We start from the raw sequence: 576,716 nt of genomic DNA, 5'->3' as shown, positions 1-576,716 counted from the left end.
TAGGTTTTTTTCTAGTTATGGCCATCTCTTTTCCTCTTAAAGAAGTCCCTCTAATGTTTCTTGTAAGGCTGGCTTAGTGGTGATGTACTCTTTTAACTTCTCTTTATCTGAGGAGATCTTTATCTTTCCTTAAATTCTGAATGATAACCTTGCCAGGTAGAGTATTCTTGTTTGTAGGATTTTTTCCTTTCAGCACTTTGAATATATTATGCTGCTTCTTTCTGGCCTGTAGAGTGTATGCTGAAAAATCTGTGGATAGCCTTATGGGGTTTCCCTTGTATGCAACTCATTACTTTTCTTTTGCTGCTTTTAAGATTCTCTCCTTGTCTTAGATTTTTGACATTTTAATTGTGATGTGTCTTGGTGTGAAACTCCTCTGGTTCATCTTGTTTGGGACATTCTCTGCTTCCTAGATCTGTATGTCTGCCTTCTTCCTCGGGTTTGGAATATTTTCCGCTATTACTTCAAATAAGTTTTCCACCCCTTTCTCTCTTTCTCTTCTCCTTCTAGGACTTCTATAATGCAAATGTTAGGATGTTTGATGTTGTCCTAGAGGTTCCTTAACTTATTCTCATTTATTTTTATTCTCTTTTCTTTCTGCTCTTCAGCTTGAGTAACTTCCATTATTCTGTCTTCCAAATTTCTGATCCATTCTTCTGCATCCTCTAATCCGCTATTGATTCCCCCTGGTGTATTTTTCATTTTATTTATTGTATTTTTCAGCTCTGGTTGGTTCTTTTTAATATTTATATCTCTTTGTTGAAGTCCTCCCTGAGTTCCTCCATTTTTCTCTCAAGTTCAGTGATCATCTTTATAACCATTACTTTGAACTCTTTATCAGGCAGATGGCTCAACTGTTTCTTTTAGTTCTTTTTCTCAAGATTTATCTTGTTCTTTCAAATATTCTTCTGTTCTTCTGTCTCCTTATTATTATTATTTTTTTTTTTTTGCGTTTCTTGTGTTTATTTCCATGGATTAGGCAAAGGGCTGCCTCTCCTAGTCTTGAAGGCATAGCCTTGTGTGGGAATGTCCCCTAAGTAGAGTGCAGGAACCTGAAGGTTTTGGCTGGTTGGCTGGAGACTGAGTGAGCATGATCCAGGCTATCCCAGTGCCAGGGATCCCAAAGCATGGTCTGGGTGGTCTCCTGGATGGGCACTGGCTAGGGCTGCACTAGTAGAATGGCCTGGAGCAGTGGGGCATATTTGAGGAGTCTCCTGCATGGGCACTGGGCCAGGGCCACACAGGTGGGGTAATCAGAGGTAAGGGCCTCTTTGGGCATCAGTCAGATGTGCTAATGGGACAGGTGGGGATGGAAAGTGTGCAGGTAGGATGAATCAGCATGAGTGCTGCAATACTGCCACCTTGTTGGGACTGCTCGATCTTTGGGGGTGGTGTTTGGGGTATGGACAGGGGCCAGGAGGCTGCCTCAGTTATATCAGGAGCTGGTATATGTGCCCTAACACTGTTCCCATTCACACTGTTGGTGTGAGGAGGGTGAATGCAAAGAATGGTGTTCACCTTTTTCTTGTCCACACTATCAATGTGCAGGGGGAACATAAACTAGGGTGCTTAACAGCACCTCTGGTCCTGGAGAGGGTTCCAGTTGTTCTCCTGCCATTCAGCGTGTGCTTTAGTTCTGAAAATCAGTTTTCTTCACTTATAGTGTGGTTGTTCTTTAAATCACAGTTATTTTCTGCATCCCTAGGCAGGCAAGTCTGCATTCTGGTCCTGTAGTGATATATATCCCTACTGGAGGGCTGTATAAGAGGTCAAACTCCCTTCATTACCATGTCTCTGTCTCTCCTGCTGCTTTTTTATGTGATCTTTAATCCCTGCAAAGAAGGTGTTTATTCTAGCCTCCATTCTTCCTCAGAATTAATTGCCCTGTATATAGGTATAGATCCAATGTGTATATGGGAGGAGATGGGTTCAGGCTTTTTCTACATTGCCATCTTGGACCTATCTCCTCAGTGTATATTTTTTGCCTTAATTTTTTTAACCCAACATAAATATTGCAGAATACATAGATCTTAAATGTGTAGTTTAAAATACATACATTACATGAAGTCCAGACTTCTCTTGCCCATCCCTAGGCACATTTTCCATCAGAGAGTAGTTTCTTATCTTTTATCTTTTGAGCTTTATATAAATAGAATCAGGTAGTTGTACTCATTTTTATTTGTATTAATTCACTCGAAAATATGTCTGCATGATTTATCCATAATGTTGGGGGGAGAAATAATACTCTACTTTTTGTTGCTTTATAATACTCCATTTTAAGAATATAACAGTTTGCCCCTTCTCTTGTCAATGAGGTTATTTCTAGTTCAGAGCCCTTATGAATAATATGATGAACATAACTGTACATGTATTTTTGTACATATATACACAGTTATATTGTGTTTAATACTAGAATTGAACTTATTGTAGAGTAGATCTATTAGCTTGGGTTGATCTTGCAAATCACTTTTCCAAAGTGTCAATTTATATTCTTACAAGCAAACTAGTAAGAGTTTCAATTTTCCCATGTTTTTTCCTAAATCTGGTAGTTTAGGTTTTCATTTTAGTTATTGTTCTGTGTGTGCAGTGGTTATCTCATTGCGGTTCTAATTTGTAGCTTTCTGGTGATTAGGATGTTGACCATTTTTTCATGTGGTTTTAGCTATTTGAATATCCTTATTTGTGAGGTGTCTGTTCCTGTCTTTTGTTTTATTAAGTTCACTTTTTATATTTATTTATTTGTAGAAATTCTTTATATATTCTGAATTAAAGTCTGTCTTATATGTGTATCTCAAGTAACTTCTCCCAAATGTGGCTTCCCTCTTTGCTTTATTAATAAGTTATGTAAAACAACAAGTTTTAATTTACATACCACCAAATTCATCCATTGTAAGTTTATGGTTTGGAGATATTTAGTAAATTTAATCAGTTATACAATCACCACTACAATTTAGTTTTATATTTGTTTAATTTCCAAAGCCCAAAATTTTGGGGAGCCAATTTAGCATATTCTATATTTTACTTTTATTGAAAAGATTCACTCTACAAGGAAGATGCATGTCATTGTAGCCCAAAGTCCCACAGGTCAACTGTTTTATTGTAAACATGAAATATTAATTGTAATGAAATCCAGTTTATTAATCTGTTCTTTTATAGTTGTACCTTTTTGAGTCTTAGTAAAGAAACACAAAGGGATTTTTCTCTTATCTTCACCCTGAGAATCTTGTGGAGTTCCTGGAGGTAAAACAAAATTCATAAGGGAGGCTTTCCCTTATACTGGAATTGCAGTAGGATTCCTTTTTCAAGCTAGTCCACAGACAGTCTCCAATAGTTAGCCAATTCTTCTTTAAGTGTTTTTACTCTTTGCTGGTTCCATCAGAGTCTTCTGCTCCCGGCAGGCTGTAATTCTCTGTATTCTCGTTTTCCACTTACAGCAAAACTTGCTCTATGACTTTAATTCTCTGATGGGTCTAAGAAGAATTCTTGGTTTTCAGTTTGTTCAGCACTTTTCTCATTGTCAGGCTGAGAGTGATGCCTGTAAGCCCTATTCATTCATATTGGACCAGAAACTGGAAGTCCTTATGTTCACTTTTGATATTGACTTCTAGCTCAAGTCTCCTGTGATCAGAGAATATCCTTTGTATTATTCCAGCTCTTTGAACATTGTTGATAAGTGCTTTATGGCACAGTATATGGAATGCTTTGGTCAGCTTTCCAAGTGTAGCTGAAGAAAAGATGTATGCTGCAGGTATTGATATAGGTTAATAAGGTCTGCTTATTCTATTATTGAGATATGTATATGAAATATCCCACTATGTTTATGGATTCATCTATTGCTCCTTTTACTTTATGTCAGTTTTATAAAGGCTTGTTATTATATATGCCCAAATTGAGGATTGTGAAATTTTACCAGTATCTCTCTCTCACTCTAGTAAAAATCCTTACTTGAAAGATTATTTCATCTGATATTAATATAAATATGGCAAGCTAATAAGTTTAACATTTGCATATTACTTTTTACATACTTTTAATTTCAATATAGGTGTTCTTATATTTAAGATGTTTCCCTTCAAAACAAAAAGTAGTTATTGTTGTTTTTGTTTCTTTTATCTTTATTGTCTGAGCTGGCAATCCTTATCTTTCAGTTAGAAAATTTAGGTCACTGTTACTTAATGTAACTTACCAATATATTTGCCCTTAAAACTACCATTTCTATGGATGTTAGATCTTTTTCCTTCATTCTTTTTTTCTTTCTTGCCATCTTGTGGCTTAATCAAGTATTATTATCCCATTTTTATTTTTATTGGCTTGATAATATGTTCTCTTTATAATTTATCCTTGAGATGATATGCATCCTAATTAGAGTTAGTATTTAGTTAAAACTAAATTTGATCACTTCCTGAATAACATAAGAATCTTAACTCACAATCTTTACATTTTTTGTCATAAGTTTTCATTCAATGTTTATTTTAAACTTTATGTGTTATTGCTTTATAATATTTTATATTAATACAGGCTTATTTGATTGTTTACCCCTTTGGGTTCTGTTTATTCTTTCCTGCATTAAAGTGCTTCCATTTAGGAACATTTTTCTTCTGCCTAAAGAACTCTTTTTAGTAAATGAGGGACTACAGGCAATAAATTCAATTTCTGTTTGCCTGAGAGACATTGATTGATCCTGTTTAAAGGATATATTAACTAGAAATAGGATTCTGAATTGGCCATTATTATTTTTCAGCATTTAGCCACATCGGTGCATTATCTTCTTGCTTCCATTGTTTCTTGTATAAAATCAGCTATCAGTTTTATTACAGTTTCTTTAGATCCTGTAATATTTTAAGATGTCTTATTTTCCCAGCCAGCACTTTTTCTCTGTGTATGTGAGTCTGGTAGCAGCAGGTTCTTCTCATCTGTTCCTCCCCCTACCTGGCTCCCCCTTCCCTGTCCCCAACCTTCTCCTCTTCTTCTAAATGTTGCTTGGGGTTTGAATAGCTTCCTCAATCTGTGGTTTGATTTCTTTTGTCAGTTTTGGAAATTTCTTAATTATTATCTCTTCAAATAAGACTCTGACCAATTCTCTCTTTTCTTTCTGGGAATACAATTACATATATGTTAGGTTATTTTACTTTTACACTTTTCTGAATTTTCAATTTTCTACCACTGTATCTTCCTATTTATCAGTCTTCTTCCTCTTCTCTGCTGTCTATTGTACCATTCAACACATCTATTAATGCTAAATTATACTTAATATTTTGTTTTGAAATGTATATTCTTTTTTTTTTAGATAATTATTTTTTATTGAAGGGTAGTTGATGCACAGTATTACATTACATTAGTTTCAAGTGTACAACACAGTGATAAAACATTTATATACATAATTCTAGGTTCCAGCTATCACCCTACCAAGCTGTTACAATATCTTGACTATATTCCTTATGCTATACATTACATCCCGGTTACTTATTTATTTTACCATTGGAAGTCTGTCCTTTTTTTGAAATGTTTATTCTTAATAAAATTCTAATATATTATCTTCTGTCTTCTTGAATATATGTTATATTTATTTTAGAGTTTTGTCTCATAACTCCAACATTTAGAATACCTGTGGGTCTATTTCTGTTGTCTGTAGTATCTCTTGGTTTACAGTCACTTAGTCCTATTTCTTAGCAGGCTTGATAATTTTCTTTGTGGAATTCCAGTTTTCATGTATAAAATAACTGAGAAGACTCCAGATTATAGTTATCTCCCTTAGAGATATTTTATCTTCCAACAGTAGAGCATGAGCAGATTACTTTGATCCAATCAAGTCTATTCCTGGTTTGTCCTTACCCCTAAGATTCTTAGGGGTCTCAGCGGAATGACTATCATCTCTGAGCCCTGATGTCCAATTCTGAGACACTGCACTTGATCATAAGAAATATATATTTGGTCTTCACCCTCATTCTTCACACAGAGCCCTGAAAACCATTGGAGGTTCCTAAGTGATGAGTGATAAAGGTATCTTTTTTATTCATAACAAGCCCCTTTCAACCACACCTGGTTTAATGTAAATAAGGTAATTTTTGGAAAGCCTGTAAGGAAGGATGGGGGCTGACTGTCAGGAAAACCAGCCATGTGTAAAGGGCTGGAGTTTTCAGCCATATTCCCTGACCTATGAGGAGGGGAGACGGGCTAGAAGCTGAGTCAATCACTAATGGCCAGAGATTCAATCAATCATGCTATGTTGAGTCTCTGAACTACAAGGTTCTGAGAGACATGGGCTGGTGAACACATGGAAGGGTTGGAAGGGCAGCATCCCTGGCAAGGGCATGGGAGCTCTGCCCCCACTTCCTGCTACCTTGCTCTATCTCTTCCTTCAGGCTGTTCCTCAGTTGTATTCTTTTTAATGAACTAGTAAATAACTGTTTTCTTGAGTTTTGTAAATCATTCTAGTTAATTATTATACCCCAAAAGGAGCTAAGGGGAACCTCTAACTTACGGTTAGAAGCCCAGGTGACAACCTGGACCCGTGACTGGCATCTGAATTGGGGTGGGGGACATTCTTGTGGAACTGAATTTTTTAAAATTAATTAATTAATTTTGTTGTCATTAATCTACAATTAAATGAAGAATATTATGTTTACTAGGGTCCCCCTTCACCAAATCCCCCCTCACAAACCCCATTACAGTACTGTCCATCAGCGTAGTAAGATGCTGTAGAATCACTACTTGTCTTCTCTGTGTTGCACAGCCTTCCCCATCCCCCCCCACATTATACATGCTAATTGTAATGCCCCCTTTCTTTCTCCCCACACTTATCCTTCCCTTCCCTTCCCTCCCTTTCTCCCCAGTCCCTTTCCCTTTGGTAACTGTTAGTCCATTCTTAGGTTCTATGATTCTGCTGCTGTTTTGTTCCTTCAGTCTTTCTTTGTTCCTATAGTCTTTGGGTTTGAGGTGAGTCTCTTGTAAGCAGCATAGAGATGGGTCTTGCTTTTTTATCCATTCTATTATTCTGTGTCTTTTGATTGGTGCATTCAGTCCATTTACATTTAGGGTGATTATTGAAAGATATGTACTTATTGCCATTGCAGGCTTTAGATTCGTGGTTACCAAAGGTTCAAGGTTAGCTTCTTTAGTATCTTACTGTCTAACTTAACTCACTCATTGAGCTATTTTAAACACTGTCTGGTCATTCTTTATTTTTCTCCCTTCTTATTCCTCCTCCTCTGTTCTTTATATGTTGGTTGTTTTATTCTGTGCTCTTTTGTGCTTCCTTTAACTGCTTTTGTGGGTAGTTGATTTTATTTTTTGCCTTTAGTTAGTATTTGGTTGGTCTACTTTCTTTGCTGTGATTTTATTTTCTCTGGTGACATCTATTTAGTCTTAGAAGTGCTCCCATCTAGAGCAGTCCCTCTAAAATACCCTGTAGAGGTGGTTTGTGGGAGGAAAATTCCCTCAACCTTTGCTTGTCTGGGAATTGTTTAATCCCTCCTTCATATTTAAATGATAGTCATGCTGGATACAGTATTCTTGGTTCAAGGCCCTTCTATTTCATTGCATTAAGTATATCATGCCATTCTCTTCTGGCCTGTAGGGTTTCTGTTGAGAAGTCTGATGATAGCCTGATGGGTTTTCCTTTGTAGGTGATCTTTTGCCTCTCTCTAGCTGCCTTTAAAACTCTGTCCTTGTCCTTGATCTTTGCCATTTTAATTATTATGTGTCCTGGTGTTGTCCTCCTTGGGTCCTTTCTGTTGGGAGTTCTGTACACTTCCATGGCTGATCGATTATTTCCTCCCCCTGTTTGGGGAAGTTTTCAGCAATTATTTCTTCAAATACTTTCTATACCTTTTTCTCTCTCTTCTTCTTCTGGTACCCCTATAATGTGGATATTGTTCCTTTTGGATTGGTCACACAGTTCTCTTAATATTGTTTCATTCCTGGAGATCCTTTTATCTCTCTCTGCGTCAGCTTCTCTGTGTTCCTGTTCTCTGGTTTCTATTCCATCAATGGCCTCTTGCATCTTATCCATCCTGTTTATAAATCCTTCCAGAGATTGTTTCATTTCTGTAATCTCCCTCCGGACTTCATCCCTTAGCTCTTGCATATTTCTCTGCAGCTCCATCAGCATGGTTATGAGCTTTATTTTTAATTCTTTTTCAGGAAGACTGGTTAGGTCTATCTCCTTCTCAGGGTTTGCCTCTGTGATCTCGGTCTGTATCAATTTCTTCTGCCTTTTCATGGCAATAGATATATTTGTGGGGAGCTGGCGCATGTGTTGGGTAAGAGAAAGTCCCTTCTTGCCCGTTTGTGGCCTTCCTCTCCTGCGAGAACAGCGGCCTCTATCAGCTTGTGCTGGGCAGCTGCATGCAGATGGGGCTTCTGATCTTGCCCAGCTGCTATGGAGTTTATTTAGCTCTGCAGTTGTTATGGGCATGGCCTGCCTCAGGCTGCTCCAATATGGTGGAGCCCATCAGAGGGGGAACAGGCGGGAGGCTGTTTATCGTGGTGAGGGGCCTCCGAGCTGCGCTGCGGGGATTCGGGCGCCCAGAGTTCCCCAGGATTCACAGCTGCTGGGATAAGTGTCCCAGGACACTTCCATCCAGCTGTTTTTTTCCACATAAGTTTTGCTCTAGAATCAGAATGCCTAAATCTCAGCTTAGCTTTATAGCCTTTTAGCAATAACTTTCTTCTTAACTTCTGGATTCTTGTCTGACACTTGTACAGTTTAGAAATTAGCAATTACTTCCATGGGAAAAATGCATAATGTCAGTCTCACTTCTCTACAGTTCTTTCATCTCTGGGACATTGGTATCTTAGATTCTAGTTGTTAGTAGCCCTGAACTCCATTTTATTTTTGTCTCCTTAATCCAATACTTTCTTGAGCAATATGTAGTTACTTCTCAGCATCCATGCCCTGAGCCTTCAATATGCCTTGAGTTGAAATGGCAGACTTGCTTTCTCTCTGGAACCATAATTCTAAACTGGCTTTTTAAATTATTCTCCAATGTTTGTTATTTTAATTATCTAGTTTATATATATATTTTTCTCAACTAAAGTGTTACAGATACCAGCTTCCCCATCAAAAACAGAAGATTTTAAATACTTTTATTTCCTGATGAACTTTCTAATAATCTGATACACCCTAAACTTTAAATGTGTAGTAAATGATGGTCCTTCTTCTCCATGGATCTATTGTCCAGTACATTGCTATCTTAAGTTCTGGTTGTTTCATTATTCTGAAACTCCATTCTGACCTTATATGTGAAATTATGTAACATTTTAAATGACTCTTTCTATGAAAAATACTTTTATATTTTGATATACCAAAATATGGGTTTATGGGAATGCCTTAGAATTGAAGCAATAGTTTTAAGTCAAACTTTGCTTTTTCTGAAATAAGTAGTAGTAACAAAGAAAACTTTGCAAGACTATGTAAACAAAACTAAGTAAATAAAAAGAAAAATCCAAACCTTCTTATACAATATTTTAATTCATTTTAAATAAATTCCAGAAGGAAAAAGCCTTGCTTATGTCCAAAAGATCTTAACATAAGAAACTGTGTAAGACAAAGACTAAACCCCATTATTCTATAAGCCACCAGATTGAATATATTTAGAACTGGAAAATCATCAAATTGTTGCCAGTATGACTTATCTTAAGAAAAAAGCTGGATAAATATGTTTCCCTGAACCAGAGACTAAAGTTGTTAATAGGATTGGAGCTACAAGGTTGACTCTACCAGAGCATGGAAGTTATAATTCTGGATGTATAGGTTTCATCCTTGTGTTTATGCAGTAGAAGATGGATTTCTTTTTTTTTACTATGAATGACAAATGACAAAAACAACATTAAACTGTACTGATGCTACAATTATACCTCAGCCATTTGCATGTGGATCAGGACTAGAAAAAAATTAAAGTTCAGTAGCATTAGGTTTATTAGAACAAAGAATTGAGAGTGATTTTTGAATTTTTTGTTATATTTACACAATGAAACTTGGCATTAAATATAAATTTAAACAAGATTATATATACATACATGTTGAAATAGAAGATATTCTAGGGGCTGGAACTATGGATGATACATTATTTTTTTCTCGTATGTTTCTAGTCTGAAATTTATAATCGGCATGCATTAATTTTTAATGAAAAACATATATTACTAAAATAAATAAATGGTTTTAAAGTAGTCTTTAGTAAAATTCTATCAAAGGTCTAATATGTTGGTGTATAGCCCCACTCTGTGATGGCTGGCCCTATCATAAATCATGCCTTTTGATGAGCTTTAACCATTCAAAACATGAATGTGAGAAAATCCTGTTTGCTTCCTATCTTGAAGAAATGCCGACTCATGCTAAAAAACCCAAATAGACCAGGCCAGACACTATCTTGTGGCATAGACTGGGCAGCACTGATGCTGACAGTGAAGAGCACTCAGGTTTGTCATTTCTTCAGTGGCTTTTTTACAGTTTTGTGGGATTTTGTCTACTCAGGCCTTTTGGGAGAAGAAATTGGTAGTATTTGGGAAGAAATCTGAGTAATACAGTTTTGCCAAAAAGTTTCATCAACCTTAATAAATTATACTTTGGTTTCATTTTCATCCTTTGTCATAATTTTTAGTCTTTCTTTTTTGTTCATGGAAATCCTGAAAAAATAAACCAATTATTTTGAAAGTCTCATCAATATTTCTATCACATGCTTTGTAAAATTGTGTATCTCATGACCCAACCAAGTCTCTTCAATAAGCTTTGCTCAGGGATAATTAGCAGACCCAGCAAAAAGTTTCACTGGCTACAAATCAACTAGGGATTATTATAATGGCAAGCCCAATCCTTTGCACTGTTCATCAGTATTTTACCAGTTTCTCCTATATTACTGAAATTCCCATGAAGAGTAGAAAGTCATATATGGACCATGATTCAGAAGAACTTTCTAAGTAGCACTTGCTTTTCAAGCCCTTGTCCTTGCCTAGAATGGCTACTGTCCTCTTATGTAAGTTCCACTTGGCTGACAAGGCTTATTTACTCAACAAATGTTTACTGAGTACCTAGTTTGTGGCAGGTAATGTTTTAGGCAATGGCTAGACAATGTTGAACAAGAGATTTGTTCAAGACAGGAGATTTCTGCTGTCATGAATCTTGTGCTAAATACAGTAATTGAATTTCAGATAACAAGGGAAAAATAGTATTTGTGGTAGGGAAGAGGTCTATTTTTATCATAGTAGTCAAGGAAAGCTATTGATGTCACATTTAAGCAGAGAACGGAAAGAGAGTGAAACATGCAGTCTAAGAAAAGAATATTCCAGGTGGATGGAACCAAGGTAGGATCCTGATAGAGTGAAAATCAACAAGAGCCAGTCCTGTTCCTCCATTTTCAAAGAGAAGCTGATTCCCCCAGCTTGGCAATGAGCAAACTCTTATAGCAAGTCTGTGTAATTCATCTGACACTGAATGTATGTTGCATTTTAATACTAGTCATCTTTTGAGAGATTGAGATGCTTGCTTGTAAGACTTAGCTCCTTTAGGCCAGGGATCTTGCCTATGCTTCTTGATGTACACCAATCTAAAAATAGTCCTTTCATTTGACCAGCATTAACAAGAACTCAATAAACACAATAATTATGATCTTATGCAATGATCTATGCTATTGTCATGCCTTCAAGGAGCATCTATCAACCAACTCTTGACTAAAGATGGAGTTGGGCAGAGGGTAGTGAGAGGTGCTGGCTATTTAAAAATATATACCCAATAAATATGTTGGCTTTCAATTTCTTTTTAGGTTTATTTTATAACAGTTTGGTAATGTGTCCATAATTTATTAAAACAATTCACTCTTCATTAAAATTACAATTAAAAGGTTTCATTTTTAGTTGCTGAGGAATAGCTTTTGTCACAGACCTTTCTCTGATGGTACTATTGAACTGTTTTGGGGTGCCATGAACTGTGCTCATTTAAGTGGGCAAACAACTGATAATTGTGTGTTCTGCTCCACTGAATAGCGTTACCCCATCTTTCTCCCTCTCCTGGGCCTCCCTGTTCTGAGACACAACAATATTCAAGTCAAACCAATTAATAAACCTACAATGGCCTCTATGTGGTCAAGTGAAAAAGGGAGTCACTTCATGTTTCTTACCTCAACACAAAAGCCAGAAGTGACAAAGGCATGTCAAAAGCTAGGCCTTTTGTGTCAAATAGTTAGCCAAGAGGTGAATGCAAAGGAAAACTTCTTGAAAGAAATTATAAGTGCTACTCCCTTCATTTAAAATTATTTTTATTGAGGTACAATAGACATATAACATATTAGTTTCAGGAATAACAACATATGATTTGCTATTTGTATATATTGCAAAATGATCATCTGAAGTCTACTTAAAATCCTTCACCATAGAGTTACAATTTTTTTTTCTTGTGATGAGATCCACTACTTTTAAGATCCCCTTTTGCAACTTTCAAACATATAATATGGTAATTGTTAATTGTAGTCATCATGCTGTAGATTACATCCCCAGGACTTTTATAAACAGAAATCTGTAACTTTTGACCCCCCTTCGCTCATTTTCACCTGCCCATGGCAACCACCAATCTGTTCTCTGTATCTTTGATCTTGGGTTTTCTGTTTCTACATAAAAGTAAGATCATACAGTATTTGTTTTTGTCTGACTTATTTCACTTAGCATAGTGCCCTCAAGGTCCATCCATATTGTTGCAAATGGCAAGATTTAATTCGTTTTATGGCTGGACAATATTCCATTATATATGTATACATTTTTTTAAATTCATTAATTTATCAGTAGACACTTAGGTTGTTTTCACGTCTTGGCTCTTATAAATGTTACAACATAGGGGTTCAATTTCTTTTTGAATTAGTTTTTTCTTCCAATAAATACCCAGAATTGCTGGATCATCTTGTAGTTTAATTTTTTGATGAATCTCTATACTGTTTCCCATACTGGTTGTACTAACTCACATACCTAACAACACTGTACAAGGGTTCTCTTTTCTCCATATTTATGCCAACATGTTATCTTGCCGTTTTAGTAACCTAAGAAGTGTGAAGTGATTATCTCATTATGGTTTTGATTTGCATTTCCCTGATGATTAGTGATACTGAGAATCTTTTCATATAACCTGTTGGCCATCTCTATGTCTTTAGGAAAATGTCTATTCTTCTGCCTTTTTCTTAACTGGATTATTTTGTTGTTGAGTTAAAGGAGTTCTTTATAGGTATTGGATATTAACCTCTTTTCAATTATGATTTGCAAACATGTTCTCCCATTCAGTAGGTTGCCTTTTCATTTTTTTGATGGTTTCTTTGGCCATGCAGCTTTTTAGTTTGATGTAGTCCTACTTGATTTTACTTTTGTTGCCTTTTTTGGTGTCAGATCCAAAAAAAATCATCACCAAGATGATGTCAAGGAGCTTACTGCTTATGTTTTCTTCTAGTTTTATGATTTCAGATATTATATTCAAGTCTTTATCACCTAACTCAAAACTCCATATTGAGTTAATTTTTGTGTATTGTGTAAGACAGTTTGTATGTATGTGTAAGGAAAAACAATTTTTAAAAAGTGGGCTCTGGAAAAAGAGGGTTAGTTTATTTGTCACCTTCAGTGTCTTGGTGGTGACTCTGTCCTTCTCAATGACATGGACTATGACTCCTACACCTGACACTGTATTCTGGTCTAGAACATTCAGCGGGACTTGTGAGATGGTTTCAAATAGATGTTCGGGCTCCATGTTGGGTTCCCAGAAGGTCTCACACATCCTGTACATTTGTTCAGCACAGGTGCCATTGACCACAGGTCATCAGTCACTGTGGGGCAGCCAATGAAGTCTAGAGAGCAAAGGATAGACATAAAGTCTATGCATCCAACCCAGCAATGACTGGCTCAGTGTATTAGGGAACAAAGTATTCCCTATACAAGAGGTTGGCCACAATGCTCATTAGGGCTTCATCTGCCAACTTTCCTTCAGCCATACATGTTCAGCTATAACTTGAGGTGCTAGCAATGTTCTGAACATCAATGGTGAGCCCAGCTTGGCTGATGATCAGTCAATAGCCCATGGGGAAGATCTGGAAGTCTGTGGTCACCATCTAGGCCCAGAAGTAGGACTGATAATTATATTCTTTTCTCTTTTCATTTTAATAATGGTAGTTAAAGATCAAAAATAAAATCTAAGAATTTTATCAAGAAGTGCATTCAAACAGGTTGAATAACTAATGGAAGGTTTGCTGATTTGGGAATGATGACTAATAAATGGTCATTTATCAGCTGTCAGGCAAAGAGTTTTTTCCCCCATTTTACAGAAGAGGATTTGGTTGAGAAAATAATTTATTCATGATCACACAACATGCTAAAGATGGAATTCAAAAATTCAAACCTATATCTGCCTGAGAATGCTACATTCTACACCACCAAGGATTTTCAAACTTTAGCATGCTTCAGAATACCTCGGGTGCTTGTTCCAAACATAGATTCCCAGATGGCCTCTTGGAATATGCTTTGTAAACAAACTGTGTAAGTGTGATGTGCCCCAGTATTCAGACTTAAGAGCAAGAGCCTGTTATCTCTGAAAATTGCTGACTGAAGAAAATCAGAAACTGTATCTTTACAATAAATAATATTAATTCATTATTTTTACCTGGCTATAAACCAGTTATTCCTCAGCTACTATAATCCTAGCATTTACACATGAAAGGCAATGTAATAAGGTATCCAAGAGCATTTTTAATATGGATTCTATGACTTTCGGAGGATTCTTGCTAAATTTGAATCTGGCTTTAAAAAAAAGCCTACCTTCCCAGGATTATCTACAAGATATAACTGATCATCCAGACTGGGACACTGTTGAAAGTGAAAGGGGGCACTTATTATGTCAAACACCATGAATTAACAGGAACATCCCAAGCAAACCAAGACATAGGAGGGAAAGTCAATCAAACTTTTCTCACCATGTCCTACCCCTATTATGTATTTTTAAACACTAATTACTATGTTCCTAGTCCAATTCAATCATTGGTTTACCATTTGCTTCATTTTCTTATTTTGCAAAATATTATTTAAGAGCAAGAAAAACTCCTTTTTTTTGTTTGCACAAAGTCAATCCAAAATACGGATGCAGCTGTGAATTACTGGGAGAGAACAGCTGGAGGACAGATCTGCATTCAAATCCCAGGAGGCCACAATGAGGCTATGACCTTCAACAATCATCTGTAAAATAAGGAGAGAATATCCATTCCAGCATTAATAGAGGATCAGATGAGGTTAAAAAACACATTTTCATAAAAGCTGAAAAATGTTATACATGTGGGTATAAATGTGAAGGAAACATTACAAGACATCTTCTGACAGCAGATGCTGTGGTACTACTGGATACTGACAGACTGTTTTTGATGGAAATATTGCCACTTGCCTCATTGGATTTCTGGGCAGGATGGTTTCTGGATCCTTCAGCAGCCATGGCATAACAGTCCCAATACCTTCAGCATCTGTAGAACTGGACATGACTTTCAAGACCACGGTCCTACTACATTTACACTATATGTCAGCTATTACGTTAAGTAGTTTGGTCTCATCCTTGAAGACAAGAATGGCAGGTCAGCACCATTACAATCTTGCAGTATGAGTTTGGGGAGGAAGCATGTGACTGAGTGTCAGGATCTTCAAATATTAGGACTGTCTCAGCTGCTAATTAACCACATGATCTTGGACAAGGTGTACCTATAAAATGAGGGGATATACTAGAGGATTATTAAAGACCCTATAAGCTCTGCCATTCTATGATTCCAAAATACACCCTTGGCATTTTATAAGTTTAGATGACTGCATTCTTGGATATTTTCCTAATCTTTCTCATAACAGAAAAATAACTTAAGCACTACTAAACAAATAGATGTTTGAAATAAGAGGTTTAAAGTTGTTTCAGGATACATTTAAACTGATAGTACACAAATAGCTCAATTAAGAAACATTCCTGTATGAAACTGCAGGTGTAAACATAAAATAAGAAACATTTGTTTTACAAAGTAATTTGCTATATGACCGTGAACTTGAGCTGTTAAAATAATTATCAAAGGCTCTATCATTTCTGAATTTTTCAATTCTGAGACAGTCTTAGCATTTTATGTGTCTAGATGACTTCCTTCATTTTTGGATATTTTTCCTTTACATTTTCCAGTTTATTGTCATTACAGAAAAAAAATATTTAGTATACAATTACAGAAAAAGCAGTTTTAAATAGAGATTTAAAGTAACTTCAAGATACATCTGCACTGAAATATACAGATAAAATAGTTGCTGAGTCAGCAAACACTTAATTCACAGTCTCAATTCCATTAATTCATGGAAAAGAACATGACCAAGTAACATTTGTCTTACAAAGTAACTGAATTTTAAAAATTTTGTAACTAGAGACATGTACAACACTTACAGCATTTACACAATACTTATTTTCAGAATAGGCTTTTAACCTCCAAGAAAGAAAATTCTCAGTAACAAGCTTTAGATATGCAATTTAACCCACTGGGTATTAGCTTTGTTCTAAGAAGCAGTTACACATAAAAAGTTCCCCATACCCTCCAGTGTGAGAAAATGAAACAGGAAATTTTAAGAAAAAAAAAATTCCTCCAAAGTGTAAATGATAAAGTCCAATGAGAATGTTTATAAATGAACTTAAGATGTCAATTATTCAACAGAGCAAGTGACTTAAATTTGCACATTAACTCCTTTTCTGTTTTCTACTTCTGAGATATTATGCTGGCACCTACTGTGTAGCATTGGGAACACATATGAGGACCAGACAGTCCCAGTGGTGTGCTAGTAAACGTTTAACAACCAGTTCTTGAGGGGAAGGGGTCCTTATAGCATTTACCAACTTCAAGGGTAAAAATACTGTATGGCAGATTTCAAGCTACCAAGAACCTGGTAACTGGCTTACAAGATTCCTGAAACTTAAACAATCACCATCTCCCACAAGTCATTGTAAGCCAGCTCCAACACACCACTGTATGGTCCCTACTCTCAGGCAGCTCATAATCTCTTTGTGGGTACATATTTAAGAGGACAGAAAAGAATAGAGATAAAATTTAATGATTGAATTATGTTTTTTGTAAACAGTTTTACAAGTTAAAAGGTACACTAAAATCTGGAGTTTTCCAATTTGTTTACTATTCTACTTTTTCTCTTAAATCTATTTCAGGTAATTCAAATGTAGAATACTTGGAAGAAAGTAAATAATAAATGGAATAAGGAGGAAAACAGACAAGAAAAGACATCCTAAGATATGTTAACAGCTTTCATGTTTATGTTGGAAAAAAGTGCCTATGAAGATAAGGGCAAATATAATGTGATGTTTAAAATTCCATTTTCTTTAAGCCCTTTCAGTTCAGTTCACAAGTCCTGAAGTTTTGTCCTCTCCTCTTTGGCTGCAGCTTTGATGAGATCAGCTAGCTTTTTTTGCACAATTTTGAAGAGCATACTACTACACATCATTCACACTATCAGCTCATAATAAAAGACAGAACTAAATTCTTGAGTCTGAAAACTGAATTTCCTTTGCACAGTCAACCTCTTGGGTCAGATCTTGGGCAAGTGCCAGCTGGAGTGACCAGGAAATTCTTCTGGTAGCAAAACGTGGAGTCTGCAGGTTGGGCATGTCCCCTGTTGCATCAACCAAGGTCTAATGCACTAAGGAGCAAAAATATTCATGTCAGTCTCTCAGTTTGACCTAGCAGAGGCAGCTGTTACTCTCTGTGTAAGAGTTACAAATCTGACATGTGGGTTACCAAGCCAGCTGCTGCAATAATGGCACCTTCTCTGTGGTCTGCTAAACAATACAGCTAGGAACTGCACAACACCTTTCAACCAATTTATTCCATTAGGATCCTCTCCCCAGCTCCAGTTTTCCAGATGAGGAGCAGTTCTCCCTAACAAAGAAGTTGAGGAAACCTATATATTTTCTCTTTTTTCATATATTGCTCTCATTTATAATTCAGAAGAAGCCATAACTAAACATACAAAAGTCACCAATACTATGTATCAAGTGCTTATGCTGTTTTGAAGTTAAAATCCCTAGATGATGGATATACACCTCAGATTGCTCTTGCTTTGATAACAGTGGTAGTACTCTGGCTATGAACTATCTTTTAAGTCATTTGCTTGAAAATTGCCTCTCCAAAAACAAACCATTTCTACCTGTATGAATAATGGAGAGCCAGGTCAGATGAGAGAACATTAATAACAGGCACAAGCTATGAGGCACACTACATCTAGCCCTAAAAAATAGCCTGAATAAATTAAGTGCTTTCTATTCAATGGGCAATGGCAAAGAAAAAATAAGTTTTGTGAAACATTTATTTTCTAAATGATTAGGACTTTAAAAACTTCAAATGGGAAAGTCAGGAAGCTAAGTATCTTTCCTGATCTTTTGGGATTAGCCATTTCGTGCATATCTCTCTTCATATCAGAGCAGATGCAAAATGTAATTCTATACCAGATATTACATATCTTTGCAATGATGCTTTACAGCTACAACTCGAATGAGCTGGCTATTGTTCATTTCCCTGAGAAGCAATCCTTGTGTAAAATTACCTTTTCCTGAGTCAAATTACATTTCTGCCACAGAAAACTCAGATCACAAGTTGTCTGTCAATAACATCTGCACAGCAGCAACAGCAGGAATTAATCTACACAAGCTGCCAAGAATCAACAAGATATGCCAGTCTTATGTATTTCTAACATCACAATTTAAGGCTGAACATCTTAAAAGGAAATACAGGAGTCTGGGCAGACTGTTAAGGTAAGTCTTATGTTTATAATGGTAGCGGGGGGCCATCATTAGGTGTGGACAAAGGACACTATGTGTTATTTTTACCATGTCAAGACGAAGTGGCACTGCTGCTCAACTGCCACTGAACTGCCGTGTCAATCAACATTCTCCCCAGGTCTACTCAAGGAAGCTGCCTGCTCTGTGCCATTGCAGTTTCATTGTTGTCCCTTCTTCTGGAAGGTATATGGAGATTGGAGAAAGTACAGTGCAATCCACGCCTAAGTAAGGGGTAACAGGTGCTTCTGTGTGGTACCCAAGTGCCCAGAGTTCTATCCAGTGGGATTCATGGCACAGCAATGGATGATGATGCATGCTTCATGACGATGTATGATGTATGATTTCAAGTGAGGCAGTATGAATCATGCTTAGTTGATTTATGGTAAAATATTAAAAAGTAAGTTTAAAGGGTTACCTGAGAGTGGAATTTGTGAGCACAAGGCAAAACTGAGAGGTTTTCTGGAGAGAGGTTCTCATGACAGATCACACAGGGCTCCTCTTCTTCTTCTTCATTATCCTAGGGGAAAATACACATAAAGTTAAATTCAACTCATTTCTTTCTCCCAAACTTAAATGTATTTAAAATCAACAGTCTCAGTCTCACCAAATTACTGGCTCCTTCCCATGCGGCAGGACCTTGTGAACCAAGGGGCCTCCAGGCTGGTTTGGGGGGCTGGGCAGCATTAGATTGTGGTGGAGTGTGGCTGGGTGAAACACAGTTACCATTGGGCACTGATTGTCCTTGACACTGAAAATAAATTATTTTTTTAAAGAGGTGTTCTAAAACAGGAAGAACTGAGGGTATAGTAAAAATTAGCAAAAGGGTAAAGGTCAATCAGATTCATGAGAAATCTTGAAACAAAATGTTAGTGGTATTGATTAATACTCAGAGACAGGTAAAGACAAAGATAACTCTGTATGCCCTTTTAATTAAAACAAGTCTGCAGAAAATCAGAAAAAAATCTCTCCCTTCAGAATCATTCGAAGTAACGTACAGTAAATTTGAAAGCCAATTGTAGTCTAGAATGATGGGGTGGTGTTTCAAAAAGACTTCCTGTACCATTTTACAAGTTGAATTGTTCATTGTTAAAAGGTGATTTAATACGATTACATGTTAATGATTTTTCTGAACATGTTATAGAGATAATTAAGACGTTAAACTATTAGACATTAGGGCAGAGAGATATGTTTTGTTTCTTTTTACCTGTGATCTCTTGGGGTCAATAAATTGGGAAATCTTGTTAACAATTTCATCAAATGTCAGTCCAGATAAGGACTTCCCATGAGCATCCTTCAATTTCTTTAAGAAATCTGTAAGCTCCTTTCTAAAAGAGATCAAGGAAAGAGCAGTGATAATTTTCCTTACTCCCTTGAGGATATGCCCCCCCAATACCATATAAAATCCTGTCATATCATTGATATGCAGCAAACAGATATGAACCTTTAGATCTGATTTTTTAAAGTGATCACAAGTCTATCTGCATTTTTCTCCAACCAGAATGAAAACTCCTGTATTCATTAATGATACTTATTCTGCTCATGAGTGATGAAATTTAATATTTGTTTCTTTCCCCAAATCAGACTATTTCTGGAAGTGCACTGTGTGAAAATTTAGTTTATCTGCTTACTTACATACTGAGCTTTTTTATCATATCCCTCAGTGATCTCTTACTGATGACTGTAATTCTCCTTCTAAATTATGTAATGTACTAGTGGTCCCTCTCTCCTCTATCAGTGTTAACAGTTTCACTTTTGTAAAACTCAAACAAAAACGTTATACAAAACAGGAAAGTGAAGATTAAAAGACACATTAATTATGTGGTAAACCTAGGAATATTTTAATCAATATGTTCCTTTTCAACTTCATGGTCCACTGACCCAAAGCCTCCATATACAATTTTGGCAGAATAGGGTGGGATGAAATATTTTTCTTTCCCAAATTAAGTGTCATGTCATCAGCCTTGTAAAACTGCCTTTGATTTACTATTTTCATTTTATACATACATATTTATAACAATTGTATTACAGTTCTATTTGCATAATCTATTCACTAGTATATTTGTAACACCATAATCTAATCTCAAAGCAAAACACTATGTACATTAAATAAGTGTTAGTCTTCAAATGAAAATATTGGTGAAATCTAGAATTATTTCCTCAGGTATGAGTAAAGATAAAAGAAACTTCATTTCTAGAGAAGAATTAAATATCTTTCTGCTAAAGTCAGAACTGTGATAAGCACAGTAAAATCACGATTTCTTGCAGTTTAACTGTGTTCTCTTTTAACAAAGAAACTGTAAGGAGTCTCAATAAAATTAAAGAAATGGGGACTAAAACCTGATGATGTGCTTATATAGCATACATCAACTTAAAATTCACTTTGGAAATAGGTTATTAAGATAATTATTGCGGCTGGTGGCATTAAATTAGAGAGGTTTACAACTAGTTTTAGTAAATGAGCAAACCTAAATTAAAAAATTTGTTCTATTATCATTTAAGACTAATAACTTTAGTGAAGGGGTTCAGCAGTTATACTGAACACTATCCCTTCTGATAAATCCATTTTCCTTACCAAGGCCCTGTTAAGGAAATATCTATACTTTTTTGTGCATGTTATGTTTCTCTGAAACGTTTCATTGCTCTAACTATGGCTATCAAAGTTATAGAGTATGATCTGTACTCCCCACTAAATAAAAACTAAAGTACCTGGTCTGTTGAGGAAAGGCAGTTTTCAGCCTGTCTGTAATCCTCTCCCAGTTCATCATGGGGGAATCACTTCCCACACTTGCACTGGGAGGCCCACTTTCTCCCACAGGCGCTGGCATGGTCCAGGCTATGCCAGTCACCTATAAGGAACACACAGTTACAATCCACCAGCTTCAGATTTTAGGAAGTAACATTCCATGCCAAATATATTTCATTACATCAGAAAATGGGTAGAATGAAGAAGAGGGATATTAACATACATGTTCTCTTTTATGAGGTTCTTTTTTCCTTAACTAGCATACCAATCTTTATTATTTACAATTACCCTTATTTTAAAAATGGGACATGCTAGTCTCAGTAAATGCAAACATATACTGAAATATGTACAGGGCATTTACTGCTATATTTTATAATAGTGAAAAACTGAAAACAGCCTGAAGTCTGTTAGTAGGGTAATGAGTAAATCAAATCCTTAAGAATAGATCTTTATGTCTGAGCATGACAGATGTTCATCCATGTTTCATTAAAAAAAGTCTGTGGCATAGTATTCTATGGATTCTATGGCATGACTTATTTTATAGTAAAAATTTCTAAATGCGTATGCATAGAAAAAGGTTTGTAGGTTATAAAACAATCTGTAAAGAGTGATTATTTTCTAGGATTCCATTATAGGATAATTTTGCTTTCTACTCTGCATATTTATCATGTATTTATATATTTTTTGTTTTTTTTATTACTTTATGATTAGCATAAACTTTTGTAATTAAAAAAAGTAAAGCTGAACTTTCACACAATTAAATAAAGATGAGAATACTACTAGAATGTCTGCCCAATGTCTCATGAATGCTACACACAAAGGCAGTATGGAAGTTGTAATGACACCTCTGAGCCATGAAGTCACCAGTTTGTCCCATATTTTATAATAGTTCCTTCTCAGAAATTTAAGATTCTAATATCAAAAAGTGAATATTTTGAAGTGTTAATCTGATTACTAGAATAATTATAAACATGTCATCTTTTACCCAAGACTCTATAGGTTATTTTCAAATACAAGGTTAGTACTTGTGAAAAATTAGCAACTACTAGTAATAGTTGTATTAACTTGGCAGAATACTGGCCAGAAAAATGGGTTTGCCTTAGTATCAATTTTTTTACCAGGAATAATAATGTTTTACATAGTATGTTCCAAGGTAATGCTGTTTATATGGTTTATAAAGATGAAACACTCTTCTCTTGTACAAACATATATATGGGTGTGTGTGTGTAAATAAAATTTTTCCTTGGCTTCATGGCATAATTTAGTTTGTTGTAAATTGGCTTCTGTGCTTTTGAACCTACACAACAGCCATGCTAAACATAAATTACCTATTACAAATATCAATCTACCCTGCATGGTTGCCTGTTGTACAGGTAAGACTAATTGTAAGAATTACCTATTATAAAAATATATTTATCTTTGCATCCAAAAACTAAGCTAAGATCAGTTAATGAAATAATTAAACACAGTGCCTCATATGAGTCTACTCATTCATTCATCATTCATTTATTATCACCACCACCATCACCATTACTTGTCAAATAAAGAGAAGACATTCATTCAGGAAGTCCACCATAGTGATAAAGAACTAGTTAATGTTTATTCCACCAAGAAGGGAACTTTACCAGAGGGGCTCTAGATTGGCCAGGTGCAGAGATGACTCCAGGGCAAATGGCAGACATTTGAGGAACAGCGAGTATTGGTCTAAAGAAAGACTCTTTCACAAGGGGTCTTCCTAAGAACTGCTGCATCTAAAATAGATAAGATAAAAAATAAAAAATGTAGGCAATGATCCAAACTCACAGGATGTTTGGGGAAAAACCGTGATTTGAAATCTAGATACAAAGCACATTAGAAATAATGTTGTCATAACGTTAGTTGAATATATGAATATTTGGAAAAGCAAAGGGAAGTGAATTATATACTAAAGAGCCCTGAGAGAGAGAAGAGAGTTGAGTTCTAGTCCCACTTTGTCTACCTAGCTGGGTAACGTTGGATACCAAGTTACTAATTTGTAAGATTAGAAGGTTGGGTTAGGTGATTTTTAAGGTTCCCTCCCAACTGTAATATAGGACCATGTAAAGGAGCTCCTCAATGAATATTGTCCATGTTGGTAAACAATACTGGCACTCAAATTCCACTAATGAACCAAAGTTGTCTGTAGAAGATATTACTTCTGCCTGTATGTATTAGAGAGACCATGTACCACCTGGTAGAATTCTAACTTTATGTTTAGCTCCAAGAAGAGTGGTGTGGGGCTGGGGGATAAACTATCCTACAGTGGCTTGTAGATATGTTTATGGGTGTTACAACACTTCCCAAGGGGTTATAGAAAGCTTGCCCTTCTTTAATCTACCCATGGGATGGATACTTTATCAGCTGGATTACAGAAGAGAAGAAATGTATTGAGCAGCTACCTTGGTCAGGTCTAGTACTAGCATAAAGCAGAAATTCAACTACTCGTTGAATTTTTAGAAATGGACATCAACATAACTCTTATATAATGATCCTAAAACCATCAGGTGAAAGGTTAATGGGGAACTTTATGATAGATCAGGCTGATATTCAATTCTTAGAAGAGATACTGTATGTCTTCTGTGTGTGTATATATATATAAAATCACTTATAAAGTACTCTTGCCAAAAATATTGAACTATATTTTACTAACCCTCTAGATCTAATGATTAGTTTATAGAAAATAGGACATGTACAATGACACCAGAAAGAAATAATCAGTTAAATCAATAATGTGGGATATTGATCAGGATAAATAACTTAGTTTTTTAACAAATAAATGCCATGAATGAAGGGGGAGGGGTTGGATAGCTGTTACAGATTTAAAGAACAATCAGCCAAATGCAAAGTATAAATCTTGCTTGGATTGTTTTTAAAAATAAGGGTTTTTTAAATAAGCATAGGTATAACAAATTCGAAATATTGTCAAGCTAAGTAAGAAAAATACATTTTGAGACAACTGGGAAATATAAATCTTAACTGGATGTTATATATTGAAAATCATTACTTTAAGTAGGAAATGGTGGTGTTACTATATCCAATGATAAGTCCTTATCTTTCAGGAATATACAAAAGTATAATGGATGAGATTATATGATATGTAGGGTTTACTTAAATATTCCAATGGAGAGGAAAAAAGAGATTACATGAAACGAGACTGACAAAACGTTGATAATGTTGAAGCTGGCTCTTGGGTTCACAGAGGTTCATTAGATTATTCCATTTTTGTGCATGTCCCAAATTTTCATAATGAGAAGTTTTTAAAGAGTGAATGGATGGTGGGTACTGAGTCAACAGTCTTGTTCTCTTTGAGAACAACTGTTATCTAACATTTCTTTGCTGGATTATCCAGAGCACAAAAATCAAGATATAATGAAACACATAAAAATACTGGGCTCAACTAGGAACAGTACCATTATTCCAGACTTCTCAGGTTAAACTACTATACATTTAAAGCCTGGTGACCATTGCTTAGAATACTAGAATCTCAGAGATAGATGGACTTCAGTAATCAGATAATCTAGTACAATTTCTTAATTTATAGATGGGAAAAAGAAAGTCCAGAATGGTTGTTTTTCCCAAGACCAACATAGTTTTTCACAGAATAAGGACCTGAACCGAGAATGTCCAGTGTATTTCTACTGTACGATACAAACTCAATTCATAGCAAATAGCATTACCACATTTTTAGCATTGGTGCTCTTAATCTGTTCCACTAATGCTCAGTGGTCACTGATGCTTGCACATTACTTGTCAAATAAAGAGAAGACATTCATTCAGGAAGTCCACCACAGTGATAAAGAACTAGTTAATGTTTATTCCACCAAGAAGGGAACTTTACTAGAGGGGCTCTAGATTGTCTAGAGGGGCTCTAGTGGTCACTGATGCTTGCACTTTAACACAACTATTACCTTTGATCAAGCACAGTACTGACTGTGGTTAGGAGCACAAAAGATATACATATACCTCCCAGATGTTAGCAGAAGGATGTTATGAATCCCACAGAGCCTAACTGCCGGTGGGTTTTTGCCCTTGACTAAACCCAGATAAGCCACATCAGACATAAAGTTTCTGAAGGGGCGAGGGTCTAGAGGTCAAGGTTTGACTATGTTTGTCAGCTACAGAGTATCCCTAGTGTCAGACATTGTATGCTAGTATGGTTCTGGGATACTCCAAAGAACAACTCTATTATCTAGCGTCTGAGTCTCCAGAGCCATTTTATACTTAGAGTCATGGGAGAGTTTAACTACAACCTACAGACTGTAGTTTGAATAAGGGGAGAAGGAACAGGGTTTCTAGAAATCCTCCCAATAATATATTACTTCCTGTAGAACTACAGGGAATTTTGGGGATATATATCTGTCATTTATGAAACATATTCCTTTATCAGGATAGTTGGGTATGATGGTGTTCCAAGCCGAGAATAATAATGTCCATAATAAAGTGCTCCTGTAAAAACTGAATTGACCAAAATTATAAGAGGCAGCACTGTCCTTTTTAAAGCCCAAGGTGTATACCATATAAGGCTTTTAGCTCTGGATTCTTCTTTAAAATCCCAGTGTGACTTCATACAATTTTTAATTTCTTTGATATAGTCAATTATTTGTGGAAATAACATTTTCAAAGTTTTACTACGAGCAGAAGTGATTTGATCCTAAATATCTCATACCTTTTATCTTTTCCTACCCCCAGATCTGTTACAATAAAAATTATCACCTAATGGTTCTGTCCTAAAAGGTCTTTTGGAATGCTGTGTGAGTTCACAGGATGAAGGCACTATGCTTCCCCAAAGGGCAACAAAAATAGTATAGCACAGAGATTAGTTTGTCTGATTAAGACTCACTGATCCCTAACAACAAGCAGGCAAAGGTAATAAATGGAAGCTCTCTTTGCTGTTAAAGACAAAATAGAAGAAAAAAGCCAAGGACAGAAAGTCTAACGTAGAAGTGGAGGAGTACAATGCAGCCTGCTAGGTTATTATGCTGAGATATTTCAGTCATCCAGAGATAACCTGAGGGCACTGAGAATTCTGAGCATTCATTAATTTCCTCCCATGATGTAGGTGACATTGACAGAATGAAAGAGAATATATTACCTCTTTATATATCAAATGTATCACTAAAATCCAGTGGAAAACCTATGTATGGGCTTCAGCTGAGCTAGCCAGCCAGTTATATCACCTGCAGGTGATATAGGGAAATGGCCATAATTACAAATGATATGTACAACATACACCTATTCTACTTTGAACACATTTTAAACATACTGCATATTCAGTGCTTTACAGCCCTGTCGTTATTTCTTACCAGTATCTCAGGACTTGGTGGTGGTGGAGGAAGCTGGATTGGAGGCAAGGTATTCAAGGCAAACCCTTGCTTCACCTTATTAATCTGTTCATTGTACTGTGTCTAGTAGAAGAGAAATAATATTTTAGAGCAAAATCAACTTCAAAGAAATAGCATATGGGAACACTTGATGTAGTTTTGAATAATACAACAAAGAACAGTGGTCCCCAACCTACTATGTCAGAAATAATATAGAAACAATTTTTGACATAAAAACAATTCTTTCTATAGAGAGTTATCCCCAAGTGTAAATAGCTGTATTTTTAGAAATCTGTTGATTGACAACATACAGACACATAAATCATAGATTCTTGTGATAATTCCTTGAAGTTAACCATAATTTTTAGCCCCCAAAATTGGAAACACTGATACAAAATGAAGAGATTCTAAAGATTCAAGCAGCTATCTATCCTGATTGATAAATATGAGGAAAAAAGTATTTGTAACAAAGAGCTGAATTACTTGCAAATGTTCATTTTAAAAATGAAATTTTAAGGAATCCTTATTAAATATTCATATCTTATTTATTTCAAAAGTTCCATATATACCTTTGTTTTAGTCTCTTGCATTTTGCTAAAAGTAAGACTCCAATCCCTGAAGCCTAACAACCTGCTTTCAACATTTTTTGGGTTTGTTCTCACTTTGCTTTACCATATTATTTTGTAAACAACCCACAAGAGCTGGAAAAAAAGTCTTAAGAATCAAAACATTTAGAAATTTCTACACAGAGGACCTGTGCTCAAAAGAAAGTCAATATAGAGAACTATGGGCAGCTCTTTTGAGGCCAGAACTTTGAATAAACCAACAGAAACTCAGTAAAGAATGAGAAACAAATAGGCCAGGAGAGAAACAGTCAAGACCACTAAAGAAAAATCTAGGCAAGTAGATTGCTCTCTGAGGTAGCTCTTCACATCTGGGTATCATTGTTTTCCTAGCAGTGTTGTAAAAATCACAAAACATTATATATCAACTTTAAAATATAAATACAAAATTATCCTAAAACCAAATGACTAAATTAATTAGTTGGTGTGTTACCTCTTTACCATGGTCCTAATTCTATCACAAAAATGATTAAGAATTTATTATTTTTGCATAATAATTAGATAAAAAGTTAAGATTGAAAACTTATACAGGTCTGTTTGATCTTTTTAATTTTGTAAACACATTATTCAGACCAAGTTAAGACATTTATTTCTGACTGGAGCAGAGTAAGCTTTGGAATTCTAGGAAAATTAGATGTGAGGCACAATTTTTGAGTTTAGCACTTACTATAAAGGGCCTAAAAGACCACATGTATGAGACTAGGATGCTATCTCTAACCAACTACATGGAAGTAACCAAAGTCAAGCCTCAAGAGGCATAAACTTTAATAACAGAAGTGAAAAGCTATGTTCTTCCTTAAATTCTCTAGTAATTATTTTTAATGTTAGATGTTTTAAGTTTATATTACCTACAACACTCAGGCAATCTACTGTAAGTATACTTCATGACTTACCCTAAGGAATGCAATCTTGTTTCTGACATCTGTCACAATGGCATTCCAACTGTCTACTGCAGCCTTTAATTGAAGTGATTCTAGGTTGCTGATGTAGAAAGGGAGACAGAGAAAGTTTTCTTTTTACATACCACTTCAGTTTCCAAAAATTCCCATTATGTTCTTCAGCATATATGTAAGCAATGTAAAACAACAACAAAATTACCTCCAACGATTACCTCAAATGGGCACAAAGTTGTACAGAATGGTTTCTCTTATTAAAAACATAAACAAAGACTTGGATTATATTATTTACTTTTTCAAGAGCAAATACAACTTCTGCTTCCAGAACAATAAGTTTTTGCTCTAACTTGGCAATAATTTTCAGGACACATTATAAAATCTTTGCATAGGAATCCTACCATTGAAGTATGGAGGCTTTCCTGTTTGGCTTTGAAGAGAAGGCCAAACAGGAAAACTGCCCTTATCACCCAATAAAGAAGCACTCTCAAGGATGCTGACTCATATTGGAAGCAGGTTTTGGACTATTTTCACATTAACCTGGACATCACAGGGCCATGACTGACCTATCAAGCTCTTTTGCAAATCAGAAAAAGATATTTTTCCCAATGTGAGGACATATCAGAAAGAAGTACCTCTTCTACAAGGATGAATTAGATTGTTCCTCTCTGTAGTGCATAAATTGTACAAACAAAGCAGCTCTGCCAAATGTGCTCACCGAATAACTTAAATTGGAACAGCTTTGAGGTGTTTAGATTCTACCTTCTCTACAAGAAAGATTTCATGTGGCCTTTCAAAGGGTCTGTTATAACATCCCTACACTAGTATCACCCAACACAACAACTTTAAGAGAGCAGAGCAAGTTATCATTGAGATCATCTTGATAATATTCTAATTCATAGAGCACCCTTTCTCCCTCTAGCAAGCAAAGATAGACTGGTTAATCACTTACAAGAGTGCTTCCTGGACCTGAAAGTACATCAGTATATCCTGGGAATCTTGCTAAACATAAGAGATCCTGATTCTTTGGGATGGAAGAATAATGATCATTAAAAAATATCATCATTAAAAAAATAATGACGCCATGGTCCTAGAGATTCTAATTTAATTAATTCTTTAAGTTTGAAGAAATATTCTGTACAATTACAAATTTAAGGGGAATCTCATCCAACCTGTCCAATATTTGAATACTCCAAAGGTATTTAAAATCAAGCATTACGAAACAGAATAAAGTTTTCCAATTAGAATACAACCGTTTTGTAAATATCTCGTCTTCATGCATATCTCTGACAGAGATTTTTTATCAATTTCACTGCAGAGGAAGAGAAAAATCTGTCAGCAGCTATTCTGCACTCAGGAGACTTTTCAGTGCTTCAGCAGAAGCAACAAAGTAAAAGCATCAAAGTGACAAAATGACTTTAGAGGTTTATAAAACAAGGGCTTCTTCACTCCAAAGACTCTGATGTTATGTATATAAAACAAATCAGATTATGTTCAACCTTGCAGCCACTTGCAAGTACATTTGAGATTAAGATGCATTAAGAAAGGGGGCAAGGTTACCTTGCCGCCATGTGAGTCACCCTGGCAAGCTGACTGAGGCATTCCTTTTCAGTCTGCTCTAGATGAAGCAAGCCAAAATCTCGACGACACTGCAAGAAGTACACCTACAGATATTTGAGAGAAAGAGAAGTTGAAGGTGTCCTTGTAAATGAACATATTTCAAGTAAATTTTAAGCTATTTTTCAGTTTCTTCCAATGATATCTGAGCTTCTTGCACAATACATTGTAAAAAAGCTTTTTAACCAATTCTGCAATGCTAATTTTTTTAATTCAATGATTACTGGGTTGGTAAACACTCTAGGATCATTAGTTTTCAAACTTGCACATACACTGGATTTATCTCAGAAACTTTAAAAAATCATGTCTTGGTACCAGAGATTCTAATTTAATTGACACCAGATTTTTAAAAGCTCTCAGGTAACTCTAATATGCAACAAAGTTTAAAACCACTCAAAGAAGTACTGCTATTTTTTTTTTTAACCAATGAAAGAGTAATAAAATAATCAGACCATGCAGTGCAAGTGGCCCTTGGAGGTCCCCTAGTCCCACATCTCTCACACAGCAGGAATCCCTTCCACACCATTATTGTTGCATGGTCATTTGGCAGTTCAGCAGAAATGCTAATGTTCAATATTCATAGAAAATAGCTTATTATACTCTTGGAAAGCATTGTTTCTAAAAGGAATAATGAAAGTGGAAAGTTTCTGACTAAAAGTGGTAAAAAACAAAGTATACATACAAATTTGAGATCTTAAAGCAATGTGAGCTTTTTTTCCTTTTTTGATTAAAGCTAGCATTCCAAATACCACTCTTCAGGGACTTTTGGTTCAGATATCACTCCTTGATTATTGACTTCTGGATTTCCAAGTACTCTGCTAAAGAACAGAGCTTACCCATGACAGGGGCGAAGGTTTGTAATGTTTTTAATGTCAGTGAGCTCTCCACAAATTTTAATCTTATTGTATATCAAGTTTGTTATCTATAAATAAAAATTACGTACACACATAAATCACATTTCTTTTGAAAGACCCTTGCCATGGTGTTGTGGGCTAACTGGGGGGTTTTGGAGTATATGATGTGTTATGTGTCTTTGGAAGGTCTATGTAGGAAGCAGCAAAGAAAGGAGATATGGCAGCAGTGAAATGTCATTCTCAGAAGTTTGGCTCAGTGACCTGGCTTCATGAGAATTTTCCCAAGATGTCTGTATTTGTTATACGTACTGAAGCAAACCAATTTCTTGAAGTCATTTGGGGAAAAAAAACCACCAACATTAAAGCAATCAAGTACAAAATGCCAATGAGTCAAAAAAGCACAAAGCTGGAGTTGTGTTTTTATGGCTAGTCTTAAAATGTCTTTTGTTTGTTCAAAATACAGTCTTTTTTCAATTCTTTTATATATTAGTACACAAGTAAAACTTCCTTCCCTGACCCATCTCTCTTTCTTTTTTTTTTTTTTTACCTCAGCTGTTAAAGCTCTACTGGTTTCTGCATTCAGTTTGTTTAAGTATGTTTTAATTGTGCTTTCCAGATTATGCTTCTCCATTTCCCACTGAGATCTGAAATACATGACAATTAAAGAGTTAATAACATTGCAGCAAGAACAGACTTTTCCATCATATTCATGAGGAAAAAAGATACAAGCTATTCAATGAGTAGAAAATAATTTCTTGGAAAAGTATACAGCACATGAAAGCAAGAAAAGACATTATTAAACCCTTATTACTACTGTTATTCTTTATTATCAAAGGTGTAGAAGGTATAAAGTTGTCAATATATGGACTATGATTTAAAACTTGACTCTGAAATAAAGTTGTCTGAGAATCAATCTGAGCTCTAAAACTTAGTGAATGTGAAACTTTGGACAAATTACCTAACTTCTCTATACCTGTTTCCTTATATGTAAGAATGGAAAAAACTGTATTACTTATCTCAAAGAGCTGTGACAATTCATTCAGGTAATGTAAATAAAGCTTTGTGTTTGGTACATATTAAGTACTAAATAAATATTAGTTATTATCATTTTTAAATAAATGTTGTATAAAATAAAGTTCCTACAAGCCTATTTGTATTCAAACAACAGCAGCCACAAAGGTTATTATCCCTGTCATGCAAAAGCTAAGTCAGTACATTAAAATATTTTACTGGTTATATCAGTCCTCACAATCAACACCTTTGGATGAAAACAAATCCTGTAGCTTGAGAAGGAGGGAGTGACATGATAAGGACATTGTTTATGAAGGATATTTACAGGAAATGGCAACCTATAAGGTTTCTCTTTTTCCTATCCCATTTCACTTTCCTACAGTTGAGCCCCAAAACTGTAGAGCACATACACCAAATGTCTTTAATGAAAACAATGAATTGGAAATATAACATTGTAATAGGGACTTTCAAAAAAGCTACCCTCAATGTTTTATTATGATATATCTGTATGCTTGAGTACTTGATAAACATGGATGAGAAGCTTAATAAAACAATATACTGTTAATACCACAAAGACCAGTGTTTCAAGGAGAAAAAACACTATAAAATATTCAGGGACATATATATGCTCGACCAAGAGGAATCAGTATGCCATTAAATATTATGCAAAATTTGCCTACAAAAACAAGAGAAAAAAATAAACTGGATTTCACCAAAATTAAAAACTTTTGTACTTCACTTTCATCAAGAAAGTGAAAAGACAACCAACAGAATGAGAAAAAATATTTGCAAATCACAATCTGATAAGGGACTTGAATCAAGACCGCACAAAAACTCAACAATAAAAGGCAACCCAGTTAAAAAACGGCCGAAGGATCTGAGCTGACATTTCTCCAACTAGATGAACAAATGGCCAATAAACACATGAAAGGATTCTCAACATAATCAATCATTAGGAAAATGAAAATCAAAACCAAGGTTATATAATGCTTTCTATCTACTACAATGGGTAAAATTAAGTCAAATAATCTAACAAGTATTGGTGAGGACGTGGAGAAATCAGAACCCTCATGCATTGTTGTGGCATTGTAAAACGGTGCATCCAACTCCCTTTTGGGAGTTCCTCAAAACGATAACCATAGAATACACTGCATTTCTCAGCAATTCCACTCTTAGGTAAACAGCCAAGAGAACTGAAAACATATGTTCACACAAAAATTTGTATACAAATGGTTCATAACAGCATTATTATTATTAATACTAATCAAAAAATGGAAACAAATTAACATCCATCAATTGATGTAAAGATAAATAAAATGTGGTATATATCCATACAATGGAATATTATTTATCCATAAAAAGGAATGAGTACTGATACATGCTACAACATGAATGAATCTTGAAATTATGTTAAGTGAAAGAAATTAATCACAAGAGGATATCTGATTTCATATATATGAAATGCTCAAAAGAAGCAAATACACAAAGACAAAAAATAGATTAGTAGATGCCAGGAGCTGGGGGAGGAGAGGATAAGGAGTGACTTCTAATGGATCCAAGGTTTCTATATGGTGATAAAAATGTTCTGGAATTAAGATAGTGGTGATGGTTGTATACCTCTGGGAATGTACTAAGAACTAACAAATTGTATACTTTAACAGGGTGGACTTTATACTCTATGAATTAGAGTATAAAAAAAAACTTTTATAACAAAAAAGTTGTTATAAAAAATTACCTACAGGGAAAAACATGTGATTCAGAATAAAACTCAGCCAATTTCAGAAAGCAGTCACACCTAGTACTATTGATTAGGGTACAGAGATAAGAACTCCTTAACCCTAGTTCCTGACAGTACTTTGTTGTTGGGCCATAATTTTGTTGATCTAATCTCTCTCACCAGTTTTCTAGGACCAGAGCCAAGGCGAATAATCCTCTCAATTTGCCTATGACACTTCCCATTTATACTGGTTGTCCCAGTATTAATACTGCTCAATTTCATGCTCGAAAGTGCCCCAGTTTGGATGATAAATTATGTATGTGGCTACTACAGCCAGAACATGCTCAGTGGAATATCTAGAGTTTCAGAGAGGGTGTACTCAACCAAACCAACAGCCAAGTTTGTACCTTTTCATGGAAAGTTGCTCTTTAAGGTTTTTGATTTCATTATCTTTAGCATGGCTCTGACGCTGCAATCTAAGAAAAGAAGAAAGTCAAAAAATTATAGAAATTATTTGTTGTTAATAATAGTCAAAACAGTTTTACTTATAGTGAGGAGGAACTCAGTTATGTCCATTTTGAACCACAAATCTTGAACCTGAAAATAACTAGACTCCTATATTCAGTCTTTCTAAAATTTATCTTTCTTATTTCCAATGCTGATTTACTAACTTCCCAAAGAAAGAACTAATTTCTAATCCTGTTAATTAGAAAGCCAAAGAGAAGAATTCTCTTATATCCCTAGCTCAATGACTCGGAAAAATGTCTATAGCTCTTTGTACTTTAGTTTACCCACTAGAAAACAGAGATGGCATCTTCTCACTTTCTAGGCCTGTGATGGGATTGAGAACTTTTAAGTTTCTTAAGAGATACTACTAAGTCATGCAAACTATTTACATTAATCTGTTAATTTGCTTCAATATGAAGAGACATATAGAAAAAGTACTTTTCTCTTTAAGTCTCTGATAGGTTCAGACACTTGGAATACATAGGAGTTTTTGTTAATATAATTTATTGGAATGATAAAGCCTTAAAACATTGACTTTAAATGCTAGCTAGATTGTTCACTGCTAGATATTACAGACTTCCCATTCACCTTTACTCTAAGCTTCTTAGAAGCTCTAAAGACCTACAATCTGTTCTATTAGACTGAAAATACAATGAAACCAGGTCTCTTTCTATATAAGAGATCATGTTCTAAAGTACATAATAAGAAATACAAGCTTTAGCTATAGTATACAGAAGTATGTAGAGAAAGTTGAAAAGTAGTAAGAATTCCAAGACTGACATTTTCCTTCCCTTTTAATATTTCCATTACTTCAGTATTCTACCAGCTCTAGTTTAGAGTACACCTACTTCCCTCCCACTTTCATCTCCTCCTTATAATCTTGGGACCATTAATGTTTTCCATTTTTTAAATTTTGTCATTTTAAAATACAAATTTTTTCATTTCAAGAATGTTATAGAAATGGAATCATACAATATTCATACAGTATACAGGCTTTGGGGATTGGCTTTTTTCACTCAGCATGATTCTCTGATGTCTGCATGGTATGTAGTGGTATCATGGTTTCATTACTGACGGTGGTAATTTGTGTGTGTTTGTTTTTTTCTTTTGGTCAGTTTTTTTTTGAGGTCTGTTTTATTGATCTTTTCAAAGAAACAGCTCTTTGTTTCATGGATTTTCCCCATTGCTCTCCTGTTTGCAATTTCATTATTCCTAATCTTTATTATTCCTTCTTTGTGCTGCTTTTGGGCTAGTTTTTCTTCTTCTGTGTTCTTGAGGTGGGATTAGCCATTCTTTAATGGTAGGTTTGTTAGCAACAAAACTCTTATACTTTTCCTTTGTTTGACACTTATCTTTATCTCCCTTCATTCCGAAAGGACATTTTGCTGGAATAGGAATCAAGATTCTGTTTTTTAATTTCAGTTTTTTCTTCCAGTACTTGAATAATGTGCCATCTCCTTCTGGCCTCCATGGTTTCAGATGAGAAATCCAATGTCATTTGAATTAGTGTTCACACATAGGTAATAAGTTCTTTCTCTCTGCTTGCTTTCGAGATGTATCTTTGTCTTTAGTTTTCAGAAGTTTAATTATGATGCATCTTGGCATGGATTTCTTTGGGTTTATAGCATTTGAGGCTCATTCAGTCTCTTGAATTTGTAAATATATGTATTTCAACAAATTTGGAAGTTTGTAGTCATCATTTTTTTGAATACTTTTTCAGTCCTGTACCATCTCTGATACATGGGACACAATAAGGAAAATCACTGCCATATCATTCCTCAAGTCCCAAGGTCCTGACAGTCCGCTTTCTTCTTCTACCTTTCACAGTCTTCCTATGCTTGTTTGTTGTATTGTATCCAGGGTGTCTTAGTTGTAAGGACTTGTAAGGAATGGAGCTACTATATCTTGATGGAACTGGAAGTCCCTCTGTTATGTGTAATTTTAATTCCCTCATGTTAATTTATACTCTCCATTAGTTCAGTCAATGGCTGGCATGCCTTGGTGTCTTTCACACTGCCTTACATAGTTCTTACATATAGTAGGCATTTGATACATATTTGGTGGATGTTCAATACTGAGTGCTCATATGCTTAACATATGCACCCCTAAAATGGTCTGTTTGCAGTCTCAAGCATAAAAGGATTCCTATAAGAGTTGAGGAAGGATATCTGAATGGATAGCATTACTTTTCTGATCTCTAATGTTATACAACATATTTCTGGATTGGTCATTACTGTCCAGGCTAAAAGACCTTTGAGTCCCAAAGTGTGGGCTCTTAAGTGATTTCAGCTAGCTTAGTTTTTGTCCAAGTTTCCCTAGGGCCTCACTTCCTTCTGAACTTGAAGAATCTCCCTAACTCTAGCAGGGACAGGCCTGAAAGTGTCTGCAGCTGATACGATATTGTCAGAGCTATGGCCCCCAGTTCTTCCTAAAAACTCCTTTAGGTTGAATGGTATGTGAAAAAAAATTCCACACCTAAATCTCTCAAATATTTCTTCAATTCTGTAATTAGTATGAGGGACTCCTTACTCTAGGATATCCCCTAGAACTTGTCTATTCTCCCTATTAGCAGTCTAGGAACTGCAGTGGACTTTAGTCTTCATGGATGACTGGCATCTTGTGGAATTACTGTTTATTAAAATAACATGTCACAAATTATAATATTATTTCAACTGATACTTGTTGGAGGTACTGAAGTTTTAGTTTAGGCATTTAATACTTAAGATTGTAAGAGAAATGAGATTGGCAGGGGTGAGAAGAGTCTCCAGAAATTTGATTTCTTTTCAATCTCTTGAACTTAGAATACAAAAACTCTGAGAGACCATCATAAAGAGGTAATCAAGTGATTTCATGGTGTCTTCGAGGGACACAGTCACGCTGTGAAGAAACAAGCCAACCACTGGTCACATTTTTATAAATTAGAGTTATGACCTGAAAGTTAATTATCTTTCTCATGTAATTCTATTATCTTCACACTTGTTCAGCCAATACATGTAAAGCTTGAAATACCATGTGGGCAGTTACTTATTTCTAAATAGCTGGCAAGGCAAAAAGTTTTTAAGCAAGCGTGTCCTGTGGTCGGCAGTTCCTAATGTGCAGTCACAATGCCCCCTAGTGGCTACATATGGTTATCTTTTAAAGGTAGTGTTCATTATGGAGCAAACCCCGAATTTCCTGTTATCAACAGATTTGCGCTTACTTGGAAAGCTTATTGATTCCAAAAGCCACTTGTTGGTTCAGAGATGCGATGATTTTGTCTTTCTTCTTAATTTGCATTTGGTTTTCTTGCCACCGAAAAGTCACTGTTTTCAATTGCCTTTTGAAATCCTGATCAATGAAAAACATTTCATAGTTAATTCTGTTCAAGTCACCAGAAATTCAAAGAAAATGGGTTCTTTAAAAAAAGAATACCACTAAATTTAACATTTGAACTACTTCTGACTTGCCTCAGATATTATGGCAAAGGTACTTACTTCACACTGATAGTGCAATTTATAAAGCTGCCGTTGTTGAGCAAGATTTTCCTTCTCACTTTCTCCATATTCTGCAGTTGCCTTGCTGGTTGAACCCTAATAAGCACATGGAATATGTATGTCTTATTTTTCTCTAAAAAAAACACTAATATTTTAGTAATTGAAAGGGGATTTGAATTCATGCTACATCACTCCTCTGATTAGTTTAGATAAACCCAACTTTCCCCATTTAAACATTTACTAAACAGTACCAGTTACTTGTCTACTGCTGATACTATTGGATAACATTACGTGCATGCTTACTACTTTTTAAAACATTTTTGGGTAATGTTCTTATTGTTGTAAGAACCATATGAAGTAGGCACTCTTTATTACTATTTTGAGATATGATAAAACTAAGTAACTTGCCTAAGGTCACACAGAATCTGAAGGTCACACTGACTCAGGCAGTCCTAACTGTCCAAGCACTTAATCATTACACAGTATCACCTGAATGTTCAACTTTTCTACTGGATTATAAACACTGGGATCACAAGAACCATGTCTTAGTGTAGCTCTTAACACAAAGCAGGTGCTATATGTTTTTTGAATAAGTGAATGAACAAACATTTTCTGAAATGTGTGTGATATTTTTATTCTATTTTCGAGTTCTCATGGGTACTGAATGAAAATCAAAGGCCCCACATTTAGTGTGCCATACAAAGCTATGTCACAGCAGTTAAAATATCTACATTCTAATACTGTAATTAGAAAAAGAAAAAAAAGTATGATAATTATATGAATCTTGTACTGTCATCTGTACCAACTATACCCTTAGACAATATTCCTATCATTATATTTAAAACATAGAACATTTTATAAAATTATCTCAGTATAGAATTCTCATGGGTAGCTAAATCAAGTGGCTTTTCAAAAAAAAAAAACTTTGATATGCTTTGTTTGATTAATGCTCTGCTGAGCTCTTAAATCATGTTCATATGCACCTTCACATATAGGGACATTGTTTGCAGCAGTGACTGTCAGGAAAGGAACCAAAGGAAAAACAACAAAACTTTTATACATTAATATGCATAGACATTTCATGGTAACCAGGTCTTATTTCTAAGAAATGAAAGTAGCTTTGTTTTACAAAACTTTTTCTCATGAAATTTAATCCAATAGGGTTATATCAATTTTTTTCCCTGTGGTATTTGAAAAACATTTGCAAGGAATGCATTTGTAATCAACTTTGCTTAATAGTAAAAGCCAGAAAATGATTTAGGGCTAAAGTGAAAAGCTTCCAGCTCCTATGGTTCTTTTTTCCTTCACCTCTTCTTGTTTTTCCTTTCTCCTCACAAACACAGTATAAGCCACTAGACTAACACGCTTCTCAAAGAGGCATGGAGAAAACAAGGGTTAGCAACTGTTTCTGGAGAAAGGAAGCCAGAGGAAGGAAGAGGCTGCACCTTCTCCAATCAAGCTTACCTGCTCTATCATGTCCAGAATATGCAATTCATCCAGGCTATAGAACTTGTCTTCAGTTGTAGAATCTTCCTGAGCATCACTCGCATCATCTTTCATAAATCTACTGACTGTTGCTTGTTCTTGCTTCAACTGCTCTTCCTTTCCTACCATATTTGGGCTATAGTGGTGACACAATCAATGTGATCTTTTATAATTGTACAGCACTTTTCATCTAAGCCATTGTTTCCCAAATTGATATTGTATTGGTCTCATGAGATGCTTAGCAACAGAAGGGTTCTTACCCAAAGAAAGTTTGGACAATGCTCAAACTGTGTTTTTCTCTTCGAGATTCTTAATGAATTTTAGCATATTTGAGGATGAGTCTGTTCATCCTAGAGTTTTCAAGAATTATGAGACCATGGAGTTCATTTTTCAAATTATAACTATTAACACCAGTTACTTTGGGAAACAATACTTTGGGAAATACTGACATGCATTTCCACATCTGCTATATTACTTATCATCACAATGTTCTTGACAGGTAGGTTGGTTTAATCAACTTCACTGCTTAGGTCCAGGGTACACTTAAATAGAGGGCTGCAAATAGCAACACAAAGTAGACTTAAAATGGAGATTTCAAGACTGAAAAAATGTAGTGAGAACACAGATTTCAGGAACTGGGCACCACTGAAAAAAGAATGAAAGTACTACAAGTACAATGGCAATTATCTAATTTTTATACCTATGTCTGAAATTTAAATGCATGCTATTATCCTTTCAGTTGGTCTGTTTACTAGCTATAAAATTCCTTATCTCACTGAATGGTAACAAGAAACAGTACTTTTACTTACAGCATGATATAAATGACTTGATTAGTTAATAGAAAGGAAACAGATAACTAAGATTAAGTATTTCTTTTAGGCCACTGAGACCTAGAAAAAAAATGGTATCTAATGCCCGTAAAGGAACTTGTAAAACACTACAAAACAGTCATTGTGTATCACTGAGGTGTTCTAGGATGACTAGAATATTTTATAAAATTAATGAAATCAACTGCTTGCATAGACTACTGGTTCCCAAACCTAATTTTCCAAGTCAACTGAAGAGTTTTTAAAAAATTACATTTTTCCAGGTACCACAACAACTGCAATACTATAGATGAATCTGTATTTTTGAAAAGCTCTAGAAGAGCATTCCTAAATTTTAAATGTATGCTAACAGTACTATGATAACATAGGTAAAATGATGGGAAGAATGAAGAAAATGTGGATAAACAGTGATAATTGTTCAAACAGGATGTTAAGTAGGTTACTAATATAGATTGTTATTCTCTTTACTTTTGTGTATATTTGAAAATTCTAATTTAAAAACATCCAGGTTTGGGCCTACACTGTAGGCAAAATGTGCAAAATTATTGATAAGACTGTTTCATTCTTTAGTAAGTTATTTTTATGGCATCCACACAGAGCCTAAAACAACCAACCAATCATTGCTCTAGTGGCTCAACTTACTGACAGAGAACATGAAAATCTTTCTTAGATGGTGAACTATTTACTTACCAAGTGGATCATACCCATTATCAATGAGAAAAAGTACAAGTGATGACTTTAAAATTAATAAAATATGTTCTTGTTACCAGGTGAGTGTCTAAAGTTGCTAATTTTCAATTAACAAACTTCTGGTGGGCATAATGAATCTCTTCATTGGACTGTCTACCTCATATCCTTCCTCTCCTCTGCTGTAATCAACCATATGGTTGTACAATATAGCTCACAGTGATCTTTGGGCATTAAAAAGTTTCCAGTAAAGGTACAAAATTCACTGTTAACAACTAGAATTAAAAAGTAAAACAAAACACCTCAGGTTAATTAACCAAACAAACCAAACCAAAGCAAACCAAGTTCCTTAGTACAGGGGGTCATTGGTACAATGATCGGTCCTTAAAGTTAAGTCTTATTTAACTTAACTACAACCTATACTATATTTTAAGAGATTTTATGCTAAACTCAAATTAATCTTTGTATAAAGCAGTTGAGTTGGGTGATTCCTATGTAGCCTTAAAGAAAAATAGCAAGAAACTCTATTCTCCCAAAGCAAATGATAATTTAACTTTTTTGTCACTTTCTATAAAAAGGTGACAATTTATTAAGAATTGTCCTTTCCTCTCTCAGAATAGTTTCCAAGACAAGGCTGTATCAGACTGGCAAAGCACAATATGTGCTTTGAAAGTAATAATAAAAATTTTAAATTTATATAAACAAATACTGAGAGGGGCGCAGGATGGCGGCGTGGGTGGAGCGGCGGAAATCTCCTCCCAAAACAACGTGTATCTATGAAAATATAACAAAGACAGCCCTTCCTGGAATGGGGACCAGAGGACACAGGACAATATCCGGACCACATCCGCACCTGAGAGAACCCAGCGCCTCACGAAGGGGGTAAGATACAAGCCCCGGCCCGGCGGGAGCCAAGCGCCCATCCCCCCAACTCCCGGCGGGAGAAGAATAGGCAGAGCGGGAGGGAGACGGAGCACAGGACTGCCGAACACCCAGCCCCAGCCATCCGGGCCAGAGTGCAGGGCCCTCGATACTAGGAAAACAGGGCAGCAAGAACAGTGAGTGGGCACTGGAGGCTGGGCGACAGAGGACATAAGAAAAGTGCGCGACCATTTTTTTTTTTTTTGCTTTTTTTCTGTTTTGTTTTCGCGAGCGCTTTTTGGAAGTCTTAAAGGGATAGGGACCCCAATACTAGGGAAACACGGCAGCAGGACCGGTGAGCAGAGGCCTGAGGCTGGCGCCGGAGAATAAGGAAAAACGAGCGACCACCTTTTTTTTTTTAATTAAATTTTTTTTTTTTTTTTTAATTTAAAAATTTTTTTCTTTTTTTTTTTGGTGGTCGTTGTTTTGTTTTGGTGGGTGCTTTTTGGAAGTCTTAAAGGGGCAGGGCGGGTCACTTAATCCAGAGGTAGGGAATCCGGGATCTCTGGGCACCCTAACCCCTGGGCTGCGGGGAGCAGGGAGGCCCCTTGCAGAGATGGATAGCGTCCCAGCCGCTCCTGCTCCAACGTGACTCCACCATTTTGGGGTGGATGCCCGAGCCAGGCCACGCCCACAGCGACAGCGGAGATTGACTCCATGGCAGCCGGGCAGGAAGCAGAAACCCTGTCTGTGCACAGCTGCCCAGCACAAGCCACTAGAGGTCGCTGTTCTCCCAGGAGAGGAGGGCCACAAACCAACAAGAAAGGAAGTCCTTCCAGCCGTCACTCGTCCCAGCTCTGCAAACTATTCCTATCACCATGAAAAGGCAAAGCTACAGGCAGACAAAGATCACAGAGACAACACCAGAGAAGGAGACAGACCTAACCAGTCTTCCTGAGAAAGAATTCAAAATAAGAATCATAAACATGCTGACAGAGATGCAGAGAAATACGCAAGAGAAATGGGATGAAGTCCGGAGGGAGATCACAGATGCCAGAAAGGAGATCACAGAAATGAAACAAACTCTGGAAGGGTTTATAAGCAGAATGGATAGGATGCAAGAGGCCATTGATGGAATTGAAATCAGAGAACAGGAACGCATAGAAGCTGACATAGAGAGAGACAAAAGGATCTCCAAGAATGAAACAATATTAAGAGAACTGTGTGACCAATCCAAAAGGAACAATATCCGTATTATAGGGGTCCCAGAAGAAGAAGAGAGAGGAAAAGAGATGGAAAGTATCTTGGAAGAAATAATTGCTGAAAACTTCCCCAAACTGGGGGAGGAAATAATCGAACAGACCACGGAAATACACAGAACCCCCAACAGAAAGGATCCAAGAAGGACAACACCAAGACACATAATAATTAAAATGGCAAAGATCAAGGACAAGGAAAGAGTGTTAAAGGCAGCTAGAGAGAAAAAGGTCACCTATAAAGGGAAACCCATCAGGCTAACATCAGATTTCTCAACAGAAACCCTACAGGCCAAAAGAGAATGGCATGATATATTTAATACAATGAAACAGAAGGGCCTTGAACCAAGGATACTGTATCCAGCACGACTATCATTCAAATATGACGGTGGGATTAAACAATTCCCAGACAAACAAAAGCTGAGGGAATTTGCTTTCCACAAACCACCTCTACAGAACATCTTACAGGGACTGCTCTAGATGGGAGCACTCCTAGAAAGAGCACAGCACAAAACACCCAACATATGAAGAATCGAGGAGGAGGAACAAGAAGGGAGAGAAGAAAAGAATCTCCAGACAGTGTATATAACAGCTCAATAAGCGAGCTAAGTTAGGCAGTAAGATACAGTAAGATACTAAAGAGGCTAACCTTGAACCTATGGTAACCACGAATTTAAAGCCTGCAATGGCAATAAGTACATATCTTTCAATAGTCACCCTAAATGTTAATGGGTTGAATGCACCAATCAAAAGACACAGAGTAACAGAATGGATAAAAAAGCAAGACCCATCTATATGCTGCTTACAAGAAACTCACCTCAAACCCAAAGACATGTACAGACTAAAAGTCAAGGGATGGAAAAACATATTTCAAGCAAACAACAGTGAGAAGAAAGCAGGGGTTGCAGTCCTAATATCAGACAAAATAGACTTCAAAACAAAGAAAGTAACAAGAGATAAAGAAGGACACTACATAATGATAAAGGGCTCAGTCAAACAAGAGGATATAATCATTCTAAATATATATGCACCCAACACAGGAGCACCAGCATATGTGAAACAAATACTAACAGAACTAAAGGGGGAAATAGACTGCAATGCATTCATTCTAGGAGACTTCAACACACCACTCACCCCAAAGGATAGATCCACTGGGCAGAAAATCAGTAAGGACACGGAAGCACTGAACAACACAGTAGAGCAGATGGACCTAATAGACATCTATAGCACTCTACATCCAAAAGCAGCGGGATATACATTCTTCTCAAGTGCACATGGAACATTCTACAGAATAGACCACATACTAGGCCACAAAAAGAGCCTCAGAAAATTCCAAAACATTGAAATCCTACCAACCAACTTTTCAGACCACAAAGGCATAAAACTAGAAATAAACTGTACAAAGAAAGCAAAGAGGCTCACAAACACATGGAGGTTTAACAACACGCTCCTAAATAATCAATGGATCAATGACCAAATCAAAATGGAGATCCAGCAATATATGGAAACAAATGACAACAACAACAACACTAAGCCCCAACTTCTGTGGGACACAGCAAAAGCAGTCTTAAGAGGAAAGTATATAGCAATCCAAGCATATTTAAAAAAGGAAGAGCAATCCCAAATGAATGGTCTAATGTCACAATTATCGAAATTGGAAAAAGAAGAACAGATGAGGCCTAAGGGCAGCAGAAGGAGGGACATAATAAGGATCAGAGAAGAAATAAATAAAATTGAGAAGAATAGGACAATGGCAAAAATCAATGAAACCAAGAGCTGGTTCTTCGAGAAAATAAACAAAATAGATAAGCCTCTAGCCAGACTTATTAAGAAGAAAAGAGAGTCAACACAAATCAACAGTATCAGAAACGAGAAAGGAAAAATCATGACGGACCCCACGGAAATGCAAAGAATTGTTGGAGAATACTATGAAAACCTATATGCTAACAAGCTGGGAAACCTAGGAGAAATGGACAACTTCCTAGAAAAATACAACCTTCCAAGACTGACCCAGGAAGAAACAGAAAATCTGAACAGACCAATTACCAGCAACAAAATTGAAGCGGTAATCAAAAAACTACCAAAGAACAAAACCCCCAGGCCAGATGGATTTGCCTCAGAATTTTATCAGACATACAGGGAAGACATAATACCCATTCTCCTTAAAGTTTTCCAAAAAATAGAGGAGGAGGGGATACTCCCAAACTCATTCTATGAAGCTAACATCACCCTAATACCAAAACCAGGCAAAGACCCCACCAAAAAAGAAAACTACAGACCAATATCCCTGATGAACGTAGATGCAAAAATACTCAACAAAATATTAGCAAACCGAATTCAAAAATACATCAAAAGGATCATACACCATGACCAAGTGGGATTCATTCCAGGGATGCAAGGATGGTACAACATTCGAAAGTCCATCAACATCATCCACCACATCAACAAAAAGAAAGACAAAAACCACATGATCATCTCCATAGATGCTGAAAAAGCATTTGACAAAGTTCAACATCCATTCATGTTAAAAACTCTCAGCAAAATGGGAATAGAGGGCAAGTACCTCAACATAATAAAGGCCATCTATGATAAACCGACAGCCAACATTATATTGAACAGCGAGAAGCTGAAAGCATTTCCTCTGAGATCGGGAACTAGACAGGGATGCCCACTCTCTCCACTGTTATTTAACATATTACTGGAGGTCCTAGCCACGGCAATCAGACAAAATAAAGAAATACAAGGAATCCAGATTGGTAAAGAAGAAGTTAAACTGTCACTATTTGCAGATGACATGATACTGTACATAAAAAACTCTAAAGACTCCACCCCAAAACTACTAGAACTGATATCGGAATACAGCAAAGTTGCAGGATACAAAATCAACACACAGAAATCTGTGGCTTTCCTATATACTAACAATGAACCAACAGAAAGAGAAATCAGGAAAACAACTCCATTCACAATTGCATCAAAAAAAATAAAATACCTAGGAATAAACCTAACCAAAGAAGTGAAAGACTTATACTCTGAAAACTACAAGTCACTCTTAAGAGAAATTAAAGGGGACACTAACAGATGGAAACTCATCCCATGCTCGTGGTTAGGAAGAATTAATATCGTCAAAATGGCCATCCTGCCCAAAGCAATATACAGATTTGATGCAATCCCTATGAAACTACCAGCAACATTCTTCAATGAACTAGAACAAATAATTCAAAAATTCACATGGAAACACCAAAGACCCCGAATAGCCAAAGCAATCCTGAGAAAGAAGAATAAAGTAGGGGGGATCTCACTCCCCAACTTCAAGTTCTACTATAAAGCCAAAGTAATCAAGACAATTTGGTACTGGCACAAGAGCAGAGCCACAGACCAATGGAACAGACTAGACAATCCAGACATTAACCCAGACATATATGGTCAATTAATATTTGATAAAGGAGCCATGGACATACAATGGTGAAATGACAGTCTCTTCAACAGGTGGTGCTGGCAAAACTGGACAGCTACATGTAGGAGAATGAAACTGGACCATTGTCTAACCCCATATACAAAGGTAAACTCAAAATGGATCAAAGACCTGAATGTAAGCCATGAAACCATTAAACTCTTGGAAGAAAACATAGGCAAAAACCTCTTAGACATAAACATGAGTGACCTCTTCTTGAACATATCTCCCCGGGCAAGGAAAACAACAGCAAAAATGAGTAAGTGGGACTATATTAAGCTGAAAAGCTTCTGTACAGCAAAAGACACCATCAATAGAACAAAAAGGATCCCTACAGTATGGGAGAATATATTTGAAAATGACACATCCGATAAAAGCTTGATGTCCAGAATATATAAAGAGCTCACATGCCTCAACAAACAAAAAACAAATAACCCAATTAAAAAATGGGCAGAGGAACTGAACAGACAGTTCTCCAAAACAGAAATACAGATGGCCAACAGACACATGAAAAGATGCTCCACATCGCTAATTATCAGAGAAATGCAAATTAAAACTACAATGAGGTATCACCTCACACCAGTAAGGATGGCTGCCATCCAAAAGACAAACAACAACAAATGTTGGCGAGGCTGTGGAGAAAGGGGAACCCTCCTACACTGCTGGTGGGAATGTAAGTTAGTTCAACCATTGTGGAAAGCAGTATGGAGGTACATCAAAATGCTCAAAACAGACTTCCCATTTGACCCAGGAATTGCACTCCTAGGAATTTACCCTAAGAATGCAGCAATCAAGTATGAGAAAGATCAGTGCACCCCTATGTTTATCGCAGCACTATTTACAATAGCCAAGAATTGGAAGCAACCTAAATGTCCATCGATAGATGAATGGATAAAGAAGATGTGGTACATATACACAATGGAATACTACTCAGCCATAAGAAAAGGGCAAATCCTACCATTTGCAGCAACATGGATGGAGCTGGAGGGTATTATGCTCAGTGAAAGAAGCCAAGTGGAGAAAGAGAAATAACAAATGATTTCACTTATCTGTGGAATATAAGAACAAAGGAAAAACTGAAGGAACAAAACAGCACCAGAATCACAGAACTCAAGAATGGACTAACAGGTACCAAAGGGAAAGGGAGTGGGGAGGATGGGTGGGTAGGGAGGGATAGGGGCGGGGATAAGTAGGGTGGTATTAAGATTAGCATGCATGGGGGGGTAGGAGAAAAGGGAGGGCTGTACAACACAGAGAAGGCAAGTAGTGATTCTACAACATTTTGCTCTGCTGATGGACAGTGACTGTAAAGGGGTTTATAGGGGAGACCTGGTATAGGGGAGAGCCTAGTAAACATAATATTCGTCATGTAAGTGTAGATTAGTGATACCAAAAACAAAACAAAAAAAACAAAACAAAACAAAACAGCAGTTCCTGTGTGGTAACCTCCAATGAGTTCTACACAAGGGTATAAAGGGCATATAAAAGTGTAGGCAAAGGGTCTGTTTGCGTTTATACAGAAGATCAAAGCCTAATTGGGCTACCCAGAAAATGAACTAAGATACGATATGAAAGAGAACTTCCAACATCAGCACTCTCTGGAAGACTCATGCCAGAAGATGATCATCAAAAAACCCCAACAAAGATCCACGCACTGCTACAGCTGTAGATGCACTCATCCCACCAGCTCCTGGACTTGCCATGGGAATGAAGGAGATATCTAAGCTGGCCTGTGCATACAGTAAAACAACAAATTTGACTGGATCTATACTGTTGGAACTCAACCAAGAATTAGGAGAAGTGCAAATTGTAGTGCTCCAAAATCTTACAACTACAGACTATTTACTGTTAAAAGAACATAAGGGATGTGAACATTCCCCAGGAATGGGTTGTTTTAATTTGTCTGATTTCTCTCAGACTGTTCAAGTTCAGTTGGACAATATCCACCACATCATAGATAAGTTTTCACAAATGCCTAAGGTGCCTAACTGGTTTTCTTGGTTTTACTGGAGATGGCTGGTAATTACAGATATGCTTTGGTTATGTAACTATACTCCTATTATGTTAATGTGGGTGCGCAATTTAAGTAGTAGCTTAAAACCTACACATGCTGAAGTTACTCTACAAGAAGATATGTCAAAGAAATAATCAATCTTCCCATGTTTTCTTCCGCCTGCTACTTCTATAGCTTTTCTTCTTCCTTCCTAATTACAACCCTTAAATAGAATTCATGCCTCATATCAAATTTACCGAGTATCATAATTCTTCCAAGTGGTAAAGATACCTCAAGACAAATGCTGGGCATAGAAGCTACAGGGCATAAATATGCAAAGAAATAAAAAGCTAACCATTTCAAACAATAAGGCTTCTCTCTCACTTACCAACTTTACATTTCCCTGTATGGCCCCGGAAGATGACTGGTTAGCCAGAGACGGGTAAGATTCCTCAAGGGAGGAACAACCTAAGACAGGCACAGTCGCAGGGGGGTCATCAGGTGAGAAATTGGGGATCAACAGAGGTGAGGCTTAGAACCTCACCCCCCCGTTCTGAGAGAAATCTTCTGCATACGTGGATGTTTTATTGCCCTTGTCTAGCTTGGATTAACACATAGCCTACAGGCACACACCTGATCATCTACACTTGCTCTCTTACAACACTAAACTATGTTTTCTACCTTTATCTTGTATCTACCTACCACTTCAGCATTTTATTAAAAATAATAATAATAAAGAGAGAAATGTGGTATCCACATATAAATCAAGTATAAAAACCAAATGAGTATTCATATTTGAACTGACTGTTTATAGTTCATAATGCATGAGCAAAACCGAAAGTTTCTGTGATGACTGCCCTTGTACTGTTCACTATGTAACTTATTCATTATGTAAGAATTTGTTCTCCATGTAAGAACTTGTTTGTTATGCCTCAGAAGACTGGAGACTGACGAAAATTAGGCTTGGGGTGGATTAATGATTGTGCATTGAGCATTGACTCCCCTATACAGAATTTTATTGTTGTTAACAACCATTTGATCAATAAATATGAGAGATGCCCTCACAAAAAAAAAAAAAAAATTACACACTTCCAATGGTAAAATAAATAAGTAACCAGGATGTAATGTATAGCATAAGGAATATAGTCAAGATATTGTAACAGCTTGGTAGGGTGATAGCTGGAACCTAGAATTATGTATATAAATGTTTTATCACTGTGTTGTACACTTGAAACTAATGTAATGTAATACTGTGCATCAACTACCCTTCAATAAAAAATAATTATCTAAAATAAAAAAAAAAAAATCAAAAAAAACCAAATACTTACGTTGGCTCTTCTTTTGATTCTTTATTCTGAAAAACAGCATCAAGAATTAGTAATCTGTATCAACTATGTCAATAGCACAGTGATCTGACTGCATTTAGATCAGCATTTCTCATTTCTGACAACCAAAATGAATACATTTTACATCATGATGTAAATGCACTTACATATATATCTTTATACATAATTATAAAACTGAAATGTAAGTTCCACAAGATAAACTTTGTACCCATATTAGGTGTGTTATGGACTGCATGTTTGTGTATACCTCAAAATTCATTATGTTGAAACCCTAACCCCCAATGCGGAAGTAACTAGCAATAAGACCACTGGGAGGTAATTAGTCTTAGATGATGTTGTCTTCTCATGATGGGATTAGTCCCCTTACAAAAAGAGACCAAAGAGCTAGCTCTCTCTCCCAACCATGTGATGATACAGCAAGAAAACAGCTGTCTGCACACTGTGAAGAGGGCCTCACCAGATACTGAATCTGCTGGCACCTTGATCTTGGATTTGCCAGCCTCCAGAACTGTGAGAAATAAATGTTTCTTGTTTAAGCCCACCAGTCTATGGTAGTTTGTTATAGTAGCCTGAAATGACTAAGGCAATGTGTGATTAGCTCTGGAATTTTCTTTATTCCTACTAAATCTAATTCCTTTTTAAAAATTGTGGTTGTTCTCCAGTAAACTGATTTTGTAATCTACTACTGTGTCATGAAGCTCCACTTGAAAATCACAAATTTAGATATTGGGAGTATTGGGGCTGAGTTTGCCCATATGGTAGTAATCTTGGGACAGGGTATATGTGATTCTAATTTTGGAATCCTATATTAACTATAAGAGTTCTTGAAACTCTCTATATAAGAAGGCAGACTGAAATATCAAGAATTTTATAGAAAAACAAGTGTTAGGGAGATCACATATGGGAGGAAATGTTAAAAAGCCCTAAATTTTATGTTCTTTTAAGCAAAACTATAAAGGCAACATACTAAATGTAGTATCAATGACACTTAACAAATACTAAGAGAATTAATTACTCATATTACTCTTCTATTAAAAGTATTAATTATTTTATGTATAGCACTAATTTCTATTACCACTCTTGTTTACAAGAAACTTCAGGTCTCCTTCCCCACAGATTTCAGGATATATTTACAAATTAGCTTTGCTTTATTGTCTGTATACTAAGAGGATTTTAGTGTTGCTGTGTCTGATCAATGTCCAGTGCCAATGTGATTCTACAATTATTTGGAATTACACTTGGTTCCACTGTACTCAAATAACAGTTGAAAATACATTTGGTCATTTATAATGAGCATATCTAGTATGTTCATAACTGAGTATTTTTAGCTCTTCCCATGACAACTTTATGCCAAAGCATTTATCAGTCTGTTGTACATGAATCTCAGCAACTTCCCTTCTTGAGACAGGACATCCAATTTGAAGGGCTCAATTTATTTCCTGCCATGATTTTTTTCCCCAAAGATTCATCACAAGGCTGATTATTCCACCACCTGCTTTACCTCTCTTTTCTACTTTTAAAGCCTTCAAATTCCCATGGGTGGGGTGTAACAGTGGAAAGGAGTATCTAATTAACCCCACCAGTATCTGAATATACTAGAAGCTAAATATTAAATTTCTAACTGAAGAACTGGAGCATATAGAGTAGTTACAAAGTTTCTATATATACTAGTTAGGAGTTATCTGTATTGTCCCCTCTATTTGCTACACAAATTTTACTTTTTCATCATTTTCTTCCAAAGAGTTCCTGATAGGTGTTTTTAGGACTTCAACTATTGTTAGGTAGAGATACTGCAAAACAAGTCATTAACAGAGGACACAATTTCATATATACGGACTTTGTTGTTACTCTGTGTAACATAAGCACATTTCTACATGCTAGAATTTCTCATGATTAAAAACATCCTCAAGAGGCGGAGCCAACATGGCGGAGTGAGTAGGACAGTGGGAATCTCCTCCCAAAAACATATATACTTTTGAAAATACAACAAACACAACTAGCCCTAAAAGAGAGACCAGAAGACGCAGGACAGTGGCCAGACTGCAGCTACACCAGCGAGAACCCAGCGACTGGTGAAAGGGGTAAGATACAAGCCCCGGCCCGGCGGGACCCGAGCGCCCCTCCCCCCAGCTCCCGGCGGGAGAACAATAGGCAGAGCGGGAGGGAGACGGAGCCCAGGACTGCCGAGCACCCAGCCCCAGCCATCCGGGCCAGAGCTCAGACACAGTATATGCCCAGGGGGCCCTGGATACTGGGAGAACAGGGGGTAGACCTCAGAGCGGGTGCTGAAGCTGATGCCCCTGTGACAAAGAAAAGCGGGGGCTTTTTTGAAAGTCTTAAAGGGACAGGGACTTAACAGCTTGACGGAAACAACCCAGGTCACAGTACAGCAGCTGGAAATTACAGGGAAAACCGGGTGCACTAAGCCCCTGGGCAACAGCTCTGAGACCCCTCACGGAGGCAAACAGTCAAGCAGCCCCCCCATCCATCACCCCACCGGGCGCTGCGAAAGCAGAGAAGCAGCCTGAGACAAATTCCGCCCACAGAAAGGGAAATTTCTCCCTTCCGGCCAGGCAAGACACAAAGACCCACTCTACACGCAATTACCCAACACAAGCCACTAGGGGTCGCAGTTGCCCCAGTAAAGAAAGGCCAGTAGTAAGTGAAAATTTTGGCCCTCCCAGCTGACAGTCAATAGCACCTGTCAACATGAAAAGGCAAAAAAATATGATTCAGACAAGACTAACCCAGACAGCTTCGGCATCTGCTACATCTTCCCCTGAGAAGGAATCTGGGGAGATAGATTTAGCCAGTCTACCTGAAAAAGAATTCAAAACAAAAGTCATAACCATGCTGATGGACTTGCAGAGAAATATGCAAGAACTAAGGAAGGAGAATTCAGAAATAAAACAAGCTCTGGAAGGACTTCAAAACAGAATGGACGAGATGCAAGAGACCATTAATGGACTAGAAAACAGAGAACAGGAACGCAGAGAAGCTGATGCAGAGAGAGATAAAAGGATCTCCAGGAATGAAAGAATTTTAAGAGAGCTGAGTGATCAATATAAAAGAAATAATTTAAGAATCATAGGCATTCCAGAAGAAGTAGAGAGAGAAAAGGGGATAGAAAATGTCTTTGAAGAAATAATTGCTGAAAATTTCCCCAAACTAGGGGAAGAAATGGCCTCTCAGACCACAGAGGTACACAGAACTCCCATGACAAGGGATCCAAGGAGGGCAACACCAAGACACATAATAATTAAAATGGCAAAGATCAAAGACAAGGACAAAGTATTACAAGCAGCCAGAGAGAAAAAAAAGGTTACCTACAAAGGAAAACCCATCAGGCTATCATCAGACTTCTCAACAGAAACCCTACAGGCCAGAAGAGAATGGCATGATATACTTAATGCAATGAAACAGAAGGGCCTCGAACCAAGACTACTGTATCCAGCACGAATATCATTTAAATATGAAGGAGGGATTAAACAATTCCCAGACAAGCAAAAGTTGAGGGAATTTGCCTCCCACAAACCACCTCTACAGGGCATCCTACAGGGACTGCTCTAGATGGGAGCACTCCTAAAAAGAGCACACAACAAAACACCCAACATATGAAGAAGGGAGGAGGAGGAATAAGAAGGGAGAGAAATAAAGAATCATCAGATTGTGTTTATAATAGCTCAACAAGCGAGTTAAGTTAGACAGTAAGATAGTAAAGAAGCTAACCCTAAACCTTTGGTAACCACAAACTTAAAGCCTGCAATGGCAATAAATTCATACCTTTCAATAATCACCCTAAATGTAAATGGACTGAATGCACCAATCAAAAGACACAGAGTAATAGAATGGATAAAAAAGCAAGATCCATCCATATGCTGCTTACAAGAGACTCACCTCAAACCCAAAGACGCGCACAGACTTAAAGTCAAGGGATGGAAAAAGATATTTCAAGCAAACAACAGAGAGAAGAAAGCAGGTGTTGCAATTCTGGTATCAGACAAAACAGACTTCAAAATAAAGAAAGTAAAAAAAGACAAAGAAGGACATTACATAATGATAAAGGGCTCAGTCCATCAAGAGGATATAACCATTATAAATATATATGCACCCAATACAGGAGCACCAACATACCTGAAACAAATATTAACAGAACTAAAGGAGGAAATAGAATGCAATGCATTCATTCTAGGAGACTTCAACACACCACTCACTCCAAAGGACAGATCCACCAGACAGAAAATAAGTAAGGACACAGAGGCACTGAACAACACACTAGAACAGATGGACCTAATAGACATCTACAGAACTCTACATCCAAAAGCAACAGGATACACGTTCTTCTCAAGTGCACATGGAACATTCTCCAGAATAGACCACATACTAGGACACAAAAAGAGCCTCAGTAAATTCCAAAAGATTGAAATCCTACCAACCAACTTTTCAGACCACAAAGGCATTAAACTAGAAATAAACTGTTCAAAGAAAGCAAAAAGGCTCACAAACACATGGAGGCTAAACAACACGCTCCTAAATAATCAATGGATCAATGACCAAATCAAAATGGAGATCCAGCAATATATGGAAACAAATGACAACAACAACACTAAGCCCCAACTTCTGTGGGACGCAGCAAAAGCAGTCTTAAGAGGAAAGTATATAGCACTCCAAGCATATTTAAAAAAGGAAGAGCAATCCCAAATGAACGGTCTAATGTCACAACTATCAAAATTGGAAAAAGAAGAAATAATGAGGCCTAAGGTCAGCAGAAGGAGGGACATAATAAAGATCAGAGAAGAAATAAATAAAATTGAGAAGAATAAAACAATAGCAAAAATCAATGAAACCAAGAGCTGGTTCTTCGAGAAAATAAACAAAATAGATAAGCCTCTAGCCAGACTTATTAAGAGGAAAAGAGAGTCAACACAAATCAACAGTATCAGAAATGAGAAAGGAAAAATCACAACAGATCCCGCAGAAATACAAAGAATTATTAGAGACTACTATGAAAACCTATATGCTAACAAGCTGGGAAACCTAGGAGAAATGGACAACTTCCTAGAAAAATACAACCTTCCAAGACTGACCCAAAAAGAAACAGAAAATCTAAACAGACCAATTACCAGCAACGAAATTGAAGCGGTAATCAAAAAACTACCAAAGAACAAAACCCCCGGGCCAGATGGATTTACCTCGGAATTTTATCAGACATACAGGGAAGACATAATACCCATTCTCCTTAAAGTTTTCCAAGAAATAGAAGAGGAGGGGATACTCCCAAACTCATTCTATGAAGCTAACATCACCCTAATACCAAAACCAGGCAAAGACACCACCAAAAAAGAAAACTATAGACCAATATCCCTGATGAACGTAGACGCAAAAATACTCAACAAAATTTTAGCAAACCGAATTCAAAAATACATCAAAACCATCGTACACCATGACCAAGTGGGATTCATCCCAGGGATGCAAGGATGGCACAACATTCGAAAGTCCATCAATATCATCCACCACATCAACAAAAAGAAAGACAAAAACCACATGATCATCTCCATAGATGCTGAAAAAGCATTTGACAAAGTTCAACATCCATTCATGATAAAAACTCTCAGCAAAATGGGAATAGAGGGCAAGTACCTCAACATAATAAAGGCCATCTATGAAAAACCCACAGCCAACATTATATTGAATAGCGAGAAGCTGAAAGCATTTCCGCTGAGATCGGGAACTAGACAGGGATGCCCACTCTCCCCACTGTTATTTAACATTGTACTAGAGGTCCTAGCCACGGCAATCAGACAAAACAAAAAAATACAAGGAATCCAGATTGGCAAAGAAGAAGTCAAACTGTCACTATTTGCAGATGACATGATACTGTACATAAAAAACCCTAAAGACTCCACCCCAGAACTACTAGAACTGATATCGGAATACAGCAAAGTTGCAGGATACAAAATCAACACACAGAAATCTGTGGCTTTCCTATATACCAACAATGAACCAACAGAAAGAGAAATCAGGAAAACAACTCCATTCACAATTGCATCAAAAAAAATAAAATACCTAGGAATAAACCTAACCAAAGAAGTGAAAGACTTATATTCTGAAAACTACAAGTCACTCTTAAAAGAAATTAAAGGGGACACTAACAGATGGAAACGCATCCCATGCTCATGGCTAGGAAGAATTAATATCGTCAAAATGGCCATCCTGCCCAAAGCAATATACAGATTTGATGCAATCCCTATGAAACTACCAGCAACATTCTTCAATGAACTGGATCAAATAATTCAAAAATTCATATGGAACCACCAAAGACCCCGAATAGCCAAAGCAATCCTGAGAAAGAAGAATAAAGTAGGGGGGATCTCACTCCCCAACTTCAAGCTCTATTATAAAGCCATAGTAATCAAGACAATTTGGTACTGGCACAAGAACAGAGCCACAGACCAATGGAACAGACTAGAGAATCCAGACATTAACTCAGACATATATGGTCAATTAATATTTGATAAAGGAGCCATGGACATACAATGGCGAAATGACAGTCTCTTCAACAGATGGTGCTGGCAAAACTGGACAGCTACATGTAGGAGAATGAAACTGGACCATCGTCTAACCCCATATACAAAAGTAAACTCAAAATGGATCAAAGACCTGAATGTAAGTCATGAAACCATTAAACTCTTGGAAGAAAACATAGGCACAAACCTCTTAGACATAAACATGAGTGACCTCTTCTTGAACATATCTCCCCGGGCAAGGAAAACAACAGCAAAAATGAACAAGTGGGACTATATTAAGCTGAAAAGCTTCTGTACAGCAAAAGACACCATCAATAGAACAAAAAGAAACCCTACAGTATGGGAGAATATATTTGAAAATGACACATCCGATAAAGGCTTGACGTCCAGAATATATAAAGAGCTCACACGCCTCAACAAACAAAAAACAAATAACCCAATTAAAAAATGGGCAAAGGAACTGAACAGACGGTTCTCCAAAAAAGAAATACAGATGGCCAACAGACACATGAAAAGATGCTCCACATCGCTAATTATCAGAGAAATGCAAATTAAAACTACAATGAGGTATCACCTCACACCAGTAAGGATGGCTGCCATCCAAAAGACAAACAACAACAAATGTTGGCGAGGCTGTGGAGAAAGGGGAACCCTCCTACACTGCTGGTGGGAATGTAAACTTGTTCAACCATTGTGGAAAGCAGTATGGAGGTACATCAAAATGCTCAAAACAGACTTCCCATTTGACCCAGGAATTGCACTCCTAGGAATTTACCCTAAGAATGCAGCAATCAAGTATGAGAAAGATCAGTGCACCCCTATGTTTATCGCAGCACTATTTACAATAGCCAAGAATTGGAAGCAACCTAAATGTCCATCGATAGATGAATGGATAAAGAAGATGTGGTACATATACACAATGGAATACTACTCAGCCATAAGAAAAGGGCAAATCCAACCATTTGCAGCAACATGGATGGAGCTGGAGGGTATTTTGCTCAGTGAAACAAGCCAAGCAGAGAAAGAGAAATACCAAATGATTTCACTCATCTGTGGAATATAAGAACAAAGGAAAAACTGAAGGAACAAAACAGCAGCAGAATCACAGAACTCAAGAATGGACTAACAGGTACCAAAGGGAAAGGGACTGGGGAGGATGGGTGGGTAGGGAGGGATAAGGGGGGGAGAAGTAGGGGGGTATTAAGATTAGCATCCATAGCGGGGTGGGAGAAAGGGGAGGGCTGTACAACACAGAGAAGACAAGTAGTGATTCTACAACAGGTTGCTACGCTGATGGACAGTGACTGTAAAGGAGTATATAGGGGGGACCTGGTATAGGGGAGAGCCTAGTAAACAAAGTATTCGTAAGTATTCGTCATGTAAGTGTAGATTAATGATTAAAAAAAAAAAAATGCAGTTCCTATGTGGTGACCTCTAATGAGTTCTACACAATAATATAAAGGACATATAAAAGTGTAGGCAAAGGGTCTGTTTGTGTTTATACAGAGGATCAAAGCCTAATTTGGCTACCCCGAAAATGAACTAAGAAACGATATGAAAGAGAACTTCCAACATCAGCACTCTCGGGAAGACTCATGCCAGAAGATGATCATCAAAAAACCCCAACAAAGATCCACGCACTGCTACAGCTGTAGATGCACTCATCCCACCAGCTCCTGGACTTGCCATGGGAATGAAGGAGATATCTAAGCTGGCCTGTGCATACAGTAAAACAACAAATTTGACTGGATCTATACTGTTGGAACTCAACCAAGAATTAGGAGAAGTGCAAATTGTAGCGCTCCAAAATCTTACAACTACAGACTATTTACTGTTAAAAGAACATATGGGATGTGAACAGTGCCCAGGAATGGGTTGTTTTAATTTGTCTGATTTTTCTCAAACTATTCAAATTCAGTTAGATAATAACCATCATATCATTGATAAGTTTTCACAAATGCCTAGGGTGCCTAACTGGTTTTCTTGGTTTCACTGGAGATGGCTGGTAATTACAGGTATGCTTTGGTTATGTAACTATACTCCTATTATGTTAATGTGTGTGCGCAATTTAAGTAGTAGCTTAAAATATATACATGCTGAAGTTACTCTACAAGAAGATATGTCAAAGAAATAATCAATCTTCCCATGTTTTCTCCCGCCTGCTACTTCTATAGCTTTTCTTCTTCCTTCCTAATTACAACCCTTAAATAGAATTCGTGCCTCATATCAAATTTACCGAGTATCATAACTCCTCCAAGTGGTAAAGATACCTCAAGACAAATGCTGGGCATAGAAGCCACAGGGCATAAATATGCAAAGAAATAAAAAGCTAACCATTTCAAACAATAAGGCTTCTCTCTCACTTACCAACTTAACATTTCCCTGTGTGGCCCCGGAAGATGACTGGTTAGCCAGAGACGGGTAAGATTCCTCAAGGGAGGAACAACCTAAGACAGGCACAGTCGCTGGGGGGTCATCAGGTGAGAAATTGGGGATCAACAGAGGTGAGGCTTAGAACCTCACCCCCCCTGTTCTGAGAGAAATCTTCTGCATATGTGGATGTTTTATTGCCCTTGTCTAGCTTGGATTAACACATAGTCTACAGGCACACACCTGATCATATACATTTGCTCTCTTACAACACTAAACTATGTTTTCTACCTTTATGTTGTATCTACCTACCACTTCAGCATCTTATTAAAAATAATAAAGAGAGAAATGTGGTATCCACATATAAATCAAGTATAAAAATCAAATGTGTATTCATATTTGAACTGACTGTTTATAGTTCATAATGCATGAGCAAAACCAAAAGTTTCTGTGATGACTGCCCTTGTACTGTTCACCATGTAACTTATTCACTATGTAAGAATTTGTTCTCCATGTAAGAACTTGTTCGTTATGCTTCAGAAGATTGGAGACTGACGAAAATTAGGCTTGGGGTGGATTAATGATTGTGCATTGAGCATTGACTCCCCTATACAGAATTTTATTGTTGTTAACAACCATTTGATCAATAAAAATGAGAGATGCCCTAACAACAACAACCAAGAAAAAGTACACACTTCCAATTGTAAAATAAATAAGCAACCGGGATGTAATGTATAGCATAAGGAATATAGTCAAAATATTGTAACAACTTGGTATGGTGATAGCTGGTACTTAGAATTATCATGTATATAAATGTTGAATCACTGTGTTGTACACCTGAAACTAATGTAATGTAATACTGTGTGTCAACTACCCTTCAATAAAAAATAATTATCTAAAAAAAAAAAAAAAACATCTTATTAGAGAATTTGATTGACTGTCTTTTTTATAACTGGTTGCTTACACTACAACTAGACAGTTCTTTGTACCTACACTAGCAGTAATTGAGTATATTAACAGGACTGTTCTGTGTGAAATAGTCATTTGCTACAATTTCAGCATTTTTTAGGTTCCATGCATCCAAATTTTAGATGTAAGATACAAGATACAAGATCTCATTTCTAATGTCCAAATTTTACCTTGATACCAAATACCAAAGTATTTCAACTTCTTTTAATAAAATAAGTCAGAAAAAAATTCAGGATGTTAAAAAAATTCCTAGGTAGTTGCTGACATTTAATAAGAAATTTCAGTATTACTAATATATGAATTTTTGAATGGCATTTACATTTATTTCCAGTTGTATTCACTCCTTTTAAATATGACATAGAAGTGGGGCTTTCCACTTAATTAAAATTGAGAATATGAGTGATACCATATTTTAATATTTTGAAGGTATAGAAGAGACAAACTATACACATTTGGAACTTAGACTTATGGCCTGACAGCTGTGGATTTACTTGGCTAGCTTTACGTAGTATTAGACCTAAGACTTACTGTTTCAGCAAAAATAAAAAGTATCAGCTAAACTAACAAGCCAAGCTGTATTTTATCAGATAAGAACTATTTAAAAGTAAGAAAAAAAGTTGTTATACTATGTTTTTTAAAAACATAATTTTCAAGATAAGTTTTAAAAGTGAAATGGTAAATTACAATGATAGTGATGATAAGTATGACAATGATATTGATACTTTATTGATCAGAGTATAAATAATCTCTATTTTGTTCTTGACTTTAGTATTTTGTAAATTTACCTTGTGATAATTTATGATTAAATTTTGTGTATACTTTCAAATGACTAATAATAACATGGCCCTACCAGATTATAGTTGAGCAAATAGTTTCATTTAGTTTATAATATGATCTCAGAGTATATCTAGATTATAAATATGTGTTTCAGGCCAGAAAATAACATTTTCTCCACAATACAGTTTACATGGCACAGTGGTTAGCTATATGCTTGATAAAAAGACTTGAGTACAAATACATAGGAATACATAACATCAAGAGTGAACCAAATGCCAAGGATGAACTTCAGGTGATGATGATATGTTAATGACTGCTGGGAGACATTGATAATGGGGAAGGTTATGCATGGGAAATCTCTGTACCTTCTCAGTTTTGCTCTGAACAAGAAAAACTGCTCCAAAAAAATAAAATTTTAATTTTAAATTAAGCCAAAAAAACCCACAAAAACTTAGCATTCCTTTGAAATTTTCCAAGCAATTAAGAGACTTCCTGCTAAAACTGTGTTATAAACAATAACTTGTTCATTTTGCAATTGGCAAAAAACAAGGAAGAAGCATAAAAGAAGTTTCTTCCATTTATACCATTTTTGTACATTAATGCATTGCTGGCAGTCTCAGACAAAAAGAAGAAAATCAAGATTTCTTAAGGTTTTGAAAAATGCTTTTGAACACATCAGTAGAAATATGACAAGAAGCTGTTTTTAAAATATTGTGTATGCATTTTTTAAATCAGAAGTGTGCATAAATTAATGAAATATCCAAGTGACTAATTCAGTTACTTTATTTATATTTTAAATGTATAAATTATGACTTAGGAAAGTAGGATACAATGTAAGTTTAAAACACTCAGGATCTAATGTACACAGACTTCTCTATAATTTATTCAATACACTATTGACATTCATAAGTGATATGTGCTATATGTCTACCTGACCTAATTTTAAGTTCTAAAGTAAATCCATACATTAAACCTAAGTGTTCATATTCAGACATCTCTCTATTATAATGTCAATACTGTCTCTTACCTTTTTATTCTTAGTCTTTTTCTTTTTCTTTGGTTTACTCTTAACCTGACAGGTAAGAAATAAATCATTTATTTAGTATATAATTCAAGCTGCACAATGGGTTATTTTGAAAAATACATTTCCTCTAACCACCAAAACCTTTTATCTTCTTATATTACAGATATTTTCTTTATAGATTCTATGGAAAATTATTTTCATTGTAATTTTTATTTTAATCTTAGTCTTCTGCTCTTGAGAAATCAATGACGTATAAAGGAATAATATATAACATCAATGAGCAGGCTACTGAACAAAGCTCATGGATCCTCACCTGCACACATGTACGCATGAGTAACAAAGAAGGAAGGCACTTTTAAGAAAATTAACACATTCAGGTCCATAAGATGAAAAATTTAGTGCTTATAAGCCTAAAAAGCATTAAGTGACTATATAAGAGTTACAACTTATCTGTAAAGAAATACAGAGGTTCCATCCAGGATGACTTTAATTCTACCTTTATGCAAATGGTGCTAAAATATTTCTGTTTTCTCCTTTCTCTCTCCCTCTGTTCCCCATAATGCTTTCTTCTACTTTTTAATAACATCCTATGTCCACTCCCATCACTCAGGATGAAGAACCATGTTCACAAATCTAGAACAGTGCCTGGCACATTGTAAGTGTTCAATAAATGTTGGCAAAATACATGGTTAAGGCAGGAAGGATTATTGAACTACTGGGGAAAGAACTATTTCAATTCAAGCTCTGTGAAAACTAGGATAAGTATAAACTAAGACTGGCTGGGATGCTTTAAATACAGCACATGCAACACAAACTAAAGGCCCTGGTTAAGTCTTCTAATTCAAATATTAATGAGAACTATACTTCCTGGAGATCTTTAATAGATTCTGTTGAAGATTCACTGGGTATCGATGTTCCATCTTTATTCATTTCTGCTAACTGTATTTCAGGGTTTGACTTCACATTTATATTATACTCCATGAGAGGTGGACTTAGTTCTTCTTCTTCATTCTGTAACTCTTCTATTTCAATACCTAAATATTAAAGACAAAACACTCAAAATCTGGATACATGAAATGTTGGCTTCTTATCACTGTTATAAATATATTTACCCTCAAAACACCATCCCAGAAATAGAAGGCATCTTACTCTGTTCAATTACTAGATGAAATGTTCATTTATCAATGACCAAATAGGAACATATACTAACCTTGAACCAATCAGTATGAACCGAAATGCTAAAATACTTTACTTGAGTAGATTCTAGATATTAGATATTCTAGAACTTACATCTACTCAAAATACTAGTTTTTGAGTATCCTGACACTGATCCTATTAATACTTTTAATATTATTTTAGGATGTAAATCTGAAACATGAAGAAGACAAGTAAAAGCTATAAGATCTACTTTTTATTTTTTCTTCTTTTTCATAACCGAAGATTGTGAAAGGGTTATCAGCCCACTATTATGTGACCTCTTCTCTGACACCATGCTCCTTGATGTTGCCCACAATCTAAAAATTGTGGACTTCATCTGACTGGCCACAGATGATCCCAAACCAAACTCATGGTGTTACTTTCTTAAGAATAATTTTAATTGCAGAATATGAATTACATTTAAAAAACAGCACAAAAATGGAAATTAAAAAATTGGCAACTCACCACCTAGCAAAAAAAAGTATAGAGCCTAGACAAAAGCTACATAAGCTCAACAGTAGCATATATGAGGAGGTAGAGCATGCATGCAGAAATTTTTTCCTATGTATCAAAAAGTTAAAACACTATGCTTGGGTAAACTCTGGGACACATGCACTAAGCAGAGCAAAAAGGCTTGTACTGGATTTGGTTGATGAATATTAATTTCACACATGATTTTCCAAGCTTTTAACAAGCAACTGCAGTTATTACACAGTTTATCTGACCAAGTAAAATTCCTACAGGTATCCCTTAGCTATCCCAAGTTGAAAGGTCATTTAAAGCACTTTGCTTTTGTTTTTCTTTTTGAAGCAGAGTAAAAGTTTTATTTAAAGTTACTTACTTAAAGAGAGACAATGTGCAGGCGACCTCGAGAAGGAGAGGCACCTTGAAAGGTTTAAGTTTTATTTAAAGAGAGAAAGTGCACACTCAGAGAAAGGGGAGTGTAGGCTACTTCAGAGAGAAGCGCACTGAAAGATTGGGGAAAAGTTAAAGTTATGCACTTAGAAAGTATGGGCAACCTCAGAGAGAGGAGCGCCGTTTTTAAATATACTTACGTTGACTGCCTGTTATTGACTGTAGAGCAATTCCTATGACACATAAAGAAAAAATTTAGGTGTACAATTGTAATGCAGCCAACAAACATCTGATTGGGGCTAAGAAAAGTCAACAGATTTTTATATAGTAGTAATTAATTTTATAATGAACTCTAAAAATAACCAGCTTCAGTAATGAATTCAGTTTAAACGTGACATAATCTTTAGATTTTAAGAAGAAAGTTACAAACCCATAAAGAAAAGTAAACAAAAATTTGATCATGATAGGTAATGCCTAGAATATAATAACTGTAAACCAAGCAGCAAATTCTTATGATTTACAAAGTCTAAGGTCATGAAATAGTCAATATTAAGGTCAATAGTCAATTATGAAGCAAACCTCCAGCTGAAAGTTTGAGCCTTTTTTTCAGCAATATGAATTAACCTGATCCTTCCTCTCCTTAATATTTATTAAGCACTTACGATGTATCAGCCTTGTGTAGGCTCTAGAGATAGTATGGTGAAGAAAAAAAACTTTCACAGAGATTTAGTGGGACAGTGGATATTAATTAAATAATCAGATACATGCATGAAAACTGAAACTGTAATAACTACTAAGAGATATATGCTAGAAATGCCTCTGTTAAAGGTTCTTTAAGCTCTTCAGAGTACCTGAGTGAGGAATGCTTGAAATGTCTTGAATTTACTTAGTCTTCAAAGCATTTTCCTAAATATTACCTTTATTCTCATGAGTTTTTGTTAAAATCATAAATGTTAAAAAAACAAAAACCTCTAATTTATAAGTAAATTTATAGTTATGGGTTCTTGACTGATTTTCTTAAATCATCAAATCAACATTCTTTTTTATTCTCAAAGAAAACTCTTAAAGGTTAAGCAGGAAGACATAATGGTATATCACAGTCTTAGTAAGAGCACTGGGTTGGGGCTTAGCCATTTAATGCTGAAAAAAATCTGGACCAGTTCAACAATTACTAGAAATTTGGCAAGTTGTATGTTTACATAGCATCAATGTGGGCATTAGTTGCTCACTAGGTACTACAACTAACAACTTAGAATCAAGAAAAGTCACCCAGAATAATACAGCAAGGGTTTCAGTGGTGTTAACTGTGCCTTGAACTCAGTTCCCACAATGACAGCTGAGAAGCTATCCTGGAATGGGGGAGAGGAGGCCTGAAATCTTTCCATATCAACAGACAGTGTCTGGGAATGGTCACTGCTCACCTTAGACACTTGCATAAATGTTATCTGATTTTTTTAAATTACTACAGCCACTGGATAACTGCCAAGCTTTTAAACTAAACATCACAGTCCTGCTAGAAAGGAGGAGAAACATACACCCACAGTGTCTGAAAGTCCATCCTTGAAACACACAGTACCTGTATTTCCTGGTTTTAGATATCTAATTTTTCAGAAGTAATAAAACTCTTCTTCTTAAAAATCTTCAACAACTCCTTTCTGAAAACACAAACTCCTCAAAAAGGGAAGTGAAATTCTCTTGAATGTATTCTATGAACTCTCCCCTACTTTAATCTCAATAAAGACAAACTTTTTAATTCCCTGCATTGTAATATATTTTTATGTTTCTATGTATTTGTTCTTGTTTCCTTCTGAAACATCCTTCTCCATCTTCTTCACTTGGCTACCTTTTTTTGTGTGTTGTTTTAAGAATTCCTTCTATTTTCCAGAAAGCTCTTTTGGACTCTTAGACTAGGATTTCCCATGGTATTCTGGAATATCTCTAGCACTGTAATTTCTATTAGCTTCTTGATGAGTCTGATTCCCAAGAATGTGAGGTCACTGAATCTCCTACCCTTAGCACTGTGTATGGCACATAGGAGGCACTCCGTGAAGGTTTACCAGCTGAAGTAAATAATTATTTTTGTACCTTGTTGATAGCAGGATAACATCCTCTGGATGATTTCTGGTACTGGTATGCCTAGGTAGATGGACAGCTGATGGTAATCAAGGGAGATATTCTCAATGGGATTTTCCTTCACTTTGTCAATATCCTCTTGCTTCATCCCAAGGCGCAGAAGAATATCTGAAACTTTTTTCCAAATTGAATTGAATTGTGACTCAGTGAGACCATTCATCAAAATCTCACTAAGGAGGATATCCCTGTATTTGCACAGCCTCAGGATGTCTGCAGACTTAGAGAGATCAGAAGATGGTGGTTCCATATTCCAGCCTTTTTTGGGTGCAGGGAATACATTCAAATGTTTTATGAGAGCTAATAGGAGGTATAAGTCAAACTGTTTGGACTGTGGTAGCTCCTTGTTTGGGGGATAAAGCAGATGCCAAGCTCCACCCAAAGGGTGATTGGTCCAAAGATGGTTGTAGTAGGGTTCCAGCACATTCTTGTGTATAAGAAGCTCTTTTTTCAAAAGAGGGGGTGGCATAGCCTCATCAAATATTTGCCGGACAATGTCAGTACCAGAAATTATAATTACATGAAGCAGATGATAGAAATAATTATAATCAAGTTTGAAGATAGGCATTTCATCTGAAAATGAATTTTGAGAAGTCAAAACATTCCACATTAATGCTCTTTTTCTATGTGGCTCTGGCATTACATCCTACGTCCCTGAATGATAGGGACTATTTCAAAGAATGAAGTACAGTGCAGTGCTTTGCCACAGCCAGTGCTCAATAAGCATCTGCTATCAGTCTAGCTGTCAAAAAATCCAAACAAAAACAGTATGTTCCCAAGCAAAAGTAATCACAAAGACTAATTACCACAGAAGCCTTTCAACCATCCAAGGTTTTCTTCAAGTAAATAAGCTTTGGTATAAAAACCAAATGGCATAAAAGTATTAGGCCAGAATTGAAAATTCTGAAGATTGTCAAAAATGGTAACTGCCAATGTTTAATTGTACTTAGGCAATTATATTGTATCTTAATCAGCACTGTCCAGTAGAACTTTCTGAGATGAAAATGTTTTAGATTTGCACTGTCTACTAGCCACTAAATACTGGAAATGCTGCTTGTCTGACAAAGGAATTGAGTTTGAAATTGCATCTAATTTTAATTAATTTAAATTTAAAACCCGGACATGGCTAGTAGTTACCATATTGGACAATACAGAACTATTTCAAGACATAAATGCCTTGACTGCCCAAGAAATCCAATGCTTTGTACCAGCAGCACCCACATGGTGAATGTTAGAAATGCAGGACCTCAGGCTCCACCCAAATTGGAACCTACATTTTTTTTAAAAACCACCAGATGATTTAAATATATATTAAAGCTTGAGACACAATGATCTAATAATGAACCTCATGTTCTTACCCTCTCAAAAAATAAATTAATAATTAAGTAGGTATTTCATCAGTGAAATGGAATATGGCATGAGACTGAACCCTTCAGTATTTTTAAGGTTAGAAGCATTTCCAAATGAGGAAAATAGATTGAGGTAAATTAGAAGTAGTAAGAATTTGGTATATAATGGTATGTTTTTGGTATGATTATCAAAATATGTGCTTATCATAAAATACAACTTGGTTATTTCCTTCATGATTCTGTGTTTCAAAAAATTTTTAAATTACTATTATTGCTTGATATACTTGAATGCACAATGGAGGCAAGCAAGGTTACACAGCAAACGGCTCAGGGAACTTTCTCTGGGTTGTGAAACAAGGAGCTGGCTGGGAACAGGGACATCAATTCCCTCTAGCAAGAAGAACTGCCACCAAACTATTCTCCTTGGGCCCAGGAGCCCTTAAGGTCTCCAAGTGCCGAGCAGTTGGTACCTAAGTTTAGACTACTTGGCTTTGGGCCCAAAATATTCATTCCTTCCATTTCATTCTATTAACAGGGAATGCAACAAGGGAGGAAGGTTTGGTAGGGAATATCTGTTGAAGCCTAATCTCAATGTGTAGTCACAGCTTACACCAGACCTAGCAAACCTCTTATAGATGACAAATTAATGTGAGACCCATACACCTGCTGATTTTTCTGTGAATTCAATCCACACCAAGAGATGCTTGCTTGTGTAAACTCAAGCCCAGTGAATGACAAACACAAACACATGGCTATTAATGGCATGATGCTTAACAGAGCAAGTCAAAATTTTTAACACAGTTCTCAAGAGAAGACATATAGAAATAAAATAATACCTTTGGTACTAAATTTTAAACTGATCTTCGGTCTTACATCAGTATCAGTGATTTTCAGAGACATCAAGTTTTTATAACTGCAAGTGGAAAAAAATTAAGTTACAGTCAATACCAAAGTTAGTCAAGAGTTGTGGCATCAGAATGGCTTAAGTAAGTGAACATTTTCTTCTCCTCCTCCTCCTGGAAATAATTTAAAAGCAAAGGAGAAAAATGAACAAACAAAATCCACCACTGATTTTATAACCCCAAAATGTCACCATCACTGGAATTAAGAAGCAAGTCAAATTGCTAGATTTCATACAAAAAGAATCACATGACTAGCTTGCTTATTTGTAAGAAGGTTGTATGATAGCAGAAAAAAATAAATCTGCATTGTAAAATCCAGCAAACCTGGAACTCCTCTCTCAAGTCCTCCTACATCACAGAATTTTCTTACCATTCCAAGAAAACTCAATTCAATGCATTTAATAACTACTAATTTTAAAAAAGAGAAAAAGGAATTGGCATAGTAGCAACACAAATAATTTGAAAAAAACTGAGGGAAAAAGTAGCAATGTTTATTAAATAGAATAAGCACTAAATAAATGTTACCATAGCATAGATGGAAAAACCTGTGACCTTGCTTTGACATGAACTCTCCCACAGAAAACAAAACAGAACAAGAATACTGGACAACACTAGGACGTAAATTTAAAGAAAACCGAGATTTTGCTGGTGGCTGTTATTAACTGATTTTACCTTCAGCACCACCATAACACTACCAACCATCCACTATGATGCACGCTTTTTAAACTAATTATATAAGGTACTGGCAAAGATACTGAGTAAAAGGAATGCTCCTATACTGCTGGTGGAAGTGTGAACTGGTATAACCACTGTGAGAAAGTTTTGTTTTGCTGAAGATATGCATAGATGGCCTACTAATTCTACTTCTAGCTATATTTTCTGGAAGATCTTCTGCACATATACACCTGGAGATATATACAAGCATGTTCATCAAAGCACTGTTGTTATGGCCTAAATCTGGAAATAACTTATATATCTATCAGTGTAACTAAAATATAGTCATACAAAAAAATTATAGTCATGAAATGAAATACTGTAATTGTAGGAATGAATCACACAATGTATTATTTAAAAAATAAAAAAAGTGTTTAAATGTATATAAAGTTCAAAACAAAAAAATAAGAATACTTGTAAGTAATAATATGATGGAATTTTTTAAATATGTAGAAGTAAAATACATGGAAACAAATGTTTTAAAAGATGGGAAGAAATGGAAATATATTATTGTAAGGATCCTACACTATACTCTATACTTGACATAGTGTATTATTTGAAAACAGACTTTGATAAGTTAAAAATGTGTATCATTAAGTCCTACTAAAAAAAAAACCAAAAAACAGGAATATGATATTGTATACCATCTATACATCAATTAAAAAAACAGGAAAAACAAGGAACACATGGGGGAAATTGAAAACAACCAGGAAGATGGCAGATTTAAATCCAACCATATCAATAATTACAGCAAACTTACATGAAATAAACATCCCAATTTAAAAAAAGACATTGTCAAGTTGGATATAAAAAATGACCTATGCTGTAAGAAACTCTCTTTAAATACAAAACATATATAGGTTGAGCTAAATGAATGCAAGAGGATATATATCATGCAAATACTAATCCAAAGAAAATATAAACTAGCCAACAGATTTATGAAAAGTTTCTCAACATTACAAATCATCAGGAAAATGCAAATCAAAAATATATGCGATATCCATAACACTATTAGAATGGCTAGTATCACAAAGACAAGAGATAACAAGTGCTAGTGAGGATGTGGAGAAAACAGAACCCTTGTACACTATTGGTAGAAATACAAATGGATAGAGCCACTGTGGAAAACAGAATGGAGATTCCTCAAAATATTACAAATAGAATTGACCCAGCAATCCCACTTCTGGGTATATATTATATATCCTAAGGAAATGAAATCTTTGTCTTCAAGAGACAGCTACATCCCTGTGTTCACTGAAGCATTATTTACAATAGCTAAGACATGGAAACAACTGAAGTGTCTATCAATGATAATAAAGAAATGGATAAAGAAAATGTGGTAGAGTGTGTACACACACACACATGGAATATTATTCGGCCATTAAAAAGGCAGGAAATTCTGCCATTTGTGACAACATGATGAATCTGGAAGGTGGTATGCTAAGTGAAGCAAGCAAGACAGAGAAAGATAAACACAATATGATCTCACATGGAGGAGCTAAAACACTCTGAACTTACACAAACAGATATTGTTGGTTGCCAAGGGTGGGAGTATAGAGAAAATGCATAATGGGGTTAAAAGGTACAAACTGGGAAACCCATGTATGTCATGGTGACTATAGTTAACAATACTATATTGTATACTTGAAAGTTGCTAAGAAAGAAGATCTTAAAAATTATCACCACACAAAGTAAGTGTTAACTATATGATGTGTCAACTAACCTTACTGTGGTAATTATTTCACAATACATATATATATCAAATCATTACCCTGTACACCTTAAACTTAAACAATGTTATGTCAGTTTTATCTCAATAAAGCCAGGAAAAAAATCCCAGCAGCAATATGGAAAAAATAAATAGACCAACTGTTATTTATTCCAAGAAGGCAAGTTGATTCAACATTTGAAAATAATAATGTAATTCAGCATATTAACAGATTAAAGAAGAAAACTGTATGATCAACTCAGTGCATCCAGAAAAGCATTAGTTCAATATCCACTCATGATAAAAATTTTCAGAGAAGTAGAAAAAAAATTTCTTTAACCTAAAAAAGGGAATCTATAAAAAATCCACAGCAATTCATCACAGCTAAATGGTGAAAAATTGAAGCCTTCTCCCAAAGATCTGGAAAAGGCAAAGATGTCTGTGCTTACCACTTGAATTTGACATTGTAAAATGTTAATCTGTACAATCTTAGTAAATAAAATAATAAATAAAAATAGTAATAACCACTGCAATAATAAAAATAAAAAGCATACAGATTGGAAAAAATATAAATTCTTTATCCACAGATGACATGATTATCTGTAGAAAACCTCTAAGAATCTATATATAAGATATTAGAACTATTAAATACCAAGTCACAGGATACATGTTCAATATACACAAATCAATTATATATAATACAAATAGCTAGAAATAGAAATTTTCAAAGTATCATTTGCATAAGTATTAAAAAAATCAAATAAATATGGATAAATTTAACAAACATTTACAAGATTGTATACAGGAAACTACAAAACATTCCTGATAGCAAAGAATATCTAATTAAATGAAATGATACACCATGGCCATGGATGGAAAGTCTCAATACTGTTAAGATGTGAAGCATGCCCAAACTGATCTATAGATTTAAACAATCCCAATCAAAATCTCAACCAAAAGTCTGGAGACATTTATAAGGTGTTTCTAAAATTTATAATTTATTATGGAATAGCAAAGTATCTATAACAGGGAAAAAAGTTTTTAAAAATAATAAACTCATACCACCTAATTTCAAAAGGTAATACAAAGCTATAGTAATCAAGAGTGTGGTACTAGTGAATAGACAGGTAAATGAGTGGAACAGAAAAATGAGTTCAGAAATAGACTACATATGATTGTGTATGGGTGTATAGTGTGTGTGTGTGTGTGAGTGTATATCTCATCAATTCAAGAGGTAAAGTATTGTTTGTCATCAAACAGTGCTAGAACATCTGGATATCCATATGGGACAGATTGAATCCTTACCCTTATGTTATACCATATATAAAAAATAACCCAAAAAATGGATTATAAATCTAAATGTAAACCATAATCTATAAAAAGTTAGGGAAAATATAGGCTAAGTTTTTCAAACTATAGTTTATATACAATTAAACTCACTCTTTAAAAATATAGTACATTTAAACTGACATAAAATATCTTTGTGATTTTGAATTGCACAAAATTTTCTTAAATGGAACACAAAAAGCATGAAGCATAAAAGAAATAATGGATAAATGAGACTTCATTAAAACTAACAATTTCTGCTTTTTGAAAGATATGTTTTAGAAAACACAGACAAGCCACAGACTGGGATAAAATACTTTAAAAATACATATTAGATAGAGAACTTATGTCCAGAATATACAAAGAAACCTTACAATTCAAAAATAAGATTAAACAATCCAATGAAAAATGGGTAAAAGATTTGAACAGATAGCTCACCAAAGATAAACAGGTGGCAAATAAATACATGAAAAGACAGTCAAATTCATTAGTCATTAGGCAAATGCATATTAAAACCACAGAATACCATACCCACCTATTAATATGGCTGAAATTTTTTAAATTGATAATACCAGTGCAGGAGATGATGCAGAGAAACTATAACTCTCCTATAATATTGACAAGTTTGGTAAAATGTATAGTTTGGCAGTTTCTTACAACATTAAACACATACCATATTGCCCAGCAATCCTGATCTTAGTAATTTACCCGAGAAATGAAAGCATATGTGTACACAAACAACAATACATGAATACTTATAGCAGCTTTATTGTAATAGCCAAAACCCAGAAACAACTCAAATGACATCAACTGTTGAACAGATAAATAAGTTGTAGTACATCTATACAATGGAAGACTACTCAGCAACAGACAAAAAAATAAACTACTGATGCATGCAATAATGGAAAAATCTCAAAAGCCATTATGCTAAGTAAAAAAATCCAGATGCAAAAAGTTTTCCTACTATAGGACAGTAATGAAAAAAGCAGTATAATCAGGACAGAAATCCTGTCAGTGGTTACCAGGGATTTGAGGTTGAGGGGAAGGAAAAGACTGAAAAAGAGATTTTGGAGGAACTTTTTGGGAAAGAAATGTTCTCTGTCTTGATCATGGTAGTGGTTACCTGACTATATAAAGAAACTCATTTAAATGTACTATATTTTTAAAGAGTGAGTTTAATTATATATAAACTATAGTTTGAAAAACTCAGCCTATAAAAAAACTTCAGTGTTTAGAAATGCATTTATAATCAGTACATTTATAAACAAGACCAAAGAAATGATTACTGTGAAGGTCAGGATAAGTTACCTAGGAGAATAAGAGCTAGGGAGGGGCACACTGGGTGTTTCTGGAGTGCTGGCAAAATTCTGTTTATTGACTTGGGTGGGCCACACAAGTGTCTGCTTTATCATTATTTGTTAAACTGCATTTATATCTTGTGAGCTTTCTTTATGTATAGCTTAATAATAAAGCATTTTAAAGTAAAAAATATAGCCATTTTGTCACTGATTCATAAAGCCACATGAAGTAGCTCTTCCACTTTTGGTAATTAAAATCCAGTTACCAGATGATTCCACCATAGAAAACAAACTATAAAGCCTGGGAAACTACAAAAAGCAACTCCCTGAAGGCACTGGAGAGAGAAAGGAACAGATCAACCCTGTGAAGTAGCAGGATGCGGTGCACATGCTCAGAAGAAAGATGGAGAGGAATGCAGGAAATCAGTAAATTCACGAATTTAGAGCTTTTAGCCTGAGGCTAAGTATAGTCTAATAGAAAACAAAAACATCCTTGGCTGAAGGAAACAGAAAATTAAAGCCGAAGAACCATGGCTACTGAAGAGAGTGGGGGAATCCCAGAAAGGAAAGAAAAAAGAGATCCTTTCTAGCCACATCTCTGACTGACTGCAGAACCACACATGTGGAACAGCTCAAAGCAGTCTGGCTAAAGGCAAAAAAAATCTGAATTGAAACTGAAACTGCCATTCAAGAAAAAAAGAGTTCACAATTCATATCCAACCAAGTTAACTGCCCACCAAAACTAAAGTAATATACCCACTGCAGAATAATGGCATTCAGAATCTCTACATCTGTCATGTATTTATTGGGTGCCAGCTATATTATATGCCCAGTATCTATATGGCATTATGCTATGTACTGTGAATATACTAGCAAGCAGGATAAAATTCTTGCCTCTATAGAGGTTATAGTAAAAATGGAGAGGAGAGCCAAGAAAATATAATAGAACTTGGTAGATGTTTTGATAGAAGAAGTAGAAGGCATACATGAGAGAAACACTTTTTTCTTATCTAAGTAAGGCTTTTCAGAAGTTTTAACCAGGCAAAGCCAAAGGAATAGAGTATTCCAGGTAAGCCCTGGAGGCAAATAAATGTCACACTCAAACTAAAAGAAGCTCAGTATAGTTGGTGCATATATAGTAGGAAAAGAGATGATAACAGTGAGTTCAGCAGTGACCAAGGTGACAGAAGAGCCAAGAGAATGAGTCTAAACTTAATTACGAGAAATGAGAAGCCTTAAAGATTTTCAAGCACAGAAATGATACATTTCAATTTTCATTTTAGAAAAATACTGTTGGTGGTATGTAAACAAGAGACTGAAGAAAGGTAAAACTAGAGACAGAAAGACCAGGTAAGCTGTTTCAGAACTCCAAATGAGAAATAATAACTTCATTTAGTTTACTAGAGGTGCAAGGGCAGAAATAAGGAGGCATTTACAATACAATTATGAAGTTGAATTGGTTGGACTTAAAACGAAGTTACAGAGCAGTGTTGAGAAGAAAGATTAGGAGTTCAGTTGTGAGCAAATACAGTTTTCTTTCTGAGAAAAAGGACAATTCTAATGGTCAGACAAGCTTAGAGGTCTGGATGAGTTTTGAAAGCTAGGAGGAAGTTTTCATATCATAACAACCTACTTTAAATAACTAAGAAAAATAAGTTTTGTTTTAAGCAAAGGATATTCTCATATTTCAGGGGAAAGCATCCACATAATTTCTCCTTTCCTGATTTAGAATTTAAATGTCTACGAAGTTAGGAGAAAGGGTGAGACAAATGTTAGCTAAATGCAATTTTTTTCACACAATTAATACTACCGGTAAGTTTAAAGGAGCTCCAACAAGTGACAGAAACACAGAAGACAGAAGCAACTGAAAAATATACACATGCTCAGAAAAAATTATTTCAAGCTTACCTTGCTCCTAAATTTTCAATGGTTATATATTCATCCTTTCTCACAACTTCAAACTGCAAGTGATGGAAAAAAAATAGCCCTAGAGTAGTTCAATTTTCAAAATTCTTTAATGTTACTTCTTAGCCTTAACATTAAAAAAAAGGCAGTGAGAATGAAGCTATGGAGAATATAAAACAAATAAAACAGAAGTAATAACAAGATGAGCCATAACAATCCTAATCAAACAACAAACTAGAGTTGATCTTAAAAAGCAATTCTACTTTACATCACTACAGGATTTAAATGACAAATCAAAAAGAGCATAATCAAGATGAAGAAATACATAATGTATATTTCTATTTGTAATTTTGATATTTATAAACTAAAAATTCAACAAGACATTTCATTAATTAAAGAAATAAAATGAATACCATTTGAGTTAATTTTATATAATAGATAATATATGTGATATTCTATAAGTATTTTCATAGGAAGATGCTTAGAGACTAAAAGAGGTTCAGAAAAAAGTCTAAAATTATTTTTGACCTTCAATGGATTAGATTACTGTCCAAGCTCATGATAGATTTTCCTCATTGATATAGCTATGGCCTACTTTGTCTGTTTCTCTGGTTGTGTGTGTGTGTATCTCTTTTAAAATTTTCTTATTCTTAAGGACCTCTTAAATAAAAGCAATGAAATAAAAGCAATAAAACCAATCAAAGCAATGAAAAGGTCGGAAAGCTTAGTCATCATCAAATAGAAAGACTATGACTAGAATACTATTATGATTCCCAAATCTATTTGAAGTAAAAAAAAGATCATTACAGCAAAAAAAGCAAGAAAAACAAGAAATAGATACTCACCAGAATTTTGACAATTCCAGGTACATCACATTGTAGCATCCTTACCATGTCACCTGTACATCCTTCCTTCAAACATTTTTTCCCACTAAAACTCTAAAGATATTAAGAGAAAAAATAATAAATTATCAACAGAAAAAATACAGACAATAAAAATAGGAAAAAATCACTGATGCGCAAATCTGACTACATTTAAAGTTAGAAGTAGATGTTGCTAATATGGGTAAATGTAGTAACCACAATGTTGCTCATGTGAAACCTTCATAAGATTGTATATCAATGATACCTTAATAAAAAAGAAAAAGAAGTAGATGTTGCTAGATGGTAAAATAAAAGACATGAATAAACATTTGAGAGTTAGCTGTTCAAAAATAGTCCATTTCATTTATCAATGGATTTCCTATTTAAAATGCCTGATTGCACTTTTCTCTGTCATTATTTTTACTTCAAAATCTTCAAGTAGCTATATTACAGCCTAAAATCTATTTGCTGCCCCAAGGGAAAGCAACTTCAAGTAAAATGTTCCAATTAAGTAACTGTAAAAAGGAATACTGAATTTCTATCAGATACTTGAGGATTCCAGGGAAAAAAGATTAAAAATGATAAGTCTTTTCTCTGGTTCTGATTTGCTATATCCTCTTGTTATTTAGTTTTCTTTTACTTCTCTTTCTAAAGTTGAGCACTGCTGTTTGCCCTAGAAATCAGAGAAAGTGAGAAGTGCTTACAAGCTACTTAAAAAAATGAAATATAACACTTTATACAATGTACAATACAAGTTCATCTGTTGCATCTGTTAATCCTCACAACAATCTTATGAAGTTGTATTAGTATCCTCCCTCACTCTATGGTTTACAAAAATGAGTCTCAGAGCAGTTGAAGTACCAGCCTAATTAAAAAAAACTAGTAAGTAGATCAATCTGGACTGGAACTCAGATCTCCCAACTCCATGAACAATGTTCTTTCTACTACACCACAATTGCTTTGTAAGCATTTTCTGTTGTTTACACAATGTAAACACTCTAGAGCCAAACAGTACAGACCCAGTGTATGGTCATTAGCTCACTAAAGAGTAATTAAAATAGAATCAGGCTTTGGATTTCTACTTTAATTTTAGTGTCAAATAATTCAATTTAATTATGATGTTAGATAAATATAATTACAAACAGATTTTTGAAGATTTTAAAATTTATCATTGCTTTTTACCCTTAAAATATAAACTATGTAAAATAGTTTAAATGATATAATTATATAATCTCTGAAATTGTTTAATTGCCCTTCTTGTTTCTTAAGAAATTATATTCTTTGATTCTATGTCTTTATGTGAATATATGCAACAATATTTCTATTCTTAAGAGTTTATATAAGCTTCTAACAGGAAAGGAACAAATTAACAAAATCACTAAGCAGAGTAACTAGCAGAGTATCCCCTACATAGGTCTGTTTCATAAATGATGATGAGTAAGTAATAGTAAGGAGAAAAGCATCAGAGAGAATAGGGAAAGAAAAAAGAGAGGGAGAAAAGAAAGAGGAGGAAGAAACTGAGCAGAAGAAATGAAGGGGAAAGAGAAAAAGAGAAGAAATAAGGAAGAAATGCTGTAGCAAAACTTTGAAGGAAAAATATAATACCTGATCATTTTCACCTGGATATTTTAAATTCTTGAACTTTTTCCAACAAACTTTATGGAAATAAACACAACAGCTTTTACTGCACATCAACTGAAAAAAACCCTGGAAAAAATAAAAGTAAGTCAATGATATGGAAAAAGCAATTCATTTAATATAGAAAATATTACCTTAAGTCACTTTAAAAATTATTTTGTAACTAGATGAGTTTTCCACAACTCTCAAAATTTATTAACACACCACTGGTAATAGAGAACATTACAAGTCAGTTTTACATCATTAAGCCAAGAAAAATTTGTTCAGAAATAAAAGGCAGTAATTTGAACAAGTCAATATATTTTTCGTATGTTGTATACAACAAAATATCAGAAACCTAGTAACTGACCTTTCTAGAAGAATGTGCTATCTCCTCTTTATTTCCATTTTTATATTTCTCTTTTCCTCCAAACCCAGTTCCATACCATTTTTCCCTGAATCTCCTGTTACGAATCACCAGACCTCAGATTTGTTCTCTTAGTGACAGACAGTAAGCCAATACATCATCCTAAGGTATAGATTTATTGTCATTCCCAGTATGCCATCTATAGCCCTGCTTCCTTTATGTACCTGGACTGCTTGGATGACAAATACCTAAGTTTTGTGTCCAGGACTTCCTGCTGCTACACGCTACCTACCCATCTGATGGAACCCTGAAGCCTCCCTGGGAAGCCTTAGGACCACAGCACCAAGTCACCTAAATCAAGACTGAACTTGCCGACCTGGAGCCCTGCACTTCACCAGGTCCACTTTCCAGTACCTGTCTTACCCTAATGAATAGATCTTCTTTCTTCACCCCAACTACTGCCCAATTTGCTCTATACATCATGCCTTGCAGCCAATAATTCCATTATTTTTTGGAAGAGGTGTCATATTTTCACTGATGGTCACATCTCATCTTATCTTGTGATTTCCCACAATCTTATTTGGATACATCTTGAGAACTAGACTTGAAGTACTTTGCTGAATTTCTTCAAAAAAGGCTGGTTACCTTTTTTTCTCCAAGGCCCATAGAAAAATAATGATCACTGATGTAGTAACATAATTCTTGAGGAGTAACAACTTTTCTCTTTAGTAAAATGCAAATATTCTCAACCTATAAACATTTCTAACTATGAGGAATATTTTAGATAATTTTCACTCTATGATTATAGGGATATTAACTATGACCTGAGATACAAATATTACAAAATACTTGATAAAACTAATTCATTCTTTTATTAACTCACAGGGTATAAATAATTTCTGCTCACTAAGAATCTAAGTTTTAAGAGATTCAAACAATTTTTCAACTACATTATCACAGTAATTAAAGTAAGTTTTCTTTTTAAATACTGATGCAAATAATAATTTTATCAAGTTTAACATTATGATTACATTTTAAAAAATACTCAGTTGTTAATTATAGTACCTTATAATTGGTGTTCTTTAAAATGTCAGCTTCACAAGATCGCTCACAATCTAGATAACTGCAAATGGTCTGCTTCATTATATTATTTTCAGTTGTCTTGGTAAAATTATTAAGAAGATCCTACATTTAAAAAATAAAAATAAATCTCATGAATTAGTAATAAGGCAATTATTCCAATATTTTACCTTAAATAATATGTTCATTTCATATCCCTTTTTGAAGTTCTATGTTTTTTAAAAAATAGTAATAGAATGTATTTCCCTCATTTAAAGTAAAGAATATATAAGAAGGCCCTAAATTAGAAATACTGGGTTCCTTACTGAACATAAACATGGAGAAAGGAAAAAAGTTTATGTTTGAAGCTATACATCTCTTCATCATCCTAACCATAGCGTAACAGCTGGCAAGTTCTTATCAAGAATTTCTTGCGGTGATAATATAGAAACAATAAGTCACTGGGATCCCAAGAGAGTCTCTGCTTAAACTGGTCCCCAGAACACCACGTTGGCAGTGGGACTACTGCAGTGGTGCAGTATGCCACTCACTGTCTTTACAGGCAGAAGTATGGTACAGAAATATGCTTCCAATGTTCAGTTACAACGTGGAATGCAATTTCGTATTTCAAAATGCTGATTAAACATATGTGAAACATATTATCAAGTTTAACTTAAAAAAGTCCTTAGACTAGACCCTTAATACTATCCCTTACAGGATTAGTATTGCAAGGTTTCAAATAGTAGTATTTCTAATATACTGAGGTACTAACATGATAAATAAGCCTCTGCAGACTATTTCATGAATCTAGTCACCACTCAAAACATTCTTCCAATGGTATTCAGAATTTGATGGCTGATATTGAAGAATAAAGATGTTTTGACCAAATTGACTAGAACATTTTAAATATCAAGATAAAAGAAAGGAGAGGCATTTAAGGACTTGTCAGTATGAAGGCAGCATACCCTGCCAAGCTAGCCAATAGCCAAATGGAATGCCAAAAACAAAAGAATGGAACTCAGAGCATATGTGTAACTACTACAGTTTCACAGATCTCAAAACTAATAGTTTAATACTGATCTACTGATTCTCCTACTACAACTATTTCTTGTTCCTTATTCCTCATCTCCTGCCCCCAGTCTTTGGCATTCATTCATTCAACAAATATTCACTGAGTGCCTGTTATGGGCCAGTTGTTAAGGATACAGCAGTGAACTTAGCAAGCTAAGACAGCCTCCACAGGCCTTAACATTATTGTCATCTACCATTATTTATTTAGCTGCAAGCCAGAAATCCTGAAGTGATCCACTGCATAATGGATCCCATCATCCCTTACATTCAATGTATCAGCAAGTACTATTGATTCTTCTTCCTAAATACATTGCAAATTCTTTCATTTCTACCTCCACTGCTAACATTCTACATTTTACCTAGGTTACTGACTGTAAAGCTGCCTAACTGATCCCCCTCTTGCCCACCTATTATGCTCCAAAACACTTTCTACATAAAAGAAAAAGATACTGTCTGTTCCTTGCTTATCTTTTCAATGGCTTCCCCCTGTACCAGTCATCTCTGGTCCATCTCTTCAAATTCATCTCTATCTGCACTCACTCTAAAATTTACATGGTTTTATTTTTTCAGTTCCTCAGACTTGCTCTTCTAGGTTTAAGACCCTTTCCACATTCTATTTCACTGACCTAAAATGCTCTTTCCCTCACTCTTTACTGAACTAGCACTATTCTCAGTCTTCTGGTTCTAACTTAAATATCACCTCCCAGAGAGGCCATATATGCATATACACAATACACATATAAATACAGATATATTCAGGTACATGTCTGTGTCTGTGTGTTCTCCATTTTCTCTACCAGACCCTTTGTTTTCTTTAGAATACTAACTCCCATTTGTAACTATTTTATTAGTTTTTTTTCACTTTCTTAATCCTTCTTTACCTTAAATACAGAAACTATCAAAAGTCCTAAATTCTATAAATCATATAGTATTTATGGGTTTCACATAAAAAGTTAAGATAGAGTCTGAACTCCTTACTTGGCTTACAAGGCCTTCCATAATCTGGCTGACATATACCTTTAATATTTACCTCTAATAAGTTATTCATTGATGAAACAAGAACAGGATGTCATTTTTTTAAATGCTGTTAAGGAGGAGGAAAAAACATGGCGAAGTAGGAAGGCAAGGAGGAAACCTCCTCCCACACACACCAAGGGAGCAACTACACCAAATAAAACTGAACCTGATGACTGCAGAACAGACCACATAAACCTGGCAAAGAAGAGAAGAGAACACAGAAAAGGGTAAAACGGCAGAGCTTCCATCAAGCAGACCCCAGCTCTTCCCCCATTCTAGCCCACAGGCAGGAGGAAGAACAACACAGTGGGGAGGGGACAGTTGCTCAGGAACTCTGCATACTTGGCCTGGAAATCTGCTCTGGGAACACAACTCCATATTTCACTGGGTTCTGATGATTAGTGGGGCTGGACACCAAACACAGTTGGAACACTCTGGGAGGCTGAGAGTCCAGTCACTTATGGAGGACAGGCATGCCCTGCAGGTCCCACTAACACCCAAAACATAGGTGGCTGTTTGAAAGATTTGCCAGCAATGTGAGGGCTGTCAGAGGGGCAAGGGTTGGACAGAGCTCTATCTTACCCTTACCGTTATTTATTGGAAAGGGCAGGTGGAGGATACATTCCCAGTCCTCCCTTGGCCCAACAGGTCAGATACTCTCATGAGCCCCAGACACTACATCCCCCTTGCTGGAGGCTCAGCCCTAAGGTGCTTCCCTGTGAACCACAGGAGTATCAGACTTTACTGCCTGGTAGGAAGAAGGAGGCTTTCCCACCTTTCTTGGCCCTGTCTTGGTCCAATTTTAGAGAGGTGACTGCAGGAGCCAGCTCCTGGCGCTCCTTCCTCCCAGCAGGCAACCTAGCATGATGCCATGCACCTCACCACTGCCAGGGTGCACCCAAGCAACTAGCCTCTACCGCTGCATGCTCACACTCCTGCTGCCTTGCAACTCACCACTGCTGTGATGTGCATGTTGCCAAACAGTCACTCAACTGCCCTGCCCACACCATCCCAGCAGAAGCCATTCCTTTGATTACAAAGAACTGGGTGAGGCAAACTGCCAGCAACAGTAGACTGAGACTGAGACCACTGCTGACACACAGACTTTGCCCACCAATGCAACTGGGGCTGCACTGCAATGGAGAACCAGGCACTGGACAGTCAATAGTCTTGAGCTTCTGGGCACCAAAAGAAGACTTCTTCATAAAGCCATTACTCTCTAGACCAGGAAGCACAGCAGATCCATCTAATACACAGAAATAAACAGAACTCTGACAAAATGAGGAGGCAAAGGATTATGTTCCAAACACAACTACAGGATAAGACACCAGAAAGAGGGCTAACTGAAACAGAGACCACCAACCTCCTTGATAAAGATCTCAAAGTAATAGTCATCAGTATGGTCACCAATCTGCAGAAAAGTATTGAAAATCTTTGCAAAGACTTCAACAAAGAGACAGGAGAGCTGAAAAACAGCCACTCAGAGCTGAAATGAAATATACAAGGGAGACACTAAATAACAGATTGCTGCAAGTAGAGGAAACAATCAGTGAGATGGAAATTAGAGAACAAGAACACAATGAAACAAGAAGAGAGAGAAAAAATAATCTCTGGGAATGAAAGAATGCTAAGAGAGCTGTATAACTCTAAACAAAACAATATTTGCATAATAGGGGTACCAGAAGGAGAAAAGAGAGAAAAAGAGATAGAAAGTCTCTTTGAGAAAATAATTGTTGAAATCTTCCCCAATTTGGGGAAGGAAATAGGTCATGGAAGCACAGAGAGCCCCTAACAAAAGGAACCCTAGAAAGACAACACCAAGACATATAATAATTAAAATGACAAAGATTAAGGATAAGGAGAGAGTACTGAAAGCAAAAAGAGAGAGAAAAAAAGATTACTTATAAGGAAAACCCCATCAAGCTATGAACAGATTTCTCAACAGAAACTATACAGGACAAAGGGAGTGGCATGAAACATAAACTGTATTAAAACAGAAGGTGCTTCAATCAAGAATCCTTTACCCAGCAAGACTATCATTCAAATTTGAAGGAGAGATTAAATATTTCCCAGATAAATGAAGGCTTAAGGAGTTTATAACTACTAAACCAGCATTAGAGGACATGTTAAAGGTAATGCTGTAGATGGAAATATTCCTGAGACTAAATAGTTTTCACCAGTGAACTAAATCCACAGGAAATGTAGGTCAATTACTTACCAAGCAAGCACAAAATTAAAACAAAACTAGTAAAACCAACGATACATAAAATCAATCAAGCCAAACACAAAACGTGCAAATTATGACATCTAACATAAAGTGTGGAGGAGGAAGAAGAAAAAGGTACTCTTAGATTCTGTTTGAAATACAGCAATTAACAACTTAACATAGACTGTTATATAGTCAAGAAGGTATCCTGGAACTTTATGGTAAACACAAATCTAAAGCCTATGCTAACAGATAAACAAAAAACTAAAAAAGAGAAATTCAATCACAACACTAAAGAAAAACATCAAATAAAAAGAGACGAGTACAAGAGAGGAAGAAAGAAACAGAGGGGAGCTATAAAACAACCAGAAAACATTAATAAAATGGCAATAAGTATATACATATCAATAATTACCTTAAATGTAAATGGACTGAACGCACCAATCAAAAGACATAGAGTGGCAGAATGAATAAAGAAACAAGAACCAGCTATACAAGAGACTCATTTCAGACCCAGACATACACAGACTAAAAATGAAGGGATGGCAGAAGATATTTCATGCAAATATTTGGGAAAAAAAAGCAGGAGTAGCAGTACTTTTTTCCAGACAAAATAGATTTCACAACAAAGAAAGTAATAAGAGACAAAGAAGGACATTACATAATGATAAAGGGATTAGTCCAAGAATAGGATATAACCATTATAAAGATCTACACATCCATCACAGAAGTACCTAAATTTGTAAAACAAATACTAACAAAATTAAAGGGGGAAATAGATTATAACTCATTCATTTTAGTAGACTTTAACACATCACTCATATTAATAGATCAACCAGACAGAAAATAAATAAGGTAACAGAGGCACTGAACGATACATTAGATCAGATGGACTTAACAGGCACCTACAGGACACTCCACCCAAAACCAGCAGGATACACATTTTTCTGAAGTGTACATGGAACATTCTCCAGAATAGATCACATACTAGGCCACAAGAAGAGCCTCAATAAATTCAAAATGATTGAAATCGTATCAAGCAACTTCTCAGACCACAATGGTATGAAACTAGAAATAAATTACACAAGGAAAACAAGCCTACAAACACATGGAAGCTAAATAACATGCTTCTAAATAATTAATGAAAACAAAAATGAAACAGTCCAAAAATTGTGGGACACCACAAAAGTGGTTCTAAGAGGGAAGTATGTAACAATACAGGCCTACCTCAAGAAACAAGAACAATCCCAAATAACCAGTCTAAACTCACAGTTAAGGAAACTAGAAAAAGAAAAACAAATGAAACCCTAAGTTAGTAAAGGAGGGACATAATAAAGATCACAGCAGAAATAAAATAGAGAAGAATAAAATGATAGAAAAGTCAACAAAACCAAGAGCTGGTTCTTTGAGAACATAAACAAAGTAGACAAATCCCTTGCCACACTTACCAAGAAGAGTACACAAATAAACAAAATCAAAAACAAAAAAGGAATAGTCACAACAGATACCACAGAAATGCAACATATGTACCTCAACATAATAAAGGCCATTTATAACAAACCCACAGCAAACAACATACTCAATGGTGAGAAGCCAAAAGCTTTTCTTCTAAGATCAGGAACAAGAAAAGGATGTCAACTCTTACCACTTTTATTCAACATCATACTGGAGGTCTCAGCCACAGCAATCAGACAAGACAAAGAGATAAAAGGCATCCAAATTGGTAAGGAAGAAGTTAAACTATCACTATTTGCAGATGACATATTATACACAGTAAAACCCTAAAGATGCCACAAAAAACTGTTAGAATAACTGGATTCAGCAAAGTTGCAGGATACAAAATCAATACATAGAAATCTGTTGCATTCTTAATATACTAACAACAAATTAGCAGAAAGAAAAATCAGGAAAAGAATTCCATTCACAATTGCATCAAAAAGAATACCTAGGAATAAATATAACCAAGGTGAAAAACCTGTACTCTGAAAACTGTAAGACACTCATGAGATAAATGAAAGAAGGCAGAAATAAATGGAAATACATCCCATATTCATGGATAGGAAGAACTAATGTCAAAATGGCCATCCTACCCAAAACAATCCACCGATTCAATGCAATCCCTATCAAAATACCAACAGCATTTTTAAATGAACTAGAACAAACAATTCTAAAATTCATATGGAACCCCAAGACCCTGAATAGCCAAAGCAATCCTGAGAAAGAAGAACAAAGCTGGAGGTATTATGCTCCCTGACATATCATGTCACATCAGATAAGGTGGTCACTATCCAAAAGACAAGAAATAACAAGTGTTGGTGAGGATGTGGAGTAATGGGAACCCTTCTACACTGTTGGTAGGAATGTAAATTAGTGCAGCCACTGTGGAAAGTAGTAGGGAGGTTTCTCAAAAAACTAAAAATTGAAATACCATTCAACCCAGTAATTTCACTTCTAGATATTCACCAAAAGAAAACAAAATTCCTGATTCAAAAAGATATACATATGCACCCCTATGTTTATTGCAGCATTATTTACAATAGCCAAGATATGGAAGCAACCTAAATGTCTATAAATATGTGAATGGATAAAGAAGATGTGGTACACATACACAATGGAATATTATTCAGCCATAAGAGATCCTGCCATTTGCAGCAACTTGGATGGATTTAGAGGTATTATGCTCAGTGAAATAAGCCAGATGGAGAAAGACAAATACCATATGATTTCACTTATTTGTGGAATATAAAAACAAAGCAAAACAATGAACAAAACAGCAGTAGACTCACAGACACTGAAAAGTGACTGGTGGTTTCCAGAGGGGAGGGGTTGGGGTGAGTGGGTGGTTGTAGGGCATAAAGGGGCACAAGAATTCTCAATCACAATGTAAGTTGGTCACAGGGATAGCAGTACAGCATGGAGAATATAGCCAGTGATTCTGTAACAGCTTCCTATGTTGACAAATAACTGCACTATTGGGGTTGGGGGTTTAATAATATGGATAACTGTTGAACCATTGTGTTGTATATTTGAAACCATAATAAGATTGTGTATCAATGATACTTCAATTTAAAAAAAGGGCTGTTAACATTCGTAACAACAATTAAAAAACAAGCCTGCTGGTAGCTAACTTATTTATAACAGATTAAGAATATGTTTGCCAAGACCCTGAGCAGGATCATGGAAGCATTTAGCCATTCCAGACATAAATCATTAGTTATTTGATTTTAGTCAAGTATATGGAGAGAGGGCTGGCAGAGAATCCAGGGGAGCAAGAAAAGTGTTTAGGAGCCCAAGAAACTCATGGCAACAACTATTTTTGAAGCTGTAGAGACACATTTTTAACATTTTAACTAATATGACAGCACTAGTGTTATGTTAGTATAACATAATAGTATATTTTAGCATAGTGGCTAAATATCAACCCTTTGCAGAAAGATAAAGTTGAGAAAAATCTCCAAGATAAAAAATGAACAATTGTAAACAAATAATAAAATCAGAGATTCAGTCCAGGATATCAAGCATCTGAATAATAAACATTTCAGAAAAAAAGAGAAAATGAAGAAATCATCAAACAACATCCCAGAGAATTTTCAATACTAGGGATACACAGAATAGCTTAAAAACTCCTGGATGAAAAAAATAAAACAGGTTATAAGTAAAAGATTGACAATCAGAACATCAGATTTCTCAAAAGTAGTACTGGAAGCTAGAAGATAATAGAAACACACTTTTAAAATATGAAGGAAAATGATTTTCAACCTACAATTCTATGCCCATGCAAGATATAAATAATGTGTACAAAAATTAATTATTTTGAGACTTGCAATTTCTCAAAAAATTAACCTCCCAAGCAAGCACCCTTTTCTAGGAAGCTGCTGGATGAGTTCACCACCAAAACAAGGGAGTAAACATAGAAAGAGGAAAACTTGAGATCCAAGACACACAGGATTCGACACAGGAGACAGGTGAAGGATATTCCAAGGAATAAAGGGAAACCCTAATGTCAATTTAATAAAAACTTGTGAATATTGGTAAGATGGGGGAAGGGAAGTGTGTATGTGAAGGAGATATACAGCAGAGCTAATAAATCCTCATCTTCCATAGTGAGAAATCAAAAGATAATACCTAAATTGGAGATTTTTTTTTAAAGAGTAGTACATCTTTTCAAAAAATATCAGAGAAGTGCCTGGAGTTGGGAGAAGTTGTCTCTAGTTAAGAACTACAATTAGAGATGATGGACCACAACATGTTAATTTTTAAGTCTTTTAATATTATTTGATAAACTGAATAGATATATTACTTTGCATAAAATAAAAATTCACTAAAAAAGTTTTGATTAAGAAAAATGTTTTAAAAGAAGGCAAGAAAAGAGAAACCAAGACCAAGTAGGGACTGCTTTAAGTTGAACTTAACAGAAATTCAGTATTTTAAAGAAAAGTATATAATTATTACACTGTTAAACTAAACTTAAAAGTCACATGATTATCCTGACAAATGTCAAAAATTATTCTATTGATTACTGAGAGGTATATTAAAATAATCCACTGTGATTGCAGAGATTTTTCTTTCTCCTTCCAGTTCAGTTTTTATTCCATAATTTTTGAAGTTTTGTCATTAGGTGTACACAAATTTGAGTTGTAGTAGTTTCCTAGAAAATTGAATTTTGAACTTTTATGAAACATCTCTTTATTTTAAGGAATGCATTTTGCTTTAAAATCAACTAAAATATAAAGATTCAGAAAGGTTTAAAAGTAAAATTTTAGAAAGAGATGTGTCATTCAAACACTACAAAGAGAAAGCTAGTGAAGCTCTTCTCATATTAAACAAATTAAAAAATGACCAATATGGCTTATCAGATGGGCAAAAATTACCCAAAAAAATGAACAGCACTAAGAAGGTGTGGGGAAACAGAAACTCTAGTATTTTGTCTTAATATAAACTGGTAAAAACTTTCCGGAGGAAATACAGAGATATGTGTCTACAACTTCATAAGTCTATGAAAACTTGCTTCACAATTCCACTTTTAGAAATTTATCCTAAGCAAGTGTGAGAAATATACACTCACACAAAATGTGTGACATACCTCTCACAAAATGTGATAAATATACAAAGATCACTTTGCATAATAGTGAAAAACTGGAATGTTTATGATAAACTAATGTTCTATACCTCTCACAAAATGTGAGAAATATACAAAGATCACTTTTCATACTATTGAAAAACTGGAATGTTTATGATAAACTAATGTTCAATAGCAGGGAACTGGTTAAGCAAATTAAAGCAGGATTATATGATGGACCATGAAAAAAAATCATACTGTATAATAATCTAATTACTGGGAAAGTCACAATAATAAATTTATTTCCAGACTATAAATCAATGTATATAATATCATACCAGCTTAATAAAAATAAAATGAGTGTTTATACATGTGTGTCTGTAAAGACATCAATAAAAACTACCAACAATTTCTCCATTTGAAGAAATATGGATTAATTTTATAAAAATTTGGACATTTTTACATTTTTCATGTTTTTTAAAGTAAGCTTTTAGTACTTTTAAAATTTAAACCAACAACAGAATAATGGCAAATAACATTAGGGAAAAAAATATTAACTAGTATATTTATTTAGCTCCTATCATGTGAAGTAACGGACTAGCACAGCTTTTAAATTATCTGTTACTTGGAAATAAATCTTATTATTTGCTAACACAGCCAGCTCACTTCTCTGTACTTGTTGAATCATACATTCTGCATAGGTAATGGAATAAACGTTGTTTCTTATACAAAAGTGAATTTCCAATCAAAGAACGTGCTTACTATATAGAATCTGATATAGTGTAAATCATATTTGATAAAAGATGATTCTGACTAGTTTATAGTTGGAATGTTATTCTTAATTTCTTACTTTAAAAGTTGTAGGTAAATCTTCATCTTCTGTAGGATCTATGTCAAACCAATGATCATTTGTATCTCCTATTTCTTGTAAGCTTTTATGAAATTCTAGCAGTCCTCCATTATACCTGGAAGGCATTTTAAAATCAGGTTAGTTTGAATGAGACTCTGTAACTAGCTAGTTTACTAATAAAATAAGTAACCCTTTTTTTTTGTGGTAAGTAGGGTGGTGATAACCTCTGGCATGCTATAGAAATACAAATACTAGGACTCTCACCTGTGGTAGATTGGGATGAAATACAGGTGGAAGGGGAGGCAATAGATTATGTAGTAGCTCAAGCTTGAACAGTATGGGGGCCATGGTAATTAAAGGGATTGTAGAGTTGGTTGGCTTTTGTTTACTGTCTTGGAAGCCTTGAGGAAAGAGAATGACAGGCACAAGTCAGCCAACTATTGACTCAGGATACATTGTGGAAGACAGAGGCCTCTATGGCAGCATTTAAAGAGACCCTCATCTTCTGTAGGCATAAAGATGATCTGTGATGAAAATCAGGCCCAGATTTAATCACAAGGTGGAACAAACCGCAAAAGAGACCAAATGCAAAAATTTAGCTACTATTAACTCATGACCAAGAAAACTAAAAGGCCTGTATAGGCAGACTGTGCTGAAAATGAGATCTAGTATTTAATTTTAAGGATATAACAATAGCAAAGACCAAAAGCACAGCCTCAACAGGACTATTACACTAAAATCAGGACTGTGATAGGGAACAAGTAGACCCTGAGATCTGGAATGGGGACATTTTAGGTGAATATGCTTAGAAACAATGACTCCCTAAATTCCCCTGAGCCCTCTGGCTGACAAGGACCTCTTTCTTGCTAGAGTACAGTAGAATCCCTTTACTTCAGGACCATGCAAAAAAAAGTCTGAGGTACATGTCTCAAAGACGATGCCCTTCCTTTTCAAGATACTCATTTTCTCTGATCATTGCCTACAGATCACTAACTCCAGGATCAGTTATAAGCAGAGCCCAAGTGGGTAGAGTTCCTGCCCAGAAAGAAAAGGCTTATTCACCATAAAAACTGCAGAACTTTACTAGTTTTATTGGCAGAAACATGAGTGGGAGTGGATCTTAAGATCACTGAACCAATGGAGAGGGAAGCACATATTGATAATAGGACTCTTCCAGAATTCAAGATTTACTTTCCTAGCAAGGAGATCCAAAGCCAGTCCTAACATGCTGCTGAGAAGGCTACTTGAAGCCTGGACACACTCTAGGTCTGTAGTAACTGAGGTGGGAATGCTGTCAATTTCTTGGCAGAGTACTAAAGAAAGATCAGGGAGTACTACAGAACCCACAACCAGACAATGTTCCCTGGAAAAACCCAGAGGACACTCCATCCATTAAGAAAGACAGAGTGAAAAAGGAACTATTGTCTTTGAGCAGCTCAGTGGTGGTTGTTCTCTACAGGCCAGGGATGAAAGTAAATGAAGCTGCCGTATGACTGGGCTTTCTGGCGTAAATGGTCTGGAAAGTAGATTCTCTCCAATATTCATCAGTAGAAAGAATAAACAGTAGTTCGTATGTCTGAGGGAAGGACAGCAGTACAAATTCTTTGTCTTGTATCAAAGCTATGTTAATTCTCTCCATAATGTAGACTAAAGGGACTCTGACCATGCTGACATTCTGCAAACACCACACTGGCCCACTATATTGATGACATCATGCTAGTGAGCAGGAAGTAAGAAATCTTCCAGATACTCTAGCAAAAAACAAGCATGCCAGAGGATAAATGATAAGCCTTGCAAAGAATCGGGTAACTACCACAGAGGTGACACTTTTAGAAATCTGTTGTCTGCGTCCAGCAGTAATCCTTCATAAGGACTTGCTCAAGTAAACTGCCTAATCATCTTTTAGATCTCAGCCAAACATTATTTCCTCAGGGAGACTTCTGGTGCCCAGAACCAGACTGGGGTTCCTGTATAGCTTCAAATGCTCATTGTATTTTCCTTCATAGCTCTTTATCATATTTTATAATTGGTTATTTGTGTAACTGATTTAAGGCCTATAACCTTCCCTATATTGTCAGTTATAGGAGGACAGGAACCATACCTTGTAAACCACTGTATTCCCAACACCTAGCATATTCTTTAGAATACGTTAAATGCTTAGCAAATAAAATGAATGAATTATGCTACAAATGGCTAAGGGCCTCCACGTAGGAAGTGAAAAGATAGCCTATAAGGTTGCCCTGCACAATTTCATTAAATATGTAATACCCAATATTACCAAAACTCAGAATCTGGACCCTTTTAATACTTTATCAGCTCATTTATATCTTAAACACCTATGCTAAGTGGTGTTAGTAACTACAACTATCATTTATTAAGAATAGCACTTTTGTGTCCTGAGCACTGTGTTAAATGATCTGCAACACGTTTATGAGATAGGTACTGTTATTAATCCCATTTTATAAATAAGAAAAACAATAAGGCTTAACAACATTAAGTTCCCTGGGGTCATCGATTGGGGCAGAAAATGTATTTGTACACAGGTCTGTCAGACTTTGAGCCTATGGTCATAATGTCTTTGCTATACTGCCCCTTATTGCCATGGTCTGTTAAGTTTGATATTTAATATTCTCAAATACATTAAAAAAAATGTAATCTATACGAATAGGTGAAGAAAAGGATCATTAGAGGACAAATGTCATGACCTCTGGTATATTGTGATTAAAACTTTATTCCCATTTCACAATGCTTGAAAGGCAAGATCTACCCATTAATTAAAATCCCTTACCTCTTCTGAGCACATCGAAGCAAACCACGTCCAAAATAAACTAAAGACATAAAGTTTTCACAAATTTCATTTTCTTGGATCACCATCTTCATCACTAGAAATTTATTCTCAGCTTCTGTGTAATCCTGTAGTAATATAAAACTAGGTTTGGCTGATGTAAAAGGCATTTTTTTTTCTTTTGTAATAAACAATTCTTTCTCAAACTGGGTAAGTTAGGGCTGCTTTAATATTGATCCAGTTATGTGATCATTTACATCTATAATCCTAGCATCTCTGTAAGTGATCATACAGATAATGTACTCAGTGATTAAAATATTTATTTATAAAAAAAATCCGAGACCTTCTTTAACCAATATTTCAAAATAAAGATTAATTAAAACAACTTTTATATTTAAAACTGACAAATGTTATTAGCCCAAAGAAGGGCTTGTCTAATGCCTGTGGGAACAAAATTCTCTCTTCTTCTTAATTTTCTTTCTAATTGGAGAACAAATCTCCCTAATTTTTCAAATAGGAAGTGACTTCTTGAGCAGTCTCTTTTGGGGAAGAACTATCTTGATCATAAAAGCAATACAACTTCAGAAGCAAAGATTGGGATCATTTCTGATGAATGCTTGCTACAATTATTTAAACAAGCATAATGGCTTTGGTCTCCCTGGAAAAAAAAAGCCACATAGCCTTGTGTAAAAATATTCTCTAGCACATACACTAAACAATAATTAATATTACATGAAATTATTTACAATGGGAATGTTTTTGAGTTTGGCACTTATAAATTCTACTTCATCTAATTAGAAGTCATATTTATATATCTAACTTAGAAAACCAAGTAGAGAGTATAAATTTGGGAAGACAAAGAGTAAAAGAATTATCAAGGTTGCAAGGAAAATATGGAAATTAAAATCAGGAAAAGAGAGTATTAAATTTAAAAGACCCTTAGAAATCACCTAGTTAACTCTCAGATTTTTATTTCTTGTACTCTATTCAACAAAGTATTTGAGGTAAAATTCATATTTCACAAAAGGCGTAAGATTAAGACCAGTGAGATTAAGCTACACTACAAAATGGATTAAAATGTATTAAGTGAAAGATGCTAAACAGTTTGTCTTACATAAATGGTAAGCATCTAAAAGATAAATAAAATAACTGAAGTTATAAGCTAAAATTAAGTTTCCTCTATCAATGTGAAACTTTTAGTTTCACAATACAGTCTCTGGCATAATTACTCTATATTGTAAATATACAACAGAAAAGTCACTGAAAGGTTTCAATTTTTTAGAGAATCTAAAAATTCAATATTTTAATTTGTTAAAATGAAGTCAGCATATGTGAAAAAATTTATGAGCAAATAACATGCTACATACCTCTTTCTTCCCTCTTTCAGTGAGTGCTACTCCATACAGAAACAGTAATGTCAAGTAATAGCCAATATTAATCTGATGTGCCTAAAAAGATAAAACATATTTTACTTGGTTATTTAGACTAAGCCACATTTCAGTATAACAAGCTTAATTAAATACCCTAAGCCTATTTAGTAATTATTAAAAATAGTAAAAAGTATCATTATATTATCAACCACCTAATAATAACTATAGAGAATTTTAAATGTTTTTGATAATTTGACCCAGAAGAAGATAGTAAATAATCGTAGAATAATCCATTAGTCTGATTAAAGAAAATGAAAGCAAATGACATCAAGATCTGTTATATTAAACCTTTCAAAAAAAATTCTTTCTCCTTTTTCTCCCTCCCTCACTCCCTCTTCCTCCTTTCCCCTTATATTTTAGGTCTCAAGAACACTTTAGGTAATAATATAATGAATACCCAAGTATCTACCATACATCTTAAAAAAATATGATAATTTCTTTAAAGTATTTTATTGTCCATGTGTGGGTTTTACCTTAATAGTACAAACATAAAGCTTGTCACTTCTTCAATGAAAAATTAAAACACACAGATATTTCCTTCATTTGAAGATGGTCTATGCCAAATTATAGAGACAGAGAACAGATTAGAGAGGGTGAGGGGTACATGTAACTATAAAGGAGTAGCATAAGAGAGATTTTTGTGGTAATGGAATAGTTCTTTTGATTGCAGGAGCAGTTACACAAATATACACTTAAGACACAATAGCACAGGATACACATCTGTGCATAATAAAGTCAGCCTGAGACTGTCATCCTTAGAAAAGGTCTGATTGCAAAGCTGACCCATGGCTGGTGTCTGGAACCTTGGATTTCAGGAGTGTTCCCAATGTTCTCTAACTGACAAGCTTGGGTCACTGTGCCTAAATTGTTTATGCAAACAATGTGATATATGCTAAACACCTGGGAATTTCTTCTGGGTGTCTGGAATTTTGACATAAGCTAGGCAAAGGCTGCCTAACTGACCAACCCCCAGTACAAACCTTGGGCACTGAGTCTCTAATGGGCTTCCCTGGGCAGAAACATCATACACATATGTTGCTGCATTTTTGTTGTGGAAAGAGGGGGAGGGAGAAAATATAAAGAAGTATGCAGTTGGGACTACTCCAGACTCTGCCTATGTTTTTCCCCTTATAATCTGTCTGGGTGTTTATTTTTACTACATCACTGTAATAAATCTTAGTGTGAGTACAACTACATACTGAGTTCCATGGGTCCTTCTGACTACAGGGTGCTTGGAGACTCCTGACCCAACACCCACTGTCAACTTTTTGGTTTTGATAATATATTGGGGAAACTGAGTGAAAGGTACACCAGGACCTCTCTGTACTTTTGAGTTGTATAGTTATATTTTTGCTACTGTGTATCTAAATTATTTCAAAATATGAAGTTAAAAAACTGTCTATGGAGAAAAATATTATCCATTCTGTTCTTAAGCTCTCTACTGACTTAAGATCATAATCATATCTTTTGTCACATTAATTTTTTTCACTGAGATTGTGCCATACCATAAACAAGATTTCTTCAGATACATTAAGGGTAAGCTTTCTTATAGGGTATGAGCTTTCTTTTTAAACTGATCTAACCTTATTCTCTCACCAGCACACTTCTTAGGCCAACAATGTACATTTATGAGATAATTGGCTGGGGTAAAAGTTTGCCTTCAAAGTAGTCTCAGTGAAGCAGAAGTGTTTGCTCTCACTGGACTGAATGAGTTTGTGAGTGCAAACTCCCCTGTAATATCTTACTGGTTTCCAGCTTAAAATTCCCATCTTTCAGAGATATATAATATGGTTCAAAGCATAGTTATTTAACCTCTATGCCTAAGTTTCTAATCTAGAAAATGGGAATAATGAGATGGAATGCCCATGAAGAGTATGTGAGCTAATCCTTGTCGTATAGCAAACACTAAATAAGTGTGTGTTATTATTTTGTAACTTAAAAAAAAAACTAGCTTCATAAATAATACAACAGAGCCCTTGGCTCATACAATTCTAAACAAAAAGAACATTTTGAGAACAAGATAAGATGCAGAACTGTGGTAATCCTATAACTAGAAGTAGAAGGCAAAGAACTCAGGAATTTAAAGAAGGAAGTTGTACATTTCTAACCTACATCCTGCCCTTTCCTCTCTACTTTTCCCCCAATAGCAGAGATTATTCCAAGTACTAGAAATGGATTTAGAGATGTTACTGGCAACTAGCCCCCTGCTTTATCCTACTGCCACCTTCTACAAGGCTGCCCTGCTTCTTCCAGGGTGGCCCTGAGGAACAGGGAGAGATATCCACACACAGCAGTAAGCAGTAGACTGCTCTGATCATGACAATTCCAATTCTACTAAAAAATTCTAGAAAGAGAGGGAACATTTCTGTTTCCTAGTTTAAGACTCATCTTTGAAATCATGCCTTAGTAGAGAAGGCTAGGCAATCAGCAACTGTTAATGCTGATTTTATACTGATTTATTTCATTGTTTAGCAATTTGGTCAGTGAGAGAAAAAGCAGATCTACAGCACCCCAAAAGTTCTTGGAATTACACATTGATGGAAAAATCCCTTTTCGATGACTCCACCTAGAATTTCACTAGGGTAGTGTGTATAACCTCCTAGAACCCTGGTTCCGAGGGTCCTAAGTAAGGATGACTTTTCCACCTCCTTGTATGTCATTATAATATGGGATTTAGTGTCTTAGGCTACCTTGTTTGATACCTGGGTAGTCCTTTCTTGAAGATAACTAATCCATCTTCTATATATGTACAAAACTTAGTTTACTTTACAGATCCAAATTATTGAAAAAATTGATTTTTCTTTTTACTGTCCTATACTATTGGTTGTGATTTTTGATGCAAGGTCTATTTTTCTTCTGGTTTTTCCATTTATTTTTCAAGTATCATTTGACCTTAAACATATATCTTGTCAAGTTTATCTCACATGAGTACTCAGTAACAGATGGCAGAAGTTATAATTTTTATAAATATAGAAATATCATAAGAAAGAGGATCTGATTAATAATTAGGGGAAAGGAAATAGTTTTTGACATTTATGACTCTTCATTTCTAATTGGGAAAGCCCATTTTTACTAGTTTAAGTTTCTCTTTAAGATGAACAATTGTATGGTAGGGGAAGGGAATAGGCTCATTAAAGAGATGCAGTCATAAACAAGTACAAGACACAAGAATGAAATTAATTTATGTGTACCTTTCTCTAGAAGTTAGAGGAAAATACAAATTGGTCTACACTTTAAAATAGGCATGCATTGGCTGCTCTCACATTGAAAAATGTTGTCCAAATCTGTTATTTCAAACTTACAAAAGCAAACACTTACAGTATAATTAGTAGCTTGAATATTCCTAAGTGCTGCTTCCAATTGTGTTATCAGGAAACGTAAAGTCAAAGTAGGAACGATTTCCTCCCCATTCTGACTGTTAGCTGCAACTTCCCTCTGTGGAAAACAATTTGGTTGCAAATTTACTTAAAATAGACCAAATATCTACATACATTTTTATTATATGAATAATACATACTCATTGTAGAAAATGTGGAGAATAGAAATAAAGATGGTTTTAAAAAACAATCCACAGCACCCAGATACAACCGCTCTTACGTTTGTCAGTTTTTAAGCAGCCTGACAAATCTTTGTAACTATTTCCTCAAAAAACTAAAAAGCATTCCTACACCTGCCAAACAGTTGGCAACATCCACTTCTTCAGAGAAAAGTGGCAATCCTACTTTTTTCTCACACCTTCTATTCTCTAACACAGCTAAAATCTTCCTTCGAGCCCTGAATATGTGGTACACAGGAAAGCTGGCATTAATACCAACCACAGAGCAAGCCATCTTATGCTGCAATCTGACTGGAACCAAGATATGATTACGTACTATCACTTTACATAGACGAAATGAAAGGAAGGACTATTGTCTAATCTTTGTGTCCATTCCCCAATGCTTTGTACCCACAAATGCTTGGCTTACATTACAGTATGTGTTTAATGATGTATTTATTATCTGTGTGGAAAATTTAATGTATACTTTTTTAACTTGGTCTTTCCAGTGAACAATACTTCCCTGTTTTTCTCCTAGCCAACCAGATACTTTATTTCAGTCTCCCCAGCACTCAATTTAATGAACCTCATCTCTATCAACACACATTGTTGATAGGTAAAGTAATCCACTGTCAGATTTTTAAATAATGTCTATACACTGACAGTTTCCAAATTTATATTTCTAGCTCGGTACTACCACCTAAATTCCAGACTCATATATCCAACCATTTGCTCAACAATATCCCTTGAATTTGAATAGGTATACAAAACATAACTTGACCAAATAGCCCTAGATAGTTTCAAATCAATTATCTCAGTGAGGACAACTGAAAAGCTGGACAAAAATATAAAAATATTAAAAACACAAAAATTTCATTTCTCTGGAAGCAGCGGAAGAATAACTGAAAATATCTGGGGTCACTATGTAATGGATTGGAAGGTTCAGAGACACAAACTGACTTTTGGAGCTACTTTTCTTTGCAAGGCAATTGCCATATTTACTTGTAGCTGAGAGGCTGAGAAGCTAGGCAGAGCTCTTAGCAAACTTGCAGAGCTAGGGGAAAAATTGGAGTGCATGACCTATCATGGAAGAGGGGCCCTGGCAAACACCTCATTATTTGGGTTGTGACCCTGAAGAGATACATCCTTGAGTAGGTGTGTCTACTTTGGTTCCAACTGGAAACAAAGGCTAACAGAAGGATCTGAATGTAAGCAGTTTATTTGGAAGGTACAAAGAAAAATGATAAGGAAGTGGAGAAGTGAAACAAGGAAGGGAAAGCAGAGTTTAAATTAGTGGGTGTGTTATTAAGGTAGTTACCCCACAGTGAGAGACTGGGATTAATACAAGGAAACTCTGGAACACTGAAAAATACCAGCCTCCACATTATCCAACTCAAGGATAAAGAAAACTGGGATATTTATACAATTTATTTATTGACTGCTTCCTGTGTTGTATGGGAATAATTAATTCCTTGGGACTTCTGAACTGCCACAAGAAGTACAGCCTTCTGCGTTCTGCAGTTCCAGAGGGGAAAAAAAAGGCCTGAGACAAAGAGATACAGATATTAAAAACTGGAAACTGTCCAGAACATACTGAAATGATAACAGTTCAAGAGGCTAAAGAGTATGGGCAGATCACTGATAGTAACTGCTACAAAGGGTACACCATAAATGGACCCTTCTTTGCAGAGATATGGGTTGATCTGCCCATTTCGCCATTATTATTAGTGATTTTTGTCACATGTAAAAGTTCTGCATGTATTTGGGTTTATTTCCCAAATTTTTCTTCTGTTTTCTAGACTTGTCTATAGAGTCAAGAGCAAGTGACATAATCTTTCAGTTATTAGAGCTTCATAGTAAGTTTTAATATCTAAGTGGGCAAATTCCCAGTCCTTTTCCCCTACACTATTTTTTCATAATTCTTTTGGTAGTTCTTCCTTTTATTTCCATTTGAACTTTAAATTAGCTTTTAAGTAACCATAACAAAAAAAGATCCTTTTGTCAATTTTATTGCAATTATGTGATATTTGTAAATTTTAATTTTGGGAAAATTGACAGCTTTATCACATTGTATCTTTCTACATGTATTGCTTTTTATTCATTAATAGAGTTTTAGAGTTTTTTTATTTATAGCTTTAAAATTGAATAGTGATTTCTAAACTTAATGTGAAGAAAATCAGTGTGTATTAACTAAAATGCAGATTTTGATTCTTTAGGACTAGTGTGAGGTTGAAGAAATCTCACACAGGTGGCTTAGGAAAAATTTTAAGAAACACTAGTTTACAGCTTACATTTCTTAAGTGTTTTCCTAGGTTTTTTATCTTTTTTCTTTTTATAAATACCTATCTTTCATTTTTACTTAATTGGCTACTGTTTGCATAAAGTCCACTGATTTTGTTGTTGTTTCTGGGTGATTTCCAAAAAGTAAAAGGGAAACAATGGCATTTCCAATCAATTTCAAACCAGAATTCATACTGTGACAAATTATCTCAGTGAACGTTATAATTGTATACAGCCTTCAGATATTTTCAGTTTGTTTGTGTTTTTAATCATAATAGTATTAATTTTTTTCATGGAAATAACTAATGATGTACTCTTTCACAGGAAAGGCAAAGGTGACCTTTTCAAGACACCTATGGTGTTTTGCTCCCTTCCTCCCAATTAACTGCAACAAAGAAAAGAGTGGAACATTTTAACTTCAATAAACTCCATTATTTAAGAACTGACATCCATCTTCTGCTGAAAGTTGCACAAATGATCTAGAAAAACTATTTGCAAGCTGGAAATCTACAATATATTCTCTAGACTATTTATTTTACTCATAAATATAAACATTTTTGACATTACTTTTCCTTATCTTACATTTTTGAAAAATGTGTCAACATTTTACAAACTAGGAAAACTAAAAGTAGTCCCCTGTCCCAGAGTGACATGTAATAGGGTTTTGAATGGAATCAGAATGAACACCAGACTTTACAGTCAACAGCTTATAAGCTACTAACCCATATTCTTACCATTATTCTTTAAAGGGTAACACTAACTAATTACATGTTTAATTAATAAAAGTCTATGGTCATGGCTGACACCAAAATCCTTCACAAAAAGTAAGATGGGGATTCTAAGACCTTAGCTGTGCTGTTGGGGTTTTTTAAAAAAAATGAAAGGGTAATTATGAAATAATAAGAAATATATATATTGATCTCCACTCCTATTTCCTACTAATATTTGATCTTTGACACTGGTTCTTGACACAGAGTTCCTAGAACCCTTGGAATTTCCTGGATGATGGGATTCTTTTGTTATAATGAGGTGGGCTCCTGGATGAGGGCTAGTCACCAGAAACACCAAGTCATGATTAGAAGCTTAGAGCTTTCAGCCCTATCCCTATTCACATAGGGAGAGGGGCTGAACATTGAATTAATAACTGATCATGCTTATATGATGAAGTCTCCATAAAAATTCTAAAAGTATGGGGCTTGGAAAGCTTCCAGTTTGGTGAACACATCCTTATGCCAGTAGGTTGGCACAACCCAGTTCCATAGGGACAGAAGCTCCACACTTAGGACCCTCCCAGACCTCATCCTATGTATCTCCTTATATGGCTGTTTACATGCATCCTTTATCACATCCTTGTTAAGTAATCAACTGATAAACATAGGTGAGTGTTTCCTAGAGTTTTGTGAGTTGTTCTGGCTAATTACTGAACCTAAGAGGGTGGGTCATGGGAACCCTAATTTATAGCTAGTCAATCAGAAGAACAGGGGACAACCTAGGACTGCTGACTGGTATCTGAAGTGGGGAAAGTCACGTGGGACTGAGCCCTTAACTTGTGAAGTCTCATGCCAACTCCAGTGTACAGTGTCAGAGTGGATTTGTAGAACACTTAGATAGTACAGAACTGGTTGGTGTGGGAATAAACCCACACTGTGTCACATGTGTTCTGAGTGTGGTAGTAGTGTAAGAGTGAAGAATCATAGTGTGTTTTCTGTGGTGTCAAAAGTCACCACAGAATCACAGAACTGTACTTCTGCCCCAAAGAACAATTATGATCTTACCTGCATAGTTTGGAAGGAAAAATCTTCTTGTAAGAACTTCTTAATGTGAGGGACCACACCTTTTGGTAGAGTGTTAATTGCACTCAGTAACTTCTTCACTTCTACTAGTAGGTTAATAGAAACAAGACCAGTAGGTTTGTCCTTTTCCTGTTTGTCCTAGAATATATAATTTATTAAAAGTTCACTCAATTATACATGTTCTTATTTACTTTAATGTTAAAACTTCAATGCCAAAGCATTAAAAAAAGAACAAAGTACCTTTACATACTGTATGTACATCACTGACAGAACTATAGAAAATCCAAATAAAAATAAAACATTCTCTCTACTCTTCAGGAACTTATAACATAGCAGAAAGTTTAAGACCAAAACTCAAGAAGTTAAATCTAGGGAAGGCCATCAGAAATTCATTTGAAAGATGTAAAAAAAAATAGAGATTCAAAGATGGGAATGATTATACCTTTTTTTTGTAGGGTGGTGGGATAGGAAAAAGGGCTTTAGGCTTAAATGTGAGTGAGACCTTAAAAAATGGTTACCATTAAGAATTCCACATGTACTGAATTGGTCCATTTAAAGCATAAAAAATGCTAAGTTTAAAATATTACATAGTTTATTCTTCATAATAATGTGAAAACTTTATCTAAGAGTGCTTTTTACATTATGTGACTGATGCTTCAGCTACTAAACACACAGCAATTAGAAAATAAATAGAATGAATCTGTAAACGTTTAAATTATAAACAAAGTAGTAAAATAGAATTACTCTTACTCATCATCTCAATTTGGTTAGAGCTGAATAAGTAGTAATAATCCTGGAACTTCAGGGACTCATTCTTACAGACCTAACAAAGCCATCATTAATGGTTAATTGACAGCTATATGGTCAAGTCCTACATGTAATGTCTAATAACATAGTTGTCAGGAATGGGTGGCCAACAGAAATGGATAAGCAGCTGGAACAGATGAATGATGGCCTTCCTTCAAACCTTAACAAGATAACCACAGTTCCTATACTCTGTTGCAAGAGGAATATGAGTATTCATGAATAGACAAGCTTCTTACTGAAAAGGCCATGCAGAGGTTGAGTCACTGAAAATGCCCTGAAATGGGGTGACTCCTTGACTATCAGGTCTCTAACAGATCTGAACTACCCAGGAAAGTGACTAGGAACCAAAAAAGTCCATTATAGGACCATCTGTCTACTCTCAGCCTCTAGGACTAAGACTTAACATTTAGATTCTTCCAACCCCATCAATACCTAGCAAATAGACCATACATTTCATAGTGTTTCATTATATGAAAATTACATTCAAAAACAGGAAAATGTTAATTTGCTAAATCTTGGTGAAGGGTATATAAGTGTTCACTGTATTATTCTTGCAGTTTTTCTGTAGGTTTAAAATTTTTCTAAAAGTTAGAAAAAATCAACTTCCACTAACTAACTAGAGAAATCCTTATAAAGAACAACAACCGTCAGTAGTGCCTATATTTCAAACTAAAGGTCAATTCTGTAGTCAAAAGTCACCACAGAATCATCTAATGCTAATTACCAAACTGATGCACAAGCAAGATTATAGCAGGCATAAAATAATAGGAAATAATTTAAGTTTCATGCTTATTTAATAACTGTAACTTATCATCAATATAATTTTAAGTTTTTAAGTCAGTTGTCAAAATATTTGATGCTCAATCCATTTTTGGAAAATTGAGTGAGCATCTACACCAAATTCAGGTCAAAGTTTCCACCTCTCTTGCCCTTCTGTGTTCCCAAATCTCTATTTATTAATATCTTCTCTGGATTTAATCCCCCTGGTTCAAATGTACATCCCTATTTACATTTATACATATTCTATTTTCTCTGCAACACGTTCACAGTGATAATCTCGTGCAGATGAATACTATGGTCACTTTATGTCTATATATTTCCTCCGAAATTACTGGATAACCTTTACAAACTTTATTAGCAATATAATACTTTCATAAAACTATGTGGAAGGTAAAAACTACACTATCATGAGCATAACAAAGAGCTCTTCATCCACTCTTTAATAAATGAAAGCACATGTGATAGTCAAATATGTGTGTGTGTGTGTGTGTGTGTGTGTGTGTGTGTGTGTCTGTATTTTAATCTACTTTAAATACATTTATCACTGGCAATAAAAATCCTAGATTAATGTGTATTTCAGTTATTTTTCCATTTAAAACTTGAAGTGCTAACAGTAAAGGTGATAAAAACAGGTAAGAGAATGAACTTAAGGAACTCGGTGAAATTTCTTACTAAATAAAATTAGTTGTGTGTTTGCACGTATACAGTTTTCATTTGTTTGGATTTCACTTTTAAAAGATAAAAATGGGATTTCATAAAACTGTTGGGATGTTTCTGGGCAAATCAACTCAATCATCTACTAATTTTAACTTACAATGTGGACTGGTTCTTGGAATGATAACTTTGAGACACAAGTATCAATTATTAAATAAAGATTTAATTACTTACTAAGGTGGGAAAGTGGACTCACCCCAAAACTTTTAACAGATAGACTGACTAGATTTACCACTACATTCTCAAACAAATTAGTCATTATTAACTTAGTTACAGTTAATGAAAATTAAATCTTCTCTTACCAGTTGATTAGCTGATTTTTCTACCTTATTCTTGATTTCCTCCTTAGACTGTTCCTCAAGAGGATCTCTACTTTAAATAAAAAAGAAAGGTCTAGTTAGTGCATCTCCTTACCAAGAACACAATTAAATGGTTGTAGTAAAGAACAAGTGAATTTCTGTCTGAAAGTTTCAGAATTGTAAACACTGTGTAGCAAAGACCTACAACGGTGGCAGTGTCATGCCTCTTTAGGGACTTCAGTCAAAGAAAAGCTATTTATGCTATGGTTTACAGGATGCTGGATGGCGGGAAACAAAATAGAAAGATGATATAAAAAAATTTTTCATCTTTAACAAATATGCAACAGACCAAAATAATGGGAAAAAGTTAACTTTATAGCACTGTTTCCATGTAAAGAAAAAAGGTTCTTGAAAAGGCTGATGTTTTATTTTGTGTGTTGTCTATGTGAATGTTCATGAAGATAATAAAGGTTTGGAAAGAATCCATCTTATACAGATGTAGATCACTCTATTTTTTGTTTCAGGTTCCTGATCTTACAATTGTCTAATTTTCCAAAATGATATTTTAAAATTAAGGCAGATTATTTAGAAACTATTAACTGTTTTTGTAAAGTGGAATAACTTGACAAGTTTTGCTTTTGGCGTTGGCTCAAAATGTGGACATACACAGTGTTATATGATGAACTGAAAAATCATTTATAAAATTGCTTTTGCCTACATACAGAACCATGACACAGAATCTATAAGAACCATAACATAGGATCATATATAAATTCTCTTATTTCTATGCACTAACAGAGATAAAACTGAGGTGAGAAACATATCAATTGATTTACTCAGAACTGTACCTTATAAATAGTATCCTATTTTACTTTACACTTATGTCTCATTTGACAATTATTTATCATCTACTATGTGCTGATTTGTCAGAAGATATTGGGGCAGATAAACAGTATAGTATTATCCACACAGAGAAAGTTTCAACAAGATGATTTATACATGCAAACAGTATTTGACAAGATGACTCTCAGTGCTCTTTAAGATGTCACAGTAAAGAAAAACCTGTAAACTGTCTTTTCCTCCACTTCTAAGCCCCACTCCAAAAAGAAACACAAAGAACTTCCTTATATTACCAAGGAATGAAAAATACTGCAGCAGTATTCTGAAGCCTCTCAACTTTGAGAAAGAGTACAAAATGTTCTCAAATGTATATCCTCCTTGCTAGCTCCGGTTCACGATAATTTATTTACCCCTTAACCAAGTAGTTTCGGTCTCAGATGCATATAAAAATCACTTGTGAAGCTTCTGAAATATCCAGATATCCAAACCCTACTTCAGAGCTGATTATTCAAACGTGTTGGATGTGAGCTGCTATGTTTTCCATAGGTTTTATAACAAATTTTGATGTGTAAACTTAACTAATCTCCATTCCTCCCCAACATTAAAATAGCTCTATTAAAGATTACTAACAAAATCCTATTTGCTATTTCAATAGCTTTGTTTTAGCTCTTCATTCTACATGGCCTTTCTTCATCATTTAATATTGTCCATTATACCCTCCAACCCTCCTTGAAAACCTGCATTCTTTGCTGCTGCTGGTTCTCCTCTTAGCCCTCCTAGCCATCCACTTCTCAGTTTGTACCACTAGTTATCCCTCTTCCTCTCATTCATCTTTTTCATTTATCTTAATAACTTTTAATATATAACTGTATACATTAACTCTATCAAACCATGCTTCTGGCATATTAGCATAGGAAGCAACATCAGCAATCATACATAGCAGCCACTTTACTCTATAGATGGGTAAACTGATGTCCAGAGAGATTATGTAACTTGTTATAAGTTATATACCTAGAAAGTAGCAAAGCTAAAACTAGATACAAGACTATATTTTTCTTTTGGTAGTCTGCTTTTACCACCTGTATATTTTGTTTTGCTGCTGGGAGAACCTGAAGTTTTACTATAACAATATATCCTGAAATATACATAGTATATATAATAATGTTCCATTGTTATACTTTTTCTTACTACTTTTCTACTTAAATCTATCCCATTTATGCCCCTGTATAAACACTCTAAGAAGACAGGCATCAGGCCCTTCTTATTTACTACTTCACCTCCAAGTATCTATCCCAGCATCTGACTTAAAGTAGGCATTCAAATATTTATTGAATGAATGAATATAAAAACAAATAAGTGAGCAAACTCTCATGAATTCAATTAGTACCCCATTCTAATGATTTCCAAATCTATATCTCTAGCTTTAGTTGTTCCTTGACGCCATATTTTCAACAATCTACTAGACAACCTTCACAAGGAACTCTTAGCAGCACCGCAATCTCATGTCCAAAACTCAACTCATTATCTGACCTCTCTTTTTCCCACATACATTAAACTTGTCTCCTTTTTTGATCCCCATTTTAGCTAACAATACTACTTCCTTCTGGTCATTAGAAACCTTTCAGCCATCCCTATTTCTCTTTTGCCCCTTTACTCATATTTAAATAATCACAGAATTCTGTGTATTCTAGTTCTATAAATCACTCTGTTCTTACTGTGTTCTATTCCTACCAGTACAAGCCTTCAGCAGCTTCTTCCTGATTACAAGGGCCGTATCTTGTCATCCTATCTTTTCAACTCTCAGCAGAGGTAGTCTTTCCAAAATAGTGTAAATTTTCCTTTCTCTTATTAAAATGTCAATGGCGCTGCACAAAATAAAGACAAACTCCTTGCAAACTGTTGCAATCCTCCCCAATAATTTATCTTAAGTACTTTTTCTTGCTATTTCCTCAGCCAAATGACCACTCACCCTCCCATTTCTACAGCCATCAAAATGCTTATCCTTTATAGTTCAGTTCAAATGTCACCTTGTGAAAATCCATTCAACCCATCAATAATTCTTGTTCCACTCTATATACAGCCACAGCATCTCTAATGTAACACTTATGCATGCATTTTGCCTAGAGGTATAACTTTTTACGTATCTTCCTACTATGCTATAGTTCTAAGAACACAATTATGTTTTAGTCTTCCCTAAGCATCGAGGAAGTCAATAAGTGCTAGTAAAATTAATTAATAGATCACACTGTTTATTATATGAGACAGTTCAAGGCAGGAGGGAGATCTCTATTACTAACCTGTTGTTTAGTGTTATATGGTAGAGGCGTAGGCAAGCTGAACTTGCCCTAGTTGGGGGGCATAGATTGACATTTGGTCTGGGCCCAGTTGAATCATTCAATAGTCTTCATGTTGTGCTTAGGTTACCTTCTATAAAATGGGAATAACAGGATCCGCCTCATAGAACTGATAGGAGGTTTACCTAAGGTAGCATTTGTAAAAACATTTAAAACAATGCTTGGCAAAGAGTAAATCTATTTAAGTACTTGTTAAATGATAAATAAAACATTAGTTTGATGAGAATACCCCTGGTGTGGCAAGCTGTGGTACACTTTTCAATTTTTAGCTCTTTAACCAGGATGTGGTCCTCAGAAAAATTTTCTAAAATTAGATTCACCCAGTCTGCATTTCCCACTAGTTGAAGTTGCAAAGTTGTCTTAAAGCATAAGGGTATCTCATTCACACTAACTTCCCAACATTGTATGGAAAAGACAAATGGTGTATATTTGCAATGCAACATATGAGACTCATTTTTGTCAACCCATCCCTTACCTCACAAAAAATTCTTCTGGTAGAGAATCCATGCTGCACAATGTTCTTTTGCAAGTCTTATTCTAATGCTTCAGAGTAAGTTTTACCTCTGATGTTTAAAGCTGTAAGGCAAGTAATATTTTTAGTGGGAATGTAGGATTGTATTCTTTCTCCTCACTATAAAAATAGTACATGACCATTAAAGAAAATTTTAAGACTGCTATAAAAGAAAATGAAAATCACAGTTTGACCATTCAAATGTAAGTCACTGCTCTACAGAATCAACAATGCTCTACACTACTGAATACTATATCAAAAGCATCATTCATGTTATTTTATACTCCTAGTATATATTAGCAATGGCTACGCAACAGTTGGTTGTGGTTCCTTGACCATTTCTTTACAGTTGAACATTTAGACTGTATCCCATTTTTTCATTATAGTTTTGTGATAAACTCCACTGTCCATTAGCCTTTTCTACGTTTATGATTATTTCCTTATACTAAGTTCTCATTATAATTCCCAGGTCAAAAGATATAAATATGCTAAGCCTCTTGGTGCATATTGCTAAATTGCTTCCCAATAGGTTTGTAGTGATTTATTCTCCATAGAGGTATATGAGTTTCTGTTTAACACAATCTTGAGAGCACTGTTTTGTTTTCTTTTAGTCTACAGGTAACAATTAGCCACTTTTCCCCAAAATTGTATTATCCTATAACTCCATAAAATAGCAGAGAGGGGATGTGAAAAACTTTTGCATACTCTCTGGTTCAAATATCAATGCGAACATTTCCTGAAAGAAAAAAAAATTGTGAGACAACACAAATGAAAACAAAAGGGGGAATAGAGTATCATTAGTATGTCTGTCTATACATATCTCTCCATTTACTCCAAGGACAACTCTTCTAAAGTTAGTCCTATTCAATCTCTTTTACTGAGAGTTCAAGCCTCTAGGCTCCACTGACCTCTGCTGAGCTGACTTCCCATTCTGATTCACTGTATATAAGCCCAGGAAGTATGAGAGCAAACATGTATGAAACTGTGGCTCAGTGCTTTAGGGCAAAGAAAGAAATGGTGAGGAAAAACAGAACAAAGTGGCAGCAACGATACAAATAAAACAGATCTGGAATGTCTCGCTGCCAAGCACAAGACTGGATAAAGTTTCTCATTGTTGCCTCTGGACCACTTACTCATCCTAGTAACTGGGTGGCCAGTTTCCCTAGTGGCGTATTTAATATGTACCCATAAATTAAATCAGTAATGCTTTTGGAGGCCCATTACTAAAATGCAATTCAGCATAGGTATCCCCAAACTGAGAAAACATGTTCCACAACATCATTTATAAGTCACTTTTTAAGAGTTCAGATTTATTTACTCAAAGAAACATTGTTTTACATAATGTTGGAAAAGAAGTCCACCACACATAGAAGTAACTAAAGGACCTGGGCCCTCCTTAACCTTAAGGTTTGAATATTCTGTCTTCAGTAAGCTTAATGGAAGAGGAGCCAACTAAACTCCTGGCTAAAAGGAGTCCTGAGGAATCATCTGAAAACTAGTATTCCTAATTATGATGCTATCTTATTTAACTTACACAAGCTCTAAGTTACACAGATAAGTTTTGAGGGACAAAGGTAATTCTCCAACAATTCAGTACTAACCACTACTTCCTAATCAAAACACAAAGGCAAAGACACACGCATACTTCTCCACCTAAAAAAAAGAGCTTTCTAACACCTCTTAGTTTTTTGCTCCTTCCTAACAAAATACTTACTGCAGTTGGTATAACTCAGCTATGCAGAACCCAGTCCTCCTGGGAAATTATACTTTTCTCTTATTTTTAAAAACTCAGCAAGTCATTTGCCTATTTAAATTCGCATTCTTTGTTCAAATACCGATGACAGACGTAACCTAAAGCTTATCATGAAGTAGAAGTTGGTTAAACCTTGTTATCCACACTATATCAGATCTGCTTTGTCTTTTTAATAAAGCTGTATAGAAAAGGCCACAGCCTTTTGAATTTTAGGATTTTGATCAAACTGTTTTTCTTCTATGGTTTCTATAACCTCCCCGGGTATCTTAATAAAAAGTAACAGGCATTATTTCAGTCAGAGCATATAAACATATACCCTTTCTAGACAAAACAATCCTGTCACTTCCAGAATAGCTCAGACATAGCTACCTCCCTCTAATAAGCTCTCCTTCGGTCAGATCACAGCGAGGCTGAAAAGGGAGGAAAATCCTCTGGCAGCAAGGTAGAGATGGAAGGCCTGTTAAACGCAAGTGTTTCAGCTTGAAAAAGAAAAGGGTATGATGTTAATTAATCTTAATAAATCAGAGGATATTTGGATCCTGAATTAAGGCTTAAGAAAGGCTAATGGGCTTCCTTTTCAGCTCGCTTACAAATACAACCTGAGATGTGTCCGTGACGGAAGGCTTCCAGCGGTAATATCCTCGGCCCCACCATTTCCCGGGCGCGGGGCGGAGACGCGCGTGAGGCGGACCCACCGCGGCCGCGCACGGGCCACTTTACAGCCGCGGCCGGGAAAGGGGCGCAGGCGCCTAGCAACCAACAGGAAGTAGCCCGCCGGGGCGCCGCCGCTGCGCCTCGGGCGTAAACCAGAGGCTCTCACCGTTCTGAGGCCGAGGGAAACCTTTCAAATCAGGGTTAGCCTGAGAGAAAGTGGATCTCGTATCTCCGGGTGTATTCATTTCAATAGTTACCTTGTCAGCAGGAAACTTAAGAATTTACTCTGCCTTCCCGGAACTGAGACACTGCTCTTTTGTAGGAAAGACGTCTCTAGCTAAAGTTGTGTCAATTTACAGCACACCTTATCTGCCAAACAAAATGACTTTTTCTGCATGTTGCTTTACTGGTTGATAAATAAGGTATTGCCACTCATATCTTGACAATAAACTGCCTTTCTTACTGCTCCTATCTGAGCCCCCAGCGCCCACTTTCCCTCTTATCTACTGAAATTTTAAACTTTCTTTTAATTGTAAAGGCTTTTCCCCCGTTTTTAAAGCTGTGCTTATTCAGATAAAGCAGATGCAGCTTTTGTATACAATATTTAAATCATTCATTTAAACATTTATCTTGTAGCACTCCATTCACTTCCCTAAATAACACATGCGTTTTAAAATCCACTCAAATGCTCATCTTAAATCCCCTGACCAAGTTAAAGGCTCTAATTGGCCAACAAGTTCACATTTCAATGTGTGGGCAGATACCCTATGAATCTGCTATCCTTGTCCGCTCTGGCACTTCCAGATTACAGATGGTGAAGGGAAAAAAAATGATTATCGGTATTAAAAAACAGTGAAAACAAAGCTCGTTTTTCTTAATGCTATTAGCTTGAAAACAAAATATTATGCTTGATATTATTAGTCAGGAGAGGAGTTCAGTAAATTGAGAATTTTTCTTATGCCCACTAAATCAGGACTTCAATCTTGACACTACTTACATTTGAGACTGGATAAATCTTTGTTACCGGAAGTTGGCCTATGCATTTTTAGGATGCTTAGAAGCATCCCTGGCCTCTGCCCAACAGATGCCAATGGCAACTGTCTCTCACCCCAGTTCCACTGTGACAAACAAAAATGTCTCCAAACATTGCCAAATGTCACTCTGTGGACAAGACTGCCCCAGTTAATAACCACCTAACAAAATTAATTAGTTAAAATGCAAAGTTAATTAAGCAAACATGTAACAGATTGTTCTAAAGAAAAGACCATCCTGATATTATGTGGCATGTACAAACATAAACAAGTTGTTTACAAGAAAGAGAAATGATATAAAGTATTTCACTTAGATTTCCATCAACATCAAAAATAGAGGTTACATGTCAGTAATAGTATGGAACACAGAATAGTCTGCAAAGGTATACAGGCCTGCTCTGACACACAATAACTGTGCAACCTTGCATGTAATTAATTAACATCTCTGTGCCTCGGTTTCCTCATCTGTAAAATGGGGATTAAGATAGTAGCTGCTTCACATGGTTGTTGAAATAAATGTTTATAAAGCATGTAATAGAACAGTACCTAGCATACTGTGGGTACTATATACATGTTCCTATCATCACCACCACCACCATCTAATTTTGTTTAAACTTGCAGCAAAATTAGTTCTTTTCTTCCAATTCTCTACCTTGATGGAGAAATGCTACTGTACAGAAAGGAGTGGTAATAATGAGCTTAAGAACTGAGACAAAAACACATTATTTTTCAAATATATAGCTCAGATGGCACAAATGGCAGAAATATACATTTTGACACCTTGTATTTTTCACATCGGCATATATACATCTGCCATATTCTTTAAACTTCATGATATGCCATTATATAAATGTAGCATTTTGCGAGAGGACCATTAAATACTTCAATTGTCTCCAATTTCCCTTCCTTCCTATCTCCCTCCCTCCCTCCCTTCCTTCCTTTCTTTTTACTATTATTAATAATTCTGCAATAAACAACCTTGAACATGAACTTGGCAAAATTTTGATAACTATTTTAAAAATCTGGATTTATTAAACATTGAATTGTGTGTACTACAAAAATCCATGAGTCTATGGCAAGGCAAACTCTGACAGTGTTTATTATCACTTCTGTAAGACTACCAAAAGAATTCCAAAACACTCCTTAAAGCTGAGATATGAGATGTTCTGGCTACATATTAAGTATTACCACTTCAAGGCTTAAAAAAATATGAAGAGGACACTTTCTAGAAATAAGTTAAGACACTGTGATGGGGGTTACTTGGAACCAAAATTTTAACTATTATTGATCCGATAATGTCTGTGAGACAAGCAGCAAGAGCCATTCTTGGTGGCTTTTAAAATAGTAAAGCAGGTAGGTGTTCTGTGGTTCTAGCACTCTGTAAGTCCTTATTTCTCATATGTTAGATAGCTCCAGGCAGACAAAAAATGGTTAGAGTCATCAGGTTAGATTCAAATAACAAGCTGTACCATTATTTTGTTATTAGCTATGTTACAAATGAAATAATACACTGATTATTTGGTTTTCTAATTCTCCAGTAAGTTTTTTCATTTTTGTATACATCTTTAACTTCTTGGCAAAGCCACAAAGTGAATATACCTAGACACAGGTGGCCAAAAAAATTTTCTCCCAAAGAAAAAAATATACAGTTTTCTTAGGCAAACTCCAGGACTGATTGATGGTGGTTGGAAAATCTTTGCAAAAGTTGTCAGAAACTGAAGATACTTTCTTCCTTAAAATATCTGGATATTCACTGTCCATATCAGCTCTTGCCATTTTACAAATATCACTGTAAGCACTGTCTAGAAGCTTACACCAGGAAGCAGGAACCCTCAGCCTATACCCAGTGCTACCCCTTATAAATCTGCCCACATAAGAAAACATCCTTGCCAAAATTAACATCTTGTCAGAAGCAGGTTTTTAAATCTCTTCAGATCTACCCAGTTATTTCTGGACTTACACAGCAAACTTACAGATTACATACTATTTGTTATTTGTTTTGAATATTTGAAATATAGCCACAATGAAAAGGCACAGGTTAAGATTTGTCTGAAAAAAACTCAACCAGATATTAAAATACCCATAAGTTTTAGGTTATTTACAGGTAGCACTGCCAAAACAATGCTGCCCAGAAATGTAGTCAGTAACCATTAGAAGAAGTTTATGTTACCCATAAGCAAATTCTCCAGAAGTGGAACATTTTCATTTAAAAATATTATGTTATCATTCCAGTTGTTAGATAGTAATGAAAAAGAAACAAGACAATGTTAAGACATGACACTTGTAGCAATGATAATCAAGCAGGGAATGGAGTGTACTTGACTCCCTCACCACCAATGACAAAACCTGTAATACCCAAATCCAACTTAATCTACCCATATAAGAAAACTGGCTGCCGCCCTTTATTTCAGAAAGGCATACATTTGCAAGAAGGGTTTAGTTGAGAAGGCAGATCAACCTTTTGGTTGTGAAGTTTCCTTTCATATAAAATTAATGGGATCTATTAATTTTGGTTTCATTGAAATAAGATTAATTTTCATCAGCTCCTATGTGCTGAGTGCCGGGGTATCTACCTATGTATGTGAACTACATATCTGATCTCTACACAACTCAGAAAGACAAACATTACTGTAATCAATTTTAAAAAGTAAGAAACTAAGACTCACACAGAGTTTACATAGCTAATAAGTCAATAAGATTCCTTGGGCAGAAAATCACACCCAAGTTTCACCAATTGCAAATTACATATTCTTTCTACTATGTTTCATTGTCTGATATTTGACTTTATATAAGCTTAGTGTACAATTATGAGCTGAACTAAATAATATGCACAAAGACAAACACTCAAAAACAACTATTTACATGATCTTATTGGTTAGTAAATGATATTATAAAGATAATAATGTCATCTTAATATTTTATAGTATACTATTCACATTCTTTTTCTTTTTTTTTTGCTAAAAGAATCCATTTGTTCAATAAAACAGTTCAGAACAATGCCAGATACTATATGTGGTAGTGAGATGAATAATAATTAATGCCTGTCTAAATGCTCTGATAAGGCTAGAGATTTTGAAGAAGTCTCCAGATTTTCTGATCACATCTCTCTGAAGCAATAAATCTGAGAATACACTGAAAATATTTGAATAGCAATTCACTTATGAATTAATGCAGGTATTACTACAATATAAAATTTTAAAATGAGATTAAAATGAATTAAATGTTCTAATATCTGTTCCCATATCCCAGTAGACAGTTTCATATATCCCAAGGCATGCATACTCCATTTTGGAACCGCTGTCTTATAAAACAGCTTCACATTTTAATTCAGGAAACAGATGTCTACTCATTTCATGTACTTGATAATACCTATTTTCTCGAAGACCAGAAATTTTAAAAACAGATATGCAAAGGACTTCGCCCAAAGTAGGCCTTCAATAACTAGCTATAATTAAAAATAATTTACTGTACCTTAAAATCGTCACTTTCAGCTTCACAAAATTTGACTCAGAAACAAAAAAAAACCTTTCTGATTCGATGATATGAAATTATTTGTGAAAATGGGGGAAAAATACTTATCCAAATTATCCAAACTGTGAACTCTTAGTCTAGAGTTAAATTCTGTGAAATGTATAGGAAAAAAATATCAGGAATTGTTTGAAAAGTAAGACAGTTAATTTTATGGTTTGGCAAATCATTTAGAAATTGGCTGAATTTTAATACTTGTTAGTTGGAAAAGTAAACAGGAAGAAGGATCATTGTAAACAGAGAATAATTTTTGTTATTTAGGTATAATTTTTGTTATCTAATAGGTAGATAGCCCGGCACTCAGCACATAGGAGCTGATGAAAATTAATCTTATTTCAATGAAACCAAAATTTATAGACCCCATTAATTTTATATTAAAAGAAACTTCACAACCAAAAGGTTGATCTGCCTTCTCAACTAAACCCTTCTTGCAAATGTACGCCTTTCTGAAAAAGGTAATATCTCTGAAAAATTAGAGTTGGTATTAATTGTACAGACTTCATTTTTTGACTCTGTATAAAGGATAAAAACAATTTAATATTTAGTTTTTGAATTGCTTAGCCATAGTGGGGACATGTTATCCAAATAACCCCAAGCTATACCTCTACCAATTTTCTACCACTGGATTTCTTTGCCTTACATCTTTGGAACCTGAGTCAGTGGAACTTTGTTCCACCTGCTGTTTATGCCTACTGAATAATCTCCAAATTTAGCTTTGGCTTCATGTCCCTACTAGAATGGAAGATTCACAAAGTCAGGAAATTTTCTTTTTTTTAAATCCCTCTGCTAAGTCCCCAGTGCCTGAACAGCATCTGGCACACTTTAAGCACTCAATATTGATTTAAAGAATGAAGCCATGCATCCTTCCCCACACCTCAAAGTCTCTAAAGCCAGAATTAAAGAGGGAACCTATGTGTAGCTTAAGATTGCCTTTCCTGCCAACCTAGAGTCCTTTAGAAGTCAAGAGTAGCCCATATGCTACAAGTAAAACTGATCACTGCAGACAATGATAGAATCCAGAGCCTCTGACCTCTGACATCTACTTATTGGTGTTCTTTCTTGGTTCCTCCACATCTTTCAAACTTCTAAGTACTTAAATACCTAGGATTCTGTCTTTTCTAACCATACTCACCCTGTATTATGTAGTCTCAAGGCCTTATATCTTTATGTCCTGCCTTGACCTTTCCCCTTAATGACAAATAATATATTCAACAGTTCACTCAACATCTCCTGGATGTCTAATAGACATGTAATGAAACTGAAAATGAACTCTAGGTATCTTCTCCTCCCCGCAAAATGGCCAAAGCAGAGCCAGCCAGCCAAGTCAAGCCTGGATCAGGTTAACTACAGTCAACCCACAGACCTATTAGCAAGAACTAAATGCTCACAGATTTGAAGTAGTAAAGTAGATGTTCTGTGGCTCTAGCACTCTGCAAGTCCTTATTTCTCATATGTTAGATAGTTCCAGGTAAACAAAAATGGCTAGGGTCATCAGGTTGGATTCAAATAACAAGTTGTACCATTATTTTGGTATTAGCTATGTTACAAATGAACAAAATACACTGATTATTTGGTTTTCTAATTCTCCAGTAATCTTTTAGGTGAGTTTTGAGGTGATGTGTTATGTATCAAATACAGATCAAATATTCCACCCTATCTAAAATTGTAACACCCCATCCTGACTCTGATACTTCTCTTTCTTTTCCTCTGTAACACCTACTGCTAACATTTGTATCTTTCACTTACATGTCTTTATTGTCTATATCCGCTATTTAAAAAAAGCTCTAGTTAGGTACAAATTTTTTGCCTATTTGATTCACTACTGAAATCCCAGAACCTAGTTGAAGGTACCTACAATTCAAGCACTCATTAAAAATATGGTGGGTGAATGAATGAGCATTTTCTATTTTCTATTTCTCTTAAATAGCACTTATTCTGGTTTGTCAATTTGCCCAACAAACTCTAAGCAATTTGAGAATGAACAGGTATTAGCATTTAAAAATATTTTACCTGATTAAAATTATTAAACAATTATTGTTGTTAAGTGAAATGCCAATGTTCACTTGACTGTCTTTTTACATTTTTGGCATAAGATAAATGTTCTTTATTAAAAAAAAAATAGTCTGGAAATACAGCAAGTCTTCAACTTGAAAAAAAAAAACTCTTGAAAGAACAAAAACTGTATGTATATGGATGGAATAAAAATATAAAATCAGTGATTCTGAAAAAATAAGAAAAACAAGAATAAGAGGAAAGTTATTCTTAAAAAGTCGGATAAAATAGACAAACCCCTGGAATGCTCAACTAAGAGAAAAAATAGGTAACATTAGAATGAAAAAAGAATTTAAAACTACAAACAAATTTAAAGAAGCACTGAAATACTGATGCAACTTTACATCAATAAATTTTAAAAGAGTTGATATTCTAAAATTTTCTATTTCAAAAATTAACTCAAGAAGGGTAGAAAAAATTATCAGTTCTATAACCTATTGCAAATTTAAATAATGTCTAAATATCTACCACTAAAGAAGCTATCAAGCTTTATTTTTATAGGCCAATTGTATACAACCTACACGGATCAGATGATTCCTATTATTCTATAGCACAGAAAAAAATAGGGAAGCTTCCAATTCATTTTTCAAAAGTAACATATACCCAAATTCCAAGCGTAAAGAAAAAATTATTGAAAATTCTCATGAATAGAGATATAAAATCCTGAATAAAATATTGCACCATAGCAAATATAAGATTTGTTACTACTACAGAGGTGACCTTGGGCAAACTGTTTCACCTCTCTCTTAGTATTTTTGTCTGTAAAATGGAGATCATAATAGTATAAAGAATGCAGTTGTTAAAACGATAAAATAGTTAAGTATAAAGTTTTTAGAACAGTGCTTGGCACATGGCAAGTGTTATTATTCCAAAACAGAAAAGCAACAAAATCCACTGCATTATCATTTTAAAGTGGAAAATAAGATAGATAAATGTAAACATTCAATACTTTTTTAGCAGACATTTTGGTAAATCCTTAAATAAGACAGGTATAAAGGGGAATCTCCTAAACATTTTAAAGACTATCACAAGCCAATAGCACAAATTATACTAAGGGCTAAATTACTGGTCATTCCCATTAAGTAATAAGACAAAGATTGTTGAATATGACCATGACTATTCCATATTTTAGAGATTACACTAATGAAATAAAGTAAGACAACAAATATTGGAAGTGAGGAAATTATTATTTGCAGATATGTTACCTATAAAGTCTAAGAGAATAAGCAAAACTCTATTAGAATAAGAGATTTTAGTCAGTAGGCTGGATAAGAGATGTACCAAAAATGAGTATCTTTTTTTACAATAGCAATAACAAGTTACAAAGTTATGGGAAAAAGAGTACCTACTCACAGTAACAAAAATTACATAACATGCAGGTATAAACTAAATGAGAATGGTAGAAAACTGAATGATAAATTACATAGTTTCATTGCACATAAAAATACAACTGGAATACTCTCTTGAACTGCCTCAGCAGTATCTGTACCTTCTCTATCATTCAAACTAGAAACTTGGAATTCCTTCTAGTTTCATCCCTCTCCTCACTCCTGATATCTGAAATCAGTCACTAAGTCTGCCTATTTCAACTCATACATGTTTTTCAAACTTGTCATCTCTCTGCTTTCTCCACTTCAATTACTCTGGTTATCCTTTGGAAAGACTCCTGCAAATTAAACATTCTCTCCTTCTGGCCTTAACCTCCTCAGAATCATAGCCCATCCAGCTGCCAAGATAATCCATCTAATTAGATCAGGCCCAGTTTAAAACCAAAGATCACCACTGAATTCAAGCTCAACCCAGCTTCATCTCCTCCTCTCCTATTCCTCCTTTTTGGGGCTTAAAATACAGCTCTGTGTTTCTCATATTAGAATATGCAAGTATTCTAACTAAAGACAAGACTTCTTACAGCTACCATCATGGTACATTCTACTAAATTTACAATATTAATTTTTGGTGAAAATTCTTTGAGACATTATTTTATGTTACAGAAAAGAGTGTAAAATCTGTAATATAAGATTTCAAAGAAAGATGCCACTTACAGCAAGCTGCTTTGACCCTGTTCCCTTGGCTCAGAATAGGGATGGTGATGACACGCTTGTCATTATTAGTGAGAAATCTAACACTACCAAACTGTTATCACTGCATTTGCCAATGAACGAAGAGGTAACTAACACCTGCTGAAAACTACTATGCCAGGCAACTGTTCTAAATTCTTTAGGTTGATTAACTCATTTTTAACACCACCTGATGACCTCATCTCACCCTCACTCACACTGCTACAGCCATAATGGCCCTCTTGCTGACACATACTGATATGCTCCTAATTCAAACCTGTTCCCCTAGAGGACACAGCTCTCTTTTCCAACTCCTTCAAGTATTTTCTCAAATACTACTTTCTCTATCTGGCCCTCCTATTTCCCTTCTTTCTCAACTATCATTAGTCGGGAGGAATAATTCTGCTTTTTTCCCTCCATCTCACTTTCCTTATAAACTTGTATTTGATTTTCTTTCCCTACCAGAATATAATTTCCATGACAGTAGGATTTTTGTTTTATTCACTGAATCCCTAGTGCCTAGACAAGTACCCAGCACACTGTAGGCTCTCAATGAATTTACTTAATCAATTTGTTTTATGAAACAGATACTACTGCCAGCCAGGTTCTACCTTATGAAGACCCTGAAACAGTAAGAATGTTCCTTATGGTCACATAGTAAAGGGCAGAGCTAGGATTTGTAAGCAGACAGCCTGGCTCGACTCCTTACCATAGTGCCTCTAATTTAAGCGAAGTCTGTATGTACTGTGTATTTAGTACATTTCCCTCATCAGACAATTCCTTCGCAGTAGAGGGCACTGAGCTCATTATCTTTATCACTAACTGGCGACTTCTAGCCCAAATTATACACTCGGTAATGGTTTACAAATGAATGAATGAATGCATAAATACGTTGATTACCCAATGACTTTTACAGGTACATTTCAGTTGGCTGGATTATTTTAAGCTTTGACTTAATTTTAGATTGACTTTTAGTATAAAAATAAGGCCTGCCTTTATAGTGAAGTAAAAAATACTTTCTTTAAATTGACAAAACAGGATTTCTGTCGAACGGCTTGATTAAAAAGGCAAGTGTCCTAGTCTTACAACTTTCCCCAAACTGTTTTTTAGTTTTATTCAACATTAGTATACATTAAGCAAAAGCTCCGAACCAGCTAATTGACTCATTTCATTATATACGCATACATAACATCTCTGAACTAAAACCCGCAAACGACAGTGCCATTTTCATAGACGCCGAGATTTATAAGATAATCGATCATGCCAGATAAAAACAGGCCCTTTCACTTACAAAAAGTGACGCTAATGAGAACAATCTCCGGAGCAATACCCGACCCCGGAGTCACCCCGAGGTAGCTTTCTCGCTTAACTTTGACAACGACTATCGTTCAGGTCAGGACTAACTTGCCACAGAATCCCAAAGGCCAAAGGTTTACTCTGTGAAACAAACATTCCTGGGTACAAGGGGTGGAATGAGACTGCTTATTAATGTAAAGAAAATTGAAATAGTATTGTTCAAGTGTATCATAAGTTAAAATAAAGGCAGCAGGCAACAGAATCAGACTGTAAACTGCCTAAGGGACAATAGATCAAACAAATTTTAAATCATCACTCCCCATGATCGCTTATAAAGTTGAGAGGCCTCAAAACCTAAAGCCCAAGATTCTCCTCGGAGCTCCTCACCGTGTCTAGACTATGGGGAAGCGACCATTTCTCAGGAGGAGGATGAGCAAAGGAAAAACTGGCCATCCAGAGCGAAGGCCGCAGAAATAACGGAAAACGGAGCGCTCTGACCAAAAAGATCCCTTCACACCTAGGCACCCCTTCACAGGTTGAGCCGCAACCTCTTTTCTCGCGAGATTTCTCGACTTCACGGGATCTCGAAGCTGAAACGTCGCGGTTCTTCAGATAAGGGGGCTCTGGAAGGACTGCTCTCAACCCCTTTCACGGAGCACCTCGACCTCCCTCACTCCAACTCTCCGCTCCCCTTCTCCCCTCTCCTCTCCCTTAAGAGAAACTCCCCAGGGGGCCTAGGGACTTCCGGAATTCGACCGGAACCGGAAGTTTCTGGGAGCGAGCGGGTGGGGCAAAAAAATTAGAAAAAAAGCGCGGCGGTAGCTGCCTGCAGGAGGAGCTGGCAGGGTGCTGGCGGTTCCCAGGCGGGGTTGTAGCGGGTCTCGATGGACTCCACCGCCTGCTTGAAGTCCTTGCTTCTGACCATCAGTCAGTATAAAGCCGTTAAGTCGGAGGCAAATGCAGCCCAGCTTTTGCGACACTTGGAGGTAAGGGGCTCCGGAGTGGGGGGGCGCGTTGGGAGTCCCTGTAGTAGTGCTTGGTTCACAGTGCGCCCGGGGTGTAGCGGCCCCAGCCTGAGAAAGAAAAGATAGCTCCTCGTCCGCTCGGTTGTACTTGGTAAAGAAAGCGAGCGAGTGTCTGCCGGAATCCCCACCCTATTCTACCCCGCCCCAAGCCCTTCGGCGTTCAGCGGGGGTGAGTGACCACCGAAAACCCTAGGCGGAGGGAGGGTCGGGCCGAAGGTCGGGGGTCTAGGATTGGCATAAGGGGTAGCTCGGAGCCGCATCTTTTCCTTGTCATTTGTTTTCACCATTGCTTCAGCGCCCTCTCAGAAGGCGCAGCAGTTCTAGCGGATGGCTGTCATGGGAGTGATGATTTAAAATTTGTTTGATCCATTGTCCCTTAGACAGTTTACATTCTGATCCTGTTGCTTGATGCTTTTATTTGAATTTGTGATACACTTGAACAATATTGTTTCAATTTTCTTTACGTTAGTAAGCAGTCTCATTTACTAGTAATCATAATCTTATTTTCTTTACCAAAATACATTGCTTACAGTTTTCCAGTCCTAAAATACTGAATTGCTTTCACTTTTCTATTAGTTCCCACTTATTTGTATATAAAGTACTTACTCTGTATTACATTTTTTATTTTGAGAAGTTGCTGTCACAGCTTTCTGTGACCCTATCTGTTTTTTGGCTCTTAGTCTGCTGTCATTTATTACACATTCATGGAATTTCAACTAACATTTACCTTGGTTTAATAAGAAAAAATTAAATTCAAATCTTATTTTAAAGCTCTCTGTTGCAGCTTCTCGTTAACATAGAATTAAACATAAATTTTTAATTGTTTGTTGTATTAGCCCTATAATGAAAAGCTAAATTACCAAAGACTAGCAAAATATATGGAGAGAATGGTACATCAGCAGCAGCCTTTGGTGAAACTGGAGTGCCTTAAATGTGTCTTGTTCTTGGAGCTTCCCTGGTGTTGCTCCTTATTACTTCAGCTCCCCATCTCTTGAGTACATTTTCTTTTTTCATTCATTATCTCAACAAATCCCTGCTAACCTAATAAATAAGGTATTAGCTGTTAAGTGCTAGGCTTTCCTTCTCAGTTAGGACAGAACAGTGAGCTAGTGAACTCCAGAAGCCACAAATAAGTGGGGATGTCAGTTTTAAGAATTAGGAGTTAAGCATTATAAATACTAACCTGAAACACTACTTGTCTTTGACATTAAACAGGTGCATTGTTAATCTGAGTGCAGTGTTATGGTAAACTGAAGGTTTCAAGAACGTTGAGCCTTGAGACTGGCTCCTTGATACCTAGATCTTCAAGGGATTTCCTGAAAACTCTTCTACCACTTAGCATAGATACAGAGCATAACATGTATTACTCTTAAGAGTTTGATAGTTGATTTTTTTAACATGTACACTCAAGCAGCTACCACCTATATCATATAGAATATTTCCAGCCCCTATAAGGTTTTTTCAGTTGTTTCTTCTCATAAGGTTCAGGTAAGTACATACTCATAACAGTATGTACTTTTGTGTCTGGCTTCTTCCACTCAGTATAATCTGTGAAATTCGTTCATGTTACACATACACGGGTACTTCATTTTTCTTTCTTGCTTTGTAGAATTCCATTGTGTAAATGTACTACAGCTTATATCATTCTGTTGATGGGCATTTGGGTTTCCAGTTTGGGGTGAAATTTTGAATGTGTCTGTTATGAACATTTTCATATATTTTTCTGTGAACATATGTACTCATTTCTCTTATACACCTGGGAGTGAAATTGTTAGTCTTATGGTAAGTTTCTGTACAGTTATAGTTGAAACTGCCAGACAGTTTTCCACAAGTTACAACATTTTACCCTCCCATTAAGCAATATATGAAATTTGCTGTCACCCATCCACATTGATCCTTGGTGCTTTCAGATTTTTAAGCTTTAACCATTTTGGTGGGCTGTATTAATGGTGAATATCTTTGTGCAGACTTCATGAAAGCAATAACTGAAGATAAATAGTTATAATGTGAAAGGAGATTATTCATTCTGCTCTTCTGCTGCACTTCTGTATTTTTTCTTTATAGCCCATGCAGAACCTGAACTTTGGATTTTTTTTTATGATTGGCAGAGTTGAGTTCTCATTCTTGATGGTTTTTTTCACAGCACTAATCTTATGTAGTAATTATGAACATGGATCCAGGAACAGTGAATCCCAGTTATGCTGCTGTCTCAGTGTGTTGTTCATTTATCTGCAGAACAGCACCTACCTTACAGGGTTTTTAGGAACCGTATACCTAGAAAAATGCTTAGGCCAGAGTAAATGCAAATTATTATAAAAATAAATTCTTTTTGCATTAAAACATTCCATGTTTATAAGTAAAAAAGAAAATTTGTAAAACAATTTAAAAATTTTACCTTGTAATAAATATTACATTTTAAAGTACTTAGGTTGTTAAAATATGGGTCCAGTCCTGAGGAAAACTGTATTTAAAGAAGAAAATATCTTATTCTTCTGGAGGGCTAGCTCTGTAAGTAGGCAAAAGGGCCATACTTGAAGGTTCCTTACCCTAAAATAATCTATTATCTCTATCTAATTTTACCTTTCATCCTAATTTTACCTTTCATCCTAATTTTTTCCTTCTTCATATTTTTACTTTAAGATTAAAATATTCCTTGGGTACAGATAATCTGAAGCTCTCTTACCAGCAATGCCTTAGAAGGAGAACTGATACCTGGTTGAGGGACTAAACGGGGTACAGAAAGGAAAGTTTAGAATGATGCTAAACAGCCCGCTTAGACTTGACTTTTGTAAAATAAAAATGTTTAGAAAAGATTTGACTAATTCTAATGTAACTGTTTTTCCATCTTTATAAAAACAAACTGCTTAATAATGAATAACATTAAGAAAGTGTTTTGAAAATACATGACATGACTGTGTAACCACTGTGTTTGGCTTTTGATCTCAGCTTTATCTTTTTAAGGGGGTGGATGCTTTTATAGGGCTAAAAGAGAGGAGTAAAAAGTGGAATAAGCAAAAATAAAATTTGTTTATGCCTGACCTGGCTACTTAGAATTTCTTTTTAACTTCTGTCTTTGTAATCTGTAACTCCTGGGCTCAGCCACTGTCTCTGGGAGGGAGCAGAAGAAGTAACCACATAGTTAATCCCATAGCTAAACCTTCAGATTTAGCTACTTTACACTTTCCAGTGCCGCCTTCAAAATAGGTGAAATGATTGTGCAGGAATTAATTTATTCAATAAATATGTTGGTTGTAGAGCATTGCTTTGTTGTCTATACCTTTATGGAGTGTTCACTCACATAAAGTAATAAGGAAGGTAAAATACTGCTACAACATCTAAAGTTTGTCAGCTTATGAAATAAAAACATAATGTACTATAGGATAGCATATTGGCAAACCTAACCTAGTTGATGGAAGAGGGTTAGAGAAAGCTTCCTGGAGGAACCTAATTAAAACTGAGACTAGAATGATTATATTAGCTAGGAAGAGAAGGGATAGGTAAACCATCTCCCAGGCAGAGGGAACACATGTATGACTTTTCTAAATTGGGAGAGAGTGACAGTGATACTTTAGAAGAACTGAATTTTTACTTGAAATGGAAAAATAAAAATTGCTAATTCTTAATTAACATACCTTAATTGCTGTTTTGTAGGTAATTTCTGGACAGAAGCTCACACGATTGTTTACATCAAATCAGATATTACCAAGTGAATGCTTGAGTTGCCTTGTGGAGCTACTTGAAGATCCAAACATAAGTGCGCCGCTGATCTTAAGTATCATCAATTTGCTATCTCAGCTAGGTAATGTGATTAGTTCCTCATTTTCATTTTTTAGAAGTATGAATTTAATGTTTTTTTAAAGGACAGATTTAATCAATCTTTTGGAAAATGATTCACATTGAGGAAACTTATTCCTTGTAGGACCTTTCAAAACTATTTGCATTGTGGATCTTTTGTAAAAGGAAAGGAATATTGTATGCATCCTTTCTTAAAAGTTATTGAAACAAAAAATCTGAAGCATATCAAAGGTTCAGTGGACTACACAATACAATGCACCTTCGGAAATGCTGGCCTACTGCTAAATTAAAAAGAAAAATACATGCTCATAATGGCAGTATTAAACACAACTCAGAAAAATCATAGCTAGTGATAACAGAAAAGTCATCCTTTTTTGAGAGATTACCCTGAATTTAGAACAAAGGATACAAGAGCAGGTGTTTCTTTTCTATTTTTTCCTACCTCATCTTTATTTTTTAATTTTTTAGTGCTTACCTTTTTTTCTTGATGCATGTTTGGGGGGTAGAGGAAAGATATTTCTCTGTGACTATAAAATTAATATGTATTTATTATTTTAAAAAAAAACCTTTGTGTTCCAGAGGTATTAATATAGAGCAGTGTGTCCAATAGGTCTTCCTATGACAATTATCTGTTTTGTTCAATATAGTAGCCATTAGCCAAATAGGGCTATCAATCATTTGTAGTATGAGTAGTAGACAGGAACTGAATCTTTAATTGATCTAAATTTAAGTCGTCACTTATGGCCTTGTGGTTACCAAATTAGCACAGAATGAGCCTTTTTTACTCATCACTACCAACCCTCCTCATCATTTCTACTTTTGGGGATAATATTTCTTAATGGCTTGATAAATTCTTTCCAGATTTTCTATGCTATAGCAATTTTAGATCAAATAAATTAAAAATTTTGGTGCTTTTTAACAAAAATGGTGTTGCAGAGACCAGATGTTTATATTTTTACTTTATTTATTGTTATCTTTCCATGTTGGTATCTTTTTAATAGCTGTCTTGTAACATATTATAGAGTTCTATAATTGATTCAACTACTCTACTAATGGTAGGTATTCACATGTGTTCTTTTACAAGTTTTTGCTATTAAAATCAGTAGTACAATGAACGTTTTTATGTATTTTTACTCACATATTAGTGTATTTCTGTTGAATAAATTCCCAGTAGAATATGCAGGTCATTTTTCTATTTTATAATCATTACTAAATTGCTTTCCAAAACAGCTGTGCTAATTCTGATATCTACCAACCTTTTGTATGAAAATACAAAATAGTGTTGTAGTCTGTTTATTTTTTTAACTTTATCCACCTTTTAATGCACTTTTATTTTGTAGAGCAGTTTTAAATTACAGAAAAATGGAAGTGATAATCATAGCAAAATTTCTATGACTATATAAAGCAAGTTTTTTCCTTGAGATTAATTTAGTCTACATAGAGAAATCATTGATTTATGACAAAAGGAAAAGCTCATATTCCCTTCGCTGTTCTAGCTGATACGATTTCTGTGATTAAACTTCTGATTTGGAAGGTATAAATAAATTAACTATATTGTATTTGATGTTTTTATATATGTTAAGTTCAATATGAAATAAATTCAAAATTTTAATTCATGAAAACCATATTCAAAAATGATATACTTTGTGCCATTTTATTTTAACTTACAGCTGTGGACATTGAAACCAGAGACTGTCTTCTAGGTACATACAGCCTGAATAGTGTGCTGGCAGGAGTGGTTTGTCAGAAGAGCACTTGCCACAATGATTCAGTGTTTTTGCAGGTATACACACCTATGCAGTACTTTTCTCTTAACCCTTCTTTTCTCTTATTTTCAGATCAAAATTGATGGTATCTGTTCTAAACTACTAAACTATACTATATATGCTGGTACAATACTGCATGAATAGGCACAGTTCTGCAGTTCTTGCCATTAATAAATTTAAGAGCTGATTGATCACACATGTGCTGTTTAAAAGTTTCTGGAGAAGGGAAGCTGATCCAATCCTCATCTGGCACTATTGTGGTAGAAAAACATCTGCATTATAACTGCATTGATAGATTTATCAACACAGATGTCAGCATTTTGAGATATAAGCTATTTGTATTAAAATTGTAAATTGAGTTGGCATCTAGTCTCAATCTGTTGAGGAAATATAGAAAGTGAATCTATAGATTTGGACTTATTTAGCATAGACTCAAAACTCTTATACCCATAATATTTTATTGAACCTGAAATGCCATCTATTTGTAAGAAGGAAAAACATCACCTATTAAACTGGCATACAGTTTTAAAGATGGTAAATGTAAAAAAAAAATCTTAGAATGAATGGGATATGTATATTTCAACCTGCATATGTTTAAGATGATTAAGTGAACCAGGTTAATGACAAAGTGCTCTATTTGAGACAGCATTTATAGAACTATGTGAACCAGGAGGTGAACTCTAAGGTTCTTAGTAACTTCATTACTTTGTGTTTAAAAAAAAAGTTCTTTTTAAGAAATGGAAAAATGGAAAAGTTGGCCTAAATTCTGCTATCTAAAATGATGCAATGCCCACAATATGCTCGGGAGTCCATTCTTGTGTCTATTATGTTTTTATGTGTTTATATTCATTCTGTTCTTATTCTCAGTGCATTCAACTTCTGCAGAGGTTAACATACAATGTCAAAATTTTTCATTCTGGTGCCAATATAGATGAATTAATTACATTCCTCATAGATCATATGTGAGTATGCAACCAAACTTGTAACCAAATAATCTACTGGTTTATTTTTAAACTCAAACCGTGTAATTATTCAGTTTTTCTTAGATAATTTTTTCCAGCTTTTTAAACTCAATTTACTGTTTACTTGATTCTTGTTTACTCCTCTTAGATGATTTCAATGATCAAATGGTATAAAGCAGCTTTAATATTCTTAATAAAAATTTTTCATAACAAAAATTTATGAAGTGATTTAAACAGAAAAAATTATTGAAAGTGAAAATTGTATGTTTATTTCACCTTGAATAGACTGTTTTAATGAGATAGTACATGGTTACTCTGACAATTATTTCCGTATTTTTATGCTGCATTTGAATAGGATCATTTTGTTTCAGAACATGAAATAAATGGTCAAAGTACTCAGTTTGTCTTCACAAGCTAATCAGAATATTTTTTGCATGTAAAAAGGAATTTAAATGTGTAAATTACTATATAATTTTGAATAATTTAGGATCAACAGTGCTTTTATCTTTATTTCCCTTAAAGCAGTCAATCTCCTGAAGATGAGTTAACGATGCCTTGTCTAGGATTATTGGCAAATCTTTGCCGACACAATCTTTCTGTTCAAACACATATAAAGACTTTGGTAAGAAATTTCTTTGTAAAAGCGTTCTTGTTTTGTGGTGGGTTCTATGCTTACAGAAAATTTTATCCATATTTTTCTTTAAAAAAAAGTCAGAAAGAATTCTCCTGTCTTGTCCGACTGACGCATCAGAGTTAACAATCAGGTTGACATATATATAACATGAATTATTCCAGCCTTCATATATATTGGTTTTCTTAAGGTGGGGTTAATAAAAATGTTGAGTACTACAAGTTTTCCTTCTCCATAGCATCCCACTATTTGTTGTATTGAGAAGTATAAGAAATGCAAAATTATTTTGTGCTGAGAGTAAGGAGCAGATCATTAGCAATCCCAATTACCTCAGTCTTGTATTTATACAAGATCAATAGTAATTACACCAGAAAGGTCCATGAATAAGTGTCTAATATCAACTGCCAGTGCTTGTCGTAAGTGAAGGCAAACTAATGAGATTAACAGAACTACCATTAGAAATAATATTAAATCAAGGAAGTTTGTTAGTTCTTTAAGGTGCTTTGTGAATAGTTCACTTGCTGTTCAATATTCAGTATTACCTATTTAATGTTAAATTGAACAATATCTCATTTGTTCATGTGTTGGATTTTTCTGACCTCGTCTTATGTTGGGTGAAGGTTATTTTGAGCCATGGAAGTGTTTGAGAAAGATAAACATTCACTCATAATCCCATGTGCATGCACTGCTTTTCACTATGGTTATACCTATTCATACTACTATAGCATATGAAAGTGACATCTCCTTGAATGCTCTTTTAATTTGATAATGATGTTTAATAGAAGTTTAACTGTTCTGTGCAAGATAAACTTTTTCAACCAAAATATAAAACTTAAATTTTTCATTCTAATTTTTTTTTTAATCTTTTCTTCTTCAGAATAATGTGAAATCTTTCTATCGAACTCTTATTAGCTTCTTGGCCCATAGTAGTTTAACTGTGGTTGTGTTTGCACTTTCAATATTATGCAGTTTGACGTTAAATGAAGAGGTTGGGGAAAAGGTAAGTATGATTTTTGTTATTTATGAAGATAATTCTGAAGTTTGTATTCTCTGATACTGTAAAAGTCTTGTTAAATTTTTGGATGTTGTCAACTTAAACTTTTTTGTATAATATGCTTTTTCTAATTTATTTTTAAGCTGTTTCATGCTCGAAATATTCATCAGACATTTCAGCTAATATTTAATATTCTTATAAACGGTGATGGCACACTAACTAGAAAGTATTCGGTTGATCTATTAATGGATCTCCTTAAGAATCCTAAAATTGCTGATTATCTTACCAGGTATGGCTCTCTGACAAATTTTAGGACTGTATTTTTAACTTAGATCTTTTTATGATACATAAAACTGCCTTTCTAGGTTGAGTAAACTTGGATTCAAAGTAGACAAAATCGAAATGTTTTGATGTGCTCTGTTCCCATTTGTTTTTCTTTTCTGGCTTGAAATGTATAAGTATAAGAAGTGTGCATGTGTGTGTTTCAGTCTTTGTCTTAGATGAATGAGGTTATCTCATTCTCCAAAATGTATACATCTTGGTTAATCTGTTTGAAAGCCAGTTTTAAGTCTTGAACATTATGATTTCTTGAAAATATTTTTTATTATAAGAATATTCAGTGTATCTTTTTTTGTATGAAAAATTGATAATGTTTTCTTCACTATGTTCCTCTGTTGTGTCATAAGGTAAAATGAGAACATTTGTATGTCCATTCTATCTATGCCATTTCATGTGATCACTTTTGTTTTGAGATGTTAGCAACTGTTTTCCTAAGAGTTCGTGGCCTTTTTTTGCATCTTAAGTTAAATTTTTCCACGCCAAGCTGCTTTGTGGTCCTAAGTTAGGAAATTGTTGAAACTGTCTCATATTTAAATGAACTAATCATTCACAAATGAGAAAACATGTATTGAGCCCCTACTATGAACAAATATTATGGGAGAAGAGAGTGTTAGCAGAAGCAGGGATACAAAGAACTTGGTTCCTAATCTTTAAAGACTATAGAATCTAAAAGTTACATGAAAACATAGTCCCTAATCTTTAGGGAGCTAGAATCTAGAAATTAAGAAAACAAAAGCTAAGCCTTCAGTCAAAGTTGACAATTATTCATATGATTAACTGATATTTAGCAAAACCAAGAAATATCCACATTAGCATTTCATTTTTCTTAAGCATGTGTAGATAAGAGAATTTTCTTCCAGCGTGTCCTCTCTTTATCTAAGAATCTTCCCAATATATTCTGATGTAGTACCCATTCTGAATATCAAATAGTGCTTTTTTAAAAACTTCAAGTAAATAAAAATTCTTTTGGATATACCTCTCCAGGAGGACAGAAAAATAATCTGATTTAGCATTAGTAAGTGGTTGGTTAATTATTTCTATGAATCTCTGTTTCATTATCTGCTTCTTTCTCTAGCCTAGAACCCCAGAATCACCTCTGAAAAGAAAATCATGTTTAATTGTGTTGTCTTATGTTTATCTGCTCCTGAACAAAGTTACCTGTATATATACCAGTTCTTGTTAGTGTCACCCTGTTTCACTCATAAACATATCCCTTAATTCTGTGCATTAAGTCTCATTCTGTGCTGTCTTCTTCAAATTTGCCCTGTCTTTTCAGGGACTCCTATTTAACTGACCCTCTTGACTTATACGTGCCTGCCTTTCAGCTTTTTCTTCAACTCTGTGTCCCTTTTAAAATCTGTTATCTCCCATTGGATTTAAAGTGAATATTCAAATTCTCAGTGTAGCCCTCCAAAATCTAGTCCCTGATAATCTCTCAGCCTTTTATCTTTACGTTTTCTTTCTTAAGTACTTTTGTCTCATCTTTTCAGATAGTAAATAGTACCTCTAACTTGCTAGAAATATTCTTTCATCTACCCATGTGCAATTTCCTCTGAAAGGCTAGAATATAGTTTCTCCTCTATGTGTCTAACTTCTGTTCATTCTTTAACACCTAAGTCTAGGAAGCAACACCTGATGAGTCTTGTCTCATTAAGTCTGGGTTTTGATCATATTCTGTTTGATAGTGTCCTGTACATTTCTGCATTATAGTGTTGTATTTTATGGTATATTACATTATTATTTTCTGTCTTTCTGCCTCCATCCTTACACTGTAAACTCTGACAGGGCACCATTCTCCCAAATTCAGGATGTACCAGTTCCATAGGCTATATGTGAGTGGTATGTCTAGTACCTCAAGTACCATGCCCTTTACCTCTATATCTGCAGAGCCTAATTTAATGTCTGACAGTTATAAGTGCTTTACAAAAAAGTAGCTAATTTTTAGAATATTCTGTGTTCTTTGAATTTATAAACTGCATACACCTTTAAAAAAAAGGCAATTAAAGTTTCAATGATTTATTATTGATGTGTGAATCATTTTTTTTAACTGTTCAATAAATGACAAAGCCAATTTATGTATGTCATAGTGGCAGACTATGTTTCAAGTTTTAAGTAAAAACTTTGTGAAGACTGTTCTATATTAGAAGCTCAAGATAAATGGAAGAAGATACACTTAAATTGTATACTTGTACATAAATCCTTTTTGATACATAATTTCATAATTATCATTTGATATATATTTTTATTTTAAACCTAGGTATGAGCACTTTTCTTCATGTCTTAATCAAGTATTAGGTCTTCTTAATGGAAAGGATCCTGATTCTTCTTCAAAGGTATGTAAAAACATGATTTTTGTATTTTAAACTTTTTAAAAAGTGTAATGTGCAGAAACATCTAAGTTAACAGCTCTCTGAGTTTTTATAAACTGAACACATCCATATAACCAGTGTGTAAATCAGGAAACAATATTAGCAATAGTCAAGAACCCTCCTCAGATCTCCATGGACAGGTACAATCTCTGTGGATAACTGTTTCATGGTGCCTACTAAACATATGTATATCCTATGACACAGTGATTCTTCTCCTGGCTACATAGCCAAGAGAGACATATTCATAAGCTCATGAAAATGTTAAATAAATAGAAAATGAAATTTTAAAATGATACCATTTACTAATTTTTTAAAAATATCAAATGCTTTGAGGTTAATCCAACAAAACATTTGCAAGGCCTTTATTCTGAAGTTACAACACTGGGAAGTGTAAAAAGACCTAAACAAATATAGATATACCAAGTTCATAGAATAAAAGAGTTTCAAAAATCAGCAGATTTTAGTGTTTTCTGTTTTTATGTTCATTTTCTTTCTGATGTATGTGGAAATTGGAAAGCAATTATAAAATTCACATGGATATACAAATGTTCAAAAATAACCATGGCTATCCTGAAAAAAATGAACAAAGTCAGAGAACTTCTAATGTTACCAGATACTGAGACTTAATATTAAGCTGCAATAATTAAGACAGTGCTGTATTGTCATGAGGATAAACAGCTAGCCCAGTGGAACAGAAACAGTACAATCCAAAAACCAAACCCACAGTGTATGGTCTCCGGATTGATAATAATGCAGTCTTTAAAGTATGGTCATTTTAATAAATGTCACTGGGTCAGTTGAATATCCATATAGGAAAGAACTGAATTTTGACACCTTACTCAAAACACATGCAAAAATCAGTCCCAAAAAGACTGTCAACCTAAATGTGAAAGGTAAAACAATGAACTTTTAGAAGAAACCCCTAGCAGAATATCTTTATAACCTTCGGATAAACAAAGAATTTCTTAAACAGGAAACAAAAACACCAATTATGCCGGAAAAAAGTTGCTAAGTCGGACTACATGAAAGTTAAAAGCTTCTGCTCACCAGTGAGTGAGTGAGAAGGCAACTCACAGAGTGCGAATGGTATTTACATTAGATATATACAACAGAGGACTCCTATGTAAAATATTTTATTTTAAAAATTGTATATATAAACCAGGAGAAAACACAACCCAATAGATAACCTGAGCAAAAATCTTGAAATGTTCAATAAATATGAAATGTTGCTCAACTTTATTATCTTAAGGGAAATGCAAAATAAACAGTATTGTGATACCATGACACACCTACCATGTGGTTAAAATTAAAAGTATGGTTAATATCAAGCATAGAGGAGAATGTTAGTAGATAATACCAAGTTTTCATAAGTGCTTATACCAATTTTCAGCCCGTGAGTACTGTGACACATGGGTGACATTGCTTGCCTCCAGGGAGTATAGGTACAAGTCAGGCTGGGATGTTTGGCTTTGGAACCAAGTATTTGTACTAATTCAAAAACAAGTACTACAATTTATATTTAAAACAGTAAATCAAAGATAGTTTATCATTTATTACATAGTAAATGCTAATGGCCTGAATTCTATTAAAATCAGATTCTGTCAAGTTGATTAAAACACAAATACCAATTATATGTCATTTACAAGAAACAGATGAAGATAGAAATAAGTGGATAGGCAAAGAGATACCAATAAAAGATTTTTAAACGTTAAGTTGGTAATACCTGAAATAATACAGAATTTAACTTAACAGCTGATAAACAGGTTGCTGTGGGAGTAATATTACAGTATAATGCCCAATTTATGAAGTAAAGAAGAAATGAGGTAGAAAAAGGGAGCTAAGGAACATAATGCCAACAGTTTCCATCCTGTGGAAATAGCTACCCTTAAGGCTTTAACACTCTGGGATGCCACTTTTAAGTATTCTGCAGTATGCTTTATAGCAGTTCTTGAATCTTAACATGATAACAACTATCTATAGTTACTAATTTTTTTTTTCATTTTAAAAACTTTTTTTTTGCTTAAAAAAAAATTACTATAGAAGGTATATGACATTAGTTGATTTTGCCTCTTCTTTCTTTGACTCTCATAGTCCTGCTTATCAGAAGTAACCACCATTAACACATTTCTTTGTAATCTTGTGGAACATAATCATACGTTTTGAAAAATAATACTGGAAGAAAAGTTGGAAGCTGCTTTTAATTTTTTTTAGAGTATTTAAAAAATACTTCATTTGCAGCTTCATTTGGTTACTTTGTGCATTAAAGTCCAATGAAATTGACATTTAATGAAGGCTTTATATTGCACAGGTTTTAGAATTACTTCTTGCCTTCTGTTCAGTGACTCAGCTGCGCCACGTGCTCACTCAGATGATATTTGAACAGTCACCATCTGGCAACACCATTCTGGGAAGCCGTTCTAAATGTTTGGAACCTACTGTGGCTCTACTTCGTTGGTCAAACCAACCTTTCGATGGATTAGAAAACTATTCTATTTTAGCATTGGAGTTGTTCAAGGAAATATTTGAGGTAATAGAATGACTGACAAATTGATTTTTCCACTTTTATATTCCCAGTGAACAGTTTGTTTTCAAAATGTTTATAATAAACTTGGAATTGTTCATAGACTTTAGGAAAACTTTTCAATTACTAGTTTTCACAAATTATTATTCCTATTTTCTGTTGGTCTTGACTATTAATCAGTTTTAACATATAAAAAAATCTTTGAGATTCTTGACAGGAATTATTTATGGCTAGCTGTGAGGTATTAAGACCAGTGCCTGTTACATAGTTATTATAATTACATTTAGCAAATTCAGGATATTTGTTTTCAGTACACACTTTTGGCTTAGAATAATTTTAAAATTACACCTGTAGTCCACTTAAGAAAGTCTTGTTTGCAATTGATTAACCCAAAACCTTATTCCATTCGAAAAAAAAAGTCATCCTAGACTCAAAACTGGATAAATGGGTAGATTTTAAATAGGAGACGTGAGTCAATGAACTACTGAAGTAATTATAAGAAATTTGAAGAGAGTATTGGAGCTCATCAATGACTACTTCTGCTTTCTGTATTCCTTTTTTTTTTTTAATTTTTATTTTTAATCGTTGGTGGTGGTTAATTTTGCAGGATGTCATAGATACTGCTAACTCTTCTGTGGCTGACCGTTCTGTGGCCCTTCTGCTGCCTACAATCATTGATCAGCTTCAGTTCACAGAACAAAACCTAGATGAAGCCTTAATAAGAAACAAATGTGAAAGGATGGTCAAGGCCATTGAAGTTTTGTTAAATATCCTTTATTATGAATATGAAAACCAAGAACCACTAACTTTTTTCTAGCATTGTATTTATTGTATGTTTATCTTTACTTCTCATACTTGTATCCAGAGTTATTAAACTAATATTAAAGTACAGAATTAATTCTTAATGAAGACATGGTGAAAAAGAGTCATCCAGACATTTTTCCTTGTTTTACTGTGTACAACTTTTAAGGTAAAGACCATTTTCAGAAATGCTTTTTAAACTTGATTTGTACATTTTATCGCAGTTTGAGATGAGGAGATAGATTCTAAAATAACTGCCTTGTTACTGCTCCCTTCTGATGCTCATTGCTGCCCTTCAATGATTTCTAGTGCCATCTCTCGAGTGTATCAGAAGTACATAAATATTAGTAGAGTTGTCATTATTTTAGGTCAGTTTTTTTGCTTGTGTTTTAAAAAATAAAACCTCCAGAAATGCCTTAATAAAGGTGACATCATACTTGGTTATTAAAAAGACAAATATTATCAGACACATTAATTCATTTCAAAAAAAAACTTTGGATACAGTTAGTGTCACTGCCTAACTTGTGTATACTGATTTTCTGAGGTCTTTTCTTGTGTTTGTTTTGTTTCTTTTTTTTAAGATCACAAAGCCCAAGTCCCAATATAAAATATTTCATTAATGCTTTTTTATTATCATCAAGGAGCCTACTATATCTCAACCAAATTTCTTACATTTACCTAGTCCGGTATCTCAGAGCGATAAAAATTTGCACAACTCTTTACTTGCTCTAGAGCAAAGTCCACATCTTTTTAACCTCTTTTTAGCTGTTGCTTTTCATCTTCCTCTTTATTTAGAACAGTGATTATCAATGCTGGCAACTTATTAGAATCACTTAGAGAACATTTTTTAAATACTGACACCTGAACCTTACTTCCAGTGAATCTAATTGGAGTAATGTGAAACTCTAGTGGGGAGGAGTGTTTGTGATTGGTAAACTACCTAGGTAGTTCTAACATGTAGCCAAAGTTGAAAACGAATGTTTGCGACCTTAGAGATAGCTATTAAAATCAGGCCTTCTCTTGGTAAATGATACCAAACGTGACCTTTTTTTTTTGTTATCATTAATCTACAATTACATGAAGAACATTCTGTTTACTAGGCTCCCCCCTTCACCAAGTTCCCCCCACAAACCCCATTACAGTCACTGTCCATCAACGTAGTAAGATGCTGTAGAATCACTACTTGTCTTCTCTGTGTTGAGCCCTCCCCGTGCCCCCCCCCCACATTATACATGCTAATTGTAATGCCCCCTTTCTTCTTCACCCGCCCTTATCCCTCCCTTCCCACCCATCCTCCCCAGTCCCTTTCCCTTTGGTAACTGTTAGTCCATTCTTGGGTTCTGTAATTCTGCTGCTGTTTTGTTCCTTCAGTTTTTCTTTGTTCTTATACTCCACATATGAGTGAAATCATTTGGTACTTGTATTTCTCTGCCTGGCTTATTTCACTGACCTTTTGTTTTAATAACAGATATCCAATTCATTTATGATATACAAAGTAGTAGAAAGTAACTTCTCTTAGTTCAGCAAATATTTATGGAACCATTATGATACCTGCTAACAGAGAGCTAACATGCAGTAGAGAAACAGATCTTCTGTTTTACACCTGAGTCAGAAACTTCTGTGCCACTTCCATTTCGTCCCACCAACCAGTCATTTAAATGCTCTGTGCTCTAGTTTCTTAATCTGTCACTGAGCTAATGTAACAATAATTACACCAAATTGCAGTGACAAGATAATCTGTATGAAGTCATTCTAAGTGCTGAAAAGTGCTGTACAAATATAAGGTTCTTCTGAGAATTTTTTGTTTGTGTCCCTTAACAAAACTTACCTCTGTGTGGAGATGATACTCTAAAAATGCATATTGCAAATAATCTGACTACCATCAAATGTTCCACTCTGATAGAACAACAATTTATGTATGGCAAGATTGATCTGGGTTTTGGAACAAAGGTGGCAGATTCTGAATTGTGGTGAGTATATGAAATCTAAATGGCAAAGTGGTAAGGCCAAATGTATTAAAAATCAAAAGATGGGATTCTCATCCCTTTTGGAGGATCATCCTTAGGTATGTTCTAGTAACTCAAGGTTTAGTGGAGATTTAACAAAAATATTTTCATAATGAATTTTTTAAAAATTCATAGATCATATGCTTCTGAAGAAAGATTCTAACATTTGTGATTTCTTTTTCATTGTTTTAGCTTGTTTTGTCTGTTTTAATGTATTGTGATTTTTTCAGGGTCTTCTTATACTTCTAAGTATTTCTGGGGGTGTTTTTTAACATTGCCTGAGTAATTATTTTTATGTGCGTTTAATTTTATTTTTATGTGAAAAAGCAGTTTTTATTATAAGGAAATCAGTCCTGCTGATGCATATCAAGACTTAAAGGTAGATTTTTGCTGGTAGTAATGAGATTATTTTATTCCCTGCCCACTTATGAAGAGTCCATTAATAAAATCTTTATTGAGGAACTGTTAAATGCTAAACTAAACACTAGGATTTGTTCCAATTTCCATAAATATCATAATTGTCAGTAATCATGCTCCTCAAGAACAGGATTATCTCTTTTTATTTTTTTGAACTCCCTTTGAGGAACAAAGCTGAGAACATGGCTTAGTATAATGCACTCAGTAAATACTAGGTATTCTATATTGCCTAAAGTTTCTCTGTATTATTGATACTCCAATGACAAAGCTAAGAATTAAATGAGTCATATTGCCATTGTTGAAGTAATTTGGAGCAGAAAGCTGATGCGTGTTGGTATTTGAGATTAGAAAAGGAAACCATTTATAAACTTAGACTATTAATACGAGTTCTTTGTTCTCTTTGGATCTTTGGTTATAAGGATTGGTCTCTATGATATTTTTACTTCTCAAAAGAAACAATACTTTTACTATGGTTTTAAAACAAAGGTGTTAGTCACATGATGTAGAGGGGCCACGGGGAAGACAGTATAGCCCAGAGAAGACAAGTAGTGACTCTGTAGCACCTACGCTGATGAACAGTGACTGTAATGGGGTATGTGGGGGAAGACTTGATAATATGGGTGAATGTAGTAACCACAATGTTGCTCATGTGAAACCTTCATAATATTGTATATCAATAATACCTTAATAAAAAAAATATATATATATATATAAAAGAAAACATGAAGGTGTTGGATTTTCTGTTTTCTTTAAAATTATGGACAATAAGCTCTATCAATTTTTTTTTGTTATCTAATTTAAATATGACTTCTTTTTGAAGCAAACTTGCTGCTGATGTAATTTTAAAAACACTTGATTTGATGAATAAACTTAAACAGTTGGTTCCTGGTATGGAAGTAAGCTTCTACAAAATCCTTCAGGTGAGTTTAAATTCTTCAAATACTGAAGTTTACTCATATGTACCTAAATGCTTCCTAATGTATGTTTCTGTGGTAATCTTAATCATTAGATGTTTCTCTTAGAATTGGCTATCAGAAGAAAGTTTAAAGTTGTCAGTTGTCTTAAGTAGCTATAATAGTCTCACTATACAGTTATTTTACATAGTTACACATTAATTGAGCCTAAGTGCTTCTGGTTCTAATGAAAGGGATGTTCATGCTAGTGGTGCTTCCTTAGCCTTGTCCTTTCCTGTGTTACCCTTCAGGTTCTTCATTTTCCTGTTGGCATTATGATAAGTGAGTGGTGAAAGTGGTGATTTGGGGTATTTTTTCTTTTTGGTTGGATTTGATGAGGCAGGATATTAAGGGGATGGGAAGATATCTGGAAGGAAAGGACTTGATAGGGATAATACAATTAGAGAAGGTAATTTGCAAATTTCAGTAACAGTAGTAACTGAATAAGAGTTGTTTACTTTGATAGCCACAAAACCTGACTTATAAGAGATATTTAACAAATGTGTGAATTAAGTTACTATAATAACGAAAATGTCTCTAGTGTCTGTATAGACAAGTTAAAAGACAAAACTGAAACTTTAGGCAGGGACCACTTGTACACCTTGAGAACATAACCCTTAAGAAATGGAGTTCAGATGTTGACATCACCACTTATTAGTCAATGAGCAAGTTATTTCACCTCTCTGATCTTTGGTTTCCTTGACTACATAGTAGAAATAATGACCCCCCTCCACAGGGAAGGGTTTGAAGGGGAAGTTTTGAAGGGTATCATGGGGGTTATGGAGATATTTTTTAGGTCAGCTCTTACTATGGCATTAGATTTATACATGGGTATCTACAAAGACACTCAACATTGTAATATCTTGATAATTATAAAGGATCTGTATTTTAATATTTTTCTGTTAACAACTTACTCAACTTAAAAATTTAGTCAAACTGATTTCTTAGAAGATTTTTTCAAAATAGGTGATTTGGGGCTTATGGTACTAATTATTAAAATGAAGGACTTACACTTTGTTTCGGTCACTAAAAATCTAGTTAATTTGAATTATACTTTTATTTTTGACTTTAATTAATATGGAAATGATAAGCCATTTTTTCTTTCAGTCTGTTTTCCTTTTAAATGGTAGCTAGAAAAATAAAACAGTAATTCGAAACATGAGTCAATTGTGGATATTTTGAAAATCATCAAAACATTTAAGACATGATTTTCATAGACAAATCAGAAGCATTCAAAACCTTTGCCAGATTTTTTTAAAGCTAGTGTTCATATTGATTGTGTAGCCAGTTATAACTAGGTAAAGACTAATAAATATGTTCAAACATTAGATAGAAACACTTCAGAATTTGCCTACAATTATTTTATGATTTAGCTCTGTTTACTCACTTTGCTCTAAAAAACCTTTCATTATTTATTCTTTCTGCCTCTTATTTTCTGGTTTCTGATTTGCTTAGGATTCACGCCTGATTACTCCCTTGGCTTTTGCTTTAACATCTGATAATAGAGAACAAGTACAGTCTGGATTGGGAATATTATTGGAAGCTGCTCCACTGCCAGATTTTCCTGCTTTAGTGTGAGTTGTAATTTGCAATATATTCCTTGTGGTGCTGGAATATCCACTGTATTTCTTTAGTAGTCCTCAATAAAGATAGATTTGAAAATGAGTGAATTCTGCACTTCATTATAATATCCAGTAGTTTTTCAAATGATTGAGTCCAATAACTTGAAAGACCAGGTGTGTACCCATTCAAGGAAAAGCTAGATCCATGTGGTTAAATGAGTTATCCAAGTACCATGCCTCTCTGACCCTCATCACCTCTTTTTAGTGTAGTAGCTTGTACACTAAGCTTACATCTAGCTTAGTTCCTTCATAGAAGGGGCTTTTTCTTTTCTATTATTCAAGTGATCAGTCTGAGCAGCCCTCTCATCAACTAAACATGGGTCCTTTGCCAAAGAGGGGGCTTGACAAATGCTAAGGGGTCAGTTATGAGAACTACGTGAACTGAAAGGGTGAGGATGTTGGGAGAGTGCCTAAAAAAAAATTCTGTCTCTATCAGAAAGTGGAATAATGGCCAGGCAAAATTATCCACTATACTCATTAAGTTCGGACGTTAAGGGAATATTGCGATTACTTTTGGGGAAAAAACACATATTTAGAGCTCTTTGTAAATAAAATGGTTGACCAAAGATCTAGTAGAGTCCAAATTTAGTTTTAAAGTTTTTTTAAAGTGGTTTGTATAAATGAATTTGCAGAAGTGGATTGAATAAACTGAAGCAATTGGTAACTAGATAAGACATTCCTATATTCCAGAGGTCAGCAAACTAGCCAGCAGATAGGAGCCTGTTCTTGTAAAAAAAATTTTTATTGGAACAAGGCCATAGCCATTCATTTTCATATTGTCTGTTTTCTGTGTCTACATTCATGATATGACATTTAGGCTGGGATAGTTGTAACAAAAGACTGTATGGATCCTCAAGCCTAAAATACTTACTGCCTTGTCCTTTAAGAAAAAGTTTGCTAACCTCTACTTTTTAGTAGTCATAAATTAAGAGATTAAGAACTATGGAAAACAAGACCTTGAGACCACATCAAATTTCCCTTTATTTTATATTAAATATTTTTTAACAAATAAATGGATGTTTAGGGAGGTTTTCAAGCTGAAAGTGGTATGTGAAGCTGCTTCATTTTCTGCTGGCTTGCTTGCTTCAACTGTGGTAATCTGACGTGACAGAAAATCCCCTTGCTTTAAGAGTGAAAAGCTTGAGCTTCACTGAAAATGGAAGTCTCAGCCTCTGTCTCTATGTGTAAGGACTTCCTACCATTTCACTGTGTCTTGACCACACCTGTCTTGTCTTACATAGTTTTTCCTTTGGACACTATTTCAGGGATCCATTAATTTTATTGATGGCCATTTATGCTTTTGTTTGCATCATCTTAGTTTAATAAGGTGAATTTATATGTTGGGTGGGTGGGTGCATATGTAGGGTCTTGGGTGTGTATGTGTTCTATTTAAACATTTAATGAACATTTGGTGATGGCCAGATATGTGCCAGGCCCTCTTCTAGGCATTTTAGATACTGCAGGAGATTAGAGGGCCCTCTTGTCATGAGGTTTACATTCTAGTTGAGAGACAAATTTTTAAAAGGTAAGTTTCATAATTTGCATGTCACTATGGGTGGAGAGGCCTCTTTGCAAAGTACATTTGAACTGGGATCTGATGTTAAGTAGGAGCCAGTGCTATGAACATCTGGTGGGAAAAGGGTCGTAGGTAAAGGAATAGCTTATACAGGGCCCTGAGGCCAGGAGTAAGACAGGATCATTGGATGCAGCAGAATTGAAGTCAGGTTGGTGAGAAAGGGGGAGGGTGGAAGGGCTTAGGTAATGTTTGCCCATGGCAAAAAAGAATGTTCTTACCAATACCAATAACATTGTACTTATTTTTTACAAATAATCCACACTCCCAAACTAGTTACAGTGCCATTAAACCAAAGATAGATTTGTCATTATAAAGGATTATAAATAGAAAAGAGTTTCCCCTGGCAAATTCAGGATATTTCCCAAAATCTTGCTTCATCCTAAATTTAAAGGTTATTTCAAAAATATATGAAGGTTTATATTCCCAAAGAGCCCCTTTTTGAAAGATTCCCTAAATTCTGTACTAACTTTGTCTTTTGCTGTATTTTTGTGTAATTCTTTTTGTGTTTGATTCCCATTCAGACTTGGAGAAAGTATAGCTGCAAACAATGCCTACAGACAGCAAGAAACAGTACATACTCCCAGAAGAATGCCTTTGCAATCATTAAATCACAGTTTTCCAACATCAGTAAAATGTTTAACTCCTCCATTTTTAAAAGATAAAGTTCCTGGATTGAACATTGAAGAATTAATAGAGAAACTGCAGTCTGGAGTGGTGGTAAGTGATTAATAGCTATCACAAGTGGGATTCTACCTGGTACATACCAACTAAATACCACCCCTGGCTATAAAATTTATTTAAACAACTTCAGGTGCAGATTCGCTTATGGAAACCTTATCTTTTAATATAAAAAGTAACAATACTCTGGAAAGTTGAGAAAGAAAGGAAAAGCCATAAAATTTCAACATTTTAAACACAGCTATCATTCTTTCCCTAGTTTTCCCCAGCCAGCCCATCTTACCCCAGTCCCAGCTTAAGAAAGTATTTTAAATTCCCACAAACATACCAAATCTTGCCAGATATCTTCTCCAATAGCCAGGTTAGTGAAATGCTTGAAATGCTTGTTGTGACATTAATTTTTTTTTATTTTTTTACTCATTAAATTTGAATTACTTAGTTTCACAGTAGGCATTTATTTTTTATTTTGGTGAATGTTAAAATATCCTCATGTTTGCTATTGTATTGAAACCTAGGTAAATGATCAGATTAATGATGTGAGAATATCTGACATAATGGATGTATATGAGCTGAAACTATCCACATTAGCCGTGAGTACAAGCTTACTTTAACCGTAACAGTTAAGCTTTAATAGATTTTTTCTGGTAAATGAAGAAGATTAATGGTATGTTTTCTTATAGTCCAAAGAAAGCAGGCTACAAGATCTCTTGGAAGCAAAAGCTCTAGCCCTTGCACAGGCTGATAGACTGATTGCTCAGTATCGCTGTCAAAGAACTCAAGCCGAGACAGAGGTATGTACGGTATAAAGGAACATCTGATGAGTAGGAAAATAAATAAAGTAAAAAGTATATAGAAGTGATATCTTTGTTATCCTGACTGCAATAAAGTGTCCCCTGCATTTGACATCTCTCTCTCTTGAAGCCCTCTCCCCTTCAACTTTGGTCACATTATCTTTTGATTTTCTTCCTACTCTAACAGGTATTCTTTTCCTGTATCCTTTATAGGCTTCTTCCTTTCTCCACTCAACCCTTAAATACTGAGTTTTCCCAGGATTTTTTTCTAGGTCCTTTTCCCTTATTTTCATGCTTTCAATCTTTAGCAGAATGTTAATGCCTCCAACTTTATATGCCAAGTCTATATCCTTTTCGCTAAGCACTAAATGGCTCCTATATCATGCAGTTTACCTTCTACAATTAGTCATTCACCAACTTCAGTTAATAAAACACTACTTTTTTCCTCTTTGTCTGATCTTGCCACTGTTTGCTATAGGACACATCTTTCTCATTTTTCTGTGAGTCACAGCAGAGCCTCTAATTAGTCTTCCTACCTTCAGCCTGGTACCCTCTTCTCAGTCATCCTCTGCATACATACAAACTCATCTTCCTTTTCTATTTGGTTTTACCCTCCCTTCTTCTCCCACAGTGATCCCTGAGGCAGTGTCTGATCCTGTCACTTCTGAGTATGTCCTTCAGTGGCTCACCATTTCTCTCAAGAGGATTTAAATCCCTTAGTTTGGCACACAAGATTCTAACTACTGCACATTAAATATTTGCTTGTATTCTGTGCATTTACTACAGTCAAACGGATTAGATTACTTTGTAATTTCTGAAACCTGACATTTCTACTAGGTTCCCCTTTCCTTTTACTCCCCCATGTCTGGAACACCCTTTGCTCTCTTTCTCTGCCTAACTCCTAATAATCCTTCAGATTTTTAAATGCCTCCCATTTCCCCCAGATGCTTTCTCTGGTCATCTTCTTCTCACATTTTTGGTGATCTTCTGTGTTTACTCTGTGCTTCCCTCTTTTAAAACGTCTTACACCTTGTAAAAATTGTACAATCCCACCCCCAGTCTTGATGTCAGAGACTGTTTCTGTATCTCCAGGCCCCAGCAAGCACAGTGTGGCATTTGATGGGTGCTCAGAATGTGTCATGTGCATATATGTACATAATGTATAAATTATGAGTGAGAACTTACTGCAGTGATTTGAAATTTCCAGCAGATACAAAGGGGTTTGTATTTGATATTTGTAGTGAATTATAAAAAGTTGTTTTGACTTTTGAGAAAGGCATTAAAATTAATAAGTAAAATTGCTTTTAAATCTTTTCAGAATAAAGGTATTTTTAAAAATATAAATGAATATAACCATGTTATACTTTTTGTCTTATTTTAGCATGGATCCATTTGTCTTGAATGTATGAATGTATGTTGACAATATGTTGATAATCATAAGTTACAATAAAATTGGTGATATTAAAATCATTTTTTCATGTCCCTTTTCATAGCATATTCATATATTCTCTGTCTAGTGAACACGTCTTGCATTTTTTGGAGAATTTAATGTTTTATCCATTATACTAGAAATGTTGCTTATAAAAATAATGCTAAATAATTGGGTATTACTGCTTTATAGACTCATAAAAACAGAAGGGCTTAGTTTTTTGTGTGGCATTTCAAAATAAGTATTTTTCATGCTAAAGGGGGAAAGTCCACATCCACTTGTCATTCTTTTCTGTTTCTTTTCTGTTTCATGTCACAAGTACTTTCATATTAAATTTAGGTTGTGTTCCCTGATTTTTATAGCTTAATTTTAAGTGTTTGCATATGCATTTGTGATGTAGTTAATATCTTATTCTTAATTCTTACCTGAAATCGGAAAACTGATGTGTGCAGACTTTGTGGCTTACTGTTAATGGCTAACCCTAAGAACCATATCTTTTTAATGGAGTACTTTAAGTAGCGTTACCTTCATGTTATTATAATTGTGTTCATTTCCATGAATCTGGTCCTACTGAGATTCTGTCAGAGCAATCTATTAAATAAGAACCATAACAGTGTCAGATTTATTAGAAGTCGTTAAGTAATAAGTATATATGACTAATAATAAAACTTTATATAACCCAATAATGCTATAAGCCTTTTTAAATTACAGAAACTGAGCATATTATGCAAATGATAGTGGAAAATTCTGTTCTGTTTTTCTTTAGGCACGGACACTTGCTAGTATGTTAAGAGAAGTTGAGAGAAAAAATGAAGAGCTTGGTGTGTTGCTGAAGTCACAGCAGGTTGAATCAGAGAGAGCCCAGAGTGATATTGAGCATCTCTTTCAACATAATAGGAAATTAGAGTCTGTGGCTGAAGAACATGAAATACTGACAAAATCCTACATGGAACTTCTTCAGAGGTAGATTAATGAAGTAAAGTTTTCTGTGTGAGGTTAGAATCTAGAATGAATACAGAGCATTTTTTGTCTGTGACCCAAAAATCCTTTTGTAAGCATTCATATATTCTGATAATACCATAAGGTAAGTAGTTAGCAAGGAACTTACCTTATAGTAAAAGGAAGTATTGCTTAGTCAAACTTAGTACCAAAGTTATAAACAGAACACAGGTCTCTCTTTCAGTTGACTCTACTTCATTTATTCATCTAGTCATTTGTCATCTGGGATGTTTATACCTACCACAAGGACAAGTTTCATGTATTTTGTTCCTGACAAGTCCCTGGGGCCTAGAAAAGTACTTGGTACATAGGTACTCCAGAAATAATTGTTGAATGACCTTAGTTGTCACATTTTGTATTAGATAAAGCCATGTGATTTGGCCTTTCTGCAGATCAGCAGTGTTGAATATTAACAATTTCGTTTATTTCAACTTAATATCATAGAAATTTTGGTGTTAAAAGTTCAGTTCATCTTTTAATTTGTAGGCAGTATTTCTCAACATCATTGAAGATAGTTTAGTTAACATGTGACTGTATCTGTAGAATCAGTTCTTGTAGGAGAATTGTTGGATTAAAAGGTATATGCTTTTGAATTTTCAATAGATTATCAAATTTCCTTCCCAGGAGGCTTTACCAGTTTATATATTCACTAGCAAAGTTTGAGATTGATCATTTTTTCCTCCTTTGTCTAATGTATCTTTCAGACCAGAACAATCTTTCAGTAGAAGACCAGGAACAATCATGTATTTTCTACCAAACAGTAAAAATAAAAACTATGATTAACTTGTTCCTTGTTTTAATCTACATTTTAAGATTAGTTAAGATTTTTTAAAATGTTCTACTTTCTACTGTAGTAATATAGAGATGTAGAAAATTTTAAGTTTGCAAGGTCCGTGTGCTTATTTGCCCATCAGTAAAATTGAAGGATGGAAAATATAAATTGTCTAGAAAAGGTGGATGAAAAGGTGATTTCTGAACAGGATATTTTTCCCCCAACAATTCTTTTCAAAGTCTGATTATTTGAGGCAGCCTGATGAAGTAGACTATTAGTGTTAACTTAGGGTATAAAAGAAAGTAATGTGCTTATATTCCAGATAGTGATTAAAAGGCCAAGAAGTAATGTTCCTCCATTGAGGGCCCAGGTAAATAACAAATGAAGCTGGCTGGGAAAGGTCATTTGTAATGGTTGGGACTATCTAGAAGTATTCAAGTTCAGAATTTTAAAAACTCTGTGGGACAAATAAAATACTTCTGGTGATCACATTTGGCCAGTGCCACCAGTTTGTTAATCTTTCTGCTTGGTGTAGTGAAAAAGACATTTTATACTTAAGATAGGGCTGTCAAAATATCACCTCAGAAAGGATTTGTTCTATGTTCACTTTGCAGGCAAAATAAGAATATTAGATGCAGAGTTTTAAAGAGGCAAGAGAAATTTAGAATCATCAACTACTTTATTCATAAATTTGACATTTTTAATCAAATATGATGACACACTTAAGTTTATTTTTTTGAAAACATCATTTTTTCAAAAGTTGGACTTCTTTAAGTCCTATTTCTGGACTTAACTGTAAAGATAGCTGTATATATTTTATAGCAAATTACACAATGCAATATTATCTGTAAAACAGCTCTATATCCATAAATATGAGGTTAATGGCCCCACACGTTTCCAGTTCTCAGTAATTTTTACCACTTAGTCAGCCAAAACATATCTTTATTGTCCTTCAGAATTAATTTGAGTGTATTTATGTCCTGCTAATTCATAACATTCCTCTTCTTACCTGCAATTTGGTTGAAAGAAATTGTAAAGAAAACACTGAGTTTCTTTTCTCTGTCATGTTTTCCTACATAAAAATGTCAATTCATCTTGTCTTTTCAGGAATGAAACTGCTGAAAAGAAAAATAAAGATTTACAGATCACATGTGATTCTCTGAATAAACAAATTGAGACAGTGAAAAAATTAAATGAGTCACTCAAGCAGCAAAATGAAAAGTAAAAGCTCTAATGTTTTATTCTAATTTTGGGGAGTTTTTCAAATGGGTTTTCAAACCAAATGATTCCCTTTATACAGAACATTGGTTTTTTTACAGGTAAAATGAATAGAATTATCACTTATTTTAGATATAAGATTCATATTTGGCAGAATTTAAGGGTAACTACTGTTCTTACTAATTTTCTCTTAAAATGTGGGATACAAAGAAAATACATGGTTCATTGATATGTTCTATGTTTTTTTAATAACTTCAGAACTATTGCCCAATTAATAGAAAAAGAAGAACAGAGAAAAGAAGTACAGAACCAACTAGTAGACAGAGATTGTAAACTAGGAAGTAAGTAGCTTCTTATTCAATAATGGTCTTTATTTTAACATGTTGAAAGAAAATCAAATCATGAGTGGCTTTTATTTTGCTTTTTCATTATTTTCTATTTCTGTCACTTTTTTAAACATTAAGTCACATCCTAAACAGCTCCTCTTTTCTTGCCATAAAACAGTTTAGACTGATTAAATTGAAAAAGCAATACATTTTTTGAAATCTGAGAGTTACAGGAAATGATTGCCCTAAATTTTTAAAATAAAAAATTTTAAAGGAGCGTAACAGCAGGTGGCAGTGCTAGGTAACTTTTAGTTACTGTCTGAATGGTAATACTGAAATGATTTGCAAAAACATTTTTGTCCAGCTCACTTGCCTTAGAGCACAGTATCTGCCTATATAATTTCTCACGGTTTTCTCCCTCTTCTTTTCTAACCCTTAAGCTGAGGATTATCCTTCCCTTCATCATTATGTATCATATTTAGAATGGAGGAACAGGGTAAAGACAAGGAGATTTGGCATTTGTTATAGAATACTGGTATAGAAGGAGAGTTTCATGGTGTTTTTATTTGCCAAATATTGTAAAATTTATTTCCAGTGAGATATTTCTTCATCTTCCTAATTGTCTTTCTTTGTTGCTCTTATAAGAGCTACTTAACCTTTTCAAGGTTATGTCAGTATAGGACCTCTAAGTATGTAACTGACTATTTGTTTTAAGACTTGCAACAGAAAACAAAGGTACAAGAAGAAAAGATTAAAGCCTTACAAAAAGAAAGGGAAGATAAGGAAGACACCATTGATATCCTTAGAAAAGAATTAAGCAGAACAGAACAGATAAAAAAAGAATTGAGTATTAAGGTAAGAATCTGTTGAGTTCTCATTTGCAGTAAAATGAGTAAGTCTTATTTTGTGAAAAAAGGGAATTGAGTAAATGTTCTGTTTCTTTAGTAGTTTTGTTAAAAAAAGTTAGATCTCAGAATGGTTTGACGATTGTTATGAGGACTGTTCAAATGTGAAAACCTGTATTTCCTAAAATCAAATATTTATTAAATATATACTGTGTGCCAGCACTTAAATACATTCAAGTGGGCAAAGAGTACAGAAGAGTACCAGTTCTTGATGTCACTTATAGGTAACTGTATATAAGAAGGTAGCTGCATCTCTGCCTATGAGGTTGATGATAATAGTAATGGTTCATATTTGTTTGGAACTTCATAGTTTGCAAAGAACTCTTTGAAACATTTTTCTTAATCTTCTTCACCTTAACAAATAAAGTACATGTATTTTTTAAATTATTCCTAGCTAAACAAAGATACATATTATAGAATTTCTAATCAAGTGATATAACTTGAAATATAAATATTTTCAACCCACAAATGAAACTGAGTCTTGGGTTAAGTTACTTGTTCACGATTAGTCACATAGCTAAGTGGAACAGTAGGTTTATATATTCTGACTCTATCTACCAGTGCTCTTCCTATGTTATGGTTGCTTGAGTTTGGTAGCCATGTATGAATAGTGCTTTCTGGCCCATTTACTACCAAGAAGATGAGAATAGACCAGGATTAAAGGACTGAAAACAGCACAAATGACAGAAGAGGCATAAAATTTAATGCCACATTTACAGATTTCCTAGTTCTACTTTAAAAAGTGGTTATCTTAATAATAATTCTAAATAACAATGTGTAGCTTTTTCTTTTTTTTTCTTTTTTTTTTTTTTGAGAAGGTATCTCTCATATTTATTGATCAAATGATTGTTAACAATAAAATTCTGTATAGGGGACTCAATGCACAATCATTAATCAACCCCAAGCGTAGTTCTCAACAGTCTCCAATCTTCTGAAGCATAACGAACAAGTTCTTACATGGTGAGCAAATTCTTACATAGTGAATAAGTTCTTACATGGTGAACAGTGCAAGGACAGTCATCACAGAAACTTTCGTTTTTTATCACGCATTATGAACTATAAACAATCAGGTCATATGAATATTCGTTTGCTTTTTATACTTGATTTATATGTGAATCCCACATTTCTCCCTTATTGTTATTATTATTGTTTTTAATAAAATGCTGAAGTGGTAAGTAGATGCAAGATAAAGGTAGAAAACATAGTTTAGTGCTGTAAGAGGGCAAATGTAGATGACCAGGTGTGTGCCTATAGACTAAGTATTAATCCAAGCTAGACAAGGGCAACAAAACATCCACGGATGCAGAAGATTTCTCTCAAAACAGGGAGAGTGGGGTTCTAAGCCTCACCTCTGTTGATCCCTAATTTCTCACCTGATGGCCCCCCTGCGACTGTGCCTGTCTTAGGTTATTCCTCCCTTGAGGAATCTTACCTGTCTCTGGCTAATGTGTAGCTTTTTCTGCAAAATTTCAGCTACTAGTATTGTCTTAAAAAGACAAATCGAATGTGTCTTCCCAATTTGTACTAGATTGTTTAGTGATTATCTTAAATTTACCATATAATTTAGTTAACTAAAATATAATACATATTTGTAATGTGTACTTTGAAAGGGTTGTCTTACAAATAAAATAGAAGGACATTTTTAAATAGCTGTGAAAAGAAAACATGCTTAGTTTTCTGCTTGTTTTACTCAATTCCAACTCCCCTCACCCCTCCAATTTTTTAGGCTTCCTCTCTAGAAGTTCAAAAGGCCCAATTGGAAGGTCGTTTGGAAGAGAAAGAGTCGCTGGTGAAACTTCAGCAGGAGGAGTTGAACAAACACTCACATATGATAGCAATGATCCACAGTTTAAGTGGTGGAAAAATAAGTCCAGAAACTGTGAATCTCAGTATATAGATATTATGTAATTTGTGATTACAAAACAATAGCAATTATTACCTAATCTTAATTTAGTAAAGAATCTGATCTGAATGTTTTTGTCTTAAAAGTCTTACTTCCTGTTTCTGGCTTTCATTGTATAAAGCTTTCTTTGATTCTTAGATTGTATATATTCTTCTTGATCTCCCGTTTTGTTTTTTTCTAAGGCTTTTTTCCTTTTCTTTAGTTGCTTTCCATTTTATTTCGCTGTTTAATTTATTCTTGATTATTTAGATTTTAGAGTCAAACTCTCTTGATGTGACAACTTGAAAGTAATAAAATGAGAATACAATTATTAGTAAAAAGAGAAACCATGATATTATTAGAGAAGTTTTTCTCTAAAATAGCACAAAAGAAAATATCAATGAATTTAAAATAATTTTACTACTGCCATTTAAAATGCAGAAAGGTATATAGTATAATTTCTAAATTCAAAAAAAATGTGATGAATAGTTACAGAAATAATGTATAAAAATTAGAAAATAGCTGGTATGTTAAATGACTACATTGTCACACAAAAACTATGGTAACTTAACGGATTATTTATAAGATAGCCTTAGTTTTTACTCATTTTAAAATTTTGCATGTTGGACAACCAAATTATTTTCAGTATGAATTTCTTATGACTTGAAGGGTAACTTAAGAGCCTATGCTTGCTACATATTCAGAATTTTATTATTTGTTAATTCTGATGTGAGTTGCATTTAATGTATTTCATTTAAAGTTTTTAATTGTGTCATTTAATTTTAAAGCATAGGTTAAATATCCTTATTAATGTATTTCTTTAATACAAAGGAATTTTTCAGTGCTCTTCATTTGAATCAAATGTTCTAAGTAGTATTTAAACAGTTTTTATGTCAGTATTTTGATTGATTTTTTTGCTATACTATTATAATCATTAATTTTATTTGGTGTTTTCTTCACTATCCTGATATGACTTAAGTGAACTTTGAGTTACTTCTATTTTTCAACCATAGTATATCTAAATTCATGTTTAGAGATTAAAAATATCTTCATAGTTGGCTGGTTACATTAAAGAATATCAAACTATAATAGTTTTATATATATTTGTATATATTTTGTATAGTTATGCAAAATTTTTAAAACATTGTACAGAGTAACACATTTTAAATTGCTATTAAGAGGGTCATTTCTCTTTTGAAACTGCGTGCTTTTTCAATTTAATATGAAAACAATGTTTAAATGGATAGATATGACTGAAGAACAGAAAGCTCTCTAAAGTGGGAAACACAAGTTCTGTAAAATAAGTAAAATGAACCAAAAGTTCTAGGCAAATCAAGCTATCTTTACAATTTAGACACTCGGCTCAAATAGAGCTTGACAGAACCAAATGTTGCCAAATAGAGGTTCTTGTGATAATGAAGATGTTCTATACACTGCCCAGTGTCATAGCCAGTAGCTACATGTGGCAATTGAACACTTAAAATTTGGCTAGTGCAACTAGAAATTTGAATTTAATTTTTTTTTTAATTTTTAATTCTGTTTGACTTTAAATGTTAATGCTATCCTGCTGGACACTGCAGTTCTATTCTAGTCCATTCTTCCAAGTATGCATTTATTTAAACCACTCAATTTGTGAATTTTTAAAGGCCTGTGTAGTCTAAGACTCCGTATATTTTTTAGCAGCATTTTTTTTTACTACAACAATTTTAACCTGTTATTTCTAATCTCTTCTCTCTGAAAAGGAAAAACAATATGTCATCTTTAAAGGTGAATGCTAATCATCATCCTTCTTCAATTCTCCTATATTTTTCTAGTCTTTGTCTTTCGTGGCATCTTTTTATATTGTTCCTATTTTCTTAATCTTAGTATATTGGGTACTTTTCATGCTTTATGATTCTGTGTACCTCAGATTTTTTTAAAAAGTGTGTGTGTGTGTGTGTGTGTGTGTGTATTTTCTTTATTAAAAAATGTTAAGCAAATTTAAGCCACCACCAGAGTTTTACAAATGATTTCTATGTGTGTGTGCCCATTTCCCTTAATGGAAAAAACAAAACTAAGTAAATGCATCTTTATATTAGAATTGTTCAAATTCTCTAAAAATTGAGCTATGAATAGTTTGTATCCAAGTGTACATACATTAACACAGTTTTACTATTTACATTTGCTACTTAAACAAATACATAGACTCTCTTAAAATTTGGCTGGAGTTTATACTAAACTATTTAATCTCAGGGTAAAAAAAATAATACTTATTAAAACTTAATTCTTTGTTTTGTGGAAAATTGTCATATTAGTGCCCTTTTAGTTTTACTTATAGATATTGTGAAGACTAGTTATTTATGTTAAGGATGTAATGAGATTCTGTTTTGAGTCAGGACTGTTAAGTGATAATACGTTTGAATTTCAGTGTCTTCATCCAGGTGTGTTATAGATACCTCTAATCAAGGTATATTCCCTAAAACTCATAAACTTATTTTAATTTGATTCTTTTCCTCTTTTCAAATAATTACAACTTAGCTTTTGACTTAACTGCTATTGGACTAAACACATGTCCTGTTGTAACTTAATTCTTCTCTAGGAACCAGCAAACATTTTCTGCCAGCTAGTAAATATTTTAGGCTTTGTGAGTCTTACGGTCTTTCTCACTACTCACCTATGCAGTTGTAGCATAGAAACAGCCATAGACAGTAAGTGGCATGGCTGTGTTCCAGTAAAACTTTACTAAAACAACCAAGCATTGCCGTTGCATATTATATCTTACTGATTAATTGACCCTTTTATCATTAAGAAAGGTGCCTCTTCATATTTGATACTCTATCTTGAGGTCTATTACTTGATATTAATATATTTACTCCAGCCTTTTTATGTTTTCTCTTGACTCGGTATATCTTTTTCTATCAGTTTGCTATTGTCCTATGTCTTTATATGTAAAACTCATGACTTGTACACATTATGTATTTGGGTCTTGCTTTTTTATCTCTTTTGACAAATAACTCCTTAATTTTCATAGTACACTTGGAGTTAATATTGCACTACTTAATAGAAATGTAGAAACCTTGTAACTATGTCAGTCCCTTTACCCTCTCATCTTTTATGCTATAGTTGGCACATACATCTATATGTATTAGCCCCCAAAACAATGTTATAATTTTTGCTTTAATCAGTTGTATGGACATATCCTGGCTCTCAACATCATAATATATTTTACCTATTTGCACAGAGAAATACACACAAAATAGTGTCTTTGACTTAACATTACTATTTTTCCCTTTGGAAATAATAAGTAACTTTTGGGGAGATACTGCAAATACCCTCTGTCTTCCAGTTTTCACCCACTAGTTATAGCATCCATTGGTAATACTTGAGCCAGTTATTACTCTGATGGATGCCAAGTGGTTATTTTCTTTTATTTTTTAATTGGGGGAAATTGAAGACTTTAGCAATACTATGATGTACTGAGAAAAGCAATCTAAATTACATCATTTATTACATCATTGACAAAATGCAATGCCTAATATTAATAGTGTTTACTTTTTGTGTGCATATCTCACAAGCTAAGAATTTGCTGTTTTCTTTCTGTAGTTTAAGAAAATAAGCAATAGGTATGTTAAGTATATTGAGTCTTTTTAAAACTGCAGAGGTCTTTGGATATTATTTTCCATGCCAAGCCCCCTAATTTGAGAATTTGTCACTTGGATCATAGGATTCTGTTTTGTTTCCGTCACTTGCCACTCTCTCAATGATCACTAATAAATATTAAATGCATATTACCCATAATGATAAATAAGTCTTTTGGATTAAGAAACTAGTTGTATGTTTACAGCATTCACTGAGCTTATATTCAAGAAAATGTCTTTTAAATAATTGAAAGTGAATAAATAAAAATATGGTGTATGTCTTTAAAAGGTTAGATGGTTTAATTTTTTAAAATATGGATAATGAGCCTGATAAATACTTGAAATGATATGCCTTTGTAATCCATGAATTGAGAGGAAATATAAAAAAAATCATGGGGTCCTTTGAATCTGCAAATCACCTTGAAATCTTACACAGTCTTACTCTGTTCAACATTTTTTAGCTAATCACCTTTATTTGTCATGCAAAGACAAGCCTGTTTTGTTTATGCTTCATTCATAAAAATATTTTTAAAGATACCCTACCGAAAACTCAATTATCACATCAATGACAGGTACCATAATTCTCAGAACGCAGCTTTTATGCACATTGAGCTACAAATAGCCTTCATTAGGGTCATTAAATGTGAGAAGTATCTTTCCTCTCAACCACAGTTTTTTAGTTATCAAATTCTCCTAGGACCCTGTGTATATATTCTTGGTTTCTCAAATATGTAGAATCCTAGGATATGTAACAAAGGGCTTTTTATGGAAAGTCCAGCCAGTGCTGCATAGGAGAGTGTTATTTTCAGTCAATAGAATATGTCGGGATCAGTTTATGTTTTTCAAAAAACTAATTTTCTTCCAAGTAGCTGAGCATTTGGCAGGGATTTAGTAGTAAACATGATTCTTTCTGTTACATTATCTACTCTTATTTCAAGAGTTATATTTCATCTCACTTGCCTCAAAGAGCCAAAAGATACAATGTATTAGAGTAGCCTAATGTTTTTTCACATTTCAAATAAAATGGCTTGGTTAGCCTTAGGAAAAAACAATACTCTTCATGTTCAGTTAGGCAGGGTTTTCATTTATCCACAAATAAAGACTAGTATTAACTACTACAAACCAATTTGTGTAAACCTACAGTTAATCAGAGCATGTGAGAGCTGAAAAGATTTTTAACAATGAAACCAGGCCTCTTGTTTTACAAAAAGATATTTGAACTGTATTGTGTTTTCAGAAGAGAAGTCCCATGATTCAAATAGATGTGTGGTCAAGAAATAAGCATGAATTATGAGAAAAATCACTTTTAGAAATTTATGTTAAGGATGTGCACTGAGGTTTAAGCACAGAAATGCTACATTTTGTTATGACACAAAATTGGAAATACATGTGTACAGTAAGGAATTTGGTTAATTGGTTATTCAATAGAATAACATGGAGCCTTTTTAAAAATACAAGTATGTGAAAAGAGATTCCTAATGCGTTCAGTGGAAAAAAGAAACTAAATTATTTGTAATATATCTGTAATATATATCTGCATATCTTTATTTAGGTGTGTGTGTGAATATGCATGTGTGTAAACAATGAACAGTGGTGGCTTCTGAGTAACAGAATTGTTTGAGTTGTTTATTTGCATCCAAAATTTTAAGATAAATGTTACTTCCTAACTTTTTTAAACCATGTTTTAAAACATGAGTTTTGTAACCACACCTAAATTTAACTTATGGCTCTACCTAAGGAACATTTTCATCTGTAAAACGAGGGAATATATAATAGTATTAGAGGTTTTTAAAAATACAAGTAGTTTCAGTATTCTCAGTGTTTACACCCTTTCGGAAGGGAAGTGGGATGGAAACCTTTATTTCCTTTGTTCTTGGTTTCTTATTTCTCATCAAACCTGTGGCCAATTTGTAGAAAGTAAAATTAATAGTAAAGATACTGCATTTCCAAGACTAGTGCAGAGTGTCAAGGTAAGTACTAAAAGTTAAATCTTCAAAATACTTTTGTCTACACCTAAGGTAACAGTTTTATTATAAAGCTAGTCTAGATTGCTCTCCTACCTTATTAAGTAGCTATTCTAAGCAGTGTTAAGTATTTTTCTTTTTGAAAGAACTATTTTTCATACTTTAAGTCATCCTTGGATGTCCTAGCCATTTCTAATGGATTAATATACCTACAAATTTCATTATGAAGTTGTACATTGTTATTTAATTTCCTAAAAGAGATTATGAGGAAAAGGCATAGTTGAGAAAAATTTGCCAAATTTTAATAACAAAACTATGTCTAGGACATGGATTTTATATTCCGAGCTTTTTCAATAGATTTATGAACAGAGGAAAAAAGCTTTAGAAAGTCATTTGGCTACATAAGCCACATATTTGGGCTAGCCTCATTGATTTTCTACTTAGTATAAATTAGAATTTTCCTATTCCATGTTAATATTTATACTTAGAAATGTAATTTTCATGTCAGCCTCTTAAAAAAAACCCAAAAATGTTTAGGGCCATGTATCCCAAAGTAAAGATTTATGCAGTGTGTTCACAGAGATACTGAAAACATAAGCCTTTAGTTGTAATATCAAGGTAGGGTTACAAGAATATTGGAAATTTGTATTGAGTCAGGAGGAAAGAACATGGTAATAGATTTTGAAGATGGCTATATAAAAACACTTTTAAGAGAATAAGTGAGGCCACCCTGAACAATTTAGTTGAGATAAGACTAACTGAAGCCAAGACTCAAATTGCTGCTATCTTTGAGCTACTAATCTGAAAGATTTGAGTCACTGATACTGTGGTTTTATCCAAGAAGTAAAATGCCTCTTTTACTACAATGCTTAGGTGGTATTTTAAATTCTGATCACTCTGCTAATATTTCCATGGGCTGTGTTTATAAAGTTAGTTTGGTAATGACTACATATTAATCAAATATATTTATTCCCTTTTGGATCCATCCCATTCTGTTGACAATGCTGTCAACTTAATTTTAACAACTATAAGTGAGATTCCCTATTGGAGAAGGGCTGAGAGGCAGACAATAAATTTTCTAAACACATAGTTGGAAATTACGAAATTTAAGAAAAGGTAAGTTCTGGGAGTAAGGGGATTCCTGGCCCAGGTCAAGTTCTCTGTAAATCTTGTGACACCAAAGGAGAACAAAGGGAAGGGCAGGTTGGGAGAAAGTTTTCAGTGTTTACAACTTGCTCAAATAAGCTAGCCAGGCATGGCTACATCTGTCCCCTCCAGCAGGGTCTCACACTTTGCACCCCAACCCCAGCCGCCCCTTCTGGCAGGAACTTCATAGGCAGGACATTGGAGACTGGCAAGTACCAGACCAATTAGGTACCAGAAATGGAGAGGAGAAGAGAACGGCCATTTTCTCTCCACCCTTTGCCCTGGATCTACCAGAGGCTCTGCTATGCTAAACACTTAAGTATGTAAATGGGCTAAGGCCAGGCAGGAAATTCTGGAAACTCCGTGAAAACTTCCACCACTTACCCACAAGATACATGGGCTTCCAGTTTACACTCTAAAATACAAAAAGCTTGGAAATTGTCTCTTCCAATCTCACAATGAGAAAAGCTGAACACACTGAAAAATCAGTGACTTTTCTTACATCCATCAGAGAATTGAAGCCACAGACTAACCACCATCTCAATAACTGGAGAAGCAAATACTGAGAATGTAGATCAACTTACCAAAAGCACAAGTGCTTGGTAGGAACACTCAAATGGTAACTTTGATGAATTGCTAGAGGTTGTGTAAACTAGCTTGAAAGTTAAAACACCTGATACCTCCATACTTTTGCACTTAGTCTTGAATTTTATCTCTGGGAGCCCCATCCGGTTCTCAGTGAAGAACAGAAAACTCCCCTCCTGTTTAGCCAGAGGTACCGGGAAAGTAGCCCTTTTGAAGTAGGCCAGAGCATTCTCCATAATAAAGGCTTACTCAAGGGAAAAACTCTAGAGACACCAGACCTGGGGGAAGGGTAATTACCAAACTCCAAGGCTTTCTAAACTTCAAGTCTCCCCCAAAGGAGAATAAAAGCTGAGAAGCACTTGTAAAGTTTTTAACTCAGCACAAGCTTACTAAATGAAAGATTGGTCCTCACTACTGACCGTATGAATGTGGGAAGGATAATAAAAGAATATGGTCTATGCCCACAAACTTGATAACTTAGATGAAACAGACCAATTTCTTGAAAGACATAACTGACTAAAATTCACACACAGAGAAGTGGATCTGAATAGGACTGTATTAAAGAAAATATTACCAAACTTCTAAACAGAAAATATCAGTCCAAGTGTGATTTAATAGGTAATCTGCATAATGGGATATTATTCCATAAAAAGAAATGGAGGAAAACTTAAATGCATATCAAGCCATGAAAAGACATGGAAGAAACTTAAGTGCATGTTGCTAAGTGAAAAATCAGTCTGAAAAGTCTGCATACTATATGACACTAAATATATGACATTTAGAAAGGCAAAAGCACTGATTGCCAGAGTGGAGGGGAGTAGGGAAGATGGATAAATAGGTGGGGCATAGGAGATTTTGAAGGCAATGAAACCTTAATATGCTACTATAATGATGGGTACATAACAATTTGTCAAAATCCATGGAATTCTGCACACAAAGATGAGTTTGGGAGTATTCCCTCCTCTTCTATGGTACATATACATAATGGAATATTATTCAGTCATAAAAAGAAAAGAAATCCTGCTCTTTGCAACATATGCTCAGTGAAATAAGCCAGGTGGAGAAAGACAAATATCATATGATTTCACTTATTTGTGAAATATAAGAACAAAGCAAAACAGAATAAACAAAACAGCAGTAGACTCACAGACACAGAGAGTGATTAGTGGTTACCATGGGGGAGAGGTTGGATTGGGTGAGGAGCTAGGGGGCAAAAGGGGCACAAAAATTCTCAGTCACAATATAAGCTGGTCACAGGGTAGTAGTATAATACAGTGAGTACAGTCAATGATTCTGTAACATCTTTCTATGTTGACAATAACCGCACTAATGGGGGTGAGGATTTAATAATATGGGTAACTGTTAAACAACTATGTTGCATATTTTAAATCAATATAAGATTGTATATCAGTGATACTCCAATTAAAAACCACCACAACAGGAGAGATTCTCAAGATAGCAGTGTGAGTAAGGTGGTGGAAATCTCCTCCCAAAACGATATACAGTTTGAACATACAGCGAATACAACTGTTCCTAAAAAGTGACCAGAAGATACAGTACACCAGCCAGGCTACATCTACATCCACAAGAACTCAACATCTCACTAAAAGGGTAAGATACAAAGCCATGACCAGGCAGGACTCGAGGACTCCCCCCATGCCAGCTCACCTGTAGGAGAAAAAGAATCAGAGTGGGAAGGGAGTGGAAGCATAGGACTTCTAAATAACCAGCCCTATTAATTTGCACTGGGAGTACAGACACACATTGCACGATATACTGGATATTAGAGGAATGGAAAAGCAAAATCAAGACAAAGACTGTGAACAGGTTCCCACAGCTGGCTGTCCTGGGACAAAAGAAAAGTGGGCTCTTTAAAAGTCTTAAAGGGGAGGGTGGAGCCAAGATGGTGGCACGAGTAGAGCAGCGGAAGTCTCCTCCCAAAACCACATATATTTTTGAAAATACAACAAATACAACTACACCTAAAAGAGAGACCAGAAGACACAGGACAACATCCAGACCACATCCACACCTGTGAGAACACAGTGCCTCTTGAAGGGGGTAAAATAAAAGCCCCAGCCCGGCGGGACCAGAGCGCCCCACACCCCAGCTCCGGGCAGGAGGAGAGGAGTTGGAGCGGGGAGGGAGAGGGAGCCGAGGACTGCTAAACACCCAGCCCCAGCCATCCACACAAGAGTGCAGACACAGTGCATGCGTGGAGGGCTGTAAACTAGGGAAACAGGACAGTAAGACCTGTGAGTGGGTCCCCGTAGCCGGTGCCCTGGGAACAAAGAAAAGCAAGTGCTTTTTGGAAGTCTGAAAGGGACAGGGACCCCACGGCCAGATGGAAGCATCCTGGGACACTTAGTCCAGCAGCAGGGAATCGGGGGAACTCTGGACACTCTAATCCCCTGGGCAGCAGGGAGCACGGAGGCTCCTCAGGGAGATAAATAGCCTCCGGGCCATTCCCCCTCCAATGCAGCTGTGCCATATCGGAGCAGCAGCCCAAAACAGGCCATGCCCACAGCAACAGTGGAGATAAACTCCATAGCAGCCAGGCAAGAATCAGAAGCCCTGTCTGCACCCAGATGCCCAGCACAAGCCACTAAAAGGTCACTGTACTCCCAGAAGAGGAAGGACACAAACCAACAAGAAGGGAAGTTCTTCCAGCCGTCACTTGTGCCAGCTCTGCAAACTATCTCTATAGCCATGAAAAGCCAAATTTCAGGCAGACCAAGATAACACAGACAACACCTGAGAATAAGACAGACATAACCAGTCTTCCTGAAAAAGAATTCAAAATAAAAATCATAAACATGCGGACGGAGATGCAGAGAAATATACAAGAGCTAAGGGATGAAGTCCGGAGGAGATTACAGACGTCTGGAGGGAGATTACAGACATCCGGAAGGAGATTACAGAAGCGAAACAAACCCTGGAAGGATTTATAAGCAGAATGGATAAGATGCAAGAGGCCATTGATGGAATAGAAACAAGAAAACAGGAACGCATAGAAGCTGACACAGAGAGAGATAAAAGGATCTCCAGGAATGAAACAATATTAAGAGAACTGTGTGACCAATCTAAAAGGAACAATATCTGTATTGTAGGGGTACCAGAAGAAGAAGAGAGAGAAAAAGGGATAGAAAGTGTCTTTGAAGAAATAATTGCTGAAAACTTCCCCAAACTGGGGGAGGAAATAATCGAACAGACCACGGAAATACACAGAACTCTCAACAGAAGGGACCCAAGGAGGACAACACAAAGACACATAATTAAAATGGCAAGGGAAGAGTTTTAAAGACAGCTAGAGAAAAAAGGTCACCTATAAAGGAAAACCTATCAGGCTATCATCAGACTTCTCAACAGAAACTTTACAGGCCAGAAGAGAATGGCATGATATATTTAATGCAATGAAACAGAAGGGCCTTGAACCAAGGATACAGTATCCAGCATGATTATCATTTAAATATGAAGGAGGGATTAAACAATTCCCAGACAAGCAAAAGTTGAGGGAATTTGCTACCACAAACCGTCTCTACAGGGTATTTCAGAGGGACTGTTCTAGATTGGAGCACTTGTAAGACTAAACAGGTGTCACCAGAGAAAATAAAATCACAGCAAAGAAAGCAGACCAACCAAATACTAACAAAAGGCAAAAAATAAAATCAACTACCCACTAAAAGCAGTTAAAGGAAACACGAAAGAGCACAGAATAAAACAACCAACATATAAAGAATGGAGTAGGAGGAATAAGAGGGGAGAGAAGAAAAGAATCTCCAGACAGTGTATATAGCAGCTCAATAAGTGAGCTAAGTTAGGAAGTAAGATACAAAAGAAGCTAACCTCGAACCTTTGATAACCATGAATCTAAAGCATGCAATGGCAATAAGTACATATCTTTCAATAGTCACCCTAAATGTAAATGGACCGAATGAACCAATCAAAAGACATAGAGTACTAGAATGGATAAAAAAGCAAGACCCATCTATATGCTGCTCACAAGAAACTCACCTCAAACTCAAAGACATGCACAGACTAAAAGTCAAGGGATGGAAAAACATATTTCAGGCAAACAACTGAGAGAAGAAAGCAGGGGTTGCAGTACTAGTATCAAACAAAATAGACTTCAAAACAAAGAAAGAAACAAGAGATAAAGAAGGACATTACATAATGACAAAGAGCTCAGTCCAACAAAAGGATATAACCATTCTAAATATATATGCACCCAACACAGGAGCACCAGCATATGTGAAACAAATACTAACAGAACTAAAGGGGGAAATAGAATGCAATGCATTCACTTTAGGAGATTTCAACACGCCACTCACCCCAAAGGATAGATCCACTGGACAGAAAATAAGTAAGGACATGGAGGCACTGAACAACACACTAGAACAGGTGGACCTAATGGACATCTATAGAACTCTACACCCAAAAGCAACAGGATATACATTCTTCTCAAGTGCACATGGAACATTCTCCAGAATAGACCACATACTAGGCCACAAAAAGAGCCTCAGTAAATTCCAAAATATTGAAATTCTACCAACCAACTTTTCAGACCACAAAGGTACAAAACTAGAAATAAATTCTACAAAGAAAACAAAAAGGCTCACAAACACATGGAGGCTTAACAACATGCTCCTAAATAATCAATGGATCAACGAAAAAATTAAAATAGAGATCAAGGAATATATGGAAACAAATGACAACAACAACACAAAGCCCCAACTTCTGTGGGACGCAGCGAAAGCACTCTTAAGAGGAAAGTATATAGTGATCCAGGCACACTTAAAGAAGGAAGAACAATCCCGAATGAATAGTCTAATGTCAAAATTATCGAAACTGGAAGAAGAAGAACAAATGAGGCCTAAAGTCAGCAGAAGGAGGGACATAATAAAGATCAGAGAAGAAATAAACAAAATTGAGAAGAATAAAATGATAGAAAAAATCAATGAAACCAAGAGCTAGTTCTTTGAGAAAATAAACAAAATAGATAAGCCTCTAGCCAAACTTATTAAGAGAAAAAGAGGATCAACACACATCAACAGAATCAGAAATGAGAATAAAAAAATCACGACAGACTCCACAGAAATACAAAGAATTATTAAAGACTACTATGAAAACCTATATGCTAACAAGCTGGAAAACCTAGAAGAAATGGACAACTTCCTAGAAAAATACAACCTTCCAAGACTGACCAAGGAAGAAACACTGAAGTTAAAAAAACCAATTAAGAGCAAAGAAATTGAAAGGGTAATCAAAAAACTACCCAAGAACAAAACCCCCGGGGCCAGACAGATTTACCTCGGAATTTTATCAGACATACAGAGAAGACATAATACCCATTCTCCTTAAAGTTTTCCAAAAAATAGAAGAGGAGAGAATACTCCCAAACTCATTCCATGAAGCCAACATCACCCTAGTACAAAAACCAGGCAAAGACGCCATCAAAAAAGAAAATTACAGACCAATATCACTGATGAATATAGATGCAAAAATACTCAATAAAATATTAGCAAACCGAATTCAAAAATCTATCAAAAGGATCATACACCATGACCAAGTGGGATTCACCCAGGGATGCAAGGATGGTACAACATTCGAAAATTCATCAACATCATCCACCACATCAAAAAAAAAGGACAAAAACCACATGATCATCTCCATAGATGCTGAGAAGGCATTTGACAAAATTCAACATCCATTCATGATAAAAACTCTCAGCAAAATGGGTATAGAGGGCAAGTACCTCAACATAATAAAGGCGATATATAATAAACCCACAGCCAACATCATACTGAACAGCGAGAAGCTGAAAGCTTTTCCTCTGCAATCGGGAAAAAGACAGGGAAGCCCACTCTCCCCTCTGTTATTTAACATAGTACTGGAGGTCCTAGCCACAGCAATTAGACAAAATAAATAAATAAAAGGAATCCAGACTGGTAAAGAAGAAGTTAAACTGTCACTATTTGCAGATGACATGATATTGTACATAAAAAACCCTAAAGACTCCACTCCAAAACTACTAGAATTGATATCGGAATACAGCAAAGTTGCAGGATACAAAATTAACACACAGAAATCTGTGGCTTTTCTATACACTAACAATGAACCAAAAGAAAGAGAAATCAGGAAAACAACTCCATTCACAACTGCATCAAAAAGAATAAAATACCTAGGAATAAACCTAACCAAGGAAGTGAAAGACCTATACCCTGAAAACTACAAGACACTCTTAAGAGAAATTAAAGGAGACACTAACAAATGGAAACTCATCCCATGCTCTTGGCTAGGAAGAATTAATATTGTCAAAATGGCCATACTGCCCAAAGCAATATACAGATCTGATGCAATCCCTATCAAATTACCAGAAACATTCTGCAGTGAACTGGAACAAATCATTCAAAAATTCATATGGAAACACCAAAGACCCCTAATAGCCAAAGCAATCCTGAGAAAGAATATTAAAGTGGGGGGATCTCACTCCCCAACTTCAAGCTCTACTACAAAGCTACAGTAATCAAGACAATTTGGTACTGGCACAATAACAGAGCCACAGACCAGTGGAACAGATTAAGGATTCCAGACATTAACCCAAACATATATGGTCAATTAATATTTGATAAAGAAGCCATGGACATACAATGGGGAAATGACAGTCTCTTCAACAGATGGTGCTGGCAAAACTGGACAGCTACATGTAAGAGAATGAAACTGGATCACGGTCTAACCCCATACACAATAGTAAATTTGAAATGGATCAAAGACTTGAATGTAAGTCATGAAACCATAAAACTGTTAGAAAAAAACATAGGCAAAAATCTCCTAGACATAAACATGAGTGACCTCTTCTTGAACATATCTCCCCAGACAAGGAAAACAACAGCAAAAATGAACAAGTGGGACTATATTAAGCTGAAAAGCTTCTGTACAGCAAAAGACACCATCAATAGAACAAAAAGGTACCCTACAGTATATGAGAATATATTTGTAAATGACAGATCCGATAAAGGCTTGACATCCAAAATATATAAAGAGCTCACCCACCTCAACAAACAAAAAACAAATAATCTAATTAAAAAATGGGCAGAGGCACTGAACAGACAGTTCTCCAAAAAAGAAATTCAGATGGCCAACAGACACAGGAAAAGATGCTCTACATTGCTAATTATCAGAGAAATAAAAATTAAAACCACAATGAGAAATCACCTCACACCAGTAAGGATGCCTACCATCCAAAAGACAAACAACAACAAATGTTGGCTTCCTTGTGGAGAAAGGGAAACCCTCCTACACTGCTGGTGGGAATGTAAATTAGTTCAACCATTGTGGAAAGCAGTATGGAGGTTCCTCAAAATGCTCAAAATAGACTTACCATTTGACCCAAGAAGTCCACTCCTAGGAATCTACCCTACGAATGCAGCACTCAAGTTTGAAAAAGACAGATGCACCCCTCTGTTTATCGCAGCACTAATTACAATAGCCAAGAATTGGAAGCAACCTAAGTGTAAATCAGTAGATGAATGGATAAAGAAGATGTGGTACATATACACAATGGGATATTATTATGCCATAAGAAGAAAACAAATCCTACCATTTGCAACAACATGGATGGAGCTAGAGGGTATTATGCTCAGTGAAATAAGCCAAGTGGAGAAAGAGAAATACCAAATGATTTCACTTATCTATGGAGTATAAGAACAAAGGAAAAACTGAAAGAACAAAACAGCAGCAGAAACACAGAACCCAAGAATGGACTAACAGGTACCAAAGGGAAAGGCCCTGGGGAGGATGGGTGGGTAGGGAGTGATAAGGGGTGGGGGAGAAGAAAGGGGGTATTATGATTAACATGTATAATGGGGAGGAGGGAGAAAGGGGAGGGCTGTGCAACACAGAGAAGACAAGTAATGATTCTACAACATTTTGCTATGCTGATGGACAGTGACTGTAATGGGGTTTGTGGGGGGGACTTGGTATACAGGAGAGCCAAGTAAACATAATATTCTTCATGTAATTGTAGATTAATGATAACAAAAAAAAGAGAGAGAGAAAGAAAAGGGGGATTACTCCCTGATAGGATAAAACTATCTGCAAATCAACGATTAATGCATGCTTTACATATCCTTAATTTTGATCTTTTAAAGGGTGTCAGATGATCAGCTATGGAAGTACACTTTTCTGATAATATTCCTTTCTCATGAAAAAAAAAAAGCAGTTCCTGTGTGGTGATCTCCAATAAGTTCTTCACAATGGTATAAAGGGCATATCAAAGTGTAGGCAAAGGGTTTGTTTGTGTTTATACAGAGGATCAAAGCTTAATTTGGCTACCCAGAAAACGAGTTAAGATACAATATGAAGAAGATTTTCCAACATCAACATCCTCTGGAAGAGTCATTCCAGAAGATGATCATCAGAAAACTTCAGCAAAATCCTGGCGCTGCTGCAGTTGTAGCTACATTCATCCCACCGGTTCTTGGACTTGCCATTGGAATGAAGAAGGAGATATCTAAGCTGACCTGTGCATACAGTAAAACAACAAATTTGACTGGATCTATATTGTCAGAACTCAACCAAGAATTACTAGAAATGCAAGTTGCAGTGCTCCAAAATCGTGCGACTATAGACTATCTACTGTTAAAAGAACATATGGGATGTGAACAGTTCCCAGGAATGTGTTGTTTTAATTTGTCTGATTTTTCTCAAACTATTGAAATTCAGTTAGACAATATCCATCATATCATTGATAAGTTTTCACAAATGCCTAGGGTACCTAACTGGTTTTCTTGGTTTCACTGGATATGGCTGGTAATTGTAGGTCTGCTTTTGTTATGTAGCTGTATTCCTACTATGTTAATGTGTGTACGCAATTTAATAAGTAGTTTAAAACCTTTACATGCTTATGTTATACTACAAGAAGATATGTCAAAGAAATAATCAATCTTCCCATGTTTTCTTCTGTCTTCTACTTCTATAGCTTTTCTTCTTCCTTCCTAATTACAACCCGTTAGTAGAATTCGTGCCTCATATCGAAAATTACCAAGTATCATAATTCTTCCAAGTGGTAAAGATAGCTCAAGACAAATTCTGGGCATAGAAGCCACAGGTCATAAATCTGCAAAGAAGTAAAAAGCTAACCTTTTCAAAGAATATTGCTTCTCTCTCACTTACCAACTTTACATTTCCCTGTATGGCCCTGGAAGATGACTGGTTAGCCAGAGACGGGTAAGATTCCTCAAGGGAGGAACAACCTAAGACAGGCAGAGTCGCAGGGGGGCCATCAGGTGAGAAATTGGGGATCAACAGAGGTGAGGCTTAGAACCTCTCCCCCCTGTTTTGAGAGAAATCCTCTGCGTCCATGGATGTTTTGTTGCCCTTGTCTAGCTTGGATTAATACTTAGTCTATAGGCACACATCTGATCATCTACAGTTGCCCTCTTACAGCACTAAATTATGTTTTCTACCTTTATCTTGTATCTACCTACCACTTCAGCATTTTATTAATAACAATAATAATAATAATGGAGAAATGTGGGATTCACATATAAATCAAGTATAGAAATCAAACAAATAATCATAACCGACTTGATTGTTTATAGTTCATTATGCATGATCAAAACCAAAAGTTTCTGTGATATGACTGCCCTTGCACTGTTCACCATGTAAGAACTTATTCACTATGTAAGAACTTGTTCACCATGTAAGAACTTGTTAGTTATGCTTCAGAAGATTGGAGACTGTTGAGAGTTAGGCTTGGGGTTGATTAATGATTGTGCATTGAGTCCCCTATACAGAATTTTATTGTTGTTAACAACCATTTGATCAATAAATATGAGAGATGCCCTCTCAAAAAAAAATATTTATTAATGGCAACTTGTCAAATTTTCCATTCATCCCTACAATTTTCCTCCCTTTTAAGAAACTGGGGGAAAGGGATGGTAGAGAAAGTGTTTCATGAATCACTCTGTACTTTGGCAGCCACACCTATGTGGTTTCTAATTAAATCTACATCCTGGCTTCTTTGGGTATAAAGTGACTAGTTTCTCCATCCTTAACTTCTTAAACATACTGCATGTAATCAGAGATGTGGCTTAAATATTATGTTCCCTATTTAAAAAAGTTTCTAATTCTAGAAAATACAAGCTAATCTAAAGGAAAGAAAACAGATCATTGGTTTTCTGGGGATTGAAAGAGGACACAGAGAGGCAGGAGATATTACAATGGGGCACAAGGAAATGTTTGGGGGTGATGGTTATCTTGATTAAGGTTGATGGCCAATTTCACCAGTGTCTACATGTGTGAAAAATTATGAAGTGTATACTTTAAATATATGAAGTTTATTATATGCCCGTTTTACTTCAATAAAAGTGTTTTAAAAAAAAAGTCTTAAAGGGACAGGGGTTAACAGGTGGACAAAATCGTCCTGGCCCACACAGCACAGAAGGCTGGGAACTTGAAGGAACTACAGGCTCCCTAACCCCCTGGGTGACAACGCAGCACCAAAGCCCCTCACAGCAATAAGCAGACTGCCATTCATTCCCCACTACCAGCACTGCAAGCGAACCAGCCAATCCACCATTGCTGCGGAGCAAGAGGGGAGCAATCCTGCCCACAGCAACAACACAGAGGCTTCTCCTAGTGCGTGGCTAACCAGGCCAGACTCAGACCATGTCAACTGACACAGACAGCAGAGACCAGTGCAAAGTCTGGAAGGCACAAAGGGCTTTATTCTCGCAGCCAACACACATTGCTCACCTGCAATCCCTGCTACTGCCCTAGACCATCCCAAGGGCTTCCCCACCCACAGCAGCTTAGGGGATTAACCCAGAGGCTGCTCCCTGTGTGCAATTGACTGGCACAAGCAGCAAAGACAGGCAAGGTGGCCAGCAAGCAGGAAGGGACTTTGTTCTCCTAGCTGACTCATGCACCACTTGCCTGTGATCACTTCTATTGCCATGAAAAGGCAGAAGAACCTTGCTCAGTCCAAAATCTCTCAAACACCTGAGAGAGGGCCTGGTGAGACAGACATCACCAATCTTCCTGTAAAAGAATTTAAAATAAAAGTCATAAGCATGCTGATGGAGCTTCAGAGAAATATGCAAGAGCTAATGGATGAATTCTGGAGGGAGATAACAGAAATGAAACAAACAATGGGAGGATTTAAGAGCAGACTGGATGAGGTGGAAGAGATTGTTAATGAAATAGAATTCAGAGAACAGGAATGTAGAGAATCTGAGGCAGAGAGAGATAAAAGGATCTCTAAGAATGAATGTTAAGAGAACTGTGTGACCAATCCAAATGGAACAATATTCACATTATAAGGGTACCAAAAGAAGAAGAGAGAGAAAAAGGGATAGAAAGTGTCTTTGAAGAAATAATTGCTAAACCTTCCCCAATCTGGGGGAGAAACAGTCTCTTAGACCATGGAAGCCCACAGATATCCCAATATAAGGCACCCAAGGAAGACAACAGCAAGACATATAATAATTAAAATGGCAAAGATCAAAGACAAGGACAGAGTATTAAAAGCAGCCAGAGAGAGAAAAAAGATCACCTACAAAGGAAAACCCCTTAGGCTATCATCAGACTATCATCTGACTTCTCAACAGAAACCTTACAGGCCAAAAAAGAATGGCATGATATATTTAATGCAATGAAACAGAACAGCCTTGAACCAAGAATACTGTATCCAGCAAGATTATCATTTAAATTTGAAGGAGGGATTAAACAATTCCCAGATAAGCAAAAGTTGAGGGAATTTACCTCTCACAAACCATCTCTACAGTGTATGTTAAAGGAACTGCTTCTATACAGAAATGCTCCTAAGAATAAACAGATGTCACTAGAGAAAATAAAACCACTGCAAAAAAAGCAAACCAACCAAATACTAACTAAATGCAAAATAAAATTAGCTATCCAAAGAATCCATCAAGGGTGACACAAAAGAATACAGAATAAAACACCTACCATATAAAGAGTGGAGGAGGAAGAAAAAGGAGGGAGAGAAATAAAGAATCATCAGACTATGTTTATAATAGTGTAATAAGTGAGTTAAGTTAGATGGTTAAATAATAAAGAAGCTACCCTTGAACCTTTGGTAACTACAAATCTAAAGCCTGCAATGGCAATAAGTACATATCTATTGATAATCACCCTTAATATAAATGGACTGAATGCACCAAACAAAAGAAACAGAGTAAAAGAATGGATAAAAAATAAAGACTTATTTATATACTGCCTACAAGAGACTCGCCTTAAACCCGAAGACATACACAGACTAAAAGTGAAGGGATGGAAAAATATATTTCATGCAAACAGTAGGGAGAAAAAAGCAGGTGTTGCAGTACTTGTATCAGACAAAATAGACTTCAAAACAAAGAAAGTAACAAGAGATCAAGAAGAATATTAGAGGAGATTCAAGATGGTGGCATGAGAGGTGAGATGGAGAACTCCTACCAAAACCACAAATAGTACAAAAATATAGTTAATTAATACAACTAACCCTAAAACAGAAACAAGAAAGGCTGAGCCAGACTGCATACAAACCTCACAAACAGAGCAGACTTCACGAAACAGGAAAATGTATGAAAGCCTTGATCCGACGAGACCCAAGCCCTTCCCCCACCCAAGCTCACTGGCAGGAGGAAAAGAAATGGAGCTGGGGGAGGGGGTGGAAGCCTGGGACTGCTGAACACCTGGCCTGGAGGTCTGCCTTGCGAGCAGAGACCTACACTGTGTGGTGCTCTGGACACTGGGGATCTGGGACAGGTGGAGTGCTTGAGAGACTGAGACTCCAGCTGTTTGCAGAAGAGGGGATCCACATCCAGCTGCTTTGTGTCAGAGGAAAGGCAGTTGGTCTGAAAGGATTTCTAGCAGAAAGAGGGCTGCTGAAGGGGCAGGGTTTGCATGGAGCTTGCTGTGTAAATTGCGGGAGAGCTGGACAAGGTTGTCTGGGCATGCTTAACCCAGCTGGTTGGGAACTTTGAGGAGCTCCATGTGCCCCATCCCCTTGTCTGCCTACTCAACTCTGAGGCCCCCCACTGTGACATGCAACCTGCTGCACCTTCCTCCTAGCCTTCCGGCACCAGCCGTGAACCAGTAATCACTGTGCTGGCATCAGGCCAGCCAGAGGGAGGCCCCACCTGCAACAGCTAGAGATGCAAACCACAGAGGCTTATGCCTGTGTGCTCTGCCCACTGGCTCTGACACTGGAGTCAGGCACCACAGACGGGTATTAGGAAACAGATCTTTCCTTCCCCCAGGTACCTATGACCCTTAACCTCACTCTAGGGGCTGAGCAGCTCCAGAGGCTGGAGCTTTTGGGCACTAGAGGGCACCACACAGAAATATGAAATGTCAAAAGAACATGGTTGAAACCAAAATCTCACAAACCTCAGAAAAAGGACCAAATGAAACTGAACTCACCAATCTTTCTGAAAGAGAGTTCAAAATAAAAATTGTAAACACGCTTATGGAGGTACAGAAAAATATTCAAGAACTCAGGAATGAATTTAAGTCAGAGATTCAATCATTAAGAAATTCCATATCTGAAATGAAACATACAATGGAGGGATTTAAAAGCAGATTAGATGTAGTAGGAGAGATGTTAAATGTAATAGAAATTACATAAGAGGAATACAAAGAAGCTGAGGCACAAAGAGAAAAAAGAATCTCTAAGAATGAAAGAATATTGAGAGGACTGTGTGACCAATCCAATCGGAACAATATATGCATTATAGGGGTTCCAGAAGAAGAAGATAGAGAAAAAGGGATAGAAAGTGTCATTGAGGAGGTAATTGCTGAAAACTTCCCCAATCTGGGGAAGGAGATAGTCTCTCAGACTGTGGAGGTGCACAGATCTCCCAACACAAGGGACCCAAGGAAGACAACATCAAGACATATAATAATTAAAATGGCAAAGATCAAAGATAAAGACAGACTTTTAAAAGTAGCTAGAAAGATAAGAAAGATCACATACAAAGGAAAACCCATCAGGCTATCATCAGACTTCTCAACAGAAACCTTACAGGCCAGAAGGGAGTGGAATGATATATTTAATGCAATGAAACAGAAGGGCCTTGAACCAAGAATACTCTATCTGGCAAGGTTATCATTTAAATTTGAAGGAGGGATTAAACAATTTTCAGATAAGGAAAAGCTGATAGAATTTACCTCCCACAAACCACCTCTACAGTGCATTTTGGAGGGACTCCTATAGATGGAAGTATTCCTAAGGCTAAATAGATGTCACCCAAGGAATAGACAAAGAGTACAGAACATAAATCATAACATACAAAGAATGGAGGAGGAAGAAAAATCAGAAAAAAAAAGAACCTTTAAGTTGTGTTTGTAATAGCATACCAAGTGAGTTGAATTAGACTTATAGTAAGGGAATTACCCTTGAACCTTTGGTAACCAGGAATCTGAAGCCTGCAATGGCAATAAGTACATACCTATCGATAATCACCCTAAATGTAAATGGTCTGAATGCACCAATCAAAAAACATAGAGTCACTAAATGGATAAAAAAAAGAAGACCCATCTTTATGCTGCCTACAAGAGACTCATTTCAAACCCAAAGACATACACAGACTGAAAGTAAAGGGATGGAAAATGATATTTCATGCAACCAATAGTGAGAAAAAAGCAGAATTGCAGTACTTGTATCAGACAAAATAGACTTCAAAACAAAGTAACAAGAGACAAAGAAGGACATTACATAATGATAGAAGGGTCAGTCCAACAAGGGGATATAACTATTATAAATATCTATACACCCAACACAGGATCACCTACATATGTGAAACAAATACTAACAGAATTAAAGGGGGAAATAGAATGCAATGCATTCATTTTAGGAGACTTCAACAAACCACTCACTCCAAAGGACTGATCAAATAGACAGAAAATAAGTAGAGACAGAGGCACTGAACAATGTAGTAGAACAGATGAACCTAACGGACATCTACAGAACACTCCATCCAAAAGCAGCAGGATACACATTCTTCTCAAGAGCACATGGAACATTTTCAAGAATAGTTCATATACTAGGCCACAAAAAGAACCTCAGTAAATTCAGAAGGATTGAAATTGTAACAACCAGCTTTTAAGATCACAAAGGTAAAAAACTAGAAATAAATTACACACAAAAAAATGAAAAAGGCCACAAACACATGGAGGCTTAATAACATGCTCCTAAATAATCAATGGATCAGTGAACAAATAAAAACAGAGATCAGGCAATATATGGAGTCACATGACAACAATATTTCAATAAAACAAAATATGTGGGATGCAGCGAAGGCCATGCTAAGAGGGAAATATATTGTAATACAGGCCTACCTCAGGAAAGAAGAGCAATCCCAAATGAACAGTCTAAACTCACAATTAATGAAACTAGAAAAGGAAGAACAAATTAGGCTCAAAGTCAGTAGAAGGAGGGACATAATAAAGATGAAGGCAGAGATAAATAAAATTGAGAAGAATAAAACAATAGAAAGAATCAATGAAAGCAGGAGTTGGTTCTTCGAGAAAATAAACAACATAGATAAACTCCTAGCCAGACTTATCAAGAAAAAAAGAGAGTCTACACACATAAACAGAATTAGAAATGAGAAAGGAAAAATCACTACAGACACCACAGAAATACAAAGGATTATGAGAGAATACTATGAAAAATTCTATGGTAACAAACTGGGTAACCTAGAAGAAATGGACAACTTTCTAGAAAAATACAACCTTCCAAAGCTGATCCGGGAAGAAACAGAAAATCTGAATAGACCAATTACTAGCAAAGAAATTGAGTTGGTAATCAAAAAACTACCTAAGAACAAAACCCCTGGACCAGACGGTTTCAGTGCAGAATTTTATCAAACATTTAGTGAAGATCTAATACTCATCCTCAACATTTTTCAAAAGGGAAAAGAGGAGAGAATACTCCCAAACTCATTCTACCAGGCCAACATCACCCTAATACCAAAACCAGGCAAAGACACCACAAAAAAAAGAAAATTACAGATCGATATCCCTGATGAACATAGATGCAAAAATACTCAACAAAATATTAGCTAACCGAATTCAAAAATCATTCAAAAGGATCATCCATCATGATCAAGTGGGATTCATCCCAGAGATGCAAGGATGGTACAGCATCTGAAAATCCATCAACATCATCCACCACATCAATAAAAAGAAGGACAACAAATGTTGGTGAGGATGTGGAGAAAGGGGAACCCTCCTACACTGCTAGTGGGAATGTAAACTAGTTTAACCATTGTGGAAAGCAGTATGCAGGTTCCTCAAAAAACTCAAAATGGAAATACCATTTGACCCAGGAATTCCACTTCTAGGTATTTACCCTAAGATTGCAGGAGCCCAATTTGAAAAAGACATATGCACCCCTATGTTTATCGCAGCACTATTTACAATAGCCAAGAAATGGAAGCCACCTATGTGTCCATCAGTAGATGAATGGATAAAGAAGATGTGGTACATATACACAGTGGAATATTATTCAGCCATAAGAAGAAAACAAATCCTACCATTTGCAGCAAGGTGGATGGAGCTAGAGGGTATTATGCTCAGTGAAATAAGCCAGGAGGAGAAAGACAAGTATCAAATGATTTCACTCATCCATGGAGTATAAGAACAAAGCAAAAACTGAAGGAACGAAATAGCAGCAGACTCACAGAACCCAAGAATGGACTAACAGTTACCAAAGGGAAAGGGATTGGAGTGAATGGGTAGGAAGGAAGGGATAAGGGGAAAAAGGGGCATCACTATTAGCACACATAATGTAAGGGGGGCCATAGGGAAGACAGTATAGTAAGAGAACACAAGTAGTAACTCTATAGCATCTTACTATGCTGATGGACAATGACTGTAATGGGGTATGTGGTGGGGACTTGATAATGGGGAGAGTCTAGTAACCATAATGTTGCTCACGTAATTGTACATTTATGATACAAAAAAAACCCCACAACAACAAAGGGAATGTCTTTGTACATATAAATAACCTTTACCAGCTATTCTGAATTGGGAGGGAGAGGGTCTTGGCTAGCAGATACTTATGTCAGATTTGGATGCTTCCTACCTGTCTGTCTTACTAATTATAAGGCTATCTAATAATAAGTCTGAATCAATATTTGTTCTCAACACACATTAATTATAAAAATAAAAATACTGTTCAGGACATTTTTATTAGGCTGTCACCTTGTTAGTATCTTAGACAGTGGTGCTCAAATTTGCACATACATCAAAATGACCATGAGGGCTTATTAAATAAGTATTGCTGGGATGCACAAGACACATCATCAGTTTCTGATTCAGTAGGTCTGGGATGGGTCTAAGAATCTGCATTTCTAACATGTTCCTAGGTGATGCTAATAGTACTGATCTTGGGACCACACTTTCAAATTTGCTGTTTTAAAATATCAATGCTGTGTTGTCTCCTTCATCTATTTTGAGATATAGACACCAGCAGATGTCAGATGCTGAGCTATATTATGTTAAATTTTGATGAAGTAGGAATGCCAGTACATCACCAAGAGTTGCCTTCTCGAAAATAGTAATGTTTTCTTCTCACCTTGGTTTAATGATTTCTTGAATCAATCTCTTTACATTTTAGGAACAACTTTTAAAGAGAACAATTAATAACAATTACTTATGATACAACTTTTTGATAAAAACTAAGAGACAAACCCATTTCTAGTCAAATAATAATTGAATACTATTCATTTTTTCTTTGAACTAATGGAAGACCAAACAATTTTAGTTCAGTTTTGGATGTCACTGTCTTCATGGAGTTTTGAATACCTATTGGAAAATAATAAATTTATCAAATAGGCTGGTCTAATTCTTTGTTTCTGAGTTTTATCAAAATGTGCAATTGTAGCTTTCTGATGCGTGCTTTGATGATTACAAGCATTCAGCTTTCTTTAAGAGCCTATAGGCATCTCATTAGTATTCTGTTACTGAGCATAGCACTCATTTGTGCATCTGCTGGAGAAGGAGCATTTATTTCACAAGACTCCTTTGATTAATGTCAAGAAATACTATGGTAGTGACCCATGAATAGAAAGGTATCTTTCAAAAAACTGCTCCAATTTACAAGACTGTCTTTTTCAGAGTAAGGTGTTTTAAAAAGGCTTATATATAAAGATCTACCTGGAGCTCTTTACCACCACCAAATCTAGGACTGCCTGGTCTCTCTCTCCATCTGTAGGTTCAGCGCCACCCAACAATCTGAGGTCAGTTTTGCCTGATTAGAAATCACTCTAAAAATCCTCCAGGGGAAAGCAGGTTAGTAGTTTCATCTTGTGGAACTTGCCATCGATGTAGTTCTCACGGATGTCCACATTCTACTATCATCTAGGCTTTTGTCTTTTAATTAAATCCTACCTTAAAACCAAGTCCTAATAAATGGTTTTCTGACCTGCCACATGTGTTCTGGTTTCCTGTATAGAACCCCAGTTCCTCCATGACTGGGGTCTTGCCTAGTCTCAAGGTCTTCCAAGAAATACAACCCAACTCTCTCCAGTAGTCTGACTCCCTGCCCTGTGCTGTGAGGATTCAGCTGCATCTGCCCATTGGATCAAGTACATCTGCCACCCAGATGATAGTCAGCCAATGCCTTTCAGGACTTTACCTTTGACAAACCACCTTCTTCTTCTGTTCTACATTCTCTTCTTTGATCATCAGAAACAATCAGGTGAGCATGATGGTGGTACTTTAATTTAATTACAGAGCATCTCAGGCTCAGAAGGATTAAATAAACTTCCCAGGGCCCCTGAGCTAGTAAATATTCAACAATGATGTTAGACCAGGTCCTCTGAACATAAATTCAGCACTATTTTTCTTAGCCCTCCCTACATACCAGACTTGCCTGGAATTCTCCCGTTTACTCCTGCCTGAACTTCTTTACACTGTTTACTGTTGGGACCCTCTCTAGGACAACCTGGTCATCAGGTCAAATTTAGTCTTGCCCATTTCACCTAATCTCAAAACTCATGAGAAGGTAAAAAAAACCACTCAACTCTTTAAAATGTCTTGTTTTACTATATCTGAATTAAAGTAGTCATGAAAGATACATAATTTAAGACCAGGAAAACAAGTCACTGAAAACATAAATTTATCTCATAAACTAGGTTTCCTTCTTATTGACTGCTCCCCTGAAATTGCTTATTCTCAGGTGAAAGAGGAGCTCCCCTATAAAATCTGAAAGTTATTTTTCAGTTTTTATCTTTTTGCCTCTCTGGCATTCGTGAATCCTTCTCTGCTATGCAGTCCCTTTCGTTTGACCCGATCTTAAGTCCCCACCCTGCGGGAGGGAGTTGTGGGTGGGGACTGGGAAGAGTATCTAAATAGAAGCCCTGGCACCAGCTTGTTAATTTAGGGAAATTGCCTAACCTCTCTGAGCAGGGTAGGGATGGCCAAGGGTACTGGCATCTGGAGAGCAGAGTGGCTATTACCCTGAAGCATCCCATCACACCTTCCTTCCTTTCAATAAAATGGAGATGACAGTTGCTTTCCTATAGTCCTTCCAACTGGGACTCACCTGTTTTTGTAAATAAAATTCCCAACATTTGGGAGTACTAATATTATCACTTTGTTTTTACATTATTTTACATATTCCAAGTGTTTTTTTCTTTTACACTTAGAAACTAGATATTTAGGATAAGTAATTATCACATGGGTGCAAAATTAGAGTAGAAACTGTAACCAAATTGCCTATATACTTATCCTCATTCTTTTCACTACATGCACATTTTTAATAACCTTGGCCTTGAATACAATCACCTGGAGCCTTGCTCCACTCATTTCCTCCTTTATTTTTACAAGCCATAGGACAGACCTTGCCACAAAAATACTTGTTAATGGGTCTCTATTCTTGTACTCAATGTAGCTAACTGTTTGAGGTGCTTTGAGATACCAGAAACTACGTGGGTAGGGAAAAATTAGATGCTCAAAAGGGATATAGATGGGGAAAAAAAATTGGAGAACAAAGACTAGTCCCATGTAGTTACTGAGAACTTGAAATATGTTTAGTCCAAAGTGAGATGTGTTATAAGGAGAAAATATACACCAGATTAATATGTGTGCATCCTAGCATAAAAATAGGTAAAATTTTTCTCATTAATAATTTTTGGTTTCATTAGATGTCTTGGATGTATTGGCTTCAGTTAAATTTATTGCCTCTTTATTTGGTTAAGTCAATTAATTTCACCTGTTTATCTTTACCTTTTTTAATGTGACTGCTAGAAAATTGAAAATTATACATGTGGCTTACCTTCTATTCCTACTAGACAGCACTGCTCTTAGGTATCAATCCACTATCTCCCACTTCCCAGGTTACTTGTTTCCTTGTTGGTGTTTTGCTCATATAATTTCTTCTACTTAAATCCATGTCTCTTCCTTCACAAGTTGGTTTGTCATAAAATTTGACCCCAGTCAATGAATCAGCTTATACTTAAAACCAAGTATCATTTCAATACTTTTACACACAATGTAAGTTATTCTCTTATTTCTAAAAAGAAGACCCAGGCTTCTTGAAATTTCAGAGATAATGCCTTTATTTATGTTGTTCTAGGATACTTAGTGTTGTTGCATGAGTTTACTGAAGTGGACTTGAGTGTTATCCTGAAGGCTTATAAAGTTACCTGGAGAGAGAGGTCCACTCTCTCAGGTATACTAGGTGCTCTTAGAAACAAAATACAAATTAAGAACAAAAAATAAATTCTCATCTCTATTTCCACTGTCATTCTTTTAGGCCCAAATGTCATTTCCCTGGTGATTGTTGCAGTTACATCCTGCCTGAAATCTTTGCTTCTAGTTTCCCCATCGACTTCATCTTAAATCCTGCTCCCCTTTCAATCCTCTTGAAATACCACTATTTTCATGTCAAATTTTGCTTTTGCTGAAAAGTGTTCAATGGCTTTGCATAGCCTAGAGCAATAATTCTCAAACTGTTTCACTGAACCACATAATTTTGTTCTTGGGGTTAACAGTTCTTGAACCAAAGTTGTTATCTCAGGTTCTACTGATCATGTTCAGTCATTCTTCTAGTGTCTTGAACATATGGAATACAGTTTTAATAACTGTTGTCATATGCTTATCTACTAATTCTATCATCCATGTCATTTCTAGGTCAGTTTTGACAAATTTTTCTTCTCATTTTAAGCTGTATCTTCCTGCTCCTTTCAATGTCTGGTAATTTTTAATTGGATGTCAGACGTGAATTTTCTGTGTTCAGCAATGGACATATTTGTATTCCTACAAATATTTCTGAACTTTGTTCTGGTATGCAATTAAGTTATTTGGAAATGGATTCTTTTGATTTGGAGTTTTAAACTTTGTTAGGAAAAACCAAGCACAGTGCTCAGTTTAGGGCTAATTTTTCCCACTATTAGGACAAAGCTCTTGTGAGCACTCTCTGGTTTCCCATGAAGTCTGAGGTCTCCCACTCTGGCTTAGGGAAACGGGAATTATCCTGCTGAGCTCCGAGGATATTTCTTTTGATCCTTTAGGGCCGTCCTCTCCTCATACAGGCACTGGCCACTATTCAGCTGAGGGCTTGAGGGAGGTCTCTGTAGGTCTCCAGAGCTCGCTCGCTCTCAGCAGCTACCCCCTCCCCAGTACTCTGTTCTGGCAACCTCAGCCACCTCAGACTCCCAGCTCCATCTTCTTAACTCAAGGACAGTGCCAGGCTTGGTCTGAAAACTCCCTGTGCCCTGGCCTGGATACTCTCCAAGCAGTGATGTGGGGCAGTCATGGGACTCATCTTGTTTGTTTCCAGTCCCTGAAGGATCATTACCCTTTGTTGCTTATTGACTAGTGCTAGATAGCCATGGTGTCACATATTACGTGATTTTTTCGTTATTTTGGGTGAGAGGGTCAATCTATTCCTTGTTTCTCCCTCTTGGGTAGAAGAAATTTCAGTCAAGAGACCTGTATCATGGTTTGTTTCAAAAATGGATTTGGATCCAGAAAGAATATTTTAAAATCTATAACAAAACCTAAACTCCTTAGTCATATAGCCAAAGCCTTCTACAGTCTGCCCTCATGTAAACCTCAAATTGACTGCCCCGTTGCAGGCAGAATGACTAAATACAGCTTGCATGTTTCCACCTGTTTAGCATCAGCTTTCTCATGCTGTCACGATAAATTGTCATCCTGGCTACCATCCTCTTATTTGATCCTCTTTTTGGGTCATTTCTGCTTCATTTAATCATTTTAATTATTGTGTTTACCTCCTTTTACCAACAAGATCATATGCTTTTTTTAAGATGGGGGCTCTATCTAATGTTTTTGTATTTTTCCAAAAAGCTTAACACAAAGACTGGGAAGTGAGTGGACACTCCACTTAAGTTTGTAATTTGTCTAACAGAATGCTGAATAGCCTGACAGTAGGAGCCTAGAGTTTTATTTTTTCTGGTCTTAATCAGTAGCACACAAATTACTCTATGACAGAATAAAAATAGGCTATGATATAATTTCTGAGTAATCATGATATGACATTATAAATGTAGTCAGCCTACTTAAAAAAAATCCAAACAGATGGTAAAACATTCTGTGTGATTTCATTCTGTGTGCTTGTGTCCAACGCAACAGCGCGTGATTTCTCACTTCCCTTTTCTCAGACACCAAGGGTCACGGTGCTGAAATTTTCCACTATACCAGGTCTTCTCTGTACCTGGTAGGAGAGCTTATGTAATGTCACCTTCTCTATTTTCACTGACACCAAAGCTGCATGAATCCTAATTATTTACAGACAATGCTTGTCTCTAGGACCAACCTAGAGGCAAGAAGCCAGAATGGTTAAGAGCATGGCCTTGGTGTCAGACTGTCTGACTTTGAGTCCTGGTGCTGCTGGATATTAGCATTGTGACCTTGTACAGTCATTTCTGCTCCCCAAGCCTCAATTCCTCATCTATAAACAGGAGATGGTAACAGTACCCAGCACACAGAGTCCTGTAGGAACTTAGATCTTCCTACCACTCTCAGTGGGAATTTGGTGCTTTCAAACTGAATTGAGATATATGCTCATACTCCTAAATTGGCTCATTGCTTTTTAAAGACAAAATCCTTACCATATTGTTTAAAACCCACAGCAGTGACTGAGTGCAGAAAGACACAGCTACTTTGCCCAATTTTAGTGTATCTGTGAGCTCAAAAAAGGTGGTTTCACCAACAAGACTATTGCAATAAGTTTAAGATCAAAAGAAATTCACTATACTTTATGCTTGCCTTTTAGACTTGCCAGGATATGGACACTCTTATTGAGAAACTATATAAATTTTACTCATTTATACCCTAATATAATTTCAGCTCTTTTATAATAACAGTTGTGGTCATTTATTGAATATCTTCTCTTTTCCAGGTACTGTTCTGAGGACTTAATAGATACTATTTTATTTAAAATGAAATCTTATGATAAAGGCATAATATGGACAAGAAAATTAAGGCACTGGGAGAATAAAGAATTTGCTCACTGTTGCCTGGTTAAATAAGAGCAGCGTTTGAATTCACACTGAGGCAGCCTAACTTCAGAGTCTACCATCTAACCTCTACACTCTTCTGATAAGCCAAGAGATTTTATCTATGGTGACTTATTTGTCAAACCCCCAACTGGTCTGATTACTGTGGATATTGAGAACTTTTGAGACATGTTCAACCCAAAGCAAGAGTCATAGAAATATATTCCAGACATTACTTGAGGCAGAATGGGTGATAATTAAAAAAAATAAAAAATAAAAGCTATTTGTAATAATATACGTTGTCTCACAAAGCAGACTCTACAGTTGAGAGTCCTTTGCAGTGAGAGGTGGTAAAGGTTGTTTCCGGGTAGACCTGTGCTGGATCAGGGTGCAGTCAGGGAGGAAACTTTGCCTCTCCTGGAGTATGGAGAAGTACTGCAGTGTGCCTATGTCTCAGTCACCAGAGAAGAGCGGTTGAGGCTGGTCTTTAGGGCTGTCTGGGCAGGCGGGTCTGAGGAGAATAAAGTAGCCCCTAGTGGCTTAACAAAATCTCCCCACTTACTCACTATTGCAGGAAATTCCTTTAGTCTAGCATGGTAGTTCTCCAGGTGAGATTCCCAGAACATCAACATCAGGATCAACTGGGAGCTTGCTAGAAATGCAAATTCTAAGATCCCCTTCCAGACCTAATGAATGAGAAAATTTCGGGGTGGCATGCAGTGATCTGTGTCTTAACAAACCTTCCAGATCATTCTGACAGATACTAAATTTTAAGAACCACTGCTAGCAGGATACTTTTTGAACTCCATAATTGGAAATAACAGTATAAAAATGTAAGAACATAACAGAACTCTTCAAGATGAATTAGTTACAGATAAATGTAAATTAATTTTGACCTACTGCATTTGATCTGTTTGCAAATTCATTTTTACTGAGATAAATGCATGAGATAAGTACAGTCCTTACCTCTTTCCTCAGCCATGTACATGACTAATGTTCTTAAAATCAAGGCTTAGGGCTAATGGCATAGGTCAAATGGGCTTCAGTTTATGACCAAGTGTCAGCTAGACACTTCCACTGGAGAAAACATACCTGAGTGAGTGTAAGTAAACATGTGCTAAGGTATAAACAATTAAAAATTTATTCTAATTCATATTTTTAGAATCAAAATCACTGGAACACATGAACATTACTGATGCCGGGGTTCTTGTTTGCAGAGTTGAAGAATGAACTTAGCAAACACCCAAGGTGGAAGAGCCAGGGAGAGGCTTTTATTTAGAGATAAAATGAGAGGACAGAGCTCCTGGCTTATGCCAGGAGGGGACAAGAGAGCCCAGGGTGGTGCATTGTCTAGGGGATTTATAGGCAGTTGAGGATTTTTGGGAACTGATAAAGGGCTTAGGGGTGTGGACTTGTTAAAAGTGTTCTTAGGATGTTTGTCCTTGATGAGATATTAAGTCTGTTTTAGTATGCTAAGGTGAATCTTACACATGATTAGCATAATAAAAACGTGGGCTATGCTGAGATACTTTCCTTTATTTGGGGAATATTAACTGATCTCACTGAAAAATGACTCTAGAGCTTAATGTTTAACATGGAATTTTGGTAAGGGGTTTCCTTGCATGTTGTTACACTGCTCTGACTGTAATTATCCTGCCTTGCTTTTTCCAGAGGCTCTCACCCTACTCTGGCTACACTCATGGTCCCTGTCTCACAGGGACCCATCTTATTTCTTGGGTCCACCTCATGACTGGCACAGAGCCTGATGCCCAGCTGCCCAATAAGCAGATCACGAGCTGGACTGACTGGAAACAAGAAGATCAGAGAGCATTAACCTCACAAGTGAGAGAACAAAGACATAAAGAGGAAGCCAAGCAGGGAAAACAAACTGCAGACTTGATAACGGTCCCATCGTCAGTGTAGTGAGAACTACCAGAAGCACTACATGGGAGCCTGTGCCTCACAGCTGCAAAATCAGGTAGCTCTCATTTGCATGATTCATAATTTCAACATGCCTGTTGGTGGTATAAACTAATTAATAAAGGACTGCTTGGAGAATTTGTTTATCACAGCATCACTGCCTTCAAGTCTAGCTTTATTGGTCCATTTCTAACATATCAGATCAGTTTCAATCATGAGGGGAAAAAAGTCATTCTACTGAATGATATAACTAAGAAACTAAGAGTTTTCAGAGATAGTGAAATTGTAAATGAGCAGCTCAGCACTGGATATTTCTTTCTTCTTTTTTATTTGTACTTTATTTTATTACTATTAGACATGATCAAAGAATAAACTCAAAAGACATGTCTATTCCTATCATGTGCCCCTAATTATAATTCCTGACCATTTAAAAAAAATGAAACATTTTATTTCAAAATTAGAGATCTGATTTGCTCAGAAAGTCTGCATTATTTTCAGTATACAACTAGCAGTGGTGAAATATAATTTGAAATTTATCTTTGAGGTTAAAAAGGCAGCCAGATAAGAGACTCACATTATAAATCATGACATCTGCTTTATCTCCATCTTTACTTTGTGGGTAAAATTGCAGTATTTCCAGAATCTCTCACCTGACTTTAGTTCATCTGCATATCAATAGGTGTTTCCGAGGGGTGGAGAGAAGTGGCCATCTACATATCAACAAGTGATTAAGAGAGAGAGAGAGAGAGAGAGAGAGAGAGAACAAGTACAGGGCTTATCCAGACCAGAGAGGTTAGGTGGGGCTCTCTTCCGCAGCAGCCTGGTCAAGAGAGAGACAGTACGACTTCTTGTAAGAAACAAATGGGTTTCTTAACTTTATTTCTTTCTTAGGTGGATTTCAGTTTTAGAGGTATTTTGTCCCAGGATTTTCCCCCTGGAGTTACAACTTCTTAAAGATAAAATTTATTACATCCCTTTGCAATGTGCAATCTTACTAAAAATAGTCTAGATGTGATAGCATCAAAACAGAAGTCACTCCTATGAATCTAGCCTCTCATTTAAAAACACCCAGTAGCATTAACCCTTCTAGCTCGAAAATGTTTTTTTTTTCTCCCCCAATGGATTCTTCCTTTCATCCTTTTATGAGACTCAAGAAGGAAGTTTCCAGATTGATGACAGCTTTGGGCAATTGAAGAACCTGAGCGATGGATAGGGGAAAAAAAGTGTCTTCGTTATGCTGTAGTGCTGGGTCACTTGCCTGACAGCAATTTTCCAAATGAGTAGGCATCATCTGCTATAGCATGTGTGCCTACCTCACTAGAGAAAAAATTGATTTTCTGGAAAAATATTAAAAGTAATTCATTAATTTGTTCATTCATCATTTACTTATCTAATTACTTAGGATAGTGTAAAGTCTTTATAAGAGGTATGTTTTCCTCAAAATCATTAGTCTCAAAGTAACTTTGCTAAATTTCTGTTCTGCAGCTCTCTTGCAGTGAGCTTTTCCTTATCTTCCAAAGTATTGGAAACCCCAATTTTTTAGCTGAGCATGAGGCCAACTAAAGTAAAGACTGTTTCATCATCTTTTTCACTGGTGGCCAGGGAAATGTAAGCATCCTTTGCAACTGAAATTAAATTCTTGTTACTTGATATATAACATTGATGTTAATGTGATGTAAATGGAAATGGTGGGCAAGCTCCGGGAAAAATCTTGAAAAGAAAAAAGAATGGCTCTTCTTTTTTATCTTCTTCTTTCTTCCAGACTGTGAATGAATAAAATGCCTGGGTCTCTAACAAAATTTTGAATCCTGAGCCGGTCCAGGGAATAGAAGCCTTGCACATACATAGATGATTAAGAATGAAAAAACCTTCTCCCTTACAGTGGGATATACACACAAGCCTTGGGTGAACTCCTTCCCTTCACATCAGAAATAAACTTCTCTCTTATTAAAGTCATTATTTTGAAATTGTCTGTTTCTAAATTGTCCATTTGCAAAGGACAATTTTGTTATTGTTGTTGTTTCCCTTGGCAACTAATACTGGGACTACCAAGAAATACTGACTAAATATAGCCATTTATCATCTTCCAAGCTAAAAAAATACCTTTAGTTATAAAAACAAAGGATAGACATATAACCATATCAAAATATAAGAAAAATGTTACCATAAACAAGTTCAGGGCACAAATGATATGGTAAATTAAATTAATACAGACAACAATGGATACGGAAACAAAATGAACAAAGACCAGTTGGAAACTGAAAAGAAACAACAAATATCCCCATACAAAAACAGGCAAATAAACAAGCAGAATAAACAACTCAGGCAAGAATTCAACCCAAATGACTGTAAACATCTGAAAAGATGCTCAAATTCTTTAATAGTCGGGGTAATTAAAGTTAAATGAGAAATTACTTTACACCTGCTGGACTGTCAAAAATTAAAAAGAGTGACAAGGCTGATTACTGTCAGTAACGCAAGGAAATGATTACTTTCGTACAGGACTGGTGAAATTGTTGAGCACTGCTGCCTTTTTGGAAAGCAATCTGGCAGTATCTACTAACATTTTAAATGCATTTCTCTCTGACTTAACATTCCCATTCCTGGGACACTTTCCCAAAGAAAGAAAACAAAAGTAATGACATATGTCAAATATGCTGATTGCACTTTTCATAATAGTATAAGAACTAAAAACTTCAATAGGGGAATTGCTGAATAACCTAAATAACCTATGGTACATCTACATCATGGAATATTGTACATCCAGGAAATGATGACCAGCATTCTAGTAGTTTGGCAGGTTTTCAATGATATTATTGATTGGGAAAAGCAAGACATAGAAACCTATGTATAAGTGATCCCATTTTGCCAAACAACCAATAGTGATGTGTGATGTGTTTTCATATCTCCATGAGCATAAAGGCATAGAGGAAAATATCATAGGATGAATTCTAAATTACTAATCTTGGGCATATGTGGGGCAAGTGAAAGCAAGAAGGAGCATGTGAGTGGAAGGGTGAGAAACTGCAGGATTTTAAATGGGTTATGGCAAGAGGATGAAGCCAAACCACAAAAATTATATAATATGATTGACATCTTTATATGTTAAATTAATTACATATTATATGTATAGGTGTATATATATATGTACATATAAAGATATATATACAATTAGATCCTAATTTACACCCAGAAATAATGAACAACATCTCACTGTAAGGTAATTTTTATTACACACAAAAAAAGCACATTTGTTATAGGAATATTAGAATACAGAAATGCAAAATAATTTTTTAAAGAATCCATAATCCCACCACCAAGGGATAGCCACTTTAAGACTATTTTCAAATGCATATAATTTTTTTTAGAGGGCATCTCTCGTATTTATTGATCAAATGGTTGTTAACAACAATAAAATTCTGTATAGGGGACTCAATGCACAATCATTAATCAACCCCAAGCCTAACTCTCAACAGTCTCCAATCTTCTGAAGCATAATGAACAAGTTCTTACATAAATGCATATAATTTTTAAATATACTATGAAGCTGGCTTATATTTCATTCTCATTTACGTATCACAAACTTCTTTAATAATTAATTCTCACAAGTTTAGGATGTTACTTTCTAACAGAATTAAATCATCACTTTACATCCACACATCACAGTCCTTTCACAGATGTGCTCATCTTCAAATCACACCAATAGAATTGGGAAGGGAAGAAAATGGGCACCTGAAAGGGAGAGAATTTGAAGGTTCTGTTTTTCCTTCTTTTAAATCTATAGCAAACTTGCCTGGAAAATTTCTTGTTTCCCTCCTTCCATCTGCTATCATACTCTAACACTACTTATGATATTGACCCTTTTAACCAAGTTAAGAACAGAAAAGAATAACGTGTTAGAAATTGCAATTCAAATGTGAATTATTTGGCTCTCAGATGGTTTAGTAACATCAGTCTAGTCAATGCTGCAAAACATTTTGTCTTCAGCAATTATTTTTTTATTAAAATATCACTGATATACAATCTTATGTTTGTTTCAAATATACAACACAGTGTTTCAACAGTTACCCATATTGTTAAATCCTTACCCCCTCTAGTGCGGTCACTATTTATCAATGTAATAAAATGTCACAGAATCATTAACTGTAATCTCTGTGCTGTACTACCATCCCAGTGACAAACTTATAGTGTGATTGTGAATTATTGTGCCCCTTAATCTCCTTCCCCCTTCTCCCCAACCTTCTCCAATTCCCCCCACCCCACCCATGGTAGCCACTAATCCCTTCTCGGTGTCTGTGAGTGTCTTGCTGTTTTGTTCCTTCTGTTTTGCTTCAGCAATTATTACAGTAAAATCTGAGGTCTGACTTTGGTGCTGTGTGTTAGACTACTTGATCAACCACATTTTAAGTGGAATGACTTATGGCCATCAATACACAACAGCATCTCCAAAGGGGTTTCAGCGTTGGGAAGAGTTACTTTAATTTTATTGTCTAGTCAATTATTTATGGGATTTGATTATTTGAATATAGCAACTGTTGACAGAATTTAGCTCTCACCTGTTTTTTTTTTTTAAGATATGACCATTTTACATTAAGGATGTCATTTTGATCCCCCATTTCTATTCAACCCAGAGAGTAAGTAACCTGGCTTCACACTCCTGGGGGTATAATATCATACACCAAATAGTAATCTCCAGGGCTGCCATACCTATATTCCCTGTAGATTTGTCAACAACCAAATGCTTGCTAAGCCATAACAACAACTTCCTCATCCTATTCTTTCCTGGGATTTTTTTTTTTTTAATAAACAGATCCACAACATTCCCCATCCTATCCTGCTCTCCACCACCTGCCTCAGAGTCTATTGGAACATGCTTCTCCTCCTGACATTCAAAATAGAATCAGGTTTATTACTTTCAACAGTTGCCTCTTATTTATTCCAAACTAGACCCCTCTGAAAAACAAATTTGGTGAGTTTCCTCTGCATTTGGACATTTTGAATCCTCAGAGCTCCTTGAAATGCAAAGTAAACTGTTTTGTCTGCTTTATCTGGACTGATTCATTTTTAAAAGCCCAAGCACATCAGCACACCCTTTTCCTCAAGCCCTAAGCACACATGAAAAATGGCTTTCAGTCTCCCAAAGGCCAAATGGACGGCTTTAATATGCATTTCCTACAAACTGAAAGCCAGCCAGGGTGATATTTCTCTTGGTTCATCTCTTATTGCCTGGGATTCTGTGAGGTTACTGCTGACTGTCAGTTTACCCATTCTAATTAAATCTCATTCCTGTAAGAAACAACAAGGATCATCTCAATTAGGCTGACATTCTGGCTCATTTTAGCATAACCGATTAGTTACAATTATGCAGTCCTTGTTTTAGCATTTATTACTAGCCCATTTCTGCCTGCAACACTGTTGTTATAGGCTCCAGAATAGGTGCCTCCCTACTCTTTTCCCTTTTTCCCCAGTGGGAAATGGCGAATTAATTGGTTCTGGGAAGAGTTACATAGAACTGGCCCATTGGTACTGAGGGCTGAGTGTTTCCTGTAACCCAAAAGATTTCCACTTTTTTACATCACTTCCCTAGTCATTTTAAACACAGCTCAGAAAGTCCTTTACTTTGGGGAGACATTTTCAGGTTTGCAAAAGGCTTTCAAGTTCTGGAAAAACGATTCAAAGCCAAGGGCTTTGTCTGGCTGTTTCCCCTTTTACAGCAATCGTTTCGCTGTTTGCTCCACTTAGGGACTGCAGTGAAAGAAAATTTCCTGACTATTGGGAGAAGCAAATGGCAATGTATTTCCTTGGATAGAAAAGACAATTCAAAAATCACATTTTTGGGGGGAAGATATTAAAGAACATTATCAGAATTATATGCTAATAATTGTATATCATAATGGTTACAAGAACAGATTTTGAAGCCCAAAATTCTTGGTTCAGTTCTTGTCTCCAAAAATTACTAGTTGATCATCTTTGCCTCTATTTTCTCATTTGTAAAACCAGAATAAGAAAAGTCCTACCTCATATATGTATTACATGAATTCATATAGTCAAAGTGATTAGAATAGTACTTGGAACAGAGTAAATCATTCATGTGTTCTTAGAATTCTTAGAATGGTTTAAATAAATAGTAGACAATTATTATTCACCGTTTCCTTGGCAATGTGGAGAGTGGCGAAACCCTCCACCTCTAATTGTTCAAAATCATTGAGAGAGAAAGCATTAGAGTCCAAGACTCCACAGTTGATCCCACCAGAGGGGTGTTGCTGTTTCTGTTATTAATATTGTTTAATCAGGTTATGCAGCAAACATTTAGAGAATGAGTTAAGTAAGTATGTGGATTTTGGTGATAGAAATGGAATTGTTTTCCCACATCTCACTCCCTTGTCTTGGACATTTTGGGTGCCAAATCCAGATCCAGGGGTTCAACATCTCAAAAACCAGCAGACAAATTTAGAAACAATGACAGTGACTGAGGTTGTCGCTATTGACCTTGACAGAAGTTTATAAAGTCTTGATTCAGCACTGGTTTGCTTGTTTCTTTTGCTTATTACAAGGTAGGTTTTTATATCTCCGTTTTCCAACAGTACATTGAATGATGGATATAAAAGACAATTTGCTGTTTTTATTGATATTTTTCCTTTGGGGGTTATCCATTATGTGACATGAAATATTTTAAGGAAAAAAACAATGTAGTTATGGAATGGAATCATTCTGAGGTAAGAATTTCAACAAAAATTTATTTTATAATCTCTTAGAGAATATATGCCCACTTACCATACCAAAAAAAATTTGTTGACAAGTCTTGTCGCTTATTAGACTTAAACCTTGAGAGCAGAAGCCATGTATTAATTATTTTGGTATCTCAGTTCTTGGCACTTATCAGGCACTTATCAAAAAGTATTTGTTGATTTCAATTGAACTAGAATACATAATGCTCAAGTTTTATTTCAGATAAGTGTATCTTTGAATATCTGTCATGTGAAGATGTTGATTATAATTATACTTAGTTAAAATTCCTATAATTATCCTAGGCTAAGGTCATATCATTCAGAAAAATACAAAAACAAAGAATAATATAAATAATACTTTGGATTTGTATAATCCATCACCTTTTAGAATCGCTAAATATATTCAGTGCATATCCTTTGTGCTGAATAATAGCACCAGCAATTCTAAACTGGGTGTTAAGCTATTATGTAGATCATGGGTCACTAACCCTAAGGAATATTTTACTAGACTCTGATAATGTTCCATTTCATTTAATATTTACTCTGTGACTGCAGTGTTAACTAGTATTTTATGAGAGAATATATTTGCCGTCAACTCTGAAGCATGAAGGAAAATCCCCAATCTCAGTTTTCTTCTGTTCCTCTTCATAGATCTATCACAAGTATATTTCCCTGCTCAAAACTGTACATACTTTCAGTCTGACTCCACTGTCATTGACAGGTGAACTTGGGTCAATCATTTATTTTGCTGGTACATTTTATGCTTACCCAGAAATTACAGAGCACTGGGATAGCTAATATGGAAGACCTTGAATGGGTTAAAACATCCTGGGATAATACAATTTAGTTTTCTTAATAAACACTTCTATTTAAAAAAAGAAACAACCTATTTAAACCTTTCCCAGCAACTTCAGTTTTCTTGATAGAATCAAACAGTTTATTTTTATCCTCATCATATTCCTTCTAACCCATAGATCCGCTTTTCATTTCTCATCAACTTGGCGAACGAGGTGGTGATGCTTTCTTAACCAAGAACATGTTGTCTATAAGGACATGTTGCATCTTGATAAGATGCTTTCTAACCAAGGATGTGGTCCCTCCTAACCTGAGCTCAGCCAGCAGGCGGTACAGCATCATGCTTAGGAGTACTAACTCAGGAGTAAGATCCATGGGCAATTTGTTTGTTGGCTCATTCCCTAAGTGTTTATTAAGGCCCTACCATGTGCAAACACTGGAGTCTGTTCTGAATGTAGCAGATCTAGTCCCTGACCTAAGACTGTTTATCTTTAGTTAGGAAGATAGACAATAAAACAGATAATAATATTATGGAATGAAGATCACCATGATACAAGGAGTAAAGGGATCTAAGAATGTGTCTAAGAGAGACACAACCTAGAGAACACCTTCCTGTAGAAATGTTGCTTATTGGAGACCCAGTGGATGATTGGGAACACACCAGAGGGGGAGGGACAGGGCTGAGTGTTTCAGGCAGAGGTCACATCATGTCAGACACTACTTCAGGGCTTACTAGTAATACATCAGCCAGGTTGTGACTGGGGGTGGGAGAGTAAGGGAGATGGGGTGGGGAGATCAGGCATGCCAGAGTCGAGAGGGCTCTGCAAGCCTGGTGTCGTGTTGGACTATTATCTTAAGTAAAAACGTGGAAAGGTTTTAAATAAGATAGTGATATGATTGCCTTCCTGTATATGCAACCTCACTCTGGACTGGCTGTGATCAAAAGATTAAAGCAATAGGCCAGGAGAGAAATGGTAATTACCTTAATCAGGGTGTTGGCAGGGGAAGGCAAAGATGTGGATGGTTCTGGGTGATATTTAGGTAAAGTCAGAAGAGCTTGGCAAATGATTGGATGTATAGGAAGAAATAGGAATCAAGAGTGATTTTCATGTATCTGGATTCCAAACTACAGATATCACTTGCTACCTCTCTGTGTCTTTATATAATGTGGTTATTATATATGTCCCCCATAAAGCTGCTGTGAGTTATGATATATAAAGCCCTTATCCCAGGGCCTGGTGTACAACAAACACCAGACATGGTAAATGTTAATTGCTCTTATAAAATAGTGTAGATACTAACCCTACAGGTAGGTTTTCAAGGATATTTGAGATTATCTTCTTTGAATTGTAAACTGTTATTTTAAAAATGTAGTTGTAGGTGAGAGGGGCATGCCTCCATGCCTATATTGTCCTGTACATAACTGTATCTCAGCATTTCTCTTACTGGATTGTCAGAGCTGGTAGCCTTCTCTGCAACCCAGCCCCCACTGAAGAGGGAACTTCTTGAGGTCTTACTGCTCTTTTCATTCACAGAGCCCAAGAGGGCATACTTGAAAATGAGTTCATGATAGAATTTAATCAGAATTTTTCTCTGGGCAGATAGCAAGTAGCCAAGTACAGGGAGCCAGAGTTTTGACCCAAGATTGGAAGATGGGAAGGAGTAGGATGAAGTAGTCCTGGGAAGGGTAGACAGTCACGGACACTGGGAGAGGGCAGCCAGGGGAAATAGGGTTGAAGAGAAATGTCACTGAAGAGAAATGTCACTGAAATCTACTGTTTTGTGAGTATGGGCCTGTGCTTCATTAATGAACATGGGGAAGAGAGTAAGAAGAGGAAGGGTTCTCAGAACAAAGGAGTAGAATTAGAGACTGAAAAGTACCATTTGGGTTTGTATTTACAAGATCATTAGAAGGAATGCTTTCTGTGGAGTGGTGGGAGGAAAAACAAGATCCCAGTGGGCTGGGGAGGGACGAGGTGGAGGGGAGCAGAATTCGGGAGTGTAAACTGGATTGCCTAAACCTGTGGTCAGAATCACACTCAGCCTTTGAAGTGAGTGCTTCTAATAATTTTTTGGGGGATGCAACAGTCTTGTTTTGTAATCCAATTGGACATTTGAACATTTTTATTTGAAGGCGATAAAACCTGCTTAAAGCCTCTGCTTTTATAGAAAGCTAAACTGCATATAAATAAATAAAATGAAGGTATTGTAGCTGATTAAGAGGTGGTAGATTTATGCATAAAGACTAGCAATTAGCAATTTTCTACTGAATAAACCTTGCTGAGTTGAGGCCCGCAACAGATTACCCCAACAGCATGAATATTAGGAGACATGAGCATCATTTATCTACCCAGTAGTGCCCCTAATTAAGAGCATCTTGTAGCATTTCTCCAGATTTGTGGTGTTCACTGGGCCTTGTAACTAAATGTACTTCACTTACTGCCTTGAGACACATGTTCCAGCTTGTTAGGAATCATTTAAGTGCTTGATAGTTCTCCCCTTTCTCTGTTGACATCTGGATAAATCCGTTCTCATTTTCAGGCACTTTGTCTTCAGTTTTAATAATGGAAGAGGCTTTGTCAAGAGATTCTTAGTGTTTGTTTACTCAGAGGAATATTAATATTTCTTCTTATTACTTGCATCACGGTTTCCCAGCAGTGGAAGCCTTTGAAAGTAAACACACATAATAACCTAGCCTGATGAAGAACTCAAGTGAATCTAATCAATTATGAGGAAACCAAGTTGAAGAACTGTTGGGGTTGCTAACAGGAAAATAATTTAACTCTTTTAACAATTTACTTACTAGGCATCGATTGATTTTCTGCTTCCAGGTAAAGTTCTAAAATGCTAATATGATATGGATTTCAAAGAAGAGAGACTGTGTTCCCTCCCTTCAGAAATGTATTGTCAGCTCTGATTGAAGGAGATAAGATAGCCTAGTGATGGATTCACTGTGGCCAGCAAGTGAGAGGATGAGAGGCAGTGTGACCTCCCAAAACAGAGCACCTCCTGCATAAACAACACGACTGTCTCCCCCCCATCTCCCTGGCCACAGCTGACCCTGTGTGAATTTCCCTCTCTTCTTCCCCATGGCACTGTTCTCTATTGTGGTTTTGCCCATTTCAGATTCACTAAGCAATTTAGAAAGCAAAGCTACCCTCTTGCATATTTAGCACGGTGCTCAAAGACTGAACAACTGCTTGTTGAATGGTGATAGGAGTAGCTAAGATGGATTGAGATTTTACTATGTGCCACACTGTGCTGACATTTATTTATATTCAATATTCAGGTCAGTTTAGGAGAAAAAGTAAGAACCTATATTAGGACAAAGACTGGGATATATCTTAGGGATATTTTGATGGCAATAACAGAAATTCAAGATAATTTAAAGTTGGGGGTAAGAGGGAAACAGAAATTTTTTGAAAATTATTGAAAGATCTTATGGAAACCAAAGGCAGGAATTGAATTTAGTTCTCAAGAGGTCCTATAACCAGGGAAGCTATTTGGAACATAAGCAATCTCTGTGTCTCTCTTTTCTCAGTCCTTACTGCTACTTCTCATTCTTGTTATTCCCTTTCTATTGATGTTTCTGCTGATTAGTATCCATGTGGCACCACGTGACCACACCATAATGCCAGCCTCAACCCCCAAGTCTGCATAACTCCATTCAAACAAAAAGCCCAGACTGAGAGTGTCACCTAAGTTCCAAATCTGTATTCCAGGGAAACACACCTGATTGTCCCTGATTGGATCAGCTACTCACACTTGGTCTAATCAGCTGGGCCAGGACCCCAGTGTCACAGGGAAGGATGTGGTTCATGTCTGTGGGTGAGGGTGTGCCCTTTTCAGAGAGGTGCGTGGGCTCAGCCAGCATTCCAGACTATGTCTGCTGAAAGTGGATAAGAAGCCTATAAATATAAATCAGTAGAGCTTGGTGATTAGTTGAATGTGAGCATGAGAAAGAAGGAGAAACTGGAGATGACTCCCAAGATTCTACGTTGGGGATGACCAGGGTCAAAGATGGGAATCTTTCTATTGAAGTGGCCAGAAGAGGATGGTGGGGATGCCAAGGAGCCTACGGAAGAACAGTGTGAGGAAACAACCTCATAAGAAAAACATAACCCAGTGTGAGGCTTTAGCTGAGGGTGAGCTGGGGGTCACACAAGCTCACCTCTTCCCTTGGTTTCCACAGCTCCCCTGGGCTCTCTCATTGTGACCTCTCTGCATGACCAGCACCATCCCTTCCTAGGGTGTGGCGATTTTTCTCTACAAATTTGTCTGAACTGTAGCCATGATTCAGTACAGAAAGAACCTCCGCCAACCTAACTGGGTCACAGTCTGTGGATCTAAGAGGGCAAAGAGTGTGCTTATCCTGCCTACCATTCTACCCCCTGAGCCTAGCATGGGCAATTATAGATGGACAATAAATGTATATTGAATGAGAAAATAAATGGACATTTCAAAAAGCCATTTATGAAATACCTAGGGAGAGAGAACTACAGAAAATACAACCAGTTAATTTCCAAACTAGGGATTTTATTCTTAAAATAACTAAATGATCTAGACTTAAAAGTAGGGTGACTAGCTTGTCCCAGCTTGCCTGGTGTGAGCACTGAACGTTCCAACTCCTGGGAAATGCTTTGGTCCTCAGTCAGCTAGGATGGTTTGTCACCCTGGCTGTGTCACTTCTTGAATGGCAGGCATTCACTTATTTCCTATCAAAAGCAACTAAGTTTTGGCCAATATGGTCCTTTCCAAAGTGAAAGCTCATATTTCAATTCTCCTTTCCACATAAGACCTTCCCACTCCTTGTCTTTACCTTGTTAACTAGGTAACTGAGATATAGTTAGTTCTGGAAATTATGCCTACCATTTTAAATGAAAGAGTGGTGGTTTATCTAGCACACAGTCCCTGGAAGAGTGCATGCTTAGGACAGAACTGGGGCAATTACTTGGTTGGACAGCCAACCGAATGACAAGGCATCCGAGTATTTAAGGCCTCTCTGAGAGTCCAACTTTCTGATGTCAATCTTCTGTAAGTACCCTGGGAATAAGGGTAAGTAATCTGAAGACTGTAGTTATTGAAAAAGCATTCCCTTATTGTCAACTTATAAATTGTTGCTCCAGTCATAGATTCTCTTAAGTGGGGTGTCTGTGTGTCCTTATTTGCCTGGGGCAGCCTCAGATTGTTTTTTTATTGTTGCCTAGGTTTAATTACTAATGTCACCCCATTTCACTCTCAAAAATGTCCTTTTGAAACAAAAAGTCTGTCCAGGTTTCAATGATAAGTAGTATGGTCACCACACTTTTGAGCATAGCTATGTGACTCAGCAGAGTCCCACCATTCCAGTGAGAAGTGACAAAGAGAGCCTGAACACTCAAAGAGATGTGAGGTATCCCGGGTACCATGCAGACGACCCTGGTGCCTGATCGCTTCCTCTCCTCCCCTGCATTCCTGCACTGCTCCTTTTCCTCTTCTGTCTCTTAAACATATTTACTAGAAGATATGTTTACAACAGGTCTCAGTATCTTTTGACAAAACTGCACTGAAACAGACAAGTTGCAAGTCTGTATTTCCTCTGGATATATAGGCAAACTTTTCCTTTTGAAAAAGGTGACTTTAGTTCTGTATTCTGTGTTCATTTACATTTCTCTATCATGAATAAAATACAGCTTCTGTTTATTTTACAGGTAAGGTTAATTTGTTTACTTTCTTTGGGAGTTGGGGCTCTATTTTAAGGTGTTGATATGAGCGGGCTGTGGCAAGATAGTATTCTATAAACTTCTAATGCCATGTGTGAAACTTGAAACTAAAGGAACCTGGAGGATAGCAGGGACATTGGGTGAAGGAGGCGGAAGGCCCAGGAGGAAGGCAGATTATGATGCTGCCTTTGCTCAGCTGGGTCCCCCTGTTGGCCTCAGCTCCCTTCCTCCATAGAGCTGCCCTGTCCCCTGCACTCCAGGCACTCGCAGCAGCCTCCTATCTAGTGCCTCTTTCTATACACACTGCCCCTTGTATACCTTTAAATATGATAAGTGGTCCAGACTAGGAAAGAGATTTACATAGCTGTGTAAATTTTGCTGTTTCTTGATGTGATCTTTTTATCCTTGAACATTATAATGAGAACTAATTTAAAAAATCTGTTAATTATGAAAATATGTGCATATGCCATAAATTGGAACAGACCAGAATGGTAGGAAATGAAAGGTGACTGTGTCCTTCCCCCACCCATATCCCTAGACCGATACCTGCTTCTGAGTACCTTTCCAGGAAATGTGTACACACACACACACACACACACACACATATTTATGGATATCTTCTATATCCAAAATATCCTTCCTGAGCTCTTCTGTCTATTGAGTACAAGCCACCAGGAAGTCACACATAGTAAGAGGAGGAGAATTCAGTTAAATCTCTCACAAACACAGACTTGCAGCTTGTCTCCCTGACTGCAGGTTCTCCCTGTGCCAGCACAACTTGAACATGCTGCCAGAGCCATTTTCCTAAAATATTGCTTCCCTCATGTCCTTCCCAGAGACTTCAGTTTTCTATAGTCTATTCCTGAATTTTTCTGCCACACTTTCAGAGCTTTCCTTTCTCCCACCCCGTTCTATTTACCTAAATGTTAACTAATGTTGTGTTATTATTATAAATCCTGAATCTCTGTGCTCACCTGCACAAAGGTCAATTTTGTCTTCTCCTGGGAAAGGTCACCCTCAGTTGCGTCTCTAGGCTTTCGCTCCTGTGCTTCTCTTGAGTAGTGTTTTCCTCTCCTCTGCCTTGGGAAATGCCCTTATGGATGGTGACCAGTTCTTGCATTGTGTTGGGGAGGAAGCTGAACCTAGAGAACTTACATGGTTTCCCACAAGTGACAGGCCTATTTTCTGACAGAGATAAAACTTTAATCTTTGTTTTAAGCCACACTCCTGAGATCCCAGAGGTGGTATCACTGGTCACACCCAACTCCCCACAAAGGAAAGAATAGACTAAGTACAGTGAAATTCTTTAGTTTATTAGTTTTGCTAATCGTCACGTGTGTGAAATAGTAAGTGATGGCCGTTCATTCTGGAGGGGGTAGAGCACGGTGCTGGCCAGTGCTCGAGTGCAGCACCGGAGCTAAGCAGTCTTGGCAAGTCCTCTACCTTCTCATCTATAAAACAGGGCTCATGACACGTCCTGTGCAAACAAGTGGAGAGGGAGAAGCCCAAGACTTTCTTTTGTCTAATTAGAGAGAATGACCTCTCATTTTGGATCATGATAGCCCAGATTTCATTTTTTCTCCTTGTTATCAAAAGTAAAATGAGAAGATTAAAGATAAAATAAGTAGTATAGAATGAACACTCCATGCATTTAGCCCTGATACTTTCCTCAGCAACCAATCCCTCCACGACTGGAACTTGCCTTGCTTGAGCCAATCAACTAACTCCTTTACTCACATGGGCTCACTGCCTCCCACCTCCAGCCTGTGCCTACTGCTGCCTGAGGCCAGCTTTCTAAATGTCTGCCCGCCAGGAGTTGTGCATGCCACCTGCTCCCAGACACTCATCTCTGCTGGGGTATTCACCTTTTTATTCTATTACACTCTACTGCTGAACATTTGTCTGAATAACATCCCCCCTTTGTCACCATAATCTGGTAATAATGCTCCATCTGCCTGGAATGCACCTAGATACCTAAAGGCCCGTCTTCCACTCCTATAAGGGATCTAATGTCCACAACTTGATGTTTCTCAGTCTGGCCCATTCCACCACCTGCAATTCAGGGTTGTATATGAATTTCATGAGCCCTAGGCACTTCTCTGGGGGCCCCTTCCTTCACAAGGAAATATTAAAAATCAGATTTTACAACTGCATTGATATAAAGACTAATTATATAACCCAGGCTGGATTCATTATTACATTTAACAGATGTTATATTCACATATTCTTCTTATTTTTAAAAGAAATTAAAATATTTCTGTGGGCCCTTAAAAGTGTCATGGACTCTAGGCACTGTGCCTCCCTGTCTTGTGGATAAGCGGGCTCTGCTACAGTCAGATGTTCTTCAGTCCAGTTTTGTCACAATCTTGGGACAAGGCAAGGAAGAGGAGGTGTAGAGATAGTTGGAAAGGAGACTTAACCCTTCTGGTCTACCTATGATGAGTGGTTTCTCGTTTTGGTGCCTGATGCCTCATCCTCCCTGGTTGCTTCCTACACGTATCTTCTGCATAGTGAATCTTTTCAGCTTGCTTTTAGGCCCAAGTCTGTTTTGGTGGGTCACTTTAAGAAGGACGTCAGAGCTTGGAGAGGCTACGGACTTCCTCAGAAGAAGCCAGGCTGAGCTACTTCTGCTCTAGACCACAGCCTTTGACGGTCAGAATTGCGGTGGCTGCTGGCTTCACTTTATTTTAATGCCACCAGGTGGTAGCTGAGGAATTTGGTGGCTTGTGAGGAACCATCAGTTCTGATGATGCCTAATTTATTTGCTTGGGGTGCCATCTGCCTCTATGAACCTCAGAGGGTCCGGGACTGGGATGAAGTTCCAAGAAAGAGGAGGGGGAGTTGGGAGGCAGCCCAGGCACAGGTCCTGTTTGCTTGGCCCTAAGAAGGGTTTTCTCTTCCAGGAAGCACTGTTAGAATGCAGACAGCCCCAGGGAAGGCCCCAGATAACATCTTTCCAGAAAGCTCTTACTGTCAGTGAATATCGTAGTAGAGAGACAGGACTGAGACTTGGACCGTAGGTGGGTCGGTACACTGTAAAGAATAAAGGAAAAGACTCCGGGAAAGCAGTAGAAATAGAAATTGTTTCCTGGTGTCTTCAGGATTTCTCATGTTGGAGCCTTGCTCTCTGGCTCTCTACTAGGTCAGCAGTATCACTCTGCCAACACTAAACAAAAGATAATTGGGAGCCTTGCTCACACTGATTATTAATTTCATGTTAGTTACAGGCTACAAAGGTTAATGAGGATTTACCCTGAAGATAAAGGTTGAGTTCTACATTAAAATCTCTAAATAAATGTTATATTTTTCTGTCTTCCTTTATGTGTCTGGGCTGCATGGCCATCTTCTGAATTTCACTTAATTGGAGATTTAGAATCAGATTCACGGTGTTATCTAGTATCAAGCCACCTACATCTTAATTCCAGATTTATTCAACAGTGCAACATAAATACTGAATGTTGTTCCAGTACTCAGAATTAGTCAACATTAGACTTTAATATGACCGATTACAATTCAAGCCAGTTATGTGGGACATTATATTTCCATCATGGACCAGTCCTGGATCAGTTCCCAGTTTCCAGTCACTGGATTTCATTACTATAATTGGATTTTAGAGTAACTAATTATAATCCATCAAATCAAATACAAAAACAGAACTATCCCCAAGGAGGTCAGAACTGGTCATACACAAGCTTATCGAAGGTAGTTAGATAATGAAGGACAAGATCAGAGTGGTGCCAGGGAGAAAATAAAAACTGAGCCAAAGTATTAGAGATAATTGGACGACACATTTAGTAGGTCAGCACTGTAAATAATTACTTAAAATATAACAATCCAAACAATTTTTAATTTTTTTTTTTTCGGTCAAATAATCCTTCCTCATAGAAATGCACTGGCAGCCAAAAGATGAGAATCAGCAAAAGGTTTTCATTCTTCTGGGCTAGTAGGCAATGCAGTTGGCTTTTGTGAAGTCAGGCCAATTGGAAGCAGTATTATAAGAGTTTTGGCAAGTAGTTTCAGGTTCAGACTTCCTGTCCTTGACCCTCTATAGCTGTGTAATTCGAGCAAATCACTTCATTTTACTGAGCCTCAGTTTCCTCATCTGTCCAATGGGTAATAATACTTTGTCTGTCTACCTTCCTCCATGAGGACCAAATGAGACAATAAATGTGAAAACAAAGACATTGAAAACAAACAAGCATTATTATGATTCCTGGGAAAGAAAAGTAGAATTGCTGGGTGTCAGGGAGAAAGTGTGCTTTTAGAGACAAAGATAAAACACCATACTGGCACAAGAACAGACCCATAGATCAATGGAATAGAATAGAGAACCCAGACATAAACCCACACATACATGGCCAATTAATATATGATAGAGGAACCATGGATAGACAGTGGGGAAATGACAACTAGTGTTGGCAAAACTGGACAGCTACATGTAAGAGAATGAAACTGGATTATTGTCTAGCTCCATACACAAAAGTAAACTCAAGTGGATCAAAGACCTAAATGTAAGCCAAGAAACCATAAAACTCTTAGAAGAATACATAGGCAAAAATCTCTTGAATATAAACATGAGCAAATTTTCTGAACACATCTCCTCAAGCAAGGGAAACAAAAGCAAAAATGAACAAATGGGACTACATCAAACTAAAAAGCTTCTGTACAGAAAGGATACCATCAGTAGAACAAAAAGGCATCCTACAGTATGGGAGAATATTTTCATAAATGACGTATCTGACAAGGGGTTAACACCCAAAATATATAGAGAACTCACATGCCTCAACACCCAAAAGCAAATAACCTAAATAAAAAATGGGTGGAGGATCTAAACAGACACTTCTCCAAAGAAGAAATTCAGATGGCCAATAGGCACATGAAAAGATGCTCCACATCACTAATTATCAAGGAAATGCAAATTAAAACCACAGTAAGGTATCACCTCACACCAGTTAGGATGGCCAACATCTAAAAGACAAGGAACAACAAATGTTGGCGAGGATGCAGAGAAAAGGGAACCCTCCTACACTGTAGGTGGGAAGGTAAATAGTTCAACCATTATGGAAAGCAATATGGAGGTTCCTCAAAAAACTAAAAATAGAAATACCATTTGACCCAGGAGTTCCACTCCTAGGAATTTACCCAAAGAAAACAAGATCCCTGATTCAAAAAGACATATGCACCCCTATGTTTATCACAGCACTATTCATAATAGCCAAGATATGGAAGCAACCTAAATGCCCATCAACAGATGAATGAGTAGATAAAGAAGATGTGGTATGTATACACAATAGAATACTATTCAGACATAAAAATAAAATAAATCCTACCATTTACAACAGCATGGATGGAGCTAGAGGGTATCATGCTCAGTGAAATAAGCCAGGTAGAGAAAGACAAATACCAAATGATTTCACTCATTTATGGAGTATAACAACAAAGCAAAACTGAAGGAACAAAATGGCAGCAGACTCACAGACTCCAAGAAGGGACTAGCGGTTACAAAAGGGAAGGGGTTGGGGAGGGTGGTTAGGTGGGAAGGGAGAGAGAAGGGGAATAAGGGGCATTATATTTAGCACACATAGTATAGGTAGGTCACAGGAAAGGCAGTATAGCACAGAGAAGACAACTAATGACTTCATAGTATTTTACTATGCTTAGTGTTCCTTTACAGACAATTAAAAAAAAAGCTGTTTTCTTTATGGGCAGTGACTGCAATGGGGTATGTGCCAGGGACTTGATAATATGGGTGAATGTAGTAACCACATGTTGCTCACGTGAAAAAAGAAGGTAAAACACCATTTCAAAGCCAAATGTATATGTTTTTTATAATAATCTATTTAAAATAACTAAAGAATTGAATACAGTATTCCTCTAAATTTCATCAATATCATAGAAAAAAGACTTTAAAAACATGGTTCAGATAGATAATGGTGGTTTTTTTCTTAGTGTTCCTTTATAGACAATTTTAAAAAAAGCTGTTTTCTTTATACATTTACTTTTTAATTTTTCTCCAATAAGCATGTTACTATTGCACTGGAAAAGATATTTACTCATCTAAAATATGAAATTATATAGACAAACTTCCAGAGTTTACAGATGAGAAAACTTAGGCCAAAAGAGATGAGGCCATTGTTCTACATCTTGTTGTGTGCAAAGCAGGACTAACATCCAGGTGGCCTGACTCAAATCCATTGTTATCTACATTTCCATCTCTGCAATTATTTATGAATGGAAAAAATGAAAAGTTGGCTGAATTCCTCAAAAACATCCCTGTCAGGGACAGGCTTCAAGTAGGTAAGGGTTTCTGAAAATTCTTTTTTCTTACTGTTTCCAGCAGTGATAACAGAAAGAACTAATAATGAGGCAGGCAGGTGATGAACCCAATTCTTGAGAGAAAATTTAGAGGAAAAGAAGTTAAGCATATAAGATAGAGAAAACACACTGTAATGAAGAGCTCTGATTTAGGAGGTAGTAATCTACTTTCTAGAGTCATTATTCTAATGAGTGCCATTGATTAACTATGTGACTATGGACAACTCTCAATCTCTGCTCAGGTTCTTTGTAAAAAATAATAAATAAAAATAAAAAAGGAAATCTGTGCCAAGTGATAGCCATGTTTCTTTCAAGTGATAATATTTGGTTTAAAATGCAGCACATTTTCCTTAAACATACAAAATGTATGCAGAATGGTGCTTTTCAAATACAAGTCTATTTTTATAGATGCAATACAAAGCAAAATCGGTTTTTGCAAAAAGAGACCAAAATAACAAATACAATGCAAAACCAGTATTTAAAATGCAAATGACAAGTAGAAGCAAATGCAAAATCAGATAGGAAAACAAAAATCCTCTTGCTCAGCAATTTTAGTGGTGAATTGGTTGTAATTAGGGAAACAGGGAAGGGAGCACAGTGTAGATTTAATAGCAAAAACGTAGTGAGCAGCAAAATTCTTTGAAAAGACAGACTTGGTGGAAGAAGGAGCAAATGTTCCCCAATTCACCTCCTTACACACTGTTTCCAAATCCTTTTGTCTGCTTCCTGGGAGAGCATCTGCCAAGGGCTGCCTGTCCTGCTCCTGCAGCAATGAGGCCTCCACAGCTTTTGTGATTCATGTGTCAAGGTGGTGCTAACAGAGCTGGCATTACCCTGCTATGGCTGCAGTGGGGTTTCACCTGTGCATCCCTAGCCATGGGTTCAGATTTTCTCTCTTCCAGCCAGAAACCCTCCTATCCCCCTTCCCCATCTTCCTGAGGTGCCCTGACTGGGGACTTCTCTGAGCTTCTGGTCAGGCTCACTTGCCCTTAAACATATGTTTATTACTCATCTTCCTTGGCTATCTGCCTCAGGTGGGCGAGAACTTGAGCGCTTCTAAGAGAGGCCGAGAGAAGCTGTCTCAGATGTTCCTAGAATTCATAAGAGTTCAGGCTTATTTCACTTGAAATCTCTTAAAGATTAACACTCTGTGGAGGGTTGATTTGCTTAAGGATGGGCATGGGGAGAGAGTTCAGTGGAGAGAAAAATAATTTATTAGGGAAAATAATATGAATTAGTTATGCCATATGAATAAAACAACCCATATTCTCTTTCTTTAATCCTCTTGCCTCCATTCTACCATGTAATTCTCTTAAAAATAAGGTCCAAAGAAACCCTGAAGGACAGGCATGAACACTGTAGAGAAAATGAAAGTTCTTATGTTCAGAATTCTCACCTGACCCAGGGTGGCTTGCCCACTCCACACGTGTGGGCAGTACATTGTTACTGACTCCATATAAAGAGCTCCACCCAGTGCTCTGGGCTGACAGCTGCAGGAGAGCAGAGGCCGGAGTGGTGGCAGCACCAAGGATGGAGACTGAGACAGCTGTGCGGGCAGAGAGGCCCAGAGGCAGAGACCAGCTTGCTACATGCAGACTTGCTCTGAGGTGGACAGGATCTAGTGCTTGACCTGCCACTGTGGGAATAAATTTGGGTATAAACCTTTTCACCCCAAGAGAGTTCCATTGTCATTTTTCGGTCTCACTGAATCAAGAGTGAACTTGCCTGGGCTGAAACCCACTGGTAAGACAACCATTAACCTAAATTTCACTTAGTTGAAACCAGACCTTTACTGAGTAAAGTTTTTGGAGGAGAGCTGGGAAGGGTAAGAGCCCTGGGACAACCCCACAGACCCTGGGGTTGTGAACAGGAACTAAATGCTGGTGTTGGGAGGGGTGGGTAAGGTGTTGGCAGGCACCTTTCTTATAGCAAAATGGTCTGCATGTTCCCAGCCTCAGCTTGCTGAAAGGTTTCTTGTTCCTACAGAGCCCATTGTGTGGGTGTATCTTCATGATGAGCTTTCGTGATTTTTATCTAACTTTGCAATTTCCTATATTGGTGACTACAAGTCAACCAGCAGAATTAGCAGGAATGAGATCATATCTATCAGTATGAGAGTGTCCAGTATACATTTTGTACAACAATAGTTACAATCCATTTCTTTGTCTCTATGGGGAAAAAGAAATGCTGGATTCATGATGGCAAGAATGCTTACATTGAGGCCAAAGTGAAAGGGAGTGGAGATGATGGCAAAATAATGTTGAGACAACAGATGGAAAAGTAAAGGAATCTTTATTTCCTCTCAGGGAAAGCTAAGCTCTGTATTTAATCAAATCATTAAGTTTGTCCTTTTTCTAATTGTTTAATTAAAAACCTGGAGTAAGAGATGCCACTGGTACACTTCAGGAACTTCATTCAATATAAGAAGCTCCTCCACTTACTATCAAAAATTTAATGATAAATATTGAGTAAATCAGAATAAAACAATTACCAATGGTTAAGATTATTGATCCTAGAACTCACGTTTTCCACTTTTTCATCAATGCTTCAAGTTTTTTTTTTTTAAAGGTGCACCTTAGAGTGAAAAACCTAAGGAACTATGAAGCAAGCTGTGTTTGTAGGATCAAGAAAGAGGGGTAACTTGAATAGGAATAGCACAGGGCCAGAGAAGCCAAGAGATGGGGGAATGGTCAGTAGTGTCAAATGCTAGAGAAGAGCATCAGGGTTTGGAGAAAGAAGGTTAGGACAAGTGTTGGGGCATAAGCTAGACTGTAAGGGGCCAGAGGGACCATGCTAAGGAGGCTCTAATAGTTGCCAGTCCCTTCTCCCTGTCACCAAGGTACTCAGGATAGCAAGGTACCGAGCAGACAGCTCACTCTGAGAATCTTTGCAAGTTGACCTCAGGTTGCCTGCCAGCCCCGCGGTGGTGAGCTGAGCCTTATTTCTGACCTGACTCTAATGAATACTTCCTTGTACATTTACTGATGATTCCCTGCCCATATTCACTTCTCCAATCTCTTACAATTCTGCTGCAGCTCCATAACAGGTGTAAGTAACATCCTAACAAACAGCTATAATTACTACCAGGAAGGTTGTCCTTTTCATACCCTTAACTTGGTATTTAGACTATGATCTAAAGCATTGTCACTTGAATTGTAAAATTCTCGATGCCACTCATAAACTACCAGTATGGTATCTTCATATGCTGTCCTTATAGTATCTGGACATAGAAAAATCCCAAATTAGGTAGATTTTATATAACTAACTAATGCAGTTAAGAGAGGAACTTGGTACTTATCAACAGGAACATAAATAGGTGGGCAAGGGAAAATTCAGAATGTCCTAAATAAGGAAACAGAGGGACTCAATTGGGGTCATTTAGCACTGGGACAATATTCAAAGAGAAAAAGTACATTTGAATGTCTCTTTTCCATCATTATTTATGCTGGAATAATAAATTAAATGAAAAATGAAAGTTGAACTGTGTAAGTTCCTTATATATTGTGGGTCTTAGCTCCTTATCAGATATATCATTTGAAAATGTATTTTCCCATAGAGTAAGTTGCCTTTTCCTTTTATTGATGGTTTCCTTTGCTGTGAAGCAGCTTTTAAGTTTGATGTAATTCTACTTGTTTGTTTTTGCTTTTATTTCCCTTGCTTGGGGAGACACATCCAGAAAAAAATTACTAATGCTGATGTTTAAGAGTTTACTGCCTGTGTTTTCTCCTAGGATTTTTATGGTTTCATGTCTTATATGTATGCCTTTAGTCCATTTTGAGTTTGTTTTTGAGCAGTTTGTAAGACAATGGTCCAGTTTCATTCTTTTGCATGTAGCTGTCCAATTCTGCCAACATCATTTATTGAAGAGATTGTCTTTTCCACATGGTATAGTCTTGCCTCCTTTGTCATATATTAATTGACCATATAGATGTGGATTTATTTCTGGGCTCTCTATTCTGTTCCATTGGTCTATGTATCTATTCTTGTGCCAGTACCATACATATTGATTACTGTAGCTTTGTAGTATGGTTTGAAATCAGGGCACATGATACTCCCAGTTTTGTTCTTTTTCAAGAGTTCTTGGGCTATTTTGTGTCTTCTTTGGTTCCATACAAATTTAATGGTTGTTTTGTTCTATTTCTGCAAAAAATACCATTGGAATTATGATAGAGGTTGTGTTGAATGTATAGATTGCTTTGGGCAGTATAGTCATTAATTCTTCCTTTCTATGAGCATGGGATTTGTGTCTTCTTCAATTACTTTGAAATAATATGTCAATATTGCTTTTATTTGTATTTCTCTAATGACAAATGATGAACATCTTTTCATGTGTTTATTGGCCATTTATGTATCTTTGGAGAAATGTCTATTCAAACACTTAGCCCACTTTTAAATTGGTTTAATGCTTTTAAAAATAAATTGTAAGATTTCATTATACATTCTGAATACAAGTATCTTATCAGATATATGATCTGCAAATATTTTCTCCCAGTCTTTGTGTTGCCTGTTCACTTTTTTGAGTGTCCAAGTCAAATTTATTAGGCCTCCAGATGAGAGGCTTGATCTTCTTAACAAATTCTCCCAAACTACTGTATTTTCAACAGCATTTAAGGTGATTTGTAAATGTAATGTGGCTATAATTATTTTCAAAATAATCATAGAAGGAAGAGCATGAAAGCAGTAAGTTAATTATGTAGAAAGAAGAGTCTAAAGGTGGTTTATTTGTCCTGTTTGTCCTTCTACCATACAATATGGATCCCATTCCCCAAGCCCTACTCTGTATCTCCCTGGCTCCAGGCTTCCTACTCCCTCTGTTAGAAGACACTACACTTCTAATCACCATTTGCCTTTGTAATATTAACAGAGGCAATAAAGCCCATGGGTATAGAGTAATACTTATGGGAAAAAGTTGGTCGTGAAAGAAAAGAGAAAAATAGAATCAGAGCTATGGGGAGGTATTTGAAGATGTAAGAGGCCTGATTATGTTCTATAGAAGAGAAGGAGCCCTTGAAATACGGAAACTGAAGGGACTCAAAAGAAAAGGGGTTACTGTTGGAACAATGTGAAAGAAAACTGGGTAGGAATAGGATCAAGAATATAAAGAGTGCAAAAGCCTTGGAAGAAGCAGCCATCACCAACTGGGATTAAATGGAACAATAAGTTGATACCAGGTTTCATTATTCAAGGAAAAGGACTATAGGTAATGTGTAGAAAACTTTTGAGAGCAACTATAAGCAAATATTTGGCAGCAATGTGTCCATATTAATCAAGAGATCAATATTTTTTTCCCTAGCAGTATGATTTAATAACTTTATAAGACAACATCAAAATTCCTTCTTAAGGTGCTTATAGTCTAGCTAGGAAATAGTCTAATAGTTAATTATTAAAACATACATAAAGGTTAGTAATGACAAGATAGTATAGATTGTATGTATGGTAGAGACTTTTAAAAAATGAGCTGGGGGAGTTGAGGAAGGTGTGACCAAAGGATAGGTGTTGAGCTAAGTGTTGAAGGATGAGTCTTCTTCTTTGATCCTTTCCTCCAAATTCCTTCTAAACCTCCAAGATATATTAAGCCATCAAGAGAGGGGCCAGATCATGCAGAATATGATGTATGTACTCTCAGAAGTAATGAGAGTCAGTGAGGAGCCACAGGACTAGGGCACTCCAAGACAAAATATTTTGGTTCAACAAAAGCACTTTTTAAAAGCTTCCTCTTCAAGAAAAGAGAACATTGACAAAAGCAACATCTGTTTCTTATATAAAGATTGGTTGAACTTCTTCGGGCCTCTTCCTCTAATGAGGCATCTTTTTCCTGATTCTTTAGATGTTCTTTCCAGTGCATCAAATGAATGGCATAGAATAAACAGGGAATATACATTATATTTTCTCTTCTCTGCAGAATCCACGTATCAAGGAAGACAAAGTCCAGCACAGGAACCCACTGAAGTTTGAAATCACGAAAGACACAGTAATGCTGACTCATCTCAGTGAAGCATCTGTGCTGCATATCCTGAAGAGGTGCTATTGGATGGTCTATGTTTGTATATATGCTTTACAGCTGAAGTATCTGATTGGCACTCATATTGATGGAGTCTCAAACCTCTCTTAGGTGTGAGATTTTACATTGAATATAAGCATACTCACATGGGGATAATCCTTGAGGAACGCCCACTGGGAAGGGACTCCATTTTAGCCTTTCCCCAATTCTATTCTGTCAACATTCCTATCCTTTCCCACAGGTTGTCATGCTAAAGTAAAGGCATGAGGCTGGACTCTGAAAGACCAGCGTTCAAATGCCAACTCTGTCACTTATTAGTCCTTAAGTTTATCAACTCCTTGTCCTCCTCTTATCTGTAGAGTGGGATAGGAATGCCTAGTTCTCCTAGGTAGTTTGGAGGATTAGATAAAAGAATGTAAAGCACATAGTCCAATGCCTGTCACCTAGTTAGTGCTCAATAGATAAAATGCTTTTTTTCATCATCATTAGTAAATTGGTGAAGGTTGGTTGCTCAAATTCTTTGACTCAGAGCCTGTTCAGCAGAAGCAGCTCTGAACAGGCTTGGCTAGAATGGTGGCATTTGGGAGCCATTGCTATGGAAGCCATGACAGGCAGCTAACTCCCTGCTTGGCACTCTGATTTGCTACATGACTGCTTTAGTTTCCCTGGGATGCTGTAACAAAACGACCTCAATTTGAGTAACTGGGTGGCTTAAAACACCAGAAGTTTGTTCTGTCCCAGGCCTGGCAACTGAAGTCCAAAATCAAATCACATGAGCAGGTTCACATTCCCTCTGGCACCTCTAGGGGACAATCAATCATTCCTTGTCTGTTCTACCTTCAGGTGGCTCTTGGCATTCTTTGTGGCCGAATTACTCTAATCTCTGCCTCTGTTTTCATATAACTTTCTCCTCTCTGTGTTTCTTATAAAGACATTGGATTTAAGGCCCACCCAGAGAGCATCTTGAGATCTTAATTTAATTCCACCTGCAAAGATCCTTTTTCCAAATAAGATCTCATTACCAGGTTCTAGGGATTAGAACACAAGCACATCTTTTGGGGCCCACAATTCAACCACTGTAGTGAATGAGTGATGCTCATGCGCTGTTCCCCTCAGTCCCGTAAAAGTCAGGGTCCTCATTTTGCTGAAGCACAGATCCCCTCTGGCTTCAAGTGCCTGACAGCTGCTCACTGCGCTCCGCTGGGCTGATGTCAGCATCCTGTCTGTCCTCAAGAGGTGTCTATGTCAGGCTCATTAGCAGATCTTACAGGAGAGAAGAGATGGAAGTTCTATTGCTGCTCTAACTTGTTTCTGTCTCTTCCTCTTAAAAGTCCTTTCTCTGACAGAACCAAAAGCTCTCTTCTTTTTAGTTCCTTTGTAAGTAAATATTTAAGCAAATATTACCTGACAACATAAGAGCTGACAAACCTGGAAGTATTTCTAACCTGTTTTCTGAAATCTTTTCTGATTGTCCCTCAAACGTATTCAGGTCTCCTCTGTGTGAGCATAAACCCTTACAAGTGGCTTCTAGTGTATCAGAAAGAAGTCGTAGCTGCCTACAAAGGCAGGAGGCGATCAGAGGCTCCCCCTCACATCTTCACCGTTGCCCATAACGCCTTTCAGGATACGCTTCACAGTCAGTGGCTGTCCTACAAAATGAAAAGTGAAAATATCAGATCTCCTTTTTCTCTGTGTCACTAAAAGGCACATAGCCATTGAGAGCAGAGCATGGCCTTTACAGTTACCTAATCACTTGAAGCCTCTGTTTCTTTCTGGACAAAAAGTGGGCAAAACAGAGCCTACCTCCTAGGGTTATGGGAATGATTAGCTCAAATGTCAGATTAAGTGAGATAATGCATTGAAAGTGCTTGGCCCAGTGGCTGGCCCAGAGTAAGCCCCCTGTGGATGGCAGCTTTTATTACATAAAGAGCCTGCTAGAGTTTTTGGCACAAAGAAGTTTTCTTTGTAGCTATTATTGCACTGTGCTTAAAATGGCAAAATTGCCAACCATTAGTTGGCTACTGTTTGTATGTGGAGCAAGGAAATAACCTAGAATTTGTATGTTCTTATGACTGGCATACACAGGGGTGAGAGAAAATCTATTTTACTCTGTACTATTTAAATAGTATTTTTTTCTAACTGTATATAGAACAAATCCTTTCCCTTGTGTCTTGACTTCAAACTACAACTCAGGAAATTTTGAATAAGTTCATGCCAATATGTAGAAGTTCTGGCAGAAGAATGTTCTGACATTTTTACCTTCTTTTGTAGATTGAGAGAATCAGTCTGTACTCTGTGTATTTCCCTGGCTTTTTATTTTTGGCCAACAGTGAGAGTTTCAATAGAAACAGACACCTACATTTCACTGAGAATAAAACATTAATTCACTGTCTTTGACTTTTTTTGCTTTTTAGATGTAGAATACATTCTAGGCAAGAATAAGATACTCAGGAAATTGTCATAACATTTTAGGCAGTGATTATTCCAAATCTGGTGCCAGCTAGGCTGCCTCCATCATTTTAGGAGATCTGTTAGAGCCCACAGTGCCCAAGCTGGTCTTATCTTCTTGAAGGAGAGAGCTCCCTGTCCAAACGATCATTTTCAAAGGTCTCTGGACTGGCTGATTAGACAAACGAATTGATAGTCCAGTGGGTATGACCATGGAATAGATAACATGCTGTCATGGGCAGCCAGATTAGGGCAGGCCAAGGTACATGAAACAGTGGGAACTAAAAGATGGTGAAGCTTGGAGGGGTAAGAAAATAGGGTAAAGCAGAAAGAAGGAAAGGGCTACCATATTGTATGTTAACTTTGATGAAAAGAGCACTGGCTGGCCAAGTGAACAGGTCAGCATGGTGGCTGGGGGGATAGGCTAAGACTCAAGAGGCAGTGAAATGCTAAGGTCCATGGTCTTCCTATGCAATGATGATACCATCAACATCACGTCTTAGAGAGATTGTGTGTTGGGCTTTCCATTGGCTTCAGCCATCCCAAGAAAAATAATAGCCTCAGAATCTTAGAGCTAGAAGGGCAGTTGGAGCTGAGCCCTTAAGAGAGAAGACAGATAGACTGTTTTTGGGAATTTCGTACATTTGAAGGCCAGCCCTGATCCTATGATGCTTTGGGTGATGAGGCCATACATTCACCACTGTGTTCTTCCCACATCACTGAGTTACCTGGTTATCAAAGGTAAAAGGTTTCACACCTGAAACCTAGGTGTGTGGTGAAATGATTGGCAGGCCTACTTCTGAGGGAGAGGGTTGGACCTGGTCATGTGGTAGCCTTAATATGTGAAAATCTCTTGAGTAGTTGGTGATGAGAAGACCTATCTCTAATTATTAGAGGTGCTCTTCGACTTTTTGTTAATGGGACCATGAGGAACACGCTTCTTGTTTTTATAAAATTTTTGATCTACTCCAGACTTTTGCTCAGGCTGTTTTTCTAGCCTGAGATGCCCTTCCCCTTCTCCCAGTCAATGAAACATCTATATCTCCTTCAAATTCCTTCTTAACTTCCACCTTTCCATAAAAGTTTTCCTTCTTGCCTTTAGCTTATATGGTTGAAGTGATTTAACTTTCATTACATTCATAATCTGAGCCAGTTAACTGTGTCAGTGAATTTCCAGTCATAGTGGAGAATCTGGTGCTGGAAAGATTGTGAACATCAAACATATTATCCAGTATTTTGCCACTATAGCAACCACAGATGAGTCTAGGGAAAAGTGGGTAAGTGTTCATAAAACTTGGCAGGAAGGGTCAGGTGGTCTTATCCATTGATCATGGAGGCTCTGCCTTGACCATTCATGGGGAAAATGGAGGGGACAAAAACCATAGAACAATTAGAAAATTATAGGAAAAATTTTTCCCTTTCCTTTGCATCTTAAGAGGGTTTATCAAGTGTTCCAAACCAATAACCTCCAAACAGAAAATTACATAATTTGTTTCAGATATGCTTCAAAGGGCATCTGTGGCCTGATCTTTGTTGATTGGACTTCTTAGAATTAGGCACTTAAGAGTCAAAGCATCATCCCTAAAAGCTAGGGTCATCATTGCCCTGAGTGGCAACGTTTGTTATTTCAGGATCCTTTTAGCTGCAATGAGATCTTGGACTCCCACAAATATGCACCTTAACTCCTGAATCAATTCCAAATGTCTTATAGATGCACCTTCAGCTTTAATCACATTCCATATTCTGAAAAACTTTACTTTCTATTTTTGTCCTTGGTGATTTTTAATTTAGCTTACTTTGCTTAGCCCTGTTAACAGGTTGATGGGTTTCATAATAATTTGAGGCTAAGTAGATCATGAGAGTTGGTATGCAAAGTAAAATTAGATACTGCTGAGTGGAACTCAAAATCAATGAGTTATTGAGCTGTTAGAGACTCTCTTTCATCTTTCTACGTCTGACACTATTATTTTGCTTTTTCAACTGTAACCTGGATGTTTCCTGCTGTTTTTGCAATGTTAAAGAGCATATCAAAATAGCAATCTGGTCCAATTTTCAAACCGTGAAAAGTTTCTTTTCCAACCACCGTGTTCCTGAATTTGATTGATTTCTTTAGGTATCATTGAACTCTATTATTTATTAAGTAGATATTACCTCATTTTGCATGCATTTTAGGTCAGTTGGTGTGCATTTGTTTGGTCTAGCCAAAGGGATATAGTATTTGTAAATGTATAAATGTTTGAATACTGTACACTATAGAATTCCCTTTAATGTTGAGTGTAAAACAACAAAGCCATGTCACAGTGTGGGTGCTGAGTGGTCACTCAGACTCACTCTGTGTAGATAACCTGCTTTGGCCCATCAGCTTAAGCACACATGCTTCAAATTCAAGGCTAATGCCATGACAGGTCACTGCTTTGTATGGACAACTAGACTACTTAGGAATTGTAGCAAGGAAAAATATAATTTAGTAATGCCAAAAGTTTGCTGTATTATCTTTGGGATTTCCACATGTGAGAATTAGATGGGAAGAGAGGGAGATTAAAAGTGGGGAAAATATATGGAATGAAGTTTGGGAACAGGCACAGTACTTATTATTTTTTTGGTTTATTTCGAAAAATATCCATTTTCTTTTCCCAGTTAGTCCAATGCCAACCAAAAGAGAGGCCTTCCAAATAAACAATCTCCACATATATTCATAGGGTAATTGTATGTTAAGACAGTCTGTTATCCATCTATTTTTCTGAGTTCTCATTCAAAATTTCATTTTATAACCAAGTCTGGAAGCAGCTTTTGGATACTGGTTATCCAAACAAAACGGGTTTGATCTGGAGATGGAGGGCTTGCCACATTACAGAATTCTGCTAAAAACTCTATCAGCTGCACTTCTTTCATCTGTAGCTCAGGGAACTTTAGAGATCAAATCAAGCAAGTAAATCCTATCTTGGAAGCATTTGGAAATGCCAAAACCCTGATAAATGACAACTCTTCTCATTTTGTCAGTAACAAGATGGAGATGTTTATTAGATTCTTTAATTTCTAAGCAAATGGTAAAATTTATATCTGAGCATACAGTTATGAAAAAATTTCTAGAACATTGAAAAGGTCTTTGATTAAAGTTTATAATATTGTTAGCATCTTCCAAAAAAATGACCAGTTTTATCATTAATTAAAAATACATATAAATATGTATCAGAGAAGTTTCTATTATTTGGCCAGTTTCAGGAAGAAAATATTTATCTTAATAGTTTTAAATTCCTTCTGTCCCAGTAGGGAAGCTTTATATTTGATTACATTTTAGATTTGAAAGTACTTTCTCCTTTATAATTCCTTTACAACAAGTCAATTAATAAATTCTTCCTAATTAACTTACTACAATTACTGTTTCCATTTCTGCCTATGGTCTTATCCATCCCTGCATATTTTTCACTGGGGATTTTTTTTGTATTGGGAGAAAGTGGGTTTTTTTGAGTAGCTTTTAATAACTAACAATCCCATAATAGAGGAGGAATATGAATTTCAAACCCTGATTTCATGAATCCATTTTATGTCAAGAATGAGTTGTAGGGAGCCGCTATATAGTTTACAAGGAAAGTTGTGGACCGCTTCCTGTTTGAGTAATTCAATAATAGCCCCAGGCTGATGTGGCTAGTTTCCACCCAAGGCCTTAGGGCTGCTGTTCCTCCACTGACGTATGCTTGCGCAGTCTGGCTGCAGAGCAGGTGCTGGTCCACGACACTACTGCTGGATTTGGGATCGGTTGAAATATGAAGAGACTTTCTGCTAAGATATGAAAAGACAGCTGCCAAGAAAATAAAAGGAAGAGGGGGAAAGGGACAGAAGGAAGAGGGAGAAAAAGAAGATTAAAGAATAAAAGAAAAGAAAGTGCACAAGAAAAGGAAGAAAAGAAAGAACAGCATGTGGAAAGAAAGATAGCAATTGACAAAGAATAAAAACAAGAAAAAAGTTGGAAGCATAGAAGGAAAGAAAGAAGTAGAGAAGCAAAATAAATAAAGGTGGATGAATGGAAGGAAGGGAAGGAGGGAGAGGAAGAACAAAAGAGAAAGGGGGTCCAAAACATCAATAAATTCAGGTTAAATTCTTTCAATTAATACTGTATATGCATGTATATATGTAAATGTGCACACATGTGCATATATGTCCATATATGTGTGCCTATGTATATATGCATATATGTGCATGGGTATATTTGCGTGTTTTGCTCCCATTATCCTACATATTTTTAACTTAATGGTTCAACCCCACTTTGTGTAGCCACTCTCCTTCGCTTGCCTGGCTGCTCTCCTGCTGTGCTGCCTTCCTTGCAGGGGCTGACGTCCGCCAGGCTGCCTTCTGCCCTGCACCGTCATCCTCTCCCCACAGGCTTTCACTGCCACCTGACCACCCCCTTGGCTGCCTCTGGTGTTCTGACTTGGATTCTGTCTCATTTGGGCAGCCATTCAGCCCCACTAGATCTTGTTGAATGGCTTTTCATTGAGAAGAAAGGAAGGGAGCCCCATCTATTACTTATGTCAAAGTGGTTTTAAAACATTAATCCAATTGTGTCACTTCTCTGCTTAAAACCTTCAGTGTCTTTTGAGCACACATAAACTAAAACTCTCTTCCTTCCTTATGGCCCACATGGCTTACATGATACAGTGCCTGGTGCTGTCTGCTCTCTGCCCTCTTTTCTTTTAGTTGCTAAACTCCTACACAACTGGCTTTTCTTTTGATTTCAAGACTCACCAGATGTTCTTATGTTAAAACCATTGCTTCAGCTGCTAAGATCTAGAAGAATAAGGAGCACCCCTATTTTTCCAACGTGTTATATCCAGTGCCTGGCAGGTTTCACAGGTCATAATAGATAATCAATGAGTGTTTGTTGAATAAATGAACAAACATACTAAGCAGATATTATGTTTCTCATTCTTAGATAAGAAAATAAAGGCCCAGAGAGATTCAATAATGCACACAAGAATACACAGCTGGCAATTAGCAGGTCTGAGACTAGAGTCCAGGGTCCCTGCTGGTCCTGACAATCACTCTGGCTGCCTCCTGATGTTAAATGGTGCTATGTCAGGCCCATGTTGCATTTTTTAAAAACTTCTGGAGAAACAGTCACTTTGGGAGTAATGTGAATAATGAAGCCATTTCAACTATTTGGGATATTTCAACAGGAGACTATGTTCTCTGCCTACCCAGGGCAAATTCATCAAGATGCAGTTCTGTGCCAGAGGCAAGCTGTCATCTGCAGACATTGACATCTGTAAGTGGCCATGCACAGTCTGAGTACTTCTCTTCTGTGTTTTACAAGGACACCTAAGTATGAATTTTTATCCATTTCTCTTCATGCAGATTTGCTTGAAAAATACTGGGTGATTTTCCAGCAGCCTAGAGAGAGTTGCTGCCACATATTCTATCAGATTCTGTCTGGAAGAAAAGAACTTCATGGTAAGTGTATTATTCCAGAGTTGAAGGTCATTCTGAAACAATAGTCAGAAGTCAAATGATTGGGCCTGGAAAAGTGCTGTTAATAAGTCTGTTAGCCTCTTTAGAATGCAGTTTATTCATCCTAAAGTGTAAGGAATTGAAGCAGTTATAGAACACGTGTTCTATAATTTTATGTGGGTAGAGGGTAAATGGTAACACTCCCAGTTTGGTAGTGTTTGGAGGTTGGTAGGATGCCTAACAGAGTTAAATAAGTAGTGAGTGTGTATGTGTATAAAAAGCATTAGATAATTTAAGGACTTAGATGATTAGAACCACATGGATGGTATAGACAAGAGGCCAGAAGTGGGAGACATCACCGTGGTGTGTGGTCAGCAGGTTCATTTGGGTTGGGATGTGAAGAATGGAAAGAGGATTTAACCAGAGTAATGAGAGGAGGGTGTTTCTGGTAGGAAGAACAGTGCACATCAGGTCAGGAAAAGGCAAAGCAAGACCAGGAAAGAGGGAGGTTAACTAAAAAAGGGGATTTCCTTAGAGGGATACTGGAGGTTTTTTTCTGATGATTTTTGGACTTAGGGAGTTGGCAGGGTGCGTTGCATGTGTGTGTGTATGTGTGTTGTGGGATGGGGTGGGTAATGGCAGGTCATGATCTGTTAGGGCAGTGACAGGCTGGCAGGATGGACTGCAGACAGAAATACTAGAGGAAAGTGACTGTAATAATCCTGGTGTGAGCTGACAGAACAGCTGTCTCAGGTAGTGTCTGTGGGAATGGGGGGAAAGAGAGGGACACATGGAAGAACAGACAGGTCTCAGCAGTGACTGAATGCAGGGGTGAGGTAAAGTGATGAGTCAAAGATACTCCCACAGTTTGTAATTTGACTGGGATAAAGGTAGTGCCATGAACAGAAATAGAAAAGCAAATTGTTGGGCAAGAGAATGAATTTCAGGTATTAATTCAACAAATATTTATTGTGGGACTGTTATGTGTATAGCAGGTACTGCTTTTTAGGTATGGGGGATAGAGAAGTAAGCAAGACAGACGGGTCCCTGCCCTCATGAGCTTCCATTCTAGTATGGAAGACAGGTAACAAGTATACACAGAAATACATAATTTTGGAGAATGGTAGGTCTACAGATAAAAATAAAGTAGGGTGAGGGGAGAGAGCGAATGGGGGTTTGGCAGGGCAGTGGATGGTTTTATCTTAGATAAACAGCCAGGCAGGATCTCTCTGAGAAGACAATATTTTTGCCTACACCTGAATGAATAAAGGGGCAAGTAGGCAAGATTTCCAGTAATAAATTCTAGGAGGAGGGAATAGTGAGTGCAAAAGCCCTGAAGAAGGAATGCATTTGTTTATTCTCAAAACAGCAAGATAGCCATTGTGGGTGGCAGAGTGGAGAGGGTAATGCAGGGGGAGATAGGCAGGGTCAGACCACGCAGTATCTTGCAGGCTATGGCAGAGAGTTTACACTTTTAGTGTTATGGGAAGTCACTGGAAGCAGAGAAGGACAAGCTGATTGGATTTCAAAGGTATTGCATGTGAGGTGAGCCACTGAAGACCATGGCACTCCCACGGGAGTAGGTGTGGGATGAGATCCAAGATTCTGGTGAGCAAATTGGTAGGGAACAATTGCCCTGGCCCATTATGCTCAGATTAAGTATGTCACAAATATGGCAGTGTTTTGACCACATGGTCTTCAGATCCTAAGTGCCCCCCGCCAAGTGGGGAAGGCTCTGCAAACCAGATGATGCTTTTTACCATGGATGCAACTGGTGATCTGCCATCCACTAAACCTGGAGCAGATTTGTTTTGGTCTTTCTTCCATTTAGCGGGGCTGTGCTAAACCTAACGTTCTTGACACAAATCTCTATGCTGTACAGGGTGTCTGACACACAGGATCCACTGTGGGTACCTGCAGTGACAGCAACAGTTGGGGAGCATCTCTGCTTACTAACAGAGCCATCTAAGACTGGGCTGCTATGGCAAATGTGTGCTTCTCCTGGCTTCATCCGTTTTGTTGTCTTTGGGTACTGCTGCGATTGATTATTGTACAAAGACTGACATCTGGTGGTCCAAATTGGGTATTGTCAGTCCACTTGTTTTCGACACCAATTGTCAATCCTTGGGACAGTTTTAAATTTGGTGCTCTTTCTATTCATGTTTGCCAAGGAAGAGCGTCAGAGTGTCCTGAAGGTTGATACAAAAGGCCACAATGTTGCATATGAGGGTTATGTTCAAAATTCCTAAAATATGAGCATTTGCACTATGAAAGAACCTGGTGTCGAAAATCAGTTGAGAGGCTGGCTACGCACTGAGGGAGCCAAGGAAATAGGGTGATGTACCTGAGAGCCAGCCCCATCTAGTCTGATATGGCCTGGGACGTCCCTTCTCCCTTTACCTTTCCTTAAGGCTGACCCTTGCTCCAGGCATAGCTAGACTCGGTTCCTCGGGCCCCTCAGGTATAGATGCTCGAAGTCCTTTAGTTCTCAGTGCCATCTATATAGCTTGGTCCTGCATGTGTCTTTCTTTTTCTCTCCTTTGACTTTTTTCTTGTCCATTTATTTGTGGTACCCATTCTTGTTAGTCACCTGTGGTATGAACTCTAGGACAAGAGGGCAGGAAACCTGTCCTTGCCTCTGAGAATCCTTGACATTTTGCTTAGTTTCCTGAGTACATGGCAATAATGCATAGTAGTAGCTGCCAAGACATGTACCTGAGTCTGTCTACTAGTGGCCTGAATGCCTCTGGGAAAAGAAACCATCAGCATCTGACCTCCTATTCCAGAGCATATTCAGTTATGCTCTCTTGAGCTAGTCTCATACCCTTACTCCCTTTCTCCCCAGTAGCTGTTAGGGGATACAGATGTGTGTGGGGTCATCAGATTGTGGATGGCCCAGCTCCAGAGAATGCTCTTCAAACTGCAGACTATGTGAACAATTCTGGAGTTGGGCAGTGCACAACCTCTTCAGCTCTACATGGCACCACTGGGGAAGAGTTAATGACATGGCATAGTGGCACTAGCTACAAAACTTTATTTGTGATTTTAAACTTTTTTTTGCCCAATGTCATCCTTGTTCCCTTTCATACTGAGCACAGTTGAGTCTTGGAGAACATTCAGCCATGTGGAAAGTAAAATTTAATGTCAGGATGACATGTAAAACAAAGCCTAAAATGATAAAATGTTCATTCTTAAAGGAGTCTTTGCATCTCCTACTAGAGTGTAGAATCTAGCAATGAACTTGTACAAAGGTTGACACCTGTACTTTTTGAAATTATGAAACAATTTACTTTTAGCATCCTTTCATGCCTCCTCTCTGTGCTATCCACCTCCCATCCCTCTTGACAAGCTCCCCCTACCTTCATGTGCCACAGCCTGGTAGACAGTCTTCTGTGTGGGCCCTTACTGGCCTAGATTCTCTCTGGCACTAATACTATCTTTAAAAAAATGCAATTGTGCTTTGCTTTTTTTTTCTTACATTCTTTCAGGGCCATTTCTCTTGGTAGAATGAAATTAATTAAATAAAGGAATCCCTGTTTTCATGATACTCCTGTGAGATAACCTAAAGCCTCAACCTATTAAAATGCATTGGTCCTTGAAAATAAATCTTGATAAGGCCCAGTGGGGAAGATATTTTGAGCTAAAGTTCTTTCAGAGTTCTTCAACACTCATGCATTTAGTCTGTACTTTCTTTAGAATGACCACGGCATACTGAGTACAGCCCTGCCCAGAAAAGGTTAGGCCAACACAGCAGTCATGTTTCTGGTTGGAAGCAGATAGAAGGAAAGTCCATTAGGTGTACTAATGATTTCTAGAAATGATGCATCTGGTAGCAGAGGGGTGCTGAGAGGTGCTGAGGGAGACATGCCTCTACAGAACTTGGGCACACCACTCCACCTTACTACCCATCCCCTCTGAATCTCGACTTCTCCCTCCTCCTGGTCCTCTACACCTCAGGCATGTGGTGTTCTTCCTCCCTACTCTGCTTCCCTCAGTGTTTGTCCAATTGTTGGGCCTGCTTGGATGGAAGCAAGACCTTCCTTCTGTCTGTGACACTGGAGTAAATGGAATCCCATCATAAATATGGGCACAAGTTTGAGGAGGTGAGTGGTGTAGTCTAACAGAAATACTGGAGACCAAATTCTAAGTTCAATTTATCATTAATTTGATCCTGGGAACGTAGTGAGCCTTGCTATAGAAGGTTTCTATTTTCCTTTATTCAGCATAGAGAATATAATGTGAAGCTTTGATGGCCATAACCAGGATGAAAGTGATTAAAAGTGACATAATAAACATGAGAGTAAAAAGAAAAGTATATAAAAGGCACATTTAGAATTATCTAGAAGGTAATTCTTGACAAAAGAATTATAGAATACAGATTTTTCTTTTTAATGAGCCAACTGGAATATTCCCCCACCCTAAAAACACACACAAAACATTTCCAGCACTTGTTAGGTCTGTGATTCCTCTAGCCTCCTTGAGGGAAAGGACTGTGTTATTTCTGTATTTTTATCTCCTCCGGTAGGATATACCTATCATAGAGAAAAAAGATAAAGTAAATGCTTTGATTTGAAAGACATGGAGATGATGTCTGAATTTGAGCTGTGAAGGAGGGGAAGGGTCAGGATATTGTGGCACCCAGGTGTCTTATATGCATAGGGCGGTGACATTCATTGGCACGAGGAGCCACTGAAGAGGAATAGCTTCAGGGTAGATACGGAAAACATCACAGATTCAGTTTTGGGAGTGCTCGGTTTGAGCTCCTTATGGCCACATGCACTGAAGTGCCTGATGGGAAATTGGAGATCCAAGCCTGGAGCTCAGAATCCAGATTTGAAAGTCACCGGTAAAGCCACAAGTGAGTCTCACTGAAGAAAACATAAATATATTCTTGACCTTTTTAGAGTGTGACCGTATTTGATACCACTGATCACTCCCTCCTCCTTGAAAATCTCTCCTGTTGGCTTTCAGCGCATCACCCTCCCGTGTATATCACCCTCACCTTTTCTCCTAAATCTCCGGGAATTTTTGAGGTTCCCTCTCGTTCATCTAGCCCATGACTTTAGAGTGCCCTGGGGCTCAGTGCCTGAATCTGTCTTGTGATGACCTCTCATTCAGGCTGATGTCTTTAAAGATGATCATTTCTATCTGATGACTTCCAAAATTTGATCATTAGTCCAGATTTGTCTCCAGTATTCCAGACTCATTTTAGAATCTCCACTTGGTTTGGAGAAGGACCAAATTATATGAGTGGCTTATGATGAAATTACTTGCTATTGATTTTTTTGTTCTGTCATGTCATGATTTTTTGAGAATTTTCCACAGTGTAAAAATGAAATAATCATAAATTGCTATGGCTTAGGCTGTATTTACAGTAAACAGTATGGTTTTTGAGCGAGGGAAATTTCTATGGAAAAAATGGCGACATGTAGAAGAACCTGTAACAAAGTTAATGTGTATGCCCAAGGTCTTTTGAGATTTTAGTGTATAAATTTCCTTTGGGCTTACACAAAAATAAAGTAAAATTCTTTTTTAGAATTTTGTAAAATGGAATCATACAATACATGTTCCTTTTTGGCTTATTTCACTTGGCAAAATTATTTTGAGTTTCTCCCATGCTGAGTAGGTATTCATAGTTCACTCATAGGCATCTCAAATTTAATGTGCCTAAAATCTAGTTACTGAACCCCACCTCCCCAGACCTGCTCCTACCAGTGTCTCCCAGGTCCGTGGAAGGCAGCTCCATCCTTCCACTTGCCTAGTCACAAACCCTTGAACTTTTTCTTGATTGTCTCTTTCTTCCACCTGATACTTATTTTAACTCCCACCAAATCCTGCTGACTCCACTTTCAAAACCTGAGCTCTGACCGCTTTGCACCATCTCTGCTGTTGCTACTCCGGTCAGATACATCGTCTCTCCTGGGTTACTCAGCAGTCTCCTTCCTGGTATTCCTGCTCCCACTTTTGCCCCTCTGTTTTTAACCCAGCAGCAATGGTAAATTTAAAAAAAGGAGAAATCATATGATGTAGCTCCTCCACTCAGATATCTTCATGGGTTCCAATTTCACACAGAGCATAAACACCCAAATCCTCACCATGGCTTATGAGGCACCATGATCTGTCCTCTTGATGCCTATGTGACCACATGACCTGCTTCTCCCTACTTCCTTAATTTGTCCCTTCCAGACCCACCTGAGTCACTTAAAATACCAGACAAGCACCCACCTCAGGGCCTTTGCATAAGCTCCTCTCTGTCTGGAGCACTCCTGCTCTATTTATCAACTAGGTTCTCTCCCCCAAATCTTTCAGGTCTCTACTCAAATATCACCTTATGGAGTCCTCCCCCGATCACCCTATTAAAAGCTGCAACTCTGCATCTGTCATACTTTCTACTCCCTTTCCTGCTATTTTCTTCATAGCACTTATTCCCATCTTACCGTCCATATATTTTCATACATTTTACTTATTTTTAAAGTTTCTGTCTCCTCCTGCCAGAATATAAGGTTTATAAGGTCAGGATTTTCTTTTTTTTACCTGATATATCTCTAAAATTTACATTGTTTGATCTCAAGAAATATTTGTCGATATCAAGAAGGGCATGAGGAAGAACATGAGATTCTTGACAAGCATTAACATTTAAGAGACATTTGTATCATCATTCAAATACATAAAACATTTTTTATGGCTTACATTTCTACTAAAAATATGTATATTGTACTTGCCATCAGCTTCATTTCCTTTGGGTTGGTCAAAGTTTTTACTTTTTAACTTTCATAAATTAGTTTATTGAAGTATTATTGACATAAATGTAAGTGTTGACATATAGATATCTGCATGAAACCATCACCCCAATCAGGATACTGCTGAATCCACTCAATAGTTTTCTCAAAATCCTTTAGAATCCCTCCCTGCTGCCCCTTCTCACTCCTTTGAGTCTTTGCCTCCCCACTCAGTCCCTAACTTTGTCACTATAGATTGGACTGCATATTCTAGAATTTTATAAGACAGAGTCATACAGTGTGTTATTTTTTGGTACTGCTTTCTTCACTTAGCATAATCATTCTGAGATTCTTCCATGTTGTAGCATGTATTTGTAGTTCATTCCTTTGTTTGCTGAGTGATAATCCATCATATGGGTATACAACAATTTGTTAACTGTCGGTGGACATTTGGGTTGTTTCTTAGAAAAGCTGCTGTAAACGTTTAAGTGACACAGTTCCTTTGTTTCTGAGATTTGGGATTCAGGAAAACAGAGCTTCATTTCACTGAGTGATGAACACAAAAAATCAGATCAGCTCAAAGAAACCTTGGTAGGAGGAGGTGTTGGGCAGTCAGTGCTCGATGTGATTCAGCCACGTCAGGGGCTGATGGGCCCTGACAGCCGGCTTTGGCCTTGGCCTGCATTGTTTCCTGACTAAGTGAATCATGTCAGGAATCTTAGACATATCAGAGGTGTGGTGCTGAACACAGTGGCTGATTTATGGATCCCTTGAAAGACAGACTCGGCCTCCTAATAGGGAGGATGTGATGTGACAGGATTACACAGCTCATGTTCCCTGGGCGCTGACCCCAGGGTCCACCTCTTCCTAGCTTCGAAACTCCATCTTGATACACTTATAATTTTACAGAACACTTTTGTCCTCTGCCCTCCACCACATATCTAGGCCACATTCCTGTTTTCAAAGTTTTGCCAACACACATCATCTTGTTTTTTTTCACACCAATTCAAGCTGCTGCAATTGAATCTGATTTCGGATTTGGCCTGCCTGATCTTCTCTTGGGAGGCATTCATACATGACTGACAAGTTAATAGAGGGCAAAATCTGATTGCAGACGTTTGGGTGTTGAATATGGATTTTACTTTGGCTTGTTTACAAGTATGCTATAAGCTGGAAGAGTAAACCATGAATATTGGTCAATTATATTTTCTAAAGCCCTGAGGATTTCCTTAATCTGTTTAACTGATGGTTTCCCACTGCAGATATGCTCCTGGTGCCTGAAAAGCCCTCTGACGTTCACTTTTCTCTCATGGGCTAGTTTCTGTGGAGAGCTTGGATGTTGCCAAAGAACTGCTAGCCACAGATGTAAGGCTTATTAGTTTTCAAAGCAAAGTCTGGTAAATCAAGGAGGAATGAAAGTAAGCATCTTAGGGTCTTTCTTTGAAAGGTCCTGGGGAAGTGACCCTCCTTCCCCTGGGGGTGGAGAGTGGATGGAGCCCCTCCAGGGCTGCTCCTGTCCAAAGTTTATTAGTATATATTGTCAATAGAGTAACTTTGGAACATACAGGAAAGCAGGAAGATGTTTCAACTCTGTCATACTACTATTTTTATTTCGTATACGTCTTTACAGTCTTTATCCATTTTTTGTCTGTTTGGGGTTGATGTTATTTAGTTGTTCTGTTGTTTTTAATAAAAGATTGTAATCACACTGCATATACTATTTGGTATAAAAAGTCTGCTTTTTTGAGTAATCTTAAGCATTTTCAGTATTATTACAAACTCTACAGGAACATTTAAATGGATACTTAATATTTTTTCAGGCCTTTTTCCTGTAGTAGGCTGTTCTCCTTTTGTTAGACTCAAGGGTTTGTGTTTGTTTAAATACAGTGGTGAATATCTTGGGTGGTAAATGCTTTTTCTGTATATTAGATTCACCTTATGCTAGATCTCTAAAGGTGAAACTACTAGGTAAGGATTATGAATTCTTTATAGTCGCTTCATACATTTTCTGAATTAACCACCAGAAAGATTGTGCTAATTTCCACCCTCCTGGAGCATGTGAGAATGCACATCTGAGCATGTGCAGAGGCTCTAAGGACACAGTGCTTTGGTGACAGGGTTTTCCTTTTCTTTAATACTTTTGTCAGTTGTAGAAATGCCTCTGCTCTGAAATAATGTTGGGAGTAGTTAAGGGATCCCAGAAATAAACAAACCCATCTGATATGGTGCTTCCTTCTGCCATAGCCATGAAAAGCAAAATAATTTACCTCATACAGAAGGTTAATGATCAATGATCAATTGCTAGAAGGGAGAGGAGGGGAGGAGGGCACGGAAGGAAAGTTCTAAAACTACTGGAAATGAAACAGGCCAAGTCCTGTGCCTTCCTAATTCTCTTTTAAAGGGATAAGCAGACTGCAGGAGACCAAGTGCCAACAGGGCTGATTTGCATTGCTTTGAACAGAGCTGTCACACCTTGGGCAGTGGTAATCTGTCGCCTTCCTTCAGCAGCCCCAGCCCAGCTCCCACAGAGTGTGGGGAGGTGTGACACACAGCGGGGGTGAGGTGCTTACTGCAGCCATTAGGCAAATGAAGACACCACCATCTGTTTCTCTTTTTACTGCAAGCCCTGGCCCTCTTGGGCTTCCTTCCTGATGAGAACTATGGATCCTATAAACTCACTGGAGCATCACACACTTCGGAAACATGAAATTTAAACAGAAATCCAGAGAAGAGCAAGTGAAAGCAGATGGCACAGAAAGCGAGAAATGCTCTGAAGACATGGCCTATATTCTCTTCAACTCTATGGTCTCAGGCCTGCTCCCCTTTTCCTTGCAGTTGACTTTGTCTCTTGGTTTTTGGAAAATGTTCAAATTTCTCAGTAGTCTTTCTTGATTGCTAGTCCTCAAAATTATTCTCTCCATCACCATTCTGATGTAGTATCCTTGGATCTTAGAATAAAGAGTTCCTTAACTAATTATTTACAAAGCCAGAAGACGTAGGTGATGTAGGATTGATTAAGCCCTAGGCTGCCTTTGGCACATAGACTATTGAGAAAAACAGAGAACGGAGAAAATTACCATAGGATGTATTAAGTGACATAATGGAGGTGTGAACAAACATGTTTAGAATTCCAAAGGTGGAATCTCCACTGGGTTGAGATCACAATGGCTTCATTTTTCTTCATGTTTTTATTCACATTTAGAAAATCTATAGCATTGCCTGCTTACCAAAAAGATTTGAGGCATCTTACAAATGAGTGCTCTGTCTTGAGTGATCATTAAAATAGAAAACCACATTTTGAGAATAAATAAGCGTAGTTAGGATAATTATTTCATTTAATATTAAAATTCATGTCACCTGAAACTAAAAGAGAAAACCTCCCAAATTTTTCAAGTAATTTTTAATTTTGATTTTTGATTACAGTAAAATATACATAAGACTTATCATTTTAACCATTTTTAAGTGTATATATAGTTCAGTGGCATTACATACCTTTGCATGGGTGTCTTTAGACTTTTTCATCATCCCAAACTGAAACTCTGTACCTATTAAGCAATAACTCCTTGTTACCCCCTTTCCCTAATCCCTGGCAACCACCATTCAACTTTCCATCTCTATGAATTTGAGCAATCTAGGTCCCTCAAGTAAGTGGAATCATTTAATACTTATCCCTTTGGCTCTGGCTTATTTCACTTAGCATAATGCCTTCAAGATCCATCTATGTTGTAGTATGTGTAAGAATCCCATTCCTTTATAAGACAGAAAAATACTCCATTGTATGTATATTCCACATTTTTAAAATCCCTTTATGGACTCTTGAGTTACTCTGCTTTTCATTATGATGAATAATGCTGCTGTTAATACTGGTGTTCAAATATCTGTTGAGGTCCTGCTTTCAAATCTTTTCTGTATATATCCAGAAGTGGAATGGCTGAGTTAAATGGTAATTCTATGTTTAATTTTTTGAGGAATCACCATACTGGTGGTAGCTGTACCATTTTACATTCCCACCAGCAAAGCAAGAGGATTCCAAATTTCTCCACATCCTCGCCAATACTGTTTTCTGTTTTTTTGATAGTAGTCATTTTAAAGGGTGTAAAGTAGTATCTTATTGTGATTTTGATTTACATTTCCTTGATGATCAGTGATGTTTAGTATCTTCTCATATGCTTATTAGCCGTTTATGTATCTTCTCTGGAGAAACATCTATTCAAGTCCTTTGCCCATTTTGTTGGGTTGTTTGTTTTTTTATTTTTCAAAAAATAACTTTTGCATCCAGCCTATGCTAGGGACTATTTTTGGTGCTGGAAATATACCTGTGAACAAGATATCATCCCTCTTGACTCTCTAGTGTGGGAGACAGACAATATATACATAAACACACAAATATGCATGAAGTTATAATGAAAAAAGTAAAGCAAAGTATAAGAGTAACAGAGTGAAGGGGTTCTTGTAGACGTGGTAGTGAGAAAGTTTCCTCAAGCAGAAAGCACCTGAGCACAGACAAGAGTGAAGTGAAAGGAATGTGACCTGAAGGTCGGGCAAAATCTCTTGTATTAACATATTAATATGTTTTTATAGCATCTTATTTCATTGCCTTATTTTATTGTTTTGTCATTTTGTTTTTTGCTTTTTCCATTCATTGAAACAAAGTTTTTAAAGAATAATTTTTATTACAGCAGCATGGCATACTTAATCAGAAAAGACAGGGAAGCAAATAAAACATGTACTATTACACCCAATGTCCTTGAGAAAGTGATTCCTTCTGAGGCTGGAACTTCCTCAACTTCTCTATCTTTAACTGCTATATGGCTGCTGGGCTCAACCCTTGAATCACTTCTCTGCTCATTTTTTAGGTGATCATCTCAAACCTAACATGTATGGAATGGGACTCCTCATCTCACTTCTGTCCCCACTGCCAACTCCTTGTTTCTGTCTTCTGACTAAATGTCAGTTGGATTCTCCAGTTGCCCCGACTCAGATCTTAGAGTTATCCTGAACTGCTCTCTTTATTGTTTTCTCTACCTTTAAATATACATAAAATGCACAACTACTTCCCATGACCATGTGCACTGCTACCATCCAGCCCAGTCCACCTTCTCTCCCCAGATGGTTGTAACAGCCTCCTTACTGATCATGCTGTCTCCATCCTTGTCGCGTTTCCGAGAGTGCTGCATGTAGCAGCCATGGTGATCCTTTTACTGCCCCCATCTCTGCTCTAGATTCACCCATAGCTCCTATCATACTTAAACCCCATGTCCTCGTCATCGCCTCCTTGATACCTTTCTAAATCTCTAATACCATCTCCTACTGTGATATTGTAATTTTAATAAAAAGTTTATATTTGGTCTTCCTTCTCATTTCTGGCACAGAGCTCTTAAAACCCTTGGAATTTTCTGAGTGATGAGAGCAATAATGACCTATGACTATAACTAGCCATTTAATTAGAGAGTTAGAACCTGCAGTCCCACTCTGGAGAGAGGAAAGGAGAGGGGTTGGAGATTATCACCAAAGGCCAAGATTTAACCAATCATACCTATATAATGAAGCCTCAATCAAAACCCAAAGGACAGGGTCTGGCAAGCTGCCAGTGGGTAAAGAAACAGAGACTGGGAGAGTGGTGTGCTCAGAGAGGGCCTGAAATCTCTACACGCTTTCCCCAGACCTTGCCCTGTGCATCTCTTCCACCTGGCTCTTCCTGAGTTATATCCTTTTCTAATGAGATGCTGAACCAGTAAGTAAAGTGTTTCTCTGAGTTCCATGAGCCTTTGGCAAACTAATTGACCCTGAAGAGGAGGCTGTTGGAACCTCTGATCTGTAGCCTGTCAGTCTAGTCCAAGTGACAAAGTGGACTTGGCTATCAGCATCTGTTGATGAGGAGCAGCAGTCCTACAGGACAGAACCCATAACCGTGAAATCTGATGCTATTTCTAGGTAGATAGTATCAGAATTGAGTTGAATTGTAGGATACCCAGATGGTGTTGCAGAATTGCTTGGGATGAAACCCACCTCCACCCCAACCCCCACTATTGGAACTGAGTGCAGAACCTTTGCTACCATTTTCCCTTCACTTACTCCCCCTGGCTCAGCCCCACGGTCTCTTGGACTCATGGAGCATGCAAGCAGTTGTGTTCCAGGACTTCTCCACTAACTCCTCCTGCTACCTGGAGCTCTTTTCCTTGGCACCCTCATGGCTTACTCCCTCACTTTATTAAGGCTACGTCTTGGTGTTACTTTATCAGAAAAGCCTTCTCTGACCATTCCTACCACCTTCCCATCACTCTCTATCCCTTTACCCTGAATATTTTTCTCCTTGTCATTCACACATCTATTTACTATTGACTGCCCTACTCTCTAGTCCCCATCAGATGTAAGCTCCCTAAGACCAGGGACCTAACTGGTATGTTCACTGATGCGTCTCTAGTTTTAAACCATGCCTGGCACATGGTAGTAGATAATTATTCGTTCAAAGACTCCTACCTACTCAGGGACAATCACTGTTAATGCCAAAGGACACATCTTTCATGTCTTTTTCTAGTTGAATATGCACAGGTAACTTTTTAAAATAAAAATGTGATCATCCTCTTCATGTTATTTCATAAGATATTTTTTTACTGAATTATTTGTGAATATCTTTCATATTTTTTGCAATATCCTATTAGATAACTACAAAGCATCCCATTGTATGGTTGTACCATAATTAATTTAAATATCTCTTATTATTGAATAGTGAATTTATTTCCAGATTTTTGCCATCATGAACAAAATTTTGGTGACTATCCTTAGATTCAAAGATATATATTTATATATATATAGTATTTTCTTGAAATAAACTCCTAGAAGTATTTTTTCTTAAATTTCCCTGTCTTACCCTTTATATTCCCAACAGTGACATCTGAGAGTAACTGTCTAACTATCCTCACCAGTGTTATCATTTTTCTTTTGCCAGTTAGTCACGTTTTTGTTTGTAATTAATTTGAGGTATTAATAAAGTTAATTTTTATATGTTATTACTTATTTGTATTTCTTTTTTTGGCTTTTTGTTTCTACCCATAGCCACTTAAAAAAATTGAGATACTAGATTTTTATCCATTTCTAAGGACTCTTAATAAAATAAGCTTTGTTATTTTTTTCCCAGTTAATCATTTAGGCAGGGATTGAAGGAGCTAGACAAATGGAGATGAGGGTGGAAAGAGGAAGGAGACCCAGACTTAAGGACTATCCTTGCTTTTACCTTTTTCTTGTGTCCCAACTTCACATTTCTGACTTTCTCCTGCATAATCTCCTGGCACCCTAAACAGCATGGCCCAAAGTCATTGTACCATCTTCTCCCCCAGGTGATATCTTTCTATTGACTTTTCTCTTTGTACTCATGGTATTACTCTTCTCTCTTCTTCTCAGCCCAGAAACCCCTACTCATAGTTCTCAGTCTTGTTCCCTTTCCCATGGCCAGTTTAGACCTTCAGCTTCTTGAAATGGGTTCACTGTCTCTGTATTCTTTCCATTCTGCTCTCTCTTGTACACTTCCACAAAATTAAGTGTTCTGAAGCCCAACTGTGTCATTTCTATGCTAGAATACCCTTTAATGTTTCCCCATTATTTACCTAATACCTTATAGTGGCATCAGATGTCTTCAAGGGCCAGAAAATCACCTGCTCTTTTCCATTTATCACTCACCCCCTGGCTTTGTGGTCCAGTCTGTCTTCTTGGACCATACCTGCTCTCTTCTGCCTCTGTGTCTTTAAGTTATGCTGTTCTCTGTCCCAGAAATTCTTGTCCTCCCATATTTGTCTATCAATACACTTCTCAAGACTCAGATCACATGCTGCTTATTTTTTTAAATCATCTCTGGTCATGCGATCCAGAAGGGATGACTCTCTCTTTCATGCTTTCAAAATACTTGATTTGTCCCTTACAAATAATACAATTGTTTTATTGACTTGCTATTTATGTTTGTGTTTTATTTACAAGGATTAAAAACTCCTTGATGCCAAGGATTTTTGTCTTTCTCTTTTATACAGCTTCTAGTACCAGGCCTTGCAGATAGCCAGTGCTCAATAAACTTTGTCAATAAGTTAATGGAATGTGAACAGCTCAGAAATCGTATTATAATCCCGCATGAAAGGCTAATTGAATGTCATTTTCATGACCCTTCTTTCACATCAGCTGGACAGTGGATTGGCAAAACTGAGGTTTGTTCCTTTCTATACATCTGGTTATTTACAAATGGGATTGGATTGGGATAAAATTGTAAAGTTGGAAAAGATTACCTTGTTTTCTCCTACCTCCTTACCTGTTTTCAGACTGATCTCTCCATCTTCTTGACTTCAAAGTGTACTTTCCAAATCTAGCTATCATTCTCTAGAGAACAGTTCTCAAACTTGGTTGCACATTGGGGAGTTCATAAATTTCTGAAGCTCAAACTAATGAAAACTGATCTCTGGAGTTATAAATTTCTGAAGCTCAAACTAATGAAAACTGATCTCTGGGGGTGGATGCAAGCATCAGTGTTTGGTTTTACAATTTGCCAGGTGACCCCAATGTGCAAGCAAGGTTGAGGACCACTGTAGTAAGGAGTCCATTCATAACCATCCTGTGTATCAGAATTACCTGGGGAACATAAAATCAGGCTGAAGCCTAACCTCCATCAGCAAGCCCCATCCTTTTGCTCCTTTATGAGCTCTCCAGGTTAATCTGGTCCATACCCGTGTTTGAGAACCTCTGTTGATGTAACCTCTCCTAGGTAAGATCAGAGAGCCTGAGTAAAACCCATGGGTTTATTCACAAGGCCCTAGGGAATGATGTTCAAGAGTGGGAATTTCATGAAGTTTCCTTTGGGAACATGTCTGGTCACATGATGAAAAGGTATTTACAGACATATACTCATAATAGCATTTCCTCAATGTGAGATAGATATTTACTCATAGATTTAAACTATTTTCATCTTGGCTGCAAAACTATACATTTTTAGTGCAAAGTAATTTAATTTTTGGAACATGATGACAACTATTGTTTTCTGTCAAATAAAACAAAAAAAATGGAGAGAATATGATGTATAATGTACAGCTGTGGGGTAAACCCCAGCTATACTACTCCTCTATCTGTAAAGATCTGACTGTCGCTGGAGTAGGTGAAACATAATTCTGTAACATTGGATGCTATTTCTGTTAGAGCTTAAGGTGGGATACTGTACAGAGTATTTGGGTTTCCTTTGGTCATGGATAAAAGTGGACTCACAGGACTGCCCTTAATGCTGGTAAAAGGATGTATGAACTTGAGACCATTATTATCTGATTATCCATCTGAATGCTTCCAAAGCTTAGAAAACTGAACTCCTGTCTTCTTCTCCCTGGACAGATATTGTGCAATTGTTCACTTTTTACATTGTTGCTTGCTATTCATTGCCACTCAGATTCATCTGGCACATTGCATTTCTCTCTTTCTTTTAAATATTTTCATTTTGGGTGAGATGCTTTCTAAAATCTCTTCCAGTTCAAAAAAGTCTATGTTTCTGACCCATTGGATTCTCAACTTGAAATAATCAGGTTTTTGTCTTCAAACATGGCACTCTTAGCAGGGTTATCAGCAGAGGATGAGCATGTCTGCCCTACTTTTGATTTTTCCATGTATTTTCCCAGACAGGCTTTGCATTTTGAAAGGTTTTGCAGCAACTGAGTACCTAGGTCATAATCACTGACAGAGAGTAGGTGTGTAGCTTCTAGAAATGTTTGTGTAGTATATGTTGATTTTACTAACAAGCAACTTTAACATTTCAAGCTTTTTAAGCCTTTGTGAAAATTTTAAAGGCCTGCAAAAAGGAAATTGATATCATTAACACAAATGATATACAGCTCTCTAGTTGTTTTGTTTTTACTTTATTTCTTGTTTGTGGTTATTGCCTAGGAAATTTTGTATCTCTTAGTGAAGTAAGGAAAGACTGTATTTCCTTCTGTCATAAAACATTATTTTGCAAAGTGACTACATCAAATATATGAGCGCATCTCAGGATTTATTTAAAATGGGAGATACAGCAGGGAAGTTTCAGGTGAGTGAAATACTCCTTTTGTTTGATAACTGAAGAAATCTGCAATTTGAAATGTGCTTATAACTTTCTTCCTGCAGGATTCTTTTGTGTTATTGTCATTTTTAACACATGATATGAAACATGCCTATTTACTTTTCCTTCTGATAACACTTATTTTTTTCTGATTCTTTCCCAAGAAAATGGAAGCACTGTTTTCATATTATAAAAGTACAGTTGTGTGGGTTGTAAGTATTGTTGAGCAGCAGAGAGCACTGTGGAGCAGAGACCACTGGAGAAAAGAAAGGTTTTTGATAGTGGGCAGTGTCCTGGCTTCTGCTGATTAGTGGTTGTCTTGTATTATCAAATTACATGGTCCAAGTCCCTGTTTCATTGAAAGAATCTACAAGCATATACATAGAAAGGAAAAATAGGCAAATAATAAAGATGAGATTTTTTCCTATGTCTGCCTGATAAATGTTTCTTTTTAGTAGAGGGCCAGTGTCAGGAAATAGGTAACAAAATTTTTTTTAACTCACATACCATAAAATTCACCCTTTCAAAGTATACAGTTCAGTAAACTTTAACATAGTCACAAAATTGTGTGACCATCGCCACTATCTAATTCCAGAACATTTCATTACTCCAAAAGGAAATCCTGCAGCCATTAGTAGTTACTCCCCATTCCCTTCTCTCCCTAGCCCTGGCCAACCACAGGGGCTGCTGTTCGTCCCTGTGGATTTGCTTATTCTGAACATTTCATATGAATAGAATTATACAACACGGGGCCTTTTGTGTCTGGATTCTTCCACTTATCATAATGTTTTCAGGTTTCATCCACATTATCGCATGCATTGATACTTCATTCCTTTTTATGGCTGAAAAATACTTATATTTATATACACAATTTGTTTATCCATTCATCAATTGATGGACATTTAGGTTTTTCTTCTGCTTTTTCACTATTATGAATAATGCTGGGAACATTTGTGTACAATTTTTTGTGTGAACTTATGTTTTCATTTCTACTGGGTATATATGTAGGAGTGGAATCTCTGGGTCTTATAGGAACTCTATATTTAACTTTTAAGTAGCTGCCAAACTGTTTTCCGTAGTGGCTGTACCATATTACATCCCAACCAGCAATGTATGAGAGTTCCGATTTCTCCATATCTTCACCAACACTTGTCTTTTTTATTGTAGTCATTCTAGTGGGTATGAAGTAGCATTTCATTGTGGTTTTGATTTGCATTTCCAGGAAATAAAGTCATGTAGGATTCAGGCATTTATTTCAAAACCCCTGTCCATCTTGCTACATTGATCTAAATATACCATCCTTCCTCTTGATAGTCTGTTTGACTGTAATGGAATGGATTTTAACAGTGTTTTTTCTTCCCTCGCCCTTTCTCCTTCCATCCCTTTCTCCTAACCAGGTGCTGACAAGGCTGCTTTCCTTATGGGTGTGAACTCCTCTGAGTTGGTGAAGGGCTGAATCCATTCTAGGATCAAAGTTGGTGATGAAAGTGTTTCTGGAGGTCAAAACATGGAACAAGTAAGGTGATATTTCAAAAGCATTATGATTCTGTGGTCTTGTAATAACTCTATACATGTGTACTTATTTTTCAGCTTCTGATGATGTCTGCACCAAGAGCTTCTATAAAAAAAGCAAAAAAGAGCTATTGTGAAGAGTATTCTAAATGTTTTTGCTCTTGATACATACATACCACTGTAAATGCTCTTGTGTTAAATCTTTCTGGTCTGAAATATACTGTTTTGACAGTTTTCCCGTAGGTAACAAGTCTCTTTGCTAATGTAGGCAAGCCCTCTACTTGTTGTGATCAACATCTCTCTTGTCCAGCTAAGAAGCTTTCAAAACTGTTGGTTCCTGACATGAACAAAATTGGCAAATTGGTGTCCCTTACTTGTTTGGAATATTGACTTTTTAGAATAACAGATACATTTGTTGAGAAAGGGCTTGAGAACACATGTTGAAGTTAGTATTCAAAGGGAGGGACAATTGAGAACAGAAATGAGAAATGGAAGGTCCTGTAGGTTTTGTTCAGAGTTCAGGAGAATGTTTTAATGGTAGAATAACAAGTGCTCTGAGGACCTCTGATTCTGAGGTTTTGTCCAAATGCAGTAAATATTCCTAGGGCTGTTGGTAATGAGATCATCTAAGTATGCTAATGCATTCCAAAATAATAATTTACATCTGTAATATGTATTAGTCAGCATGAGACAGGTCATGCTGCAGTAACACATACACACTAAAATCTCAGTGACAATAAAATAAATGTTTCTTACTCACACCAAGTCCAATACAGATTGGACAACCTTCTTCCATTTTGCAGCTAGGCCACTTGGAACACCTGGCCTCCAAAATTGCTGCACAAAGAGAAAAGATAATTTGTGGAGAAAGGACACCCATATTAACTGCTTGGAGCTAGAGTGATATCATTTCATTAATATTCTGTTGGTGAGAGTTAGTAATTTTATCCTTTAACTACAGGGGGCTGAGATGTAGTCTACCTGGGAAGAGGAAATGATATGATCACATATGAGATGTATAAGGCATTCACAGGTGTTTGCTCCTTCTATTCTTATAACAATGCTCAAAGGTAACTAAAGCAGCAGTAATTGGCATGCTTTTCCAGTTGAGGAAATTGAGAATTAGGAACATAAATAACATTCCAAAAGGCACATGGCTACTAATCGGTGGCACTTAGATTGTCTTACTCTATATACATCCTTAATCTGAAAATGAGATTGACAACATACATATTTGTGATAGAATACAGTTGTTTGGGCTGTAATAAACTCTATTTCCTTTGTTAGATTAAGACATCTGGTATGACTGTGTTATTTAAGGCATTTCAACTACTCAAAATTAAATTCCAAGCTTAACTTACAATATAAATCAATCATTCCACCTCTACCATAATGCTAATTATAGTGAATCAATGTGTTTACATTTTTGTCCTTCCTGTTAATCCGAGCTCCTTGAGGCCATGCACTGTGCCTAATTCATTTTAGTATCTGCAGCATCTAACACAGTACCCTGTGCACAGTAGGTGCTCCATAAGTGGTACAATAAACTAAATATCAGACTGAACTTGAACCATGATCAGTGGGACAAGTAGTTGAGCTATTTCTTGGTAGTGAAGTTAGAGGGATTTGGCAGCTTTTTCTTTTTAAGACATCTACCACAACATGCATGCATGACATGCTATGATTATAGAACAAGGACTTGTTCTGTGTAAAACTAATGAGCCCATAGGAGGACTGAAATCAGACCTTTGCCTCTTTAATACTGTGTTCTCAGGGACTAAGTTAACATACCAGCCTTTACTATAATAGAGCCAGTGAAGCAAGTTAATATATTATTATTCAACATAAAAGAGAAAACCGTCATCCTCCATCCTCTCCTCTCTCTTCCCCTCTCTCCCTCCTCTCCAGGAGACAGAGTAAGAAAGCAAACTGTAAGGCTTTTCTTTTCTTAGGAATTTTTACTGACTTTATAGAGACAATTGCCATTGCTAAAAATAGAGATGTATATTCTCTGTTGATGACAATTGCAAAAGATGGCAAAAATTCTTGCAGTGTTAACAATCTATACAAACTTTAGTTCTAGCTCAAATGCTGCCAACTGCAGAATGGTGGTCAGATTCCTTCATCTCTGAGCACCCCAGTGATGGGGTTGAATTCCTCTGTGTGTCTCAGTGGAGGGGTAATTGGTATCTAAATGGGACAATTCTTCATATATAAGAGCATCTTGCATATTGTAAGAGGTTTTGTGTCCTTGCTCTCAGGTGTGAAATGCCCGTAGCCCTCTCGGTCTTTATGACAATCAGAAAATGCTCTCCCCCCACTTCCCCAGACACTCCTCCTTTGCCGGGGACATGCCACCAGGAGTTGAGAGCCACTACACACGATTATTAGGAACTAAGTTTCGTCAGTTCTAAGAGTTTATGAGTCCTTGAGAGTTCCAACTATGCCTATTAGAAATAAGTTATAATAATTTTAAAATACTAATAATGATAAAGCAGTAATAGTAATCAGTGCCTGCTAAGTATTTTCCGTGGGCACTGCGCTAAGTGCTGGTGGGTACAGACAGCTCACTCACAGAGCAAGCTGGCAAAGCCATCTTATTTCTTTTTCCATTTTATAGTTAAAGACAGTGAACCTGAGAAAGATTAACTACTCGAGGTAACACACTGATAAATATTGGAATGAGGATGTGGAAGTGATAAAAGCAGAAAGAGGTTGGGAAAGGGGAAACTAACATGTATTTGTTACTAAGTGCCAAATGTTGTGCTATATATATTTACATCCTCTGTCTCATTAACTCTCTCCCAGCAACCCTGAGATATGCATATTTTAATAATGTTTTAGGATGAGAAAGGCAGGGGTCAAAGTGGTTAAAATTATGGCTATCTGATGCCATTTCGTTTGTGTTGTTTTTGATCTTTCTATCATGCACTATTGCCCCCAGTAATCAAAATCTTCTTGGGACTCTTTTAAAATGAGCTAAGAAACAAGCCTATTTAGTCCCTGAAAAATGGAATTCTTACTTCATTGGACAGAAAGTGATGAAAATGCCTGATTGGTGAGCAGCATGTTGGTGTACTGGTTTTATTGATCAGCAGACATCGTCCCGTCTATTTCTTCCTCTGCCTACATCTTCAGGTTTTCTCCTTGTGTTTCTTTGCTACTCCCTACCTCTGGCCAGTTTTTCTCCCGCCCTCATTTCTCAGATGATTTAGACTACTGAAATGGGGTGAGCAAGTTAGTCATGTTCTTTTTAAAGTTTTGAAGTGACTGCTGCAGACAGAGTGCTTTCTTCCGTGCTTCAGAGGATAAAAATCACTCCTGGGGAGGGTGTGCTCTTGACACCCATCATGAAAAACTGTGATGCCATCCGGCTTATGGATTACTGGGGAAATGACTCAAGATAACTGATAAGAGAGTGGGTGACTCCTAACTAAATCACCACCAGACACGAACGGGCTTCTGCTGTGTGCTCTTTCCTGGGCAGCTGAAGGATGGATGTGATAGGCTGATTTTAAATGTTAAGTGGTTGGAGCATATTCTGCTTCCAGGCTTGGACTATGTCCAGCTGAAATTCGCTCCTACTTGAAGTCTATCACCTGCTCCTACTGCAGTGAATTTGCGTCGCAGCCGTGGGGCCTGAGTTTGTACAGCATCCAGGCACAGGGGTTGGAGCTCTCCCCAGTAGGTTACGTTTGGAGCCTCGCCTTTGCCAAACTCCTCCAGGGAGGGGAAATGCAGCCTGAGTTTACCACAGAATCTGAGTTAGATTGGTGCACTAAATTGCCACTATCCCTATAGGAAGTTGACCCTTGGGAACTAATGTAAGAAAGGTGGAAGCTGAGGCTAGAAGGAACCAAGCACATCATTCAGGTGAAGATACTGCAGTTCAGAGAGGTTAGGTCACTGGCCTTACGTTACACAGTTTGTTGGCAGCAGCAAGCCAAGGGCTAGGGAATTCCCAAACCTTAACCTCCTCAGCCAAGCATTTCTGAAACTTGGTGATGTGTAGAAACTTGGTGGGATTGTGTCAGAGTGCAGATTCTGACCCACAGGTCTGGGACTGGATGCTGAGAGGCTAAGAGTTGGTGTTTCTTAATGAGCTCCCAGGTGATGTCAATGCTTCACATCTTAGGACCACACTTTGAATAAGTAAGGCTGTATGTAGAACACATTGCCACCTGTCCAGGATTTCTGGTCCTTTAATAATAGGAACATGATTTCCCTCACAAAAGAGTTTGGTAAGGAAGCCCCAGGCTAGCTCGCCACCTTATCCATACCCTTCTTCCCCTTTCCCCCCTTTCCCTTCCTTTCCCCTTTCTTGACTTCGTAGCCTCTCTCTACCTTTCTTCTCATTGTATTTCCCCTCACGTATCCCCTCAGCAGCATGCTAGAACCCCAGGAAGTCCGTCAGCATATCCTGGTGTTACTAGAAGGTGGCTGCTGGTAGAGAATGCCCAGGATGAAAATGAACACTGCTGTCGGATGGGGGAGTGCGCTCAGTGTGACCTCCGTGCTGTTGGTGCCCTGTCCAAGGCAATATGCGAAAGGCTGTTCAAGCGGCTGGTGGCATGAATTGACAGGGCCCTGATACCAAGCCGTCACGGCAGTCCCTCACTGGCATTCTTGACATCACTGGTTTTGAAATCCTGGATGTAAGTACATCTGTTAAGAATGAAGTCAATGCATATTTACAAGCAGATCAGAAAATGTGAATTGAATGTCAGAAAATGTAGTCAAAACATGATGAGATTCACTTGGTACAAACCCTAAGAGCTCCTTTGGTTGGAAAAAAATCTATTATTAATATTAATGAATAACAACTTGTAATGAATAGTATTAATAAATTAAGTTAGCCTTAAAGGTAAACAGAGATAAAGGAATCTTTTATGATTTTGCACTGTAGTATCATTAAGTGTTACTTTATTGTCACAATCTTTTGTTTGCAGGTATATGTGAAGGAGGTAAGAATTTAGTTGAGCATTTGTTACTTCCTCGGTCTACTTGCCATTGTATGATAGTGGTTATGGTTTTCTTTTTGTATTTTTCCAAGTGAACACCAATTTTATTTTTTATTGTGGTGTATTTGGCAATTACAAGTGTATATATTTAAAGTATACAATTTGATGATTCGGTGCACATAGACATTGTGACATAATCTGCACAATCAAGTTGATTAACATATCCACACTACAAATAGCTTCCATGTTCTCAATTTTATTTTTATCTCTTCTTCCTAGCTAATCACACTTTTGAAATATAACAGCCTTGAGCAACTTTGCATTAATCTTAACCAATGAAAAATTGGTAGCTCTTCATGCAGCACACGTTTGTTCTGGAGCAAGAGGAACGTAGGAAAGAGGCACTGACTTTGTCCATGGATGTTGGTCTGGATTTGCAAGCCTGCATAGATCTTGTGGAGAAGGTAATGCGTGTTCTTCTCCGTGTCCATTTTCATTTAAGGAGAATTGCCCTGCTTGCCATGTTGATCCATGTCACGACTCAGGCTCTGCCAGGGGATGGGAAATGGGGCAGAAGAGCTCTGCACATTTTCTTGTAATAGTCTTTGTGTGCAGCACTCACAGCGCCCTACCTACACCCTCGCGCCAGTCTCCGTACTCCATCATAGCCAATGCAGATGCAGACTGTCGACTCATTTGCAGCTTATGTACGGCTTCCACCGTTAATGTGTGATGAAACTTGTCAAGATTGAAAATGGTCATGCTCTTGACTTGGAAAAACACAGAGCTGAAAATATGAGCGCTGTAGGGCCTGGCTGATTAACATAAGGTGAATGAGTAGACTCAGAGCAGCTTAACAAAATTTGGCAAATTAGCATGCAAACAAACAACTGCCTTAAATCCTCAAGGCCACTGCCTTGCAGGATGTAGTTTGTTCATTTAATTGTACAAGTACCAGTTAGTTTAAGTAATTTATGACAATACTTCATGGCTTATTAGTAAATTAGTTGCAGTGTATGGTTTCTGAATCCAGTGATGTGCCTGTCTTCTGAAATCTTTCCACTTGCTCTGGGAAAGATTACCAGGGTGCGCTGGGGGAATTCAGTGTGGTCTTTCCTGTGGCTTTGTCCATGGGAGCAAGCATGGCAGTGTGTTAGCAGCTGTATGCACCTGTGTTCTGCTGTAACTGTGGACTGCAGTGAATTCTGGAGACAGGTCTGGGCAGGCCCAGAGCTGGTGCTTTTAACTTTCTGAACACACTGTTTAGCTACACTATTGCATTTGATTCTTAACAGCATTGCCATGAGGAGCTAAGGTGACCAACTTTTCAATGTCCATTGCAGGTCTCAGATTTTATCAATCAGTGTCCCATCCACTTTACTTGTTAGGCTTTAGATGAAACTAAATCTTCCTTGGAAATAGCCATTATATCCTAACAGGAGTGGAACGTCACACAGATTTTATTTATTGGATAGCCAGTGAGTTTTGTAGGGAAAGGACTGGCTGATTAAATAATGATAATGAGCTGATTAAAAATAATAATGACCCTACCATGACCTGGTAAATGTTTGCTAACATTTTTCTAATTAAAAATGAAACAAAAGAACTATGCTCCTCAGAGGAACAGCTATAGCTTTTGGCAATTGTCACCTGTACTATCTACTTTCTCTGATAATGGCAAGATAGTAGTTTCAGGCAGGAAGGTGGGATATAGACAGTTCTGTGAATGTGACTGGTTTTTAGTTGATCTGAAGCCCATTGTCTCACTTATGCCAGGCTGTTATTCCACATAACACACTAGCATTATGGGTGTAAATTCCTGTTGTATTTTCTACTGGTAGGGTAAAATGAGAAAAGCAAAACAAAACAACATAACTGACCAAATGACAGAAAGAAAAGATAAGTCTTTGGCTTCCTATGGTTGACTTCCTATCGACTTTTATATTTCATATGAAAAGTATTAAGGTCAAGCCAATGAGGAACAGCAAAACTTTGAATAGCAAAGCATATTATATACTTTGAAAAGATCCATTGTGTTGGTTCAGGCTATATGAAGAAAATGTGTAGTAAATCTTAGTAATATAGAATAATATTGAAATAGAATGCATCATGGAAAGTTTTCAAAATTCAAAGGAACTAAAACATATCAATATGTACAAACTGTCTTATGCATGTATGTGTGTATACAAGGAAAAGGGGTTTTCATACATAGAAGTTTTAAGTTTTTATGTCTAAAAAAAATTTATGTCAAACTAAAAAAATGTATTTTAACACCAGCTTTTAATTGTTAATTGGTCTTCAAGCATACAGTGACCTCCTTTTCTATATATAGAGAACAAATAGTGAACAATTTTTTTATAGGATTAGCTCACACTTATTTCATTACTTGAAATATTCTAGTTTGTTTGGAACTTGAGCATTAATAGTTTACAATATTAAAGTATTAACATGATTAGATATTTATGATTTTACATAGGTATTGGTAAAGAGATTATTTCTGTTTTTTTAAAAATAAGTATATCTGAAATTATACCTTTAAAAACTTGTTGCCTCTTTATTGTAATCACCTTAGGAGGCTACATCTATCTCCCAGTAATTCAGTCCTTTTGGAAAAAGCCCTTCACAGGATGGGGGTTAGCAGAAGGTTTTAGAATGTTACCACTTTGAGAGAAAATTAGCTTCAATACTGATCATCTTACCTGTTTTTGAGACCAAACTGTATCCTCTAGCTTGATCATATTTTTCACCTTATTTGCCTGACTTTGCCTGAATAATTTGTTTTCTATATAGTGATGCATTGTCAGACAACAGGAATTTTCCATGTGCCAATAGTTAATGGTGTTAGATAGCCCATAGAAGCTTCTAAAACATTTTTAGTCCTGATAGCATCTTGGCAATAAGTGTTGTTTCCTCCCAAGTGGGGTTCTTTGGATATGCTAATTCTGGTGTTTTTAATTATGAAACAAATCACATTAATATCTAGTTACCACTTGTAAGTACATGAACATTTTCTCTAAACATACAACTCCATGCTTTTTTGTTCACAGCCCTTACTTTCTGTTTTACTACTGCTCACAGCAAAGCAGCCCAGGTCGAACATGTATATCTTAGTGTTCATCTGTCAGTTAGGTACTCAACAGAAATTTGCTAAGGACCAACATTTTAATGCAATAAGAAATGCAAATCAGAGACATCATCCTGGCACTCCAAGAACTTAGGGTATAATTGGAAAGATGGCTTAAGACCAAAACCTTTACTATTTTTTTTCCCACTAAACAAACACATTTATTTAGCAACTATTTGTTTTCATCGCTTCCTTGACAATCTGTTGTTGGTGAGGGAGGGATTTGTGCCCTAGAGTTACTGGATGGCTGAACATATGATACCCAATGCTGGACAGATGAGATTGACAGCAGCTTATTAGTCACATAAACACAGTCTGGGGTGGAGGACACTGTGTGCCACTCAGTGCCACATGACGGTTGCACTCCTGAACAGAATGAATAAGCAGATGCTGTGGGAGGCAGGCTTTGTAATAGTAATAGGGTGAGGTGGCTGTTGGTTCCCACGGGAGGATGTGATTGGCTTGTTTGAATAATTCTACATGCTGACAGGCAACTGAAACCCATTCCCCAAGGAGAAGCAGGCACTGTGCCTGGTCCCATGATTAGAAATGTGTCTTGGCTAGCAGACCTTACCCACAGCACAGTGGGGAAAGGAGCTTGTGATCAGATCACTTGAGGCCCTCCTGGTTTTCCCCAGATGTCAAGGCACATATAATGTTGGGCCTTCATATGCTGCTTAACAGTACACTACTGTGCATGGGACTTAAATGAAATGCGGCAGAAAACTTAAGCATCTGCCACATGCAACACTTGTCCTTAGGAAGTATGCAGTCAAGAAGGAGATTCACAAGTCTAATTAATGTAAAAGTATGTGTCAAGATGAATGCAGTAGAGGCCCAGAGACCCGCAGAGCTCCGAAGGGTCTGGGAAGGCCTGATCTGGGTGGGGGGTAGAGTTTCAGCTGGATCTGAGGAAATAGGAATGATCTCGGCAGGTTGGGGGAAGAGGGTGAGCAGGTGGAGAACTTGGCGGGAGCAAAGACATAGCAACAGGAAAGCAAAGGACTGGTTCCCACATGTCACGCAGCTTAGTTAGAGTATGGAAAGCACAGAGGAAATGGCTGGGAGAAAAAAAGGAGAGTCCGATTGTGAAGGGATTTTAATTAATTTATATCTTATTTTTTGGTGCTGGGGAGCCAAAGAGGGCTCTTCTCTGGGCAGTGGGGCCGTCAGAGCAGCTTGTGTGTGTTTGTTCTGGTGGGATTGTGTACAGTGTCTGAGATGGGAGGAAAGATCAAAGCTGAGGCAGTTAGGGAGCTGTTACAGCAGCCCAGGTGGGAAATAAAGAGGTCCTGAGTCAGCACAGCAGAAATGGAAATAGTAAGAAAGTGACAGATGTAAAAGAGAGGAAGCCAGAACTGGTCATATTGGAAGAAGCAGAGGTTACAGCTCTAATGTTCTATAATTAGTGGAATAATTTAAAACAAAGGATTCTACACCACAAACTTTCTTTGAATGTAGCACCCATCCAGAGTCTTGACTCAGAGTTGGTATGTTCAACTCAGAGGTTGGGGCAATTGACTCAAACCATTTACTGTGCAATATAGGACAACTGATGCTACAGGGCAGAAGATAGTTACCTTTTTTTTCCTGACCCATTTGGAAATTAATTTGCTAGAGGGCCTTATTTTTATGAATGAGCTTTATGCCTCCTGAGCACTGGCAAAATGGAGAAGACTGTGGAGAAAAAGTATTATTCCCTCCTCAGTTGTTTAGTTGTTACATTTTGAGCGGTGACATCTACTTGCTTAACATAAAATGTCCATTCACCTCAAAATGGAAGTTGGCTTCATTAGATCCTCTGAGTAATGGCAGTCCTCATGTATGGAAGGTGGTTCTGCTTGAGATGAAGGCTATCCCTTCTTGTGACGGTTTGGTCGGATGCCATCCCAGAAGATGCTTAAATTTTTAAGTGATTCATTCCAGTTTTCTTTGAGTGTTGACTATGTGTATGGTATGAAAATATGTGGCAGAAAATGGAGTCCATGCCTCCAAGAACTTATGCCAATGAATGAGCTATTTATCAGTTTCTCCCTTCTCCTTGGGTGTTGATTTCATTTAAAATAGTTGATCCTCACTTAGAACACTTCACATATCCCCTCACTGTATCATTCCCCACCTAGATGCATGGGAAGAAGGAAGATGTCCCAGAACTCTGCAGTATAAGAGTTATTCATGAGGTGTTCTATACATTTCCTATAAAATGCAGGTTCTAAGTCTATGAGAATATAAAAAAGACGTGGAAAACCACAGTCCAAATATTACAATGGTTGACTCAGGTGGATCAAAATTGTGATCTTCAAATATCTGATGGTCCACTACTTAGAAGAAGAATTAGACCCATTTGTATGGCTCCAGTGGGATAATTTAGAACAAAGGATTCTAAACCACAAACTTTCTTTTAATGTATCACCCATCCAGAGTCTTCACTTATGAAAATATTCAAGCATAAGCTGATCAGCTTTTTTAGAAGGGAATTCAAGGAGCTTTTAGGTGGGTTGGACAAGACCTTCAATGTCTCTCCCAAACCTGAGAGTCTATGGTTCTCAGGTTCAAGGAGTTGGTAGAGAATCATGAAATCTATGTTGTTGGACCATGGGGTCGTGTTCTATCTAGGAATTCTGATGACATTTTCTCTGTACCTCTGTTATGTCTGCTATGTAGTCTACATATTATGTACATATTTTCCTGGTTAGATTCTCTGGGGCCAGAACTGATTCATTCTGTTATTATCTAAAGTGTCTCATACAGTGATCTGTTCATAGAAGGCACTTCAAAAATATTCATGTAGTAGATAAATGCATATACAGATATATAAATATAAGAATTCTTGATTTTCCCCCAAACCTGTTTTTCCTATGTATGTATTGTATATTGCTTAAAAGCAGCATCTGTTAGCTAGTTGCTGAAGCCAAAAACCTGGCCATCCTCTTTTTATTACACTGCACATTCTATCCATCAGTAAGTTGTGACCCAGCTCTACTTTCAGCCTATATCACATTTCAGTGACTCCCCACAATCTCCAACACCATTACTAGTTTAGACCAGGGTCAGCTAACTATGGCCCGGTGGGCCAAATTTTAATGGAATATTGTCACACTCATGTTATTTACATGCAGTCAACTGCTGCTTTCAGGGCTGAAATGGCTGTGTAGATGGCAGAGGTGTCAAAGACTGCATGGCCCACAAAGTCTAAAGTATTTACTATATGGCCTTTTAGAGAAAAACTTTGCTGACAGGGGTCATCAGGATCTCTTACATAACCTTTTACTGTTTTTGTTTTTACATCCCTTTAAAAACCATTATTAGCTCATTGGCTTTCTAATACAGGCCCATAGGCATGGTCTGGCCCACAGGCTTTATCTCATCAGTCTTTGTTCTAAACAAATGATCCTTTTCAAGCATAATTCAAATCATATCCCTTCATGTTAACAATCCCTCAAGGTGTCCCATTATGCTTAAAATAAAATCCAGTGTCTTACTATGGCCTGTAAGGTCTCCAGGACCCAATACTGCTTACCTCTCTGACTTTATCTTGTACCATGTGCCCTATCCAATTAGTTTTGCTCTGCCCACACTTCACTCTGGCAGGACCTCAAACTTGCCAAGTGTGCTCCAGTCTCAAAGCTTTTGCACTTGTCATTTCTCTGCCCAGAATACTTGTATGCAGATCTTGGAATTTGCTCTTTTTGTTCAGATCAGAGGGTTTTACCTGACTTTCCTACTAAAATAGCTTCCACTCAGCATCCAGGACGTTCTCCCCTTACTTGGCATGATTTCTTCAGGGCACTTATGTGAAACTAAGTTATTTATTTTTTGTTTACTTGTCTATCGTCTGTCTGCTCCACTAGAATGTAAGCACCCTGAGTGCAGGCTCTTTCTGTACACTGGCAAGTTCATGGTTACACTGCCAGCTCCTACAGATGCCTGGCACCTATTAAGTATTTTAATAAATATTTGTTGAATGGATGATAGACAGGTAATGTGTAGTGAATATCCTTTCCCCTTGTCAACTGATTAAGATCCTGGGAAAGAATGTGAACTGACCCCCTACCGAAAATACTCTTTACTGGTGATTTTTTCATTTGCTGTTCATGTAGATTTCCCATAGCCAATGGGCATCTTTTCCATCCTTGAAGAGGAATATGTATTTCCTCAGCCTACAGATGTGGCTCTCAAAACCAAGCTTTTTGATAACCATTTGGGAAAGTCAGCTCATTTCCAGAAGTGTGAGCCTGATAATAAGAAGAGATATGAAGCTCACTTTGAACTTGGGCGTTACTCAGGAGTGGTAAGTTACCTCCAGATCCTTAGGCCTGAATTTTCTTCACTCTGTTTCAAATGCATTCAGCCAAAGTCGTTAGATAATATATATAAGCAAAGTTTAGATTAAATGAAGAGGTGAATAAAATAAATCTCAGTTCCAGAAAAAAAGTTAGTGTAGCCTTTTAGTACTTTGGAAATGAAATACCAACACTATAATAGTATTCCATGTGCACAGAGGTCAAAAATCTCAAAATAGACCCTGTTATCCCAGCTCAAAGTAAGACAGCTTCAGAAAGTCATGGAGATCTTCAAAGTCATGGGTTTTTCCTTATTTGTCCTCCTTTTTAACTTAACATTGTGTGAATGAATGATTTCAAATGATCTTTTCTTTGAAGTATTTTTTATTCTCTTATAAAGAAATCACCTCTGTGAAGTAATGGTCTTCAAACTATGGCCAACAAAGGTTTCTAATGACTCTCCCTGCCTGTCCTCATTTCCCCACTGGTGAGTGTACGTGTGTCCCCCGACCCCCCCCTTTTTTTTTTTCTTTTTTCTTTTCTGTTTCTGATCCTGATCAGTGATTCTGGATGGTGTTAACAGAAAGAGAACTGATAAAGAACAAAAAAATACTTCAAACAAAAAATGGCCTGTCAACTATACATAGATGTACTTATTATTCTCTTCTTTGATATACTTGAACTTTAATTATAATGATATTTACAATAAAATACCATTATAATTGCTGATGTTTCTTTGAATGTTGTGTGCCAGAAACAGTTGCATTATTTCATCTATTTTTGCCTATGAATGAGAGCTGCTGTGAACTGTTTCTACAGGAAATACCATCCAGTTCTTCCTCTCTCAGCCTCCCCACCCCTTCTCTTCCTTTTTTTCAACCATGTAAATGGTACTGCCTGAGAATCTCTTTGGGTTGCACAATGGACTCCTGCAGTATTAATTCAGTACTGTTACATCAAACTGATTTAAAGTTAAAGGACCCTTACAATTTGTGATTTTTTTGAAGGACTGCACAATTTGCTATGTTAATTTATGTATTTTCCTCTTTTGTTACCTGTGCATGCCTTTCCAAAGGTGCCTTATAACATCAGTGGCTGGCTTGAAAAGAAGAAAGATCCTAATGAAAGAGTGGTGACTGTTTTTCAGAAGTCATCCAACAGACTCCTGGCAAACCTTTTTGAAAATTATGTCTGTACCAACAGTGGTGAGTCGAACAATGTTCCCTAATTTTTCCGCTTCAGAATGGAACCCATGGCTGCCTCAGAGCTTATAGAAATCCTTGCTTCTTTCCTGTGATAGCTGAGTCTGTTGTTGTGGTCTGAGTCATCCTCTCTTATTAGTCTCTCTATCCTCAGGCTGGCAGTTCTTTAGGGAAAAGGTGCTTTAAGATAGATATATTTCAGGAGCCTGCTCTGGCCTGCTTTTATCTTCTACTAGACCCAGCTGCAAAGGAAGAGCAACAAACCATGTTTTATAAATGATTTTGGGGAAATAACAATCCTCTTTAATATATATTCCCCAAATTTCTTGGAGTTCTCCTTTACAGTGCTTTTATGTTATAGTGCTTTGAGGTTATTACAAACTTCATGAGGGCAGGCATTATGTCTGACTTTCTCAGGTGCAGCCTCAAGCATGTAGCAAATGATTGTTTAGCAGGCACTCCGTAAGTATTTTTTGACCAGCTAATAAGTAGTCTCATTTAGGTTTGTAATTTATAAAGCACTTTTAGATACATTATCTTATGCAATCCTTGCCTTGACCCTTTCAGACACATGCAGAAAGAAATATCTCCTTATCTTACAAGAACAAGTACAAAAGAGTCAAGTAGCACCCCTAATTTCCTAATTACTCTTAAAAGAAAACTGAGACATAATAAAGACCTTGAGAGTTTATTTGAGCAAAAATTGGTTCAAATTGGGCAGAGCCATACAAGAAGTTGTTAGGAGCCTCCACACCCAGGAGCTCAAGGGGAGACTCTTACAGAGAAAAGGAGAAAGCAAGGTAAGACAATTACTGATTGACTATGTATAATTTAAATCCTAGCTGGCTGTTTGTGATTGGTTGTCTTTAGCATTTGATTTCATAACCTTGGAGCATTTACAGGTTTAGATGTTGGTCCGCTTACATAGGCCTTTGTGACATTGCAGCCACCTCAGTCTAAGGCCTCCTTGTTTAATTAATTTAATATTACTAAATGGCAAAGCCAATGTAGGAAGCAGGACTTCTTCCTTCTAGCCTGGTGTCAATTCCATTCTCACTGGCTTCCAGAAACAGACAAAACAGAGTTATGGACAGGCTACACATGTTTAGGATACAATTCAGACTATTGCATCATGATTCAAAGGATTTGAAGATACTGAGTCCAGCTTGCTAACATCAACCTTGCAACTGGACTAATGCTGGCTACAGAGGAAGTTCTCCATGATTCATAGCAAAAAACACAGATTGGCAGCCCCTGAGTAGAACCTGGCCTTTAAACAAACATATTTTGTTTGATCCACATAGGTTAAAAAAAAATCAGAAGGGTAGAGAAATACAAATCAAAACCACAATAAGATATCACTTCATACCATCAGAATGGTAATTATCAAAAAAACAAGAAAAAACAAATGCTGGTGAGGATGTGGAGAAAAGGGAACCCTCCTACACTGTTGGTAGAAATGTAAATTGGTACAGACACAATGGAAAACAGTATGGAGGTTCCTTAAAACACTTAAAATAGAAATACGATATGACCTAGTTAATCCACTTCTGGGTATCTACTGGAAGAAAACAAAATCATGAATTTGAAAATATATATTTATTGCAGCATTATTTACAATAGCTAAGATATGGAAGCACCTAGGGTTCATTAATAGATGAGTAGATGAAGAAATGGTATACATATACAAATGGAATATTATTCAGACATAAAAAGAATGAAATCTTGCCATTTGAAAAACATGGATATGTATTATGCTAAGTGATTAAGCCAGAGAAAGACAAAGACCATATGATTTCACTTAATGTGGAATCTAAAAAATAACAAATGAACAAACAAACAAAACAAGTAGAATCATAAATACGGGAAACAAACTGGCCATTATCATAGAGGAAGGTGGTAGAGGGATAGGCAAAATAGGTGAATAGGATAAAGAGGTAGAAAATTCCAAGTATAAAATAGGGTAATATGGGTATGAAAAGTGTATAATAGTCAATATTGTAATAACTTTGTATGGTGATAGATGGTAACTACACTGATCATGGTGAGGATTTAGTAATGTATATAAATGTCAAGTCATTATGTTGTATACCTGAAACCAATGTAATATTCCTTATCAACTATATTTCAAGTATTTTAAGAAGTATTTAAAAAATCAGAAGTTTCCACAAAATATTTGGATTCCCTTCTTCTTTCAAAAAATGAAAATTTTAGGAAAGTAGAAAATTTGACCAGCCTTGGTTGAGATACCTTTGTGGCAATGGGAAAACACGTACTGTGGTTCGTTAAGTACATATTCTTCCTAACATTCTTACTCTTCTATTAGGTTATATCCAGTTTCAAGTGAACTCTGGCACCTGTAGGCTGATTTGGGGCTCCTGATTGACACGGTCAGGGAATGGAGAACCTGACACTTCCTGGCTCCATTAGCACATGATGATGTAATGCAGGATCGTGTCTGAAATCCTGTTGGCCTGTCTAAAGAGGAGGTTGAGAAATGGATGTTATTGTGTTTGGACCCTGATCATCTTCAGGCAGTTCATTTGCTGATTCTAATAGCTTCTAAAGTGCCTCTGAGAAATATGATAGTGGTCACAATAAGCTTATGCCTCCCAGATGAGTAATTCTCTGATCATAAGAGATGAGAGAGTGGTTTGGGTAGAGAATTAGAGAGGAAATCATCTTCTAACTCTTCAGGGTATGTGCTGTGTTCTTTGGAAGTGGAAGAGAATTGTCCAGAATGTCCTTTTTCCTAATTCTTTAAGCACTCTAGCCTTCAAGTTTCTGACTCACCCAAACATTAGACTACCATAATAACTATACTTTCTTCTGGAAAATTAAAGTACTTTAAACCAGAGTCATAATTCTTTTAAAAAATTAATGAAAGGTAATATAATTCCTTTTCCTAATATTCCCAGTATGGGTAGAGATACTGAAGTACATAGAGGTCAAATGATTCACTTGGAGGGACATTACTGGGACATTAGTGATTAAAATATGACACCTGCCTCTGTATAGTTGCTACTCAGGCAGAGAGATATGTTATTAGTTTTTCATATTGATAGCTGTCCCATTTTCTCCAGATTGCCTATGGATTTTGTTGTATACATCTTTGTGAGTTAGCACTACACAAAGTTTGTAAAACAATTTGGCTTAGCATAGATTCTTTTGCTTCCAGAAAATGGAAATAGATTGCCTTTTTATAAATTAAGAAAGTAATACATGAGTGTTGCCAAGAACATACAATATAGAAAAACTAGAAAGAGGAACACAGAGATTACCTAAAATCTCACAGGTAACAACTGCTAATGGTTTGGTGGCTACTACTTCCAACTATTCTTTATGTGTATAGTCACCAGTAATACCACCACACTTAGAAACATGTCTATATACTCGAGGTCATAATACACAAACTGTTTTGTAACCTAATTTTTCTCTTAAATTAAATCTTAGCAATCTTTCCATGTCAGTTATATGGATCCATCATTTTAAAAGGTCACAGTGTTTCATTGTACACATACTCTTTCATCATTTAACTAACCCATCTCCCATTAATGGACATTTACTGATAATTTTATTTTTTGCTTAAATTTTATCTTTGCAGTGACTAACAATGCTTCAGCAAGTATCTCTGCACAGTTGCCTGATTATTTCCTTAAGGAAAATCACTAGAAATAGACTTCTTGTGTTGAGACAAATATTTTTAAAGCTTTTGGTAGATTATGCCATATTGCTTCTAGAACTTGATGAATTTATGCTTTCATCAGCAGGGCATGGTAATGTGACAAAAAAGAGTTTTTAAAATACTTTTTTCTTCCTTTTTTAGCTCTACAGTATGGGGAGAAAAAATGCAAGAAAGGAGCTTCATTCTAAACGGTTGCATCTCTGCATAAAGTCATTTGTAATTGCATCTATTCATATATTAACTGCCTCACAATCTGCATATGTTACTACTTATTTGAAATTTCACATATTCAAATCTGAATTAGTCAAGTTGGAAAACATGAATTTTATCCTGATATTATTAGACTTCAGTGGACACTGTTGGTGTCCCACCTCTGTCCCTTTATCAGCCAGGACCTGTCTTCCAGCTGATGGGAATGCTGGCTCATAACAACTCACAGTTGCCAGAATTGACTGTGGCCAGAAGGGAAGCTGGCCCCTCCCTTACCTCAAGGGGAGACCAAACTGTGCTGTAACTGGTGCATTATGCTCAGAGATCCTGCAAGGATCAGGCTAAGTCCATACCACTTTTTTTTTCTTCTCCTACCCTATCCTACTTCCCCTACTCTTCATATAAATCTCTCAAACCAGAATCCCCATCTTAGGTTCTACTTCCAGAGAATCTGCTGTAAAATAAAAACTTTTCATACAGAAAACTTGAGGGAACAATTTCTTTGTCCAAGCCATTTTATTGCCAGCCATAAATTATTGCTATCAAATTCAAAACAGGTGGATATGATTCACAACAGAACTGTGTCTGTCAGATAAATGTTGACTTGCCACAGGAAAGAAATAATTTATGTTTGGTAAGAAGGGAAGAATATTGAATTCATTATTTTATTGTTGATATGCATCTTGGCCTCAAGATTAAGTTGATAGACTTGGAAACATTTGTGAGGTAGATTGGTGTTTTAGTGATTTGCAAAGTGATTTTGTGTCTCTTATGGTCTCTATTTTAAGAAAACCTAAATAAATTGAAGACTAATCTGAAATCAACAATATCTCATTTTGTAAGATGCATAAATCCCAAAGTGAACAAAATGCCAGGTAAGAACTAGACTTCTTTGTAAACCACACTAGAAAATACACCTGACTTAAACTATGTTGAATGTCTTTTTAAAGAAATATTTATCTGCCCCTTTTATATAAAGGTAGTTTTTAAAATAAAAAATGAAGTATGTTAAAAGTGAGGCCCTCAGATCCTCCTTAGGATTGCCTTTGAAATGTACATACAGGAAGATTTCACAAGGCAGGCTTAATTAGGTAACATTAGAATGCTTGATTTACCATAATTCCTCCTTGAATTTTGTGCTAAAACATGGATGAGCTTTTATGCACTGTCTATAAGGGCAAACTATAATGAAAGGGCATTGAATCATCAGTTGGGGATTAAGGTAGATATTTCAGCATGAAGGAAATTATTTAGACTGAATTACCTAAATTGGCCCCAAGGACAGTTCCTAAATCCATTTCTAAATGTTAATAACTCTTTCTAGTCTTCCCTCCCAGTATAATATCTTCCCTCTCCCTAATAGAACCCATGTCTTTAGTTATGTACTGCTGGGCAGTAGATACATTTTTTTTTAATGTTTCTTCTTCCCAGTTTTATTGAGATATAGTTGACATACAGCATTATATAAGTTTAAGGTATACAGCATAATGATTTGACATATATATAATAAAATGATTACTCCAAGTTTAGTTAACATCCATCAACTCATACAGATTAAAAAAAAAAAAGGAAAAAAATCTTTCCTTGTGATGAGAACTCTTGGAATTTATTCTCTTAGCAACTTTCATATATACCATTCAGCTGTGTCAGCTATAGTCATCATATTGTACATTACATTCATAGTACTTATTTATCTTATAAGTTTGCACCTTTTGATCACTATCATCCAATCTGTTCCCTACCTTCCACCTCTGGTAGCCACGAATCCACAAATCTGTTTTCTTTTTCTATGAGTTTGGGTTTACTTGTTTGTTTTTAGTTTCCACATGTAAGTGAGATAGGTATTTGCCTTTCTTTGACTTACTTTACTTGGCATAATACCCTCAAAGTTCATCCATATTGTCTCATATGGTAGGATTTCCTCCTTTTTCATGGCTGAATAATATTCCATTGCATATGTATATGTACCACTACTTTTTTTATCCATTTGTCTGTCAGTGGACACTTGGGTTGTCATCTTGACTGTTGTAGTGGATACTGTTTGATGAGTGGATGGTAGTAAGGGGATGATGGGAAATGTGGGTGGTGGTAAATTATTATTTCATGTTTCTAATTGCTCAAGCAACATTTTTATAGATATTAACTACATGCATTGCTTTCCCTACATCATGTATTTGATGATACTCAGACTTCTTTTTGGAATTACAGGCTTCTATGGAGCTTGGTTGGGGGCTGTCAGCCTCAAACTTGTGTATATGACAAGCTCTTATGTCTTCAGAGCACTAATCACCCTGGAATAGGTAGCCAGATGTTACTGATTCTGATTTCTGAGGTTCTGTAGTATTTTGCATTTTTATTAACCTCCTGTAATTAAGACCCCAATCTTGACAGGCTGTGACCTATTTTGGGAACGTGTGATGCTAAACAATGATGCTGCAGCTTGAGCTTTGGCGATACAAACACTTCATGTTCATTCACGCTGTATGTTTTGCCTCATTGTTTCTTATCAGCTGGGTTTCTGAATGCATCTGGGGACACTGCTTCCATCTAGCAAGGAATCTAATTAGCTGCATCTATTTTGGAGCAATTCTGTTACCTATTAGAGTTGTCTCCTATCAAGTTGGCTCTGATTTCAGCAGGTTTTTTTTTAAGACAAAGTCATAAAAAAAATTTCATGCCCTAATCATGGCAGTTCTTCATATGCACTCAAAGAGAATGAGCATGCTTGATCTTACAGTGTCATAGGACTCTAGTTCTGCCCCTTCTTACAGATGATCTGTTTCTATGAAAGGGACTGGAGTACAGGAATATGGATATGAGGCTTAGAGTTTATTTCTGTAACTGTGGGCACAGCAGAGAATCATCCGTTTTTCTTATAACACAATGGTAGGCCTTTGTGTCAGAAGAAGGGCTGCGTGGCTTCTTCCAGAAGATTCACTGAAAGCCAGATGTGGTGGTTCCTTGGATGGCACTTCAAAGGCACTTCTCAGAGCTTGCAGCCACTGTGCTACAGAGGCTTCATCTGGTGAGTGAGGCGTTAATAGGAGGATGCTTATTCTAAATATAGAATATATTAATATTCTAAAATATAACAATGTTATCAAGATAATAATGGCAGAATGTAGGCCAGGATGGCACCAAGTCCTTCTGTTGCTGGGCAATCCAATCCAGGGAGACCTCTCTGTGTTTCAGGTGAGACAACAAAGGAAAGGGTTCTTGACTCTGATCAAGAAAGAATTTGTGAGCAGGTCAGCCAAGTGTAGGTAAGGAAGGAATTCATTAAAGCAAGAGTAGCAGGGAATGGCAGCGGCCATGCAGACAGCAGAGAGCAAGAGAGAACAGAGGGAGGAAAGGGAACTTCCTTGAACTCCTGCTCAGCATAGGGCAGATCCCTTGACAACTCCTGAAGCCAGGGTTACCTGGCATCCAGTGTCCACTTGATTTGCATGGTGTAGGAACTAAGCCCCTACCACCTCAGAATTTGAGGTACCCACAGAGCACTGGATGGAGTGAGAGTATGTTCTGAGAACTCACAAAAGCAAAGAAAGGAGGTTTTTGGGCAGGGTGTTAAAGAGCAGGATTGTACAGCTGCAGTCCTATCTGCGGTCAACCAGGTGACGGCAACTCGCAAGCCTAAATCAGAGCTCTCCATAGCCCTTCTCTACTTGTCTGAAGCAGAACAGAGGAAATGAAGACCAGTGGTTAAGTCTAGAAAACTGAATGAAATAGCAAAGTAACAAAGACACTTACCACTAGGAAAGGGGTCTCATTAACCTCCTGATAGGCCTGGAAGAACTCAGAGTCAAAACGCAATAAGCTAAGCAGCAAGAAGGTTTTATTTGAAACAAAGTACATGTTTGAAGAAAGGGAATGGGTAGCCTTGGAGGAGAGGCGCACCTAAAGGCTTAGGTTTCATGTTTTTAAAGGATTTCAAGAATGGGGTAAAGGGCCAAGGGAACATAGGCTGACATGTGGCCTCATGATGTCTGTGTCCAGTGAGAGTCATTATGTCATTATCCATTGTCTGTCCTCTAGATATTCTGTAAGATAAACTTAACACAAGGAATTTATTGATCCTGCTTCTCCAAGATAGTGGTCACCCCTAAGCAGTGGGAACATACCATTTAGGACTCCTTGTCCTGCCTTAGGATAGGGTGGTTGTTGACTGATTACCATAAAGTATGACAGGAATCTTAACTCCTAACTCCCTGGTTTTAAAAATGGAATCTTAGCCTTAAGATGGAGTCCCTCTTGTTCTTAACATACTAACTATTAATATCTTGGCATTTTCACCATAGGCAGGAAAAATTAATTACAATGCTTGTCCTGTGTCCCTGTCTACCTCACTTCATAGGACATGTTTGGGAGGAAGAATTTTCCTCCATCCTTCAGGGTTCTTCTAGCTGGTCTAAGAATCAAATTGACATGAGACAGATTAACAGGAAAAACAATCCCAGTTTTATTACAGACATGCGAAGGCCTGATAATGAAATTGAGACCCGAAGAAATGACCGAGGCAGAGCAGCTTTTATACATTTTAGAAAGAGACAATAAATCTGTGAGAAATTTATAGGAAAACTTGTATTTAGGAGCTTTGATTAGTAAAAGAGTAACAAGATTTGTTTATGCAGCCTTTTGGGCACTGAATTTCCTGTCTCTGGTGATGAGGATTCCTCTCTATCCTGCAGAGGTGCAGGAGGGACAGCTTTCTTGTGAGAGATTTAATCCCTGGTTTCGGCGGGTACAGAGCAGGTCAGAATATTCCTCTTGCACCAGAAATTCTCCAGTTGCTTTAGCTCAAAGCAATCAGTATGCCAGAGTGGCACTCCTCGGGGCTGCCTGCCCTTGGTCGCTACAGGCAAAGTAGTAAAGGGAGTGTTGTGGTTTTCTCCCTTCTTATAATCCCTTTTCCTACCTACTGAAAACTCCGTTCTCCTTTGTGTTTTTATCCCCCTCTCTACCTGGTTTTTGGTTAACAAATAGATGTCACATTGGCCATTTACAGTCTAGCAAAAAAGTATTCTTTTTCATCTTTTAGGAGTATTTGCTTATAAAACTGACAAATTGTGAACTGAAGGGTTCATTCCATTTAAAGTAATTTTGGGTAAATACTATTTGGAGACTCCTACATAACAGGACTGGCACTGTGAGTGCCATCAGTCTGGGAGCAAGTGAACTATTACATAGAACTCCAAATGCAAACACTTTAAACCCAAGATGTAGCAATTAGGACAAAATTTAGAGTAATCATTTTTTTAGACACAGACTCAATTTTACCCTTTTTCTTCAGGTGTAATGGAACCTTACTTGATTCTACAGCAGTTGCTCTGCATGGTGTTTTAGAAGTGATCAGGATATGCTCTGAAGTTTCCAAACTGACTGCTGTGTGCTGATTTTAAACAAAGGTAAACATACATCCCAGGATCCATGAAGCCTGAGGCAGTCCGTTCTGTCTCCCTGTCTTCCTGAGTGTTTAGGCATGCATTGTTTGTTTAGTTGATGCCCTCCAGACTACAGATCAATGTGTTTTGGTGGTGGCAAGATATATTATGACAGAGTTCCATTATTAATTCCCCTTAAATCTGACATCCATGTAGCTGTAATATCCTTAAATCTCTATTAATGGATAATAGACCCACATATAGAAGAAATATATACAGAGGAAAGATATGGAGGCTGAATTGAATCTCTGAAATGTTGTACATACTTAATCTAAGCAGGCTGTTGTGTGAGTAAGTCTGAGAAAGGAAGGACACCATCAGGGTGTGCAGCAGAAGGCGGGAGAGGGATTTTACTTTCTATTTCCCAAATTCCAGAAGAGTAAATTACAGGTCATCAAGAAAATTTGAGCAAAGTATGGTAGACTAGAAATAGTACCTATCTCACAGTAAGAGGCATATCTCTAGTTCTCCACCAACACACCATTAGGGGGAAGGGATCTTGGAAAAGACATTTAATGTCTCTGTTTTGCAGTTTCCCTATCTGTATAATAGGTACTTAAGCTGGCCTCTTCCCTGTTTTGCCCCTCCCCATCTCTCCTTCCCTAATTTTGCAAATAATCAAATGAGGTTGTCTCCAAAGTGCAAAAGTACAAAGTAAGGGCTTATTGCTTGAATTCTCATTATTATTGCCAAGAGCTTTGTGAAAATTGAACATATTGGTAGGAGACAGAAAAGTCTGAACTGCCTTTTATCGCTCTTATCCATATTATTCTTTATTTGAATCACATGACCCCTGACTCCAGGATTTATTCTTTACTTATTTTAAATTACATACTACATTCTGAACCTGAGGGGCTTTCCAAAGGGCAAGTCTGTGAGCAGTAGACATGCAGCTGAAGAACTACTTGGCTCTTTGGAGACAGACCATATCCAGTACCACTTTGAAATCACTAAGGTAACCAAAAAACTACAAAGAATGTATTTGGAGAGGGGTGGGAGGAGAGTATATATGTTCAAATACCCATGAAAGTGCAGTTATGTTAGGGGGTTGAGTTTATTTTCCTCAGTTCTTGTCCCTGCTGCAACAAAGAATTGAAGGGCAGAGACACAGTGGTGAAGCAGAGTAAAAGTTTTATTTGAATGCGCTCCAAGAGAGGAACGGGCTAGAGTCAAGGTGCATAAAGGCAGGTTTACTTGAACAAAGCAGAGAGAAAAGAAAAATAGAGGAAAGGGAAACTCATTGAACTGCTGCTCAGGCATAATCCCGTGCCAACTCCTGAAGCCAGGGTCACCTGGCATCCAGTGTCCACTTGAATCTGCACAGCATGGGAATTAAGTCCCTACCACCCCAGGATTTGGGGGAGCTGTAGAGCACACTGGATGGGGTGAGACTATGTTTTGAGAACTTCCCAGAAATAAATAAAAGAGATTTTCAGGCAGGCTACTAAGGAGCATGATCATAGAGCTGCAGTCACCCAGGAGACAGGAACTTGCAAGCCCAGATCAGAGATCCCAACAACCCCTCCCTACTTACCTAAAGTAGGACAGAGGGAGTGACACACTTGAAGGAAGGTGAGCGTGGGCAACGTCAGAGAGGAGGCGCACTTAAGGGTTTGGTGTCTGAGGTTTTATAGGGCCTTTTTTGGGTAAGGGTCAGCATAAGGCATGATGTATACAGGTGATTTATAATTCCTTTGGAGTTTTGTCTTAAGAATAGGGCTATTTAGGTAACTATGTTGGTTTGGGACATTAGTATTCTTTGTCCACATAGGTTTATTTATACTTTAGAGGTCTGTCTCCTGCCCTGGTTACAAAGTCTCTGCCTCAGCTCCAACCTCTGCTCCCAGCCTCTGCTCTCTTCTCTAGGCTTTGCTCTTAGCACCAGGGGAGCTCTTTTTTTAAATTCATTTTGTTATCATTAATCTACAATTACATGAAGAACATTATGTTTACTAGACTCCCCCCTTCACCAAGTCCCCTCCCCCACAAACCCCATTGCAGTCACTGTCCATCAGCATAGTAAGATGCTGTAGACTCACTACTTGTCTTCTCTGTGTTGCACATCCCTCCCTTTGCCCCACCCTCACATTATACATGCTAATCATAATGCCCCCTTTTTTTTCCCCCGCCCTTATCCCTCCCTTCCCACCCATCCTCCTCAGTCCCTTTCCCTTTGGTCCTGTTAGTCCATTCTTGGGTTCTGTGATTCTGCTGCTGTTTTGTTCCTTCAGTTTTTCTTTGTTCTTATACTCCACATAGGAGTGAAATCATTTGGTACTTGTCTTTCTCTGCCTGGCTTATTTCACTGAGCATAATACCCTCTAGCTCCATCCATGTTGTTGCAAATGGTAGGATTTGTTTTCTTCTTATGGCTGAATAATATTCCATTGTGTATATGTACCACATCTTCTTTATCCATTCATCTACTGATGGACACTTAGGTTGCTTCCATTTCTTGGCTATTGTAAATAGTGTGGCGATAAACATAGGGGTGCATCTGTCTTTTTCAAACTGGGCTGCTGCATTCTTAGGGTAAATTCCTATAAGTGGAATTCCTGGGTCAAATGGTATTTCTATTTTGAGCTTTTTGAGGAACCTCCATACTGCTTTCCACAATGGTTGAATTAATTTACATTCCCACCAGCAGTGTAGGAGGGTTCAAGGGAGCTCTTTTTATAGCATTACCAGCAGTAATGGCTTATTGCCAATGGGTATGTAAGCATGCACTTGTGTAGTAGGCTAAGTGTTCCCTCATCGCACATACAATGGGTATCAGGTGAGGATCCTGGCCATGGAACTTCCATTTTCCCTTCAGTGGTCTTGGTATGATCCATATATTCTGGGAAATTTGTGAATGATAGATTTGGTTTCATCTGACCATTAACATCAGGTTGTTGCTAATGGCATCTGTACAAGGACCAATTATTTGAAGGAGAATTGCAAGTGAAGAATGTGAAGAGCTCACAGAAAAATTCTGTAGGATATAATTATAAAATGTTATTTGTACCTCAACATAATAAAGGCCATCTATGAAAAACCCACAGCCAACATTATATTGAATAGCGAGAAGCTGAAAGCATTTCCTCTGAGATCGGGAACTAGACAGGGATGCCCACTCTCACGACTGTTATTTAACATAGTACTGGAGGTCCTAGCCACGGCAATCAGACAAAACAAAAAAATACAAGGAATCCAGATTGGCAAAGAAGAAGTCAAACTGTCACTATTTGCAGATGACATGATACTGTACATAAAAAACCCTAAAGACTCCACCCCAGAACTACTAGAACTGATATCGGAATACAGCAAAGTTGCAGGATACAAAATCAACACACAGAAATCTGTGGCTTTCCTATATACCAACAATGAACCAACAGAAAGAGAAATCAGGAAAACAACTCCATTCACAATTGCATCAAAAAAAATAAAATACCTAGGAATAAACCTAACCAAAGAAGTGAAAGACTTATATTCTGAAAACTACAAGTCACTCTTAAAAGAAATTAAAGGGGACACTAACAGATGGAAACGCATCCCATGCTCATGGCTAGGAAGAATTAATATCGTCAAAATGGCCATCCTGCCCAAGGCAATATACAGATTTGATGCAATCCCTATGAAACTACCAGCAACATTCTTCAATGAACTGGAACAAATAATTCAAAAATTCATATGGAACCACCAAAGACCCCGAATAGCCAAAGCAATCCTGAGAAAGAAGAATAAAGTAGGGGGGATCTCACTCCCCAACTTCAAGCTCTATTATAAAGCCATAGTTATCAAGACAATTTGGTACTGGCACAAGAACAGAGCCACAGACCAATGGAACAGACTAGAAAATCCAGACATTAACCCAGACATATATGGCCAATTAATATTTGATAAAGGAGCCATGGACATACAATGGCGAAATGACAGTCTCTTCAACAGATGGTGCTGGCAAAACTGGACAGCTACATGTAGGAGAATGAAACTGGACCATTGTCTAACCCCATATACAAAAGTAAACTCAAAATGGATCAAAGACCTGAATGTAAGTCACGAAACCATTAAACTCTTGGAAGAAAACATAGGCACGAACCTCTTAGACATAAACATGAGTGACCTCTTCTTGAACATATCTCCCCGGGCAAGGAAAACAACAGCAAAAATGAACAAGTGGGACTATATTAAGCTGAAAAGCTTCTGTACAGCAAAAGACACCATCAATAGAACAAAAAGGAACCCTACAGTATGGGAGAATATATTTGAAAAAAAAAATGTTATTTGACTCCCAAATTTTGAATATCTGAGAGTCTTTCTGCTGTCTGCTGTTTCTGCTGATTTTCACTTCTGGTGTCTGGTTTTCTTGTGTTTTTCGTGATTTTGCTGTATACTACTCACATAGGTCAGGACTAGTATGAAGTGAGGTGGTCAATCTTAGGGTGGGGTAAGTGCCACCCTGAGAGTGAGTGTTTCCTTAAAATTTGAGCCTTAGAGGCCTCTCACCTCATCTTGATTACTACCAATGATTCTAAAAAATATGTGTATTTCTGTGAATTCTTAATGCCTAGGACAAAAGTCACTTTCTCTAGAGCAAAGGTAAGGTTTAAAGGTTATCTCCATGCTTCATTTTTTTTATATAGCACACTAGTTAAAAATGGCTTGACATTTTTAAAGCATTGCTTAAAAAAAAAAGAACATTCTGTGGGCACTGAATGGGCCTGCAACACCTAAAAATATTTGATAGGGATTGCATTGAATCTGTAGACTGCTTTAGGCAGAATAGCCATTTTGACAATATTAATTCTTCCTATACATGAGCACAGGATGTATTTCCATTTATTGGTGTCTTCTTTAAATTCTCTCATGAGTGTCTTGTAGTTTTCAGGGTATAGGTCTTTCACCTCCTTGGTTAGGTTTATTCCTAGGTATTTTATTCTTTTTAATGAAATTGTGAATGGAGTTGTTTTCCTGATTTCTCTTTCTGTTGGTTAATCGTTAGTATATAGGAATGCAACAGGTTTCTGTGTATTAATTTTGTATCCTGCAACTTTGCTGAATTCAGTTATTAGTTGTAGTAGTTTTTTGTGGATTCTTTAGGGTTTTTTATGTACAATATCATGTCATCTGTAAACGGGGAAAATTTAACTTCTTTCTAACCAATCTGGATGCCTTTTATTTCTTTGTGTTGTCTGATTGCTGTGGCTAGGACCTCCAGTACTATGTTGAATAAGTGGTTAGAGTTGGCATCATGACTTGTTCCCAATCTTAGAGGAAAAGCTTTCACCTTTTCACTGTTAAGTATGATGTTAGCTGTGGGTTTGTCATATATGGCCTTTATTATGTTGAGGTACTTGCCCTCAATACCCATTTTGCTGAGAGTTTTTATCATGAATGGATGTTGAATTTTGTCAAATGCTTTTTCAGCATCTATTGAGATGATAATATGATTTTTGTCCTTCTTTTGTTGATATGGTATATGATGGGTATATGATGTTGATGGAGTTTTGAATATTGTACCATCCTTGCATCCCTGGAATAAATCCTACTTGATCATGATGGATGATCTTTTTGATGTGTTTTTAAATTCGGTTTGCTAATATTTTGTTGAGGATTTTTACATCTGGTTTTGTGAGGAATATTAGTAATTTTCTTTTTTCTTGTTGTCTTTATCTAGGTTTTATATTAGAGTGATGCTGGCCTCATAGAATGAGTTTGGAAGTATTCCTTCCTCTTCTACATTTTAGAAATCTTTAAGGAGGATGGGTATTATGTCTTCTTTAAATGTTTGATAAAATTAAGCAATGAAACCATCTGTTCCAGGGGTTTTGTTCTTAGGTAGTTTTTTGATTACCAATTTAATTTCCTCTCTGGTAATCTGTCTGTTCAGATTTTCTGTTTCTTTCCGGGTCAGTATTGGAAGGTTGTATAAAGTTGTCCATTTCTTCTAGGTTATCCAATTTGTTAGCATGTGCTTTTTCATAGTATTCTAATAATTTTTTGCATTTCCATGGTGTCTGTAGTGATTTTTCCTTTCTCATTTCTGATTCTGTTTATGTGTGTAGACTCTCTTTTTTTCTTGATAAGTCTGGTGAGGGGTTTATCTATTTTATTTATTTTCTTGAAGAACCAGCTCCTGGTTTAATTGATTCTTTCTGTTGTTTTATTCTTTTCAATTTTATTTATTTCTGCCCTGATCTTTATTATGTCCCTCCTTCTATTGCATTTGGGCCCCATTCTTCTTTTACTACTTTCACTAATTGTGAGTTTAGACTACTAATTTGGGATCATTCTTTTTTCTTGAGGTATACCTATATTGCTATATACTTTTCTCCTAGAACTACCTTTGCTCTACCCTACAGGTTTTGAGGAGTTGAGTTGTTGTTTACATTTGTCTCCTTATATTGCTAGATTCTGTTTTTATTTGGTCATTGATCCATTGATTACTTAGGAACATGTTGTTAAGCCTCCATGTGTTTGTGCACTTTTTTGTTTTCTTTGCATAATTTATTTCTAGCTTCATACCTTTGTGGTATGAGAAGCTGGTTGGCACAATTTCAATCTTTTTGAATTTACTGAGGCTCCTTTTGGGGGCTAGTGTGTGATCTCTTTTGGAAAATGTTCCATCTACACTTGAGAAGAACGTATCCTGCTGCTTTTGAATGGAGTGTTCTGTAGATGTCTGTTAGGTCCATCTGTTCTAATGTGTTGTTCAGTGCCTTTGTCTCCTTACTTATTTTCTGTCTGGTTGATCTGCCCTTTGGAGTGAGTGGTGTGCTGAAGTCTCCTAAAATAAATGCATTATATTCTATTTCTCCCTTTAATTCTGTTAGTATTAGTTTCACATATGTAGGTGCTCCTATGTTGGCTGCATAGATATTTATAATGGTTACATGTTCTTGTTGGATTGACCCCTTTATCATTATGTAATGTCCTTCTTTGGCTCTTACGACTTTCTTTGTTTTGAAGTCTATTTTGTCTGGTACAAGTACTGCTGCTCCTGCTTTTTTCTCCCTATTAGTTGCATCAAATGTCTTTTTCCATCCCTTCACTTTTAGTCTGTGTATGTCTTTGGGTTTGAAGTGAGTCTCATGTAGGTAGCATATAGATGGGTCTGGTTTTTTTTTCATCCATTCTGTAACTCTATGTCTTTTGATTGGTGCATTCAGTCCATTTACATTTAGGTTGGTTACCAATAAATATGTGCTTATTGCCATTGTAGGCTTTAGATTCATGATTACCAAAGGTTCAAGGGCAGCTTCCTTACTATCTAAAAGTCTAACTTAATTCACTTATTATGCTATTTCAAACACAACCTAAAGGTTCTTTATTTTTCCCCTTCTTTTTCTTCCTCCTCCATTCTTATATATTAGGTGTCATATTTTTTACTCTTTGTGTATCCTTTGACTAAATTTGTGAGTAGTTGATTTATTTTATCATTTGCTTAGTAATTAATTGGTCTTCTTTTACTGTGGTTTTATTTTCTTTGCTGACAGCTATTTAGCCTTAGGAGCACTGTCAACTAGAGCAGTCCCTTTAAAATACACTGTAGAGACAGTTTGTGGGAGGTAAATTCCCTCAACTTTTGCTTATCTGGAAATTGTTTAATCCCTTGCTTCATATTTAAATGATAATCTTGCTGGGTAGAGTATTCTTGGTTGGTGGCCTTTCTGTTTCATTGTATTAAATATATCATGCCTCTACTGGCTAGCCTGTAAGGTTTCTGCTGATAGACTAATGAGCTTCCCTTTATAAGCTGTCTCTCTCTGGCTGCTCTCAATACTCTCTTCTTGTCCTTGAACTTTGCCATTTAAATTATTACATGTCTTGGTGTATCTCATCTTGAATCAATTTAGATGTTTCTTTTTTAAAAAATATAATTTTACATTAAAAAATTTTTTCCAACTTGTTAGGTTATGATTTTTAATCTCTAGTATGTCTATAATTATTTCTAGAGCAAAATCCTAGAGTATTATTCTGACAGTATTATTATTCCTGATATTGTTTACTTGAGTCTTCCCTTTTTTTCTTGATATTTCATGTCAGATATTTATTTAGATTATTTAATGAACCAACTTTTTCATTTTTTTTCATTTTCTAGTTTATTAGTTTCTTATCTCATCTTTAGTCATTCCTTCCACTTGCTTTGGGTTTATTCTTTTCTTAATTCATAATTTTATTAAGTGTGTCTATTTCAGCTGCCTAAATTTTCCATTAAATGTTTGATTTCAAAGACTACTTTTTAATATTAGACATTTTATTTGTTCTACTGAAACTGCCCTTTTTTCATAGTACCTCATTTCTTATTATTTTTTCAATTCTTTACTTTATGCCTTTAATAATTTTTAGCAATTATTTTATGATCTCCACCAGAGTGTTCAATTATCTGAAGTTCTTGGGAGTTTAGTCAAATTTTTTATTGTAGGTACTCACCATCACTGATGGTTGCTTTCTTTCTATATGTGTTTTGTAATTTTGAATTGTAAGCTCATCTTCAAGGGGACTTTAAGAGAATCTCTGATGCTTGATTTTAGGGTGTATTCTTCAGTTTTCTTTGAATTTTTCTCTCCCAAGGTCCCAAAGCATATTTATTACCACTGGAAAAAAAGATTATTTTAGTTTTTTACATTTTTCTGCACTAATAAGGTATAATTTAAACTTCAAACATTCCAGGGTTGCTGGTCCAGAATAATAAAAAAAAAAATCCTGGAGTAAGATGTTTTTCTTCACCCTGAACCCAGATGAAATCAGATGTACTTATCTTTGACATCTTTCTGGGCCAGTGGGTGAATTTTTTATTCTTCGTATTCATTAAGGCTGAAATTCTTTGAGGATCTCAGCCTATCTCTTTGCCCACATGGACATGAAAATATAAACTCTTGTCTACAATACCAAGACTGTTTCCCTCCTCTCATGCAGATATGCAGATGGCAAAGCTGTACACACATTGACTTTTTGTTCAGGTTTTTAGCTCCTCTTTATTTCTTACCCTTTTTAGGCTCAGCTCTCATCTAAAAGATGTCTATGGTGAGCATTTTCAGGACATCTAGTCCACAATATTGCTAACCTCAGAAGTACCTCATAGGGCTTTTGCCAGAATCAAATGAGAACCCAGATGTAGAAGTGCTTTGAAGACTAATGGGAATGTATAATGACTCCTAAAAAGATGTGCTTATTGAGGATCTTAACTTGGAAAATAACTTGCTGTCTGGCTTACTTGTTTTTATTTTTTCTTTCCTGATTTAGGGATGCACTTCTTTTGATCCAGTGGCACACAAGAGCTTTCATGGCTCTGAAGAACTGGCCCTGGATGAGGCTCTTCTTCAAGATCAAGCCTCCTGTGAAATCTGCCACAATGGGAAAGGAGATAGCAGGACTGAAGGACGAGTGTGTGCAAGTGCAAAAAGCCTTGGAGAAATTAGAATTTCAGAGGGCAAAGCAAGTCTCCCTCATCAGGGAAAAGAATGACCTGCTTTTCAGCTGCCGGCTGTGAGTAGCATCACCATTTGTTCTTCAAATCAAGGTTTTAATTAGATTCCCTTGTTTTGTAGGCAGTGTGATTTGAAAGAAAATGTTTTGTAGGCACATGTTTTTCAAATACTGTAGATTTTCATCAAACACAATGATAACACTTAATGGACACTTTGCTTCATAGTGAAGTGATTTCATTGGTGGGGTATCTTTGAAAAAAGGGACAAACTATTAAATGGGTTTTAACTATATAAAACATCACAATCTATCATGGGAGCCAGGAAACTCTGGGCCTTAATTTAAATTCTGTATGTAGTCCGTGACCCATTAGCAAATCAAACGGCGGGATTGTATTAGGTCCTGAGAAAAGCTTTACTGACATCTTCAGGATTATTGCAGTATTCTTGTAGTTGCTTTCCTGATTTGGGTCCCCCTACTTCTCCTTCCCCAGTCCAAATCAACATTACTAATCAGTGGAGTTCCTAAAACAGCAGTTTTCAACATTGGCTTTGCACCAAACTCATTTGTGAAGCACTAAAAAGTGAAAAGATGCCTACACCCCACTCTCAGATATTTTGATTAAGCAGTCTCTGTGTGGGTCTAAATTATCTGTATGGGGATTCTGATGCCTAGTCAGGATTGAGAACGATTGTGTTTAACAATCTCATGTTGCTTCTCTAATGAATAAGCTGCAGATCCTCCTAGACATCAAACCCTCAGCCCTGGCATTCCAGCCTCCATCTGCAATCTGACGCCAATGTGCTGTTACTCCCTTTCACATTCCTCCTCTCCAGCCCTTGTGACTACTGTATCCCCAAATATCCCAAAGACAGGGATGAAATTTTAGCCACTGTTATTGTATTTTCCACCTCACTTAGCACAGTGCTCAGTTTAAAAATTCTGGGTCCAAATCCAATTATATAAATAAAAGCTTTTCCTGCTTTTTGAGCTAAATGAAAACAGAGAAAACTTAAATAGTTAGTCTGATCCAAGTTATTCTTTGATTTTTGTAGCTGTGCTATCCATCAGTGTTCCAATAGGCCATATTTTACTTAAGAATTTATACCCAGACCCACATTTCTGATACCTATTGAGTATAGCAGTGATTCTAGAACTGTAGTATAGATCAGCCTCATCTGGATGCTTGTTAGGAGCACAAATTCCTGGCCCTTACTCTAACAGACCTTAAGATCCATACTATGAGTACCACAGTTTGTGATACCATATTTTGTCTGGCACATGGTAAAGAATCAGTATGAAGAGCGTGAGAAACACAGGGAGGCCAGTTCCAGGCCAAACCCACAAAGGCTGAGATGTGTTCAGAATGTAACTAAGATTAAAAAGTTAACGAAGTGTAGGGAAAATGGAAGTTCCTATGGCCAGGATCCTCACCTGACCCTAAACTACTTGATGATGTAACTGGTCTACTGCTAGGCTAATGCTTCCACACCCCTTAGCAGTGAGCTATTCCTGACTGAGTCACTATATAAAGAGCTCTGCCCACTGTTCTGGGTGGAAGCAGAGATGGAGGTGGATTACAGACCTGCAGACTGCTGGATGCAGACATAATTCTAGTGCTTGACCTACTGCTGTCAGAATAAAGCTGGGTATGAACCCTTTTACTCCAAGAATGTTTGGTTGTCACTTCTCAGTCTCACCATAGTGAACTTGCCAGGGGCTGAAACCCTCAGGTAAGACATAGAGCTGTGAAATATTTTATCATCATTTATTTTTAAGGGACAGAGCTAAACACAGTAGAGATTGATAAAACCAAGATTCTTTAAAAATCATTCACTTAGCCAAAATACCAGCAGAACTGAGTACGTGAGAGAAAAACTGCCATTGGGGAAATGGTGCTCTTCCTGTTAAGCTGCCACACCACTGCTCAGCTGGCCTCCAAATCCTGCTGCCACAGTTAATGAAGGGATTAGTGATGGTCGACTGGACTGTCCTCTTCATTCAGTGATGGTGGCAGGTCCCACATACAGAATAGAATAGAGCAAACTGTTCTGCTTGTCAACCTGGCGTGAACTAAGATCAAATGTCCCCATTACTTCCCAGACATTGGAAGTTTCTCTGATCTGCATGGAACCTTCTGGTTTTGACTTTTTTGTTTATAATTTAGCCTTTCTCTTTGGGTCCTCAGTGATGTTGGAGAATTACTATCATATGCCTCCCTCATCTGTTATTGGGCAGAGAGCCACCTCTTGCCAGGAGCTAGCCAGAAACCAATGGCCTAGATTTTATTTTTTTCTGCTCTTGACCTGAGGAGGTGAAACAGCTTAAGCCTAGGCAAACAGATAGCTAATAAATTGACCAAAGTGGCATATTGCAGAGGATGTATGAAGTCTAGAGATGGAAGATGGAGATGTGTGTGAAGTTGTGTTGCCAGAAGACCTACGATAATTAAGAACTTGCTGACAAAGGAGAGGTTTTATTTAGCCCCAAAAAAAGACAAATGAGAGGGGTTCAAAGTCATATAAGATGTGCTTTTGTAGCAAAAAGCAATTGACTTCAGTTTTTACTTGACCCATAACACAGGAACAGTGGGTCACTCCATCTGAAAGGATAAAAGCAAAGAGTATTTTATGTGTATAACTTGTGAACTTTATTACTTGCAAAATCATTGAGGAAAATATTTTATTTGGAAATAATAGTGGGATATAGTTAGTGACTTGTAAGTAAACATGAATTCTAAATTCAGCCTATGAATAAAAAACATACAGTTCAGCCCTATTTATGAAAAGATATCTAAATGTATTAAACAAATGCACCAGATTACTTATAATAATATTATATATCTTCTGTTGTCTGAGGGAACCCTGCTTTTTAAAAGTCTGTATTCTGAGCAGGTATCAACCTCAAACTATATAGCCATGGAGATGCTTCCCGAAGCTGTGATTTAAGCAGTATACCACTGATTTTGGGAGGCCTGCTAGCTCCTTTAGGCCACTGGGATTCTATTAAGTGCATTAGAAAAGGTACTCTAATCTACTGAATGGCATGAAAGATCAAAAGCCCCTCCAAGCAAAGCAACTCCTCCACTTCTGGACACTTGTCGACAATAGGATCAGGGAACTGGGAATATTATTTCAACTGCTTAGGTAAGGTTGGTGAAAGTGCTGGGCAGAGGGCAGGCAATTATCTCTTTGCTGTGTGTTAAGCTGCATTTTCATCTAGCTGATAAATTATGTCCAGCTGTTGGCAACAATTTTCTCCTGATCATGGCAGGAGCAAGAGACCCTGGCAAATGTTGAAGAGCAGTGCGAATCGCTGATTAAATCCAAGATCCAGCTGGAGGCCAGAGCCAGGGTGCTGTCTGTGCAGGTGGAGGAAGAAGAGGAGATAAATTCTGAGTTGACTGCCAGGGGGCAGAAGCTTGAAGATGAATGTTCTGAGTTGAAGAAAGAAATCGATGACCTGGAAACAATACTGGTGAAGTCGGAGAAGGAGAAGCGTGCTACAGGGCACAAGGTACTTTTTCTATAATGTTAGGAAGGCCTGGATGCCTGAATTCCTCTCCCAGTCAGGCTTAGGTACCAGACTTGCTCTGTGTAAATTAATTAACATGGTGGCCTGCAACTTTGTAGCACTGGGAGTCAGACCTGGCATAAAATGAAGGGGCAGATGAACTATGCTGTCCCCATTCAAATTTCCAATTCCAATTCATGGAACCCCACTTAATCTCTGAAGTGAAACATTTTCATTCATTCTAATCTTATTGCATCTGAAATCTAATAGAAAAGAGCAAAATGGTTTCACTGGGCCTCTAAGTATCTGGTTTTGGAAGGAGAACAATGTGATGCCGGTTACTGAAAGGTGATTTGATATGTCCAAATCCCCAGCTCTGTCACTGACTTGGAGTTTGACTTCGAAAATGTCACTTTAATTCCAGTTTAGGAGTTTAATATTTTGTTCATTTCAGATGAGGGTTTTAACCTGCATATCTGTGTATGGACTGAAGTTAGCAAAGGAGTCTGTGTCAAACCTCTGATATACAGCTAATCGCCAGAATGACACAGTAATTTTGGAAGCTGATTATATAGCCACTCCTGTGCCATTGGTTCCCCTTCATAAAAAAAGAACACATGGGCCTGAGATCGCTGGTTTTCATTTTTGCATATTTTATCAGCTGGAACTCTTCTTTGCCCGTTGCTTGGGATATTAAGGCAGAACAAGACTACTGCGTGTCCCTTGCATACTCAAAAGAAAGCTAAATTGACCTAGTGGTATTCTTATCATACAATAATATGACAGTCTGAGAACTGGCCGTCCAATGATCTGTACTGATATGTGATTGACCAGAATACCCCATTCCCTGACAATGACAAATAACAGATCTTTTGTGTCTGTGTGTAAGAAAATGTGAATTTAGAGTGTATAAAAGTGTTTCAGGAATTTGGCTGAATTCGGTTCTTTATGATGTTGGATACCTCCTGAGATTTTTTTGTGCTAGAAAACAGAGAAGACTGCTGTTGGTGTCATGCCCAGCCTTCCAATGGCAATTCTTATGAAGCTGCCCCTATCTTTTTCTCACAAGTCAAGAACATGACTGAGGAAGTAGAGCCTGTAAATGATAACAGCAAACTTAACAGAGCAGCCAAGATCATGCAGGAGAACCATCGACAGACCCTGGATGATCTGCCCACAGAGGAGGAGAAGCTCAGCAACCTGAGCCAGGCCAAGCTGAAGTCGGAACAGCAAGTAGATAAGTTAGGTGATGATATGATATGTCTAGCTAGTTAGCTATCGGTCCACATATATACAGTCTTCCAATTTTTACTTAGTTAACTTATCTTGATAATTTCATGAAAACTAGTAGCATGCTATGTTTCCTTTATTATTTAGAAATAGAGGTGTTTTTTTCTTTCTTAACATGCACTGAACCACTATACAGTATAAGAGAATCCCCAGCATGGAATCTGTCGGTTTTTAAATGCAATTTTCATATAGCCAGGACAGTGGGAGAAGAGCATTGAGATGAATTGTGCAGGGTTATCACTGTGGGTGGCTGAATTTTCCCCACAACTCCCACAGAACCTGGTATTTTGACACACAAGTATGTTGGTACTCTCTTTGATGTTGGCATTGAAGGATGAGTTTCAAGGCTCTGTTGTGTCTCCAGTGGTGTGCTGAGATTTATTTATAGTTGAAAGAATATGTAAATCACAAGGTGTATTCTACTTACACTATTGGAAAATATGTATAAGATGCTAAAGGCGGTTGCCCCTGTTCTGCCTCCAAACACCATGTGAAATAAAGATGCTTCAGACAGTCTCACTGCGTAGCTTCATGATTCCGCCTTCCCCACCACCCCACTCCAGCCAGCTGGCATAGTGCACGCATTCATTCTCGTACGAGCCCCAAAAGTTCAGCCTTTGTAAAAGTACTGACAAGGTAGGCTTTTTTTCCTTTAAATCTGTTGCCTTTTCCTCATGCCTATCAATTTCCTCTATTACCTATTAGTTGTCCCACTTTTCTTCCTATTAACTGATTGTGTGTCCTTTCATGTGAGAATTTATTGGTGTTTGTGTGAGTACACACACACAGACACACACACACACACACACACTGTCATATACTTCTCTCTTAGAGTTCATCTACTTTCAGATTTTTATATACAGCTTCTCCAAGTTCTTCCTCCTTCTATTTGAATTTCATCTCTTTTGCTGAATATAGGAAATACATCTTCTATTGCTGGAGAGGGAACATACAAGGAATAAATAGCCTATGGTAACTGTTATCTAGCCTCCTGCTAAACTCACCTGGGTATGATTGTTGGTAATACAAAACGGAATGTTCTACCTTGGTGGAGTACAAGAATATGACATAATGTATGGTACCTCTAAGAGGAGGGTGCCAAGATGGTGAAGGAGGTTTGGAAGTCATGCCAAGTGAGACATCTTTGAAAGGGCCAGTGATACTAAGTTGGAAGACTCGGGACAGCTGTCCAATATTCATGGATGATCATGGGGAAACAAATTTTCTTGGTGTTGCTTCAGGGAGCAGACCTTAGAGAGTATCTTGGCTTCTTATGAAGAAACACTCTTGAGTAAATGGACTTACCCACCCATGAAATGAACTGCCATGTGGGGAAGTGGTCTTCCCATCACTAGAAAATGATCGACCAAGGGCTCACTGGCCATTTATTATTGGTTCCTTTCTTAGAATAGAACTCATATTCCTTAATCTCCAAAGTTTTCTTCTATCACTCTGGTTTCTAGATTCTTTTGTTATCCTATTGATGCATGCAATATTTATTTTAAAACATCTGCGTAACTAGGTATTGTTTACACATTCTGTGCCTGTTTTCTTCTTTCTTTTTCCAGAAGGTAAGTAGTTAATGGACACTCTAGTGAAGTATGAACATTACCTATTTATTTGGCTAAATGATATCTCTTTTTGTCAGCTTGAGGGTGCCGTTGAGCAGGAGAAGAAAGCAAGAATGAACTGTGAAAGGGAGAAGAGCAAACTGGATAGTGATTTAAAGATGAACCGTGAGGGGCTGGGGCACCTGGAGAGGAGCCAGCTGCAGCTTGAAGAGAAGCCGAGGAAGTATGCCACCCTCTTGTTGCCAGAGATTTTGGGAGACCTTGTACTGGAAGGAACAGCTCTCTCCTGTCATTTACCCTCTGACCCATGATTCCAGGGCCAGATGAGATGTCTCAAGACCTGAAGGAGAAGATAACAAGCCTAGGAAATGGATTTTTGTTTTTTTGGACTTTATGAATATACTCTCTGTTTACAACTATATAAAAATGTAGAAGAAAATACCTGTGAAGGCATCTGCTTAGCAGATGGGAATGAAAGATATAAGACTTAATGAGCTGTGCATTATTGCAATTTGAGGCTACAAGTCAAAATATAAAAATGGTTCACTTCTTTTTCTCATGATGGGATCAATGACATAAAAAAAAAAAGAAAAATAATTTAAAATTTCAAAACTACTTGTTTGCCATATAGAACTTCATTAACTATACTTACATAGCTTTTCTTGTTTTAGGTCAAATAATTTACTTTATAAATATTAAACTTTAAAATTTAAAGCAAAGCATAACAGTGATCAAAATTAGCAGAACTTTCAGTTCACATGAATTCCTGAAACTCCGAGCAGACAGCCCTGCAGGTTAGTTTGACCTCTCCTGAGTGGATTTCTCACCTTGTTCCTTTTGTCTTCCTGTTTCTCTAGACTTTCTTCTCACCATGAGGGATTTTCCTTTTATTTGGAATAGACCAAATAAGAGGGGAAACAGTGAGGTCCAAGAGTAAGATGTGCCCAAGTTAAAGCTGGGAGTTTATCCATCCCTGGGACCCACAGTGCAAAAGGAAAGACAGGCAAGTGAGCAGCTATGAGCTGCTGGTTTTCCTGTTTATGTACATGAGTTGCCATTCGACATGCTTGTGGTCAGGCTTGATTAGTATTCTACTAATAAGTTACTGAACTTTATCAGTGTCAAGAAAAGATAAAGTAAGTAATCTTATGAATTGTGATGGAACAGTGAAAGGCAAGATGATGATAGAGTTCCCTTAGCCTTCAGTTTTGAAGATTGTATTTCAGTTTAGCAAAGTGAAAATGATCCTCCAGGCCCTCATAGGCCACAAATCAAAGAGCTCTGGTATTTTAGAAAACCCATGTTTTCAGGAAGTTATAACCTCATTGTAAAACCTTTTCTCTAAAGGGGTCTATCTATACAGAAACTCAATAGGTGATACAGGTGGCATTTCAAATTAGTGATGACAGGATAGGATACTTAATAAATAGTGCTGAGATTATTAGCTATTTGTTTTCTGAGGTAAAAGTTAAGTTTCTACCCCATATTATTCATACACACAAAATCAAGTTATACTGAAGAACTAAATGTAAAAGCAAAGCTGTAAAACCATTAGAAGATGCAGTATTATTCACAATAGTTGAGATATGTAAAAAACCTAAATGTCCATTGCTGGATGAATGAATAGAGGAAATGGGGTATAAACATATAATGGAATCTTATTCAGCCTTTAAAAAGAAGGAAATCATGTCATACATGACAACATAGATGGACCTGGAAGACATTATACTAGTGAAAGAAGGCAATCACAGAAAACAGTATGGAGTACCTAACATGGCTGAGCTCAGAAGAGAAATAGAGAGTAGAATGGTAATTGTCAGGGGCTGGAGTGAAGGGAAAATTGGGTATCGCTATCCAACCTGAATAAAATTTCAGTTAATGCAAGATGACTAAGTACCTATAGTTAACATTACTGTACTGTGTACCTCAGTATTTGTTAAGAAGGTAGATATCATGTTAAATGTTCTTATAATAAAAACAGCAAAAACTATTAGGTGATAACGTAAGTGGTAAGTCTTAGGAAATGGGCAGGTTAAGTCTTCTTGAATAAGTGGCAAAAGCCAAAGCATCAAAGGAGTATCTTGATAAATTGGACACCACATTTTAAAGCATTCATGTGACAAAAGCCGACATAAATGAGACTGTGACAAGTTATAAAGTGGAAGAAATACTTTCAACAGATATAAGAAAATAAATATCAGGAATATAAAAGAGTATCTATAATTCTATGAACAACCTAGTAGAATAATGAGCAAAGAACACAAACAAGTAGCTTATTCGGTTTACTGGCCATATTTATTTATATATTTTCCCCATGACTTATTTATTTTAAAATTAGAAGTTTGTACCTCTTTACCCCCATCTCCTATTTTGCTCACCCCAGCCCCTTTCCCTATGACAACCACCCATTCTCTGTGTATATGAGTCTGCTTCTGTTTTGTGTTCTCATTTGTTTTAATTTTTAGATTCCACATATAAGTGAAATAAGGTATTTGTCTTATTTCACTTAGCATAATACCATCTAGGTCCATCCATGTTATTACAAATGGCAAGATTTCATTCTCTTTTATGGCTGACTAATACTCCATTGTGTATATGTACCACATCTTCTTTATCCATTCATCTATTGATGGACACTTAGGTTTCTTTCATATCTTGTCTATTGTAAGTAAATGCAATAAACAGGGTGCACCTATATTTTCAAATCAATGATTTTGTTTTCCCTGGGTAAATTCCCAGAGTTAATTACTGGGTCACATGGTATATCTTTTTAATTTCTTGAGGACCCTCCATACTGTTTTCCACAGTGGCTGCACCAATCTACATTCCCAACAACAGTGCACAAGGATTTCATTTTCTCCACATCCTTGTCATAACTTGTTATTTCTTGTCTTTTTGATACTAGCCATTCTGACTGGTGGGAGGTGAAATCTCACTGTGGTTTTGATGTGTATTTCCCTGGTGATTAGTAATGTTGAGCCTATTTTCATGTGTGGGCCATCTGTATGTCTCTGGAAAAATGTCTATTAAGGTCCTCTGCATATTTATTAATTGGATTATTTGGGGTTTTTTGGTGTTGAGTGGTATAAGTTTTTTATATATTTTGGATATTAACCCCTTGCTGAATATATCATTTGCAAACATATCATTCAGTAGTTGCCTTTTCATTTTGTTGATGGCTACCTTTGCTGTGCAGAAGCTGTTAGTTTGACGTAGTCCCACTTGTTTAGTTTTGCTTTTGTTTCCCTTGCTTGGGGAGATGTATCTAGAAAAAAAATTACTAAATGCTTATGTTAATGAGTTTACTGCCTGTTTTCTTTTAGGAGTTTTATGTTTTCAGGTCTTACATTTGGGTCTTTAATCCATTTTGAATTTATTTTTGTGTATGGTGTAAAATAATGGTCCAGTTTCATTCTTTTCATGTAGCTGTCCAGTTTTCCCAGCACCATTTATTGAAGAGACTATCTTTTCCCATTTTTTATTCTTGCCTTTGCCTCCTTCATCTTATATTAACTGACTATAGAATTGTATATTCTCAATTCTGTTTCATTGATCTATATGTCTGTTTTTATGCCAGGATGGCACTGTTTTGAGTGGTCATTTTTAGATCCACATAGTTGATGTTATCTCACTAATAAAGAAGGACATACAGAATAAAACAGCAACATACTAGTCTATTTTTTCATATTAGGAAAAATTAAGAATTATGCTAATATTAAATATAAACATAGAGAAATAATCTCACACTGCTTTTGGAGGGCAAAGAGCAGGGTTGTACATTTTTAGGCATACAACTGATACCTGACCCAGCACTTCCCTGCTTAGCATTCACCCTAGAGAAACACATGTACACAAGGGGTATGTATTTAAATGGTGTTATTTATAAAAGCAAAATAATTGGGAAAAGCCTAAGTGCTTATTAATGGCAAAATAGATGAACTACAGGATATCTAAATCATGGAATAGTATTCTGGAATAGTCACAATTAATTTTTAAATGAAGTAACTTATGTGTGGGCCAACATGGAAAAATCTCCCATGAATTATTGGGTTAAAAGTAAATTAACAGAACTATAATTTCAAATGTATACAATATTATACCTTTCACAGTAAAGAAAATGAAACTATTTTTACTTGTATAGAAACACAAACATATGTCAATACTTAGAAAAATGTCTGGATACTGAAAATGGTGGTTACCTCTAGGGAAGGAACAGAGATAGGACATAATAGCCAAGGAAATGTCAGATATAGATGTAGTGGTTGAATTTTTACAATGAGAACAAATCCATGTGTTATTACTGAAATTTTAAAAATATTTAAACAAAATGTTATTACTTTGAACAGTTCCATTTGACACCTTCTTCCCTAACAGGAAAGAATTAGGAATGAATCAGATGAATTCAAAGGTGGAAAATGAGACAGGCCTGGTGGTTCAACTTCAGAAAATGGTTAAAGAGCTTTAGGTAATCATTTGTCAGATCCCTGTGTGCACCTGTATTTAGATACACAGGTGATGGTGCTTCAGTGACAAATGCTCCGCCAAGGTCTCCATACCCTTAGCCAACTATAGGCAGAGGCTGCAAAGAGCATTATGAAGGCAGACTGGCATTCCACAGATGTATGACTTAGGAAGTTACTTTTTAAGCTTAAATTTCCCTATCCTAAGAATATTAAAAACAAATAGCTCATTTGTTGTATGTTTGTCCTGAACTAGGCATTGTGCGAAAATCCTGGACGTATATTTTTTCACTCATTAATCCTCCCAACAACCTAGGAGCTGAAATTATTAACTGCAACAATCCATCAGAGTGGTAAACACTGTGCCTGATCCATGGTAGTAAGCATTCAGTGTTAGCAATTTAGTTTTTTATGATGGTTAATCTTTGTGATTAGAAGGCAATTATGCTGAAAATCTGTTTTGTAGCTACTTACAGCCTCAAAACATTATTTGATAATGGGAAGCTATTTGTAAATTTAAGACCATGGACTGTTTTATATTATATGACCATGTTACAAAGTAATATAAATAAATGTATATGTATACATATAATTCCTCACATACATGTACAGATGAATGTTTTTCTTTTGGAGCTAAATACATTTCTCAATAGTGTAACCATTATTCAAAATAATTTCAGAACCCCTTTCTGATAATTCACTTCTGAGACATTTTGAGCCAAATAAGAAAACCAGTCTCAATGCTTTATGGAGATGCTTTTAAAAACAGTTTTAATGTCTATACAATTATCTATCACATTCACCGCGCTTGACTTCAAATGGCACTTGACTTTATCCAAAAAGTTTCAATTTATCAAAAAGGCAATTTTTCTTATCTTCATGATTTTAAAAGTGCTCTAAAGATTATTTCTGAAGAAATATTTCCAAAATGTTTGGTTCAGTGACAGTATTGTTTGGGATAAAGGTATAGGATGTCAAGATAACTAGTTGGAAGAGGAGTCATATTTATTCAGATATGGAGATTCTAATTTTTTTGTATTTTCTCTCTCACAACTTATTTATAGATCTGATATCCTGCATATAGGATATGATCTACAAAGTAGCATCCTCTAAGCCATGGTATGCTTATTTAATGGAAAGGAAAGCATATTTTAAAATAGATCCTATCTTTTGCCCCTCTCCCTTAACCTATGTCTAGTTATTTTAGATGGTGTGAGTGACTATCAGTGGCTTTACTGCAATGGACTACAATGATGCTATCAAGATATGTTGAGCTATTTGCCCTACACTAAAAGAGCTTTGGGTTCTGTGAGTTCTTATCATGACTTTGTCTAATACTTTTGCCCCTTGTGATTACAATTCACTTTAGTAGCCCCATTCTCCACCAATTCTAATTTGTTACTTCAGATCTCCTGGTACTTAAAATCACTGCAGAATGAAAAACCAAGTAATCAATTATGTCAGAATTGTGTATAAAGTGAAATTGATGCTGCTTCTTATGAGTAAATTGCTTGAACTGGGAAATATTCTCTCTATTGATCAGTTTTTGCCCAAGTTCTCAAGAGTTAAGACTGTCAGGTAAACAAATTCCAGATGAGTGAGGTATTGTATATAAAATTCATCACGTTATTTTTTATATACTTGTTTAAGATGTTTCTCTTGTTACGTGAAAGATGTTTCCTATTCATTTGGAAAGTGGTTTTTACTGAGATTTCACCTGCATATATTTAATTCAATGAAATGGTTCATTGTTAAGGGCTTGGAGATCTAGAGGAACTGCAAATTTTAATTCTGGTCTTTCCTGATTTGGAGCAATTCATTTAATTTCTGTGTATTCTATCTGCCTTATAAAATGGGAAGCAAAAGTGTTATATTACTTTTCTTAGTTGTGAGAAATTTGAAAAAAAGATAGAGTAAAGCCCTTGAATATAAAATATGCTGTTAAGTGTTTAGTAAAAGTCAAAGAAATTACTTATTGCTACAAATTCAAACACAGGATTTGAAAGAGGCATTGGAAGCTGAAACAACCCCTTGACCCAAGGTAGAGAGGGAGGGGGAGCTGACCTCCTCCAGGGGCTGGGAGACTTGCATGAGAGGCTGGAGAGGCAGGGGCGCCAGTTTGGCTCAGCTGGAGATAACTGAGAAACAAAAAACAAAATTCCAGAAGCTTTGCGGAGGCATGGAAGAGGTCACACTGTCCTTTGAGGCAACTTCTGCCTCTTGGAAGAAGAGACATGCCACGCTCCCAGGCCAGGCAGAAGACCTATAGTAGGTGAAGCAGACATTGGAAAAAAACAAGAGTGACTTGCTGCTAGAAGTGGATGACATCCTGACCACAGCTAAGGTAAACATTCCTAAGCCCTCCTTGTGGACTCCAGAACATGGAAGTAGGTAGGGGAGGGGAAGGAAAAGAAAAATAAACCAGACTGGTGACTCAACATGTTTGCTAATGGAGGCTGCCGTTCCTCAGATTGACTAGATGAGGTCTAAGATCAGTGGTCATTGTTAAAGTCACATGGCTGTCACTGGAATGCAGGCTGACAGTGTCTTCTGGTTTACTGGAGTTCCGGTCCACATTTCTTATGCATCTGTGTGGTGGTGACATAAGTACCTGGCTGGAAGGTGAAGCCAGTAGCCCTGTACCTGGTGTGTTTCTTAAAGAATAGCTATGTGTCACACCTCCTTAAGGGTGGCTCCTAGGATTCTAGAGTCTTTCTGGACATATGGTGGGTGCAAAGAGCTTTGCTGAGAGGAGAAAACTATTTCTCCCTCATGTTCTCTGGCATCTCTTTGACCAGCCAGCATTAGAAGAAAGTTTCATCACAAGGTCTTTCTTCACTGAGCTCATTAAGCCATACACTGCAAGCTCTTCTATTAAATGACTATTATCGGATCACAAGTAATGGCCATCCTGCCCTCTGGTATTTGAGAGGAAGCTTACTTTAGGTTAAGCAGAGCAAATAGCTAGTGTCAAATTCTCCTTGGGAGCAGAATTTGTCAAGATATCTGAGCAAGAGGTAAACCAATAATAAAGCTTAATATTGGTGCACTGTGGCCAGAAAAAAATGTGGAATTTCTTCAGATTTTGAGTGGCTCCTAAATGTTTAACATTAATTCCCTTTAAAGACCACATTGAGTAGAAAGAAACATAACCACCAGCTTTTCCCACTCTTTCTCTCTATTACCCCTGCCATCCCACCCCCTAATTATCTTAGAATATAAATCTAATAAGGAGTTTCTCTTTCTCTACTCTCTTTTGTATTCTGCATTTTATATAGATTCCATCTTTCATTCAGCAATGAAAACATTCTCTCTCCATGCCCTGCAGGCTCCATTGGCCGTCCACAGAGTAGTTGAGGGCCTGGGAGTCCTCACTCTCTTCATAAGCTACTCTGCCTCTTGTTTATCCTCAGGAACTCTTCTCTTTCTGTATATTTTAGCAGGAAGTCATGTAGTCTTAACACTTCTGATCGGTTTGCCTTGATCCAGACTCATTAAGCATGGTGTCATGCTTACCAATTTCCTCTAGTATTTCACTGCTGTTCCAAAGTTCTTTGTTTTTTCTAGTCACTTTCTGTTTCATTTTATACAAAATCCTCCCTCAGATTCTAACCCTGCCTGTCTGAATCCTTCTTTTCAATAAATGGTGAGACCTAATTTATGAGATCAAGAACATTTAGTATAACTTTCCTCTTTACCTTATGTTATATTTTCCATTACACTCATCCATTTCTTTCCTTATTGTCTCCAGAAGTAAAATATTCTTCCACATAACCGTTATTCACCCATTCCAAAAATAAAAACAAACCAAGAAAGGCATCTCCTCAACTACCAGGAGATATTTTGACCGAAAAGCGAAGTCAGCTCATATCCACTTTACTCTGTCTCCTTGACCCGAGGGTATTGTTTTACTTAACCTATTGCTGTCTAACAAATTGTGGCTTAAGACAGCACTTTGTTATTCTTTCTTTTTGTTCTGGGGGTTCACAAGCTTAGCTCAGGTGGTGGTTGAAGTGTAGTCATCTTAGTCATGGGTTTACTCCCGTGTCTGATCCCCTAGTTGAGATAACTAGGATATCTGGGGACTGGCTGGAAGTCTCTCTCCATAGGAGCTCTCCATGTGGCTGGCTTGGGCTTCCTCACAGCCTGGCAGCCACAGAGGATTTGGACTTCTTACATGGCAAGTCAGGGCACAAAAAGCAAATGTTCCAAGAGACCAAGGCAGAAACTGCTGTAATTCTTGTGAGGCAGACTGACAACGCTGTGGAGTGACTGTGTGTGACTCCCATCAGTTACAAGTCACAGAGCAGAGGTCAACACAAGGGAGTGAATGCCAGAGGGGCTGGCTCACGGCGGGGCCAATATTTGGAGACCAGCTCCCACAAGAGGTGTACCCCTCACCACCTCTTCATTCCATTAACCCCCACAATAGTTTTTATTTCCCCCTGCTTTTCTTCTTAAAGATATTCTATAAAATCATTCTTTCAAAGGTCAGTAATGTCTTCCTCTACTCAAATTAACATGTCTAAGACCAAACTTATCACCTTCTCCTAAAGCTGGCCTTTGCTCTGGACATTTCTGTCACCGACATCCTATGCCTTCCCTTCACCCAGGCTCTAGGCCTGTTTGATTTGTTTCCTCTCATATTCTTCTTGGCTTGCCAATCAATTACAGTAGCAGTCAATTCTGCACTGTTTCAATTACAGTTTTCTATTCCAGTCTGACTCACATGTGGGGTTTTCATTACCTTTTAATTGGACGATTGCAGTGGTTTCTGAAACTATCTTTTGTGCTTCTAGTCTTTTTTTTTTTCTAATCTATTATCTATAGCATCCATATGAATATTTCTAGACATGGCTTTATTAAAACATGTCCTTGACTAAAAGTAAACTACAGACTTCTGCCTTTCAAGGTACTCTATGGCTTGTGATCTGTCTCAATCTGCCCTGCTAATTTTCGATTCCATTATTTTGTTTCATGGACTTTCCACTTCAGCCAAGTTAGAGTGCTCGACTTCCATCAAATATCCATTTTATTCTACCAATATACAGGATTCTAAATCCTCTCCTTGGAATGTTCAAATACAACTTTCCCTATTAAAATATTATCTGTTTCTGAATTCTTGTAGCACTTTTGGGGGCCCTCTTATACTGTTAGATTATATTGTCTTGTAACTTGGCTTAAGTAGAATACATCTCTAAAGGCAAAAATATGTTTTATTTTACTCATATTTACTACATCTTTTACATAATCTGCATTAACTTGTATACATGCCTTTTGGGAATTCTGTGGCTCATAGACCAGTGACTTGTCCATGGTCACACAATTCTACGGCAGAGATGAACCTCAATTCCAAATCCTGTATATGTCTATGGGTGACTACATTCTGCTGTTACCTTAAATATTTCCTGGTGGGATGAATTGATTCTATTCACCCTCCTAGGCATATGCATTATGCCAAAATTTTTCTTGAATTATTTATTTCATCTTCCCTTGAATTACAATGCCAGGAATGCCAATACTCTGTGATACAGTGGAAACTGAAGCATTTTCAAAAGCATAGTATGCTGACAGAGAAGCCCAGGGCAATTTAGAAGTTCTAGGCAATCTCACAATTATCTTGGTTATTTTGCATTCCCATTGGCTCTTGCATTTCTGGGAGGCAGCATTTTTAGCTATCATTTCAAGAATCAGCTGTAAGATGAATGTGCACTATTCCAGTAACTTCTTTCCTGGTGCCAAAATTCAGTGTCTATCCTTATGCTTAAACCTGAAACTCTTTTGAAAGCACAACTCCTTTGAATGGTATATCTGTGTACAGACCACCTTTAGACAAACAAACTCATTGTCTTTTGAAAAATCTGCTTATGAAACTACTTTGTCAACTGAAAATATTTCACCAGCAGTTAGCAGTGCCCATGGGGACCTACCCTTTGAAGCTATGCCTAAGGACAAGTACCTTTTATGTCGGCCCAGGTGCTGCCTACAGATATGCCCAGTCCAGCTGGGCTTTACCACTCAGGGGACTCTTAAAAACTGGGGATTCTCTGGCTCCTTTGCTGGTCATTTCCACATACCAGTGACTAGTTGTCTTATAGAGCTCTGAGCTCTTTCACTCTCAGCAAACAGGTGCATGGCATAGCATGTTCAGGGCTATAAACAGCAGTGCCATTTCTCACACCTGGATGTGTCCCTTCTGGCCCAGTTATTGAGTCATTTATTATTGGAGATAACATAACATAAAGATGGTTCACAAAGTTATCCTATCTTTTAACCAGTTTTTCTCTGGAATCCAGGATTCTTGACAATTTGAGCCAATAAGGTTGTCATTGGAAACTTCCCTTTGTTATTACTATTTCATATAATAGATGCTTGAGAATCTAGTATTTGACTTCTTTTTTTTTTGTATCTGCACAGTTATCAGTTCAGATTCTGATTCCAACAGTCACTAGTTGTGTGAATTTGGGGAAGTTAATTTGTTTCTCTGACTCTTCTCTCATTTATAAACAGAGTCAGTATGAACTCTTGAAGGATAATGAGAGGTTAAAAATGAGTGTGCCAACTTCATCAAATTACTTTCAGAAATGAGAGCAAACCTATTCAACATTAAAAATATAATTAGAAACTGCAGACCATCTAAAAACTGTTACACTTATCACTACTAGCTTTCTTGTAATAGTAAGTAGAGAGTATGGGTAATTGAGCATGCCTGACATTTAACATCAATGCTCTAACCTACATGATACTGATGGCATTGTATGAGAAGCTGGTCCCTGAATCTCTTCCAGGTCTGGTTTCCCAGCTGCCAGTAAGCCTGGGTGTGCTAGAACATCTGTGAGCTAGAACAATATGACATTCCTCGTCAGCCTCCAAGTGGCATGCACCTGATTTGGCTCTTGGCTTGTTTGCTAATCAGTGGATCATATCCTCACCAAGTTAAAAAACAAATTTGTGGTTCGGGTTTATAAGGAACACTTGAATGTGACCTCTAAGTAAACTTCAGTGGGAGTACTGACCAGCCTCTTACTAAAATCTGAAATAGTTTGAGTGTCTTGGACATTTATTAAGTGCTTATTTTGGGTCAAGCACTGCACACTGCCTTGGCAATGTAAGAGGTTGTGATCTAGTAGAGTTGCACTGGGAGTTTAGAAATAGTCACTAGTGTAAGCTTAAAGAGAACAATTGTCAACATATCATTGGCTCTACCTAGAGATCTCTAAGGTTTTTGCTGATTCAGGAGTTTCCCAGAGGACTAAACCTGGCATCATTTTTTAAATGTGCCTGGTCCTTGGCCATTGCTCTGTCATACAAATTAGGTTAATATTCAGACTATTAGGTTTGCCACAATTTCACAGATGTCACCATTTTCTCACAATGCCATTGGTATGACTCCTTCTTTGTCTTATCCTTTTCCTTAGAGAGAGAAATTTCCCCTTGGGGCTGTTATTTGGATTGAGATTTAGTGCATGTAAAGAGCAAAACACAAAAACAGTGATGTAAAATCTATCGAACCATGGATCTATAGAACCACCAGTGTCTTTTCTGACCATATTAGTAACAAGAATGCAACTCGCAGCTACGTAAGGAGATATGGCTACCTTGCATCTGGCAGCTCTTGTCCCGTCTGAGGCCTTGGGTCTCAGAGCTCTAGTGTGAGTTTCCAGAGTATGGCAAGAATCTGATGATTAGACTGGTTACCTACACCATGTAGAAGTACCAAAGCCCAAAGGCGTATCCTTTTCTCCAAGCATGAAAAGCCAACTGTGAGAAGCTGTAGTTCAGAACTGAAGAGTTAGCCCAACAGGGTTATTCTGAGTCTACAGCCTTAGTGGTGTAGAAGGCACAGTTGTTTTGACACTTCAGATAGCGCTATCTGCTTTCTCATATCTTGCTTGGTCAGCCCTTTGGATTTCCTTCCTTCTTTCCCTCTTCCCCCTTTCGTTTCTCAATCCCTCCGTTTTTCCTTCCTTCTCCCCGCATCTTCCCCCTTGTTTACTGAGCTCCTACTAGGTGTTAGGCACTAGTCTAGGCACTGGTGGTATATCTGTGATCAAACAGAATCTCTACCCTCATGAAAATTATATTCCAGTGGGAGAGAAAGGTAGTTAAATATATAATGTCAGGAAGTAGTTATGTACTTTGTCAGTATTTGACATGTTTCCTTCTTTGGAAGCACAAAGGATCCTAGAAAGGGTCCCAAGACCCAGAGAGAATTGGGTTTCTCCACTGAAACTATAGTCTGAGAAGTTTGGGCCTCTCTGGGCCCAGACCCTGAGTTTATTATGCTTGCTTAAATTAGAGGATATGGTCTCCCAAATGCTAGCTGTGGTCTTCAGGCAGAAGGGAGCACAAGGGACCCAGGAACCATTCTTCCCTCCTTCTTTATGCAGCTGATTCAGCATGGACTCTATGAGCCATGTCCAACCATTCATACTCAACTCCTGACTAATGCTGAGCAGCTCTGTTCTCTGTATGAAGAGCACTTAAATGAAGCAAATGTAAAACTAGAAGAAGTAACTCAGTTGGCAAATGACCTGAAAGCACAGAAGACCAAGCTATGTAGCAAGCTTGGTAAGTGAATGTGTTGCTTCACCTGCGAGTGAGCCTCAATCCCAGTAGACTGGTGGAGGGACACCTGAGATGACTCAGTTACTGAGCCTAAGTGGGCATTTAAAGATCATGTGGGAAGAATATGGCCTCTAACATAGCTTTGTCTGCAGAGTTGGTCTTGTCTGGGAAGGGTTAACTCTGCCACTTTGGAAGCTCTGCCTAGCTCTCTTTCATGAAGGAGAAAAGCAATATGCAGTTGGTTATAGCAACTCTCAAGGTCAAAGGATGGTAGGGGCTGTCCACGAATCCTCTAAAACATGACTCTGATAATGTCAACCTCATTGAAATAGGCATTTTTTCTAATTTTCAGCCGTGAACCCACACCTCTTCGTTTATACTCAGTAAAAGCCATAGTCTATACAGTGGTCTACAAGGGTCACATGACTGGGCCCCCATTATCTCTGACCTCTCTTGCTGCCTTTCCTCTTCTCTCAGTCCGCCTTGGGCCATTGGCCTCTTCCCTGTGTTTTGAATACACGAGGCTCACTCACACTCTACAGTCTTGCCCTTGCTATTTTCTCTGCAAAGCAATTCCTGTATTATATCCGCAAAGTCTTGAAGATGAGAGTTAATCAAACAGATATCTGGGGGAAGTCAGCATAGGCCTTAATGAGAAGGTGACATTTCAGCATCTCAACCTGCTTTTTCCATGTGCTGCTTTTTTCATGGCATTTAATACTTTCAAACAACCTACATACTTGACATAATAAATAAGCTTGTCTGTGTCCATCTGCCAGAATATAAGGGATTTTTGTTTTATTACTATTGTATGTCAGTTATTTAGAACAATGCCTGCCACTTATTAGCACCCCACAAATATTTAATAAAAGAATTAACAGTAGAAAAAGTTCCCTGGCTTACTTTCTGCTATCAGTCACTATTGACAGTTTTAGAGGGTTTTTTTTGAAAAATTGTACTGTGTCAAATATTTGGTGTTTCTCTCTCTCAATTTGTTATAAGCTTTTTTTGTATCTTCCATATTCAGTCATTTATTTATAATGGCTGCTTCTAATGCATCAAGTACAGAGACTCTAGTTTATTTAACCTTGCCCTATAACTGGACCTATTACTCTGCTATGAACAGCATGTGGCTAGATGTTCATCTGTAATTAGAATTATTTTTAGTAATATATCCCCAGAGACAGAATTCCTCGGTCAGTGAAAATAAACAATATGTTCTTGATGCCCAGGGGCATACTTTGAAAAGATGATAAAGACTATTTGGATTGTATGACATCCTTCTGCTAGTGGACTACTCTGTTGCTAGGTGCTGCGTTTAGAGACAAAGCTAAATTAAAATGAGCTGGAAAACCTACAAACCTGGAAACAGAGAAAAGGAAAGCATTTTTGGTTCTAACAGGAACACTGACTAGGACTCATCTTGTATTGTCAACAGGGTGTATAACGTTTGGCCTTGTTCTAAACACCTCCCCGCCCCAGTTTGATCTTCTGTGCCATTTTGGATGTAGTGAGTGTGGACTCCATAGTCCAGAGACAAGGCTTGGGAATATTTGTATGTCTAGCCCTGAAGGATGTGCTGCATAAAATTTTTTTTGTTTTGATAGGCATTGCCTACCTCCCCCTACTTATTGGCATTAATTTTCTGCTCATATTTTTCATGAGGAAATTGGTAGGTGAGTGAAATGAAAGAGGGTCTGAAATGAAAATTCTGCCTAGGATGCAGGACCTTTTTCTTCCTTCCTTTAATTCTTATCTTTGCCTCTGGCTTTTGTGGGAATTAAATTTTAAGTATATACCTATCCAAACTTCCCCTCCCCTCACTGGGTCTGTGCTCCAGAGTTTTTGCTACTGCCACCAGTTCTCACATCCTATCAGCTTATCACAAGCTGCTTTCAAAGGAGACCAGTAGTAAATTTGATCAGTTAAGCATGTTCAGTGGGTCCTGGTTTTAGAATATATATGATGTGTTACTCTCAACCCCCTAATGGATTGGCATTTCTTCAGAGTCCTTTTATTTATTTATTTATATTCCCTATGCTGTACTTTTCATCCCCATGACTTATTTTATAAGTGGAAGTTTGTACCTCTTCATCCCCTTCACCTATTTCACCAATCCCTCCACCTTCTTCCCCTTTGGCAACCACCAGTTCTCTGTATTTATGAGTCTGTTTCTGTTTCATTATTCACTTGTTTTATTTTTTAGATTCCATATGTAAATGAAATCATACGGTATTTGTCTTTTTCTCTCTGACTTACTCAACATAATACCCTCTAATGACAATATCTGTCTGTATTGCCACAAATGGCAAGATTTCCTGAATAATATTCCATTGTATGTAAATACCACATCTTTATGCATTCATGATGGACACATAGTTTGTCTCTGTATTTTGTTTGTTATAAATAATGCTGCAAAAAACATAGGAGTGCATATATCTTTTCAAATCAGTGATTTTGTTTTCTTTGAGCAAATTCCCAAAGGTGCAATTACTGGCTCATATGGTATTTCTATTTTTAATTTTTTGAGGCCCCTCCATACTGTTTTCCACAGTGGCTGCACCCGTGTATATTCATACACCAAGAGCGTAGAAGAGTTCCCTTTTCTCCACATCCTCACCAACCCTTGCTATTTCTTGCCTTTTTGGGTATTAGCTATTCTGATTAGTGTGAGGTGAAACCTCATTGTGGATTTGATTTGCATTTCCCTGATGATTAGTGACAGATACCGAGCATCTTTTCATGAGTCTGTTGGCAGAGCCTTTTAATTATGAGTTTTCACCCAGAGATTCTCCAGATTGGGTCCCTAGTACCTCAGCAATCACCAGGACCCTTTCAGGGAGCCTGTGAGGTTAAAGCCATTCCATTAGAATACGAAGATGATGTTTGCTTCTTAAATTCTTCTGTGATTTATATTGGTGGTGTGAAAGTAATGGCAAAATTGCCAGAGCCTCATCCCAAGTCAAGGCAGTGGTGCCACACTGTAACATTGTCACTGGATTCACTGATACATGCTCACAGTGAAAAAGAAAGTTAGCTTTACTTTGAATGTCCTTAATGAAGCAGTGAGAATTTTATTATATCTCGACCCTGATATATATCTTTTTAATATTCTCTGTGATAAAGCAAAAAGTATGCACAAAGCCCTTCTGTTTCATATACTGACATATGATGTGTGACTAAGTTCCAAGTTGAACTAGCAGGTTTTTCCAGGGAGAATCATATTCACTTGTGTTTATTCACGTAGATATTTGGCAGATATTTTCTCAAAAGTGAGCAAAGTGAACTTGTCACTTCAAGGAAAATAACTGACGATATTTGTCATCAATAAGAACATTGGAGCTTGTAGGCAAAAATTAGGTATTGGAAAACAGGTATATGACATCATGAACTTGATGGCTCTCAATTCTTAAGACTTTTCTGATGAGATCAGTAGTAATGTTAACAAGTAAGGTTTTTTTAACATGTGTAATGGAACGTGTTCAACATTTTGGAAGATCTGCATAATTCAGTGAACACGTATTTTTCAAATCCTCATTGCATGATGTTATACAATCACGTGTGGGTCATTCAAAGTTTAAGATAGATTTTGAATTTTGATGTAACAGAGTAACATGTTGCAACTAACTCTTAAGAAACTTTTATTTGTTGAGTTGTGGTGTAGTTATCAAAAATGGGCCAATTATCTGAAAAGACTGTGAAAGTACATTTCCCTTTTCCAATTTACCTATCTGTGACAGGTTAGATTTTCTTCATATACTTCAAGGAAAACAGTATAATAGATACAATTCAGAAGAAAACATGAGAATCCAGCTTTTATTAAGATAGATTTTTTTAATGTAAAAAATGTCATTTCCCTCACTAATTTTTTGGTTGTGGAAAATATAGTTTTAAATCAAAAACATCATTGCTTAGGATAACATGTTAACACATCATTCAGATGTGTTTCTCTTTTAATTCCTAGGATATGATCTACTAATATAAAACCCATATAAATAAAATCTCTTTGGGCTCCTCAATTATTTTTAAGCATATAAAGTGTTCCTGAGACCAAAATGTTTGGGAATTGCTACTTTAGGCCAAACAGATGCTTCCTTCCATTATTGAGAATTTTGAAACTTGTTTATAGCAAGAGGTCATAAATATTTTAGGCTTTTAATGTTGCACTAATTACACTATACAAGCAATTGTGTTTGCCCAGGACTGGATTAGCTTTTGGTACCATTTCTAATAACCAGGGCATTTCTGTCCTATCATTAAGTCACCTAAGCAGGGAGGGTAGACTGGAACAGTAATAGAATATCCTCCCTTCATGGTCGCGTTCTCTACTATCTAATAACTATTTCTAGTGTTTATGTAGCAATTAGTCTACAAAATACATTCACATTCATTTAATTTCCATTAATAATCTTTTATTGTTATTCTCATTTTACATACGAGGCAAAGAAGTTGTAATCATTTAAAAATTATATAGCCAGAAATTGGTAGAGTCATACAAAATAAACAAGGGAGACTGGGGTAGAAGAAAGAATGTTTTCCTCAGGGTTAAAAACTTTTAATTTGAATCTACCCCCATCAATTACTGGTTACACTTGTTTCTGTCTCCTGTAGGCTGACCTCAGAGGTACTGTGGGTTTGGTTCCAGGCCACTGCAATAAAGTGACTATCACAACAAGAAAGTGAGTCAAAAGAACTTTTTGGTTTCCTTGTACATGCAAAAGTTATGTTTATACTACACTGCAATCTGTTGAGTATGCAATACCATTATGTCTAAAAAAAGTATGTACCCTAATTTAAAAAAGCTTTATTATTAAAATAGCTAATCTTCATCTGAGCTTTCAGCAAGCCATAATCACTGATCACAGATCACCATAACAAATATGATAATAATAAAACAGTTTGAAATATTGTGAGAATTACCAAAATGTGACACAGAGATAAAGCGAGCAAATGCTGTTGGAAAAAGGGGGCCGATAGGCTTGCCTGATGCAGGGTTGCCACAAACCTTCAGTTTTCAAAAAAACTCAATATCTGTGCACTGCAATAAAACAAAGTGCAATAAAACAGGTTATACCTGTATTTAAGGAATTGGCCCTGTTTCCCCTTCTGCAGAATGGTAACATAATTCTTATGTTTATGTTATCAAGGAGTTATGAGAATTAATCCAGATAGGCGATCTTCTACTGCATAGAAGATTCTCAACAAATGGTAGGTAATGTCATACGTTATCAACTCAAACTTACTGCTAAAAATCAGTACTTTGATAGGGCTCTTTTGTGAGTCCTGGAAAGGATCATTGTCATGGTTTTGCTGATCACTGGACCCTTCCTAAATATCAAAAATATGTGTAAGAGTCATTCTGGTTGCTCTTAAAGTCAACAAATTAGGTAGGGGAGGCAGTAGATGAGGGGGAAAGTCATGATTAACCTGTTCAGTGAAATCTTTCTGCAGGCCAGTTCCCAAGGAGGCTCTAAGACAACTTCCCAGGGAAAAGAACACCTTCACTTGGCAGACTGCAGAACTGAAAGGGCAAATGAATGAGTTGTCCGAAGTAGCCCATCTGTTATTTCTCATCAGTAGCTTGACTGTATGTTAAAATAAAAAAATAATGTTGGGTGGGTTTGCCTGAATATAGTCCCATATACAAGAAGAGGGGAAAGTGCCCTAGAAATTATGGGGAAAGAATATGTTGGACTTTGTATGTACTGGAAAGGACCTTGATCATTGAAGGACCTTCCTCAGTCATTCAGAGTGCTTCTCTTGCTTGTCAGATTAAGAGCCAGCAAAGTATGTGTCTCCATTTTGCATTATTACTTGAACAGAAAGTTGGCAAGTTTTTATGGATCTTTGATTCTGAATTGCACCAAGTGCAATTAAATAAAAAACAAGGATGAAATAAATGGGACTGGTTTAGCTCAGTATTACTTTTTAGTTGTCAATAAATTATAGCTATTAGTCATTGTGTCCCAAGAGAATATATAGTGTGGCTTACAGATGGCCCCAGGGAATGTGGTTCTTCAAGGTGAAGGTGCACTGACTCTCATGAGAGATGAATTCTTTGAGCCCTGTGTTTCAAGTTAATTCTTAGTTCACACTCAAGGCATTTTGTTCCTGAGACCCCAAAGTGCCTCACTCACACATAATCCCACTGCAGAGTCATCTACTCTGAGGGCGGAGGTCATTGAGTCTTCCTACTTGCTTTTAAATATTTTATTTCTTCCACTCTCCTTATTTTCTATATTATATGTAAATTTTTAGATTATTGTAATGTTTGTACATCATACATTATAAATGCTTCTCCTATGTTATCTTCATATTCATAGAAGTCATATGAAACAGGTAGACTCATAGCTTCCTACCTGAGGGAACCGAGGCTCTGAGAAGACAGCTTGTCCAAGGTCATGCAGTTAGTAGGAGACTGTGAAGGAATTCAAGCAGGCAGTGAAATGACTTGATTTATATTTTAGAAGATCTCCCTGGCTGACTTCTCCATGACATTTTTTGTAATTTGCATAAAGGACCCATGAGAACTGGCTGAGATCCCAGTCTTCCCACTAAACAGGGTTTCTCCTGGGAACAGTGATTCTGGGTTAACCAGGCCACCATGAAAGTGATAGACATGTTCATTAAACTCAGTTCTGCAGTCTAATCAACACAGTAGCCACTATTACATTGCAGGTAGGTATCCAAATTCAAGTTTATGTTAATTACGGTTAAATAACATTTAAATTCACTCTTGACTTCACATTGTCCTGGGCACGTTTTGTGTGTTCTAACAGCCACGTGTGGCTAGTGCTGACCATATAGGGCACTGTGGGTATAGAACATTTTCATCACTAGAGGAAGTTCAGTTGGCTAGTGCTGTTTTAGAGTGATTAAAGAATAAGTTTTCAGAGATTTACATGTGAAAAACTTTTGTTTTCTTCATCAGTGGAATGAAAAGTCTAGACTAAATAGTGGTCCTTTCTAGTCCACACAAAACCTAAATCTAACATTGCTAATTATAAATCTTATTGCCTAAACGATAGTGAATATTCTTGCTACCATTTCCAGAACTCCAAGTCTGCTATTGTTGAGGGCCACATAGTCAGACTGGCATTTCCCTAAATAGAGCTCTCTTCTCTGTTTTAATGGCAGCAATTAGATACTCTTTCCTCTGTCTTGTTCCCAGTATCTCCCTGGTATTATCTTACTAGGTTCAGGTCCAGCTTGAATCTGTGACAGGTTGTTATTAACCTTATCTGAAGAAAATGGTGTCACCTCTAAGCCTTTAGTTGTTGATAGTGGTGGTGCCTTTTTTAAACATGGGTTGTGTCTGTTAAGTCACAGAGTGCCCTGGCCCATGCCCTGCAGTCAGCCAAGTGTAACCATGACCTTCCACAAGAGCAGTATGAGGAAGAACAGGAGGCCAAGTCTGAGCTGCTCTGGGTCCTATTCAAAGGCAATGCTGAAATGGTGCAGTGGAGGATAAAGTATGAAGATGACACCTCCCAGGGAACAGAAGACTTGGAGGATGCCAAGTGAGTAGAGCAGGCACACCCAGCCCTGGAGCTAGTCACACAGAAGAGTATGAGAATAGTGCTGTGTCCTTGAGGCCTCATGCATGCACTTAGTGAATCCTTACCCTGTGCACAAGCCAGCTCAAGAGCAGAGCTGAAACAGCCACTTCTAGTAAGGAGCACATACTCTAGAGGGGCCAAGAAAGAGAAATTACAATACAAAGTGATAAAAACTCTAGAGAGGTCCTGTGGAAAGAAAGGAGGCTTTTTCTAGGGGTCAAGAGAAGTCTACAAAGATTTGGCTTTGAGAAGATGTGAGTTTGAAAACTTAAAATCCTAGATTTCATCTGAACACCATAATTCCCGAGTCAATGTCTGTACATGACTCCATACATTAAAGCTATCATGTATCTGGTTTACAACTTGTAGACTGCAAAGGTAGTCTGTGAAAATGGGCATGGATAGCTGGAAATATGTTAGGATCTGTCACATGCCTTATGGGACAATGGTTTCTTTGAAAAGAAATCACCCTCAGACCACCTCTAAAGTTAGAATGTCAGATTTATAGCCAACACTACATAAAGGCCTTAGAAGTTCTTCCCAGGAACTATAGAAGTCTGGGCCCAGATGACCAAGACTTGCTACCCCGGTGTAGAACTGATGCATTTTGCTCAGAAGTCAAAGGACTGTGTACCTTTGAGAGAAAGTGTCAAACCAACATCAGCTTATACTCATTAAAGGTTGACTCTACTCAAAAGAATGTGTCCCTGGCTTGGTAGCTTGGCAAAAATCCAGGGCAGATCAATACATTTCTCTTTAGCTTCAACCAAAAATATTGCTTTTCAGTTCTTCACCTAAATCTTTGAGGGCCAGCACTGCACACTTGCTCAACAGCTGCTGTGTTCTGTCTCTGAAGGGGTACCCGCTGATCTGTCTCTGTAGCCACAGTGACTTGAAAAGGGTTTGCGATGACAGATACTAAGAATACCTGCAGCCAATGTTTTAAAAACTGGACCACAGAACAGTGGGGCTTTGGACTGAAATGGTTCCTCACACCTAAAATATGGCATTTACTTCCAAGGTAAGATTTTTTTCTTCTAATGAGTGAAGAATCTGGGTGTATGTGCTGAAGGTTTCTTTGGGAGGGGTAGAAAAGAGGGGAAGAATGTGCAGAACTTATGACCACAGGGATTTGTTGGAACTAATGAATTGTCCTGTAGTACCTGTCAACTAAAGAAAAATAATGGGCAAATGTAGTATCTGAAGATCTTTCTTGCTTTAAACTTAGTTGAACATCAAGTAAATAAATAATTGTCTGTATTATGCTTTCCCTCTAAATCACCTCAGGGATGTAGAGCTACCAAAAAGTCTGTGATCCTATTTTTTAAGTTGGAAAGTTGAGGATCTGCCTGCTTTGATTTCCAGGCTTGGATTTGCATGATGAGTTAGTTTATCAGTATCAAGTGTTTATCAGTATCAAATTCACCCAAGACCTAGTTTATCGCTTCTGAGTTCTAAGATCCCCAAGGGTTGCAATTGGTTTCTTAATCTCCCACATCTTCTTGCATACCTAGGCAACTACGAACTTACGCCTGGCAAGTTGAGGAGCAAAATGGTATTGGTATAAATGTAGAACAAGATTATCAGTGAAAAAAGAGTGACTAATTTGTTCAGTTTGCCCTGAACTTGCCCATTTAGTTTCAGTAGTTAGTCTTGTGTCCTGGTGGTCACAATACAGTTAGTCAACACACCCTTTACCCCATACAATTACCCTTTTGTTATTATTGGTATGCTGGGAACATTAAAACTCTACTTTCAGCAACTTTCACATATACAATACAGTATTGTAAACTATGGTCACCATGCAGTACATCAGAATCCCCTCTTAACGGTTAAGAGAAATGAGTCACTTGTGATGTGACTACGGTTAGAAAGCCAGTGATGAAGCAGTAGTTGTTAGGGCTCATATACTTCTAGATGTGGAGCACAGATTGGTTTTTCAGGATTCCCCCAAAAAGGGGCTTTATGACCACATTGCTCTGTTGGGCTTGTTCTGTGGCACGTGTTAGTTCCTGCAGATCTTTTTGTGTTTAGTAACAGTAGATCAGAAAAAGCTTTAGCGTATACACAGTACCTTTCATCTAAGACATGTAATGAGTGAGTAAAAAAGGGACTGCCTGTGTCCCTGCAGGAGATGTGAACAAGAGAACACAGGCCATCCACTGGGAAGCCTAGGAGCCCTGTCCTGTGGGCTCTTTGATAAACTCTCCATCAGAGGATGCTGGAGGGACCTCAGATGGGGGCTGAGCACCCCTAGGAGCAGTGGCACCTAGTGAGTGAGCATAACGGTAGGATGGATTTGGGCATATAAATTTGGGAAGAGGAGCTGGGTGGAGAAAAAATTCAGAGGAAAGAAGATTTGGGCATGTTTAGGAGCCACATGATAAGAAAGGGAGAGAATAAGCCAAAGAATGTTCTTTGGTAGTTGAGGAGCTCTGTAGGGACTAGATGTGCCTAAGGACTTGAATGGTTGCTGACTGTTGGTGGGGTGTTCAGTGTAATCTTCCTCTTTCTCCCATTTCTTATTAGGTCCTCAATAAAGTCTTTATTGCTTATTTCAGGTTAAAGGTAAACAAATACCTCCAGGGATTCAGAGATCCTGAGTTCCAAGCTCAGGCTGGCAAACGTGAACACAGGTGGTCAGCAGACATCTGGGTTCTGTAGGCACAAGGAGGTTGTTTCAAAACATGAGCTACTTTTGCTTGGTGCTGGTAAGACAGCCTCAGGGGCCACCCTGTTTTGTACCTAAGCACTATTTTAATCAAGGACAAACTGGATGAGCTCCTTAAGGGCTGCGGCTTCACTTGCCTTCTCAGGCAGAAGCTGGCAGTTAGGTGGCAGGAGGCTGCCGGAGCCATGGGAGTGGCCCATGCCAGAAGTGCTTCCCAGGAGAGGGCCAGGCAGCGACTGCAGCTCGAGCTCAGGGACACCGTGTCCGACCTCAGGAAGGCCTGCTGCTCGGCAGCTGTGCTGGGACAGAAGCAGCAGCATTTTGACAAGCGCCTCAGTGAGTGGAAGCAGAGGCACAAGGAGTCGCGGGCAGTGGTGGCCGCCTCTCAGAAGGAGGCCCGGGCCCTCAGCCCTGAGCTCCTCAAGCTCAGGCATGCCTGCGGGGAGGACACTGGGAGCTGGGGTCCCTCCAGAGGGAGAGCAAGAATTTCCAGGGTACTCCGAGCAGGAGCAGGAGCAAGGTTGGGAGAGCCCTGGCTGCAGGGACAAGGCTGTTCTCCGTGAGCACACAGCTCGGCGCTGTCACGGTCCCACGCAGGTTTCAACTTCCCCATTTCTCATACTTCTTTTCAAAAAATTTTTTACTATAGATATTATTTTTCATAAATTAATTCTAAAGATAAGACTACTTTCCTACTATTTTAGCCCTAGTTCCACTCTCTGAAGGAAACCAACTATTAATAATTTCTTTATATCCATACCCTTACCAAGAGTTTCCATGTATGTATTTTTCACTCAAATTACACATTATTCTATACCTTTTTTTCATTTATCAATGTATCTTCTAATGTAACAATTATTTTTGTAGCCCATACTACATGATAGGCACTGTTCTGGATATAATTATTTATTGCTTATTCTCAGAAAAGTCTTATGTGTTAGTTTATTTACCTGCAAAATGCAAATTATACTGAATCACATAAGGTTAAGAATTTATCTAAATTCACAGTTAATGGGTAGCAGATCTGAGATTTGAGCCCAGCCAACTTGACTGGCATATCCACACCTAACTACTGGGCTTTGCCACTTCCCATGTGCCTTGGGATCCTTTGCATGCCTACAGCATTGGGACCTACCACATACTTGCCATTAACATAGTGTTTCATAATAATGACTAATACTTATTTAACTAGACCTTATTCATTTTAGATATGATTTTTCACAATTATAAATAATCCTATATTATACATCTCTGGACATATATTTGTGAACATGTAAAAATATTTCAGTCAGATAGATTCCTAGACATCAAATTTCTGGATTAAAGGAATGAATTTTTAATTTTGAGGTACCACAAATTAGCCTTTCAAAGAGGCTGCCAACTCATATGAGCACCAACTGTGATGTGCATTAAAACCCTGAGATGCCCTGGGAGCAAGCTCATTACTACAGGAGGCATAATGAACCTTGCTTTCTCTGTTGACCTACACTGTCCATGATCAGGTCACTGACTGGACATGTGAGAGGTGCTAGAACAGTGGTTAGAAAACTTTAGCTGCACAGGAACCACCTGGGGGGCTTGTGAAACACAGTTGGCTGAGCCACTCCCCCAGAGTATCGGATTCACTAGGTCTAGGGAGAGGTCTGAGAATTTGCATTTCTAACAAGTTCCCAGGTGAGGTCCATGCTGCTGGTATGGGGGCCACAATCACTCAGCAGTGGGGAAGAGGTGTTTTTCAAAGGCTCCCTAAAGAGTCCAAGGTACAGTCAGAGTAGAAAACCACTGCCCTGAGTTTTGCCTTGGGAACCCTTCTTCTGGAGAGGGCTTATTAGAGAGGATTTATTATTTACATAAGAATTGGTATCTGAAGGGCTTTATGCATTGGAAACCTTTTAAAATTTCTTGTCACATCACATCACAGCCCAGGATCTCAGAGCCAGAGAAGCAGCTAAGGTCTCGTGCTCCTTCCCCCGCCTCTGGGCTGTGGGTAATTCCCACAGCTACTTGGACCCACTCCACACCTCTCACGGGCCAGAGGCTTCTCCCATGAAGAGGCAGCACTGACATTAACTGTGTCAGGGGCTGCAGGCTTTGTCAGCTCCGGATGCTGTACTCTGCCAAGGCACGAGAGGCTAGCCACTCACCCTCAAGGGCTTGAGCTCCTTTGGAGTCATGTGTTGGCTTCTGGCAGATTCACTTTATGCTTTAAGTTCCCACCCTGGTGTCGAGAGGCAGCTGACTACAATGGCAGCCACCGGTGGTGGTAGCGCACACTTGCTCTGAAGTTCAAGGATTCTGGGTCTGTTTCCTAGAGCACCGCTGGGTGGAATCTGGTATGGCTTCCACAGACAGGGCCACCCTGTAAAGTGGTACAGGATATTCAGTGCCCAATGCTCAAGAAGCACCACCCTCACCAGATGGTGATGGCAAAAGAATACACTGAAGGCGCCTCTTTCTAATTCAAACAAAGTTTCCATATGAGCCAGCAGTGGCCTTGCCATCAAGTTCCCTAGGCTGGCATGACCACGGTCCCAGCAGGCCTCTGGGAACAGGCTGTTGTGCCTGGTGTCACTGGTTTGAGACTGGTTTCTTTCACTAGCTTTGCTTTTCTTCCCTCTCCAGAAGAGATTTCTAATCTGACAATCAGGTGAGAAAGGGAAACAAGAACCCAATCCCTCAGTGAAACGGAAAAGGCTGGGAAGCAGATCAAACAAGAGGAGAGTGACGTCCAGCTGGCACTGGAAGAAACAGAGGTATGACATCCAGGCAGCAAAGATAATATTTATCATTGTGACAAAGTAAAAGACCTACATCATAGTAACAGCGGCAAAAATGATGTGACACACTTATTCAACTATTAACTACATGCGAGGCACTATGCCAAATGCTCCCCCCGTGAAACATTATTTCATGTAATCACTTTAGCTAACTATTGTCCCCATTTTACAAAGGAGGAAATTGAGTCTCAGAAGACAGGATAAGCAATAGTGGATGTGAATCTCCTCCTTGTAATGAAAACAGGAACCATTGTCTGTCTTGTGCACCAGTATATCCCCAGGCCCAGCCCCTCCCTAAGCGATGTGGCCAATGGACCAGCTGCAGGGGCATCGTCAGGGAGCTTGTTAGAAATTCGGACCCTCAGCCCTCTTCCCAGCTCTCTTAAACTGGAATCTGCACTTTAACAAGATCCTTTGGTGGTGCATATTCACATTAACATTCGAGAAGCACTGGCCTACAACATTTTCTTGTGTGTACCAGAGATTCAATAAATATTTGTTGAATGAATAAATATCCTCATCTCTCCTCCTTTCTTTAAAAAGAGTCAAAACACTTCCTTTTTTTTTTTTTCTAAAACCTTAGGTAGTTTTAAAAATGAGATTCAAAGTATTGTTCTCAAATATTTGTCCTGAAAGTTTATTTTTATATGGATTGTTTGGCAGGAGCATTTCCAGTGCTATGGATTAAAAATTCAGGAAAAATCTCTGACTTTCTCTCTCCTTGCATGCTAGTGTTTGAAAGGATCACTGAAAAGACCTTTTGCCAAAGAGAGTGAACTAAAATGGAAATCATCCTGTCACAGTCATTATGTAGTTAACAAGACTCTTCAAAGCAAAGCCTTGTCTCTCATAGCTGAGTTTCAACTTCTTGACTCACCCTTCGAATAAGCTCCAGTAAGTTAAAATGCAGCCCCCATGCACTCAACCTCCAATAGAGAAAATGATTTTTAAAAGGCATAATAGTCAATTTTAGGAAGGGGCCCTTTGGAAGGTATAATAATAGAAAATTAGACCCCAAAGGACTGTTTTGTGCCAAGCCATGTCTGTTAAATTGATCTCACCGCTACATTTCTGTAAGAAACCTGCCAGACAGAGGACATGCCCATATTACCCCGCATACAGAGTTGACAAGGCTCTTGACACCGCTCTTGTCTTCTTTAGACACAATGGTTTTCGGAGGTCTTCTGCATTTTACATAGAATCCTTTCAATCTGCAAGGATTGGAAGGCTCCTAGCAAGGCTGGTCCTTGTGCCGTTGATGAACTTTGTGTACTTGTTCCCTTTGGTTCTCCGGCCATCCTGGCTAGGGACTTTCTAAAGCTGCCACCTTAACCCCAAGAAGTAACTTTTATGGTAGGAATTCCAAGCACCATGTCAAGCCAATGAGAGAGATGATTGTGCAGGGGCCCTACGAGTCCTGTATAACATAGAGCCATGTTTGTATATTAAATTGACTGGCATACACCTCAAAGGTGGGACTGTTAAGGCCATAGCGCTCATACCATTTAGTACCACTAGATGGCATTATATTCTATTTGCATTTTCTCAAGTTGTGTCTTCAGCTCCATTCATAAATACTTTATTAGCTTGGACAAGTATTTGTAAAACTGGGTTATTTATTTTCCTGGGTAAGCCTTTATGAGAAACTTTATTAGATTATTTCTGAAGCCACGAAACTCAAATTATCCCAGGTCACTTTCTCCAAAGATTCACTTTCTCAGAATGTTCTGGAGGGCGAGAGGTTGACAGCTTCCCCCTGAAGGAAAGACACTATTCCCTTAGAGGAAATTGGTATCCAAGCATTTGCTTTGGATTTATTTTCTTTTCTATTGATAGTGTTGAGAGAATAGCAGTGAGGCCTTAAGCCATATAAAAATTCCTAACCCCTTGTTTTTATTTTGAAATTGCTACTCAGTTTTACTTTTTACTTTTGGTGGTATGTGCTAAGCACTCCTCTGAAGAGGCTATAAAAATTACTCCTGCCCTCAGGATTATCTGCCAGTTGTTAAGTGGCCAATATACAGTCGCCAACCCTGCATCCTTTATAAACATCCTCCTCAGTATCCTCCAAGGGTAGTTTGTTAGTTTATTTCTTCTTCTATATAAAGTTTATCTTTGGAACAGCCTTTAAAGATTTAATCAAACCTATGCTTTTAAACCTGGCTCACCTTTATAACATCCCTGGCAGTAATTGCCCTGTCCATATTTAAAGATTCCAAGGGGCAGGAGATTTCCCTGTCAAAGCAACCCATTTGGAGTAGGAGTGATGATTATGTGATAGTAGGAGTGTGATAACAGCTCACACTGAGTGTTAGGTGTCAAGCACATTCCTAAATTCCTTTACTGTTTCTTCATATGCCAATATTCGGGCACTCTCCCATTTCTTGCTTTCTGAATGCTTTCAACTTTTTTTCTTCTCTGTGTGATGTCCAGAATTAAATAAAAGATTCCAGGTAGGAGTTCTGATTTTGATACTTTCATTGATTCTTCCTGAAGATGGAATACATTAGGAAAACTCATGAGTAATAAATTTTGAATTTTAAATATAGTCACAGACAAGATTGTAACTTTCTATTTTGAAAAATGCTTTAGGATCCTAGTTCTTGAACTATAGCTGTAAGCCCTAAGAAGGTCAGATGAACAAAAGTATAATTGCTTGTCTCTATCCTGTTCCAGTCTTCAGGTACTTGATTTGAACCTGGATCTCTCCCAGCAACTCTAAAGATTGCTACATTAGGGACATACATTTTGAGAGGAAAAAAAAAACACCTTTTGTCCAAAAAACTGACTTAATTTAATGATTTGTATTTATGTATTTCAGGGAGCTCTGGAATGTACTGAAAGCAAGATTCTTCATTCACAGCTTGAACTCTTGGAAGCTAAAGCCTCCACAAAAGGATGTAAAATAGAAAATTTTAGGTATTTAAGATTATTTTGATAAGCAACATTTGCATATTTCTGATCACTGACTAAATGGAACACACTGTGTTTGGCTGCTTTTTTATGATCCTTATTGGAACATTACCAAAGAAACTTAGCTGGTCTAACAGGACATAAGAATCTTTCTAGTAAGCTCACCACTATTAACGTAAAGGAATACCTCTACACAGTTACTGTGAGTCTATGATTTTCTTATATTTGAGCAGCTTCTACTCTCATACAAGACTCAAGATAACACACCAAAAAAGTGTAATTATATGTACAACTTTCCTGTGTACGGTCTTTGTCACCCTAGAACAAACCTTTTTACTGGGCATTCAAGAAAGTGCTAATGATGAACAATACAGGAAAGGAACTAAACAATTTGATGCTGTTCATTAAAATTGATGCCTGATCAGAGTGAAATTCTCACATCCCCTCTGTCTGTACCTGTAGCCATTTGTTTAGAGAGAGGGGAAGCCCAGAGCTAAGCTGCTTATTGAATCCCTCCTGAAACAGCTGAGCCTTAAGAGTCAGGAAACAGAATTAGACAGGACTCACAGGCTGCAGGATCTTTTCTTAGCTTCATCATAACAAGCTGATGACTTTAGATGTTCTACTTCTTAGTTTCTGAGTGAAGTGAGGGGATAAAAGCAGTCCCGTATATGCTACAGAAGGTGGTGAGAAAGATCAGGAAGCTGATGTTCGTAAAGTGCTTCACACTCTAGATCAAAGGCACAATTATAAATACATGGCATTAACTGTGATTATATCATCTATCTGATCTGTTCCAATAAGTCAATGGGATATGCCACAAAAAAAAACATTTGAGTCTGAGGTTCAACTGGCAACTTGCCTCCAACATATTTGTTTAAACAAGATTAAAAAACCGTATTAATACATTGGGTTGACCTGGTCTCCTTCCCATAGCCCATATTCAGACAAAATTCCCATAGGAGTCATTTTATTAATATGGATAGCAAGCCACATTTGGCCCTCTGTGTGCTTTGAGTTAGCTTTGTTCTCACTCACCAGCATTTTCACATCAAGGACTGACTGTGGTGGTGAGTTCTGCTCTACTTAAGAGGCTCAAAGTCAGGTCTAAAATAATTTTTTTCCATGAAAGACAGAAAAATGGGCCCTGAAATTTGCCCTGCTTGCTTACATTAGGAACAAAAATGAGTGTCTCCTTGTGCAGTTAAAAAAAAAAATCTCATTTCAGGTAACGTCAAACTTGTGCCTATTAATAAACCTAGCTGAGGAAAAATGAATCCTCAGAGAGTCTGCACCTCTTCAGGTACACCTGAATGTCTTAGAGCAATTCTCCCATTATAATAATCTTAGTGCAAAGGAAGTCAGAGATCCAAACAGCTAGGATTGGAGGAAGGATGAACCCAAACTAGGCAGGAGCTATGAAGGGGCTGAAAAAGAAGAGGTGGGCTGGAGGGAGGCGGTGAGCTCTTCATAATAACTGTAATAGGTAATCCGTAAAGGAATGATGAGCATATCTTACAAAATATCACAAATAGTGACCCAGACTCTTTGTGTGTGAGTTTAGATTGTATCAGAAAGCCTGGCTTTAATCTGCCCTCAGGGCTAGGGGAGAAAGGATCTTGCAGAAACTGAGCAGAATGCCAGTGGGAAATACAGCTGGCCCTTCAACAACACGGCTTTGAGCTGCACAGGTCCACTGACCTGGGGATTTTTTTTCAATAAATACACCTAAAAATATTTTTGAAATTTGCAACAATCTGAAAAAATGTTTTTGGCTAGCTTACTTTATTGCAAGAAAAGATTATTATGGGTAAAACTGAAATATTTCCGGAATCTCTCGCCTGACCTTAACCCATCTCCATATCAATAATTGTTTACAAGGGGTGGGAGGAAGCTCTTCTCTCCTTCATCCAGCCAGGATGGGGAGAGAAACGGACGAGCAAGAGGAGATGACTTCTTGTAAACAATAAATGGGTTTCCCTCACTTTACGTTTCCCTTTGACTGATTTTGGCTTCACTGGTTTCCCTTGTTTTTTGCCCTGGGCTGGGAACACATTTTCTCCCCAGAGTTACACCTTGCGGTAGTCGGCAGGACCTCTGAACCCTAAATCTGTCTTCATGGGTGCAATGCTTGGGCAGGCTGCCCCTAGAGATGGTGGGGAGATACCCAGAAAGCCCCCCTGTGGATGGTGGGGACCAACCTGAGGATGATGCAGCTTCACATGGGACTCCCCATCTGCGGGGCTTACACTCGGGGAGCCTGTAGTGGGAAATTGGTCTAGAGTAAAGAGTCTCCTAGATGAGGGGCCCCTCCCCAGAATGGGGGAGGGAGAACATACCGGAAGCAGTGGAATCAGCCCTCCATGAGATAGGAAACTGTTTAGGGGCCCTAAGTGGGGTGGTTGGTGGTAGGACTTGTGGGTTGTTTTTGCTTGAGGTAGTGGAAGGGGTTACCAAGGCGAGAGATGCAATTTGGCATTGCTTGGAGGTTCTGGGCGATGACCTATGGGATGCCCTTAAGAGAGAGAGAGACAGTTATTGAGAAGACAGGTCGAGCTTCTGGAAGATACGTTAGCAGCAGCAAGGGAGGAGACGTCAGGAGAATCTGTGTTGCAGGAGACAGTGGGGGAGGGGGAGGAAAGAGTGGTGACTTAAGCCCTGGAGATGGTGGAGGAGATGTTGGGAGAGGATGAGGGGGTGGGGCTGAGGGCTGATCTGTTGCTGAGGCCACCACCCAAGGCACTCTCCTGTATTAAAGGCCTGCCCAGTTATAATTAAGAAAGTAAAAACACAACAACTCTTCAGGGGGAGGAGCCGCCCCCTCCCCAGGGTGTGGAGCACTCCATGCTCTGCCCCTGTACCCAGGATGAACTGGTGGACCTGAGTGTCCAGTATTGGCAGAAGCCATCGGAACCTCTGCTTACATGGCTTTTGCATCTCTGGGATATGGGGTAGAAAAAATTGTTATGTCAAGTACTGCAATGGGTAGACTGGCTTCCCTGATGACTCACCCTTACCTCCAGCAGTGATTGCAAAGTGCCCATCACACCTCAGTGAATCAGGCACTTCTGGATTGGCTGACAGCAGCCATCAGGGCAATTTGGCCTAATCAGGGTGATTTACCGTACTTACCCACTAGATGGAAAACTTATGCAGAACTCCAGCAGGTGTTACAGGAGTTGGGCATGAAAAATGTCATCTATAATATGGACCCCCAAGGCCCTGATGAATTGTTGTTCACTGTAGGAATGAGAAACCTGGTGCTGTATACAGCTCCCACATCTCTCTTTGGGTCCCTAGTGACTATTCTTGCTCTCCATTTAGGGTAACCCATAAGTGAGGTCACTCATACTTTAGCCGATCTGAAGGAGGTTGAAACAATAAAATCACAGAAGGAAGTACAGGCTACAACTGAAAGGAGAGGTGCAAAGGGCCCTGTGAAGGTCATGAGGACACAGATGTGTGTTGATTTGATAAAGGCAGGGTCAGTGAAAGAAAAACTTGATGGGCCACCAAATAAGATCTTTTTAGAACTGTGGCACCAGTTAAAGCCAGAGCAGTGGTTCTAGCCACTGAGGTCCAGGACACGGAAGCCAGAGGCAAAGCCCCAAGTCTGGCCTGTGTCCCTGCAGGACTTCCTGGGTAAAAGTACTCAGGATCTGCCTGTGTCCCCGACCCCACAGGAGGATGATTGGACATTGTGGTTTGAATGGTGGTGGTGGGGAGTCACAGCCCCTATCTTCAGGGATGTGGTAGGGACTGGAGGCCACATGTAGAATTAGCAATTCATTGGTCCCCATGAAAATACAATATGTCTAGTCACTGGTGGATACAGGAGCTAAACATTCTCTGATTTATGGTAACCCTGAGTATTTTTCTGGGACCCTTGCTGTGATAGATAGCTATAGGGGTAAGGAAATTAGAGTAAAGGAATCCCAAGTTCCAATTGGAATAGGGCATTTACCCTCAAAGGAGTATACTGTGTACATTTCTCCCATCCCTGAATACGTTTTGGGGGTGAATAGTCTGAAGGGCCTGTGGTTATAGACCACTTCAGGTTAGTTTAGACTGATGATAAGTGTGGTAAATGCAGTTCTGAAGGGACACCTTCAGCTGTAGCTCTGCCTGTACTTTGGTAGATGACAAATACTAAGCAATATATAATGCCTTGGATGCACAAGGAATTGGAGAATCTCTATAGGAGTTGGAGAAGGTGGGTATCATAAAGCCCACTCATAGTCATTTTAATTCCCTGGTGTAGCCAGTGAAAGAGCTGGATGGCCCCTGGTGTATTACCGTGGATTACAGGGAATTGAATAAAGTCACACCCCCTTTGCATGCTGCTGTCCCTTCTATAGCAGCTCTCATGAACACACTAAGTCATGTACTAGGGACATATCATTATGTTGTGGATCTTGCTAATGCTTTCTTCTCTATTGACATAGCACAGGAAGTCAGGAACAGTTTGCCTTCACACGGGAAGGCCAGCAGTGGACATTCACTGTCTTTCCACAGGGATATCTCCACAGTCCCATCATTTATCATGGACTTGTAGCCCAGGGCAGTTCCTAGACTGCTGCAACATCTATAGGAGAAAGAATGGGCTGTGAACAGCACCAGGGTTCAGGGACCTGGTTTGTCAGTAAAGTTTTTGGGGGTTGTCTGGTCAGGTAAAACTAAAGTTATCCCAGAAGGAGTCATAGACAAGGTCCAGGCTTTCCCTACCACTATCACTTTGGCAGAGTTGCAAGAATTTTGTGGTCTTTTGGCCTACTGGAGAGTGTTTATCCCACACTTGGCACAAATTGTGAAGTCCTTATGTGGGTTAGTATGAAAAGGCATCAGGTGGGACTGGGATGAAACATGCAGCTGCTTTGACTGCTGCTAAGCAAGCAGTCAAGGCCATACAGACCTTGAGTGTAATGGACCTATCAAGTCCCAGTAAGTTAGATGTTCATATAATGGAAGATGGCTATGCATGGGGCCTCTGGCAGTGGTTTTAACAGACCCACCAACATATTGGATTCTGGTTGCAACTGTGAAAAGGAGCAGAGGTCTGGTATACCTTGATAGAGAGGCAACTGGCTGCTGTGTACCACACCTTGCTGGCTATGAAGCCCATCACTGGAACAGCTCCTACCAAGGTAATAACCACTTATCCTATTGTGGGGTGGGTGTGAGATTGGACCCAAAGGCCACAGAGTGGTGTGGCACAGATGCCTGCACTGGCCAAATGGGGTGCATACTTACAGCAGCACAGAGCCCTTTCCACTAGCCCCTTAAGTGGAGAACTCCAGTACTTACTGGTGCCAGTGACATATACCAGTGGAAAACAGGAAGAATTTGCTTTTGAGCCATTGGTAGGCAGGAGTCCTTATCAGGAGGGAAAAGCCCCTATACCTGACAGTGCTTTTTATACAGATAGCTCCAATCATGGGCAAGCCCAAAGAGGAGGGCTTTGTCTTTCCATCCTAAGACTGAGACATTATGGAGGACAGAGAGAGGAAGAACAGTCAATGTGCTGAGTTGTGGGCAGTATGGCTCATGATCACCCAGGAGCCCTCCCCTATAGTTGTCTGCACTGACAGCTGGGCTGTCTATCAGGGCTTGACCCTGTGGCTACTGACATGGTACCATGCCAACAGGATGGTTGGTCATCAGCCCTTTTGGGAGCAAGAGTTGTGGCAAGACCTATGGGCCTCTGGTCAGATTAAGACAGTTATAGTATATAATGTAATTGACCATTTGCCTTTCACATCCCAGGAAATGATGAAGCAGATACATTGGCCCAGGTGCGTTGGCTAGAATGAATGTCTGCCTCTAATGTAGCCCAATGGTTACTTCAGCATTTGTTGCACATGGGGCAAAAGACAATGTGGGCTGTAGCCCATTGGTGGGGCTTGTCATTGACCTTTGAAGAAGTCAGCAGAGCCCAGAAGGAGTGTGCTGTGTGCTCTAAGTGGGACTTACACCAAGTCCCACAGCAACATGGGACAATATTAAAGGGGCTGATACCCCTTGACAGGTGGCAGATGGCTATATTGGGCCTCTGCCCATATCAGAAAGATATTGGTATACTATGACTTGTGTGGACACAGCTACTGGCCTGTTGGTTGCTTTTCCTGCACATCATGCAGATCAGCAAACCACCAAGAAGGGCCTAGAACATCTCTTTGCAGCCTATGACCTGCTGAGATTGAGAGCAATCAAGGCACCAACTTTATGGGGCATGCATTACAAGACTTCATGGGTGCAGTAATTAGGAATAAAGTGGAAGTCTCATGTACCATATAATCCTACTAGGTCAGGCATGATAAAGAGGTGCAATGCTTAAAATCTGGCCAGAAGTTAGACACTAATAGTCTATGGGGCTGGTCAGTCGCTTATGGAGAGTGCTGTGGCGTTTGAATGAGAAGCCCCAAAAAGGAGCCTTAAGCCCTGTGGACATGCTAATAACACACATTGCTGCCTGCCCTATACAACTGTATGTGCAAACCAAAGAGGAGTTATTGAAGCCAGGATATGGCCAGCAGAGCAACATCCTGCTGCCAGCCCCAACTGCGTTAAACCCTGGAGACTGTTGAGTGGACGTGGCCCTGGATGTTTCAACACATGGACCAGCAATGGCTGGCCCTTCTGGCACCTTGGGGAAAGGCCTGGAAGCTGGCCTCCTGTGTGGTCCTGGAGTAACAGCAGAATGACCCCCAAAGATCACAGTAGTGTTCCCCAAATGGCTGGGAGGTAAGAGCATCTTATGGGGAAATTTTGTTCTATCTTTATGGCCAGTGCATGTACCTCCCATAGCCCTATATATTGACCCATCTGTAACTCCCGCAGGGAGGGAGGTGAAAGTCTGGTATACTAGACCAGGACAAGATCCCATTCCTGCCACTGTCTTATCACAGGACCACTCTCTTGCATGTATCCTATCTGGTAGACAAGATTGGCCTATGCTGGCATTATTAAAACATGTATGTTATCACCCTTCAGGTTATTTTCTTCTATAGTTATTGTACCTTTGACCCTTCTTCTGGTTGCATCTGCTGCTTGCTGAGCATGCACAGAGCTCCCTACCAGTTCATCTGCTGACCTCTGTGGGATGGGTGAACTACAGACTTAATCTGAATAGGAATTTGAACCTAACTGGATCCTCTGGCTTGAGGGTCATCATGCTTTTATTACTGCTGTTATTGTATGTGATTTGTCTGGTTACAGTATTCCAGTTTTCTCACACAGGGGCCATTGCAGAACATGGAGAGCTAGTAGATTGTGAGGTGAGATTTCTGGAGGGGTGGGCTGTGGGTAAACTTGCAATATGTCCAGAATCTTTCAGCTGGCCTTAGTCCATCTCTATATCAATAGGTATTTACAAGGGGTGGGGAGAAGGTGTTCTGCCCTTAGTCCAGGCAGGATGGGGAGTGACATGGGCAAGCAGGAGTAGATGACTTCTTGTAAGCAATAAAGAGGTTTCCCCCACTTTATTTTTCCCTTTGACTGATTTCAGCTTCTTAGGTTTCCCTGGTTTATTTGCCCTGAGATGGGAGCACATTTTTCCCCTGGAGTTACAATTATATAGTACATAGAACATATAAAATATATGTTAATTGACTTTGTTATCAATAAGACTTCTGGTCAACAGTAGACTATTAGTAGTTAAGGTTTTGGGGCACCAAAGTTATATACAGACTTTCAAATTCACAGGGATTGGAACACGTGACTCCTGCATTGTTCAAAGCCAACTATACTAGTGAAGCATAAGGTCCTGGCAATCTGTACAGCCAGGTAAATTCTAGAGCACAAAGAAAATGCTCCCTGAAGGCAAGATGAGGTTCAAGGTCCTATATCTACTTAAACCTTGGGAAACTCCACAGAAACTGAAGGAGGACTATGAGACAGGACCCAGGAAATCAAAGAGACCATGAAAACAGGAAAGAGACTCAGAGGCATAGACAAAACATTGATGCTGCTGCACACTGGGAAATTCACTCAACTTGTTCTCTGCTGCCAAGCTGGCTCAGGACTGATCCTGAGTGAGCCATGGGCTTGTGGGTGGCAAAAAGTATGAGCAGCTGTTATGTGTGTCATATGCTTCACTACTTGTTCAACAGATATTTGAGCAACTTAATATTGGCCAGATACTGTACCTGCTTTTCTAGTCAGGGTTTCCTAATCTTTTATGGGTCGATAGGGCTATCATCAGAAAAAAGTTATTTTTGCAATTGTTGTCATTAGCATAGCTAGAGGTAGGGAGGTGACAGTGCAATTGCTGATGGACATGAGATTGGGAAGCAGCAGGGATAACTCTTGCCATTAGAGTACAGTGTGGGCCCTGGAAAAGGACAAAGTTTTACTGAGGTTTCAGGAATGTAGAGGAATAACAGGGTGCTTGAGGTTGAAACACTGTACCAATGTGCCTCCCACCCCCACCAGGACCCAGTGATGTGGAACAGCTTGCTGACCATAGACTCGCAGGCACATTAGTTTACAATAGGGTAACCCGGTAACCTTTACTGAGGTAGGTTAAAATACAACTAGCATTCTGGCTGAACCTATAGAAAACTAACAGCTTCCACTGCAACAGGCATAAAACCCTAGACACAGAGACCCCAGGTGCAGCCTTGCCCCTCTCTGCACCTGTGAGGAGTCCCATACTTTCTCTTATCCTGAATAAAACTTTCTCTGTAAGTCTCTTACCTTGCTCATTCATGAAGGTCATCCCTCGACTTCATGAACAGGAACCCCGGCATCACAAGGAGGGGAGCCAGTGTGGTCTGCTGGCTTTGATCCTCTCTGTTCTAGACCACAAAAGGAGGAATGGCATCATCAGGAAGCTGGATGGCCAAATGGTAGCTGTTAATTGTCATGTAGGTCAAGTTCTACTGACGAACCAAAATTGGGTTGACCAGTTGGTTAGGTATGTCCTGAAACTTCAGGACCACTGATTACATCCCTTCCCCAACTCAGAGTCTTCAAGGAAATGCTTAAATGTGTGAGGTCTTCTCACTTGTACAGAGCCAGGGTGTGTGCTCTTCTCCCTAGACACACCAGCTTGGTTTTGGGCAAGGAGTTTTTGGGACTGAGGCACTGAATTCCTTACACTGTCAATGTGTATTTGCTTTGGTTCAATGGCCTATAGAGGGTAGGGTTAACTTTTTCTGTATAGCATCAGATAGTGCAGAGGAGGATAAAGTCTCCTCTACCCTCTTTGGGTCTCTGGCTGAACCTAATAATTAAACTGACTTCAGACAGATTAACAGGAGTAAAGCATACACATTTTACTGAAAGTTTTCATGTTCACAGGAGTCATCATAAGAGAAGACTGAAGATGTGTCTAAGGCAGGAAGCTCTTATTATCTTTTAGACAAAGAAACCGTATGTCTGTGAAGAATCAACAGAGCAGAGAGGTTTGGGCGAGGAATAATACATGGTGAAGAATTAACAAGGTTTGTTTGCACCGGCTTCTCGCCGTAACTTTCCTGTCTCTGGTGATGAGGATGTCTTCCTTCCTCCTGGCCCAGGGAGGGTACCATTCACGTGGGAGATTTATCTCCTGCTTTCAGGGACAAAGGATAAAGGAGGTGGGGAGAGCTGAGAGTGAATTTCTTGCCTCTATTATTTCCTCAAACTCACTGAGCTTAAAATATTTAATGTGTTCAAGTGCTATGTTTTGAGGTAGTATGTCCTGAACCCCATGAATAGTAAGTATTTTTGGCTTTGCAGGTAATAGGGTCTCTAGTTCTACTCACCTTTGAAGTTGAAAGCACCCAGAGCCAATAGGAAATCAAACGGGAATGGCTGGATTTGGCCCACAGCCCATAATTTGCCCATCGCTGGCCTGTAGCCTCAGGTGTCCAGTAATAGCCCATCATCTTTTCCTTCCATGTGGTCTGCTCCTCTGAATGGAGTGATGTGAATTTTGCATGTGACTTAATTTCTTTTGTTATCCAAGTTGCTCCCAGAAGAATTTGTTTTAACCTTTCTAATTAAAAAAATATATATTTCAGTGTGTCTTTAAGAGATAGGATCTCAAACACAGACATGGTATTTAGTTAGCAAAATATGTTTTAATCATTTTAAAGCTGAATCATATGTATTAGAATTAAGAAAAAAATCTTACATTTCTCTGTTATAGATAAGCAATATTGCAAGAGAAAAAATGACCTATTGAAAATCCATTTAAAGCCATTAGTTATTTCAAGTTTTAAGTTTTTATACTGACTTGTTCTATTTTGTTTTGCATCTGGTTTCTTTTTTCAAACTGTATTTCACATTTCAGGAAAAGAAAGGAACTTCTTAGTATATTGGCCTGGCCTTTGAGTGTTTCGTTTTTCATAAAAACATACTTGAGGGAGTTTTCATTTTAAAGATGTCTTGACTCTGCACAAAATGTGTCGATTGTCTAGTGGCCTTTTTCGAAGTCTGTATCATATTCAAGCCTCTCAAACAGCAGTCCCATCTACTTGTCTACAGGCACTCACGAAGTTTCATCAGTGACTGAGGAAAAAGTACAGTTTGAAACTGTTTGTTTGCTTAGTAGACTGTATCTCTGTACGGAGGATTTTGACCCCAAACTAGGGCTGCTTTAGTGTTTCTGTATGAGAAGAATCAGCTGTGGCGAAACAGAGCGTCTGCCCAATATAAAATAGAGTCTCCCAGGGTCTAGTGCTGCCGAGTGCACGCACCATGCATTAGTCTGCTCAGGCTGCTGCAACGGTGTGTTAAACAACAGAAACTTCTTTTCTCACAATTCTCGAGGCTGGAAGGCCAAGATCAAGATGTCAGTGAAGTTTGGTCGCTTCTGAGCCTTCCTCCTTGGCTTGCAGGTGGCCACCTCTGCACTGTCTCTTCATGTGGTCTTTCTTCTGAACATGTATTCCTGGTGTTTCTTTGTGAGTCTAAAGTTCCTTTTTTTTTATAAGGACGCCAGTTAGACCCACCTTAATGGCCTCATTTTACCTTAATTTCTCCTTTAAAAGTCCCTGTTTCCAACCAAATACAGTCATATTCTGAAATACTCAGGGTTAGGGCTTCAACATAGGAATTTGGGGTGGGGGAGTGGATCACATTCAGCCTGTAAAAGTCTCTATTAAGTTTGCATACTAGCATCCCTATAGGATTCTGATCTGGGAACTGAACAAAAAGCCCAGGACCTCAGGATAGGCATGAGAAGCTAGCCTCAGCTTATGAGGGCCAGGGATATGGGGTTAGCAGAGGAGAGGTGCTAATTCTGGGTTCTGGAACGAGAAAGAGTTACTTCCCTTACATTTCCCTAATTACTTCTGAGACCACCCCACCGATAGGGAGAAACATGGTCATAGAAAGTGGCCCCTCTACTCCTGCCACCCAGTTGGAAACTGACCCACACTCGTCCTCCTCTGCAGGCTGCAGCCTTCCTGAGGGTCCTTGAGCTCAGAACACAGGCTCAATGACAGTTCACTGTGGAACCTAATGCCGACCCAAGAGGAATATATTTTTGCTGTTTGTGATGACAGACTCTATGAAGCAGAAGAATAGAAAAGTTCTTCCCTCCTCTGTCTTGTCTGTCCAGCCACTAGGCCCTATTTTATAGAGCAAGCGTAACAGGGCATGCGTTAGCTACAGCAGTTGAACTGTCCTGACTTATAACCACTAAATCTCAGTGGCTCAAAACTATCCAAGTTTATGTTTGCATAACGTCAGTCCAGTGTGGGGATGGGATGGAGAATGGACCACTGTTCTTCAAAGTCATTCCAGAACCCAGGTTCCTTCCATCCTGTGAGGACATGATCTTCCCTGTGTGGCCACCAAGTCTGCCATAGATGGGGGAAGTGGGTGCAGCGTCTCAGAAGTAAAAACGCTGCAGGGGCAGATTGGAAATCCTTCTGCTCCACAGCCCATTGGCCAGAATTCAGTCACGAGGCCCCAGATGAACTGTGAGAAGGCTGGGACATGACTGCTGTAGGTTCCCCCATTTGTTATATTGCCTTCTTGAACACACATCTGCTGTCAGATTATAAACAACTGTAGATCAGTATTGCTGGTGCTCAGCACCTGTCCCAACCTGGGTATCTCTTGCTTTAATCAAACCTGTTTCACCATGGAAAGTACTTAGAATATTGTGGCTGTCTGAAAAAGCCTTGTTCCTTCATCCTTAGCCATTCCAGGAAATCTAGATTGTTTGCCCTAGATTGTCTTTTATGGAGTCTTAGATAATGCTAAGGCTGCCCTACAGGAACTTCAAAAAATATTGTGGAACTTTCCTTGATTCTTCTGGGAAATTGGCCTGGGAATCTTAGTCTGCTATGATTGACACAAATGTGCACTAACCTAACCCTTCAATCTTTATGATTTTTAAATGAAAACTCTTTAAACTCATTTTGTTGATTGCCCAGGGTTTTTCTTGAATTTTAATTTTTTTCTGTTTCCTAAAGTGCTGTGTACACAGCAGGTAACCTTTCTTAATTTGGGTGCATGATTCTTTGCCCGTGAAAGTTATTTTAAAATTAGGAGGAACCAGCCGTGTGCTATTGACTCCCTGCAGTCTAGTCTGGATTCTGAAACTAGAAGAGGAATTGAGACAACGCAGGTGAAGAAGAACATGGAAGGGGACCTCAGTGAGAAGGAACTCCAGCTTAGCTATGCTACCTGGCAGGTGTCAGAGGCAACCAAATTCCTGGGTCAGGTTCAGATTCAAATCAAGGTATTCTCCAGTTGTAATCTGGGGTGGGAGGGCCTCTGCTTATGGAAGCAAACCAAGTGACAGATTGTGTTGAGCAATAAAAGTGAAGACAGAAGTTTAATCCTTCAAGAGAGGGGGAACATGCTTCTGTTCACATTGGTGGAGCTTATGCACATGTCCTGTGTGCCAGTGATCTCAGGGGTCTGCATTCCAGGCCTGTACTTTCACAGGACCTTTAGGGGTGGCTAGATGACAGCACACAGATGAACAGTGCCTGAAGGAGCAGGTGGCTGTGGCTGAGTGGCACAGCTCTCTTCTTCAGTCTGAGGTCCTTGCAAGAGCAGGCAGAATAGGGGCGCAGGCTGATGGAGGAAGAGCTCCTGAAAGCCACGGAGAGAATCCATCTTTCCCATACCCAGGTGGGGCCCATAAACTCTTCCCATTTGCTGTGTCAGCTGGGTGAAGGCGGCAGTGCCCACACATGCGTCAGCCTCGGATTGCACAGCTGCCACATCAAGCCTTTGAGGCACAGAGAGTGCCTGTGGCACCAGAGCAGTGGGCACATGCTTCATTCATTCCCAACTGTATCAGTTCCCTTGTACTGCTGTGACAAAGTACCACAAATTGTGTGGTGTCAAACAACAAATTTATTCTTAGTTCTGAAGGCTAGAAATCTGAAATCAAATTGTTGGCAGGGCCATGGTCCCTCTGATGCTCATAGGTGAATCCTTCCTGTCTTTCCTAGCTTGCTCTGGCAATCTTTGGTGTTCATAGCTTGTGGATGCATCACTCCAGTCCTCCACCTCCACATGACATTCTCTCTATGTGTCTTAATAGCATCTGCCTTTTGTGATTATGTTTCTGTCTAGATTTCCTCCTTTAATTAAGGACATCAGTCATATTGGATTAGGGTCACCCTTAATGGCCTCATTTTAACTTTGATTACCTATGTAAAGACCCTGTTTTTAAAAAAAATAATGTTTGATATCTTGATCTGGGTGATGGTTACATGTCAAAATTCATCAAGCTACATATATACCAAGATTTGTGCATTTTATTGTATATATTATATGTACTGTATGTATTATACTATATATTGTATTCTGTATATTAGTATATATATATATATATATACATACACATATATATGTATATACATATGTATGTATAACCCTATTTCAGCATAAGATCACTGAGGTACTGGGATTGGGAATTCAAACTTTTCTGGAGGGGACACAATTTGACCCATTACACTAAGTCTGGAAGAATTGACTATCAGGACATTCACAGCCAGGGTGCTGGGGAGAGAGAGACGAACACCCCCTAGCATTCCAGAACTACTTGCCTGCCTCTCCTGTTCCCTTGAAACATCCCAGGATTTTAAAAAGTGCTCCTGACTCAGAGCCAGGAGATTTCTAACTATTCTGAGTGTCTTCTGACAATCTGATGAGCTGCAGGATTCTGACTTCTCAGGGAAGGTTATGTAAGTGATACGAAGCAAGAATTCTCAGATCCTTTGCCATTCATAGCATCAGGAGAAACCACTGTGGCTAGGACAAATGTGTGTAAGAAATAGGTCACCCCACAATCATTTTTAGGGCAGCCACTTTAACCTGGACATGCATACATGATATAGACACAGAATGTCTCCACTGTCGTAGAGAAGTGAAGACCTAAGTGAGCAGCCCATAGTGCATGGCTGTGAGGGCAATGATGGAACAAGCCCTTCCCTGCAGGCAGCCTTCCTGACAATCCCAGACTGAGGCAGCTGCACAATATGCTGGAGCTGAGTCATGAAGGACATGGAAGAAATCAGCCAGGCAGAGAAAAGTCAAGGGCCAGAGGCATGAGGGAAGAGGGAATTTGGGATGTTAGGGAAATCGATATACTCACTAGAGCATGGTGGGGTGTGGAGGAGAGATGAGCAGAAATAATGCTAAGAGGCAGGGAGAGCCAGACCACCAGAAACCTTGAGTTTGAGACTGATGGAATTTGAATTCTATCTTACAGCTAGTGGGGATCCAGTGAAGAATTTTAAGTAACTGAGAGTGAAATGATCAGATTTGCATTTTAAGAAGTTTGCTCTGAGGATTGCCGTGAAGGATGCATTAAAACAACAAGGGGCAGAACTCCCATGCTCTGGGGTATTTAAAAGGGCTGTGATTATTTTGGTTGCCACGGGGGCTGGGAAGTGCCAATGACATATAGTGGGCAGGGTCCAGAGATGCTAATACTCCTACTGGTGAGAGATAATCCCCTAACACAAAGAATTGCCCCTCCCAGAATGCCAGTTGTGTCTCCATTGAAAAATACTGCAGTAAGAGGGAGTATAAACCAGAGATGTATGAGCTGCAGGCATTGCATCTAATTCGTGCCTACAGTTTGACTGTTGTGTCCGTATACATGACATAACCCTGTTTGGATACCATGTAGTATAGAACAAATAGGCTGTAGGTTATGCATAACTCCCAGCAGGCTAATTCATGTCAACATTTTCTTTCTCTCTCAAGAAGGCTCATCTATGTGGAATGAGTGCTCAACTATATGGAATTATCTATACTTTCATAAAGTAGAATATTGAATTTTTAAAAAGTAAACCATCAACTATCTGTAGTACTTAATAGCTATTAGTAACAAACCCTTTGCCATGTACCTTATAACTGATAATGCACCAATGGGTCAAAAAAAGTGATGAAAAATAACTAGCCTAGGGACAGATGAGGACATCATCCAGAGCAAAAACAGGAATAGAAAGGAGGAGATGAGTTTGAAAAAGCAAAAGATGATGAGGCAGTAGAAGCCTGGTCTGTAGGCAGAGTTCCTGAAACTTTAGGTGATTACGTGAAATTGCCACAAAAATACAAACTCTCAGATTTCATTCCAGACCTACTGAGTCAGAATCTCTGCAGTGGGACCCAGGAATCAAATGAGTTTTCAAGTGCTGCTTCTGGGACAGAGACTCCCCTTTGACTGGCATTATCTAGGTGATATTACATTGCTCATAAGGATCTCTCCCCAAGCCTAACTATGCAGACACCTTGACATTACTAGAATGTTATCGATCTTCCAGTAACATAACTAACCTTTTATGGAACCATCTTTACCTCTTCTGCATTCCCAGACCTCTAGCCTTAGAATAAACATACAAAGTCAAACTTACCTTTGGCTGATTACATGTGTCCTTTTGCAAACCCAGGCTGTGACAATCTGGATTGCCGTTTTGCACAATACCCTGTAATACCCTTCCTCCACAAAGAACCAATTAAAGAGTCATTCAGCTTGAAAAGGTTTTAACCATCATCATCCTAGCAGATTTTAAATGATTCCATGTGTGAACAAATCAGTATTGATAGTTGCACCTTCCTTTACAAAGAAAGACTGGGCAGTAAGCATCTAGAAAATATTCCAGGAAAATACTTATCCCCTCTTCCCCAAATGCACCCTCCCAAGGGGAAAGCCTGGGGGTGCACAGAACACTGCTCTCTGTAAGGACAGAGGAGGGCAGTCTTGATGAAGATGCTTCATGCCGTCCGGGAAGCAGGGTAGAACCTGTGTGGTTGGAATATTTTTCTTTCTATTTCTGAGGCTCAGTCCTGCCACTGAGAGAGGCACTAGCTAGCAGGAAGTGAAAGGACAAAAAGGAGAAATCAAAAATAGGAAGCCTGTGCCTTTTATATACCCTCTCTACGCTAAGGTTTCACACCCTCAGAAAAACTGTGCTTCAAACATGGACTGAATAGCGGCAACAGGAGCTCCAGCCTCTAGTGTCACAACCCAGGAAGAAAAGAAGTAGCTAGGACCAGACGCCGAACACAAAGAATCCTCCGATGTGCTGGGGGCTTCTAAGTGCTGGGGGATGAGGCTCATTCAAACACTCTCCCCACCTCACTGCCAAGTCAGCTAGAAGGGAGGTACATAAAGAGGAGCTTTGTATTTTTTATCTTGAGCAGCATGCTGGAAACTGATGTATTTCCCAACACCCCTACCTGCCAAATGTCTGCTGCTGACCTTGACTTCTGCTCTGGGATACTTGCTTCTACCACATCAAAAAGCAGGAAAACATTCCTCAACAAGTTGAAAACCAAGCACACTTTGAGGCTTCTAGGTTATCCAGATCCATTTGCACTTCCTGATTCAGGCTTCCATCTCTTTAGTACTGAACTGTAGCTGAAATCCCCTCCATACAAATAGACCTTTGATGGCAGAGGAGGGTTGGAAGCGTTGCTTAACTGAGTATGGCTGACGAGAATAAAACTCATTCCTGGCCCGAGTCCACTCCCATTGCATGTCCTGAGCAGACAAACTTGCTTCTGTGTCCCTGGTCTCAATCTGCCTGATGAAAGTGCTGCTTTTCCTTAGAACATGAGGGTCCTCAGCCGGAGGAAGAAACTGGAAGTTGATACTGCCAGGATGCAGAAAGGAGCCGAAGAGTTGGTGCAAGGGTGTCAAAATGCAGAAGAGACGGCCAAGGGGGCAGCCTCCGAGGGGGCTTCATGGACTGCTCGCTCACTCCTGTCTTCCAGAGCTGACCGTAGCAGTAGCCAAGGGACAGAGGCAAACCTGCAGCCAGAATGGATCCATCGGTTCTCCATATAGCCCGGAGGAGGTGAGCTGACCCCTCTGCTCCTCTGTTCCCGTTTTGAAAAATTAAGCCAATTAGCTCCTCCCCTTCAGCCTACTCAGCTAATGTTAAGGAAGAGTTGAATTGCTGTAAGCAAAGCCTTGTGAAAATAAGAGACTTTTTAAAAATGTTAAGCCTCTTTCCATACTGTAAATCAATATATCTAGTGTCTAAAAACAATTCTTCCTGTGTTCCTTACAAATAGCTATTTTTCTAGGGTCTGAATGGTTTGCTGACCTGTAAGAGGGCTTATTTCACGAATTTTTTACAATCCATACTAGAGTAGCAGATTAAGGTTGGTAAAGATGGGCTTCGGGCCTGGTATACTTTCTTTATTAGCAAGTTTAAAATTGTCCATGGGGTGCTTTTCGTAAAGCTCAGGGTTGGCTGCCAGCCTTGAATGAAACTGTGGGAACTGGAGAACAGCCACCCTCTGGGCCCCATCCCCTCGGTGGGCAGATGCAGCCCTTCTCTCGAAGGGCATGGCAGGCAGCAGGTGACACTCAGCAAAAAATGAGCAGAAGGAGGCTAGAGGGAAAAGTGTGTGTGCGTGTGTGTGTGTATGACTCAGCCTTGCAGGTCCCAGGCTTGCTGAGCAGACTGTGGGCTTGGTTTCAGTCTCCACTCACCCAGCCCATCAAGTGATTTTGTATAGCACATCAAACACATAACTATCTGTGGCAGCTCTGACCTTGCTGTGTGAATGGAAGCTAAAGAGTGTGGGCATTGGGGAGACAAGATAATTAGATTTTACATTAGTGATTTTAAAATTCAAATGATGGTGAGAGCTGTGTCTATATTTCCCTGAGTTATTTTGGCACTTAGGGAGCTAAACAAAACCTTTGTACCAAATCCTAGTTACCAGGTCGCTGAAGCCTCCAGCCCCCTCTAAGAATAGAGAAGCATGCCTATCACTCGGCCATTTTGTAGCGAGGTAGACACTTCTGCGCTCTGATGGAAAAGAGGTGTGTGAAAAATTGAAAATGTTTGATGGCCAAGGGAAAAATAAATGCTTCACATACATGAAAATCAGAGAGAGAGAAAGGAATAAAACGAGTGTCTACCTCAGCCTGGCAAATTTATGCAGTCACACATTATGAAGACTATCTGCTTTACCTTGCCTTTATAAGATTTTCTCAACAGTGTTGAAATAAGAACCATTCCCTTCTCCCTCACCCTCCAGTTCTCTAATAGTTCAGCTCTGAGTCCCAACCCCACACAGCAGAACCCAGAGTTGCCTCAGTAATTCATTCTTTGCCCTCACCATCTGCATAGGCGTCTCACACTTAAATTATACAGATGGTTGGTAACCTGATAGACACAGAAGCTTTGGCTCAGAAAGAAGTGTTTTTACATTAAACACACGGAAAGATTCATGAAACAGTTCTTAATAATTTCACTCTACCACCAAGCCCTTGCACATGTAGCCAAAGCCAAGAGCAGACTTCACAAGCAAGAATTAACCTTCCTTGTGCCAGATTATTGGCACTGAAAGCATCTGTAGCTGCCAAATTCCTGGAGTTTAAACTTGTTTGCAGTTGTAAATTACAGAATTATAGATGTGAGATGTGAAAAAGATTATCACAGGCCCTCTTCTGCACTTCCCCTGCTGCACGATGTTACAGGACGTCTCTGTGCCTCAAGTCAGAGCTGCTGCATGCGCTGGTCATCTTGCTTCCACTACAGGTGTTGTGTGATGTTCATATGGTGCTTCATCTTTGGTCTGTTTCTACCATCCCTCACCCCAGTCTCTTCAGTAGCTGCTGCTGTCTTGATTGCTTCATCATGAGCAAACCTGAGGGTGGCCAAGTTTAGGGAGACAGCTATGGGAAGAGATTAAATATGCTGCAGAGACGAGGCATGACGTCTGGTCAGATCAGGGACTGAAGATGGTGAGAAGAAATGTTAAGATCAGTTGGCTGCTGGGTTATTTCAGTCCCTTCCCTTCTTTTTTTAGGCAGCAAACGTATGAGAAGAACTAAAGAAAGAACAAGACACCAATGCCCACTGAGAGAGGATGAGAAAGAATAGGAAACAAAGACTTACAAAAGAAGACCGCACGAAGCTGAACAGACTGCCCTGGATGAGAGCAGAAAACAAACCCAGAAGCCAGAATCCAGGGTAGGAGTTTGTCTGGGTCATCACGGGGTCATGACAGCTCCCAACTCTCGGCCTTATTGTCCTGGAATTTCATATCAGTCTCTACCTCTGTCGTCATTTTTACTTTCAGCACTTTTAGATCTTGGAGAGGGTCAGATCTCAATATATTCATTCATTCTTGTGATGTTGGGCCACCAAGGGGGACTTTTCCTGTATTGGATGAGATCTGCCTTCCCTTTACTTGCTGAGTGGGAGCACATCAGTTCCCTCTCCCACAGCAGCTCCTAGGCTCCCTGCAACCAGGGCTACCCGCTGGGCCCACACACACTCCCGCAGGCTGGCTTCTGTGACTTTGTTCTCCTTCCTTCCTCTGCCAGAGAATGCTCATTGCCTAACAGCCAGGGAAAGGAGAAGGGGAATAGCTAAATCAAAGATCAAGAACGACTTAGTGAAGATAACGTAAGGGATGACAGATATGATGTACTACCTGCCTTCAGGGAGCCTAACGACAAATGAAAAACCTATCTTGAAAATAGGGTTTTAAAAATTATTGAATCGATTTCAGTGACTATGTACAGATTGTGTGATAAATGCAGAAAGGATGGGAAAAGTATTTGACTGTATTTCATGGCTCAGGAAGGCCTCTGAAAAAGTATTGCCTTTGCACATTTATAGTATCTACATACAGTGGAACACCAGTGCATATTTATGTACCAACACACAGCCATGTAATCATGCTGATCAAAAATGAATGAGCAAGAGCTCTATAATATGTTCTGGAGATTGGGCCTCATAGTATAATGATGATAAAAGACACAGGCAATGTGTAGTGTATAACACTTTTTGAGCAAGAGAAAGGGGCAAATATGAAGACATGTATACACATACATTTGCTTATATTTTCAAAAAGAAATGTTGACAGGATACAACAAAAACTAATAAAAGTAGCTATGCATAGGAGGAGAGCACAGCAATGAAAGTTAGACTTCCTGAATGCACTTTGTTTAGTTGTTTCAACTGCAGAATCACATAAAACATTTACATCCTTCATATTAAAAAATAAGTTTAAATAGAAGAAATAAAATAAAGCAGCTCCTAAAACTTTGACACAAATGGAAACATATGAAGTGAACTGTATGCCAAGTTGGGGGCATACAACACAAGAACTATGCCCAGTGACTTTTCAACAGTTGAATTCAACAACTATTCAATGTTTGTATATCCTTCCTGGAATATATATACCTAATGAGAAAAGAGAAAAGTACAAAGGAAACTGCATTTACAGGTTCAAAAATAACAGTATCTTATCATTGCTACTAGCACTAAGAGTAATGTAAGTATTTATCTGACACATATAAGAACCAAGATTTTTCGTATGAGAAAACACATATAGGTAAAAAAATAAAAAACTTAGAACATGCCTTTTTCCCCTAAAAAAAGACACAAATGATACTAGTACTCCCAACTCAAATTTAAGATAGCAGGATTTTATTTTATTTCCAGTTGCTCTTTATCTACTATTTAATGGCCTAAAATCAATAATCAGCAGCAATGAGCTCCTGTCAGATAATACTAAGGAATTATGGCTAATTTTTAAAAAACAATCATAATACTTACATTGTCTATTAGAAATACATAAATAATTATTTACAGATAGAATTATATGATGTTTAGGATTTGCTTTAATCAAGCACTTTTTCCTGAGGTGTTTTAATCACTTACAAAAATACCCCACAACAGTACCTTAATTAGTACTTAAAGGGGGCTCTTCATGGCCTCATGATGCAGCCGAAAGAACTGTGTGTTAGGTTCCTATTAGGGGGTCCAGAAGGTTTTTGTAATGGGCTCCATCCATAAGGAGCTTGCACACGGGCTGATCACCCCCCACCCCCACCCCCCACGGAGAACAAGGGAGACAGTGTGGCTGAAGTAGAGGGAGGGAGGTGAGGGTGGCAGGAGATTAGGGCAGACCTCATAGGCACGTTCATGCGTCAGGGCGTTGGACTTTGCCCTTGTAAAAGGGTTATCAGGAAGGCCTCACTGAGAAGGTGGTATCTGAGTCAAGATGGCTGGGGGAGTCACCGGATATCTGGGAGAAGAAGCCAACACTCCTCGTCCATCAACTCCCTGCCCCTTTCCTGCTGCTTTCTTTCCAGATCGCTTATGACCATTTAGCAGTGTGTATTTTACTGCGTTTTACAGTAAGCATGTTTCCCCTCATTAGAATGCACACTCACACAGTAGAGAGATTTTTGTTTCATTCACTGCTGTATCCCTTACCCTAGGATCTAGTGTGTATTAGGCATCAAACATTTGTTGAATGGCTGTTATGCTATCCTTGTTTGTGTTAACTCTATATGGCTACTGACACTCTCCAACAAAGCAGGACTGCAGACTGTGTGTGACGCATGTGTGACACAGACTCAGGGTCTGATTTCTTTAGTTTCAGCCAAACATGGAGAAAGAAGCTTACAATTAGATAGTGTATTGGCTGAATCCTTGCAGTGCACTGCATATAGCTGATGCTCCCTCTATACTTACATGCACTCATTGTGCTTTTGTAATTTAGGAGGGTAAGCTTACCACCTCTGCATGGATTAACCTTTCACACCCTTCAGAGTCTTAACAGTTCTTTTGTGATCTCACACAGTTCAACCAAGTCACTCTTGGTGAAGCAGTTTTCCCAGAGGGTGCCCTGTTTAACCACTGCCAGAAAGAGAGCAGATACATCTTGATGATTTTGCTCTATTTCAATGATCATGCCAATTGGCAAATGCAATATCTGCCTGGCTTGCTTGCTGCCAGCCTGTGGTCTGAGGTCATGGTTTGGTTGCAAGTTCACCAACTGGAAGGTGAACTGGAGGTCAAAATCTGTCACAGCACAGAGCCAACAGATGTGAGCGATGCATCAAAGAGCTGACTTACCAGGTAGCCCAGGAAACCACCCCGTTTGGCTGGCTGAGCTCTACACTGCAAAGATGTGTTCCTTCAAGCCTGAAATGGCCTTCTAGGTCTCCTACTGCTCTCTCTCCATCTAGGCTCGCCCTCAGTGGTAGACACTGACTCACAGTTCCAGGGCTGCTGGGCTGGTCCCTTTTCAGAGCTCTCAGGAAGCAAAATGTGAGTGGCAAGTTGCAATTAGAAGTGAAAAGCTATTTATATTGCCCTTATTTTTTCACACATAATGTCTGCAGCACTTTCAAAGAGATGCTTTCCTGTGAGAGGCTGAGTGAGAACAGTGTGCAAATGAAGTGACTGGCAGAGACTTGGGGTAGCAACTCAGCCGCAGGTTCCACGGGACACTGATGAAATTGCAGGGGGGATATCTCCACTCCTATTTCCTGGTTGCACGAACACTCCAGGCCACTGAGGACTCTGGTCCGCTGCCAGGTGGAAACATAGCAAATGCCAATAGGAGGCCTCCAAAGCTTTCTGACTCTGATTTCCTGTTGACTAACATTGGTCTCAAACAAATCAGTGAAACTAGGGGGCAGATTCCTTACCAGTAATGAATACATTTCTAAAGCAATGATATAACCTTCACTTCTATGTTAGTCTTCCAACCTTCCTTCCCTTTTCTCCCACTGGAGTAGACTGTAGATTCCGTGAGAGCAGAGGCACTGGTGTTCGCCATTCTCAGGCCCAGCATCTTCTCACAAAGGAGGTGCGCATATTCCAGTCATTGAACACATGTCAAAGGTCACTTTCTAGCCCTTTCCTGCTGCACAGTATAGCTTATTCCAGTGAAAAGGCAAGTTCATTCCAGGCACCCACTCTTCCAGCAACTTGGGCAGTTCTAATGCAAGATTTGCAGGTCCTGATTCTGGTTCCCAAGGCTGCGTTAAGAGATTCAAGTCTCTTTCCTCACAGCAGGCAGGATAGTGTTGATAAGAAAGCAGAGCACTTCAGACAAATCACCTTGAGCTAATTAAGATGAAATGAGCTGCTTACACAGTGTTCCTTTACCGAATATGCAGTTCTCTTCTAAGACAAGTTAGTCTGACACTTCTTCAGACCATACCAGGTATTCAAAGCCACTGAGGAGGGAGCCCGTGGTAGGTGTGTCTCAGGACGGGACACTGCAGGCACATGAAAGTTGTGTGATTCTTCTCTTGTTCTGAGGAGTGTTGAGGAAGCCATCATGCTGAGGGAGTGAAATGCTGCTTGTTAATACATCCCGGACAAACTTCTTTTTACTTTCCTGTCGATTACTCTTACTTTTTTATTCTGAAAACAACTTTATGATATAAGAAATCACCAAAGCTATAATATTTTTCAGTGTTCACTGTCCCAAGGAATGCATTCTTGTTCTATTGTACTTTGTCTGCTTCTTTATAACATTGGTCTTAGTACTAGTAAGGAGGTATATTTCTTAATTTCTTCCAAGTGTCTGCACAATGATTAGAGTATATTTATTCAATTATGCAATGGTTTTCTGCCATCAAATCACCTATTAACACCTATTAGCACTATTTTAGGGGGAATGTTAGGCTGGGGCTCATAAGTTTCAAGAGATATTTGAGAGCCCTCCCCATTCCTTGATATCAAGGTTTTGAAATATTCAAGATAGACTCTGAGTCATTCTGTTCTCCTTTAACATCAAAATAACCATTAGGACTATGAGGCAGGGTATTTGGGGATAGTACATCATAGGTGCCAATTGAAAATGTCATTTTGAAAGGGACATAAATATTGGTTTCCTTTCCTAGGAAAAATTCTCTTCAAAGATCCTACTATAGTGGAAAGGGAATTAAATTCTATCCCATCCACAATAGTTTTATAGCCAGTCCCTGCTGAACATTTATCCTCCCCTATATTTGGAATATATAACATTTGGAAAGTTATCCTATTTTCTCTCTTCAGTTCTAGAAAAATGTGCTATGAGGCAGGATGTAAGATTAGGAACTTAACAATTGTTATGGAAAGTAAAGACAGTGTTTCTGCACCCCCACTCTCCATTCACCTGTTCCATCTCACCTTTGACTGTTTCCTATTTTGAGGGCTGCAGGTGTAGGTGTTATTTCATCCTTAAAAATCTAGTTACAGATATGGTATCTCCATTTTTAGGGTTAAGGAAACAAAATTTTGTCTTGGGTGGGTTCTCCAGGAACCACATGCCAGGATGGAGTTAGAGGTACAAGAGAATTATTGAGGTAACATGTGTTAAAGGTAAAGGGCAGAGGAAGCAGGATCAGGCAGAGAAAGCCTTCGGAACACAGTGGGAGTCCGACACCTGTGAGAGGAAAAGGTGAAGGAGGTTTGGGTAGACGGAGCCTCAGACTGTGGTGTGGCTCAGAGCAGGCCTCCAGCACGTGCTGCCTGTAAAGGAGTCCCAGGCTGGGCAGAACTGGCCAGCCCCTGGTAACCGTGCTATGCCATGCTACGGGCTGTGGGCTCCATGGGGAGGGTGTGACCTGGGTATCAATGCTGTGGCAGACCCCAAAGGCACTGCAGCGGGAAATCTCCAGGACCTGCACATCTCGCCACTAAGTGGGAAGTTCTTTTTTTGAAGGGAAACCTGAGCAGTGCACAACCATGGCTACCAGTTATTTAAGATCTCAGAGCTGAAATATGAACCTAAGCCTTACAAAGGCTTTGCCTTCTCAAGTGGGAGGTATAGCTCATTAACCTCTGTAAGCACGTCTAGCGTTTTTCAGTTTTCTTCTGTGTGGTCTCCTTTATCACACAGTAAATTTACTTATTTCAGTAAATTAGTTTTAAGCAATTAAACCTCTGTTGGTTTTTAGAATTTCTTATAAACACATAATTCTATGAATCTTCAAATTTCTTAAACATGAGAGGTAGAGAGAGAGACAGATGAAAACACAGGATGATTTTATTTGAAAAATAGACTTGTCCCATTTCCCTAACCAGGTTGTGCTTTACTCACTGGTTCCTGCCTTCACAAGTTTAAAATTAGTAATTGATCATTTACTGTAAGATTTTAAGTTGGGATCTGGAAGGAGATTCTAGGCAATAAAAACAGCTTAGATAAACCTACATTTATTTATTTATATTGGGATATAATTGACACATACCATTGTTTTAGTTTGGGGTATAAAACATAACGATTTGATATATATTAACATTGCATAATGATTATCACATCATACTTAATTGACATCCATCACCACACATACCATTTTTTTTTTTAGTTTGATGAGAACACTTAACTCTTAACTTTCCTAGAAATCTTCAAAAATACAATGTAGTGTTGTTAATGATAATCACCATGCTGTACATTGCACCCCCAGGATTTATTCATCCTATAACTGGAATTGTGTACCTTTTGACCACTTTCACCCACTCTCCCACCCCGTGCTTCTAGCAACCACCTCTCTGTTCTCTGTTTCTGAGTTCTTTTTTAGATTCTACATAAAGGTGATTTCGTATATTGTTTGTCTTTCCCTGACTGACTTCCCTCAAGGTCCATCCTTGTTGTTGCAAATGGCAAGATTTCCTTTATTGCTGAAAAATATTCCATTGTATGTATGTGTGTGTCCATATACACCATATATACACACACTATATATATATATATATACCACATGCTCTATATCCATTCATCTGTTAATTGACACTTTGGTTGTTTGCATGTCTTGGTTATGGTAAACAATGCTGCCATGTACATGGAGATGAAGAAATCTTTTTGGATAATATTTTTGTTTATTTCAGGTAAATAGCCAGAACTGGAACTGATGGATCATAAGGTAGTTTTATTTCTAATTTCTTGAGGAAATTGCATGTTGTTTTCCATAGTGGCTGTATCAGTTTGTATTCCCACAAACAATGTACAAAAGGTTCCCTTTTTCTGCATTCTTGCCCACACTTAGTTCTTGTCTTTTTGATAATAGCCATTCTAACAGGTGTGAGATGATATCTCATTGTGGTTTTGATATACATTCCCTGATGAGAAGTGACGCTGAGCACCTTTTCGTGTACCTGTTGGTCATTTGTATGTCTTTAGAAAGATGTCTCTTCAGATCTTCTGCCCATTTTTTAATCAGATTTTTAGATTACTTTTGCTTTTCAGTTATATGAGTTTTTTATGTGTTAGATATTAACCCCTTATCAATTTTGTAAATATTTTCTCTCATTCCATAGGTTATCTTTTCATTTTATTGATGGTTTCCTTTGCTGTACAAAAGTTTTTTAATTTGATGTATTCTCACTAATTCTTTTTGCTTCTGCTGTCTTTGCTGTCAAATAACTGTGGCCAAGATCAATGTTAAGGATATTACCTCCCATGTTTTCTTCTGTTATTTTTATAGTTTCAGGTTATATATTCACATCCATAATCCATTTTGAGTTATTTTTATGGTGTAAGAGAGTGGTCATTTCATTCTTTTGCATATGGCTATCCAGTTTTCCCAATACCATTTACTGAAGAGATTGCCCTTTCCCTGAAATATATTCTTGGTGCCTTTATCATAAATTAATTGACCATAAATACATGGGTTTCTTTCTGGGCTCTTTATTGTTTCATTGATCTATGTGTCTGTTTTTATGCCAAAACAAACTGGTTTTCTTTGGTTGGTTGGTTTTGGGTCTTTTTGGTGGATGAATATTTAATGATATGGGGAAGTGTTCACTGTGAGTTATAAGAGGAAAAAGAAGGTTCCAAAGCTGTGGACACTGTTTTGTGGAAAAACAAAAATGAAAAAACAAGAGGCTCTAAGGATCGATCAATTCCTGGGTGATATAAGCATAAATATTTCTGGGTTGTGGGGAACTCTCTTGCACTGTTGGCTGGAATATAAACTGGTACAGTCCTTATAGAAAATAGTGTGGGATTCCTAAAAAAATTCAAAATAGAAAACCACATGACCCAGTCATTCCACTTTGGGGTATTTACCAGGAGGTAACCCCTATAGCCATGGCAACTGGGGAATGTGTTTTGCACCTCTTCTGGTCTTGCTCAAGTTTGGAAGCAGAGGGATGCCCCCTCCTCAGGCTCTTGAATGCAGCCCAGCCAGCTTCCTGAGAGGTTGATAAGGATCATGATTGCATGGCAGCACTGCTCCAGCAGTGCCCACAGGGGCTGGTCTTTGGGTGCTTGGTCTGGCCTGGAAGATTTGAGCAGCTGCCAGAGGAGGCAGAGCAGACAGAAGAGGAGGTGTGAGGTGTAAAGGGGGCATGGTGGCCCCATGGGACTCCCCATGCCTGCAGTGGCCAGGGACTGGAGCATATCTTGGATGCCCACACTATTCTTTTTTAATTGAAGTATAGTTGATATCCAATCTTATATTAGTTTTAAATATACAACACACTGGTTCAACAGTTACCTATACTATTAAACCATTTCCCCACCCCTCTAGTACAGCTACTATCTATCAATATAGGAACATGTTACAGAATCATTGACTATATTCTCTATGTTGTACTATTATCCCCATGACCAACCTACATTATGATTGAGAACTTTCTGTGCCCCTTTATCCCCCTCCCCCTCCCTCCCCACCCACCCTGAAACCTCTCCCATGGTAACCACCAGTCACTTCTCAGTGTCTATAAGTCTACTGCTGTTTTGTTCTTCTTGTTTTGCTTTGTATTTATATTCCACCAATAAAAGACATCATATGGCATTTGCCTTTCTCCATCTGGCTTATTTCAATACCCTCTAGATCCACTCGTATTGTTGCAAATGGCAGGAATTTTTATGGCTGAGTAATATTCCATTGTGTATATGTACCACATCTTCTTTATCCATTCATCTATTGATGGACACCTAGTTTGCTTCCATATTTTGGCTATTGTAAATAATGCAGCAATAAATATAGGGGTACATATATCTTTTCAAACCAGGGGTTTTATTTTCTTTGGGTAAATTCCTAGAAGTGGAATTACTGGGTCAAATGGTATTTCTATTTTTAGTTTTTTAAACCTTCATACTGCTTTCCACAGTGGCTGCACGTACTGTTTTGATTACTATAGCTTTGTAACATAGTTTGAAATCAGGAAGCATGATGCTTACAGCTTTATTCTTTCTCAAGTTTGCTCTGCTTGTTTGGTGTCTTTTGTGGTTTCATACAAATTTAAGGGTTGTTTGTTCTATTTCTCTGGAAAATTCAATTTAATTTATGATAGAGGTTGCACTGAATCTGTAGGTTGCTTTGGGTAGTTTGGACATTTTAACAATATTAATTCCTCCAATCCATGAACACAGTATATCTTTCCATTTATTTGTGTCTTTAACTTCTTTCATCAGTGTCTTACAGTTTTTAGTGTACATGTCTTTCACCCCCTTGTTTAAATTTATTCCTAAGTATTTTATTCTTTTTGATGCAGTTGAAACTGGGATTGTTTTCTTAATTTCTCTTTATAATCGCTTTTTATTAGTGTACAGAAATGCAACTGATTTTTGTATTTTGATTTTCTGGAATATTACTGACTTTATTAGTTGTAAGAGTTTTTGGTGGTGTCTTTAGGGTTTTCTATGTGTAATATGTTATCTGCAAATAGAAATAGTTTCACTTCTTTTCTGCTTTGGATGCCTTTGCCCGCCCGCCCTCCCTCCCTTCCTCCCTCCCTCCCTCCCTCCCTTCCTTCCTTCCTTCCTTCCTTCCTTCCTTCCTTCCTTCCTTCCTTCCTTCCTTCCTTCCTTCCTTCCTTTCCTTCCTTCCTGTCCCTCTCTCTCTCTTTCTCTCTCTTTCTCTCTTTCTTTTTCTTTTTCTTTTTTTTGCCTAATTGCTCTGGTTGGGACTTCTACTACTATGTTGAATAAAAGTGGTGAGAGTGGACATTCTTGTCTTGTTCCTAATCTTGGAGAAAAACTTTCAGTTTTTCTCATGGAGTATGTTAGCTGTGGGCTTGTCATTTATAACCTTTATTATGTTGAGGTACATTTCCTCTCTATACACTTTCTAGAGAGTTTTTATCATGAGTGGATGTTGAATTTCATCAAATACTTTTTCTGCTTCTATTGAATGATCATATGGTCTTTATTCTTCATTTTTTAAATGTAGTGTATCACATTGATTGATTTGCAGATGTTGAACCATCCTGCATCCCTGGAATAAATTCCATCTTGATATGGTGAATGATCCTTTAATGTATTACTGGATTTAGTTTGCTAATATTTTTTTGAGGATTTTTGCATCTACGTTCATCAGGGATATTGGCATTGGCCTTTAGTTTTCTTTCTTTGTGGAGTCCTTATCTAGTTTGGTATCAGGGTAATGCTGATACCAAAACTACATAAAATGAATTTGGAAGTCTCCTCTTCTTCTATTTTTTGGAAGACTTTGGGAAGGATTGGTATTAATTCTTCCTTAAATGTTTGGTGGAATTCATGAGTGAAGCTGTTTGGTACTGGACTATTATATATTGTAAGTTTTTTATTATGATTTGGTCTCCTTACTAGTAATAGGTCTGTTCAGATTGATTTTCTATTCATGATTCAGTCTTGGTCGATTGTGTATTCTAGGAACTTATCCATTTTTTCTAAGTTGTCTAGTTTGTTGGTGTTTAATTGTTTACAGTAGTCTCTTATTTCTCTATTTCTGTGGTGTCGGTTGTAAATTCTCTTTCATTTTTGATTTTGAGTCCTTTCTTTTCTTTGTGAGTTGACCTAAAGGTCTGTCAATTCTGTTCATCTTTTAAAAAACCCAGTTTTCAGTTTTATTGATTTTTTTATATTGTCTTTTTGGTCTGTATTTGATTTATTCCCATTCTGATCTTTGTTATTTCCTTCCTTCTTCTAACTTGGCTTTGCTTGTTCTTTTTCCAGTTCCTTGAGGTATAAAATTAGGTTATTATTTGAGATCTTTCTTGTTTCTTATAGTAGGCATTTATTACTATGAACTTCCTTCTCAGAACTGTTTTTATTATATCCTACAAGGTTTGGTATGTTGTATTTCCATTTTCATTTGTCTCAAGGTATTTTTTTATTTCTTCTTTGATTTCTTCTTTTACCCATTGGTTGTTCAGTTGCATATTGTTTAATCTCTCTATTCATGTGAGTTTCCCACTTTTGTCTTGTAATTATTTTCTAGTTTTATACCATTGTAGTGGGAAAAGATACTTGATATATTATCCTCTTAAATTTATTAAGACTTGTATTGTGGCCTAACACATGATCTATCCTGGAAAATGTTCCATGTATGATTGAGAAGTCTGTATGTTCTGCTGTTTTTGGGTGTAATGTTCAGCATATGTAAATCCATCTGGTCTAATGTACCATTAAAGGCTATTGCTACCTTAATGGTTTTCTCTCTGTATGATCTATCCATTGATGAAAGTGATTAAAGTCCACTACTATTATTGTATTGCAGTTTAATTCTCCCCTTAATATTTTCTTTATATATCAAAATATTCCTATGTTGTTACAGAAATATTTATGCATTATATCCTTTTGTTGGATTTAACATTACCATTTATGTATCATTAGATTATGATCATTTCTCTTGTAACAGTCTTTGTCTTAAAGTCTATTTTGTCTGATAGAAGTATAACTTATCTGCCTTTTTGATTTCCATTTGCCTGAAATATCTTTTTCCATTCCTTCACTTTCAGTCTGTGTGTGTCCTAATACATGAAGAGTCTCTTGTAGGCAGCTGATAGATGGGTCTTGTATTTTCAAGCCATTCAGCCTCTCTACATCTTTTGAATGGAGAATACAGCCCATTTACATTTAAAGTAATTATTGGCATGTATGTAGTTATTATCAGTTTAATTGCTTTCTGTTCTGTAATTCCTTTGATATTTTCTTCTTCTCTTGCTCTCTTTGTGATCTGATGATTTTCTGTAGTGGTATGCTTTGATTATCTTTTTCTTTTGTATGTCTGCTATAGATTTCTGCTTTGTGTTTACCAATACATTTATATAAAACAACCTGTATTTATAATAGTCTATTTTAAATTGATACCTTAAGTTTGAATGCATTCTAAAGCTCTATATTTTTACTCCCCCTGCACTCATGTTTTATGCTTTTGATGTCATAATTTACATCTTTTTATCTAATATAATCATTAACAATGTTTTGTGGTTTTATTTTTATCTTTTAACCTTTATACTGGATTTTTAAGTGATATACATAGTTAGATTATTCTGAATTTATATTTTTTTACCAGTGAGAGTTATACTTTCATGTTTTCCTATTACTAATTAGTGTCTTTTTGTTCAGCATTATGAAGTCCCTTTAGCATTTCGTGTAAGGCTTCTTTAGTGGTGCTGACCTCCTTCAGCTTTTACTTGTCTGGAAAACTGTTTATCTCTCTTTCATTCCAAAGGACAATTTTGCTGGGTAGAGTATTCTTGGCTGGAAGTTTTTTTTTTTTTTTCTTTCCATACTTTGAATATATCATTTCACTTCCTTATGGCCTGGAAATTTTCTACTAAAATATCTGCTGATAGTCTTATGGGGGTTCCTTTGTATATAACAAGTTGTTTTTCTCTTGCTTCTTTTAAAATTATTTCCTTATGTTTAACTTTTGACAATTTAATTATAAAGTGTTTTGGTGTTGGTCTCTTCAGGTGTTGTTCCAAATCTCATTTGGAAATCTCTGGGATTCCTGCATCTGGATGTCTGTTTCCTTCCCTAGGTCAGGGAAGTGTTCAGCTATTATTTCTTCAAATATGTTTTCTGCCCCTTTCTCTCTTCTCCTGGAACATCTATAATGGGAATGTTGTTCTGCTTGGTTTTGTTTCCTAAGACTCTTAGTTATCACTACTCTTTTCATTCTTTTTTCTTCTGATGTTCTGATGGAGTGAATTCCCTGTCTTTAAGTTCACTGCTCCATTCTTTGACTTCATCTAGTCTGCTGTTGAACCTCTATGTTTTATCTTTCAGTTGAGTTATTGTATTCTTCATCTCTGGGATTTCTGTGTGCTACTCTCTTATATTTTCTATCCCCTTGTTGAGATTTTCATTTTATTCATGCCTTGTTCTCCTGAGCTTGGTAAACATCTTTATGACCAGTGTTTTGAACTCTTTTATCAGGTAAATCACTTTCCTCAGTCTTTTTCTGAGGTTTAATCTTGCTCTTTCATTTAGAACATATTTCTCTGGTTCTTCAATTCCCTTGACTCTCTGTGTTGGTTTCTATGCATTAGAGAAAACAGCCTTGAATGAGTGGTCTCACATAGATGATCCTTATTTTTCAACTATTTCCTAGTACTTGGTTGTATCTAAAATCTTTGTGACTGTCCAAGTAGGGTTCTTTGTTCTAGTGGCTCCCAATAGTTGAGGTGTCCAAGTCTTGTTAGTGTCCCAAAAGGGAGGAGCTCAGTCAATACCCATATGCAGGCTGATGGGTAGCCAGACCCTCAGGCAGGAGCTTTTAAGATTTGCAAAATACTTCTTTCAGGAGAAGATTGAGAGAAGGGCATTTCTATTTGTCCCCTCTGTACTGAGCCTTGGGGTAATAGTTAAGAACTGTTTGTTTTCTACTGTCCCATTAAACCCATGAACACAAGCCCCACTGACCACCAGAGCCATCATCACTTGAAATGTACTTGCCCACCCTGCGTTAGTGTCCCTGAGGTACTAACTGGGAATGTAATTGATAGCTGCCATATATATTGGCTTATGCCTAATAATATTATCTCCTGAGGGTTTTTGAGTTGGTTATTTACATGATTTGGTCTAAAACACTATGTCTAACCATTACCTGTTGACCTGTATAATTTTGAAAACAAGCTCCCTCTACCCAGAGGTAGAATAGGATGTTGAACTGATTATAAAAAAACTGCTTATCTGTTCAAGTCTGTAAAAGCTGTACTACATCCAGTTGGTGGAACATGCTGACCAAGTTCTAAATTTCTAGGAAACAAGTTATAAAAATGGATCTCCTGCCTGCTAGAAAGTCTAAATCCCTATATGTCATACCCAAATATGATATTCCATTCAATGCTCTGAAGTTTAGATTCCTTTCACACATTTTTCAACTTTTTATGTCAGAGCAGGAAAAAATATAACTATGCAAGCACAGGGATTTCCTTTGTCTTTCATTCTTTATTTTTATAGAGAGCACAAGCCAATCAATAACTTTCCAAGTATAAGCAGCAACAGTGTGAGTTGAACGTAGCTAAAGAAAGGGCAGAGACAGCAGAGTCTCAGGTCAATAAACTCAAGATTGAAGCAAAAGAGTTTGGAATAAAGGTACTTGGATAGTCAGCTCTGTTCTAACTTTAAACATGTATAGTTAAGTTCATGTCACCACATGGACCAGTATGAGATTTGTCTCTCTTTTTAAAATCTTTAAAGAAAAGCAATAACAACAGCAACAACAAAAAAGCAGATTCTAATAAAATCTTCCCATATTATTAAATTCTGCTTGTCCAGTTAGTATGAAGTGCTAAGCATTTGAGTGTGATGTACACTGTATTTATACTTCTCAAGTTCCTTAATTCCAGGCTAACTTGCAGCTCTGAGCTCTGAAACCCAGATTAATTTGTGTAGAAGAGTCAGGAGTCTAGGGAGCAAAGTGATTTAAAAAGCATAGGTGGATCTGTTTGAAATTCTGAGCAAACTCTTTCATGGTAAACAAGTACGTGACTTTATACCATATCAATAAGGAGACCTGGGGGACAGGTTTAAAATTCAGGCAGTGGAAAACAACACAAGTGTCCTGCTTTCTAGCTCCTTACTTTATTCCTGGTTCTGACCTAAAATAAGGGGAAAAGCCTTTGTACATTTCTGTGGTCCATGACACTGCTGTTTGGATCCCATGGGAGAGGCCACCATCCTAGTTTTACAAAGTGGCAAAGTGACAATACTGTGAACAGTAGGCTCAGCAAGGTCAGTGTCTTAATGTGTTCAGGCTGCTGTAGCAGAATACCAGGGCCTGGGTGGCTTATATACCAACATTTATGTCTCACAGTGTGGAAAGACCAAGATCTTGATGCTGCCATGTTCTACATGTGCTGAAGGCCATTTCCTCCTTTACAGCCTTCTTCTCCCTTGTAACTTCATGTGGTGGAAAGAGGGGAGACACTCTCTGGGGATCTTTATAAGAAAGGGCCTTAATCCCATTCATGAGGGCTCCACCCTCATGTCCTAATGATCTCCCATAGGCCCCACCTCCTAATATCACAATGGGGGGTAGAATTTCAACACAGAAATTTTGGGGGGACATAAACATTCAGGCCACAGTGATCAGGGTAGCCTACACTGCTTTATTGAGATTTTCCCTGGAGCACATCGTTTTTAAATGAGATCTGATTTTACAAGAAGTGAATTAAAGGAGTTGGATAACGTATTATTAGCTTCCCTTTACAGATGCCTACAAAGTGCTTAGCACCATGCCCAGCACAGATAGGCACCATCATTTCATTTTCAAACATTTGGTGTATGCCCAGTCCTCTTTGTTATTATAAATGAATTATTAATAACCTGAAAGACAAGTAGAGAATCATAAATACTACCTTAAGGAGGGCAAAAGGATCTCTTTTGAAGGAGAAACTAAATTGAATATATTTAAATCTAAATCTGAGAAGCATGGCATATTAAATCTAAATATGAGAAGAAGTCATTGGCAGACTCCAGGGATTTTTTTGTTGATCTTAAACAGCTGTCTCAGAGATAAAGCCTATGTCCAGTTACATGGCTGAACTCTGGCCTCAGATTGAGGAAGGTTATGGCATTGGATTTGGGTTCTGTGCAGAGCCTGCCCTGCAACCCCATTTAACAGATTTGTTAGGGACATGCCTCACATGTGTTGTGATTGCATTCAGCTGCAGGAGGTGGAAAGGCCTCCAAAACATATGTAGTACATTCAACTTGGTCACCATTATTTCCAACGAAGAATAAAATGAGTGAAGCAGAAATTGCTTCTGAGAGGCCAAAGGTGAATAGGAAAACTATCCCTGGCAGTGCAATGACTAATTGTTTCCCATTCACAAAAGGAAGGCCTGAAAATCTCTCAACTATCATAAACCAAAGGAAAAGGTTTTCTGACAAAATTGTGTTTCAGGGCTGTGGAGTAAATTGGCGATGTGGCTACAGAGTCGTTCCCTCCAGGGGGTCTTCTATAGAGGGCGCTGCCTTTGCTGGCAAGGCAAGGCAGGGAGACGTTTAAGAGTGACCGAGCTTACCCTTGGGATGAATTACTGGTGTCTGCTTTCTGTAATGTATATAATTGCCTCAATTCCCTGGCTCCCTTTGAAGCTAATGAAGAGTTGGCTGAGGCCTACTTACCTCTGGAAAGGGCTGGGCTTGGTTCTGGGCATGTGTTGCACTGGTGAGAGTCATGGGACCCTGACAAAACACACTGATACTCTGTTTTTCAGGTTCCTGAAGAATAAGCAGTCTTTATTAATGAAGGACAGTGGCTGGAGGCACACAAGGAGCTACACACATTTAACAGCAAAAACCTTAAGTTGCACTTGAAACAAACATTACAAAAGAACATGTTTATGTGGTATGAAAACAGTTTAAACTAGGTGATTAGGAAAATGTAATAAAAGGAAAATCCTTGCTTCCAAGGTTAATAGGACTTTTTGATTCTCAAACACAAGTAAACATTTCACATGAAAGATTAAATCGGTACAAGAATCTTTAAATTCTGAAGTTAAAAAAATAAATTCATTCTTGTTCTTTTGTCTATATTGTCTCTTAGTGAGTAATATTCATAGAAATCATCCTTAGACCAGTTATGGTCCATGGGAACTAGGGTATGTTGGTAAATGATTATTACTGAAGTTAGTGAACTTTGCTTGACTCATCCCTCTATCCATGGGTTTATAATTTTTAGCCTCTCATGGTGGGGGTTAAACTCTTACCAGTGTAATTTACAAATAGCCACTTAAGCAGTTTGAACTTGTAGGTAAAACCCTCCTAAATCAACACACATATAGGCTACTTGCTTTAAACTCTGAAGCGACTTCTCACAGAAGCCTCCCAGCTCAGAGATGACAGGCGGTATGCCTGTGTGGAGGTGTCCGTTGAGCTAAGCTGGGGACACATGTCCCAGGATTCCATTCTCCCTGTGGCTCTGTATCAGCACTGGTCGCAAGGGAAATTTTCACCAGATTTGAGAGGCAGAAGTGATGGAGTAGCTGTTTATTTTATGCTTATAAGGTCATCATATGGCCCAAGACACTGACAGCTGGTAAATATTATCCCAGGCCAAAGAGGTGAGCTAGTAGAGACCAGTAATAGCTCTCCGGACCCACAGCTCTCCAGCCCCTGTTAGTTTCAGGGTCCTGGCCAGGCATGTGAGAAGCAACTCTGGCAGGTCACTCATGGCATTGACTGTGGAAGCCCAGCAGGCACAGGTTCCCTTTTTTTTTTTATTAAGATATCATTGATATACAATCTTATGAAGGTTTCACAGGAGCAACATTGTGGTTACTACATTCACCCATACTATCAAGTCCCCCACACCCACCCCATTATAGTCACTGTCCATCAGCATAGTAAGATGCTATAGAGTCACTGCTGTTCTCTGTTATACTTCCTTCCCTGTGACCCACCTACATTATATGTGATCATAATGCCCCTTATCCCCTTCTCCCTCCCTTCCCACCCACCTTCCCCAACCCCTTTCCCTTTGGTAACTGTTAGTCCCTTCTTGGAGTCTGTGGTTCTGCTGCTGTTTTGTTCCTTCAGTCCTTGCTTCATTGTTAACTCAACAAATGAGTGAAATCATTTGGTACTTGTCTTTCTCTACCTGGCTTATTTCACTGAGCTTAATACCCTCTAGCTCCATCCATGTTGTTGCAAATGGTAGGATTTGTTTTCTTCTTATGGCTGAATAATATTCCATTGTGTATATGTACCACATCTCCTTTATCCATCCATCTATTAATGAACACTTAGGTTGCTTCTATGTGTTCACTATTGTAAATAGTGCTGTGATAAACATAGGGGTGTATACGTCATTTTGAATCTGTGATCTTGTTTTTTTCAGGTGAATTCCTAGGAGTGGAATTCCTGGGTCAAATGGTATTTCTATTTTTAGTTTTTTGAGGAACCTCCACACTGCTTTCCACAATGGTTGAACTAATTTACATTCCCACCAGCAGTGTAGGAGGGTTCCCCTTTCTCCACATCTTTGCCATCATTTGTTGTTCCTAGTTTTTTCAATGTTGACCATTCTACCTGGTGTGAGATGATTTATAATTTTGGTTTTAATTTGCATTTCCTTGATGATTAGCAATGTAGAGCATCTTTTCATGTGTCTATTGACCATTTCTTCTTTGGAGAAGTGTCTGTTCATATCCTCTGCCCATTTGTTAATTGGGTTATTTTCTTTTTGGGTGTTGAGGCATGAGTTGTTTATGTATTTTGGATGTCAACCCCTTATTGGATATGTCATTTATAAATATATTCTCCCATATTGTAGGATGCTTTTTTGTTCTACAGATGGTGTCCTTTGCTGTACAGAAACATTATAGTTTGATGTAGTCTCATTTGTTCATTTTTGCTTTTGTTTCCCTTGCCTGAGGAGATGTATCCAGGAAAAAATTGCTCATGTTTATATTCAAGAGATCTTTGCCTATGTTTTCTTCTAAGAGTTTTATGGTTTCATGACTTACATTCAGTCTATGATCCATTTTGAATTTACTTTTGTGTATGGAGTTAGACAATAATCCAGTTTCATTCTTTTACATGTAGCTGTCCAGTGTTGCCAACACCAGTTGTTGAAGAGACTATCATTTCCCCATTGTATGTCCATGGCTCCTTTATCATATATTTATTGATCATATATGTTTGTCCTGTTCTTATGGGTTCCAGGTCACTCTGTGTCCCACTCCTCTCCCTGACCACTGGCACTGCTGACCTGCAGCAACTTCAGGTCTGGCACCAGATGCAGAGGGGACAACTTGCCATAGACTTCACCTGGGCCCACAGTTGTGTAAGGTTAAATCTCTACAATAAATCCTTATTCTCTGTCATTCTCAGCAGTCTGCCTCTCTGATCCAATCCTGATTCATGCAGGTGGCTCTAAGATTAATTCAGGAACTCAGCCACGTTGAAAGATCCAGGCTTGTTCCTGTCTGCCATCCTCAGTGTACTGGCTTTGGTCTTTGAATTTGTCCCCCTCATCATTGTAAGAAGACTACAGCAGTTCTGAGCATTTTCTCCTCACAGTGTCCTGTGGTCCTTTTTTTTCTTTACGATGGCATGCTTTACAGTTTATGATGAACTTTACAGTTAATGATGAACATCTGCCACAATATTGTGGCAAATACTTAGAGTTAACAAAACTGTACAAGGTATGAGATTGTGAAGTTAAGGCCAGTTGATAGGGAAAATTGGACAAGGTGTGGCATTCACACACAAATCAGGATTGGTTTTCTCCTGTAAACTAAAGAGGTGAGACTTGATTGACTAAGTCTCAAAAATCCTGGTTAGATTTTTCTTTCTTATAAATTGATGATTAAAATTAAGTGGAACTCATCATCAAGTCAGCTGGGCTATCTATTCTCTCCTTGCATAAAAATTTTCATGGAAATCAAATTTATTTATAAGGATGAGAATCAATGTGACAACTAAGCCAGAAGGGTGAACCAAATTATTTTCATGGCTAGGGTCACTCAGCTATGCACCTGGGGTTGAGAGGTATCAGTTCTTAACTTGATATAACCGTTTGCCGTAGGCAGGCTTGGAGATACTGACATTCTTACTGACTGGGTCCCTAAGACTCACCATACTAAATCTACTTGGTTAAACTGACATTGACCATTCACAGAAAACAATGTCTCAGCAATTGATCACCTTCTTCTGTTTTCTCACCCATCATCAGCTGATCAGATGTTGAACTAGCTCTTAGTGATGCACTTCTTCTAAGTTCTTGGTGGGGACATAATTGTAGCTTCCTGGGCTGGCTGAAGTAGGAATGTAGGCATCCAGGCATGTATAGCCTTTTTACAGGTAGGGGACCAGAGAATGATGCTTTGGGCTTGAAGAGTGAATGTGATACTGGAAAAAAGTCGGTTCCAAATCTTGGAATGGTAGAATTGACAAGTTATGTCAAGCCATTGATGGAATTGCCATGAGGAAAGAGGAGGTGAAGTCATTAGTACGGGTGCTTGTGGTGTGTTGACATAGTCCTGTCTTCATTTACTGTACTGGCTGGTTATGCTGAGAATGCCTAGAATCAAGACATAGGGACTCTAAGTGGCTGTTGTTCATGTCAGAATAACCATTTTACCTTAAGCATTTAATGATGGTAGTGTTTTGGCCTGGTTTTGGGGAGCTTTAAGCTTTGGTTTGCATCTGTAATCCAAGATCCATGAGACTAGTTGTGACATCTGGGTCTAATCAATTTTAATCTTCCAGCTAGATGCTCCTGAGTTTTCAACAGTAGAAAAACAAATTTACCCTACTCTTTGCTTTTATATTATGATTAATGGAACTCACAAATTTAAAAAAGTTATGCAGCAAATAAAAGCTTATACAATCAAACTATAATTCTTAAGTGAATTTTAAGTCCCCACAGAATCTAAAAGTGGCTGGAAAAGTATGGAAGGACAGCAGTCTGAATTTGGCAGAAACTGCATTCTGCTTCTCTCTACTTTGTATGTCTTTCCGTTTCTATGGAATCCCCTATTTCTATCAGAGAAGTAAGTACATTGGTGCATCATCATATGCATAATGCCATTTGAGATCTCCTCTACAAATAACAATAGGAGATGAGAAGAGCAACCACTTATTCAAGCAAGTAGAGCCTATTTAATAATAGACATGGGGAAAAGCCTAATTATATTTTTTCTGTTATATTATCCTGCAATCCCTCTTGCCTTTTTTGCCTTTATAAAAGTCTTGCACAGTGATAAGTGAATCAATCAAAACTTTAATTATCTTTTACAGTAGCCAATCAAAACTTTAATTATCTTTTACAGTAGCTTTCTTACACTATAAATGGTTTGATAAAAGAAATGCCTTGCTGTGTTTTGTTCTCCGTCATCTGCATTGTTGGCTTGCCCATCAGTAGATGAAACACTTTTTTACAGGAAAAAATAGAAATTTTAGAAAGTCTCTTTGCAAACACTCCATTTTCCCTTTTTTCTACCTCAGTAGAATTATGTTATTAGAATCACCTTAGTTACTCCCCTTTCATATGTTTCTTCCAACAAACAGTGTTAAAAATGCCTCTAGGGTAGAAAAACTTCATCAGCTATAAGCAGCAGTAAATTCTATGGCTGATTCAGGTGCTTCAAACTGGGGATAAAAGAAATTCAAGCAGGCCAGGAATTCCTGGCTTTTTAGGATTGTTAGCCTGATTCCTACCAACTGTTAACGATGGAGAATTATAGCCACAGAGGAGTTGCACGAGTAGAGAGTGATGATTAAGGATGAAGGAGCACAGTGTCACTTCTCCAAGATGGCTTTCCTTCTGGATCCCCCTAAAGTCTAGGATAATTTACACTTATCCTAGACGATAAGCATTTTAAAGCACAGTTATAGAAAAGGGAATTTTAAAAGAAAACATAAGAAACACAGTCATGTGAAACTACAGTGAGGGACCTGGAAGTAGCAAGGTTTTGTGACTTTTAAAATAGCAGTCTGAAATATATTTTTAGCCCATCTAACTGCAGAACATTCTGTTTTTAAAAAGTGGCCAGTACCCTGACATTGTTTTTGCTGACATCTGCTGACTGCTTCTCCAGCAACAGAATCCATCCTGCTCTCTGCCCTGGGAAGCTGACCTGGATGGGTTCCACTTGGGGTGGGGATCAGAGGTAAGAACAAAACCAGGTGTATTCTTTCAGCTCCTTCCCTATAAGGTCGTCTTGGTCTCGCTGTGTCCTTCAAATGAAGGTCACTCATCTTAAAAGACAGGTGATCCAGCCTTCCAGATTCTGGAAAATTCTCCCTCTCTTTGTCCCTTCAAGTTCAGATTTTCTAGCAAATCAGCTGCTCCCAGCTCTGGGGGAATGCACCATCTTGTGTGCTCCCCTTTGTAGAGTTTTGCATATGTCAGGTGTTCTCTGTTGGGACCTTTTGCACACTTCCAACATAGAAATTCAACTCATTCTTGAGTAGTATGTAATGCCCCTCTCCCCTATAATGTAAACATAATCTAATTATAAGTTTCATTGTATTATGTCAGGGATTGTATTTGGGGGGCAAATTAGACTACCTGTGACTTTCCCTTTTTTTAAATTCTGACCAGTTAGAGACAGGAGTAGCAGATAAAGGGACTAGCTTGCCTATTAGTAAAACATTCTCAAGGCAAGAATTGGTGAAACTCTTGCTCACTGTCACACTTAAAATCTTACCTTGAATAACAGTGTCTGCTTTGACCAAATCCCTTACTTTCAGCAGACACAATAGGCAAATATCAACCAGTGGAAGGGAAGTAGGATGGATCTCAAACTCCCAGGACACTTAGAGCCTTCCAGAGAGATTATGGGTTAAGGGAGAGGTTTGTGGGGCCTAGATCTACCTCTACTGCTAGTTAGCCAAGTCATCTAAGGCGGTATACAATAAGTCTGTTTCAGATGTCTACTTAGCATTTGAGTTAACTTTCTGGATTCCAGGTTCCTGATCTGTAAAATATAGAAAGAAGTAGATTTAAGTTTTTCCCAGATCTAATTCTGTTAATAAAAGCCAAGTCTTTTAAGAAGTCCTGTGTCCATGGTATCTTAATCATATCATTTTAAATTACAATAATTAAATTACTATAAGTAACACAGGCTTGTTGCAGAAAGTGTAGAAAAAGGTTTTTATTTTTAATGTAACAGGATTGAAGTAAAATAACCTATAAAAGACAATGTTCTTTTCAGAAGTAGAAATATTAAAATAGCTCAAAGAGAAAACAGAGCCTGAGGACTCCTAAAATCCAGACATAGGGGACAACCTCTCCAAAACTTATTTCTCTGCAGCAGCTATTTTTCAATGCAAGAAAATGTGAATCATCCTGTGTATTATTTTACGGCCAGATTTAAATTTGTCTCTTTTCTTTAGTAGAAAATAATGTAATTTTCAATTAACTTAAACTATTTAAATAATGTGGTTTTCAATTAATTTAATCAATTTCCTGTGTGTTACTGAAATAGGATGACTGGAAGAAATGGCAGTGTGCCACAATGGATGTACTTGTATAGAGCATGCTGGATCTCTCTAACTCAGGATAAATTTCTAGAAGTATAAGAGTTAGGTGGAAATTTGAGAGCATTTAAAAAGATTTCTGATAATTTTACAAATGATTCTCCAGAAAATTCAAATCTGTTACCCATGTCATCTTTGATATACCTCTGCCTGAACACCCAAGTACAGAACCCCAATCCCCAATGATATATTACCTGTGTTGCAGTAAATGTGTCCTCTCGACTTAGATTATGCAAATTACCAGCAAAACCAAAGCCACCAAATGCAAAGACAGAATAATTATCCGGACAAGTGTCCTTTGACTCAGTCCTAAATAAAACAAAAAGTCTATAAGCTGAAAGGAAATTACCAAAAAATAAAACACGTGGGTGGGTAGAATATATTTATGAATTAAAAAACCTGTTATTTCTGCATTTCAGGGAGAGTAAATTTCGTAATAGTGAAAACACTTTTGATAATGAAAAGACCCATAAAAGATAAGGCTCTGTCTGAACCAGAGTGTTTTTTCCCATGTATGTCAATACCTCTCAGCCTCAATGTCTCCATCGTGGGAACCTGCAAAAATTGTAATATTAACCAATTTGGGGCTTAGGGGGGTGGGAATTGGAGGAGAAAGAGTCTGAAAACTTGAGAGGCAGTGAGTCTTTTATGCAATTTATGTTTCTATTGATTCATATTCTAATAAGAGAATTAACACACTTCTACAAAGGACTAATCTGAACAAACTAGCCTCAGTCCAGCCTTCTCCCTGGGGGATGAAGGGAGTGGGGGGCACAGTGTCCCTTGGCTTGGAGAAGACAGGGTCCCAGAGGAATGGTGATAAAGAGGCAAGGAGAAGAGCTGAGTATAAGCCATGGGCTTGTTTAGAGGAAGATGCTGAGCTTATTCCAGCATCTTGGTTATAATTGTAACTGTAATTAGAATTGTAATTAATATTGAAGGAAGTGGGGACCCCAGAAGGCAGAATCTTGGAGACTGAGTTACAAAAGTCAGAACCTGCTAATCTTGTGATCTGTGTTCTACCAAAGAGTGTGGAGCAAGCATTACTGCACAAAGACCAATTCAGGGGGAAAAATGTTTATAGCTATTCTTTAAAATGAACAGCTCTATATAACAGATGTTCATTTTTATGAACATACTCTAAATTAATAATATTCTGCAAACATATAACATTAATCTCTCCACACATTTGTGTCATTCTTCAATTCTATATCCATGTAAAGAGGGAACAATTAGGTAGAAATATTAACATGGTTTCTAAAGTGTTTTCATGTGCACATTTTTCCTCCTGAAGAAAATCCTTCAGGTATAGCTTCTTGCAGTATACATGACCCTCAGTTCTCCTATCTGTAGAGAGATTTGCTCAAGGTCACATACTGATTCAGCAGCAAAACTTAGCAAGAGTTATTGAATTCCATTCAATTCAATGCAACCTTTATTGAGCAGACCTAGACTTCAGGAATTACAGGTTTCCCTATTTGGGCCTCCTTTTCCAATTTGTAGAATCTCCTGGGCAAGGCAGCAAGTAGAAAATTGCAATTCAGAATAGAAAACTAAGTTTCCTTGAAAGAGTGATGTCAAGGGTAGTAGGACTATATGCCGCGTTCTCTCTTCTGCCTGGGTGGCTCCTGCTACAGACCTCCTCCTGGACGGAAAGTGTGCATAGACCCTCCTCCAGTCTTGACTGGCTGGGCTGGCTTGGGAATGAGAGGTTCTGCAAAACCTCTTTTCTTTGTCAGAGATGGAAGGGTCCTGATGCTTCACTTTGTATAAACTGAAAATTAGACCCCCAGTTAATAAAATGGGCCATATGTGGGCTTCCGACCATTCCTTCCTGATTATTTTTCTACACTTCAAAATGAAACCAACACGAGGTAACATTGTAAAAAATAGGATGCAATCTTAACTGTGTTTTACATAAAATTGACACTCCTAATTTGGTGAAAACTAGGAACTTCAAATGCATCCCAGTTTTTAGTAGTCTCAAAATGACAGCTCTACAAAAGAAGTGTTATCACTCAGTGTCTAGAAGCTTCTATCTATGTGAAGTCCACTTGACCTAAGGACAACTCTGTTCTTATCTCCAAATCACACTACATATAATCACCAAGCCTCCAAATCTGTATTCTGCCTAATTTTCACAACTACAACCACAACACAATTTCTAAAACATATGTTCCACTAACTCAAATATCTTTAATAAAAGAATAAAAAGAGAGCTGCTATGGTCTCCCACGATGTCAAATTGATAGCTTAAGGGTAAGGGACTCAATCAGCCCACCCAGAAAGTCAACATTATGAGCATACATTCCATAATTCCAAGGAGAGAAGACTAGAAATATTTTAAATATTGAGTTTTGGCACTTAGCTATCAATAAATGTAAAAAATGAGCTGAACCAGGCATTCACTTAGTGTTTTTAATGTCCTTTAGTGTTTCCACCAGGTTCACAGACCATGTTCCACAGCATCCAGGAGAGCTCCAGTTCTAACTTCCCACTGTGCCTACAACCTCAACTCCCCAAACCCCAGACCCTAAAGCATGTATTAAATACAGCTGTAAGCAGGAATTGAAGATGCTCAGCTCACAGAGTCTCCATATATATAGGTTCCCTCTTGGTTTATGAAGCCTAGAGACCCTGAGAAGGAAATCTTACGGGAGTTTAGTGTCTTTCTTTCTTTCTTCCTTTTTTTTATTATTGCAAGACTTTCCTGTGGTTGAAGGATGGAGTTTGTCTATTATCTTGACTAGCAGTATCCTGTAGATAACATGTTCAGAAATGCTAATCAAAAGTATTTTTGAAATGCCAAACTTATGCTTCTGTTTGATAATCACAATCTCTACCAGTACAGCCAAAACCCATTAACCAGCCCTACTTGTAACTTACCTACATGCAATGTTTGGACAGTGAGTGAAGTATGTGTGCTTGAAGAAATATTGCATAAGTACTCCCCACTGTCTGAAAGGCCAAGATCCTTCAGAGTCAAAGAGAAGTCACTCTGGTTTATTAGGTCTCCTGTCCATGAAAGTCGGGGTTCATTGATAACTGTATTTCGTGAGGAACTCAGAAAGTAACCCAGGATAGAGGAAGTTCCACTTTGCAGTCTGGACCAAGTGACTATGAACTCTTGATTTAGTAGAAAAAAATTTTTCACAAAATCACATGAAAGTGAAAAATTTTCACTTTGCATTTTATGAAGGCCATCTAATAACAATACAGAAAAGGAAACATCAATGAAAATATTTCAAATAAATTTTCCAGGTACAAATACATTTAGAAACATATTTGAAAATACATTTTTGAAAAGCAATTAGATATTTGTATTGTGGAGTTTCTTAAAAGAAAAGCTTTATTACCACTATTTTAAAGTCTGCCACTACGGATAAGTTCAGGTCTTCAAGGAGGCCTAAAACTGGGCCAGCTAGGGAAATGGCACACCTGTTTTTTATCTCCTCCAGTCTCCCAGTGGGCACTCAAGAATGTTGTTCCCAGTACCAGCCTTTTTAACTCAATGTTCTTCTTGTGACCTTTCAAATGCTGGTGTACTCTTCTCTTGTCACTCTGCTCTCTAGAAGTCTGTTACTATTTTGGTTTTAACACCTTTTTAATCTCTTTCTGGTCAAAGTTTCTTTTACTGCGCATAAGAAGTGTATTTCCAACTGTATGCAGGTAAATCCTGAGTTCTTTTAGAGCACTGTCTCTGGGGGTAATCTCAGCTTGCCACTCTAGATCCAGCCCCACGTTGTCCTTCCTGTTCTGGGGTTCTGTATACCTCCATGGATTATCAAGAATTGTTCTCCCTGGCTCTAGACTCACCAAGGAGAGTCCACCTGTAAGTGAGTGATGCCAAAGCCAGCCATCTACAATGCAAATCCAGGTCTCTCTGATGCTTCAAATCCTTCTTTGGCCCCATTATACCTCCAGGATACCATGCAAGCTCCTTACCAAAATGGAGGCATTTGGTCTGGTTTTTACCTCCCTCTCCAGCTTATCTCTTGATACTTAAGCTTCACTCTCAACCACTTCCACTTCCACAAATTCAGGCAATATTTACTCCCCTGGGCTTTTGTACATTGGGTTTTGTTTTGTTTTGTTAAGGTAAGATGCCTGTGTTCTCCTCGAATTTCCTACTACACTTTTGAAATCCACCTTTATGCAACCTCCTTAAGCATACATTCTGTAACCACCCCATTCATACCCAACCACAGTGAAGAGAATTAGTGGCTCCCTTAGTATGCTACCTTCCTGGTTTAGTTGTATTTGTACATGTTCATACTGAATGCTGCGGATTCAGAAATGAGTAATTACGAGTTCATGGTTTTAAGTTCACATTCTGAGAACAACAAAGCTTGGCACATAAGAGACCTTCAACAAGGCAACACCGGATTGAGCCTAAGGAACTGTTGGTGCTTCAGGACACTCAGTTCTGAATAAACATGAGAAAACAGGATTTTCCATACAAATATTTACAATTTAATATTAACATTTTCAACCCATTCCGACTTCCCATCCATTTCCACAGCTGCCTGGCTGATGAGAAGTATGCATTGGGTTGCCCATCCTTTGAGCACTGAAATCAGGTAAAGGTGGCAAATAATTCATAATTTAGTGTCTTGGTGAGCATTTTGAAAATATGAAATTCAGGGGAAGAAAAGGCCAGTAAGGAGAGCTAATCTCCATTTTCTCCATAGAATGGAGATTTACAGAAAATTTTTGCTTTGCCTCTAGTGAAATAAAAGACGATTTTCCTTTGGAATTAGATAAGCAGTGTCAAATTAATTTTTCTTCCCCTTAATCTTCTCTTGAACAGTAGGTTACAGGTATAGAGATTAATCAGAGTTTGGGTTTGTTCAAATAAATGAGAGGAAGGAGTGTTAAAGCTGCTCATGCTACGACAGAGGTGTTGATAAAGATTAATGGGCTAATACTATGGAAAGAGACTAAACAGAAGCAATAATACTGATTAAGTAATATTTGTTTTGTTGAAAGATTGGTAAGACTTAGAGGTTGTGGCCTGCTAATAGACAACTATTCTTTCCTTCTCTGATCTTTTAAAAGTGCAATGCAGGTAGAAAATCCTGTGTAGAGGCTGAATCAGAGAAATATAGTAATATTCACAGATAGGTTTGCTACTTTCAATTTCACAAATGTTTTCCTTCAACTCATAAACACCTAGCAAGGTAAGAATTACTGCTGTTTTATCAGTGAGGAGCTAATGCTCAGAAGGAACAGTGATGGCTTAAGGTAATAACAGCCAGTAAACATTAGGCCTGGAACTCCAGTCTCCGTCTCCCGACTGCTGCAGATGCATTTTCTTTCTTTCCCTGAAAATTGGTCCTTGTTCCCTCCGGACCTCTGACGTAGCACATGTTCGCAGAAAGCCCTATGGAGCTTACCTTTCATTGTCCATCTCCCTGTCCATGTTTGCTCCAGCAATGAATTTTCAATAGCACATTCATAAGATGAATTTGATCCTGTAATATTTATTCTACTGTTAACATTAAAAGGCCCCAAAGAGCCATTTTCTTCCATACTGCTTTCAGAGGTAGGTATATTGTCCACTTGCCATGTGATAATCGGACGAGGATAAACACTTAACACACTGCATATTAAGAAGCTATTTGTGTTCCTCTTTTCATACTTCATTGCAGGTGTGATGAAAGCTATCAGGGAGAAGGATGGGCAGAAATGAAAAACTGTCATTATTGGTTTCTTTTTAGGCCATCTGTGCAGAACACTTACTATATTAATAACCATGAACTGAAAAGCTAAGCTTTATGAGCAAAACTTGGCATTTACTAAAAGGAAAACCAAAATAAAAACTCTGTCAAACGTTAAGATATAGTGTGATTATCTACAAGGGGAAAAAAAGAGCATGCATGGATACAGAGCAACTAGCAATTTCTATTTTCTTGAAAGAATTCTAGAAAGAAATCTAAAGGCCTCACTGAGCAACCAAAATGTGGATGTGGAAGTCTATAAATGAGCTCATTCAGCACTCTGTACTCTTCAGGTACTAATTCAGTCTTTTTGAGTCTTTATTTACACATAATTCTGAGATTTCTAAGTCAAGGTCTGAAGGGACAGAGGGAGAAGTAACAAGGACAGGATAAAACAATCCATTAGAAAATCACCCTCCTTTAATAAATAAATGAATAGAGTTGGTATGGACAGGAAGAAAGCCTATATTAAAATTAGCTTCATTAACAAACAGAAAAATGTAATTTAAATCAACAAGTCACTATTTTTTTCAGCTCTCATATTGGTAGAAATTTTTAAGATAAACTAGGTTTTGATAAGACTAAGGGCAAAAAGGATACTCTTATACTGCTAGTGGAAATAACATTAAAATCTTATATATGATACTTTTCTTTCAGATCCTCTTCCAGTATTAAATATAAGGATATTCATCACAACATTTTTTTTCATAATGAAGCACTGGAAATAACTGAATACCTACCAATGGAGGAATGGGTGTATTGATTACAGCATGTCTATGCTATGAGATACTATGCAATAAAAATAATGAGGTAGATGTGTATGTATTGAGTTGGAAGGAAGCCCATAGCATATTAAGAAAAACATATTTCAGAAAAACATGGAATGATATCATTGTTATATTTTATAAAACCTTCTATACATATTTACCTCCCACCTTTAGTTCCACTTTGTGTGTGATTTTTCTAGTTGCTGTCCCCACGTAGCACATGTAAATTCCTTCATCTAGAAGGCTTAATTTTCTGAGAGATAAAGAGGCATTCCCATTGTGAATTTCACTATGGAAGAGGGATGTCCTGTTTCTGTATCTGGCATCTTGATTTTCCAACTGGTCACTGTTTTTGTAGTATTTGTAAATTTTGTTATCTTGGTTCTTCCAGTGAATTACAACTTCAGGTCCACTCTCAAATGTGCAAGGGAGAATTACATCTTCATCAAGTCTTCCAATGACTGTTTGCTCATTCATAGTACTAAGATGAAAGAAGGAAGCTAAAAACAATGTATCTAAAATCAAGAGCAGTTATGAAGAGAATTAGTGATGGGCACTTATCAAAGGTTCTATCAGAACTTTACTTAGAACTATCCTAGGTCAGCAGCTTGGTCATTAACAGACCCCATCATCAAGAACCCTTGCCAATCTGATTACTAGAAACATGCCATGAAACTATCAGAATTTATGCAATTTTAATAGAATATATGTTTGATTTAGTGTAATTATGAGAACTGTCAATAGGCTAAAGCATAAAAAAACTTGTTTGCTCCCCATTTGATCAATTGTCTCATCCCTCCTCTGATCCTGGCCTGCTACAGTTGCTAGAAATTATGCATGTTATATATGTAAAAGACTCCTGTTGATTTTTATTCCCTGAATATATTCACTTTTAACACCTACTATAACAATAACAAATTAGTTTACCCAGCTGGCTAGGAGCCAGCAGGACCTTAAAGAATATAGCAAACTTAACTCAGTCTTGTTAAGAAATATTTGGAGGATGAAGGGGACAGTACTGGATTCAGAAATCTGTTAGGAATATAGGGACATTAGTCTCAGGCAAGGGAGCACACGGGCAGGAGTCTAAAAGGGAAAATGAGGTAACTTACTTATTTGGTTTTAGAGAACTATTCTATCAATTAATCAAAATGTAGTTAAGGAACATTGTTCTGGGTATAAATGTGAAAGTCCACTCGTCCTGATATATAGATAGGTAGGTAGGTAGATAGATAGATAGATAGATAGATAGATAGATAGATAGATAGATAGATAGATAGATAGATAGAGATATTAACTCTCAACTTCAGAAGTTGATTTTTAAAAGCAAATAGATTCATAACAATCAAGTTTTTTGCAAAGAAAATATACTTGGCCATTTCATAATTATTGAAGGCAGCATTCAGCTTCTTTTTCATTTTTGTTGAAATATAGTTGACATACAATATTATATTGGCTTCAGATGTACAACATAGTGATTCAACAATTACATGCATTACTAAGTGCTCCCCACAATAAGTGCAGTTACCATCTGTCAACATACAAAAAAAATTATAGTATTATTGGCTATATTCCCCATGCTGCACTTCCATACAGCTTCTTTGACCAATTCACAAAACATTTTAAGTAGACTGTGTGCTTTATCTATGGATTTTATGACACTGGAACTGGATAGGACCTATCTTACAGACTATGGAGTAAACTTCAGACTTTTGCCAAGGCTGCCAACATGATAGAATCAGGGGCTCAGGGGCCCTGTCACAAGTCTTTTTCCTCTGCCTCCTCCTACGAGGCCCTTTTAACTCTCGTCATGCCCCACTTCCCTTCCTCAGAGAGATTTGGTTTATTTCTGTACAAAGAGCAAGAGGGGTGTGCTATTATGTTGAGAGAAAGAGATGGAAAGGTGGGAAAGAAAAGGGGTGTTCCCTAATTGCTCTAGCAAGCAACTCTAATATTCCACTGAATAATTAAAAATGCCTGTCACAGGATCTGACAAAGTGGATAATGCTTTCTGTCTAGTGTTAAGTGCCAAGGGTACACTTAAAAAAAAAATCAATCAACTAATCAACCTTTCCTTTCTAGTGATTTTATATCTGGTAGTAGGTAACAGAAAGCCTTAATCAGAGTAGACAGGAGTAAATATGAATGTTAATCTTCCTGCAGACATCCAGTCTGTCTTCTGTGTCTCATGCCTGATCTTTCACAAAGGCTCACAATGCTGTGGCTACCGAGGAAATTGCACTGTGGGCTCATGTTCCTATCCAATGATACAAATAACTACCAAGGAACTTACCTTGACATCCACTGGGAGATGATATGAGAATGAGGAAGAAAGAGAGCACCGCCTGGGCCTTCATGTCTTGTGGAGGTGATATCAGTTACATTAGCAAAGAGAAGCAAAATATGCATGTTATGGATTTCGAGTGCAAACAGGAATTGGAAAAGAAAGTGTTGAACTACAAAAGATTAAATAAACTATAGTACCTCCACACAAAAAATTCTTCTGCAGCTATTAAAGATGATACTGTAAAAGATGGTTCAATGGAATGGAAAGTTCTTGATGCTCTAGGAAAAACATCTGATTACAATGCATGTTTTAAACAGCACAGTCCCTTTTTTAAAAGCACACATATTTCCACTCATAAGAGAGTGACATGATGCATCACTAAATATACAAAAGGATGTTAACTCTGAAGAGCAGGTTTCACCTTAAAATTAATGCCTGCTCTGTAGTAGGTACTGAAAAGTGGCTATGAGTGAATAAAGATTTGGTATACATTCAACAGTGGCTCTCTGGGTAATAGTTTTTGCTTTTACTGTAAATATACTAAAAACAAATCCAATTAAATATTAATGTCAATGACATTAACTGTGATGTTATTTATGATCACACATAAAAACATAACCTAGAAATATATTCTTAAATGTCTAATAATAGTGCAAATCATAAGGCAGCCAATCCTGATTCACGGTGTTTCAAAAACTAAAAAACAGTGAGAAAATACAAATGGCAAAATATACACACACATGATACTGATCTTTTACAAAAGTTTGTAATGCTGTGAACTTTAAGCAAGTAAAATATAACTTAATTTCCCTGGTGATGAGATTGAGATAATTCTTATTCTTCAAAAAATAACTTGTTTAAGGAATAGCATATAGTAAGTTTTAAAAACTCTAGAAGAACATTTTGAAGAAATCGTCTGGGAGCTCTACTATTACAAGGTTGTATTCTAAATCTGTTGTAGGATATGAGATTTGGGAATAATTGAAACTATTCTAAAAAATAAAATTAGATTCCTTCATCACATCTTATCAAAATAAAACCTGGTAGATTAATAATTTATGGCTTCATTTTTACATTTTAAAGACTAGAAAAAAATAATTGAATATACAGCCTGAGAAGAGGGCCTTTTTAACATGACTATAAACTTTTTATTGTAGATATGTCTATATAAAAATTGTAAAAGCAATAAAAACATATTAAAATACAAATAAGCAGGGAAAACATTTGCAATACAAAATTATCATGAGATGATAAAAAGAAGTCATCACTCCAATAGCTGCCACCTTTCTCAGAGCAATAGCTAAAATGTTTGGCAAAGCAATAACTTGTAAAACAGTATTAGTTATCACAATTTCTTCATATAGGTGTATTTGTATGTATAATGTATGAAAAGATACATATCACAATGATTATCTCTGAATGGTAAGATTATAAGTAATCATTAAACTCATTTTCTGCTATTAACATATGTAAATATATAATAATTCTTTTTACCTGTATAGGCTCTTGAAAAAACAAGCAAGATTTAAAGTCTTTTTCCAAGCAAAAATTAACTCATGTTCACCTTGTTCAGTGTAACTTTGGGGCACTGTATGTCTATTGTCCCACTACAGGTTCACTATCCCATTGTTTATAGTAACTCCAATATTTGCCACCTTTCTTGAAACCTCCAAAGTCCCCCTTTCCACCTCCCTTTTAGCTGATGCTCTTGCTTCATTCGTCACAATTAATTTGGATATTCCCTCTTCTTCCTATTATCAATTCTACCAACCCATTAACAGCTGTGTGCACTTTCTGCTTCCCCTTCTTATCCAAAGCAAAACCCTTCACTTTTGCTCTTCATCCCACATTTGTTTTACATTCAATAAATCTGTCCCTGCAATTGTATTCCCTCTCTACTGTATCATCAGGTTCTACTAGATCTTGTAAGCATAAATGTTCCAATATGTCCTATCTTAAGAACATGAGAAAAAACAATATTCTCTCTCTGATTCTTGATTAGTTATCTACCCGTTTTTCATCACTATTAACTTCCTGAAATAATTGTCTAAATAGCCATCGCCATTTCCCCTTTACAATCTCCCCTCAGTCCACTCTGGACCTCTGTCTGCATGCCATGTCATACACTGCCCTGGTCAGTGTCACCAAGAACTTCATGCTGCCAAAAACTTCCACGCTGGGCATGGTTGGTCTGTATATCCTCAGCTTATCCAATCTCCGAGCAGCACTCAGTGTAGTTGGCTGGTACTTTCCTCACAGAAGATCTTCTCTTCATTTCTTGACCACCACATTCTCTTAGTTTTTCATTTCTCACTGCTGCTCCTCAGTCCTTTATTGGGCTTGCCCTATTTGTGTGGAAACACGGAATGTTCTCAGGCCTTACACTTTGTCTATACAGGCATACCTCAGAGGTATTGCACGTTCAGCTCCAGACCGCTACAATAAAGCAAATCAAATGATTTTTTTTTGTTTCCCAGTGCATATAAAAGTTATGTTTATACTGTAGTCTAAGCGTGCAATAACACTATGTCTAAAAAAACCAGTGGACATGCCTTCATTAAAAAAACTTTATTGCTAAAACAAATGCTAACCATCATTTGAGCTTTCAGTGAGTTGTAATCATTTTGCTTGTGGATAGTCTTGCCTTAATGGCTGCTGACTGATCAGGCTGGTGGTTGCTCAAGGGTGGGGAAGCTGGGGCAATTTCTTACAATAAGACAACAGTGAAGCTTGCTGCATTAACTGACTTCTTTTCAGAAACGATGTCTCTGTTGCATGTGATACTGTCTGACAGAATTTTACCCACAGAACTTCTTTCAAAATTGGAGCCAGTCCTCTCAAACCCTGCCTCTGCTTCATCAACTAAGTTTATGTAATATTCTAAATGCTTTCTTGTCATTTCAACAGCCTTCAAAGCACCATCACCAGGAGTAGATTCCATCTCAAGAAACTGCCGCTTTTGCTCATCATATGCAACTCCTCACCCATTCAAGTTTTATCATGAAATTGCAGCAATTCAGTCACATCTTCAGGCTCCACTTTTAATTCTAGTTCTCTTGCTATTCCCATCATGTATGTAGTTACATCCTTCACTGAAGTCTTGTACTCCTCTAAGTCATCCATAAAGGTTAGAATTAATTTCTTCTAAACTCCTATTCTTGTTGATATTTTGACCTCTTCCCATGAATCACAAATGTTCTCAATGGCTTCAAGAATGGTGAATTCTTTCCAGAAGCATTTCAATATACTTTGTTCAGACCCATCAGAGGAATCATTATCTATGGCAGCTATAGCCTTATGGAATGTATTTCTTAAGATTTGAAAGTCAAAATCATTCCTTGACCCCTGGGCTGCAGAATTGATGTTGTGTTACAAGGCATGCAAACAACATCCATTTCATTATACATTTCCATCAAAGCTCTTGGATGAACAGGTGCATTGTCAAGGAGCAGTAATACTTTGAAAGAAGTCTTTTTTTTTTTCTAAGCAAGCCTCAAAAGTGAGCTTAAAATATTCAGTAAATCATGTATAAACAGATGTGCTGTTATCCAGGCTTTGTTTTTCCATTTATAAGGCACAGGCAGAGAAGATTTAGCATAATTCTTAAGGGCCCTACGATTTTAAGAATGGTAAATAAGCATTGGCCTCAACTGAAAATCAGCAATTGCGTTCATCATTAACAAGAGAATCAGTCTGTCCTTTGAAAATTTTTGAAGCCAGGTGTGGACTTCTCCTCTCTAGCTATGAAAGTCCTAAGCGGCATCTTCTTCCAGTAGAAGGCTGTTTTGTCTACATTGAAAATCTGTTGTTCAGTGTAACCCCTTCATTAACTATTTTAGTGAGATCTTCTGGATAACTTGCTGTAGCTTCTTCATTAATATTTGCTGCTTCCCCTTATACTCTTATGTTATGGAGACAGTTTCTTTCCTTTAAATTCATGAAGCAACCTCTGCTAGCTTCCAACTTTTCTTTTGCAGCCTCTTAACTTTTCTTGGCCTTCACAGAATTGGAGACAGTTAGGATTTCTTTGCTCTGGATTGGGCTTTGGCCTCAGAGAATGTTGTAGCTGGTTGGAGCTCCTATTCAGACCACTAAAACTTTCTCCAGATAATCCATGAGCTGTTTAGCTTTCTTATCATTTGTGTGTTCACTGGAGTAGCACTTTAAATTTCCATCAAGAACTTTTCCTTTGCATTCACAATTTGGCCTAGCTTTGGGCCTATCTCTGCTTTGTTCATGTCTTCCTTACTAAGCTTAATCATTTATATCTTTTGATTTGAAGTGAAAGATGTGTGACTCTTCCTTTCATTTGAACACTTAGAGGGCCTATTTTTATGCATTAGAGTCGGCCTAACTTCAATATGGGTTTGTCTCAAGGAACAGGAGGCCTGAGAAGAGGTAGAGAGAGGGGGGATCAGCCAGTCAGTGGGGTAGTCAGAAAACACATGTTCATTAAGTTTGCTATCTTATATGGCACAGTTCACGGTGCCCCAAAACAATTACAATAGTAGCATCAGAGCTTACTGACTACAGATCATGCAACAAATGCAATAATAATGGAAAAGTTTAGAATATTACAAGAATTGCTAAAATGTGACACAGATATGAAGTGAGCAAATGCTGTTGGAAAAATAGTGCTGTTAGACTTGCTTGACATATGGTTGCCACCAAACTTCAATTTATAAAAAATGTATTATCTGTGAAGTACAAACGAGATATGCCTGTACTCTCTGCCTAAATGAGTGCCTCTGTTCCAAGATTCTGAATGAGAATATTTGGTGGGAATGTGGCAAGTTTATATACTGAGTCAAGGTCATACACTCAATTGCACATTTGACCTGTTTATTTTGATTCCTTATAGGTACAACAGGATTAACATTAGCTGTTTATTTCTACTTTATTCCTTTTATATTTTGTTCTCTGCTCCCTCCAAGCAAGACAAAACAACAAAAATTACCCTATTCTTCATCTCAATAATTGGTAACAAATCCTCCCAGTTGTTTAGACCAGAAACTTAGAAATCAACCTTGATTCTTCCTTTCCTTCATATCCCATTTCCAATCTATTAACCAGTCATTTTCATTAATGGATTAGAAAATACTCCATTATTCATGCACTTCCAATTCCACCATTACCATCACACTCCAGAGCCACTATCACTTCTTATCTGCATATCAAAAATAGCTATCTGGCTAGTTACCCTTTTTCTACTCTTGCCTCTTTACAATCCACTGCTAACACAGCAGCCAAGAGTCATATTTTAAAAATACTAATCATTCTATAGCATCCTTCAAATTAAATCCCTCCAGTGGCTTCCCACCACACTTGGATCCAAATTCTTAATGCTAGCCTACAAAGCTTTACATACTCTGGCCCCAGGTCCTGCCTGCCCTTCAGTCTTTTTGAGAACAGCTTATAACATACATTCCAGTAGGCTGTGCATACAAGTGCTCCAATTCAAGGGTCAACAGGAGCATGAGCCAAAGATTAGGCCCTTGAGAATGATTTAATTCATATCTTTTGAATAAAATGACAAATTACAGTAACCCATTTATCATCTAAGATAAAGTACGATGAATAAAAAAACATACTCAACCTCTTCTACACAAATGCTTGATTTAGCACTGTTGAAATAATTTCAGCTTTCAGCTAAGTGAGGCAGTTAATGAGTATTTGGCCCTATTTTTATGCCTAAGCTTTATTTTTAGACATTTATTTTCTGCCCCAAAATCAGAAGAAATCTTCCACCTTGGATTAAACTGAAGTTATCCAAGTTGCAATCAACACCCTTACAAAAGGGCTCAAATGTTAGAAGCATATTGTTCTAGTACATTTTGGTGGGATTCCAGATGTGGAGGAGAAAGGCAAAGAGAGGCAACCTCAGTAATGGAACATGGCAAAAAGAAATCCAGATGCAGAAACTAATCAGACAGAAGGGAAAATAGAGGATATTCTACAAGCATCAAATAAAGAGAGAACAGAACAGCTACCCCTGCCCATCTCAACAACTACAGACCAAATTGACTGCAGCCATCAGCAGTACTTGTGACGATGATTCTAACTTCGCTTGTGTTCAGGTTGGATTCTCTAGCCTGCTCACCAGTAATACTCAGAACTAATCCTGGCCTCAGAACTGCTGGCCTAGATATGACCAGAGCCACATAGAATGTCAATTCATTTTTTTTTAAACAGAAATATTTCACATCAGTTGCATCATGCCAGTTCATGTTATGAATTCCTTCAGGAAAAGCAGCTTCCAGGGTGCTATTTCTCTTCTGTATTGTTTTTAAATTCAGTGCCTCTCCACAGTACCCATGGCATGGAGCCAATCTGTGAAAGAAGTCATAATAAAAGGAAAACTCTTTGTAGCATCCTAGGGCTTTCTCCTTAGCATCCACTTAGATTTTAATAGAATTGACTTTGTTTAGATAGAAAAAAGAACAAAAGAGCAATTTTAGGATTACCCTGTCTTTACTCAAAAAAAGAGCTCCCCTGATGTTTTACAGTGAAAATCTACCACTTTAGGATTCATTTATTGGCTTGAAACTTTGACTCTCTAGGGGTATTGTCTGTGCTTCAAGCTCTGTTTCTATGTGTGGATTGAACAGTACTTCTTGCTTTGCTGGTTTATTTGGAAAGCAGATTACATATGTGCTAATACATTTTTGAAAATTAAAAGTATGTGCCAATATTTTGGGGTGCTTTAGAGGTACAGTTGCAGGGCAGCAAGAGTGAAAAGGATAAGTGGAACAGCGAGAAGGGAAATCAGTTGGTAGGGGGAGGTTAACTTGTTAGCCACAGCTTCAGACCAGAAAACAGAGCCACTCGGTCAGTCACAAGGGACGATCTCCAGGCATCCTGTACAGACCACAGCACCTCAGAACAATGTATCAGAGGGAGAAAGCAGAAGGAATTTATCTATAGGTTTTCTCCATTCATCAACGTTTACCCATGGGGCTTTAACTTCCATGTTCTTCCTAGGCCCTCAGGACAGCCACTAAAGAAGCCAGCTACCATGCCTCACAATAAGGCACTTGGGGTCTAGAAATACAGGGCAGTGGAAACTACAGCCTCTGAGTCTCCCTGGGGCCTGCCTGGGCGCTGTAGCTGTCGCAGCTCCCACTGCAGTGGGTACAATGGAGAACACGCTGAAGTTGGCCTCCCCGAGGAAGCTGATGCACTGGAATGAGGCAAGGGCATTGGGGCAGGCACTTTCTTTGTCTAACCTGTTGAGGGCCCAGAAAACAGGTGAGGCTAAAAAATGCAGGAAGGCTCATAAATCAGGCCAAATGAAAGTAGCTATTTAAAAAATGTCACACATCTAATATCTGATATTTTGTGTATTATCTGACTACTAACCAGCTGCCCAGATCCCCTCTGATCACTTTCATCAGTTCAATTCCCATGCATGCATTGCTCAGCTACTGCTATCTGCTCACAGAACTGCAGCCTTCCTTGGAGGATTACCCTCAGGTGATGGAAGTTGTGGCTCTGGGAATTACGCTCCTTTCCTACTTCCTGCCCCAGTGGTGGCTTCTAGGCAAGAATCAGTCTGTGGCCCAGAGACCCCTGACAAAGCAACTTCTGAAGCCATAGCTCCACTGAGCTTCTTTCTCAGTCCCATCCTCTCCTACACTTCCTTACATGCTTCTACTGAGCTCCCTCATTTCATGCCCACAAAAACCCTTCTCTGGTGAGGTTGGTCCCCTGGAAGCAGAGCCAAGACAAAGGTGGCACAGGAAACCACATTACATAGCAGAAGCAAGGCACTGCTGTGCCCCCAAGGGCCATTTCCCACTTCAGACCCATCACAAAAGGTTTCCTCTTGCTGAAAAGGTAGATTATATAAGTCTCCTCAATAACACTCTATATAAGAAAGAATATAGCTGCACAGGTGTTTTTTTTTTCTTCTTTTTTTTAGCAAGAATGCTGCAAAGCCAAGACAACAGACAAAAGAAAACGCCAGGGTTAACAAGGCAGACAGCAGGCATTTCGTTGAGCACATAAAGGTAGTAAGCAATTGAACCAGACTCCATTAAGTGAAGTGAGCTTTGAACATGTGCAGATATAAGGCCATGGACTTCTTGAAAACAGTCACCTGTCCCTCTATAAAACACACTGATAGATGCCTACAGCATGCCAAATGCCTCTGGGAAGCCAGTCTGCTATTTCTGCAAACTTCTACTCCCTTCAATTCTGTGTGTTACCGTCATTAAATAATTTAGCTTAATATTATGTTAATTGATTGAATGGGAGGACAAGACAAACTTGGTGTTTCTCCAACAACAAAGTTGAATAAGATGAATGCTCCAAAAATGCTGAATGAAAGCGAGACACAGAAAAGGAGGGAAGAGAATCCTGCCATTGGATTAGGCATGAGAGAGACAGTAAAAGAATGAAAGCAAATTGTAAAGGTCTGGAATGAGTTAGACTCCTAACAATCTGAAAGAAAAGTTTTCTCACCACTTTTAAGGAACAGGAACTGGAACTCCAATTAATTAATTGATTAATTGTGCAAGAAAGATAACACAGGAAATTGAACAGTGGCTCCATACTCTGAACAAGGCCTTGACCTCCGCCCCTTAAATACTAGAAAATGGGGGGACATTTTAAAATCATATAGTTTAATTTTAAAAACATCCAAAATATATAACTTGGATATCTATTGTTTTTAATCAGACCAACTATTCAGCCTGATTGTGTCAGACTGTAAGGATTTCAACAGAAGTAGTGAGAGCCTGAGACGATACAGTGAAGTCTCACCACAGATCCAACGTTTCCTTAACACAGAGGAGCAGCAGTACCTGGGGTCAAAGAATCTGTGCCGGCCTGCACGGGGAGGCTTCCCGCTCATGTGGGTGCAGGTTTATCACCTAATTCTGGTATCAAACTTGGGAATACGACGACCCATCCTTTGATGGTCACAGTTGTTATAGTTAAAGATGTTTGTGGTATGGGAAAGGATATATTAATATTCCTTATCCCTCAGTATAAGATTAACCATCCCAGCTCAATCCCCATGTCATCCTTTCAAATCCAGAAGAACCCCTCCTTGTATTGACATATCAAGGTGTTAGGATTAAGTGATCCATAACAGAATATCAAAATCAAGGATTTGGTGTGAAGAATAGGCAAAATCTAATCTTTTACAAGGCTCATTTCAAGCTGCATAGACCACTCAGAGCTTTTATTAAGTGACACTTTATAAAAAAAACTTCTTTCTGGCAAGTACTTGTGCCTAAGGGCACCTGAATTGTGGCTTTCAGTCCTTAGAATTTAAAGCTGTAGCTAACTCGACCAGCTGGTACACAAGAAAGGAGAGACTGCTGGCCTAGTTCTGTGTACACAGCTTAGTGAATCAGTTCCAAAGTACAGTGGTTATTAGCTTGGCCTTTGTACCAGTGAGTTTTCTGTACAGTTCAGAGTCAATTCTGCCAAATAACTTTTGTTTATAAAGCTCCATTACTTTAGCTCTATCTTCTACTCACAATCCATTCCTTAATTAGAGTCAGAAAATGTTAAAGGTCTGAAAAACAAGAGAAAATGAAATACTTCAGGTTTATGGTGACCTTCTAGGAAACAAGACTAGATCTTCGTATGGTATCCCACTCTGTCATTCACCAAGTTTGCCTATTCTGCCATTAAAAACATACAATTTGAGCTTCTCCTGAGGGTCACAAACTACACAGGGATGAGTCAGAGAAAGATATATGGATTATATAAACAAATAAAATCAGAATACAGAGATACAGGAAGTAGTACAAATTCCCATCTGGTGCTATGGAAGGACAGAGGAAACACACTTGAGCTTAGTGGGGATATGACATTAAGGAAAGATTCTCAAAGTATACTTTGAAGGATGGGGAAAAGCTCAGGAAGCCTATAGGGAAAAATAGAAGTGGAGGAGGGAAAATATTCTAAGCAGAGATGCAGCTGCATAAGAATATAAATACCAAGCAGGCCATGTGGAAGAAAAAAATGCTAGAAAGGTGTGCAAGAGCTAGATCATAACCATTCTTGTAAACCACACTAAGGAAATAGAAAGTTAATGATGAAGTCAGATTTGTGTTTTACAAAGTTCATACCAGTGGGATTATAACAGATGAATAAAAAGGAGCCAGCCTGTAAGCATCAGCTAAGTAAATGTAACAGAAGCCATTTAAAAACCAACTTAACAGTGTGAAATGGATAAAATGTGGAGATACTGTGACAGATACAAGTACCCTTTCCCTCCTTCCCTACTAACAGAATTCCCTCTGTGTCCAGTCCTGTGCAGAACGTGACCACCTCTAGCTAGAGGAATGGAGAGAGGGTCTGGAGATGGTAAATGACACCACGATTGGCTCAGCGTGGGGGCTGGAGTCTGCTGCAGCTGGGAAAGGAGGAGCTGGGCTAGTGACCGCTGTGAGGAGCTGGGCCTGGAGTGAGGGGTGGAGGCCTGTCGGAACCTCCCAACTTTCTTGTAAATTAAGAATCCAGCCATGTTCACATCACACTTGAGTACTGGACTATAATGTCTACTATTAGAATTCCTTTTCTTCCTTCTAACTCTAAGCTCAAGGGAAATAGGGAAATATGGCCAGACTGTTGCACTATTTTGGGAAATAAATTACTGGAATCAAACTGAAAAGAAAATGCACAAAAATAAAAATGTGTTGACACCATTTTGGACAATGGGACACAACCAGAGAGAGGTCTGTTGGGAGGAATTCTGTAGAAACTTTTTTGTCTTTATAAGAGGGATAAATGCAAGAGACGGACTTCATGGCAAACTAGTCTACTTTTTGAGCATTGATTTGACACCTGGAGCTGCAGAAGCCATCTTACAGATGTGAAAAAACAAGTATAAGGATTAAAAAGTCAACATAACAAGGATGACAGATTAGAAAGATAGAAGGATGGAGAGCATCTGGGTTTGCAGTGATATGTTTGAGTCCCTGTACCAGCCTGTTCTGGATCCTCTACCTTTAGGTTTCCTGCTAATTAAATAATACATTTAAACTTCTATGAGTTGAGTCTTGAGATGTCTCCAAACACCCCAAAGTGACACAATAAAAATAACTCTTACCTGGTGAAGAGCTACTGACACAGGTCGTAGGCTCTATATTTTTATCCACATAAATACATCAATAAAAAAAATAATTTTTCTTCCTTCTACAGCACATATTGAAAGAAGATATGAACCACTGGAAGTTCATAGTAAGTTTAATGTGCCTTGTGTTTTTTATAGGACAATATTTCTAATAGCAAAACCACATTAACTATAAAATTCCTGTTTCTTTTTAGTGTCAATATTATAAGGAAAATACTGATTCTCAACTGAAGCCATATCTTGCAAATATGGAAATTCCCTAATGTACACTTAGAAAAGAGTTTGGTTAACTAGTTTACTGGCCAGAGCCCTTTTTCTCCTTATTTGTTTCAAAAAAAAAAAAAGTAAATATTGTTTTCAAGGAGCCTTTAAAAATAAGGCTATGAACTAGTAAAGTAACTTCACAGTGTATAAGTAGGACTTGAATAGCGGTGGAAAAAAGGAATTTGACGTGTCATGATGTAATTATGTGCACTTCACTGTCGTAAGTTTAGTGTTGAATTAATAAAGCTAAGACTAAAGAAAGGACAACACAAGCGGGTGACAGGCCTTTCAGATGCAGGGTATGGGAGTCTGACTCACCCAGTCACCTGGGTATGCTGGTCCCCTCACCGACCAAGCTGCCCAGATGCACTCAGTAGGTTTCTATAGTTAGAAGTTTTCCTAGAAGGGTTTCTGAGTTCAGTGAAGACATTGAAAAATTCAGGGAGTGGGGAGGAGAGGAGAAGGAGGAGGAGGAGAGGGAGGCCAACCAATCCTGAAAAGGAGGATTTTTTAAAGTGAGGCGTCTTTGCTCATGTTCCCACGCACCCTGGCAGTGAGATGCAGACCCGGCACGGCTCTCTGTGGAGCCGACAATGGCTTCTCCCGGCCTAGCTTCCAATCCTGACTCAGTGATGAGATACTACATTCTTTGAAAAATAAGAAGTCTCTTATCTCTCCTCTCTATCAGTTCTTCTGCTAAGTCCTCACTGACTCAGTTCCATCCCCTCTTATCTTTCCCTAGACCCTGGTGCTTCTTCCAAAACACCCCACTCTCTCTCCCCCATGCCTACAAACACACTGAATGCCATTCCTCAGCTTTGTCATTCCCTTTATGACCTAGATTCCCAACTACCTTTACCTTCCGAGTTACATCTGGGACCATATCTGCTGCCACTTCTCGCTACAGACTATTTAAAGTCCTGTGAACCAGGATTTTCCCCCTACCAGTCCAAATCACTGTTTAAAGGTCCTAGTGACACAAAAGACAAACATAAAAACATTCTTAAACAGCATGAGACACATTCAGCTACTCCCCCCTTGCCACAAAATGGAGTGTTTTCTGTATTTGTGTGGCACTTGGTGGAGGAGGAACTGGCAGATCAGAAGGGCAGATTATGTGAGTAAATAAAGATGGATGAAAGAACTGGTATGAACAATGTTTACTAGGAGCTCCCATCTGCTAAAAAAAAAATCTGTATTTTTTTCTTTGCTCCTGCATTTATTATTCCTTTTGATAGTATTAGCAGCTAACACTTCAGGGCTAGTTAGCACATAATAATGTTATATACACCATAAATCTAAATACAATCATGTGCAGTTATAACTTCCATTTGAGAGATGAAGACACTGAGGTTTAGACAGGTAAATTAACTTGCTCAAGGTCACAGTGGCAAATGACAAAGTCAAAACTTTAAACCATGTCAGGCTCATGATTTTGAGGCCTACTAACTACTCTATCATGAAACATCACAAGTGACATCAGAAATTCACCATCTCAAGGTTATTACTGTGAGAACCAGTTATGGAGGAACAAATGCCTTTCAGGGTAGATATAGCCTTTTTGTGAATCTTGACCTTTTCCTGAATCTTCACCTTTTTGCGAGTTTTGGCCCTAGTTTCAAGAAGTTATTCTTTTTTCAGTGGGTGATTGATGGTGTAAAAACACATGGTTTTACAACTATAAATTACTGTCAGACCTTTTTACAACAGGAAAGAGATTAGTGCAATGACTCCAAAGTGCCCTCTCAGCTTCCAGTTTCTTAGCTCTCCAAATAAGGTTAACATGTATTTCATTAATTATTAAGAGTAGCTTCTTTCACTTTCAAAGTGTCCCAGTTTGGATGATTAATTACATGGTCACCCTACACATGTACCACTGCTCTCAAACACTGATTTCAATATGTAGTCAATCTGCTCAGAAGTCGAGAGCTCCTGCTAACTGTGCAAGGGACATTTCTTCCTGCCCAGCAGTCTTGCCTTCAGGGGAACCTCTTTTCCCCATTTCATGTCAGTCTGGGAAGACTGTCCATCGCTGTTGGTCAGTGTCCTGCCCTACCATTCCACCCAAGGGTTGCCATGGTGAATCATGGCAACTCATCTGGAGTGGGATCCAGCAAGTGCCAAAGCACTCCAGATAGTAAATGAGGTCTTTCTCTGCCAGGTCTGTAGGCTGGAGAATGTGCTTTTGGAACCACTGAGGTAAAAAATTCCTGCCCCATGAACAGAACTGCTTGACAGAAATAAAGCAATGAGGAGAAGTCCACGGAAACGCTGAGGGTGAGAGCGCGGCGACAGCAGGTGAGTGCACTGGAGAGGACACAGTGCCCGCTACTCAGCGTGTCCTCATGGCCTTGGTTCCCACACTTTTTAATCCAGTTCTGTGAACTACCCAAGTATCTTTCCATTTTGCATATGTTAATAAAATATTTTTGCATCAGCTAATTTGAATTTGGTTTCAATAACTTGCACATCAAAGTGTCCTGACAGTTAATCTCCCAACATTCAATAATATTGAAAGATATGAAAAAAATTCTAAACAAGGCCCCACTTCCAACCTGGCAGAATGGCAAAGGTACAGATAGATAGAAGTCTGTACACACGCATGCACATATATACATTTAATATTCAATTTGGGGAGAGATACTTGGAGATCGTCACTTATATCTTTGGTTATGGTATGCATTGATATACAACTTCCAGAAAGCATTTTGGTGATATTTATCAGATGCCTTTAAAACTACAAGACTTTTATATCATTTAAGGTGAGTTTAGTGACAAGCAACAGATTTAAAACTTAAGCAAGAAGGGAATTCAGAAGGACACTACACTGGGGAACATCAGAGCTGAAGGAAGAACAACAAAGCTTTGAAAAGAGGCCTAGATAATTCCAGGAAAGACAATGGCAGGAACCCTGCAGATTTCTTGGGTTCTTTTTTATAGTGACTCAGTTCCAATCTGCTTGTACCTACTAAGTCCCTGATCTACTTTTCCAATTGACCCAGGCCAAACACTGGTTATGCACACTCCTGGGACAGTAAACCACAGCAGGGAGCGGAGACGGCAGGACATAAACTGATGTCAGTTCACTGGTGTGTTTCTATACATGCACTTAGGCTGCTCAACACACACACACACACACATTCCTGTGCAGCCAGTCCTGCTTCCACCTACCACCACCCAAATCCTCTATGAATGGGGGCAAGTCCACTCACTTCCTTCACAGTGGAAAGAAGTCCAAAGCTACGCACAGCTGCTGCATCCAGGAGAACAGAGGATTTCACAAGGCTACTGCCCATCAAAATCAGTGCTTCTCAAACTACCTGTAGTAAAGGAACAGTATATTTTTATTTGTAATCTGTCATGGACAAATTCATTGGGAAAATGCAATAAAAATGAATTGTTAGAAAAATGAAATTAAACATAAAATGCAAGCCTCAATTTTTATTATTGCATATACCAGGTCTGGAAATTTTGATGTCAGTTTGATAGAGTAATTTTAAGTACTTATTCTTTATTTCTATACTTGCAACATGAACTAGTAATAAAGAGCTCACCAGTAGGCACCAGCCTGCAGACCCCCATTTTGAGTAAATCCTCCTTAGATGAAACACATTCCCCCTCAAATTCTACCTAAATCTATGGTCCAAAAGGAATGTTTTACCACCAACAATATATTCTATACAATATGGATAGAAAATAAATCATTTTACTCTAAGTCATGGCACAGCAAGCTAAGAAACAGACTATATAGTCTTTCTGTCACTTATCCCTATGCCAGAGCTAGTATTTACATCTTCCCTTTCCTATTACTCATTCTGGGATCTCCTTGCCTTCTGCCATTCCCTGAACTACTTCCCCAGTGGGACAGCCTGAACCTTGATTCTTGAGCTGTTTCAGTTCTTAGTGGTCTTGCCTATAGAGAGGCAATAGTCTCCCATTAACCTTTCCCATGGAGAACATAAAAAGACACTTTGTGTCATATTCCTTCTAGTTGTACAGCAGGAATCATAAGTCCTCTTACTAGGCATGGTCTGTCACCCAGGGCCAATATACTATCTCAATTTCCTGCCATTGGGTCTTCTGGCATGAAGAACTCAAATAATCACTTTTAGCTTCCAATACAGGAAAACCATGCCATATCCCAAAGGGAAGGTGAGTGACACTAAAAGCAATAGTAAGTAAACATTATGAATAGGTTAATTGGTTATAATTGTTACACACATCAGTCCTTCCTCATTCTGTGTTTCTGAGATCCACATCTTCTAGATACCGGGGGATCAGTGCCTTATTTGGAACACTGGTTCAGAGCCTAACTTTACAATCTTCTGTGATGTAGCTATGTCATCAGGTGGCTCCTGAAAGATTGTACTGCTAAGTTCGTAGAGGCCATTCCACCATATGAGAAGTCTAGCTGCTTCATTGATAGGGAACATAAAGTAGTGAATTACATTTGAATTAATCCATGGCCTTCTGTGTTTTTGATCAAGGAACTCCCTGTGCAGCCAACTTGGGTGGGTAATAAGATGGTGTATGAAGCATTCAGGAAGTCTGCAGATGGTAGTTCTGGAAGAGGCACACCCTGGAGGAAGTGGAAAAGGGGAATGCTGTTCCCTTCTATAACAAAAGCAATTAAATATAATCCAACAAGGATCTGACTTGTCTTTACTAGGTGTGATGTCACATCAGAGAGGTGGGCTGACCTCTAAGGCCAACAAGCTGAGCATTCAGCTGTGGTCCAGCCTGGTCTGCTTTACTGAGGGAGCAGCTATGCAGTTGGGTCTATACAGAGCCTCCATCCCTACTGTCACAACTTCCTTCTTCATGTTCCGTGTGAATGCTCACCAGAAAGCCATCCCTACAGAAGAGGCTCTCAATCATGTGAACAGGCTTTGCTTTTACTTTGTTGTAGATTTGGATCCTTGATCATTGACTGTAAAATACAAATATCTTCTACATAAACACTGCTATCTGATCCATGTAGACACAGTTTCTGAAAGGACTATCCCTTGCTAAAGGAAGCAAAACCGTTCTCAAAATCTAGGAGTTTTATTGCAATTCTATTAGGATTTGCCACAGGCACCATTCAGTATCTAGATCTGCTGGTCACTGCATTAACTTCTTCCAATGAGGAAACAACACTTGGAGAGCACTGCAATGAGTACCACCACCTGGTTAAGGAATACTATGCTGGGCAGCTTTTCTGACACCAGCTCCATATATTCCATGGCTCAGTCTCCTGATAGGCAGACATCCCAGAGTTCTTTCACAAGGTGACCTCATTCCTGAGATCCCATAAAATTAATTCTTCCCACTATAGAAGTGACTTCTCACTCTTTCCTGAATTCCTCACTATCTTCTACTTGATTTTCCAGACCTTCTATCACCTGGTTCCCTGCATTAAATTACCTCTGTTGTAAATACTTGACATGAATGCTATGTTCCTGGAAAGACTCTACCTGTAGGTCAGCTAAGTTTACTTACACTAGTCTCTGTGGGACTATAATTAATGCATATTTCTCTGATTTTATAATAGGCAACCTGGCAACTTTGAGAATCCTCAAGTTAGCTCCTTGACCTCCTTGGAAAATCTGCTCAGAGTAGGAGAGCCAAATGGTAGCATTTGCATATCCCATACCTTCAGAATAGTTGATCAAATGCAAAACCATGGTCATCCTAGGATATTCTCAAAGTCTTAAAAGATGTACATGTGGATATTCATACTTTATTCCCATTCTGTTCCTTGGTTTAGCCATTGCAAACACTGAAGACATTTGAAGAATGAAAGTTTTTGTTTTTACACCAAAAAAGTAAAAAATAAACCAAACAGAACACAAAAAAACAGACCTGAAAGTCTGTCCATCTAATTATTGAAGAGTCTATGTTTAATTTGAACCAAAGATTTCTGCTTGTCTATTCCCCAAACCCTGATCACTACACTGCCTTTGGGCCTGTGGTCACACCCGCCTGGAGTCTGCAATCAGTTGCCTTCAGAGCGGCTCCTCCTAACTCTGCTGAGTTCAGGGGTCTCATTTTCATTGCCTCTCTCTCTTCTGCAGTTCTGGCCTACAAAAACAGCCAGTAATGTACATTTCTGAAGGATTCTTCAGCCTGGCTCAGTAATCTGTTTCTTATGGGAAAGAAAATTCTTCCATCCCAGGAGCAGAACAGAATGAGAGGTTGGTGGGCCAGACACATACACATACAGCCAAACTAATGTTTCTAGTTGTTGCAGACTTTAAGAGTAAGAAAAGCTCCAGAATGATAGGAAGGAATTCAATGTCACCTAGTATAGGACAGCATTCAGTAATGGTTTGCACTCCCCAAACCACCTAACTTGAAATTAAAGTAGGTTTCCTAGGGATAGTTCATTTAATACAAACTACATGGTGAGTGCTATAGCAATGATTTCAGCAGATCTGAATTGCTGAAACTTCCCCTGAAAATGTTTTCTTCACTGTACCCTCTGAGGCTTATATGTGTTGAATTTAGGTTTTGTCACTTAGAGCAATAATGAAAAGAGATATGGAATTGGGCCATGTAGGGATGCCAGATAAAATACAGGATGTGCAGTTAAATTTTAATTCAGATAAACAATAATTTTTTCTTATAATCATGTCATGTGCATTATTTGGGACATATCTATATTAAATCAAAACATTCATGGTTATCCGAAATTCATATTTAACTGGGAATCTTGTATTTCTATTTGTTAATTTTGACAACTCTATAGTTGGGGGCAGTTGACATCAGCTTCCCTTCATATGAAGAAGTTAGATGCATTGGGCAAGGGAGTATAATGAGGTGGTTATGAAATCGGGCTATGGGGAGAAGGGGATTAAGGGAGCATTATGATTAGCACGCATAATGTAACTGGATCACAGGGAAGGCAGTATAGCTCAGAGAATACAAGTAGCGACTCTAAAGCATTATGATGCTTACTATGCTGATGGACAGTGACTGCAAAGGGGTTGGTGGGGGAAACTTGATAATATGGGTGAATGTAATAACCACAGTGTTGCTCATGTGAAACATTCATAAGATTGTATATCAATGATACCTTAATTTTAAAAAAATTGGAGGGAGTAAGAGGGACTGTGAATAAACTCATTTATTCCACTTAAAAAAGAACAAACTCAGGCAGTGGAGTGAGATTGCCCAGATTTGGTTATATCACCTCCACTTAATGACTGTGTGGCCTTGGACCAGGACCAGCTACATAGTGTGTGGGGCCAGGGTACCTCATCAGCCTCCATTCTGTTGATTTTGGCAACAGCTCCCCAGACACCCAGGGCTTCACTCCGAGGAGATGCCCCGTTGCCTGAAGGTAAGAGGTTGGCGAGATATCTGGCTACCACTTACCATGAGCCTGTACACTTCTGTCCCAGAGCACAGAAGGGGGCCTCACTGCCTTTCACCCTAGTAAGGTCCAATGGCTAAATTCAAAATATTCTCTTTATCTAGGTGTCTGCTGTAAATAAGCCACCATCAGTATCCGTTAGGGGTTTCTTTTTTGGTAGCAATTGAAAGGAACCTTGCAAAACATGCATTTTTGGGAATGCAGTCTAAGGTTGCTCACATGACTCAAGCAAGGGCTACACAAACCAGCTTTGGGAAGAAATAGGAGCAGTGCAATGTCAAAACCCAGCTGCAGAAGCCTGAGGTCATCACATCAGGCCCCTACCCAAGATGACCCCAGATGTTTTTGCCTTTGTCCAGTTTCCAAGTCTTCTCTCTTTTTGGTGTTGATGGCAGGGGCAGCTTGGATCAAGGTGGTCTATTCTTGGATCAGAATGGTTAGGGACAAGGACTGAGAATGTTAGTACAGAGAGAGCCTCTGAGGGAACCAATGTGAGTTGGGCATACACTCCAATTTGAGCTGTGTCCCAGCAACCTGTTAGGACTCTACTATAAAAAATAATCAGAGATGTAATAGATATGTGGACAGGGCCTTTTGTTAAAGTGAAGAATTGGAAGCAATTTAAATGTCCAATAATGGGGTGGAGGTTCAAATAACAATATGGGGAAATAAAACATGGTATGTAAATGTACACTTATTTATGAGGTGATTTTGAAGACTGGATTGATAATGTTATGGGAATTTATAATGCAAGTTAGGATTTTACAATGATACCTTTTTTGCAAAAGATTGTCAGGAAATATACTAAGAAATTAAAACTCACAAATCTCACTACCCAGAGATAATTTTGTTTTCACAGTTAAGTAGCATCCATTTTGAGTTTGGAAATAATTTTTTCAAATTAAGATTTCTGATTGCTATGAATCAAGCTACAACATGCCTTTGAAAATGGCTGTTGTTTCTTGAACTAGCTACTTGAAAGAAACTATCTTGGCTTCCCAAGACACCACACTTTTTCTGCACGAGTTGTTTTCCATAAAGACGGCATCTGTGATTTCAAAATCTGCAGAAGTGCCACGCCTTTCATGAAACCTCAGTCAACTCCTAGTAATGTCACTCACTACAACATTCCTCTACGTCTTGGTTGTATCACTCATTAAACCCTTAAACAGCTTTCTGTGGTTTGTTTCAAAAGTATGGTAGGGTTTTTAAATGTCACATTGTCTTTGCCAGAGTAGATAGGGGGGAGGCAAGGAGGAAGGGAGAACAAAAAAAGAATAAAAAAGAATGGAAAAAACACAGACTATACTAGTTTAAGGATGCTAGAGGGTAAAGAAAACATTGGTAACCAAAATGCAATGAGTTCCTTGACTATGTCTTCAATCAAAATATTGGTGCAGGGCTTCTCAGACTGATGTGCACATGAATTACTGGATTCTTGTAAAAATACAGTGATACCTGGAATGCTGGTTTAAGGATCAAACTTTAAGAAGCAGTAATCTAAAGGGCATTCTGAGAATAACTGAGAAAATAATGACTGCGCTAGATAATACATTAATGTTTCATTTCTTCAATGTGAGAAAGGTATGTGATTATATGAAATAAGTTCACTTGTAGGAGATGTACTAATATGTGTAGGGGTGAAGTGGATGCTTGTAACTTACTTTCAAATACTTTAGCAATAAAATCATGTACATAAATATGTACAGGAGAAAGAAAATTGGGTAACATAATAACTGATGAATCTTAGAGATAGGAATAAAAAGTGTTCACTGTTCTTCAACTTTTTTCTGTTTTTAAAAGTCTTCAAAATAAAAAACTATGAAATGATAAATAAAAAGAATATATAGCCCTAAGGTGTATCCCACAGAGATTGAGTCAATACATCTGGAGTGAGGACTGGGAGCCTCTATTATTTTTTATTATTATTAAGGTATTATTTATACACACTTTTATGAGGGTTTCACATGAAAAACAAAGTGGTTACTACCTTCACCCATATTATCGTGTCCCCCCCATACCCCATTGCAGTCACTGTCCATCAGTGTAGTAAGATGCCACAGAGTTACTATTTGCTCTCTGTAATACATTGTCTTCCCTATGATTCCCCCCGACACCGTATGCACCAGTCATAATACCTCTCAATCCCCTTCTCCCTCCCACCCCACCCACCCTCCCACATCCTTCCCCTTTAGTAACCACTAGACCCTTCTTGAAGTCTGTGAGTCTGTCTCTATTTTGTTCCTTCAGTTTTGCTTTGTTGTTGTACTCCACAAATGAGGGAAATCATTTGGTATTTGTCATTCTTTGCCTGGCTTATTTCACTGAGCATAATATCCTCCAGCTCCATCCATGTTGTTGCAAATGGTAGGATTTGTTTCTTTCTTATGGCTGAATAGTATTCCATTGTGTATATGTACCACCTCTTCTTTACCCATTCATCTACTGATGGACACTTAGGTTGCTTCCATATCTTGGCTATTGTAAATAGTGCTGCAATAAACATAGGGGTGCATACATCTTTCTGAATCTTAGAACTTGTATTTGGGTAAATTCCTAGGAGTGAAATTCCTGGGTCAAATGTTATTTCTATTTTTAGGTTTTGGGGGAATATCCATATTGCTTTCCACAATGGTTGAACTAGCTTACATTCCCACCAGCAGTGTAGGAGGGTTCCCCTTTCTCCGCATCTTCACCAGCATTTGTTGTTCTTAGTCTTTTTGATGCTGGCCATTCTAACTGGTGTGAGGTGATATCTCATTGTGGTTTCTATTTACATTTCCTTGATAATTAGTGATGTGGAGCATCTTTTCATGTGCCTGTTGGCCAACTGAATTTCTTTGGAGAATTGTCTGTTCATATCCTCTGCCCATTTTTTAATCGGGTTATTTGCTTTTTGGGTGTTGAGGCTTGTGAGTTCTTTATATATTTTGGATGTTAACCCCTTGTCAGATATATCATTTACAAATATATTCTCCCATACTGTAGGATGCCTTTTTGTTCTGTTGATGGTGTCCTTTTCTTGTACAGAAGCTTTTTAGTTTGATGTAGTCCCATTTGTTCATTTTTGCTTTTGTTTCTCTTTCCTGAGATGCTTTAAAAAAAAAGTTGTTCTCATTTACATTAATGAGATTTTTGCCTATATTTTCTTCTAAGAGTTTTATGGTTTCATGACTTACATTCAGGTCTTTGATCCATTTCAAGTTTACTTTTGTGTATGGAGTTAGACAATAATCCAGTTTCATCCTCTTGCATGTAGCTGTCCAGTTTTGCCAACACCAGCTGTTGAAGAGACTGTCATTTCCTCATTGTATGTCCATTGCTCCTTTATCATATATTAATTTACCATATATGCTTGGGTTTATGCCTGGGCTCTCTAGCCTGTTCCATTGGTCTATGGTTCTTTTCTTGTACTAGTACCGAATTGTCTTGAGTACTGTGGCTTTGTAGTATAGCTTGAAGTCAGAGAGTGTGATCCCACCAGCTTTATTCTTATTTCTCAGAATTGCTTTGGCTATTTGAGGTTCCATATGAATTTTAAAACTATTTGCTCTAGTTCATCGAAGAATGCTGTTGGTATTTTTATAGGGATTGAATTGAATCTGTAGATGGCTTTAGGCAGGATGGCCATTTTGACAATATTAATTCTTCCTATCCATGAGCACGGTGTGTTTCCATTTATTGGTATCTTTTTAAATTTCTATCATTACTGTCTTGTAGTTTTCAGAGTAGAGGTCTTTCACTATGTTTATTCCTAGGTATTTTACTCTTTTTGATGCAATTGTGAATGGAATTGTTTTCCTGATTTCTCTTTCTGCTAGTTTACCATTAGTGTAAAGGAATGCAACAGATTTCTGTGTATTAATTTTGTATCCTATAACTTTGCTGAATTCACATATTAGATCTAATAGTTTTGGAATAGATTCTTTGGGTTTTTTTTATGTACAATATCATGTCATCTGCAAACAGGAACAGTTTAACTTCTTCCTTACCGATCTGGATGCTTTCTATTTCTTTGTGTTGTCTGATTGCCGTGGCTAGGACCTCCAGTACTATGTTGAACAAAAGTGGAAAGAGTGGGCATCCTTGTCTTGTTCCCGATCTTAAAGGAAAGGCTTTCAGCTTCTCACTGTTAAGTGTGATGTTGGCTGTGGGTTTGTCATTTATGGCCTTTTATTATGTTGAGGTACTTGCCCTCTATAACCATTTTGTTGAGTTTTTATCATGAATGGATTTTGAATAATGTTGAATGCTTTTTCAGCATCTATGGAGATGATTGTCTCTATTTTAACAAATACTCCAGAGAATCCTATCACAAGTTGTCCCTAAGACCACATTTTGAGAACAATGTTTTAGATATTAGTGAAGGGTATTGCTGGATGATTCACATCCTGGAAATGGCTGGGGTCCCCAGGTTTGAAACACTATTACAAACTGAGAGCTAAGTTTGGTTTGCCAAGCAGCCTTTGCTATCCCTCCTTTCTCTGACAGCATTTTTCTTTCCTTGGGGATCTCCCTCCCAATTCACAATATGAGGAAAGATTGAACTGACACCTATCTACCCATCAGCTTTATTAGGTAGGCACCTGCATTAGTTTTCTATGCTGTGTAACAAATCACCACAAATTTAACAACTTAAAACAACACATACTTATTATCTCATAATTTCAGTGGGTCAGGAGTCCTGGCACAACTTAAATACATCTTTATGCTTAGGGTCTTATTAAGCTGCAATCACAGTGAGAGCCACAGGAGAGGTCCACATGAACTGAACTGAAGCCTCCCACCAGTAACTGTACTGATAAGCTTGGAAGTAGTTTCTTCAGTCCCTTTAGGTGACTGCTGCCCTGGCCAACACCTTAGCTGCAACCCCATAAGCTGCCAGAACCATCCAGCTAAGCTGCTTTCAGATTTCTGACCCTCAGAAACTCTGTAAGATGATAAATGATTGTTGTTTTCAATCTACTGAGCTTTGAGATGATTTGTTATACAGCAGTAGATAGTTAATACAACACGTGTCCTAAGTCTGATTAATCTAGGAAGAGTGAAAGATGCCACATCCTCCTTCCCTAACAACATGGGAAAAGTACGTGGGTATTAGAATTAATGAGCCCACAAAGGGAGGAGCAGAGATCAAAGATAGGTTGGGTAGTGCAAGGGCAGCAGAGGTATGACTTTTAGTTTCTGGATCCAGTCAAGTGTGATTTAGTACCTGCCTGTTGTTCCCAGTGTCATGAGCCAATACATTCCTTTTATCCACTTTAAGTTCAGACCCTTCGAAAGTAAGCTTAGGCCTGCTGAAAACATTTTGACCCTCTCTTCATCTCCAACAAGTGTAAATTTATACTGATAAGCAGTCAATATATGCAGATTAGCTTAAGACAGTAATTTGTTCCTCTTCCCCCTCTCTTGATGTCTGTGGTTAAGTTGATTTGAATCTGGTTTCTATCACTTACAGCCAGGAGTTCTGACTCATAAAAGTAGGATTGTTTTATGCCTCACTCTGGTCATTTTCTTTTTTTTTATCGCATCTTTCCCTCCAAAGTCATGTTAGCAGTCCTTAATCACATGTTAGGTCATGCTTTCTAGGTTCCTTGGAAAATAAATTCTGTTTAGTTGTGGTTCTAAGACAGTTCCCATGGCATTCTCTCCCAGGGAAGCCATAGCCTGCTGAGAATATATTAATTTGATTAAATGATCTACACTTGTTCCAGGGTAAATTTCCTCTATATTGTATGCCATTTTGCTCCCTGACTTAGCTAATCACTCTCTGGGTACTGAGCCAACTATTCATGCTGAAGCAGCCTGAACAGTCACTGGAAAAAAGAAACACCATAAACAAATCTCGCACATGAATCAAGCAAAGGTTCAGAGTTCAAAGATGCAGTTTCTCCACACTCGCTGCTCTTAGTGCAAAGGAGTCCGTGGAGACCCTACGTTTAACCCACAGTTCTGTTTCTTCCCAATTCTGAATCACAGAAGTAAGTTTATACCAACTGGGAGCTCTCTCAGTCTCCTTTCCCCATATAATAATCCTACTGTGATTTTCTCCTAAACCCACCCAGCACCCCTGCCAAGATGACGGACAGATAATACATTTTTAAGTTTATAATATTTAGACAAAGTCAAAAGTGCCACTTCTAACTGCCCTTCCCCACCTAAATTCAAATTTTTCCATTTCCCAGAATAATACAGTGTTCACAGTCTAAACTTACCTCAACAGCATTATCTTTTACCAAACCAAGTTCTTCAAGTTAGCCTAGTGACCATTCACAAAATTTGCCCCCGGAAGAAACTTAAATTACTTGATCCTATTGATGATGTTTGCCCTTTGGTTCAATACATTTGGCAACCAGGAACTGAGCTAAGGAAGCTAAGAAGAATTGGCAAAAACAAGAATATGCATATTTTCCCCTTAAAGAATGTTGTTTCTCTACCACATCAGGACCAGAGACTGTGGAACCAGACTACATGGATACAAAGCCCAGCTTCTCCCTTTTAAGCCATGTACCATTGGCCAGGTTACCCACCTCTTCCCTGCATCAGTTTTACATCTGTAACATAGGGATAATAGTAATAACCATCTCAGGATCATAAGAATTACCTTATTATGAGATTTACTTTAATGATATTTGGAAAGCACTTAAAATACTACTGGAACATAGTAAGTATTAAATAAATAGCTAGCACAGATAATACCAAAATGTGATCGCCTATCTCTGCATTTGTCATAGATAATACTTTAGCATCATTCAAAAGATGCATCTTTTTAGTACTCTTTTACATGCTGTGAGGATGAAATTGTAGTAAGGTGAAATTGTAGTAAGGTGATCCCATAGTGTTAGTACCCCATATGACTAAAAGAATAAAATATAAATCCTCTTTGCAAAAAGATATTGTATCCAAAGCTTAAAATTATTTCTACAATATTTTTTCAAATACAATGTCTGGTGCACAATAAAAAATAACCAGGCACTCTAAGACAAGATAACAATCAAACAGACAGAAATAATTGAAAATAAAATTCATGAGTACTTCAAGATGTTGAAGTTTTTAGACACAGACTTTATAATAACCATACTTACTTTGTTCAAGGAGACTAGAGAATTTTGGCAGAAAACTGAAAACCATAATAAAGGACCAAACAGAAACTATAAAAACTGGGAAATAACAACCAGAATTAACAACAATTTATCAGCTTGACTTAACAGCTGTTTAGATAGTCCGAGAGAATTCGTAGCCTGAAATATTGATTGGTCAGAAAGAAATATCTAGAATGAATCAAAGAGAAAGAGTAGAATGGAAACATTAGAAAGATAAACAAAGGATACAGTGAGAAGATGCAATATAAATGAGATCCTAGGGGGGAAAAAAAGAGAGTAGGAAGGATTATTTGAAGAAATAATAGATGAGAATTTTCCAAAACTGAAAGACATTAATTTACAGTTTCAAGAAGCCCAACAAACCCTTAACAGAATTAAGAGAAAATCACCATGAATCTCACAATAGAATGTTAAAAACCAAGGAAAGAAAAAATATTAAAGTAGTTGGGAGTAACAAAAAAAGACATATTCTTTTTAAAAAAGAAATAATTAGGCAGAGAGCTGACTTCTAAATAGAGTTAATAGAAGTCAGAAGACAAGAGAATAATATCATTAAGAAAATAACTCCCAATCCAGAATTACAAGTCTGGCAAAAATATATTTTTTAAAAAGTGATAGAAGTTTAAGACACACAAACAGAATTTATAACCAGTAGGTCTGTACTAAAAGAAATACTAAAGACATATTTACAGGCAGGAGAAAAATGATGCCAGGTGGAAGCTCAGATTCAGGAAGGAATGAAGAAAAATGAAAAGGTGAATATGAGGCAAATTTAAGTAAGTAGACTAATGAAGATGATGATGATAATAATTTTTAAAATACAGACAGAATTAAAGAATGTAACAATAATGGCTTAAAAGTTTAGGGTCCAACAGGACTTTAAATATCTAAAAGGAATCTGAAGTCCTTGTGCTGTCTGTAAAGAAGGTGAAATAGCAATTAATACAAGATTTTAAGAACCAAAAAATATGTGTTATAATCTTATGATTAACCAGTGAAAGAACTGGAAAAGAATGTGTAACTTCCAAAGTAGTTGAGGTAAAAAAATAGAGTAATAAATTTGCAGCAAAGGCTAGAAAGAAGGAAAAATTGATTCCAATTGCCTGAAATTCTAACACAATGAATTCTAAACAGGCAGAACTAAGCTATAAAGTTTAAGGCTTCATATCAGGCAGTAAAACTAAAGAAGAGCAGTGAAAGGATGATCATAAAAGTTCAGAAAAGGTTTCCTTTGAGGGAGATATGGTAGTAATCTGATGGACTGGAGGGTTGAAATAATGTAGAGGTAGTAATTTGGATGTGACAGGTTAACAATGTTCTATAGCTTGGCTAACCAGGTGATTACCTGATGGACTTCTGCTTTGTGCTGATTCATTTAATCATATATATTTTGTCTCTTCCCTGTATTTATTCTATTTCCATAAAAAATAAAAGTATAAGGAGATCTAAATGTGCTGATATGGTATAATCTTCAGAAATACATGGTTAAATAAAATAAAGTACAGAATAGCAGGCAGAACATGCTGTGGCTAGTATTAAAAAGCTCACAATCACATACGTGCTTATATCTGCACAGATCATTTTTCATGACATACATACTAAATTTAATCTGGTCCCCTACCTGTAAGAGGGGAGACTTGGATACTGGTGTTTTGGAAAAGAAGGGCTAATTTCATCTATATGCTTTTACTGTGAAAATAACTTTTGAATTATATTTTTAATAACAAAAAGAAATTTTGCCAACCTATAAATCACCTGTGAAAACAAAATAGAGTTACTATTTGATGAAATCATTATTTTCAAATTAACTGCTTTTTGAAATATTAATTTAAATCTGGCATGTATAACCAAGAATTTTAAGTCACTGCAAAATTTGTTAAAAAGATGGATCAACTTTTTTATTACCAAGAAGAAGAGAAAAGTGGCTTTTAAACAGGCACTCATGAATAGATTGTCTTTCCATTTCCCTCACATAAATGGAGTAGACATAGGTATAGATAATTCATTTTCATTTCAACTTGTTTCTAGAATATTGGCAGAAGCCTTCCATCTGCATTATAATGGAACAGCTAAAAATAGGAAGGAAACTTATGGTAAACTGAATGGCTGGATTTATGAATCTGACATAAATGGTGAAGCGTACTTCAGACTTTTAGTCATATGAACAGTGGATCAGATAAGAATCCAGTAATATCAATAATATAGTTTGTCAGAGCAATTAGAACTAAATGCAGTATACATTTCAGGAATTTAGCAATAAATGAAAAAATAACATCTGTTGTTAACAATGTATGAAGAAATGAGCCACTTCTGGGTTAAAACAGAAGCCTCAACACATGCTTCTCATTTTATTTCTTACCTCAAGTCAATAAAAATTTAGAGAAGGAATGTTTTTTTTAAATGTACACATCAGAAAGTAGGAGAGGGAAAAATATTGGCAAACTTTTGGAACCTAGAGAAAGATGAACAAGTACTAACTGACTTAGTAGACCAAAGAAAACTAATAGCTAGCTAATATTGGGAAAATGTGAGAGCCGACCAGTTCAAAACACAGAGTGCTCAAAAAGCATAGGGACTGTCTTCAGAACTGGTGGTGAAAGGAAAACTAAGCCTAAGACAAGAAAATCTTCTGTGGAAGCTATTTCTTATACCCATCCAATATAGACTGGATCCTCTTATAACAGACTATGTTTGTTTCCCTCCACAAATTCATATGCTGAAACCATAATACCCAATGCAATGATGTGGGAGATGGAGCCTTCGTACTGGGATTAGTGCCCTTATATGAAGAAGGGAGCATGCTTCTCTCTCTCTCTCTCTGCTCTCCTCCAGGTGAGGATCCAATGAGAAGACAGCCGTTTGCAAACCAGGAAGAGTGTCCTAACCAGACACAGGATCTGGCAGTACTTTGATCTTGGATTTTCCAGCCTCCAGAACTATGAGAAAAAAAATGTTTGTTGTTTAAATCACCCAGTATATGGTAATTTGTTAAAGCAACCCAAGCAGACTAAGACACTCTCCCACTGAACAGATGGGAAGTCTAGACTAATGACACAGTGCACACATTAAGAGGTAAGAAATAATTGTATTACTTGCATCATGGAACTTTCTGTGCAGAGCAGCACAACACCCAAGCTGGTCTGGAATTGACTTGAGTGTCTTAAGATATAGTGAGAGTGATTGGTCCTGATTTTTATCATGATTAGAGGGTGGGACAATGGAAGAATTCACTCCAGGAGTGGGCTGAACTTCCCTCCATTGCCAAAGGAAGGAGTTCCCTGGCTTTCTTATAAGCTTGCTCAAATAAGGGGAGAAAGGGAAAATAACAAACTAGGAATTGAAAACTCTCAGAAGTCAAAGAGTTTTTTTAAAACAAAGTGAAATCAGAGGAGGAGCCAAGATGGCAGCATGAGTAGAGCAGTGGAAATCTCTTCCCAAAACCACATATATTTTTGCAAATACAACAAAGACAACTCTTCCTAAAATAGACACCAGAAGACACAGGACAACATCCAGACCGCATCCACACCTGCAAGAACCCAGCGCCTAGTGAAGGGGGTAAGATACAAGCCCCGGTCCAGCGGGACCCGAGCGACGCACACCCCAGCTCCAGGTGATAGGAGAGGAGTCGGAGCAGGGAGGGAGAGGGAGCCCAGGACTGCTAAACACCCAGCCCTAGCCATCTGGACCAGAGCGCAGACACAGTGCATGCGTGGGGTGCTGGAAACTAGGGAAGCAGGACAGTAAGACCTGTGAGCAGGTCCCTGCAGACAGCGCCCCAGGGACAAAGAAAAGCAAGTGCTTTTTGGAAGTCTTAAAGGGACAGGGACCCCACAGCCAGACAGAAGCACCCTGGGACACTTAGTCCAGTTGCAGGGAACTCTGGGCACCCTAAACCCCTGGATAGCAGGGCAGATCAGAGGCCCTTCATGGAGATAAACAGCCTCCCAGCCGTTCCCCCTACAACGCGGCTCCACCATATCAGATTAGCGGCCCGAGGCAGGCCACGCCCACAGCAACAGAAGAGATAAATTCCATAGCAGCCAGGCAAGAATCAGAAGCCCCGTCTGCATGCAGCTGCCCAGCACAAGCCACTAGAGGTCGCTGTTATTGCAGGAGAGGAAGGCCACAAACCAAAAAGAAGGGAAGTTCTTCCAGCTGTCACTCATGCCAGCTCTGCAAACTATCTCTATCGCCAAGAAAAGGCAAAATTGGAGGCAGACAAAGATTACAGAGACAACACCTGAGAAGGAGACAGACCTAACCAGTCCTCCTGAAAAATAATTCAAAATAAAAATCATAAACATGCTGATGGAGATGCAGAGAAATATACAAGAGCTAAAGGATGAAGTCCAGAGGGAGATCACAGATGCCAGGAAGGAGATTACAGAAGTGAAACAAACTCTGGAAGGATTTATAAGCAGAATGGATAAGATGCAAGAGGCCATTGATGGAATAGAAACCAGAGAACAGGAATGCATAGAAGCCGACGCAGAGAGAGATAAAAGGATCTCCAGGAATGAAACGATATTAAGAGAATTATGTGACCAATCCAAAAGGAACAATATCCATATTATAGGGGTACCAGAAGAAGAAGAGAGACAAAAAGGGATAGAAAGTATCTTTGAAGAAATAATTGCTGAAAACTTCCCCAAACTGGGGGAGGAAATAATTGAACAGACCACGGAAATACACAGAACTCCCAATAGAAAGGACCCAAGGAGGACAACACCAAGACACATAATAACTAAAATGGCAAAGATCAAGGACAAGGACAGTTTTAAAGGCAGCTAGAGAGAAAAAGGTCACCTATAAAGGAAAACCCATCAGGCTATCATCAGACTTCTCAACAGAAACCTTACAGGCCAGAAGAGAATGGCATGATATATTTAATGCAATGAAACAGAAGGGCCTTGAACCAAGGATACTGTATCCAGCACAATTATCATTTAAATATGAAGGAGGGATTAAACAATTCCCAGACAAGCAAAAGTTGAGGGAATTTGCCTCCCACAAACCACCTCTACAGGGTACTCTAGAGGGACTATTCTAGACGGAAGCACTCCTAAGACTAAACAGATGTCATCAGAGAAAATAAAATCACAGCAAAGAAAGCAGACCAACCAAATACTAACAAAAGGCAAAAAATAAAATCAACTACCCACTAAAAGCAGTTAAAGGAAACACAAAAGAGCACAGAATAAAACAACCAAAACATAAAGAATGGAGGAGGGGAAATAAGAAGGGAGAGAAGAAAAGAATCTCCAGAAAGTGTATATAACACCTCAATAAGCGAGCTAAGTTAGGCAGTAAGATACTAAAGAAGCTAACCTTGAACCTTTGGTAAACACAAATCTGAAGCCTGCAACAGCAATAAGTACATATCTTTCAATAGTCACCCTAAATGTAAATGGACTGAATGCACCAATCAAAAGACACAGAGTAATAGAATGGATGAAAAAGCAAGACCCATCTATATGCTGCTTACAAGAGACTCACCTCAAACCCAAAGACATGCACAGACTAAAAGTCAAAGGATGGAAAAACATATTTCACGCAAACAACAGTGAGAAGAAAACAGGGGTTGCAGTACTAGTATCAGACAAAATAGACTTCAAAACAAAGAAAGTAACAAGAGATAAAGAAGGACATTACATAATGATAAAGGGCTCAGTCCAACAAGAGGATATAGCCATTCCAAATATATATGCACCCAACACAGGAGCACCAGCATATGTGAAACAAATACTAACAGAACTAAAGCAGGAAATAGAATGCAATGCAGTCATTTTAGGAGACTTCAACACGCCACTCACCCCAAAGGATAGATCCACTGGACAGAAAATAATTAAGGACACGGAGGCACTGAACAACACACTAGAACAGATGGACCTAATGGACATCTATAGAACTCTACATCCAAAAGCAACAGGATGTACATTCTTCTCAAGTGCACATGGAACATTCTCCAGAATAGACCACATACTAGGTCAACAAAAAGAGCCTCAGTAAATTCCAAAAGATTGAAATTCTACCAACCAATTTTTCAGACCACAAAGGTATAAAACTAGAAATAAATTCTACAAAGAGAACAAAAAGGCTCACAAACACATGGAGGCTTAACAACATGCTCCTAAATAATCAATGGATCAACGAACAAATTAAAATAGAGATCAAGGAATATATGGAAACAAATGACAACAACAACACAAAGCCCCAACTTCTGTGGGACGCAGCAAAAGCAGTCTTAAGAGGAAAGTATATAGCGATCCAGGCACACTTAAAGAAGGAAGAACAATCCCAAATGAATAGTCTAACATCACAATTATTGAAACTGGAAAAAGAAGAACAAATGAGGCCTAAAGTCAGCAGAAGGAGGGACATAATAAAGATCAGAGAAGAAATAAACAAAATTGAGAAGAATAAAACAATAGCAAAAATCAATGAAACCAAGACCTGGTACTTTGAGAAATTAAACAAAATAGATAAGCCTCTAGCCAAACTTATTAAGAGAAAAAGAGAATCAACACACATCAACAGAATTAGAAATGAGAATGGAAAAACCACGACAGACTCCACAGAAATACAAAGAATTATTAAAAACTACTATGAAAACCTATATGCTAACAAGCTGGAAAACCTAGAAGAAATGGACAACTTCCTAGAAAAATAGAACCTTCCAAGACTGACCAAGGAAGAAACACAAAAGTTAAATAAACCAATTACAAGAAAAGAAATTGAAATGGTAATCAAAAAACTACCCAAGAACAAAACCCCCGGGCCAGACAGATTTACCTCGGAATTTTATCAGACATACAGAGAAGACATAATACCCATTCTCCTTAGAGTTTTCCAAAAAACAGAAGAGGAGGGAATACTCCCAAACTCATTCTATGAAGCCAACATCACCCTAATATCAAAACCAGGCAAAGACCCCACCAAAAAAAGAAAAATACAGACCCATATCCCTGATGAATGTAGATGCAAAAATATTCAATGAAATATTAGCAAACCGAATTCAAAAATATATCAAAAGGATCATACACCATGACCAAGAGGGATTCATCCCAGGGATGCAAGGATGGTACAACATTCGAAAAACCATCAACATCATCCACCATATTAACAAAAAGGACAAAAACCACACGATAATCTCCATAGATGCTGAGAAAGCATTTGACAAAATTCAACATCCATTCATGATAAAAACTCTCAGCAAAATGGATATAGAGGGCAAGTACCTCAACATAATAAAGGCTATATATGATAAACCCACAGCCAACATCATACTGAACAGCGAGAAGTTGAAAGCTTTTCCTCTGAGATCGGGAACAAGACAGGGATGCCCACTCTCCCCACTGTTATTTAACATAGTACTGGAGGTCCTAGCCATGGCAATCAGACACAACAAAGAAATACAAGGAATCCAGATTGGTAAAGAAGAAGTTAAACTGTCACTATTTGCAGATAACATGATATTGTACATAAAAAACCCTAAAGACTCCACTCCAAAACTACTATAACTGATATCGGAATACAGCAAAGTTACAAAGATACAAAATACAGCAAAGATACAAAATTAACACACAAAAATCTGTGGCCTTCCTACACACTAACAATGAACCAATAGAAAGAGAAATCAGGAAAACAACTCCATTCACAATTGCATCAAAAAGAATAAAACACCTAGGAATAAACCTAACCAAATAAGTGACAGACCTATACTCTGAAAACTACAAGTAACTCTTAAGATAAATTAAAGGGGACACTAACAAATGGAAACTCATCCCATGCTCTTGGCTAGGAAGAATTAATATTGTCAAAATGGCCATCCTGCCCAAAGCAATATACAGATTTGATGCAATCCCTATCAAATTACCAGCAACATTCTTCAACGAACTGGAACAAATAGTTAAAAAATTCATATGGAAACACCAAAGACCCTGAATAGCCAAAGCAATCCTGAGAAAGAAGAATAAAGTGCAGGGGATGTCACTCCCGAACTTCAAGCTCTACTACAAAGCCATAGTAATCAAGACAATTTGGTACTGGCACAAGAACAGAGCCACAGACCAGTGGAACAGATTAGAGACTCCAGACATTAACCCAAACATATATGGTCAATTAATATTTGATAAAGGAGCCATGGACACACAATGGGGAAATGACAGTCTCTTCAACAGATGGTGCTGGCAAAACTGGACAGCTACATGTAAGAGAATGAAACTGGACCACTGTCTAACCCCATAAACAAAAGTAAATTTGAAATGGATCAAAGACCTGAATGTAAGTCATGAAACCATAAAACTCTTAGAAAAAAACATAGGCAAAAATCTCTTAGACATAAACATGAGTGACCTCTTCTTGAACATATCTCCCCAGGCAAGGAAAACAAAAGCAAAAATGAACAAGTGGGACTATATTAAGCTGAAAAGCTTCTGTACAGCAAAGGACACCATCAATAGAACAAAAAGGTACCCTACAGTATGGGAAAATATATTTGTAAATGACAGATCCCATAAACGCTTGACATCCAAAATATATAAAGAGCTTACCCACTTCAACAAACAAAAAACAAATAATCCAATTAAAAAATGGGCAGAGGAACTGAACAGACAGTTCTCCAAAAAAGAAACTCAGATGGCCAACAGATACATGAAAAGATGCTCCACATCACTAGTTATCAGAGAAGTGCAAATAAAAACCACAATGAGATATCACCTCACACCAGTAAGGATGGCCACCATCCCAAAGACAAACAACAACAAATGTTGGCGAGGTTGTGGAGAAAGGGGAACCCTCCTACACTGCTGGTGGAATGTAAATTAGTTCAACCTTTGTGGAAAGCAGTATGGAGGTTCCTCAAAATGCTCAAAATAGACTTACCATTTGACCCAGGAATTCCACTCCTAGGAATTTACCCTAAGAATGCAGCACTCCAGTTTGAAAAAGACAGATGCACCCCTATGTTTATCACAGCACTATTTATAATAGCCAAGAATTGGAAGCAACCTAAGTGTCCATCAGTAGACGAATGGATAAAGAAGATGTGGTACATATACACAATGGAATATTATTCAGCCATAAGAAGAAAACAAATCCTACCATTTGCAACAACATGGATGGAGCTAGAAAGTATTATGCTCAGTGAAATAAGCCAAGCGGAGAAAGACAAATACCAAATGATTTCACTCATCTGTGGAGTATAAGAACAAAGGGAAAACTGAAGAAGCAAAACAGCATCAGAATCACAGAACCCAAGAATGGTCTAACAGTTACCAAAGGGAAAGGGACTGGGAACGATGGGTGGGTAGGGAGGGATAAGGAGGGGGGGAAGAAGAAAGGGGGTATTATGATTAGAATGCATAATGTGGGGGTGGGAGAAAGGGGAGGGCTGTGCAACACAGAGAAGACAAGTAGTGATTCTACATTTTGCTATGCTGATGGACAGTGACTATAATGGGGTTTGTGGGGGGGACTTGGTGTAGGGGAGAGCCTAGTAAACATAATATTCTTCATTTAATTGTAGATTAATGATAACAAAAATAAAAGAGAGAAAGAAAATGCAGATTACTCCCTGATAGGATAAAACTAACTGCAAATCAACGATTAATGCATGCTTTACATATCCTTAATTTTGATCTTTTAAAGGGTGTCAGATGATCAGCTATGGAAGTACATTTTTCTAATAATATTCCTTTCTCTTAAAAAAAAAAAAAGCAGTTCCTGTGTGGTGATCTCCAATAGGTTCTTCACAATGGTATAAAGGTTATATCAAAGTGTGGGCAAAGGGTTTGTTTGTGTTTATACAGAGGATCAAAGCCTAATTTGGCTACCCAGAAAACGAATTAAGATACGATATGAAGGAGAACTTCCAACATCAACATTCTCTGGAAGAGTCATTCCAGAAGATGATCATCAAAAAACTTTAACAAAGATCCTGGCGCAGTTGCAGTTGTAGCTGCATTCATCCTACCGGTTCCTGAACTTGCCATTGGAATAAAGAAGGCGATATCTAAGCTGGCCTGTGCATACAGTAAAACAACAAATTTGACTGGATCTGTACTGTCGGAACTCAACCAAGAATTAGGAGAAGTGCAAGTTGCAGTGCTCCAAAATCATGCGACTATATACTCTCTACTGTTAAAAGAACATATGGGATGTGAACAGTTCCCAGGAATGTGTTGTTTTAATTTGTCTGATTTTTCTCAAACTATTCAAATTCAGTTAGACAATATCCATCATATAATTGATAAGTTTTCACAAATGCCTAGGGTGCCTAACTGGTTTTCTTGGTTTCACTGGATATGGCTGGTAATTGTAGGTCTGCTTTTGTTATGTAGCTGTATTCCTATTATGTTAATGTGTGTGCGCAATTTAACTAGTAGTTTGTTAAAACCTATACATGCTTATGTTACTCTACAAGAAGATATGTCAAAGAAATAATCAATCTTCCTATGTTTTCTTCCGTCAGCTACTACTATAGCTTTTCTTCTTCCTTCCTAATTACAACCCTTTAGTAGAATTCATGCCTCATATCGAAAATTACCGAGTATCATAATTCTTCCAAGTGGTAAAGATACCTCAAGACAAATGCTGGGCATAGAAGCCACAGGGCATAAATCTGCAAAGAAGTAAAAAGCTAACCTTTTCAAACAATATTGCTTCTCTCTCACTTACCAACTTTACATTTCCCTGTATGGCCCCAGAAGATGACTGGTTATCCAGAGACAGGTAAGATTCCTCAAGGGAGGAACAACCTAAGACAGGCAGAGTTGCAGGGGGGCCATCAGGTGAGAAATTGGGGATCAACAGAGGTGAGGCTTAGAACCTCAGCCCCCCTGTTTTGAGAGAAATCTTCTGCATCCGTGGATATTTTGTTGCCCTTGTCTAGCTTGGATTAATACTTAGTCTATAGCCACACACTTGATCATCTACATTTGCCCTCTTACAGCACTAAATTATGTTTTCTACCTTTATCTTACATCTACCTACCACTTCCGCATTTTATTAAAAAAATAATAATAATTATAAGGGAGAAATGTGGGATTCACATATAAATCAATTATAAAAATCAAATGAATAATCATATCTGACATGATTGTTTATAGTTCATGATACGTGATCAAAACTGAAAGTTTCTGTGATATGACTGCCCTTGCACTGTTCACCATGTAAGAACTTGTTTATTATGCTTCAGAAGATTGGAGACTGTTGAGAACTAGGCTTGGGGTTGATGAATGATTGTGCATTGAGTCCCCTATACAGAATTTTATTGTTGTTAACAACCATTTGATCAATAAATATGAGAGATGCCCTCTCAAAAAAAAAAATATCAATGGTTGACAGAAATTTGGGAAAATGGGTGGGACTAGGTGAAGCATAGAGGATTTTTAGGGCAGTGAAAATTCTCTATTTGATGCTATAATAATGGATACATGTCATTATACATTGTCCAAACTCACAGAATATACAATACTGAGAGAAATTCTGAATGTCTACTATGGATTTTGGTTTATTATGATGTGTCAGTGTACATTCATTAATTGCAAAAAGTGTAACATTCTCGTGGAGGCAGTTATCATGGCAAAGTCTATACATGTTTGGTAGTAGAGGATATATAGAAGTCTCTGTACCGTCCTCTTTAATTTTTCTGTAAATTTAAAACCACTATAACAAAATAAAGTTTTTATAAAATGGGGAAAATAAAAACAAAGTGAAATCCTATTATGCTGTTTAAGAAGAAGTTAGACCTTTCAGATTCCCGCCTGAGGAGGGAATGCCTCCCCCAACTCAGAGAAATCCAGAAGTTTGTTCTCTGGAGAAACTAAAAGCAAGATGATCCTGCATAGATTACAGCTGGGGTAAGGGTCAGGATTAAGTGATCAAATGTATACTTAATGCTGCATACGAGCTCTTCCCCCCAAATTTGATCACTCTACGTTGAACTCAGTTGATAAGCCAGGCCCAGAGTTCAAGCTCTCAGAGCTTGATGAGATTTATAGTTCCTCTAGTCTTAAAAATAAGTATTTGAGTTTACCAGAATACTGAGGAAAGTTCTATCATGGAAAATATAAATTAAAAACAAAAATGAAAACCTGATCTCCCTCACAAAAAGGAACTTTGGAATAAATAAATAATGGAAGGGGGTAACAAAACCAAATGAAATAAAATTATTATCATCCTCAGAGAAATAATAAGAAACTGCATCTATAAAAGAGAGTAACAGAATGCCATAAAAAATAACAGAAACAGAAAACAAACCTTGGAATTGAGAACCTAACAGTGAAAGTGAGGTCCACAGAGGGTTAGAAGATGTAGTAGAGAAAATCTCCTGAAGGTAGAACAAAAAGACAAAGAAGCAGAAAATAAGAGAAAAAGAGATAATAAAATTGGATGACAACTCTAGAAAATCTGCAAGAAAAAACAAAAAGAACAGAGGAAACAGAAAACAAAATTATTCAACAGAATTTCCCAGAATAGGAGGTGAACTGCTGTTCCTTTTTGAAAAAAGCTTACAGAATAGAAGTAGTAGATGAAAATAAGTACACAAAGACATTTAAAATTTCAGAGCACTAGAGGAAAAGAAGACTCTACCAACTTTCGGGAAGAAAAAGTGTGTCACAAAGGATCAGGAATTGTAATGGCTCAGTGTAAGCAAGAAGAAAGTAATGTCCAGAATTCTAAAGGAAAATTACTTGTAATCAATAATTACAGTCAGACTCTGAAATCTTGACATTTTCATACATTCACAGTCTCAAAAAATATCAATTTACTATCAATCCTCTTTCTCAAGAAGCTACTATAAATAGGCCCCACTGAGATGAGAATATAAACCAAAAAAAAGGAAGACGTGATACAGGAAACAGGAGTTCCAAATAGGAGAGGGATAAAGGGATTGCTAGAAGGGTAGTGAACAGACATCCCTAGATGCTAGTTGGAGACATGACCAGATTGCAGCAGTGTGAGTCTAGACAAACATGTTGCAGGATGCATGACTATGGTCCACCACTGGTTTGATACAGTCTATTTTTTTTTCCCAAGCACCAGGATGAATGCTCTGAAGAGCCTGGAGTAGATAAGAATGGGTTAATTTTGACAGTTTGCTGATAATTTCCTGCTCTTCCTCCAGGTCTTGCTGCCTAAATGAGTTGTACATATATTTATCCCTCCAAAATTTTCTTCTTCCATTTAGTTCTGAAGTTAGAACAAGGCCACAGTGAGCTTAGAAGCCTGGGGCAGTTCACCTCATCCCTTCTGATCATATGTCTAGTACCTGTTTCACACTACAACCTTTCTGAATTCATAGACTGTGGTGAGCCTCAGATTTCCTAGAGCTTATACATGGCCTCTGCCACTGAATGCCTCAGAAGGTGCTCTTATAAACTCCCAGGAAGCAGAACTAAGACCCAGAGACTATTAAGTTTCTTTTGTCCTGGAAACATTCACATTGCTAGCTTTGTATTTGCCACCTGTGTGGAGGGGAGACATGGAGAGGAATGTTAAGAAGCAGCAAATATGAGAGGATTTAAGGTCTAGTTTCTAAACTTGGTGGAGGATTCAAAGGGTTTTTAAAAATTATTTTTTGGATTAAATATTTACATTTTACACATAATTAATATGCAGAAGAAGAAAGGAATTAAAGGAAGAAGAAATAAGCCTATTTATACAGTAATGGTTGAACTATAAATTGGAACATACTTCCTGGTTGGCATTTGGCAATAAAATAAGCATCAAAATCCTTAACATTTGATTTTTGACCCAATTCTTCTTCTAAAAAATATTCTATGAAAAGTTGGACAATGCCCAAATTATAGAGAAAGTCTTTGCTTAATCAGAAACTAACAGTTAAAAATCAGGAATCAAAAACATCCACTCTTGCAGAACTGATTAAAATAATTGGGATATTCATGCAACTGACCATTATGCAGTAATTAAATATGATACATTTACTGACAAGGGTAAAGTTCACATTGCACTGTAATTTCCTTTAAAATACTTACTCATAGATGATATGATGTGTGTATGCACTGGTTTTGATTTATTTCCCAGGGGTGGTTGAGGACTACCGGAGGAACCTCTTCAGTGCAGGAGCTCCAGGCATCTGTGCTCTAGAAGCAGCTACTGCAGATGCCCCAGTGATAACCAGTTCTATTAGCAGTGGAGGGTTTACCAACTAGCATAAAATATGCTCATCATATTTATCCACTGGTGATAGCACATCTGCTTTTGCATGAATAGGAGTAGAATAACCACAGGACAAGTGTTCTAGTACTTCACCAAGCTTCCATCAATAGGTTTTATGATTCTTTATGTCACTTGCTAAATGCATATATTATTTTGGGTACTTTGAGAAGCAGATGCCAAGATAGAATAGTGCAGGAGATATACTGGAGGATATACCCATGAAGGAAAAGAGAAGATGGTTGGAGAAGGTCAGGAGGACCTTCAGACTGCAATGAAGGTCTGACACCTGTGGAGGAGACAGAGATGGAAAGAAGTTTGGATGGGGAGAGTTTCAGATTACAGTCTGATTCCAAGAAAGTTTTAGCCAGTCTGATGACGAAGTTACCCATCCAAGGAGTCACTCACGCTGCAGCAAAGGGCGTGGATTAATATGCCAGCTGTGCCCACAGATTGGGAGCAATCCTGGGAATCATGACATCAGTGTGAATGAGGGGAGAACCAGAGGCACAGCAGCTGGCACTGCCAGGCATCGTGCTCCCCGAAGGAGACCTGAGTATGTTCATGGTTGTCATGGTATGCATGGCAGAATCCAGACTGAGACAAACCACCTGACCTGGAAAAGAGATTGAGTGCCCTACCAATGATCTAATCATTGGAAACAGATAACTGATAGGAAGAAGACTCTGATGGCTATAAAATGGCCAAATTTGCTGAGGTCTGTTCTCCACAATATTCTAAAATGTGGGTGTGGGTTTCACTGTGTGAATAAAGTGTGGTCTCATTCTTTGTTTTCAGGTCAACTACATTATATGCTGGAATTTTTTAAAAGTATTTTTCTAGCTACCACTAGGATTCTTTTAGGAGCTTTGCCTCCTTCCCCCCACCCTCACCCCCTCAGGTCCTAACTCCCCCATGCAATCATCTTATAAAAGTCTTTTCCTAGGTACTATGAATAAGAAATAAACAGGAATTTGGGGTGTGGGAAGACATGAAGAAGAAAAGAGCAAAATGAAAAGGTGTTCAGAGGCTGGAGAACTTTACACTGCCTTCTGAGTGTCACTGTATGTGTTTTGGGGACAACAAGAAAAGGAGCTCTATGCCAAGTATAGTCAGGGAAACATCTACAAGATGAAGCAAGAAATGATAACCAAGGTTGACAAAGTCCCTGAGCAATTCCAGAAATCTTAGGACATGCGCTCAACTTCCCAGATGACTTGGGTGGGTGGTGGCAGGGTGGGGGGAGTAGAAGGTGATCTGAGGTAGATCATAAGAGCCAGGGTCACCATAGATCAAAACATACACAGACACGAAATTTATTTGGGTAGAAAATATTTGAGAGCATAAATAAAATGTTGGTATTATTTCTTAACAGGATAGGGTTATGAACGACTTTTTTCTTATCTGTATTTTCTAATTTTTCTACAATGAACATGAATTGGTATAATATAAAAAAAGGATGTTGGGAAAAAATAATTTGGGTAATTGCTGAATTCCAAGAATTAGACGAACATTAGCTAAGGAAAGTCAATGTTTTCTGCACAGTCTCTAATATAATTGGTCAATTACAAAAGAACTTCATAGAATATGTCCATTTACCCTTTAACCCATGGATGCATATTGCAGCTAATTCATCCTGAGAGGCATATTTAGTAGACTGTGTTAGTCAAAGTAGACCTTTCAGTTATGGATTTTTTTCAAGGCTGTTGATGATAACTGACTAACCTTCCCCAAAAAGCTTTTGACCAAAACCATCTCTACTTTGCTTTATAATGTGGTCTTAAGAAAATGACTGCTCTAATAAGGATTAAATTCAACACTGACTACAGATAAAGCTAATAGAAGAAGCAATCTCCCTGGATCGTAGGCTACCTCACCCTCTTAAGAATATGACTCATCAGGATTCTACTGGTACCTGTAAATTAATAAAGTACCTACCTCAAGGATTGGAACATGAAGATATCACCTCTTACTGCTACTCATAATTCCACTTGCCAGTTTAATTTCTGAAACACATAGATTCATCATTAATCAGCAACAGCTAGCACTTTAGATCCTTCCTAGGTGGTATCAGAAAACAGCTGAAAACTTTAAAAAATACACCTGGCTGAAAGAAAGAATGTCACAGGAATCCTAACTGCACATCATATATCCACTCCCCTGGGCTAAGTTCTGTCCTTGGATCAGGCTAGATCACTGGAAGACTAGTAAGTTATCATTGGCCACAGTATTTTCTTACTTAAAAAAAAAAAAAAAAAACTTCCCTTTCAGGCAGACCCTGCCCTCTACCAGGGTACGCTACTCGGTGAGGGGAATGAGCACTAACTTTCAATCCCTACTCATCCCGTGAGCTGGGTGCCCTACTGCCTTGCTCAGTCTGAAGAATTGTCCAGGGCGGCCATGGGTTCTGATAGCTGGGGTACCATGCTTAAGACTACCACAGGCCTGTGAAATCTTGTCACAAACTCACGCTTCAACTCTAAACCTTTATTATCTTCATGTCTCTCAACCATACTTGTTGAGGGTCCTATGTACACCAGTGTTTCCCAGCTTTTTGGATTTTATGTACTAGTTAAATTTTTTTAAGTTTTTTGTTGGAGGAACTGACATACGGTTGCCAAGTTTTATTTGAAAAAAATAAGAAGACTTAAAGTATGTAATTTAATGAGTAATTTTAAAATAAAAGGACAGCATTTCTCAAGAAATAAAAGCCATCTACTTGGGCCCACGTTTTACTTTGGTAAAGTAAAGCACCATCAGTGCATTGCAGAACCTCTGGGCTGGCCACCCCCACCCGCCCTTCCGGTCTCCTGTAGGCTGTCCTCTGGCTGTCCTGGCCTCGCCATTCTTCTGTTATCTGAATCTGGCTGGCCTACTGATCTTTTAGGTCTCATATTGGGGAGTCAAAGAATCTAAGCCAGAGACATTTAAGCAAATTTAGGAATTGTTACTGTTTCACTAATTAACATAGAAGAAAAGTATAATTGATTATATATCAATAGGTCTAATGTTTATCATGTCTAGAGACTGCCAGCTTCATGAGAAGAGCACTCATATCTACATACACAGTTTTGCCTCCAGCACCTGACACAGGTCTGGTTACATAATAGGCGCGTAAATATTTGTTGACTGGATTAAACCAACGTCCTTTATGTAATGTGCCCCATTAGAGGTCTGAGTTTTGAACCATGAGAACTTGTTTCTTATTTTGAATATTAAAGATTATATAATGTGTGTAACACCTTGCATATTTCTAAGAATCTTAGACACAGGTTTACATTCTGTCATAACAACTCTGTTGACTCTTCTGGCTGAAATATTTACTCTGCTTCTCTTTCATATCTTTTTATTATTTTACCCTTATTATAAGCTGTTCTAAGCTGTTTCAAACTCCTCTTCAGAAAGATGCACAGTGTAAATAAATAAATAAAAGCCTTATAATAAGTGCAATAGCACACCTGTTCCTGAAATAAAACGTTGACATTTCAAATGTTCCTTATTGTAAAGGTTACATGGTTAAATATATTCCTTTTCTGCCACCTCAGATTACCCAAATAAACATCAACCACATGCAAACCACACAAACAGATCAGGCTTTTGAAAGGAGGTAGTTTTAAGGGACAGATAGATATTTGAAAGTCAAGAGGAAAGAAAATGCAAGGCACACCATTCTAGTTTAAAAAGAGACAACCTTAAGAAAATTACCACATATACTTCTATATATGCTTATTATTGTCCTTTAAAAATATCAAGGAAAGCCAGATGACATACTTTCCAAAGATTTTTATGAAGCATCTAGACTTCTCTCATTTCACCTCAGTCATGTAGGTCTACTCTTAACATTCAAAATGATCGGATCAGCTCTCTCTAGTTTGCCAAAGAGTACTTAAAACTGGGCTACATATCAATTAAACTTCACATTCTGCACTATTTTCTAATAAAAGGGATTTAACACAAAATATACAAAGGCTAATAATCCCTAACTGGCTTATTCATTTAAGGCATCTATCACCTGCAGTGTCTAGAAGAGATTTATTATCTCAGAGGGAAGCCTCCTGAGTTTCCAGAAGAGAATGTTCTCACCATAAGACAAATCATTTAGTTCACCTATCCAATAGGTTAGACTCCTTGAAGTAGAAGCTTCTTGCAATGCTAGCCAGCCTCATCCTTTCAGATGGCAGATAAGCTGTATCAGAGGACTTGCCTAAGACCACAGAGCAGGTGAGCAGCAGTTAGCACTGCTGCCACTGCAGGGGATGCTGAGCAGCTGGGAGGACCGACTGAAGAAGCATCAAGTGGCAAAGGAAAGGCTAACGGCCTTAGGAAGCACTCTGACAGGGACCACAGGCAGGTGCTTCAACTCCACTAGACTATGACCCTGTTCTGTGTGATAGGAGGCATGGTCTCCTGGTCATTCCTGAGGATTCCAGTTGCCAATACCCTTGTCCCCAGAGCCACAGAGTACACTTAATCAGTGTGCACAGTACTTTGTGGGACACCTAGGGACACTCAGTTCTGGACTCAAAGCCATTGCAAGAGTAGGGAGGCAAGCAAAAACACCCCGGCACATACTTGATCAGCCATCTTGAATTTAATCTAATTTCACAGGGCAAGAGTCTCTGATGAAAGGCTTGACATAAGTACAAAAGCACCATTTTCAACCCATCTGGGATAAAATAAGGGCATTTGATCTTCTGAAGAGTTGAAAAGAAGTTTTGGCACAGAGCCTGGCATCTTTCTTGGTAGGCACAGCAACGTTTACGTCCAGATGGATAGCACACAAGTCTCAGCTCAGAGTGGCCAGCTCCTTTTATATCAGGGATGTCTGAGCTGTGTTGTCAGCACCAGTTGCTGTTCAGCAGGAGGCAGGTGAGAGCCTGGGCCCTGGAGTCAGGCCTATTTTTTTACTTTCAGCTCCAAAATTTGCTTTTCTAGGACTTTGATAATACAATAGTCTTTGGCTGTTTTCTCACCTGTAAAATGGAGGTTGGGGGAAGCACTGAATACAAATAATCTCTTTAATCCTCATAACAACTTGATGAAGTAAAAATGCCTAGCTGTGTATTAGTGGGTACACAAATAGTTGTTCACGTTCTACCACCTTCTCCTTACCTTCTTTTTTCTTTCCAGCTTTTTTCTGGAGACATGGAGAAAGGAGCTATGGGCATAGCCAGACGCATCCCTAAGGCCTCTGGGGGTAAACACCCCTTGTTCCTTTTATCCTTCCTCATGTTGAACAATATTCTGTTCTATTTAAAAGTTGAGAATTTCTCTCAATGACTTTCAAGAATAGATTCAAAATGGGAAGGAACCTATGAAATGATAAAAGGGCTTTGAATTTGCTTTGCTCATGGTAACAAAAGAGTAGATGCTCACAAGACTGTGGAACGTGGTAGCATACCCCTCCGCCCACCTCCTCTATGTTTTTTCTTCTTTAATCTGTCTCTCTGTATCAAGTGTTTTCATAGGCATTCATTATTACAATTCAGGTGGGATTGATTGCCTACCTGCTGGTGTTGTGGGTACAAAGATAAAAAAACAATCTGTGCCCCACAGCCCATCCAGCAGAAATTAAGGGGTGTACAATTATGCTAAACATGGTACATGCTAACTTCTGCTAAGAACATCAGACACTCAGAAGACAAAGTGATACCTCCTTAGCGTAGCCATGCATAGTCCCTCAGAGATAATATTTGAACTGTGCCTTGCAAATTCAAGAGGATTTAGCTAGGGGCAGGAGAGAAAAAAGAAAGGCTCTTGTGAAGTTGTTTTAACCCTGCAAAGGGGTATGATGGGAGTTCAGTTCCTAAACACCTCAGCATTAGTTTCTGTAGTAGTAGATTGTGACCTTGGGCCAGCAGTCCTGAGATTAGTTTCTATGTGGCAAAGAGCCAGAGCTTAATGCAGATCAAGTCTTTTCATTACTCCATGGCTATCCCTCACCCTACACATAGTAGCCTGTCTGGCCACCTGTCAGGCATGACTTCAGTCCACCTAGTAAGCTTCTTACTGTGGTCATGCTGTGGCAATCAGCTGACTGCACATGTAGTCTGAAGCACTTTGTCCTGAGGCTATGCCAGTGTCTAGGAGGTTGTGAAGTGGAAAGTTAGAAAAACAAGATTTTTCTCACTATGCTTTCATGTGCATGTATGCATGCACCATCCAGAAATATGAAGGCGGTAATGTTCATGGGAGGACTAGAGGGGATGAATAAGTGCTAACGGTTCTGAAACACATTTTCTAACATTCCTCAAAGGTTTCCAAAGGATTGAACACAGTTGCTAGAGGCGGTGACTTAATCTATAAACCCTCACAATGTTGACCTTTATTCTTTTGTGCTGGTTTTGCTCTTCCTGAGCTAAATTCCTCCTATCCCTGTTCCAGTCTTTGTTGTAGCCTGGGTTTCCCTGAAATCAGAGCCTGAGATGATCTTTGTCAAAGTCTCATCCTTCACCCTCCCCTCAAATGGTCTGAGGATGTATTCTTCATCATCCAAAAGTCACTGGGGAACTTTATTTTCATTTCTGTGATAAAATGACCCATATTCTGAGTCTCCTGAATGAACATTTTAAAGAGCTGCTACACAATTTCAGTGTCAATACTGCCCTTGTTTAGCATCAAGTTGTCCCATTTTGTCCCATGTTAATAAGGATGGGACAGACATATTTTGTCAGCTGGAGACCAAATGACATACCATGTGGAAGGCATTGCCAGTAGCTTCAAAAAAGAAAGAAAGGAGAAGTAATTCTGTCCTAAAAATCATTTAAGACAATACTGAGGATATACAAGAGAATTTTTCCCAAAAAGGAGAGTTATATATTATTCGAGTCTGAGAAAAATTGCCTTCATATAATTGTCTCAGAGTTTCTATTTCTATTCTTAGGACAGACCTGGATTTCTAATCACCCTCAGGTATTTTTACTCTTGAAAACTCTCGAAACTCCACACTCACCTAGCCAAAAGCACGGTCTCATCTTTTTGCCATAACATCTAGCCTTTCTATACCTTCTTAATTGTGTAAGGCATTCTTTTTCCATATATTAAACTTCAAGTTCTCCAACTACTATAGATGCCTCAGATTTCCAGCTGTTCCTTTTCTTCATTCTTGCTGCCACTACCCTGTTAAAGACTGTCACTGAAGCTCTGTTTACACCTTCCATTAACCATCTCACAAGACAGACTGATTTTCTCCATTTCTTCTGTGAAATATACTTTCTCAGCTTCCCCAGAAGCAGAACCAGAGACGGGGGTTCTCTGGATTTTCTGAGCACACTTTCAAGAGAACATTGTAAGGAAGTGAGGAAAGTTAAGACAGAGAAGGGACAGAAGCCAAGCAAAGGCAGGCTTGGCTGAGGTCTGGTCCCCGACAAATGATGCAGGAAGCACTGGAGCATGGATGGCAGCAGACTTGTTCATCCTTGAGGCAAGAGCTCAATGTTTTATGTCTTCAAATCAGTCAGTTGTTGTCCATAAGCCATCCCAGGTGGGTGGCATAGCCAAGGGCAATCCTCTGGAAAATTCTGCATCCATGAACTGTTACCAGACAACACTCCTAGTGACAGAGGGTTGGGTGCACCTGCCTAGCAAACTGGGTGGGACGTCAACAGGGACTACTGCTCATATTGACACCTGTCCACTGACATAGCTAGTAGTCCACAAGGTCCAGCCAGAAAAAAGCAGCAACCACAGGTCTTTCATAAAGAAATTAATTACAGGAAATTGGCCATATGGGTGATGGGAGAGGTGGGGGACAACAAGAGTGAGGGAAGCAGTCCAATGATGAGCAATAATTAAAAGCTGCTACAATGCCTAGGACTGGAGGAGCAGAAGCGGGTGATAGTCTGGGGAGCTAGACCCCTGAAGCAACACAGAGAAGACCTCTCAGGAAGTAAGACAGGTAGAATAACATGGCTTCTCTCCTCCTCTCCAGTCCTCCAGTTTTCTGCTTGTGCTTCCTATTGGCCAAACCTACACAGAAGCCAGAAGGTAAGGGGGCCAGGGAAATGTAGCTCCTTGTGATGCACAGCAGAGTAGTGGAAGGGCAGACAGAGAGCAAGAGCTAATGCTCAGGTGACTGGTGCAGCTACACACAACATCTGCACTCTTCTGTTCAAGCCAAGTGAGATATATGCTTACCAAACAGGTATGTGTTATCCATTTTCTCTGCTATTATACAGAATAAACTAGTTTAGGGACACAGACATGTCTCTAGATTAAAACAGAAGGAATGAAACTTTTGCCAGGTTTTAGTGACTGCAGTTCAATGCAGTATACCACATGTCATCGTTTGGCTGTGTCCTTAGTTCTCACACTGTGGAGGAGACCAACAAGGAGTTACCCTCCTCCTGATGCCTGTTCCCAACTGCAGATTAAATCTAAGTAAGGGATAAGAAAACATTGGAGGATTTTGAAGGTAACATTAAGATGGAGGTCCATTCTATTAATAATTTTGGCACAGGTTGACTTGACAGGCCCTTACCTTTGCTTGAACTTCCATTTTCACCTTCATACATCTGGCTAACTAATATTCAACATTATATGATATTTTCAAAATGTTAGTCATCACCTAGAATGTTTCACCATGTGCTAAATAACATAATTAAGCATTGACCATAGGTACAAATTTAGGGGGCACATTTACCTGTGTCTTTAATTATTTGTCAATTTGTGTTAGTACTTGGAACTACTTAAGAGGCAGTTTAGATTGCCCCTAGGGGCTTAACAAAGTGATTATAGGCTTATTAGGAAACTCAGATAAGCCTACCTACCAGGTGTTATTCTCTACCACTTGAAAATCAAATAGCTGGGTGGGGGGGGGGAAGTTTGCTATGAGTGGAAAAATTTTCCGAGTATATATTACATGCACACACATACACAAATTTCCATTTAGTAAAACTAACAAAAATAAATAATAGAATTTTAGTGTTCTCAACTCTATTTCTTTACAACAATCTGGGAGATCTCTAATGATAACCCTCTACAAAATCCATAGGGCGTTTTGGTGAATGGTAAATAAAATCCTATGCAAGAATTCTGTGAGGGCATATTAGTGCACAGTTGCCAAAACACCATTTGTTAAAAAACATAATGATTGAATATGTCTGCTACATGTTGCATTAAAAAGAAGTTTCTGCCTTCAAAGAACTTATATACCAGGGCAAATGGCGAAGTCAAATATTTATAATATAATATTTGTGAAGCACTCACATCTTCCCCAAACCCAACTTTAAATGGTCTCTTAAACTTTCAAATCAGTCTTGAGATGCACCAGAGGGGCATCTAGTTCTCTATCTGCCAAGATGAGAAATCAAATCCATTATCATAACACACAAGAAAATTCATTCTAACTGCCAGGATCGATGTGGGATGGAGTTAATTTTCAGTGATTAACAACTTTTGAGAATCAGAATTCAGGCTATTATACTCTAAAATTTCTCTAGATAATCCAAATGAATTATTCTGACTTGCCAAGAAATTTCAAAAATATTAACAATTAAGCTGATTTTTTTCCAACAAGAGGGGAACAATGTGCTATTAACTCCTACAAAATTTGATGAAAATAACAAATGTGTCAGCTGACCTTGTTAAAAATTTTTCATTCTTCAGATACTGTCCCCAAGATCAATTTTAAAAACACATAACTTATTTTTATCCATGTAAGACTTATTTTTCCCCATATATAAATATTAAAACTGGGGATAAAATAATACCTTTTTGTTAAGTTATTTCTCTCTAGGAAAATATATTTGCTTTAGTCTAGGTAAATATGAGTGGTATGTGAACACAAACCTGGGAGTGATGGAGAGGGGAAAGCAAGTACCCATTAAAAACTGGGGGAATATCTAAAGGACAGAGGCATCAACCTCAAAGAGCCCCTAATGGTCAAAGCTGGAAATTTTAACAGTAAAATAAATTATAATATTGGATTATAAACCAAAAAAAGAAAATTAAATCCCTGCATCCATACTGACATAAATGGTCAAAAATAACATTTTTCTTTACCAAAGGATTCCAAAGAATATATAGTACATACCAGGCCTCTGCAGGAGGTGGAGTTTAATTCACCTCCCTTTGAGGGTGAGCTGGACTCAGTCACACTCACTTCCAGCAAATAGAGTATGAAAAGAGGGAGAAGAGAAACTTGACAATGGAAAAACAGGGCAGACATCACCTTAAACAAGTGATCAAGGTTAGCATTCTATCATACGCCCCCGATCTTATGAGAAGGAGACATCACTTGTGTAGTATTGTGCCACAGAACCCACAACTCTAATCAGGAGAGAAAAACAGACAAAGCCGTACTGAGAGATAATCAACAGGATATCTGATCATTACACCTCAAGACTGTCAAGGTCAGAAAAAATAAGGAGATTGAGAAACTGTCACTGATCAGAGAAGACAAAGGAGATTACTACTACATGAAACCTGCTATTCTGGGTTGGATGGAAAACAAAAATGAGTGGAAAAACTGACGAAAGTAAAAAAAATCTGTAATTTATAGTATTTTACCATTGCTAATTTCTTAGTTTTCACAAATGAGCCAGTTATATAAGATGTTAACATAAAGAAAGCTAGATGAAGGTAAAGAGGGACTCTCTGTAATATTGCTGCAACTTTTCTGTGACTCAAAAATTATTCCAAAATTTAAAAATTAATAACTAAATGAAAAAATACAGTATGTACAAATGTGTGGAATGCAGTAAAAGCAGTCCTTTAAGGGAAATTGGTAGTCCTAAATACTTACATTTAAAAAGCAATAAATGCTGAACTTTTATGAAATAAGTGTAAAATCTAAGAAGTTAGCAAAACAACAAAATAGTAAAGAGCAGGAAAACAGTTGTGGAAATAAATGAAATAGAAAATATAAATACAATACAAAAAGTTAAATAGAAAGTTGATTGATAAGACTAATAAAATTGACAATTTGACATAAGTTTTTCTGGCAAAATTAAATGAATAAAATATTATGAAGAAGGTGACATAACTACAAATAAAGCAGACTTGAAAAGATACTATGAGCAACTTTCTGCCAATAGATTTGAAAACAGTTCTCTAGGTGCCTTGCCAATGTGTTTCAGCCCTGGGCAAGTTAACTATGGATTCATAAGACTGAAAAAAATGACAGTGGAATGTTCTTGGGGTGAAAGGGTTTATTATACCCAACTTTATTCTCAATCACTAGAATCCCATCCACTCAGAGCAAGTCTGCAAGCAGCCAGCTGGTCTCTGCCTCTGGGCCTCTCCGTCACCACAGCTGTCTCAGTCCCTTGTCCTCAGCACTGCCATCACTCCAGTCTCTGCTCTCCTGCAGCCTTTCAACTGTGTCACCGTGTCACCCAGAGTACTGGGCAGGGCTCTTTATATAGAGTCAATAACACTTGTGCGTAGTGAGCAAGCCAACCAGGGCCAGGTGAGAATCCTGGCCACAGGAACTTTTACTTTCTCCACGCTAGGGATCTTTCCTTTATAAAGCTGCCCCACATATGAAAAATTAGAAAGCTTAAAGTATCCTATAATCATTAAAGAAACTGGACAATGGTTTAAAACCTTCACACACACACACACATACTCTCTCTCTCTTTCTTAGCAGGCTCAGATAGTTTTCTAGATGAATTCTATGAAATTCAAGGACAGTATCACCTTGGTAGTACAAAGACAGCATGAGGACACAAGATTATATCTTTCACTCAGGAAAACAGATACAAAAATCTAGACAAAAATTTTAGCAAACCAAATCAATGTTTAAACCATAGTTGTGCTAATTATGTCCTCCAAGAAGCAGACACCAAGGGATAATATGTGCAGGAGATTTATTAAGGGAAATTGCTGTGAAGCACAAAGTTGAGGAAACAGAAGTCAGAACTTTCAAACTGTGGTGTGAAAGGAGAGGGAGATAGGAGGAAATGGAATAAAAAGAGCCTCAGGCTGCAGGGTGGTTCTAAGAAAGTTTTGGCAAGACAAGAGCACCAGGAAGTCCTTAAGCTAGTCCCCCACTGTAGGACTCCCATGTCCTTCAGAGATGCGTCTGCGTCAATATCACCACTGGGCTCAGTCATCAGCTCAGTAACAAGGCTGGACATCAGGTGAGATCATTCATGGCCCAAGGTAAGTGTGGCTATAACACAAAGGTGGTGATTAACCCAGAGGGGCAGCAACTGGGGCTGTCAATCAACTCTCCTCTGCACAGAGGGAGACCTGAGCCCTACATTTTCATGGCTGCCTGAGTGACCAAGTTGGGTTTCTTCAGGACTCCAAAGGTTTAATATTAGAAAGACTTACAAATGTTGCTTACCACGTGTGTTGGATCCAAATCTGTATGCCTTCTTAAATTCCCTTGTTGAAATACTTCACAGGCCTTACCATCACTGTTAGACTCTGATTAGTCTATTGGCCCCAATTAGTACCAGGCCTCCCCTTTTGGCCACCGCTGCAGAACTGAGCCAACCATCCACATAGCTGGGATGTCTGACATCTCACACTTCTGGTCTTGAATGAAACACCATATCAAGGGACATGGGACCTGACATCCTGAGCTGCCATTGAAGGGACTAGATGATGAAACTTAGATATATAGGACAGTTTACTTCCTGTCAGGTAAACTAACCAATAAGAAGCACTAGAACTGGGCACATGAATTCTGCCTTCTTCTTTCCCCCTATATACTGCTTGGAGACACAGTACTCTATACAATCCATTCAGAAAAGCCCGACCATCAGCCTATGTGAACACCACTACCAAGAGAACTGTGGGGTCTCTTTTGCCTACTTCTGAAGCTGTAGCAGCCTGGTAATCCATCCCTTCACAGAGCTTTCCATCTTTCCTTGCCTCACTTCCATTTTCCTTCTCTCTCACTACCCTGGGTTTGTACCTGCCAAATTAAGCATCAGCATTTTAATCCTTGCTTCAGGTCTGCCTCCTAGAGAACCAGGTGAACACAACACATTGAACAAATTAAAGTTGAAAGTCCAATCATCTGAATATATGAAGAAAAAATTGATATACAAAAAAATTTTTTTAACTCACTTAATGAATAAAAGACTTTTTTAAAGTACAGTAAAGCATATATATGAAAAGTCTGTATAACAAATATAGTCTTACATGGGGAGATAGAAATACTCCCTTTAAAATCAGTTCCAATGCAAGGACACAGAATCAGTCCAGGACTGTAACAGCAAAATGTCACAGTACATTGGGGCAGTCAGAATAGTTCACTGATGTGGTCATTCACAAAGCTAGGGGGAGGGCTAAGGGAGACTAATAAGGACAATGCTGTGCCTCCAAGGCCTGCTGCAAAGAGAAGAACCCTACTACCCTGGGCTTAAGGAGCAGCTTACCTGATCTAGAGATGAGGCATTTACAGGACCAGAGTGTGACCTTTAGTAGAGGTGATACAGCCATCCATTAGTGGCCCAGTAGATCTGTGGGTATGTTGACAAAATCTTGAAGAGTTCTTCCCAATATATCTGTATCAACTGTCGTGTCCTTCCAAAATTCATGTCTATCTAGAACCTCAGCATATGACCTTATTTGGAAACAGAGTCTTTGCAGATGTCATTAAAGTTAGGAGCAAGACAAAATCATACTGGATTACGCTGTACCCTGAGACTGATGAAAGACAGGAAAGAACACACAGGGCAGAAGCCCGTGAGAAGGCGGAGGCGGAGATTCGAGTTATGCTGCCATGAACCAGGAGCGGCAGCAGTCCCAGAGGCTGGGAGAGGCAAGGAGGGATTCCCCCAGGGCCTGCAGAGGGAGCCTGGCCTGGCTGGAGGCCTTGGTTTCAGACTTCGAGCCTTCAAAATTGTGAGAGATTACCTTTCTATTGTTTTAGCCACCAAATTTGTGGTAATTTGCTAGGGGCGACCTAGAAAACTAATATTTAAATTCGGAAAGAAACCATTGCTTTCCTTTTTTCCTGACTGGGGATTACTATGAAAGAAATGGGAATATAAACAATGGAGCTGACCCTACAGTGGAAGTATAGTTTACACACTGTAAGCCCCCACAACCCCACCCCCGCGTTAGAAATCTACACACATACACACACTGATGTAAACTCGGGAGTGGAATTTTAGTAGATCTTTTAAAAGAGGCTTCAACCCAGTTATCTAGCAAAAACTACACAAAGCTTACTGTTCACCACTGGCCAATGACTCAGGCTAAGAAAAGGAAGATAGAATACAAAATGTCCTCACAGAGTTGATGTGAGGTTGTGGTACTGGTGACTGTGATAGTGGCCTTAGGTCTCAGATACAGTGGGAAAAATCAAGAACCCATCTCACACATACTGTGTCAGAGCAATTTGACTATTTAGTCACTGACTGAGCAAAATAAAGAAATAAGTTTAGCAAAACACACTAAATATGCAATATATACTGTAGTCCAAAAAGGGCTGTGTTGGGGGGGGGGGGGGTCTGCGTGTACAGTAATAGCATGCAAATGACTAAAAAATAAAATAAAGCTCAACCTAGAATAAAACAGTTCAAAGAAAAGAAAACCTTTATTTACACACTAGGTCCATACCCTCTAGAAAGTAATCCCTGGCACATGTATATTCGTAAAACAAGTGCATAAAAACAAAGTAAATGAAAGAATAAAAGAAAATGGGAGTGCAGATCGAAGGCAACAGAACATGTATTAAAATTCTGGAGAATTTAAAACAATGTAGAGCTAGCTACATACAGAAGAGAAACTACTGAAAGCCAGTTACCACATACTTCAAAAAATACATGCAGTTGTCCTCATTCTGTGTGTCACAGAACACTTCACTTTGACGTTCTGGGCTACCGAATGTGTGGATTTTCTCCCCACACCAAACAATTCTGTTATACCAGCTGAGTCTGACAATTTAACTCAATTCTGACATAGCCTACCTGGAGACAGCATCAGATCTTCCAGATAAAGAGCTCAGTTTCCATCCCAACTCCACTTCAGATGCCAGTCACAAGTAGTAGGTCCCCAGGTTACCCATAAATTCTGCCCAACTTGGCTACAAATTGGAGGTTCCTGTGACCTCCTCCACCTTGGATTTGATTATTCACTAGAGCAGCTCACAGAACTCAGGGAAACACTTCCATTTGCCAGTTTATTAAAGGATATGATGAAGGATACAGATGAATAGTTAGATAAAGAGATATACAGGACCAGGTCTGGGAGGGTCCCAAGTGCAGAATCTTCTGTACCCTTAGAGTTAGGGTGCATCTCACTCCACGTATGTGTATGTGTTCAGCCACCTGGAAGTTTTCTGAACCCTGTTCTCTTGGGAGTTTATGGAGGTGTAGGCATGACCAATTAAATCCATTTTCAGCCCCTCTTCCTTCTCCACTCTCCATAGAAAGAGCATGGAGCTGAAAATTTCAAGCTTCTTATCATGGCTTGGTCTTTCTGGTGACCAGCATCTAACTAGGAATCCAACTGGAGTCGCCTCATTAGAACAAAAGATGCTCCTAGTACTTTTATCACTTAGGCATTTACAAGGGTTTTAGGGGCTCTGTGCCAGGAACAAGGGGCAGGAACCAATAGGTATATTTTCTATTATTTCACACCATAGTTCATATTTGACATATCCTGATAATTCAGATGAAAGAAGAGATGAATGCAATCAGATAAAGTTAAGCTATAGAACCTAGATGATGCAATATAAGGATAATTGTTATTGGCTCTTAAAGTCAAGAACCAATCAAACTGAGATGATACATAAATGAAATAGAAAATTTATCTGAAATGAAGACAGAATTGAATTGATGGAAAGGACATCCCATGTTCCATGAAAAATTGACACTGAGCACTCATCAGCAAGAGCTATCCTAATTAAATTTGCTGAATATCAAATAAAAGGGAAGGGGAGATAAAATTGTACTTTTTTTTGCCTAAACAATAAAGCAACAAAGAGGTGGGGCAGGGGTTGAGAAAAAAGAAAAAGGACCTCTGACTTCTCCACAAAAAACAACAGAGAATGTTGATTCCATGGTGTTTCATTTCTTCTCAGTCTGTGCTGTTTTCGTGGAGAGAGCCAATCTCAGACAGAAATGGAGCTCTGAAAGAGAATGCATCTATTGAATTCTCCCAAAGAATTCCTTTTCTCACCTCCTTCCTACTCCTCTCCTTTCAACTTCAAGACCCCATTAAATATTCTCTTCTGAGTTCAGCCAAGAGTAAACCTAGGAAGAGGCACTTTCCTAAAGTAAGAGCCACCTTTGACCTGAGAGAAGCCCCTGCAGCAAAGAAATAGTAAAGTGGCTACAACTGAATTGGGGAAAAGAAAAAAATCTGAAAAACAAATTCTAAAAAATGTATTATTTGCCTTGAACAGAACTTCATACCCTGGATGGTCAGAATCAAGGGCTCCCCAGCTGTAACCTGAAAAAATGAAAAGTACAACCAGCAGGGCAGAAAGTTGGGGGAAATTTTAGACTGTCAGTAAAATGTCTGTGTTAACATACCATCAGCAAAATAAAGGTAGACAGGTGGAAGCCTGGGTAGTACACTATTTATAGGTTTCCAGCAATTTAATCTAGAGCTTATCACTTCTGACCTATTTTCTCATGACTAATCACTCATAGGGTAAAATAGAAAGTGAAACAAGTTATTCTTTCTTTCAACCCAATTTATATACCATAGAAAGGCCAGATTGTTAAATCTTCATATTAAATTTCATTTCCCAACTAGAAAAATCAGATCTATGGGACAAGTATACATTCTTGTATGAATTATATAGTGAATATAAATAACAATATAGAAATAAAATCTCAGATCCTTACTAACCTTATTTCCTAAACCTATAATGTGACTCAACTTCTTTCTAGAATGAGAATCCAACCCCAATACCTTGGCTCAGTTATGTGGATTAAATTAACTTTAACTTTTAAATGTACCAGCAACACTCAGACAACTCAGCTCACAGGGGGGCTACTCAGCAAATGAGTCAAATTAAACCAATTTGGAAGCCCAAAAGAATTGATGGAAAGGTTAAAGGCAGAAAAAAGTGAGAAGTAAAATACGCTGCTTGGCTTTAAGAAAAGAGAGGTAGGCAGGACAATCTTAAGGCTGTTTGAGTTGAGAGAGAGAGAGAGAACTCTCATAGGTAAAATTACAAGAATTTGTTATATGGATGGAAACAACTGTGGGCCACACTCGAAATGTCCAAAGGGAGAGGGGAAGCGATGTAGTCTCAAATTAGCCTAAGGAAGAAAATGGGGCTGGAAGAGGCAAGGACACTTGAAATAATTGGTGGCAGGGGAGGTAAAGACAGCCAACTTCAGTGGGAGAAAAATATGAGGAAAGAATTCTGAGTTGCATAGGAAGTAACTTAAGAAAAAAGACTGCAAGAAGAAAACAATAGATATGTTTGGAATCTTCAGAAAAGGAAATGAATAAAAGTGGGAAAACAGCTACAGTACAGTTGGAATTCAATCAGCCCTTTCTGCTGTCTCGTCTCCAGAATTCACAGGCAAAACAAAAGGATGGTAGAAAGCCCTTCAAAGATGACTTCAGAACTATGTCAGAGCACGAGACACTAAAAGCATTAAGAATGTACAAGAATTAGAAATGCAATCTATGAAGCACACTTAGGATGTAAAGTTGTTTTGCATATAAAATAAAAAGTTGAATTCAATGGGGAAAATTGGAGTGACCTATGTCTCTTCACTCTGATTTTAAGAAGACTAACTTCAAAACCAGAAAAAATAAATTAAAAGACATATTTATGGATAAATTATCTCCTTTTTCTTTTCCAAAGAGAAAGGAAAAATTCTATTATTTAATTGTAATGTCATGAAATACTTCAGCTATGTTAGAAGCTAAACCTAAATATTTGATGTCACTAATCATTTTTTATTCTGTCAATCCCAAGATTAAAACACATTTAGATAAATTATAGGATGCTGAAAATGTTTGAGAATTTACAATTCTGTTGCAAGTAATAACAACAAAATCCTGGAACAAACTGGCTTAAACAACAAAGGAAATTACCTGAGAAACATAACTAAAGATTCTAGCAGCCTCAGTCCAGTTTGATCCAGCACTCGTGTTACCAGGTCCCATGTCTCTGCTTTGGCTTCTCTGGATTTGCTCCACATGCAATCCAGCTTCACTTATGGCTGCAGAAGTCTCGTCCCTGACATCCACACACTACCAAACTCAGGTGCACAGAGGAGGCATGTCAGCCCACACTTGATGAGAAGCTTTTTTTCCTCATAAGTCTGGGTAAACAACTTTTTGCATATCATTGGCTCACCTGGGTTGTGTTCTCATCACATACATCATGCTGGCTTCCCCACTCCCTAACTGGTTTCTCCTGGGAGCGCTAATTTAATAAATCATTTGTACCTAATCTTTGGCTTAGCAGCTGCTTGTTGTAAAATCTTCCCTAAGACACAAACAAATGTGCTGAAACCCCAGCCAGGTTATCCTCGAAAGCCCAGAGCTGTTCCTTCCTATCTATCCTCAAGTCTGCGAAGACTGGAATTTCACAATGTGAACAGGAGCCCATCTTCTCACATGCCCTTTCCGGGTTCTGTGCTGCTTCTGCCCGAGCCACAGACTTCTCCTGTAACTCTCAAATCTCTTCCCTCTGAAAACATCATTCCACAATAAACTGCCCTTTACCCATAACCTGCTTAGATTCCTCCCGTCTTCTAGCTTAATTGAAACCTGATTGGTTGCCAAAGTACCATTTCCCCCCCCTTTCCTTTTATGTAAGAAGGAGTGACTCCTTTTTCTATCTTCTCTCACATTGGAATCAGGAAATAAAACTGGCAATCTCCTTATGCAACAATGCTCAAAATTCCTTCTGAATGACCCTTGCTTTTACACAGGAAGATACCTAGTGAGTGTCAGCTGTATTAAGCTGGGTAGGACATGGATGGTTGGGTTATAATAGTAGTCTTTACATCTTTATAGGAATGAAATGTTTTTAATGAATGTCTTGTGGCTTGGGCCACCTGTCTTGTCTAGATTAGCAAAATAATTTGTAAAATGCAACAACCAATAACAAATCTTTTATTTATCTACTAAATTCTGACCAGCTCCCACAGATTTTGAAAACTAGCACCAAAATTCAGTCTCCCTCTCAGCCCCAAAGTTAACAACATTCTGGATTATTTTGATGCTGTGGATAAAGTGAAGGTTCCTGTGGCCAGGATTCTCACCTGGCCCTGGTTGACTGGCTCACTGCACACCTGTGGGCAATGCATGGCTGTTGACTCTATATGAAGATCTCCGCCCAGTGCTTTGGGCACGACACAGTGGCAGGGCTGCAAGGCTGCAGGAGAGCAGAGCAGAGGCTGGAGTGATGGCAGCACTGAAGACAGAGGGGCCCAGAGGACGGCTGTGCAGACAGAGGGGTCCAGAGGCAGAGACTGGCTTGCTGCATGCAGACTTGCTCTGAGTGAATGGGATTTTAGTGACGGACCTGCTACCTGGAAATAAATTTGGATATAACCCTTTCACCCCAAGAACGTTTTGCTGTCGTTTTCTTTGGTCACACTGAATCCATAGCAAACTTGCCTGGGGCTGAAACCCATTGGCAAGACAATAGGTTTCTTTGTTTGTTTGTTTGAAGGTTTTGTATATATACAATATATATAGTTAAATATATATATATTTAACCTTTTCCTCTTGCAATAATTTCAAAGCTAACAAAACATTGTAAAAGTAGTACAACAAATTCTGTATAATTTTCACCCAGATCTCTAAATACTGACATCTTGCATAACCATATTATAATAATCAAAACAGGTAGGATTTCTTTGTTGTCAAGTTGATCTTAATAACTACAGAGCTGCTAGCTCAGCTCACATATATTTATATTAGTAAAATTTGTCAATTTATAAATCTCTAAGAGCAGCAATTGCTAAATCTCTAAGTTTAGCAATTGACATGGTTACTTTAAAAGAAATTTAAATCCTCATGGAAAGACTAGTCATGTGAACAGGAAAGAATACAGCCCTCCTAGATTTCAATAAGTCTCTTTGTTTTCTCTTTTCCAAAAAAAGATAATAATGTGGTAAAAAGACCCACCATTCCCTATTAGCACTTAAAACAACCAAAGATGAAATGAATAGTAAACCAACATCCTTAAAGAATTTATCCTACAGTTAACATTAGTGTTTATTATTTTATATTTTTTGAGAAGATTAAAAAGTCCTTTCAGTTAAGAACATTAAGTGCATATCCTCTTAGAAATACTGGGAGAAGAGAAGTTCCCTGACTCCACCCCTTACTCTCTACCATGTGCATTAGGAATTGAAGCTCAATTCAGTTGTCACTGGCACTTAAACACTTGAGTTACTGAAGCAAGTGGGCTTTTGTTGATATCTGGACAGTTTTTCAAGAATGCTAGGATGCTTTTGTTTAAATGGCTAATAATCCTGAAGTCAAAGAAAAAAGTCTGGTTTCATTTCCATAATCAGCACTTCCAAACCACACAACATGACCATGGCTTCAACCCTGTTCTGGAAGCAACTATCCATTACTTGTAAAAGTGAAAGTATCCTTTTTGAGTCTGGAAAACCAGTAAAAGATCACAGTGACTTTCCAGGGTCCCAAAGATTTGCATACCATGTGCATACCTATTATTGTTAGGGTAACTGAGGAAGTCTGGAGGGAAGTATGAGTGAGACAGGAGTTCCTTCTGGTTAACCTAGAAGCAACACCCAGGAAAGTGTTCCTGTGTTCAAAAGGAAAGAACAGGAATTCTCAGAACTACCTGGGTAAGATAAAAAGCTCTTGACAACTCCTTTGAAGTGATTCTGTAGAAGGGGCCATTGATCTGTCCCCTGCCTTCAACACCACCACAATCCCTAGTCAAAAGGTGCTTGGGATGAGATTATTCCCTGGACACTATACAATCTGTCCACATACATCTTCAGAGGTACATATTTCAGAGGAATAATTCTTATCTATTCCTTCAGCCAAGCTTTCATATTTTTTCTACCAGGCCTCCCACTCTAGTAAAGTGAATAATATTTTACATACTCTGCATATACCACATGCCAGTCATAGCTGTCCTCCACAGATACTGAATTTAAATTGGCTAGGGAGTATAAATATGTTTTTAGAAACCATCCTTCTAATCTGGAGGTTAGGTATAAAAAGTTAGATAAGAACAAGTTTAGAGGAATGTATTTTGGATTTTAAAATATATATTGCCAGCTGGGCTTGGGGAAGAAAAGGTGGAGGTTGCAGTATTTTAACTATATTGACCAAAGGGTAAAACAGTAAAAAGAAAAAGAAGATTCTAAGTAGGCAGAATTCAAAAATATGATTATAATAGACTCAATTAGATCATTTTCTGTCTTAAGGAAAAATCTATGAAACAGTAAGAGAGATTTTCCCTTCCCAGAAATGCCTCTCTCTTCTCTAGTCAGCAGGGCAAATGGAGTATAAACCATAAGAAAGAAAGAAAGAAAAAAAATTCAGTTAGAACACCTATAGAGAGAGCCTTAAAAAGATAAGGAGTTAAGAGAGCCTTCTCTATGGAAATACATCTTTGAAAAGATGTTAAAAGGCAAGATAATTAGTTATGAGCTATAATAGTTTCTATTTAAGTTTCCATTTGATCTCCACTTCAAGTGAGAAAGTGGAGGTTTAGAGAGTAAGTAAATTGCTCAAAGTCACATGGACCTCAGTCCTGTTCCAAAGTCCATCCTCCTGCTACTCTGTGCTGTCAAGTCTTGATTGTCAAGAGGCTGAGAAGCCTGTTATCTTTTGGGCATGTTTAGGTGCTACCATTTCAGCTATAAAGCTTAGGTAAGATGTGGTTTCTGTATACTTTTACCTTCCAAGTGGACACTCAGAGCCAGATATATAAAGTAAATAAAGTCAACAACAAAAATTGATCTTTCAAAGCTTTCTCATTTTTTGCTGTGCACAGATAGTCTTTTCACCCACAAACACAAGAAGGTCTCCTACGATTCATTTTGTATTTAACAGAAGTCACTCAATAAGTGTTGGCAATATGGCAGGAAATTTGCTGCATATGTTGTAAATAAACCTTTATTTGATCCTAGCAATAATTCTATAAAATATATACCAGTGTGTCCATTTTATAGATGAATAGACTGATGGATGAGGAACTGAATAATTTATTCCAAATTCATAGCAAGTTGGAAGCCCCAAGTATAAAGCACCTGCTATTAACCTCATACCACATGTCATGGAAGACAGAGAGTATGACCCAGGGACATTCTCTGATCAGTTTATTCTCTTTCTCAAATATATAGATTCATGTTGCCCACAGAACACAGACTCCTTGATATAAAATTTAAGATACTGAAGTCTGGTCCCAGGCTATCTTTCTAAAATTTCTACCCTTTACCCCTAGCCTTCATGCTCCCTAGGATTCTGGTCACAGTCACTTACCTATCCCCTGACTATTCCCTGTGCTCAGCCCATGATGCTTCCCCCTCCTGGGATGTCCTTTATGTCAACACCCACCTGTCAAAGCTCTTACCATTTCTCAAAGTCACACATAACCCCATAGAGTTTCATGAGATCTTCCTCCAAACTACTTTCCTTTCCTTTACACTCCCATTGCAATGTCATCACTTCTATTAGGGCATTTATCATGCTTGGCCTCTTATAAGATATTAGTTTAAACCTATGGCCCACCAAGACTTTTTTCTTCACACACTTATGTGCATACATGCATATTCTACCTGGCAGGTGTGACAGACAGTTTTTTTGATGGTTCCAGTTATCTGCCTTCTAGAATTCACACTCTCATGTATTCCACCACCCTTGAATCTAAGATCTATCTAGTGACTCACTGGTAGGATACAGCTGAAGTGATCAGGTATCACTTCCAGGATTAGGTTACAAAAAGACTGATTTCCATCTTGGGCCCTCACTTACTCCTTTGTTCTGAGGGAGCCAGCTGCCACATTGTGAGCTGCAATATAAGAGGTCCATATGGCAAGGAGCTGAGAGAGGCCTCTTGCCCACAGCCAACAAGAAACTAAGGCCCTCAAGACCAACAGCCCACAAGGAATTGAATTCCTCTAACAACCATGTGTCTAAGTTTGGAAGTAAATCCTGCATCTATCCAACCTTCAGAAGAGACAGCAGCCCTGGCTAACACACTGAACTGCAACCTCTTGAGAAGCCTTGAGCCAGGGGCATGCAGCTAAGTTGTATACACATTTTTGACATACAGAAACTCTGAGCTAACAGTTGTTTTAAGGAGCTACATTTTGGGTTAGTTTAGCACACAAAAATAGATAACTAATATGGTCTAAGTATAAAACATATCTGAATTATATTTTGGGATACACAGCTGTAATAAAAGGGATATCTACCCCCAAAAAGTACAAAAACTTCACTCATATGAAAGCTATAATGAAAAAGCAGTGAACATTTTGTTTTGCATGAAAGGAATTGAGCTTTTTTGCCAGGAATTTACAACCAGGGGGAGTTCTAGAAAAGATTTATTTCTGAATGTCTACTATCAAAGGGAGCTAACCACTCCAAGAATCTAACACTATTCATGAAAAATGATGTATAAGATATTGATACAAACAGTAGAAGCCTCTACTCTAAAAGATCTCCAAAGTTCAGATCTTAGGATCCTTGCTTGACAAGAATCAAGGTGTAAGAATAATGTTCAAACTACTACCTCACACAATACACGTTCTCCTGTCTTTAAATTAAGTACAGTACAATGCCACTTTCCTGAAAAGAGGATAAACAAAATGGGCTGTTTATAGGAGAGACTTGTAAAAAGGTAATCACGTTATTAAAAAAAAAAAACTAGTGAACACAGACAGACATTGCTATAAACTTTAAAAAAGATTAACTTCTAAACATTTCCGAGAATTTAGCTATAATCCCATAGTGAAACTCCCTAAAATGAAAAATGGCACAATGGATGGAGTCTTTCAAGTTCAATACAAATAGTTTCACAAAAAGTCCTCCCTCCCTGCAAAAATAGGAAGAAAGGCCAAAGAAAATTTTGTGACTCAAAAAGTTTCTCTAAACTCAGATTTTCAAAAAGAAATCTTAGAGGTAATTGTTAGAAAGGTATTGTCAAGGAAAAATTCAATATGAGCATATTCGCAAGCTAGAATTAAAATATCAGAAAAGACACATTCCAGTTTGAGGCAAGTCTAATAAGAAGAGTTAAAAATGAGGAGCACTTTGGAAATAAAGCCACATCTGGAGTTTATACTGGAAAAAGGATGGGCTCTACTCCTTAGCATGTGTTTAACAGACCATAGAATTCTTATTTTGTTTGCATCTTCCTATTAAAAAATGGTTCTTTAAGCTAAAAGTAATAGAGCAAAGAATGTCCAAGAGTGAAATGAAGGCCCAAGAGGAGTAAAGATCTCTAATTCTGGGCTAGATTAAACAACACAAGGTATAGAAAGAACTTGCTTTGCAGTTATGATTATGGAGCCCTTAGCAAATTCCTAAGGTTGTTCCCATAGGTTCTTTAAACATAATGCACCTTGTAAAGATAAACTTAGCTGCTAATTTTCTTGAGTCTCACAGACATCCCTGGATAAGTCCATCATGGAGTGGGTCAATACCCAGTCACTACATCCAACACGGTCCTACTGGCTGTTTAACACGGGGTGCATTCTGACTGGGAAGTGTCTCCACTGACCAGCTAGTGCCACAGCTTTAAGGGCTGATAAACATTCTGACCATACTTTCATTCATGGATAAATATTAAATCCATACTCTGTAGGTTAAAGCTAATCCTAACATTTACCTCTCCAGAGGTAGTTCTGGTAAGAGAGTACAGTATAGACCAGAGCTTTCTATGTCTGATAATACCTGGGGAGAGGGATAAACACCTACCATAACTGATCTTGTTGAGAAAGACCAATAAGAAATAAAACTGTTGGGATATAGACCCTGGCTCCTATCCTTAGGTCTATGGCATTGGACAGAAATGGGGAAAAGAACCTCTTAGATGGTTTGGTGGATTAAACAAATGTATGTGTATAAAAGTGCTTAGAACAATGTCTGGCATATAGTAAATACACAATAATTTTAATCATTATAAAAGCCTTGAAACTCAGAAATGAGGCCCCCTTACCATTAATTACCAGATGGAATTTTAGAAGTTGCCAAAGGCTTTTTGCTTTATTATCAAATGGGATAAAAGTCTTGAGAGTAAAAAAATGTTCATATTTTTATTGTCTACATGTCCCATAGGCAAATAATGTATCTCAGAGGAAAAAAGTGAACAACCAATAGCTTCTTAGCCCTTAGAATTCAATTCCATTATACCTACCAGGAAATGACCTTTCTAGTAACCCACCATGTCTGGAAATAGTGTGCTTTTTATATTGTGTCTTGGCACTTTATGAATTTGAAATTGGCTGTAGAATTATACACACTCTATCTTTACTGAGATAATGCTTTCCGAAAGGGTTTGTAAATACACAGCCACTAGCCATGTTTGGAAGTGCTTATTATACCTCAAAATAACCAGCATTAGGTATTTTAAATATTTTGTTAATAAAAAGAGGCATCTTTGTCTTGCATTAATTTGCATTTATAATTTTTAAAACAAATGAGACAGCTTTGCTAAATATTTTAGCTTATTGTCTGTGTTACTTAGAAACAGCTTGGGGAAATTTTTGCAGTTATATCAAAAGTTATGGTAGAAATTGCTGACATAATTATAGGCAAATGATCATTAAATGCTTCAGGTTTTTAAAAACTATATCACAGCTTTAAAAAAGGTATAGCAAATTCTTGAGAGATTAGATGATGAGAGGAAATTGTTCAAAGAATACAGAAATTAAGGAAGCCTATTTAAATATGGAAAACTGTCTTTAAAAATACTTTAAATACAAACTAAGTTGGGGATAGAGTGGGCTGGGAGAGCATGAAGGGGAGGGCCCAGTTTAAAAGAAAAACAATATGCCTATCATAATCCCAAAACAATGATTAAATTTTAAATATGTAACTTGGAAAAGAATGCTCAATGAAGTACTGAAATTTGTATAAGACAGGGGTATTATCCAAGGAAGAAATATTTAATTCCCTAATTTGAAATTATGTTAAATCCTATCATCCTATAAATAGAAATATTACCAAAGGCAGTCTTAGTAACATTGATTTTGTGTGCTTGTCAGGATATTCTAGTGATTACAGCTAGGGCAGATAGAGGACACAACAAAAAGAGAAGGCAAGAAAGTTTCTCTCTTCAGAAGGTGTTCTTTGCAATGCCTCTAATCTAAGTGAGATTAGATAAAAAGGACCCCATTTGTCAAAGATGATATATAGGACAGAACCTGGTGGTCCTGGAGAAGATATCCCATCTGAAACAGAAAGTACTAGAGAAATAAAGCTGTCAGATACCAGCCATTCTGACTGGTGGGAGGTAATATCTACTGTGATTTTGATTTGCATCTTCCTGGGTATTTACCTGAAGAAATCAAAAACACGAATTTGAAAAGATGTATGTCCCTATGTTTCCTGCAGTATTATTTACAATAGCCAAGGTATGGAAGCAACCTAAAGGGTCCATCAATAGATAAAGGGATAAAGAAGATGTGGTACATATACACAATGGAATATTATTGTCCATAAAAAATTAATAAAATCTTGCTACTTGCAACAACATGGATTGATCTATAGAGTATCGTGCTAAGTGAACTAAGACAGGGAAAGACAAATACCACATGATTTCACTTACATGTGGGATCTACAAACAAATGAACAAGCAAAAAGCAAAACACCAGAAAGAGACTCATAAATACAGACAACAAACTGGTGGTTGCCAGAGGGGAAGAGGAAAGGGAGACAGGCAACATAGGTGGAGGGGATCAAGAGGTACACACTGCTAGTAAAATAAATAAGTCATGGTGATGAAAAGTACAGCACAGGGAATATAGTCAATAATATTGTAATAACTTGTATAGTGACAGATGGTAACTATACTTAATTGTGGTGAGCATTTCATAATATGGTAAGTGTCAAATCACTGTGCTGTATACCTGAAACTAATTATATCATATATAATATATACATTTATATATTATATTGTATTACATTATATATTATGTCAAATATACTTCAAAAAAAATTTTTTTAAGTAATAAAGCTGAAAACATCATTTGTGCATCCCCAATTTGCATTTTAGTATCTTTTTGGTTGTGGATTAGTAGTCTGAACTGTAAATGGCTGAGAGGAAGGAATGATGTACAATGAAAGACTATAGGATTCCAAGATCCAGAGCAAAGGAAGAACAACCCCCATTACTCGGAATTTAAAAGCAAGCCTCTAATGAGACATTTAATAGTGTTTACAGTTTAATAGTTTTAAAGACATTTAATGGTTTTTACAGAGAAAAATTTTGAAACTGAAAAGATGATAAGCTGCATCTTATTCTTCAACAGAGAGGGATGAAGCAGAGGATATTATCACAGAGACCTGCCAGAAATGAACATCCAGAGAAAAGAAAGCCTTCAAGGTTAAGATTTATCTCAAAAGAAAGAATTACACATATTTTTAAAGATCATGGAGTAAAAGATGCCCTTAAATATGTATGAGAACTTCAGTTTGAGCTAAATTTGAAGGATTTTTAATACATAAATACCACAAGCACACATCAGTGAAAAGTGCGCTCTGGGTAGGAAGATAGTGTTTAACTGGAAAGGAGAGCCCAAAGTTAAAGAAAATCAGAACAGCAGGGATTGTAGAATGACATATGGAATGAACTTGGACCCTAGTTATTTTTCTAGGGGAGTCAGGTCAGAGCCCCTAGAGAGTATATACACAAGAGCCAGTCTCTGGGAGAAGTTAAAAATAAAAACTGTTTTTTTTTTCCTGAGTAAGCAATTTGGTCTTCCAAGAAATTAAAATAAGTCAGAAAGTAAGGGTGCTCTTCGGTGGCCCTTGGGCAGCTGCTGGGGAGCCTTTTAGAGAAGAAATATTCTTTGCCATCAGATGGGGGAAAAGTCTGCACTTCTGGATTTGGGAGTCATTACAGAGATTGCTTCAAAGCATCAGAAAAGGGGACGCTGTTATGTAACAGGTTAGACAAAGTTTCCACTCCTAGGCAAAGCTCTGGGAATTTCCAGCTAATGGACAGATGCAGGGGACAAAACACCTTTAACACCTTATGTGGTTACCAACCACAAGAAGGACTGCCAGGACCCCTGGTTATTGATTAAAATATTCATACAACTGTGGTCTCCTCTAAGCATCTGGAGGAAAACTAAATCCAGGAATTGGTCCCTTCCCCAATATCAGCACAGGCCAACTGATAGAGCATGCTGTTGGCCCCACACTGAAACTGGGCAGAGCATTCACACACAGACTGTAGTTTTCTTTAATATCCACCAAACTTTTAGGACACTCAATATTATGACAAGGTATCATAACATCATTTTATGACATCATTAGGAAATCATTTGTCTTTCACATCTATATTCTGAAATCATAATACTCAATAATTATTGAACACTTTCTACATACCAGGTGCCTTGCTAAGCACTTTAATACATTTCACTGAATCTCCACAACAAACCTAGGATGTCCTTTCTACCCTATTTTACAGATTAGGAAACTAAGGTTCAGAGAAAAATATACAAACGCTTAATGGGGGAGCTGGTATTCACACCAAGGATTATTTGACCCTAGAGATTATGATGCTGACCACTATACTTTATTATATATTTTAATTAAAATATGCTTATGAATGTGGGAGATGACACCACCTTACTATTCTGGACAGAAATGATTTCTTCCAAGTTTCTGGTCAATCAGGAAAACTCAAGTTCACTTTGTCAGGTACCAGTAACGCAGAAAACCTAAATTATATTTTAATTTTTTTTCTAACGTCCAAAGTCCCTAATATAATAGGAAACTAATGATAATTAAATCTCACTTGTTGAATCCTTTCTTAAACATTAAAAATTAGATTAACTTAATGACTCTCCTTGAGACAGTGTAAATACCCAGCAGACTTCCATTTGTTATTTTAGAATTCAAAAATATCTTGATTCTGCTAGAAAACTACTACAAGGGTCCTTTTTTTCCTCACAGAGCTGGGCAAGTATATATTTGGAGCAGCTAACAAGCCTCTGTAGTATACCTGGGTGAATAATTATGAGTAAGAATATACCCTCAGACATAAATTTCAAAACAGAAATTTCTCATTCTTCCTTCACTGTCTTCTCAAAACATTAGTACTTTCATCTTTCTCAATTTTATCATTTATCATTTTTGGTTAAGTTCTTTTATTTGAAATATTTCAGCATGATTTTTCTAGACAACATTTTATTAAGCATTCCTTGTGTACACAGGTACTATAGATATTTGCATGAAATCAGTTTAAATAACAAGCCACATTTTTTCCTAACAGAAAAACTAAGCATAAAGTAAAACCACACATTGTTTATTAATTCATGCCCAATTTTAAATTCTAGGTATAAACAATTTAGAAATTCCTACCTTTCTCAGATATCTGTGCTGTTCATCTGAATGCTAAGCAGTCCATAAGAACAGAGGTTGAATTCCAGTGTGAGAGGAAAGGAATGAGGACTGTACTGTGAGTCAGAGACTGAAGTCTAAGGTATGTTTGAGAAATCATTTCATAGCAGATCAAGGCAACCAATGATGTTGCACAGGACTCCTTCTTTCAAAAGGAACTCCACCCAGATCAGGGTCAGTATAGCTCTCCAAAGTCCAGAGCAGAATGCCCAATCACAGACAATATAATGGAGCAGCTAAACTTTGACCTATGTAAGTAGTGCACTCTGGTTTTCATTCTGTATGTGCCAGCCTTCACCATCAGCAGCATAATTTAGGCAACTTCATGCTGTGGAACTGCTCTGTGACCTCCAAACTCTGTTTAGTTTGCTGCCGAGTGGTAAAAAAAAGTATGCTGCCAGTTGCAGTGGGTGCTGACAGTTCCATGGAAACGAACCACAACCCTAAGCCAAGTCATAGTTCATCTGCACCTGTAATTCTCATTTGCGGGTCTGGTTGCTACAACACCCAAGCTTAAGAAGCTCAGTTTCAGCCTTCTTTGTAAAGACTTCCCTGAACTCTGTGGGGGAGAGCCTAGCAGTGCCTCTGCTTTCTGTTTTGCAGGTCTGGTTGCTACAACACCCAAGCTTAAGAAGCTCAGTTTCAGCCTTCTTTGTAAAGACTTCCCTGAACTCTGTGGGGGAGAGCCTAGCAGTGCCTCTGCTTTCTGTTACCACAGCATGTACTGTTACTATAATTATTAGGTGTTTCCTACTCTCTCCCTCTCTCTCTTTGCCACATATGTGGTAGGTACTTGGAACTATGCTTGGCCCATCCCTATATCCTCACAGCTAGCATTGTGCTTACCACATACTAGCATTTAGTAGGTGGTCAATTTGCCTATGTAGTGCATGAAACAAAAGCTACAAAGTAAACAAAAAGATATTTCATGAAGACAATGTTCTCCTCAATAGGACTCTTCTGTTTGGATCGAAGCCTTAGCAGGACACCCAAAGCCCTTGATCACGTGGCCCTGACTTGCCTTCCAGCCTTCATGCATTACTCCCCACATCAATTTTATCCTCCTGTCACATGGAGACACCTGGAGGAGAGGACAGGGTGCATTTGGTGACTTCTCCCCTCTCTTTTTTCATCTCTTTCTTGCTCTCCTTCTTCTTCTCAGAAGTTATCTTTGGTAAGATTTTAATCATCCACTGGAAGCTGAGTTGGAGGTCTCTGCCCTCCTCCCAGAATCCTCAAAGTCATACACACCAATTTTAATCATTATTTAATGAGATCCAATATGAAGTAAGATCAAACTAGGACTTCCTTTAAAGATTCATGCAATCTCAGCTTTCACCTCTGAATCCCCAGGGCCACATAGTTCCTGGTATATCACAGCCACTCTAATGTTAGTTTTAGGAAATTGCTGCTATCCTAAAGCACACACACGAGGAGAACAGACTTTCACAGTCTCACAATAGAAGAACAGATATACTTTGAACATTTTTGAAGTTTCACAATGAAATACCATATATACACAAAGATATTTATTATGCAGAGATTGTTCAAACTGAAATAAAAATAGCAACAGAGTTTTTAAGAAAATCAATAGCTGGGAGATAAGGCTGCTTTGAGGTTTAAGTCACAGAGAAAGTTACTACAACATGTATAAGATGACTGAAGGCTAGATCAACAGTTTTAGGTTCTGTACCTTTCCCTTGTGGTGTATTTGTCACTACCTCTCCAGGAAGGAGGACCTGAAAGCAAGCAGGATGAGCCATGAGGACTCTAGATTAGGGAAGGCCAGGGGGCCACTGCTTGCAGAGAGGTTCAACTGTTAGGCTTTGAGACTTGTTACCACTCCAAGTACCAGTTTGGACACCCCTCTGCAGAGTTCCTCTATAATGTCTTCAAGTTGCTGGGAGGAGAGATGGAATAGGGAATATTGTTAGCTTTGTATCTATCATGCATATGCACCTACACTAAGGCTCACAGGAGAATTTAAAACAACACTGGCATTTAGCACTTACTAAATTTTCAAAGGTTCTGAAGAAATAAAAGTGTAACTGCCATATAACTTGAGGATGGGAGAGTAGCTACTGGCTGAATCCTCAGAGATCATAGAGGGCTGAAATTAATAATCCAACTGGAGTCTGAATTGTCAAAACACAGCAGAAGGAAATGAATTTGAGCTCTAAATCTGAGGGGTAGATGGACATGGCTGAAACACAGAATCTTAAAATTGGTCTGAGAAGCAGAATGGGTATTACAGTCCTCATATATTAGACATTTGGTAAGTCAGTTTGATCAATATTTTTTCTAACAAAAAACAATTTCCTAATATGCTGATTAGAAGATAATTTGGTCTGTTAAATTCACACATCTATTTTCCAAGATGTCATCATTTGTGCATTTCTTCCCTTTCAGGTCCATGGTTGCTTTAGACCTGCCATGTCATATGCATGGGCTTCTCAGGGCCTTCTAGATTCTTTCTGTGACATCCTCTTTGTACTCTGTTTTCTCTCTATTTCTACATGTCTAGAATAGCCTTAGTTACACTTTTGTAGCGAGTTATCTTTCAAATTGCTTCCAAGGGTTTTTACAAATCCTTATGATCACTCTGGGACATAGGCAGGGTAGATTACCCCCTGCCTCTTTTAGGAGGAGGAAACAAGTGCTAAGAGTGAACAAGTGATGTACCTAATGAATAAGTGTCAAAGATGGGCATCACATTAGACACGCACCATGCCCCTTTCATATCCCATCTGCCCATCTTTTGGCTTTGGCCGTTGCTAGGTCAAGTGTTAGCCATGCGCAGGTGTTCTTGATGGCACCTCATCTCAGCTACACTGTGTGTCTGTCTTGCTTGTCCCAGGGATTCTCTGCTTCCTAGTGAGAATCCTGAAGGAGAGAAAATTAACACATTCCAGTGGCCTCAGTTGCCCAGAGGGAGAGACAGCTCAACCATACACCCTTCAGTTAGCTCTCCCTCTTTCCTTATTTCATACTTCTGTTCCCGATTCTCTGGATTCACTTCCCCAAAACAACCTCAGGCTCTGCTTCTTGGAGGAAACAAAGTTACAACAAGCTGCAAATACATCCTTTTGATTTTCTGGTTCATTCTTAATACCCTATTAATCACCAGACCTAAAATTCAATACTCATCTTATTTTTCACTTAAAATCACACACAAATATGGCTGTAAGATTTAATATTTTTTTAAATTAATTTATTGTGTTGTTATTAATCTACAATTACATGAAGAATATTATGTTTACTAGGGTCCCCCCTTCACCAAGTTCCCCCCACAATTCCCATTACAGTCACTGTCCATCAGCGTAGTAAGATGCTGTAGAATCACTACTTGTCTTCTCTGTGTTGCACAGCCCTCCCCATGCCCCCCCCATTATACATGCTAATCGTAATGCCCCCTTTCTTTTTCCCCGCCCTTGTCCCTCCCTTCCCACCCATCCTCCCCAGTCCCTTTCCCTTTGGTAACTGTTAGTCCATTCTTAGGTTCTATAAATCTGCTGCTGTTTTGTTCCTTCAGTCTTTCTTTGTTCCTATAGTCTTTGGGTTTGAGGTGAATCTCTTGTAAGAAGCATAGAGATGGTTCTTGCTTTTTTATCCATTCTATTATTCTGTGTCTTTTGATTGGTGCATTCAGTCCATTTACATTTAGGGTGATTATTGAAAGATATGTACTTATTGCCATTGCAGGCTTTAGATTCGTGGTTACTGAAGGTTCAAGGTTAGCTTCTTTAGGATCTTACTGTCTAACTTAACTCACTTACTGAGCTTTTTTAAACACTGTCTGGTCATTATTTTTCTCCTTTCTTATTCCTCCTCCTCCATTCTTTATATGTTGGTTGTTTTATTCTGTGCTCTTTTGTGCTTCCTTTAACTGCTTTTGTGGGTAGTTGATTTTATTTTTTGCCTTTAGTTAGTATTTGGTTGGTCTGCTTTCTTTGCTGTGATTTTATTTTCTCTGGTGACATCTGTTTAGTCTTAGGAGTGCTCCTGTCTAGAATAGTCCCTCTAGAGTACCCTGTAGAGGTGGTTTGTGGGAGGCAAATTCCCTCAACTTTTGCTTGTCTGGGAATTGTTTAATCCCTCCTTCATATTTAAATGATAATCGTGCTGAATACAATATCCTTGGTTCAAGGCCCTTCTGTTTCATTGCATTAAATATATCATGCCATTCTCTTCTGGCCTGTAATGTTTCTGTTGAGAAGTATGTTGATAGCCTGATGGGTTTTCCTTTTTAGGTGACCTTTTTCCTCTCTCTAGCTGCCTTTAAAACTCTGTCCTTGTCCTTGATCTTTGCCATTTTAATTATTATGTGTCTTGGTGTTGTCCTCCTTGGGTCCTTTCAGTTGGGAGTTCTGTACACTTCCATGGTCTGATCAATAATTATTTCCTCCCCCAGTTTGGGGAAGTTTTCAGCAATTATTTCTTCAAAGACACTTTCAATCCCTTTTAGTCTCTCTTCTTCTTCTGATACCCCTATAATGTGGATATTGTTCCTTTTGGATTGGTCATACAGTTCTCTTAATATTGTTTCATTTCTGGAGATCCTTTTATCTCTCTCTGCGTCAGCTTCTATGTGTTCCTGTTCTCTGGTTTCTTTTCCATCAATGGCCTCTTGCATCTTATCCATTCTGTTTATAAATCCTTCCAGAGATTGTTTCATTTCTGCAATGTCCTTCTGGACATCATCCCTTAGCTCTTGCATATTTCTCTGCAGCTCCATCAGCATGGTTATGAGCTTTATTTTTAATTCTTTTTCAGGAAGACTGGTTAGGTCTATGTCCTTCTCAGGGTTTGCCTCTGTGATCTAGGTCTGTATCAATTTCTTCTGCCTTTGCATGGCGATAGATATATTTGTGGGGAGCTGGCGCATGTGTTGGGTAAGAAAAAGTCCCTTTTTGCCAGTTTGTGGCCTTCCTCTCCTGGGAGAACAGCAGCCTCTAGTGGCTCGTGCTGGGCAGCTGTGCACAGACAGGGCTTCTGATTCCTGCCTGGCGGCTATGGAGTTTAGCTCTGCAGTTGCTGTGGGCGTGGCCTTCCTCAGGCTGCTTCTCCAATATGGTGGATCCGTGTTGGAGGGGAACAGGCAGGAGGCTGTTTATCACAGTGAGGGGCCTTCGAGCTGCGCTGCGGGGATCGGGCACCCAGAGTTCCCCAGGATTCCCAGCTACTAGGCTAAGTGTCCTGGGATGCTTCCGTCCTCCTGTGAGGTCCCTGTCCCTTTAAGACTTTCAAAAAGCACTCGCTTTTCTTTGTCCCAGGGGTGCTGGCTGTGGGGACCCGCTCACAGGTCTTACTGTCCTGTTTCCCTGGTTTCCAGCACCCCATGCATGCATTGTGTGTCTGCGCTCTGGTGCAGATGGCTAGGGCTGGGTGTTTAGCAGTCCTGGGCTCCCTCTCCCTCCCCGCTCCGACTTCTCTCCTCCTGACGGGAGCTGGGGTGTGGGGCGCTCAGGTCCCGCCGGGCCATGGCTTGTACCTTACCCCTTTCGCCAGGCACTGGGTTCTCACGGGTGTGGATGTAGTCCGGCTCTTGTCCTGTGTCTTCTGGTCTCTCTTTTAGGATTAGTCATATTTGTTGTATTTTCAAAAATATATATGGTTTTGGGAGGAGATTTCCACTGCTCTACTCATGCCGCCATCTTGGTTCTCTCTTCAAGATTTAATATTTTAATACTAAATATAACCTTTTTAAGTTCTGTAGAGCCTTGCATACATTAGTTGCTTAATAGTGAGAAATTATGGGTACTCTTAAGATTGCAATTTTTAAAGAAAAATGATGCATATATAAATGCAAAGAGAAATACATAAATTGGGCTTCTACAGATGACTTAGAAGATCTGGAAATCATTTTCTTTACACAATGACATTTCTAGGGTCAGTTTATAAGGGTTCTGTGTCTATAAAGCTTCCTGGCTGGTTCCTTTACATCCTCCATTTTCTAATAAGAGTAAAATTTTTATTCTTATGGCTCCTGATTTTAGACATAATTGATAGGTTATTTTAAGTAGTATTAATAAATAGAGAAAACAGAATGATGTCCTTAAAGTTCTAGGTTTATAGTAGTTATGATATAAATATTTACCAATTATAATAATATATGCATATATGTATTAATGGAGGTTTGACCATCACGGATTTTATAAATATGGAATATAATTATTCGTATTTGCTTGCTTCTGGTACAAAACATAAATGAAACCTCTTGGATGAAGTACCATATTGCTATCAGTATCATGTACTAGCATAGGTTCAAGAAAAACTGCTGAAATGTCAAACTATTCTTGATTTGGAAAGGACAAATCTAAGTATAAATAACAGTACAAAAGGAACAATTCTGCTTATGCAGACTATCGGATCAGTTGGCCACAATGCTTCTGATTTAAGAGCCAACAAAGACTATTTTGTAATATTTGACAGACATCAGAAATCAAGCAGCCTGCATGTAAACATTGCTATGATTGCTTGTCACTAAAGATTGAGATGCAGTCTGTTAAGTTATAAACATGAAGAAAAGAAAGTAAGACCTAGCTTCTGGATCTTAGATATATTTGGCTGAACCATCCATCACTGTGGAACAACCGATTGAGTTTCTTTCATGGCTCTCCTCAAGAACATATATACAGTCTATATCAAGTAGCCAAGGAACCCATTTCTCTCAAAACCTAAAATAGAGACACTTATAAAAAGTTATCAGTTATTATCCTATGGGCTGAACATGAGAATTATCTATGTGATTAATAACTTAACAAAATTATTAAAGAACATTTAAATTGTAATTTGAACATAAAAAATAGTAGCATTTCAGTTAAAAAATAATAAAGTGAAATCTGTTTCCATAATTGCTATGAATTGCTCAGGAAAAAAATATATACTTGATTTAATACAAATTCTTCTTGAAGCTCTGTGCAATTTACTCATTAGTCAGAAGGAAAATACTTTTCTTTCAAAAGTATCCTTTGACTTCACATTTCACTAGAATGTGAGTTATCCTTTATACATTATCATGGCTTTCCCTACTCTCCAATATTATTATCAAAATTAGATTCATACTTGCATGACTGACTTAGTAAAAATGAAGTTATGAAAGTACTCTAATTGATCTTGTTTAAAATCCTGTATGTTGGCTTGGCTATCATCACTAGCAGTATGTATTCAGAAAAAAAGCTAGGAGTTCATTAGGGAAGAACAATGACTGGAGAATAGTAGACATTATAGATGGCCTCTCCTGATGGTCGCCTTTTGAGGGTGTAGATGGCCAACAAGATCCACAGGATGTAAAAGGACAGGATTCACAGCAGAAAAATCTCTTTCAAGCTCATGGTAAGACTAAGGCATCAACTACTGGCAGACAGGATGGACTTTATTGGATATGCATTATGAAGTCTTCACTCTGTAGGAAATTACATACTTGCTCTGGAAACAGGGCAATTATGTGAATGTTAATGAATACTTTCAGACAAAAGAAGTGTCAAAATAGCAAAGTGGAATTGGATTTTAGGAGGAGGTTAATTTCTCAAGTCAGCATATAAAACAAAACACTCACCAAGTCAAAATTACCTCTGAAAGTTCTTTATGAAAATCCCTTACCACATGAGAAACACACAGAAGCATCTTGCATTCAACAAAGGGATTTTTTTTTCTTTTGGATTTTTATTTTTTTAAGCATTGAAACAGACTACAGGTTTTTAATTCAGATTACTGTTTTTCAGTTGAGGACCCAACATAGCTGGCTTGCATTTAGGGTCTATGTCTATGTGATACCAAAAATGCCTATTTAAAAGCAATACCTTCCTAGTCACTATGATACAGTCGCATTCAAAATCATGCAGTATGATTTCTGGAAAATCACATAACACTGTGTGGCATCAAGTACTTTAAGATTTGGTGATGTGTTTTTACTTATATATGCAAACAATAGAACTCAAGGTCACTCTCTACTCTGAACTGTGGGTCTGTGAGACTGGATCATTTCTCTGAAAAAGAAAGTAGTCATGAGTATTGGCCCACAATAAAGAAAATCAGAAAAACCCACAGCAAAATGCTCTATTTTGACCTGTTACTACTAAGACTCTAGGTCAGCGTCCATGCCAATCACTTGAGTCTGTATTCTTAATTTGGATTTTTGACTCAACCTCAGAATTGATGATTGTCCTCTGCCAAGTGACTGAGTCAAAAGTTTGGGTCAGTTTTGAGAACAAGCTTTAGTAATGGAGAGACCTTCATTTGAACCTCAGAACCACTTTTTTTTTTTACTTTTTATTTTGGGATAATTATAGATTAACATGCAGTTATAAGAAATAATACAAAGAGATCCCATGTACCCTTTACCCAGTTTCCCAGAAAGATAACATCCTGTAAAACTTTAGTATAATACATAAGTAGTATACTAGTTTGCTAGGGCTGCCATAACAAAGTATTACAGATTGTGTGGCTTCAGCAATAGAAATTTATCTCCTCAGTTCTGGAGGCTAGAAGTCTGAGATCAAGTTATTAGCACAGTTGATTTCTTCTGAGGCTTCTTGACCTCAGAAGCTGAAGTAAAGGTGAGCTGAACAACTTAAGCTGCTGGCAAGGTTAGTTTCTCTTGGCTTATAAATGTCTGTCTTCTCCCTGTGTCTTCACAGAACCTTCCCTCTGTATGTGTCAGTGCCCAATTTCCTCTTCTTATAAGGAAACCAGTCATAATGGATTACGGCCCACCCTAAGGGCCTCATTTTAACTAGGTACCTCTTTAAAGACTCAGTCTCCCAGTATGGTTGCAGGCTGAGGTGCTGGGGGTTAGGACTTCAACATATGAATTTTAGGGAATATAATTCAGTCTATTACAACTAGGATATTGATATTCATAAAGTCAAGATACAGAACATGTCCATGACCACAGAATCTCTTATATTGATCATTTATAGCCATATTCTTCCTCCTCTTTCACCCCACCTAACCTCTGGCATTCCCTAATCTGTTCTCCATCTCTATAATTTTGTCACTTCAAGAATGTCTTCTAAATGGTATTAGACAATATATAGCCTTTAACTCAGCATAATTCTCTGTAAATACATCAAGGTTGTTGCATGTATCAGTAGTTTATTCCTTTTTATTGCTGAGTAGTATTCCATGGTATGGGTATATTATACTTTGTTTAACTATTCACTTGCTGAAGTTCATCAGGACTATCTTCTGTTTTTGGTTGTTCTGAAAAATCTGCGATAAATATCTGTATATACAGGTTTCTGAGTGAACATAGATGTTTATTTCTCTGGACTAAATACCTAGGAGTGCAATTGCTAGGAGAGTTTTATTTTTTTCTAAATGCCTAATTTCCAGAAAGCTGTACCACTTATATTCCCTCCAGCAATATGAACCATTCACTAGCAATATGAGTGATCCAGTTTTTCTAAATATTTACCAGCCTTTGTATTGTCACTATTTTTTACCAGCATTTGGTGCTGTCACTATTTACCCATTCTGCTAAGTGTACAGTGATATCTCACTATGGTTTTAGTTTGCATTCCCTGATGTCTAACAATGATGAATGTCTTTTCATGTGTTTTAAGGGGCAGGGTATGACAAGTACTTCTGTTAGGGAGGAAAATAGATATGAGCGGGGTGGAAAGAGAATAAGGCCAGGAAAGCCCACTAAAAAGACCCAGAGTTAATCAGTTACAGCTCAAAAAGCCAGGAGCAACTTGACCTTGAATGTTTGAATATTCCCCAGAAAGGAAAAGTATCTGAGCACAGCCCATGTTTTCATTGTGTCAATTAGATCATGCCTTTGTAAGATTTACTCTAACCTGCTAAAAGGCCCACCTATAAACAGCATAATAAAGGCAGAAAGTTTCCATCTTAAAGATAAAAATTGCATTTTAAAATCCAAGAAGTTAAGAAGTAAGATTCTTAACATCCTCTTTAGCAAACAGACAATAACTCAGCCCACCTTGGAGGAAGGGCAGGCAGTCCTAATTGATAATGCTCCCAAACCAGGAAGCTGCTATCCTGGGAGGGAACCAGAGCAGTAAATTTTTTGTGTTAAGCTAATTTTGCAGAATTACCTGGAGGACTGATACCACTTAACAAGTCCACACTCCTAGCCCTCTGTCACATTCCTGAAAAATCCTTAAAAGGGAGCACCCCCAACCTTTCAGTGCACTCCTCTCTCTGAGGTCGCCTGTACTTTCTGAGTGCATAATTTTAACTCTTCCCAACTTTTCAGGGAGATCCTCTCTCTCTGAGGTCGCCTGCACTTTTTCTCTAAGTAACTTTAAATAAAACTTCCTACTCTGCTTCACTACTATGTCTCTGTTCTTCAATTCTTTGTTGCAGAGGGGACAAAAAAACAAGGAAAATACACAAGGCTCCCCCAACACTTCCACTTGATCTTTCTGGAAGCAGAAGTCCTTTTTGTCACCTTAGGATTTGATCTTTATATTGCAGTTTCCTCATCTGTAACAGAAGGCAGTGCAGAAGATTAAACAAGAACATCTGTAAGGTACTTGACTCATTGTAGACACTGAAATACTGGATTTTCTTTTTAAAATGACACTATGCTAAGTCTCCTGATCTTTCAAGCATATTACAAGACTTCCACTGAATCTTCTAGCTCCAGGGAGATTCAATATCTGCCAGACTCTCATATCCTCTCCATACCTTTAGGACTGTATTTGACTTTCTCCCTTGGAGTTGATAATTTTGCTCTGTACTGGAATATGATTTCTTTAACAAACCCCCTAGCACATAATAGAAATGCAAATGCCTACTCAAAAGCAAGTTCCTCCTATGTTATAGTGATTTTACAGTGTATCTTCAGCCAATCCTCAGCAACAGTGACATTTCTCAGTAACAGAATGGGGATGACACCCGATGTCATAGGAACAGAGTGGTTACACATGCAAGCACTCTCTTCTGAGTGATAGATACCCTCATCTTTTACCACCACCACCACCAATAACAAAAGGCACACTACTGTAATAACTCAATAACATCCTGCCATTATCACCAGTCTTGCCCTGTCTTTATTCCCAGTTACGTCATTGTTCCACAGAGGGGGAAAAAGAAATATAGTGAGGCCAGCAGAACAAAACTGGAGACGGTTGCCAGCATAGTCAAGGACGACTTTGTGAGAACGTTACAGGCGCCAGGAGGAAATACTCAGGATTCCACTCCAGTAGTTACAGATCAGGCTTTTGTTTACAATAAAATATCAATATAGGTACATAGCTAATGTAAGGTACAGATATAGGGTCCTATTTCTCCTGCATTAAATTATTTAAGGAGGATTACACATAAGCAACTCTAAACTACAACATTCCAACAGTATATAACTTATTGGGTGAAGAAAACTAACTTAATTAATTTTAGACTTCCACAATGGAGCACACAATGACCATATCTTTAAGTTATTAAATGGTTAAGACTTTTAGAGCAGAAGACATTTGCAAGGTATATAATCATAACCCTAATATTAATTGGTTCAGCTTCCAGGTTCTAACAAGTCAAAGTCATCTGAAAGTGAAGATTCTCTCTTACGTTTTGAGGAAATTCAGATATGGTGATTTGATTGCCACCCCAATGATCTGTTTTAAATATTTAGATTTCCTTAAACACGGTAAATGAATCCATCTATTTTTCCCATACCCAAATTTCTTTATTTTTCTGGAAGATGTAAATTTGCCTGAATCTCATTTCCCACTTTGGAAGAGAGTTAAAGGATAGGATTCCTTCAGAGAAGACTATTTTATGTGAAGATCAGATGTCTGACTGTGGGAATATACTTTGTCTCTGCATGTTGTAGAAGGAATTCCTCTGGCCAGACACACAGGCTTACCACTTCCAGAGGAGTCAGATACACACTTACATTCTTTTGTCCTATTTACCGGTACAGGCCAAATTTACTCAAACTTGGATTATATTTCTTCAGTTACCAAGGGATTTGAGGAATATGTCAAATCATATGGGAAAAATTTACCTTTCTATATAGTTTTTTAAAAGGCTTCCTTAAAGACAGAGGTCATATTTATTTACCTATCACCATAACACCAACAATACTCATTGCTTGATAACTAACAAGCATTTATTGAACAAAAGGGGTGTGAAAGGAGGGGGAAAAAAAGCAGTTATCTCAAGTATTTATTTTAAAAGTTGCATTGTGATGAGGGTTCAAGTTGAATGTTCTGGGGGAAGCCAGGCACTTAAAGGTGCTATTGACTACTGTTAAGGAAGATCAGATTTCATTGCACAAATTCTTGAAAGTTAAACACAGGACAAGATTGGGGATGTGTTCAGTATCCATTGGTGGGACAGCTGGGTTTAATAAGAGAGGTGGAGAGGGACAGCTGGGGCCAAGGTCTTGCAGGGGTCAGTAGAAATTTTTCAGTCCTCCAGCATAGTTCACAGGAAAAATAATATAAATAGGAACCTTAGAAATGCATGTTTCTACTTTCAAATGTGCACGCTGCCCTAACACGAGAGTATTAAAAACATAGCCTGGAATTTTAACTCCAAGGGAATAGAACGGAGCAGATGGGAGATCAAATAGAAGGAAGCAAGGAGACTCTGGAAGTAGAACAGTTCGGGTAGATCATAAAGGGATACATATTTTGTTAACAACAAGATTATATTAGATAACAAAGGCAAGCAGTAAGTTGGCTTTTTAAATAAAGATGCTCTCATGACAAACAGGTTCTTTTACTTGGACTATGTTAATTTTTCTCTTCTCAGCAGGGAACTTTCCTCATGGAAAAATGTGGAGATGTTGCTCTAGGTGGAGGAGGTTCCCCGCTTCCAGCAAGTTCAATATGAATTAGGTAAACCGAATAACTACAACATAGTGTTAGAAGGGCTCATACCAACTTTTATTCTCAGGGCAGTCTCCCGGCTATGTACAAGTACAAAGACAGTCCGCTGCGTCTCGGTCTCTGTTGGCCCTGGCGTTGCTCCCTCCTGCTGCCCGGCACGGGGCTAGCACCAGGGCTCTGCAGCCTCTCCCTCCACCCTTCTCTATTGGCCCCCTGAGCTCTCTTATGGTTCAGTCTCTGCTCGACAATACTAGCCAGCTCCCGGTGCCACCTGCCTCTCTCTCTGTCTCTAGTAGAGGGCTCTGCTCTCTGCTCTCTCTGGGCTTCCCCTTCCCGGGCCTCTACTTCCTCACCCCTAGCACCAGGAGGAACTCAGTGGGAGGTTCTCTACGGTGACTGGCAGACGCTGGACCAATTATGTCCAGGGGTCGTGTGTTTCTTCATCACCCCTACCTTGGGCTTGTACTCCATGACTGACAGTTCCCTCGGAGCAGAGATCTATTGGCGGTAAACATCCTCCCTCCCACGTGTATGCAAGTAGGCTCAGTTATGTGTACATTGAGCAGTATTAGAATCAGGGGAGGTGCGAATCCTGGCCGTAAATTTCTTTTTTTTTTTCCTACAGTAAGTTAAATTTCTATTGAAATTGTTTTTACTTCAAGTATCCAGCTACCAAAATATGTGCTCTTACTTTCCAGTAAGGAATAGAGAAAAAAATCAGGATTCCATGAAGAAGAACAGATTTTTGTATTTCCAGAAGCATAGGGATTAAATATCCACAACACCTCTCTCCTTTATCTCAAAGAACGAATGGAAATATAAAAAAATATGTTTTCAAAGTGCAGGTATATAAAGATAAATTCTTCCCTGAGAACTCACAACCATAACTAGGCTTCAAGTGTATTGTCAAGTTACTTGTGTGGTCTAAGGAAAGTCCAAGCAGAAATTTCATTTGCCATTGTTTTGGATCAGCCATATCTTCAGGATGCTAAGAGAACAATCAATCCTCTCTGAGGAACTTAACAAAAGCCAAGACCTCCAAGGATACCCACAGATAAAATTCCAAGGAAACTGAGCATCTCCCTATGAGCCAAAATACAAATTGCAGAATAATGAAAATATACTGTAAGAAAGACCTGGCAAAAGTAGACTCACAAACATTTTCAGATATCAGAATAAAAGGCAAATATGTTGAAGAAAGAGATTCTTGAAAATGAGCTGTAAACAAAAGATTTTAAAGACTGAGTATCAAGAGATTTAAAATACAACCAGCTAGAATGTGTAGAAAAGAAGATTACAGTAGATAAAATGTAAAATTTAGAGTATGAATTAAAAAGCTGATTAATTTTTCTCTGCCTATACTGAAAGTATAATTTGAAGAAAATTTCCAAAATGCATTCCAGGAGGATTGATATATAAAGAGAAGGCAAGGAAAATAGAATGAAAAGTCAAACATTTATCTAATTGGAGGTCCAGAACAACTTAGAGAGAGCTTAAGGAAGAGATAGTGACTGGTAACTTTTTATAACTATTAAAAAGCAAAGACTCCCAAGAAGCCCAAAGCAATAAAAATAAAAATAAAACCACACATTGACTCATCATCAATATTGTCCTTCCCAATGAAATCCATGACCATTTACTTCAACATAGGAGCAAGGGAATATCCAGACATTTCAAAGACTTTTGGACCTAGGTTCCTCAATGACACTGATACCCACAGAACATAATTAAGGCTCCATTGCTAGACTGGGGCATGCAAATATGAGATTATAAATGGATTCTGCTGATTTACAGTGCCTCCACTTGATCTGTAGGACTACACAGTCATCATTTCCCTTGCCCTTAAATATGTAAGGATTGACATGCCTGTTGGATGGCATAACCCTCACACTGGGTCATTGTCCTCCTGGTAGGAGCTATCATGGTGGGAAAGGCCATGTGGAAGCCTCTAAAGTACCACCCCAGCCATGATAATAAATATAGAACAATGTCACACTCCATAAGTGATACAAGAGTGGTGGTCCCTGTTATATCTCCATTTAATTTGCCACTCTGGCCCTAGAGAAATTGAGTGGATCCTGGATAATGACTACAGACCACTACAAGCTCAATCAAATAGTAGCCCTGTGACAGCCACTGGGCTGGATGTGATAGCAGCACCATTAGAGCAGATTAATAAGGCTTCAGATGCATGGGATGTAATCATAGATTTAACAAATGTTTTCTTTTCTGTCCCAATCAGGAACAAGAATAAGAAAACCTGTAATCATATGGAACAGATAAAATTCCTTTATAATTTTGCCTCAGGGACAGTTAGCAGTCTGGCCCTCTGTCATAATATAGTCCAAAGAGATTGGGACTGCCAACTAGTAATCATCATATCAGTTATGGCCCCAAAACCAACTACAACAGTAAAGGTATGGTTACACCCACCAACCCCCACTCTAAGTCCCTGCTCAGGAAGAGAGGCCCACAGGAACCTTGGAGAAGCTGCTTCCTGAACTTTTGTGTTCAGTGGACCTGCATAGACCAAGCATGGACTGTGAGAGCAATGTAATGCTCCATTAGGACCGCCTGTAAACAGAAAACCTGCCACAGGGAGTGCAGTTAGCTGACAGTGTCCATATGCTTTTTTTTTTGAGATGTGCCACAGAATTCAGGAACAGCCTTCCCATGCAGATGGTGCTCAGTCACTGGTGTAAGTCCCAACATGGGACTTCCTTAAGGGCAGTCTTTGCTCTGCAGCTCCCGACTGGGCTGACCAAATGACTTTCTCTGAGATTTACCTTAGCTTGAGGTCTTTCATTCCCTATTCTCCTTTCTTCTTTTCTTTCACAAGTATTACACCCACATCATAGTCTAAAGACTTTACCTGACTACTCTCTCCCTCTCACCTTTATATTTCACAGGCTCATTGCTTCCATTAAAGCTTTGCACTTCTATTTCTTCTTGACATCTGTTTTACCAGAGGTCTTGCACTAATAACAATCCATAAATCCTATGGTACCACATGCAGTACTGTTCCTATTATTAAATGAAAACATCTAGAAATTTTTGTTGAGGTTGAAATAATTATGAAATACTGTTATTCTCTCCTCTTCATATTCCTGTCTACTGATTAAACATTCTTACCTAATAAAAGAGAATCTCATGGTTCTTTTTCTATACTTTGAGAAGTGCTCATCCAAGAACACATCTTTTGGACATGCCCATACCAGACTCTGACTTGTTTTTTTGGGGGATGGATTTTATCTTAAAAGTGAAAAGTAGTATCAGAATGGATGTGCAATAACTACTCTAGACTTTCTTGTAGAATCCAGTCCCTTAGCAAAAGCCAAATTCACTCAAGTGGTTGACTTGTAGTCAGACAAAGGGCATGTTAAACTACCAATAAGTACGATAAATACACATACACACTTATCATTGATAGCTGTTTGGAGTAGTTTATCAGTAGTCCAGTAGTTCATGACTCTGAAATGCTAAAGCAACACAAATGTTGCCTACTCAAGAAAGTTGCTGTCATTGAGATAGAGGAAAGGTTTTGTCCTTTATTCAGAAACTTCACTGCCTTACTAATCCCCAATACTATGGAAAAGTAGAAATATTAACAGAATTAGAAAGTTATATCCACTACAGACTTTAAATAATGTTCAACTGCAAGTCAACTGCTGATTCAAGATCCTCAGAGAAAGAAGACAACTGAATGAAGTAGACATTCTGCCCCTAGACATCTGAATAAGATATCTAGAACTATTTATTGCCATACTCTTCATTGCCCAGGGATGGAGCAAACAAAGGATGGAACAGGGTAGACTAGGGACCTACCAGGACAGAACTGCTCCCAGATGCACCTACTATAGATGCCTTGATAAGGTTTTTACCTATCCCATGGAGGGAGATCACGTTAAGACAATAACTCACCCCTGAGAGATGACTGGCTCAAGTCTTTCTGAAGACTCCCAGGTCATTTTAAACATATAATCTTGTTAGACATCAGACTAAGAGATAAAATACAAGTCCAATTATAAGTCTTCTCATGTCCAATTTTTAAGATACTACAAAGGCAGTATAGAACTGGGCAAAGGGACCTGGGCTGGCCCAGAATTAAAGACAGCAAAAGCCATTAAGAACTTTGTGTGAACACACTTTCTTGACAGATACACTAGCCTTGAGGTTCCTGTCTGTCTTAGCCCTGGGGATTCCATGAGGCCCAACGTGGTTTATACCACCATGCAACCAGTCCAACTCAAACTGTGTACAACTCTGCTCTAACACATGCCTGGCAGCAGAATGAAAAGCTACCAGACAAAAGATTTTCAAAAGGAGAGATGTAAAGACCAAAGGCACATGGACTAGAACTTCTCAAAACCATCAGAGGCTTTTCCACAGGATAATTGTCTAAGAGGTGTGATTAAAAGGGTTTAACTCTCCCAAATGTGGGTATGATAGCTGACCTCTTAGGTCAAAATTTCCTAGGCACTAAAAGAGCCCAATAACCCTGTCTAGATAGAGATCAACGCAAGATTTGAGGACTTCTTTGTTTGTCATACAGCTCTTCCTGTTAGGAAACATGAAGAGCCAATACAGGGGTCATTTGGAAATTTATTTTTATAATTGAACTATTAACATGTTTTAAAAACTTAAATGTTTCCAATAATTGGAATTAATTTCCCCATTTTTTTTCTTATAGTCTGGCTAGTGTTAATATTTTCCTAATCAAGTAAACTTTGATAGTATCTTTCAGTGAGTTTGGTGTTGTCAGAATTGGTTTGAAAATTACCCGATTTTCAGGCTAGAAATTTTCTCAAAAAAATAAACTATTAAAAAATACATCTTATTTTTTATGCAAAGTGGTTAAAATAATTGGGGATTACAAGATAAATAAGTTTATCTCTTATCATAGGCTTGGATATACATAGACAGAAAGGAGTACAAAAGCTATTTAAAACTAAAAGGGGTTTTGAATCTGCAGTGTACAAATTTGATAGCTTAAAGCAACAATAGCAGAGAGACATACATTTATTGCCTCTAATTCACTGGTGGTTGTTCAAACCTCTCTATAAACTTAGTATAGATTTGAAAGTCAAATTGGAAAGAAGGTCGTTAGAACTATTTCTATAACCAATTTCATCCTAGCTCTGGAGCCCCACTTCTGCTCATCAGTAGAAAGACTGGTCCAATTCAACAATTATTTCCAGCCAAGTTCAAAATCATTTAATTGCATTCCTGTTTAAAGATCCTTTTCAGGCTTCCTCCTCATCTTTTCTCAGAAATGATGTCTGGTCAGCTTTGGGCTAAAAGGATATATCTACATCTTTCCATGCATAACTTCTAGGCAAAGCCTAGAAATTTGGTATTTTAGCATAGACATTAACCAATAAGGACTCCATCATATGGCATGACTTTTTATTGTAGATGCCCCCTTGTCTCCCTTGCAGCTTCCCAGTATCCATGGTCCTACAGAGATTTGGCCAAATTTCTCTGCACCAGGGATTGACAAACTACAGCCCTGAGACCAAATATAGCCTGTATCCTGGTTTTGTCAAAGGGAAATCAGTCAAAGGGAGAAATGAAGTTAATAAACCCTTTTATTTCTTACAAGAAGTTGTCCCCATCTCTCTCCTGACCCAGCTGTAGCAGAAAAGAAAGAGAACTCTACCTAACCTCTCCGGTCCAGTGAACCCTCCCAGGCCCTTGTAATTATCTATTGATATGTTGATGGACTAATTCTCTCCACCCCTTGCAAACACTTATTGATATGCAGATGCACTAAAGCCAGACGAGAGATTCTGGAAATATTACAATTTTACCCACAGCCCACCCCTCCAGAAATCTCGCCTCACAATCTACACATTCTCCATCTTCTGCAATGGTGAGAAAACTGGAGCATTGTAACCAGACTAATAACATAAAATCATGATAATCTTCAATTCAGAAGATTCAGTTAGGTTCAAAGTCCTATGCAGATTAAGTATAAAGCCTGCCCATTCCACAGTCAGTCAGTAGCTGAACAGGTAGGGAGTTCAGAGCAATCATCATGCAGCAGCTGCAACCAGGGGGTGCATCCAGGCCACAAGAACCATAGAAGAAAATAACTTTAAGGGTAATAAGATATATGTTTTAATGACAGCAGCATAGGAAAATCTTGTCTATCAGGTAGGATACATGCAAGAGAGTGGTCCTGTGATAGGACAGTGGCAGGAATGGGATCTTGTCCTGGTCTAGTATACCAGACTTTCACCCCCCTCTCTGTGGGAGTTACAGATGGGTCAGTATATAAGGCTATGGGAGGTACACGCACTGGCCAAAAAGATAAAACAAACCTTCCCCATAAGATGCTCTTACCTCCTGGACATTTTGGGTATAGTACCATGATTTTGGGGGGCCACACTGCCATTACTCCAGGAATACACATGAGGCCAGCTTCCAGGTCTTCTCCCCAAGATTCCAGAAGGTCAGCCATTGCTGGTCCATGTGTCAAAATGTCTAGGGCCATGTCCATTGATCAGTGTCTCCAGGGTTTAATGCAGTTGGGGCTGGCAGCAGGATGTTGCTCTGCTGGCCATATCCTATCTTCAATAATTCCTCTTTGGTTTGCATATACAGTTATATAGGAGAGTCAGCAAGGTGTGTTAACATGTCCACAGGACTCAAGTCTCCTTTTCAGGGCTTCTCATTAAAATGCCGCAGCACTGCCCATAAGCAAACTGACCAACCCAGTAGACTGTTGGTGTCTGACTTTAGGCCAGATTTCAACAAACCATTGTACCTCTCTATCATTCCTGCCCCAGTAGGGTTGTATGGTACCTGAAACTTCCACTTTATTCCTAATTGCTGCACCCATTCTTGTAACACATGTCCAGTAAAGTGGGTGCCTTGATCTCTTTCAGTCACCTGCAGCCAGCCATAGGCTGCAAAGAGACACTCTAGGCCCCTCTTTGTGGTTTGCTGATCTGCATGATGTGCAGGAAAAGCAACCAACAGGCCAGTAGCTGTATCCACACAAGTCATGGCACACCAGTATCCTTCTGATATGGGCAGAGGCCCAATATGGTCTATTTACCACCTGACAAGGGGTATTGGTCCCCTTACTATTGTCCCATGTTGCTGTGGGACTTGGTGTAAGTCCCTCTTAGAGCACACGAGGCACTCCTTCTGGACTCTGCTGACTTCTTCAAAGGTCAATGGCAAGCCCCACCCATGGGCTACAGCCCACATTGTCTTTTGCCCCATGTGCAACAAACACTGGTATAGCCATGGGGCCACATCAGAGGCTGGCTTTCCTTCTAGCCAGTGCACCTGGGCCAATGTATCTGCTTCATCATTTCCTGGGGATGCCAAAGGCAAATGACCAGTCACATGATATACGGTAACAGTCTTAGTCTGATCAGAGGCCCATAGGTCTTGCCACTACTCTTGACCCCAAAGGGGCTGGTGACCAACCATTCTGTTGGCATGGTACCGTGTTGGTAGCCACAGAGTCAAGCCCCAATAGACAGCCCAGCTGTCAGTGCAGACAACTATAGGGGAGGGCTCCTGGGTGATTAGGAGCTATACTGCCTGCAATTCAACCCAATGGCTGCTTTTCTCCTCTCCAACCTCCATCCATAATGTCTCAGTCTTTGGATGGAAAACCACAGTCCTCCACTTTGGAGGCTGCCCACAGCTGGAGCCATCTGTATACAAAGCATCTTCAGGTATAGGGGCTTTTCCCTCTTGATAAGGACTCTTGACTACCAATGGCTCAAAAGCAAGTTCTTCCTGCTTCCCATTGGTATACATCACTGGCCCCAGGAAGCATTGGAGTTCTCCACTTAAGGGGCTACTGGAAAGGGCACTATGCTGCTGTAAATATGTGCCTCATTTGGCCTGTGTCAGGTGTTTGTGCCATGCTGCTCCGTGGCCTTTGGGTCCAGTCTCACACCCACCCTGCAGAGGGATTGGTGGTTATTACCTTTGTCGGAGCTGTTCTGGTGATGGGCTCTGTAGCCAGCAAGGCATGGTGCACAGCAGCTGATGGCTTCTCTATCAAGGTGTACCAACCTTTGCTCCTTTGCATAGTTGTGACCAGAATCCAATAGGTTGGAGTATCCGTTCAAGCTGCTACCAAAGACCCCATCCACAACCATCCTCGGTTACATGAACATCTAGCTCACAGGGCCTTGATGAGACCATTACACTCAAGGCCTGTAGGGCTTTATGATGCCTACCTTCTCCAACTTCTCTAGAGTTTCTCCAATTTCCTTGTACACCCCCAAAATATATTTAGGGATGGGAGAAATGTACACAGTATACTCCTTTTGGGGTAAACACCCTATCCCCAAAGGGATTTGGGCTTTCTTCTCTCTAATTGTCTTACCCCCATAGCCTTCTATCACAGCAGGGGTCCCAGGAAAATGCTCAGGGTTGTCATAAATCAAAGAACAGTTAGCTCCTGTGTCCACCAGTGCCAGGACACATTGTACATTCACAGGGGGCCAATGAATTACTAATTTTACATGTGGCCTCTGGTCTCCACCATGTCCCCTAAGGTGGGGGCCTTGAGCATTCCCTCAGTCTAACCATGATGCCTAGTCCTGTGGGGGTGAAGGCCAGGCAGAGCCTGAGTACTCTCCCTCAGGAAGTCTTGCAGGGACATAGGCCAGACATGGGGCTTTGCCTCCAGCTTCCGTGTCCTGGACCACAGCAGCTGGAACTACTGTTCTGGCTTTAACTGATGCCAGAGTTCTAATAAGATGCTATTGGGCTTCACATCAAGTTTTTCTTTGACTACCCCAGCTTTTATAATATCAACCCACATCTGGGTCCTCAAGACCTTCACGGTGACTTCTGCACCTCTCCTTTCAGTTGTAGCCCTTCCTTCCTTCCAGGCTCTTATTGCTTCAACCTCCTCCAGATCTGCTAAAGTACAAGTAGCCTCACTTATGAGCTGTCCTGTGTGGATGGCAAAGAATAGTCACTAAGGACCCAAAGAGAGATGAGGGAGCTGTGTGGAACACCAGATTTCTCATTCCTGCAGTGAACACTCCTCATCAGAGCCCCTGAAGGTCCATATTATAGATGATATTTTTCATACCCAATAACTGCAATACCTGCTGGAGCTCTACATACATTTTCAAGCTAGTGGGTAAGTATGGTAAATCACCCTGGTTAGGCCACACTGCCCTGATAGGTGCTGCCAGCCAATATAGAAGCACCTATTCCCTGAGGTGTGACAGGCACTTTGCAACTGCTGCCGGAGTAAAGGGTGATTCATCAGGGAAGCCAGTCTATTCATATCAGAACCTGACATAACAATGTTTTCCACCCCCATATCCCAGAGATGCAAAAGCCATGTAGGCAGAGGTTCTGATGGCTTCTGCCAATAATGGGTGCTCATGTCCACTGGCTCATTCTAGAGTGCTCCACAACCTGGGGAGGTGGTAGCTTCTCCCCCTCAGGAGCCTGGGGTTGTTGTTTTTACTTTCTGAATTGCAACTCGGTGTGCCTTTAATACAGGAAAGTCTGGTGCCTCAGGATGTGGCCTCAGCCACAGATCGACCCTCTGTCCCACCCTCTCATCCTCTCCCAACACCTCCTCCACCATCTCCTTCTCTGAAGGCACCACCCTTTCCTTCCCTTCCCCCATGACCTTCTGCAATAGGGACTCTCCTGCTGCCTGCCCCCTTGCTGCTGTTAAGGAGTTTTCCAGGAGCATGACCCATCCTCTCAATAACTGTCTCTCTTCTTAAGAGCGCTCCTTTGGTCATCACCCAGCTCCTCCAAGCAATGCTTAAGTGTGTCTCTCTCCTCCTGAAGTCTCTCTCTCTTCTCAATAATACTTCCCACTATCTCAATGAAAAGAGATCCTACAATGCCAGCTGCTACACAACCGCTCAGGTCCTCTAAGCAGTCTTCTATATGACGGAGGACTAATTCTGCAGTTTCCAGTATTTCCATTCTTCCCCAGTTCTGGGGAAGGCCCCACCCCTCTCGGAGGTGCTTTACCCTAGACTCATTCCCCACTAGGGGCTCCTCAATTGGAAGCCTCACATATAAGGAGTTCCCAAGTAAAGCTTTAGTCTCCACTACTGCAGCCACTGGGGCCTCCCCATCATCTCCAGAGGCCGCCCGCCCAAGAGTCACACCCATTTAGACAGATTTCAGGTGTAGAGGTCCTGCCGACTACTGCCAGATGTAACTCCAGGGGGAAAATCCCGGGGGCAAAATACCTCTAAAACCTAAGTCATTCAGAAGGCGAAATAAAGTTAAGAAACCCTTTTATTTCTTACAAGCAGTCAATCCTGTCTCTCTCTTGACCTGGCTGCAGGAGAAAAGAAAGAGAACTCCACCCAACATCTCTGGTCCAGATAAACCCTTGCACACCCTTGTAATTACCTATTGATATGTACATGGACTAATTCTCTCCATCCCTTGGAAACACCTATTGATATGCAGAAGCCAGGCAAGACATTCTGGAAATATTACAATTTTACCTGCAGTAACATAATGTCTCTACCACCAGAGATAGACATCATGAGATCACACATCACCCTACACTCCCCTGACCCTTTACCCTACTCTTGAAATCCTTAAAAATCCAAATTCTAAGCCTTTAAGTGCACCTCTCTTCTGAGGTAGCCTGCTGCTTTTCATTGAGTGTGTACTTTGCTTTGAGTAAAACCTTCTTGCTGCTCAGCTTATTGCATTTTGTCTCCACATTCATCCAAGCCTCTCAGGAGGTTAATAAGAGACCTCTTTCTTGGTGGTAAGTGTCTTTGTTACTTTGCTACTTGATTCAACTTTCTAGTCTTAAGCATGAATCTTCTCTCTCTGTTCTACTTCAGACAAGTAGAAAAGGGGCTACTGAGATCTCTGATTTAGACATTTCACTCAAGGGTCCCTTGAAAGGACAAATGCATGAAGTTGGAACCTGAGTAGCCTCAATAAAACTTCTTGAAAATTTCTGATTGTGCAAGCATATTTTGACAAAAGACAGTCCCATCACCTGGGTGACTGTGGGAGGATTCTCACATTATTTGGTATTGGCCTAGGGGCTAGGTAGCAAGAAAATAAATTTTTGAGGCTGGAAGAATAGCAGTCCATGTTATGCAGTGGTGAAACATTTGGTAAAATTGTCCCTGTGACACTTTGGAAGGTATGTAATAAATGTGCTTGATAATCTTGAAGCTCTGAGGGAAGATGTTGGAAAATATAATTTTAATTGGCTATCTCTGTCAACAAACAAGAAATAGATTGACTCTGGAAAGAGTTGGCTGGTTTGCAAGCAAGAATGAGAGGGCAGAGAGAGAGTTCAGAAAGCCTAGGTCTTCAGGGAAAGGAGAAGCACTGTTTCTGAATCTCAGTTGGTAAAAGATAAAAATGAGAAGGCTTCTGAGCAAAAAGGCTCGTTAGAATTCATACTTACTGCAAGAACTAAATCAAACACATGGCTGAAGCTTAAAACTCCTGAATGGTGTCAGTTACTTCAGAGCACAGATCTAGTAAGGTTAAAGCACCCACCACATCATTTTAAGAGCACAAAATGGCTCCATGAAGAAACAAAGGCTATGATTCTCTCACCAAATCCTTGTAGGTTCAAGTTGTGCACTTAATTGAAAATAATTGTGGATGTTTCTATTGGCACATGCTGTTGATTATAATCAGTGTTTACATTTGTAGTTGCAGTTCAAAGAACCATAAGGCTAGACCAAAATTTGAAACTTAAAATGACCCTTGGGCCCTAAAGTAGAGACTGAAAGAAAAATAAAGAAAGCTTCTCAACCTCTAAGGGAAATATATTCTCCAGTGCCCTCCTCAAATGTGGCAAGGAAGATAATGGAGTAGGGAGAGCCTCCTCAAGGCCAAAGCCAAGGACCCTGGAAAACAATGGACTTTTTGAAGTCCCTCCCAGAAAGTAGAATTGAGCCCTAATTAGAAACATCCCCCACCCACCATATAAAGGACTCTCACAACACATCCCCAAGGGTGATTTTTAAATGGCCATTGACTCCCAAGCGTCCCATTCTTTACCAACCTGAACTCAATGGTTTGTTTGAGTTACCCTTTGCTATTTGCACCAACGTATTTTGCATGTGTGAGAAACTAACAGCTTGTCTTTTCAGTTCATGGGTTTCCAGATAACGAAGAACCATACCTGGACCTGATGTAAAGAACTGTATTTATCACTCAGAGATGCTGGGCTTTGATTTTGATGCACTAACTCGAAGTGACTTTTAGGTTGTCCCTCTCAAGAAAGTTCAACTGTTTTGGCTGCAGGAAAGAAAGTGGTGATCAGCATATATGGTGGCCAGAGGGGCAAATATTAATGATTTTTTTAGACAATGTGCATCTATCTTCTTTCTCACAAAATGGCCGGATTGTACTTGCTCGCCATATTGGAAATGGACAAGGCCACATGACCTTTTCTGGCAAAGAGTTATGGACAACAGGTGCCACTTCCAGGCCAAGCATTTAATTGTTAGTGCTAGACTCTCGAGAATTCTGCCTTCTCCCTTTGTCTTAACAACCAGCAATGCTTGAGGTGGTGCCTGATCCATCAGTCCCTGAGTAACTGGCAGGCAGAACTCCTCTGCAAATCCACAGTCGACATGTTCATTTCTCATTGAGGCTGCTGTCTGTTTTAAGTCACAAAGATATGGGGGATGGTTGGTACTGCAACATACTCTAATTTATCTTGACTGAAAAAAGAACCAAAGGGGAGGGTGTAGGGCAAGGTAATGCACAGTTTTCTTAGTACACTATCACCAAAAAATGAAATTATGAACTTCTAATTTTAGGGCCAGGATATTAAAGATACTTAAATTTATTCCTCCAAAGATCCCTACAGAATCTGAAATTGACAAGAAACTGATACCTAGAATGATAATAAACAGAAGGGACTCTATGGAAAGAAAAAATGCTGTGGAAAGTGTATATATATATATATATATATATCCACAGGCTGTTTTCAGAAGAGAAAACCCAAAAGACTAGCGAATATTTAACAAGATGCGCAAACTCATTAGTAATCAAAGAAATGTAAATTAGGAAAAGATACCACTTTATACCTATTAGCCTGGATATTGAAAGCTAAATGTTGGCAAGAATGTGGGAACATGGGAATCCTAAAGAATGGCTGATGGAAAAGCGACTAGTGAAGTCTTTCCAGGAGACAGTTGGTTATAACATAGTCAAATTAAGAATCCTTAAAACAGTTTCTGGGTGTAAAAAGTATGAAATAGAATGAGATAAACTATTTTTTTTTTTTTGTAGATCATTATTTTTTATTGAAGGGTAGTTGACACACAGTATTACATTAGTTTCAGGTGTACAACACAGTGATAAAACATTTATATACATAATCCTAGGTACCAGCTATCACCCTACCAAGTTGTTAACAATATCTTGACTATATTCCTTATGCTATACATTACATCCCAGTTACTTATTTATTTTACCATTGGAAGTCTGTCCTTTTTTTTTTTTTTTTTTTTTTGTGAGGGCATCTCTCATATTTATTGATCAAATGGTTGTTAACGACAATAAAATTCTGTATAGGGGGATCAATGCTTAATGCACAATCATTAATCCACCCCAAGCCTAATTTTCGTCAGTCTCCAGTCTTCTGAGGCATAACAAACAAGTTCTTACATGGAGAACAAATTCTTACATAATGAATAAGTTACATGGTGAACAGTACAAGGGCAGTCATCACAGAAACTTTCGGTTTTGCTCATGCATTATGAACTATAAACAGTCAGTTCAAATATGAATACTCATTTGATTTTTATACTTGATTTATATGTGAATACCACATTTCTCTCTTTAGTATTATTTTTTTAAATAAAATGCTGAAGTGGTGTGTAGATACAAGATAAAGGTAGAAAACATAGTTTAGTGTTGTAAGAGAGCAAATGTAGATGATCAGGTGTGTGCCTGTAGACTATGTGTTAATCCAAGCTAGACGAGAGCAATAAAACATCCACGTATGCAGAAGATTTCTGAGATAAACTATTTTTATAAGTTTATATATGTATGCAAAACAGTACACATTTTACAATAACATAAACAAAAGTATAAATGTTGTATTGATTAGAATGTTTGCCAATGACAGCAGAGGACGATGGGAGTAAAGGGTAAAGATAAATGGAAATAATAAAGGCCTTGATGAGCCATAAACTAATTATACTACATTTGTACTAGATTGCTCCTCCAAAATAAATAACTGTTAATTTCCTTATCCCAAACAAACATGGGTTATGGCATACGGGCAAAAATTGTTTTCAGTAGTTGTTATATGGCCAATGATTTTAAGCCACAGAAAGATACCCTGAAAAATCCAAGATTGCATGAGCATAAGTAAATGTCACTGACTGTACTCAAACTATTTTATAGCTTTTAAACAGTACTATTCTGATAATTATTTAACAATTAGTTTTGGAAGGGGAGCATATGAGCTAGATATGTAGGGTTTGCTGATTTCTCTGATGTAAATACTCCCATCACAGCTGATTTCAAACTACCTTTTTAACAAACAGATAGAAAAATTCCTGAAAATGTTGGCCCTCCTGAGCTAGTAGGACCGTGTTCCAGTGCACTGCCTTTAGGAGAATTGAAGCATTAAGACCTACTGGTTAAAATATAGATCTTGCCAAAGGTGGCACATCAGACAATAAGAGGTTTTCTGTCCATAACCTCTCAGAAAGCAACTCATTTTACCTGCATTGAATCTTTAATCTGAGCTAAGGAGAACTTGTTCCATCTTTCAATCTGAAATATTTAGTTATTGCACAAGTACTGATCCCATTATTTAATAGGGGCCTAGCCACAGCTAGATCTGAAAAGTCTAAACCTTGGGTGACGTATCTTGTTCCTACGTATGAAGTATATTCTTACCACTTGGACAAAAGACCTTAGATCAGGTTAGGAGATTTCACAAAGGCTTTCTATTGCCCCCAAAACAAGGATTATTTTGTACCGAATGAGCCTGCTTGCCTATTCAACACCATGAGTATTTCAATCTGTTCATTTCCAGCATTCAATTTTCTTCTTGTTCCTCTTTTGGCAGATACTGTTTTTCAACAGAGGTAGTGTTAGGCAGAAAGACAGAAATGAGTGGGATGAGGAGGAGATAGGGCACCCCAAAGATGACTGAGGGAATTGATCAGATAGAGCCAGAAAGCCAGAAATGACTCATAGAGTTAATCAGATGAAGCCACAGGGTCCCCTAGATAAGAAATATCAGAAGCACAGGCACAGCACAGCCCGTTCCTATTTTATCAATCAGAACAAGCCTAGAGAGCTGACAGCTGTCAATCAAGGACCTCTCTGCCCTACCAAAAACCACCTAAAAGAAGCCTCAGAATGAGTACCCGGGCCTGTCTCACCTTAGGCAGGCCCACTCTGGTACTCTCTGCAGAGTGCAGTAAAACTGACTTTGCTTTCTTGACTGGTCTCTCGTCTCCCTATATCTGACGTCCCTTTAATACCAAGTCGAGTTCTTTCCTTCCTAACAGTAGAAAACTTTAATAATTTCTCAGAATCCCTGTTTCCTGTACTAATAAATGAGGATTAAATGAGAACAGTGTAACTCCTCAAAGAGTTTTTGTAAAGATTAGACTTGGAACTAGCAGTAGAGCTCTTAGCATATGGCACATGGCTTGCATATTATTTTCTGTTCCTTCTTGGTTCCCACGTCCTAATCCAGCTTTGCAGACTAAAAACAACCACAACAAAATAAGGAACAAAATTAGTCTCTTACATGACTTTCTTCTTTGCGAATAACCAGTTTACTCCTCAAGGGCATTTATTTCCCACTCACTTTTGCCAAATCTGACATTTATCGTTTAAATTCAGTTCTAAAATCACCATTTCATCGAACACATGATGGCTGCCTCCAGCCACCAGGAAATCATTCCAGAATCCGTTTGTCCAGACTTCACTCCTCAGGCTCAAATAGCTGAAACTTACAATACACCCCACAGAAGGGCAGGAGCCACAGCATTAGTTGAAGTTCCCAACAAGGCAGGTACTGGAGCTTGGGGTTCTTCTTGAAAATGTGGAAGCATTCTTGCTTGTCTGGGGACAGAGAAATGGAGACTTGAGTATTTAATGGTTAGTGGCTAGTATGTCAGGTACTCTAAAACACAAAGGATAATTCCATATAGGTAGAAGCTTCCTGAACAATTTTTTAATATCTCAGAAAGCCAAACTCATTACAAGTATAAACCTACCATATTTTAGTGAATGAAATAGTAAAAAGAGTTTACATATATTTATGCAAGAAGTCAAAGTAATGTAACAGAAACATGTCAGGAAAAAAAATTAACTGGGATAAAGATTACTTTAAAACAATATTCTGAGTTTAAGTTTACTCTACTTTTTATCTACTCGATGTTGTGCAGCATTTTCAAGCACATATTAGGTAAAAAAAGGTTTCAGTGCAGAAGTGCAATTACTGCAAGAATGACAAGGCAGATTGCAAATATATAATGGCTTTAGGAATCCTTTTAAATCACTAATGACAAATATTATTAAATTAGCAGAACACACAGAATATTCACTACATTTCATTATAAAACTATTTTAAAATTTCACACTCTTACCACCTTACATTATTTTATATACTAAGGATAAAAACTTATATTGTGAAAATTTCATTGAAATTATTTTGGGGTTGCCTGCTTTCAACTTTTACTGAAATATGGTCCCCAGTAGTTCATCACACAATTTCTCTGTAGCCTCTTACTTGATGGTTTCTTCCCAATCCATTGTATTTCCAGTCCTATTGTTTATTGAAGAATATAGCCACCCAGACCTTTTTAGCTAAGACTGAACATATGCCCCAACATGTAATGTGATTTCAAAACAGGAGATGTGACACTTTTCCCTTTCACAGCCTTATCATAACATAGGACATTTTAATACTGTACTTGTAATGCTGATCTCATTTGTAAGAACCATATATCCCCATTGTTTCCATTTTAACAGTTTGCAATTTATTTTGGCATATTATTTATATTTCAAGTGGTGATGTTATTATATATATTATAAAATTATATGCATTATAATATTATTATATACATTATGTAAAAGAAACTCTCTTTTTCTTATACACAAGAGTAATGCTAGATTTTATTTTAGTGTCTACCCATACCACTGCTTCAGTTTCCCTATGTATCTTGTATGAAGTAACTTCAGGTTTGCTAGCTTCATTATTCAAGAAGAAGTTACTAACACCTAACTACTTAATTGTCTTTTAATGTAGTTATGACTGAACATTTCCATTCTGGAATATATAATTTGTTTAATTTTTTTCCTTTATGTAACAGGGTATATTATATTGATCTTTAAAAACTAGGTAGTTAGGTTCTATTACTGATTAATTTTTTCTTGTCATAGAAAAGAAGGCATTACAAACATTTGTTGTAAGGTGCCATTGGGTCTGATAGGGCTGAGAATCATACATTTAAGGGAATATTTACAAGTGTGGACTCTCCTGGGTCTTGAAGTAAAGACACCAATCTTCATTCTGTGAGAAGGAGAAAAAGTTGATGGCTATTGTCTTTGAAGAGTATCTTTGTCTTTAAGTAATTCTCCTTCATTCCAAAATAACCTGTCTTCAATTAATTATCCTGCATTGCAAATTTCTTCCAGTATATTTTTAAAGATTAAGAATATAATAATTGACTGCCACACATGTACTATTATGGTTAAAATTTCAAAAAAAAAACATCCCACAATAGATGAATGGCTAAACAAAGTGTGGTACATCTATACCACAGAATACCACTCAGCAATAAAAGGACACAAACAACTGATACATACAACACCAAGTGGAATTTCTAGGGAATTACACCGCATTTTAAAAAAAAGCAATAGCAAAAGGTTACATACTGTTTGATTCAATTTATGTAACATTCTTGAAATGATAAATTATGTGTAACAGAACAGTTTAGTAGTTTCCAAAGGTTAAGTGGGATGGTAGAAGGAGGTGCATGTGACTACAAAAGGTCTACATGAGGTATCCTTGTGCTAATGCATCTTGACTGTTTCAGTTTGTCTATATCCTGATGATGATATGGTAACATTGTTTTAAAAGATGTTACCATTGGAGTATACTAGGTAAAGGGTAGGAAGGATCTCTCTGTGTTATTTCTTACAGCTGCATGTGCATCTGCAATTATCTCAAAAAAAAGGTTAATAAAAAATCTAATGAAAAGCAGGGCAATGAAGATATTTTATTGTGTATTCAAATGACTCTGTTAGAGGCTATTATATTATCCAAGTACTATGGAGGAAGCATGGTTATGTTCACTTTGTAGTGGAAAGATACGCTTTGTCATTAGAGACCTTGGATCAATTATAGCTTACCATGCATAAGCTTATGTGACCTTGGACAGTCTGAGCTTCAGTGCCCTCAACTATAAAATACCAGATTTCTCTTAAGGCTCAAGGAAGGTAATGTCTAAATTAGTCACATAAGACATTGTGTACTTCACACCCTTAGCGCTGTACCTAGCACATAGTAAGTACTCATATGCTAGCTATCATGAAAGAGAATCAGAACAATTATTTAGCAAGCAACTATTTCTTCCATCCCCAGTAGTACACCTGATAAATGATTAATAAACAGATTCTAAAACAAGGTTTAAAAAGGATAGAGGACCCCCAACTAAGCAAATATCCATTAACAGAAGTGTATGTATGATTTAAAACATGACCTAATAACTTTTCCTTATTTTGAAAGTAGTATATGATTATAGTGACTGGAAAATTAAAAAAGAAACACAGATAATGCAATCATCATTACAGAATAACTTTGTTAACATGATGAGCAATCTTATTTTTTATATGCATATATTTTTAGAACCCTGATATTATGTTGTTTATACACAATTTTCAAAACTACTTTTTGATTGCATGAGTACTTTTCTATGTCTTTAAATACCTTAAAACAGCTTTTCCAATGTTTCCTAAATTAGAGGACATATATACAATGGAATATTAACTATGTACCCCTGGACATGTTAGTTTATTCCAAATTTTTTCTATTATAGAAAATATTTGAAAAATTCTATTTACATAAAATTTGTCTAAGTTGACTATTGATGTAGGAAAGTTTCCTATAGAAGGGGTACTGAAAAAGAATATTCTCTAAAAATCTTGATCTGCCTGAGAAATCCTTCTGAAAAAAATGAAGCAGGACTTTCAAGAAGCTGCTTTTCTGGAAGAATGTATTTTCTCCTCTTGATTAATTCACTCTGACCAACAAAAATTAATGCATTTTGAAGTAGAATAGAAACTTTGGGAGAAAGTGAAAACACCTCAGCATCTATTACAACCAAAGGAAAGAATGTCAAGCACATTGTGAAAAGTGTGCCAGATAATTGACTGCCACACATGTACTATTAGGGTTAAAATTTATTTCAAAGCAGTCAGAGCATTCAAATGCCAATCTATTATTGTGAGAGACAGGTCAGGCCTGATAGAGGGCTCACACTAAACCCTGGCACCTGGACCATCTTGGGGATAACATAGGAAAGAAAAAGGGAAACATGCATAAATTCAACAATTCAGATCAGTTTCAGGGAACAGTCATATAATGAAAAACAATAAAGGACTGCACTAGGAAGTTGGAAGTAGGTTTGCAAAGGAAGAAAGCATTAAGATAGGATAGACCCCACTGCTTGAAGAATGTGATTTTTTAAAAAATCATACAGTAAAAGGAGGCAGAACTGTTTAATTTGGTTTTATTTCTTCCTCATAAAGGAGAAAAATCTTTTCTGTAAGGTTGAAGAGTATTAATAGGAAGTTGAAGCCCAAGATGGATGATAACTAAGGGAGAAAAATTCACATTGCAAAATGTCACAGGGCAGTGTAGTTAATCTCACAGGCAGTGTTTTGTGAAAAAAAGAAAAAGTAGTTTTGAATTTTTATCCATAGCAACATGATGCAAGATAGAACTTTCCTGGGAGGATGATATACCTACTAGCTGCATTTAGATTTAACTGTGGAGATTTGAAACACATAGATGTACAAGCTCCATTCAAATGCAGTCAATTAGACCATTCTTATTGGTTGGGGGATGGGCACCTGCATGTTCAGTGAACTAGTTTGTAATAGACTAGGCTCAGGAACTCCACACATTTAAGGAGATTCCCATTAAATGTTAGTTTTAGTATCTAAAAGGATTTATCTTCAGTTAATTACCTTGACTTAACAGCCAGAAACTGCCAGTGACATATAGGTGCACAAAATACATGTATTATTGATGTGTATTGAGTGATTATGTAATCATAAGGTTCAGGTAAACACAATTAATTTCCCAAACTAAAAGAATCTTCTCTTTAGCTTTGTAGCTTTAACTGATGTCAGACATAGGTGCTCTCCTTTCGCTCTCTCTGTAACTCTCAGAACTGGTAGGTAATCAGGATACAGCTACCTAACCAGATCTTTCTGTATTCATAGTATTTTTCACTATTATTTTAAGATTTCAACCCAATGGAGTTTATGCGAAAACAAAGTTAAAGAGCTATCTCCCATCTGTACATACGTATTCTCTCTTTGTGCAGGCCTGCTACAAGTGAGACAAGGAAACCACAGAGAAAGCAGTCCACTTGGCTCTATTGTAGTCTGAACAAAAACCAAGGGGAAAACAAGAGATGATAACAATGCAATCCTACCAGTCTTCAAGAAAGACAGGCCTAAATCCAGTAATTAGATTCTGCACAATGATGAAAATGCATCAATTACTGTTTTTCTAATTTCTGCAGATCTTTGCTTTCCCTTTAACATTCTATAAATTTCTTTAGTTACCAAGCTATGCAAATTGTCACAGGCAAATTCAAAATTATAAGTAAATGATATCTATTGCTGCACAAGGCTAAAATAAATATAAGAATTTTATATTTACTGATAGGTAAAAGCTGAGTTTCCAATAAGAATTTTATTTGTGATAGAGCTTTGTGCTGAGTTTTGCTAGTCCCTAAGCCAATTTATTTTAAATGGTGGATTTTCTTATCTTCCCAGCTCATTTTAGTTTTGGAAAAACTGCCTTCACTCTGATACCTCTGAGTTCTCCAAACAATATCACAAATTAGCTAGCTCTTCATGTATAAATCACACAGAGATTAAACAAACTCAAGGGTAATTTGACATACAGCCATGAAATATATTTCGGTTTGGTCTCATTCATTTCCCTCATTTCTTCTGTTACTTTGTATTTTAACCACTGTGCTGATAGAGATTAAATACTTTAATCCATTTTATTAACTAATATTCTTCATTTTACTTTTTGGTATATTTTTAAAGGGAGATATGAGTAGGGAAAGGTTAAAGAATTGTTCTGTCCTTCAGGACAAAGTGCTGTCATTCTTCCCAATTATCTTGTAGCTTTCCAACAATAGTAAACACACTGCACTTGAATACACTGAGAATATCCTTAAGAAATCATTAGTAATTTATTAAGGCTATTTAATTGCTTTAGGTTAAGAGCTCAGTTGCCTATTCCCAGTTTATGAAGGCCGTTTTGGAGGCAAGTTCAGATTTTATTATTTTAGAATTTCATGTCAACCTGTAGTTGAAATGTTTATCAACTGCTTCAGAAAAAAGAAGAATCCTGAAATAGCTCCCTACAGTTTGTTATTTGGATAATTCCTGGTTTTCATCAACCTGGGTTTAATTTAGATGAGAGAGCAAGGAAAATTTAGGTCTTGTAATATAACTTGAATCACATGAACTTGTAATTTTATTGTCCTACATTGTACACTATTGTATATGTTAGTTTTGCTCCAAAGTAGGTTTAAGGAAGGAATACCTATTACGCACCTGCATGCCAGGTGCAGGGGAACAAGGAAGACTGAAAAGAAGTAAACATGTAATTACAATATATGTTGAAGAGTATTGTGATGAGTATAAATCCAGGAAGCGAGAAACAGCAACACATTAAGCTGCAGGTTTTCTAGAGCTTTCCTTACAGGAACCTGTTCACTGGTTGGGGAGGTTTAAAAAAATGGCCACAAAACTGTCACCCCTTCCATCAAAAGGTGCGGGAGGTTTGTCTCCTCCACCATGAGACCAAGTGGGCTTGTGACTGCATTGACCAATGAAATACAACAGAAGCTGGGTACAAAAGGTGTTCCTTGTTCACCAGAATGCTTATGCTTGGAGGCCATCCTGCAAGAAGTCTGACTGCCCTGATGTCATCATGTAAGGAAGTGAAGCCACGTGTAAAGGCCATGCAGGGCATCCTAGCTGGCATTCTTAATCTTCACACCATCCCGCCCAGGTGCCTGTTATGAGGAAATAAGCCTTCAGAGGAGTCCTGCCCCAAATGACAAAGTGACCGCGGCCTTCAAGTCTTCCTAGCTGAAGTCCTAAACAATACAGAGCAGAGACAAACCATGTTTGATATGCTCTGAGTTGCTAGCCCATAGAATCAATTTACTGTCAAGAGAAAATTCAGAGAGCTTTACTTGATATGAATATTTTATTGAGCAAGAATCAAATTGTTCACAAACACAGAGACTTCAGAACTGAAAGTGGTATGAAACTCAGGTCTTAGAGTTAGAGATCAGATCAGTTTACAAAGCATGAATGAGGAAGTACATTGTTTTCTACTGTGTTTGGTTACTAGAAACTTGCATTCCTTTTAGCATGGTAGCCCTGTATAAGCTTACTTATTTGTAGTTGATTGGCTAGGAAGCTGTAAGGTCACACTGATATGAAAAAGCTTAAGGTCAGGGTCAGCATTTTAGGGAAATCAGGACAATTTAAGTTTTGGTTATGTGACTATGAGTGTTTTGTCTAGGATTACATTCAAACTGTGGCTTCCATTTTGTTTTTTCTTTAACATTACAAATAGAATGGTGTCTTAAGCTAAGTTTTGGTGTTCATTGCTATGCATAAATAGTAACTAGAACACTGATTAAGCTTTGGTGGCCATAAGAATGAGAAGAATTGACCAGAGGCTACAAATGTTGCAATCTGAAAAAAACCACAGCCTTTGTTTTGAACAGAGACAGTGCTTGCCAAGGGCTGCTTTCAGGCAATGACACAGTACTGAAGGCACATAGGACACCTCTAATGATTGAGGACTTCCTCAAAGATCTTGCAGAGCTTTCGTTAGACTGTAACCACATCCTTCCACTCCACCTTCCTTCCATCTCCTCCTCGCTTGAGGTCAGAGGTGCCCACAGACTGACAGCTCTTCCAGCCTTTTCCATTTCCCTCATCATTCTTTTCTCATACATGCATTTTCTCTAATAAAATCCTTTTAGTTTAACCCAGTCTTGGCATTTGATTCTCAGAGGACCCAAACAAACACCAGTGTATCAGGAATGGTCCAGAAAAATAAGCAGTAAAATGGCAGGTTAGTATTGGCTCACCGGCCACTAGGAAGAGTGGGCACCATCCTGCTTGGTAGGTGGAGCACAATTTTTGGCAAAAGGTAGTGACTAAATCACTAGATTTCAGTGACTTCTCACCAGTGTCTTCCTGATGGCCTTGGTGAATGGTGTGACTCTGGAAAACATTTCAGTGGAGGAAAATACTTGGTAGATAGGGATGATACTGGCATTTGAAAACCATGGGGGAAACAGTGCTTACAAAGATGGGAAGTTGCATGTTACTGCTGAGTTGTTTGGGCATGCTGCAGAGGGATAATGGGAGATGAGGGCTGTAAACAAGCAGTTAGCAGCTAAATATGAGAGCCAGGGAGCCTTGGTGGCAGTTCATAAAGAGGCCCATCTCTCCTGGGAGAGCAGAAACAGTTGAGAAGCAGACTGAAGACTTGATAAATTCCCGGAGCTCCAGAGACATTTTCAGCCAAGGTAGGTCAGTTGTGTGATGGTCAGGGCCATGGTAGAGAAAACCTGGAACCCTGAAACAAGATAAGGACATCTGACTGGCTATCCTGAGGATGTTGACTTTGCAACCTCCCAGGCCCTCTGGGATTGCAGAGGTAGCACACTCTTCTCCAGTAAGAACTAGCATCTCTGTAGTTCTTTCATTTGAAAGAATTCTCCCAGCACAACCAAAGTTTCACCCTGACAAGGCAACAGATGATAACCACACAGGCTACTCCTATGACTTCTCCTGGCTGCCAGGCCAGTAAGTAGGGTTAAATTTTAGCTTAACACAAGTGGAGACATGCTGGACCTTATAAGGGAGGAAAGAGACTATATACTCAAAGAACTACATGAATGAGCTGGCATATGCTAGCAGGAGTCAGGACATTATTTCTGGAAGTAGATTTTGTAAGTGCTTGATTAATGGGGACAGAATGTTTACCTGAATAAGCTTGAATTCATTGACTTTGGGGATAATTTATCAAGATCCAGGATTTAACACCTTAGCAAGGACCCCAAAAGATAGGTAAACTCACAGCTGGGGTAGATCCTCAGTGAATAGAGATGTTTGTGTTGCCCTAGTAGAAGGCAGATGAAATAATTAAGTAACTGAGGGAAGTGGCACATGGTATGGATACATAGGCCAGAAGACCCACCAGAAGATTTTCTTCCATGGGAGGGCCAAGAGAGTACACCATTCACCAAGGCCATCAGGAGGGCACTGGTGAAAGAGGCACCAGCATCACTAAGAAATTCTGTGATGGCTTTTCTCTACAGGTGAGGGGTGCTAATTCTAGAAGCAATTGCACAGCTAGACTGGTTAACATACATGGAGATGATGGGGCCTTGAAGTAATAGAGGCCAGATGGTGGCACTTGTCTATTAGGAGTCAGGCAGCTGTAATACCATAATGACTGGCAAGGCCAGAGGACGGCCAAGGCTGCTTGATCCACAGGGACTTGTAGAGATGGTTAATAGAGCTTGGTGTCTCTAGTGACAAAACAGATAGGCAGCTAACCAGGATGATGCTTAACATTCCAACCAAATGAAGACAAGAATGGAGGAACAGAATGCTGAGCATGGTTGCCCAACAAAGTCACAATTACTTGCTCAGTTTCCAGACCAGAACAAATTTATATATTTGCATCCCACTAACCAAAGAAGGGGCTGGGCCCTCTGACGAAGGATTCTGCCGTACTATGGCAAAGGTGTACCATGACAGTACAACAGATGTTTGCATACATGATTTGAACTGAAAGACTTGGCAGTTGTAGTCATTACCACATTATGTCCCTGGCCTCTGGTGTAAGATCTTTCAAAATGGGGATAGGCAAATGGAAACCTCTAAACTTGCCCACCCCCACCAAGACAGCAAATCAAAAACAATATCATGTCCCATAGAGGGGTGTGGCAAAGATTAGTACCAGTGTCATGTATCTGAAGGATTCCGGAGTGGTGGCTCCTTTCATATCTCCATTTAATTTGATACTCTGGTCCCTTCCAAAGCCAGATGGATCCTGGGAAATGACTGAAGACTGTCACATTGTCAACCAAGGTACATCCTAGATTGTAGGTACTTAGCAGTCATGGTATGGTTGATAGAGAAAATTAATAGGGCTTCAGGTACACAATATACAGCTGTTAGTCTAGTGATTGTATTCTATTCCTAATAAAGGAAAAGGATCATAAACAGTTTGCATTCACAATGATGGACAACAAAATTCATTTAGATTTCCCCCTCAGGGCTATGTTAACTCTCCTGACCTCTGTCATAGTCCAAAAAGAACTAGACCTGCAGGACATCCCATAGAACATCACACCATTACATCCATGATATGATGCTGATTGAGCAGGAGCAAGTGGTAGTTAGTATGCTGGAGGCCTTAATAAGACACATGTACTCAAGAGGGTGAGAGATCAAAGATTCAGGCGCCAGTCCCATCAGAAGATTTGAGAACCTAGTGTGACCAAGGGCATGCTAGAACATGCTCCAAAGTAAAAGACAAATTACTGCATCTTGCATTCCCTTCATAAAGAAGGAAGGAAAGCATTTGGAAGACTTCTTTGGCTTCCGGAGGCAACACATTCCAAACCTGGAAATATTCACCCGACTCATACACAGAGTGATACAAAGGCTGCCAGCTTTGAGTGGGGCCCTTAGACTACATTGCAGTGTAAAGTGAGCATTTCCACACAACCCTCCTTCCTGGATTCTTCACTTGGCACCAGTCTTGCACCAAGACATGACTGCTGACCCAGCCTTTGTCATTTTCGATTCTAGGCATACACCCTAATAAAATTCTTACATGTCTAATCCCATTTTGGCCTCTGATTCTTAACTAGTACAATCGTTTTAGAGAAAAGTTACCTTTTCTTTTATTGCGATTTTTGAAAAGAGGCTCTAGAAGAATTGAAAGCAAGGAACTGAATTTACAGAGTGAGGAAAGAATGGTTGTATAGGGTAAGAAAAAATTCTTACACTGTAGCACTCTTATCACTCCATTCTCTCCAGTCTCCACTGAAGAGAATCCAGAACCACTGTCTGATGTGAGGAAGAGTTAATGATGAGTATCATTACCATGACTTTGGTAGTGCTGACTACAAAACCAAAGATATAAAAGATACAGAATCCAATTAGCCACTATTAAAATATCATTAAGAACTGTGGCTTAGCCAAACACGAAGACCATTAAATAGAGATTTTAACCAGGAAGTTAAGAATTAGTGAAGGAGATTTCTGCTGGGAGAAAGAATTAGTGAGGGAAATTTCTCCTGAGTAGAAAGTGCAATCTCAAATCACAGGGAATTATTTAACTGACTTTATTTAATTTAGTAATTTAAGGATCAAACTTGAACATTTTTGAAATCTATCTGGTCTGAAAACTATGGGTTTACTATTCTCTTTGTGGTGACTATAAATAGGGCTCAACATGTCTGTCTTATGTTAGGAAGAATCATCCAGGCTATGTGTGGCCACCTTGAGTTCTAATCAGAGATCTCTAGGCTATAGGGATTCAGAATATGACACATCAAAATATGCCACCCAGGCATAAAGGTTATTTTGAGCTGAAGACAACTGAGAAATAGAAGATGCCAAAAAATATATATATATATTTCTGCCTTTGCCCATATTTGCCTAAAATCAAGCCTAACTCTTAGTCACCTAAGACTCTTACCAGCCCAGTCTGAGAGCAATCTTCATAACATGCCTTACCAAAACAATCCTTATTTTCCATTAGTTTCCCCCATATTTTTACTTGGGACCCTAAAACCCATTTCCTTCATCTTGTCACTTCTCTGTAAATTAGTGTTGTTAAGATATAATGTAAGCCCAAATTCTAACCACCCCTTCGAGATATTCATTGAGTTTCTTTCACATATACACTTGCTACATGTGCTAATAAACTATTTTTCTCTTATTAATCTGTCTTTTATTAATATAATTTACAGGGTTCCACCCAGAGAATAGAGAAGGGTACAAAAAAAAGTTTTTTTTCAACTTCAGCTTGTTAGATATTTTATCTGGACATGGTAACCTTAACTGATTTGAGATGATAAAACAATTCCCTTAGTAGAGGCAGATATACCAGGAAATTAGTGAAATTTATGCTCCAGGAAACCTCACTTGCACTGCCCCTTCTAAGGCCCTGTAGTTTATTTTGAATTCAAAATTTTATATTCCTTTTTATTAAAAAAGACCCCCCCCACACACCAAATTGCATAAGGTTCAGGCCTCACAAAACCTGGATCTGTCTCTAGAAGTGTGTATATAAGATATTTTTGGCTATATTCCCAAGTGGAGATCCATGTGTGGATGCCAGGTAGGACAGTGACATGTCCACATTTGCATTTTAGAAAGATTACTCTGGGAACAATGTAGACAAAAGTGTGTAAGAGGCCCAGATACACAGGGAAAACTCTAAGGAAGTCATTATTGTATTCCAAGCAAGAATAAAGACATTTTTCTTTTTATTTCATGAAAGGACTTGGTGTTTCTTTTGAAAGAACAAGATCCTATGGAGCATTTCTAATTTTACTTATAAAAGCTCCTCCCTCCGATTTCAGAAGTACTATTCTTCCATGAAACTGAGGAGATTCAAGTTTTTTGCATTATAACAATCTTTCCTTGCCTTCAGAAAGTAAAATATGGAGTTTTTATACAAAACAGTGATTACTTACTAGCATAAGGAAAATAGCAAGAATTTGTTTTAAAATTTACTGCCAGTTTAAAAATAAAAAATACAACAGTTTTTCAGAGACCTTTTTAATTGAATAAAATATTCAAAGTATATAGAGTATCCATGGATGGTAAATTTAATACTATGAAAGGTATTCTAAGAGTTCATACTTTAACATTAAATAAATTTAGAGTTCATCTGAAAGAATATATGATAATCAAGAAGACTGAGAGAATTAGAGAGGTAATTCCAGAGAGTAAATCTTATTTTAAAGCCATGAAAACAAAAATAGTTTTACAGGCATGAGAATAAGCAAAGAGACATCTGCTCAAAATCTGAAGTCTGAAAGGGAACCAGATAAGCATAAACATTTCACATTAATAGGGAAATGAGGGGCTGCCATTTTTTCACATTCCTATGGGATGAAGGGGAAGCCATCATTTCCCACTCTATAGGGGAAGAAGGATTTCCCCTTCTTCCTGGAGGCTTAGACAACCACACATTCTATGTACTGTCAACTGTCTACACTTCCTCAGAAAGCTATTTTGACAAATCCATTATCTGCCTTGGAGTACTGAGGAGAAGGAAGAAAAGTTTCACAGAAAGTTTATGAGTATTCCTCTGAACTCCACAGCTACAATTAAAAAAAAATACTTATTGTGCATGTATATCCAGCATAAAGACCTATTGAAAATGATATGCTGTTAGGAAGTCATAAAGAGTTTTTAGTTTATGCCCTTGATTTAGGGCTATAGGGAGTGTTCTTTGGAATGCACTTAATCACATTCCAATTTGAATTTTTAGAGAACTGGCCACGGGTATATGTTTTTCTCCAGATTCTCAAAATATCTGATGAATGACCAACCCCAGGCTAAACTTCCCATGCAAAAGAGTCAGCTCATGCCCCTGCACACGTAGCAAAAGGCAGTAGGCCAGCAGCCCACACAAGGAACACACAGGAGAAGATCTATCACCTTTGCACTGAAGTCCGGCTCACCAGGCAACAGCTCTACCTCAATTACATTGATTCTCCTACTAATTTCCCCTAATTCTTCTTTACCTTTCAGAGCCTAGTAGAAAAATGGGACTCCAGAGAAAGGAAGTATCATAAGCAATAAGGATAAAACCAAGGAGGCACGACCAAGTCTGTCTCGTGGAGGGATAGGATGAATGAAGCCTAGAGAGCCTTCTTCCAAAACACACTTTACACTTCTCTGTGTCTTAGGCTGCACTTGCCAGTTTACACGTGTATGCTGGTCAGAATATGAGATATTTGAGCACAGAGACTAGGCTCACAGTTGCATCCTTCTTCAGAAAATTACTTTTGACCAATAGAAACCACCTTTATTAATGCCAAGTTCATGCATAGTGTTCAACACATTATATGTACTCAAATATTTCCTGTGCAAAAAAAAAAAATCTAAAAAATACTCTCTGTGGCTGTCAAAAGCAAAACACTGATCTCTGGATCTATTAGTTTGGGCTTTGAGGTTCACACTTCATAAAGAAAGAAAAAAGTTCTCTTGTCAAAATTTCAGTAGGCAGAATGGATTACCTGTTCTATTAATGAAGCAAAATATGTAGGAAATCATCTCTACTAAATAGCTAGGCATAAAAAGAAGGCAATTGGATGTAATGTTTTGTCACCATGTGATGGTTTGGGCAACAGGTTCCAACACCCCAAGAGAAGGTGCTAACAACCACTGGGGAGGAGGCTGTTAGTAAGATGCACTGAGATGCAGAGCTATACCATGAAGTTATAGCATCTAGCAGATTTTGCTTTTATCAGACTCTACAGAACCCCAGTAAGAAAGCTTAATCTTATAACATTTATTGTTTACTGTCAATCTTGAATTTAATTTTTGCTGGGGAAAAAAATGCCATCCCACACTGTAAAATAAATTGAATCTTCTTAATCTAGCTCTTAAAGAATAAACTTAATTCTATTTAACCTTACTCTGACAAATCAAATCAATCCTTCTTAGTACCCAATATGTCTCAAAGTGTTAGTAACATATATGACTGAATAGAAAAGAACTCTAATCAACAAACCAGATTGAATGTTTCAATATTTGCAATTACTTACGTGTATTTACTCATCTGACAGTTTATACTATAGCTGACCAATCAATGGTCTATTCCTTTAGAAGCCTTACCTTTTGAAAATATTTTTTAAATCTTAGCTCAAGAACAGCTTCACTACTTTAGTATATATCTCAAATAAGGAAATTCAGAGATATTGCATTTTAATACAAATATTGTAGTAAAAGCTGCTGGTGCCTGCCCAGATCCCTTTTTCCAGGGCTGATGTACCCACTTCCCAGGTGCTGTGAGTATTGCTGCTCAGTGCTCACAGTTGCAATCTTCTCCAGAAAATTACTCTTGACCAATAGAAGCCACCTTACCTAGAGACGTCTGTGATATCCCATAGCCAGTGACCCAGTGGAACAGGGATATAATGAACAACTTTCTTGCCCCAAAGTAGGGCATCTTTATGGTGCCATTCATGCCCTAGAAAACATCACTAAGTATTGAATCTCCCTCCTAGTATCTACCCTCTTTCCACCATTCCAACTGCCACCCATCCCTGTACAGGACCATCTCTCACCTGACTATTTAAATTGCTTTCGGTATCAATTTTCACCTTCCGATAGCCCCTTCATAATATTGCTGGACCACTCTAAAATGCAAATTTAATAAGCTTCCACTCCCCTTCACCGAAACATATACTCCTACCTGGAACCCTTCAATAGCCATCCCCATCATCTATACAGAGGCAGTAAGCTGAATATATGCACTTTGTTTCTCCCCTCAAAAAATGAGATCATGGAGCAGAGCAAAGCCTTGAAATATGTACAATATAACTGGATGGCATTTACCTGCCTTGAGAACCAAAGTTATCTACAGTCCTTGAGGAGTTAGAAGTCTTCCATTAGTAAGAGCTGGAAAATGAAGTAAACCAAAAGGAATGGGTTACAAAACCACTTCCTTTTCTAAATTCGGGACTTTGTTACAGAAAGCTAGGACTTACTGTGTCCCACTGGGAAACTTTTCTACCTCTGTTGCAGGAATCTCTTGGTATATTGGATGGAAAACTTAATAGGTTCCCACTTCACAGATGATTAGTTCTCAGGTGGGGGAATATATTTTAATCCTGGAAAATTGTAACACTAAATACAGTAATGATGAAAGTCAAATCCGCAATAGTAATAAAAATGTTTAATTTGTGCATATTTGATACCTAAGTATCTAATGCTTGAAAATTTGGCCTATTAGAAAAACAGAATGACTTGTAATTCCAGCCTATAATATGTAAAAGGGCAACTGATTTGGACTTTTCATTTTACACTGAAATCCGTGCTTACAAACAGTATTGGAATACTTAATAGAACTTATTCCTCTCCCTTCCCAACTTTTTTTTTTTACTTTTAGATTCAGTTTTAACAGTATCTGGAATGGTTTGTCAGACAATATTAAAACAAATATATTAAGTTTATGAATAGATTAAAATCTCTAAAGGAATTTAACTTGCAAATTCCCCCTTAAACTTGACTGTAATCAATTCACTACTTTAAAAATTGAGTAAGATTTAAATATCAAAATAAAAGTTAAGAACAAGGCTTCTCAATTTTGAACTTCTATATATTAACAAATCAAATATCTTTAACAAGTAGCCACTGAAATAATATTTTCTGTATACAAAGGTCACGCTCAAGAACATGAGAATCTCACATTGACATGTAAGTCAAGGTTCACATCCGTGCAACATTAGAACACAAAGCAAAATTGGGCTGAATTCCTGCATGACAAAAGTATCCCCTGCTTGAGACGGTGCATGAGTTTTCTTGTTCACTGTAGTCCTTCCACATGACACCCAGTCCCACATCACCCAGTCATTCATTTACCTTTACATTCCTTATCTTAATAAAGGCATTGACTTTTTCAACCCATGCATCTAGAACAGTGATTTTCAAACAGGGGTGATAATGCCCCCCAAGGGCCAGTTGGCAATATCTAGAGCCATTTTTCATTGTAACCTTTGTGATCCTAGAGTTTAATCCACTGACATTATATGGGTCACAAATATCATCTTCATTGTTTATAATGTCCTCTTTTGTGTATCTAAGTTCTTAAATTTTGATGAGTTTCTTTCCTTAAAAATTTATTGTTTATTTCCTTCAAGAAAACTTCCCCTACATTGAAGTTAAAGGTATTCTATTTTGCTTCCTTCTAAACATCCTACAAGTATTTCACATTTATGTCTTCAATGAATCTGGAACTTATGTGCTGGAATTCAGAGATTTAAATTTGTTTCCATGTGGATAACCCATATCTTCAATAGCATTTACTGGATAGTTCATCTTTATATACTAATTGGTAACACCAACTTGGTTGTATACTGAATTTCCATATAAAAATCTCACCTTTTTCCAGTGACAATATTTTGTATTTATTCCTGTGATGTCAACACTTTAATTTACACTTTTATTAATAACCTTACTGATATCATGATTCCTTTCTCATGCTCCTTTAAAATCACTATTAGGTATGAATTCCAATATTAGACCTCATGGAATTTTAGTTGAAAAAGCACTGGGTTTATAGATTGGGTAATAATAACTGATTTTTCTCATTAATAAACATTGTATCACTATTTGGATTATTCCATGATTTTCAGTAAAGTTTAATAATTTCTCCATAATGATAATGATAGACATTCTGGGATGCTATATATGGTTTGTTTTTGAGGTTCTTATTTTTCCAGTAACTCTTCTTTATTTTGGATCTTGTATATGACAAACTTGCTGAGCTGTCTTAATACCTTGTCTGTAGAGTCTCTTGGATTTTTTATCTAATCATATCCCCTCAACGGTTTATTTTTCTTTACTACTTCATAATTTTTTTTTTTTTGTCTCAGTGTACTGGCTCTGATCTCTGGCATAGTTTTGAAGAGTGGGTGTCTTCACCTTGTTCTTGACTTTAAAAGGCATTATGTCTAATGTTTCAGGTTTAAATGTGACTTTTCTTTCTAGAGCTTTGGCAGATATTTTCTATAAGGTTAAGGAAACTTTATTCAATTGGTGTTTTTCTAAGTTTTCAACATCTTAAATGGGTAGTACTCAGCCATTTATAACACAAAGTAGCTTTGTCTTTTAAGCCTGCCCAGTCTTCTTGGAGGACATGTTCTTACACAGAAACACAGTTCCATCTTAGAGGCAATCCTCCATCTTTGAACCTGCTTCCTTTTCACCCACAGCCTTGCTCAGTATCTTTCAGGGAAAGCCACTTAGCTTAAACCTTTGATTGGGGTGATGTTTGGTTTTTAGAGATGAGCGCATTCACCGAAAGATATTAAGGGTCTTAAAAATTACCTCCAATCATTTCACAGATAGAGTGTAAGAGATAAAAGTCAAAGTCAGAAGCAAGGCTATTCATTGTAAGATCAACACATAGAGCTGGGGATAAATCTTTTTTAAGATTCTTGAAAGGAAGTATGAACATGCCTTAACATTCTACTCTCTTCAAGTTCTTTTCTAAGTCCTTAGTCAATGAATGAGCCAGTCCTACCTGCAAAAATACTAACACAAATGTGCCCCAAAGCTTCCGAGTGGCTGAGGCAGCTGGAAGAGTACTTGAGTGTGTATTCTCACACATGTGAAGGAAATTACTTCCATCAGGGAAAAGACCTCCTAAAGTGTTTTCAACTCTTGTGGGTAAACAGAGATTCAGCAAAAACAATCCCTGGGCCTTATAAAAATGAAACAGCATGTCAGTGTTCTTTCCCATCATTTTTTCTGTGGGGAAACATGCAATGTGGAACGGTTGGCCTTTCCTTTGTTTTTTTTCATTCTTTCTATGCCATAGTTACGGGAGGACAATTTATAATCTTTTTTCTGTAAAAACAATTAAAGGGAAAAATAATTCTTCTTACTGCTTTCAAGACAGGCTGTACCAATATTGTATCTGGGAAGGAAACTGGTAGCTTCTGAGAGGGTTCCCTCCCAACCTCGACCCTGGCAAAATAATTATGTGGTTGGAGGGTTTCTTGCTAGCCATAACAGTGTGTGACTATTTCATCCTAAGTATGCTACATATTACCTTCTGAAAATGTCAGAACATCTTATGTAGGCAGCACGCTGAGTGAACATCTATATCTCTGGATGTAACCAATTTACCTGTAAAATCTGACATGTTTTTCAAAGCCATTTAAAAAGCCACAGGTTGTTGATTAACCAAGCCCCCTAAAGCTTGCATGTGAGTTTTTTTTTTTTAATCCTAAAAAGCGACACATCTTTCTTGTACTCTGATTTTATTTAGACTATTGCAATAATCCCCACCTGCACATGTGGCAGTTGGGGTGGGGATGTATGGGGCAGAAACATTGTTCTAAGGACGCAAAGAAGAAGACCAATTTGGCAGTGAGGTAGAGTCAAATCCAATTTTCCCAGTCATTTTTTTTAAAAGCAGCTGGCTAATGTAGTAAGCAAGCTATGTTATTTATTTGAAAAGCACTTCTCAGTGGCCTTCCACTTTGGGTTATTTGCTACATAAATCAGTGATTTTATGTATTTCCTTTCTGTGGTAAATAGAAAGAAGTATTTGCTTTTGATTCTTCACTCTGATACCTTTATTATTATCAGAAAGAAGTTAGGTCTAGACTGATATACACATATTCAACCTCTTGCTATAAGTTTTCCTCTTTCAGGAACCAACCACACGTCTGTCATTTACCTCATTTTTATGTAACTGTTAGGAAAACTGCTGCCTTTTCTGAGAACTGTAAAGATGTGGTCAGCCATGTCCCCTTTCTTGTATTGCCTTGGTCAGTAGCTGCACAATATAGTAGTAACTATCTTCAGTCACATTTGGAGCTAAAGAGCAGGGAAATTCCTTTCAAGATTTTCACCTTTTGTTTTGTTGATTTTAACAAGACACCCCAAAACTATACCACATGTAATGGGCTTGAAATAGATTAAGCAGGAGATGTGAGTTTAAAATTCTTGTTTCCGAGGCAGAACAATTCCTTCCCAATGCCTCCTTTCTGTTCACCCTCTGCCGTTCTACCCCACCGGGACTCCCCCAACCAACAATCCTTTTTCCTAGCGCTGAAGTAATAGCGGGGATTACAATCCCTCAACTCCTATAATATGCTGTTAAATCAAATACAGCATTCCCTAATGAGAGAAAGATTAAGGGGAAAAAAAGGGAACCTGTCATTGGAAAATTTCTAAGATAAAGGGTAAAGCACGCTATCGACTATGTTTACAACTCTGAAACATTTAATTCTGAGAAGAAAAATTAAAAACACATGTAGTAGGCTAGCTTGACCTTCAAATACTGCTCGTCTTCCTTTCCACTTAACCTTTTTTACCGCTACTAGACGGCTCAGACAGCGTCTCAGACAGCGGCTCAAATACCAGGCTCAACGCGCCTCAAAACGGCGGAAGACCCCGGGGAAAACTGAGCAGACGCCCCGAACCCCGCCTCTGCAGCGGGAGGAGGTGGGGCCTGCCAGGAGGAGGAAGATGCCAAGCCCCCAAAGGGGCGGGGCTGCCTCCCAGCTCCGACTACCCCGGAGGCAGGGGAAGGAGCTGGGCCCGAAGTGACGTCATGCAGGAAGGCCGCCCCGGTTGGAGGGAATTTAGAAGAGACCGGGGCGGGAAGGGGGCGGAGTCCGGTTTCCTTGGTGACGGGCTACCCAGCGGTCGCCTGGTAACCGGTCGCGGCTGTACTGGCGGCGGCTGCGCAGGCGAGGAGGCCGCCTAGGTCTGTGGGCCCAAACCCGTGCGGGGCTCTTTCTATTTGTTGTACGATGGCGGCCGCCGCGGCAGTGGTTACGCCGTCGGGTTTGGAGAATGGGGTGTCTCGGTCCCGCGGCGAAGGGGCGGGGGAAGTGGTCGTGGAGCGGGGACCCGGCGCGGCCTACCACATGTTCGTAGTGATGGAGGACCTGGTGGAGAAGCTGAAGCTGCTCCGCTATGAGGAGGACCTCCTCCGGAAGAACAATCTGAAGCCCCCGTCCAGGTGGGTGCCCTCGTCCTCCTGCGCCTGGGTACCGGCTGGGCCTTGGGGCGGTGCTTTCCTCCTTCCTTGTGGGGAACCCTGAGCCCGGTTTAGCAAGCCTCGCCTCCATCTTCCTAGCCAGGAAAGGGCGCTTCACTCCAAACTTGGGGACGGAGGGCCCTGCAGTTCAGTTTAGACTTGGTATTTTCTTAGAGAGTAAAGTTTTGGAACGGCAGAAAGGACTGGAAGACAGCTTGCTTCGTTTTGAAAGTACGCAGCTCTACAAAATAGTATTTTTTCTTATAAAAATAAAATACCTATTGTAGAGAACTCAGAAAAACACAAGAAAATGTGTAGAAAAATACTAACATCACCCATAGCCTCACTGCCAAAGATTACTGCTGTTAATATTTTAGATCTATTTCTAGTTTTGTTTTCCTCTGGGAGAACCTGTCCCAGAGGAAATCAACTGGTGACTGTTGTGCCTAGGACCTTACTGAGCATTTTATAATACAGTTAGTAAAACTTGTTGACTAATTGCTGTTCTGAAGATTTCTGCCTTTGCAATAACAGTACTCTTAGAAATTGAGAAGTGGAAAAGACACGTGAAATAACAACAATTGGAATTGTCTCTATCAGAACTCAAAGTTCTGCCCTTTTTCTGGTGGGGAAAAGTCCATCCTATCCTGAAGTCAGTGCTGTTAGTTTGCTGAGGGTAATTGACAGCTAGCACTTTCTCCTCTAATCAGTGTTAGCTTAGTGATAGCTAGACAAGTACGTTTTATAGCTTTTCTTTCCCATTAGTACTTACATTTGTTTATTTTATTATGTAAGATGCAATTCAGATTAAGAATCTGTAGTGCTTTCTCTTCTTAATAGCTATAGTTAGGCTCAAACAGTTACCTTGACAGTTATGATCTCATTCCTTGCTCTCTCCCAATAACTTGAATTGTAAGATATTGAATTATATGTAGGCTTCATGTCAACTGTCCATATTGCTACGTCAGTCCATAACAGGAGAAGAGTTAGAGGGAAGAGTAGTGTTGGTCGATCCATGATAGTAACTGTAGGATTGGGAGTTGTTACTTAAATGGATTGGTCAGGATAATAAAAATAAACAACATTTGCTGTGTTAGTAAAAATGCATTTTCCCCCCAACTATCTCAAGCTAGAAGAAAATGGCCTTAAAGGTCTATTGATCTCTATACTGCTTCCTCAGGAGTTCAGCAGGATAGTTTGAATCGTAGATTTGCGTGGGGAAATGCTAGTTCAATGGTTCCCGAACTGTGGTCATCAGACCAGCAGCATCAGCACCACCTAAGAACTTATTAGAAACGCGTGGCCACAGGCCCTTTCCTAGGGCTACTTTATCCGAAATTCCAGGGTGCGACCTAGAAGTCTGCTCTAACAAGCCTCCCAGATGGTTCTGATGCATGCTGAAGTTTGAGAACCACTGTCCTAGGTCTGCAGTATGTGTCAGTAACCATACCTCTCTTCGGAGTTACCTGCCCATAAGGAAAAGATGAGTTGTTAGTGGTGGGTGCTTTGAAAGGGTTGTGAACATGTACCTGAAAGGACATCATGGCTTTTTTTTCTTCGGAGCTACCTGTTATCTTCCAGAACATTTACACTTATCCTACAGGAAGAAGTTTGGGAAACATAGATGAGTAGACTGCTAATTCTTATGAAGAATAGTTACAATAGTATAAATATAATTATGATAGTAATAGCTACACATAAAAATGTAGAATAAGGTCTTTGATCAAACTGACTTGAATGTTATTACTAGCAAGTTTTATTTCTAACACGTTTAGGTATAAATCATATTGATCTTCATAAGATTGATGTTAGTTAGTAGGCTAGGGGATTTAGCAAAAGTTAACAAACGTTTGTTAGACTGGGGATACATTCCTCAGTGGTTGTAAATCCTGGCTGCACCTTACAACCATCTAGGAAGCTTTTGAAAGGTAACTATCCTGGGGTTTCACTCCCAGAAGGTCTGATTTAATCCATGGGGAATAAAGCAATATTTGGTCCAGTAGCAATACTTGACAAGCTCCTCAGGTGATTGAAATATGCAGCTAAGAACAACTATACAACTGTTTAACATAGCTGATAGATTAGGAACAGTAAGTAAAGATAGATACCAGTGACGTTTTTTTTAAATGTGAAAATGAATAATGAATACTCATTAAGGTCTTTTTTTAAACTCTAAGATTCTCTTAATTCCAAATTACCATTTTCAGGAGGTACTCTCTCATTAATTATTCCTGACATGGAAATGATATGGTCAGAAATTCTACATGCTCAGTTTTTTAACATGCCTTGCTTTTTCTGAATATAAGGTCTTTGATCTACTATGTTGTATATAGTAGTAAGTTCCCTAATCTTGCTGAATAGAAACTTTAATGTGAGTGCTGTGGCTTACTAGAAACTTCAAAGAGCGAATTATCATTGTCTTTTGATTTTAAAGCCATTTGAAAAAAAAAAAAGTCCTTTGGCAATTTTGGACTTAGTCCTTTTAGTTCACTAGGACTTACTTGCAATGTTTCATATTCTACCCTCCCCCTTGTTTTGAAACAGACACTATTTTGCTCTGCCTACCAACCCTGGGGAACAGTTCTACATGTTTTGCACTCTAGCTGCTTGGTTGATTAATAAAGCAGGAAGTCTCTTCGAGCAGCCTCAAGAATGTGATGACCCTAATGCCACAATATCTAACATATTATCTGAGCTTCGGTCATTTGTAAGTGTAAACAACCCTCTTGTTTCTTCATGCTCTCAAGTTATGAATTTTATTATTGATAACAACATAAATGCTAGCCTATTAGGTGAATTATCTGTGGATATCTATCTATATGTGCACACATATACAATTATATCTGGATTTATTTCCAGGTAAAACCTCAGGATGGTTGATATTATGACATTAATTTCAGTGTACACTCTTTGTAGCTCAAAGTCATAATATTTTTCTTAATCTTGGTATTTCTGAAAAGTAAATTTATGGATACTTAGTTTTCCTTCTACAGAGTAATAGAAAACTAGGAAGCAAAAACACTGTATTTTGAAAGGGTACTTTGATTTAGTAGACCATGAAGCAGTTGTACTTTTCATTTCACCTTTTCCTGGGGTCAGGCAGTAAGAATTTTTGGCACATATATTACTAATTTTTGACAAGTGAATCACTCTTATGTTTGTGATTATATTATCCTTCATATGTTTGTTCAACAGTATAATACCAAGCTAGTAGTTTTACTGATTTTTCACACTGACAAGATCAATGATTTGTTCTGCTGTCATGAGGTTATTGCCTTTCAATTTGATACTTTTGACAATAAAACATCTTCGTTTTTCTTTAGTTTTATAATGAATCTTGGATTTAAAAAAAGACTAAAGAGGTGGATTTCTAAGAAGCAATCTAATTACAGTTATTTAAAATCATATTTGAGAAATGAGAAATAAAGAAGTGATACATTTATTCAGCAGTACTTTGCTTAAAATGTTTTGATATTTGGTATATAAATAACAAATAACACCCTGTTTATCTTTTGTATTTCAGGGAAGAACAGCAGATTTTCCTCCTTCAAAGTTAAAGTCAGGTTTTGGAGAGCATGTCTGCTATGTTCTTGACTGTTTAGCTGACGAAGCATTAAAATATACTGGTTTCACCTGGAAAAGGTAAACACTACCCAACCTGGCAAAAGTTATCTTATGTGCATAGCTTTGTCTTCTAAGGGCTCAGAGCTATTTAACTGACCTAATAAGAAATATTTCCTCTTGACTGTTCCAAACTTAAAATGGCACAGGTGATTAGAAAAGTCAGTATAGACAAAATTGGAGTATCTTGTGTCCCCCAACCCAGTTCTGATATTATTGTGTCCCTTCTCAGTTCAAATATATAATTATTAAAGGCTTAACTGTAACTGCATGTTCTTGTCAATTTAGGAAAATTTTCAAAGTCTCTGCATATACTTATTTATATATGCATAGAATATACATGGGGGTAAGTGAGAGCTGCACATTTAAGGAAAAACTGGAAATATAGTACAGCTGACTCTTGAACAACATGGGTTGAACTGCACAGGTCCACTTATACACAGATTGTTTTCAATAAATATATTAGACATTTTTTTAGAGATGTGTGACAATTTGAAACATTTTTTTCTGGTTTTACCTTCAGAATACAGTGTATAACACATACACAAAATATGTGTTAATTGACTTTATATTATTGATAAGGCTTCTGATCAACAGTAGGCTATTAGATAAGCTTAGGGGTGTCAAAAGTTACATGTGGTTTTAGACTGCACGGGGGTCGGCACCCCTAACCCTCATGTCAACTATATTTCAAATGGGATTTCTCCTTACAGCAAGTGGGCAAGAATAATACTAAATAAGCCACCAGGACACTGTCTTAGATATTAGGCACTGCTTCTGTCTCTGACATGACAGTGATTTGCTTTTGTTTCTGTTGTATTTATCCCACGGTAGAAAAGTAATTTGTTTACAGGTCAGGCTTTGTTACTGGAAATATGGAATCTTCATGGGTGATTTCTGGTAGCTAGAATAGCATTTGCTATTTCATAGATGCTTAATAAATGTTGACCACATGGATGAGGGGATAAAATATTCAGAAACTGTCAATTTGTATAGGTTATAATTATAAAATAGATAAATTTGATCCTTTGAATATTGGAATTATTGATAGGTTAGAGATTGTGGAAGGCATGATTCAGTTAAAACATGTAAACAGTGATTTTGGATTAGAGCTAAATTCTGCAGAAAGGTTATGTTTTGTTCCTTATATTTTAATATATATACAATTATATTTTCTCAGGTAAATAATTTACTCCTCATTAATAAGTACTTTTCAAACTTACTTGACTTAGGTTATCATTAGCTTGAACCATGTGAAATTACTGACATCATCTCTTTTTGAACTAAAAATACTAATTTTATATGCTTCAACTCAAACATTACCACCTAGTGCAATATAAAAGAATGACTTCATGGTCCACATTAGTTATTTACTAAAGTCCAAGAGAAGTTATGAGATATGCTGCTACATTTGCATTTTTAAAAATTATTAAATCTATTGCCTAATGCATTCTAAATTTACCAGAAGCTGTTAGTATCTCAACCACTATTTCAATTTTGTACTTTCTTTGTTTCTGGGCATATCTAGTTCTTGGTCATGTTTTGTGTTTAAGTAATTTATAGGGACTCTAATGTACATGAAGAAGGAAAAGGGGAATAAACATTGAAAACAGGCATTAAGAGAAAATATCAGCTATGTAATGTGTAAATTGAACAGATGTTACACATTTATAGATGATTATTTTATATATTTATACCAAAACAAATCTTAGAAGAACATTGCTTTTGAGATACTGTCTTGTTTTAATTAATAAAAAATAGGAAATTTATTCTTTAAAAAGATTGTTTGGTTTTGCAGCGCTTTCCTTCCTTAATATTTGAATGTTTATTTCTGTATTTTGTTAAGCTGTCTGCGGTATGGGTTTTTTAAATAACTTTCCAGAAATAAACCCAAATACTTTTGGGTGTTTTTAACATGGGAAATACATGTCATTAATGGAGAAATGATTATTCAATACTTAGTACCACTGATTTGATTTTGGAAATAAGAATAAAACTGGAGCTCTTCTTATTACTTCTATCGAAATAAATTTCAGATTGATCAAAGATGTAAATGTGAAAAATGAAACTATGGGAGTACTAAAAGACAAAAGGCATGTTGTGAGAGGGAAAAGCCTTGTACATATGATATTAAAGCTAAGGTCCATGTGAGATAACGTAGCAAAGTAATAAGAATTGTAACAGTCCTGAATAGCCAATATTATAATTAATAAACTAGGAAAAATATTTGTAACACAGGTTAGGAAAAGCACTGTATTAAATACAGAAGGGCAAAGGGCATAAATACGCATTTTGCTGAAAAAGAAACACAAATAACCAATGAAAACATTGAAAGATATTCCACCACTCTCATGTGAAAGAAATGCAATTAAAACAAGAATGAGAGTTATTCACTTATATGATTGGCAAAGATATGTTTGCTTACCATATTGGTGAACATACGGAAATAGAGACTATTGTTGGGAGTACAAATTAGGGTAACATTTTGAAAGTTGGTTTTGGCAATATTTAGCAAAACAAAAAAAAAATGTATCTAGCAATGTTTGAACAGTATCTAGAAAACAAAGTTGTTGACTTAGCCATTCTATTTGTACACATTTATTCTAAATGATATACATAATGCTAAATGCACAAGAATGATCTTTGCAATCTTGTCTAATAAACTAGAAACACTCTTGATGTTTAGCCATAGGTTGCAAGTTAAATTTATTAGGTATTGGTAATGGAATGTAATACAGCTGTGTAGAAAAAATAAAGATGTATATACATATATCTACTTAAATGTGTTATATTAATAAGTGAAGAAAGTACAGTGGATAACAATATGCCTGCTATCATTCCATTTGTATAAACTTATTCTTTAAATTTGGAGATAAACATTTTTGCTTCTTTGTAAGGAAAGTTTCAGGAAGACTGCATTAAGATTTAGCAGTGATTATGGAAGTGGAGGTGAAAAAGGACAAGATCTGGTATATAGGGGATTCCTGATATTAACATCTTGCTGTGATGCTAAACTGCCTCTCATCTCATTTAAGTCTTATTATTTTAGGCCATCATACCCAGTGGAAGAATTGGAAGAAGAAACTGTGCCAGAAGATGATGCAGAATTAACATTAAATAAAGTAGATGAAGAAATTGTGGTATGTGTGTTGCTGAACTTTTTCTTCATTTTCACCTTTGGATTCCTTTCTCTTCTCTTAATTCCCCTTTTTTCTGGAATATATATTATTTTCATTGTTTCTAGAGAAAAAAAGCTTTTAAACAATATCAAGTATCAGTTGTTTTAGACCTTTGATTAAGTTAATGCTCATGTTCTCTCGATATCTAAATTTTAGCAGAGGTTCTTAAGCTATATAGACAGGAAGTACTAGACCACGAGTTATATGAGTAAATACTTTAACAACCATTTGTGATCTTAAATAGGTCATAAATAATTTACAACAGAACAATAGGATTAATACATTCTGCTTCATAAGAACATCATTCATTTCTTTGGAACTCCTTCATGCTTCTAAAATTAGGATGTGTACTTCCCTGCTGGAATTTTACAAAATACTTATAAAATACCAACATTATTTAAATTGTTTGGCAGTATCTGGGCCTTTTCCCATTCTTAATACCCTATCCATAGTGTGAAAGTAAATGATCAGTCTTTACTATGGAATATGCTAGTAAAGTGGTAGAGACACAACGCTTTCTTAGAACCAGAGATAAACTGACCCTGCTATTTTCGGAAATATACATATGGTGCTGAAACTGAAATGGTGAGGGAAAAAAGTTATGGTGTATTTTACTATCATGAACCAATTATATTTTTCAGGTGAATTTTTAAATCAATAGATAATAAGTATGTTTTCTTTTCAGCTTTAAGTAATCTATTAAGTTGCTATATGCTATAAAGACATTAATCACTGCACTATTTTGTATCAAATGCCGAGAATAACTATAAATAAATCAGACTATTCCCGAATAGTAGATTATTATGTAGGCATTGAAAATTGTTTACAAAGGAATGGTAGTGACATGGGGGTGACAACTTATACTGTATGGATAAGCTTAACAATGTAAAATATGCAAAGAAAAGAATATATTAACATTAGTTACATATGGGTAGAAAGATTATGGATGATTAGTTTCTTTTCTCTGCAAAAAATGACCAATATTTACAGAAGGAAAGAGACCATTGTGAAACTAATCAATTTAAAGATACCTTTTTTTAATGTGATGAATTTTAAGAGTTAAGGTAAAAATACATTATTCTGCATGTTTATTGAGCATCTGGTATGTATAACAGGTCCTGTAGCAGGCCCTGGGCAAGACCCTGGGGGTACTGCATGTGCAAAAGCTCTGAAGCAGAAAGGATCTTACCATGATCAAAGAACTGAGGAAAAAAACACTGTGGCCAGATCTCCTGAGTGAGGGGATAATAGTTTAAGATTAACAGAAAAGTTAGACCAGGTCCAGATCATTGGGGGCACTTTAAGGAGTTTAGACTTTATTTTTTGTGTAATGGATCTTTCCATTTGAGCTCAGAAAATTCTGTTTTATATTATAAATATTATTATTTCCATTATATTTTAAAATATATTATAAAATATAAACTATTATATCCTCATATATTCCCAGTTGTTCACTTCATTTATTTTACTCAGGCATTTTCCTCATCTTGTCTTTTCAGTAACTATTTATTAGTTATTAGTTAATAGTTTATCAACTGATACCTGGCCCTAGTGCATCAACATTTAGCTTCAAAGACATAAAGCTCAAAACTGCCAGTCAGGAAAAAAAGTATAAAAACCTACTAGTTGGAAGGAAAACTCTTATGAGGGCAGAAAACAGCTTTGTACTTTTTTTGTATCTCTAGTTCATTGTGTAGTGGCTGGTGTATAGTAGCGTTTATTAAATATTTGAATGCAAAGTCAGCTGTCAAGACAATGCTGTGTAAATTGTCAAAATTATAGCTAACTTTTTTGGAGAGCCCTTTAAAGTTCAAAGTAGCAATATTAGTGTGAAATTAGAGAAACAAATTATTTGTTTCTAGAAAGCAGCCTCTTTGCACATTTCTTTCCAACTTTGAGGTAAAAAGACCTTATATTGTCATAAGACAAGCTGAAGGCCTTAGAGTTGCATCTGAGGCTATTAGTTCTCTTATGTCATGTATCTTGAATTTTTTTCTTTCCATATTTTCTCACTGTCATCATGTTATTCTAAGGAGCCCTTTCTTACCTCTTCCATTCCTCTTGCTAAGGAGAACTGCATTGGTTGTCAAAAAGCATTTGCATTATGGCATGTTACTTCATTTTGTTGCCAGAGTTTGTGGGGTGGTTCAAGAATGGTAAAGATCATTTCTGACAGAGTAAAATTCTGCTATAATTCTTTGGAAACTAGAAACCTTCAGTTTTATAGTGGCCAGTGAAGACAGGCCACATGGTTAATAGTTGGGGAAAAAAAAAGGAAGTATAGTTCACAACAGAATATTCTCACCTGCTGTACATAATCATATCCTAGTAACTGGCAGTAGGAAAATTAAGAGGGTGGATATTAGGCAAAGAAATAGTAGAATTTATTGAGTGCCTTTTAAATTACAGAAATTTGAATCCTCAAGTTATTTTAAAACTTTTTTCAAAGTCTCTTTATATTCAGATTCCCTTTCAGTGCTCTCTTAAAATTTAGCAACTTAAATCCTTTTTTTTTAGTACCTAATGTTAAAGCTTTTTACCTGTTAGGGTTTAGTACAGTTCAACAAGTACTTATTGATCCTTATGTAAACAGTACTGATTAGTTTATTGTAAAAGCATTATAAACTCTCCTCTTCCCAGAGGCATTGAGTCATTGGCATTTCAGTCATTTACTCTGGTTGTTCAGTAGACCATCATTAGTATAAACACATGATGACTAATAGACTGAGCTGCTTTTCAAAGGTGTACATTTGCATCTATGTTTAAGATTTAAGATGTAAACAGATCATTTGGTCCACACCTTTATGCACTACTTCCCCAGATCCCTAAAAGTAAATGTCACTTGAGTGTACGGAATCTACATTTATATTGTTTCATATTTTACTAAAATCTTTCCAGTTCCCCAAAGATTAGCATAATTGTCATATTTTACCTCATTGGCTCCACCTCTGGAGTTTCTGAGTAGATCCAGGGGAGCCTTAGAATTTGCATTCTCACAAGCTCCTAGAGGATGCAGATGCTGGTGGTCTCAGAACCACATTTTGAGAACCACTGTTTTACATACTTTGAAATTCTGTTTCTTTTTCTCACACCTGAGAGTTGGGGCATGGGCAGACCCAGAGGGGGTACGTACTTCTAAATTCTTGAAGATAAGGATTATCTCTGCATGCTGTCACTGCATTTTTGTCTTAATGCATGTGGGAGTTCCCTTCGAACAATACCCACTGGTTGGTTTATTTCTTTACAAGTCTTGAGGACCAATCTATATTGACTTTATTACCATGTCCTCAAGATTGGGATATTCTTGTTAAATTTGTTTGACCCAATACGTCATTTGTCACCACAAAGACAAAGACATTTGAAGAGAAAGGAGAGCTTATATTTTGTCCTACATGTTTATAGAACCTGTTCAGACTTTACGTTTACTGTAAATTGGAGAAGGGATTGCCTTTCAAAGGGTCACTTCTGAACCCAGCCCCCCACACCAATTTGCCCAGGGATCAGAACCACTTCTATCCTTTTAGATAGTTAATATCTATAGATATAAGTATTTATCTAAATATATATATAGTTATATTTATATTTATCTTTTATATCTTTAAATAGATTTAACATTTTAATATCTTTATATAGATTTAGAGGCCATGGGCCAAGTAGTACTGATGACTTAACTTACTAGCTTCTTACTTAAGCACACAAGAGATGAGATGTCAAAAATATGCATCAATATGATTGATCCCTGAAGCAGGTGAAAATATCCTGTGTCTGTCAGCCTCTCTTTTTTTGTCCATTTTAGTCACATTACTCAAAATTTCCATTATTGTCTTCCACTATCTCTTTATTTCAGATAGGCCACTTGGAACTGTTTCTTGTTCTGTTCTTATTTTTATCAATGGCACCCTTCCTTCTCTTTTTTTTTTTTTTCTTTCTTCAATGACTGTAAAAAGGCTCTTTTTAAAATGGTACCATCAAAACCCCAAAAAACTGGTGAACAGCTAATAACATTATGCCCTGCTTTATGCATACTACTAGGCTTTTAGATACCCTTTCCTGCATTAGTCTATACATACAGCTTAGTATATTGTGTATGTGAAAGCCGTAAATACATTTTTTAAATTGTAACTTCTTATAATTTTTAACTTATAAAACTCTTCTTTTCCCAAGGAAGAGGAGACAGACAATGAAGAAAATTTTGTTGATCTGAACATTTTAAAGGCCCAGACCTATCGTTTGGTAAGTTCCATGGGATACACATATAACTAACAAGTGGTCAGTACATTGTTCTGATGGAAATTGAAATAAGTAGAAACTATTGTTGGCCCTTGTTTTGTGTGTCTTTTGAAAAGTAGCTCTCAAATATTGTTTTCCTGCACATAAAATATTATACTTATAACAAATATAAAATTCAGAGAGGTAAGTCTTCCTCTCTATACCATGAAAAATTAGCAGTGCTTCTCACGTAAACTAAAAATAATTTATTTGCCTCATGTTATTTTTTATTATGAAAAGACATATATTATTTGATTTCAAATTATTTTCCATTATAACAGGCCAGTATTGAATGGTCTCCATTGTAAGAAAATACTTAAATGATAATTATTTGAAATAAAATGGATTATATTAAGATTGACATATGCATAGCTAGTCATTGCATTAAGTCAGTTTTTGCTGTTTTAATTAGAAATAAATCTAGTCTATAGAAGAAAACCTATTCAATGAGGTATTTCAAAGTACACATGGGTTTTTGTATTTTCTCATATGTATATTTCAATAAAGTGATATATATTGTATGCTCAAAAAAGTACATATGGAATATAATATTATTTGTCCTTAATGTTTCTTGTCTAAAATCTGCAAACAAGTTTGATCTAGTTTTGGTTTCAGATCGTGAAAACTTCCTTGTTCACCCTACCCCAGGATGGTCTATTCATTGGCCACTTACTGCTGTAGTATTGTTAGGCAGCATTCGTTGTTGTTATTAATGATATGCATTTGTTTTCTGCCCAACTTGAGGTGTAAGATACCATAACATTGCAGCTAACTTGCCTAAGTGTGTGATTTGACTTTAATATTTTTAATATTTAATAGGTGTCTGACCTTGGGCAGATTTCCAAACTTATTGCATCTCTTAACTGAGGATAAAAATACTACATTTTTCATAGGTTTTAAAAGAGTTACTACATGCAAAGTATTTATAACAATGTCTGACATATAGAAGTGCTCAAGAAGTATTGGTAAAAATCAAAACTACATTCTACCTCCCAAATCTGATTTGTGTAAGGGCATAGATAACAGAATAACTATTATTTTTTATGTTCTCCATAGTGTAATACAGAAGATACTGGATAAAATACTTCTTATATGAATGAATGTGTTTATGTTCAACTGAAAAGAATATCAGAATAATAAGTTAACATGTAAACCCAAGCAAACTTAACTTCAGTTGTAATAATACATTTGCAGATCACTTTGCAGTTTTTGAAGTACTTTAAAATAATCCTTTCCTGACCTTGTGAGGTATTTGGCTAGATGTTGTTATCTCCATTTTACAGATACAAAAACTGAAATGTATAGTCATGGGACAGTTTAATCTTTTAAAAACCTAATAAATTACAGTAGCTGAATTTGAACTCAGTTTCTCCAAACTCCTAAGTCTTTTTTTTCCCCCTTTACCTCATAACAGGAGTTCAGCAGGGTAGGTGTGGTTTGATTCCTGCCTTAAGCAAGGACACTCTAGTGCTTTGTATTCCTGTATGTGTTAAAGATGATGATGGTAAAGTTTTCCTAAACATGGGGAAAAAAACAAAAGTAGAGATGAATACACAGTTATTCTCAGAAAGAAACTGTCACTTGTATCATTCATTCTAATATTGATAGTGTAAATAGCCATAAAGACCACCTGAGATTCCTTCTGGGCAAGGCATTTTGAGTATTGGGAAGGAGAAAAGTAACTTAATTTGTTTCTACCACTGCTCTAAGTCCCTGTTGGTCTTAGTATCAGTTTGTCACCTCAAGCCATAGAAGGAAGGGTTTTTCCCCCTACCTGTGTCTTTATAAATATCTAGGTGTTAGAGCCTTTGGACAACAATTATATTAAAGTATACCGTTTCAAGCTAAGACTATGTGTGGTTGCATTTTCACAAAAGGAAGAAGTCTGAACACCAGGTGTTTGTGGATGGTTAGCCATGAAGTACTAATGAGGCAGAAAACCCTTTCATATTTTAAAAAATCTGGCAAGCTTATGATAGCCCACTAAAGCCATCTGCCTGAGACAGCTGGACCTGACTGTAGTTTATGAGTGCTCAGGCTGCTGTTTCCCCAAGAGAGAATTGTTATATAGGTTAGTAATGTAGATTTAAGATTTTATGTTTCATACAGCAGGTGAACTCACAAGGCAGAAGAAATACTATTTTAGTAAAGTTGAATGAAATGAATTCTTCATTAGAACAAGAATGATACATACTATCTAGGAAATTGATACATATTATGTATATACTAAATGTATGTGACTGTGCCAGCCCAGCAATGTATGGATCACAGCAATTCCTCTCTACCTGTGGTTTTCAAACAATAGGTGCTTCTTCAGTCATTTTCTAGCCTCTCACTGTGCTTATGTTTATTCACAGATCCTGGCATTATATTAATTTTTGATTTGTCTTTTGTCTGTCTCAACCACTCATGTAGACTCCTCTAGAGTAGGAGCTTTTTTCACTGCTTTTTCACATGTTCCTAGTATGTAGAAAGATACTGAATAATATCAAATGAATACACACATGAATGCTAACTATTTTATAATTTTATAGTCAGGGTATTGTTTAATTTTCATAGAGAAAAGAATTTCTCAACAATACTTTCTTCCTCTTCTGTGTTCTATGTAGGATAATGCAGGGAGAAACCTATTTATAATCCTTTCTTTCATTAAATAAAATGAAATTAAGACCCTGAAAAGTGTACTCTTACATAGCATGATAATCCAAGAAGATGGGTATACATAAGCATTTTCCTGAGATTTGTGGTAAATGGAGCAAGAGAGAATGTAAATGAAAAAGATGTATGTTGTAGATTATGTTCTCTGGAACTAGACACTAAAACAGAGTTTGGGGTACAAGATGTTTGTTGTGAAAGGAAGAAGACATTGGACTGAGGGAGAAGTCTAGCTGCCATTCAGGTCTGCAAAGCATTGGCCAACCGTGAGGAGTTCTGGAGCAACTGTTGTCTTGGCTCAGTCCCTGGAGTCACGCTGGCCTGGGAACAGCGTATCTCCAGTTGAGGTGGCTCTCTGCAGGTGAGTCAGCCTGAGGGAGCTGACGTAGGAGCTATCTGCTGGCCACCCTGCAGCTGAGCAGCAAGTCTTTGCTTGAAGGGCGACATGGTAGTCCATCTTCCTGACTACCACAATGTATCTGAAGCTTGTAACTGCTAATTTGAAGAATTTGTACAGCAATACTGTGTGCCCATTAACTAAACTTTGAAATGTCTACCTAATTGGATCATGACACAGCAGTAGTGTTTCATGAACATTGAAAATGGTGTTCTAAGAAAATGGCTTATCTATTGATGATGAATGCTTATAGTGATGAAATTGGGTTGTTTTGGAACTGGGTGTTTTTTAGAACATTTGTATACTTTGAAGTTTAAAAAATGTTTTTTAAAGTGAGTAATTTCCCCCTCTAATTCTCTTACCCTAATTATGGTTTTGCCAAATGTATTTTCAATAACTCCTATAATTAGTAAGGGATTGTTTTATCTTCCAAAGATTTTAGTTAGTTGTTTGAATTTTGATACAGCTTTTCTTAGAAGGAAAAAAGTTATGAATGGATATTAGTCTTCAAGGCTAGTCCACAAAGTTCCATATTTTCTCTGTCCATCTGATTTGTGAATATTCTTAAAATCTGAAATTTAGCCAAAGCCTCCTTGGGAGTGGTCATGGGGGAGGAAAGTGGTGCTATATTAAAGCTCTGAAAGCTGGGCAGAGCTTGTGATGGTTAGGGGTACAGTAGACCCTGGCATTGTATTAATTTCTGATTTGTCTGTTGTCTACCTCAACTACTCAAATGTAGACTCCTCTAGAGATGTGAGGGGTGGGAGCAGGAAAGGACGGCTCTGGTGGCAAAGTGCTAGGCAGGTGTTCTGATCATTCCTATTTCTAACATGAGTGACCAGTTAGGAACTGCCTGTCTGTTCATAGTAGCTGGGCTGTTATTGTGAGTGGTCTTTGTAGCCCCCTACATTCTGAAGCTCCATAGAATGGCAGCAGCGGTGTTCTGCAGCATACCGCAGATGTGTCATTCTCCTCCGCCGGTGACAAAAAGATGGGAGGGAAGCTATGCGCTCTCTAAATTCTATTTTTAAATGTCCATCACTTCATTTCAAAACATTTTTTTCAAATATGCCATAGATACCATTCTTCCTTGAGATGCTAAATTTGACGTTTTAGAAACCAAATCCTGAGTTACAAGCATAAAAACAACTATCTCAAAAGGTTTAAACACAATTGGTTTTTAATTACTTAGCAAAAAATTCATTATACCAAGAATGACAGAATTTTTAGCTTAAAAAGCAAAAGCTGTAAAGGAAGTAAAAATCTGGGCTTAGAATAAAAATGCCATTTCAGTTTTAGTTTAGAGTGTCGTTATGGCAAGTCTGCAATATTGTAGCCAAAAGGGGGAAGAAGATGAATCTACTTTGGTTAATATCTTAAATACTTTAAATTTTCTTCATTTTATATATGATTTACACTTAACTTTTCGACAGAATGTCCTTTCTGAGTAATACAAAAAAAAAAAATACTGTTCTACAATATAACTTGCCCTATTGGTTACCACTGGTTTTGATTCCTGCTTGAGGAAAATATTTTTTCTTTTCCCTTCCTAAGACATTTGAGTGTTGGTCCTCCTATCTGGGTGTGTCTGAGAAGTCTGTGGTTGGTATTTCACAGGAGAAACAATTAAAGTGCCACATGTTTCAGTGTGATGGAACACATTATGACTGAGTAAATGCTTTTGTTAATCTGGTAACTAATATGCACCAGCCAATCAGTTTTACATCTGGAGGGAACAGGAAATACAGGTTATAGAAAAAGCTGTACCCCTCACTGCTCAGAAGAGGCTCAAATGCCAGTTCTTGTGCAATGTAATAGGGTTTTACCTGTCTTTACTGTAGCTTTAGAATCCACACTTGAAATAGGAAAGATCATTATTTCCATCCTAGTTTTATTATGAGCTGAGCAAGAAGTAGGAAGCTAGGTCTTTTCAAGGTGCTTTCCAGATCTGAGTCCATACCTTCAAGGTTGATGCTATGACAGAAGAGCAGCCTTAGATAAAATCCTGACTGTGCATCACAGCCACATGGCCACAGCAAATTAACCTGCCTGTGACTCTTACTTATCTGTAAAATGGGGAAATAATTATTTTCAGGGTTGTTTTGAGATAAATATAACCTAACTTGTGGACAGCACCTAGCATGTAAGAAACTTCTCACACTTCTTATTTTGTATAATTTTTCACCTTTCCTAGAGATTGGAATTAATAGTAGAATAGACAAAGCCCCAATTTTTCAGTACAAGTAAGTTTCTAGATTGCCATGAGTATTTTTGAGTAAGAAGCTTACATAGGATCTAAGTTATCATGGATCTTGCAGTTTGATGTAAATTAGGAAGTCTTGGTGATGTTACAGCTTTATTTTAATCTGTCTCATGGATTATTACTGAAGGCTCACTAGACTAAATCTGCTTTCACATAAGATCGCTCCTACAGAAATGACAAAGGAGATTCGGTGAAAAGTAATATGATATTTTTCCAGGAATCATTTTAGAGCTGTCATTTTACAAATGGATAGGTTATACTTCAAATCAACACTAATAGCAGACATTTATTAGATAATTCATATATTAGATGGGTACACAGAATATGTGCTTTTTCACTCCTCTATAAACCTATATTCTTTAAATCCACCCTCCCCACACCCAACTATCCATCCCTAAAAGTGTTAGTGCTTTCAGTATGTAATTATTCATTTTCATCCAGGACACACTAAGAGGTGTTCATGCTGCCTTTGAAATATCATATCCATCCCTGCAGCTGTCTTTCAAGGCCAGGTCCTCTTCATTTCCTGTCTGGATTATGTAACAGTAATGTCCTAAATGTCCTTTGATCTTTATCCTTCAATCTCACCCCCACGTTTTTCCAAAATATTTTTCACCCTACTCCTGTATCTTACCAAAGCATGACGTTAGTAAGTCATTCTGAGTTCTGTAACTTTGGATGGCTTTTCACTGCTTATAGTTCAATTTATGTTATAAAACAAACTTTTGGTCTGGCTTTCAAGACCCTTAGCTTTTTGACAAGTGTCCACATAGCCGTCCTTATTTTCTTCCACTGTAATAATTTTATTCCAGGTAGATGGGTTCCTTCATAGGTTTTCAAACACTTGATGAGCATATCTACTCCCATCCCATCCCATCCTCTTTTTCTTTGTCTCTTATCTAAAATGCCTTGCCATCATCTCTCTAGCTTTTAAATGTTCAAGGTTCAGCTCAAATTTTGCCTCCTTAGTGACTCCTTCCCTTATCACCCAACCCCATTTAATCCTATGGTCCACAAATCTATGATCTATAAATCTTCACAAAATATAACTAGGATGTTCTTTCATGAGGACTTTGTTTTATTCATTGTCACTGGAATAGAACAGTACCTGACATGTAGTATGCACAAATAAAGATTTGTTGGATAAATAAAGTCATTTTACCTTGCCTATAACTCTTTGCCTTCCCTCTGGCTTAGAGGACAAAATTCCCATTCCTCAAACTAGCTTCTAAGGTCTTTCACAAAGTATTCGACTTTCTTTTACCCCCAATGCTCACTTCTAATATTAGACAGGTTATGTAATTTGACCAACAGTTTTAATTTGTTGATCCATGTGGAGTTTATTTGGGTGTAAGATGTGAGGGAGGAGTCCATCTAGTTTTCTCCAAATGGATAGCCTGTTATCACCATTTAATTGAATAGTTCGGTTTTCCTCACTGATTTGCATTGTCTTGTATGTAGTAAGCAATGGAGGTGGGATTTGAGCAGAGATGGGATTCCAAACCCATTCTCTTAACATTTACACCATACTGTAGTGATTCTACAGACAACTTAGTTCCCTTTACATTGGGCCCTGGACCTGTTTAGTCCTGACATTAATTGGACTTCCAAGGTCCTCAGCAGGTATATGAATTGAACTCTTCACATGTTTTTGGGCACCCGTATCCGTGAGGTTGCCTTGTAGAAACGAAGCCTTATAGAAATGCAGGCCATAAAGAATTAAACTTATTTTGCATACTCTCACCACCAAGTGTAATAATGTCCACAGTAGTTTCTCCATACATGCTTCTTGGGCTATTTTCTTTTGGTTTATTTTGGGAAAATAAAAAATCAGAGATGATTATACCTTAGTACTTAGTGCACTTTTAAGTAGTTAAAGTAGTAGCAAAGGTAGGCATTTGATACAGTAAACAAGTGATATTGGGTGTTGAATTCTCATTCAAAAAGAATTTCAGGTTTCTCATTGGAAAATTTAATTGATTTTGTGTGAATTTGAGGAGGTAGCTCTTTTTCTGATTTGTGGGAACATAATTTATTCAAATCATTTACATTACTCAGGATGAAGTTTCTTTTGATAGTCTTAAATTGAACTTTAAAAAAACTTATATAAACTTCATATATTTAAAGACAGAGGCTACCATCTATTTCTTTTGAGAGATTATATGCAAGGTTTAATCAGAACAAATCTGAAAATACTTTTTGTATGGTATTTTAACTTTTTTTTCATAGTAATATAATATTAAATCATGTAAAACCTAATTTGGAAAGAAAATAGTGCATCAAACTAGTAATTTATGTTTCTTTAATCATGAAGAATTGACTTGTAGAGACATGAAAAGTTTTAACTCTGCCTTAAATATGATTTGTTAAAAATCATTGGATTTGAGGGAACACTTCTTGATTGAAATAATAACTTGTTTTTTATCCCTCCATCTAGCTTCTTATTGATAATAAAGAAAGAGGGACACTAAATAACTTTTAGGAAGAATACTGTTAAATTCATAATAATACCACATGTATTATATTTAGTACTTAACTTCTTGGCCATCTATCCTATTCCGAACAGCATCAAATGAGGAAGAATGCAGATAAGGTCTCTGAGCAGCCAAAATAAGTATGACAACTTCCATTTAAAAAATACCTATGAAGAGTCCCAATCTCATCCCATTCCTGAGCTCTCACTTTACCCCCCTGTATCCTTATTATGCCTAAATCCTAACAAGCTTGGATATTACCTTTCTAAACCCACAGGATTTTAGGAGGCGAAAGAGGTGCTACAGGCAATCAAGCCAAAAGTGATCACTGGCATCCTAATAACCAGAGAAGCTATAGGAACACTTTAAAAGCAGACTCAAGAATGCAAAGATAATAGCAATCTGGGATCATGTAGTGTGGGTTCTGTCATATCCAGATTTCTCAACCCTGAGGGCACCATTACAGAATAGTACAGTAAGAGTCATCAACAAAATGTTAAGTTATGACCAGTAATTGTCAGCATTTACCAGTATCCAGTATTCAGTCTGACAGTGGTGCCTCATCCTCCTAAAAGCTAGGGATTTGGGCTCCAGAATTGAAGACTCAGATACCTTCCCTCACGCTGGCTTCATTACTAGTTCAGTGTTGGGATCTTCTGGCCCTCCCGTCATCTCCTATTTTCATCTGGAAGTCTGTGAATACAGTTTCTGCTCAGAACCTCATGATCTGGGTTCTCCTGGGCAGGCTCCCATCTGAACTATGATCTCTCTGCAACTTGCAACTTCAGGTCTCTGTTCCCAAGGAAATGTCTTCTTATGGATACCTGAGCCTTGAACTTCACTTTTGAGTCTTCCCATGCAGCCATATATGTTCCCCTTGCCAGACAAGATGTTTCTCAATCAGTCATCAATAGAAGTATTCTAGGTTTGCCATAATTAGTCCAGTTTTAAAAACACCATCTTACCCTATTCCTAGCTTTCTCCTTTGTTCATTCCCTATGGGAGATCTTTTAACCAGAGCCAACTGCCCAGCCTACCTTGGATCCTTGAAATTAAAAAGATCCTATAATACCAGACTTCTTGTCATAGACCTAGCAGAGTCTAAACAAGTGGGTAACCATTACTGGTATCGGGAAGTCATAGTCAGCAATGTTCTATCCAGTAACCTGTTTAGTCCCCTTTTTCTAATGGGGTTTTCCAGTGACTGTGCAGTGCATATTAAGAATAGTTTCACCCCCTAAGAGGTGTTTTTAAGCTGTTCACTTAAGGTGTAATTCATCAAATATGCCAAAACACCATTAGTGCTTCCACTGTACATCCTCTAAGTGTTTTCTGTGTTAATACTTGTTTATTGGGCAGCCTCCCTCTTGTAGTATCAGGTCCCTGACTCCCCCTGCTGGTTGTCACGGCCTGCATGTAGTCCCCAGAGTTCTAAGAGGTGAAGATACTGTGGAGCTGTGTCGGGTTCCATATTCACACTTAACCTAGTGTGACCGGAACCGCTTCACAGCACTCCAAAGGCTCTCCAGCAGTTCAGAGGCCGCAGAGGTCTTTATTTACCTGCATGTGATCTCCTTGGCTGATATTTGGAGCCTTCTCTTATTCTACCTCTGTAACCAGAAGAACAACCACATCCAATTTTACATATAGTATATATGTGTGTGTATATAAAATACACACATAAATGTGCATATGTGTGTATAAACATATATACATACATACACACACACAAGTACATACAAAATATAGTATTTCCTCAGATGCTCAACCATCACATAAACATTGCCTAGGAAAAGGGGAGCTTGCTTACTGGAACAGAATTCTGAGCAGGCTATTAACACTGTATGTTTAAATCTTAAAACATGTTCGTGGTATGCCCCCACTATCTGAGTCCATGTTTATATTATGGGATGGATTGGACTGTTATCTTCAGTTCTTCCTTCTGCAGTCTAGGGTCAGTTCTCATCACTTTTTTTCTTTGGACCAACTATTACCCCATTAACTAGCCTCAGCCTCTTCCTAATAAGTGGTAAGCTCTTTGCAGAAAGGGATTAAATCCTTCTATCTTTCCACACCAAGCACTATGCCTGGATTCTTACCTTGTATATTGTAGAAGTTTAACAAATGGCTTATTGATAAATTAATTAATTATAAATGAGGCTTCTGGAGAGCCGGTGTCTCATTGAGCTTTTAATTGTTTCTTCAGCAGCATTAACTGGAAAATGTAATTTCCCAAAGGCTATGCTTTATCTTAGTTAATGTTGTTTCAGAGAGGGACTGGGACTTTGTCATGATGATATAAAATTTTGATTAAATGGAAACAGCAGTTTATTTCTCTTTTACTAGCAGTTCCACATAAAATACTATTTGTTAAATGGAGAAAAAATTGGAAAGGAAAGGTTTTCTTAAAGTATTATAAACAAGGCATGGTATAGTTTTAAAGTGATTTACACTTCATATGTAGGGCTTAGTCAATTAATGTATCTTTGTATTGGGCATTAGGAAATTTTGAGTGAGGAATGAGGTTATGAAATACATGTGCAAACATGGAACTGCAAAGAGACTGTATAGTTTGATTAAGTTATTGCTGTTCTACCAAGCCTAATGTTCTCTTTTTTTCCTTTCTTCATTTAGTAACTAGGCCATTATTCCTTGTACATTAACTGTGGCTAAGAGTGAGTGAAAATTTTGAGCTGCTATATTAAATCATTTTAGGACACTAGGAGTAGGAGTTATCAAATCATTGCTTAAAGAACCAAATAACAACCTAAGAAGGGTAAATGCAACTTACTAATGGCCCCAGCATAAAAACAAACTGTAGCTGAGGCACTGGGATATTTTAATGCAGTGTTTGATTTCCATGCACTCTACTAACTCTTAGATTCTGAATCTGATTTAGACAGGGCCACTGCTAACCCATTTGCCTTTGTGAAAATTATAAAAGTGTACCCATCCTTGAGTGAAATTTTTGCATTTGTTATGCACAACTTGAATGATCTGGGAATGTGGATGGGTAACCTCTCTGGCCTTGTTTGGTGATTCTGGACTGTACCCTCCTGTAAAGAAGTGAAGAAGGAGGGACAGGTATGAAGGATTGGGGAGCATTGGCTTGGAGATTTAATCAGTGGCATCCAGTGTCAATTCATGCAAATGGTGATTCCATAAATCAAACTTATTTTCATAGACCAGAACATCTGTGTTCTGTTAAGTATCAAACAGAACTGCTGCTGAGAAGACATGCCCCTTTGGCTCAGGCTGGCTCTGCAGGATTGGGATGCAAGGTCCCAAAACCCTGGCAGGAACAAGCCTGTGTATGTACCACACATATATCCCTGGAAGTAGATACATCCTCCCCACCACCCACCTCATTCCTATAAGTCTTCCCTGTTTGGTACAGAAAATGAGCCAGTCAGAATCGGGACCCCTAGAGCTGGGGATGGATGGTCGGATGTGCCAATAAGTGTGCAAGTACCTGGCTCTTTCAAGTAGTTTCATGTTACGAGTGCCAGTATGGAGCTACATGACAGAGAACTTTCCCCATGGCTTTAGTTTTCAACTGGGAGATCCCAGTATGTCTTCTCCTGCCCTCACATGTATCTCATAGAACTTAACACATCTGCTCTGTGAATACTGCTGCCCCTCTTGAGCTTTAGTGCTCTTGTGCTTCCCTGGATTCAATTTACATGGACATATATAACATTCTAATAAGTACTCAATACAATGTTTAAACATTAAAGTGAATGAATCTTGAACATCACTTTTCACTTAGAGTTGTTACATTTTACTTAAATCAATGCTTATATTTAAATTTGTTTTTTTAAATAGAATGTAACTGAATAATTTCCAATTACATATTATAAAATGTAATCCATGTATTATTTAAACTTCTGTTTTTTTAAATAGAATGTAACTGAATAATTTCTAATTACATATTATGAAATGTAATCCATATATTAGTTATCTGTCCTCTAATTGTATGGTTAGAATTATGTAGCCCCCTAAATTTCTGATCAAAAAGCAATGTATGCTACTTTTAAAGCTCTGAGTTTGTTTAGGACTTGCTAATATGAGCTAGGACATAGGAGAGAGAGGCTTTCTTATGTCATTAGAACCCAGGGAGTGAGTACAAAGCCCCTAAAGACCTCAAGCTCCCACCAAAAATTCCAATATAAATTTATTATTGTACTTAGTATTAGGCTGGATTAGAAACCCTAGTCTAATGAGCTTTCATCTAAGAAATGTCTTTCAGTGACATAAGTTGACATCAATAATGTAATTTCACCGTGAGGTTGTTTATATAGTCTTTTTAAGTTTTGTATTATGGATGTTTCAAACATGCACAAATTAGAATAAGGTAATATACATGGTTCAACAGTTAACATTTTGTCAATCATGTTTCCTCTAAAGCCCCTGCCTTTTTTTCTTTGCCCCTTGGTATTTTAAAGTGAACTTCAGATGTCATGTCAATTCACCTGTAAATATTTCAGCATTTATCTCTAATTTATAAGGTCTTTTTTAAAAACAAGTACCATTATCATGCCAATAAAATTTAAACATAACCACCTTTAGCATACCTATAAACTTAATTATAACCACTAATATTTAACATAAATTTGACCAAAATTTAAACACAACCGCTATTATCATACCTATAAAATTAATAATAATTCCTTAATATCATCTAATGCTCTTCCGCATTCAATATATCCTGATTGTCTAAAAAAAAATCATTTTGCAAATTAAATTAGAATCCATATAAATTTCATACATTATATTTGACTATTTATGTCTCTTGGTTCTCTTTTTTCTATATTGGTCAATTTTTATATTTTTTCCCTTACATTTTCATGTACTTTTTACCAAGGAAGCTTAAAAGGAAAAGTTGCTACCAAAATTAATGTGTTAGGCTTTGTATTCTTTACATTTTCAGATCCGTACATAAGGCTAAAATGTGAAAGGCTCCCACCTCTGAGTTCAAATAGGTCTGTATTAAATCACATTTTTAAACTATGTTATAGTTTAACCAACCAAAATATCACTTTAATTATAGACAGGAAATTAATGAGCCACTTGCTTCTGAGATCTTACCTCTTTTTCTCTTTCAGATTTTGGGTTTGTATTTCAATAAATTCAAACTTAGAGTTTTCTAACCAAATGTGTATGTGTGTGTGTGTGTATCTCCTTTACTGTTAAAAATTAACATTCCTAAATAGCTTGTCCATTTGATAGTATTTCCACTGAGTACACTCTAATATCTCAAAATCATTGTTCTTTGTAAAATTAGTTGAATCATAGATTTACTTCTTTTTAAAAATGCTTATTTTGCAGCTCTACCAGGTTGATGCACTGTTTTCTTTCAACATGGATAGGACAGAAAAGAATTTCTTCTGCCACTATAATTTTAACAGTACCGTGCTTGATATAAATTTCACTGTGCTGCTAGAATGCCTCAAAATTTTACCATTTCTTTTTATAAACTCTCAATCTTGTGATATCTTTCCTTTCTTAGGATATGAGCGAGTCTGCCAAACAAGAAGATATTTTGGAATCCACAACAGATGCTGCAGAATGGAGTCTTGAAGTGGAACGTGTACTACCACAACTGAAAGTCACGGTTAGGACTGACAACAAGGTATGGAAGAGAGAACATACTTTGTTCAAATAGGCTTTTATAAGTCAATTTCAGGGTCAAGGGTACTCCCAATTATACAAATGATTGAAGGACAGTAGGATTCAGTTTCCGGTGTTTTTGTTTTAGTAGAGATTTAACATTGTTATTGATGAATAAATAATGTTAATATAGTGCAAAAAGCAACAAGGAATAGATCTTTAAAATGACTTGAACATCATGTTTCCCTGGGATTGAGGGGTCTTTTCTCAATACATTTCAATATATGTTCTTAGAAAACATATTTTGTTTAGGTGAATAGTGAATGAAATTGGAATTCCATTAGATACCAACTGATTAGGGTTAGAAGATGGTTTAGAACTCTGCTGGATGTTAAAACAGAAGGTGTCCTGGAGGTTGACTCACATAATCTACTCGTACATGATTAAATGTTGGGAAGTAATCAATAAATCATGATGCAGTATGATTTGGGCTGGTTGAACTGGCCCATTTAATCCAGTTCCTGATTCCTGTTTACCTATAATGTGTAACTAAGAACTGAAGAACAAACTAATAGGTGACTAGGCAGTACTATTCTCATTAGTACTGTAATCTTTACAGAAAGGGCTGGAGAGAGATCTAGGTAAAGAAATTAAAGGATTTTAATCCTTGGAGGCTGGAGACAAGTCCCAGCACTACAGAACAAGGTTACAGAGAAGGTTGTCAACTCTGAAAATGTAGTCCTGTGTCTGCCCTCAAGGTAGAAGCTCTAGAAAGATTGCTATTTCCAGAGTGCCTTGGAAACTAATTTATTCTTAGAATGTCTGGATTTGGATTTGTAGAACTGTATCCTAGAGAAGGTAAAAAGTAGCCTACACTAGTAGGGCAGTCCTAGAATAAGGTAAGGACAGTAGAGATCTTACTAGACTGAGAACAGCTTTGGAATGAGCTTTAAGGCAAATGGACAAAGACTGCAGCCTGTTTACCGTAAATTTACCCAGTCATTATGGAGGACAGCTATTATTTGACTACACTGGGGGTGAATTCTTTGTTTACATATCCCTTATATATAAATATATTACTAAGTATTTTATCACTGATTAGATTTCTGCTGGAAGTCATAATTTTTTGTAAAAATGTAATTTCTGATTCATTAGATTTGCCTGAACAAATTCTTTAAATAAAATTAAAAATCACTATTACAGTGATTCTAGTTAGAACAACATGTTAAAATAATTGTGTAGTTGGGAACTCTCAAGTACATCTTAATCCCACAAGCAAGCAAGTTTAATTTGTTTACTTTCAAGCTAAGTAAACTCTTAAAATCAAACATCTCCAAATAGCCAAAGCAATCCTGAGAAAGAAGAATAAAGTAGGGGGGATCTCACTCCCCAACTTCAAGGTCTACTATAAAGCCATAGTAATCAAGACAATTTGGTACTGGCACAAGAGCAGAGCCACAGACCAATGGAACAGACTAGAGAATCCAGACATTAACCCAGACATATATGGTCAATTAATATTTGATAAAGGAGCCATGGACATACAATGGCAAAATGACAGTCTCTTCAACAGATGGTGCAGGCAAAACTGGACAGCTACATGTAGGAGAATGAAACTGGACCATTGTCTAACCCCATATACAAAAGTAAACTCAAAATGGATCAAAGACCTGAATGTAAGTCATGAAACCATTAAACTCTTGGAAGAAAACATAGGCAAAAACCTCTTAGACATAAACATGAGTGACCTCTTTTTGGACATATCTCCCCGGGCAAGGAAAACAACAGCAAAAATGAATAAGTGGGACTATATTAAGCTGAAAAGCTTCTGTACAGCAAAAGACACCATCAATAGAACAAAAAGGAACCCTACAGTATGGGAGAATATATTTGAAAATGACACATCCGATAAAGGCTTGACGTCCAGAATATATAAAGAGCTCACACGCCTCAACAAACAAAAAACAAATAACCCAATTAAAAAATGGGTAGAGGAACTGAACAGACAGTTCTCCAAAAAAGAAATACAGATGGCCAACAGACACATGAAAAGATGCTCCACATCACTAATTATCAGAGAAATGCAAATTAAAACTACAATGAGGTATCACCTCACACCAGTAAGGATGGCTGCCATCCAAAAGACAAACAACAACAAATGTTGGCGAGGCTGTGGAGAAAGGGGAACCCTCCTACACTGCTGGTGGGAATGTAAGTTAGTTCAACCACTGTGGAAAGCAGTATGGAGGTACATCAAAATGCTCAAAACAGACTTACCATTTGACCCAGGAATTGCACTCCTAGGAATTTGCCCTAAGAATGCAGCAATCAAGTATGAGAAAGATCAGTGCACGCCTATGTTTATCGCAGCACTATTTACAATAGCCAAGAATTGGAAGCAACCTAAATGTCCATCGATAGATGAATGGATAAAGAAGATGTGGTACATATACACAATGGAATACTACTCGGCCATAAGAAAAGGGCAAATCCAACCATTTGCAGCAGCATGGATGGAGCTGGAGGGTATTATGCTCAGTGAAACAAGCCAAGCGGAGAAAGAGAAATACCAAATGATTTCACTTATCTGTGGAATATAAGAACAAAGGAAAAACTGAAGGAACAAAACAGCAGCAGAATCACAGAACTCAAGAATGGACTAACAGGTACCAAAGGGAAAGGGACTGGGGAGGAAGGGTGGGTAGGAAGGGATAAGGGGGTGGAGAAGTAGGGGGTTATTAAGATTAGCATGCATGGGGGGGTAGGAGAAAAGGGAGGGCTGTACAACACAGAGAAGGCAAGTAGTGATTCTACAACATTTTGCTATGCTGATGGACAGTGACTTTATAGGGGGGACCTGGTATAGGGGAGAGCCTAGTAAACATAATATTCGTCACGTAAGTGTAGATTAGTGATACCAAAAAAAAAAAAAAAGGCAGTTCCTGTGTGGTAACCTCCAATGAGTTCTACACAAGAGTACAAAGGGCATATAAAAGTGTAGGCAAAGGGTCTGTTTGTGTTTATACAGAGGATCAAAGCCTAATTGGGCTACCCCGAAAATGAACTAAGATACGATATGAAAAAGAACTTCCAACATCAGCACTCTCTGGAAGACTCATGCCAGAAGATGATCATCAAAACCCCCAACAAAGATCCACGCACTGCTACAGCTGTAGATGCACTCATCCCACCAGTTCCTGGACTTGCCATGGGAATGAGGAAGGAGATATCTAAGCTGGCTTGTGCATACAGTAAAACAACAAATTGGACTGGATCTATACTGTTGGAACTCAATCAAGAATTAGGAGAAGTGCAAATTGTAGCGCTCCAAAATCTTACAACTACAGACTATTTACTGTTAAAAGAACGTAAGGGATGTGAACATTCCCCAGGAATGGGTTGTTTTAATTTGTCTGATTTCTCTCAGACTGTTCAAGTTCAGTTGGACAATATGCACCATATCATAGATAAGTTTTCACAAATGCCTAAGGTGCCTAACTGGTTTTCTTGGTTTCACTGGAGATGGCTGGTAATTACAGATATGCTTTGGTTATGTAACTATACTCCTATTATGTTAATGTGTGTGCGCAATTTAAGTAGTAGCTTAAAACCTACACATGCTGAAGTTACTCTACAAGAAGATATGTCAAAGAAATAATCAATCTTCCCATGTTTTCTGCCGCCTGCTACTTCTATAGCTTTTCTTCCTTCCTTCCTAATTACAACCCTTAAATAGAATTCGTGCCTCATATCAAATTTACCGAGTATCATAATTCTTCCAAGTGGTAAAGATACCTCAAGACAAATGCTGGGCATAGAAGCTACAGGGCATAAATATGCAAAGAAATAAAAAGCTAACCATTTCAAACAATAAGGCTCCTCTCTCACTTACCAACTTTACATTTCCCTGTATGGCCCCAGAAGATGACTGGTTAGCCAGAGACGGGTAAGATTCCTCAAGGGAGGAACAACCTAAGACAGGCACAGTCGCAGGGGGGTCATCAGGTGAGAAATTGGGGATCAACAGAGGTGAGGCTTAGAACCTCACCCCCCCTGTTCTGAGAGAAATCTTCTGCATACGTGGATGTTCTACATTTGCTCATCTGATCATCTACATTTGCTCTCTTACAACACTAAACTATGTTTTCTACCTTTATCTTGTATCTACCTACCACTTCAGCATTTTATTAAAAATAATAATAATAAAGAGAGAAATGTGGTATCCACATATAAATCAAGTTTAAAAATCAAATGAGTATTCATATTTGAACTGACTGTTTATAGTTCATAATGCATGAGCAAAACCGATGGTTTCTGTGATGGCTGCCCTTGTACTGTTCACCATGTAAGAACTTATTCACTATGTAAGAATTTGTTCTCCATGTAAGAACTTGTTTGTTATGCCTCAGAAGATTGGAGACTGACGAAAATTAGGCTTGGGGTGGATTAATGATTGTGCATTGATCATTGACTCCCCTATACAGAATTTTATTGTTGTTAACCATTTGATCAATAAATATGAGAGATGCCCTCACAAAAAAAAAAAGTACACACTTCCAATGGTAAAATAATAAGTAACCGGGATGTCATGAATATAGTCAGGATATTGTAACAGCTTGGTATGGTGATAGCTGGTACCTAGAATTGTCATGTATATAAATGTTGAATCACTATGTTGTACACTTGAAACTAATGTAATGTAATACTGTGTGTCAACTACCCTTCAATAAAAAATAATTATCTGCAAAAAAAAAAAAAAAAAAATCAAACATCTTCGAATCGAATAGGACCACACAAAGGTGGTTTTTTGATTACTGTCATTGATTTCCACATAATAGAAGTAACTGAATAAATAAAGAATATAAATGTAATTGCTAACATATACAGTTTTACAAAACTAAATGCTAATCAAATTCTATTACAAACCAATATTATAGTAATCAAAATCCTAAATTCTTAGAGAATCCATGTTTTCCTGATTTGGGGATGAATCAATTAATTGAAAGTTGGACTCTAATCTCATGCCACACATTGCCAGCCTTGTACTTATGAGGCTACACTGTGCCAAATTACTTACACAGTCAGGTTCTAGAGGCAACATTCCAGTGTCAGCTAAAGTGATTTTGTTTTGTGGAAGGTTTTTTAGTATTTTTTGGAATATGTCAGTATCTCTTGAATTTAGGTTTTTGTGGTAAAACACACTGACCTAAAGTCGTATTTTATTGCTTTTTCAAAATTATTCTCTAGACCATTTCTTCTTTGTATATTTCACACTCTTCTTTCTTCTAAGTATTTCAGATGTCACAAATGGGAATACAGCTTTAGGGTCAATTCTTTAATCACTTAGGAAAAATAAAATTATACAATGATTTGAGAAAATCAGGTGCTAATGAATAGGGAAATGTTTTTCATGTCTCAGAAATAAAAGTAAAGTCATCTGGTTACATATGAGGTTTCTCACAGACTCATTCTCCTCTTTCAGCAGAAGAGGTTGACCAGCGTCATAGTTGATCTCGTTCTTCCTTGACTCCTGACTCTATTGAAACCAAAGCCTCTCTTTTCCTTTTGTTCCAAGCGATAACCATTCACTCAACACAGGTGTTTCTTTAGAGCATTTAGAGATTTTTAACTTTGCGTTTGAGGTGAAGGGAAAAGTAATCAATTATTTTTAGATCAGTGTGTTTTACTGATCACTGAATTAATTTTTAGGTAGCATTGGGATGTGGGAGATAAGTAATAAACGGCCTCCATTATTTAAGTCTATTATAAATTTCTTTAAAATGGCCTTGTGTTAGTAGTCAGTAAGTCCCATATTTATTTGGCACTGGATCAGATATTTATTTTGATTTTTTTTCTTTCAAGTTCCATTTATTCCTTACATGCTTCCTAGCAGGGAGTTACAAAAAAAGTAGATGTCTTTTTCTGCTCTGTATGCATATATATATAGGAGCTCTGTTGAGCTCCTATCATATACTACTATTTTATTTTGTATAGTCTCCATGATGTTCTAGTCAAATTATTATTGCTAAGCTAGCTTATTCCTGTTTCTAGCACCACTTGTTACTGTTGTCAGTTCTCAAAGAATGCAAACAAATTTTAATATTAGCTTAAACAAATTACAATTGGGAAAATAAATGTGTTGCCAAAAATATAAATACTATGTTCCACTACAAAGATAAAAGATTCTTGTGATATGCTAGCTTGAATGGACTATATTAGTAGTTCCCTTTTTAGAGCTGGTTATAGAGAATGTTCCTGGTGATTAATTCTAGAGTAGTAATATATCCAGAAGTCAACTCAGATCTGTCCCAAATTGGAATAATGTGTCTAAAAATGCAGACAGAAATTCTGCCAAGAGTCAGTAAATTCAGCCAAATCCTAGGTAATACCATTCTAGTCAGTGCCTCAGTTCTGACCAAGTGAATAAGGCTCAGGCATCAATTACTTAGAAGGGTAGTCTGAGGATACCCAAACGAGAGTAGGCATCAGTGTCACCTAATAAATGTGTCTGCAATTATTGTTGGTACACTGACTCTATATCTTGTGCTTTTTGTTCTTTCTTTCCTTATTTTTATAATCTTTATATCTCTTACCCTTTCTTCTGCTGTGTTTTTTTAATCTTTTTTTGTTGTTGTTCTTACTAGACCTACCCACAAGTGTTACATAACTATTTTGGTGGAATTTAAAACTAAGAGCAAGCATCTGTAATTATAATCAGACGAGACTTAAATCTATAAATAGCCAAGAATTATCTTAATCTCTGAGCCTTTTTAAAATACAATTTTGTTTTTAATTATACAAATGATACGGAAGCAATACTTCAAAGTTGGTGGGGGGAAGTCAGTGTACTGTTAGAAGCTAGCTATCTCATGTAAAGTCCCACTATCAACTCCTGATTTATTGAGCCAATGTTTAATAACACTGTGGAATTGTGGTAACCGTAGAGACTAAGAGAGGATGGAGCCTATTTCACCCACCTTCCCTTGGCACCCAGAGTGTATATTTAGTACCACTTAACTGTGTGACCAAGGGCAAGCTATTATACCTCTCTACCTCTCTGTTCTTCCTTTTCTTCATCTGTAAAACAAGATTAATTATATTACTTACCTCACAAGAGGAGTTGTAAAGCACCAACAACAGTATCTGACATATAATGTCTAATAAGCATAATTATTATTACAATATTGCTATAGTGGTAGTATTGTGTTCTATCATAGCCCTCTTATATTCAGTACCTATATCAGTATTCAGGAAGAATTTACAGAATTTCTACACTAGTGCTTCCATTATTTAAGGGAATATTTATAAACATCAGCCTTTTATTCTTACATGGAGGTGTAATTAGGTTCATATAAATATCACTTTGGTAAATCTTTCTAGCTTTTTTCCCTAGTAAAAGTAGATACGATAATAATAGTAGTAATAATTGACATTTACTACATGTTTACTGTGTACCAAATGCTGTTGTTAGCACTTCATGTATACTAACTCATTTAATCCTTTCCACCACCCTGTGAGATGCAGTTACCTTTTATTATAGGTGAGGAAACTGAAACATGGAGAAGTCAAGTAACTTGCCTTTGCCTAGTAAGTGACAGAATATTTGAACCTGCAGCCTAGGCTCTTGCCTATTCGATTAGTGACAGTATAGCTTTCTGTTCAAAGGCACAAATTCTGAATCCAGGTTGCTTGAGTACAAATCTGGGATTTAACACTTTTTAGCTGTTGGACTCTGAGGGCAAGTTTCTCAGCCACTCTGTGCCTCCATTTATGCATCTGTAAAATGGTTCATTATTAAAAGGATTATTAAAAGGACTAAATGAAATAATATATCTTAAGCACTTAGAATGGTGCCAAATGAATCACTTAATATTTGTTGACCATTATTTCTGTGGACTTGTATGTATACAGTTGAGATTATACCTTTTTTAAAAATATTACATCATGAGCATTTTTACACATCCTTAAAAATTACAAGCGATAACTTTAGATGACTGTCTGTAGTGCTGGAAGGTTACCATCAATCCCCAGCTGAGTGCCAGGTAGTAGAGGTGGGTTGGCCAACCTCAGCAGATTGCAGTCAAACCAGGAGATCTAGGATCTGGGTGGAGGAATGACAGGGCAGAGACATGCAAGAGCTGGTGGTTAGAATATGGGCAAGCCTAAGAATAAGATCTAGGAACACAGATCAATAGCAAGAAATGAAATCTGCCAATGAGTCATTTTATAGAAACAAGTGATTGTTGAAGGTGGAGGTCCATTTGAAAGGCAAAACATGGAAAGCAGAAAGGAGAAAGGAAGATTAAATAGAAAATTAGATTCAGAAACCTTGTGTAATTACTCATTACTGCAAGAGCATACAGGTTGTAGGTTATAACTGCTGTTATCTTTTTTCAATATATGTGAGGGGCTCTTCTCCAGGGTACTGTGTGACAGTTATTAAAAGGCAGTATTTTCCTACATAATTGAAATATGTTTAATTCCATAATAGTAATATATTTTTTAACCTTTAAGTAAATCAGTTGACAGTGGCTGAGTTGAATAATAGTTGTTGAAATTGAGCTTCTGAAGAATTCTACATGTCTCATATTTCTGGGGGACTAGAAGATGTGGATGCATATTCACTTAAATTTCACTTTCTGTATTTTTTTTATTAATAGCTAAGTAAATAGTGCTGTTTCTTGAGAAACATTGTACCTTTCTGAGTTTTCTTTTTACTGTTAAAAAAAGCAAGCTTTGACTTTGTTAAATTAAACAGAGACCATTTAAAAGAGAACAAGTGAGGGCTATTAATTCAGAGTTTGCTGTAGCAAGGGAGTCAGCCACCATCACTTGCATTTGGCAGAGAGGCAAAAAACTTCTCTTTTTCGGGGGGAAAAAAGAAGACTTCAGATATTATAGGAATTTTGGAGGCAAGCTTACTAGAAGCAGGATCTTGTATGTAATTGGTTAGGGAGGATGCTTGCCTTTGTCTGTTCCTGCATTAGAAGTGAGTCAGGTGCCCCGTGCGGAGCAAAAATTGGGGAAGTTGGCAGTTACTAAGTCCTGACCGTTTTTTACTGATTGCTACAAAGGTTGTGGTTTGACTTCCTGGACTAGTTGCTCCAGCAGGTTGTGGGTCAGTATTCTGTTTTGTATAATGGTCTGGCCATTGTCTGTTGTGCATATTCAGTCTCTCACCTTCATTAATTGAACCTAGGGAAAATGGCTCCTTAAAATGATCAATCTTATTAGTCTTTATCAGGAGATTGATTTTAAGTCAAGGGTTTTTGTCATAATAAAACCAATTAATATTAATAATATTCATTCCTGTTCCCCAGAAATAAGAGCAGAAAGTGTGAAATCAGTTTTCAACTAAACCTTACATAGGCTCTTTTCTTCAATTATACAGTATTTATTCCTAAAAGATTGTATATTATAATGATTTAATATTAGGTATTTAATGCAATGAACAAATGTCCTAACATGCTTTAATGCCCTGTGGATATTGTAATTAAAATTTTGATTAATGACTTAGATTTTTTTCCAAATTGTAATTAAATGTTTCCTGCCTTGTTATTTTAAAAGATAGTTGGCTAGGAACCCCCTTCAATCCACCAAAATGTCTTTAGTATTATATAAATCTTCAGGTTCATTACAAGAATTTAGATAAAGAGATTTTTTTTTTAGGTTTTGAAAATACTACATCATGTGTTTCTAATTATTTCAGGCCTTTGATTCGCTGAACTCCTTTTTTACATCTTTACCTGTTCTTCAGTGTCTGACTTTCTCAGGGTACAGTTGTAAAAAAGAATCTTAAACTTTAAATTTCAACTCCAAGCAATTGGATTTTGTTTTAAAGTAAACTATATAGGTATTGCCTTGGGTAATTCACAGCAGGAAACCTTTTGAGAAGAGTCATCTGCTAAGGATGGAATCATTGCAATAGTCTTGAGCCCTTGGGCTGTCTAGTCACTGTGAGAGCTAAAACCGTAAGGGGGAGGAGAGAGACCTTTATTTATCAGCAGGTGGAATTCCATTTAAATGAACCTGGAGGGACCAGAGAATTGCTATATTAGATCTAAGTCTCTTCAAATTGGAAGCCAAATCCTGCAGAAAATGTACTGTAGTAGGCTTTCTCTACCACAGTAGACAAATATGTATCTGGAAGCAATAGAAGGCCTTTTTCTCATTCCAGAACAGTGGAGAGAATAACCTGCTTTAACCTTCTGCCATCACTGTGTTTGGATGCAAAGAAAAGAGTGCTAAAATTTAGCTTTCTATGTATTTCTGACCTAAAGAGATTTATAATTTATTACACTTTGGGAATAAAAGAGCATTACACTTTGGGAATAAAAGAGCATTTCTTAAGACTTGTACTCTGGTTGTTGGATAGGCTATAGTCATAGGATTCTTGCATCCATGAACATAAAGTATAATATATTCTGTGAGCTAGGATACAGGAATACATTTTATGTATATATTAGTCATTAAAATGGGATTCTGCCTATTATTTGAATAATGGAAAAACTACATTTATAGTTCTTATAGATTTTCTGGTAGACAGACCCTTTCTTGAGAAATAGTTACATAATTAAAAAAAAATAAGGCACCAAATAAGAAAAATTAGCTTTTACAATTACCATTAACAAATATAAACACAGTTGGCAATAAGTTGGACTCCATGAGGCTCCATGCAGTAGTAATAGCTCCAATTACTGTCACAAATGTTTGTAATTGTATCTATTGCTGCCAGACAATAAATGCTTTTTAATATAGTAAGGACATAAATGTACATGCTGCTGTTGTTGAAACAAAATAAAATTTTCAGCAAATTTATCCTTGAAACACCTGCTATAATCAAAAAGAGGTGAATGCTATCAAAATAAACTGCCTAAATTAACTAGACACACATACATTTTTAGAGCAGCCTGTGTGATTATCCAACTGCCACATCGTCTCAGAGAATGAAGGAAAATATTCACTGGTGGACTTTTACAGGCAAGCTTTCTTTGAAGGAGACTATACAAAATAGAACACTGTTTTGGATATTTGTATTATTTTTAAAACGTATTATTTTGTGGACTTGAAGTTGTATTCACAAGACCAACTTCTTTTTTTTTTCCTTTGCATCATGGGATAATGAACTGATACCAGGTTGTGGGAAGGAATCCTATGCTTAAAATTATATGTGCAAAAATACTCAGAAGGATGGAGAAAAACCCAGCCATCCTTCAGCAACTGGAAAAGATTTTTAGCTGCTTCTGTCACGGTCCTGTTGAACACGCAGGATACTCTGTGTTTAAAGATAGTTGATGATGCTTTCCTTCCTATTTACCCTGAATGTGATAAATGTTTCAACTGGATCAGGGAAAGGTTTCATGTATCACAAGCTGAAATAGGAGAAATAGGAGAACAAGTGTTTTTGCTTTAGAAATTGCCATCAACTCTAACTAAAGAGCATCAACAGTGGTGGTAGATTTTAAGGAAGTAACCAAAAAAGACTGCATGTTATGTAAATACTGCAGAGGGGAGTTAACTAATAGACATTTGTGATTGAGAGCAGTGAATTAATACATATTGATTATAATTAAATTTTCTAGACTGCCTAAATATTTCATTATTGCAAAGTATGATTTAATGTTAAATTACTTAACATAAAATATGAATTGAAGCAGAAATCATTTGTCATATGTACCTCCCTATATACTTTTTAATTGGCTTGACTCATCAATGATATTAGAGTAATTCTCACGATCAACTATGTTTTATTATAAATGTCTTAATATTTGGACAAATTTTACCCCCGTAGACTTTATTCCACATCTGATTCTGTGTCCTTAATTTATGTTTCTTAGTTCTTCAAATGTGCAAATGGCTCTTTAGTTTTTCTGTATTTTGAGTATCAGTATGAGATCAAAGTTTTGATTAGTAGATTCTTGAAGTTGAGAGAGACTGTCAAACTCAGCTCTTCCAGCTATCCACTGTGATGGTTCCGCATCCTGTGAAATATTTATACTCTGATTTGGCCTAAGAATGTTCCTACATTGTCAGAAGGCCCTCCTTCCCACCCCGTTCACTCCCTGTCTGCCTCGCTGGATCTCTTCTCTGGGCTTGTAACTCCTTAAACCTAGACACTTCACACAAGAGATTTGTGTGGGTGTATGAAAGGGTGTAGATGGAGTAAACAGGAATAATAAGTCTGAATCAATTTATCACAACACTTTAGTAAATAGATGGTAGTCAGTAAGATAATCTCTGAGCACACTTTAGAAATGTCATTATTTAACCAACCAGTATTTTACTTAGAGATTATTGGATCCCCAGTTTCAGTTCAATTACAGGCAGGTGTGAGGATACCAGTGATTGTTATGATAGCTTTTGCTTACCCTCTCTGTATATTGTCTTATCTTTCTCTACAACAGGAGGAATATCTAGAAAAGGAAGCTTCCCAAGGAAGTATGTATTTCTAGCAATTGTGATTCCCATTCCCATGCCCCCTGCAACAAATTCACACTTACATCATATACCACACGTATATACTCAATTCCTCTTAAGTTGTATCTTTATAAAGAAAATATTTATAGAGAATATTTATGAAGAAAAATCATGTTTTCATACTGCAAGGCTATACCACAGAAGACTTTAAGCTCCTGGCAGTGAGAGAAAAATGTCACATTTAAAAATTCAGGAAAGCCACATTCTGTAATTATCCCACAACCTGAGGGGCATTTTTCATTAGGAAAGTAATTCAATCTCATGAAAAAGTTATTTAATTTAATGGACAATTTCTGTTTTTGTTTCTCAAACACACATAAATACATGCACAAATGTGAGCAGAGATGAAGCTGAAAGTTAATTTAATAATTAGAACAAGAAGAAATCACAAAACTGCTTGTGCAAAGTGGCAAAAAGAGAATACAGATAATGTTCTATTATTAGGGAAGGAATTGTTCTGTGTGGAGGAGGGAAATATGTTGCTCATGTAAATCATGATAAATTATTGACCTGTCCCAGAAATATTTGCTGCAGTGAATTTAGACATATGCAACTCCCTCCATCAAGCTGTCTTCTCTGCTTCTTTCACTTAACCTGATTTCCTGCCATCAGATTTCTGAAGTATTCTGTCATTGACCATGGGTGGAAGTATTAAACATGTCACAGGAACATCGGTATTCCACACTGGAATCTTGAGACTGATCTCTTTTGAACTGTATCTCACACTTGGCCCTACCTCTCTACTGCTGCAGCTACAGTCTCTCTCCCTCCAGTTGAAACAAAGAGGAATTATCCAGATGGACTTGTTGCCTAGAGGCAGGGAGTACAGTTAGTAGACAGTCTCCAGCTGTCCTCTCCTTCAGTGGCAGAGAGCTTTCTGCCCCAAGGCCATGCCCTTCCAGAGTAGCCACATCTGGGCTTATGTGAATTTTTTATAGTCTGGAACTATTATAAATAATGCTGATTTGAAATTTTTATGCATTTCTTTTGGTAAACATGTACACATTCCTACTGGATTTTCTACTGAGATTGGAATTGCTAGGTCATAGTATATGTACAATGTTCAACTTTTGCAGGCTCATCCAAATAGTTTTTGAAAGTGGTTATAGAAATTTATACTCCTTTTATTTCATTTTATTGTTTTACCTTTTGTACTGAGATCTGCAATCCATCTAGCATTGATTCTTATAAGTGATGTGAGGTAGAACTCGATTTATTTGGTTTCCATACCTACGTGCAACTGACCGAGTAAATTGCAAAGGTTATCCTTCCAACAGTGTGCTGCTTGTCAATAAAAAGTGAGCATGTATGTGTGGATCTGTATCTGAAAACAATTTTATTACATTGATCTATTTTTTGTTATTTGATACTATTGAAAATGGTATCCATACACACATCTCAGTATACTTGTTAAATTCACTTACTCATTTTAATAATAGGCTTGTAGATTCTTTTGCATTTTTGGTATATGCTATATATTATCTGCAAATAACATCAATCTTATTCCTTCTTTACAAGCCTTATCCCTTTTCCTTTTCCTTCTTTTATCTTGCCTAATATACTTGTTAAGAACTCTATAGTCTGTGTTGTATATAAGTGTATTAGCAGGAGGAAAGTTTTTAATAATTCAATTTTGCCCTTAAATATGATGTTAGCTTTATGATTTGTAGAAATATTCTTTAGTAGATTAAGGAACTTCCCTTTTGTTCCTAGCTGCTAAGAGTTATTATTATGAATGGGTGTTAAATTTTTTCAAATGAGTTTTCTTCTTCATCCATTGAGGTGGTCATACGATTTATCTGCTCTTTTTTCTCTCTCGTTATGTGGATTATATTGATTGAGTTTTGAGTATTAAACTAGACTTGCATTTTGGAATAAATGAAACTAATCGTGATTTACTACCCTATTTTTATATGACTAGATTTGATTTGGTGGTATTCTGTTGAGAATTTTTATGTATATATTTACAAAAGATGTTCACCTATAATTCTTGTTTTTTAGATGCCTTTGCAGGCCTCAAAAACAAGTTGGCAATTGCTCTCCTCCCCTTTTTTTATTTCTGTTCTCTGATAGAATTTATATAATACTGTTGTTACTTCTTTCTTAAATGTTTGGGAAAATCTATTAATGAAGCCATCTAGGTCTGAATATTTCTTTGTGAGAAGGTTTTTACATATATTTATCCTAAAATATTCTAAGCTTATTTTTCCATTATGTAATTGATGTATAAATATATTCTTGTAAAAATTCAGATATAACACTAAAGTCTCCTTTAACCATTACCCCCTTAAGTTTTTTAGTTATACTTTATCATTTCATCAGGGAAATGATATGATACAGTGGCCCTTGCAAGTTTGGGCTTTCTGACTGATTTGCCCATGTGAGATTGGGTAGTCTACTTAAAATTAAAAGTAGCTATGTCTCAATTTCCTCATCTTAGTAGTTTTTAAGAGAACTGAATGTGATGGTGTATAGGCAGTGCTGAGCATGATGCCCAACACATACTAAACATTCCTGGAATGTTAACACTGAAGTTACTATTGTTAGATTTAAAAAATCTCAGAATGGATGTGATTATTGGGAAACTACTCAGTACCCAAGGAAGAAGATAGAAAAGGTTTCAGAGTAGCCAAAGTAGGTATTACAAAAAACTATACACTAAAACTCACATATTTTATTTATAGTAGTGTCCAATATAAATCCTTCTTTGGAGTTTACTTACACCTTTTTTTAGAGATTATTCTGAGAAGGTTGGTTATCCCTATTGTTTGTCCACAGCAGATTAGAAGCAGCAAACCTCTTGTAGCAACTATGCTTTAGTAAAATAATCAAGCTAAGAAACACTTACTTAATGTGCAAACTTGAATTGCGAGTTGTTACAGTTTCTTGTGCTTTTTATTGAAATTGGGTGGTACAATAAGGAAATGAAAGAGGAAGCTTGATGTAGTGGAAAATTTATAAGTAAGTGAGAGGACATTTTATAATTGACAGTGTAAAAATCACACAACCTCAATTTGTTACCCAGTCTGTGAAATGGAGGTACAGATTTCCTCCCCAGAATGATTTCGAAAATCCATGGAGAAAGTGAATTCAGAGTTGAAACAAAGGCCTAGTGAGAAAAATGAGGCTAGGACTTTAAATGAAGGGAGCCCATAAAGCCCTTGGAAATATTTTTGTGTTCACTAAAATAAAACTGCAAAGCAGAACACTGAATTAAGATTTCATTAATAATTATTCATAACAGAATTGAGGGAGTATCAGTTAGAGGGCAAAGATAGGGTAGATGACAGAAGTAAAATTTTTGTGATAGAAAGTAATTCAATACACATCAGAGCCTTGGGGCTCTGCTCCTGTCATTAGGGGCTGGAGTGAAAGGTACCTGTCCTGTAGACCTGTGAACTACTGGAGTCAACTGTGCTCTGACAGACTTTTCCTGAGCCCAGGAAAATACATCCCAGGATACACTAAGGTGGCTTCCTGGCCTTTTTCTATCAAGAGTCCTTTCTTACTCTGCCTTCCCACACATAAAGAAGTTCAAACTTGGGTTAAAAAAACTGAGTTTGACATACTACATTTTATAAATTAGTGAAACTTGGACACAGATACAAGTTGCACTTGCCATCTCTAGTTCATGTTTCATCAGTCTTTCCCTTGCAGTTTCAAAAAGAGCTTTAAGCATTGAATCAGAGATCCAGACAAAGAAAGAAAATGTCTCTGCATGTGCAGAAGAAATCCTTCAGGTGTTGTTCCATTGAAGTAAAACTAGAGATCTATATAGTCTTGCCAGTCACTTTAACAGCTGCAACCACTTTTCATACACTTTGATTTATGGTATACTGTGAATCACCATCTGCAGACCCATCATCACAGTTCTCCAGTTTCTGGAAAAGGGAGATAAGATTTTGTGCTAATGAATTCAAAGTGGGGAGGGGATTACAGTTACAATACCTTTGCTATCTACCTCAAAAGTGACAGAAAGAATTAGGCATAAGAGTTTATGTGAAAGGATTTTGAAAGATAGAAAGTCTAAAGAAATGATATACTGTATCATATTTAGTCTTCTCATTTCCACAGAGAGGAAATATGCTAGATTAGGTGAAAAACTCAACTTTGATAGAAAAGAGAAATGACATTCAATGAACTTGCTTAGAAACTTTGGAATAGGTAGGTGACCAGTTAACTCCAGTGACCCATGAGTCTCAAATGATATATAACGAAAAGAATTCTTGGTTTATCTTAGATACTGTTTAGTAGTTCACTTTATCACAAAGAAAAGCAGCATATATATGGAAAATGTACTGGTTTGAGAATGCCTTCCATTTTCCAGACATGAAACTTTGGAGAGGTCATGTAACCTATCTGATTCTTGGGTTTTCCTCCTATAAATATGTGTATATATAGTCAGTTTTTCTCTAGTACAAACAACCTCCAATCACAGTGATTTACAATAATAAAAATACACATTTATTCTCATTCAAGATACATGGCTGCTGATGTATGGCTCAGCTGTAGCTCTACTCCATCTATGTACCATGTTTCTTACTCCCAGACCCCGACTGAAAGGATAACCCCTGTGTGGGGCATGCCTATTATCATGGCTGAAGGAAAGGTCAAGAGAGCTGGTGGATGCCTCTTACAGCTTTGGCACAGTACTGGCATAGGCCATGTCTACTGTCATTCCACTGGCCAAAGAGAATCATATGGCCAAGGCCTGCATCGTGGAGTAGTGAAGTATATGCCCACAAGCAGCTGGAAATCACATAACCCTCTTATAGGAAAGGGTAGAGATGAAAAGGAAGGGAGGAGAACATATACTTAGCACTTCAAGCCTTTATGAATCTCAAGTAAGGAAAGGTATATAAAAGTGCATAGTAACCTAATGGTTTCTCTACTAATGTAAGAATAGCCATCATTGTTGAACAGTTCCTTTTACTGTTACTTATTTTGGGGACCAAGTGTTCTTACCCATCACATTAAAACCCATCTTTTCTCCATTTTTACAACAAACTTTTTAAAGTTTTAACAATGTCAGTCAAGTTTTTTAAAAGCTATGTATTTTGCCTGTTTTGCTGTCATATATTTAAAATATTAAAAGTATAATCACATTTCCACTACAAATTAAATGCTTTTCAAGAACTTCTTGGGCATCTAGAAAGATTTTTAACTTTTTTTCCTTTATGATTAAAGTGATAAAATTCTCTTGTATAAGTTTGGAAAATTTTGGAAGGATGAGGAAATTTTAAATACCAATATTCAAATCCCTGTCTTAGTGCACACACACATAGGCATATAAATATGCCCAAATATTGTTTTACTAAACGGGACACCTAATGAATATACTCTTTGGGGAATGTTTTTCCACTTTACTGCATGTTGTGACATGACTTTTTAATGATTATTAAATATTTTCTTGAAAACATGAATTCAGTTTTTTAATATGCTATACATATATGTCATATGTTATCCATATATAATTATGCAGCCAAGTAATAAAACAAACTCATAGGCCCACTACCCAACTTGAGAACTAGGCCATTACAACACCCTTGAGGTTACCAGGCTGCTGCCCCTTCTGCTCTCCGGCGTTGTCAGTAGCTGCTGCTGGGGCTGTTGAAGTGCCTTCACGTAGGCCGTGTCTGCCAGTGCATCACTGGGTTTGCTTGGGTCTGAGCTTTATAAACATGGTATCACACTGCATTATTTTTAGTAGTGAAATGAATATTACAAAATTAGTTTAAGCTGTTCTCTACTGTTAGATATTTAGAGAGTTTTATGCTGTTTTATTTTTACAAAGAACTTGTACATTAATCTTTGTTTGTATCTGCAATTATTTCCTTGGGAGTAATTTGTAGAAGTGAAATTGCTGGGTTAAGGGGTGAAAACACTTTTAAGGCTTTTTTTTTTATAACTGTTCATTAGGAAATGTGCCCATCTACATTTTAATAAAACAAACATTCAGATTTTCCTGGCAGATAATGATAAATCATTACTAGCTTTCCACTTTAAATGGCAATGAGAATACACAAATGTCCTTTTGACTTATTAAAAAGTCCAAAACCAAATCCTGAGTATTTCTGACTCCCTGAGATCTGTTCTTTGTCATGTTTTGATATTACTATCCTCTTTGTTCCTAAGGCTAGAAACCTTCAAGACACCTTCTCTCTACTTGCCCACCTCCACTTCAGCCACTCCCCCAGGTCTGTACCTACAGTGTCTCTTGAATCCATCCTTTCCCTTCCATTCTTAGAAGCACTGCTCTAATTCAAATCCTGCTGAGCTATCACAGGGACCATAACACAACTTCTTAACTGGTCTCCTACCTGCCTTGTTAGTTGCCTTTCTAATCAGTCCTTTACTCTGTTACTTTCTCAAAATACAGACTTGTCTTTAAAATGAAACCAGAAATCATTGATAGTTCTCCATTACCCACGTAAGTTCCACACTCCTTAGTTAAAGCCCTTGGTCAAATTTAATCCACCCCTCCAGTTGTGTTTCCATGTGTTTCATTCTCCCCACTCACCCCAAGAACTTTGTGTTTTATGTTCTATCCAGCCTGGGCTACTTTTCCCTATGTATTTTCCTGTTTTTCCTTATTCTTCTTACTCTCTCAGCCTGAAATACCCTTCCTCTCCCACTCCTTTCAGCCTGTTGAAATGCTACTCATGCTTCAAGATTCCACTGAAATGCCAGCTGGGTAGAAAATAATGCTGGGTAGAAAAAGCAGAACACAAACTATTTTAAACACATCAATTACAATTGATTTTTTAAAATCATATATGTAAAATGTATATATGTGTGTGTCTTTGTACATGTGTAGATTGACCCTTTAACAACACAGGTTTGAACTGCATGTGTCCACTTACACAGATATTTTTTTAAATAAATATGCAGCATCTGTAATTGGATGTAAGGCAGAGGTTTCATGGGTGATGTGGTCAACAGAAATGGAAAAATGTTGTACATAGTGGCCTGTACAGGGACCAAACCTATGACCTTGGCTTTATTATCATTATACTCTAACCATCTGAACTAACTAGCTACTATCTGGGCAACGAGAAAGAAATGCTTGTATCTAAGAGCACAGAGGAGCCGAGGCCGGGTCAGGCAACTCAGAGGAAGAAGGCAGGAAACCTTTATGCTTTCTAAGTGCACACCTCCCAGCAGGAGCCTGATCTACCTGCAGGCAGGTGTCAGCCCTGGCAGGGACCAGTAGAGCAGCTAATTCACCATCTGCTAGCTCTCTTTTTTCTTTTAGACCCCACAACCCTCCTGTTCCTTTTCTACTTTTCTATGTTGCATCTGAAGTTAATTGACCCATTTTATATACAGTAGGCTATCAGTAGTTAACTTTTAGGTACTTGAAAGTTATATTCAGGTTTTTGACTGATTTTCATCAGTGCCTCTAATCTCCACATTGCTTCATAGTCAACTGTATATATATTTGGACAGAGACAAAAACTGATAGGAGCACTTGAGCCTGGTGTCTATTAAGCTTCTGAAATTCTTTTTGGAATCAGGTAGTATGAATACTTTTTAAAAAATTGATAACATATTTGCCAGGCTCATTTTCTTTCATAAAGATGCTTGCTTAGTCTTTAGCAGGTTTCCATTTTGAGGTTTACCCATATCTGATTGAGTTCCAGGAGGCCAACAGTTGCTTCTCCTCCCTGTTCCAGTGTTGACTGGCTCAGTTGGAGGAGGCTGTTTCCTTGCCAAATGTGTCTAGTCAGTCATGGATGATGAACAGTCCCCTCAACTATAAAATGAAAACATTGCACTAGATGACTGTTAAATGGATGAGTAGATGATCCCTAAGGTCCTTTCCAGCTCTCGTATTCTGAGCTATTTTTTGCTCACAAGACAGAAAAATGCTTAAGGACAAAGGAAACTGCTGACTTGTTCTGCTCCAGCACCCTCACCGGTGTCTGGTAGTCACTTGCTCCTTTTATTAACTCTGAACTGCCAAAATGCATTAGTACATGAGGCTTCCAATCCAGGTGCACTGGTACCTTTGTGGCCTTGGGTGTGTCCCTTTCTGTCACTCGGCCTCTGTTTGCTTATTTGTGAAGTGATAATGGTGAGACTAGATGTTCTTTGAGATTCTCTGCAGCTTTAGTGTGTTAAAATTTTATCATTGGCATGTGTGAAGTACCCAAGGAATTTTTTGCCCTACAGTCACTAGCCTGTGTTTCAAAGTTAAGAAATCAGTAGAATGGGACTATTCACAAAATCTTGTCTTCACAAAATAGTGTATATGGCATAGTGAAACATCAGGTTGTGCAAACAGATATGTCTGATTGAGGGATATCCTGATTCTATAGCTTACTTAAACTTACAATATTTTTTCTCTCACTATGAATATTTCTCAGGTCTTAAAATTGTTGCCGGTAGTAATAATGTAAACCAAAAAATTTTGAAGATGTAGGAAATTAAAATGTTGGAGTAGATTTGAAATATGCACATTAATTCAGATCAGTGTAGTAGTACCTCGTTTATCTCAAAATATGTAAAGTCTAATAATCATTATAGACTTCCTTTTCTGAGAAAGAGGCCCCAAAGTCTTACTGAAGAAAAGAACCCCCATTTTAATTTCCAAGGGACAGACTAATATTTGATATATGATACTTGGTTCCAAAGTTGCTTCTAGAAAACATAATTGTTACTGCTTAAACAAGTATTTCTTTCCTAGTAATTAGATTTTTTTTTTTATTTTGATGGGTAGTCATAAATATGAACCACCAGCAGTGCAGGAATAATTTATATTCAAATTGTCAGATACCACTCTGTGAACACATGAAATAATTTACATTTGTTTAGAACCTTTTATCCTAAAGTACTATACACATATTTCTTTATAATCTGATTGTAAGCTATATATAGGACTTTCCCACCTGAAATAGAATAGCAACCAAAGTAATTAAAATAAAGGATACAACTTCAAAAATTTATAGGAAAGAAGGAAATGTAGCAACTTTTACTTGCTCCTGTGTGCTCTTATGCCTGTAGGATTGGAGAATCCATGTTGACCAAATGCACCAGCACAAAAGTGGAATTGAATCTGCTCTAAAGGAGACCAAGGTATGTGAATTACTTCAGATGATCAGTATACATTTCCTCATCTGTGGAATACCTGTCACGGGAGAACATGGAAGAAAAAGACACACAGTCCATGCCTTTGAGGACCTTACTGATTGAATGTATCCTATTACACTTCTATAGCCCTAATGCCAACTAAACGAAAAGGTAACTTTATATAAAAGCAGTAGAATTCATATCTATTACATTCCATATAGGAACTTTTTTCCTCTCTGAACCCCAGGGAATAACAGAGCACTAGGCCAGCGACACCTAGAATGATGGCTAGAACCTGCAGCTTCAGCAGGCTTGCTGCCCTGCCAGAAATAAGGGAAGACATCACAAAGGAGCAAAGTTGGAATGAGAAGTTATGGGTCCCAGACTAAAGCTATAAATTTAATCTTCTACTTCCAGCTAGAATATTCCAGTCATCTTTGAATTGTTCTACAAGAGATTCATGATGTTATTATTCCTTTACCTACCTTGTGAACTTTATATAAAGCAAATTCTACTCACATATATTTTAGATATACATAAGGACAAATGACTTGACTAACACTACCAGGTGCTTTTTTATCTTAACATTCTGCAAAGTGTACTGAAATATTTCTCATTACAGACTTCTTTTGCTAAAATTTCAAACTGCCTTTTCACAAATAGTTGAGAAGTTGTGGGATGAACTGACAGAGATTTAACCCCTTGTGAACTATTTTTGAAAAATATGTTTGTGAATTCTTATACCTACTAAAATTCCATGGAATTTCTAGGGATTTTTGGACAAACTCCATAATGAAATTAGTAGGACTCTGGAAAAGATTGGCAGCCGAGAAAAATACATCAACAATCAGCTTGAGCATTTGGTTCAAGAATATCGTACAGCTCAAGCCCAGCTGAGTGAGGTAACTTAAGAATGATATCCAGGGATTTATTCTAGTTAATGAACCTAATCTGCCCACTTGATGAAGCCAAGAGAGGCAATAGAACTTACCATCTCCATTTTACATGTGGTAGGAATTATCTCCTGAAGTCTTTAAGTGTATTTCTTCATTTGATTTAAATAAATGAAGGCATATATTGTTGAGGAATGTATCTTAGAACAGGAACAGAGTGTCAGGACACCTGGTTTTCTTTCTAAGTCTGCTGTTAATTTACCATATGACTAGGAGGAAGAAGAATAGTATGCATTTACATGTGTCAGAGGGAAAAGACATCCTTGCCATAATGGCTTACAACCACATAATGAGGAATATGAAAGCAAGACATGTTCAAAGACAAGCAGTTTAATTAATTAAATGAGCATATTTTTTAATCCATTCAAAGTTTTAGAATTTCAACCATAAAATAAAATAAAACCTTCCGCCTTTGAAAGCAGCAGTTCTTTGTCCCTCAGAAGGGATCTAAAGGATTTGCTTTATGGGATTTATGCCCCTTCTTGCTTTATGTTGAGGAAGCCTAGTAGGAACACTTGCAATGTCAGATGAAGGCATTATTTTGTTTTTTCTTCTGGCAGACAAGGTTAGAAGGGCAAGAAATGGAAATAAACCTGAGATGCTTCTGTAGTTTCAGAAGTTCTCAAAGACCAACACAAAATAATCTTCACTTTTTTATTATATTATTCCCTCATATACACCTCTATTCATGGATGTTTTACTTTTTAAAAGCTGTAAAAGTCTCTGGTTAAAGCCACTGTGTATCTTTCAAATAATGATATTAAATAATTGATCTAGATTAGTACCTAAGAACATATTCTATACTCTCATACCATTTGCTAATCCTTATTAATTGCTGATCCTGATGCTGTATTATGATTGATTTTTTTCGAATTGGTTTTCTCTGCAGAGCATGAAAATCAGTTGACCGAGAGCCATTCTCCTAAACTGTTTAGGAATGACTGAGGACAGTTTTTATTGTGAATCATGTCCATGCCTTCAGTATATGAAGGTTAAGGTAGTTCATCATTTTATAGTGCTTTAGTTAAATACATGGTGCCTATTAGGGACATAAAATAGCTAGAGTTAAATGTCACTTTCACAAATGTATTCACCAGTGAGGAGGGGGTTATCATAAAATGGTACACAGGAATTATAAACACAAAAAAGTCATATTTAAGTAAACTACATCTGTTTTGAATTTGTCATTAAACAAAATGTTTTCTCCTCAGGCAAGGGAGCGATACCAGCAGGGAAATGGCGAAGTAACTGAAAGGACCAGACTCCTGTCTGAGGTACACTGTGTTTTCCTGCCATCTTCTCACCTGTCAGCTTAGCCCTGGCTGTACAGAGCCATTGCTACAACCATGGGTTGTTTATTTCAGTAATTGCTTTAAATCATTTTCTTTAGGAGAAAATCCCTACTTTTCTTATCAATAAATCAATTATGTATTTATATACTACTTGTTTCCATAAAATGCCTGATGTTGTTTTATTAAATTCAACATAAAACCTGCTGATAATACTAGCACATTTATATAACCTTCCTTAATCTTTTTAAAAACATAATAACAATTATAATTAATGTATAGAGGAATAGGTAAAGCACTGGCTTAAATGTACATGTAGATTTTAATGTTAGTCTGTAAAATATAAGATTTGTTTTGAGTGATCTTTGTTGATAACTTGCATGATCCTCTGCCCATAAATTGGGAATGGCTTGTAACCCAATCTTCTGGAAAACTTCTGGAATATTTACATATATTGTTGTATTTATTTTCATCATCTTGCAAAAAAGGCAAGACCTAATACACATTCCCATGTTTCACTGAAAAACTGAGAGGAAAAAAAAAAAAAGTCAATAGCCAATGCAGGACTAAAATCCAAGATTATCTTTGGTTACAGTCCAGTGTAATTGTCAGAATTTTTCTATGTAATATAATTAAGCTTCTTTTGTAGAGATTACTTGAGTAGTAATTTTAAAATACTAAAAATATAACTTTAGAAATATTTAGAATCTATTCAGTGGTGCCTCTAGGCAAATAAAACGTTATGTAGAAGTAAAGTGTTCACTTATGTGAGGCAAATTAACAGTTGAAGAGAGTTCAGGGAACCATTTAGTTCTTTTGGAGTAAGTAGTTATCCCCAGTTGTAACATTTCAGGTGTCTGAAAAAAATTAATTTGCTTTACTTGGATGAGCACTTTATTCCCAAGGAAGTTTTTACTCAACAGTATGATAAAAATAAAACCCACTAAGTTACAATAATTACACCTTAGTTCTAGATAATATGAAAAATGTGGTATTTTCTGTCTATTTGCATGCTAGTTTGGGATTTAGTTGTATGCCTGGTAGATGCTATGGGATAACTTCAAGGTTTGAGCTCCTGATGCCTAAAACAACAACTTAGATCATTTTATTCTATCATGTTACAACCTGAGAAAGTTAATGAGAAAGTAATTTGGTAACATTTGACATTAGGAGCATTCTGAGAAGACAAAAAGCTTTGCATAACTCACGCTTTAAAATCTTGTTATTCAAATTGTGTCCAGAATATCTTTATATTCTTCTAATATCTTTATATCCCTTTATGTATATATTATATCTAAACTAATTTTATTATTACATCACTTAAAATTTTTGAAACTTTATTAAAATTCAGTGCCCATGAAAATTCTTTTCAATTGAAGGTTACAGAAGAACTAGAGAAGGTGAAACAAGAAATGGAAGAAAAAGGCAGCAGTATGACTGATGGTGGTAGGTATACACACAGTTAAAGGAGAAAATGAGTAAGAAAAGAATATTTTTTCAAAAAACTAACAAAATGGTATAATAAGTCAGGAGTCTGCTTTTTAAAATGAATTCTAGGAGAGTTACATGGGGCAAAAATGATGTCTAAGAATCACTATACTGTTTTTCTTATAAATCAGGTGAGAAGAAGGTCCTAAGTTTTTAACTCTCATATAGGATTTTTAAAAATTCAAACTGTATTAATTCAGAGATAGAGTGGGAAATATTTAAATATGCACTGTTATGCCAATTTAAAGAAAATCTTTTGTTCTGTTTTCAGCAAGTGAGCATCATTATTTGATTTTATGTGCAAAAGAACACTTAAGTGCATGCCCCAATACCACAGAGGCAGTAATGTGATGACCTTTGTTTTTTTTTGCCTTGTCCCCAGTAGACCTGATGGCAGGGGTCAAATAATCCTCCAATAATCATCTTCCATTGTGAGCAAGTTACTTTGACATGACCCAGTGGTGATTGCCTAAGGTCCTTCTATGTCCTAGAAAGATTTTCTAGAGTTCTGATGGTACATACTGAGCTATCTCTCAAGAAGGGGGTTAGAGAGGGAGTTTTCGAGTGTTTGAACAAACCTATTTTCTGTATCTCAAAGGGAATTCTTTCTCCCCTTTTTCTCCCATTGTATCCTGTTTTTCTTCAGACAAACATACTAGTCCCTAAAAAAATACTGAAGTCAACCCTGAAACACCCTTTTAGCAATTCTTCCCCCTAGAAAGGAAGGGAGTTCAGCCTCAGTACATCAGATGCTGCATCATTTCCCATCCTAAAAGTCTCAGGTGTTTAAAATGCCACAGCAAAACTGTATGAATGTCAGTAAGTTGCTGGCTGTGTTTTAACCCTATTTTTGGCTTAAAACAAAGTGAAGAAAATGTCATACAACTCTAATATACTGGTACTCCAAATGAACATTTTTATTCCATGTCATTTTCATTCTGCAGCTCCTTTGGTGAAGATTAAACAGAGCTTAACAAAGCTGAAGCAAGAAACTGTTCAGATGGACATTAGAATTGGTGTTGTGGAACACACATTACTCCAGTCAAAACTGAAGGAGAAGTCCAACATGACTAGAGACATGCATGCAACAGTCATTCCAGAATCTGTAATAGGCTCTTATTAAAGCATACTGTTTTTTGGGCTTCTGATTAGTTGGTTTTTTTATATCAAATTGTGTTTCATGTTTCATAGATTTCAAAACATAATTATACCTCTTAAAGCATGTTCTATGGGTATTTTTTACATATATATTTACACATATTGTATCATGGGTGGTTAAAAGCCTTTAATTGAATGTAATATTTAATAAAATAATTAAAAATTCTAACTTTAGAAGGAACTTGCCCTAATCATTACATATGTTAAAGCTCCCACCTGGTGGCTCGCTTTTCTTACTGTGCCTTGGGAAGCCAGTGTATATGACCCATGCTTTCTGTAGGTACTGCTGCTGTCACCACAAGGACCTCTGACCCAAGTCCTTTCATTCTGGTCTGCCTGTGCACTGGCCACAGGACTTCCATGCCCAGACACAGCTAAGTGTGGTTGGGGAGTGGGGAGTCTAAGAACCCTAAGGACCCTTGCCTCAGGTTTATGGTTACCTAAAATTACATTTTATAAAGCATAAGAAAAAATTTCAGTGTCCCTATTAACATTTGAAGTTTATTATTTATCATGAGTATTTCATGCAAATGATTTTATATCTTCTTTGATCTAAGGCCACCTAATAAGTAAATAAATACTTCAGTCACTTTCACTCTGCTCCTAGAGTGGCAAAAAGGTATATACGTGTCTCAGTTCTACTTTTTCCCGTGATATATACTATATTAAGGAACCATCTTGTACCAGAAGGAAAAATGTTAATTCATGTGAAGATTAACCTCCTGGTACTGGTGAGCTTTACTTACACATCTTACTGAACAACTAACTTTCTAGACTGAGATTTCTAAATTGGGGAAATAAATAATATTAAGTGATTAAGTTCTAAGTGACCAGACTTGGAACTGGGGGAAACTGGTAAGGAGAACACAAACCAGAAGGTAGCCCCCATTTACTTTTAAAAAGAAAAAACTCAAGTGATAATTTTGATAAGAATACTATCTATGTATAGAACAACAAAAAAACAATAAAATTCCTTTCTCATTTTATATTCTAAAATTTTCTCCCCCCACTTTTTTCTTAGCCTTTTTTTTTCAAGATATGTACCCTAACATGCACACACACCAATCTTTTTCTTTCCTTTATAATCTCTCTAGTTCAAGTTCAGATAAAAGAAAATCAGTCTGTATAAAGTACTCCATTACTCAAAAAGTTGGTATTCAATATAACAGCAAATAAATAACTTTGCTCAGAAGTGAGGTGCACTCTTTTTGTTCCAACACATAATAATCTAGGAACTCTTCCCGTCAGTACTGTGAGCCACGTATGTTTTACTTCCTTCTCTGAAATAATAGTTTTCTCAGATTGGGCTGGATATCCCTCCCCTCTGTTTCCACAGGAAACTGAATATCTCTAATGCAGAATTTATTGTACTCCATTGTAACTTTTTTTTCCCTTCTATCCTCCAGTAGATTGAGCTGATTGAGGACAGGGAGTCTTTTTCTTTTCCGTATTCCTAGCCCAGTAACTAGCACTTAGAGTGTGAGTTAGTAAGTGAAAGAGTCAATGACTAGCATTAAGCAGTTCCAGAATATCTCGAAGCTCCTGTGCCGTACCATGCAAATTTAATGACTTCAAGTCTGTAAATTTTGAGTTTCAAGATAGTAATTATAAATGATGGATTTTTTTTCTTGTGGTATTGGATTGGAATTGGAAGCATCAGAATGAACTCATGGCTTTTTCATACATATATATAGATTAATAGAAATATATAAATATTTAGAGATACAGAAATAAACATATATATATGTATTTACTAGTTCTGTCCTTTGAAAGGACCTGCAAGCAGTGACAGCCCAGTAACAATAAGAATACCTTGCACATAGATCTTGTTTTCTAAATTTTCTACTTAAAAAATAAATAGCAGACTTCTTAGAAAAATGACTGATTTCCTCAGCTGGGACAGGGGAAGCAGATGATGAGCCTGGAATACCTTGTTCTGCCAGAACGTGAGGAAATGCTCAAAGAATGATGGGAAAATGGCTAAAGAACACAGATTGTGGGGTATCCCACCAGCCCATCTGAGCATAAAAATAAAACAGTTATAGTAATGAATTATAACCCACTGAGTAAGACTAGAAACCATGAGTCTATACAGATAGAACGAATAAAGGAAACCTCATTTGAAATGGGGTCAGGAAGCCCTGAGGGGAGTCAGGAAGCTCTGAAGGGGGAGCTCTCATGCACTGACACTTCTTGCAGCATGCCTAAGCAGCAGGAGGAGGAAGGTAAGAATTACGTTGACAAGGGGGGGCGATTTTCACATAGGAATGCTATCTTCTGCTTTTAAGAAAAAGAAGGAAGATCCCTCTGTGGCCCAGCAACAGTGCACTAACCCAGTGAGAAACCACCACAACCTTGAACTCTTGTTCTCTGTTGAGCTTTTGTTTAAACAACCCTCCCCAATTTCCTCCTAATACCTAATAAAAGCTGACTTTCTCTTTGTCTCTTCAGGCTTTCTTATGGTTCCCCATAGCTTGTGTGTCCCCAGTTGCAATTCCTCTGCCATTCCAGAATAAATACATTTTTCTAGTAAAATAACTGGCTATTTTATTTGTTAAGTTGACAAAATAAATTCATCAATAGGAGAAGAGAAAGGTCTTCCTTACTATACAATGACAGCTAATGTAAAAGGAATGCAGCATTTGGAAATCACCATCTGGCAACTATCACAGTAGTAATTGTTTCAGGCAAGAATTATCAAGGGATGTGTGAAAGGATTTCAATCTAAAATGAAATCAGAGGATATGAAATGGAGAAACTCACATGTGAGCCCTCATAACAAGAGAACTGAAGAATTGAGAGACTGATTTCCTGTAAATGCCTGATGTACAGAAGACAGATACGCAGGCCAAGAATCCCTATCCTGGAACCAGTGAACCTACTGCTTGGGCTCAGGCTGGACATCCCCCTCTTTGCACTACTTGTTCATAAATACAGCCCACTGCAAACCCTCAGTGGGCTTGCCTGTTACTTGCTACCATGTGTGTTTCCTGAACTGTAATTCCTCTGCTATTTCCAGATATGCTCAATTTCTGGTACTTTGAGTTTACCTCAGTTTATCTCTTTAGGTTGACACATGCTAAACCTATTAGTAGATGAAAGTTTAATGAAAAACAGTATTTTGCATAGTCTCAAAATATGTAAATAGTCCATGAAGAGAAGAAAACTTTACGGTAGAGAAACCTGGCAGACAACCATTGTTAAGTGATCAAAAGTTAACATCACTAATAGTGGAGCAAATAGACATGTGTCTATTGAAAAGGGCAAACAATGCAGTTCCTGCTGAAAAAGTCTGACTTGTATCAAATCATGAGGAAACATCAATCCAATGAAGGGGCATTGTACAAAGTGGCCTATAGTCTTCAAAAATGGTAAGATCGTGAAAAACAGGAAAAACTGAGGAAATGTTCCAAATTAAAGGAGACTAAAGAGACATAATTAAATGCAATGTGATTGCAGTTGAAATCCTAGGCCAAGGGGAAAAAAAATTTTTGTTGTTAGGGAAGGGCATTGAGACAGGTAAAATTTGAACAAGATTGGATAGTAGTGATGCCAGGGTTCTTGCTCATGATGCCGAGGAATGAGCTTCACAAACACTCAAGGTAGGAGAGCAAGGTACAGGCTTTTATTTAGAAATAAAGTGAGGACAGAGCTCCCAGCTCACACCAGGAGGGGACAAGAGAGTCGGTCATTGTTGGCTCATTGTCTAGGGGTTTTATGTGTGGTTGAGGATTTTCAGGAATGAGGGTAAAGGGTTAGGGGTGCAGACTTGTTGAGTGGTCCCAGAATGCTCATTCTTGTTGAGTAACAGGAGATTTTCAGCTCTGATTCTTTTTCAAGATAGCAGTTTCCCTCTGGGAGCATGTCAGTTAAGACTGCCTACCCTGCCCCGAAGGTGGGCTGGGTTGTTGCCTGTTTGCTGAAGTAAGTTAAGAATCTTACTTCTTAACTTCTTGGGCTGTTTATAGTTGGGCTTGCTTACTAAATTAGCCTTTTTCCTAGGTTGCAGATTACTTGGTTAGGATCAGAGAAGGAAATAAAGGACATAGGTACAGTTAAAATAAGCTGGGCCTTTTAGCAGGCTAAGGTAAATTTTACAGTGAAGTCACAGGTTATGCTGAGACACTTTTCTTTATCTGCAGAACACTCAAACATTCCAGGCTAAGTTGCTGCTGGCCTTTTGAGTTTTAACTGATCTCCCTGAAGATGTCTATATTCCTAGTCTGGTATCTTTACCCTAGAGAATTAGTGTGACTGACTTTGCGTAATGCTTATCACAGTTTCAATCGGACTTCTTTGCGTATTGATACATTGTTCTGACTGTAATTATCTTGCTCTGCTTTTTCTCCGGAGGCCCTCACCCTACTCTGCCTAATCCCACAGTCCCTGTCTCAGTAGCATTAAATCAATGTTAATTTTTTTATATTTACTGTGGCTGTGTTGGCTACACTGCTTCTAGCAATACATAACAAACATTTGGAGGTAAAGGAGCATTATGTTAGCAACTTGCTCTCATGGGTCAGGGAAAAAAATGTATATATGTATGTGTGTGTGTAATATTCACATATAGAGAGAGAAAAAATGAAAGAATGTAAATTTTTAACATTTTGGAAATCGGGGAAAGACAAAGCTGTTGTGTTTTTGGTTTTTATTTTTTTTGCAATTTTTCTCTAAATCTGAAAATACTGCAAAATATAAAGCTTAAGATATGATGGTTCTTAGCAATCATATAATAGTTAGCCTTCCCCTGAATCAACTTGTTAAAATAATATGACCTCCCCGATAAGATTATATGGCCCACTGAACACATCTTACAATTTTACAATAATTCATTTAGGACCAAGTAGGGACACTTTTTTTGACAATTCTAAGGAATTTTTTTTCTACTTCCCTCTAATTTATCTGGGTCAGCATTTCATGAGTTTTGCACAAAAAGGTTTCTGCAACCAGTGAATTTGAGAAATGTTAAATTTCATTTTCTGAAAGACTCATCTACATTGTGAATCTACAAGCAATGAGTATAGTTGCATTATTTTTTTTACAAGTATGTAATCAGAAACCCTTTTCACCTGAGAACACACTTTGAGAATGCAGATTTAGGTAAATGAGTGTGTGAAAATCAATATACAAACCTGAGATTATTGTCCAAGCTTTTATTAGAACCAGGGAACCTGTGACGGAAGATGAGGAAAACACATGTCTCTCTCGTTCTTAACTCTCCTGCATGGATGGTTAACAAGCATGCAATGCTCTTTAAATGTCAGTAGACTTTGAGGACTTGGGATACTTTGTAGAGAACCTAGGATTACATGGCCAAATGCTTTCCTTCTTAGGACTCTTCTATGTCAGCCAAAAAGTTTCTTCTTTTAAAGCAGTCTTTATGATAACAATGCAATTACAGTAGTTAGAATGCACTGCCCTATTTTGTGGTCAGATGGCAACCACTGTCATAGCTTTACCTCTTTTAAAACCTGATGGGCCTAACAACCAAGTCATAAATCCAAAACAAATTATATTTAGAAAGGAGGAATGGTATTTTAAAGGGTAAAAACAAATTTGGATTCACTGGTTTGTTTTTTAAATTTTTCTGACAAGACTTTTTTAAAATACAGGAGAGAGGAGAGCAAGAACTATGCTCATCTTTAATGTGTTATAAATAACATGTTTCAAGTGTGTTAGATTTCCATAATTGTGTGCTTTTGATATAGACATGCAAAGTTCAAACCTGGAATTTGCTGACACACCATTAGTGCCTTTTTCCAGACTGCCTTGGTCTCCTCCATACTCTGTCTTTGCACTGTTAAGTACTATGAGGACATTCCAGGTGTCCAACAGACAGTACCCTAGAGACCACTGCCTGCTCCCTCCCACCCACTACCTGAGAAGCTACTGGATAGACTTAGAGCTCCTGTACTTAACCAGCCCCTTCTCTAGGGTCAGCAGTTAACAATTAGTTACCATTATCCTGCTGAGCAGTCTCTAGGCTACAACTTTTGAGGTTCCTAACTGTGGCTGGACATCAAAATCAAATAGGCTACTTAAAAAAAAAAAAAATTCCCACCCTTCTTCCTCATCTATTCTTACTTGATAGGTCTTGGGTAGAACTGGGATAGAGGGGTCAGAAATTTTAAAAAGCTCCTCAGGTAATTTTAATGCAGTCAATCTAAGAACTATTTTGGGTAGCTACTACTCTAATTTTCCCTGTAGAATTTTTTTATAAAGTACAGATAAAGCATCATAGGTATGAAAAGTCTTTAAAGAGGAATATAAACTAGTGTTTCTTAAAGTGTAACCTATGAATTATTTAACTTTAGCCCACTAATGATTTTTAATATTATCCTAAATTATTTAATGCACACTAGAGTTTGAGTCATATTAACATTAAAAACTGTCACTTAAAACACAAAATCAATGTCCAGAAAGGTTAAGTACTCTGACCATTTACAGACTAAGATCACAAACCCAGCAGCTCTCTGAACGAAGCCTGGAGCAGCACTAGGGGGACTTCACAGTCACAGCTCCTGTCGCCCAACCTGTCCTGTTTGAATCCCAAAGCAAGATTGTACAATCACGTTTCTATTCGTGTCAATTGATTTTTTTTTCTTGCTATAAAAAGGCTTCTGTCTAGAATACTGCATGGGGAGTCCAAATTCCTTGATTTCAATCCCAAGTCTCAGTAACTTCTGCATGACTTCTACAACATCACTTATCTTCAGTGTCAATATTTTTCTTGTGCCAAGTTAGGAGTAGGACTAGAGTATTCTAATGCTTCTAGTACTAAAATTGCATGATTTTACATCTTTAGCAGGCTCTCCACCACTGTTTATAATCTTACAATATCCTAGGAGCTGATCATCAGAAATTTTGAAAGCAATTGTTAAACCATTGGTAGCCTAAAACCAGACCATAATGGGAGGATTTACACAATGGAATTAGGAAAACACTAAAAATTAGGGCTTTAAAACACAAAAACAGAACAGAGAACTGACTTACCAGCACACCACTGGTAGTATTACAATGCTCCATAGACCAGAACCAAATGCAGTAAATATATAACAGAGTGTTCTACCCTATTTTAAGGTAGACTATTATAGTACTAATCAAATTAGAACAGATTTGCAAATTGTTCTCAAAAATCATTAAGTCTCCATAAAGCTACTCAGTGTGTCAAATATTCATCCCCTGCACCATTTTATTGATGTTCCGTTATTGCCTTCCTAACTAAACCCAGCTCCTTTCACTGCTTCTCAAATCAATTAGCTAAAGCAGCCCAGGCATCTTCCTATGATAGATTCAAAGATCATGCTGTACAAATGAAAAAAAATATAGACAGCACAACTAGTTCAATAACTGGACTATAAAAAACAATTCAGTTCACTGCATCATTGATTCATTTAATTGTATAGCAGCTTCCTATTGATAACAGGAAATGTCCCTAACCCAACCATGCTGAAACAAACTGGCCAGTTTTCCATAACCGTAAGTTTCAAATAGGATTCTACATAAAACACAGGGGCTAAAAATCATAGCCAGAGTTTATTAGATTTTCCTTAGTTTCACTGACCTTTTTTTCTTGCATATGACCTGATATCTCATATGCTTCCCGGACCTTGTTAGTCATTAAATGTTAGCCTATACTTATGCCCATGACTGGATATTTTATTTCAGATAGAGATTGTGATAATTTTTTAAATTATCATTTAGTTATTGAAAATCATTCTGCAATCCATGAGATTTATAGAAGGTACTACTTACCCAAAAGTGCCACCTTCAGTCATGTTACTGATCTCTTGGTTTAGACAGATGCTATGTAGTATAAATATAACAAAAATTTGATGATAACTACTTTATTTTGAGCACAGAATTAGGTGCTGAGGGAAACAAATATGAGTAAGACATCAGCTCTCCCAAGAGCTCACAGTCCAACAGGAAAGATATGTGCATATAATTAAAATGTTACAATGGTAAGTTTTCATAATAGAGAATAAACCAAGTGTTATTGAAGCTGGGAAAAGAAGTAAATCTAAATTGGAGGAAACAAAGAATTCACAGTTTGTCCTTGATGGATGAGTTAAAATTCCAGTAGCAAAGAAAAAAGATAAAGGCCATTCCAGACAGAAGGAAAAACAAAGTCATGTGGGTGTGGAAAGGCATGAGGGGATCAGGTGGTGCAGACAAAGTATTAGAAGAACACGGGGAGAAAGAAAAGAAGGGTAAAATGGAAGGTTTTGAATGCCAAGACAAGGAGTCAAGCCGGAAAAGTGGTAAATCAAATAAGCATAATACAATAGCATATAATAATAGACCTGGATGCAGTGGAATACAGGAGGAAACATGAGCACCCTGAGAGGAAAAGATTTCAACCAGGTCTCCTAGAATTCTGTAAAATGGAAAAAAGGAGAAGCAGCATTCCAAGAAGACCAACAGGAACAAAGGCACAGAGAGAGTGATGATGATCATTCTTATCATTATGTGTGCCAGGCCCTGTGCTAAGCATTTTATCTATATTACCACATTTTATTTTGCAACTGAGTAAGGGAGATATTATTTCTACCTTATAGATATGAAACCAAGATCCCGAGAAGTAACATGGCCAAGGCCATATAACAATGGACTCAGAATAAAGAAATCTAAAGACATATGACATAGGAAGGCAACAGTAAGTCAAGTTGATTGTAATTAATAATTTTTTAAAAATTAGAATTACCTTTTATTGAACTGTTATTATTTTGCAAAGAACATATGTATGTATCAAATCATCATAACAGCTTGAAGAAAAATGACCAAAGTCACCCAGATAGTGGCAAAGCTAGAAATTCCTGCCACATAAAATGGGCAGGAAATGAGGGGAGGGAGAGAGGATACCAGTCATGACTTTCCAGAAAGGTATCAGTGGAGAAATAGCAAGAAAGTTTTATGGGTGACAACTACACTATTCTATGCCTACTCCCTTTGACACTTCTTACAAATACACATGAAAAAGGATCCGGATTCAGGGTCAGGAGAGACACCCTACTTGAGCTCAACCTTGTTGAATTTGAAGCACGTTGAAAGCATCCATGTGGATACACTCATTTAGACAGCTACAAATACTCTCAGTCAAGAGTGGTAATGCAGTATCCTGTAATGGGAGATGGAGGAAGGACCTGACAAGCCGCCAAAATGGAACATGAGAAAATGGACCAAACTTCCGTTTCCTTATTTGGGACCAGTATGTCCAAGACTAAGTTTTCCCAGGGCTGTCATGATTTCCTCCCGTGTGGAATCAGAAAGTGGCAGTCCTGGAGTTCCAACCCAGAGGCAGCAGGCTAGGGATCAGAGACAGTATGGTACCAAATCTAAACTAGGTAATGTCAGGTCATGGAGGAGGAAGGTAAGATCTGGTCTTCCCAGGGCCTGGGTCTGAGCGGGAAAGAAAAAGTAGGTAGGGATACCGGTGGGATCCCCCTGGCAGTGACTGCATCGCACCAAAAGTCCAGGACTCCAGAAAACAGCATGGCCTTCAGAAACCGTTCAGCAGCCTCCCAGCCTTATTCCGGAAGGTGCGGCTGATCCAGAACTTCCCCCTTCACTCTGATTTCTGATCCCTAGGTTTAGGCAATGCTCTTTAGTCCTAATCTCACTGGGATTCTGAAAAGGCCGGAGTGACTCTGGCCCAACACATCCCAGCTGGCCGTGAGCACTCCAGTTCCTCATTCGCAGGTACAGGCGGCCGTCTGGGAGCGGACCAGCCAAACGTTTCTCTGGAACGTAGGACAGAGGCTGGACTAGAGGTGGGGGTTGTAGCATGGGTAAGAGCTTTCAGAAACTGAGATGGGGAAAGAACCAAGAATTAGAAATACTTAACCTTAAGGACTGGCAAGAAGAAGGAAACTAGGGAGGATTAACCAGATAAATTAGCAAATGAAGAGAGTGTAGCTTCTAATGTTTCCCTTTATCCCCTTATTCCTTCATTCCCTGTGTGTCACTTTTATTTCACACCTCGATTTTGTAATTGTAACAAACCTTCAAGAAGAACACTTGCTTCATTGTAAAATGATGTACTGATGCGCCGGTCTGTGGAGGACGTGATATCATAGGCAACTACACCTGTGAGGGGCTCAGTGTGTGCTCCCTCTTACCGCCTCGCTCCACGGCCCACCTTCCTCTTTCCCTGGGTTTATATTCTTTAGCTTATAAAAAATCCTCTGATCTTATCAAAATAGAAGCAGATGTGATTAAATTAGTGTGGTTGATTTCTACATACAGGCTTAGCAGTGAGAGGAAAGAATCCGAGCTTTGCTTTCCAAATCAGCCTGTGCAGTGTATTGAAAGGGTGTACTTTGGCTGTACCCTTTTATGGGTGAGAAAATTGAAATAATCAGCTGAACAGAAAGGCCCTTTCCAAATTCATAGTTGTAGTCTGTGCCCTGGTAGTCACAATCTTGCAGGATGCTTGGCATTTGGGAAATTCCAGGGAGTTGGAAGAAGCAAGATAACAAATCACTGGTAGTACTTCTCCTTTCAGTTCAGGAGCAAACCAGGAATCACCTTAGAGAAGGTCTAGTGTTTAACTGTTGTATTTCAACGCTGCCTTTTTACAAATGCACAGATGGTAACCATCGACCTGTTACCTTTTCCCCTAATTAGAAGTAGCCCATGTTTATGATGATGGGGTCACCGTTAGTTCCACTTCATGGACTCACCTTTCCTGTAATGTGGCTCACATAGTTTATCTGAGAAACCCACATGGCTTTTAAAGCCTAGTTCCATTATCCGCACACGTTCTCTCCTATGGACGGAGGGACCCATGATCTTTGACAAACCAAATGGGGATCTTAAAAAGAAGTAAAGGGGCCTTTCTCAGCTGCAGTCTCTATATAGCAAGACGATCACGTCCCAGAAACCTCTCTGCCACGCCTTGGAAGCGGCCGAGCTCCAGAAGGAGTGAGAGTGACAGCGCTGTGGCTGTGCTAGGTTACATTCAGTCTGCTCCTCCTGGCCGGCACTACGCTCCCCTCTCCACCACCAGAAGGTCAAAGGATCCCCAAGGAGACCACTCCATTTTGCCTCACATAATGATCTGTGGGTATATGCCTGAGTATGTGTATATACACACTGACATTCAAAAAATAGGAGAATGTCACATAAAAATCCAGCTTACACACCTTGATTAAAAATCAGAAGATGCTACAGCATTAAGCCAGTGTCCTGCTGGTGATGGTGAGACCAAGCGGAATGATGCCCTCCGCCATCCCTCAGCCCTCACCACCCCCAGCTGCAGCCCAGAAGCAAGCCCTCACCTGCCGTTGTGAATACTAAAGGTAATGGCGCTGGGGTAGAAGAACCCTTAGCTCACCTGACTCTCTCTTCTCCATTACCTGCTTAGCCCAGGAGGCATTTAAATAGCAGCAAGGGAGTTCTCACTGCCTGCTAGCCTCCAAACACCACCACAGCCACCAACACTACAGGCCCCACTTAGTCATCCACAGATTTTTTCCCCTCTCAGTGAGTCCCTAGTGCTCTTAGGATCTGTACCAGGCTCCTAAGGCATCCAAAGGCCGCAGGATGGTTCCCAGGACTGGAATGTGTGCTGGCAGGGCTCTGAGTTCAGCACTGGGCCCCTTTGACATTTCCTTGCTCTTCCAAAGGACAGAAAACCAACTCCCCTCAGAGGCCAGTTCAACATGAGCCAACTGAAAGGAAGACTCTTTCCATTTTTATTATTGAAATATTGGTGTTCCTATGTTTTACACCTATTAATGCATATTTTTCATATATCCTAGGACATATTTACACATATATGGGCCAATATGATTTTGAAGTATCACAGTAGAAAATTTAGATATGTTATTGATCTATAGTTCAGCTGTGGATGGGAAGCCCTGGCCTAGAGCAGGAAGACTTTGGTGCCCAACATCTCAGTATTTTTTCCAATTTGAGGAAGTACCTAGTATAGACAATTTAATACTCATATTAATCTTTAATGGGCTTTCTTCTCCTGAAAAAGCTTGTGTATCTGTTCTCACTGCACTTCCCCATTCCTGCACAGAGATGCACAGAGCAGAAATCACTATTCGGCTTTAATGACAAGGAAACTGAGGCTCAAGGGGAGGGAGCTGCTCACGGGCGTTCACATGGTCGGGGTGGCATCAGAAAAAAGGAGACTTCCTGGCCAGCAGCCTGGGGCTCTTTCTAGGACTGATGCCTCTATTAGAATCCAGGGAACACTTAAAAACAAATCTCCCGATTCAATAAACTACCCACTGTCCCTAGTAGTTAGTATATAGGAAGATAAAGCAGAATATTAAGAACACATATGCACAGCACTGACAGTTCCTGGGTATTGTATTGGGGTTGGAGGCGTAGAACAGTTGTCAAGGTGCTCTATAATGAAAAATAGTCATGGTTGGATGGTGCTCCTTTATCTGACTAATTCTATAACCCAATTTTTATCAAGGACCTCAGGCCTGAAGAGCTCAAAATGCATTTTGAAGCTTATCTCATTAATATTCACCACCACATCCTCAAAGGGTAAGGGGCCTATATTACTATCTTCATGTTTCAGATGGAAATAAAGCAGTGGAAGGAAGCACAGCCCTGGGTATCTGGGCAAAGGATTCAGACACTGTTTTCTTTTAGCGCCATCATCCATGTCCAATTCAGCTTTGCCATTCCCTGTAAGAAATAATACTGACATAAACCAAGTGGGAAGCTGTCATTTCAGCCTGATGTCCCCAGTGTCGCAGTCTGACCCAAATAATAAGATCAAAGCCCCAAGGCTAGGAAGGAAATGAAAGGCTATGATAAAGCGAGATTGGCAAAGAAGTATTCGATATTGGTCTGTGTGCTCAAATGTACTTAGGAAAATATTTAAAACACAGATGTGTATTATCATACAATAGCAATTAAAACCTATATCTCTCAGTGAAAACAGCTAGCTTAGAGGTCCAAGCAGTGGTCACACAAGAGCCAGGATTTTAAGTCTGATTCTGTTATGAGATTCCAGCATGATTATGAGCAAGCATTTGTCAATTTCACTGCTTCCAGCACTTCTCACTGTTTCTCATTCTACAAATCTGTGTTTTTTTAAAAAGCAGGTGAAAGATACCTGGCATTAGCAACCCAAATGACCACTGAGAAGAACATAAGAAATGTCAGTGGGGCAGATCAGTGGTCCATTTGATCAAGAATTATGTCACCATTGTCTGAGTCATTTGGGGGTGACTACTTAAAAACTGGGGTTGCACTTCTTGGAACTTATCCTACAAGCTCAGAAACCACACAAGCTTACTCATTGCAGGGATGTTTAGAATAGCAAAACCTTGGGAACAAAACAAGTGGCCGTTAATGAAACCGGTTGAATAAATTATTGTACATCTATGCAATGGAATATAACTCATCTCTTCAAAAAAAAAAAAAAGATAAAGAAGGTCTTATGTGCCAGTAAGTAAAGGTCTCAAAGACATATTGTCAAATAAATAAAACAAGATTCATATAAGTGAGTGTGTCTAGGATACTACTATTTGTTTAAAAATTGTGAGGGTGAATATACTGGATCATTTAACATATATGCATTGAACACCTTTGATGTGCCAGGAATTTTTCTAGGCACTGATATGTCAGTGAACAAAACAGACTGAATTCCCTGCCTTCAAGGAATTTTTTTCTATTTGCTTGTATATGTACTTAAAAAATTATTTTTAAAGACACACAGGAAACTCATAACAGTGATTACCTGTTGGTAGAGGCAGGAACTGGGCAGACGTGGAGACACAAGAGAGTAAATTTTTACTTTATGGCCTTTTATATTTCCTAAATATTTAAAACAAATGAAGTACAAATTAAAAATAAACAGAAAAATCTTAAATGCCTTTCCTTATTAATCTGATGTGGATTTTCACTCACTAATTTATTCAAACCTGTCTTGAATCTTTTTACCAATTTTATCAAGTGTCTCACCCCATAAGCACAGCCTTTTCCATATATTTATTTGCAGAATTTAAATAAAATAGCATTCCTTTTGCTTATCCCATAGGCATTTCTTTCTTGTTTGCAAAACACCCCTTTTATCTAACATTCTGAGATGAGAAGAACATGTTTATGTTTATTGTCCTCAAACCATTCATTAATCTAAAGTCTTAATGAACTCTCTCCATTTGCCTTTTCTTACCAGAGAGTTCTTGTTGCTGTTAATAAATTCCTTATTTCCATTCTTCCAGTTTCATAAACCAGCTTCTCTGCTTGTGATGAGGTGACTAGGACTTCATTTCTCCCCCTACTAGAACCAGCAACCACCAGCCTTGACTACCTTTCACCTTCATTTTTATCCATGAACTCCTTTCCCTCAGAAAACATTCAAAAATGATCATTCTGGAACACAGAAATTCTTTTAAAACAAATCCTGATGAACAGTAAATTCATCTTTTCTTGTTCCCCATCCTTCCTCTAACTCCCAGTTTTCAGCCTGTCATTCATTCCCTTTATACAGTTGTCTGTGGATGACGCTGTGCTGTGGGCCCATTGAGTTTCATGGTGCAGCTGCTCTGAGTTGTACCAACGTGATTTTCACTCCTCTTCTCTCTCCCATGTCCCTAATTGTTAAACTAAAAGATGTCTCCCCACTCTGATCATCCTCAAGCCCTCTGCAGTGTGTGAAATAGTCCAAAACTATTTACACCTGTCATAGGTCCACAGGCTATTTCCACTGAATGTGCCCTTGGCTGCTTGTTAAACTCCAGCACCCCTGGCCTCTTACAGAGATGCCTCTGGAGGGTCCTATGGGCCCCACTTACTCCAGATTGGGGATGTTCATGCATCCACTGCCCAGGCACTCTGGAATCCCTTCCTAGGATGGCCAACTGTTTGGTTAGCCTAGAACAGAAGGGGTTCCCAAGTATGAGATTTCCATTTTAAATACAGATAGTCCCTGGCAAACCAGGATGAATGGCCACCCTGTCAATACCATTTCACACGTCTGCTTCTACATGTGCCTTCACTCCCACAGGCCAGCACCAGAGTCCCCTTGTTAGAGGGCTGCTAATATTCCCTAACCTGCTCCCTCAGAGAGCCAAAAGTGACTGGCAGTTTACATATCCCTGGGGCAGCTCCTAACCAATGACCGAAGGGTAGGGGAGTTTAGGTTTCATTATTTTAATTTCAGTATCTCTCTATGACCCTGATGGGGACACAGTTAAGACCTACACTGTCTCCAGAGCTCTTTGCAATATTAGGCCAAGCTTACTCTCCTGGGACTTCACTTGGGGCTGCCCTGTGCTTGGGTATCTCCTCTTTGCTGTCCCACTTCCCCATGCTACTTCTAGTTTTCCTTGAGATAGCACCCTAACAAACCACTTTCTTACCTCAGAATCTGCTCTGGGATCCCAGATATTTTGGATCTCCATTGCTGTGCAGTATGCCCGCCCACAATGCAGTGGTTAAAAGAACCATTTCATTCTCTCTCACAGCTGATGGGCTGGTATTGAGTGGCCTGGGCTGGGTGATTCTTTTATTTCACATGACAGCAGCTGGGGTTGCAGTCCTCTGAGGGATGTACTGCTCTGGAATTCCAAGATGTGCCATCCATGGACCTTGTGTGTCTGAGGCTCCTTGACAGTTTTGCTTGTCTCCCTTGGGGTCTCTCATGTGGCTGTGGTCAAATGGCAGCTGAGTCCAGAGCCATCTGAAGGACCAACCAGAGCACTGGGTAGTGAGTCTTCATCCCCTCTCCATGCAGTTTCAGGAACCTCCCCTTGAATTAGTCTTCTTTTCAATCAGTCTGCTGAAACAGAGGACCAAAAACTGGTGGCTTAAAACAACAGATATTTATTCTGTCATCATTCTGGAGGCCAGAAGTCCAAAATCAAGGTATCAAGGAGTCATGATCCCTCTGGATGCTAGGGAAGAATCCTTCCTTTCCTCTCTCTAACTCTCGGTGGTTGCCGTCAATCATTGGTGTTCCCTGGCCTGCAGCGTGATCACTACAGTTTCTGCCTGTGTCATCACAGAACTGTCTTTCTATGTGGTCTGTGTTTTCAGCTAGCCTTCTTATAAGGATACCAGCCATTAGATTGAGCTTCCATCTAACCCAGTATGACCTTATTTTAACTTGATCACATCTGTAAAAACTTTATTTACAAATAAGGTCTTGTTCATAGTTTCCAAGTGTGCACATGATCTCTCCACATGGTCTGTCCATCAGAGGAGCTAAATTTCTTACAGGCTGATCAACATTCCCAGAAACACAGAAGTAGAAGCTACCAGACCTTCTTAAGTCTTACCAGGTCCTTGTAATGTGCCTCTGCTGAGATTACAGAGTAGAAGAAACCGGCAAGGTGCCTGCTGTCATACATTTCCAGTGTAGCAGAGAGAATATCATTGGCTATTGCCCTTGCCTAGAATTCTTTGTTAGTGTGTGTGGTAGTGCGTGAAGAATAATGAACTACATCTGACACCTGGACTCTGACAACTATGCTTTGTGTTCCAGACAGAATAAAAGATAATATAGCCTAACTTCTGTATCAATCACATAATATGGGCCTCCATTTCTGCATCTCCTTAATGGAGGGTTTGAACTAGATAATCTTGAGTGGCTTCCATCTGAGGTCTCCACCATTTACACAACTGCTTTCCTTCGTCCACACAGCTTTCAAACTTTCATCTCCTTCAAGTCTTGAAAGTAGCTAATGCTCTGAGGGATGAGTAAAGAGGGGATGAGAATTTATAGAGGAGAAGGAAGAAAATGAGGTTCCTGGGCAGTTGAAAACTGCCTCTCCCATTCCACAAGATATTCCATATTCTTTTACTCTTTCCTTTAAACTATGATACTTCCATAAATTATTAATACACATCTGCTCAAATTATGGTTTCCATCTCAACTGACCCATTTGGCAGGAGTGACAGGCTGCAAATTCTGATCTGGGCCAACATCATATGATTTTTTACCATTGCTATCTTGAGCATACACCTGTTACAGAGAACACCAGGTGTTAGACAACAGATGTTTCTGGGATTCACAAAGAAAAACAGGTAACTGTTTCTCTATGCTTATTAGCATAAAAGCACAATGATATCCATTAATACACTTATAAGGAAGGGACTAGAGGGTTAGTCTATGTGTTGACACATGTATATCTTTCTTCAAGTAAGTCAATAGAGCCAGAAATATGTTGTTTTTCTTAGAAAAAATGTTAACATTTCTCTAAATAAAAGGTGTCTCTATGTGTGTTTTCTCAAAGCTAAGTTTAGAGACCATATGCATCAAAATTACCTGGACTACATATTAAAATGCAGATTTCTGTGTCAGTGTCAGAGTTTCAGAGGTAGTAGGCATAGCCCTTAATCATTTCCCCAAAACACAATGTAAACAATGAGTCCTACTAGCATCTCACCCTTCCATGCTACTCTGCTACTCCCTGCTCTTTCTTCTGGGCAGTCCACCACATTCCAGGTCAGAGCTTCACAAATTCCCCTCTTGCCACGGTCCAGGAATTAGCTCAGCCATCAGTTAGTGCACCACCCCCACTCTTCACTCTAGTCAAAGCTGTAGAGACAAAAAATCCAAGGCTACAGCAAAAATCGAGTCTGAAGAATCTTCCCAAGGGCCAGCAATAGGCCTTGACTTGAAAGCAAGATGGCTAGGAAGCCCAGAAGGTTAGACATGCAGGGGTGTGTGGTGAGTGGGGGACAGCGGGATTGCGGCCCCAGATGCAGGGCATCATGCTCTGCTTGCCACACACTGCACAGGCACCAAGGCTCCAGACCCAGGGTTGGGTTTCAGGACCAGGTCATACCCTTTTGTGAACTAAAAGGATTATACATTGAGATATTCATAGTGTGTTAAGAAACATGCAAGAGAAGAGCTTTGAGAGGAAGAAAATTAAACCTCCTTAAAATTTAGTATATGACCTATAGTTCAACAGAAATTTAGTTCTTATCATTTAATCTGTTACATTTAATATTAAGTCTGGTGCCTTTATTTTTTTATTATTATTTTTCTTAAATTTTATTTTGGTATTATTAATCTACAATTACATGAAGGACATTATGTTTACTAGGCTCCCCCCTTCACCAAGTCCCCCCCACAAACCCCATTACAGTCACTGTCCATCAACATAGTAAGATGCTTTAAAATCACTACTTGTCTTCTCTGTGTTGCACAGCCCTCCCTGTGCCCCCCCACTATACATGCTAATCGTAATGCCCCCTTTCTTTTTTTCCCACCCTTATCCCTCCCTTCCCACCCGTCCTCCCCAGTCCCTTTCCCTTTGGTAACTATTAGTCTATTCTTGGGTTCTGTGCTTCTGCTGCTGTTTTGTTCCTTCAGTTTTCTTTTCTTCTTATACTCCACAGATTAGTGAAATCATTTGGTACTTGTCTCTCTCCGCCTGGCTTATTTCACTGAGCATAATACCCTCTAGCTCCATCCATGTTGTTGCAAATGGTAGGGTTTGTTTTTTTCTTATGGCTGAGTAATATTCCGTTGTGTATATGTACCACATCTTCTTTATCCATTCATCTACTGATGGACATTTAGGTTGCTTCCATATCTTGGCTATTGTAAATAGTGCAGCGATAAACATAGGGGTGCATCTATCTTTTTCAAACTGGAGTGCTGCATTCTTGGCGTAAATTCCTAGAAGTGGAATTCCTGGGTCAAATGGTATTTCTATTTTGAGCATTTTGAGGAACCTCCATACTGCTTTCCACAATGGTTGAACTAATTTACATTCCCACCAGCAGTGTAGGAGGGTTCTCCTTTCTCCACAACCTTGCCAATATTTGTTGTTGTTTGTCTTTTGGATGGTAGCCATCCTTACTGGTGTGAGATGATATCTCATTGTGGTTTTAATTTGGATTTCTCTGATGACAAGCGATGTGGAGCATCTTTTCATGTGTCTGTTTGCCATCTGAATTTCTTCTTTAGAGAACTGTCTATTCAGCTCCTCTGCCCATTTTTTAATTGGGTTATTTGCTTTTTGTTTGTTGAGGTGTGTGAGCTCTTTATATATTTTGGATGTCAACCCTTTATTGGATCTGTCATTTATGAATATATTCTCCCATACTGTAGGATACCTTTTTGTTCTATTGATGGTGTCCTTTGCTGTACAGAAGCTTTTCAGCTCGATATAGTCCCATTTGTTCATTTTTGCATTTGTTTCCCGTGCCTGGGGAGATATGTTCAAGAAGAGGTCACTCATGTTTATGTCTAAGAGATTTTTGCCTATGTTTTTTTCTAAGATTTTTATGGTTTCATGACTTACATTCAAGTCTTTGATCCATTTTGAATTTACTTTTGCGTATGGGTTAGACAGTGATCCGGTTTCATTCTCTTACATGTAGCTGTCCAGTTTTGCCAGCACCAACTGTTGAAGAGACTGTCATTTCCCCATTGTATGTCCATGGCCCCTTTATCAAATATTAGTTGACCATATATGTTTGGGTTAATGTCTGGAGTCTCTAATCTGTTCAACTGGTCTGTGGCTCTGTTCTTGTGCCAGTACCAAATTGTCTTGATTACTGTGGCTTTGTAGTAGAGCTTGAAGTTGGGGAGTGAGAGCCCCCCCCCCACTTTATTCTTCCTTCTCAGGATTGCTTTGGCTATTCGGGGTCTTTGGTGTTTCCATATGAATTTTTGAACTATTTGTTCCAGTTCATTGAAGAGTGCTGTTGGTAGTTTGATAGGGATTGCATCAAATCTGTATATTGCTTTGGGTAGGATGGCCATTTTGACGATATTAACTCTTCCTAGCCAGGAGCATGGGATGAGTTCCCATTTGTTAGTGACCTCTTTAATTTCTCTTAAGAGTGTCTTATAGTTTTCAGGGAAGTCTGGTGCCTTTATGTCATTCATCTTACTCATTCAATGAATATTTGTCAATGCCTGAAGGGGATACAGTGTTCAGCAAAACTGGCTTGGTTCCTGCCCTTATGGAGTTTATATTCCACTTGTTATTGTGCAAATAATTACATAAACAAAAGCATAGTTACAAACTGAGCTAAGCCTTATGACAGGAGCTTCATGGTATTATGAGGCTGTTATTACAGGAGAACCAGACCTACTCTGGGGTGGGGGGTGGGGTAGGGGGAAAGAAGGTGTCTCTGAAGAATTGACTTGTGGTCTGAGAGCTGAAGAACAAGTAAAAGTTAACCAGACTTGGTGGGGGTGGGGAGAGCATTTCAGACAGGGAATAGCATGGACAAAGGCTGTGCCCTCGGATGAAACTATACAAGTGAGAGGTGGTGAGTGTGCCTGAGTACAGAGAGTAAGCAGGAGGGTCCCACCTGAGGCTGGAGTTTTAGGCAGAGGCCAGACATTGCAGCACCTTGCTGGTCATGTGAAGTAGACAGGTCTTTAAGAACAATGAGAACCATGAGAGACTTTACGCAGGAGATGATGTCAATTTGCATCTTGAAAAGCTTCTTAGATTGCCGTGTCAAGCGCAGATGAAGAGGGCCAAACCTGGGTGTGAGAATAATCAGGGTCTATGGCGGTGATCAGATAAGAGATAACAGTGGCTTGGGAGAAGGTCGTGGCTCTGGTGATGGAGAGAAGAGAACTGCTTTTACACACGTCATAGTTATTAGGGACAGAATTTAATAATGGATTAAATAGGATTGAAAGAGAGATGAGGAATGAATCAAGTATTATACACAGGTGTCTGGCTTGCACCACTGACTGGAGGATTGTGCCCTCTGCCGATGGAGAGCACTTCAGAGGACTGGGTTTGGAGGGGGCAATAACTGAGTTTACTTTGGGATGCATTTAACTTGAAGTGTTTTTGACATTGTCAAGTGGAGACTTAAAGCAGGCAACTGGACTCAAGTGTGGATGAGATCACCATGAGATTCCATATAACCTAGTAGTGTCAGAGAGCACCGTTTGAAAGCAGGGATCCTGGAGTAAAGCTGTCTGGATTTGAAGCCCAGATAACACTTCCTAGCTGTGCACCAAGAGGAAAAAAACTAGTTTCCTACTCTAGTTACTCTAAACCAAATTTTCCCACAAATAAAACAGAAAAAATAGTATTCACTACCTTATAACACAGTTGGGAGAATCAAACGGCCTGATGCCTCTAAAGCTCTTAGCTGGTTCTCAGGATCTAGTAACAACGTTATTAACCAGTCAGTAATTATGGACTGGCCTTCCAGAGAGCACACAAAGTTAGCAAAGAGGACCCAGAACTAAGCCTGAGGAAATCCAATGCTTAATGGCTGGATAAAGAAGGATGAAGAACAACCAAGTTATGGTCTGAAACTGTGCTGTCCAAATCCACCCATCAGAAACTAGGTCAGCAGCCACATCTGGAGCTTGCTAGGAAGGGTTATCCCTCTTAAAATAGCTAGAAAGGGAGGCAAGAGTCCTTGCAGAGAGCTCAAAGTGAAAGGCTTGGTCCAAAGAATAAAGGGAGATAATAAAGCAGAGTTGGGAGAAGCCTGGAAATAGTCTGGGAGCTGATTGGACATCGAGGAGCTGGGGGCTGGGGAATGGTTACTAGCCGTGGGATGGTCAGAGCGTCCTAATAAAGGCAGGAGGACAGGGTGGGATAAGCCACAGTATTTCATAACATTCTTAGAATGTTACTATATAACATGCTACTCAGAATCATCTACTCTCGAAATATTTTAAATGGTGCTATATATATAAACAAGGAAACAACAGAATATGGTAGCCCTTCTAGTTCAAGAGTTGAAGAGTGTCCTCTTCTCTGTTAGTTTAGTCATGACACAGTATGAAATTTTGATACTTATACATTAATGTAATATTACCTTTAAAAATATATCTTCTCTAGTATTCTCAATTAGTATTATTGTTTTAGGATACTATATCAGAGAGGAAATATATATATGTATGTGGTGTGTGTATGTGTGTATAGAAAGAGAGAAACATACAATGGCAAGAAAACTTAATTAAAAGCAAATTTGGATTGAGGCCAAATACACAACAACAGAATTTGCATTATTAAGTAAAGTATTGATATTGGCTCATGCTCCTAGCAGTCTATCCTCAGTATTATGATAGCTTCTATTTCTCCCATTAGATTGATGAATTGCTGAAGGAAGCAAAAAGGGAATTGGTCTCAGTAAATGAAAATCATTTCATTGAGCATGAAGTTCTTTTGGTCCAGCCGCAATACTAAAATGCCCACAGACTGAATATCAAATGGTTGTTGGCCTGGCTAACCTGTCAAAGCAAACATACAATGCTTATTCAAAGGAAGATATATTATCTGCAATTTAATAAAGCTAGTGGGAAATATTTAAGCAGACTAAATATACCTTTCATTTTTGTTTTCCAGAGTAGAAGTGTTGTTCTAAAAGGTCTTCAGGTTGACATTGTCTGTCTACTTATTGATTGCACATTTCCTACTGTGCCAACAGCCTTAGTTAATAGGGATCATTTTTGCACATAGCTCTTAAATTTTTTAAATTAGGGCACTGAAATTTTTTAAAGGAGGCAGAAGTGAAAAGCAACTCTATCTCTATACACACCCATAGGCACACATATGCCCAGGTAATAATCTCTCTTCTCCACCTCCACCCCACCACCGTGCCCTGTCCCCAGTCTCCTTGCTGCTACCCTGCCTCTGTTCAGAAATCCTTGGTTTCTATGGGAGTTTGGGGGCAGGGTAAAAATCACTCCTCTAGTCCGCACCTTCCAATTCTACAGCTAAGAACTTGGCAGAAGTAGCAAGCGGAGGATCAAAGGACAGTATCAGCTTTACCAGCAGTAAAGCTGGATTGAATAACACTGCACGATCCAAGCCCAGCTTCAGCTTTATGTTATGGGCCAGAGAACACAAGGCGCTTTGTTAAACTGTGCAAGAAATACAGCCCAGACTTAATATGCTCTGCTCCATGTCTACACCTGAGGCCCCACTAGGCCATTACTTATTACCCAGCTGTAAGTGGAGAAGCAAGAACCAGAGACGTCGCTGTACCCACCAGTGACATGCTAACCAGCTGGAGTCTTGAGGCAGACACATGCAGCTCCAGGGAGCCCTCGGGTCTGAAAGACCATGAGAAGAAGAGCAATCTTATCAACTTATCAAAACTTACCTTTGCCCAGTAAAGATATGTGGCCACAAAGGCGGCATGCTTTCCCTGGTCTAACCAATCAGGAAACCGTCTTCCTCTCAAAAGAACTGGGTATTCAGGGAAAGGCAGGGCTATTGCATCTTTCCCAAGAGGGCCACAGACTTTTCTAGATGCACATAGAGAAACTATTATACTTCATTATTTCTCAATGGAAAAAACACAGAAAAATGTTTTAACCTTTCATATCAAGCACTGGTTATAGATGCCCTAGAAGTCCAAGGATGGAAAGGACTTTACTGAGGTAAAGTTTACTTATTCATGTTTACCATTTCAGTGATTACTAACCCTCTTTCTCAACTGGCAGAGAAGGATTTCTGGAGATCAGCTAATTCATTTTCTCTGAAGAAGCTGATACAGTTTGTTGTAAATGTGTTTTGCTTCACAGACAATAGTGATGTGACGGAATCGTTAGTCCATGAGTCTGTGAATAAATGAATAAATCACACACCTGTTAAATTGGGTGCTGCACATAATGAAGGGGTTCTGATGTGTCTTTTTTTTTTTAAAGCAAAATGTTGCTTCTCTCCATTTGCTGCTCCGAAACAATTTCTAAATGTAATGTCTTGTACATCTACCCTTCGGGTGAAGCTCAAAGTACTTCATGGTGTTTGTGCATATGAAATCTAACTTCATTGATTCTCTCCATCAATTTCCAGAATTGCAAATATAAACACTGCAATTTGGCATATGAGCAAATTAAAATACATCAACATTCTAATTTTCTACCAGGTCATATTGTAAGTCAGATGTGGAGGAGTAGGAGCAATAGAGTCTGACCAGGTGCCACAGGCATGCTGCTCACCTGGGCAGGTACCCTGTGGAAGGGTGGACAGTGTGCAGGATCCTGGAGAAACCATGTAAGCCCTCGAGTCTCAGGCGTCAACTCAAGAACACCTACCACGGATGAGGTCTTCAGGCCAGGAACGCGGCCACTGTGTCCCCTGGTTCAGGCCAAAGAAGGAAGGGAACCACAAGGCTGCCAGGCTTTCAGATTCATGCATGGGTGTCTTCTGAGGCCCTGCGAGTACCTCGTAGCTCTAAAGCTATCGCCTCTTCCAGAGTAGGGAAATGCACTCCATTATGAATGAGGACATTACAGCTTTATCCAAGCTAAACAGTAATCACAACATTGGTTTTGTTTTATTTTGTACCTACTGTCTCCCAAGAGATGCAGGGAAAGGTGTATAGGCTTTGGAGTCAGACAATTTAGCTTTAAATTCATGATCCACATTCTAGTTGTCATTGGTCAAGCTACTTACTTACCTGAATTTGTTCACTCATCCAAAAAATGGGCATAAAATTATTATGGAGTACAGCTGTTGAAGGAATTAAATGATATTAGGTATGTGTGTATGAATAAAACAGGTAACACTCAGATTAAAATAGACCTGTTTAAGTTAGACACTTTTACTGTGGCCACTTTATGTACTAAGCTATGTGTTGGTCTACCTGGTTCATACATGTTTATCTATAACAGCATCAAAAGAGGTTCTTTAACTTGAAATATCATAAAGACAAACGAAGATGAGAGAGAAAGGGGATAAAAGAAAAAGAAAGAATTGAAAACTACTGGATGCTGTTGTCTTGCCAATAGGTTTCAGTGCCAGATAAATTCACTATGGATTCAAGGAGACTGAAAAAAAATGATAGTGAAACATTCTTGGGGTGAAAGGGTTTACATCCAACTTTATTTCTACAGTGGCAGGTCAATCACTAAAGTGCCGTTCACTCAGAGCGAGTCTGCATGCAGCAAGCCAGTCTCTGCCTCTGGGCCTCTCTGCCCGCACAGCCGTCTCAGTCTCTGGCCTTGTCTCTGCTCTCCTGCAGCCCTGCAGCCGTGCCAGCATGTCACCCAGAGCACTGGGCGGGGCTCTTTATAGAGAGTCAATAACGACGTATTGCCCACACATGCGTAGTGAGCCAGCTGACCAGGGCCAGGCGAGAATCCTAGCCACAGGAAACTTCACTTTCTTCACACTGTATTACTAAGAACTACATACAGTTGACTTAGCCACAGTTGCACTGAAAAACTACATTTTATATATAGTACAGTTTGGATATAATTTATGCAGGGAAGCAAAATTTGACACTCCAAAATGTGTCTCTTTGCCATGTGGATATTTCTAGGAGGATTATTTTTAAGAAACAGGAGCCTCAGGAAGAACCTTTGACTTTTCCCTAACTCCCTGAAAGAATTTAGACAGAGGACCACTCCAGGGAGGGAGCTGTCATCACAGACAACTACAGCATCATATGAACTAGGGGTGGTAGACAGGAGGAACCTGGCTAACTCTCCGTTAAGAATTCCTCTCCTGGTCCCATTGTTTCTATGTGACCCAGCAAACATTTGTTTTCCAAACATTGAGTCTTTTCCATCTTCCTGTGAATTGTCTTTCTTCCCTCGGAAGTCCCAGACACCTACCCTCTTCTCTTTAGCTCAGAATGGCATATGAGCCTCCATTACCTGACTACCTGTGGGCCTCATATTCTTATGGAGCCCCTGTAGGTAGCTCATTAAATTTGATTTTCTCCTGTTATTGTCTCATGTCAATTTAATTCTTAGACCAGCCAAAAGAGCCTTGAGGGGTAGAGAAGAAAAATTTTTATTCCCAAACACTTAAAATTCTTCCTCACCAGAACTGAAGAAGACTCCCACAGGAAAGATGAATAGAGTAATCTCTGGTCTGGTCACCTGCCTTTCCTCCTTATATTAACTCAGCTGAGTTTTCCCTGACTGAGAAGTTGCATTCTTCCAGCTGTCCACAGTTCTCAGCGTTTTCTCATTCACTTGAGGTTCACTTCACTTGGAGAAGAGCTCTTATCTCTGCCTTGCTCAGGTCTTCATACACTCTGGTAACTGAGTCAATACGCTAGCTGTTATTTACTTAGAATAACATTGAAATACTTCTTTTCTTATTTTTGTTTCCCTGAAGCTTTCTTTCTCTTTCTTACATGGCTGTTCTGTCACAGTGTGGGTGTGTGATCCCACGTCTGGTCGATGCCCAACTGAGCGAGTTGTGAATGGGAACGAGCCCAGGAGACCAAGCAAAGACCCAGAGACAGCATATGAGACATGAGGGTTTATTGGGACTGACTCACAGGGAGTCCAGGAGCCCCCGGCTGGACAAGGATGAGCACCGCTATTGTGGACAAGGAGGAAAGTGCTTAGGAGGAGCAAAACCTTGCTCAGAGATCTGCCTGCCAGCAAGACATCTCCACATATAAGGTGGGCCTGGATGTGGCCAGCTGCAGGCCATCAGCATACTATGTACTTAGCAGTCGCAAAGGACAGGGCCGTGTGGACACATGGTTACTCTGGGACAGAAGGTTACAAGTGGGCGTTGCCTGTCCCCCCAGTGGGAGATGAGGAGGTTTTACTTTCGTTTTTCTTTTCATTCTCTGATTCTGTTGCTAGAAGGAGTAATTTCCACATTGGTTGCAACCCAAATAATGGATTCTCTTATCAAATAAAACACTACTGCCATGGCACCTGCTGTGTAAGTTCTGTACATTAAAAGTAGCTGTAGCTATTGCAGAGCAAGGCTCTACTCCTTAACCATTTACACCCATGGCTGAGTGAGTTTCTAAAGCACTTGAAGTGGTATTGAAACCTGTACTTTTACCTTCTGGTAGCATTTTCACAGGCCTGCCAGCAGAGCCTCCTAGCCTTATAAAATACCTACTGACAAGGCATTAATGAAAGCCACCCAGCCTCCAAAATCCTGCGTACCTCTTCCTTCTCCTATCACTTTTCTACAGCTCCTGCAGTGTTCAGCATTATTCATTCATTCATTCTTCAGTCCATAAGTGTTTACTGAGGCCCTCCAAGTGTTTAATCACAGAACTAGGTGGCAGGAAGTCAGGTAATGCTATGTGTATATGAACATATATGTAGTATGTGTGTATGAATATAAATAAGCTCTTCTAGAAGACAGGATCTCTGGTTGACCCATGTGTGACCCAGCACCTGGACACTCCCCTCTCTTCCGCTGTCCTTAGAATGTAGGCTCTGCCTGCCTTCGCACTCCCAGAGGCTGCCTCAAGGATGCAGCCTTGAGATAGTGATATGGCGTTGAGACCATCTGGACAGAATGCGTGACTGAGCCCAGTTAAGGCCTCCATATAAACTTGAGATTCTGGCAGGCGAGTGTAGAGACCTACTCATCTTGCAGCTAGTAAGACAAGCCTGGTATGTAAGCTCTCTTGCTTATTAAACCTGCCACCTACCAATCTGGAGTGGCCTGCCTCTGTTTTCAGTCTCTCCTTGCCCTCTGTGCATGTGGAAATTACATTTGGGAAGGTCCTGAGGAACCAGTAGGCTGTACACACACATGGCTCACAGTCAAGCTGGAAGGGGGACAGTTAAGTGACTACAATAATGGGTGTTAAGTGCCATGACAGGAAAAATACACTTTGCTTCAGAGCATTACTAGGAATTTCTGATCTGTGGAGGTGGAGGGAGGAAGGAGGTACTTCCTGGCAAGAGTGGTATTTTAACAATCCTATGGTGTCACTCTTTTGAACGAAGGCATTTTTTTTTTATAACCTTGTTAAAATGTAAACCACTTCCTCTGAAGAAAAAGACTTTTAGACCAAAAGAAATATCTGGATATTAGCACAGGTGAATGTCTGTAAACAAAGGCTCTAAATATTAGAATTGTTAAATCTCAGATGGCTGCAAAAGGGAGACTATGCACAGGGCACTGTTTAAAGAGCAGGTTGCTGTTTCTGTGGGGGACTCTGTATCTGCAGAGATTTGGGGTACCTGGGAGTAAGGATAGGTCTTACACTCAAGACACTGAAACAAGATGTAGGCTATAGCAATAATAGTAACACACAGCAAGCTACATTATAGTTTTGCCTAAAACCTATTCTACTTTTGAGCTAGTCTTTACAAGTCCCACTCATCAGGAAAATGCTTCTCCTTGGCTCCTAGATAGTAAAAGTGAAGTGTGAGAGGAAAAATATCTTTATAAAAATCTGACAATATGTCCAAGGCAGTTGTGCACCAAGACAGGTTTGGCTACAAAAATCCATCTTGTTTTCCTATAAGTTATCTCTACAACCCCCTTCTATATAAATTATTTATGTATAACTGTATGATTCTAAACCTCAGCATAAAAATTGGTCGTTCATTATTTGCTTACATTATGTGCACACGTACCAGTATCTACACTTCCCCATTCCGATTGCATTTCTGAAGGGCCAGTGAATGCGTCTCTTGCTTGTATGTAGAAAAGCTTTCAACTAAACATCACTGCAACATAATTTATAAAGGCACTCCAGAATGTAATAAAAGTCCCTAACCCTAATCTCAACCTATGTCCTTTTTTAATCCAGTTCAAAACATTCCTCAAATGATTTCCTCTTCCTGTTAAGCAACAAACAAGAAATGTTTTCTTGTGCAAAAAAAAGAGAGAGAGAGAGAGAGAGAGAGAGAGAGAGAGAGCTCCTCCCAAGTCATCAGCAACTAGGAATTTTGTCTCTGCTCCCCTTTCCACTGTGAGAGATGAGAACTCTGCAAACCGGGGTCCCTGGCTCCCGCCCTGATGGCGGTGTGTGTGGGCGTGGGCACGGCTGCGTGCACTCATGAGCATATGTTTGGAATAAAGAGGGAGTAAGCGTAGAGTTCTCCCACCTTTGCTGTGGGACTACGGCCTGTCCCTGGCGTCCCAACACAGCAGTGCAGATATGGGGCGTGATTCACTGAAATGATTGACAAAGATCTGAACAACATTTTACAGTTGCACTTTCATTTCCCTTCAACAATAGACCTGTGAATAAAAGCAGATTTGCAGATGCCCTTCTGTTTACAGACTTCCAACCTATGGATGCTTACAGATAAAAACAAAGCTCTCCTGAGAGAAGTAAAAACACACTACATGTTACCATGCTGCCTCTTGGATTACAGAACTGCGCTGTTTGCCATCAATGCATTTTGCTGCGTTTGTGTTTATTTTGAGACGTTTTTCCAAATATCATTAACCACATAAAGTCCAATAAATCCAAGAGCAGTGATAGTGTTAAAAGTCCTTGTCAAGATATACAATTGCCATGGAAACAAGAGATTTCTAAACACTGAAAGTGGTCAGAAAAGGAGGGATGTTTCATGTGAATGTAGCATGAATTATTCAAGAGCAGAAATGATTCTGAAGGACAAAGAGCAAATCATGTAATGTGCAAAGTGTGTTGCCTGTGCCAATGGACAATATCAACAGAGAAGGGACATTTTTGGAGTGTGCAGCCAGGCACTAGGAGACTCGTGTCAATTCCAGGGTGGGCTAAGAATTGGAGAAGTTTAAGGATTAGCAGCAGGCCGGGACCTGCTCCTGAAATTTTACTTGGGCCAGGAGAATGTCTGCTCCACTCTTGTTTACTCCCACACCAGGGATAAGGTGGTGGAAATAGAGACTGTGGCTCCTAGGGGACAGGCCAGGACAGCTGGGAGATCTCCAAGGAAGACATGCATCTGCAGAATTACCTAGACACAAACAAGGATGATTTGGAGAAAAGATGTCATTCACTCATTCAAAATGGGTATATTCAATGCCTTCTATATGCCAAGCATTTTTCTCTCAACTAGGCACACATGGCATAGGACATATGCATGAGCAATAAAAGCTTTAAGAAACTGATTCATTCTCCTATTCCTGGGAGTGCATTTGAGACTTCATGCTTAGCCACTTTGAACTTTTCAACAAATATTCACTTCCAATTTGATTTAAGTACAGGAATTTCTATATTAGTGTTTCTAGTCTACTGATGAGGAAAGTGGACCTTGGAGAGGTTAAGGAACTTTGCCCAAGTAGTCAGAGGTGGAATGAAAATTTAAATTCAGCTGATCACTTCAAACCAGTGCTCTCCTCTACTACATCATAATTCTTTAAAATATGGTCCAACATATTATCCTATAGATGGACCAAAAACTGATACCCCAAATTTCCCTCCTTCAGTTAGTAGGAGCAAATGACATTCACTGCTTAGATTATCTTGTTTATATACTATGAGAGCTACTTTCTAGTAACCTACAAAGTTTGTTACTAAGGATTACTAAAATATAGTATTATGACCTAAAACTAACACATTATTAGAGTTGCCAAGGACTTAATTCTATATTCTAGCATACATTTTGAATAGCACCAAAGTATTGTCAACTACGGCATGTGACTTACTAAAAGACATGATAATATTAGTAAATATGCTGTATATTTTGAGTGTTGCTATCATGAATGGGCTGGAGGTTTCAACTTCTACATCCTCACCTTTAATCACAGTTCACTGGTAATTTAATCTTAGAATTCTCAATTTAATTTGTGGTTAGTTGTTGGATTAATCCTAGAGTGAATAATAATGTATCAATGGTATTTTGATTCAAAATTATCCAATAACTTTATTTTAAGACATAGGTTCATTGAAGCTCAAAATAAGAATTTATTTTGCTAAAGCTCATATATGTAGAATGCATCCTCACTCAACACATGTATTTGTATAGTGATATTTGATTATTTTTATCAAACTTTTTAATTGGAAAGTGGGACAAAGTAAAAGAGTGAACTCAGAGTATTTTCTAACTTGTGTTCAAAAACATCTGAGAGTCACTTTAACCACTAGAATATGATTACTATTCTTCTTCATTTTTTTATTACTATGCCACTCACTTTCAGCTTTTCCAAAGCTGCTCCATATCCCTTTGCCTTTGCTGCCTCCCACCATAGAGGCTAGAAAAACAATACATGGGCTTTCCCCATTTTTCTTGAAGCAGTTATGTGATCCTGCCTGGTCCATGAGATATATAAGTAGAGAAGTCTTCTGGGGGAGGTTACTGAGACATCTTTTCTTTTCTGATAAATAAGGGTACCCCATGCCCAAATCTTCTGGCATTGAAGGCAATATCTGGAAAGACAACAGCCACTCTGCAACTATGAGGAAAATAGCAATGATTGTGAGGATGAATTGTTAAAACCCTGAACCTATGCAGACAGTTGCTTACCTATAAATTTCTTATTATGGGAGACAAAATAAACCCATATTTAGTAAGATCAATGGGTGTTGGTTGAGTTTTATGTTAGGGTGCAAGAACATCTTCAACAAATACTTACGTACAAGTAAAGATTTAGGTGCTGACTTTTCTGTATAGGTCTTATAAAATTGCTTCCAGAGGCATAAGTGTGGGTTCAAACAGACTAACAAATTTAAAATTTGCAACATAACTCCCTAACTGTTAAACAAGTTCAAGTGTTCGTTTTCATTAAATCTCCCTCAACTCCCTCTCTTGCTAGCACTCACACACACACCTGCTCAAAGACCTATATTTGCCCCTATTACCTAGTGTTGGGATGATAAATTGATTTCATCTCAGGCGCCAACACTGATAGATTGGTAGTGGCTGTTTGAATCACTATGCTGAGAATAATTTTGAGGCAGACAACACAACTCATGAGGAAGAGTGCTGCGATCAGTCGGCCAGGGCCACCATGAATGTGAAAAATGGAGTGGTAGCACCTGTGCTTTGGAACAGTTGACCTGATCCAGTGTATCAAATTTTAATTGCACAACCTAACGTAATCCTTTCTCTTCTCTTAACCCTGTAAGTAGGAATTTAGTATATTCAAACTGGGATATTTAGTCCTTATGTGGGCTACGTATCCTAAATAAATCAATATTCAGCTAGGGTACTTAAATTGAAATTATAGAGAAAATGTCATGTATTATGAAAAATTTATATGCTGTGCTGGCCATGAGGGTGCACAACTTGCCTCTCTCTTTGAGAAAGAGCTTGCCATTCAGCTGCAAGAAGGCAGTTAGCGGACAGCATTTGGCTGCAGTTGAGGAACCCACCTCAACTTTCAAGCCAAGGCCACGAGCTTCCCAGGCAGACCCAGACACTGACTGAACATTGTGGGGGCCCCCAGCCAGGCCATTTCTAGCCAAAGCAGGGCTCCATGACAACCATCCTCTGCCCTGGGACTCCACTTGTGTTGACTAAAACTTCCTAAGATTTGCAACATGGCCTGAGCATTCCCACCTTGATTCTGCTTCCTTTTGCCTCTCTTCACAAGGGCCACACCAGTGAACTTGTCTCATCTGCTCCCTCCCCCTTCATCTTTCATAGTTAGTACCCTTTCGTCCTCATACACTCCTCACTCCATCAGAGGGACTGCTCTCTGGAGGACCCAGACTGATACACATACACACTACAGACATGGCTACTTGAATTTACAAAGCATTTACATTATGCGTACAACATTCCAGAAGAGGCAAAGTGCTAGATTGGACGTGGCATCAGTGAGTATGGATTAAAATCCCAGGCATTTATCGAGTGGCATTAAACTAATATCCTCATCTTTAAAATGAGGACACAAATGGTGACTTACTGATGGGACTGTGTGAGGATTAAATGAGATAATAGCCATGAAATTGATTTCTAAACTGTTAAGCACTGCATAAATTTTACTTATCACTATTATTACTATCATTATTATTCCAAGTAATCTTAAATATCAATTGCCAGCTGATCAATTAACATTTCTTTAGAAATCTTTATCTTGAACTTATTGCTACACTGGTGCTGAGCTAAGAAATGTGGTGGGGGAAATCCCTGCTCTGGTGAAGCTTGCATTTTCTAAATTAACCATGTAAATTTTTGAGTTGCATTTTTAGAATACTGAGTCTTATTTTTAAAATATTGGTAAGTGACAACAGTTCACGAGCAGGGGAGGCCCCATCTCTGACTTGGCTCAAGTCTAACTGCAGTTCGGTCACTCCCACCATTCATCTTGGGGAACCTTTCCAGCTGAACTGCCTTTCCTGCCTCTCAGCTTCACCGCCCTTGATGCTGGGAACCCTGCAGGGGGCTAACAGACTAGCTTCTGACTCCACCCATGGCTCCGTGGGCCCAGCTACTTGCCATATACACTTGCTATTTTTCTCTTGCCTTTCACTCCTTAATGACCTACCCGTCCTGCACGTGGGCTAATCTCACGTCTCTGCCCCTGTTGCTCTTTTCTGCAGGTTTGCATTTCCCCTTCTGCTGTCACCCTCACAGGGACAGCTCTCTCTGTTTCTTCAGATGGCCTTGTTTTCATATGCAACAGCCAACTTCCTGGCAGAAATAATAGAATGACACACCTCTCAGGAAACAAAACCTCTGCTTTTCGCATTTCCTAGAGCCTTGTAGCCACAGGAATCAACATGTGTCTCTGAGAGGTTTCTTCACTTCTGATTACCTCAAGTATCAGGAGGCAGAGCAGGAAGTAGCCATCCATTACTGGTGGTGGTCAGGGCCAGCTTGTCACTGTCCACAAAGAGGCTGGTGGAGCATGGCTATGCAGACTGTACAGTGTCAAATATCTGCATAAAAGCAGAACCCTCTGGCCCAAAATATGAATATTTCACCAAGTCCATTACCTGTAATTTTTTTAATGGATTTTTAGTTTTACCCTAATGTCTAGCAGTCTATAGATCAGCAGCTATCAAATTTTTTGACCATTCTCTACTGTCCAAAATAAATATGTTATGCATAACATATATATATACATATTTGTACACATATACATATTGTATATCTGAAACAAAAGTTTCACAAAACAATACTTATCCTTATTACATGAGGAGCTGAAATTGTTTTATTTCTTTTTTAATCAAGTCGCATAACATCTTCTTTAAAATGCTGGTTTTGACCCTGGGACTTTTTATCTTTTTTTGGTGCCACTTCCATTCAGCGTGGTGAAGTTTATGGATCTCTTTTTGGATTAATGTTTTTTTAAATGCATGAAACAAAACTCATAGGATTACAAAGGGAACCAATTAGATTGAGATACAGTCCTGTCCTTGGGCGTCTGGGGGGAAGAGGGGCCATGCCCATGGGCCCCACGCTAAGACCCCTGCATGACCAGATTGACTCCACAACCCATTGCTAAGCTATGACCTGCAGTGTGGAAAATATAGCTGTAGACAAAGCCTCAGAACATTTTGTAGTAATTAAGTATTTCAGATGCTTATTATCCTGTCATGGTTTTAACATTTGCTTTTCCCTCCCTTTCCCATGTTTCCCCTTCCAGTCTCCCCTCCCCTACCCCTACAACACACACACACACACACACACACACACACACACACACACACACACACACACACACACACACACACACACAGCAAGTGTGCATGCAGATCTGAGGTAGCATATCTGAAATCAGACGAAGCACTAGACTACTGCCTCCGTCCGGCCCCTACTATCTCTTCAGTCCCACTTCCCAACTGGCATTCCATCCTACCCCCTCTTGCTCCCATCCCAGAACTATTTCAGTGGCTCATTATCACTGTAGGCCAGCACTCAGAGTTGTGGCTTTCTTTATTTCCTTCATAGCTGTGATCCTATAGGTGTATTCTGCCCCAGAATAACGGTCGGTCTGCCCACAGCCCGGGACCTTCATTTTTGCTGGCTTCAGTGAACCTGCTGTAGTGGCAGGTGCTTCTCTGTGATGGGTGGCTGTGCCTCCCAGCACAAGGCAGTGACTGTGTGTGTCACTACCAGAGGCTGAAGCTCTAACTTGACTCAAGGTGGCCCTGCTGAACATGCTGTACCCCAGCCCGCAGCAGCTCAGCAAGGGGGCACTGGGAGGAAATGTAATTACTCCCACACTGAATTACTCTAGGGTTAGCTCAAATACTACTATGGTTTCCCCCCAAAATCTGCACACGCCCGTGAACAAGGAAGGAAACAGAGGAGGAAGGGGAGCCTGCATTGACTGCATTTCTGGCATGAGAACAAGCCAGGCTGCTCCAGAATCATTCTGTCAGCAGGACACCCTGAACCAAAACAGGAACATTTTCACTCCACCCAACACTCAAAATTTTAAAAATAGATTTTCTGAGTTTCACTCTCACGTTTAGTTGCCTATAGACCAGTGACTGTAAAAGGTTTTGTTTTTTTACCATATTCTGCAATTAGAAATGCGGACACAGAATAGAGCCTCAGAGGTGTTCAATCTGAGGTCTTCATGCAGATAGGAGGGCTCTGCAGCCCTGAGGGGGGTGGGACTGAGCCCGGAGCACACAGCAAGAAGGAATGGTTTGGGGCCTCACATTCTGCCCCTTCTTCTACCAGGCGCCGTCACTACCAGGCTTCTGCAGTACATCCTGCTAAGGTTTCTGCTATAACATCTACACCATGAAAACTAAATTTTTTTAGTCGTGCCTTGCCACCTGTCTCTCGAATTAGCATTTAGAAGTTGAAAGGTCACAAAGGCCTTATAAAATTACCCAGAAGAACTGAAAGGGCAGCTAATGGCAGAAGCCTTTATTTCAAAATCTGTTTTTCATGAAGCCAGTTTTTTCTCCCCTCAGAGGAGATCAATTTTTTTTCTCTATTTTTTCAAGGTGTTCTTTTAATTGTGCCTAGGCCTTCCTTTTAAAAATGGCTTGCAATGGTTATTTTTTCCTGTACATTAATCACCTTACAATGCTCTCTTTTTTAGCAAACAAAATTCTGAAACTTTTTAATCTTCATTTTTTAACCCTTAGTCCTTCTCCTTTATCATAATTCACTTTTCCTACCCTGTTCAATGAGTTACACAATTCGTTTTTCAGCTTCCAAATGGTTCGCTATTGTGTGTGTCATAGTTTTCTTCAGGATGAGAAAACTCTTATTTCACACAATAGTGCCATTGCTTTTATTATTCTTCCTGTCACTGAGAGGAGAAAAGATCAAGAGCCAAACAATAAGACTTTTATTTACAGCCACTGGACAGCTGTCCCGAAGGCCACTACAAGCCTCTGCCATGGTGTGCATCCGTCTTGGACGTGCCATCCGAGATGCACCAAATGGCTACTATCTTCTAGACCATGGAGTCTAATCCCTTCATTTCACAGAGGAAGAAACTGAAGCAGCCAGCTCATCCCAGGGTCACACAGCTAGCTAAAAGCAGATTCAGAACCAAACCTTGAGCCCCTGACTCCCAACATACTATCTTTTTCCACTGCCCAGTCCAGCCCAAGAATTCCTCCTGAACAACCTGAGTTCATCCCAAGTTAGTATTGTAACCCATTTGTGTTTATCTCAGTAATATGGAAGAATGAGACTGTCATGACTCCTAGCTCAACCGCATGAATTTACATAATTGGCATAGTCTGGCCAATTAGTTTCAGGTTGGTCCAAGTCCAGTCTTCAAACCCATCTTCAGAAGTTCATTCATGTATCAGAATCCAGAAGCGATCAGCAAGATCCCACACAGGACCTTATGGTGGCCACAAGATGGGATCTAGCACTAAACATGGCCACGTTATTAAATGCCCTCTGCCTCAGTTTCCCCATATGTAAAATAAGGATGTTGATAGCAGGGGCTCATGCTACTGTCTTTGAGAAGTAAGAGAGTGTTTGGAAAAGGCCTGATATTCATAACTGAATAAATATTAATGTTTATTATTCTAGTACCAGGAAGGAAATACTACTTGATAGTATTTCAGTAAAAATTTAAATGGAAATGAAAAAGGACACCCAGTGCAGCTGAACCAAGCACAGTGCAGCCCAGTGGACAGCGTCTCGGGCAGTGAACTGGGAGACCCCAGCCCCAGGCCCAGCTCTGCCACTAATGAGCTCCATGGCCACAAGAAGCAGGCTCGTCTCTGTGGGTCTCAGTGTTCTAGTCAGCAAGCCTAATTCTGATCTCTAAATGCCTGAGAGGGACTTCCAGAGAAACAGACCTTATCAGACTCAAAGCCAGTCAGAGCAACCCCATCTCCAGCCAGAAGAAAGTGAACTGCTGCTGAGAGTCACTGATCTGTGTGCAGTGAGGAAGCTGGGCCCTTGGTCCACTTCCTTGAGAAAAACAGTTGCTGGGACATTAATCTGAAACACCCTGTCCCCAAAGCAACCCAGGAATAATTCTATCCTTGCCTCTCTGTGAGCCACCTGCCTGAGTTCAAGCCAGAGAAGGGAGCAGATGAACAATGAATGTCATAGCAATTAGTTTTGGCAATTAGGCAGGCAATTAGTTCTGCAGCGTGTTGAATGGGAGGAAAAAGTAAATCAGCACTGAGAGGTGACAGGGAAATATGATTAGGACACCAGACTCCAGTGACACCCAGGTGAAAAGGTGTGCATCAGGGTCCCAGCCTCTCCCTTCCCATCGCAGCCATGGTCTTTGAAAACAGCAGCTTTAATAGGAGGGGTCTTGAGCCATTGCTCCAGTCCCTCTCTCAGGGTCACCTCACATTTCCAGCTTTCACTCCAGACCAAAACTCATGCTCATTTCTCACCAGGAATTCTGCCCACTGTCTTAAATAAGTGGACCAGGAGTTTCCTGGGGACTGGTTTTCACTCAAGGCAAGGAAAAGCCTTTCTAATGAGTTGCTCAGAAAGGACTTGGAGTCCAGGCCCGATGCCTTAAAGCATCTGTCGAAAAGTTGGACATGACACTCTGGTAAGTCCCTTCCTACCCTATGATTCTGAACTGGTATTTCAAGCTGCTTTTCTCAAAATTTAGGACTGAGGACACTTAGGAAGAGACAGTAGTGAAACCAGGAGTGTGGGGATGTACGAAGAGCCCAGCACAGCAGCAGTTTGTCCAACACACTCACAGTGGTTCTTAGGAAAATTCGAGATGGGATCCAGGGTAGATTTCACATTTCACAGTACTTAGTTGGTGTTCTGATGACCCACCTAATCAAAGGCACCTTCAGGTTTTGTGAGGCTTGAAGCTTATACAGTTATGGAAGCCGCTTCAAGAAAAAGAATGCAGATTTACAAATACAAAATTAGGCATGAAAGTGAATATTTACTTAAAATGAGAAAACAGATCATGACAAATTACAGGAGCACTAGAGAATTAAGTCCCTTTCTTCTGAGATTTCATCAAGCCATTTACCAGAAATGCTGACATAGAAATGTTTCTGATTGTAACACAGCTCCTTTCTCCACCTGGAACTGTCTACAACTCCTAGCAACTCTCAGGGCCCATGCAAGTGAGAGACCTGTAGCTTACACTTGATTAGTTTCATAGTATATCTTCTCCCACACCTCACTAAATACTTTCATCAGTATGCTTATTACATAAGCAATATCGCATGAGTGTTAATGAAAGCTAAAAGGAGGCGGCGGCACTCATAATCCCACCATCTTAATCCAACATCCATTTCCTTTTTCCATATTCCTTTTTCAGTCTGTGTTCATATGTGCATGATTTATGTACTTGAAATCATGGTACAGATACAATTTCATATTCTTTTTCACTGAACATGCCATCATTTCCCTATGGTTCTCCATTGTCTTAATCAGTGTGATACTTCAAAGCTGCATAATAACCCACTATCCTGCCATTGTTAGAAATCTGTATTAAGTAAATGACAATTATGAAGATGGGAACAGAATTTTAGCCTATGGACAACTCTGATACCCCAAATAATTTTTTAGAGAAAGAAATGGACTCTAGCAGTACTGTAATCCACAGAAGAATATATAATTTGTCAATTTAAGGAAAAAAATCAGTCAAACCAATTATTAGGTGTGGGCAGTTAAAGAAAGTATCAGCAGGTTGGATTTCCACTTTTCAACTAATTTCTTCAGTTAGGCAATTGAAAATCTAGTGCAAATGATCCTTCACATGGGATTACTGAATAGAATAAATAGAGATTTCCATGTGACTGGATACTACAGTGGCCTTTTTTTTTTTCCTAAAGAGTATTTCCTAATGGAAAGTGTGTTCCTACTAGAGTCACACCATGCAATTCTATGGCAATAATTTAATTATGCCAATTAGCATGCAAATTATTCCACAAATAGTTTGAGGACCCTCTGTCTGAGAAACTTGTGAATAAAACACTTCAATAGTGCTCAGCAGTTTTGCCTGCCTGGGTGGAAATGGGGTCAAGTACAATATGATTCATAACTTCACAGAACAGTTGGTGTGGGTGGACTCGTGTCGCTCACGTCCCCCTCTCCACCCAGGGCTATACCTCCTTATCTTTTACTTTCTCAGCTTCGCAGTGGGACCCAGCAACCAAACTGCCCTGTAGGGAGTTAACTTTTTAATACTCCACTATAAAAAACTTGGGTGGCAAAGAAGTGGTCAAGGAATCAAGAACTCCTATTCCAAATTCTTCGAGTGTCATGTCAGGTGGCAAGATCAGGGGTTTAAAACGTCCTTTCTGTGATTTTGAACTGCACATAATCCACCCAATTCATAAATAAAGGTGATTACATCTCATCGCAACTCACAGCATTATACCAAGATGGGTATAAGCTACCAAAATTAAGACTGAGTCATTTTTAGAATGAACCTTCATGTTAATTAGCATGACTAACTTCATTTTGGGGTTCTTCAGAAGTTGTTGCAAAGGTTCCCTATTGAGGTTTTAAAACTGCATCTCTCACGCTGTCATATTTAGGGCAGACTGGGGGATCTCAGAGCATCTGAGTAGAGGCTACGTCTCTGTTTTTGCTGAGATATCTTGGATCCTATGATGTGACCATGTCAAGGCTTAGACCTTCCCTAAGCCTCAACCCATATCATCCCCTCAGACTTTATGGCTTTGGTGCCTTGTAATGAGAGGCAAGATAGAGGGGGTGAGGGCGGGTAACTGCAAATAACTGATTTCACAGGGTCTCCTAAGGTATTAATCTTCCTTTTGCATCAGTGACTCACCTGATGTCACAGGGATGGTGATAATCAATGGGATTTTGCCTGGCAAAGACAAAATGTGTATTTTTTTTTAATTTTATCAAAACCAATGTCTATGTGAATCAAAAACATGGAAGGACACTCTGACCAGCCAATTTTTTCTCACTGAGGCTTTTGTAAAATGAAATTTTCTCTGCTTCCTATTTTTATGCTGTCATATAGTGTTGCTGGCACGGGTAACAATCACACTTGGCGCTTCTGTTGTGCTTTTCATCCAAAGATTTCAAGATGCTCCACAACAGGATTTCATCTTCACAGCAGGGCAAGGAGAAAGGTCAGCTCTGCTATGCCTAGTGAGCAGATGGGACGCCAAGAGGTGACGTGACTTATACGCATGCCCTGCAAAGCTGCAGGAGCCAAGCCAGGTGAGAGCGCCAGGCTCCTAATCCCTGCCTCTGTCTGCTGCTCACTTGCCAGAGCCGACGCAGCCTCTGCTTCAAGGAGTTGCACATTAAACCCAGCACGGTATATTTTGAACAGCTGGCTAAGTGTTTCACTGGAAAGCCACCATGCCAAGGTGACTGACCTCAAGAAGAAACCAGAAGTCCAACTAAAAAGACATTTGGTTTGTTCTTGAGAATTACTTTTTGATACTTGGACAAATAAGCCTAAAAAGTTAGTGCATATCTCCTCAGTGAAAAATGATCACCAGATTTCAACACTTGAAAATACCAAAGATTGGCAAGGAAGACAAGCAATGGAATCTTACACTCTGCCGTTAGGAATGTGATTAGTACAACCACTCAGGGAAACAGTTTGGCAATCGCTCGTGAAGTTGAACCCACACATATACATCATTACAGCAATACCATTCCCCACGTATACACATCAGTACACATACACATATAATGTGCATATTCATGAAATAAAATATTATCCAGTGGTGAAAATGAATAAATTCTATCTTCACATAAAATCTGCATAAATTTTATATATAGTACTTAATGAAAAAAGCAAGACTGAGAAGATGAGAAGATGAATCTATTTTAGTAAATCTCAAAAATATGAAAACCAAGCATATGCTTAGAGGCATAAACATATACAGGATAAAACTGTGTTGTGTTTTTTTTCCCCCAAAAAAAACAAGAGAATTATAAAGGCAAAAGCAGGATATAACTACATCTTAGGAAAGGCAGGGACCTGAGATTGGGGAGTGTATTAGCCAGGCTCTGTAGAGGAACACTACTAATAGCATATGTATAGGAAGAGATTCATTATGAGGAATTGGCTCATGTGATGGTGGAAGCTGAGAAGTCCTATGAGCTGCCATCTGCATGCTGGAGGCCCAAGAAAGCCAGTGCTGTAATTCCAGTAAAAAGGTCTGGGAACCAGGGGAGCCAATGGTGTAAATCCCATCTGATGAGGGCAAGAGACCAATGTCTCAGCTCAAGTAGGCATCCAGGAAGCAAAAGGAGTAAATTTTCCATCCTCTGCCCTTTAATTCTATGCAGACCCTCAATGGATTGGATGGTGCCCACCATATGGAGGAAGGTTATCTACTTTACACTTCCAAAGACACACTCAGTATTTAATCTGGGGCACCCCATGTCAAGTTGACATATACAATTGGCCATCACAGAGAGGAACACAGAGTGGTTGGTATGTTTGAGTTCTTAGGTTGGGTGGTGGATTCATGTGATTTTGTTTTACCATTTTTCTTGAAAATTACCTATATGTTACATGCATTCTTTTTAAATATCACAACATAATTTTAAATCTGATGCACTAAGCATGAAAAAAAAACCTTTTGAAGGAAACATAGATCTCCCCTAAGAGTTGTGTGTGTGCGTGTGCATGTGCTCAGAGTTAAATACACAGCTTAAGAGTCATAAACATCTAAGATTTTTAAGGGTCAATATTTTAAGATATTTATCCAAGATCCAATAAATCAAGAAAAGTAATTGTGCCAACTATGACATAAAAAGAGTTATTAAAGTTAGTTTGTAAAGAGTTCATAAAAATTAAGAAGCAAGACAGAAGTCAATATAAAATCTGGGAAAATATATGAATAAACTATTTATAGGAAAGTTCAAATGAGAAGGATGTGAAAGAGGTTTGAACTTCATTAGTAAACAAAAAAATGCAGATTATTTTGGGTAACATTTTTTTAACCTGTAATACTGGTGAAGATTGAAAAATATTCAGTGCTGGCAAGAGTTCAATGGAACAGGCAATAAATGCTGCTTATGTACAAAATGCTTTTCCAGACGCATTTAGGAGATAGGATTCAGTAGCTTAACTAAGCCCAAAACTTTTCACCCAGTAAGGTCCTGGAAACCCTTCCAAAGGAAAGAATGAGATACTCAAAGATGCTCACAGCAAATTTTTGCCATCATTAACAGCAAAAATTAGCCTAAATGCTGAACAGTAAGAAAATGATTAAATAAAGTAGAGTATATCCTCAATAGAAATTATGCAACCATTAGCAATGGTGTTTCCAAAACGTGTTTATTGATATGGGAGGATGCTCATGTTAAGTGAAAATCAGGATTCAGAAATGTTTGACCTGCACAATTCTAGATTTGTAAAATATACTGTATACATACACACAAAGAAAAAACCCTGGAAGGTGTCAGTCAAAAGGTTTAAATAGTGATCTCTGTATTTATGAGTTCTTGTGTGGTTTTTGGTTCCTCCTTTCTTTCTTTCCATGGTATGTACATTTTTTAGTTTAATAATAAAATACAAATGCTTTTTGAAATAAAAGAAAGTGTCTACAATAGAAGGGCAGGTATTTTTTGTAACAACAGTGTTAAGTTATATGGTGCCCATGGTAGGATGGTCAGCTCTCCCAGTTTGCCTGGGACTCCTCCAGTTTCAGCAACGACAGCGTCACATCCAGGGAACTCTCCCAGCACAGCACAGCTGGTCATCCTACTGCTTGGCTTAAAAGAATTACTGGACTGGAAAGATTTCCCAACTGTAAATTACAACAACAGTCTGGATAAGTCCTTCAGTCTCCCTTACAGCAGTGGCTATTTTGACCTTCAGATTTACAATGATTTTTAAATTAGTCACATTTTAAAGAGCTTGTTGAAAGCAGAACAGACTGCATAAATGCTAACTACGCTGGTTAAGCTGCATTATACAAGCTCTGAATATACTCAAATAGGTCAGGAAACGAGAACTTCCCCTTGTCTTAGGGGAAGAGAAGCATATTTATTTCTTATTTTGTTGGGGATTTTTGCTGTGCATATTCTTTGCTTTTGCAAGAGTCGGAATGGCAGGTGTATCATGTATCAGAGGAAAACTGAGCTCTGGGGCACCAGCTTAGAGGGTGAAGCGATGCCCTGGTTAGGATGAAAGCCCTATGGAAGAACAAGGATTCAGGGTAGAAATGCTTTTACCTGCCTGTCTTACATCATCAGAACAAATCCCCTCCCATGCTAAATCTGCAGGGACTTTTTCTGCATCTTTGCTTAGGAAAGCATCTTGAAAATATCACAGAACTAGAATACTGTGTATGCTAACAGCAATCACTGTGTCACAGAGGAAAACTGTCTGTGACTGATCTGGGATGACGGGGATGTCAGATGTCTGCGATTGAGTGGAGCCCTGCCACTTCCCAGCTGCACGAATCCCTTTGGGCAGTCACTTAGCCACTCTCTGTGCCTCAGCTTCCTCACATATAAAATGGGGATGCTAATAGCATGTGCTTCATAGCGCTGTAAAGGTTACATACTCACAGATAGTAAGAGCTTAGAGCAGGGCCTGGAGATGAGCGGTTTGTTAGAGAGAGTGCCTAAAATCAGCACCAGGTGCAGCTAAAGGAAGGAAACACAATTGAAAAGCGGAAAGTTGAACTGTAATCTCTTGTCAGAGCCTCAGTAGAGACCCTCCGAGTTGGGGCGAGAGGGCACTTGGCCTTGATATCCCTGCAAATGAGGACCACCATGAGAAGGGAGCCTGACCCTGGTGTTGCAGCCATGGCTGAGTCAGCTCTCGGGTCTCCTGTAGCCGCAGCAGCTGGAATCTACATCCATCTTGTGTGTGTCTGGCAGGGGTGCTAAGGCAGATCCCTTCCTGGGAAGTTGGCAATTGGAGCTGTTGGAGCTCCTAGCTGATTTTTGCTGGAGAAATCTCTGACAGCGTTGATACAACTCCTAGATCTCACAGCAATCTAAGATGCTTCCATCCAGGCTTCTGCCCCTCCGTACGTGACTTAGGACCTGGTTCCTTAATATTTGTGGTGAACACTGTGATGTTCCTCCCCAATTAGTAGCAAATTTGAAGGTTTGGTTTTTTTTTAAATCCTTTTATTTTTGAATATGTAAAACTTTATGTGATTCCAGAGCCAAAATTAAATATACTAAATAAACAAAAATATGAAATACAGTCAGAGAATTCAGATGCTCACCCAGAAAAGCAGAAAACAAAGTAGAGGAACTGTTCTGGACTAAAAGAGACTAAAGAAACACGGTGACCAATTGTTTCAGGGGAAAGAAAATCTAGCTATGGCTAGGTATAAAATAAATAAATAAATAATGCTAACAATTCTGATCTAGGTAAAAGCATTGGATTATTGTTTGAGTCTTTCAATGGTTTTGAAAGTTTTCAAAAACATAAATTCAGGGGAAAAGTAAGAAATTTCTCCTTGTTGAAGTGTCCAGCACTTGGGTTCTTAGTTATCTGCAACATGTTAAAACAGGGAAGACAGTCCACATGGCCTGGAGGGACAATGATTAAGTCAAACACCAAAACTACAGCCTAATTTCTTATAAGTCAATCAGGAATTAATAGAGAGAGAGATCTCTGGGTTTTAATATAAAACATGCTTTAACTCTGAATGAAAATCTAGACAAAAGAATTAAACATACAATCTTTGAGCACTTAGAAAAAAAAGCAATGATAATTAGGAGACAGCATATATTCTTGAATAATAGATCATGCAAAATATACCTTTCCCAGTGGGGAACACTAACAATATAATTTAATTACAGCGAAGTATTTGAAAAAGCTGATTATATTGGCTATGTGATTAAAATGGATAAATACAAGCTGGGTTATTAGCTGAACTTTCCTCCCCATCCTTCAACCTTCATCCCTTCACTCATTCATTCAGTATTAATCATATGTCTAAACACCCCATTAGAATTAACACATTACTGTCAACTAGTCTTAAAGAAAACTTCTAAAGATGTTTCTACAGTGTGACCTAGGACCAAAAGTATCAGAATCACTTGTGGTACTTTTTAGAAATGTACGTTCCTAGAGTCCCATCCCATACCTACTGAATCACAATTTCCGCAAATGAGATTGGGAATCTGCATGTTCAACAAATGTCCCAGATAATTCTTTTATATGCTAATGTTTGAGAACTACACTAAAGTTCTCTGCCCTCTGTCCTGAAATCTTAAACACATTAATCAGCGAATTAGGTGAATTCCAATATAAATTTTGCCTATCAAATTTGTAGATGACTGATAGTTGGAGGAAAAGCTGAGAAACCATATTAAAGAATCTAACTTGAAAAAGACCTTGACAAAGGAGAAGGATGGAATGAAATTAACAATATACAACTTAATAGGGTGAAATGTTAAGTTCTACATCTAAGTTCAAAGAATCAACTACTTAAATACAAGGTAGGGAAGCTCTGTTCTGACAGCAGGTCACTTGGAAAAGATTTAAAGTTCAATGAGAGTCAGAAGTGTGGTATTATTTCGAAAAAACTAATTCAAATTTTAGGATGCATTAATACAAACTGAAACTAAGGAAGGGGAGGGCACGGTTGCCCCCATCATATTTTGCATTAGCAGAGCACATCTATTTAAAATATTTAAATACCTATTTTTTTAAAAGACATTGTCAAACTAGAGTGTATCCAAGGAAGCGTGACTAGGTAGTAAATAAAGTGTCTTAAACCCACATCGTATGTAGAATTAATTAAGCAGTACAGTAGGTTTCACATAGAAAAGTGAAGATTCACACACCATGAGAGCTGATTTCATGGGATTAAAAGGCTTTTGAGTTGAGGAAGAAATTGATCTTTCTGTAGGGTTCCACAGGAAAGACCTGGGAACACTGGGACAAAGTTATAGGAAAGTTATTTTTGGTTTAACTTACGAAAGAATTATCTAAGAATTAGAGGACTCTGTATGTGATATAAGATTCTCCCTTTAGAGATTGAGAGTTCCAGAGTAGGTTAAAACAGAGGATTCCAATTAATCAGTAGATCAATCAAGGGAGGCTTTGCATGGACCAATAGCGATGGTGGACTAGAACTATGGAGTTTGCTTAACTCAACCCTCTATAACTGAAAAAAGAAACTTTTTTGTAAGGAAAGAAAAATAAGAAAGGGTTCTGAATTACATATGTAGAACCTTCAAACAAAGATTCCATTCTTTAAATTGCTATGTAAGTTTACCCAGGATTTTGTTTTCAATGAAAAGTCTTCAGACCATTATCAGTTGTATCAGTTGCTCATCCTTCCAAAGAAATCCACTTCTGACATCTGTAGAGAGGCTACTTCGGGAAAGGCAAGAGTCAGAAAGCCCGTGGCGCACTTCCACGATTTCCTGCAGAGGAAACCGGACCCTGGTGGATCCTTGGTGATTTTAATCCTGAAACTGTGTTGCTGTAATGCCACAATAGCCAGTCTCGCAAGAAGTGGGAAGTGAATGCAAGGGCAAACAACAGGTAGGCCAGTGGGTGCTCAACACAAGGCAGTTTGGCACAAAATCCACGTCAAAATTGGTGATTAACTAAAGGAATTATAATCCCTCTCTTGGAGAGTTTCATATTTAATACACAAAGTAGTTCATACGTTTGGAAGACAAAGCAGAAGTAAAAGATAACCAGAAAGAAGATAGGTTGTAGAGGCTGCTTAAGACCATACATACAAAAATGATTAATAGGCAAAAGCTATTAGAAAGCAGAAACCAAAATATCCATAAAAGAGTGGGGAGGGTGGGAGTAAGAACTTTTGAAGCAGACCTATAGACCTTTCTTTTCCAGAGTTCTCTTAAGGGTAGAGCATGCAGCATTCAACTGCCCTGAGGTCATTAAAGATAATTGATTTTCCAGAGTCATCCTGGATTTTTTTTTTAGCTAACACTGTTCTTTGAACAACATTCCAAACTCCAACTTTAACTGCTCTGTGGCTCTTGATATTGTCCTTATTTCTATGTGAACCCTCTACAATGTTTCTCTGACTTTTCCACTTAACCAAAGAAAAGAATGTGTATTACGCGCAGTCTGGGACATAGCCCAAGCAGCTCAACACAATTTCAATTTTCTCTGCAGTCTCATGATATTTTTGTCCTTAAAATTGCATGAGAAATTTGCACCCTCCTCCTTAGGAGGTGCATACTCATTTTCATATAAAAAATGTTTAATCCATTGATTTAAAGAAACAACTTAGGGAGATACGCAACAACTCATGTAATCCTCTGAGGTATGTTTACCTCAGCTTGAGAGAAACACGATCTTACAATAAACCTAAACTACTTGAGGTGATCCGAGTGACTATTCCTTGATGATTCTTACCCATGCAGTGGTTCTAGGGAAATACAAATGTCTGTGTCCCAGTCCAGGACCTCTTCTGAGTCACAAAAGGCAGAACAGAGAGCATTCTAGATGTTTTAAATACTTGTTAATTTAAATAAAATTAAATTTGTGCTGCAGAAAAAAAAATGACATCTGACGTTCAAACCCAAATATGCTTATTTACAGACATTTTCCTTTCTTCCTGTATATTGAAGTATATTTTGTTTGCTTTTCTTTTCACTGTTAATTTCCCCCCTTTTATTGTAGGCCTGAAGAAGTCCATCTTTTTTCACAAAAACCTCACTGAGGAAATAGTCGGTGGAAAGAGAAAGAAAGCTGCAGACATGAGCAATACGAAGAGAATCAAGGATGAAGATTAGACCTGAAATTTGGCCATGGGTAAGAGGTGTGTGTAGAGTAACTTTTCTATTATGTTTTATTTTAAAATTAATTATGTGAAAAATTAAGTGTTTTTATATGCTGAAGAATCATGGGAGTTATCAAATGTTATTACTTATTAAAGCACTAATAAAAATTAAAATTTTAAATTAAATATTGACTTGCAAGAAACTAAATTTAAAGAATTAAGCCTAATATCAATGGTGAGGGATTACAGAAAAAGAGGACATCCACTGTAAAACCCACATTTTATAAAAAGTTTTGTACATAAATACTGTGTTAAAGGTTATGATATTCCAAGCTCCTTTTGCCTATTTCTTTAGAAACTGGTTTGTACTTCCTGGGCACTATTACAACCCGTGAAATTTACCCACTAGTAATTATACACACTGGTTTGGTTCAAAAGCCTCTACTGGGTAGTAATATGGACCAGATGCAATGAGGGAAGATTCGGCCCTGCCCTTCAGGAGCCCCACAGCCTGGACAGGGAGGGACATACAAACACAACTACAGTGCAGCATGATACGTGCAAGAGTGGAAATGTGTCGAGGGCATCAAGTCAGGGGGCTCGGGAGAGTCTTCACAGATATGGTGGTCTCTGGATAGGATTTTGAATAATGGTGGGACTTTGACAGCTGAATATCATACAGGAGCATTCTAAGCAGAAGATTTCAGTATGTGCAAAGTTGTGAAGCAGCATGCATGTCAGAGGGACAGCTATTATTTCAGTACGACCCGGTGAGGTTAGAGGAAATGAATGGTAGTGTGAGTGAGAAAAGGAAATGTGGGTCAGGGCTAGAGTTGTCATTTCTTCTCTTGGTGTGACCCTACGCAAATTACCTGACCCCTATAAGCTGCAGTTTCCTCATTTATAAAATTTCTTGCTAGAGTTATTGTGAAAACTGCATGAGGTAAAGCAATTTAAGATATGGGCAAGGACTGGCCCCTATCAAGCAGTGAGACTAGCTGTTCATGGTGTTTGTGGATTTTGACACAATTAAATACAGGAATGGGACACCAGGCCCATGACTCACAGGATCACCTCACACTCATTGCCATGCCAACATTCGCACACTGTGAGGGCAGCAAAACGTGTGTGTGTGTGTGTGTGTGTGTGTGTGTGTGTGTGTGTGTGTGTGTAAAGTATGCACGAGAAAGAAACTGATCCTGGGGAGTAGGAAATTCGTAACTCCTGTGTCTTCTACACTCTGACACTCATATGATTATAATACTTAATCCACTGTCCATAATAAAAAGCATGTGTTGGGACTGCTCCTATTATTCTCACCCTAATACCTGGCCTGGACCACCATGGGACTTGGAGGGATAGACATGTTCCCCCCAACAATCCTGCAAATCCACCGGAGTTCGGCAAGTGATCCTACGTGTAAGAGTGATGCCTGTTAGAGCGAAATACAACACACTGAATTTTAAACCACTTTATTGAGGTATGATTGACATATGAAGAGCTGTATGCAATTAATGTGCACCACTTGATGAGTTTAGAGAGAGTATACACTCTTTAGGCCATCACCACAGGCTATGCCATAAACATATCCATTATCTCCAAAAGTTTCCTCCTACCCACTTACTTAGTATTATTATTTTGGTGGTAAGAATAGTTAGCATCTATCTTCTTAGCAAAATGCTTGTAGTTAACGATACTGTATTATACATTTAAAATTTCTAGGACTTAATGTTGTTTATCTGAAATATTGTGCCCTTTGGCCAATACCTTCCCCTTCCTGCTTTCCCCCAGCCCCTGGCAATCACCGGTCTACTCTGCTTCTATGGGTTTGATTATTTTAGATTCCTCTTATAAATGGTTCATGTGTTATTCATCCATCTGTGTCTGGCTTGTTTCCTTTAGCATAATGTCTGTCCTCCAGGTTCTTCCATGTTGTCACAAATGGTAAGACTCCCTTCCTTTTTATGGCTAAAAAATATTCCACTGTATGTGTATACCACATTTACTTTATCTCTTCATCCATCAATGGACACTTAGGTTGTATTCATGCCTTGGCTGTTGTGAATAATTCTGCCATGAACATGTGAGTGTAGGTATCTCTTGGAGATCCTGATTTTAATTACTTTGAGAATATACCAGAAGTGGGATTGGTGGGTCAGATAATAGTTCTATTTTTAATTTTTTGAGGAAGCTCTAAACTTTTCTTCATAGTGGCCATGCAAAATACATTCCCTTTTCTCCACAACATAATACACTTTTAATAAATGTCCTCACATCAAAGTCCAGTTGCATGACTTCCTAATTTGTGACAGGACAGGCACCTCAGATTCATTTATCTGCAGGTCAGTTTCCCTGAGTCTTGCCACCAAACTTTGCTTGTCCTTCTTTGCTCCCTGTGCTGGTCAATGCCATCAAGATACTCCCAGGACTCAGGCCAGGAACTTGCAGGTAATCCTTGATCCTCCCTTTGCTTCATCACCCAGTCAGTCACTTATTAAGGCCCAGTAAATTTAACTCCACCTCTTCCACCTCTGTGGCTTTCTAAGTTGAGGTCCTCATTATTTCTATGTTCAGGCAACATAACTGTAAAAGCCTCTTCCCTGGCCTCCCTGGATCCAGAGCAGCCATGCCATGTGGTAGCAGAGTGATCTAATTACACACCTTTACTGAAAATCCTTCCAGGGGGCTTGTGAAGTCCAGACAGAGTGGACAAGGTCCTGCCTGGTCTGACCCTGCCTCCCTTTCTAGCCTCATCACCCACTACCTAGCATTTTGCATTTTGTGCTCTGATGATACCGAGTTACTTGTTGTTTCCCAGAAGAACTCTTCCAAGGCTCTAACCTGCACACCTGCATGCCTTTTGTCTAGAACTTTGCTTTGCAAAGTGTTATCTATGCTCATAATTTTTTAAAGATCCAATGTGATACTTTACCTGAATGTGGAAGAAGGCAAGTAATAAAATATGTATTTCTGTATGTAAATGCTTGGGCACAGTACATACAGAGACATAGCTGTGTAATGAAATGCTTGCCTAGACTCCCTGGGGATAGGCAGATATAAATGAAGACCGATTAAGGTGTATTGTACAGGTGACATGAATACTGGGAGCAGTGAGACAGTCAGTGACATGACTTTTCAGGACAGTGAGCGACTCTTGGCAATGTTCAAGAGAGAGAACAAAACACAATCTTCCTTTGTCTTACAAGGGAGTCAGATTCCTGGAAAATGCAGTTTTTATTAAAACTGTGCAAAGCATTCTTTGTGTTTATATGTGATGGGACTTAGGTTTTAGGCTCAGATAATCATAACCAGATTTTTCACCTACATAAATGTCTGACAGGACTGTCAAATGTCATTGGATGTAGGACGATTCTTTGTTATAAAGGATTAAACCATGCATAGCAGGGCACCTAGCATTTCTAGCCTCCATGCACTAAATGCTAGAGCCGTCCTCCCATCAGTGACCACCAGGCATGCCCCTAATATTTCCAACCTTCCTGAGGGGGCAAAACCTGTCCAGCTGGGCCCTACTGGCCAGCCAGATACACTGTGAGACTTTCTTCAAGCCTCACCCTACAGTTTTCAGTCACCCTACATCCCTGTTGCATATACCCCCGACTATTTCCGTCGATGGACTCTCTCAACTCAGAACACAGCTCTGTCCTGGCCCTCATCTTGAGGGAGGGCAGATGTGCGGGCAGGGATGGTTCTTAATTACCTTCACACCTCCCAGGGAATCACACCATCTGAAACTAGGTAAATGCTCAGCAAAGGCTGTTGAATAAATGACTTTAAAAAAAAATTAAAAGAACAACTCCAAGAGCATGTAGATTAGAGATATTGTCACCCGTAACAACTGAGCGCTTTCTAATATATCTACTTTACCCTGAAGATAGTGTGATAAAAATGGACAGCATTTGGTAATCTTTCTTTCTTCTCCTTTTAACCATGAGTATTTCTGTACAGTCTTTATTCTTTCATTAAATATATTCAGTGACAATTGTGTGTCAAGCACTGAGCTGCACATTCCTTTGAGGAATTCACAGTGTATCATGAGAAAGAGCTAAGTACATAACTCGGTATATTTAAATGTGACATTATGCCTCCCTGGTGGCACTGAAGGAGAGAGTGATTAACACTGACCAGGCGATTTGGGATCCACATCTTCCATATATAATAGTGCAAAAGTTCAAATTTAGGAAGCTCATACAGAGGTAAAGAAAAATGTGATTTATTCATTGATGACAGTTTACACAGTCTCTCAAAAACAAAATTGAGGACAGGCATTTCTTCAAAGTTTCACTGTCATGCCTATAACTCTCTGCCCTCTGTTGGGTGACATGGAGCCCTTCTACAGACCTGACATCAACTGTTCAACTGACCCTTCCAAATGGGATAGCATCATCCTAGAACTCTTCTCAGATAGGCAATTTGCTATTAATACAGTTTTTTTCTCACTAATGTACTGAGTTTGGTACTTGTGCCCTGAGGAAATTTTCTACTAAAAAATACACTTCTTACGTTCAAATAGTAAATAGAATAGGTCTAGAATATACTTTTACTTTTAAGTGTGAGTTGTGGGGATGGTGGTAAAAAATTGAAAAAGACTTGACAATTCTAATTTCTAAGAATTACAACATGTATTCCTGCCTGCTTCTTTTCTGTCCAAGAATATTCCACAGCTCCTGGTATGGCTGAGGCATATAACAAATATTTTTCAAATGAATTAATCAATGACTACATAAATAAAGTGTTCTATATCTCCATTTGTTCCAAGCTTCGGCATTTTTATCAAAATTACTCAGCTTTAGCAAAGTCAGAAATGTTAAGGAAAGCAACTGTGAAGGGCTTTCCTTCCCATCCTGGGGTGAATGCGGTCTTTGAGGCACTGAGAGTCTCGGTCAGGGAATGCTGTGACCTCCCGAACCCAGCACAAAGGTGGCCTGTTTTGTTTTCCTGTTTCTCTTCACTGGTTTCATGAGCTCGTGCCAGCTGAGTCTCGATGGTGCGCGCTTTACACTTGAATGGAACACTCCCTGCCCTCGGTTCTGGGAGCTCCACTTTGCTGCCTCCATCTGCTGCTTCAGATAAATGTTCATATTCTAAATATATTACTATCTGCTCACTCCCAAAGAGATTTGCTGGCTCTCCACACAGCAAACAATCCCACTGACACAGAGCACTTCTTGGGTGGAAAGAATTGGGGCAGACAGAAGACATATCTCCCAGTGAGGACAGCAGATGATAGAGAAGAGGGAGGAAACAGCCTGGAGAAGCTAGTGACAGAGGCCATCCCTGTGTCCGGCAGGTCTCAGGGGCCTTCAGGATCAGGGCACAGCTCCAGGGCATCTACGCAGAGGGAGAGCCTGTCTGAAGTATGGCCATTCTGACAGTGAAGCTGAAGAAAATGCTCTGCTTTTTTTCTGAAAACAGTTGAACATTCACAGTCTGGCTGGCTGATAACCCTCCCTAGTGAAAAACCTCCAAGAAACTAAGATACAGAGGAATTTGCCTCCAGCCCTCAAAGTCTCCTCGGGCACATATACCATTTAAGCAGCTCTTCTGAGTCCCCTGCTAGTTTCAGCTGGCAGTTGCCTCTCTTCCAGTGTTTCTTCCTTCCAGCAACTGATCTCTAGCCAGCATAATCACCAACTGCATTTGGGAAAGATGGAGTAATGCAGCGTGCAAGGTCTCCCTGAAGAACACGATCACAGCAGAAGCTGCCGGGGTAGATGTTGGTTCTCTCACAGTTGTGGAATCATAGAATATTAGAGCTAGAGGGAGAGTTAGGAACATCTCATCTAATTCCTTTATATTAAAGGCTTCTTAAAATTTCATGTCCTGACACCCTTTCCCCGGCCCCCCCCAACAGGCTTCCCCTCCAGCTTTCCCCATGCAGTAGTGGTGACTCCATTTCCCCAGTTTCTCAGGCCAAAGCCTTAGAGATGTCCTTGATTCCGTGGTTTTTCTCATTCCCCACATCTGGCTCAACAGCAAATCCTGCGGGCTCTACCTTCATGTCACCAGTATCTGACCCCTTCTGCCCTGTCCCCTGCTACAACCCTGGTAGAGCCACCTCCATCTCTCCTTTGGACTATCGCAATAACTCCAGGATCAGCTTGTGTCAAACCTGGCCCGCCACCCATTTTTGAAAAAAAAGTTCTGTTGGGATGCAGCCACACTCAGTAATGACCTTGTGCTATGGCAGCAGGGTCAAGGAGTTGCAACAGAGACCTCCTGACCTGCTAAAGACATTTACCATCTCTGCACAACCCCTGAAATAGCCTATTCAATTGAAAGTTGAATAATATCACTGCCCTGCTCAAAACCCTCTCACTCAGAGTGAAAATGAATTCTTATTGGGTCCTGTGTGAACTGGTACCCCCCAGCCCCCTGTTTTCTGACTTTATCCCCTACTATGTTTACTCTCATCTGACCACACTCCCTGATCCCAGGTCCCCCTACTCCTCCATCCCCTGCTCTTTCTCAAATAAGCCAGGTGAGCTCCTGATGAAGTATCTTGAATTACTCTACCTTCTGCCAGAAATGACCTCCACACTGACATCTGCCTGGCTTACTCACATTTTACTCTTTACTTAAATTCACCTTCTGCTGAGCCTTCTATGGCAACCTTATTTAAAATGGCTCCCTCCCCATTCCCTTTCATTGCTTTATTTTTCTTCATAGCATCTGTCAGTACATAACATACCATATTTCCATCATTTATTGTGCCTGTTGTCTCTCCCCAGCTC

At 37.8% G+C, this 576,716-nt stretch overlaps 5 protein-coding genes and 1 pseudogene across 6 annotated transcripts; 3 read left to right on the top strand and 3 right to left on the bottom strand.

The window, feature by feature from the left end:
* Nucleotides 1–12,231: 12,231 nt before the first annotated feature.
* On the bottom strand, nt 12,232–14,072 carry LOC130683808 (proteasome subunit beta type-3-like; annotated as a pseudogene).
* Nucleotides 14,073–16,135: 2,063 nt separating this feature from the next.
* On the bottom strand, nt 16,136–119,680 carry DZIP3 (DAZ interacting zinc finger protein 3). Of its 2 annotated transcripts, none has more exons than XM_057502441.1 (32): nt 119,532–119,680; nt 106,738–106,838; nt 103,072–103,138; nt 100,451–100,606; nt 96,179–96,295; nt 92,798–92,878; nt 91,434–91,558; nt 88,646–88,760; nt 78,449–78,568; nt 77,005–77,106; nt 75,382–75,474; nt 74,540–74,592; nt 67,520–67,596; nt 65,290–65,907; nt 63,405–63,437; nt 62,017–62,186; nt 61,156–61,200; nt 49,468–49,493; nt 39,044–39,200; nt 37,580–37,675; nt 37,306–37,433; nt 34,007–34,075; nt 31,419–31,515; nt 29,961–30,064; nt 28,401–28,488; nt 26,867–26,968; nt 23,171–23,296; nt 21,509–21,648; nt 20,007–20,127; nt 19,407–19,550; nt 19,218–19,319; nt 16,136–17,664 (listed from the first exon to the last, which is right to left on the bottom strand). In XM_057502441.1, the coding sequence occupies exons 2-32, from the start codon at nt 106,767–106,769 to the stop codon at nt 17,554–17,556; spliced, it is 3,615 nt and encodes a 1,204-aa protein (XP_057358424.1). In that variant the 5' UTR covers nt 106,770–106,838; nt 119,532–119,680; the 3' UTR covers nt 16,136–17,553. The 2 variants fall into 2 exon arrangements, with proteins under 2 accessions (XP_057358424.1, XP_036786680.2); XM_036930785.2 differs by lacking the exon at nt 119,532–119,680 and adding an exon at nt 109,126–109,337.
* Nucleotides 119,681–119,968: 288 nt separating this feature from the next.
* On the top strand, nt 119,969–153,826 carry CIP2A (cellular inhibitor of PP2A). Its single transcript, XM_036930789.2, has 21 exons — nt 119,969–120,130; nt 123,821–123,968; nt 125,635–125,747; nt 126,598–126,692; nt 127,218–127,314; nt 128,201–128,323; nt 128,461–128,606; nt 130,914–130,989; nt 133,334–133,552; nt 134,154–134,313; nt 136,176–136,317; nt 137,591–137,690; nt 139,179–139,297; nt 141,443–141,638; nt 142,115–142,189; nt 142,280–142,390; nt 144,586–144,782; nt 146,698–146,811; nt 147,067–147,149; nt 147,850–147,989; nt 149,766–153,826. Exons 1-21 carry the CDS (start codon nt 120,029–120,031, stop codon nt 149,934–149,936), a joined length of 2,727 nt encoding a protein of 908 aa, XP_036786684.2. The 5' UTR covers nt 119,969–120,028; the 3' UTR covers nt 149,937–153,826.
* A 44,494-nt stretch (nt 153,827–198,320) lies between these two features.
* On the top strand, nt 198,321–337,615 carry MYH15 (myosin heavy chain 15). The gene is given in 55 exon segments (XM_057488601.1): nt 198,321–198,484; nt 199,907–199,968; nt 204,318–204,425; nt 204,428–204,450; nt 208,073–208,210; nt 209,651–209,807; nt 210,443–210,500; nt 211,797–211,892; nt 213,518–213,614; nt 215,819–215,882; nt 215,972–216,067; nt 224,046–224,084; nt 224,087–224,146; nt 225,402–225,464; nt 225,467–225,541; nt 234,238–234,363; nt 238,866–238,937; nt 238,940–239,007; nt 239,593–239,659; nt 239,662–239,777; nt 246,549–246,728; nt 247,796–247,925; nt 251,749–251,823; nt 252,606–252,692; nt 257,108–257,146; nt 257,149–257,182; nt 257,184–257,222; nt 258,090–258,213; nt 266,239–266,267; nt 266,487–266,733; nt 269,946–270,201; nt 271,252–271,428; nt 273,068–273,266; nt 277,418–277,529; nt 279,500–279,556; nt 279,559–279,608; nt 279,610–279,847; nt 285,918–286,074; nt 287,679–287,743; nt 290,683–290,750; nt 291,523–291,622; nt 293,395–293,591; nt 296,447–296,757; nt 296,760–296,795; nt 298,924–299,054; nt 301,900–301,997; nt 314,478–314,670; nt 314,880–314,919; nt 314,922–314,970; nt 314,972–315,068; nt 319,009–319,137; nt 321,228–321,315; nt 321,318–321,655; nt 335,337–335,471; nt 337,601–337,615. Coding segments are annotated over 55 exon segments (6,069 nt in total).
* A 1,249-nt stretch (nt 337,616–338,864) lies between these two features.
* On the bottom strand, nt 338,865–443,532 carry HHLA2 (HHLA2 member of B7 family). The gene is made up of 8 exons (XM_057488595.1): nt 443,447–443,532; nt 353,344–353,424; nt 353,153–353,218; nt 351,021–351,112; nt 349,769–350,035; nt 347,259–347,576; nt 344,567–344,681; nt 338,865–341,409 (listed from the first exon to the last, which is right to left on the bottom strand). Exons 1-7 carry the CDS (start codon nt 443,530–443,532, stop codon nt 344,596–344,598), a joined length of 996 nt encoding a protein of 331 aa, XP_057344578.1. The 3' UTR covers nt 338,865–341,409; nt 344,567–344,595.
* Nucleotides 443,533–471,087: 27,555 nt separating this feature from the next.
* On the top strand, nt 471,088–522,343 carry IFT57 (intraflagellar transport 57). The gene is made up of 11 exons (XM_036930796.2): nt 471,088–471,437; nt 474,000–474,162; nt 474,979–475,097; nt 478,126–478,216; nt 482,420–482,488; nt 495,823–495,945; nt 517,407–517,478; nt 518,243–518,374; nt 519,637–519,699; nt 521,094–521,160; nt 522,147–522,343. The coding sequence occupies exons 1-11, from the start codon at nt 471,226–471,228 to the stop codon at nt 522,323–522,325; spliced, it is 1,290 nt and encodes a 429-aa protein (XP_036786691.2). The 5' UTR covers nt 471,088–471,225; the 3' UTR covers nt 522,326–522,343.
* Nucleotides 522,344–576,716: the final 54,373 nt, after the last annotated feature.

This window comes from Manis pentadactyla, chromosome 1 (genome assembly GCF_030020395.1).
Source record: "Manis pentadactyla isolate mManPen7 chromosome 1, mManPen7.hap1, whole genome shotgun sequence".
NCBI classification, from domain to species: Eukaryota; Metazoa; Chordata; class Mammalia; order Pholidota; family Manidae; genus Manis; species Manis pentadactyla.
The sequence above is the reverse complement of the archived record's forward strand: the minus strand, read 5'-3'. Positions and strand labels throughout refer to the sequence as shown.

Excerpts from the sequence above, each read along its gene's own strand:
- DZIP3 (XM_057502441.1), bottom strand. The coding sequence starts at position 106,769 with ATGGATTCTCTACCAGAAGAATTTTTTGTGAG. Across the intron at positions 31,516-34,006 it reads GAGCAACTTTCCATGAAAAG|ATCTCAGTGGGAAATGGAGA; the intron begins GTACAAACTTGG and ends CATGTATTTCAG. Across the intron at positions 21,649-23,170 it reads GCCAATCTAGAGCCCCTCTG|GTGACTGGCATAGCCTGGAC; the intron begins GTAAAGTTCCCT and ends TGTTCCTTATAG.
- IFT57 (XM_036930796.2), top strand. The coding sequence starts at position 471,226 with ATGGCGGCCGCCGCGGCAGTGGTTACGCCGTCGGGTTTGGAGAATGGG. Across the intron at positions 478,217-482,419 it reads AAGTAGATGAAGAAATTGTG|GAAGAGGAGACAGACAATGA; the intron begins GTATGTGTGTTG and ends TCTTTTCCCAAG. Across the intron at positions 517,479-518,242 it reads CTGCTCTAAAGGAGACCAAG|GGATTTTTGGACAAACTCCA; the intron begins GTATGTGAATTA and ends TGGAATTTCTAG.
- HHLA2 (XM_057488595.1), bottom strand. The coding sequence starts at position 443,532 with ATGGTTGTGGATGGGGTCTTTGGTAGCAGCTTGAACGGATACTCCAAC. Across the intron at positions 353,425-443,446 it reads AACTATGCAAAGGAGCAAAG|AGCATCAAGAACTTTCCATT; the intron begins GTTGGTACACCT and ends TGTTTTTCCTAG. Across the intron at positions 347,577-349,768 it reads AGGGAGATGGACAATGAAAG|ATGGCCTTCATAAAATGCAA; the intron begins GTAAGCTCCATA and ends TATTGTTATTAG.
- CIP2A (XM_036930789.2), top strand. The coding sequence starts at position 120,029 with ATGGACTCCACCGCCTGCTTGAAGTCCTTGCTTCTGACCATCAGTCAG. Across the intron at positions 126,693-127,217 it reads ACATTCCTCATAGATCATAT|TCAATCTCCTGAAGATGAGT; the intron begins GTGAGTATGCAA and ends CCCTTAAAGCAG. Across the intron at positions 136,318-137,590 it reads GTGGCAGATTCTGAATTGTG|CAAACTTGCTGCTGATGTAA; the intron begins GTGAGTATATGA and ends TTCTTTTTGAAG.